The sequence below is a fragment of the Malaclemys terrapin genome, chromosome 10, assembly GCF_027887155.1.
Source record: "Malaclemys terrapin pileata isolate rMalTer1 chromosome 10, rMalTer1.hap1, whole genome shotgun sequence".
NCBI lineage: Eukaryota > Metazoa > Chordata > Testudines > Emydidae > Malaclemys > Malaclemys terrapin.
This window is the reverse complement of record NC_071514.1, coordinates 4,453,740-5,030,455: the sequence shown is the minus strand read 5'-3', so window position 1 is coordinate 5,030,455 and position 576,716 is coordinate 4,453,740. Positions and strand designations below refer to the sequence as shown.

The 576,716-nt window shown below is 42.1% G+C and overlaps 5 protein-coding genes across 12 annotated transcripts in view; 4 read left to right on the top strand and 1 right to left on the bottom strand.

Moving 5' to 3' along the window:
• Positions 1-164,449: 164,449 nt before the first annotated feature.
• Positions 164,450-270,420, top strand: SMAD3 (SMAD family member 3). The gene is made up of 9 exons (XM_054042011.1): positions 164,450-165,001; positions 244,411-244,604; positions 245,794-245,928; positions 246,737-246,811; positions 249,220-249,270; positions 256,248-256,460; positions 258,903-259,040; positions 261,568-261,712; positions 265,396-270,420. Exons 1-9 carry the CDS (start codon positions 164,796-164,798, stop codon positions 265,517-265,519), a joined length of 1,281 nt encoding a protein of 426 aa, XP_053897986.1. The 5' UTR covers positions 164,450-164,795; the 3' UTR covers positions 265,520-270,420.
• Positions 270,421-272,852: 2,432 nt separating this feature from the next.
• AAGAB (alpha and gamma adaptin binding protein) lies at positions 272,853-304,017 on the bottom strand. 2 transcript variants are annotated; one of them, XM_054042698.1, is made up of 10 exons: positions 303,913-304,017; positions 294,573-294,763; positions 293,360-293,456; positions 292,348-292,437; positions 289,032-289,115; positions 283,154-283,236; positions 282,142-282,235; positions 280,355-280,459; positions 279,641-279,690; positions 272,853-279,039 (listed from the first exon to the last, which is right to left on the bottom strand). In XM_054042698.1, the coding sequence occupies exons 1-10, from the start codon at positions 303,983-303,985 to the stop codon at positions 278,962-278,964; spliced, it is 945 nt and encodes a 314-aa protein (XP_053898673.1). In that variant the 5' UTR covers positions 303,986-304,017; the 3' UTR covers positions 272,853-278,961. The 2 variants fall into 2 exon arrangements, with proteins under 2 accessions (XP_053898673.1, XP_053898674.1); XM_054042699.1 differs by lacking the exon at positions 289,032-289,115 and having other exon boundaries at positions 303,913-304,008.
• A 116-nt stretch (positions 304,018-304,133) lies between these two features.
• IQCH (IQ motif containing H) lies at positions 304,134-421,306 on the top strand. Its single transcript, XM_054042697.1, has 21 exons — positions 304,134-304,399; positions 306,726-306,848; positions 307,223-307,320; positions 307,852-307,966; positions 313,120-313,239; positions 328,451-328,562; positions 329,688-329,816; positions 331,849-332,063; positions 333,126-333,677; positions 334,307-334,373; positions 342,190-342,273; positions 346,218-346,393; positions 349,114-349,386; positions 354,516-354,707; positions 380,746-380,866; positions 382,152-382,438; positions 405,062-405,229; positions 412,755-412,880; positions 417,989-418,050; positions 419,382-419,490; positions 420,951-421,306. The coding sequence occupies exons 1-21, from the start codon at positions 304,349-304,351 to the stop codon at positions 421,050-421,052; spliced, it is 3,282 nt and encodes a 1,093-aa protein (XP_053898672.1). The 5' UTR covers positions 304,134-304,348; the 3' UTR covers positions 421,053-421,306.
• A 6,556-nt stretch (positions 421,307-427,862) lies between these two features.
• Positions 427,863-435,632, top strand: C10H15orf61 (chromosome 10 C15orf61 homolog). Its single transcript, XM_054042855.1, has 3 exons — positions 427,863-428,215; positions 431,027-431,181; positions 431,317-435,632. Exons 1-2 carry the CDS (start codon positions 427,882-427,884, stop codon positions 431,152-431,154), a joined length of 462 nt encoding a protein of 153 aa, XP_053898830.1. The 5' UTR covers positions 427,863-427,881; the 3' UTR covers positions 431,155-431,181; positions 431,317-435,632.
• A 9,856-nt stretch (positions 435,633-445,488) lies between these two features.
• MAP2K5 (mitogen-activated protein kinase kinase 5) overlaps positions 445,489-576,716 on the top strand; it is a 186,708-nt gene continuing 55,480 nt past the window's right edge. For 2 of the 7 annotated variants that reach the window (XM_054041147.1, XM_054041146.1), the window contains exons 1-17: positions 445,489-445,777; positions 450,993-451,041; positions 457,144-457,211; positions 468,660-468,729; positions 472,779-472,819; positions 473,544-473,611; positions 477,498-477,546; positions 483,238-483,302; positions 504,348-504,387; positions 519,620-519,688; positions 519,780-519,861; positions 523,870-523,931; positions 531,331-531,379; positions 539,733-539,806; positions 540,740-540,790; positions 544,455-544,526; positions 564,541-564,570. In XM_054041147.1, the coding sequence (XP_053897122.1) occupies positions 445,643-445,777; positions 450,993-451,041; positions 457,144-457,211; positions 468,660-468,729; positions 472,779-472,819; positions 473,544-473,611; positions 477,498-477,546; positions 483,238-483,302; positions 504,348-504,387; positions 519,620-519,688; positions 519,780-519,861; positions 523,870-523,931; positions 531,331-531,379; positions 539,733-539,806; positions 540,740-540,790; positions 544,455-544,526; positions 564,541-564,570 (1,074 nt within the window). In that variant the 5' untranslated portion in view covers positions 445,489-445,642. Of the gene's footprint in view, positions 445,778-450,992; positions 451,042-457,143; positions 457,212-464,417; positions 464,476-466,681; positions 466,833-468,659; positions 468,730-472,778; positions 472,820-473,543; positions 473,612-477,497; positions 477,547-483,237; positions 483,303-504,347; positions 504,388-519,619; positions 519,689-519,779; positions 519,862-523,869; positions 523,932-531,330; positions 531,380-539,732; positions 539,807-540,739; positions 540,791-544,454; positions 544,527-564,540; positions 564,571-569,332; positions 570,368-576,716 lie in introns of those variants that run through there. The other 5 variants (XM_054041148.1, XM_054041150.1, XM_054041149.1 and 2 more) reach the window with 5 other exon arrangements.

Genomic DNA, 576,716 nt, shown 5'->3' with positions numbered 1-576,716 from the left:
GGCCCCCGGTCTCCGTCAATGGCGTTTTGTTCCTGAATAGTTGTAGAAGATGTGATGCTTGGGAATTCATCATATCCTAGGACTTAAACAAGGTGTGAAAGAATTGCATCTCCTCCCAACAGCACAGTTTTGTAGGAGTCGGCACTAGCAGTCAGTTCGGTAGCCCCCCCTTTAGAAAGTTTATTTTATTATGGCAGCATATGGACTGGACGCCTCCCAAACGTCCCCTTTTGGCCTGAGCTCGCTCTACAGGCAGCCTGCCTCAGTTTCTCCCTTCAAGGGGCTTCTTCAATAAACTCCACACAGCTTTTTTGTCCAATAATGTTCCTTCCTCCAGGGTCTAGTTCAGGGGTCAGCAACCTTTGGCACGTGGCTCGCCAGGGTAAGCCCCCGGTGGGCTGGGCCGGTTTGTTTACCTGTCGCGTCAACAGGTTCGGCCAATCGCAGCTCCCACTGGCCGCGGTTTGCCGCTCTAGGCTAATTGGGGCGGCAGGAAGTAGCGGCCAGCACATCCTTCGGCCCGCACCGCTTCCTGCAGCCCCCGTTGACCTGGAGCAGCGAACTGCAGCCAGTGGGAGCCGCGATCGGCCAAACCTGCGGACATGGCAGGTAAACAAACCAGCCCGGCCCAGGGGCTTACCCTGGCGAGCCGCGTGCCAAAGGTTGCCGACCCCAAACATAACTCAGTCCTGGGGCTTCTTGTCCCCCCCTGACTGTGCTCTCTACAGCTCCTCCCTGCCTTGGCAGGCTACCCTCAGCCCATCCTGGCTAGAGTCTTTTCCTACTCCCGTGGAATCTGCTCTCCAGGGCCCTCAGCTGCCTTCCTCCCTCTGCTCCAGCTTCCAGGCCCAAACCCTTCTCCCAGGTCAAGGGTCTCCTGCAGAAGCCTCCTGCTCACTGCAGCTCTTCTGCAGTCTCAGCCACAGCGTCCTTTGCTTGTCTCTCCCTGAGCATCCATCTCTCTGCAGCGTCCTGCTGCTCTTAGCGCGGGAATCACCCTGATCCCTGCTGCAGTGTGCCTGCTTATAGCTTAGGTTGGCTGGCCCCAGGCCTCTGGCCATTAAAAGGGCAAGCCGCCCTGTTACGCTTCCCTTCTCTTACGTGGGAGGGCAGGCATGGGTGTGTAGTGCCCCCTCTCCATCGGGTTACCTTCTTTAATGCCAATCTGCTTACAGGTTTTGATAGACAGGTCTGGGTTTTTCTGGATCCCGCCACCCACTCAGCAGGGTGTATCTTCTTTATTTTTCCCTATGAATTTATTTGACGGTGCCTCCACCCCCTTGCTCCTTCCTGGCAGGGTCACCAGGGCAGCTTGGGAGGAAAAATCTAACCATAGGGTAACCCTCACTTACTGCCAGATAGTTGGAGACTCCCAAGAAATAACACAAATACATACAATGTTTTCAACACAGTAATTAGGTTATATTTGTTTCCTGTTTAATATAACAGGCTAAAATACTATTCTTAGGGTCACGCTGATAATACCCGTGACTTTCCCCAGTCACAGGACCTGATGTAGCAAATGTAAGATCAGTGTCCCATTGGTACGCATACTTTGTTGGAGCCCTTGATGACCGATGACCAGGATCTCTTCTCTGCAGTGGTTTAGCAGTGTGGCTGACTGGGTTCAGTACAGCCCAAAGGACTCACAAGTGGGAGGAAGTGGTAAGTCCCTCCACAGGTTTAATACGCAGCAGGCTGTAAAATCCCCAAACCCTCACTCCCTGGCTCGAGGACACAGTTCAGGGAGTAGACGGTCCCCAAAACAAATTCCCTGACTGACTAAAAGATGGTGCACTCACAAACTCCATGAATGATCCTCAGGTTCAGAGCTGACTCTGGACTCCTCAGTCACTGCAGAGGGGCTGATCTCTGCTGGCCGGGATCCTCTTCAGGCAGGAATCAGGCTGCTTCGGTCCCAGGATTTCCCCTCCCCATAAAGGGGTGCAGGACTCAAGGTGCAGGTTACACAACTACACTAACATCCAAACTGTCGTCTCCCAGCCCAGCATCCAGACCCACTCCCAGCAAGCAACAGCCCTGGACTAGCAGCAGGAGCAGAGCTGACCAGGTGGGGACTGGTCTCCCCTAGGGAGCTGGAGGGCGAACTCAGCCTGGCTGGGGAAGTTTCCCAGCAAAACTCTACAAACTGGGAGTCATAAAGGCCAAGCTGAGGGATCTTGCTGTCAGGTCCCTAGAGGCCAGTTCTCAGGGGGAACCCTGCATGCAGGCCTGGGACTCACCAGCTCCCAACACAGCCAGTCCTGCCCTTGCCCTGGCTGGCTCCAGACTGACTAAAAAATGGCTTCTCCCCTTTCCTGAGCTCCCTGGGAAGGGCATCTCACTCCCTATTGGTTGCCAGGCAGACTCTGAGTCTGCCTTGGCTCCCCCTCTCTACCAAGGACAGTGCCTCTCCCTGAGCTGCCAGCATACAGAGCCGCAAGAATGTAGGTCATCTCCTGGGGGGTTACAGGTGAACTAGGAGTTGCTACAGGGGCAACAAGCTCATAGCAGAAGGTCTTCAGTGAGTGCTTCTATTCAAGTTGTTTTCAGTCGGCATGTGCCACGGTCACAGTGCTTGGCTTAGCTCCAATTGCTCAAGACCGTGCGCTCAGAGTGAATTAATATTGTTACGAATAAATATTTCTGAAGCCCCAGAACTTTACATGGTGCTTTACAGTGATTTCAGCCAAAAGTCACCATCTGAATGGTCATTCATTTTCTCTAGGATTAGTAGTGTCAAACTTACGCACGTTGGCTGCATCGGGGCAAACCCTACTCCTTCCACCATCACCAGAGAAAGACGTAGGTATAGCAGGAGGCAGGATTTACCGGGGCGAAATAATGCGAACATTCCAGGCAGAGCTGGCTGGGAATTTTCAAAACCGAAACTGTTCATGAAACGGGGATGGGTTTGATGAATTTCCTGGCACAAAGAAAGTGGAGGGAGGGAGTTTCAAAATTGTTCTAAATGAAAATTTCTGATTTGTTTTTAATTTTAAGCTAATTAGACTGAAAAAGGTCAAAATCTAAATGAAATGTTTCTATTGACCCAGAATGAAAAAAGGGTCAAATCTTTTAAATATTTTGACTTTTTGTCCCAATTTGAGACAGGAACAATTTTTTGAACTCTTGAAAATATTCACTTACTTATTCTGAATATGCAGAAGTGGTAGCAAGAGATACTTTATATTCTTTTTTCAAAATACCTCTTGGTTTTGTCCTAGATGTAACACCTTGATACCGAGAAGACCATAGAGATTTGAATTCTTAATGCAATAAGTGTACAGTTTCTGGAAATGAGCTCACTGCTGGGTGGTGGTGGTTGTTTTTTTGAACAGATGTTATCTGACAGACAAACTAAGTGTTACTCTTGGTCTATACACGCATGGCAGGTCGTCTTGCCTGTCTCATAGGGGACGTTTATGTGCTTTATAATTGGGTATTCTCAGGGAAACAACATAACTGTCATGTGAAGCCTTGAGAAGTCAGGCATATCATATTTTACAATGCAATGATTAGCTTTCTTGCTTTCTGGATTATTTTATTCAGTACAACCTGCTTGAATGTTTTCCTCTCCAAGTGAGCTATCTTGAGGATGGTTCATATGGCTTCCCAAGAAAGCATTTGCATTAGAATGTGGCGGAGGGGGACCCATCTTAATGTGCACTTTCTCTACAATTCTAATTTATACCAAGATCTGGATGTTCTTACAGATAATACGCAGAGAACTGTGTTGATTGCTGCTCTTGCTGTTAGCTACAGTGCAGCTCATGCCATCGCTAAACGATAGGCTTTCCCTAGATGAGGTTTTCACAAAATAGCCCTAGTACTAATCTAAAGTGTGTGGTTATCCAATGCCCAGGGCCGGCTCCAAGCGCCAGCTGAGCAAACTGGTGTTTGGGGCGGCAGATTGTTGGAGCGGCATTCTGCCCAATCCTAGGGTGGCACGGCCACTTTTTTGTTGTTGTTGTTGTTCTGCTCCGGCCGCCCTGTAGGGGGCAGCAGCGCGGAGAACCAGAGCGCCCTGCAGGGCAGTTCTCTTCCTTCCCTCCCCGCCAACTGGAGTGGAGCCGTCGCGGCAGGAGGCGGTGCAGCGGGAGGGGCCGCGTGTCAGCACCCGTGCTGTAGCCTTGGCCGCCCCTTTCTCTCTCTCTCTCTCGTATCCTGGTTGCTTCCTTGTTTCCATGGGCTAAAATGAGGGGAAAGGCCATATTCTCAGTTGGTGTAAACAAGTCTAGTCAATGGTGCTAAGCCAGTTCACGCCTGTTGAGGATCGTGCCCTCAGCATATAGCTTTGAAAACTGGAAGCACTATATTAAAGCATGCTGGTTGTGCTGTAGTTTCAGCATGAAAATGGAATAATGTAATGCTGAATCTTACCTGCAGTTCCTTGGAGACTCGTAGTGGGAAGGACCAGTATTGTCATGTGGACAAGTTGCTGCCAAAGAGAAATGGGAGGATAAGTCAAAGCAAGGAGCACTCCCAAGCTCCAGCCCTTTCTCAGTTTTCAGTGTAAAATTAAATCTGAAGTTCTAGTATATGTAGAACTTCACTTTCCATAAGGGACCAGTCAAGGAGCCTGAAGGTAATTGTCTGTTAATAGGCTGTAAGGGAAATGCTGAAGTTTAGGCTTAAAAAAAAATAAATAAGCCAACAGCGTTAATTAACACTTCATTAACTGCCTCCTTAATGCTAGGCAGGAACATTTTCCATTAGGTTGCAATGCCCTCGGGCACTTACTGGTAAAATGTTGCTCTGTCCCCTTTCTTTGGTGCCGGTCTGTCTCCAAAGGATTAGGTGGTGCTGCTAATACCCTTCCTGAGGTGGCCTCATTTTGGAAGAAGGGTGAAGTGATGTTGATCCTCACTGTATCCAGTGAAATCAGTCTTAAGTCCTCACCCAAAATACCAACAAAAAAGAGTTGCTTAACGGTATGTCTTCGTGGACAGAGCACTGGAGTGGGACTCAGGTGATTGAGGTCTCTTCCCTGGCTCTGCTACTGGCCTCCTGCATGACCTTGGGCAAGTCATGTCACTGCTCTGTGCCTCCATTTCCACATAATGGGAATAATGACACTGACCTCGTGTGTAAAGTGCTTTGATGGAAAGGGCTAGACAAGAGCTGGCAGAGACAAGGTCTATACCTCCTTCCCTGCAGTCCCTGGTGCAGGGGGCCTCCTCGGGTGTGAAGGGTGGCGCATGGGCATGGCCAGAACCTGATGCATTCCAGCAATCAGCAGCTGGCAGGTGATTCTTTTGGGACCATTGCCAGATGGCGCAACTCAGAGCAGCCACCAGGTTTCTCTAACTTCTACTCAGGGTAGAGAATCAGAGGAAACTTAACTGGCTCCCTGACATGGCTCCCACCACTCCATCCTGGGCATGGAGGAAACCGCACAGGGTTTAACTTGTATACTAAATCCTTCAAGTCTATCGAATTCATTGCCTCCCCGCATGGATGAGTCACTCCTCTTACCGGCCAGGAAATTCCAGCCGGCTGATGGAGGAACAGGTTCACGTGATGTGGTGTAGAACACCAGGCTTGTCTGGAACACCAGGCTTCCGGTGGTGAAACAAATAGCTCACAGGCAAAATCTGCACTGATTTACATGGAGTGCAACCCCATTGACTGGAGGGGGTACAGCAGGGCCGGGGGTATGCCAGGGCACAATTTATCATGGATCATTTCACCCCTTTTATCAGTCAGTTGGCTAGATTTGTGGATGAGCAATTGCAATGAAGATGATCTAGGACTGACCCCCGTCCCTTGCGCAGAATCCACCCGAGGACGATGCTTGTGCACGGGGGCTGGATGCTACATAGCTGCATTCAAAGGGGTGAGCTTCACCCTGCATGGGCGAAACCCCCTTGCATGCAGGGCTGGACCCTCCAAAACCATTTTAAATGCTCATTTCCTGACAAACCGGTGCCCTGTCCAGACCTGGGAAATCTAAATAAAGTTTCCATTTGAATATAGATTTCCTTAAAACTATTTTTCCATTGCCAAATGCTACAGATTCTTTAGGCCTCTGGCTCCAAATTAACACCTTCTTAGCCCAGGCCTGTTGTATGGTATAAGCTAGCTGTTAACTGGGAAACGTCCTAAAACATATTTCTGCCAGGGCTGTTTTCAAACAGCAAATTCACAAATCCCCAGCTTAATTACAGCACAGCAGGATGACTTAGAGTGCCAGCAAGTTAACACAATTTAGGATGTGCTATAGCTTTTAGCTGGGACTAATCTTGTGACAACTTAGTCTAAGTGCATTACATCATTATAACTCAGACACTCGTTAGCCTCACTGCTTCTTCCATGCAGACAAGGCACTTTTCTGCCATTTTCAAAAACTTCTCTCCAAAGCTAGTTAATGCCATTTGGATTTCACGAGAAAACAGATGCTTCCACTGGTATGGGTGGGGGGGGGGGAGCCCAACATGTCCTTCTGCATAAATATCTATACACAAGGCTTTCCATAGAGTGTTTTCTACAAGCTGTTGGAAGACGGCAGCTGGGAGCAGCTCTCCCTGCATCAGATCAAGTGGGCTGAGTGACTCTGAAGTGGTTTCAATCTATGCCACAGTTTGTGCGGGACAGAAAGTCCTAAAAAATCATCTTTGCTTTGAAAGCACCAAAACAGAATCTTTTCCCATTTTGGATCTGCGGAAAACAAATACAGGTTAGATGAATAGTTCAATTCAGAATGATTTGGCTACGTAGTTAGCTTCTTCTATCATCTCCCAAGCTCAATAAACTGCTCTTTTTGAAGTCACCTCTCATCAGTGGCAAGCAGAGTTAAGAGCGCTGTGTGAAATACTTGCATCACATCTCACGCTCACTTAAAAGGAGCCTGGGTTTGAGGTGGAGTATGTGTGTGAGCCAAGCAGGAGGAAGTTTATAAACAGTAAGAAAATCCTCCTTTGCCAGGTGAACATTCACCTCCTAGCCCTCAGGCAGTTTCTCTGCAGCAAATCTAGAATGTCCCCTCTACACAAACCTTTTACCTTACCCTTTAAGTGTTTAATCATATTCTTAGGGTTGAAAGGGACCTCAGTAGGTCATCTAGTCCAACCCCCCTGCTCAAAGCAGGACCAATCCCCAACTAAATTCCCAAATCCCTAAATGACCCCCTCAAGGATTGAGCTCACAACCCTGGGTTTAGCAGGCCAATGCTCAAACCACTGAGTTATCCCACTCCCCCTATTGGAGTGGCTGGCTGCTGAGTGGAGAGGAAGGCAAGGCCAGGTCTAGTTCATGTGAAGGCTGAAGAAGAGAATGAGGCAGTGGTGAGGAAAGCAGTGTGAATGAAGCATGTTATGTTGGACCCAGACCCGCTGCTTTCTCTCATGGAGCCTTCACTTCCATTCTTGCTTCACTTCTCTCTTCTGTAAATCGTTTAGACTGAGAGCCAATGATTGCTCTTTGTGTATGGGAATGTAACATGCACCAAATGCAGAACGTCAGAAGATATTTTTACTTGGTTAATTGTGATTCCGTATAGTCCACTCTAAGAAGATAATACATTAAATGTGTTTTTACGGGGGGAAATACTGATTGTTTTCCCAAGATTATAAATTAACTGTGTTTAAAAATATTCAGTTCCAACCTTCAACCATTCTCCAAGAGATTATCTATACTTATCTCTCTAGGGTTTTATACTTAGCCCAGCACTGTGATATTCAAGCACATGACTCCATAGTACCTTAGCTTTGCATTCAGATCACAGCTTAGTAAAACCGGGGACCCCGCTTTATTTGGCTTACTCCTTAAAGAATGTAACAACTTGAATCTGTCTGGGGCAAATTCTAGTCACCTTACTCGGGCGAGTAATCCCGCAGCAATCACTGGGCGAGTCAGAAGAGCGGGTTTTGTGTGTGTTTCTCTCTCTCTCTCCTTTGCAGTTCGTATGAAATAAATGTAACGCAGTTCAAGTTTTGGTACAACAAAGTCAAGCTTTCTATCAGAAACACATGTTCTAAGTGCTGCAGGCACTGAGTGAAATCTGATCTATGGAGGTTTCCCTTAAATCTGCACTTTCTCGTTTGGCGCTCTTATTAAAGCCGTATTTCAGAGCTCTCTAACCCTCTTGAAAGACGATGAATAACAATAAAAACATTCACTGGAGGACTGTCATCGTTTCCAAAGGAAGTGTAATAAATACTTTACAACGAGAGTTTTTTTTTTCTATGTACAGCCATAAACTAGTTTTAAGTTACAACTTATTAAGGCTCTAAACAATTAGAGCCAAGCTTCTGAAGAGCTGGCTAACTTTGAAAGAAGCAGTTAGAGGGGCTATAAAGACGGGTGCAAAAGAAGATGGTGGTGTAGTCCAGTGGATTGGGCACTGGACTATGAGCTCGGAGGCATGGGTTCTCATCCCAGTTCTGGCATAAACCTGCTGTGTGACCTTCAGAAAATTGCTTTGCCTCTTTAAGCCTTCATTTCCACTCCTGGTCTTGGGACAATTTCTTACATGTTTACAGTGCCTAGTGCAATAGGGACCTTGGCTGGGCACTCTATAGAGATGTCTACACTGCAGCTGGGGTAGACAGACTTGTGCTAGAGAAGCTCAAGCTAGCTTGCTAAAAATAGCAGTAGGGATGTTGCTGTGCTGGTGGATATTCTGGCGAGCCCTCAGAGCTGAGGGGTTGGGTGGGCTTGAGAACCTGAGTTGCAATGTCCTCACTGCTCTTGTTGGCATGCTAGTCTACTGGGGTTGGGAGGTTCGCTCCCCACCATAGTATAGACATACCCTACGTGCTATTCTACTATAAATAAATACAAATAGTCTCTGTGAGTCATAGGAATGTCTCCTCTAGTACTTTACTGAACCGGAAATCAGTCCAACTGTTGAGATACCTTGATATTGGTGTGTGTCCAGGGGAAGAAGATATTCTTCCATTCTGAGCCTTATATCACATGTCGGTTTACAAATGGAGACAGGTCAGAGAATGTGCTTCTCCGGGTCTGGTTTCCTAGTTAGTAAATCTCATTGAAATACGGATGAACAAGCCAAGCAGTTAGAATCAATATGAGAAGTGCTCAGGTTTTCTAAACTGCAATATTAATCTAGGAACGTGATGGGAGCATACACAAAATCTATGATCCAAACAAGAGTGTAAAGGCAATTGAAGTTCGCCCATGTTTTACATTCTGCCCCTTAATCTGATTTACGAAACATGAAACTCCAGGGCTGTAGCAAGTTAAAAATCTCTGATAATTAGTTTGTGTGGCCTCCCCTGAGCGTGTCCCTCTTTCAACAACAATAAAGTTTCTTCATGTAAATAACTGTCCTTGCAGCTTGTCTGTAAAATTTCTTTTGTTGTGAACTGATTTTTGAGCAGGAGAGGGCGGAAAACAGGTGAGTGTGAGTGTCAGAACAGGAAAACTTAAGACAACCTGCCAGAGACTCTCGTCAGAGGAGATTATTTTTATTTGTTTTGTTTTTAATTTAAGGATGATAACATCAGAAGGAAGGTTATGGATTGGAAGAGCCACATCTTTCATAATTGGGCCACTCTTAGTCAAACAAGCTGTGTCTGCAGCTTCCCCCTGCTTCTCAAACTTTTGATGATGCCTATTACCTGAATACACCCAAAGAGACACTTTGAAATATCGTAAGCGCTACGTGGGCACTGATCCCATTGATTCAATGCTTGCATATGGTCTGCAGGAGGAAGTGCTTTGGGCATCTGAGAAGGAGGTGACTCTAGCTACAGCTAAAGGTGGCTTGTGGGGGAATTCAGTTTGCAGCTTCTCACAGGATTAACAGGACAATGGGTGAATACATCTCCGGTCGCTGGGATGGTATTTTAGTGATTGTTGCAGGTCTGATAACTGGCTCTGCTTGTTGGGGACAGCAGGTCTCCTAGCACACCCCAGCTTGCTTTCCCTACATAAGACGGTGTTCAGGGGGTTTTCAAGATGCCCCCCTGTGTGGGAGAACACAATTGAGCCCAGAGTCTGAATTCCTGACATTTCTGCTCTGGAGTGTGCTTGGCGTGAAGCCTCTCAAGGCAAAATGGAGAACCGTAGCAATAAATATTAGCAAGCAGCAGCAGTGGGACTCCCAGACTGTAGCACTTCCTCTTAGCAGGCTCAATCCTGCAGGCAAAATGCCCGTTTCAAGTCATTGATGTGAGAAATGAAGCTTCTGAGGTTGACTGAACTTTTGTCTGTGAAAGGCCCGCCCGAGTGGGCCCGTGGTGACTCAGAAAGCTCTGGCTAGATATCTGCAGTTCTCTATTCAGTCTGAGGATCCAGCTCTGTCTCAATCTCTTCGGGCTCCTTGGAGAATCCCAGCCCTGAAGTGGGAGTAGAGTCAAACATAGGCCGAGGATAAGCGTACCTCTGTCAGGAGTCAAAGCTCAGTACAGATATACCCTGCCCGAAATGCAGCCAACCGTGCAGAATGAAATTCAGGGCCTGCTTACGGCCCAGCAATGCTACAACTAAGGACAGTAAAGGAGCAATGGTCTCAAGTTGCAGTGGGGAAGGTTTAGGTTGGATATTAAGGAAAACTTCTTCACCAGGAGGGTGGTGAAGCACTGGAATGGGTTACCTAGGGAGGTGGTGGAATCTCCTTCCTTAGAGGCTTTTAAGGTCAGGCTTGACAAAGCCCTGGCTGGGATGATTTAGTTGGGAATTGGTCCTGCTTTGAGCAGGGGGTTGGACTAGATGACCTCCTGAGGTCCCTTTCAACCCTGACATTCTATGACTGGATGAGTATTCTTTATGCCCTCCTATCAAAACTATGGAGGAATTTGAAGCAGTTGAGCTCTATTGTCATTCTCCAATTTGCAGGAACTAAAAATCAATAGCTCTGGGTCTGGTTGGGGAAATGGGCTTTTAGTTAATTGGGGAGCTCTATGAAGATCACCATTAAATTTTTTTTTCATCAATTAAGGGATAGATATGGATGATCATGGATTCAAACTTGTTGCACCAGTGTCTGGTGACCTGCTGGACTCAATCCCTCTGTGCAGGGCCTCCAGAATTATATATTGCTAATACTTTTTTGTGGTATATGGGGATAATACGTCACTGTCTGAAAAAGCCTTCTCATTGTGACTTGGAGCCAGAAGCCAGAAACATTTTAACCTTTAAAAGAGACATTGGAGAATGATTGGGAGGTTCAGTTCACATCTGATTAGTCAGATGATGTTTCAGATTGTGGATAAGGAACACAGTAGATACTGTATATTAAATTATGCTGCTGAACCACAAAAAAATTTGCTTAGAATGCATCAGTCACCAGAGGCCTTATTCTATATTCTTGGTGTACCCAGAACTCCCCTCGGTTATGTGGCAGACCTGGTTGTGCAGGGAATGAAGGCTCAGCTCAGGCCCCTTATAAGATCTTGGATGACATTGGTGTATAACTGTTCTATTGGTGAAACACAGGATGGTCCAATAAAAGATATTACCTCACCAACCTTGTCTCTCTCATATCCTGGGACATACACGGCTACAAAAAATGCTGTATATAGCGGAGAAGAAGACAGCACAAAGATCCGGCCAGCCTGTATGTTTTCTGTATCTGCGACTTGCAGGTAGGGGAAAGACACCATGTGGACTCAGGAAAAGATAGGGATGGAGTCTCAGCCAGCCCGAGCAGATGCAGAAGCAGCTGCAGCAGGGAACTGCAGACACTGACCATGGTATCAAGCTGCTTTCTGATGGTTTTACTTTGACCGTTCTTTCCCCTCTGATGATTGGCTGCTTTTTCCAACCTCTTCCCTAACACATGAATGTGTGTGTGCGCGCGCGCGTGGGGGGAGTTATGGAAGTAACACAATCTTGAACATTCATCGCAGTGTTCACTCAGCTTGTATGTTCTACCCCCTTCTCACCATAGTTTGTGTTTAGTCTGTAAGTTCTTCAGGGGAGCTACTGTCTCCCTATGGGCTTTGACAGTGCCTACCATAATGGGGCCAGGTCTCTCTCAGGGTCTGAAGGCACTATTCTAAAACACACACTAATCATAGAATCGTAGGACTGGAAGGGACCTTGAGAGGTCATCTAGTCCGGTCCCCTGCACTCGTGGCAGGACTAATTATCTAGACCATTCCTGACAGGTGTTGGTCTAACCTGCTCTTTAAAAATCTCCAATGGTGGAGATTCCACAACCTCCCTAGGCAATTTATTCCAGTGCTTAACCACCCTGACCGTTAGGAAGTTTTTCCTGATGTCCAACCTAAACCTCCCTTGCTGCAGTTTAAGCCCATTGCTTCTTGTCCTATCCTCAGAGGTTAAGAAAAATTTTTTTTCATCCTCCTCCTTGTAACAACCTTTTACATACTTGAAAACTGTTATCGGGTTCCCTCTCAGTCTTGTCTTTTCCAGACTAAACAAACCCAATTTTTTCAATCTTCCCTCATAGGTCATGTTTTCTAGACCTTTAATCATTTTTGTTGCTCTTCTCTGGACTTTCTCCAATTTGTCCACATCCTTCCTGAAATGTGGCACCCAGAACTGGACACAAAAGTCCAGTTGAGGCCTAATCAGAATGGAGTAGAGCGGAAGAATTACTTCTTGTGTCTTGCTTCCAATACTCCTGCTAATACCTCTGAGAATGCTGTTCACTTTTTTTGTAACAGCGTTACTCTGTTGACTTACATTTAGCTTCTGAGTCCGTATGATCCCCAGATCCCTTTCCGCGGTACTCCTTCCTAGGCAGTCTTTTCCCATTTTGTATGTGTGCAACTGATTGTTCCTTCCTAAGTGGACTACTTTGCATTTGTCCTTATTGACGTTCATCCTATTTACTTCAGACGATTTCTCCAGTTTGTGCAGATCACTTTGAATTTAATCCTGTCCTGTAATAGTGAGAACAAATGTGAGCAAAGCATGAGAAACGCCAGCGTAACTTAAGGGGAATCCGATAGGGCCTCGAGGCACTGTGATCTTCTTCTCCATGGACATGGAGCTGCAATCTGGCCACTGCTGCAGCCACGTTTGTTTGAGTCCCCCCCTGCCTACATTACCAAGTGGCATGTGGACCCCTGGAGTCAACAGCCTCGGCCTCTCCTCTTAGCTCCGCCCCAAATGCCCTTCTGCCACTGCACAGGGAGAGCCCTACATAGCCGCGGTCAGTAGCAGACAGACCCTTTGTACATGTTCCTTGGATCCGGCCTTACAAGAGCCTGTTAAAGCATGTAAATCTATAAGTCTCCCATCCCACCAGCTTCTTTTATTGCCAGGCATGAGAAATCCCTGGTTCTTGGCATCTCAGCCAAGTTGTACAGAAGGCAATAAACAGTGTTTCTAATTTTGCAGCGATCCACCAATTAGATGGAGCAGACAGTCTGATCTCTTTGTTACCCTCCCAGTCCCCCACAATTATCTTGTCCCTGAGAATCCCAGCGGTAAAAACAAACACTGGATTTTAAGGTCATTTGGGGGAAAGGTTTCTCAATGCCTGTAATTAGCAGCACTGAAAGGCAGGACATCAGCTACTCTTTCCCAAAAGCTTGGTATAGGCGCCAACCCTTTGTTTATCCTGCTAGTAGCAAACGTTCCCAGCATCCATTAACGGCTGGGGTTTAGAAACATATTTCTTGGAGTTCTTACCTGCTTTGGAAGTTTCTAGGTTGCTGCCGATATTATTGCCTTAACCAAAGCCTATGTCCATTTGGTCAGTTTACTCTGAGCACATACGAATTAGAGGTTAGCACTGCCCTCCATCTTTCCATTGGCACTGGCCAGAGATGCGAGATACACAATGGGCCTGGGAAGAATCTAGCAAGTTTCCATTGCTATGGTTATGACTGCAGATTAGCTTTCTTTGTGGTGTTCTTTCAACCTGGCCTGAAATGGGAACGGCAGATGCATTGATTAAATGAGTTGCACGTTTAACTGGGTTATTTGTAGCTCCTGCAAGTAGTTTGACTGCTAAAATGGCATTTCCAGTTTTCCTACAGTCCCTCTCAGGAAGTCACAAGCCGCACTCTGCACGTCCTACAGCCGCCGTATTGCAGGAGCTTCTTCCTCTGTGTGCCCTCCTGGCACCCTGATGCTTTCCTTGGCTCACGGTCACCCTGCCTCCAGCACAGCCATGTTGCAGTACCATGCTGACAGGGCTTCCCCTGTGGGCATGGGCTCTGGGTCCCACCACAAATGTGCTCCTTGGTGCAGAGGGGATGTGTTAACATTACTGATTGACACCCCCATCTCTCTGAAGTGCCCGAAAGAGGGGGTTATATGCCACAGCATGGGGCGACACCCTTCTTTCTACATGGGAAAGAGCCTGTGCTCAGAGAGACCGACCGTTCCATGTATGGCTCCATAGGGCTTAATCTGGCTTCTAGTTAACAAATAAACTCATGATGCTAGGGGCTTTCTTTGATGCCTCAATAACTTGTTTGGGAGAATTCTGCCACTTTCTTTTAGCATTCACTACCATGCAGGAGTATATATTGTATAGAAATAGCTTTCTAATTTTAATATCTATTAGGGTTATTTATCGGTGTAAATAATTCTAAGCATAACTCAGTCTATTTCCCTAAATCTCAAGAGAAGAGTGTTTAAAAAAAAAAAAAAAAAAGGTTATATTATACCATCAGAGAAAGCATCTTTAACTACTTTTGCAAAGAACCATCACTAAGTTTTCCATATTTTTCTCAAAGTTCAAGTGTATCAGATCTTCAGATAAGTACTAAACCCTTGAGTGTAGCTTTAAAGAAGTGATGGCTTTAAACAGGAAACAATCATCCATGGGTGTGGAGCTCTTTCTGTCATTACCTATACATTTACTAGTAAGTTACATCATTGTAAAACTGAATAACTCCTAGGACTGTTACGCAGTCACCCATTGAATATAAAGTACATAACATTTTCCGAGTAGCATTTTCCCATGTGTCTAATGTACTTATAGCTTTATGTTGCAAAAAGGTGCCAGTTATATTCAGATTACTGCCAGGACAAATCTAACTGCTTTTATTATTCCATTGGAAGTGTTTCTGCCAATGCAATCATTTACCCTATTTTTAGATCTAGCCATCACATCTCTACCATCTCCAACATTCAAGTCTCCTACTACAGCCCTCCATGAAAATACAGTATCTTCATTATTTACATTCATCATCTTGGTGATATCCTCCACAACTTTAGTGTAGATTTGTGAAAGGAAATTGTGGGCTCGCCCTGATATTGAAATGTTGTCAGACTGGGGTGACTTGTGTTCTTCTTGCCTGGCATGTGCTGTGGGTAATTTTACTGATTTGGCAAATTCTGCATTTCTACATGGTTCTGTGCCCTTTGATTCTGCATTTCTGTTTGTGTCACCAGCCTGTTTGCAGAGAACGTAGGCTTTAGCATACAGGTTTACTAATTGCTCTGTACAGTTTTAATGGCTCTCCGGGTTTTGAAGATTCTGTTACAAACAGAATACAATACAAGTGGGAACCCAGGCAGAAAGTAAGACTTCCTTATAATGCCACACAGAACCATATAGCAAAAAACCCTTAGCCCAGCAATGTCTTATTCGAATCTTTCCGAATTTATTCACAGCTCATTTTCAGTTTGAAATTCTTGGATTCTGAACACCTGAAACCAGTCTGGGCTACCAGCCATTTTAGTCCGGTTTCTCTTCTCTTCTATTTCGGTATTTCTACTGCGTCACATCGCTATTGTATCTGACAGCCCCTTGAAGCACATTGGGCCAAATTCTGCTGGTATAAATTAGAGCAACTCTGTTGACTTTGGTGTAGTTGCATCAGCCTAACTAGGAACAGAATCTGTCCTGCTGTGTTTAAAACAATGATCGAAGGCAGCCATCAGTGTTGTAATATATGTTAAGAGTGTGATGCTGAGACATGCTGGGCACCCTGCAACTCTGACTGAACACCAGGCCTCGATGCACTCTGATTGCTGGGTGGGGGAACAGGATTTGACCCATCTCTAAATGATAAAGTTTGGGGGACAATTGTTTATGGCACTTTTAGCTTAATAGTAATGCAGAGCCTGATATAACGTGCATGTGCATTAATAAATATCCCTCAAAGGTAGAGACCATCTATAAGGGGAGAGGTAGTTTAGTCTCCAACACATTCAGACCTAACACTGCCATCAACCGTTCCAGTTGTGGTGGTGGGATGATATGTGAACGTTTGTCCACTAGGAACCATCAGTTTGTTTCAGAGGGGCTTCCAAACAGCCATTAGTTAATGCTAATCTGTGCTGGATTCAAATCTAGAGTAGAAAGTCTTCATGTCCTAGGGCTGATCCCTCCCAGCTGTGCTATGCTAGAAATAATGGAGAACGAATGTGCAATGAAGTCTTTTTATTTTTACATAGATCTCATTGAGCTGCTTGAAAGACAGTACTCCTTGCAATTTACCTGCGAGAGTACAGGCCTTGAGACGACCGTTTCAAAGGCAGGTTTCAATTTGCACCTGCAATTCTGAATGCAAACGCCCGAGCCTGGGTGCCAGTGGGGCACTTGTGCAGTCAGGCCTATGGGGCACTTGCATTTGCATGCCAACACATCTTGCATGAGGCTGGGCACAAATCCCTGGCATGCTCGTCTATGGCTATGGTGTGGCCAGCATGGCCAGGCAAGCACACACGGAATCTTCTTCAAAATGATGTGCTGGTTGAAAGTTTTGGTACAGGCTGTAAAACATTTTATTCACTTTTTCTCCTTTAAAGCCTTTCAAAGCAGACTTGGGTTTGGACTGCTCTCTCACTCTTCCCCTCCGCCCCCCCCACCCCCCAATTGCAGATAGTGCCCCGAACATTTCCCGTAGAGTGCTAACAGATTGTTGGCAGGTGGACTATTAGAAAAACCCCTCCCTGACCTGAAACACATTTGATGCAAAAAAGAATCCTAACATGAAGGAGGATTTGAGCTGATCGTGCAGACCTCTGTGTTGCCATAAATTGCCTTTAAACACAAAGGAGTTCCTACCAACAGAACTGGAATTTCTGAATAGATCTAAACAAACCAAAATTACAGTTTGTTCATTTTTAAAGCCTGTATATGGACTTCAGTCAAATAGGTTGGGGAAAATATATACAATACAATAGAGTATATAAATACTACACAAAACATGAGGCCAAGCAATTGCTGTCTTTCACAAAGAGACGCTCTAGTTCAACCACAAGTTGCTGGGGTCAGCAACTTAATGCGACATTTGATCGCCTGTGTTATGTGGGAGTCAGATTAGAGGATCATAATGGTTCCTTCTGGCCTTAAAACCTATGATTACAGTGGAAGGTAACTTAGGACTAGAGCTGATTGGGGGAAAAACATTGTCATGAGGAAAAAAATCTGACATCTAAACGTTTCACAGAGACTGTTTGATTTTGATGAGGTTCTGAGGGAACAATGGAGTTTATTGCTCCAGGGCACCTCGCCAGGCAGACTGCCCTGTGGCCAGGCTCCATTTCCTTTCACAGAGAACTTTGACATTTGGGGCTTTCATTCCAATTCAGACCGAAACCATATTTTCTTAATGTCCAAATCCTCCACCAAATGGAAGTATCTTTCTCTGCCCAATTCTTCTCAGCATTTCTTCAGCTCTCACCTGATGTGAACAGCTCCCCCTGAAGCAACAGGCTTTATATATATACCTCTAAAGATATAATTTGGCGGTTAGATTGAAGCCCGCCTAAGCCTGTTTACATGTACATGTGAGAAAACTAGATAAAGATGCAGGGGATGATTTTCAAAGACCGAGATGAGAATTGGGCACCCAACTGCTATTGATTTTCAGTGGGACGTGGGCATCTAACTGGCCTGTATGCCTTTGAAAAGTCTCCTCTATAGAGGGATTTGGAAACACTGAAAAAGTATACCACACTTTCTACAATTTATGAGGAGAAAGTTCTGCTTTGCACAGAAGAGTGCAAAGAGCTTTCTTAACAGGGATCGCGTACTTTGACACATTTAGATTCAAATCCTAAAATGGAGGGTCAAATTCTCCTTGTCACTGTTGGGAGTTTGAGCAAGGATTGAGTACATACCTGTCAGGCTGGGCATATGTGGCACGTGGATTTTGAAGTCAGTTGAACGAACCCAGCAGGGGATATGGCCTTTGTTGCTGTATATGCTAACTAGCCAAATTCTATGTAGGATCACCAAGAGTTTTGCAGGGGGGGAGAGGGGAAGAGTTTGACTAGCACAAACAACCCTCCTCTAAAATGCAAAGTGTTTGAGCCAGAGTCGCAACCAATTCCACCCCTAACATGTGTGCACATACCCAACTCTGAACCACTTTCAGAACTGGGAACACAAGGGAAGAGGCTGGATTTAATAGGTACAGCCAGTATTGCCAGCAGCAAGTTCTTTAATTCTTGATGGCACAACTACACAGCTTGGGGTGCCACTCTGAGAAAGCAGTACTACCACCAACAATGCCATGGGTCTTCCACTGTCAGCCTCCTGCAAACTGAGACGACAGTAGGAACTAAGATGTTTGCTGAAAAGGTTCCATTTGTGACCATAAAAAAAAATGATGTACATCCCATCTAAGAAGGTAAATGGGATTTTCTGAGGCGGGGTGTGTGTGTGAGGGGGAAACTGATGGAAGCTTGTCTTCAGAGCGGAAGAAGTGAGAGTATTGAGTCTGGTTCAAGTACAGAGCCTGTAATTCTGCTGACATTGACGAGAGCAGCTCACTCCTTCTAAGTATCTTTGGGCAATTCCCTTGCAGAATCTGGAAATTACATACAGACTTAAACCCCTGGTTTATACAAACTGGCACAGTGTTATATGTGCCACTAAACTCTGCCCTCTTGTAGAAGAGATTAAACAGGTCACACTTTGTCACGGGGACATGCCAGTCAGTATTAGTGCTGACCAGGGCCGGCTCCAGGCACTAGCGGAGCAAGCTGGTGCTTGGGGCGGCAGCTTGTAGGAGGCGGCATTCCACCCAATCCTAGGGCGGCACGACCGCTTTTTTGTTGTTGTTGTTGTTGTTGTTGTTCCGCTCCGGCCACCCTGTAGGGGGCAGCGGCGTGGAGGACGGGAGCGCCCTGCAGCAAGCCAGGCAGGGCAGCCCGCATCCTTCCCTCCCAGCTGACTGGAGCGGTGCAGAGCCCTGTTGCCCCCCGCTGAAGCCCTGTCCGTCCCCCACTCCCTCCCCCTCCCCCCGCTAGCCGGGGCACATCTGCAGGGCAGGGAGTCCCCCTGCACCCTGGCTCCGGCCACGCCGCAGGTTTGTTTTTTTTGCTTGGGGAGGCCAGAAAGCCAGAGCCGGCCCTGGTGCTGACATGGACTTATATGGAGATTGGATGTGGTGCTACATCTCCAAATATAAACCAAACCCCACCTTACAATTATAGGTTCTGATGTTGCAGACACTTATGAACCTGAGTGACTTTCTGTTCCATTGATCTCAGCAAGTCTGCTCTGATGTGTAAAGTTACTCATGGGAGTGTTTGCAGGATTTGGCCCATAACTTGTGTCCTCGCATACTTTGCCCTCTGTTGGAGTACTTCTGAGCCACAGACTTGGGATCCAGGATCAAATCATTTCCAAAGTATAGTGATGGTCAGACATCCAGGGCTTTGGTTCAGTCCCATTGCTGCCAGAAATGACAATTGCCCAACGGGAACAATGCCGCAAACACCCACCCCCCAGTATCACAGATTCCCAAAGGAAAGCCATTCTCTTCCAAAACTAGTGCATTTTGTTTCTCTCATGAACAATAGCTCTCTGTCAATGTCCAAATCTCCCCGTTCAAAGGAAAGTTTGTCTAAAGCACAGATTCAGCTCCCTAGATATGTTCCCAGTTCTAATGTCTCCTTTTCCAGGCACAGCTCTGTAATCACAGGTGCGTTTCCCCACAGCGTTCTGACCTGCAAAGCTGGTTTTCCTATTAGATTTTACAAGGTTTGAGCTTATTACATTGACAATCACCCCCCATGTCTGTTTCTCACAAATTAGGGCCCTGATCTTGATGCCAATGGGAGCTTTCACTGACTCCAATATGTGCACAGTCGGTTCCTAAGCACTCTCCTTCTTTTCTTATTGGAGCTGAGCAGACAATGATTGATCTGATTAATGTGGCCTCTTTTCCTGTTCTCATTGATGCTGCGTGGGCATACTGTGATTTATGCAATGATTCGCCTAATTCTGTGTTGCAATTTTTTTTATTTTTACTGTCTGCACTGATTTGGGTAATTGTGGCTGACCAGATAAAGCGCACGGCACCGTTTTCTGTTCTCTGATTAGATGAGCAGTTATAGGCAATGCAAATACTCAGGCAAGCACCTTTAAAAATTAGTTTTCCATGGGTATATCTGCATGTGGCTTTGAAATTCACTTTCTACAACCATTCACACTGGTAAAACTTGATTGCAAAATGTCCATGGAGAGTGAATACAAAGGGCTGTGAACATTGCTAGAGTAGGGTTACCATACGTCCGGATTTTCCCGGACATGTCCGGCTTTTTGGGCCTCAAATCCCCGTCCGGGGGGAAATCCCAAAAAGCCGAACATGTCCGGGAAAATAGGGACATGCGGGGCCGGGGGTGCCGGGCCGGAGGCTGGGGGTGCCGGGCCGGGGGGCTGGTGGTGCTGGTCGGGCCAGGAGTGCTGGGCCAGGGCCAGCACCCCAGGGCCCAAGCCAAGCCAGGCTGGAGACGCTGGGACTGGGGCCGGGGCCGGCCGCCGGAGGGAGCCACTCGGTTGGGGGGGGGGGTAGACTGGGCCGCGCCTCCTTCCCCCCCCCCTTCCAGCTTGCCTGCTTCCTGCTTCAGGCTTCCCGCGAATCAAACGTTCGCGGGAAGCAGGGGAAGGGGCGGAGTTGGGGTGGGGTGGGAGCGGGGCCCCGTGGAGTGTCCTCTTTTTGGACACTCAAAATATGGTAACCCTATGCTAGAGGGAATTCACTTTAAAAGCCAGGCCCATGTGCATGAACATTCTTTTTCATTTACTTACCTACAGCTATCTCTATGTACATATGTATCTGCTAAATTTCCAGTCTTTGTTCAACATCAGACCATTTGTACCCCGATTGCCTGCCTTCAACTTCCTCACAGTTGCTATGCGCCATTAAGCCCTCCGATACAGTGGCGACTCAGCCAGTATAAGTGCAGCAACTGAGACCCTGATTAAAACTACATGCAAGAAATGTAGACTCTAGAGAATTAAATAGGGAAATACTCCAATCAGTTTGCCACTCACCTTTTAACTCCATTTTTCACTCCATGAAAGCCTGGTATAAAATGCTTCCCTTTCACAGGCATTATAGAATAGCTAGATCAACGAGCATATTGTCTGGCAACGTTACAGACTGTTTCAATAGCCCTAATCAGCACTAGAGGGCATTTCATTCTGATCTTGATGCAAAGTGATATAGGAATGTAACTGTACCTACAAAGAGGAGAAGGGATCGAATCAGAGAGGCAGTGGTGTAGAAATTGAAATGGCATTCCAACGTGTGGGTAATCCAGCTGATTCATCCATTACAGGAGCAACAGTGACGGTCTTACAAAGATTCTCTAAAGCAAGAGCGTAGGTGCGTGGTTAAAGCTGGGTCTCTGTAGAATGAGGTTGAATATGAATAAAAGAACATTTCTCAATGACCTCTGCCACCTAGTGGTAAAACCTGGGTGAAGCCAAAAGAGCAATTGCTTTCATGTGCTCGGCTTTGTAGCTTCTCCTTTGGTTCGGATTGTGCTCGATAGTTGCACAGTTGATCTACCTGCTATCCTGATGGATGTTTAAAGGCCTACACCGTCTATTTGGAAGAGTTAAATAGAACCTTATCCATAGAGTTTCTTGGAAGAAAAGTTAAATATATACTTGTTAGAACGATTGCGTTCTGTAACCAGTTGTGCTAGGTGTGTGTGTGTGCCCTGTATGTGTCTGAGGCTATGTCTACGATAGGAGCTAGGGTGTGATTTCCCCGCTCGTGTACACGTACTACGCGAGCTCTGGTTTGTGCTCTGTTGTGCCTCCGCTGCCCATGGGACCCAGCTACCCTGCTATTTATACACATGCTAGCTGGATCGGGGCTAGCGCAAGTAGGTGTAGGCGAGCAGGGGAATCATCCCATAAATGGTAGTGTAGACACAGCTTCAGTCAAACTTCTTTTTCTTTTAAACTTTCTCTGTCTGCTTGGTCTAAATATTGCACAAGTGGGTGCAATGGGTTGTCTGAAGGATAAAGGAAATAGACCCTGACTCCGGAGGCCTCAGTTTTACTCCTGGCTTTGCCATTAGCCGGCTGAGTGACCTTGAGCAAATCACCTTCCCTCCCCGTGCCTCAGTTTCCTCAAATTCTCATGTGGTTAATGATGCCTCCTTTGTTAAGGGCTTTGAGGCCTAGGGATGAAGGGCTGGTGGTATTATTATTATTATTTAATTTACTTTTCAGTACTACAGAACTTCACTGTTCAGACTTGGTGATAGAGGAAACTTAGAAGAAATGGAATACAACTGACCACAGTGAAACCCTGTCTCTTCCTAAGCCTGACGACAAAGTTTTGGTATCACAGCTATGGAAAGTAATGGATTACAGCTTGAGAGTATTGCTTTAGGCTGCAGGCCCTAATCGCTGAGGCTGGCAAAAGTTACCCAAAGAGAAATTCCCTAGGGGTGGTAACACTTAAGTTGCAGCCAGAAATGGTGTACGCATTGTCTCAGCACTGTGTGCATGCACCATGTATTTTCTTGGTGTATGCACTGAATCAGCGAATCCTACAGGTACCACTCTTTGTAGGGCTCTGGTCTCCTGTATGTACCGTCCCTCTTTGGCAGAGAAAGCTGCAACTTCTTTGCACGGCCATAACCTGGGCCCTCTGTAGCAAAAAGTGGTGCCCGTTGAATCTGGCCTTGTTCATCTGAAATAAAGAAGAGAAATGGAACATTTTAAGATCCAATTTTCAAATCAGTTGGGCCTGATCACAGCTTCAGGTGGAACTTGGGTGAGCCCAACTGATGTCCTCACATCGGTTCTGAGGAGCCGGGTGCAGGACAGGGTCATCCTGTGATGTCACCAATGTTTGACTGTTGAGTTCCCAGTGTGGAATTGGTAACATCTGAATTCATGAGTGACGCATTGTGGATTTAAACCAGTCTGTGCTCTTTGCACGTGCTTTCTACCTTCACCCTCACTATTTGTGTGAACCAAGAGCCCATTGTGCTAGGTGCTATACAAACACACAACAAACAAGTGATCCCTGCCCCAAATTCTTACCACAGTCTTTGGGATTCAAGAGGGACAGTAACGCCAGGCCAGTGTACATCACATAACCAGCTACTTGAGGTGTTGGCCTCAGGTTGACCTTGAAGTATTCTGGCTCAGGACAATAGGTCCTGTGTGTGAAATGGCTAAAACCAGAAAGGTAGAAGAGCTCAGAACAAGCTGGATCTATTAACGATAATAATATACACCTCTGCAACTCCTTTTATCTGAGGATCTCAAAGTTCTTTACAAGCTTTAATTAAGCCTCAGCACCTCTGGAGGTAGGTATTAGTTTTCCCATCTGTTAAATGGGGATAATGAGGCATGGAGAGATTAAGTGACTTGCCTGAGGTCGCACAACGTATCAGAGGGAGGACCCAGATCAGAATCTAGAACTCCTGACTCCCAGTAATACTTAAATATATAGTCTTAACTTGAACTGTGTAGTACTCCAATGACGCACACATGGCCTGTATCCTACAGGAGGTCAGACAAGATGACAGTAATAGTCGCTTTTGCCCTTAAAAACTAAGATGGCAAACAATATTCTGTGCACTTATTCACACACACACACAAAAAAAATCTTAAATTGGGGTTTTGTCTCCAGTATAGCACCTCTCCTTATATCATTCCTTCCTGGTAAGAACTAGCCCTTCATTTATTTACTGACACAGTATATATCATATGCCATTGTTTAAACAATAATAAACTGTACTGGAATGAAAATACCCCCTAACCACCATTCACCCCCACATACCTGTTTATTCATGGGATACTCTGGTTATTTTTCCATCCTTGTTCCTGGAAGGCTGCCAGTTTCAACAGCTAGTATGACAAAGACTGATGTCTTCATGCCAGTCAATCTGTTTGAGGAAGTTCATAGCCTGAGGAAGTACTGCCTTTGGGGGAAGAACAGCACAAGAAAAGTATCACAAATTATGCAAAAGCATCCAGCACAAATACAGAAGGTACCGGAGGGCTTACGTGTTCTAACCCAGACCCCTCAAAATAAGCCTTGCATGGAAGTATCACATTTTTCCTACCTCACTCATCCCATCTCAGGGTACATCTACACTACAGCGGGGAGTCGATTTAAGATACGCAAATTCAGCTACGTGAATAGCATAGCTGAATTCGACATATTGCAGCCGACTTACCCCTTTGTGAGGACGGCGGCAAAATCGACTTCTGCCGCTTTTTGTCGGCGGCGCTTACTACCACCTCCGCTGGTGGAGTTAGAGCGCCGATTTGGGGATCGATTGTCGCGTCCCAACGGGACGCGATAAATCGATCCCAGAGAGGTCGATTTCTACCCGCCGATTCAGGCGGGTAGTATAGACCAGACCTCTGATTTGAACTCTATCATGTTCAATAGCCCTTATGGGTTATAGTCCTATTTCTTTGGCAGTTGACAGCACTGAATGCTGGATGGTGACATCACCTCCTGTTTCTCAGCTGATTGACGGACCAGATTACAGTAGCAGAATCTCCTTCTCCTCTATTCTTCCAAGTGCCCGTGCTGGTACTACCCTTTTCCAAAAGCCATTGCTCTGGCCAGCAGGGCCGGCTCTAGCACCAGCAAAACAAGCTGGTGCTGGGGGCGGCACGTTTTTAGGGGCGGCATTCTGGCGCAGGCCATGCTGCCCCTAAAAATGTGCCCCGGCCACCCTAAGTCACCTCCACTGCTGCCGCTTGCACGCCGCTGCTCGCCCTCCCTCCCAGGCTCTCAAACCCGGGAGGGAGGGGGAGATCCCGAGCGGCCGCGGTGCGCGAAACAGCTGATTCGCACGCCACGGCCACTAGGGATCTCCCCCTCCCTCCTTCCTAGGCTTGAGAGCCTGGGGGGAGGAGGCAGGGCTGGGGATTTGGGGAAGGGGCAGAGTTGAGGCGGGGGTGGGGTAAGAAAAAACGGGGGGGGGGAAATCGTTTTTGCTTGGGGCGGCAAAAATCCTAGAGCCGGCCCTGCTGGCCAGCCATGACCACCACAGTCGAAGCACAGGCACTTGCAGTGAACTACCTGACTTAGAAGATGATCCTGAAGTGGACAGGCTAGACTGTAACTTTCATCATACCCAGAGAGATGTCCCATCACTCTGGGAATGAGTGTGGTCAGCAGTGAAGGAGCAGTTCCGAATCTAACCCTTCAATAGTGGTATCCCTGGTAGTCACCAGAACAAATGAGATCTGGCCAGTCGCATCTCTGTGGGAATATTTGATGCTGATAGGTGAATAAAGCTAACTGATCACTGAATTCTCTTAAAGACCCTGGCCCCATCCTCACTGCACTGCAGGAGATCAAAGCAGCTACTGCCAGCTTAGCTGGCTGATGGAGGATTCTTCATGAGAAAGGGATATTCCCATTGGGTGACCCATTGCACTCTGGCAGCTGGAAAGGTCCCTTGAGGCAAGGTGTAAGTTAAGGCAGATCTAAGGCTCAGTAATGCAGGGTACTTTCTACATCCACTGTCCAATGCATCATCTCCACAGCTAGCCAGAGACTCTCTGGCCTGGTCTACGCTATGGGGGTGGGGTGGGGGGAGTCAATCTAAGTTACTCAACTTCAGCTACGTGAAAAACATACTTAGATCAACTTACCGTGGTGTCTTCACCGCGGTGAGTCGACTGCTGCCGCTCCCCTGTCGATTCTGCCTGCGCCTCTCGCCGAGCTAGAGTACAGGAGTCGACGGGAGAGTACTCAGGGGTCGATGTATTGCGTCTAGACTAGATGCGATCCAGCGGGTAGTGAAGACATCTGTCACAGCAGGTCCCTTCCAGACCCAAGTTTAACTTGTCACAAACTCCACATTTCCTAGGACTTCAGACTACTAATTTGAAATGATGATCTGGGTGGCATTTAGGAATAATCTTTAAACTTGTTACCCATAAGGTCAGTTGTTCTTCAGTTGCTGCTCCATAAAAGGAATGCCTGTTCCTCCTCCTCCGGGATCCTTGGAGAACAATCCCAAACACACACCTACCCACTGCTCCACTACCTTTATAGCACCAGACGTCTTCACTCACTTTGTCCAATGCTTTTGAGCAAGGTTTGCCTGATATATTGCAACTTGCAAATCAGACTGGCAGGGCCGGCTCTAGGATTTTTGCCGCCCAAAGCAAAAACAATTTTGGCCACCCCCCCTTATTTAATTACCCCACCCCTGGCCCCGCCTCAACTCCGCCCCTTCCCCAAATCCCCAGCTCTGCCTCCCCTCCCCCCCCCCCAGGCTCTCAAGCCTAGGAGGGAGGGAGGGGGAGAAGCGGCGCCCGCGCCGCGGCCACTCGGAGTCTCCCCCTCCCCCCCAGGTTTGAGAGCCTGGGAGGGAGGGCGAGTAGCGGTGCGCGAATCACCTGTTTCGCGCGCCGTGGCAGCAGCAGCGGAGGTGAGCTAGGGCGGCTGGAGCACATTTTTAGGGGCGGCATTCTGGCGTCGGCCATGCTGCCCCTAAAAATGTGCCGCCCCAAGCACCAGCTTGTTTTGCTGGTGCCTAGAGCCGGCCCTGCAGACTGGGCAGCCACAAGATAAGGGTCAGCAATTCACTTTATTAATGGTTTTAATCAAAATTAGGCTTCCGTACTTTTAAAATTGTAGATGGGCATGATTACATCTTACCAAACTTTCTTAGAAGATACTTTATTATTCGCTCTCAAAACATGCTTATAGTGTCTTGTCCAAGTCCAGTAGGGACTTTAGATACTATCACCATATAGATCATAAAAAATAAATACGAACTACTTTAGCTCCATTGTTTTAGTCATTTTGCACACACACGTCCACATTTTTTTCTGCTACTGACTAATTGCCTAAGCCCTCTGACAGTTCTATTTTCTTTGGCTCCCCGTGTCTCAGCAACAAAGTTAGTGAGTGGGACCGGCTTTGTTATACGGCACGGCCGCACTTGTTTACATGGCATAATCAACCAATCAAGCAAGCGCGGCCCCAGGTTGACCTTAAACTTGAAGTTTTAGTAGCACGTTAACTAAAGGAGATAGACAGGACCCCATTAGGCTGTGTATTTACACTGCTGTTTCTAAACTAACTCCCTGTGCTATTTACCACCACAATATTTTACTAAGCACTCTAGAATCCAAGATGCATTTTTGCAACTCCAAGTCAGCGGAAACTTAGCAGTTTGTTTTTCCTTCTGGAAAGTAACTAGTTCCTGTTTTTTTTAATCCTGGTTAAAGCCCAAAGAGGCACCCATCTGACTCCTACGAGCAAAATCTTCTTCTGTTCTTCGCACCAAAAGTGGCAGGCTTTCCAAAAAGCAAAGCAAGTAATGAAAGTAACATTTCACTCCTAAATATAAGTGGAAAAAGCAATGGCTGTGGAACAGTCACTCTTCAGTAAAGAAAATCAAGCAAAGCATTCAGGGACGCTAAACCTTGTGCTTCAGGGTTTAAGCCGATTTCTAGCTATTAGAGATCAGGCTGGAGGGACCAGATTATCCCACATCAGCCTACTGCGGCGTTCTTACACCTTCCTCTGACGCATCTGGTAATGACCCTTGTCTCGGACAGGAGACTGGACCCAGGCTCTGATCTGAGTCTGGCAATTCCTACGTTTCTATTAATTGGAGCTGTCTGCATAGTATATTTAGCAGCTTTGTAGGAACCGGTTTCAGTGGCCCATCCCCAAAATAACTCCACCCAGCTGCTTTGCAACTCTTCTGCTTTGGTTTCTTCTGGCCATCTCAGGAGCTGCATGGCTGCACTGCCAAAGGGAGGTGTGTACATCCTGAAGTCAGGGCCGCCCAGAGGATTCAGGAGGCCTGGTGTCCGCGGGTCTTCAGGGCACTTCGGTGGCGGGTCCCAGAGCGGAAGGACCCCCCCACCACCAAAGACCCAGAGTGGAAGAGGCTCCGGGGGTCCAGGCCCCACGAGAGTTTTCCAGGGTCCCAGAGCTAGTGGAAGGACCCCGCTCCAGGGGCCCCGAAAAACTCTTGTGGGGGCCCCTGCAGGGCCCGGGGCCTGGGGAAAATTGCCCCACTTGCTCCCCCCCCTCTGGGCGTCCCTGCCTGAAGTTTGGGTGAGATCTTCCCAAAAGCAGCCCTTCCACAAGCATTGCTTCTGCCATGAAACCTACTGGCCTTCAACAAATTAAACACACAGGAAGAAATAGTCTTGATGTCTTTTTTGATAGAATGCTTCCAATGCAGAACTGGCCAAAATATGACATCAGAAACAACTAACTGTGAACCAGTGCCAAAACAATGAATTCACCAAACTCTGTTACACGTGTGGACTACAGTAACCACCTCGGAATTAGTAACTTGTGCAGCGATATTTGGAACCCTGAGCCAGAGGGCCAGGACCCCACCTGTTTCCTGGAGAACAAGGAGTTAACACCAGCCCAACTCCCCTTTATTTTGCCCAAGTGATTAGTCTGAAGGAGACTCAAAAAAGGGGGAAATTGAGATTCATAGAACTGGGCTGAATCGCATGATGGGGAATTTTTCCTTTTATTTTTAGATTATATTAATTTTTATTTTATTTTTTGGCTACGAACACCCAGTCTTGAAGAAAAGTTTGCTAAGTGAAGCTGTTTTTTTCTACTGAATCCCACCAGAAGGTATCTGACACTAGTATGGTACAGTGAATAACTGAACTGTTGCAGGGCAAATGGGGGAGCAATGCATGGCATACTCTGTCAGGGAAGGCTGACAAGGCTCCATTTTACTGGGAGGTTTGGTTAATCACTGTTAGCTGCTCTGTAACTGGTCTGTATATTTCTTAGCTTGCTCTGCACAGTAAAATATCATGTACTTTCTCTAGGATGTGTACGTACTTTAGGCTGCAAGACTCCAAGCAAACTTTTCAAGGGACGGATTTCAAAGGGTCTCTTGGAAACACAAATGAATCTGTGGGCATGTGTTTCCAGGAGAAAAAAATCCCCAGTTTGGATTTTGTATGGGCAGCTACCCACTTTGCACGCACATGTTTCAGGGTTTCACACACACGCAAGCGCTTTGGAACTCCGGCCCTCACGGAGCCAGACTCTCTAGGACGGGAATGGCAGTAGGGTTATTTTAGCATTCTCTGACTGCTGCAGTTTTCAGCTGAGCTCTGTGCAATTTCCTGAGCACAGCAGCCTCTCACTCTTAAGCTGTGCAGCACACTCTAAGGGTGGAATACGGAGACTTTCACCTAAAGTCAAGTCTGGTTACAGTGAGCAACTCTGGTTTGTTTCTATTGCCGGAGAGAGCTGCATTTTAGCTTGGTGAACCACCTCATCACCAGCTGAGGGAAAGCCATGAGATCTGGGCCTCAAGACATACAGTATTTTTAAAAGGTCCTTTGAGGTGCGCCACCAGGGTTCCATCTTGTTGCTTGTTTTGGAATCACTCCACCAACTTTCTATAGTGGGGGTGGGTTCCAGACTGTAGCATCTTTCCAGCTGGTAGATCTGCTAAATGAGAATAGAATCATGTATCACATTCCAATTACATGCATACTTATGCAAATTTAATAGAGGCGTAACCAACTGGATTCTACAAAATCTTCTAGCATACCATAGAAATTACTCCAGAAACGTGTAAGCTGAAATGCTGGCTCCATTGATGTTGTTGGCAAAATTCCCATTGACTTCAATGGAGCCAAGATTTCACCCCTGTGGTTTAAGAGAGGAGAACATCCTTTCTAAAGTGTTTTGTGGTTTGGTTTGGGTTTTTTGTGACCATCCTATAGAACTCTATCACAGGGATACTATTCTTCATTAAGAAGTCTTCATTCCTTTCAAATGCTTGCTTTGAGTCATTCTTCATCATTTCTCATTTTCTGCTATATCCTACAGGGTTTTTCCATAAGGGCAATCAGCCACTGATGGACCATCAATAAATTTTGTTTAAACTAAGATCAAACTACTACATATTAAAGTTCTTCTTTGTGTTTTCCATTTTAAACCTCAGCGTATCATTCGAGGACTGTTTTCCCATGGCTTATCCAGCTTACTTATGTAAACGGAGTTCACTGAGACGGCAGCTCTGGGGCCTAAAGGGAGTTGTCAGGCATTTTCAATCACAAGAATTCCTCTTTTGCTACTGCGAAAATGTTGGGCACGATGCCGGAAGTTTTCGCACCCAACCAGAACTGGCGCACCCCCAACATTTTGCTGGTTCCAAGCCCACTTAAATAGTAGTTTAACATAAACAGGGCTTCACTGGGTAAATATTCAAGCTTTTAGTTAAATATTCATTATTCCGCTGGTTTGGGCTGGGTGCCAGACATAGTGTCTCTCATCAAAGGTGTATCCAGTGCAATAAAAGGTCTTGTTTATTTTGTTCTTTGTACTGATAGATTGCAAAGATCTTTTGGATACGTGGCATGGATTGCTGTATAGAAGAGCATTGTGATTTGAACTGTAGATACTCTAGCACACTGGTACACTTCATCGAGATTGGATGCTTTCCTAGTTGCCCAATACAGCACCTCTTCAAGGGGTTGATTTTTGACTCGTCACAAGAGGACTGCCCCCACTTCCACCCTGCGTGTGTTCCCTGAAGCAAGCGTGCAGGAGCAGGTGTGCCGGGAGTGAGCCAGGGATGAGCAGAGTCATGGCTCCACCCCCTACCCATTAGCCAGGACAGGGAAATGTATGTGGGAGGTACTGTAATTATCTGCTGGCAAAGGTCAAAAAAGCCTTGAGCAAGAAGGAATCGTTCAGAGGTGCACGTTTGACTTCAGTGCAGTAACTGTAGATATACGCTGGTGTGTCTGAAATCAGAATCTGAACCTGGGAATTCTCAGCTCGTAACCCATGTAAACATTACCCAAGTCTAAACTAGCTTAGCCTTGAAAACTAGATGACATGGGTTTGAGACCGCATTTCCCATCACACAATGAAATGGGATTTTCTTGTTCTATCATGAGTCTGTCTGGCAATATGAGCAGAGATTAATGTAGTTTTAAATACTGCATATCAATTGCTCAAATAAGTGTGGATTGAAGGACAGAAACATTGCAGGATGAGTGAATGAATCAGTTTTAATATTGAGCTTCTCTAATGGTCATGCAGGCTGATTTAGCTGTAGAAAACGATCTATTTTATACAGAGTCATGTTGCCTGACTCTTCAAAATGTATTTTACTATGAGACTTCAGTGAAGTAAAATATACATCTATGGCCTAAAAATCTTAAATTCCAGAAGTGCATGTAGTTTTTTACAGGCCTATAATTATTCCACAACGGGTTGCACCAAGTTGTAAAAACTTTCCAAAACAATTCTTCTCTCTGCTGAGCCTGATCATGAGAAAACCTAGAGCCCTGCAAGAAACTCTTTTGGGGAAGTCTAGAGCTTAGGAAATTGCACCAGTGTGGCCTCTTCGCCCCCCACCCGCCCAATCCAGTGACTGCTTACGACAGCAGGATGACTTTTTTGGGGGGGGAAGGGGTTGAAAATGGCATTGTAGCATTCAAGTCCATATAACTCCCTGCCAGTGGGATTTTAAAAGTATAACACCGTATCCCTGTATGTACAGTGGACAAGGAATTGATGTAGATTCAAACCATGGGAAATGATTGCCAAATGAGATAACACCTCTGGAGGTTATTTAGAGCAGTAGCCATTTGTGTTTTTTAAAGCATGCTGGCATGTTGTGGCCATAACAATAAGACCTTTGGGATGCATCGTGGAGTGAATGCTGTTTATTATGTGGCTTGCGTTTCAGTTGGTTGGAATGTCGGGTGCATAACGATACCTCACTTGCACTGCTTAGAGCTAAATTACAGATTGTATTGCTGAAATAGTCAAATATTCCATTTAAATTATAGTCCTTATGTATGTCTAAAGGGTATTTTAAACTCCTCATGAAATCATACCCCTATCAGATTTGGGTGTTCTGTTTTCAAAAGCACCACTATTTAAGCCATAAACATACCCGGTTTTAAAGGAGGGTTATGTGCCACAAATCCAGCAGGAATGGAGTCTATTTGGAACATGCCTGTCGTTTTGATCTGAGGTACTCAAGCTCTCAGTTAAAGCTTTTGAGAACGAAGGGACCTGAAGCCTGGTGGATAATTATAGGGTCCAGAGTGCTATTTCCAGTTGTTAGGAAGTAAAGGTGCTTTCAGTCCTTGTGAGGTGCTAAAGGGGAAATTATTATGAAGGAAATAGCCCTATACTTTAAAAAAAAAAAAAAAAAAAAGAGGGATGGGGGGCAGACAAATAAGAAACGACATAGTAAAGCAAATGACAGGTATAATGGAAGGAAACTCCAGCCCAAACTACCACATTGTGACCACAATCCCAACTGATTAAACCAACATGAGAGCCACACTAGTGTATGCTTTGATTGTTCTGCTACTGCAGACTCTGATCAACAGGAATCTTTCTGGATAAGTGCTGTTATTTCTTTATCTGACAGGAAACAGGCCTGCCCTAAAGTGTTCATTGCTTACATTACATTACAGCCCCTATAAAGCTATCCTATGCTAAGTACGATAACAGGCTCAAACCCAGTGCCTCTGCAAGATATAGGAACATTTCAATGGAGCCATGCTACTATTAACTTCTGATTATACGCAGTAATAGTATTACATCGTAGGAGATAATGCTACCCTTAACATATGTAAACACCAAGGGGAAATTGTTCAAAGTCATCAAAGTGTGCGTAAGTCACTTTTTCAAAGGGGACTTAAACTCTTGAATTTCAAAAAGATGTAAGCTGCTAAGTGCCTAAATCACTTCTGAACATGGGACTTAGGGTCTTAAGTCACATGAGCACTTTTGAAGATTTTACTCCATATTTGAATTCTGAATATCTTGACCTTCACCACATCTTTGACTCACACAGCTCCAGCATATATTCCCCCCACACGTCCCCTCTGTTTAGTGCCCTGAAAGGCTGGTCTAACTAGGGTCTTTAGCCTTCCTGTTCTTCACTCATTTTGAATCCATCACTTACAAAATTTTGCCTCTTTTCCCTAATCTATATTCAGATGCTATTTTAGTGCCTTATAAACCAGTGTGTCAATGGGCCTGTGTAGTCTATAACTGTGAGACTGGATCAAATTATAAAGCAATGTGTATTCTCTTTCCTTAATCAATACTATTCAATTAAGTGACATTAGTTATTGGTATTAGCCCCTGTGAGTAACCAGATGAAAGCAACAAACTTGAAACCTGTGATGGAAACTAAAGTATAACATCATTACTTTCCTAAATTAAGTTACGCATAAAGGGTTGAATTCTGCTTTGATTTACATTGCCTATAACCCTCAGTGAGTGAAATCTGCTCCATTATGTTAACATACTGTCTCCAATACATGCTAATACTAAGCAGTCTTTGGAATTCTATATGGACCTTTCTCCTTTTGTCAATCACACTTTCAGTATCATTTAAAATATTTTGTATGACTTATCTGACTCCCACAAAAAGGTATAATCCACTCTCAGTAGTTGCTGGGTAATTGTGTCCTGTCTTAAGGTAGGTTCAGCCAGTGAAAGTCTGATGATGATGATAATTTGTGTTGCAATAGTGCACAAAGGCTCCAGATCTGATCAGGGCTTTGTTGTGCTAGGTGCTGTACAAATAGAAAGGAAGACACCGCCTCTGCTCCAAAGGCAAATAATGAAGGGACGGAGAGTGGGGTATAACATACATGCACTGTGGTCAAGGTGATAACGCCCTACCCCACTGAGAGGCCAACCGACCAGAAAGAGAGTGGGGGAGAGGGATACAGTAAAAATCTGTACAATTTTTATAGACATTATGTACTCTTTGAGAAAATACATCTACATTAGCCACTCCTGACTGTCTCTTCAACCCATCCATTATTACATAGGAGTGCTGTGAAGTACCTGAAATAAACCATACAATTCCGCTAGCCTGCGCATGTATCTGAATTCAGCCCTTGATTTTTTAAAATAGCAGTTTGTTTCTTGTTTGCCTCCAGATTTTTTTCATTAGTTACTACAAATACAACAACTTTATTTAGGTAATGTATTTAAAGTAACAGACCTATTAACTTTGAGTGGAACAATGATTTTTTTTCCCCAAGTATCATCCTGCAAGAGAGTTAAATAACCAATACTCAAATGTTTGAATTATAGGATACATGTTCCTGCTTGCAGCTTCTGTCAGGAAGCTGGCTTTTATCAACACTCATTTCTTATAAATAAGGTCTTTCTAATGTGCAAATGTGTCCGCTTCTCCAACACATACCTTATTTTCTATCTGACACTTCAAAGACATCTGCACAACAAATTGTACTCAAAATATTAAAATTGCTATTTTCTTTTTTTTTCTCTCCTCTCTAATCTCTCTGTTTTCCTGGCTGTGAAAACCCAAAACCTTACAGATTAAACTGGCCCAAAACACTTTCTTTAGCACAAGGAACCTTTCATTCAGTCTTTTGGAGCTAATGTGGAAAGCAGACAATATTTCACACTGCACAAACATTGTCGAGATTTTGCATTCTCTTCCTGGTGCACCAAATGAGTTTCACCTTTCAGCAGAAAAACATGAAGTGTTTTTAAAACAGATTAACATAGCTGGGCTGAATGATTACCTTTTTTTTTTTTTTTTTTTTGGTGGTGCCCAAGATGAAACCATTTCATGATCTTTTGTGAAATAAAGTAGGAATAAGAACACGTTGGGAGAATTGTTATGTTAATTGGTAGTGTACAATGGAGAAAGAATACTACACTCAATTCTCTGGCTTTATAGCTTAGTTTTCATAATCTAGGCCAGCATGGTAGAAATTCAAGGAACTGTAGTGACCCAAAAGCTAAACAAGTAATACAGAGAATGCTTCAGCTAATTCGTAAATTATCAGGATTCTAAATTTCAACAAGGTTTCTAAACAAAAGGAGATTGCAGTAAACCACCACCTATCCCCATTGTGGTTACACCTCGCATTAGACCAGGCAATAGGAAATAATTTCAGATGCTATTATTCTGGGGGTTAATCAGGGACGGCTCCAGGCACCAACTTCTCAAGCAGGTGCTTGGGGCGGCCGCTCCGGAGAGGGGCGGCACGTCCAGGTATTCGGTGGCAATTCGGCGGACGGTCCCTCACTCCGCCTGGGAGTGAAGGACCTCCCGCCGAATTGCTGCCGCAGAGCGCGATGGCGGGTTTTTTTTTTGTTTGTTTTTGGCTGCTTGGGGCAGCCAAAACCCTGGAGCCGGCCCTGGGGTTAATAAAAGATTATGGACGCTTTCTCCTCTGCTGTACATTGCTCTGCTATGTTAGTGCACCTTTTAACAACAGATAGGTATGTACACGTCTTGAAAGCTAAACATACGCAACATGCTTATAGATAGAGTTCATTGTTTCTTTAAGAATTTAGCATTTGGCCGTTTGTTGTCTTGTTAATGAAAATCCAGATAATTCATTTAGTTTAGTGAGCATTGCTGGGGTACTAGAGAGAACATGGAGATGAACAAACGCCAACAGGAATATGCTCTACAAAGCCTTTTGTTTTTAATAGCTTGGTCTGACTTATTATGACATCATGCATCCCACTATTTGAGCAATCAGCCTCCCCCCGCAGACATATCACCTTCTGCTCTGAGCCCATCAAAGACTAAGCAAGGGGCAAGATCAGTACCTCAGTTGGGAGATTCCTAAGGGACATCTACGTGCTACGGGGAGATACGTTAGCAATTCAATAGGTAGCACTCTTCTGTGTCGGCAGTGAACTGATCCCCACACATAGTGCTACCAGGGGTTCTCAAACTGGGGGTCAGGGCCCCTCAGGGGGTCGCAAGGTTATTATATGGGTGGGTAGCAAGCTGTCAGCCTCCACCCCAAGCCTCGCTTTGCCTCCTGCATTTATAATGGTGTTAAATATATTTAAAAGTGTTTTTAATTTATGGGGCGGGGGAGGTCTCACTCAGAGGCTTGCTATGTGAACGGGGTCACCAGTACAAAAGTTTGAGAACCGTTGTGCTAGGGGGTGTTGGTATGTTGTAGGTGCTGCCTTTTTCAATCAGAAGGAAGCTCAAAGTCCTTTATGACGGCAACCCATGTAGCACCCGTAGCAGGGCTTCCGTGGGGTTGGAAGGAAAGTAGGACCAGCACATCCCCTTTCTGTGACTATCCCCATTTTGGATCTGTGGGGCAGGTTTCCATTTGTTCACTGAGGCCCCGATTCAGAAAAGCACTCAAACTTAAAGTTAAGCACATGTTTATGCTTAAGTTCCATTGAGGCCAAAAGGACTCAAGCAACTTATGCTTAGAGGCAAACACATGCTTAAGTGTAGCCTGAATCAGGGCCTGAAGTGGCGGGGTGAGGAAGTGGAGGGTACAGGGTACCCTTTTGTGGCCCTTAGCTTGACCTGCAGCCTGGGGCTTTGCTAGGCTGGAGCTCCCCAGCTCCCTCTGCCCTTCCCCAGCACTGCTCCACCCTAGGTACCCTCCTCAGCTTCCCAGGCAGCCAAGTCCTTCTCTCTCAAGAGGTTAGAGAGAATGTCTGTCAGCCTCTGGCCCTCAGCCCTCTTATAGGGCTAGCTGTGGCCTGATTGGGGCATGGCCTCACCTGTGGCTGCTTTCCCCAATCAGCCTTTCTTTTCTCAGCTGTAGCCCTCTCCAGGGCTGTTTTAATCCCTCCAGGCAGGAGCAGGGTGGCCACCCGGCTACACTGCTTTAGTATAGAAGTGGATGGCCAAGAAGGTCTGTTCTTTAAACCAGGTGTTCAGCCAATGCACCTCCACTGTGCTCAATGCTAGGCAGGTGAATAACATTCACTGCAGACCATGGACTTAAAGGAGTAGCCAAACAGAGGCAAAAGGGGAAGTTGGACTCCCTACCTGGCAGCAATGGATTCAATTCATACATTAATGATCAGACACAACAAGTGGAAACCAGGACAGTGTCCGCTTGGCTATGCTGCTGTGGTTGGGGTCACAGGGAACCCAGCAACAAATTTTGGTTTTGTTCCTAATTCCCGTGTTCCATCAGCTACGTTTCTTTGGCACAGATCATATTTTTTAGCCTTCTCTGCATGTGGCGTACGACTTCTCAATAGCTGCAACATGTTGGTTCTGGACTGCTCTGATCTGTTTGCTGGAACTGCTATTAGCTAGAGTGTTGAGAATCTCAGTAATGGATGATCAAGGCAGGCAGTTATAATTGTTTCCAGTATATTCTTATGGAGGCAGTAAAGGGAAAAATTAGTTTGAAGTTTATTTCTGTCACAATCCTGCCAAGAGTTTCCAAATACAACCTAAATATTTTTCCTCCTAACCTGTAATGGAGTATAGCTGTGAGGTGCGAGCCAACAAAGCTTCTAAAGATTTCCTGGATGCCCTCAGAGCCAAGCAGGGAGATTTCAAAGCCTTGCACAGACAAATAAGCCAAAATGTAGCCCCAAGGTTTTGTTTGCAAAGTCAGCCTTTCCCAACTCCTCCAAGAGAACTGAAAGCCGTAGCCATTAGTTTTCGAACTCGAGTGCCTAAATTAAGCTCCCAGATCCTTATTTAGGCACCGTACAAGTCCCAGTGAAGCCAATGGGAGTTCCACATGCTCCGCATACTTGAAAATCAGACTGTCTGTATTTTGGATCCTAAATAAAGTTTTAGGCGTTTCAGGGCCGTAAGTGGGATGTGAAAGATAGACTCCCTGAAGCCATGCTGGATCACAGAGTTCAGTAGTGAATCACAGAGGAGTGCCCTGTACTAGGTCACCAACACCATCTAGATTATTGTACTCCAGTTGGGGGTTGCAACCCGCAAGGCAGGTTGTGAACAGGTTTCAGACAGTTGTGACCACCCTCCTTTGCTTTATGGCTAGGTGAAGAGGGAAGTCTTGGTGTGGGAAAGGTTGGGAAGTCTGCTGCCCTAGGTACTCCTTGGAGGCCTCCCAACCAAGCCCTGACCTGGCCAAGCCCAGTTTGTCCTTTTGAGAATTGACATTTCCATGGGTGCTACAGACAACAAGGAGCAACATGCAACAGGGCAAGTTGTTATCTTTGCATCCTCCGCTACTGTAATCACACCTCAAGGCTCAGCAGGATAGCACAAGGGCCCCGTTAGCAGACCTTGAGTGCCAAGAAGCAATTTAAAAGAGACTTGTGTGCTGAAGCAGTAGGTGGTCATAATGTTTAGGACAAAAGCCTGGATGGTGAATCCCTTTGGCAAAGTAAATAAAAGTTCAGAAATAGGATCCTTCAACCAGTCAGTGACCTGGGATACCACATGACTAATTATTCACATACAACAATGTCTGCTTGATAACTACAATTATCCATTGTCATGCTCCTTGTTTTTTAGTCTGTTTGGTAGCATGAACATATGACTGTATGTAATCGATTACAGCAAACAAACTTACACGTTCAACTCGCCTTCATTTCTATTCAGTGCTTACCATGGTTCTGATTACATCCAGCACATCCAACGTGCTTAATTCTGATCTCCGCCAACTACCAAATTAACACATTGTTAACCACATACCTGCAATGTCTTTGCCCGTGAACAACTGCTCTGCAACTTTTAACTCCTTATTGACATATGACTTAAACTTTGTGTGTGTAGACACATTCTGGTAAAATCACTCGTACAGCTCTGTAAATTTACAAAGAGATTAGGTAATATCTTTTATTGGACCATCTTCTGTTGGTGAGAGCGACAAATGTTCCCGCTTACATAGATCTCTTCCTCGAGTCTGGGAAATTACTCACTGTCCCAGCTCAATACTAGGTGCGACAGATTGTTTAGCATAAGTAGTGAACACACTTCAAGGGATTATTCAAGGTGAAGTAACCTGTCAACACCCCTTGTCCTGGGGAGGAAAAGGGAGGTGGGGGAAAAGCAGCTGGGAGGGGAGTGTTTGTAATAAGTCCTAAACCAAGCGTCTCTGGCATATATACTTTAACACACTCAAAACTGATTTAACCAAGCAAGGACACTCCACCAGAGAAGTAGATTGCATCATGGAATGGGCCACCCAGATACCCAGTGAGAACCTACTTCAATACAGAAATAAAATCCCCTCTGACCGCACACCCCTGGTTGTCACCTACTGCCCCAAACTGGAACCCATACAGGTATCATCAAACAACTACAGTCCATACTTGACGGGGATCCCATCCTGAAAGAAATCTTTCCTGACTCCCTTTTTCTAGTCTTCAAACAACCCCTCAACCTCTCCAAGCCCATCATCAGATGCAAACTCCCCACAGACCAGGACACACACACTCAAAGCAGCACCAGACCCTGCCAGAACAACAGATGCAAAACCTGCAGACATATCTCCACTACTACAATGATCAATACCCCCCACAACGCCCCTTTCAGGATCCATGGGTCTTACACGTGCCTATCACAACATGTAGTGTACCTCACCCAGAGCACTAAATGCCCCACTAAAAATTATGTGGATGAAACCAGACAATCACTACACTCTCAAATGAACTCACACAGGAAAATAAGACAAAAACACCCTATCACCTGTGGGTGAACACTTTTCTCCAAGCGATCACTCAATATCTGACTTATCAGTCCTCATCCTTAGAGCAAACCTGCACAACACTTTCAGAGGATGAGCCTGGGAGCCTATATTCATAACTTTGCTAGACCCTAAGGCTATGTCTGCACTACAGACCTTTCAGCTGCATCGCCGTAAGGGTTCCTGGGTAGCTGCTCTATGCTGACGGGAGAGAGCCCTCCTGCCTGCATAATTAAGCCACCCTCAACGAGTGGCCATAGCTATGTTGTTGGGAGAGCGTCTCCCCTCGACATAGAGCTGTCCACATCGGTGCTTTTGTCAGCGAAACGTAGGTTGGTCGGGGCGTTTTTTCACACCCTGACAGACAAAAATTTTGCCAACAAAAGTGCTGGTGTAGACAAAGCCTAAAACTCATCCACTATATAGAGAGACACTAGATTGATGGTTTATTAAAACAATCTATAATCCACTAACAACCCCCCCCCCAGTTTCGTTTCCCCCCTTTTTCTTTCCTCCTCATGACTGGAGGGGTGTTAATGGGCCACTTCACCTTGAATGGTCCCTTCAAATCTGTTCCACCTTGTATTGAGCTGTGACACTCTCAGTACCTTTCCCAGATCTGAAGAAGAGCTTGTTGTCTATAGTTTTGTACTTGGTTTGTGAACTCTTTAGATAGAGGCCATCTCTTTAGTATATGCTTGTACAGGGCCTACCACAAGGGGGCCCAGGCCTTTTGGGATTACTGTAATATAACTACTAATAATTAATAGCTAAAGGAGTGTTTTAAAACTGACCCACTAAAACTGGTGCAAATTTGTGCATAAGACAAGGTATTAATTAAACATAGACCAGACATGACACTGGATAACAATTAAGTGAGATATGTTGGCTGAAGATGATAAAAAGCAGCTAGGATGGATTGTTGGAAGTGTGTGTCTAAAGGAGAAGAGAGAAGGAGCAGAGTGAATGAAAACCGTAATAGTGTGATAGAAGACAGTAAAAGACATGATTCTGATCTCCTTCATCTTCATCATCATCGTCATGTTCCTATTACGCCTCTGGCGTTCAGGGCAGTGACAAAGCTCCTCCACTCTTGTCTGTTTCTGGCAAGTCTTTCAACGGTTCCCCAGGCAACTTATCCAGCGTCTGTTTTAATCCTCCCTGTTCAACCTGTGCCATCCCAATGGATCCTGCGAGGTGCCAAGCACACACTACTTCCTCATGGGAATTGGAGCACACAGTTAATTAGCAGCGAGACGTCTTTAGCGGACCAGTAGGGTTGGCTCTAGGAGGTGGATATTAGCCAGGCTGTTGTGCATATAAAGAGCATAATTAACAGCACATGACATGCATCTCATAAAATCTGTGCCTGCAATACACAGTAATAACAATGGAATCCTCCGCACACTGATGAATTTTAGGCAAAGAAAAATTTAGGTGGATGAACTACTAGTAAACAAAGATCATCCATTAACCCAATCAGTGCTCCCTCGTGAGTGATACGGTCACAGACCTGTTTTCCAGTAGTGGCATGCAATACATTTGTCTGTCTGTCTATCCAAGGTGGTCTTGATGGTGAAACTGCTCACCTAGTAAAGTCAGCTCCACCTCTTTTGGGAAATACAAACTAAGACATGGAGATTCCCAGGCAGACTTCGGGCAGGTCTATACTACAGCCTAAGTCGATATAACTTACATCACTCAGGGGTGTGAAAAATCTCCCAGCCCCCGAGCAATGCAGGTTTTACTCTGTCCACACCAACATGACGCTCTCCCGCCAACATAGCTTCCACTTCTCGCCAAGGTGGAGTAATTATGCTGCCAGGAGAGCACTCGCGAGATTTTAAACGTAAGTAGCAGAAATCAAGTTCCCCAGAAATCCAGTTATCTCCCAAGATTTTCTCTACCTTGTATGGTGGAAATCTTGTAATTTTTTTTTTTTTTTTGTTGGTTTCATTAAATTTCCACCCACTTGGGCCAAAATCTTGCAAGAACCTGTTGTGTGACCCTCTGTATTGACCTGGAATTCATACTTTGTCCATATTTAAAGCTTGTTTAAAGCAGACTGACTGCGACCGTTTTTCATCCTTTAAAACATTTCTAGGTCAGGATGGGGAATCATACCTGAAGAGCAAAAGAAATACCCTGGGAGAAGGATGTGTTGTGAATCTATAAATATACAGCTGTTTCCAGCATCAAATGAAGTGTCAACAACAGCATTAGGTCACTGCCCTATCAACTGAGCAAGCAATTGCTATCCTGTGATGGAATTTATTCATTAATTTTCAGACAGCTGATCTCCCCTGTAAACCAAAGCAACTTCTGAACTCATCAGTTCAAAAATATAACAACTCCAAATTAAACCTCTGTTCTTCACATGCACATTTAGCAGAGAGAAATAAAACCTCTCCTCATATGCATCTCACCAGGTTATATTTATTTATCCGTTTGTGGCACAGCTCATATTGGTGATTGTCATGTAATCTTGAACGGGAGCTAGCCCTTAAATTGTCTTGCATTTAAATTGCATTGTCACTCATGAACTGACCCTAGGTCTTTGATTTAAGCATCTGCTCCCCTAATTCCTTCAAATGCTCACGTTTTCTCACCTACCACAGGGAAGAGGGTCACTTGGTGCAGTTAGGGGACCACTTAGTGTGGCTCTCACATAGAGTATCTTAAAAGATGTAGTGACTGAGAATAATCTTGTTAAATACTGGTCCACTGATTGTTTAGTTAATTCAACATGGTAGCAACAGTGAGGGGGGTTGAAAGCTGGTCTCCATTGCCATTCTATTGCATTGGGTTCACTTGTCATGGACCAAGGAGTTAATGCACATCTTCAACCACAAAGGGGACTGGCTGGTGACACTTGTTTTCACTTCTAGCTTCTGCACAGATGTGACCCACCTGTCTTCAAAACTTGATATAATTACACAGTATCTTCAGCCTGCAGGGTCTATTATAACCCTCAAGAAGGCAATAGGGCCAAAACAGGTGTATGCTTTATTGGGTTATACTTGGAAACAGAGATTTAGGGATAAATCCTCCTATCGGTGCATTGATTGCATCCCTGGCTGGGGCTCTGGAAAGATGTGCAAAGGGCTGGTGGGAGGAATTCTACTACCCAGGCTATGGAGCTGTTTCCAATAGACCTGTGCACCTTTTATGGACCCCTGCTAGGAGATGTACGCCCAGAGGCTAGATCCCATAGTCCAGTGTTTCTCAAGGAAGCCAAGGGAGAATGGAAGAGTGGGATGAGGAATAAATATTCTCTATTTTTTGCTTAAATTTTGTCAAGATCAGAACCCAGGTACTGAGTGATGTGTAGTTCGACTCGATCTAGCAGTTCTTACTCAAGCAAAACTCCTGCTATGATTTGTTTACTGTGTAATTATTTATAAAGACATACAATGATCCCCAGTCCCTATCACAAAGATCTTATAACCTAACTCCAGCAGACCTAGAGAAGACAGGATGCATTGGGAAGTCCAGCGAAGCAAATCACTTGGGAGGAGTTTTTTTAATGCATTTTTGTCGTCTCATTCTTGAAATCATTACAGAACACATGAGATTGTGGGGTATGAATGAGAAAGGGGAATGACTGGGTGAACCCAGGGAGATGGCAGAAGGGGAAAAACTTAGAGTACACAGGTGTGTGCATGCGTGATAAGAAAGGAAGTCAGAGAGTTGCAGAAGACAAAAAGTTTAACTGTGATGTCATGGTCAGCGGAGGGAATGAGATGGGAGACCCGTGGGAAGCCAGGAGAGAAATCAAGAGAGGTAGACTTCAATCTGAGTTAACAGACAATATTCATTATTTTGGAGTGCCCACAAGTGTATTAGGTGCTTCAGAGAAACCATTTAAAACCAGATCCCTCTTCTGAAGAGCTTACAGTCTACGTCCCTGATACTCCAATCACTTATGCATGGGCTTGTAAAATTAAATATATGAGTAAATGTTTGTGGGATTGGGACCTAAATGAGTGACCTCACAGAGAGGCAATGACGATTCACTTTAGGTAAACCTACAACTTGAGGGTTCAGATGTAGTTTTTTAAATTATTTTTAATAAACATACATTTATTTAGTGTAAACACTCCTATTATTACCGGCAATCTGGCAGAACTGGATTTTTAGGAGTGATTTGAATGAGACAGGCGTCACTCCTGTTTGTTTACAATGCTTTTCAATAAACACCAGCAGTATCTTGCAGATTTTCTTCTTTATGTCAGCTGCTCTTATAAACATGCCTGGAGAAGTGTGCCTTGGTTTTATATGGCCATAGCCAGGAAAAAAAGCGAATATCCCCAATCACATTGAAGAGCTAGCCCAGGGGTATGGCACAGGTGCCGAAGGCGGCACGCGAGCTGATTTTCAGTGACACTCATGCTGCCCAAGTCCTGGCCACCGGTCCGGGGGGCTCTGCATTTTAATTTAATTTTAAGTGAAGCTTCTTAAACATTTTAAAAACCTTATTTACTTTACATACGACAATAGTTTAGTTCTATATTATAGACTTATAGAAAGAGACCTTCTAAAAATGTTAAAATGTATGACTGGCACGTGAAACCTTAAATTAGAGTGAATAAATGAAGACTCGGCACACCACTTCTGAAAGGTTGCTGACCCCTGAGCTAGCCAGTCCCAGGAAAAAAATATTTGAGACTGGGTAATTTTATCATTAGTTTTAAAAGATGTATGTGAATATTACCCACACATTTCCAGACAGGTTTAATTTCCCCCCACCCCTGCCTTCTATTATAGGGCATTTTGCTTAAGTCATCAAGCTGGTCTCCTTAACATGCCAGCCATGCACCAAACAAAACAAAACTCTGTGTGTGTGTGTGTGTGTGTGTGTGTGTATTAATTAGGCAAGGGGGTGCTACAAGGTTCTGTAGAACTCTAGAAGTTGCTAATCCTAGTACTGGTACTACATGTCAATGAGATGCTGCTGAAACAACAAAGAGCAAATTCATGACTGGAGTCCTGTCCCATATGAGGTCATTTTCTGTTTAAGTTTGGCTCATTAGTCCAGCAGGCTTGTTGATACAGCTCGAAGTGAGGGTGACAAGTGTGACTGGGTTGTTGAATTAGGCCTGCCCACAGAGCCTGGCACATAGAGATTCATCATTGTCTCTCTCTGGGAACAGCACCATTAATTACACAAACTGCTTGAGCCAAATTTTCCAGCCGCGTGTCTCTCCGAGGTCATTTCTGTTTCAGAATCATCAGATTTTGACAGCAGAATGTTTAAACAACACAAGAGCAGTTTATTTTGAACAATAAGGGATAGGTTCAGGTCATAGGACTTCATTAGGTAACTTCCTTTGCTTTAGATTGGGTGGATTTGGCTCTCTTCCAAATCACCAATCAAAGCCTACCTCTGAAATACTTCATGTCATCTCCTTTCTAAAGGGAGCACTCATGATCTTTATTTCACCGGAGGGCTTCGGAACAAGAGAGTTCAAGATGAGACGAGCTTTATTATGCTGTCTTTTCTCGTGATGTAACAAAACAGTCCCATAAAATCCTGATCACAAGACCTCCTTTTAAAAAATAAATAAATAAATGGCAGTTAGAAAAATCTGTGGCCCCTCCTTCTCTCACCAGCAAGGAAGATTTTTTTCTTTAAAAGAAAGCTTTAAACACTAAAATCTGTTTTCCATTTAGCATTCCCTGTCAGTATTGATTCATGTATTTTGGGTCACAATTTAGGAAGAAAAAGACTGAATTTGTCAGGAAATTAATCTTGAGAGACATCTGAAATTGCTTTTGAGATTTTTGGATACAATTTTCAAAAGTGCTTAAGTGATCAGAAACTTAAGTCCCATTTTCAAAAGTGATCTAAGCGCCGAAGTCTTATTTTCTTTCAACACACTTAGACTTTTGAAAATGGAACCTCTCTCTTGAAAATGTTAATGTTTGTCCCATTTTTTTACTGAACTGGAACCTACATATGAAAATTTTTTCACATGCTGCAAAATTAAAATGACACTTTCGCGCTCTCTCTCTCTCTCTTTTCTTCTTTTGAGAGGAGATACCTACAGCTTTATGCTCATCCCTGTCTATGAAGAATAATAAAGGGCTAGTGAGTTGATGTAAGAAGGTCACACACAGATGCGGTAGCCTTTGGAAAGCTTTCAAAGGGTATTCTCAACCCAAGACTAGAAACTTACAGAATGCTTTAGGATACACTGTGCATTGGAGGAATTCCAGCAAAGGGCTTCCTTGTGCTATTATTTATTCTGTTAGACAAACAAATTGTAAGGCTGAGCAATACTTTCATAAGAAAACCTGAGAGCAGGCACCACTTGCCTGTCACTCAGGTTTGGGTTTCAAGCATGAAATTTAGGCCAGGTTTATCAAAAGATTGACTAGGGTTGTTGATCCTTCTAGTGAATCAGATCTGAACTGTGGATGCTGTAGCAAGATGCATGATTTCGATGCAATACCAGGTAAAATTCACTTGTTTGAAGTTACTTTTGAGATATAGAGGTTTATCTGAACCCTCCATTTAAGGTTTACAAGATGCAAGCCCAACTATCTCCAAAAACAGACCAACAAACCAACCTCCTCCCCTCTCCCACCCCTCCCCTGGCTTTGTATGAAATCAAACAACATGAGCTTCACAGGACTGTAATCACCATGCCAAGACACAGCATCATGACCTTTGTATTTTCACACCATGACTTGGGTGTGTTAACGATCATGTCATCATGTCATGACCCAATATCACTATGACTCAATTTTCCAAATACATTTGGGTGTTCTTTAATGACCCAGCGGAACAAATCTAGACAGACACAACAGAGGGCAGCATGAGACTCCTCCTTTGCAAATACTTCCGTTTAAAACCAAGGCCCAAGTTAGGCATGAAGGGGATGAATCTCGCACAGATATTGTTCAAAACTGGCTGGTAAGCACCTAAGGTCATCAATTCTCTACCTTTTCCTCCTCTGAACATACCCACTCCTCTCTGTGTAAACAGCACGTTTGGAGGGTTTGGGTCTCAGCATCGCTCCTGCTTAACTCATAAACATATTTAAGATTTGCTATTGAAGTTACTGACCTGATCAGCTGTAACTTTCTCAAAAGCCTGATCCAGGCCTCCACCCCTTCTGAGAGCACATATGATACAGGCAGGGGAGTCAAGAACAGGAGCTCTTAAAGGAGCCATGCTGCCATGAAGAATATTAGCAGAGAGGGCAGCCTCACTGCCTAGGTGAAAAACATCCCCGGAGCAGACGTACAGAGAATGATGGCATTTCCCCACAGATCCCAGGACATCTGGTCAGTCTCTGGGGAGACAACCTGCTCCACACCCCCCTGACACCTCAGCAATTCCTTGAATTTAAATCAGCAATGAGTTATAACCCAGCAACTCCTGCTGAAGTCAGAATGAACTCCGTGAGTTGTGTGGGATGCAAGTCAAAAAGCAGGTACTGGCCCCATGACTTGTATTTTGTCCCCCTAGCAATTATGCCTGTGGTCTGACTTGTGGTAATATACATTGGCCTAAATTCTGCCCTGCTTCACATCCATGTTGGTGTCACTGGAGTCGCTCTAATGGGAGGGCAGGATCTGGCCTAGTGGGTTTTACTTGTTCTAAATAATGAGTCAAAGAGTCAGCCCTGTAAATAATTTAGTACTAATTGAAAAAATATTTTACTCTGCAGCCATAGCAATAAAAGGCTTACATTACTTTTTGCAAATTCTAGTTTTAAGACAATTATTACATGAATCCAACCTTTTTTATTAAAACAAGTCATTATGGGCTAAACCGTCTTAGACCTCAAGTATTCTTTTTTTTTTTTTACTACTGCTGCATAATAAAGTAATTATGTAATTAGAAGTAAATTACTTACAGAACCAGGGATTTTTTTTTTTAAACTGAGAACAACAAATTAATCCATCATTTGTTCCTTAGCGTGAAACTCCCCAAAATGGACAGAAAACCAAGAAATAACAATTAAGTCTCTGAAATGGAAAGTTCCTTTCCCATACAGAAGATTTGATCAATGCACGTAAATAAATTGGCATTCAGAAAACAAGTACCACAGTTTCTTCCTGTGCGGTGATACGCTTCTTCAGATGGCCTAAATAGGTTGCTAGAAGTGATGTTTCCATTGGGATACAACCGTCCCTCTTCAGGTGCAGAATTGCCTACCTACTGAGGCAGCAGGTTTAATTGTTCCATAACTCCCATGAGACGTGTGTGGGGTTATGGATTCCTGACATCATTGTATTAAAAAGAAGAAAAAAAGAAGAAAAAAACTGCTCAGAATCTATTACCACCCTGGGAAGGTTGGTTTAATAAACTAAGGCTCTATGGCTAAACTACTGTGAACATGCTCATCTCCATGACTCATGAAGGATTTAGAAAATAAGCCTCAACCAAAACCCCAACATTGGGGGCATATCTGGAGCCCAACTATCCCTATGTATGTGAATTCTGTGACAGTCTATACCTTGGGGGAGCGTACCATAAACCCCATATTCCTCATTTTTATACAGTTGTGATCTTACATATTAAGATGTGGTTGTCACTAAAACATGCTGAAAGTTGGGGAAATCGGCCAGATATTCGCTCCCCAGAGGCAACAACAAGGAAAGTAACTGATGCCCGGGTGGGGTGTTGAACAACCCATCAACAAACATTGTCCAACAAGGGAGCTACAATGCAATGACTCACCTGCATGAGGCCACACCAGGGGAATTGCTCGACCTTGCCTGGAGACTCAGGAATGCCCCCAGACATGCCTGGACTTGTGTTCTCCAAGCACATGGACTGAGGGGATAAAACAGACACAGAAAGTGCGAGGCCTTTCTCCTTCACACTGCAAGCAACAAGGTCACTCTGAAGATTCCAACTGAGGGGACTAGCCCAGATTTCTGTGTACTCTGAACTGCAATATCCAGTGGGGTGAGAAAAACTGCTTAGTCTAGTTGTTGCCCAGTCTAATAGGGTTGAGAGTTCAGACGGCGTGCTTATATTTTATTTCTGTTGGTAACTAACTCTGACTTTTTGCTTATCACTTAAAATCTATCTTTTTATAGTCAATACATTTGTTTTACTGGTTCTTTACCAGTGAGTTTGCATGAAGTATGTGGCAAATCTGCTCAGGTTTGCAAAGGCTGGTGTATGTCCACTTTCCATTGACGAAGTGGTGAACCAATTAATACATTTCCACTGCTCGTCTTGAGCAGTGCATGACGGTATATTCCTGAGGTACAGTGCTGGGAGCTGGGGGGATTTGGCTCCGGTGCTTTCTCTGTGTGATTCGTCAGTGGCTCTGGCAGCATTCACACAATCTAGCTGGGTGTGGGGCTCCACATGCTGTGGTGCTGAGTGATCACAGCGCCTGGAGGGGTTTGCTGCTGGTCACTAGCAAGGCATTGTGAGAGACGGCCCAGGCTGGAGAGAGTTCAGGGGCACAGCAGTCCCACAGTCCCAGGCTGCACCCCGGGGAACCCGTCTCAAATTCTATTAACCATATATGAGCAATGACAAATTCCAGTAAATGGCTATTAACAGAATGAACCTTTCTGAAGTGAAATAGTGTCTTGCATACGTGTTCCTTATCTCTGCCCCCAACAAAATGAGACATAGTTTCCTATATATTCTGTTCTTCCCTTAGTAACAGATGTTAGAAAAGATCTTCTGGGAAACTGAAGAAAAGTAACCGAAGTTTACATTTAACGTGCAACTACAAATTCTTCTGCCATTGCATCAGGAAAGCAAGAGGCAAGCTACAGCATGTGTTTAGCATTAAAAAAGGGTTAGACTTCATTTTATTTCTAAGCAGGAAGTTTGTTCACTTAGAAGCCCTTTTGGGGGAGCTACTTATTTTCTAATCTTACGGTAATAATGCAAGTGATACAGCAGCCTCGACATAATTAAGACAAACTGATTTCCAAATACACAAAGCACGTAGGGAAACAGAGAAGGGCTTCAGCGATGAGACATAAGAGTTTATTTTAAATAAAGATTACAAAAATAACCTACTGTCAAAGATGATGTGAAAACCATTAAATAGTAATTTAACATAATTACAATCATGGGTGAGCTAAGGGCTAGCTTAGTCAATTACAATCAATCTTTCTGTCTGTGTCCATATTCTGACTTCAGACCTGCATCCCCACTGCAGAAATATGCCAGCTAGAAAATGACTGAAAGAATGTTGGAGCTATTGAAAGTGAACAAATATCCTCATAACACTGAAAAAGAACCCGGCTATATCTCTGCCTTCTGCAACCGCAACAAACCTTTTAACAACTGCCACTGGAGTTAATCACCGAGAATTGTACCTTCCTGCAGTTGATTGCTATGAAGTGATGTCTCGCTGAACAAGTAGCAGATGGCACCATCATGCTTGGCTGTGTTGAAATGTTATGAGCATGGTGGATTCTTATTTACTAAACTAACAGAACTGTACATGCAGAAGCCACTTAAAGAAGAATGGTATGGAACATCTTGCTCAATCAGTGGAACTGCATCATTATCATTCACATAATGTGCTTATGCTTCAGAGAAATAAGAAATAATGTTTACAGGAAAAAGATACTTTAAAAAAAAATGTGTTTGCCTCAATGGGCAAAAACCAGCTGCTTCCCCAGCACGGTCCAGAAGAGTGTTTGGAAAAAGATAAACCTGTAAACTAAGGGCCCGACGTAACGCCTCTAGATCTCAGTTGGGATCTACTGTTGGCATTTGGCTCAGGTCCGAAATAGATGAGGTGAGGAGATACTGATCTCTGATACCACCTATCTGGATCTAGAGTTCCTAGTCTAAAACTGAGATTGCGCCGGTGTTTCTAAACTAAGGACATTAAGTCCATGTCTAAACTGGCAATACTTTTGTCATTCAGGGGTGTGAAAAAAACACATTCCTGAGCGACAGATTTTGCCAGCATACGAATTCACGTGCACAGCACTGTCAGCAGGAGACGCTCTCCCACCAACATAGCTACCGCTGCTCGGTGAGCTGGTTTTATTATGTCAACGGGAGAGTGCTCTCCTGTTGGCAGAACGTGGCTACACGAGCGCTCTTACAGCGGCACGGCTGTATCAGTGCAGCTGTGCTGCTCGAAGCCTGTAAGTGTAGACATGACCTAAGGAAAAAAAAATCTAACTCCTCTCAGTAACCTGATTTAGTGCTGTTTTCCAAGGTTGTGATAAGCATGGAAAGTTTGTCAGACTCATTAATGGTGCTCAGTCCCGCCCTCCAATTATCTGTAGCAAATTTGGAAAGCAGGGTATCAGTTTTGGATGTTTCAGAGTAACAGCCGTGTTAGTCTGTATCCGCAAAAAGAAGAACAGGAGTACTTGTGGCACCTTAGAGACTAACAAATTTATTAGAGCATAAGCTTTCGTGGACTACAGCCCACTTCTTCAGATGCATATAGAATGGAACATATAATGAGGAGATATGTTTTGGATGTGTAACCAATTAAACACAGTGGAACCATCTTGGTGGCCTAGTATGCTTTACTGCGCTGCAAGAGAGCTGCGTTCAAACCCTACCCGCAACCTCTAGCTCCCCAGACTCATAAGAACAATTTCTGATCTCAGTTACACCAGTGAAAATTTGGAGTAACTCCCATGGAGTTTCCAAGATGGAACTGAAATGAGAGTTTGGCCCCTCCCCTCTCCTTTCAGGCATTCTTTTTTGGTTTCTTGATCTCTTTGTGTTACTTTTCTCTGTGATCTTTCCATGTATGTTTATTTCTCCTCTCTATGCCATTTTATTTCTTGCTTCAGGGCATAAATCAACCACTAAAAAATGGAGGTTAAAAGGCAATTTCTCCTGTGGGCAGTTATTCCATGATGATCTACTACAGGTCCTCTTGCACCTTCCTCTGAAGCATCTGGTCCTAGCTAATGTCAGAGAGGATACTGTACTAGATGGACCACTGGTCAGAACCAATCTGGCAGTTACCTGGGTCCCTGCTCTTTTGTTTTCCTATCCCCTACTTCCCCAACCCTCTTTAAAACTACACAACAGCTACATCCGTCTTACAGAGTTCCTGCTTTAGCAGAATGCTCCGTATCAAGCTGTCGTCGTATGCCAATAGTGACACTAGAGATGTTCTCCATTCAATCTATGCCTGACACAGGCACATTACAGATTCAGCTCCACTTAATTAAACCAGTATGGTATTGTGAATATGACAAGGATGTCATGGTGAGTGATTACCATGCAAAATTAGGGACCTCGCTCCTTTGCAAATAGGGAGCAAAGATCATTTCAAAGCCTGATTTGCAGATGGGAATCCTGCAGGTTGACACATCTTTGCATTTGTCCTATTAGGATATCAGGCTGCGAACTGGTAGCCTTCGCTGATTTTAATGGTGTTATGATCCTTTCAGAGGAGGCTTCTCAGGGTTTACCTGGGACAGAACCATTATCTTAACCAGCTGCTAGGAACTGGCTCTGAGCACACTTGGATACGTCTGCTTTGCCTTCTCTTTCAGCTGTCATTGGAATCCACTGGTTCCTTCATAGTCATTGCCTTGTCCTGTACCATTCCTTCCCTGCTCATTAAAACCCATTAATGTTAACTCAGAAATGTTTTCAAAGCACTCTGAGATTATCCGGTGGAAGGCAGCATGCCATGGAAATGCAAAGTGCAGTTGGGTCAAACCCAGCAGTAGCTCTTCATTCGAGGGCTGTTTAGCCCGAGGAAAAACGGCCGGATTTTAGTCCTTATCCATGTATTCTTTTAAGTGCTGCCTCAGCTAAGGAGACACCGAAGGAGCTCTGCCCACCCATTCCCATGCACCCTCCACCATTCTGCTGCATACAGATGGGCTAATACGTCTGCTTATAACATCCTCAAAGATTTCTTTGCCTCTAGTTTTAGATTCTAAGACGTGAGCCCGACCCTGATTTACAGCAGTGTAACTCCTTGACGGAAATGGATGTCCTCCTGATTTACGGGGGTGTGAAATCGGAATCGGGCCCAGTTAATTTGAATGCCGCATGCTGACCATTCAGCACTAATCCGCTGACCTCTCTTTAATGACTCAGCCAGACAGGAAAGGGAAAGTTAACGCACAGCATCTCAAGTGTAAATAGGAAAATATGTAATTTGAGAAGTACCTCTCCTGTGTGATTAGGTTTGACACGCCTTTCTCACCCTCCATCCATGGGCATGTAGCCGTGCTATTACAAGAGACCCCATCATCTATATCAGGCAGGGAATGTAAATAGTTCTGATGACAATTTTCTTGTTTATGGTTCCGAATCACTGGAGGGGAGTAATAGGATGAAAAAAATCAATAAGGTTAGGTTGTAGCATGTTGTAAAGTAGCACTAATGAGACTGAGTTTTAAAAGGCGAGGAAATGGTTCACATCTGGGCTTTTCAGAGCACTGCCATCAAAAGAATCTTATGAATGTAATGATGCAGATAGCAATCCTCACTGCATGCTCTAGCTTGCTGAAGGTCCATTGCCTTTAAGGGGTCATATCATATTTCCTCCTGTTTTGTGAATCACATACTGCAGGAGCATGGCTGAACCAAACTGCTTACTTGGAAGCTACAGGACACTCCCTCGCTTGGATTTTGCCATTTGTATTCTGATTATGTGAGTCGTTGATCCTGTGTCTGTGGTATCTTTCTTTCTATAAATCAGTGTAGAGCTCAAATAAGGCTCTGGTCTGCTCATCAGTCACTCCAGAGCAAACCACAAACCTTGCAGATTGCATGGAAAAGCAGTGAATCTTATCCAAGGGAGGAGTCCATCCTGCTATTAATAATCAGCATCCCACATCGATGGTCTGTGTTGCCACTCAAAACTCGTTCCAGGGAGTGCACTTTGATCAAGCCACGTGGGCAAGGTGCTTGACTAGGCATCAGGAGAGCTGGGTTCTGTTTCAGGCTCTGCCACAGACTTCCTAGGCACCCTTGGGCAAGTCATTTAACTGTTGTGCCTCCCTTTCTCATCTGTGAATAAGACCTGAGTCACTTAGGATAAATAATGTGTGTAAAGTGCTTTGAGAGCCTCATCTGGAAAATGCTAGAGAAGCACAAAGTATCTATCAGATCAGTTATACAGCGAAAGGCAAGCTAACTTTTCAAAAAACAAATGAAGCCCTAGGCTTTTAAAAAATAGCCCTACTACAGCCTTTTTATTAAATCTATTGCAAGAAGACTTCTTGATATACTAACTCAGAACAACTTCTCTCTTAGTCAGCTTGTCTTCAGATCATCCCTACCACTAGTTTCCACGGATAACTATCAGGTCCATTTCAGCCATAATGTGGCTCAGCTGAGTAAGAAAGTCATTTAAGAAGGAAACAAATCATAAATGGGAAGCAATAAAAGATGGGGCAGTGGGAGATACCTAGAATTATTAACTGCATCAAAGAGATCATTTCCCCTCAGCACTGAAAAAAACAGGGCGGGGGGGAAGGATTAGCTTAATGCAAAAGACTGTACGTAGGGGAAGAATATGATAATGAATTTGATTTTCATTTGGAAAAGGGAGGTTGATCTGAGAGCTGCAATTGCCTGATGATTGCCAGAATGTAAATTTCTCTTAGAAATGTGGTTGCAGTTTATCCTAATCATATTCAACTTTAGGCAATGAAAATACTTCTTGCTATTTGTTTTGGCTTCTCTTGCTGTTACAACGTCTGCAAAAATATGTCATGCATGAAATGGTCCCCTATAGTTTGACAAGTTATTCCTTATGCTCACTAATTTTTCATTAAGAATAATGACAGAACTAGCTCGATACTCGGTAAGATTTCAGCAATGGTTGTGTGCCGAGATTAAAGATTAAGAAGCATGTGTGTTGTTAGAATTCCCTTGTTTGGCGCTATTATTTCAGTGTTGTGTAAAATATAGGGTCCCGTCCTTTCTCAAATGAAAGATTACTGAGAATTTTCCCTGTGGAAAGAATGCAGGATCGGTTATAGAGTATGTTCCCGAAACAGACAATCTCTTCACCAATCTGCATCATATGTTGTTGTTATACATTCATCCAAAAATAGCATCCGAAGGAGCTGGTGCCATTGTAGTTTAAAAGAGGTAATTATTAGTATTCTAGTAGCATTAGTGGTCCAGTTGTGTTAGACACATAGTACTAGGCCCACAGACCTTACAGTCTAAATAGGTAAGACAGACAAAGGGGAGAGAGGAAACAGACTCTCAGAGGTAAAGTGACTTGCCAAGTTGTGTCACAATCAGTCAGTAACAGAGCTGGGACTAGAATCCACCACCCTGGTGTCCAATGCTGTGCCCTATCCACTAGATCACACTGCTCTCAATGAAGTTAATTATGAAGGGGTCTTTAATTAACCTCCAACCGATTTTTTTTTTTCCCCATGTCCCCATCATCTTTAAATGAAAACCCTCGGGAACCTAGAGACTTTTGCTCCCACATGGAGCTGCTCTGGCTTTTGAACACTATAAGTGGATGATATTTTAAATATATGTTTCTCAACCCTGCTGTATTCTTTTGGCTTTTGGAAAAGCTCTAAAAACCACGAATTAATCTATTGCATTCCTTTCTTTTCTGTTCTCTATTAGGTGTTTTAAAAGCTACATCATTTTTAATAGAAGACATGTTTTCCACCCTCAATCCATACCGCATCCAGCCAGTCGAATTCTCGGTTGAATGTGTGTGGCAGGATGACGTGGGATTTGTCTACACGAACAATTAGTTCTCAGCAAGCTGGGGTGTGATCTTCTTTGAAACAGGACTAGCTCAAAGCACATGAACAAATTGTTAATGTACGTCAGCAGGGTCCACGTGGACTGTTAGTCCACGGCAGGCGAATGCGGGGTAGATGCACTGCCCCAGTTTGCTGAGAACTAAATGTTCATGCTGACAAGTAAGTCCCATGATTAGCACTTCCCCCTTCCAGTAATTGAAGCCCAGGGGATGTGCCCACAGAACTGAGTTGTGGGGCTCAGAACACAGGGGAGCCGCAGTCTGCCCCTGCACACAAGCCTTTCAACCCCAAGTCTGCAGGTTTGGGGCTCCACAGGTCAGGATGGGATCTGCTGATGAGGGGTGGAGGGAGGGGGAAGCTGCCACACTCAATGGCATGCTCTGAGCCAGAGCTAATGCTCTTCCAAACAGAATTCGCTCCTGCCGTGTCTGCAGAACCCCTCTCAGAGGCGTTCCAAAAGTAGCTATTCTATTCCATTGGGAAGACCCACTAGCAGGTTGACTCCAGATGGCGCCATGGGGAAGTCAGGCATTACTGACTCCACTACTGCTGCTAGGTCTGGGGGTGATGCCCGCTGCTCCCTCCCCTCTGTGACCCTTCAAGGGAACATACAAAAGGAGCTCCACAAGGTTTGTCCCCATCTTTGAGGTTTGCCTTGGGATGGCAGGATACGGCCCAGACTTTCCTCGGCTGAATTCCTTAGACTATCCAGAAGATGAAAGGCTACCCTGATGTCAGAGGCCACTCTGCTCTGCTGTACACAGTTAACTAGCTTATGTCTCCTACATAGGCAGCCAAGCTCAGCCTTTGGGTGCCTCCAAATGGCTCATTTAAACCAGTGGGATCCATTTGCGCAGGGGGTGGACAACAATGGAGTTATAGATGGATCTGAGCCCCTGGCCATCTCGAGCACACCCCAAAAGGGAGCTGATTCTAACTTGCTGAGGTTCCCTCTCAGGTGTCTCCAGTTTCCAAATAATGGAAGCACAGCAGGCCAGAGGATTAGTTCTGAGAAGGTACACGGGGATAAAGGGATTATCAAAAGTGCTCACTGTTGCTCTAACTCTGATCCCACTGAAGTCAGTGGGAGCTGAGTTAGGCTGAGGCTATGTGCTTTGGAAAAATCCCACCCCTGTTGTACCTTAAAATGGGAATGTGGTTAGAGACTGTGTACTGGGAACCAGCATCCCTCAGTTCAATTCTTCTCATGTTTGCACTGCCTCGTGTGGGAGACTATAGTTACCGCAAGTCACTTTGCCACTCTGCCTCCTTTTACTCACCTGTGAAATGCATTCATTCACATTTCTAAAATGCAACTGTAGCCATCTATCCAGTGTTCTGGGGACTATCCAAAAATTAGGAAGGACAGAACAAAGAGAACCGCCCACAAATATATGTACCTCAGCCCATCTATTTTTAATAGCTTTAGAGAAGAGAGAAAAAAGGTGGGCACTGTATCATGCCCAGGAGGTTAACAGAGCAGGGCACCAGATGTACGTAGCTGTTTAGACATCTACAAATGCAGATGGGATTTAGGACAGCGCCTAAGCGGGGTAGGTGCCTGACTCCCTTTGGAGAGTGTGAGTTAGGCACCAAAATTTGGCCTTGGAAGCCCAAGAATGGGGAAAGAAATTCCAAGTCACTAAATGGGTATTTGTAGCTCACTTACTTCACAGGCCTGTGCTGTGAAGCTCAACTGCTTACTGTTTGTTAAAGACCTTGGGGTCCCTGGAAGAACATCGCAGTAGATGAGCAAACTATTATTAGATGCACATATGCTTTTCCTGCTTAGAGCAGCATCCATGTCAAAGCATAGGGCAGACATGGAATATGCAGTTGTATAGTTAGATTTGGAAGGATTTGTTTTTTATCAGTAATTGTTGATTTCACTGCACACACATACAAGCCTTCTAAAAAAATCTTTCCATTGATGATAATCAAAATATACAGATAGACAAAGTACGAAAAATTCTGCTTGAGAACTTGAGTCAAAATCCAGTGATTTAGAATTTTCAATTTGGCTTCTTACAAATGAACTAGAGCAGTGTTTCCCAAACTTGGGACGTCGCTTGTGTACGGAAAGCCCCTGGCAGGCCGGGCCGGTTTGTTTACCTGCCGCGTCTGTAGGTCCAGCTGATCGCGGCTCCCACTGGCTGCGGTTCACTGCTCCAGGCTAATGGGAGCTGCTGGAAGCTGTGCGGGCCAAGGGACATACTGGCTGCCGCTTCCAACAGCTCCCATTGGCCTGGAGCAGCGAACCGCGGCCAGTGGGAGCCGCGATCGGCCGGACCTGCGGAGGCGGCAGGTAAAGAAACCGGGCCGGCCCACCAGGGGCTTTCCGTACACAAGTGATGTCCCAAGTTTGGGAAATTGAACTAGTGAATGAAGGGTAAAAACAGGTATTATTTGCTGATTTAAGGAATTTACTTTGTATATTTTGACGTGTGATGTTGATAATTTGTGTTAACAGTTTATAAAGCTGTAACTTTTTGAATTTCGTTGTCTACTGTCTGAGCCTCTTTCCCCCTCCCACCCCATAACTACCCACCACTGTGAAAATTTAAATTGCTAAAAATCGGAGGGTGGGACAATCCTTCAAGCCCTTATTGCCACACAACTGAGACAATTTAAATCGATGTGAATCTAAAAAAAAGCTTAAAAATAAGAATCAATATTATCTGTCAAAATTATATACAAATGAATTCTGCCAAGCCAATGTATAGGGCATGCACATCAAGTGTCTGTGTTGCTTGTGTGAAGGGAGTGGGGCTTTTCACATAGTAATTTACATGGTAATTAATAGCGGTCTCACATTTCCTCTGAATGCTGAAGAGCAAATGTGTATATTTCCCCTTGGAGTTGCTATAGACCCACCATGGACTCCAGGAGCCCTGGACCACCGAGAGCAAAGAAGGAAGTGGAGTCCTTTGCACGGGCTAGTCCCCGAATAGCTTTATTTCCTTGAGGGCCTTTCCCTGACAGATGGGATAAAATTGCAATAAAAATATTAGAATCCCAGTATGGGAAAATCTGATGAGCTAGGGGTAAAGGGAGAAATAAGTGCTGAGGGATAGTTATACAGGGGTGGGAGGAAAGAGGAGATTTGTCAGATCAGAAATTCCAATTAAGTCTATAATTTATTTCTACGGAAATGATAAAATTAGAGATGGGCCCAAGCTGCAAACTCAGATTGGAGTCTGGATCCAAACATCCCCAAACTTCGGATGCAAGGTTTTGGCTGGGGCCGATTTTTACATACAATAAACTATGCACAGTTGAATTGTACATTAACTGCTAATATCCATGTGTCAGGAGCTCAGACATTACAATGATGGGAATCATGTAAGAGCCTAGTTAGAGAAGTAACAGCTGGTTCTCAAGGAGCATCACAGGCAATAGCTATGGCAGGACACTGCAAAAATGGATTTTTTTAAACTAAGAGGTCACAAAGAGATTGGGCCAGAGAGCAAGGGACTCGTAAGGCAAACAGAAACTACATGCATTGAATGAGGAGAAGAAAGGTTAAGTGCCTTACTCGCACTCCACAAAGGAAGTCAGAGGCCTTCTGTGCTGTTCTAATGTCAGCCCATTGACAGCTGCTGTGAATAGTAAGAAAAACTCCTAGGCTCAAGTCCTTCCTTTCTTACACAGCAAACTTCGAGAAATGTCCTAGCACAACCGCAGGGTCCTTTGAGAGAACTGAACCCGTCTCTAAATTCCAGAGTCATCCTCATTCAAAAACGATTGTTACATTGCACACAACCTTGGCATCGTGAAAGTAAAGTCTGCTCGGTTACATAAGTGTTGTTTCTCTCCATTGTCTGGACCTCTGAAAGTGGCTGGGCAAAGCTGGCTTATATGTATGCACCAGTTTATGGTAGCAAGAAAAGATCAGCGTGTATCTGCCACCAAACAAGATATTTGATTTGCAGTATTGTTGTAGCTGTGTTGGTCCCAGAATATGAGAGAGAGAGAGATAAGGTGGGTGAAATAATATCTTTCATTGGATCAACTTCTGTTGATGGAAGGGACAAGCTTCGAGCTCTACAGGTCTGGAGAAGGTGACCAGAGTATTACAGCTAAATACAAGGTGGGACAGATGGTTAAGCGTAAGGGGTTCACGCATGTTGTAGTAGACCACTTAAAATGAAGTAGGCACTTCACAACTCTGCAGTCATAGGGCAGAGGAGGGTTAACAGGCAGCAGAGCGTGTTACAAATTGTTGTAATGAGCCATAAAGCCAGTGTCTCTTAAGTCCTTTAGTTTTAGTGTCCAACAGAGTTATGAATTTAAGTTCCCAGGCTCATCTTTCGTAGGTGTTATGCAGGCTTCTTTTGAGGATGGGGACTGGAAGATCAGATGTGGAGTGAATGCTTTGTGAAAAATGTTCCCTTGTGGGTGGTAAGTTGCTTTTGTCTTTTATCATCTTTCTGTGTGAGTTCATTTAAATGTAGGGACTGTCTGGTTTCACCCACATAGTTGTTGTTGGGACATTTGATGCATGGGAAGAGGTACATTTACACTATATCCACCCTAAGGAGCTGTACTCCTTATTATAGAGTTGTTAATAGTGAGTACTGGGCTGTTGAAACCCTGGCCACCCCCCACTCTCTTTGATTTAGATTATGCTAGGCACTGAACACCGGTTTAGAAAAACACACATTTAAAGACCTTCACAAACAGACTTTGGGGGGAGGCTAGGTTAAAAACCATTTTTTTTTACCCAATAACTTTGAGTCCCTTTAAATAGAAAAGCGTGGTGAAAACGGATCATTGTCTTTGAATCTTGCATTCCAGCAACTCTTCATGAGCTAAGGAGGACACAGCATTAATCAATCATCTGGAAAGTGCATGAACTGTAACTCCCTCTGCCTTGAGACCAGTTGAAGAAATAGCACATAGAAAACTTTCCCAAACAGCCTTGATTAAGCAAGTAGAATTATCATCTGTGAATGCCCAAGACAAAGGAATGAACAGTTCCTCTTGAAGCCTGCTCTGTGGTGTAGAACTAACTGCCTGGTAAAAACACCTGCAGATGTAGAATAAGGATTACACAGCAACATTTTCATTTTCCAACTGGCTACATATTGAGAATATATTGGAAGTACTTGACCTAAAAATTACCTGCAACACAATTCAAGATTCAGTATGCTGGAGGTTTGGTGCATATAGTGGAGTCAGTGACCTTACTGAGAGAGACTGGGCAGACTTTATTTATTGAGCTCTGACGGCATGCTTGCCTTTCTGCAAATGTGGCCAGATTCTGATCTGGGTACCCCTCCCTTGACTTTGGTAGAGGTACTCTAGATTGACACCAATGCAGCAGAAATCAGAATCTGGTCTGGGGTCTCTGCATCCAGAAGTTACAATGCAAAGGTCCCACTTTCTCCTACAAATAATTAATATGTGGAGAGAAGACTTCCATATCCTGCATACTGGGTGATAACATGATGACTCCAGGCCTGTAAAACTAAGCTGGCTCTTTATTAAGAGGACCATTGACAGAGATGCTGCAACTGCAGCTTGCATTCTAGCCATGTGCACACAGACTGACTTCCTGGTGCCTCCTGAAACCTGTACTCTTCCCTCCAAGTTCTGTGCAGGTTGCTACAGCTTTCCCTTTAACAAATTCTTCTTGTTGTGTTTTTTGTGCTAGTGTTTGCTGACTTGCAGGGGTCAGAGGGGACTAGTCACAATGGTGAATTAGCTCTGCACTGAGATAAGCAGCCATCTCTCGCACACCTCTAGTGGGTCCCTCCCTCTGCTTCCGTTCACCCTCAGTTCGGTTCCCAGCTCTGTGTGACCAAATTCACTGGGGGCTCATGTTGAATGAATGTGGGGATGGCTGATTTCTGCAGCAGTGGAATATAATGAAGGTCATTTCACCCATAAACAGTAGCCAAAAAATAATAATAATAAATCTCCAGCACATCTGCAGGTTTTCTTGAAGTTGGTTGTGATGTTACAAATCCTGGCAGAAACCTATTTGACCCTGAACTTTCCCTGAAGAGCGAAGTGATAACAGGTAGACTAAACGGTCATTAATATTAGCTGCTTCTTTGGGAGGCAGTTTAGTTTGGTTGACTGAATGCATTGCCTAGTGTCCAGCTCTGTGCCTATAACATTCTGCGTCTGGGCTCATACTGGCTGTCCATGTTCTCTAAATACCCAGCTGCTGGGCTTTTTTCAAAGACTCAGCCTCTTCTCTGGAGAGCCATGTTAGGCTTTCATTTTATCCTTCCAAATGCTATACCTCCATCGCTCTTATGAGTCATGTTTTCCAACTCCTACTATTCAACACATCACTTTTAGCCAGCAAACTTTATGGACCGTGCTTGTGGAGATTAGAAATATATGTTTTCAATAATGACAATTTCGCCTCCCCTCCCCCCCGCAAACCTTCAAATTACGAAACAGGGAAAAGTATTTTAAACATGTAGATTAAAATTATACACAAGCTTAAACGTGTCACTCTTTGGCACAGAACCCTCCTGTCTCAGCCAAGACTTGCAACTTAGATTTCTGCGCCTCTATTTTATTAGCCTTCTTTTTTTCCAGCAGCATGAATGTCCATATTTTAAAATCACAGTTAACTCTTTAGCAACTAAGGCCCAGATTTTTAAAGGTCTTTAGGCATTGCTTTGCTTAGCATTAAAACACCGAACTGACTTAGGAGCCAGTCTAATTTTCAAAAGGGATTTAGGCACTTTGTCAATGAGATTGAGGCTCTTAAGTGCCTAAATCCCTATTGAAATAGGGATTGAAATAGGAGACTCGGTCTCCTAAATCAGTCATTGCAACGTTGAGCATAGCAACATCTACTAAATACCTTTAAAAATGTGGCTCTCTGCTTTGTATATTTCCTAGGAGTTTCAATCCTTGTACTAAAGTACAATATTGCTTCTAAGTCAGCCTCCCTCAGGCCTTGGCTACACTTACCAGCTAGTTCGACGGCTGGAAATCGAAGTTCTGGGTTCGACTTATCGCGTCTAGTCTGGACGCGATAAGTCGAACCCGGAAGTGCTCGCCGTCGACTGCGGTACTCCAGCTCGGCGAGAGGAGTACCGCGGAGTCGACGGGGGAGCCTGCCTGCCGCGTGTGGACCAAGGTAAGTTCGAACTAAGGTACTTCGACTTCAGCTACGTTATTCACGTAGCTGAAGTTGCGTACCTTAGTTCGAATTAGGGGGGGTAGTGTAGACCAAGCCTCAGTGTTCAGCTGAAGGATGCTACAGGATAGATCCTCAGGTGGTGTAAATTGTCAGACCTCCATTGGCTTCAATGGCACTAAAACAATTAAGATCATCTTGAGGATCTACCTCAGATGTCCTCAAACCATCATTAGCTCTAATATGGGTTTCTTAAGTTTCAAGGGTTAAATAACTCTGAAAAGCAGTAGATATACTGTATTAACTTGTCTGCATCTCAGTCTCTCATTTCTAAGAACTGCAAAATTCTTCACATGTTGTAGCCTTTAGTATACTGAGCAATTAAGACGGTAGTATGTGGGTATTAGACAAACGGCTGTGTTTGCAGGTTGGCAAAAAGTATGTGTAAGGCATGCTTGCTGCACCTGTGTAGTATTTGTGTAAGGTATATGATATCAGAAAAGATGTCCTCCAACTGTCAGACACTGTCTGGCAAGAATATAGGAGATGCTGCATTTGGAAAGTGCTGTGTGCCCATTGAGAGGTACTCCATAGACAATGTTTTGTCTCACAGCAAACTCTCTATAAAACAGCCACTTGCATGGTTCTGGAGTTGGTGGTGTTTCCAGGTTCTTCTGCTGTATTTTGACCTCTTTGGCCAGAAGTGAACGTATTAAATACACGTCCACCAGTATCCACAGATTAACCAGTATAAAAATAGAAAAGTGCTTCCGTAGTTCAGTTCACTTAGTGAAATTGTACGGATGGAGCATCCAGACTAAATCCAAACAAAGTTCAGAAGCAAGAACAAAGGAAATGGTGTCTGACTTATTAGTTTCACTCCTTTGCATGGTTGCACAATGCATTTTGGGGACCCCCTCTGTGTATGTAAGCATTTGTCATTTGCAGGTACTTGATGCCGGCAAATATCTGGCTTAGCTGATGTTTTTGGAAAACACCTGAAATTGTGCTGCAGTTGACCTTAAAAAGCAAACAAATCTCGGAGGTCCTCCAACAACACTTTGGACTGTTGACAGCTTCAATCACACTTCCCATTTTGATGTTTCATGACAAATCTGTTATGAACATCCCTATATAATAGATAGCAGCAGAAGGATCCATCGGATCAAAATATAGTCCCAATAATTAAGAATTGCACTTCTAAAAGTGCCTTTTCTGCACTGGTTTCAAATGCTTCTTAATCCACCTCCATTATTTCTCCATCAATATAGGGAACATAAGCAATATATTTCTTTTCAAGAAATGTATTGCAATTGTCTGTTGGTTTAAAAAACAAAAAAACCCCAAAACCAAAAACCTGACGCTAAGAAGATGGAAATCTGTCGTCTTCCATTGTTAAAAGATTGGTCCATGCCCGTCACAGAAGTTGATGTATATGAGTATCTCGTGAGTGACAACTATGAATGTGAATGAGAATTACTGTACGTGGGATCACCCGGGCAGTACTAGAAAGTAGAGCTGCAGTCCTTTTTTGGTTTTGAAAAGAGTTTGGTGCTTTTGTATTATGGTATGTGTGTAGTTTTGTAGCAGTGCTTTAAAATCAATCAAAATGTTTTAAATTTAATTCTCATAGCTCTCATGTGAGACCGGCATTGTTACACTTGGGTAAACTGAGGTACAGAAACATTACAGGACTGATTCTGCAAATCAGAGCAACAGAATCCATGAGTCGTCCTGATTCCCACTCTGTTGCTCTACATTACGCTGCCTCTGAGTAAAGCGCTTTGTTGAAGAGTGATGATGTCTAATGTCTTTAGGGGGATCACAATAGCTGACAGCCCATTGTATTTAAACCGAAATGCACCAGAAATTCTTCCTGCATGCTCAGTGTTTTCACTTGAAAATTGGAATGGAAGATACAGCTTTCTCTAAAATACTAGTCTTATTTGGCTAGCCATGTAGGCATTTTACCAAAGCAACTGGCTGAGAATCAAGTGTGTTCACTGGTGGCTTGGAAACTCTCTTTTAAACCTCCCTCCAGCAAATGGCAGCATGTAGCACTGCAGGGCTTCAGCAAACGGAAGCCTTTTGCCTCTACAAAGTGTTTGTGCCTCTCCGGTATTGCAAAGGGCACCAGTGCCAATGTGAAAATGGGCTCAGAACGATGCTCTCTAAGGCCCAAACCCACATGGTGGAAATAAGTGGGAGCTGGGCTGTTGATTCAGTGGGAGCAAATTAGAGATCTAGCAAAAGGATCAAAAACAGTGGAGAATACATCCGAGGTTCAATATCCTTCTGTTTTGTCAGACAGGCTTTCAACTACTTCTTGACCTAACTTTAGGAGACTGCACAAGAGAGTTCCTCTATCGCAGGGGTTCTCAAACTGGGAGTCGTGACCCATCAGGGGGTCACGAGGTTATTACATGGGGGGTCGTGAGCTGGCAGCCTTCACCCCCAAACCCCACTTCCCCTCCAGCATTTATAATGGTGTTAAATATAAAATGAAGTGTTTTTAATTCATAAGGGGGAGGTCGCAGTCAGAGGCTTGCTATGTGAAAGGGGGTCACCAATACAAAAGTTTGAGAACCACTGCTCTATCGGAATCAACCTCCATAGCCTCTTGGTGAGAAAAAGCAGAGTGGAGGCTATATTCTAGTAACTGACGTGGGCCTCTGGAATCGAGGGGCAGCATTCCCACTATAGACTTCGAGCAGGAAAAACAGCTCGAGGCCTAACTTTGCTGTGCAAGGTCTCAGGCCAGAGGGAAAAAATCTGTTCATTTCTGTCGGTTACAGAGGACTACAGAGAACAAATAGAAGAAGTTGAGCAATATGTCTGTTTGGGCCAAGAAATTAACATGCGCCACGATCAGGAAGGTGAACTCTCGCGAAGAAAGAAAGCAGGTTGATGTGCGCATTCAGTTCTATTAAGGATGTCCTCCAAGGAAAAATCAAGAAGGCAACATGCGCCAGCCTCTTCAACTCAACAGTCCTGCCAGCAGTGTTGTACGGCAGCGAAACGTGGGCAATGACGAAGACAGAGGAACAGCAACTGTCAGTCACGGAGAGGGTGATAGAAGAATTTGGGGAATTTTAATCCGTGACCAAGTCCCCCCAGGAAGTGATCAGACAGCAAAGTGGAGTGCAGGACGTTGTCGTTGGGAGCAGGCATAGTAAAATGCAATGGGCCGGGCCTATAGCGAGGCTCACTGACAATCAATGGACTGCAGCTGTTGCTGAGTGGTACCCACGGGAACTGAAACGACCACTCGGCCGAGTTCCAAAAAGATGGGATGATTTTATTGTGAAAAGACATGGCCGTACATGGAGAAGGAAGGCCAGGATACAAGAAGAATGGAAGACGTGTTGTGATCGGCACAATGTGTACGAGGGCTGAAGGACCCATCGATCAAGGTGATGAATACAAATAATTGGATGCTTTTCTATTGCTCTGTAGCTTTAAAATGGGCTTGTTTTTTATAATGAAATGTAGCCAGTTTGCTCTTGGGGTGAAGTCCCTGGGCCCAAGTTTGCTCCCATTGAAGTCAATGGCAAAATTTCCATTGGCTTCAGCAAGAGTAGGACTATGCCCTCGTGTTAGTTAGGTCTCCCTGCTCTCCGGGAAAGAAGTTGGTTGTAGCTCAGTGGAATCTGTGTTGCAAAGCAGGAAATCCCCTGAAGGGCCGGGCAGGATCTGAAGTGACATGGCACTCACTTTCAGGGCAGAAGTTAAATGGCCAAGATTGTGATTTGAGGAGCTGTTTAAAAGCATCTCTTCCACAAAGTTAACTGTTCCTCTAGAATTTCTCCCTGGCCATGGGACCCCACGCCATGCACATATCATACCGTTTTCCAGACATACTCCTGCAGCTGTAGCTTCAGTGCTGTGTGAAGAATGTTCATTAAAGGAGCTGACTCGTGGTGGGTGCGTGCCAGCCAGCTGTATAAACCTGTCTCTGACCAGAGGGTTGGACCCTGAACAGTCTGGGAAGGAGGGAACCATTCCCGTTCCACAGGCAGGTGGGGAGCTCCCGGGCACACTCACGCTGAGCAGCCTTTGTACACCTGATTTGCTTTCATATGGGGCCAGCTAAACCATCTCCTGGCTGGGCCCTATAGTGACAGTAGCACCCACATCATCCTCCCAAGGGAGAGAAGGACTAGGTCCACACCCTGCACCTGCTTCATGTGGAACTCTTATCTTATCTCCAGTTGCAACGGGGATGTGTTTTTGTTTTTGTTTTTCAGCACACCTAGCCCATACCTCTGCTCCCTGGCTGAACTAAATTTCTCAGCTGTCAAGCCCAAGAAGTATTTGTGCTATATTCCTCCATCAGTCTCTCCCCAGCCATCTGTGAGCCAGGAAGGAACCTGCCCTCCCTGCTCTGGGGCATCAAGAACACAATGGTCAATCTATGGCAACTGATCTAGGCAGGAAGGGTGTTTGCCCATCTGTTAGATGGCTCTTTTCCACTGAAGATCCCTTAAGAGTCCATCGACAGCTTCAGAGCCCAGTGGGCTGCATAGCTTGTCTAGGCTCCATTCTGCAGCTGCTTCTGGGGCACAAATTTGGCTTTCATGAGACAAAATAGAACAACGTGCACTATTGTTCATATTCACACACGGGTGCATGCTTTGAATTTATAATTATGAGCTGGATTTCTGTGTCCACTTTATGCACAAGTGAAATTTTTCATGCACAAACTTTGGGCCGAGGCATTTTACGGGTGCGACGCTTGTTCTCCTGGAGGTGGTAGATTTACTGAAAAGGCATGCCCATGTGCTCTTGGAATTCTTAGTAGGTGTTTTAATCTGCAAAGTGCAGGGACAATTTTGCCTGTGCACAAGTGGGATGAAAATATAGCCCTCATAATACAAATGTTGGTATAAAAGGCCTTTTGGTATAATTTTTTATTCTAAAGCTCTATGGGTCCCTTAGCATGCTGCCTTTGGTATATTCCCATTAGTTGCGGTTGCTGTTTTGGTGGCTTGTTTGTTCATTCTTTGATTTTAATGGAACAACAAAGCTGCACTGAGATATTAAGAGCCAAATTCAGACGTGGTGTAAATAGATGAAGGGAATGGAGTTGCAGTGCATCAGATCTGAATTTGGCCATACAGACATGTAACTCTCCCGCTTCACTATGTTCATAGTAGTGGTCTGCTTCAGCCTCGCCATTGTGTCTAGACGTTCGCAGGGGCCGAGAACAGTTCTGCCCTGGTACATACCCCAAGTGCTGCAGTAACTAGGCAGAATGGGATGGATTAAGGGCAATGCGCCAGCCTCAGCTGTGAATTCCCTGGCATTTGTGGGCTGAAGTCAGCCGGCTAATGTGGCCTGAGCCTAGTTTTTCTGTGGTTTAATTTATATTAAATGTGACTACATTGTTCAAATAATCTCGGCCTTTTTCTGTTTGTGCAGGTAATGATGATATAGACTCATTTATGCAAGATTATCCTTTTATCACATTTCCAGACTCATTTATGAAGCTCATGTTTTCCCCCCGAGGGCATCATCAAGTGAGCTAAGTTGTACTATTTGCCTCCTGCAGTGAACTGGCAGGAGCCTACTTCATTGACTGATGAGGGCTGCTGCCTTTGCCAAATAGGGTCTGTGTGATGGATATTTTACTTGTGAATATTGTAGCTGGAAATTAGCATGTTTATTGAGGTAGAATGTGTTTGTTTACATTCTACTACCCATGGTATTACCTTTTATGACCTGAGTTATTTAGTTGAGGATAAGCATAAATGATTCCCATTTTGGCAAAAAAAATTAATGAACTACTAGATATAGAATTATGCCTTAAGTAACTCGACTAGACACACACTATATGGCTCAGCAGTTAAGTGAACAAACTTAATTCTTTGACCTTCATTAGATTGTATCACATCAAACAGGGTGTGGGGAGTTGGTGTCATTTTTACCCACTGTTAATGCCGATCAGGCAATAGTCTGTGTAAATAAGAAAATGTAACATCTTATTTGAAGGTGGAATTAGTAAGGAAGGTTGTTGAATTTATAGAACCTCCCAGGGAAAGGAAAGTAAAATCAGGATGTACAGTAGGTAGGATAGTAGGAATTGCAGGGCAGGAAAAGACCTAGGAGGGCGAGGGTCAGATTTCCCTCTCACTGGAAAAGGACCCCCAGGGAAGCTGTAGGAAAGGAGGTGGCACTGGTGGTAGACCCTGGGAAAGGGGCCAAGCAGGGCTGTCCCTAGCTATTTTGAGGCCCTACACAGCCCCCCATGGGGAAGCCTCTAGGGGGGGGAGGGCGCGGGGCTGGCTTAGGGGGCAGGGGGGAACCGCCCCCAGCAAAGGCTGGGGCTGGGTCGCTGCACTTCCTACGGCCAGTGAGTGCTGGCCTGGCCCTGCTGCAGAGCTCAGGGGAGTGGGGATGGGGGCGAGGGCCATGGGGAATAGGTGGGGCAGGAGCTGGAGCAGCACGCAGCTGCGCAGGGCACCAGGAAATGCGGTGCCCCAAATGTCCTGGTGCCCTCCGCAGCTGCGTACTTTGGGTATGGGTAAGGACCGCCCTGGGGCCAGGCTCCAGGGAAGAAGCCTTGAGGGTCAGTGTTCTGCAGCAGAAACAGAGAGCTGGGGAGAAACCTGCGGGACTGAAAACTGAAGCCCAGATGGGTAGAGGTGGCTTTAGCTGGGTTTGGTTTGTTTGGGGGGTTCTGCGTTTGCTTGGGAGACGCTGGGGTGGGGAATCCTGGGAACCTGCTACTCTGACAGAAGAGTGGCATGTAGACAAGTCCAGGGCAGGTGAAAGACATGCTGATAATTAGCATTGTGCGGGACACTGTCTAGACGAGAGACTGACACCCCACAAGAGGTGACTTTTCACAGTGACAGCTTGGCTGGTGGGCTGAGTCGTGAGAAGACGCAGACCGCTACAGGGCCAGAGCAGCTGTCAGCCCGTGCTACTAGACAAGAACCTTTTATGCCCCACCAGGAGAGGGCGTGCCAGTGCTGAGTCCACTTGTCTAAGGGAATTGCCTGGGAAACCTGTGTCAGCCTTCACTATAGAACTTGCACGAGTGAAAGGCAACGGGCTAAGCTTGATCGAGGCATGTTTTCAGGTTCATGCACTTTTTCATTAGAAGGATGTCGTCATTGCCTGAGGGTACACAATAGGACAGCCGGGATGTATCCAGGTTTTAAGATGATTTGTTATGAGACCAGGCTAGAAAGGCTGAATTTCAGTAGTCTCAGGAGGAAAGAAGTCTTTCAGGTGACCTAACAGAAGCACTCATCCCTATAAAGCACAGTCAAATAAACAACTCCCTGTGAGTGAGGGCTGACACAGGCTTAAGCTCAGGAGGTGGTGAAGTGAGGGGGCTCCCAAACATCTGTGTGAATGCTCAAAATAAAACCATCTGTCAGGTACCTGGATGCTTCCTGGAGCAGGGAAGGGGAATGGTAAATGTGGTCATCCCTCCTCCGCTTCTGTGGGAGAAGCCAGCACTGGGGTAGCTCATTTTCCTTTTATGAAGAGATCCTGTTAATCTATTCTCTCCCCAGTTAACCACCCTCCCTCCACCTGGCCTACGGGCACCCAATTATTTTCCTTTTCTGGCATCCTATTGCTCCAGTGCCATCTCTCCAGGGAATTTAGGGGTACCATATAGTAAATGTCTATGGGCTATATGGAGCAAAAGTGAGGCTAACCAGCAGCTTTCAGTGTGGACACATCGTTTCTCCAAATGCTTTCATGTTCCCAACAGGGAAATCTGCAGGCTGTGAGTTGACATCTGCAGTGGCCGCAGTGGGGTTTGGACTGAGTGAGAAGGGCCATATTTTCCCACCGAAAATGACGGGCTACCACCTCTTACATGGATTAGCTGGGCATCCAATAGAACTGGCCATAACAGACCCTAACAATCAAAAGTGTGGACATTCCATAAATGACTGGTTTCCCAAATCCTGCAAAATTGGGAGTTGCAGACTGTGAAAATGTAAGTCATACCCCACCCACAAAAACTGTAGGGCCCAGTCTAAACTACAGTCAAATGCACCCGCACTGCTCCCATCAACACTCACAAATGTCCATTGTTGTCCAGCTGTCAACATGCAGGCACTTGGGAACACACCTGAAGATGACAGGGCACCATCACTGAAATGTTCACACCTCGCTGGGATTGGGGGTGGGGGGGTCGCTGTAGGGGCAGCACTCAGAATCATTTCACCACTGTCAAACACCATTATGTAAGCAAATCACACCACAGCAGGTATCATCAACAGGCCAGTTTCCTGCTGCATTGGAAGACATGGGCCTTATGCATCAGTCAGTTGTTCTGTATTGACCTTGCAGTGAATTAATCCATGTCTTTGCCTCCTCATATCTCTTAAGATTTGTGCACAACCTACAGATACCAGAAAAGGGAATTTGCATGGTTGTGTGTAGAATAGAAGGTTCAGAGGGGTGATAAAGGGACATCTCCAGTTATTATATTGGGAAATAAATCTGATCATTTGTAACTTGTTCAAATAGAGTTGAAAATCTGTCACCCGGTACAGTATCAGGATTTAAAAAAACAAACTGTATTTACCAAATTCAGCTGGGGCTGATGCATCTTCATAAGTCATGCTTTTAGGTGTAAACTGCTTTTTTAAAAATGCATTTTGTACTGATCCAAAGTGAAATTCTTTAAATTCTTTTTTAAAATCAAACTGTTGAATATTATTTTCATTGTGCATCCATAAATATAGGTTATCATGCTGCCTCAGTAAAAAAAAAAAAAAATCGATGAGGGCATGTTTGCAGTAAGAGAAACTACATAATGAAGAGTAAACCTTGCTGGTGTGACATCTGATCTGAAGCTCTCATGTAAGCTCAATTGAGTCACACAAACGATCAGGCAAATGGATGTCGGGAATTCACCATCCACTGCCCATTGAAGTAAATAGAAGTCTTTCCACTGACTACATTGGGCATTGGATCAGACCCTAATGAACTAGCTAGTGCCCATGTCATGTTCCCGTTGCGCTCTAGTAAGTGGGGAGTACTCTGACTGCAACAGCTAACACGAGTTTGAGGCTATTCAGTAGCCATGGAAGAGTTTAAGCCAAACTGCTGTAAATGTAAGTTTCATCAGTTTCAAGCAAGACCCTTCACGATCAGCAATAGATACCAGTGTGTATCTATCTTGCTTTGCTTACCATGTTAATTTGATGCTGTGTGGCTCTCAAGGGTGAAATGGAGATGAATATGACTTCAGTATTACAATAACTAGTCATAAAAATTATGATTGCCTACATCTTGGAGGCACTTTCTTGTGAATAGTAAGATGAAGTGAATTAACAGCTTGAAAAATTGTTGGCCCCGGTAGAAAGCAAAACCATAAACGTTAGGATTATTTTTCCTGTGACAGGGCCATCAATGGAGAATGGTACAAATGGGGAAATTCCCATCCTCCCACAAGAAATCATTTTCAGTTTCCGTCAGCTGTGCCAATGCAAATCTCTTTACAGGAGTCCTCCAGGCCATTGGAAGATGGGGAAGATCCCTATGCAAGTTAATAAAATTTGCCCTGGGCCTGCAGAAGTCTGTGGTTAAGTAGGATTTTCAAAAATGCCTCACTGAATGACTTATTGGACTTATGCTGCTAAACCTTCAGAAATCCCCTTCCACACCATATCTATTGGGCCACAGGCCTCAGTGTTCAGTGTTTGAGCTCAGATAGGAAAACGGACATATCCCATCTACTCAAGCCTCTCAACCAAAGAAGGCTGGGAGGAATCGGATCCATGATATCCCCCCTACCAGCCCTTGCAGAGATGGTTAGGCACAGAAGGAAGTGGATGCTTCTGCAGGGAAGATGTAGTTACCATAGTTACTGGTACTCCCTTGAGCTCCTGCTAGAGCAATCCATTGCTGCTCCACCCTGTATGCTGCAATCCACCCCTTTGAGTTATGGGTACATGTCCTGATATCTACATATGGTAGGGATTGTTTTATAGAAAGTGTTGGTGAGAAGAGAAAGTAACTAATAAAGCCAAGCAAGATATAGTGGTCACCATGAAATAGTGGTCACCATGAAATATCAACACTGATATTGGTCTTTGCTATAGTATCTATTGTATCTCATATCAAAGTATAGTAAACACCACAGATACCCCAAGAAACGGAAATGCCAGAATGTAGTAAATGTTGTTTGTTTTATTTTATTGTAGCAATTAAAATTTGGCAAGAACTGGAAAGTGCTATTCTCAGACATCTGCGTGAATAAGAAAATGTGAACTGACTTTAACAGTCCCCAAAGCTCTTCTTCTTTTCCATGAACATTTGTATGTGCAATTGGTTGATTTTTGCGTGCAAGAATATTTGCAGAAAGTGAACAACTTGTGAATGCTTGTTGCTAATGTGTTTGAGAAAAATCGTGTTGTATGTATCCCGGTAACGGTCATGAAATCAACTTGGCTGATATCATCTTGCTAAAATGCGTTTGCATAAAGTGTTCATCGAGCAATTGTGAATCACCAACAAATTAATAAAAATCAGTCTGTTGGCAGATAATTTGCAAACAGAAAAAAGGGCAGCATTTGCTGAAGGAATTGCTAACTACAAATAGCTCATCAAGCTCTAGTGGCAACCACTGTAGTTTCTGGTGTTGATTAAGGTTTTTGGTTTTTTATTCAATTGAACCTGTAAAACTTCACAGTGACTTGCCATGCTTAATTTCAGCAAATTACTCCGACTAGAGCAAGATGAAATACAACTAACTTGGGGGAAATAGAATATACTTTAATTAAATCATCTTGCAATTAGTATTTGAGTGATGAGATAAGGTGTTTTATCTTTGTGCAAATGGCACCAAACCTCGAAGGAGAGACAGCTGCAGTATTCTAAAATTGGACACTATAATCAGCTTAGTATATTTACAATTTGAGAATATTTCAGAGATAGGCAGCCAACTATTCTGGGTTATATTTGCTTAACAATTAATTGCTTACAAAGATACATATTTACAGCATTATTCTCTTAAGGTCTGAAGCAACTCCAATTTAAATCAATGGAAGTCTTCCCATTAATTTCTTTGGGATCAGGCCCCTAATGAATGTGTTTTCTTTTGTATAATGAAATTGTGTAATAATTTCATTGGAAAAGTGACTGGAATATATACAAAGGATTCATTGCATTCTATGGCGCTAAACCTATAAATCAGTTGTGAATGGCAGAATGTTACAATGCAACGTAAAAACAATCGGTTATATGCTAGACCTTGACCTTTTATATATTCTGATCAATTGTTTAATACTTTGGATCTATTCTTGTGCTCTTCTTGTATTCATTATAAGCTTTAGCTCAAGATATGTCGAGTGATGCTAAATATCACTCGACCAGGAATCATTTTATGCTCCAAGATACCCCAGTCTGTAAAGTAGCAGCGGAGGAGGATTCGGTCTTAATGACTTTCTGAATACATTTTTTAATATAAATATAGACCATAAATCAAATGTCATTATATCATTGCTCCTATTTTCACACTGAAGCAAGATTTTAAAGACCTAAAAATGCGCTGGTTCTTTAACCAGATTCCATTAAATGACTACCTGAGCCGATCAGTGAGATGTCATGTAAGTTATAGTGCTAGAGCAAATTGCCATATTTTTTTGTGTGTCCATTTCCTGGCTAAAGTAAGAAGTGCTTCTTGTAGTTAGTAACAGAGCATGTATATTTGGTGCTATAGGGCTATCTCCTGGGGGCGGATATGTCTGCTGGGTGGAGAGCACTGGTTGAATGGAACAGACCAGACTCTGTGGCCTCAGAGATCAGCTCTTTTTCTGTGGGGGAGCTCCTGCTGTACAACAGGTAGCAGCATTGTCTATATTTGCCCAACTGTGCTCCTTTCCCAGGGGTGTAATTTGTGACTTCACTCAATGGAGGGATGACGACAGGGGCTCTGGGCAATTACAGAACCTCCTCTGCTCTGTGCAGCAAGTGGCCACCTTCCCAAGTACTGGGGCGGGAGATGTGGGGAGTGAATGGAAGCTCCCTGCCAAAAGAGAGACAGGCCTTTCATCTGAGGACGGAGTCCCATTCCACCAGATGACCGAACGAACACGCAAACATACACCCACGCCCTCCTCACTGTCGGAGCAGCCCAGGAGCTCCTCCATCAAGATAAATCTTGTTTTTAAGTCATGGACCCCACAACAGTTCCTCTCTTTTCTCCCAAGCAGCAGCCTGGGAGTTATTGCTGCCTCAGGAGTACGTGGCCCCAGTGAGAGGAAAGACAGGGAACAGGGTACATGGGAGGCGGGATGAGATGTTCCCTCATTCTTAGAGAAGATACTGGCCCCCTCCAAGCCCCTTACGAACTGCACCCAACTCTCAGCAGGATTGGGAGGCCCAGCACAGGCCCAGATATGTGCATCCTGTAGGTGGCTCATGTCCCACTCTGTGACCTTGTAAAAAGAGTCAATGGTTTGGCTTATTGCTACTGACTTGATCCCAACTGCCGTTGTCAAAGGATCTGCAATGACATTGCAGATGACAATGTATGTTCGGGGTAGTGAATGTGTCAGGCCTGCCCAAGAGCTGCTGACACACAGCAGCGAACCACAGATGGGCCTCCATGTCCCAGTGGTTCTCTACTCCCCCATCCTGCCAGCTTGTGTCCTCTCCAGGGCCAATAGGCTGTTGAGTGGCTCCCTGTTACCGCGCAGCCTTACTGTGGGAACTGAGGGGATTTCCACAGCAGCTCTCGTGCTCTCTGGGGCCAGCCATCCCCTTCCTTACAGGCTCTTTTTCCCATGGGACTGAACTAGTAGTGAGGTGCCTTTTTACTTCTCCTTGGAGGACAAACAGAGTGACGTGAAGAAGGACCGATTCATGGAGACGAGGCGCCAAGCCTGGGAAGGAGAATAGGTCTCAGTGTCCTACTCTTCCACACTCACACATCTCGTGCTTCCTGACACACTAAAATGGTGGTGCATGGAGCGGGGGGGCCTAGCTGCAAAGAGGGAATGAGAACTAGGCAGGAGGTTGAGACCAAAGGCTGGCTGTCATTGGCTAGAATGAGAATTGGAGGTGGGACTTTTTATGCCAGCACGTTTCACTAGTGTTCTGTTGCAGGGATGGTGTCCCTAGCCTCTGTTTGCCAGAAGCTGGGAATGGGCGACAGGGGATGGATCACTTGATGATTCCCTGTTCTGTACATTCCCTCCGGGGCACCTGGCATGGCCACTGTCGGAAGACAGGATACTGGGCTAGATGGACCATTGGTCTGATCCGGTATGGATGTTCTTATGTTGCATTCAGAGCTGAGATTTTGGCCCAGAACTGTATCCCGGGGAGTTTTACCCCAACTTGCCCTGACGAGGTTCATGGGAGTTTTCCTATTTGCTTCAAATAGGAGAATTACTGGGTCCCTCATAAGAACTGTGGGATTTGGCTCATGTAAAAAAAAAAAAACAGGTTGTTGTCAAACTGCATCCCATAGAAATGTCTTTTATAAATTTGAGTTAAAAATAACAGCTCTTTTGCTATTCCCAGAAATATGGGTATGATGTCCCAGTTTGACTGCACTGCCCCGTCCCACTCCCACATACACCACCAGAGGTCAAAGATATGAGGAAATATCCTTTGAGTAATTATAGGGGTAGAAGAGAAATATCACCATTAATCTCCCTTTGCGTTCTTTCTAGGAGTGGGAGGATCTGATGGAATGAGCATTTCCTAGTGTAGATTTCCCCAGACATCCTCTTACGTGGTTTGAAGGTTTATTAAAGATTTATTGTTTCCAATATCTCCTAGGGAGCAGTATATATTTGCAATGTGACCTTTAATCCTTCGTCTGTGTCTGACACTTTTAGCTGGGAAAGTGGGTGGAGGTGCTGAACTGAGTCCTTGCTAAAGGAAAATGTCTCATTTGAAGATGTCTCTTTCTATTCTGATTGAGTGAGAGTGAATCATTTGAACCAAATGCTATGAATTCCTCTTGAGTCTCAACGATCTGGCACATTTTAGGAGTGATATGAACACACGGACCATGCAAAGCCTGCTCCCAGAGCACTTCAGATAGTTAGTTCCCTTTTTAGCACCAAAAACCAAACAAGTCACCCATACACAGAGCTTGATCCAGTAGGATCTTTTCTCCTGGTTTAAGTAGGAGCTGAGTCTGGCCCCTATTGTGGACTAGTGGTTCTGTTTGGTGGAGTAGGGAATAGAAACCTCTGAGTTATTTAGCCGAGAAAAGAAATCCCCTCCCAGCCACCATGTAGCTTTTTGTACAACAAAAATGGCATAGTATTTTAGTGCCCATCTGGGGCCCGGGAGTCTGTTCTCGCCATATGCATGTGCATTTCCCGTCAGCATCCATGGGAGCTGCAGTTATGGAAAGAGGATAGGAACACATTAGCCCATCCTGCAGTCGGTCTATGCTCAGGAGTCCCACTGATTTCAATGGGGGTTGCACAGGAAAAATGTGAAGAACCCACACTGAAGTGAAAAGCCCTCATTAAAGAATGATTGCAGGAGCAGGACAGATGCACCAGTTGTAGCAACAGGGCAGACCAGTCAACCAGTCACAACTTCCTGATGGATTTTTTTTTTCCTAGCCACTTTTCAACTAAATATATAATATAAAATCAACACACTAAGAACAAGAGTGACGTTAATATCAGGGTTGTGACCAAAATCCAACAAAAGCAAAGAAATTCAAAGTGGTGGTTCTTTCCTCCTCTTAACTCATCAGACCTGATTATTGCAAGAATCCCAGACCAGTGGATGATGGTACCATAAACCTGATCCTAAGGGTTTATGGTACCATCATCCATCTTCCCATAAATAGTCCCTTTGAAGTCAATAGGACTGTGTATGAGAGTAAGGATTTTACTATCAAGCTATATATATATTATCAGGACATATATATATAGCACCTGATAGTACACTATATATATGTCCTGATGATAATAATTAATAAAATTATATAAAAACATGAGCGATAATACCTAGGCACAACAGAGCCAGTTACAAATGGAGCACCAGCCTTAAATTTAAATGTGTTGGTTTGTTAGATTGTATAACAACCTTAACGTTACTTAAACATGGGTGTTTTGCGTGCACATGCGTATGCGTGTGTGTGTGTATGTGTGTGTGTTAATAGCAATTTGTGATAGATGCCTTTGGGGCCCACACATTCAATAACAAAAAACGAGTTTTTATGGGAGATAGCATAACTGCTTGCAATTTGGCTATTCATTGTATCTTTGGCATTTTATGTACTGCATTAGCTCAGGCAATTTCATGCATATGGATATAATGCATTAAGTAGAGGCATTTAAATATAGTGAAACTAATTTTATGATGATTAGTTGAAGGAAAACATTGCATTCGTATCATCTATATAGGAGCCAATTTGCATGAAAATGCCCAAAGTTGCTATGCCAACATTTTCTGTGTTGTCGGTCGGGGTCGTCTCTGTGTCAAGACTTTGTATTAAAAATCGGTCTCCAGTGCCCGTGTCTTTTAATTCATTGCAAGCTGTAGGCCATTTGCTCACAAAGCGCTTGCAGTAAAACAAATGAATAGCTAAAATACTCATTTGCATGATTCCCATTTGAAAACGATTCCCCTGAAATTAAAAAAGCGTGTGACTCGGTTGTGAAGATGGATGGGCAGATGAGCCATGCAATTAATATTTTTCAGCATTCTCTTTTAAAGCCCTCCTAAGACTAAAAGCAACACATGCTGCCTTCTAGACAAATTGGGTCCCGCAACAGTTCCAAGGCTGCCATGGCAGCAGCTTGCTTCGACTCTCTCCCCTTTATTGTCTCACTTACATTATGCAGTAATTAAAACTATTTACCATTCCTACTTATCTGCCATCTGCTGCCGCTGAAGTTTCCTCTTTTTTATAAAGCCATCTTAAATAGCAACAAGAAAAGTACCAGATTCAAGAACAATTGGGGAAAAAAAAAATCCTTGTGCGTTTAATAAGTAATAGGCCAATTGCAAAAATACCACGTCCTTTATCATTCTAAACATTGTATTCTATATAGAAAGAATATGTATAGCAATATCATTGCTGGAGCAGTAGCAAGATCTTCCACTATAGTTAAGTTTCAGAAGTTTTATACACACACACGCAGGTATATGTTGATGGACACACACATTGGGACAATCTCTGCTCTTCCTCACACCCGTGTAACTGGGAGCAGAATATGGCCTAATGATTAAGTTAATGCCTGAGCCACAGCCCATTGAAGTCAATGAAAACACAATTGACCTAAGTGGACTCTGAATCAGACTACATCTCAACATATCCTTCCTAAGGATTTGAGATTGGTTTTATCATATTAAATTCTACTTAGATGCATTATTTGCCATCAAACACATAGAATAAAAGGGAACGGCAGAGATTTGATATAGGAGAAAGATGGGGGTGAAGATGGTTTGCTTATGCACCTAGGAATGCTCACAACTAAATAAATTTAGCAGCAACAGGTTTTCCCAGCTTTATGTGACCTAGAGCTAAACTCTGAGAGATGTACCAAAAGGACAGTATAACAGGTCAGCTGAATCATTGTATTTTTGCCTTTGTAAATAAAATGTGATGAATCATGCAGGAAACTAGTCAGTCGGCTGGTGAAAAAGAATACCTGCTGGCTTTTTAGGTAGCTACAGTAATTAATATACCATTTTTAACACGTTATTTAAAATGCAGGACAATCTAATTTTTGCACATGGCTCCATATTCCCAGAGCTGGGAGTGACTTGGATGCAGAGTTGTCTTGTGGCCTTTCGCTAGTTTTACAAAAGCATTTATAATGTTTGGTCACTGCCTAATCCATCAGTTTTCTACAAGAGAGATTTGGCTCTCAGATGTGAACAAACAATTCCCACTGACTTCACAGACAGGGATCTTCCTGTCATTATCTGAAGTCTGATTTTGGCCCTTTATGAGTAAATCTAACTGTATTCTGTATTTAAGCCTTTCATGCTTTCAGGGGTATTTCTGTTCAAAAAGCACTTCTTGCTCTTTGGTAAGCCAGAGGATGATATATATAATAGGATCATATGCCTGAAGGGAGCCGAAGTGCTTACAGGTATTGTTATTAAAACACTAAGTGCTGGTGCCTTTTGATTTGCTTAGTGTTTGTATCCCCTTAATGGTGGAGAGAGGCCCAGAAGTAGAAGCAAGAAGACAAATCAGTAGAGATGGCAAAGAGAGACATGATGAAAGCCAGGTAAATCGAGTCTTCAGGAAACTCTAGAGAACTAGCCCAGAAAGAGAATCTAAGAAGGACAAGGCATACATCAGCAGGGTTCTTACACAGACCAATCAGAGAGCTCCCTGTGAGCTGTCGCCAATAAAAAACAAAGACGCTAACAATTATTGTTGCCCTTGTCACATAACTCTTACTGCATGTTATTTACAGTGACTCTACAGTTACCTTAATTGTCTTTTCTCCTGCATGAATGTCAGCAAGAGAAAGAAATGTGCACGGACTTTATGAACTAGAAAAACAATGGGTACATACTACGCTGCATAGACCACTTACACAAATTTGTTCATTCACAGACATCAATACATCCGAGAGGTGGTAGTGTTTTTAAGACTTGAGACCACTTTAGGTTTACAGAGTCAATCCACAGCAATGGCTACGTATGCGACTGTGTAGTCCAAGTGCTAAAAGAGCTATTAAATTAGGTTATGCCATTTAATTTCAACTCACCGTGCCAGATTCCAATCTCAGTTACAATGGTGTAAGTCCAGTGACTCCATTGAAGAATGTGGCTCAAGAATTTTTTAAAAAAATTGATACTTTTAATTTTTTTTTTAATTTGACATTTTTTGGAATGTGGACAACATTTTGTGAAAATCAAAGAATTTTGAGATGGAAAAAAACTGGGTTGGGGGGATTAGACAAATGTTTATTAATATTTTTCACTGGATTTTTTGGATCAGAATTAGATTTTCAATGAAAAAAAAGTCTTTTAAACAAAAAAAGTCCTATCTCACCTCAAGATCCTCACCCATAGAGAAACTGATCCCTTTCAAAGGGAATATGATATGTTGATGTTAACTACAGTGCTGACTGGGATTTGGCTCTCAGTTTGGACAGGTCATTCCATTTCCGGGATGCTCCATTCTTCTCACGTCAGGCAGGATTTTATGGGTGCGGAGAACCTACATATAGTTTTCAGCAATCTTGAAAGGAAAAAACAGTGCAAACCTTCATGTTCAAAGTGAGTGACTGTCATTTTCTAATCAGTGAAATTCTTCTCTTGTACGCACAGTGGTGTTAACATGCAAATACTTTTTATTCTTTCCAAAGTACAGTACGTTAGTCATAATTGCACCAAAATGTTTGCAGATACACAGCTGGAACCTGAGAGGTGCAGAGCATTTCCTTTGAGGTACGGAGTTCTTTCCAGTCTTGCTGGTACTTGTAGTTCTCACCAACCAAAAAGTCCTTCCACATGTGAGAAGAATTGACCATCTTACATCACTAATACTGAATAAGTTGCAATAGTTTCCTTTAATATAGATTTTGACTTTTGCTATATAGGGCCTGAACCAACTCCCGTTGGAGCCAATGGAAAGACTCCAGATGACCTCAACAGGAATTGAATCTAACTCCCCATTATGTGCTGGAGCTGTCCAAATAACAGATGTTTTGATTAACTTGGCAATTCCAAAAAAATCAGAATAAAACATTTTGGGTTGACCCAAACATGAAATTTTTAAAAATTTCAGTGCATCAAACCAAAAGGTTGAACTTTGACAAAATTAATATTTCATTTCAATTTCAACCATAATTAAATGTTTCGATTGTTTTGACATTTTCTTTAATTTTATTAATAGACAATCATTTTGAGCCAAAAAATCAAAATGTTTTGTTTTGAAAATGTCTAAACGTAAACGTTTCAAATTTTCAGAATTTTTTCATTTTTGGGGTTTTTGGTTTGTTGTTTTTTTTTACCAAAACAACTTGGTGCAACTGGCATGAATTCACAAAACATTTGAGTGTCACTGAATCAGCATTTTTCATTGGGGAAAAAAAAAAACGTGTCGGCCAACAAACATCACCTGCTGAATGCCTTTTCTGAGGTTCTGAACACCTTCAGCTTAATCGAGATACTCAACACCTTGCAGTATCAGGCTCCAGATAAGGGGATGCATCCCTTTATCTCTGAAGAAACCTTTGAATAATCTTTTCATCCAAAGTCGAATAATTCAAGTTTCTTTAGATCTTTACTGTACTAAATTATAATCCCTTTTAGTAAATGATCTTGCATCACAACTCTGGAAAAAAAATTAACATACAGATCCCATTTAAAGCAAGAAGAAAAAATTATATGTAAAAGGAAATATTTAAGGTAGGAGTTGAATAGCAAATTATTTTTGGTCTCTGTGGAGAGTAATGAGCCATAACAAGTACACAATTCTATATGCATGTAACATTATCCTATGCTTCAAAAAGCTTTTAAATCACATAAATGCAGTTATGGACCATTGTACAAAATAAACATTCCACTTTTGTTTAGACTGTTCTTAGTTCTTTGATCTAAAGTGATGCTTACGGATTTTATTGCTTCGTAAATTAAAGTAGCTTTGATTTGATTGAACTAAATTAATAAGACTTCTGCCTTGTTGCAAAATAACAATTACAATATATTTGGTTGCGCTGCACATAAGAAAATTGCCGTTTTTAACCATTCCATTGAAGCTTCATGGAGGATTTCAATACCTATTTTAATTAAAACAAAAGCCTATGCAGCAGTAATGTGTTCCTTACAGAGAGAAAATGCAACATGTCCTTTTAAATCCATTTTAACACGTCTTAAGGACTAGATGATAGATGATATAAGAGCCAGGCTCTGACAAGGTATTTTGAGATTCTCTACGCCTTTTGAATAATACTATTGCACATCAAACACACATTCTCATTTTTAAAATACTGCTCAGGTGGAAATATGAACAGTTTTTCCGGTACTTCCTTAGGTATTACAGCATCTGCAGTAGCTTTGAACTAAATTCTAGGGCCTGGTCTACACTAAAAAAATTACCCAGGGCTGCCAACAGGTGTCAGCAAAGGGTTCAGCACAGACTGGTTCTGCTGCAAACAGTTTAATTGCAAGCACAGCAGGAGACCAAGGACTGTTGGAGAAAGTGATGCTTAAAACCTGCTCAGAACAAGTCTTAACCACAGATTTTTTTTTAACCAGTGCTGAGCACATTTTGGTCTGGTCTACGCTTCCATTTAAACACCGTGCCGCTGAAACGGAGCTAAACCCGCAGTCAGCAGAGGGTGATTTTTCTTGTGTAGACCTGGCCTAGGGGTCTTTTTAGCTGGAGAAAGTTCTTACGGGAGCAGTTGGGCTCCTTGTCTGAATAGACATATTTTACATGAATCATTCCCAGCACCCTTTTCTCAGTGAATGAGGGAATACTGATGTAAAAGCCTCTCGTCAATGCCCATGTATCCTCAGAAGAAAGGTCTAAACCCATGGGGTCTTCTCCAAGGGCACATGCTACCTCTTAGAGGCACGGCACAGCAATTGCAACCCAGGAGAAGATGGGCTATGGTGGCTTAGCTCACGTTGTGCTCTCCAGATTCTGGGCTGCTCCGCAGACCTTGGTACATAAGAACATCAGAGTGGCCATACTGGGTTAGACAAAGTTCCAACTAGCCCAGTATCCTGTCTTCCGCCAGTAGCCAATGCCAGGTGCCCCAGAGGGAATGAACAGAACAGGTAATCATCAAGTGATCCATCCCCTGTCGCCCATTTCCAGCTTCTCCCAAACAGAGGCTAGGGACTGGTATAATTCAGACAGAGTTTTGGGCCCCTTTTAAGATACAGCAGATCTCACCCTGTGTGTCTCAAGATGAATGCCCAAATACGTGCCTTTTTGAACATTTAGACATAGAGTACATCCATAGAGATGGATGAAATTTTTTACCCAAAACATTTTTCTGTCAAAAAATGGCCTGTTTTCTAAAATGACATTTTTCATTCAAAGTTGTCAAAATCTTCCATTTTCCACAAACGTTCCTACAGTATTTCTGACCAAAAAAAAAAAAAAGTTTAGCATAATTGTTTCCAAAATCACTAGTGAAATTTTTGGTTTACCAACCAGCACATTTTCTTACTGTAAATGAATTTTTGCTAAATGATAAATTTCTGTAAAATAATAATAAATGCATAACATGGGTCTATTTTAGAGTCCTACAAAATGAAAAAATCTCCAAAATGCCAAAATTTGCAAATTCCTGTTGCCAGCTTTAATGATACACATTTTACAGGTGGGTAAACTGAGGCACTGATAAGTTAATGACTTGTCCAAGAGAAGACAGTGAGTAAGAAGCTGAAACAGGAATAGAAACAAAGTGCTTGCTTAAGTAACATTTTTGTACTTTGTATTTCTAGAATGGGTATAGAACGATACTGACATCCTTTGTAAAACGAAAAGCACTATTAATAGCTAGGTATTATTATTTGTGTAAAGTGATGTTCCTTTAAATAATGTTAACATTCTAAAAACATGCAAAGGAGTTCGTACACCTCTAGTTAATGCTCAGTGCCATGGGCTATCTCTGGCTAGCCAGCGAGCTTAATGCCAGGTTAAACCAGCTAGCATAAAGCTGCTCATTACTTTAAGAAGGCATTTTACAAAATGCAGCCATACCATTGGCTAGTTGTTGTTTTTTTTCCTTCATACAAATTAGCTGCCAGGAAAGAGGCACCATTTTTAACATACATTTTTTTACCAAAAAAATACAAACAAAAACCACTTTTAAACCACCTTCTAAATCTGTGCTCATAAAAAATCAAATGCCCCAACCCATTTTAATTTTTGATCACAGATGCACAATGGTAAGAGTGGAATAAAGAATTGAATTTTACCAAGGAAAACCATATCCTAAAGAGGCAACGTAGTCCTCTGTAACAACCTGATCCTCCCGAAAACACGAGAGAGCAACGGTCCAAACAGTTCTGCAATTGGAAGAGGGAGTACAATTTTACCTTAGCACGGACTCTCTGGGCCAAATTCTGCCCTCAGATGTACCCAGGCTACTTCCATTATCTTCTGTGGAAATAGCAGTGGGGTAACTGAAAGAAGAACTTAGTCATATATATTTATAGCTAGGGCATAAGGAGAAACCATAAAGAGCTGCTCAGTGGTATCTGGACTGTGTATCACTTACCTGGCTACTTTAATATATGAAGAACTTGATCATTTAGGCTTATTTCATTGAACTCTGTGTTCTTCCTTGGGTGTAATAAAGGTATCAGACAAATTTTGCCCACGTTTTTCAAAAATGGGTCATGCTTTGTGTGGGTCTTCATTTTAGGTGCTCAATTGGACCGGGTTTAAAGGAACCTGATTTTCAGAGAGTGGTTACTCAGCCCTTTTTGGAGATCAAGCCCCTTAAAGGGTATGTGAAATTGGGGAACCAAAATCACTAGTTACGTTTGAAAACCTTGGCCTTTCTTACAGCTATGCAGCAGGGGCATAACCGAGGCCAGAATTTGCTCCCGTGTCTGTCACATGAGATGTATAACTAGGGTTCTGAGGCCTTGTCATGACCCTTTCACAAGATTGGGTTAACAGCGTTTTGGAGGGAGCTCTCAGGAGTTCCATGTTAAAATTCTCAGGGATGGAGCTCTAGATACAGCTAAATCCTCCCTGCTCGAGAGACATTTCTTTTACGTGCCCAGGGGAAAGATTTTTGAAGAACTGTTCTACTCTCCTTCTGCATGTGTATGCTCCCTTTGTAGAGAGCACAAGGTTTATCGCAGACAAAGAGGTAGGCAACTTCCGCAAGTCTCTGGTTAAATTGTTGGCAGCGCATAACTGGAGTAAAACGTTGACTTGTGTCCACACTGAGTACTTTCTCTCTGTGTTCAAAAATCTGCCCGTTGTGTTTGGAGCTGTAGTACTATATTCTTCCAAAACTGTGGCACGGTGTTACTGGACCCTGTTAAACCAGCTTTCATCCCAGAGGCAGTTGCTTTCCCATGGTAGGTACGTCCATGCAAAGGGGGGTTATCAGCATGTACAGATGGACCGCAAAGGCCAATGTATCATTTAGATCCTACTTAACCCCTAAGTGATGCATACACCCTGTGTAGGCTCTTTGCACAGGGATGAATTTTATCCATAATTTGTAAAGCCTTTGGGATTCTTTGGGGAGAAAGGCTCTACAAATATTATTATATTATCATCCCTGTCCAGATGGGGTAGCAAATACTGGAGCTTTGCACGTTGGCTCCTCACAGTTCCTGGTTATTTACTTAGTGTATCTTTTTTATTTTACACTGTATAGGCCAGTCCTTGAACAGAGGTGGTCACTAATGACACACAGGAACTTCCCCTTTTCTACAATCTTTGCCTCAAGAATTGACTCTAGTAAGAGACTTGGAAGGCAGACAGCAAATTCCCTTGCTACTTGTCAGAATTCTCCCCAAAAAGCAACTACATCACACAACTAACACTACAAGAATTTCTTCAGAGAATGAACAGTGCTCACAGAACAAGAATAAGAACCACTAAGACTATGTAAGAGCACCACCTGGTGATTCCCACTATAACATTATATTTGTTGTTATATAGTAATTACTAACCATTTGATGCACTTCCTCTAAAAAAGGCTGCTAAGGTGACGCAAGTATTGTTTATTCTTCTAGAAAAACAAGCTACCAATTTGTTGTTTGAAGTCTGAATCACTTCTTCCCAACTGTAGACTTAAACGTCGCTATTTGTAAACTAGGCATATAAAGTGGCAATGTAAATCAACAACTGTAGGGTATAAAGCAGGGAATACCAGGGAGCTAAGAGTCTGAGGCATACAGATTTTACAAAGAAAAAAATCAGTACAAGTAGTGTACGATATATAGTTTCCCCAGTTACATAATTTATAACTCAGAATCATTATGCCAACCAACTTGCACAGCTCCTTATAGGATGGAAAAGGTATATAAGATTGCTTGTCCACCAAGATCACTGATATCAGCTGACCGTTTGTAAAACATTGGTAGAGCGTATGCTATGTCCTCTTCTGGTGGCTGGTTCACAACCTACTACTGCTACTGAAGTTATTCTTTTAGCTCAAGCTGTGGGATCTGTGTTGCCATGCCGAAGGCCCCATGTTCAGCCCTTTCGAATAGCCTGTGCAAAGGACTATTATGCTTCCTCAGGTCGCAATGTCCAAGAAAGCTCTTTATAGCCTCAAGAACCACAAATCCTCACAGAGCACAATTATTTCCCTTTTCTAAGTATATTCCTGGCTTCTCTCCTGTCGCTGGTTTTTGTTACTTCCTGCAGAGCCAAATAGCTACAACTGGCTTTGGTTTCTTGAACTCAAAACTTATTGCCAGTTTAATGTTAAAATCCCCCGTCATTCACCTGTTCTAAAGGCTTCTGTGTTACCCGGGATGCCGTTCCTCCTCACCGGTCGTGCACTTAACACTCACAAGTGGCAGAGCATTTTCTGAGGAAATCTCTGATTTGGAGTTGAGCATGGTAGGGTGTGACGCTTCTCAGGGGTATCCAAGGTTGGGAGCCACCTCTCTAGCACCTGCCCTTAGCATGAGGGAGCCTTGTCTGTGCCCACCCAGAGTCAGGTCCCTGACTCCACCAGTCACACATCCTCCTCTCTCAGCCCTGGCCCTCTGCAGGTAGTGGCAACGCAATACTCAGACTTCAACCTCTGAGCGTCTACCTGGTCCTCTGGACGCTCACAGATCCACTGTTCCCAAACGAACAGAACTCCTCCGCTTGCCAGCTTCTCCTCAGCATCACCGCTCCACTCACCTCTCAGCACTTGGGTTTGTTTACAGAAAAAACAAGGACATGTTTGTTTAACCAAGAACAGAGATTCAGGTAATAGCAAATAGAAGAATTGGAAACAGATGGTTACATGTAAAATAAAACCTTATCACACATTCTAAAGCCTAGACTTAATTAACAAAATATTGTCTTAAGGAAGTTTAGTTCACCCCAAGTCTTTGCAGCATTTTTCAACCAAGCTGCCTGTGACCCTCCTTTCATAAGATAGCACCTGCTGGCAGTTCTCGCCTCAATGAAGGAAACCGTGTTTCTCCTTGCATTCTCCTGATGTACCAGACTAATTCTTTGTTCTTAGCTGTAAACAGGACCCAGTGCTGTGTTCCTTCCTGTAGAGTTTGCAATCTCTTGTTGACTTCACAGTCTTGATTAGCTGGTCACTCTGTGTGCAAATAGACTTCCATTATACGAGACAATATACAATGGTCAGCCAGGAATATAAGCATCTCTTACATTCACACCCCCACCTTCCCACCACCTGTTTATCACCTTCTGGTGACCTGTCTTAACTTACATCCCTTAAGAGCTCAGTTTCCAGTATAGAGAGACAATTTTTTAAATAATATCCTTACATTTTGCAATGATGATGATGACCAGCAGGCTATAGGCTCTCAACAGGGTCCTTACATGCTACCCCCTGGCCAGTTATTATAGAATCAAAGGACTAAAAGGGACCTCAAGAGGTCATCTAGTCCAGTCCTCTGCACTCAAGGCAGGACTAAGTATTAACTAGACCATCCCTGAGAAGTGATGTAAACTTCAGACCAGGGGATCCCTGTAAACCCCTGTGCACCCCATTCTGCACTCTGTCACTTGGGATCCAGAGGTCCCTGGGTCACACACAGTGAGAGTTGAACTCTGAGAGAACAGAACAGGGGTGTTTTCACAGCGGGCTCCCTGCCCTGGTCTGCCCAGTTTGGGCTGATTTTCAAAGCAGACAGTGGCTAATCCAGGCTCTTTGAAAATCTGTTCTTGGCAAGAGGGCACTCACACACCTGGGATCTCAGACACAGCTGAACACCTCTGCATGGGGATTGTCAACAGCTCCCTGCTCTGCACTGGCATGTTCTCCGGGCTCAGCTGGGCTACAAATGCTACTGGGCTACTCCCAGGTGAGTCCCTTCCTCAGCTCAAGGGGGCAGCCCAGCCGCCTGGAGGGTGCCCTGGAGATCAGGCTCTGAAAGGAAGCCGGGCACCTTCTCCCTGCCCAATAAACCCTCACTAAGTGACTGTGCTCCCAGATGGGACAGAAGGGCCAACAGATCCCTATGTAAGCCTGGTAGCAACAGCAGCCCCGTGGTTGCTCAAGGCCGTCTACTTCTGCAGATTGCACCAGACCTGCTTCCTGTCCAACCCTTGTTTCCCTCCCCACCACCTCTTCCACTCGCGCCCTAGTCCTTGCCTATCTCTGAACCCCAGATTCCTAACTCCTGGCTCTGACCATTGGCTTGTCTCCTGACCACATCTCTGGTTCTGACCTCTGATTGGACTCCAAGCATTTGGCCGGACTCCTGTGCCAACCACTAGGTCGCACTGCCTACACCTCAGTGTGTGACAGTAGGCAGCTTGGACACAGAAAAGAGCAGCTCTAAGGCCTGGGGCAGGTGATTTAATCTCTCTGCCTCAGCTCTATGTCTGCAAAATAGGAATAACGATCCTCCTTTTCTTCTGCCTTTGTCGGTTTTATCTATTTAAAGTGTGAGCTCTGCAGGGCAGGGACTGTTACTTACCATGTGTATGTACAGCATCTCCTAGCACAATGGGGTAGCCATCTTGAACAGAACATACAAAAGTCAGACCAAAGGTCCATCTAGCCCTGTGTCCTGTCTTCCGACAGTGGCCAATGCCAGGTGCCCCAGAAGGCAGGAATAGAACAGGTAATCAGCAAGTGATCCAACCCCTGTCGCCCACTCCTAGCTTCTGGCAAACAGAGGTGAGCAACACCATCCCTGCCTATCCTGGCTAACAGCCATTGATAGACCTATCTTGGATGGGACCTCAAGCATTGCTATTATACTACTGCTGACACGGTATATCTGTCTTTAGTTAAAGTGTATTGTAATAAAGCTGTGTACTTGCATCTAATAGTTTCTCCCACCACCAGGCCTGATTCTATGGCCTGTTGGAATTGCACCAGCCCAGACCTGATGTAACAGAGTGTAGAACGGAACCCACCAGCTAACCAGGACAGAATTGTCCATCTAAATTACACATGAGATTTTAAAATTTCTGTTTAGGATAGTTTGATTCTCTATGTATAAAATGGGTCAAATTCTGCCATTGCCTAACCACGCAGAGGGTTAGATCCTGATTTACAGCAGCATTGATGCTAGTGGCGCTGTGCTGGTTCACCCCAGCTGAAGTTCTTGTCCCCAGTTTCTGCTGAAGTCAGTGGAAGTCGCATGGGAAAACCCAAGGCAGATTTCCGCTTTTACGTTGTTTTAGCTATATGAGGCGCCATGATGCTTGTGAATGGCATTGTATAAATTAATATTACATTGCCATTTGGTTTTTTTAAATAAAGCTGTATTTTTTAAAATTACACTTCTTGCAAAAATCACCTGGTGTCCAGAGGCCAACAGATAACAAGTCTCACTGACAGCACTAGTTCATCCCGCTCTCGTGAGGTCTGGCAGATTTCAGGTCTCTGTCCTCGAAGTGTCGATAAATACAATCCTTCTTTATTAACTGAAAAAAGATCCAAGAATCCTGGTTGCAAAAATCTCTGCCTGTCGTCTCTGGGAAAAGAGTGAGTGTCTGACTGTTTCCTGGAGTCCGCTTCAGTGCAATTCCACCCCAAAAACGTTCTCTCAAACCAGCCAGGGAGAGCAGTAGCTCTACAATCTACATGGTGGGGGCACCGTACCTTTTGTCCAGTGACAACACACAGTGTGCTGGCCAGCTTTACAATAGGCGCAGTTAGAGAGGGGCCTCATCTAACTCTGTTATCAGCGTGGAGCACCCATGCGCGCAGGGGCAAAGGAGTGGAAGAACAGTTTGCATTTCAGCACTAGATAGCCAATGTCAGGGAGCTATTTTTTTCAGTGCCTATAAACACTCCCCCACCCCCCAACTACCCTCTCTCCCTTTAGCCCCCAAAAGGTTACATTTACCAGCTCTTCATTTAGAATATGGTACAGTGCTAAGGACATCCATTCTCTGCTCCCACTTCAGACCTAATCCCCCTTTTCCCCTTTTTGTTACTCTTTTCATAAATAATTGTAATATAGTACAGAAAGGCTCAAAACAGGAAACTCTGGTGTTTTATTTTGGTCTGGAGTCAATTTTCCTAATCCCTGTGGTCGAGTTGCTAAGTTACCCTATCCCAAGGCCCCGCACTGCTGTTTTCATGTGGAAAAAAAAAAATCTGTTCTTCGCTAAGGTACTTGAGGTTGCAAAGGCCGTGGTTCGTTATTAAGCGAAAGGTCCAGCGCACAGGGAATTTACAGTGTTGTCATTTAGAAATCACATTTACCGCAGTTGAAATCTGGCCAGTGAAAAGAAAAGTCTTAGCAGGCTTCCCTGAGGTCAGGGGGGGTCAGACGTGAGATGAAATGAAAGACAAACAGTGGTCATTGAAAGCTTTCACTGCCGTCTTCTTAAATGTAATGAGTTCTGGCTGTGTGCTTGGACAGAAGCCAAACATTCATTGACCACAAATCTTCTGTAAATGATTACATTACCTTACATTCGTTTCTGTCGCACCCCCAACTGTTCCTTCCAAAGCATAGGGAAAGTTGCCACTTTCCTGTAATTATTCTCCCTCACTCAGCCTGAGGTTGGATTTGCAATAAAGTTACAAGGGGTTCACATTCTTTTCATTGTTCCCGTGCCAGAGGAGGCAGCCGGAGGGGGAGGCGCTGGGGTTTTCTGGGAGGACTCATTGGCTCTCGTTCCCTCGCCCATGTCCCACTTTCTGAAAGGATTAAAGCGCACTGACAAGAGTGGCCTCTGGTGCCTTCGTAATGCTCGGAGGAATAAGAAGGCAAAGGCAGACTGAGCAACAATAACTCATGTAAACTCCAGCCAAAGGTACAAGACAGGCACATGGCTTCCATTTGGTTCTGCTACTGATCTGTTTGTGGCTTTCTTTTTTCTTGGAGTAGCTGCGCCGTTTATTAGTGACTGAAGGTGTCCAAGTGATTGCTAGATGCAGACTTCAGCATAGAGCTCTGATCACAGAACGCCGATCCAGTTCTTGAACACTGCACAGCTCAGGTGGTGGGTGGAGTTTGTGTTTTGGGTTGATCCATTTTAAAACTAGGTGTCACTTGGAAACTCTGGACCTGGTTTCACACCAGACTTCAGGAGTGGGAGGTTTGGGATCAGTCCCATCTCTAGCCGATATAGTCCTCTTTCTTTGTTCCATTGTGCCTCTTGCACACTTTTACCAAAATAAACAGTGAAGCTAAAGTATTGTGCATAATTTACAGCCCTTATTCCAGGCATCATTCCCATCCACATCCCCCACATGCCATGTATTCAGAAGAACTTCTGGAGATATTTGTTCCTCCTATTTTAAGTTCAGCCATCCACATGTGGGTGGTGAAAGAATAACTGAGCCGCATGCGCTGGGCTAAACTTACAATTGCTGGTGTGAACTAGAATTCATGCATCGGAGTAAAGCCGCATGGTGATTTCTCAACTCTCCGAAGCCGCTCAGATGACAAATTCCTGTGGCTTGCAACACAGGGCCAGTTTTTCTTCTCCCGTCCTACATGTGCAGCCCATGTTACAGCCCCATAGGCCAAGTGATCCTGAGCCCAACTTCTTTATTTCCCTAAGGGACAGGAAACAGCAGTGACTCCAAAAAGTGATGTTTACACTGGAGGTTAGTGTTGATGAAAACATGCTGTGCATGGTTTGCTGGAAAAGCCAGCAAACCTACCACGAGTCAACCAATTCATATCAAAAATATCAATTGGGTAACTAGGATAGAAACGAACGAAACTGAGAATCAGTCCCCCAACTACTTTAGAAAATAACCCTGGGGCCCCATCTTGAGCTCCATGCTGTCCCCTTGGGGCCAAAAGCAGGAGGGACACTGCATTGCCACTGTGCTGATGGGGACTGAAGTGGGGTATTCACCCAAGGAGAGCTGGTGCCATGCCCAGGAGTGTCATGGATACACCCAGCATGGATGGTCACCACAAGAGAACACAGAGGGACCATGAACCTATTTTGAATTCAGTGTATCCTGCAGGCACTCGGTACTGAGAAGGGCTCTTTTTTTTTTTTGTCTAAATGCATCTTTTTAAAGAAAATTGGGTTGTTGACTAAATGTAAATTGTCATGCAAAGTGCTTGAAAGTTTTCCATTTTTCAGTTTTTGTTGTTGTTTTGTTTTCAGTGAAAAAATGTTTTGGGTTTTTCAACAAAAAAGCTGAACCTAGCCTCAGGTAACACTCTTTCCCCCACCCCACCCCGCCCTGCCCCGCCGCCAATTTTTCAACCCACTAAACTCAGCAGACCATTTATTTAGGTACATAAATATCATAGAATCATAGGACTGGAAGGGACCTCGAGCGGTCCTCTAGTCCAATCCACTGCACTCATGGCAGGACTAATTATTATCTAGACCATCCCTGACAGGTGTTTATCTAACCTGCTCTTAAAAATCCCCAGTGATGGAGATTCCACAACCTCCCTGAGCAATTTATTCCAGCGCTTGACCACCCTGACAGTTAGGAAGTTTTACCTGATGTCCAACCTAAACCTCCCTTGCTGCAATTTAAGCCCATTGCTTCTTGACCTATCCTCAGAGGTTAAGGAGAACAATTTTTCTCCCTCCTCCTTGTAACAACCCTTTATGTACCGAAAACTGTTATCATGTCCCCTCTCAGTCTTCTCTATTCCAGACTAAACAAATCAATTTTTTTAAATCGTCCCTCATAGGTCATGTTTTCTAGATCTTTAATCATTTATGTTGCTCTTCTCTGGACTTTCTCCAATTTATCCACATCTTTCCTGAAATTTGGTACCCAGAACTGGACACAATACTCCAGTTGAGGCCTAATCAGGGCAGGGAGTAAAGTGGAAGAATTACTTCTCATATCTTGCTTACAACACTCCTGTTAATACATCCCAGAACGATGTTCGTTTTTTTGCAACAGCGTTACACTGTTAACTCATATTTAGCTTGTGGTCCACTATGACCCCCCGAGATCCCTTTCCGCAGTACTCCTTCCTAGGCAGTCATTTCCCATATTGTATGTGCAACTGATTGTTCCTTCCTAAGTGGAGTATTTTGCATTTGTCCTTATTGAATTTCATCCTGTTTACTTCAGACCAATTCTCCAGTTTGTCCAGATCATTTTGAATTTTAATCGTATCCTCCAAAACACTTGCAACCCCTCCCAGCTTGGTATCATCCGCATACTTTACTAGTGTACTCTCTATGCCATTATCTAAATCATTGATGAAGATATTGAACAGAACCGGACCCAGAACTGACCCCTGTGGAACCCCACTCGTTATGTCCTTCCAGCATGACTGTGAACCACTGATCACTACTCTCTGGGAACGGTTTTCCAACCAGTTTTGCACCCACCTTACAGTAGCTCCATCTAGGTTGCATTTCCCTAGTTTTAGGTACTTACTGGTGGGCAACCACATTTGAAAACATGGACCTAAGAGCTGATCCTGCAAGGTATTGCCTGAAGGCAATAGGAGTGGAGAGCGCGCAGCACTCCCCAGGCAGAGATCAGCACCTACCTGCCTCAGGCCTTAATCTCACTTCACAAACCCTATCCAAACACCATGCATATGGCCGCAACTTTCAGTCACTCTGCCAACCTCAGCTGCTGCTGCTTTGGCATGCCATTTGAAAAGCAGCGGTCTGGGATTATAATTGAATCTTGAGATCTGAAAGCCATCCTAATGCTTCTGGTGGATCCCGCTGAAAGTGTGAATGGGGCAGTTGTCCATGATGCGTCGCATGATTTGTACCTCACCACACTCTTTGATTTTCCATTTGTGGCGGAGAAAGCCACACCTTCCTTGTGTTGTCCGAACATGGTTGAGTGCAGTCCACTGCCTACGGGGAAGGCAGAATCCCAGGACTTGGTTTTGTTGGCACTTCAATCAGGTCTTTGTCTGGGCCATCACAAGGGGCCCATGATTCGAGCCAGGGAGTGCCAGTGTCCTTTCCGTTGGCCTGTAGCGTTGACGTGCAGATCCAGCAAAGCTTCGTGGATTTGAGTCGGGAGAGTGGCAGTGAAATGACGTCTCGGTGTAGCGGCAGATCTGGAGTGGCCAGGATCTGATTGTACTCCTGAACCACATCAAGATCTCACCTGATGATGGCTGGCATGATGCCCGCCAAACCTGGGAGCCACAGTATTGACCTTGATTTAAGAGAGCCGCTAACAATCCTAAGCACGGCATTGATTTCAGTGTCAACAAGATTGGCGTGGGAGCTGTTGCACCAAACTGGCATACAGTACGCTGCTGTTGGCAAGACCAGGGCTTATAATGTTCGAAGTGTGAAAGAATCACATCCCCAGGATGTGCCAGCAAGCTTCTGGATGATGTTCACCCTTGTTTTTATCTTCTTGTTGGTGTCGTCACTGGGTTGGCGATCGCTCAGCGTCCATTCAAGGGTACCGCTGAATTACCCTAGATTGTGGTCATGCAATAGAGGCAGAACCAACCTCAGCTGCCATCACTTAGAGGTGAAAATATCTTTAGCCCACTGAGCCCCCCAAAATAAAGCTTCCCAAATGGCTGTGGGAAGCTATTTCTGAGGCGGAAATCTGAGGTGGCAGGTGTGACTAGCATGGTGAGGGCTGAAGGTCTGTGTTCCCTTAGAACTGACAGTGCTGGAAATACTTGTTTTTAGTTAAGTCCTATTTCACAGTTACACTGTCGTCGGACGGCAGTAGTTTGCCCTAGTGGAAAATACCCATCTGATGACAATAGCTATGAAATATGAACTCTTCTATTCACTAGCAATAGGTTTCAATAATATCCATGACGGACAGACAGATCTTCATTGTACCTAACAGGTGGTACTGAGGTTTTACCTCCTGTTGCGTTCACACTGTAACTCAGAGGAGACAAAGTTTCATCTGTGGAGGCAATATAATTCTCACTAGCAAACAAAAGGCTGACATCCCTTATGAATACTGGTTATACCAGAGAATTTAGTTATTGTTATTCATTTATATATATTTTAATAGCACTAAAGTCTTGCAAAGGCAAAATACTCCTGTTTGCATTGACTTTCCTTGTGCGCTCCCTGCAGTCGTTTAAGTAAGTGTGTCTGTGATGAAAAGAAGGGGGGGGAGAAACACTAGTTGTTAGCAGTGGTGTTTTTTTTTCAAGTACTGCAGTATGGATATGTGTGAGTGTGAGAGACGGACATGCACAGGTGTCACGTCATGCTTGCAAATGTAATTACAGAGAGCTGGGTTAATGCTATATTATGACAGTTTGAAAGCCTGAGAACATAGGAAATACAAAATTACTCTTGTAACTTTGCTCCTTTGCATAATGGTAGCATTTTGCATTACTGTCCCTAATGGAAAGTCTTACAAGATAATTGAAAATGAGAACCTTTCTCTAGAATTTTTCAGCTATCATGTTACAATTAATAGAACGTTACATGACTTCTACAAAACAGGTCAAAAATTATAAAAGGGATCACATTCTCTGTTAAATTATATATGTATTTTCAAATTTATACACAATCCTATTGTTTATTGCTATTAAATTCTAAGGGATTTTTTCCTAGCAGTTATATCACATTAACTTTATTGAGAGAGGGAATACATGACCGAATAAGTGGTATAAAGTTTTTATTGCTTTGAATTTGAGATGAGCACGTTCCTTGTGTGTTCTGATCACTCCGGAACAAGTGCCAAAAAACCCTTTAAAGCACCACCACTCCCAACCCCCATATTCTGTGTATGCTACCTGTGTTACAGGGAATGGATTGGGGGAGTTTTAAAATATTTTTCTGCACTGTTTTTTGCACCCTGTGATTGTAAAGCCAGGATTCTTTATACTCGTTAGAGACCTCCCCCTTTATCGTCGCCACATCCCAAACCTTAACTGCCTGCAGCAAGAGCGCCACCTACTCAACTCAATGCGAATCAAATGGTCTGACAAAATCACCAACACTGCAGTACGACACCTGGCAGCCATGCTAGCGCGGAGGTAAATGGCCTAGGTCAGCCATGTCGTACGCATGGATAACAATCAACTGCCTAAAAGACTTCTGTACGGTGAATTTAAAAAAGGCAGTAGGAAGGTTGGCCGCCCCAAACTCCGCTACAAGGATTGTGTCAAAGGGCACATACAGTCTGCCGGGCTGGACCGAATGACCTGGGAGAATACAGCCCGTGACAGGCCAACTTGGCCCTCTGCTACGAAGGAAGCAGAATGTGCAACAGAATATCGTCAGGCCACCTCAGCAGACAGTAGGAGGGAACGGAGACACCAACGTGCCCTGCCGCATCTCCTGAACCCTGCATAGTTCCAGTCATAGTCCTACGCGAATACGAGTGACAGTCATTACCTTAAGTCAAACTGTATAGGCCTCTGCAAGAGAAAAATCTTACCTAAATTTGAAACCTGTGAAAGTTATGTAAAGTATACTTTCCATCCATCATATCGTCATGGTTTTAAGGTCTGGTATTCTGAGCTAGAGTAACTGCTGTATTGGAATGCTAGGAATCATCCTATACCAGTAACATCCAAAGTCATTTCTAGCCATCATAGTAGGAGGTACTGGCATTTAAATCTGGCTGCAGAACTCAATATTGAATTTTTGGGCATCAGGCCACAGACTGCATCATAACCCAGAAATGAAGGGGAATAGCCCATCACTGATCCCCTGAGCCCTTGGGTCCATCATAAAAAGCAAGACCAGAATGCTACAATTCTGATTTGCTGATGTTTTATCGCTAATATGTCTTCCATCTGCACAGGTGTAAAGGATTACACAAGGCATAAAGCAGCAGAACTTCTGGCCCGGGGTGTCTGACCCCCAAAATACAAAATGTCATTCATTATTGCATGTGAGAGAAAAGACCACCCCCACCATCTAGTTGGACTCCTTCCCAACAATACAGCTGCCTTTGTCACTGAGAGTACTTTCTTTGGTTCATCAACATTAGCACTGACAATGTGAAACTGGGTTAGCTGGTCCGGAATGAGACTGGCAAATGACTTGTAATGTATAAGACCTATTCAAATTCTAGATGGGCTTCGGCTGCAAAATCTGGTCTTGCTCCCAATTTCAAACTAACCATAGGTGAGAATTTCAAATCCAGTGTTTTGGCTCAGCCCTTGGACAAAAGTGGGGACCTCTGAAAAATATTCTGAACCCTGCCAAAATTCAGGGGGTTCAACTCTAGAGTGTCAGTTCAAGCTCACCTCTGGAAAAGGATAAAATTAGTTGGGACCTGATCCAGGGCCATTAAAGTCAATAGGAGCATCTCCATTAAATTCCCTGGGAGCAGAATTGAGCTGTTGGTGAGTAGGAGCAGTGAACATTGAAAAAAAGAAGCATTTATCATCTCACTCTCTGCAATCCCCACCACAATACCACACCCGAAGATCAGGAAAATATCGCAGCCGATCAGGATAGCCTGTATCATTCTGACTCCAGACATGCTTTCTTATGTCCAAGGCATGTACATGTGGCTGAGCCAATGGGCCTGCCCGCCCTGTATAAATGACACCGGTACCTAAGGTGCTTTGCTGTATTGAGTCTACCTTTTGCTGATCCATATGTGAATTTTAATACCAGGTGGTGTAGAAACAGAATCCTAGATCCTTATGAAATTATTGTCAATATCCTTTCCAAGCCTGTGACTCCTTTGCATCCCTGAGGCTGGAAGGCAGGGCAACCCTCTGGGCCGATTATAAAGTAAAGCAATCAAATTAACAGTGGGACGTAAGACGTGTTTAGGAGAAACCCAGTTTTAAGGGGTCACAGTTGGAACTGAGGCTTCTGTTACTAGGAAGTTTGCCTGTTGTTTGATCTATTTTGCACATCCCTATTAAATAACTAATTATTTAACATCTTTTAAAGCTTTGTTATATATTACAGCAGGCAGGACACAAATGGCTGCTTTTAATAATATAAAAGCCCATTAGCTTCATTTACTGTTAATGTTAAAATAAACATGAGGCAATTTAGATATACTATTCCAATTTCACGGAAACTTTGATGTTTTTCTTCTCCAGTCACATAATTAAGGGAAAAAGTACTAATGATATTAAGTTTGTACAGTGTTAATGACAGAAACAAGCCACAGTAGAAATTGCAACCATTAATATGGAAAAATAAAATATTTAACACGGGAGATAAATGAAAGCAATTTTAATAAACTAAAATGAAGAAAATTAATTTTAGAAACTTTCCCCGTTCTTAACATGTTACCATTCTATGACACATCTTGTGTATTTTTCTGGTCCAGATTATTTATAGAAGGTCTGGAGATTTATCTTCCTTATTATTATTCTTTAAAACTAACCTCTTTTCTTTTTCTACTGTCTATTGTTGTCTCTGAAGGCCAAATTCTCCCCTGATGTACACCCCTTAGTCTAACAGGGTCGGGGTAAATTTACCCTATGAGGCAAATTATTGTGATCTGAGTTGGGGGTGGTAACATATTAAGTGACTTAAGTAGGCGCAGTTGTTGTCTGGCACTTTCAACAGAGACGATCTCAAGCGTTTGGATCCACAGCTGGATATGAATTTTGTTCGGAGCCAGGGAGTTGATTTAGGCTCATCGCTGCAAAGTACACCCCAGTAGGTTTTTTTTCTAGTATAAATAGAGAAGGGCCTGTATCTCTGGACCCATAAACCCTTTTGAATTTTAGGGAAGGTCCCGTCCTTCGTAGCTTGGACCCATATGAAAGATGTTAACAGCAGCTGATGTTACAACTGGCACTGTGTGAAACATTTTTGTAGTGAAATCCACAGCTAGGTAAGTTTTGCCTGGTCTGAGGTTTCGGAACCAGCGCCATACTTGCTGTTTGCCAGAAGGTTCCCTGAAATTGTATGAAATGGGTGTGCTCTCAGATGAGCGCAACTTTGAGTGTTAGTCTCACTTGCAAGTTATAATGGGTAAAATTAACCACAGGAAGCATAAGAAAGCTAGCTTTGTGATGGCAACTACATGTACATCCAGGAAATCCAGCACTGAAGTGATGAGAATCTCACAAGATCAGCTGCTCTTGTGGAATTTATTAGCTTGGGACAAAAATCTTGTGAGAAAGCTGTTCCTATGAGCTCCTAGCAAAGTCCAGTTTTAGTTCAGGATTCAAACCTGAATGAAAACCAAAGGAACAGGTTTGGAACTGGAGATTGGTTGGAACCTTTTGAAATTTCAAAGCAGCTTGGTTTAAAGTCATGGGTTTTGCCCCAGGCTTAAAGATTAATGTCTCAAGTACCACTCATTGAGAGAGTCCTGATCTAAAGTCTGTGTGTGTGCGCGCATGTGAGTGAAAGAGAGACAGAGAGAAATGAGGAGAGAGGCTCTGATAGACACATGTGTACTGTACCTAACACAAAAGTGAGCCCAATTGGAACATCCAGTGAGTACAGAATAATACTAATGAACATAAAACTTTCTTACTATACAAGAAAGGGGACTTGACAAGTACTGATGGAAAAGCATTATCCCATGAGATGAACAGTTACATTTTGGATAGTCATCGTCAGAGCTCGTCTGTCAGATGACTCTAATAGCCCATTGGCGTCTAACTATTTTATTCTGTGTAGTTTCTTATACCATGCTCATCATTGTAGTATCTGAGAACTCTCCAGTAGTGCATTAAGCAACATGACTAACATCTGTCATGTGTTTTTCTGCCTTTGTTCTCTCCTCCTCTTCTCCTTGGCGTGAGAAATGTGTGAAGTGGAGTGTATTGTTTTGCTGGGGTGTTTTTGGCAGATTTTTAACATATGTGTTGCTGTTGGAGAAGTCAAGGTCAAAGAAATGTGCCTTGCACTTTGAGCAGAAAGTGGTGAGCTTCATGACTGTCCTTAGTTCTTGGGGGAGAGGGGGGGTCATTCCACTGTCTTGGCCCAGCCCTTGAGAAAGCTCTGTCTCCCGCTCAGATAGGCTTTACCCTTACTGGCGAGAATTCCATTGTGCCAGTGAAGCAAATGTGTTGACCACGGTCTTCACCCAAGAGGCTTAGGTTCTTTTAGATGCACTGGTCTTAGGCCATGGGTGCCTTACAGATAAGAATCGTGACCTTGAACTTGATGCAAAATTCTATGGGAAGCCAATGTAGGTAGTAAATGACACATCTGTTGTGTTTGCGGTAGCTTGTGTTGCTGAGGAGGTGAGCTGTGGTGTCCTGTACTAGCTGGTGTTTCCCATGTGCTGAAAGCTTCATGCTATAGTCCAGCTAAGAAGTGGCATGAATGACTGATGTCAGGTCATCATCCACCAGGATGGGACAGAGTCTCCTGGCCTACTGGAGATGGTAGAAAGCATTATTTGTGGATTCTGCTATGTGAGCACTCCTCAACTGCAGACTAAATTGACCAGTTGTCGGTGTACACCTTTCAACCAACGGAGACTGCACCATGGCTGCCAACTCTTCCAAATGCTCTCCTCTGCCCAGCATCATGATCTCTGGCTTTCTCGGGTTCAGCTTCAGCCAACTGTTCTTCATCCATGAGCCGATCTCATCCAAGCACTGGGCCATCTTGGTGGCAGTGGTGTGATTGTATGTGGCAAATGATAGGTAGAGCTGTGTGTCATCTGCATGTTGCTGGCCCGTGAGTCCGTATTCACTGAACAATTCATCTACTGGCTGCCTGTCGATGTCGGAAAGGACTGGAGAAAGAATTGGGAGACTCCACAAGCAAAGGGTCCAGTGGCAGAGGTTCAGTTTCCCATCACTACTGTTTGGGTGCATCCCTCCAGGAAAGACTGGTACCATTTTAGCGCACCCTGCCACCTCTCTCAGGAGAAACATCAGGATCTCAAGGGCGACAGTATTGAATGCTGCAGAGATCCAGAAGGATGAGGACAGCCTGGCATTGTTCTACAAGCCCATTCTTCTCAATTATCTCTACCCTATGGGGTTGAAACTACCCATTATTTACAGCACAATCACGCTCTGAAATACTTTATACATTTCCAAACTTTGGAGCAGTATGTGTAACATCTGCTTAATATTCACCCTGCTCCGCCCTACGTCTCTTCCACATCATCAGCTCCATTGTGCCAACATGTGGCAGGCTTTTAAAGGAACCCATTTTTTTTAGAAACTATGTGGTGATTTATTTTATTCTGATTCATTTATTTACAGGAAATGATTAATTAAATAAATTATTTTTGTTGCTATTAATTGTTTCGCCGACAACCCAAAGAGATAATCGTAGCATGCTGACAATCACTTGCAATCAATTATCCACACGCCACTGCTGTCAATGAATCACAGCTCCTACCTGGTGGGAGAGTCACTGTTGGTGCCATTGAGGCATTTAAGCAATAATGTATAACACAGAGGATATTATACTACATTTTCTGACAGGCTGAGAGATTGATATGCAAGCCAAAGGGAAATGCATTAAACAACTTAACTGTCTGGAAATCCAGCATAATGAACATCCAAAGGTACCTTATTACTCGTTCAGTGTAGCTTGCCTTTATTTATTTGTTAACATTTAAATTTTCCTTAAATTAGTTCTTGTGTGGGAAGCACTTCCACTCCCACTGAGGGCCCTATCCTGCTGGCTGTGAAGAGATCGCTCAAACCCCCTTGACTCAGTGGTTCAGATTCGCAGTCACAGTGACGGCTGGCACTAAAGGGCTGTGGGGTGGGCATGATGCCCCTGGCGCTAGGAACATGTATGTCAGGCCCAGACCTACCTCCACCAGCTCTGTTCCACCTCTAAAAAACCCTTCCTGCAGGGCTCATTCTGGGGCAGGCCATGGAAGGAAGGTGGTGAATATTAGATCATTAGTCCTGCCACGAGTGCAGGGGACTGGACTAGATGACCTCTCAAGGTCCCTTCCACTTCTATGATTCTATGAATCTAGGGTAAAAGGAAGCCAAGCCAGTGAGTCCTGCAATTCTATACCCCCACAGTGGGGCATAGGGGTCATAGTAATTGGGGCACAAGTTAGAAGTCAGACAGAACGCTTCAGAGGTCAATGCTTTATTGTGCGGGGGAGCCAGAAGCCACCACTCCCCGATCCCTGCTCAGTGTAGAACCTGGCCCCCGAGGTCTGATTCTCCACCACCTTGTGCCGTCAGTATCCATTCTGATGTAGCAGTGTCCTGCACAGGTGTAACGGATGACACAAGGCGCAGGTCAGTGGGAAATTAGCCCTCTAAATGCCTTGTGAAACGCATCAGACTTCACCGGCAAGAATGGGTAGGAAGCTTTTTAGCTTGATTCTTTCTGCATGTTACAGACCTCTCATTGCATGAACTGTGAGGAATATTCCATTTAGCTGCATATTGCATGTGTTTCGCTCTCTGCTCCCCTGTGGGGGTTGGGTTGGTTTTTGGTTTGGTTGGTTGGTTGGGTATTTTCAGTAGAGACCCTTTTTTGCATTAAAGCAGGATCTTTGCTCAATAAATGTGCATCTGCTCCTGGTTTCAATTTCCACCCAAAGTCCTCCTCTTCTGTTTGTGACGTCACAAGTGACTGACGGCTGCAGCAATAGTTGGAGCTTTATGACTTAACGTGGAGCAGAGGAGATGGACTCTCTTGTGACCAAGCTGCTATTTTTTATAATAAGACTACTATGGGGAAGAAGCATGGGACGGAAAGGTGGGAGAGCTGCACCGTTGTCCTGTGCGACCTTGGGCATGTCACTTAGGGTATGTCGACACTGCACACTGAGCCTGGGCTCTGACGCAGGTTTGAGCTCAGACTCCATCCCTCTGTCCCCGCCATCCACACACAAATCACTCTGACTCGGGTGAGCGAGCGGTCAGGGCCTAGGACCTAGCTGGGAGGTGGGTCTGAGCCCGAGGCCCACTGTGACTTAGGTCCAAGCCCTGTCATTCTGCAGTGTGGACGCAGGTCAACCCATAGACCTGTCAGAAGACCTGCATAGCCCAGTATGGCTGCGTTAGCATGGCTGGGAGACCAGGGTCCAGCAACTGTAAACCCAGGTTTACAGTGCAGTGTGGACGCTCAAGTGCAGGCTTGGAAACACTGAATCCACAAGCCAGGTCCCACAAACCCAAGCTCACAATGCAGTGTGGACATACCCTTATGGCCAGATCAATCTAAAATGGGGACATGTCACTCATCAGACTCCGCTATGCACACATTACCATGGACAGGACTAAACATCTAAACAGGTTCTTCCCATTATAGCAAAGATTCCCACAGGGGTCAGATGCATCCTGCTGTTGCAAAAAAAGCAAATGCAATTGTAGGTTGCATTAACAGAGGCATAGCATGCAGATCACAGAAGGTGATAGTACCACTCTAATTGGCGCTGGTTAGGCCTCAGCTGGAGTACCAGTTTTGGTCCAATTTTGGTCACCAGTTTATAGAAAGGATGTAGAGAAACTGGAAAAGATCCAAAAGGGAGTGACAAAGATGATCGAAGGGATGGAACGTAAGCGACATGAGCAAGGGCAGAAGGAGCTGGGTATGTGTAGTTTGGAAAAGAGGAGATTAAAGGGGGTTTATGACAGCGGTCTTCAGATACTTGAAAGGCCACCATAAAAAAGATGGAGAAAAGTTGTTTTCTTTTGCTGCAAAGGGCAGGACAAGAGGCAATGGGTTCAAACTACAGCAGAGCAGATCTAGATTAGATCTCAAGGAAAACTTCCTACCTGGAAGAACAGTAGGACAGTGGAACAGACGCCTAGGGAAGTCATGAAACCTCCTTTACTGGAGGTTTTCAAAAAGAGGCTGGGTAGCCATCTGTCTTGGATGGTTTAAACACAACAAATCCTGCATCTTGGGTCCCTGCTAACCCTGGGATTCTATGATTCTGTCCCTAAGTAGCCACTTCCTGACCATCCATTCGTGCATGAAGGGTATAGTGGCTCATTGTGACATTGTGCTCAGAGTGTCTCGGTGCAGGGTGACCTTACGGGAAATATCTTAATGGTAGGCAGCAGTGCTGGATATCTGTGGATGCGTGCGGATATTAAGATATGTGAAAATAAACCCTGGATCTCTCATACCGCCCAAGATGTGTGTCACTGCAGAGTTTGGCTGATGCCGTGCAAACTGGACAGCTGAGACTGTCAGACTCACCCCGTCAATGACTTAGTGTCAGATTAGACCCAGGAACCCACAAACAAAACAATCCTTCCATCTTCAGGGCACTTCACAAGCATTAACTAGTCAATCCTCACGTCACCCCTAGGAGCTCGGTATGGAAGTGAACTTTAGCATTTCCACAGGGAAACTGAGGCAAGGAGGCTAAATTAGTTGCTTGAAGCCACAGATGGAGTCAGGGTCAGAGCCAAAATTACAGCCCAGAAGTCCCTGGCTTGCAATTCTGTGCTCCAACTACACTTCCCTTTCGCAAGGTCTATATTTAATTTACTTTCCCATCAGTCCCTTATAGTGGCCTCTAAAGTCTCATTTATAATAGACATTTTCCTATAAAATATTTCCACTGTTGCCAGCATGGATTTCACTCCACCAATAAACAGCAACAGCTGGAGCTCCAGGCGCCACCAGCATTTTACGCATTGTGTCATCTACGTCTTCTCAGAGCAATTCTAGATGTCGCAGTGCAAAGGCGCCAGTGACCTGCTGGAGCCCCGTGTATTCTGGGCCTCCCATCATTGCTGCACTGATTGAGCTGATCGGTGTTCGCGACAGTGAAATATTTCAGGAAGGAAGGTTTAGTGCAGAGAAGGCCGTTGAGTTCAGGGATGTCTGCGCTCTTTAGACATACCAGAAGGACATTAAATCGAACGTATTCAGTGCTAAGAATTATGGTTTTCTTTAAAACCTAAAGTGTATAATTAAATTATAGCATCTGAGATTGGAAAAGCTCTCTCACTTGTAGGGGGAAAATTAAGACCTTTTAATAACATGTCATAAGTTTTACAGTTATTGGATTTTTAAATTGTTTACAAAAGCAATATTGTTAAATTGCATGGTTTCCTCCTCCCCCGCCCCCCCAAGTCTTTTGATAGAAAGAATAAACTAACAATAATGTTCCCAGGAGGTAAAACAAAATTGCATTTCACTTTTGTTATTTGTTTAATTATCCATTCAGCCAGTCAGTATATAAAACTCACTTTCAGCAGAGTTCGTTCTAAAAGTCTGCGGCACCAGCTGTAGCAGCAAACAGAATTCAACTTTTATTTAACATTAATAAGCCAAAGAAAATTGTGGGGTTTCCAGGTATTAATACAACCTTTCCTACAGGTCCAGCAGGCTTAAAGGGGGCCTTTTCAGCTGGTTTAGACCCAGAGTTTAGTTCTTGTAGGAAAAAAGTAACAATGGGTCACAAAAAGTCATTGCTTTTTAAACAGAACTCCAATGGGGCCTCTGCTTAAAAGAGCAACAGCTCGCTATGGCCCAATAACAATAAGGTTTTACAGAACCAAATACCAATGAGGGTTGGATAAATCATGCACAGCTTGAGGGGGGTTTGGGGAGCCTTTCAAGCTAGATTTTGTGTTTGGGAAAAATCATATGATATTTTGTAATATTTGTTTTTCTTCTGTCCTTGAAACTAGTGTCGAGCCCAAGCTGTAAGGTTTTGCTCGGTAGCTGGATTTCAGATGCCACAAACTGGGTAACATTTACAGCTGGGATTTTGATGTGGCCTGGTATAAAGATAGGAACTATTTGCAGAACTGGTCATTGTTTATACACAGCTTTGTTTGGAGTGCGTTTAGCATCAGGGTTTATTTACAGTCAGATTTCGGCTCCCTTCAGAGCTCTCAAGTGCTCAGGTTTGCTATTTAGAGTCAGACCCATCTGCATTTTAAAACCATGTGTTTTATAATTTTGTATTATTGTTAATCATGTTTATCACGGCACTGCCTAAGGGACAATCTAGAATGGGGCCCATTGTGCTTGGTACTGTACAAACATAAGGTAGTAGGCAGTCTGTGCCCTGAAGAGCTTACAGTATAAATAGACCACACGGCCACTGGGTGGGGGAAGGCAAAACACACAAGCGGAGTGAACAGCGTGATGGCAGCAAACATCATATTAGTGCTTGGAGGGAAGGGGGTTACATAGGAGGGTGCCAGCTCAAAGGAAAGTAAAGGGAAGGGAAGTGGAGTGAGGGGATGGGGCAAGGGAGACGAGGGACAGATGTGGAGTGAAGCGATTGTGAGGGAGGGGGAGGGTTGGAGCGTTTTCCCAAAGGAGCTTCAATATTTTTAATAATTGTTTTTCTAGACAAAGGGAACTTTGTGTTTTATACCAGGGATAGCTGAAGAACTACCTAACAAATGGATTGATTGCCTATATAAATATATATATTCTACAGTACAGCCTCAGCGTTACGAACACCTCGGGGATGGAGGTTGTTCGTAATTCTGAACAAAATGTTATGGTTGTTCTTTCAAAAGCTTACAACTGAACATTGGACTTAATACTGCTTTGAAACTTTACTATGCAGAAGAAAAATGCTGTTTGACGAAGTGGGTATTCACCCACGAAAGCTTATGCTCCAATACGTCTATTAGTCTATAAGGTGCCACAGGACATCTTGTCGCTTTTTACAGATCCAGACTAACACAGCTACCCCTCTGATACTTTATTTTTTTAGTCGTTTATGTTTAATACAGCACTGTACTGTATTTGTTTGCTGGGGGTTTTTTGGTCTCTGTTGCTGCCTGATTGTGTACTTCCAGTTCCAAATGAAGTATGTGGTTGACTGGTCAGTTCGTAACTGATGATTGTAACTCTGAGGTTCTACTGTCTAGTATAACGAGGCTTCCTTCAGATTTTTCCCTTCTGCTCCTGTTTTCACAGCCTGAGTTAAGCAAACACAAAGCCAGGAGCATTTGCATTCAAGACAATCTTTCAGAATAATGATGCTGTAGTGTTTTTCATATTAGGCAGAATAAGTTCCTGCACTAGAGCTGAGCAAATGATTGATTTTTTTTTTTTTTTCAGTTTGGTGGCTGAACCAAAAAAATTGAAAAAAAAATTTGTTTTGAGTTAAGCTGAAACAGAAATTCTTTTCCGTTTTCTCATTTTGTTTAGGTTTTGGAAGTTTTTATCCTTTATTTGTTTTAATTTTTAAAAAATAAATCCAGAACATGTCAAAACAAAACCAAAACATTTTGACTTTTTAGAAGAAAATTCTTTTGCGCGGGCGGTAGGGAGACTATTCTCTGAATTCGTAGATAGTTTTGGTTGACCCGAAACTGCATTTTTCCACTAACAAATTAGTCATCGAAAAAATTTCACCCAGCTCTACCATCCATCCGTAATATTAATAGAAACGTTTCCTACTATTTTTGGGGAATGCCATTGGAATTAGTTTTCTGTTTCAGTTTAAACATTCCTCTTGCATCCTAAACTCTAGAGCACTAGACTTGAGTAGGGGAACAGTTAAGTGAAACTGACTAGGAACAAATCATAAACTAACATGTAACTGGTAAGTCTAATTTCACTGCCCAAGATAGGTGAAGTGCCAAGAGCAGTTAGACAGTGAAAAGCAAAGATGTTTTAGATTTAAATGTAATAAGTAGAGGGCTTTGATGCAGGGAGCCAGACACATCCTTTTCACAAAAGGACAGGATTTTCACAATGGGCTAGGAGACAATACACTTTGCTTCTCCTCTAAGTAGCGTACAGTTACCAGCTATGGGCTGGCACCTACTGTTGTGTGCTAGCCAGCTGGGGAGAGGGACACACCCCTCATCCCATGGGCCATTCTCTTGCAGGTGCATTAGCGACTTTTAGACAAATCTCTCCGCCTATAGTGTGCTTTGATAATATTCTGCATGGCTGTTGTGGTGGGAGAGGGGTTCCCTAAATCCCCTTTCTGCAGTCTCCTTGTACACACTATCTCAGCATGGTCAGGACTGGGACTTCAGGTGTCGTGAGTTAGCATTGGGGTGATCAGGCCGGGGTTCTAGCCATCTGTTTTAGGTTCCTTTGCAGCCCTGTGATTGGGGTGTACTGCCAACAGTGTAAGAGCCTCAGGGAGGAAGCCTGTAGTCTCTGTCCCTGAGGAAGGGGAGCCAGGAGCCCATGAGGAAGGGTTTACCTAGTAAGCCTAAGATAGAGAGGTCTGGTTAGGCAGGCTGGTGAAGGAGAAGCCTAAAGAAGCATGGCAGGACGTAAGCAGTATGGGTTGGTCAAGTCCCAGACCAACTGTTCCCTACAGGGCCCTGGAACCCAGAGTAGAGGGCAGGCCTGAGTTCCCTTACCAGCCACTGCGGGGGTGAGGCCTGCCTGACATTGCTGATGCAGAAGGAAGCAGAAGGTACTTGAAAGACTCGTCCAGAAGGGGAAATTACAGCGTGACCTGGCCGGAGAGCCGAGTCCCAAAGCAGCTGTATTGCAACTCCATGTGTGAGAGGAGAACTGCAAAGGTGGAAGACCAGAAGGGGAGTGCTGAATTGAGAGGGGCTAATCCCCAGAAGTAGGCACCACCTAGTGGTGAATAGAGCACCCCAGGATAGGCCCCCATCACTACAGTATCTGAGTGCTTCACACTCGTTAATATATTCATCCTCACAACACCCCTGTGAGGCAGGACAGGCTGTTATCCCCATTGCACAGATGGGGAACTGAGGCACAGAGACACTAAGTGATTTTCCCAAGGTCACACAGGAAGCCTGTTGCAGAGTAGAGAATTGAACTCGGTCTCTCTGAAGTCCTATGGGACTCCTTACCCACTGGCCCATCCTTCCAGAGCTCAGGGTTGAGGCTGAATGTGGACCGTGGTTCAAGACACCTAATGCTTGGAAGCAGCAGCTCTCTTGCGAGCAAACTCCTCAGCCCAGTCGTTTTTAGTGAGATTGTCGCTGTTTTGGACCAAGTTATGAGGAGAATGGTTGTTCACGTGAGATTCTGGCTACATCCATGAGGGAGCCAATAAACCTGTCCCTTCTGCTTTGGATCTGTCTAGAACCAAAAGCACAACCTAGGGTGTGGGTTTGCTTCAGACCCACTGTGAAATTCAAGAAGGGCTGGCTTCGGAGTTCCGCTTTGGCCCATCTCCGATTATTAGTAACACCCAGAAGAAAACCTCTTTATGAAAAAGGTAACTATGAGTGGGTTGATTTCCCTTTAGTAAAACAATGGGCCAGTTGAACTGCACTGAAACCTAAAGAGTCGCTCTAGGGATGAAGTTGGCTCAAAGTGAGATTAAAATGCCAACTAATATTGCAAAACTGAACAGCCAGGGCAAATGTAGCCGTGAGGTCCTTGGGCAAAACTCCATTAGCCTCAGAAGAGTTGTACCTGTGGGCTAACCAGAGAATCCATGGCCTGACTCCATGGGTTTACATTGTTTTCTTTAGAAAGGTACGTTTTTAGCCAAGCCAACATCTCAAATTCCAGCGTTGCAGCACAAGAGAACTATTTACATGGCGTTTAGTCAGGGCTTTGGTGGTTCATGGACCTTGTGAGGTCAATTTGTGAAAGGATACGTGTAAACCTACCAATGTAATATACATATTTCAATACTCAGGTAAGTATTTTAGTCCTATTGGTGAGTGCTCTGACACCAACATTACAGTCACAGAATGTCAGAAGGAGAGACTCCTATTCCAACTAGCTGATAAAGCTTATTGGCTTTTTAATGTGTACACAGAATGTAAGGGGAGGTTATTAAGAATAATGAATTCCTTCAATAAGTCCTTAAGCCATAAAGATATTTGACTCTTCGTTTGCACATTTTCTCTTGGGATCAATCCAAGTGGAAAAGCTTGGGGATAAAAAATAAAGGAAAACAAATATTTGCAAGAAATCATAAGGTCTATGTTGTACCCGACAATCATTCAGCATGTGTTAATAAGTGGCAGGGTAATAATTCAGAATTGAGCAAATACTGGGTGGTCGGATGCAACTGAGTGACTCCAAATGTCCCAGATCTGGACGATCTCACAAAGGGATACTCTGATGAGTTGTGTGCTTTCAGTTTCCATCCCGCTTAGCTGCAGCTATTGACAAGCAGATTTATAGCATAAAAAAAGGATCTAAGACTTGCCCAAGGTTAAATACATAACAGACCAGGACCTCGCTAAGAAATGACGCTGCTGTTTAAGAAGAAAAGATTCATCGCCTTAGTCACTGTGTATTCAAAGGATGTCATTGCATAGCCAGAGCTTTAACACAGATTCTTACCCTTCTCTAGAAATTATACAATCCGCTTGTAAGAACACTTTGCCTTTCATCAGAGGATACCAGCATGTTTCACATATCTCACAGCATGCTGGTAGAGAATGTATCGTCCTCACAGTAGAGATGAGGAAACTGAGGCACACGGAGACGGGAAGTGATTTGGCCAACACCATCCAGCAAATCTGTGGGACAGCACCCAGATTTTCTGACTCCTGTTCCATGTCCTCCTAGGACATCCTTCTCTGCTCATCCAGCATTAGCCGTTACGGTCCACGCAATCTGAAGCAAGACTCTCAGAGCTAATTGAAGATCTACATAGTGCCTCCTCCGGGTAGCATGTTTCTTGTGTTCGTAACCATGTTTCTGTTGCCTAGAAGGGCTTAGATCTTTCCATTTCCTGAAATGTTTCGGATGCTCAAGCATCTTAATTATAATCAGTCTCCCTTCCAACCCCCCCAGATCTTCAGTGTGGTGCTCCACCCTAGATGATCGCATGGGCCGGATTCTGTGATCCTTAGGGGAGGGAATATCTCTTTGAAGTCTGTGGGAGTTTTGCTTGCGTGAGTGCTACATAATCAGGCCCATTGTACTGTGCCCGCTTGCCCTTACTTTGTATGCCCTTTGGGACAGAGAGAGGTTACCTTTGTCAGTGCCCTGTGCCCTGACAACACTAGCTCAATGGTAAAGCCTGATCCAGCGAGAGGCTGAAGGACCCTTAAATCCCTTTGGCTTTGCTGAGATGCGAGGAGACTCAGCCCCGCGTCAGATTGACCCACCCGTACAAAATAAAGAAATGCACAGGAAAATCAATCCAGACAGGCTCATCAGACGCCTCCCGGTTCAGGGGAATAGGGGGGTTTTCCAAGGCTTTCTCCGAGTGCCTACCACAATCTTCAGGCTCAAAATCACAGCCCGTATTGTCATTCTGTGTTGACATGAGTCTTCTCCTCACACCCAGCTACCCGCCGAGTCCATAGACTTAACCTTGACACTAAACCTTTCAGGATGAAACTCAGCCCTATGTAGTGAGGCAGTGCAAAAATTACGCATCACGTCCATCCCACTTGGATGGGACTTAGCGGGACCTAAGTGGTACATCTAGGTCTTGTGCTGGTCCTTTGCCCTGGGGTGAATTCCACCTTCTGCGGTAGCCCACTGGGCCCAATTCGGCGCTGACGCTTGCCCCCGATGCTACAAGATGGACATCTACACAGAATTTGTCCCTCCGTGTCTGATGAAAGGTTCCCAGCTGCACTCAATTGGACTATAACCCACGCTGTAATGGTTCCTCGTCATAGAACGCTAACTCCCAAGGCTGTGGTGAACCTTTATACCTCTGGGATGCAACTCTGGCCCCACTCAAGAAGTTTTCCCATTAACTGCAATGGAGTAAGCATTTCACCTCTAGTGCCTACCCCTTGCCCAGAAATGAATGGTGCATTCCCATCTATCTGCACTACAGCACCATCACCTCCGCTTCCTCATCCCCCACCCGTGATTGAACCTTGCTTCCAGAACCAGGGACCTGGCTAAGCAAGGGAGCCTGTTCAGGAGGCTTCCAGCAGGGCCATGCTGGGTAGAACGTTATCAGAGAACTGGGGAGCGAGAGCCCCACGTAGGAAGGGTTCACACCTGGCCTCCATGGCTTGGACCTTCTCTTTGCCCTTCAGCCAAAGAAAGAAAACAACAAGTTCCATGGGAACAGCTGTGTTTCCTTAACAAACAAATGTTCCCTTCAAACATCCAAGACGACAAGTTGACAGTAATAAAGTAACATCTGTCCAAGCGGCACACTTTTTGGCAGCTCCAGAGCCTTGAAATGAATGTTCCCTAATGTTCACCAGATACACACAGCACCTGCTATTCACAACAAGGCTTGTACCATGGCGTCTAAACTAAGAACAGATGCGAGGGCTGAGATAAAACCCTTCCCCAAACAATCTATCAGTTTAATAGCATTGATCAAACAAACCATCGCCGGAATGTCGCTGGTTCCGCTCAGGGCACCCTTTGCTTCATTGTGAAGCCATCGACTTGGGGATTAACCCTCCGAGTGCTGTTGGGAGGCAAGAGACACCCCCCGTGTGTGTTACCATGTGATTGGTGGCTCAGGGGATCGGCTGCGTGAACTCTTGCCTTATCCAGCTGAAGTGACAAGGGCAGAATAAGTAGGCGCTACGTAATCTGACCTGGATCCTGAAGGTAACAGCCCTACTTCATGTGGAACAAGTCCTGTTCCTCGGACTCCTCCCTCCATCTCAGAATGTATCATTCACCCCGGGTGTGGTCCAAATGGGTTTTCATGTATTCAGTATTATTCCATTGCTTCCTGATCATCCCAAGCCAAGAGAGTCTCACTGCATGTGTTTAGTCCAAATGGCCTTTCCATTTTTTTAAAGTCTGCAGAGACATGCAAACAATGAAGTATTGAGGGCTCAGGCGTGGCTGACCCTGACGGGACTTCAGTCAACTTTCTAGCGCACGTTTACTTACCCACTTGTTTGACATATCTCTGGGAGACTGGGTTTCCCACCTTTGCAGTTACCTGTGTAAATCGTCAAATGCTATAGCGGTAGACCTGGCACACAACAACACTAACAGGGCCTAGTTCTTACGTAGCACTACTCATCAGTAGATTGCAAAAGTCCTTCATGAGGCAGAACTCCCATTGACTTAAGTGGGAGTCTTGCCTGAGTAAGGACTGCGGGATCTTGGCCCAATAATGATGCAGTAATGCTGGGCTCTGTTACTAGATTGTTATTAGTGAATTGAGGCAATCTACACTGTGCTCTACACTGTAATTATAACCTATCAGAAGACGTGGGTGAGAGACACCTGGGAGGGACTGGGGGAAGAGAGGAGGAGAGTTACACAAGTAAGGTCATGGAGGTACTTGCTGGATCCGGTGGTCAGGAAAGGGGTGGATGGGTGCAGATAGGTAACAGAATTCGACCATTAGAGGGCAACATAATCACACATCTGTGGTGGGGAGCGGCTGGTGGATCCAAGGTCCTTTCCCCAGCTTGCGCTAGTCCTCCCACCAAGACCCTGGCATGCAGGGATGCTTTGCAAAATATGTAGCCCCCTGAATGCTTCCCCACTCCCAATGTGTCTGATGAGTGTAGTGCAGGATCCCCCCCCCAGGTGAATTTCCCCTGGGTGCCCCTGTGTGGTCAGTATTATTCATGCCCATTTGATAGTTCTGAGGAGCATAAATATAAAAGCTCAATTCTCCTACCATTTAACCTCATTTTCTGCACTCTAAGAGTGGTGCAGGCTCACGCTTCATTCTGAAATGTCACCAGCCCAGCTAGGCATGTGGAATTGAAGTACTGTTTGTTTTCTATTGAGTTAGTTCAGCTCTAGCCTTCAATTAAAAGGTGCTGACATTCCTGGTTGCTGCTCTTCATCTTTCATCATCCTTTACTCCCTGAATCAGGGCACTAACCTTCCTCTCTGTAACCAGAGCAAGGGGACCCCCCGGCTGCTACCTCTGATTCATCTCTTATACGGGGCACTTCTTAGGGGGCTAAAAAGGACTAGCAATAGCCAGCCAATCACACTGTTTCACCTGGAGCACTTGGCTGGCAGCCAGGGCGTTTGCTTTGCATGTCTAGCAAGGTTCAGAAATGAGCTAATCTTAGAGATAAAATCCACAGATATTGTCCAGGGCGGTCCTGACCCAAGTGTGTAGTGTCCCATGGGGCTACATGGTTTAGATTTCCCTGCCCTGCCCCGTGGACTGGGAACCGTCAAAAATGGGATGGTTCTTGCCGTAACCTGCATCGTTCTACGTAGAACACTGAACGTGGTCGAGTCAGTTGATGCCCCTGATCTCCTACTACATGTTTATATGGCGCTCAGCACAATGTGGTCCTGTCATGGTAGGGGCCTCCAGGTGCTTCCAAGATTCAGATAATGAATGCCACTGCTAATTGAGACGTATGTGGGCCAGAGAGGGCGGGGGAGGGAGGGATAGGGCCCCTACAGGGCAATATAAATGCATTTTTTAATCATAGAAGTTGAGCGGAGCAGCTCAGCATTGCAGGGTCCAGGGAACATGGTTTGTTTTCTGAACGACACTATAGTAAATCCATGCGGGTTAGTGGAGCAGAAGGATGGTCCAGAGGTGAACTTGGAAGACCTGTGTTCAGTGCCTTTTTTTTCTCACCAAAATCGTTGGTCTGAAAAATGTCCCCCAGCAGTTGCGCTTGGTGTCTCCCCAGAGGTGCTGAGCACTGGGCGCCCATTGATTTCATGGGAGTTGAGGACACTCAGTGCTTTGCAGGGCTGGGCCCCGTGCTGTAGATAGACGCTCACCTGGATCTCGGGGATCAGAACTTGCAAATTGCCTCGTGGGCTGCAAGGCCAAATACCAGATCATTAGCTACAAAAGAAACGCGTATGAGATAACAGTAATAGCTGGGACCCTCTAATAGGCCCAAGGAGCCTCAGTCATGGACCAAGACCCCAGTGCGCTAGGCGCTGTATAAACATTGAACAAAAAGATGGCTCCTGCCCCAGAGAGCTTACAATTTAAGTACAAGATCAGACAGACAGGGGAATACAAGGAGACGCAACTGGTCAGCATGACAGGCAGTGGACTCAGCCGACCAGCGGCCTAGCCCTTGTCAAGTTTTTTGTGGGCATCGCGGCAAAGAGAATAATGAGGTGGCTTGGCAGATGTTGGCAAAGAACGTCTCCCAAGCTTGAGGGGCAGCCAGGCTAACTTCAGTGTGGTAACTCATCTTAGATCCTGGAGAAGGTTTCCAGACTGCCCTGCTCTTAAAGAAATACATCCCATCACATACACTCTAGATAAGTTCCCTGCAAGTTCTCCCTTCATCAAGCGATCATTCCATTGCTGTCCCAGGCAAGCCAGTTGATTCCCATTAGGTTTTGCTGGGAGGTTAGTTTTCTCACTCTGCCTTGGTATTCTGCCTCCCAACAGACCGAACATTTCAGGGTGGTTTCTTTTCAAGCAGCCTAGCGCCAAAATTTAGAAAGAGCTGTGAATATTCTGGTGATATGGAGTGTGAAAGGGAAAAACTGAATGAATCTCTGCTATTTGCACCAGATTCTAAGGGCACTATCTCCCTGGGAAAATGAAGCAGGGAACAGAAACAATCATCCCTGCTTTCCTGGTAGCAAAACCCCCTAGAGGAATTTAACCAAGACACAAGGAAAGGCTCTGGGGGAGCAGGGGTCTTGGAAGACTGAGCAGAGCACTTCTGACTAGGACTTGTATGAAAACCTGTCTGACACTGATTACAGTTCAGGTTAAGTAAATTGCAGCCTTATTAGTCATAAAAAATGTGTTATGGAAACACTTAAGAGGACCATTCAGATAGAAAGAAGCAATTTAGAAATCTATTAGGTGCAAAAGCAAAGCATATGTGGTGCAGTAAGGGATAGCAATGCAATCATAAAAGCATATGGCCACCTTCCTGCATATAAACATATCTATTAGCTCAGTGTATCTGCTCCTGCAAGCGCTGTCATTCAGGATTATTAATGTGCCCAGAGTACAGTCACTGGCTGTTACTTGCTGCTCCCTCTATAGCTTCTGTCATTATCTTCTTAACCAGCCATTTCTTGGAAACCAAGATCAAGGGAGAGAGATCCCCGGTGCCATTTATTGTGCCTTATCTTTCATTAGCACCTCCAGAAAAGTCCCCCCCACACACACACACACATAAAAAGACCCAACACCTCCCCCAACCCCAAACAAAATCACCTCAACTTCTAGAGGCACAGAGAGAGGGAAATATCTGCAGATGGGAGGTGCTGAATGAAAAAGTCTTGCTATGCGCAGATCATTGCATCTGCATAGATCAACCTGCAAAACAGGTCAATACAGTTTTGATGAGATTGGTATTGGTCACTATCACTGCTGAACTACTCAAACCTGTGTAGTAATGTGGCTTTTATACTCTCTGGGCTGCAGCCACTAGAGGGCAGTACAAACACACGCACTTTAGTGATGTCAGTTCCGTAGTTTTGGTTCATAGGATTTAGCCACTAGAGGGAAACATCATCCCCTTTGCTAAAGAGACATCAATCACCTAAGATAGTGTGGTACTATTGACTTTCAATGGGACTAACATGCTTTTGATAAACATACCCCAAAAGACAGAACAGTCTCACTCACCTGAGCTGATGTAACAGTCCATCTAGTAGAAGGCAGTGGTACAAACACAGCATGAGAATACACAGAAACAAAAGCCTCGTATATCACTTAGACTGTAACAGTATTTGCTATGGGAAATCAGATACAAGATTTTGCTCTCTTTTGGCATAATAAAAATTGGGTTGTTTCTAAAAAAAGGAAAAAGAATTAGCAGGAAGGTTGCCACTGTACTGAATCGGGGCTGTACTGTATCAGTGACTGTCGAATGCCGGTGGTTTTCTTTCGATGTATTGGTGACTCCTTTTTGCAGTTCTCGACAAGCTACAGAGCATCATGCGAGATCCAACAGCAACAAAAAATGCAATCGGAATCTGTTCACTATACAAATGCCACGTATGGTCAATATTAGCTTTCTGAAGGACCAATCCGCATCTGCCACTGCACCTAGAAGCCAGTTTTCAAGGAAAGTAAAGATGGGCCCAAGCCGCAAAGTCCATTTGTAGATGTGAATACAGGTTTGGGGACATTTTGGATCCTGAGTTTTGATTTGGTGGATTATGTTGATCGGGTCTGGCTGTGAGGTTTGGATCCAAACTGCCCCAACGATTGGGGGTTACAGCTTTTAGGGGTTTGGGCGGGGCCGATCTCTTCTATAAAAAGAAGAATGAGATATTGTATTCTACTTATCTATTTTAGATACTTATCTGGCCCCCATCACCATCCTGTGCAAATAGCTCACAATCTTTAACCGATTTATCCTCACAGCCTCTGAGGGAGGCAGAGGGAGGCAGCTGTTATCCCCATTGTACAGATAGAAAACCGAGGCCCAGATCCCACAGGCAGTCTGTGGTGGAGCAGGAAACTGAGCCCAGGTTTTCAAAGTCCCAGGCTAGCCCCCTAACCGATGGATCCCCCTTCTAAGTATTTGGGATCAGGCTGGGACCTGACAAATGGAGTCACGGAAGGTTCTGTGGCTGAACTGATCAGGAAAGTTAAGGGGATCTCAGCAAACAAGGTTGTGCAGGTGGATTGTGTATTCAACGAGTTATGTGAGGGTTTTCTCCTCAGAAAATGGCAGGATCATATCAACTGGAAGAGGTTTTTGTCCCAACCCCTCACCTGAGTTTGATTTGGTGACGACACAAAAGGACCCGGAGCGGACCTTTACTAACAGAGGCCTGTGCACCCTGACTGCGTGAAAGGGTCAACAGATAATGGAGTATTAGGAGCATGAGGCTTTCATCTGGAGACACATACCCAGGCGAGAGTCCGTTTTGTCGTTTCCTGCTCAACAGTTTCCCCAGAGGGGCAAGGCCTAAGTATATGGGTTGCTTTCGGCATCTGGGAAGCAGGATCTGCCTCTGCACTGGCTTCCAGGGCCCCTAGAAACCACTCGACACTCAATAGGGTATGCTTGATCTGCAGTGAACGTCAGCCTGCCACACACAAGTGGCTTATCACCATCCTCTTCTTAAATGCTCAACCTGCTCGTTGGTTCGTATTGGTTGTACGTCAGTGGAATGGCTGTGCATTCCCATCCGGGCAAGGGAATGAGGGCATGGCTACACTTGCAAATGTAGAGCGCTTTGAGTTAAACCAGCCTTCGGAGAGCGCAGTAGGGAAAGCGCTGCAGTCTGTCCACACTGACAGCTGCAAGCGCACTGGCGTGGCCACATTTGCGGCATTTGCAGCGGCATTGGGAGTGGTGCATTATGGGCAGTTATCCCACAGAGAGCACCTCTTCCCATTCTGGCACTGTGGCTTGTGGGAGGGGGGCGGGGCAGTCCGGGTCCTGTCCCAACGCCCTGTGATGCATCGGTTCACATCCAAGCAATCCCTGTGCTTCCGTCCATATTTGGCACCATCTTTCAACATTTTTTGTATTGCGCGCTCTGTCTTCCCTTTCGGTCTGCAAGAAATGGAGCCCGAACTGTTGAGGAATATGCTGACGAGTCTCACCAGCATGTCACGTTTGGCAGTCGAGTTACTCCTTAAGATCCAAACTGACAGTGAGGACTCCGACGATGATATGGACTTAAGTAATGCATATGACACGAGATTGCTTGTGGCATTCACAGACATGCTCACCACTGTGAAATGCTGCTTTTGGGCTCGGGAAACAAGCACTGAGTGGCGGGATCACATCGTCATGCAAGTCTGGGATGACGAGCAGTGGCTGCAGAACTTTCGGATGAGAAAAACCACTTTCATGGCACTGTGTGAGGAGCTCACCCCCATCCTGTGGTGCAAGGGCACAAGATTGAGAGCTGCCCTGCCAGTGGAGAAGCGGGGGCTATTGCAATCTGGAAACTGGAAACTCCAGACAGCTACTGATTGGTCGCTAACCAGTTTGGAGTGGGGAAGTCGACAGTTGGAATCGTATTGATGCAAGTTTGCAGGGCCATTAATCGCATCCTACTCAGAAGAACCGTGACTCTGGGTAATGTGCATGACATTCTGGCTGGCTGGCTTTGCACAAACGGGTTTCCCTAACTGTGCAGGGGTGATAGATGGGACGCATATTCCAATTCTGGCACCAGCCCACCTAGCCTCCGAGTACATTAATCGGAAGGGGTATTTCTCGATGGTTCTCCAGGTGCTTGTGGGTTACCGTGGGCGTTTCATTGACATTAACACAGGCTGGCCGAGAAAGGTGCATGATGCACTCATCTTTCGGAACACTGGCCTGTTCAAGAAGCTGCAAGATGGGACTTTTTTCCCAGACGAGAAGATCACCATAGGGGAAGGCGAAACGCCCATTGTGATCCTTGGAGACCCCACTTACCCGTTAATGCCGTGGCTCATGAAACCCTACACAGGGAGCCTTGACAGCAGCAAGGAATGGTTCAACTACAGGCTGAGCCGGTGCTGAATGACTGTGGAGTGTGCTTTTGGCCGTTTAAAGGGCCGTTGGCGCTCTCTGTATGGGAAGCTGGACCTGGCCGATGACAAAATCCCCACGGTTATATCTGTGTGCTGTACCCTCCATAACATTTGTGAAGGGAAGGGTGAAAGATTCACTCAGGCATGGAACTCGGAGGTTCAACACCTGGAGGCTGAATTTGAACAGCCAGAGACCAGGGCTGTTAGAGGGGCCCAGCATGGGGCTGCAAGGATTAGGGATGCCTTGAGGGAGCAATTTGAGGCTGAAAGCCACCAGTAATGTCTGGTGCCCTGCACAGGAGTGCACGACAGTGGTGCCTCTGTCTTCGCTATGCTGACTTACCTTAGCCCAGGAAAGCAACAGTCACTGCATCTTTTACTTTATGCAATAATAAAGAATGTTTTCAAAGCCAAAAAATCCATTTATTGGAAAGAAAATTCATGTATTGAAAAGAAACACAACTGCTTGGGAAACAGAAAAGTCAAGGGGGTGGGGTGGGGATCGGTACAATCACAGATTTGTGTATGTCCTGTTATCATACTCCGCCTTCCTGTCTGGAGTGCTGTGCAATGAGTGCTGTACTTCATGGCTATACTGCATGGTGATGGGGGTTGAGTGCAGTGGATAAGGGTCGTAGTTTTCAGGGCTGGGTGGTGAAGCTACAGGTGTTGGAGGCATCTAATGGTGATAAGAACCCGGATGCTGGGAAAAGTGGGTTGTAGGTGGCATGAGGGTACAAGAGAGAGAGTTTTGGGACAAGGGCTGCGGGGGGGGGAGGCGGTAGTGCCCTGCCTGCATGGCTATGAGCGCCTGGATCGAGTCTGCTTGGCGCTCCATGATGCTTATCAGCCGATCCGTGCTTTGGTGCTGGCGATCCTCATTCTGCTGGCGGATCCTCCTTTCACTCTCCCTCCACTCCTGTGCTTTAGATTCTCATTAAGTGACTGCTGCATTACTTCATGCAGCATGTCTTCTTTGCTTCTACTAGGCTTCTTCCTAATTCTTTGGAGTCTCTCGGCCGGTGATAACAAGGATAGCTGGGATCTCAAGGTTGAATCTGTAAAGGCAAAATGCAACACTTAACAGAGGCAGCATTGTTCACACCAGACAGAGCAATGATTCCCCCGTACTTAAGGAGGGCAAGCACAGTCTACACAATAGCATAATTTGCCCATCCCAAAGCAAGCGCGCACAACCCACGGGAGCCCCAAAATGGTGAGTAAGCACAGGGACAAGGGGGACTGATTGTTTCACGGCCGTCTGTGCCATGGGGAGAGCCAACAGCTGCAGGGAGCCCCTATACTGAACACTGTCCCCACATTTTCCCCAGGAATTCATCCTGGATGATATCTCACTGCTGAGGGTGACCTGGGAAGCCAGAGAGAGTCTTCTACTACAATGTGGCTTCCACCCTGGCCCATATGCAGCTTGCCTGTGTGCAGCAATGGTCCCCCAGTCCCTCATGACACAGTGGTGCGGCCATGTTAGCCTGACTGGGACAAGGACCACAGTGGCTCTCCCACGAAACCTGCGCAAGCACATTGCCCAACTCCTGGATGAGACCTTTTGAAGAGATCACTGAGAACAATTACCGCGATGTGAGAGAGCACATCAACGCCCTGTTCCACATCTAGGCATGCGTGCAGCCCTAACCCTCCTCACCCCAATAGCCTGCACCAAATAACTTCCTTCCCAAAATAATAGCCGCTTACCAGGAACCTCCTCTGGTGTTTGTCCTTCCCCAAGCACCAGCCGCTGCGACTGGCTGCCTTCCTCCTGGCTTGAGAACAGCTCCTGGCTGCGTACATCTAGGGATGCCGGGGTGTCTTCCTCCTCCTCAGCACCCTCGCTCCCGCTTTGCTCCTCCTCCTGCTTTGTTGAACTGGGCTCTGAAGTGTCCATGATGGTAGTCGAAGTGGCGGTGGGGTTGCCTCCAAGTATCACGTCCAGCTCTTTGTAGAAACGGCAGGTCACGGGGGCACCACCAGAGAGGCTGTTTGCCTTGCGACTTTGTAGTAGGCATTCCGCAGCTCCTTCACTTCAACCCTGCACTGCAGTGTGTCCCGGTCATGGCCCCTTTCCGTCATGTCCCTTGATATCTGCCCGAAGGTATCGTAATTCCTATGGCTGGAGCGCAGCTGTGACTGGACAGCTTCCTCCCCCCAAACACTGATGAGGTCCAGCACCTCGCCATTGCTCCATACTGGGGATCGCCTGGTGCGTGGAGGCATGGTCACCTGGAAAGATGCACTGAGAGTACTCTACTCCTGACTGAGCAAACAGGAAGGGGCTTTTCAAAATTCCCAGAGAACTTAAAGGGCGGGTCTTACTGTTGGTCACCTGAAAGCAGGGCAGTAGAGTTCAAAGTGATGACCAGAGTGGCTAGAACAGGCATTGTGAGACACTTCTGAAGGCCGATCAGAGCGCATTAACAGACCAGGGCATCCACACTGGCGCCACGGCGCTCCAGCAGGGGTGCATCAAACGTTATTCCACTCGCCGAGGTGGGTTACCAGAAGCGCTCTAGTCGCGGAGTCCAGGAGCTCTACGTGCCTTGCCAGTGAGGACGGGGAGTGAGTGTAGCCATGCCCTGAGTTCTGATATCCTGGATTGCCTCCTCAGTGTTTTATGGTCTCAGGTAGTGAATTGTGCAGTGTGAGGCAGTGGCCACAAGAGGGAGCGCAAACACCAAAAAAGGCATATTTCCCTCTGGATGTGTTGGGCTACACCGCATTGCTCAGTAGTTTGGAACTCTCCTACCCAAGAGGTTTTCCCCAACTGCCATGAGAAAAATATCCATGAGGCCTATAGAGCCCACACAGTCACTTAGTGGTCCGAGAGGATTTGGGTGCTAATTTGCATTGGTTTCTAAAGTCTCCATTTCTGGTTCTGGCGCCATTTTTCTACGTTTGACTCCTTTTTAACCATCTTTTCCCTGCTCCAGATTTCTCATAACATCCTGAGCAAACACCATGTTCCCCAAAGGTCGGAGCCGCTTATGCCGATGCAATATGCTAACCAGAGGGCCAGACCCTCAACTGGCAGAAATGGAAATCGCTCCATTAAAGTCAGTGGAGCTATGCAGAGCATACGTATACAATAGCCTCTGGGGTAAATGGAGCTTTGATCCCCAGGTGATCCATTCTGCCAAAGAACACGAGGAGGATTATACTAGAGCAAACCAAAGCCACTTTGCTTCTGCATGAGAGCATCCACACAGGGACGTGAACTTGTCTTAGCTTTCCTGAGTGTCCCAGTGTAGACAAGCCCAGACAGATGCAGAGTCTTGGGGCTTTATCCTCCTCTCACTTACACCACTTTTACCCCATGCAACACCATCAGCATCAGCGATTTAGGATTTACACCAGTGTTAGTGAGAGGAGAATAAAGCTCATATTCTGACAACCTCAGTTATACCAGAGTAATTTGACTGAGGTGGGCCAAGTCACTCTGGGTTTATACTAGCATAGATGTATGGGTAGGGGGCTAATGAGTTGTAGGAATTAGACATGTAACCCCAATATTACTAATAGGGCCCATGCCCAGAAATCAGATTAGACGGTTTAGCTTTGGATAGATATGTAAATAGTCCGTAGCACATCTGAATCGACAGATTGAATCAATAAAACAGAAAGGGCAGATGCTTAGTGAAACAAATCTTGTGTGCATGTTTCTCTATTGTAGAAGCTAGATTTACTAATTGAGTCACCTGGATTTTCACCACTAAATACACTGATCTTGGTATGAAGGAAACAAGAAGATGTTGGGCCAGGTTTTCCTCTCACACCCCCCACCCCATGTAAGTCAGAAGTATCTATTGAAGGCAATGGAGTTACTCTGGAGAAGAGGGGTGAGTGTTTGAATCAGACTAGGAGATCTCATCTAGCATTCTGGTTTATTTTTAAGCACATTCAAAGCTGCTTGGGCTTTAAATTGACTAAAATTCCTGGAAAATCTAATTAGCATATAGTCAAATCCTTCTAAAGTAGGAGGGTCTAAAACTGGCCAGTGTGAATGTGGCCGTTAATGTTATACTAACAGAAGGCATATTATGAATGTGTCAGTCATTGGAACGTGTGGAGATGTGTCAAATACACTTCCAGCGCCGAGCCGTGTACTGAAGACAGAGTACAGACCAACCAATGGGTCACTTGTCAGAGTACAGACCAACCAATGGGTCACCAACCAATGGGTCACAGACAGCACCTTCCATCAGTACTTTGCAACTCAAAAACTGCCACTGGCCTCAAGAGAAAACCTAGCTAGTCATTGAAATAATCACATTCCATCCTTTCTCTCCAGTTTCCTGATCTAAAACAGGAATTGTGGCAAAGGTAGCGCTCTCAGGTCTGTTTCAGTTCTTTGCATTTCATCAGATACATTTCCTGGGTTTCTAGTGCCAAACATTTGCTACGGCTAGCTTTCATTTTCTTACTGCCTTATACCGCAACCCAAATCTCAGGCCTTTGCAGCTGACTGAGGGCAAAAGAAAGACTGTATTGTTTCCTGAATCCCCTATAATCCTTAACCATTTTTTCCCACTCAAAAGGGGATTTATAAGCTCAGTATAGATGCCTGGCATGTGTAACTTCAAATGCACTTTTAGCACAGAGCGTTAACTGATTTTTAGCAGTATTAGGACAGTCATGGAAATACATATCTCAAGAAACATCCCCAACCTGCAGGTATCCATCCTAATGCTGCCGGCATGCCCAGGACAGCCCCAGCTTTAACCGTCTGTCCTGTTCCAACGTGCTGCATTCTTTAGATAAATGTGTTAAGTGTATTTGCCGTGGTCTTCCAACCAAGAGAACTGTGACTAATGATTTCATGATGGCTTCTCGGATTTGCTGAGTGTTTATCACACTGAATGAGAACATGACTCTGGTTTGCTGGGAGCAAAGGAAGAGCCGTCTGCTTCGCCTTCATTCCAGTCGCTGCTCGGAGCTTTGTTTGGATTAAACAGCACCACTCCCAGCACGCAGCATGTTTGAGCTTTTCCCAGGACTCGGGTTAGGAGTGAGATCACTGCAGAGTAAGGAAACCAACCCCTGTTATGCAGAAGAGTGGCGCTTTGCCGGGATGGGAGGAGTGATCTGTCTATGTTCTCGCAATCCTTACGGCCTGAATCTGATCTGATGCTGGTGAAAATCACAAGCAACCCCATTAAAGTCAAAGGGCCTGAATAATCTGCTCTCACAGCAGTGTAAATCAGGGATGACTCCATTAAAGTAGGTGGGCCAAATTCTATCCCTTGATTCTCCCATGCAGCCTCAATGAGTTTACATAGGGTGACCAGACAGCAAATGTGGGACAGGGGCTGGGGGGTAACAGGAGCCTATATTAGAAAAAGGCCCCAAAATCGGGACTGTCCCTATAAAATCGGGACATCTGGTCACCCTAAGTTTACATGGGAGTAAATGAGGGCAGAATTTAGACGCCGCTTTCCCATAGGACTGAGTGGGATTGCAAGGTCAGGATCGTATGTATTATTAGCCGTAATTAGCAATTAAAGAACAAGGAGGGAGAAGGGGAAATCCGTCTTGCTTTCCATAAGAATAAATACAGTGTGAAAAGAAAAGGGAGGAGAAAAAAGGAAGAGCATGAGAAGAAGTGTGGAGTTGATTTTTCATTATGAGACAGGAATGTCAGGGCTGGAATAAAGATGGGCAAGGTAAACAAATCCTTTACAGACCCCTCATGTAGACCCGGGGCCCTCTTGATGTGGTCCTTAGGAAGTGCATAAAGTCTAAGTAGCTTCCCGATCACCTCCCTTGGAGTTGACTGGGAAATATTCTGTATAGAAGAAGCTGTTCAAAACGAAGTGGTATTTATTGGTTCACGATCTGGAAGTGCTAAAGAGCCAGGAATCCAAGATCAATTTTCTATCCCTTTTTCATACGTCGACGTCTAAACGTCGTCCCTGGCTTCCAGCAACGATTCTATCCAATCCATCGATTGCCATGGTATCTAAGAAATATTAGTGCATGCACTGTGTACTTTCTGTATGCTAATGGATTCTTATACAGTACTATGAAGGCAGAGAAACAACTGTGGCCTGACTCTGATCTTAACTTAAATCAGTGTAAATCTGGTGTCACTCCATGACGTGAATGGTGTAACTCCAGATTTACAATTGTATAATTCAGATCTGGCCCTCCTGTGGCAGTATATGGACATGAATTCACTTGCACTACTGTAGGATCAAATTCAGGCTCTGTGCAGTTATGTGGAGGGCTGGTCAGTAATCCTCAAATATTACACTTGGGCCTGCTCTTTCAGTCCTTACTTAGGCAAAACTCCCCATGACTTCTTGAGGAGTTATGCATAAATCAGGATAGCAGAGCTGAGCCCTTACAGGAATTTGCATACAGACCCATAATCAGAAACATGATATCTGTGTTTACAGAGGTCAAAGGACATTGAGTAGGGACTGTGGAATCAGGCTTGCGGTTGGCTCTGACATCCAGGGGGATTATTAATGTTACAACTAAGCTACTGCAAGGGGATCGTTGTAGGAACAGTGAGTGATTGAAATATCTTCATCAGAACATACAAACGAGCTTTATCATATACTCCCCAAAATGGCTTTAATCCCAGAACGATGGGCGAGAATATCTGCTGGTTAATACCCAGCATCTAAACAGGAAACACACAATCTTTCAATGCCCATAAATGGCTAATTTTATTAGGCAAGGCTGGGAACACATTGACCTGGTTAAGGGTGATTCATGTTCTCTAGTGCATTAGGCATTCTTTATTAAAGGTGTCTTTTCCTCAATCTGCTTCATTGTTGTGTGACTAACAGGGAATCTCTGATTTCTGTTATTAATATGCCATCAGACCATATGTTCACCGACTCAGCCCATATGTATTTTTGAAAAGAACCACCTGTGACTAATTCGGCCTTCGTGTAGTAGCGAGTAACATATGTTTTTTTGGGGGGAGGGGTGTTTTGGAGGAGGCGAAAGGAGTTACGAGCTAGTTTTGGGTGGAGCCTTGGCTGCAATGTCAGCCTCCCCCAAATGTTGAACCCCCAAAGTCTTAGTGACGTATGTTGAAATGAGCAAACGTAAACGGAAAAGAAAAAGAATCCACTCTCCTGGTTCTGGAATCCCTCGTCGTTGTTCTTCAGGCAATTCACTGTCTGTGAAACTTACTTTGCAGAACACACTCCCACTGCACTTGAGCAGAAGAATGGGATGATCCTAGAACACATTTTAAAATAAATACTCCATCTTAGCTGGCTCTCAGATCGGAATCTGGGTTTGTGTTTACACTGCGCTCTTAGATAGTAATGACTCAGAAGGCGCTTTTACACGCAGCCCTATCTCCTCAATAATTCACAAATATAATACATATTGGAATGATTCTGGAGCCATTACAGTGTGTTTGTCTGTTGATTGACTAGCACTAAAATCATATGGGCTGTTAGCATCTCAATGGCAGGCTGTCCCAATTTCAAGGGAGGATCATCCATATGACCTTAATAACGGGTTTTCTTTTAAAAGGAGGAAATGAAACACAAAGACGAAATTAAAACAATAATCAGAGTTTGATTAAAGCCTACAAAAGCCAGGGAATTTGAAGTGAAACCTTTTCATCACATATTGTATCAGATACTGTTATGTCTAGCCATCGCTGTGGTCTATGAACAGAACATTGTGGGACCTGATATACTTTGTGCTCTGAAAACACCAGGCGGCACAGCGTGATTTCTGCCTGTTATTTTAACTTTTTGGGTTAGTAAATATTTAAATGTGTCTGAGCTTGTGCAATTCTGTATATTCCCAAACATGATCCTGGCTTTAAAAAAAAAAAAAAAAAAAAAAAGAGTATTTATTTAGAAAAAAAATTAGCAAGGCCTTTGTTAAAGAGGGGAAGATTCTTTTCGTAAAAGATAATTCTTTTTCTTGTGTGTTGCAGTGTTTGTCTAGTGGATAAGGCACTGGACTGGCACTCTGGAGATCCAGGATCTATTCCTGCCTCTGCCTGTGACTTTCTTTGTGGCCTGGGTCAAGTCACTCTATTTTCTGGCTTCTGTTTCCCTTCCCTTCCATTGTCTGTCTATTTAGATGGCAAGTTCTTTGGGGGAGGAGCTGCCATTTACTATGTGTTTGTGTCGAGGCCAGCAGGTGTGATTGTAACGCAAATAATCAAATGTAAAGAAAAACAAACAAACCGTAAGGTCATGTTAAGGGACCTCTGCATTCCTAAACAAAGGTCTGGGTTTGGAGGGCAGAGGACAGAGAGAGAAATTAGATGCCATGAAATGAATTTGTCATTACCTTTCTGTGAAAGCTTAGTGCAAATAGGAAAATTATGACCCAGTGAAAGTCTGGAAGTCGCTATTATTTGCAGACACAGGAGAAACTGGTTGCTAAACACTTTCTGAAGCAGTGTTTCAATGGAATTGAAACCACATGCTTGTGTGGTTGGTGAGGTTTGTTGTTTTTTTTTTTTAATGGGAAAATGCTAATGCAAAACTTGTGGACACACATATTTCCAGCAGAGTGTGTATATAGACAGCATCTGTGCCACACTGTTAATGCTGCAGTCACGTTAAAAGATGGGCAATTTTAGTGCACTGTCAAAACAAGAGTTCTGTCTAGAAGGGGTGACTGCAACACCCCCATTGGTTTTTCACCTCCCTTCCATGCCCCAAGAGGGATCCTCACTTGCTTGGTGTACATGTGGTAAAGAAAAGCCTCACCATCACCACCCCCACCCGCACCCTGCATTATTAATGCCACTTCCAGGGTGTTCAACATGGAAAGCTGTGCAAATGGAAACCAAGTACCTTGAAACACCCCCCTGTCTGAGCAGTCTGTCTGGAGCTCAGACAAAGCCTTTTTTCCCCCACTTCAAACGGAAAATCTTTCTCACTGGAGCCCCGGTATTTGACTGGCAAAACAATAATACTCCTTTTATGTATGTCAGACAGAGGCCTCCTCGGCATCACACAGGATGCCCTTAGGACACTGGCGTGTGTTTACCTGAAGTTTACGCCTTGCACAGCAGTGAGATTATGCATCTAGGGACCAGGCCTGCATTTGACGGGGGATGGGCAAACTGGCCGCCCTCAGTAGCACTGATAGAGCTGTAGTGTAGACAGTGGTCAGGTGTTTTTGCCTGCCTGCCACAGTGGTAAAAAACAAACAAACCCCTAAGCCCTACCCCACAGCTTCTACTTGTGCTACCACCAGTGTAGCTGCACCCATTGGGTATTTGGAGGGTCTTTAAAATCCTACTGCAGACAAACCCACTGTGTGATAGTTGGGCAAAACATTTAACTTCGCTGCCTCAGTTCCATTGTCTGTAAAATGGGACAATCGCTGTTGGGCAGGCTACTGAGTGTTACCAGATTTGCCTGGTACTTTGGGGTGTGCTCATTTATTAGAGTTACTCTTCTGTTGGGGCGTGGGTTCTGTAATTCTATCAATGTACTGCTTGTCACTTGTGTTCCTCACACGGAGCTTTACTCCTCCCTTCCGCAAGTTCCCTCCCAGTGGAGCTATCCTGCAGGACCTAGGTTCCCCAGGGCTGGGTTCTTCCAGCTCCAGAATCAGGCGAACACATACACACACATTAACAGAGAGCGTCCGAGAAGACCGGGTTAACCAGTACACCCAAGCTGACCCCTTATATGTCCCTGAGTCAGTAGGCTGGGTTGAGCAGCACTTCCAACCTGTCACCCTCATATGCCCTTGGACTCAACAGGGTGGGTCAAACAGAACTTCCAAGCTGCCACCCTCATATGTCCCTGTCCCCACTTTCACCTTACAATTGTTCTGGTAGTAACCCACTTGATGAGCAAACCCCACAGGATTTTTGGGTGCTGCCGGAATCTTTAGTTTAGGTATGAGGAGCGTTGCTGCAGACTGAATGGGGAAGCCAAAAAACACCCATGAGGGGGGGAGAGAGAGAGAGAAGCAACCGGCTTAACCATGAAAGTTATTTATTGCCAGGTAATAACCATACAAGGGGAGCCAACCAAACAAAACAGTTATATTCAATCTAACTTAAATTTGATTATAAAAGTCAGGTTTAGAAAACTAGAACTGATCACACAAGTCAGGGTCAGAAGGCTATACTGAGAGAAAGAGAGCTGGGTTCTCACCACTCCATGAAGCTTGAATCGATCGGGAGTCCCAGGTGGTGCTGGTAGCTGTGGGTCCGGAGTGCTGGAGACAGGCAGAGCCCCCAGCACGATCAGTCAGGAAAAGATAAGTCCCAGTGGAACTGATGCAGATTTTGGATCCAGACATCAGAGCACTTACTTGAGCGTGCGTAGGGGTTTTTATAGGGAAAGAACAATGGTTCAAGGGAGAACACTAGATTTGTTTATGGGTAAATTGATGTCTCAAGGGAGTATACCAAAGTTGTTTTGTTCAGGCTAGACAATAGGAACTGCTCATTCCTGGCTATGGGCGGCGTTCCTTCCAGGGAGCTCACAATGCAATTAGGCAGTTTCAGTATTTTGGATACCAATAAAGGATATATTACTAGAACTGGTCTGATAACTACTGAGCTTGGGGTGTGCAGGTGTGGGTTCATTAACATCTGGAGCAGAGATCCCCCATCATGCAGTGCTTTCCTACTTTTCTGGTCCCCGAGTTCAGTGCAGTTCTTGCCTTGGAATCTCTGTTCTCCATTCTGTGTGCTAATGGAGATGCCTCCCTACCACATCTTTGCTGCAAATGAGGCTAGGGGAGTTTCCTTAATCCCATCACCCTTGTCCGGAGGGGCTTAGGGGTGTCTTCCATGGCCTTTTCATGGCTTTTTATAAGTCTTTCTTCTGATCGGCTTTGGTTCAAGCGGAGGCTCGTGGGGGAAGTTCTTTTGTGAGTCAGGCAGGCTGGATACAGCACCCTGGTTTCCCAAGAACACAGAGCTGATAGGTAACATGAGTGCATGACTCCGCTACATTTCCTCACGCTGACTACGAATAGTCCCGCTGAAATTAAAGGAGTGCTCTGGAGCAAGGTATCACAGTGTGTGTAAGGAGTCTGGGCCCAGATCTGCAAAACTCTTTAGGCTCCTAATGGAGCTTAAAAGCCTAAATACCTGAGACTCTGGACCCTGGCCCTTAATTATCATTTGTAAAGCACTTTGAGAGCCTTTAATGATACTTTGTACCTTTCATCCAAGTAGTAGACAACTTGGGGCCCTTTTAGCCATCTGCCAAATGAAATTTGAACTACAGACGCTCCCCGACTCACGCAAGCGTTCCATTCCGGAATGCCTTGCGTAACTCAAATTTTGCATAAGTCGGAAACGTATGCCTGACAATTATGCAAAAAAAACCCCCAAAAATCCTATTTCTAGCTTACCGAACTTTTTCCGTAACTGCGGATTTGCGTAAGTTGGGTTTTTGTAACCTTGGGGGCGTCTGAATAAATAAAGGTAATTGCTCCTTTTTCATATTATTCAGGTCACGAAGGCTCTGATTCAGCAAAGTGCTTAAGCATGTGCTTAATTTTAAGCACATTGACTTCAACGTCCATTGAAATCCACGGAAAGATTTCTATTGATGTCATTGGACTTTAGATGGACCTTGAGCTTAAAAATTAAGCATGTGTTTAAATGCTGTGCGGAATCAGTGCTTGAATTCAGTGGAATTCCCCTTTGCTTCAGGTATAGTCCCTTTCTGGACTGACTTCTTCTGTTTATCATTTCCATTACCCCTGCAGTCCTGTTGTGAAAGTAAAGACATTCTAAACTCCATTAGGAGAGAGAGAGAGAGAGAGTGTGTGTGTGTGTGTGTGTGTGTGTGATTCGCACGAGGCAAAAAAGCAAGAGACTCAAACACAACTCGAAAAGCAGAATGACGGAAATAATTCAAGTGAAGATGTGTTTCAGAAAGCACCTTAGTCCGCACGATTCAGAATCTGAAAGAAGAATGTGAAGCTCTGATTTAACTTTCTTTCTTCTTTCATTAGACAGGTAAGGAGCGGAGTGTATTTGCTGTCCTTAGTCAGAACTGAGTCCCTGTTCCCCTGACACACTAATTTTCTAAGGCCTTCTCTACACGCAAGTTGTACTGCTTTCACTATACCAGTGTGCAACTCCCCTAGTGTGAACACAATTATGACCAACATGGAAGTGCTTATACAGGTACAGCTTATTTCTGTATGGAAAGGGGATATTCTACACTAGTATAAGGCATCTTTCTACCAATATAATTACATCCACCTTAGGGATTGTACCAGTATAATTATTTGAGTTAAAAAATCACACCCCTAAATGACTCCGTTTATGAACCATCCTTTAGACTTTAATAGAAAATGATATGCCCTCTACGGATTTCTATAGGAAGTTTTATAAACCCACTAAAAAGAAGATCCTTCTGTTACATTTTAAAGATTTGTAGAGTAACATGTAATGAATCTTTATCAAACCCTAATGGTTTAATCCCTGGTAAAATCTACAGGACTTTTTCATCAGAGTATATGTAAGAAACAGGCAGGCAGCTAGAAGAATTGTTTTGCTCACCAGTGCTAACCACCCTAACTGGTGTTTTCTATTCAAGGACAGTATCCTTTAACAGGGGCATTCTTAAATGTCATGCCCTGAGCAAGAGACAGAGATATTTCAAGGTCCCCTCCACTAGTGATCTCATGTCTTCACCAGAGAAACCTTAATTATGATGATTTATAACACTGACTGAGACAGCCCATAACCATTTCTGTAGCCACTCCTCACAGCACAAGCTGGGTTTCCAGCTTTCCCTTCCTATCTTGTCCTTTGTTGGTCAATGTTTACATCAGACAGGCTTTTAAAACTGGCAGTCAGAGCAAAGGGAGGAGCAGGGTTTTGGTTTTCGGGATTAGCACCAAAAATAAAACCTTTGCTGAGAGCCAGCCAGCATTGGGAATCTTCAGAAGAGATCCCACCCACACCAAGGGCCTTTCTTGGGTGCAAAATTTAAGATTGTTACTAAGGCAGAAGATGCAACTTGATAATAGACGCTTTGCTCTTTCTTGTGCTGGTGTAAAACTAGAGTAATCCCAGTGATTTATTAATTGCTTTGGATTTACACTGATTTTAGAGCAGAATCTGGCTCATAGGTGAAACCATTATAAATCAGGAGTGACTCCATTGAGGTCAAAAAGGCTATTCTCTAGTGTAAAGAGAATCTGGCCCACAGTCTAATTGAGAGGTCATGCACATGTTGTCCACATACTTTGCCTATTCGCTACCACCAAGATGTGCACTTGGGAACAGCCACCTTGTTGATAAGTGGGTAGAGTTTTGTGGCAGCCTCTCAAATGGCATCCCTGCTCCTCCAGATTCAAAAGCAGCTAAACAACCGTTCTAATGTGATATCTACCAAATGTCTGCGACAGGATGGCCCTTTGGAATGAGCAGTTTCTGCCACCTGTACCTATGCCCCCATTAGATGGACAGAAATTCAGTCAATGTCACGCTGAGAACTTGTGCCGGTGCATGTGAATGAAACAGAAACATTTGATTTGAGACGGCTTAGTGGGGACGCTGCGTGGCCTAGATTGTCCTTTGTCGGTGGAGGCCAAAGAGATGGGTTCTTTCAAGTTTTCCAGTACAGAATTTTACCCGTTAGTTAAATCGGCTGCGAAGTGCTGATTTGGAATGGTCCTCAGGAGTGAAAATTATCAGTATTGAATGTTCAACCTACCAACTGAGCTCGTGTAAAGAGAAAGGACCTGATTCTGAACTTAATTAAAGTGTAAGTCAGGAGAGTCTCCGTTAAAGATAACGGCTATCTGGTGTAAGCAAGATGAGAATCGGGCCCAGGGAGTCTTTTTTTTTTTTACCCCTCTCTTTAGCACGGATAAAACCATCTTGCTTGATTTTTTCATATTAAAGGAATCCAATTTCTTCTCACTTAAATGAAAACAAAATCTGGTTAATTGTTGTAAGCTGAATAATCAGCTCCTAGTTCATTGACCTGGTGTTGTACAAATCGCAGCTGGAGTTTCACTGGAGTGAATGGGATTCAGGAGTGAAACAGACCTTTGTTTGTGTCAGCTAAGATTTAAACCATCGGGCCATAGAAATCAGCAAGTAATGACTTCTCAGATGGAACTGGCAGGCAGTCAACCATTTGCGGTTGCTGTCGCACTCCAGGAAGAAGCAGTCAGCCAGATAGGTCCAAAATGTCCTATTCTTGCACAGCTACTTTTCAAAGATTAGTGAATATCACATAGTCCGTAGTGCATACCTAACACGTGTGTGTTCCTTTGGTCTGCAAAGCGCAGCAGTGGCCAGGCAGTTATTTTCCCCCGTCTGTGCTTAGGTTACACAGCTGTGACAAACAGATGTGTGTACGTCATGCCCAGAATGGTTCCTCTAAGCATGTGCTTCTCCCAAGGATGCCATTGTCGTGTTAGCCAATACGTTGATGCCCTGCCTAGAGATTCTCCCGTTGCAGGCAACTGTAGAGCCGCGGGCTATTTGGAAAGGTCAATGGGTAGTGAAGTATTCTCCCTATGCTGCGTATGCACTTTGATTCACCACTACCCTCGTGTTCAAAGTATTCCCACCAATAAGTCTCTAGGTCTTGATTCACCACCACCCCAATGTTCAGAAGTGCCCACCCCAACCACAGACCTTGAATCACCATCACCTATTTTAAGAGATATCCGCCTTCCAGAACCCATAGTTCTTGATCCTTTGGGTCTCCATGTCCCTCCCAGACTTTTATTCCATCTGCCTCAACCATCCTCAAGGCCTAGACACACAGGCACATGAGTGCCCACGATTTTTAAAAAATCTGTGGAGCCAATTTCCAAATTAATGTTTGAAGAAAAGCATTAATGTTTGCATATGGTGTCAGGGCAAGATAAGTGTCTATGGAATTAAGAAACAGCTGTTCCTGGCAAACTGCCCCTATCAGTCTCATTGAGAGGAGAGGCAGGTAACCTGTTTTCATCAGACTCTGGAATTCCTTTCAAACCACTCAGGCATATTAACAACAATAAAATAAAATAAGTGTTTTTATTAGCCCGTAGGAATAGCGTGTTGGTTTGGATCCAAAACACAGGATTAAATTGTTCTAACACATAACGTACCGTGTGGAGGACGGCACGTTTCCACAAACAACACCTGGTAGAAGGAATTACAAACAATGCTGAATTCCTGCCAAGATAAAGATTTTCTGAGGTCACTAGCCATGCAGAACTAGTCCTGGTGGGGGTTTTAATAGAGCTCAGGGCCAGATTTGCAAGTACTCAGCACCGGCAAGGGAGGGGTCAGGTTTTCAAAAGAGCTCAGTGTCCAACAGGCAGAGCACTTCTGAAATATCTACCTTGATGGTGCCACAAATGGTTCTCTTGCTGCACCAAGCATGAGAAGACCTCAAGTCATTGGAAGCAGTCTCGCAGCACTCCTCACTATCCACCTTACCACCATCATGAGTTAAATCAGAAATCGTGAATCTCAGCCTTACTCGAGCTTGTCCAGTGTTTTTCAGTTTAGGCTCAACCGCTAATGTTACTTTGTGTAATTCCCTTCCACTTCCTTGCATTTTCTTTCCTCCTTCTTTCTTCCCTTTATTTTTTAAAGTAATTATAATTATTTTAAAGGTAGAGCCTAAAGGAAACAAAGAAATAAATGAAAGTCTATCTCCCTGTCTCCCAAGCATTATCCTTGTTATTATTTATGATTCATAGCGCATGGGATCCAGGCCTTCTTCTACTCGGCACTGTGCAAACACATGGAAAAAAGCCAATCTCTCCATAGATTGCAGCAGCAGCCTTTCCTTGCAGGGCTGGCTGTAAGACGTTCGTCCTATCCCTGCCTCCCAGTAAGAGCGGTCTCCATCCATACCATTCCTCCTCACCAGGAACGCCTTCCCTTTCTAACTAGACACAGCTCTGATTTGCTCAGCTGGCAGCAGACCCACAAACTGGGGACCCGTTACATATTGGACAGAGGGAGGACATGATTGGAGGTTTTCTGGATCTGTCTCCCTGTGTAGCTGACCCTGCCTCCTGCGCAGTGGAAACAATTAGGGCAAGTGAGAAAGCCCTCCCCATAGCCAATCCCGGAAGTTGGAGTGTAAATCACATACAGTTTAAACATCCCCGGCATTTGTGGATGAGACTTTGGCACAGCATTATATACAAAAAACGGGCTTCATTTCCATCCGTTGCTAGCACGCAGCGGCAGGGCAAAGCTGGTTGCTACTCACAAGGAGGTTGGCTTGTTCCCATCACATCCTGTCCTATGTTAGCTACCCGGCTCCTGGGTAAGAGTGGAACTGACCATGTTCATATGCTGGAAGAGGATGCCCATTATCAGTCTGCCAGATTTGATATGTCGGAAGAAACCACTCCAAACACCCTCATGCTTTGGGAAAGGTTGGAGCTGGATCTCAGCTGGCTTCTGTTTTACAATGGGCTGGACTAAACCCCAGACACCTGTGAATTGTGGGAAAGTCTGGTTCTGAACCTTGTGGCTTGGACTACCCTTTAATTATAGGTCACACGCAGAGTTGGTTGGAAAATCTTATATATTCTCTGTGACAAATGTCCATTTTGTTCAAGATTTTTCAGACAACGTTTGGGGTTTTTTTGGCTAAACAAACCCTGAAAAATATTTGGTGGCCAATACTTTGTTTTTTTCCCCCCATTTTTCTCTTCCTTCTCTCCTTTTTTCTCAGTGGAAAAGTGAGCAAAAACTGAAAATTCATAACTGTTTGCGGTTTTTGGTTCAAAAAGAATGAAAAATTTGAACAGAAACAAAACATGTCCACAAACATTTTCATGTTGGTCAAAAAGCCATTTTTCATCAATGAACATTTTTCATGCAAAAATATTTTAGCTGTCTTCAGTCAGAAAGTTAAAGTGGTCCACACTAAAATGTCTGTTATGCTAACATTCAGACCCCAGGGATATCTGCAACTTTGCACGATGCTTAGGGTTGGAAAGAGCTGTCATATCCCTGATTCCACTGCTTAGCGGACAAATGCTGACTTTTAAATGAGGATGTGCTTTTCAGGGAGATGTTACTGGGACATGAAGGGTGTGGAGGCAGATTTTACAACACGTCAGTGGAAAAAAATCCCAAGGCCAACAGACTTAAGCAATGGTACTTCCTGCACAGCCAAACAACAGTGAGGATAACCACCTCAGGGAATTCATGATGCAGAAGAGATCATCAACAGGAGGAAACAAGGAAGCAAAAGAGTCAGTGCTCCTAAGTGGCTGACACAAAGCCCACCAAGTCAGTATTTTATTATTAAAATTATTATTTATTATTTGTATTACAGTAGCAGCAAGTGACGCCCTCCCACCCCAGCTGAGATACAACCCAATTGTGCTAGAGGCTGTACAAAAACAGAACAGCAGACAGTCCCTTCCCCAGAGAGTTTAGAGTCTAAGGCAGTGGCTCTTGACCTTTACAGGCTACTGTACCCCTTGCAGGAGTCTGATGTCTCTTGCGTACCCCCAAGTTTCACCTCACGTAAAAACTACTTGCTTACAAAATACAAAAGTGTTACAGCACGCGATTACTGAAAAATTGCTGACTTTCTCATATTTACCATAGAATTTTAAAATAAATCAATTGGAATATAAATATTGTACTTACATTTCAGTTTATAGTATACAGAGCAGTATAAACCAGGCATTGTCTGTATGAAATTTTAGTTTGCACGGACTTCGCTAGTGCTTTTTATGTAGCTTGTTGTAAAAGTAGGCAAATATCTAGATGAGTTGATGTACCCCCCAGGGGTACACATACCCCTAGTTGAGAACCACTGGTCTAAGGCCTTGTCTGCACTAGTGGCAGTGTGTAGAGTACATGTAGTTACAAAAAGCAGACTGCATCCACACTCCAGTGTATACCTACATGTAGCAGTGGAAGGCTCTAGCACGGGGGAGGCAACAGGACACTACACTGCTAAGCAGTGCTTCACCATCTACAGGGCTGTTTATACCCCTGCTGGGAAGCATGTCGTGTATGTACTCTACACACCACCATAAGTGTAGACATAACCTAAATAGACAAGACCAATGAAGAATGTTGGGGATCGGCTATAAGTCACTGGCATTCATTGCAAATAGGATGGTATTCGTGTACTATTCTGACTGTTTCCCGCTACGTTTCTCATGTAGGGCCTGATCCAAAGCCCAGAGACATCAATCGGAGTCTTTCCGTGCTGGAACTCAGCAGATCTCTAGCCGATGCATGTTTATTAAGCTGTTCCTCCAGTCTGTCAGTCTTCACACAAGCACTGAAATAGGCAAGAATTCTGGTTTCCAACCACTTCCAGCTCAATATAAATGCAGCCAAGAGACAGAGGAGGAATGGGGAGAGATGTTCGCATGAATGCACTGAGCTGGTAAGTCTAATTTTAGGTCTGGCATCCTTGATTGGAGTCCCTTAGAATACTGAAGCTGAAGGGAAAAGCTAACTTTGTAACTGTTTGGAGGCCCCGCATAAGGATTCTACATTTCTCTGATTCCAGTGGCCTTCAGCTTTGCAAACTAGAGATTACTAAAGCAGCTGCAAAACTGAAACTCGAGCCGTGTCCAAGGCTGACAGTTTCCCCTGAATTAAAGTCATTTGTTTCCTAAATTATTTATTTCTATATTCGCTATAGTATGTAAAATGACTCGACACCATCTAGACTATCCATGTAAAATGGTGTGTACAAATCCCAAAAGTCCCTGTTACTGGAGGTGCTACAATAGGTACAATTAACTTTAATGCCATTGTGTGTCCTTCTCTTGGGTTTAATTGTTGTTGGCATCCTTTCATCGAAGAGAGACGGTGGGAATTGCAGCCTATGTTGCAGATGATTTGCAATGTCTCATGTGACTGAATAGTCCAATCGGAGATTTGCGTGATCTTTGGCAGTTATTACAAATGTCTGTAATTCTTGGTTGGGAGCTGCTTGCTTCCTATGGGCTCTTTTCTCTTCAAGCTGTAGGAGCCAGCTCCTGTCATGGACTTTAATATTGTTTAGATCAGCTAGTAAACTCTTTGGTTTGGGGACATCTTAAGTTTTCCTCTAAAGGGTTAAAAAAAAATCCCATTGAAGTGGGGAAAGTAACAGCCATCCTTAACAATAATATATTTAAACACCAAGATAAAAATTCTCTCTAGAAAATCTGACATCTTGGTATTCCACCAACATTATAATGGATGGCTTTCTTCTTTTAAATGCCTTGGCATTAAAGTTTAACGAGCAATGCATACTCCCATTGTAAACTCTTTTTTCTCCTTGACAGATTGGATGCTTAGTTTGGATTTGTTAACATGGCTAGCTATAAAAATGTCTGCTTCCAGCGAACTGATGGATACTGTTTGGGGGAAATTGGACTTCTGATGCCATAATTGATTTCCATAGCAGAATAAGTTCCCATTTTCTCACTCGGAAGAAATTAACATGCAACAATATGTACAGCAGCGTGATAAACGGATGCCCCCTTTTATTAAACGGGAAGTAGAGAGAAACTCAAGCTGCAGAATTCCAAACTAGATATGGTTTATCACAGTGCGTAGCCTGGGGATGTCCTAATCGGAGATCTGACCTTGTTAATTATAATGACAGAGTTCATTTGCAAAATTTCTGATCCAGGTTCAGATCTTTGAAGCACTTCCCACCCCCTAATCCTCTGCCCTATACACACACGGACACACAGATGCACAAAGGCAGCAGTATTTGGATCTGAGGTTTACCTGAGGTTTTCATTAAGGTCCATATCTCTAAAGAAAAGATAGCCATTGTCAGCCTATATCCTTGCTTTGCAAGGTAAGTTCAGCAATGGGTAAGTGTTTGCCAACTCTCATGAATTTATCATGAGCCTGGGTACTTTTATTAACGTCCCAGCTTCTGGTTTCATGCGATTAATATGAGAATCTCAGTTTACATATAAAAATATTACGTTTCTAGCCCTTATGCTGTAAAAAAACAAGCTTGAAAGCATGAACCCAAATGGCTACATTACTGTGCTAATAATCCCCCCACCCCAATACACACACACACACACACACACACACATTTAGTATTTCTAAAATCTCATGGTTTTTAGGCCAATCTTATGGTTTTTCACTGTTTGGGGTTGGCAGTTCTGGGCTTGTCTATGCTACAGTCTTTGCTGGCATAGCCCCTTAGTGGAGATGCAGGATATACTGGCAAAAGTAGTTCTTCTAGCAGCACACACCACCTCCCTGAACTGCACTAGCATTAGCTATGCTGAGAAAAGCACTCTTCTGTTCGTGCAGTTGCGTCTACACCAGGGAATTTGCTGGCATAGCTACACCAGCTGGAGCTATGATTTTTTGACATTTCTAGCCAATGTAGCTATGCTGGAAAACTTTGCAGGGTAAGCCAGGGCGAATTGTCACCGAGATCCTGTCAGTCTTTGTATTTCATGAACGAATACTTGATCATAGCTGGTTGTCGTCGTTTTTTTGACTGGCTGATCCTTCCAGGTCTAGAGCACCTAATGAATAACTATGAGGTTAGTAGTTACAGGCAGACAAAGTGATTCAATACATTATGGGAAATTCCTGCAAAAGACTGTACTGAAGAAGGATGTTCACCACTTCTTTTGCATTGTTTCCTTAACATAATCACTGTCATTACCCTCCACTCATAAACGGAGTTACAACACATTCTGATTAGCCTTTTCCTGGATCAGATTAGGGCAACAGACAAATCTTTGAAAGGTGAACGCACTATGTTCTTTTGAAAGAGAAAAAGTAAACCACAGAGAGACTGAAGAAACTCATGCAAGATTACACCAAACATTTCCTAATGTACTGCAATGCCAGATGATTCACCACGGAGTTCCTGTTGCATAACCCTCCCCAAGGCTCAGAGAAGGGTGAAACTAGAAGACCAAAGGTCTAGAGCTGGGCTTTCAGTGACATTTATATTTAGGCAAAAATATCCAAAATTAGGTTGAACTTTCAGTAGGAAAGTGTGAGTTCTGCTCTGACAACAAAGGGAAGACTAGTACAGTAGGGTTTTGTTTCAAAAGTGATAAACTACTGAGTGGGCCAGAGTCTGATATCAGTTGCACCGGTGTACATCCAGACTGACTCCGCTGACTTCAGTGGACTTCCATTGGATTTACACTGGCCTACCTGTGCCATTTTGGCCTGAATCGTTACTAGGCCTAATACCTCTGCAGCACGAGTAAGAACCTTTGTGTGGCTGTGTGGCTGTGTAGCTATGGGTCTTAGCTATGGGTGCTGGAGGCAGGGCTAGATGCTAGATGCTCTCCCCAGGGAGAAAGTGCGGGGGGAGAGAGTGAAAGGGGGGAAGGCAAATCCATGGCTCTGCCCCCCACGCCCCGCACATCTGATGCTGACTAATTAATCTGGCTGGATACATGGCGGGGAAGGGGAAAAGAGAGAGAGTAAAGTGCACCCTGAAAAGAGCTTAAATTACTCCATCGCCGGAGTGCCTCAGTCTAGGTTGTCCTGGGAGGTGTTGTATAGCTACCCACCGCACCTTACTCCAGACTGTGTTTAAAAGGCACAGTCTAGCAATTTATTCATTAGAATACAGGCTTGAGTGTCCATTTCCTTTCCTCAGACTGAAAAAATCATTCTGAGGATGGATTGGATGTTACTTGTTTTAAATGTCTCAATCTCTGCTGTGTTGCCTGTCATCTCACTTCAGCTGATGTGTGACATGGCCCAAGGGGTGAAAGTAACATAAAAGGCTTACCGGTATAGGGGCCAGGCTCCGGGCCCCGTAAGGGGCAGGTCCTGGAGTGGAAGGGGCACAGCTGGGGGTCAGCCTTCCCCAGCCAGCCCTTCCGTGCTGCCTGGCCCCCACCACCTGGGGCTCTGGTGGCGATTTAAAGGGCCCAGGGCTCCAGCTGCTGCTGTGGTACCGACGGCGGCCAGGAGCCCCAGGCCCTTTTAAATCACCGGGCCCTGGGGCAGATTCCCCTTTTTCCCACCAATGGGGGGAGGGAAAGGGGCAGTGATGCAGCGCTTTAATGTCGGCTGTGTACGGGCCAGTACCGGCGGCCACTTCTTACCAGTATGCCGTACCGGCCCACTTTCACCTCTGCGTGGCCCAGATGAGCTTTGTTTGCCAATTCCTTGGGCAAATAATACCTTTGTTGAGTGCTCTCCTGGAACAAATACTCTTTTTAATAGTAAAGGCTGCTAGTCAGCAAAACCTCAGTTCCACAGGTGCTTAATCCTGACTCAGAAGATACATTTATCTCCTCCCTGCAGCTGGGGAAGGCTAGATCTGTCTCCCAGCCCTGCATTCTGCCGCTTCTTCCTCCACTCGGGGATATCCTCTGCATACCCTAGCCTTACAGAAGGGGCCAATGCTGATACTCCAGAGGCCTCCATTGAGAATATCACTGGGATAACCAGCACAGGAAAGTGCGCTTTCTCCCTGAGCGATTGGCAACATTTGCTGTCCAAAAGTGGGAAAGTCTCAAAGCCAAAGAGATTTACAAGTGTAAAAACAAAAAGAGCAACTGAGGGCAATGTTGGTCAAAGGGAGAACCTCGGCAGTGCTTTGCTAAGGTTAGTGAAACAAAAGTTTTGTGCATCTTGCCAGAAGAGACCACAAAGCCAGCGGGCAGCCGTGGGCGAGCAGGGGAGGCCTGACTCACAGCCTCATAACTCTTCTGAATGCAGCCATGGGCTGGGAGTGGGGAGGAGAAGCCGCGCCAGGACTTTATCCCTTTGAATCAGGATGAAAGAAAAGCTGCACAAGGGGACAGGGAACAAAAACCCATCAACATAAAACGCCCTCTCCCCTCTTGGGCTGACTGCAAGCTACAGAAGCAGCCATGTAGCCACAGAAAAATTCGTCCGCCTGCTGGCCGAGCCTGGTGTTGAATAGCTGACGGACAGAAGCTAAATGAATCGGGCTGTAGATACCTTCTAATGAACACAGCTCAGAAGTTGTTATAGTAAGGGGAAGTGCATGATAGACAGGTAGATAGCTAGGCAGATGAATAGAGAGGTGGATAGGTATAGCGATGCTAGGCTGGTAGCTAGATCTATGTAGATGGATGAGGGGTTGATAGATAGCTAGGGTCTGGCAATGATCGATCAATAGATAGCTCTAGGTAGGATGGTGGCGGATAGATCAGGTAGTGACAGATGGGCAGAGGGATCCAGGTAGATAAATCTGGTGATGAAAGTGTAGATAATGTTTATCAATCAGTTTAAGATCCTCAGATAGAGGATAGCCTAGGAAAGTATAAACATATGCATATTAAAAATATATATTTAAAAGTCACAGCGCACACATGGTGACTGATGTTCATTTTTCTTTCAATTTCCTGACCATTGGAAAGTTTGAACTAAAGAGTATAGTTTCCTTTTGGACAGAAGAGTGGGATGACATCACAGTTCATTTCAACGTATGAAGCCTTTTTAGAGTTATATGTGAGCAAACCTCATCCCTACCTCCTTCCCTCCCCACCCAATAACCCCTCCTCCCCGCAACGGTTTTTAATTGCAAATCTTAAGCTTAAAAAATATTCACAGGTTTTTCAGTGAGGAGTGAGCGGGGGAAGAGAATGTATTAAAATATTGCTGCAGGGCTGGGAGTTTTACATGCCAACTTTCAGCCTGAAGCAAATTTTTACGGCCGAGTTATAAAACGCTGAATATAAGGGTCTCCAGTGGAAAAGTTGGCACCACTTTAACTATAGTAACTCTGGCGGGTAGTGCTATAATTACTTTGTTAACATCAGCTGTGACTCCAGAGATGGGAAACTGCCTGTTGTTCGTTCCACATTCTGATGCAAGGAGGGAATATTTGCCTCCTCTGGAGAGCGTCTTCTTCCTCTGGTATCCTGTCATTTGTAATCCTTCTTATCCCATTTTAAATGGATGCTGAGATTTCGGCTTTGTAAGACTGTCTGAATGCTATATGCAAAGTGTGGAACTGAATTACACTGCTGACTTGCACATTAAGGTCCCAGTTCAACACACTTAAGCACACGTGTAACTTTAAGAAGATGCTTAACTCCTGTGCTTAAGTGCTTTGCTGAACAAGGATAGAATTAAGCATGTGCTTAATTTTTTTTTTTTAAATTTGAGCCTGAGGCCTGGTTAAAACCCTTTTAAAATCAAAGGAAAAGCTCCCATTGATGTCAGATCAGGCTTTCTGACTCTGGTTTTGATGAGGCCCTGAGACTATCTTTCCAGAGTTTAATGATTATTTCGTCTTAATTCGTTAGGGTCCAGATTGTGCCACCTTTATTCATGTAGAGCATCCGTGCGCTTTGAGTTGGGTATGGCTCACTGAGAGTAAAGGTGGCACAGTTTGGCCCTTAACTCTTAAATAAAGAGTATTCATTGGCATACGTGACAAGCCAGTATCAGATTCTGAGGTTCTTGTGTTTCCTATTTTCTCTCTCTTAGCTGATCCGGCATACAGCACTCTGATATGTATTGTTCACTGAAAATGCAACAGCGTGTTGTCATAACAATCTATTAACAGCACTGAACTTCTGCAGAACTTAACCTCTTTTGTAGGAGATAACATCTGTCTTCTTTTCAAGGATAAAATAGCTTCCTTTCTGGTAACAGTGCATATAATGGGTCTTTTGCTTTTGCTTGACTGAGATGTCAAGTTGTCTTGACTATTAAGGAGAGGGGAAATGTCTTTGTTAGATGTTGCTGTTCTCCTTTTATCCTCTTTAAGAAGGCCCCCAGCTTGCTCTAAACAAAATAAAGCTAGAGTATCATTTAAAAACAGAACCATTTTTAAATGCCTTTGATCTCCTCAACTTCCTGTTAAATATACAATCAACTCTTTCTCTAGGTCCTTAAATCTTGTAGGCTTGATTCTCCTCAGCCCTGGAATTTGTGTTGCCTGACAATCAGAGCAAAACAAGTATAGAGTGGGTATAAAATCTCTACTGCTGATGTGAGTGAGTGCGGACTTCTGATTTGGCAGTATTTTGCTCTCCATTTACACAGATGTAAATAACACAGCTGGCTGAAAAATACTGAAGAATTTTCAAAAAGATTTGTCAACATTCAGATATTTTTTAGAAGTCCACCACTCTACAAGCTGGTTGAAAAACAGCAACATTTCTCACCAAACATTTTCAAAACATTTTTTGTAAAACCTTTTAATCAAAAAGCCTTCCTCAACTTCACCTTCCTCCTCTCCAGTTATCCCCATCCGCCCTCCCACGTTCGAGCAGGACCGGTGTAACCAGTAGGTGAACTAGGCGGCCGCCTAGGGTGCCAAGATTTGGGGGCACCAAAAGGCAGTGTCCGGCGTCATGGAAGTCAGCTGAGCAGGGCAGGGTGGGCAGCGAGGTCTCCATAACAAACCCCCCCTTCCCCCGCAGCAAGGGGCGCCGCGCAGGACGGTCAGTGGGAGCTTGCGGCGGAGCAAGGAGACAACCGGCTGGGTGCAGCCACCAGTGCGGCAGAGGGACGGAGCCGTTGGGGGAGGCAGGACGCAGGTGAGCTTTGCCCTCCAACGTGCCGCACCTGGGGCCGGGCGCAGCCGCCTCCTGGGGCGAGGGAAAGTGAAACTAAGCCCCGCAGTGCGACGGAGGGGAAAGGGCTGGTGCAGGTGCTGCTTCCAAACACCGCTCTCCCCCTCCCTCGGTGGCACTGTGCCAATGCGGGGAGCCGGCCCTGATCCCCAGGGAGATCCTCACCTGCTCCCTGAGAGAGCCCGGCTCTGCCCTCCTTGCCCCTGGGTCTCCCCCGGAGGGTGAAGTACTCAGAGCCTGGGAACATTTAGAGACCCTGCGAGCTGGGGGCATTCTCAGCCTCCTCCTTGCTCATAGGTTTCCCCGGGCCAGAAGGGACCGTTGTGATCATCTCTTCTGACCCCTTTGTATTAATTCTAATGAACAATGCCACATTATGCAGTATTCATTTTTGAAAGTTTATAATAAGCGATGCTCTGGGGGGAGAGGAGAGGGAGCGGGGGGCGCAAGGTGGAAGTTTCACCTAGGGCGCAAAATATCCTTGCATCGGCCCTGCATTCAAGCACCTTGAGTGTGTTGTCTGTCCCCATTGCCTTAACTCGTTGTTCTCTAGCTCTCTTGTCCATCCACCTCAGTCTGGCTTCTCCTCTCTCCACTCAACCCTCATCAAGGTTCCTATTGGAGACACCTCAGGGCCTCTTCTCTGGGCTTATTCACCTCTCAATTGCCTTCATCACTGTGGACTGCCCCCTTCTCTTGGGAACCTCCCCTGCCTGGGAATCTGTGACTCTGTACTGCTCCAACTTGCTCCCATAGGGCTTGTCTACACTTTTAGTGCTGCAGTACTCTCCTTCTGTACTACTCTGGATTGTCAGGGTACTTGAAATCATCTGTATGTAGACGATATTGCGCTTTGCATTATTGTGAAATAGATGTATTGGAAAATTCATTGAATGAGGACTTGGAAATTGATGGGCAAAGGAATGTCAATTCTAGCTGAATTCAGCAAAAACAAAGTCACCTACTTTACCACAAACCATAAGAGGTTCAACTACAGTCTGAAACTGACATTGATAGAGAAGGTATTGCCATTGAGAGGAACTGGTATACCTTAGAGTGACCTTGGACACAGAACTAAGGTGGTTTGGACCACAAGTCAGAAAGATGGCAGCCAAAGCAAAGAAGATGCTGAATCTTCTACTCTGTATTGCTGGTGCCATTTGGGATTCATGTGTTAGGACACTAAGAAGAATGTCCTGTTCGGTAGTTCATCCAGTACTTGAATATGACGCATCTGTCTGGTCGCATATTGTTCTCAGTAACCTTGCAAAGATCAATGTTGTTCAGTCACCTGTCGTTCACATGATAATTGGAACTGTAAGATTTACTCCAACAACAATTTGTGAACAAGAGTCTCATGTTCAACCTCATGAAAATCATAGCAAAGAAAAGCTAATTTGGCATGGAAATCATCTTTGTTCCCTACTCGAACCTCATCACTGTTCAGGTCTGTTCAGAAATCAGAAAACTAAATCAAGGCTGAAACAATCACCGTTTCAAAAGGTAAGTAAAGGCTATTGAAGAAGTGGATGCATTTGATGATGATAGGAGGGTAAAGTCCATGAAGAAGCTTGTATGCCCAGTAATTTCAACACCTAAGCCTCTTTATTTTAATAAATGTCTCTCCTTGGAATACTGTCTCTGTTGGAATACTGTGTCCAGTTCTAGTGTCAACAATTCAAAAAGGATGTTAATAAATTGGAGAGGGTTCAGAGAAGAGCTACAAGAATGATTAAAGGATTAAAAAAAGATGTCTAGTGATAGACTCAAGGAGCTCAATCTCTTAAATTTAACAAAGAGAAGGTTAAGGGGTGATTTGACTGTAGTGTATAAGTACCTACATAGGGAACACATATTTGATAACATGCTTTTCAATCAAGCAGAAAAAGGTCTAGCATGATCCAATGGCTGGAAACTGAAGGTAGACAAATTCAGACTGGAAATTTGGCGTCAATTTTTAACAGTAAGGGTAATTAATGATTGGAACAATTTACGAAGGGTGATGGTGGATTCTCTTTCACTGGCTATTTTAAAATCAAAATTGGATGTTTTTCTGAAAGATCCGCTCTAGGACTTATTTTGGGGAAGTTCTATGTTATATGAGAGGTCAGACTAGGTGGTCCCTTCTGGCCTTGGAATCCATGAATCTCCCTTTAGGAACCTTCCTCAGTGCAACACCCAAATTTGGCCACGCCGAGAAAAACTATAGACAAGACCATTCAATAGTATCAGTCACAAGGCAAACAGATTCAGGTGTATGCTGATGGTTCGTCAGACAAATCCTTCAAGAATGGTGGTTATGGTGTCGTTATCCAGTGGTCAAATGGCGAGAGTACAAGAAAGAGCATTGGCTCAGGATATATCAGCTCAGATTATATGACTGAAACGAAAGCTATTCTCACTCACAATAGAGATGAACGTTGTGATGTTTCAGAAGTGGGCTGTAGTCCACGAAAGCTTATGCTCTAATAAATTTGTTAGTCTCTAAGGTGCCACAAGTACTCCTGTTCTTCTTTTTGTTGTGATGTTTGTGACTCACAGGCAGTAATCCTCGGTTCCTTTCAAAGAAACCAGAATGTTATCAACAATGCCATTCATAAGGAGGGACAGAGGATCGGAAAATGGAGCAATAAATTGGCTTTTCAGTGGATTCCATCACATGCTGCTATATATGGGCGTGAGGTAGCGGATAATATGGCCAACGTTTGAAGCTCAGACACTTGAGTTGGAATGACATTGAGGATATTGACACCTTCTCAAGGAAAATATTAGCTGAAATAAATGGTCAAAAGTAAAGATACCCTGATATTAAAGTAGCATCCACAATCATGGGAGTGCAGATAGGGCACACTGCCGGAATGAAAATCAGTATTGATGGGATCAAGATATGTTCTCTTTGCAAGATGTGTTGGGAGAAGGCGTCAACACCTGCCCATGCTTTTGAATGACACATTGGAAGGAAAGTTGTGCTCTTCAGGTTTGACACCTTGGATCGAACTCTTACAAAGGACCCTGTAAGAATTGTTTAATTCATTCTCGAATTTCGTGGCCTGATATGATTATCGTGGGACAAGACGACTACAACAACTATAACCCCTTCCTCTGTGCCTTCCTGAGCATCACATATCCCTCCAGTTCTTCCCCTTCAGCCGTTGCAGCTCCAGCTTGAATCCCTCCTCTGGTTTCTTCTTCTTCATCCTCACCTGAAAAACTTTACATAAGTCCGCTCCTGTGTGCGTCTTAGTCCTGGCCTCCTCCTGCATCCCCTCGAAGGACCATAGTGCACTCCTCTAAACATGTCTTTTGCCTGTTTCTCCCTCTCTTAGTTTCACTCCTTCCATACTGCCCCCTAAGATTAGAACAGTTGTCCTTTTCGCTACTGAGTGCACCCTTCCTCTCCTCTTTCAAATCACTCTGACAAACCTGGTTCCTAACACTCCATCAGTGATCAGCTTTGATGCTCTGCTCCCTCATGCAAATTCCTTTAATTGCTTAGGATATAAAAGGAGTTATCTCCAATATAGTTTATAAACTCTTCAGGAAAGAGTCCATGCCTTACCCAGAGCCTGGAAAGCACCGCACACATCCGTGGTTCTATGTGATTAGTAAGAATAAGTATAATGTTTTGTATTTCCAAAATGTTGATTGGTGCTCTCCCATGTTTAATGTTAATTACCCTGAAGAAAAATGGGTCATTGTCTCTTTAAGGTCTAACAACTCTATCACATGTAACATTTTAAGCAAGAGGGATGTTCACAGACAATCGAAAGCCACATAATGTTACTCCCTGCACAAATCAGATAAATTGTTCTGTAGCCTCACTGACAGTAGAGACAAAAGACTTTGTCTCTCACATTGTGGAAGCAACATCTGGGAGGCTGTCTCTAAATCTCTTTCCTTCCCCCCCTCCACTGCCACTTGAGGCCTCTCTTTGTTCAAATAGCAGGAGAGAGCACAGTTTCACATACCGCAGGTAGAGCTGAAATGTTCAAAGGCCTGAAGTAAATTGCAAGAGTGTAATGAATGCAAGTTGCAACATGACAGTGCAAAAAGGGGGAATAGAATTTGTACATTTTATGTTGCGATTTGCTGTTAAAGTAATAGATCTCCTGGGCTTTTGAGTGACTAGCTAAAGAATTATTTTTCAACTTGCTAAGTTTCCCTTCTTGCGTCATACATATTCTATGGCAGTGGTTCTAAACCAGAGGTACACATACCCCTGGAGGTACGCAGAGGTCTTCTAGGGGGTACATCAACTCATCTAGATATTTGCTTTGTTTTACAACAGGCTGCATAAAAAGCACTAGTGAAGCCAGTACAAACCAAATTTTCATACAGACAATGACTTGTTTATACTGCTCTATATACTGAAATGTAAGTACAATATTTGTATTCCAATTCATTTATTAAATAATTATATGGTAAAAATGAGACAGTAAACATTTTTCAGTAATGGTGTGCTGTGATACTTTTGTATTTTTATGTCTGATTTTGTAAGCAAGTGGTTTTTCAGTGAGGTGAAACTTGGGGTATGCAGGACAGATTAGACTCCTGAAAGGGGTAGAGTAAGTCTGGAAAGGTTTGAGAGCCACTGTTCTCTGCAATACAAGCTGTACGGATAATTAGAAAAGACCCAACATATCAAAATTTACTGCATAGTAACATGCAACTCACCTCACCTGGGACCCAACAAAAGCAAAGATCAAAAGATCAAATTCTCAGATAATTTACTGGTGTAAATCCATCAAATTAACACGTCATAATATCCTGTTTTGCACTGTGGCAGTTTTGCACTGGTCCTCTGCTGCAAAGCTCCCATAAGCCCAGAAGATACAACCGCTTTACAATTCCTCTTATGTAGGGGCACCCTCTGATGAAAACAAGATGCCTGCCACATTGGATCCTGTACTGCCATCCTCATGGTTCCATGGTAGGGGGAATGGTGCCCCATACCCTGATTAACCCTAAGTGGTCTGCTAGACCCTTTGGGACCATTGGCAACAGGATGGAAATTAGAGCAGCCTTCCAATTTATGCCAAGCTTTAGAGCAGCACCGAGATGGCCCTAGGACAGAACTCAATAATGTTTGATTTAAACTCTCAGACCCCTCCCCACAATGTTTGAGGTGCTAGAATTCGGCTATATGAGTCTTCCCCATCTCTATTTAGCACCATGCCTTTCAATAAGATGGGCTATATTTTAATGCCATCCTTTAACCAGGAGCCATGTGAAAATGAGTCCAATGACTGTTTATAGATACGACAGTAATTCGGGACAGAAAAGGCTGTCCCTTAGCCCATAGGAATATTGGAATCTCTTGGGAAATTCACATCGATGTAAACCCATGTACCTATAATCTGTTGTTGCAGTATACGAGCACAAAGAGTTGTATAGGGACAAAGAGCTAACAATTTCAGATTTATTTGCTAAGCTTCAGTATATCCATGCTGGCCAAGGATCTACCCATATGGATCAGACTGTAGAACCAGGATCTAAGTCTTTTAAGATATGCAGTATTTATGGATATATTTGATATTTTGTAAACATATGACAAAGAGTCAGATTTCCAGCTACAATGTCTGCACTGGCTATTACAACCCATCATGTTCTAGGTCATTACTTCTAGCATTTTGCTTACTTGGCTGAAGTTCCCCAGGGTGGGTCATATTTTGCTTTTTGTGCCTTAAGCCACTAAAGATATGGTTTATGTAGCATTATGAGAGATATGGAAGTATATAAATAGGTATTAAATGTGAAAATACATGAGTAAACCAAGCTGCTGTGGACATTTAATGATAAAGTAATGCTCTGCCTTTTCATCTAAGGATCTCAAACTGTTTTACAAAGGTGGATAAATATTATAATGTTTGTTTGACTCCCCTGGGCTTTGAATCAGGGCCTTAGACATAGAAGGTCTGATTTATTTCACACTATGGTTCTGTCACCCCACTCAGTGGGCATAAATTACATTTTACTGACTCAAAGTGAAAAGCTGAAAACGTCTCTAGTACCTCGGTGGTAGGTGGGGAAAAAAGAAACAGGGTTGATTTTGGATAAAAGGTACCTGTCAAATCAGCCAAGACCGCAGAAATAATTATGATGATCACATGGGGATATATACTCAGTGTTCATCTTAATCATCTTTCCGTTTCAACTGCACTGAGCCAGTTCTGCATGACTCAGTCAAATAACTGTTAGGTAACTAACGTTATCTCTTTCTACCCCCCACCCTCACCAGCCGCACTTACATCAGCAGCCACAGAATAGATATCCTAGGGATGGACATAAGTGCTGATAGGTAAACAGGGGACAAGACTTTCTAAAAGAGATGCCTAAAGGAAGGATTTTCAAAGACAGTTACACAAGTACGGCACCTAACTCCCACTGAAAACATTTGTACCTTTGGAAATCTCCCCAAGTCTATACTTAGGCACCTAAATCTGTGGTCTGATTTTTCAAAAGAGCTAAGCACCCAGTCCTCAGCTCCCACTGACTTCACTGGGACTTCATGTGCTTAAGTGCTTTGCTGGATAATAATAATAATAATACCTAGTGAAATTATATAATGCTCTTCATCACCAGCTCTTCAACCACTTTAGAAAGGAGGTCAATGTCACCTCCATTTTACAGATCAGATGCTTCTCTGGGGATGTCAATCCCAGCCCCTTTCGAGAGTACTACATCCCTGAGAAAAATGTCAACATTTTAGAAGTCACCAGTCTGACATGCTACGAGGAGCCCTGTAAACATTCACATGAAATGAGCATCTGAAACAATTAGGAAGTGGCCTGTAATAAAACCATCTGTCTGAGCAGCCTGCAGCTTTGTGGGGGGGTTTGAAATCCAGCGACAACTTTTGCTATTTTTGCCCATCTCTTAAAAAAAAAAAAGCTGTTGCGTATCACGGTTCAGTGGTGTTTGTATGGTCTGATATGTTCAGCATTTTGTGCTTATTGAATCCTGCATCTCAAGCAATGTATTCCTTAGCCTGCCCACTCCCACTTATCAATAGTTCACTCCCTTCTCTGCATCGCACCAGTTCCCGTTGCAGCATTGCCAACTCCAGCCAGTTTACTGTGAGTCTCACACTGTTTGGTGTTTTGATTAGAGCCCCAGCTCCTGGAGCTATATAATTATGTCAGAATATCAGCGTTCATTTCATTTCATCCCTCACGGGTGCAGAGAAAAGCTGGGAAACACAAACCTCACAGGCTCAAAAACCAAAAGGCAAATAAACAAGAACCTAAAATTAATTAGTTTTTAAAAATCTCATGATTTTTCAAGACAATCTCATGATATTCTGGGGACTTGATTCACGGTGTTTGAATCCTTGGGGCTGGTAATTCTGCCTTTGGTGTTCAGATAAAGTAGAATCCCCCTTTTGCATATAGTGAATTTGACTTGTGGTCCGTCTTGATTTTTTTCCCCTGTTCTGACAGACTGGGGATGTTTTGGTAGACCCTTGAAAGTGTGTCAGACATGCCATCAAAGAGCCTCACACAAAGGGCCTTATCTCTGTCCGAACAAACAAACAAAGAATAAACAACTCTCCTCCCCCCACAGCGCAGGAGTGTTTCCTTTGCTTACACCAGATAGCCGTTATCTTTAACGGAGACTCTCCTAAACAGGGCTTCATTTTAGAAAGGGGAAGAGTAACTTCCCACAGAACTGCATCTTGTAATAGAGAACACCCTAAAGGGGACTGACTGAAAAGTGTTAAGGAGACCAGTGTGTTTTTCCCCCCACTCAGAAATGCCTTGTGCTTAGGGGATCCTTATATTAATTACACCCAGCATGGTTGCATTCCCTCTGTGATTGTCAGCATGCTGCAGCTGGAATCCCAACAGAAGTGAAGAGCTGAGGGATAGCAGTGGTGCAGCTTTTGATCTTAAAGAAAAAACTTTCTTCAGTTACACATTGAACTGTCAGCAGGCAAAATCAACACTTGGGATTCTGCAGTGCTTGAAGAGTTGCTCCACAAAGACTAGCCAGGCAGGGCTTCTCCCACACATCTTCAAGTTGTTGTTCTTATCTAAGCAAACTATGTATAAATATTGACATATTACTCATGGGCAAATCATTCTGTGCCACTCCTTTTTTGCTGCTATGACGAAGAGGATCCTTGTTTGATATTAAGAAAACTGCCTCTCAGAGGCCAGAACATTTAAGATCAAAAGAGGTCAAATTAAAAAGGATGGTAAATGATTAAGTACACCTTTAAAATGCAAGCATTTTTACTTGTGCTGCTTACTTGCATTTAGAGAAAAGAGTAAATAACAGTAACTAAACTCTATGCATCTTAAAATCAGTAACAAAACTCCCATTGACTTCAGTGGTGCAGGACGGAGACCTAAATCTTTCCTTTGTACGTATGATAAACATTGCAAGAGAACCTGCGTTCTGCCCAATTCTAGCACAAATTGTTTATATAACAGATGGGCACGTAGGCGGCTTGGTTTTAATCTAGATCTGAATGTTCCCAAAGTTCAGGAGTGTTCAGTTCCAGTACTCTGGTCTGAGCCCATCGCTGGTATCTAAGATCGCAGCCAATTAGTAACACTGTTTCTAACAATGTGTGATTTTTCAGTTAAAATATACTCCCTGTGAATCTCCCTTGTGTACAATAAAGTATTCTTTAAAGAGGTGTATTCTTGTACCAGAGTATCTGATATTCCAGCAACTGTGGACAAGGTGGTATTGCAAAAGCAAGGCAGGGCCCCATTCATAAAGGAAAAAAATATTTACTTGTTAAATAGCTTTTTAAAAGTTCAGTTGGATATAGAATGCCCAGTTCAAAAAAGAAAATGAAGACTTAAACAGATGTGCCCTGGCAAGGAGGTGAGTATACAAACAGCAAGGAACAGAGAGGGAACAGGCACTCATAATAGGAAGCATGGGGAAAGAATCCCCCATTTCAGATAAAATGCTTGCAGCTGGAATCCAGCTTGTGAGATATCTGTAATGAGCCTCTGTATTTTGAGCTTTCAAGCCTGGACATACTCCTTTTCTGGATACAGCTTCTTTGCCAGATTACACACCACAAGAGACTCTCCCTCTCTCTCGATGTGGTCACATAAATAGCAACTTCCTTGCAACAGAGAAATAGGACTTTATACATTAAAAAAGAAAGAAAAATCATTGATGGCGGTCTGCAACATTTTGAACAAGGAAATATGTGCACTAACAAAGAATGACAACACGGGGCCATTTGTGTGTAATATCTCAGCGGCTCTGGGTCTACAAGTGTTCACAGGAGGTGCAAGAGTGTGGGCCGGTGTGTTCAGTATGCCATCTCTGCACTACAATATCCCAAGGCACAATCAACCCCCTAAGCATCATCAGTCTCCATCTCTATACTGCCCATTCCATGGATATGTCTACATTAGAATTTTTACCTTAAAGATAATTAATTGCCCATTACATCAAGGTTGTTAACATATTTGGAAAGATTGGTCTACGCCCTCCCCAGACATTTGTGGTTTATGCTGGGGGTCAACCCCATGAGGCCCCCTCTGTCATGCACAAAGCTCTCCCATCTATTAAGAGTTGCTCAGAGAAACCATTCGCAGCGCACACAACGTTTTATTGGTCCTACAAAACCCAGGCAACATACTGCAGATAAGCACTACCTAATGGCACCAAATCTATTTACATATTATCCTCAGTCTCTCTGTGAGGAATGGCACATGCACAATCTGGTCAACACTAGGAACAGTAAGAATCTCAAGCATGCTCCACGAGGTCAGAATCTTCAGAAATTTTAGCTGCTAAAATCGAAATCTCTACTTAGAATGTGCGAACTGCAAGTTTTCTAAAGCTTATAACTTGATCACATTTGGATGGATTTTCATAGGGATAGCAAAAGGATCATCCCTGAACCAAAGCCCCCTCCCCACCAAATTTCAAGTCACTGCTCCAAACCATGGGGAGGTGGGCATGCTAGAGCTTCTCAAGGCCACCAGAATTTTTTAACATGGACAAAACAATATATTTCCCCCTAACTTCATTCTCTATTCTGGCTGAAATTTTCCAGCAGTATTAAACTTGAGGTGGACACCTGGCATGGAAAAATGTCAGCCTGCCTTGTTAATGTTTTGCAAAGTTATAAGCAACTGAAAACAGGGTCTTATCATGAGAAGTGTTGGGCAACCTTATTAATAGGCAGTACTACCAGCTCCACCTGTAACATACAGACAAAGGGCACTCTTGTAACACCATTGTCTCACCTGGAAGCTCCTGACATTCCAGCTTCAAGAAAGGTCCTGCTGCATCCCCTCGCCACACAAGGTACCCCTATTTTTCAACTCTCAGACCCACCCACTACACCCCACTCCAAGGAAATTTGCTCTGTTGCAATTGCTGCCTTCTGGTCAAAGTGCTTTGATCACAGCCATTAGCTGCTGCCCCCTCAGGGTCATGTGGGCATGTCCTCCTGATCTTGCTCTGCATTTTGCTGCACAGCCTAGTAGTGGTCAGCATATGGAAAAACGGAAAAGGCAATGCATGCGAGCGGATGTAACATGTGACTACATATGCCAAGAAACAAGTTCTGCACATTAGCTAGGAGAACTCTCTTATAAAACAACTTTACTGCAAACAGATAATTATTAACAGGAACTCCAGTTTGTACACTGTGTTGCATTGGAACACTTTGGGATTGCCATTCTGCTTCACAACTAGTGGTTCTCAACCAGCGGTATGCGTATCATGGGGGGGGGGTACACAGAGGTCTTCCGGGGTACATCAACTCAGCTAGAGAGTTGCCTAGTTTTACAACAGGCTATATAAAAGTAAAGTCAGTACAAACTAAGATTTTATACAGACAATGACTTGTTTACGCTGTGCTATGTATTATATCAGCGGTTCTCAACCTGAGGGTGGTGATCCCAAAGTGGGTTGCAATTTCGTTTTTATGGGGTCACCAGGACCAGCGGTAGACTTGCTGGGGCTCAGGGCAGAAAGCCGAAGCCCGAGCCCCGCTGCCTGGGGCTGAAGCCAAAGCCCAAGCAACTTAGTGTTGTGGGGCTACCTGTCGCGTGGAGCCCCGGGCAATTGCCCTACTTGTCACCCCCTAACGCTGGCCCTGAGAGTAGGAAGATTCAACGTGGAGAAAAAAATTGTTGTTGTCGCTTCACTGCCTCCCAGAATGACAAGGCTCACAAATGAAAAAACAGGCTCAACTATCACGGAAATGTAAGTACAATATTTATATTCCAATCAATTTATTTTATAATTATATGGTAAAAATGAGAATGTAAGTACACTATTACTGAAAATTGCTGTGACACTTTTGTATTTTTATGTCTGATTTTGGAAGCAAGTAGATTTTAAGTGTTGTAAAACGTGAGGAATGCAAGACAAATCAGACTCCTGCAAGGGGTACAGTAGATTGGAAAGGCTGAGAACCACTTCTGTAAACAAGCTTCACAGTATTGGAGGTTACAGCAAGCCTGGTCGTGCAGTTTTAGTGCATCTGAACACCTAGTGACTTCAGCAGAAGTTCGGGGGTGACAAGGAAGGCAAACTCAAGTTCTGCAAGCAGAGGCTAACCTATGTATGTCACTGTGAAAACCAGCCACCCAAAACATAAACTTGTTACTATAGTGATAAAGTTGCAAAACAAATTTAAAAAATAGCATAGACAGTCAAATATATAGCTCAAAACTCCATCCATAAAACATAATAAAAGAACAGAGAACAAGACAAAATGTTGACATTGTTACTTTTCATTGGTTTGTATAACAGTTTTTATGTTAATTCTGTGCATTTTGGGGTATTTGTGTCTGTTTGCCCTTTGATGTTGTGACCGCACAGAATGGAAGGAAGTGCACATAACCTGCATTTAAAAAGACAAAATAACCCATCCAGATTTATTAATTAATACATATCTATATATCTGAACCTGAATTATTGACTGACTTGGCTCAACAATTGCTTTGGCACCATTAGAGTCTGTTACGTACGTTAGTATTTAGTATTGGTTTGGGCCATAACACTGACATATTGATGGATAAATGAGATTACAGCTTTGCATCTAATACAAGGATGTGCGCAGCAGATGATCCCTCCCCACTTCCCTCCCCCCCCCCTCCCCACCCCCGCTAAACTAGTTTAAAGCTAGTCCATGGTTTGGAAAAAGACTCTGGAAAATGCTACTTTCAAAGGCTTTTTTTTGAACTGCCTGTGCACTATTGTAGCACATGTTGCTCACTATGTCCCAATGTAGCCACTCACTTAAGCATACGCTTTTCTAAGTTGGGGGCCTTTGAAAGATAATTTGAGTAAACTTCAATTTAATTAATGTGGGCTAAGTATGAAGACCTATATTACTTGTGCACCACTTATACTGGCTTCAGAGTAGCAGCCGTGTTAGTCTGTATCCTCAAAAAGAAGAACAGGAGTACTTGTGGCACCTTAGAGACTAACAAATTTATTAGAGCATAAGCTTTCGTGGACTACAGCCCACTTCTTCAGATGCAGAACCTCACAGCCAAGCTCAAGTAAATGCTCAGTGTTGTGAGATTTTTTTTTTCATGGAGAACTGCATATGCTGAATTTAAGGGACGCCACCATTTTGAACTCTAGTCAATTAACAAAATAAAATAAAAAGTATTTCAGATACTACATCTTCCCCTAGCACCCTCCGTCAATTGTTGCGGTTTTACAATTACTTTTGCATGCGTTTTTAAACATTTTTCCCTACCCTGTTATTGTGTGAAAGACTCATGCAAATGACAGAGAAATGACTAATGGACTACATAGGGGAGGCAGTGAAAGTGTCTATACACAAAGTGCTGCAAATGCACATAGCACACAGACTGGGGGAAGGGAAGCGAGGGGGAGGGGTGGAACAATTTTTGTTTTCATTTCTTTCACTTATAGTAATGTTAGTTGTAACAATAGAAAGTAAAATTTTCAAATAAACATGTGCTTTTTGTGCTCATAGTGTGCCTTGAAATATATTGCTGAATTAAGACATATATATTAATGCACAGTACAATTAACTTCCAACAAAGCAGCTTTTGTTTGGACACATACACGTTTCTCATATATTGAAAGGAATAATAGTGTAGAACCTTGAAATAGCTTGTCTATGCTGTGAGTTGTATATTTCATAGCGCAGAAATAGTTAAATCAGAATATCCTTGCTTTTCTCAATTTGTCTGACTCACCCCTGTAGGCTTGTTTTGCATGTCTAAGATAGTACTGTATGTATGTAAATGCTATACTGTAGATGGTATGTATATTATTTTAACCATGGAAAGCTCCCACACCTTCCCCTATGCGTAATATTTTGCTTAACAGAGATTGAAAGTTAAAGGTCATAGCTCTTATTTACAAGTTAACATTCTAATATAGCCTCATTCAAAAAGCACGCACAAACACTACCAAACCATTTGCCTTTCTTCGCCTGTCTATCTTACCTCTCTATGCTAACATTTCCCAATGGCCCACAGTAGCTTCCATGAAAAATTCATACTTCTCACCAGTGTGCTCTGCCTTGCCCAGAGACCAGGTATCTCTTTATCTCACCATTACATGGGTGCCCTCACTCATACACAGATGGATTTCTTGCCTCCCAGCTGCTCAGTCCTAGAATTACCAGTGGCCACTCAGAGGTCCTAAAAATAATTATCAAAATTGCCATCTGGAACAGGCATACCCAATTATTCCTACCTTGGTCATGTCCTACCACTTCATCCAGTCATTTATCCAACCATGACACTGAACATGTCATCCCCAATATCCAATGAATGACTCTAGCTGGACAGAACCACCTTCGGCAATCTACTGCATTATTCTGTCATGGTTAACCACATCACTCTTGGTGAACTTCACAAAGTTACCCACTTCCCTTTTAATTGTCCTTCTGCTGTTACACAGCAAAGTTTCTGTGTATGAATACGTACCTAGATGAATATTATATGCAGGGCCGCTGCAAGGATATTTTGCACCCTAGGTGAAACTTCCACCTTGTGCTCCCCCTCCCCATCCGACTCCCCTCCCCCCGGAGCATAAATTAACATGCAAAATCATATTGAATGCAATATTAATGATGCAAGCTTAAAATATACAAATACCATGAAATTAATAACATAAGGTTTCAGAAAAAAATAATTCATCTCATTTTAAGTTACTTTTTAGTGAGAAGGAAAAAATCAGTTTTGGTTTTTCCTGAAAAAAAAACCACAACAACAATCGAACAGCAAATGATAGTTCCAGATCATACTAATCTTGTAAACAAGAAGTTAAATAATTAATTGCCCAAAGAGTGATCGAAAATACCACATGAGAGCAAGTGACTATCTCACAATGGGAAATTTATTAGTAATTTTTCTTGACTTTTATTTCAGTTAGCAATTTCATTAATGTACTTTTTTTCCCCGGGCAGGGCAGCATCCAAAGAAATAAACAGTCAAACAAGAACAGAAATAAAATAAAACAAAACAGGGGTAGAATTAAACAGCAGAACAGGAGCACCCCAGGGGACAGCCAGTGCCAGGGCGATGGAGGCTGCAGAGCACCCGAGGGAGCCCTACAGAATCTTTTCTGTAAGAAGGGCTAGGCTGGGGAGCCAGACATGCCACCAGCGCCCACCCCACACGTGTGAAGCCCAACCCCAACTGCTGGAACCAGCCCCCTCTGGCTCCGTGGGGCAGGGACCCCGCCCCCCGCAGCGTCTTTCCATCTCCCAACGCCAAAGCCCCGGCCCCCCTTCCCTCCGGCTCCCTGCTGAGACCCAGCCTCAGCCTCCACATCGGGACTCCTGGTGTGCGAGCGAGCGCCCCGCCCTGGCCTGGGCGTGGACTGAGAAGCCCCCAGCAGGACAAGCCACCTCTAATCTCCTGAGTCGAGCCAGCCCGGCCCGCCTGGCTGTGGGGGGAGGAACCTGCTGTCTCCTCCCCCTGCCCCGCATGCTATGCGCTGAGCAGAGTGGAAGCGGCAGCAGGTGGGGGTGAGAGGTGAGCGGCAGCCGCTTTTTGGCACCCCCAAATTTTGGCGCCCTAGGTGGCTGCCTAGTTCTCCTAGTGGTTAATACCAGCCCTGATTATATGCAGTGATGTTGTAGCCGTGTTGGTCCCAGGATATTAGAGAGACAAGGTGGGTGTACTGACTATTTATGCTAAACTATCTGTTCAGACCTGTGTTTAGCTATGACACTTTGAATACCTTTCCCAGACTTGAAGAAGAGCTCTGTGTAAGCACGAAAGTTTCTGTCTCACCACCAGAGGTTGATCCAGTAAAAGATATTACCTCACCCACCTTATCTTGATGGATAAATGAGATTATAGCTTTGCATCTAATACAAGGGTGTGCGCAGATAGGCATTAGATAACTAGAAAGAAATTAGACTTAATGTTTCAATAGCTGGATGCAGCAGAAAGGGGAAGGGAGACAGTAAGAGCTGTATCAGTCCTTGATTCCCTCCCTTGCCCCAAGCACAGTTTAGTGCTCCCGAGGGCTGCTCCAACATGCACCTGCTGTCCTCAAAGAACCATCTGCCAGCTGTGCATAGTCAGAGCACTGCATGCTCCAGCCACGTTTCGTCCCTGTCCTGACATGTCCATGGCACTTGGTATCTGGGAAAGTGTTTGGGAACTAGCTGACCTAGCTGTGTGCCTGCTTGGAACTCCCCTACTCAGGGATTTCCCTACATCCCCCCTGAATTCCCCCATCCCCGTCCCCGGTGGTCAACTAGTTACATGCAATGTTGCCAATTTAGTCCTTTTCCAACCCCTCTGTAAATGTGAACACCCCGTTAATTTCAGTTCCTGGGGAAATCCCTCCCCCAACTCCCTTTTTACTACCTTAGTGGTACAGAGAACTTTTTCCTTGATCTTGAAAGCAGCCAAAAGCCGTTCTGGGAAGAGAGAGCGAGAGAGTACTGAAAAGGAACTATTTTTTCTCATAATAGCAATTAATTTAATATTGTTGCTGACACTCAAAGCCCAATCTAAAACTTTTAGAAGGTAAAAGTTCTATCAATTTCTATCAATTTAATAGGCCTTATTAATTAACCGGCTGTGCAAAGATTTGTAGTAGGACTGTCAATATTTTAATCTGTTTTTAAAAGGTTAAGAAATGCATATTATCCATGAAAATATTATTGCTTACTTTAGGTATTTTCAAATACATAAATCATGGAGAGTTAGAACTTTTACCATGTTGTAAGACATTGCACTACATATCTTTACATTTCAGTACGAACACAATCCAGTGGATGATGCCTCTGCACCCGTACCGTGTTACAGAGGTATGAATACAAGATATAAGATATATTTTAAAAGGGGAAGACAATTGTTATATTACTATAAAAGACTTGTACTTCTTCAGCCTAGAGGTAGTCTCTAAGACATCAAACTTTTTATAAACCAGAAAAGATATCCAGACCATGTAAAATTGGGACGATCCCGTCATTTTCCTGTCTGTTAATTTTTCCATTATGAGTGTGTCCAAAACTCTCTGAAATACTGAAAGAAATACTGTCTAGGGGTTCAGAGAGGCATTTTTCTTAAGATAGCTCTTTTTGACAGGTAAACCCAGAAATAACACAAGTGGTCCCATAAAATGTTGTTATTCATAATCTTAAAAATTAATTCTACATCTTGTGACAAAACACTTTTCCTTTTCGGGTGTGCTGACCACAGTGCTGGTGAAGTTCAGGTTATGGTTCACTGATTTCAGTGGATCTACTCCTGATTTACACCAGAATAAGCAAGATTGGAATTTGGCCCAATATGTCTAGTGGTAAAAAGAAAACACCAACGAGCAGGAAAGCTGGCTACCCACTGATGTTTTTGGGTGCCTTAATTTTAAGGTGACCAACTGTAGAAATTGTTTTCATTTTTAGAGGCATTGAGCAACCACAACTCCAAATTGAACCCTACAGCGCTACACTACACAGTTACATCAGTACAACTATGTCATTCAGGTGTTTTCCACACCCCTGAGCGATGCAGTTATACCGACTGAACTCCCAATGTAGACATGCTATATCGACGGGAGGGCTTCTGTCACCATAGGTAGTGTTTTCACTAAGTGCTACGGAGGCGCAGCTGCACCAAGCGCTGTAAGTGTAGACAAGCATGAAGCCAAGAAGACCTATGGGTGCTCAGCATCTCTGCACTCAAGAGGTCTCAAGTTGGTCAGCCAAAAACTGGGTCACTAAATCAGGGCTACTTTCTGAAATGTTGGCCTGGATGTGTACCCAAAATTTGAGGCACTCAAATGTAAGAGAATGCACATTGGTGTAGTGTCTCAACTGTGCCATTTGTGTCTGATTTAGAGTAAAAGATAATGGGGGACTAGCAAAGGGAGTGGTAAGGTGGGCGAGTGGAATACCAAATTAGTTAGCTACATCGAGGTAAAATTACACTGCCTTGTTGCCACTAGGACTTCTCAGTGTAAAAACAAGTCTTTTTTTATAGTGAAGACATAGGCCCCGGATGAAGCTATCTATTTAGTTTAGTTTCCAGTTCCTGTGTCTCTCCTTTTGACCATGAGGGACTTTGCCATTTGTATTAGTTTATTTTTTGCAGCATGAGTTTCAATGACATTTTAACCCCCCACATCATTCTTAGTGTAGATTTTTAACACAGTTTTGCCTAATTTTCGCACCCTCAGACAACTCCAGCAGTGGGGGATTGGGGAACCACCCCCAGCAGAGTGTGTGTGTGTGTGTGTGTAACCTTTACTAAGAGGAGTTCCCCTTCACTCTCTGTAGAGTCTACCTCTTTCGGGGGTGGTTCATGGGGAGAAAGTCCCCCTTTGCACTCTGTGGGGATATGTGAGGGGGCCAGGAGAGGAAGGTCAATTGTTACCCTTTCTAGAGTATGCGGGTGGGGGAGAAAGGGGAGGACATCCACCCTTTCATATGCTCTGAAGTTGGGAGGTAATTAGCTGAGAGGAGGTCTCCCCACCCTGTGTGTGTGTGTGTGTATGTGTGTAACTGAGACGAGATTCCCCCTTCCACGCAGCTGGGTTTACTGTGGGTTTTTTTGGGGGGTGAGGGGTTCATAGAGAGGTGTTCCCCCTTCCACTCCCTGGGCATTGTGATTAATGGAGAGGACCCCTCCAGTCCCTGGGCTCAGTGTGTGTATGGGGAGAGGGTCACTGAGCGCTTTCCCCTCCCCAGCTCGCTGTGTGTATGTGGGGGGGTCATTGAGGGGAACCCTCCTCTACTCGCTGTGTGTATGGGGAGTCCCCGTGGGGAGCCCCTTCCCACATGCTGTGTGTATGGGGGGGGTCACTGAAGGGAGCCCCCTCTTCACTCGCTGGGTGTATAGGAGTCACTGAGGCGGGCCCCCTGCCCTGCCTGGCTGTGTGTATGCGGGGTCAAGGGGAGTGAGGGGGAGCCCCCTACATTCCCCAGGCTCGCTGTGTGTATGGGGGGGTCACTAAGGGGAGCCCCCCCTACGTTCCCCAGGCTCGCTGTGAGTATGGGAGGGTCACTCAGGGAAGCCCCTACGTTCCCCAGGCTCGCTGTGTGTATGTGGGGGTCACTGAGGTGAGCCCCACCCCAGACTCACTGTGTGTATGGGAGGGATCACAGGGAGTGAGGGGAACCCCTCCGGGCTCGCTGTGTGTATGTGGGGGTCACTGAGGGGAGCCCCCCCCGGGCTCGCTGTGTGTATGGGTGGGTCACTGAGGGGAGCTCCCCCGGGCTCGCTGTGTGTATGTGGGGATCACTGAGGGGAGCCCCCCCCCGGGCTCGCTGTGTGTAGGGGGGGTCAGAGGGAATGAGGGGAACCCCCCCCGGGCTCGCTGTGTGTAGGGGGGGTCACTGAGGGAGTGAGGGGAACCCCCCCGGGCTCGCTGTGTGTAGGGGGGGTCACTGAGGGGAACCCCCCCGGGCTCGCTGTGTGTAGGGGGGGTCAGAGGGAGTGAGGGGAACCCCCCCGGGCTTGCTGTGTGTAGGGGGGGTCAGAGGGAATGAGGGGAACCCCCCCGGGCTCGCTGTCTGTAGGGGGGGTCACTGAGGGGAACCCCCCCGGGCTCGCTGTGTGTAGGGGGGGTCAGAGGGAGTGAGGGGAACCCCCCGGGCTCGCTGTGTGTAGGGGGGGTCAGAGGGAATGAGGGGAACCCCCCCGGGCTCGCTGTATGTGGGGGTCACTGAGGGGAGCCCCCCCGGGCTCGCTGTGTGTATGGGGGGGTCACTGAGGGGAGCCCCCCCCGGGCTCGCTGTGTGTATGGGGGGGTCACTGAGGGGAGCTCCCCCGGGCTCGCTGTGTGTAGGGGGGGTCACTGAAGGGAGCCCCCCCGGGCTCGCTGTGTGTAGGGGGGGTCACTGAAGGGAGCCCCCCCGGGCTCGCTGTGTGTGGGGGGGGTCACTGAGGGGAGCCCCCACGGGCTCGCTGTGTGTAGGGGGGGTCAGAGGGAATGAGGGGAACCCCCCCGGGCTCGCTGTGTGTAGGGGGGGGTCACTGAGGGAAGCCCCCCTTGGCTCTCAGTGGTTCCCGTGTGCTAGGTTGGGGGCCGGGCCGGGGGTGGCGCTGGCCGCCCGTTGCTCCCCTCTCCCTCCCTCGGCCGCGCGAGCCAGTGCGTTTGGGCGGGCTGGCGGGGGTGGGAGCCGAGCCGAGCCGAGCCGGGGCGGGCGGCGATTTGCATGAAAGGCAGACTGGGAATGAGCTGGAGCGGCCGCCTCTCCGCGCACGCAGAGCGGGGGTGGGGGCCGGAGCCGGAGGAGTCTCCGCCTCAGGGGAACGCGGGAGAAGTCGGGGCAAAGTTTGCCGCCGCCAGCCGGGGCTGCTGAGGGCGCCGCGGGGCCGGGCTCCGAGCGAAGCCAGGCGCCAGGCTCCAGCCCCGCTGCCCTCGGCCCTGTGCGCCGCCGCCCGGCGGAGGGGGGCCCAGGGGGCCGCCGCCAACTTGAGCGGGGTCTCGGGCGGGCTCGGAGCGAGGGGCCGCCCGCGGCGGGAGGCGGCAGCGGCTGGGAGGGGCGCTGCCTCCCGGAGCGCCGGGCAGGGGAGCCAGCATGTCCTCCATCCTGCCCTTCACTCCCCCCATCGTCAAGCGGCTGCTGGGCTGGAAGAAAGGGGAGCAGAACGGGCAGGAGGAGAAATGGTGCGAGAAGGCGGTGAAGAGCCTGGTGAAGAAGCTGAAGAAGACGGGGCAGCTGGACGAGCTGGAGAAGGCGATCACCACGCAGAACATCAACACCAAGTGCATCACCATCCCTAGGTAGGGAGAGGGCACCCGGGGGGGGGCCTCCACCCTGCCACAGGCCCCCCCTCTCTGCGCACACAGACCGAGCAGGGGCACCGCAGGGAGGAAGAGGTGGCACCCACCCACGGTCAAAATGTCCCTGCGGGGACATATGTGCTCCCACAGAGAGACCCATGTACACAGAACAGGGGGGAGGGACACAAAGAGAGACCTGCTGGGCACAACCTGTGGGAATAGGCACCTTCAGGCACACGTGGGGCCCCATGCAGAGACACCTGTGTACCCTGAGGGGGGCATGCACAGATCAGGCATGGGTAAGAGATAGGTTTGCCCACAGCGAGAGAGACCTACATCCATACACCATCATGGGTGTCCTTGCAGAAGCATGTATTCGCACGCAGAGGTAAGGAATGGACACCCACAAGAGACATGCATAAACATATGGGCACCCACATAGATAGGTGCATTCTCTTTTATGCTTACACATAGCTACCTGCCAGTACACTGAGATGTGAATAACTGTATATACATCCATTTGGACACGCGTGGCTGAGACACATGTACCTGTAAATAGATGCAGACAGATGCATGCACCCACTCATGTTTGTGTGCATATTCTAGACGTTAAGCATACACCTAGGGTACTTTGAAAAGCAATACTATTACAGGTTTGTGTTAGAGGGATTTTTCTTTTCTCTCCAGTCAACTGCAATAGAAGTTTGGTTTTGTATTCCTTTCTTACAAACGATTGCAGAATACTTTGCATATTTAAAATTAAGAGGTCACAGAATTGTATTACAATCTGTTAACAGAGGAGACAGAAATTAAGAGGGGAACACAAGAAAGGAAAATGTTTTCAGCTAAGAGTTGAAAAAAGATGGAAGTATTCTGGATTAGTTATACTTATTGGTGATATTCTCTGTTTCATAGCCAAAAGTTTCACGCTGCTTTCTGTTACTGAATGAGAGAAATTAGTTTGTTTATGTCTCTTGCTCCGTTCAGTCGGACATGTCGCTGAAGAAGTGATTTAGGACTCTTGGATACATGTTTCCAGAGTAGGTGGTTGTAACCGCCCCCCCCCCCCCAAAAAAAAAAAAAAACAAAAACAAAACAAAAAACACACAACCAAGGAATGCAATTTGCACAGCTAAATGGGATTGCTGTTTGGGGGAGGAGTCATGTATATTGAATAACTGATTTTTTTCCCATATAGATTAATTCTTTATGCAGCATTTTAGGATTGATTCAGTATGATTGCACACTGGACTCATCGTAATGCACAGGAGAGGACAAATATTTAAATGATTACATATGTTTGATTATCTTTGAGGAAATCAAATCACTGAGAACATTTAATCGCTAAAATTTTGTTGATTTCTGTAAGCTCATTCAGATATCTGGCATTTTTAGTTTATTGTTTTTTGGAATAATACAGCATTGCTTTTTTAAACAAATGTTTAAGTTAATCAAGAACAGTTCAATGCTGTATAATTGTATGCTTCTGTGTGTTGATTCTCTCTTTTATATGTGCGCATGCACCCATATACTCTTGGTTGTCAGAATTATTTAATATGCAGTGGCTAGTACTCACAAAGCCGCATCAGTTGTATAAACCACTGAACCGAGTAGTTTTAAAATGTTATGTAGAATTGGAACTTTTCCGCCTCCCCTCCCCAGAAGAATACGTCCAAGCCCACCGAATACAGTTTTTCAAGATTGTTCGATATCTGCTCAGCTCTTCTCTACTGAATGACACTAGCTTAGAGTTTAGTGTAAATTCAAAATGACTCCACTGAAGTCTGTGAGACTACCCTGGGTTCTCTGTCCTTAAGCCTATATTTTGAAACTCATGGTAACCAGCTAAAGCTCTTCCCTGAAGTATTTGCTTACCTTAACCCCAAAAGTTCTGCTACTTATGTGACTTGCTATGTGTGTTGGGTTTCTGGTTTTAGTAAGGACTGACCAGTGCAGACCTGGGAGGGGAATCACCTGAAATTTACATCATTAACAGCACAGATGTTTGGGAAGGATTGGGAGTCATTTTCTGATATATTGTAATTCCAGGGAAACAAATAGGGATAGGGTGGGTGGGCAAACTTGTTTAAATTATTTCTGCGAAAAGGGAGTTTAAAATTAAGCATCAGCAAAAACAGTAAACATCACAAGCCATCAACATTATATGAGAACATTCTAGCTAATGCTAAGCATGCAGAGGCTAATGCTTATTTATATCTTACAGTTCTGCAAATTAACTTTCACCCACTAAAGTAAGCCCCCCAGCAACCATTACAATCTTTTATGTATGCTGACACGAGGCCTAATCCTGCAGTCCTTAATCCTTGACAGCAAAGGGAGTTTTCCCTGAGTAAGCCTGGTAGCATTTGCCTCTTTCAGCAATAGTTAATAGCTAATACAAAAGATTAACCTGCCCCTTTAGGTTCTTTTGCAATATGTTCTATAATAATAATAATCCCCATAATCAGGTAGGCCTGTGTTGGGCACTGTACAGACACCTAGTAAGAGACAGTCGCTGCTTGGAAGAGGTTACAGTCAAGGGATATAGGGGAAATGGCAGTATAGAGAGGTGAAATGACTTGCCCAAAGTTACACAGAAGGTCAGTATGTAGTGGTGTTATAGCTGTGTTGGTCCAAGGATAATAGAGAGACAAGGTAAGGTAATACCTTTTATTGGACCAACTGTTGGTGAGAGGGACAAGCTTTCGAGCTTACATAGAGCTCTTCTTCAGGTCTGGGAAACTAAATCAAAGTGCCATGGCTAAATATAAGGTCAATGACAGAACTAAAATTATAATCCAAGTCTCCTGACTCCCGGTCCAGTGCCTTATCCACTTGAGCACACTGCCTGTACTAAAATATCATTGGATAAGCCTTCCAGGCCATTTGTCTCTAATCCTCAGAAGGCAGCTTCTCTGAGTATTTTCATTATAAATACATTATTTCACTAGTTTGGAAAACAAATACTTTGGGAATAAAAGGGAGAACAACTGTTGGGGTTAGATCACACCATGCATTGGTTGTAGTGCATCAGTGAACCATATTCCATTGGAGGTAATACAGGGATGAATCTGGCCCAGTGAGAATAGGTTTAGTCCAAAATTAGCTGTCATAACCATGACATGAAACAAAGTTCCAGGCTGAAGATTGCTTGGGGCCTTCAGAAATGCTGCTCTTGGGAACTCTGAGCCGATGGGTATCTATGAGCTGAGGGGTGAAAACATTATCAACTGCAAATTCCTGATCCCAGTTGATATTAGCCTAGCACTTTGGCTGTAGTGACTGTGCAGTTTTTTAGACAAAACACTTTGAGCCAGATTTGTTAAGGGTGCAATACCAAGAAGCTAGAGAAACACTAGTGATTACTTGGAATCTTTTTATTTTAAGCTTGTGTGCTGTCTGTGTCTTTGTCTATGTCCTGAGGAAGAGCTCTGTGTAGCTCAAAAGCTTCTCTCTCACCAACAGATGTTGGTCCAATAAAATATATTACCTCGCCCACCCTGTCTCTCTAATATCCTGAGACTGACACAGCGACAACACTGCATATGTATGTTATTGTGTGCCTACTAAATTAACTACAGCTTTACAGCTTGTCATTTGCTGGTTGTTGGCTGGCATGGATTATTCTCCAAGAGATCTATCTTTAATATGATAGCTCTGGTGAAAGAACCTGTGGTAGCAGGAAGAGGGCTGGAGAGACTATTGCAGGATTGAGAGAGAGAGAAAGCAAGAGAGTGCGTGGAACAGGCATTCAGTTCAGCCTTAAGAATCTTAAGAAGTGATCTCGGGCCACTCACATACAGGTCCACTGTCTCCTTGGCCTGCTGGTGCTTTCTCCCATCCTCACCTGGCTCCCTTGCAGAATAGCTTATTTAAAGGGGCTTTGTCCAACCTTCTCTCACTGGCCACAGTCCTTCCTCCTCCAAAGGGGAGTTTCCACAGCATGAAGGGGGCTCTGCTTGAGAATGTATTAACTTTCAAGTGGATTCCCAGTGGCACAGCTGGGAGAGCAATGTACATAACACCCCAGGCCCTTGGTCATCTTCTCCTACATTTGAATCCCCAACCACAGAGGTCTTCAGTCAGGCTGAGAAAGCGGGAAGGTGTTGTGTGTGACCTTCTGCATGCAGAGGTGGAAATCTGTGCATTAATAATCAGATATGGTCACACAAAGCATGCCCTTGCTCTCCATTCACTTAACCCTAAGTACATTAGGCTTTCCCTCTCAAAACACTCCGCATTCTCCCTCCCCACCCCCCTGCTTCAGCACTGACATCTAGCATGGCTTCAGATGTGTTAGCCTGCATCTTAAAGAGCATTAAGAAGGCTTTTCATTCACGTTAAACTGACATTATTCAAAAACGTGCCCTTTTACCAGAACATAACCTAGTGATCGCTTCTTGTGATAGTTTTGCAAATGTCTGGGGTAGAATGGACATTCATGAGTCTTTCTGACCTCTCCAAAGTTGTATGCTACTGGAATATCTTCCTTGAACACAGATGCGTTCAAGGTTATGATGTTGCTGCTTTGCTCTAAAAATAGGTTTGAATCTGTCCTTCCTACCAGCCACCAGTTGGCATCACATTTTCAAATTCTTGGTGGCTGTAAGTATCGCTCTCTGAAATCAAAGAGTGTTGGTGTGGAATCGGATGGCATGCAACTACTCTTGCTGTACCCTCTGCAGACCGCAAACATGTCAACTTAAACTTCATCCTCGGGGAGAAGAGCAACAAGTTCATAAGTCTATTCCTGAACCTGTGATCTGTACTGGAATGGATTGCATTGTTTGTGCACATGCCAAGCATTTCAACGCTCAGCCCTAGAAACAAAAGGAGTTGGGGTGAATTGTAAGCATTTAATTCTTAAAATTACTAAATATGAGCGTACTGTGGAAATCTGCAATTTGTAGCAGATACTGATTAATTATTAGGAGTCATACAGTATACACATTTGTCTGTATGAGAGGAGACAATAAATGCCTTACTATTTCAAGAGTATTATTCATCGTGCACGCATGTGCTAAAACATAAGATCTTTCCAGTGTTGTGGCCTTCTTTACAGTGTGTATTTCTGTGCCTGTTTTCTTTTTTGATCCAATTATGGTATTTCTATTTAACATTGCAAGTGGTTTTTACAATAGCCAAGATTCCTCTATGTAAAGAATAAATTCAGGTAATGTTTTTTATTGAACCAACTTCCGTTGGTGAAAGAGGCAAGCTTTAAGTTAAGTTTTTTGTTAATTAAAATATATTTGGGAAGAGAGGATGAGTGTGAGTTCTTATAGAACTCATCTGATATAAGGCTAGAATGTAATGACTGAGTTGGAAACTCTGGATATTTTTTCTTTTGGAAAGAAATGGAACAAAATAAGGACAGGTCTACAAACTTTTGCTGATGCAAGCTACGTTGGCATAAAGCTGATGCAGTTAGTGTATTACTTACGTGCATACATACTTGGCTCCCTGTGCTGGTGCTGCACTTACTCACCAGGAATGCTTGTGTCAGTGCACAGTGCAGTGCACCATAGATTCCCAGTGTGAAACTCGCCACCATCCAGCGTGATATCTTTTGGGAAGTTTTGGCAGTGCACAGTGGGGCAGAAATGAGTCATGCAGGGGGGACTTGGAGCAACTTCCCATCATGCAATTTTCTCCATTCCATAATGTTATCTATATCCCATAATTTTTGCACCTTTCTTAAAAATCCCACAAACCCCTCATGGCTCTCCTTTCTGTCAGCATCTTTGAAAGAAGCATGAAGCCTACACAGCTCTGCACTATTGTCATGAGCGTTCCAAGTATAGGACGCACGATCCTCTGGTATTTGCAGAGCTGCAAGAAGAACCGAATCAGTGGGGAACCTGACGATTTTGTGTAGGACAGAATGCTGTGGGACGGAGCAAGAACCAATTTGAAGTTGTTGGTGGCATTCACGGAGCAGCATTCACAGTGGGGTGATGTTTCTGGGCCCAAGAAATGAGCACTGCCTGGTGGCATTGCATTGTAATACAGGCTTGGCATGATGAGCAATGGCTGCATAGCTTTGGATACGCAAGGCCACATTTGTGGATCTGTGTGCTGAATTAGCCCCAGCCCTGATTTCCCTAGTGCAGGGACACCAGAGTGAGAGCTGCACTGACAGGAGAAGCGAGTGGTGATCGCACAGTGGAAACTTACAATGCTGTCAGTGGGAAACCATTTTGGAGTTGGAAAATCCACTGCAGCGGCCACTGTCGTGCAAGTGTCTAGAGCCATTAAGTGTCTCTGGCTACGCAGGACTGTGACTCTCAGCAATGTGCAGGACATAATGGATGGATTTGCAGCAATGGGGTTCCCGAACTGCGGTGGGGCAATAGATGAAAATCATATGTTTATTTTGTCACCATATCACCTTGCCATAGAGTACATCAACAGAAAGGGCTGCTTTTCTATGGATATGCAGGCATTGTTGGATCACCAGGGACGTTTTACCAACATCAACGTTGGCTGGTCAAGGAAGGTGCATGACACATCTGTAAGAACACAGTACTGTTCAGAAAGTTGCAAGCAGGGACTTGCTTTCCCAACTGGCGGATTACCACTGGTGATGTTGAAATGCCAGTAGTGATCCTGGGGGACCTAGCCTCCTACCCCTTACTCCCCAGCTCACGAAGCCATGCACCACCTATCTCGACAGAACCAAGGAAAGATTCAACTACGGGTTCAACAGATGTAGAATGACAGTTGAGTGTGCTTTTGGTAGACTGACAGGGCACTGGTGTTATTTACTCACAAGATTGGATCTCCGTGAGGAAGAATAATCCCAATGGTTATAGCTGCCTGCTGTGTGCTGCATAGTATCTGTGAGCAAAGGGGGGAAAATGCTGCCAGAGTCTAGGTAGAGAGGCTCTTTGCTGAGTTTGAAGAGCTAGACACAAGGGCTATTAGAATAGCTCAGTGCTGAGCTATATTGCTCAGGGATGCTTTGAAATAGCACTTTAACAGAGAACCACAGTAATGCATCGTGGTGTACTGTGCTCTACCTGGCCCTGCTGTTTTGGGACCTGTTAGGAATTGTGTGCTGCTTGGCATGGTATCTGTGAATGTAACACTGTCGATGGAGATTTTTAAGAGCAGGTTAGACTAACCCTTGTCAGGGATGGTCTAGATAATACTTAGTCCTGCCATGGGTGCAGGGGACTGGACTAGATGACCTTTAGGGGTCTCTTCCAGTCCTATGATTCTATAATGCACCTATTAATTTTGTGGTGCTTGCATTACATTCATTTATTTTGTCACTGTTAATATGAGTTGTCATGCTGTACAGTAACAGGTATGTGGGTGCTTTCAGTACTGCTAGGCATTTTGCAGTATGCGTTTGGAACTCATAAAGATGAATTATTTTCCAAACAATAGAATTTTATTGAGTAACTAAAACACTGCAAAAAAAAAATCTGTGAAAGTTAAAAGCAAATACATTAAAAACTTAATATGTACAGAGATGTAGAAAGGGGCAAGAACATTCATGTCCATTTTGGTGCACACATGGCACCTATGGTACTCTCAGGTCAGTGTATCTGAAATTGTGCTTGTCCTTAATGTCCCCTGGGGTGGAGTGCTGGGGTAGGGATGCAGCCCCTGATGTCATGTGGAATGTTGGGGGAGGGGAGTCTAGGGGGGTACTATAATGGAGTTCTCCATGGATTGCAAAAGGAGGCAAGTCCGTGATTATTGAACCTGCAGGTCCACAACAGTCGTCATCTGTGTTTGCTGCTGGAGAAGCCCCATTATGTCCTGGTGCATTTTTTTTTTCCCTCTTTTTTTTTTTCTCCTCTCTCCTTTTCCTGCTGGAACTCCTGGGACATTCTCCTGTTTCCTCTTTCCTTCTCCATACAGTCTGCAATATTCACCCTCCAGGCCCTGATGCAGCACTGGCTTACAGGGTCTCACGGAACATATCATCCTGAGTCATCTTCTTTCTCCCCCTTATCTGGCTCAGGCATTCTCCGGATGCGAAGGGTGAACCCCTCGAGGCTGCAGTGGCAGCAGCTGCAGAGAAAGCACACAGAAGTGCCACTGTCACAATGGAAAGCGAAAGTTGAGACTCAGAATTCCCATCCCTTGCTCCCCTAAAGTTTTAAACAAGACCTATTTATTGATGCTTCTGCTTTGAAGTGCTTGCACACAGTGCCACTCACAACACCAGCCAGGATGATTGTGGCCTACCAGGGGTGAGGGAAATAAGGAGAGAATTGTTCGGTTGCATGAAACTCTGAGTATAGGGCAATGGCATTGAGTTGTGGCACCATTTTCCACAGGTGATAGTGATTTTAGCTGATATCTCACTCCTGAGGATGACAAAGGCACAGAGAGCACAGCTGCTGCTCATGTTCTGAAGCCACCTGGGCCTGTATGTTACTAGCTTGTTTACTGCAATAGTGCCTGCTGAAATTATCACTGACTGGCATGGGAATTTATCCTACTGTAGAGGAAGAAATAAGGCTGCCATCCATCGAAACCTTCGGGAGAGGATTGCAGCCAAAAGTTTCATTGAGATTTCTCAGGTGGATTCAAGGGACATCCCTGTGTACACAAACAAACTGCTCCGTGTGGCCTTCCGTGCCTATCTCTCTCTGCAGGGGAATGAAAAGCAGATGATAACTTTACCTCTTGTTGTTCTGCTACATTTTCTAGGATGAGTAAATGAATGAAAAGTCGATAGCTATGTCCTGTTAAGTTGGGGTTGCCATCAGTACACCATTGTAATGGAAAATAACATATACACAGTTACCTGAGGTTCTTTCCCCTGCATTGGGCTCACCCATGCTCAACTGCTGGGACTGACTGGACTGTGGTGGAGTCTGAAACAGGTCCTAGCTTGTGGCATATCTGGACCTCCCAGTCGCATATTCTCTATGATAGTCTTCTTCCTTCTCCTCTCTGTTCACAGCAGGTTCCTGTGACTCTGGTTCCTCAGAGGTATCCATAGTGGTGTGCTGGTGGGGTCTCTGCCAAGTATGGCATGCAGCTCTTTGTAAAAGTGGTAGGGCTGCGGCTCAGCACTGGATTGACTGTTGGCCTTCCTGGCCTTCTGATATGCCTGCCAGAGTTCCTTTGCTTTCACGCAGTATTGTTGTCCATCCCTGCTATATCCCTTCTTCTGCATCTCTCGTGCAGTATGCTCATAAATGTCCACGTTTCTACAGCTGATCCGTAGCTGTGCCTGCACAGGCCTTTCTCTCCACAGGCTCAGGAGATCCAAAATCTCCTGTCTACTCCAGGCTGGACTGCGTCTGAAGTGGGTAGCCGGCATGATCAGCTGGGCAGTTCCATGCAACAATGGAGAGCTGCTAGGTGTGCTCACAAAGCTGGACAATCAGGAAAAGGCTTTTAAAAAAATGGCAGGGTTTTAAAAGGTGATCCCTGGGCAGTGGAGTTCATAATTTATGACCAGAGCGGTCAGTGTCTGGCATTGTGGGACAAACTGCTGGAGGACTGTTGGGTTGACACTGTGTTACCTATGTCTACACTTGCTGTGTGTCCACCTCAGTACATCAACCATGTCTCCATGCTGCTTGGGTTGGTGGTGTTACGGCATCACCGTAACAGGCTACTTATGTTGGTGGGAGATGAATTTAAGTGTAGACACATGCACGACTAGGCCACTGCACGGCAGCTTACATTGACCTAACTTAGGCCTGGTCTACACTACAAAGTCTTCCACAGTGCTCTCCTCCCCTCCTCCACCTAGGTGTAAAATACCATTTAAACAGCAATAATGCTTAATAGGGGTACTCTTAAGAAGATGCTTAGGAGGTGCTAGAAAACCTTGTTTGGGCGTTCTTTATGTTGATAGTTGACCTTGCAAATTTTACAAAAATGTATCCTTAACCTTCTCCTTAAGATCATCTTAACATTACAAGTATGGAAATGCTAAATACAGTAAACAGTGGAACTAACTGAGGACAACTTTGTAGTGTATGCTATCTGTGAGCTTGCAAATATGTGGCTTCCTTTCAGTTCTGGTGTGCCATTAATATTTCTAACAGTCTCAGGTCTTGTCTACACACGTAGTAAACCAGTGCATTTTTGAGTGTGGACATGCTTCTCAGTTTAAAACTGGCTTATATCAGTTTAGCTGATCAGTGGGCAAGCTGAATCAATACTAACTAGGTTTACATCAATTTAAGAGTGTCCACATGCAAACACGGCTGCTACTCTGAAAACTGATTTATAACCACCCCTTTTGTTAAATCAGCCCAACTTTTTGTGTAGCTTGAGCCAAAAATTAAAATACCCCAATAGAATGGATTTAGTCTGCCTTCTCCATGTATCAGTAATATATCTGTCAGCAGGCAGTGCTTCTCAACATTGTTTAGTTGTTCTTTCCTGAGAAGTATGGGCCAGATCATGTTCTCATTAAAATCAACTGCAATATTCCCTTTGCAGGATCATCCTCTGTGTTTGTACAGTGTAAACTTTGTTTCTTTTCTCTGATTCTCTCCCATTTACTTTTTAAAAAAGATAAAAGCATTTTAAGCAGCTTTTTAAAGGCACATAAGTCTGATTATATCATGATGTAGAACAGTAAATGTTGAATCTTTGTGAAATAAAGTTTAAAATGGTTGCTTAACTTTTATAGTAATAGGGAAAAGACCCTGAACATTGCGTTCATTTAAATATAATGAGAAATAAATGCAAAAATTGGATGAAATCAGGAAATGCACACTGTACAGGATTATCACATCAGGGATCCAATTAAAATAAACTCTTCTAATAAATATTGGTTTAATAATGTAAACTTGTGATCACTATATTACTGCAACAGAAATAAAATTAACAAGATTTAATGGACTGAGCGGCCGTTAATTTACACTTGTTAATTTATTAGAAACTTCTAATGCTGTTTAATGCACAATAATGCCATTATTCTGCATGATGTACTTTATGAAATAAATAGGGCCAAACAGTGCTTGAATTAAATTGAAATTAGATTTTATTCCCAAATTATCTTTTTATTTATTTAAATTTTAATATTTTGTGTTCCTCTATTGAGAGCAATTAAATACACAAGGTTGAAATGCAGCAGTCCCTTTCAGCAAGGCTCATGAATGGTCCTAATTAACTTTTATCCTTGCCTGCTTTGATGTGCTGTGTACAATTTTTTTTTTCCAGACCAAAGCTCATTGTGTTGATTGGCAGTGAAGGGATCTGAGCGCGGGGGAGAGGGGAGAAGAGAGGGAAGGAGGGGGGAGGAATACAGCTAGTAAGGACAGAAACCAGGTATTCTAGTTCTACTAGGCTGACTTCACTAAACTTCGAGAATGTTTGCTAATTGCATTTTGTTACATGCAAACTTAACAGCACCAAAGTCATTTGCAAGTTGGACAATTGTACTAGTCATTGGTCGCTTAACCACTTCTGTAACTGAAGAAGCAATATGATTTCCTAAATGTGATGATTGTTGAGTAAGTGCTACTTTAAAGATAGCTTGAAGTCTCTTTAGCTGATTCTCATTTACCCTGAGGCCTCTTTACTCCACTTTTGCAATGTAAAAAGGCCTTAAAATTATTGTAAAGAGGCCTCAGGCAGGCAGGCCTGATGTTCATTTACACTCTTGCTGCTCCTTACTTTTCTCATTTTATGTAGTACTGTGACTCTGCATAAGGAGATAAAAAGACAGGGCCCCTTCCCCTTTGAGCTGCTCAGACACTAAAGGGCTGATCCTGCAAACACATAGATGTATAACTTGATTCGTGCATATAGTAGAACTGACTTCAAGGGAAATACTCTGTCTTACTCTACTCTACCTATCTGGTCCACATATCTGTACATAATATATTTATGCTCACAACAGCCCTGTGAGTTAGAGATGGGCACACAGAGATGGAAATCTGTGGCGGAGGAGGGAATTGAGTCCCAGGCTTGTACCCTAGCTACTGAACTATGCTTCCTCTCTAGATGAGCAATTACCGCATGAACAAGCACTACCCAGCATGAGGAAGGGTTACAGAAACGGGACTTAATCAGATCAAAGAACTCGGTACAAAAATAACAGACATTAGTGACTAAGGGAATCGTGGATGAAAAGTTGTCAGGAAGCAGACAGGAAAAGTGCTCTTTGGGGACGGTAATTATTCACTGTGACCCTCCTTCTGTCACCCTTGCTCATGCTTAGTAGCATGTTGCTCCATGAGAAATCCTGTTGATTAGGTTTGATTTTTTTTAATTATTAATTTCACATCTCTACTACATTTGCAATATCGTGAGAGGGCCTCATGGGAAGATGTTCTTTTAAAAATATAATCCAGCAATACTCATCCCAGAATAAAAAGGAATGCATAATTTTAGAAAATGTAAATAAAATGGGTTTTGATTACTAGCCAGGAATAAAAGTTATGTTTTTAGAGGCTAATCTTTATTTAACACCTGGGGTTTTGAGATTTAACAGATTGTACATTTTAGCTGTTGTACTGTCAGGATTGGTTATTGATACAATTTACACCACAGTTTGTAGCTACTTGTACTGAAATCTTTGCTGCAAACTGTGTCCATAACCCTATTATGCCTAATATGAAATGCTGTTGATTACAGTTGCTGATATGAGCTGTTCTGGTCATATTACAGTTGATGAGTGTCAACATGCTGTTTGTATCAGGGGTGAAGTTGCAGCCAGCAATAACAATTGGATGATGAAACAGATAGTGAATCCATATCTTCCTATGATGAAACAAAGTAAATCTTGTCTTGCTGTTTTGTTTGCGTTAGCCATAAAACAGGAAGTTTACTTAAACTAGTAACCTTACAGCAGAAAACGATTAAATACAAAAAATGGACATCATAGAATACAGCTGTGGAAAGTGAGAATTACCAGAATGTTTGTGTACTGAGTGCGTCTCTGTTATTATTAACTAATAGAGAACAATTTCTACAAAAGTTCCTTCCCGTTGCTACTGAATTTTAAGCATTTGCTGTGTGGAAAAACTGAACCAAGCTACATCTATCTTAATTTTGTATACTCATATAAAACTAAATGTAGTGGTTTTTCATAGCGATAGAGTGTCTGTGGTTTCTGCACATGTGAAGTGTTACAAAAAGCCTCTTTTGAGCTGGTTGTTCTTCCCCTTGAGTGTTGTGCATAGCGAGTGTTCACCACACAACGCGTAATAGTATCTGAAAAATTATACCAGTGCTTAAAAAGTACTTTGTCTCTAATGAAAGGCTGACAAGCAGCTGGAGTCTGATTCTCTTCTCTAACTCCTCCAACTCATTTCTGTGACTGAGAGGAGAATTGGAACAGAAAGGCTAAGCAAGGGGATTGAAACTGGTGGTTCCATTTAGGGCTAATTTGTGCCTCCCTCCTCCACATTCTCTTACACAGCCATGCAAATACAGGAAGGAGGAAGGACTCCCCCCTACAAAAAAAGCCACCCAGAATTGCAGTCCCTGAACTGGGAGGAGAATAGGGGCTGCTGCTGACTTACAGCCTCCCCGCCCCCCTCCCCCCCCATGCCCTTCCCCAGCAACTAGTTGGGATGCAGAGAAGGCAGAGCCATGATTCCTCCTCCCATCCGTGCCCACAGGAAGGAGTATTTTACAGAGATCGAGCAAATTATTCCCACTACTGCCACCCACTTGGAGGACCAGTTAGACTGAGGCTCCAGGAGGCAATTGTGCTTCTGATATATGTCTGTGCTGCAAAAAAGTGTGTCCCCTTAATTCAGGTTAGCTAATTCAGACTGAAATAGCAATGAAGGCATATCAGTTTGGCTTTTAACACAGGTTAGCAGCTCAAATTTCACCCCAAGCTGCCCTCTAGGCTTGTGCTTTAGGTGCTAACCCAAGTTAAAAACTGAGTTGCCATGCCTTCACTGCTATTTTAACCCATGTTAGCCACCCTGAATTAAGAGCACACCTCTTTGCAGTACTCTGAGAGACAGTCTGCTGGTACAGCACTGCCTTGCCCTTCATAATAGATTGTACCTTAAAAGGACATGTAGCCCAAAATTATTACTGAAGTTGGTCTGGAGCTTGGAATCTGAAGGCCTGTGAATTTTTTTTTTTTTTTTTTGGAAGTGTCAACTTCACAAGTTCTTAGTGAAAATCTGCCTGAGTGGCTTTGTTCTGGGCTAGATTCAAAACCTGAAGGGTCCTATTTATTGCTTCTGTTTTGAACGTGGACAAAAATCTCACAAGCACCTCTTGGGCCCAATGTGGTGGAAATTGCACAAGCTTGGCCAATCTTGTGATATGTTCACCACTTGGGGCTGAAATCCTGATTCAGCCTTGAACCTAAATCATAACCTAAGCTGAATATGGCTCTGAACACCCTCTTATTGGCTTGCCTAATGATATCATAGAAGGTGGTTGTTTATGGAATTTTGTAGCAATATGTTAGGGTCAATGCATTCTTTCCAAAAATATAGAGGGAGAGCTTTGCTGAAAAACGATGACAATGCTATGTCAAGTGGCGATAATTTGATTTTAAAATCATTATATAAGTACTAAAAACAACGTAGTGATCCCTTCTGAAAGATACTAAATATAATATAAATAAATGTAAATAAAAGCTTTTGGAGCTTTTGCAATATGACTAGTAAATCTAGCCTGTGTCTCCAACAAAAGTATGTTCGCAACTGTAAACTGCCTATAATATCATTGTGAACTGGACGTCAGAAATAACTTGCATATATGTAGACAGAGGATCCTTGAGGCTATTTCCCAAATCCTGGTTCTGTTGATCTTGCAGAACTTTAATAACTGCAAATTTGTATCCTAAGGTTCTAATCACTTTCTTTAAACTAAAAAAAAAAAGATTGATAAATGGCTTTTATGTTTGTGGATTATGACCCAGTGAATATGTTTTATAGTTAGAGCAGGAGACTTAACTGAAAACACTAAATTTCTGTTTTTCAGTACTGACTTGTGTGACCTTGGGCAAGTCCCTTAACCCCTCTATACCTCAGTTTTCCCATCTGGAAAAATACTTATCCTTGTGAGGTACATAAATGCTGTTGGGAGAATTAAATACTTTTTGTAAAGCGCTCTGAATTTCTCAGACATATGGCATTATATTCTGTAGTCGATTGGGTTGAGTCTTCACTGGAGCTCTGCTCCAGGGTTAGCAGTCCACCCGTCAATGGTGCTTATGTTAAGAATGGGGCCTATGGTAAGTACAAAGTAGGAAGGGCTCAACCCAGCTGCCATTGAAATCAATGGGAATTTTGCCATTAGAATCAGTGGGAGCGGGATAAGGAAAGGGAATAGCAGATTTTAAAGCCTGAATGAGTTTTCCATAGGGTATATAATGTATAGATGTTTTAAAAGTACACTTTTAAAATGTTCTTTTTCTGTGTAATTTTTGTATTAAGGCAGCTGTTCTAAATTTTGCTGGAAACTTTCTTAGAAAATATGTAGATGCTACATCTATGAAAATATTAGAATTCAGTAGATGTTTAGTGGTAAATCTTAACTGGTTTGCATAATATTTGTGTTTATCTCTGTGCCGGTAACTGCTGTACACATGGGGTATTTTAACGGGTAGACACATCATACCGCAGTGGTCTGCTACAGAGCTTATGCTTTAGAGTCTGTTAGTACAAGTTCAGAGAAACACTATATCTATAGCCTAATGCTTTCATGTAGGTATTGGTATAAAACCTAGTGTGAATAAAAAAGCCATTCAGCTACAAAAAAACAACTAAAATAAATAGTTTGTCAACTGCTGTCATTGTTAGTAGCAGACTTTTTACTAGGCATGAGCTGCAACAATGTAGCTATGTCATAAAAATAAACTCTTTTGCAGATACATTTTTGATATACTGAACACATTGACACCCACTGAAAGTATCACAACTATCCGTTTTCCTTGAAATCCCTAATTTGGGGATTTCTGTGGTATACATCCGGCTCATGAGGTGGTAAACTGGTAACTGACCAACTTGATTGAAAGCCTGCAGTGTTAAATACCTCGTCTGTCTTCAATCATGTGATAGGTGGAAATCTTATCAGGGCCTGAAATAATTGCTCTTTTCATAAATATTTAATTAAATTGACTTGGAATTCTTGCCAAAGGAGGCAACTAATACTTTTACTAAATCTCTCCATTATAATCATTTCATGACCAGTGATATTTATGAGTGTGGGTACTTGGCTTGCTCTCAAGAAATCTAATATAACTTTCATATTAGTCCTTGGATGTTACAAATAGTTATTGGGTATAAAATTCAGTGATTCAGTACAGATGTTATTAGCACCTTCTCCGCTCTCCCCCAGAAGAAGAGGCGTTCTGCTTGAAAGGGGTGTCTCTTTACCTAATGTCCAGTGCTATCAAATGCCTTTTAACCATGGTCTCTTGCCACAATTGCAAAAATTTGGGAAATACTGAACATTTTAATGTAGAAGGGGAGCATGTTGTAGTGCTTGCCTTACACTTTTCATCAGTAGATCTCAGAGCACTTTACAAAGGAAATAACTACCATTATCCCCATTTTACAGATGGGGAAGCTGAAGCCCAGAGAGCGAAGTGACTTACCCAAGGTCACCCATCAGGCCAGTAGCAGAATGGGGAGTAAAATGGGGAAGGGGGGGGCGTAGAACCCAGGTCTCCTGAGTCCTAATCCAGTGCTCTGTCCATGAGAGACCTACTGCTGTGACTCTCCATAGCATGTGACTTGTCATCCTTTAAATAGGTAGCAGCCAGTGGTTGAAATGCAGGGAATTCTGGATCCTGCCATTAGTAGAAATTTGGAATGCAGTGTGAAAAAACACCCCCCTGAGCTCAGGAAGTTTCAGCGCTGTAAAGCGCCAGTGTAGACAGTGCACCAGCGCTGGGAGCTACGCCTCTTGTGGAGGTGGGGTTTTGTTTTTTCCTCTCCCAGCGTTGCACCATGACCACACAAGGCACGTTAAAACGCTGCCAATGTAGACTAGCCCTGAGATGGCTTGGGGAGGAGGACTAATAGCCTAGTACTAGTGCCTATAGTCTGTGAAGGGATGAGCAACGCCTCCGTAAGGCTGTACTGCCCACCGTCTCAAGTACACACCCAAATGAAGGGTCCTAGCTTAAAAAGATTGGAAGAAAAGGTAACAAATACAAGGCCAACAGCAGCCATTCTACAAACATCTTTGTCAAGGGGCTTTTAAAAGAAACACTTGGTAAATTTGTCTATGTTGCTGTGGAGCCATATATATTTATATTACAACATGGGATGTCCAATGAAGATCTGTTATAGCTGGAGAGCAGCAAAGGTGCAGTAAAGTACCCTCTTAAATGCTTAAGATATAGCATTTTACTTTAATGGTTACTGTGTGGTTTACTTGTATTTCTTCTCAGTCTTTCTAATCTCCTGCAATGAGTAGGCCTCATTATTATATAGGTGTTCCTTTGCTTCAGGACATCCAGCAAATTTTGTTTGTAAGGCTAGTGTCGTGAAGGGATGAGCTGCTTGCAAGCCTATATCTGTACAGACTTAGTACTGTTCTTGATTTTTGACACACAGGATACATATTTTCAGGGTAGTTAACGTATGTAGCCATCAGACACATGGGACAGTGTGTATAACCATGAAGGGAGATGACTCCCTCTGCCCCCCTCCCATTTAAAAAAAAAAAAACCTTCAAACAATCTTTTGGGCTAAAACAATCATGATTCTAGTAAACCTCTCCCTCACGTCTTTCTTTATTTCTTATTTTTTTGTTTATGGTCTCTATGTGCTTTGAAATAATGTTACTGTTCTGGTGTACCTGTGGCACCTTAGAGACTAACAAATTGATTTGAGCATAAGCTTTCATGGGCTACAGCCCACTTCATTAGATGCATAGAATGGAACATATAATAAGGAGATTATATGTGTGTGTGTGTGTGTGTGTGTATATATATATATATATGTGTGTGTATATATGTGTGTGTGTGTGTGTGTATATATACACGCACAGAACATGAAAAGGTGGAAGTAGCCATATTAACTCTAAGAGGCTAATTAATTAAGATGAGCAATTATTAGCAGAAAAGTTTTTTTTTTTTTTTTTTTTTTTTTTTTTTTTTTGTAGTGATAATCAAGATGGCCTGTTCCAGACAGTTGACAAGAGGTGTGAGGATACTTAACATGGGGAAATAGATACAATCTGTGTAATGACTCAGCCATTCCCAGTCTCTATTCAAGCCTAAATTAATGGTATCTAGTTTGCATATTAATTCAAGCTCAGCAGTTTCTTGTTGGAGTATGTTTTTGAAGCTTTTCTGTTTTCTTTGTCTGGAATGGGCTATCTTGATTATCACTACAAAAGCTTTTTTCTCCTGCTGATAATTGCTCATCTTAATTAATTCACCTCTTAGAGTTGATATGGCTAGTTCCACCTTTTCATGTTCTGTGTGTGTGTGTGTGTGTGTGTGTGTGTGTATTTCTCTCTCTCTCTCTCTCTCTCATATATATATATATATATATATATATATATATCCTTACTATATGTTCCATTCTGTGCATCTGAAGAAGTGGGCTGTAGCCCACGAAAGCTTATGCTCAAATAAATTTGTTAGTCTCTACGGTGCCACAAGTACTCCTTTTTGCGGATACAGACTAACACGGCTACCCCTCTGAAACCTGTTCTGGTGTGCCAGACTTAGGTGAACCCATATAAACAAGCAAAGGCCTTGGAAACTGTGGCTTGAAAGTTGAGTCTTGTAAGTTACTGCTTTGCAGGGCAGGCTTAACTGGTAGGTTGAAGGCCCTATCATAACTGCTTCTAGATGGGAGTAAAAATAGAAGCTTGAATGCTGTGATTTTAGAAAAATTAGCATTTATAAGATTTTGATTGGCTATTGACTGGAGACAGTTGTATATTACAGTGCTTCTCACTCTTAGTTTATTTTCTCAGTTCCCATTTTCTCCCCCCTCCCCCCCCCAACCCTCTATTTTTAGGATGGCATTCTAGAGTTGCTGCTATGGTGACAGGTCAGCTGTTGCAGTTTTTAAAAAAGGGGGAAGGTTATCAAAGCTAAGAATCTGATAGTAATTCAGCTTTTGTGTGTTTAAATTTAAAGCTTATATGTTTTCAATTTAGTTGACAGTAGATGGGAAGTTTTTCTTGCCTAATATGCCCCTGCCAACATGCATTGTGATCTGCTTGATATTTCTTTGTGGTGGTGTGTTTTTGTTTGTTGGAAGTGTGGGGGCTAGTTTGGTGGGGGTGTCACTTGCATTCTTAGGACATGGTTGAGTATACTTTATAATATAAAGCCATATGTATTCACTGGACCTGGTTGAAAAATTGTTTCAGTTAAATGGAAATTTTTACTAAAGTTTTGTCAAAAGTTTTGGGGTTTTAATTGAAAAACAAAAGAGAAAATCTAATAAAATTTCAATTAAAATTATTTTTGGAGGGGACTGAGGGGATGGGAATCCTTTTCCAACCATCTCTAATGTTGACCGTAGGGTGAAGTCCTCTCCAACACATAATGCCTAGGAGAGTGAGTGATATGTTAAGGGTTAGGGATCAATGCAGCTGCTGTGTTGTTCTTCCAGGGTTGTTGCAGGGGGCACTCGATTTACAGCCCCTCCCTAGATGTGTTCCAGGCCCATCTCCATTGTTGAGACCCCTTCCCACAGTGGCTAGGAGCTACTTTGTACCTGACTATGTTGCTGATTTATTTTTGTGGCTTTAAAATCACATTTCTCTCTCTCTGTGGGTGTGTGTGGGTTGGGTTTGGTTTGGTTTTTATCTCCCCTGTGGCTGTGGGAGAGACCCATAACCAACAGAGGAAATTGACTGTTCAGAATGGAGGGGGACATAAATGTTTTCTCTAATTTTTCAGCTACGGTAACCGGAGAAGTTACTTGGAATGACAGCAGGTAAAATAGTTTAGGCAGAAGTGTTGAGTTGTCCATTTAAATCTGCTACAAGTTCTGCTTGTATAAGTTCTGGAGTAAATTTTCTTTAAATTCAGTGAAGTTATTCTGGATTTACACTAACATAACTGACATCAGAATTTGGGAATCCCGTCCAGTGACTACATGTGGGTGAATCACAGGTTTTGGTGGTAGTGTTGCTGTTACATTTCTGCTTTTGGAAAGCCCAAATTTTGATTTTTACAAATCACAAACTGCTAGTTATTTTAATGGTGGAATACTACCACAGATGAATGATGAGGGACAGCTGAAGAACAACTGGCTACTTCAGGAAAGTATCAAACAGAACCTGAAGGTTCAGGGACCAAGGATAAAGAAAGCATCATAGGAAGTATATTTCCTCCTAAATTATTATTTGCAAATGCTATGCTACCTCTGACAAGGCTGGATATTTTTCTATATGCATTTTTTGGGCTGGATGCTGCCAAAACTGGTAGTGGGTCACTCCATCGTGGCTGGATGTGTATGTGTATTGCTTTAACTAAATCCTTGTCCTCCAGAAACAACATTCCAATGATTATTTCACAACATTGAAACAGAGTTATTTGAGATATAATTTTTCTAATAGATATTCACCAACTCGTACATCATAAGTTAAATCATTCCTTGATCACTGTAGGCACAGCAATTGGAGATGGGTGCTGCTTCTGCTACAGGATTCCTCAAAGTGAGCTAGGGCACCACACTGAGGGCAGGCCTACACTACGGGGCTAAGTTGACTTAAGTTACACAACTCCAGCTTTGTGAATAATGTAGCTGGAGTTAACGTACCTTAAGTTGACTTATTGCGGTGTCTGCAGCGCGCTGGAGCGACGGTAGAAACTCTCCCGTTGACTTACCTTATGCTTCTCGTTCCGGTGGAGTACCGGAGTCGATGGGAGAGCGATCGACCCCTGGAGGATCGATTGCCGCATGTTGATCCCCGGTAAGTGGAGACAAGCCCTGAGAGGTGCACTTAAGTGATCCTTATTAAAAGAGCAAAGTATTCCTTTGTCTAGCAGTTGCAGATATATTTCTACTTGGTAGCAGGCTGCAGGAGCCAAATATGCCCCTTACGCTGCGGATCACATCCCTTTGGGAGCATGAGGTGTGTGGGTTTACACACAAGCTAGCTCTTCCTTCTGCTTTTGTTTTTGGGTGCTATAAGAGCTCCTCACCCTTCTTCAGTCCTTTGTACCAATTGGACAAGGGAAGGATTTAGGATTTAGACCTGCATACGGTCTACAACGAGACACATCTAATTCTGAAATAGACACATGCAAGCCAACGTGCCTTAGCAAACTCCATTAGGTTTATGTGAATTGTTACCAGCATCTTCCAAGTTTATTTGCTTTTATTTGTGACTTATTCTTGCTTAAACCTTTAGTCCTCAAATGCAGACAATTACTGGTATGCAGGGAGAGTCTAGTTATTTCAGCCTGAGCTATTGTCTCTTACTAATCCAAATGTAGAACCAAGTTCATTTTAAAAGACATTCAAAACCAGTATATTTTGGCACATTTTTATATTGCCAATAGTATCTCTTGTCTCTCTCTACTTACGATTTTATGTTTAATGTTTCTTCCTATGCAGGCTTAGTTCTCGTCAAATAACTTGTATAGAAATGTTAAATACACTTGTGGATTGAATGACTCTTAAAGGGTGGTACTGGGATAAAGTAAAATGTTTATCTACTGGCAGTGGTTCTCAAACTGCGGGTCACGACCCCTTTTGAATGGGGTTGCCAAGGCTGCCAGACTTGCTTGGGCCCGGGGTTGAAGCCAGAGTCCGATGTTGCAGCTCCAGTGAAGGCTTGGGCTAGCCATCTGAGGTCAGACCCAAGGGTTCGGATTGGCTTGAGAACCCAAGCTGTTGCCCAAGCCACAACATTTGCACTGCTGTTTTTAGGTTCACTCCCAGCTGCAGTGTAGACATACCCTCAAAGTCCCGACCAAAAAAAAAAGTTGAGACAGAGTGATGGAGCAGTGTGTTTGGAAGCCTACCACTGCCCTTGTCCTATAATGAGAAACTTGGTTTTCAGGGCTGTCAATCCCCAATCTAGTGCCTGTCATAAGAACTAAACTTTATTTTTTTTAAGCAACAGATACTAGTACACTGCATGCTTCAGGTGGTATAGACCAATGAAATGTATGCAGAAAACACGTAAACTGGCTGTTGCATAATGTTTCTGCAAAGGATTCAGTTATGCAAAGTTCCTCTTTAAGGCGCATAAGTAAATCAGAAGTGACGCTTGAAGAAATTCCTCTATATTAATTGAGTCTGTCTCTGCAGGTTCAGCAGTAGTTTAAGTAACAGCTGTTATACAGATTAGCCTATTCACATGCTAATGTTCGGGTTAGGTGTGAGAAACAACTATCCTATTACACTACCTGCATATGTGTGAATATATGCACACAGAATGTGACTGTAATGTTACAGCTTTATGGATTTTTTTTTTCAAACAAATATTAACTAGACCACCACACTGTGTTTGGGCAGAGGCCAAGAATAACTCAGAAGGTGGATATGTTGTGACTATCTGATGCTCAGAATACTGCATGGTTAGAGCATTGGATGAAAATCTGCTCATTTTCATCCCTCCATTTTTTTTGTTACTGTGCAGGAATCCAGTATAATTTTTACCACATTGTTACCATCTGGTGCCACAGAGTCTGTGCTTTTTTGTTTAAACGTGCCTCTTTGGAAGAAGAAAAGATCAATGCAATGTTGTTTTTCTTTTCTTTTTGGTATTAGTATAAGCACTTTGTGGGTGTAGTTCAGACAAACTTGCTTGTGCCCCCAGTGTGCTCTCCTTTTTTTTTTTTTTTTAAAAGCCAACCTTGCTTAGCCTGATGATCTTATTTCCAGTAGGCGCTGTCAAAATATTAGCTATGGTCTACTCTTAAAATGTAGATTGACCTAGCTACCTTGCACAGAGGCATAGTTGAGCCAACCTAATCCCTGGGGTAGGCGTGGCTACGTCAATGAAGGGATTCACCTCCCCAAACCAGAGTTAGAGTGATGGAAGCATTACCTTCACTGATGGAAAAACACCTTCCGTTGATGTAGGAAGCATCAGCGTTACTGCTCTGCAGCGGCACAGCTGTGCCTATAGTGTAGAAAAGCCTTTTTTAGAAAGTGCCTGCCCCAGAAATTAAATGGCTGCCTGGTGTGTTTGTCATTAGTGATTGGGGGGAGGGATAGCTCAGTGGTTTGAGCATTGGCCTGCTAAACCCAGGGTTGTGAGTTCAATCCTTGAGGGGGCCACTTAGGGATCTGGGGCAAAATCAGTACTTCACAGTCCTGCTAGTGAAGGCAGGGGGCTGGACTCAATGACCTTTCAAGGTCTTTTCCAGTTTTGGGAGATAGGATATCTCCATTAATTATTTATTATTCATTTTAAATATTTGAAAATACTTCCCATCAATGCAGTTATCCGCAGTGTGGGAATCTTTATAAGAATTGAGTCACTTTTGTACTTTTTGCTGACTAGTCAGACTTTGATTGTAACTGCTCTGACATGAACTGACACTGAACATGTAGATATGACAGACTGCACAGTTTGGTCATTTGCGTTCTGTTGAAAAAGAGACAAACAACTCTGAAAGGCACGGTAACAAAGGACACTGCTATGCAAGGTACAGTTGTGTGCATTCAGACTGTAAATTCTTCACAGTAGGAACTGTTTTCTGTGTAGTGTACTTGGATGTCTGTCATCTCTTAGCAAATAATTAATAGTAATAGTATGCTGTGAGACATGAAATCTGCAGGTGTTTACTGTGTGTGTGTGTGTGTGTAAATCATAGTCATCAGAATTTAGCAATCTGTCTAGCAAGTGGCCTACCATTCACCTGAGGGAGATGCTAACAACTATATTTATAGTAAGGCTGCATGAGCCCTGGTATTCCCATCGCTACCCCTTCAGCCTCCCTGTGTATGGCACTTGCTGTCTATTCTACTATCAGTACGTGTGCATAATTTCCATTAATGGGAAGGGGTCTTGACTGCAGAATAGATGCTGTATTACAGAGGTTTTCAAAGTGTAGGGCATGCTTCCCTGATGGGGCTGTACTGAAGGGCTGGGGTGGCCCTGGGGCTCTGCCCATCAGGGGAAGCAGATGGGACTTGTGGGGATGGTCTTGGAGGCAAGGACCAAGCTCCCTGCCCATCTCACTCCCCCACTGTTGTAGCTGCAGCAGCTACCAACCAGGAGTTACCCTCCTCTGCTGGAAAGGTCAGTGGGGAGTTGGCAAGCGGGGAGCAAAAGGAGTGTCAAAAATTGGGACTGTCCCTATAAAATCGAGACATCTGGTCACCCTACTCCCACTCATCTGTCTCAAGGCCATGTGTTCTTGAAGGGTCTCCATTAAGTTCTGGTGTCACCTGAAATACCCTCAGTGTGTTTGGAAGGGTGGGTAGGAGTCTACTGCCTGCGGGGGGAGGATTAACTAGTACAAATTATTGTTGACTTGGTCCAGATTAATTTTTGCTGGTTTGCCTTGTGTTTTGGGGGATGGAGAAAGAGCATGATGGATCCTGGCCATTTCCGTGGCCTGACTCCACCGAAACCGTGGAGGCCAAACCCCACAGAGTATACACAGGGGAGCTTCTGCAGGGTCAGTGGAAAAGGGGGGCAGTATGCCATGAGCCAGCATAATTCTCCCTTTTGGCCTCTGGGGATGGGTGCAGACTCATCTCCTCTTGTGGGAGGCCTATGAATTTTTTTTTTGTAGTATACTCTGTATTGACAGAAAATATTCCAAATCAGACTGCTGTAGAAGAGTGGACAAGGACAGAATAAGCACAGAAGGATGCGTGAGTACAGTAGTAGTCATTTGAAGAAGATTGGTTATATTTGAAACTTCTTTGTATGCTGGATTGAAATAGCTTTGGGAACACATCTTTGAGAAACTCAGATGAGGCAAGCTGGAGCTGGCTGCTGAATTTCTTAAATCTTAGGAAAGGGGAGTTAAAAAAAAAAAAAGAAAGAAGATAGAAGAGGCCCAAAGTTCTGATTTTAATCAAATTGTTCTAGTTTCAGCAGGAGTCCATGGAGAGAGCATGCATTCTTAATAAGGTTGAGTTGCTTAGGCATTTCTTTACTAGGTAAATTTGGGACACAATGATCTCTTATTGTTTCAAGCTATGCTTAGGATTGTTGCTCTGAGGAGAACTATATGATTACATAGCACATAAGATTTGCTTGGACAAGTTACGGGGACTCTTAAATAATTGTTTGATAGCTGGACACATGCTTTTAACTTAATAAATATATATGGTAGTAATGTCAGAGGAAACATCAAGATTATAAATATTTGAAATATGCTTTACAAGCGCTTAGCAAAGTAAACTGTACTATGCAGTTGCAGATATACCAAAAGAGTTGCAAGCAATTTTCATTCACTCAGCATGCCACAATGCATCTGCCTATTGGAGAAGGCACCAGTCTCTGTGAAGTGTGTGCGGAAAGACAATGCTTGGCTTATGCACCACTTATTTCAGTGAGACCGTAGCACGTGTTTAAATGCAGAGGCGTCGACTTTCAGAATTCTTTGGGGGATGCTCGATCCTGCTCTGCCCCGGGCACAACTCCACTGACCTGTGGGGCCCGCTGTTGGGCGGGAGGGCTAGAGAGAGGGGGAGGAGCTGATCTGTGGGGCTGCTGGTGGGTGCTCCAGCCCCAGGGCACCCACAGAGTCAGCGCCTATGTTTAAGTGCTTTGCTGAATTGAGGCCCAGAGCAGCAGCTTGGCCAAGAGGAGTAATGCTGCCATTGCCTGTAATAGAATAAAGGCTGGCATAGAACAATCAAGTATAATCAGTAGCTGGAATGATACAGCACCTACATTGGCATATGGTGCTCCCTAAGCCTTAATAAATGTGTCCATAACTCATTGATTGATAATACTACGTTATGTTATGATTGACGGGCTGACATTCCTTTAAGTAAAACACAATAGGGGGTAAAAATTTAAATCCTGTTTACAAAAGAAAAAGTGAAGAGTTGTGTGCCACTGAGACCAAAAACTGAACTGTATAGTACACTAGGGCACTTTGCAGTGCTGTCAAATGCAAAAGCCTGGGCGATAAAGAGATTGCAGATTTCAGTGCCTACGGGATTTGAGATTAAACGTTTTTGCGCCGTAAGAGATGTCACATGAAAAGACAGATTTTGAAGTGACAGTATTAGGATGTAAGTCAAAATCCAGGAAGCACCATTACAGGTTCAGACACATGCAGAAAGGATGAACGAAGGGGACCAGGTGAAGATAGCGTGGCGGGAAGGAGACCCCAAGGAAAAATGAGGAAGCAATGGATGGATTGCATCAAAGACATTGGTAAGCAGGTGGAACTTAGTGCCACCTTCGACAGATAAAGATGACGGATGTGTGCATGATGACCTGACCCCAGTTAATAGGCTAAGCGGAAGAAGAGTTGATCATTGCAGTGTTTTCTTCAAGAATTCTGTTGAGATACAGATTCTGTCTCATTTATTTAAATAATATATAGCCATTAGATTTATAAAAACTAAAGAAATGAAGTTTCCCTGTAAACGTTATCAGTTTGGGGAAGAAAGAAGAATCTCAAACTACTGTTGATACTCCGCAACATACTACCCATAGCGTGGATTGTGCTTGACTTTTGTAGCAATTAATTAGAACCTGAAGTTCTCTGTAGGGCAGGAACTGTAACTTTTCTATATGTTTGTACAGCATCTAGCACAGTGAGGCCCTGATATGATTCACCTCTAAGCACTACTGCAATATAAATATTTAATAATAATGGTATGGTAGGAGATGCCAAATGGCACTGTTACACGTTGGATTTAAAGTTCCTCCTCTTAATGTGAGTGCAGGATGCAGTCTTTGAAGAAATGATGCATTGTTAATTTTGTGATACAAGTTCTTTGGAGAAAGCTGTTTAAAACAGCAAGGTAGTTGATCTCTCCCTTAATCCCTCTTAACTGGAGTCAATTCATGGGCCATAGGTGCCTTTCTGGGAATCAGGCATTAGTATGGGGGCTGAGGTCCCTGGAAGAGGGGATTGTGTGCTGTTTGTGACCACCTCTGTTCAAGGAGTCGTATATACAGTGCAACTTAGTTTTTCTCTAAAAAAAATACCTAGACTTTCTGTTACTGATTTCTCCTTCAATGGGAAATTGTCCTGCAAGACCCTGGATTCCGCTACTATTAGGCAGAGAGGTGACAATAATAAGTTACAGACCATGAGTTAAGTGCATTGCTGCTTCAGTGAGTATCAAAATAACCACTGCATAAGATCTTGGCCTCAGACATATACGCATACTTTTATTGTATAGTTTGTGAAAACAGCTAGACCAGAGGTCCCCAAACTTTTCATGGTTGTGCCCCCGTTTATCCCTTTCCATACCCCCTGCCCCATCAGGAGCCGGGAGCGAGGCCTCGGCTCCTGAAGGGGGGGTGGGGGATGCAGATGGGTAAGAGGGCCAATGCTGGGGCTGGGAACAGAGCCGCAGCCTAGCTGGGGGCGGGGCTGGGTTTGGGGCCGGGAGCAGAAGCTGCAGTCAGGAGCCAGAGGCGCAGCTGGGGCCGGAGCAGAGCTGGGGGCAGAGTGGGGCTGGGCTGGCCCCTCTCCCCGTACATTCCTCCAGGGGGGCAGTTTGGGGACCTCTGACCTAGTTTATAAACAATTGCAGTAGCTACTCAGAGGATACTTGGAGTTGCACAAGGAATAGGACAGTGCAGGATCAAGACTCTTAGACGTTTAATGCCAGAGATATATGGATGTGGTTTGTTTTATTCTTAAACAATCGACCGTTTTAAAGAGTGAAATAGAACTTGTTCCCATGTGTCCCAAATGTTTCCTTTATAAATGTGATCCATAGTTAGGGAGTCTGTATGCTGCACTATCTGACTGGTTCTGTAGTTTACACCAAGTCTTGTAGAGAGCATTTGTCATGCTATTTATTAAATCTTTGATCTTTGCATTTTTATCTCTGATCAAATTCAGGTTTTACATCTTGTGCTTTGGTAACTATGCATGTTTTAGTAAAGTAGCTGTCCAGGAATAAATTTCTATCATCTAGCCCATTATCAGCTATGCACTTGGCTGTTAAGTATAAACATTTGGTTCATACCGCATGTTTCTGTCACATATTGCACATATAGGACTTTCCCAGTAAAAGTTTCAAAGGGAAATAATGTGCAAGTACTGTAAAAATATTTGTAATGGCATATTTACAGTATGAATTTTTTTGAATGACTGAACATTTGCTGTTACAAAAGAAGCAATAATCTCTCTGGTGACAATTGTTTTCAATGTAATTTAAGCACTCTTGCCCCCCGCCCCATACGTGCTAAATAAAATTACAATTGTGGAGAAAGCACGCAGGCGGAGGTTTGGATGGGGATCATCAAGCTATCTTAAAAAATAAATAAATAAAATAAAATAAAATAAAAAAGCCAACCAAGTTTTATTTTCAAATGTTTGTCTGAAATGTCTGAAAGAATGTTTAATTTCTCGGTGAACCCCATGTCTGATTGCTAAATTTAAATAAACAGATACTGTAGCATAATTTCCTGGTTGATGTGAACAAAACTTGAAAAACCAAGGCCACTGAAACCATAATTGGATTAATCAGCTTTCTTTACACCATAGGGAATATGGATAAAATTTCTGTATTTCAATAGTCTTGTTGTGATCGTGCTAGCTAAAGAGCTTGGGCTGCTGGCTTGTGTATAAATGGACTAATAGCAGATGGCAACTATGCAAGTGTAAATTAACTAGCAGCTGACATTATTTGGAGTGCTATTGATTGTTTTGATACCATTATCTGGAATAAGTGCTTGATGCTCAGTCAATCAATGGAGAAGAAAATAGGAATAACTCAGAATCATTTAAACTTAAACTGCTAGAGTGATTAGTTGGATAAATTCACACCAAGAAAACTTTATTTAAAGAAAAGAAACTTGATTCAGAATATTGCCTTCAGGTTGTAATCTGGGCCGAATTCTCTGTTGGCATAACCCCAGCGGATTTACATCAGCAGTGATTTTGGCTCTTGTTCTTTCTGGACTGCTTGCAGATGGAAGCATCATGAAGGCTACACACATCTATGAGGCAGCTTTGAATATTGTCCTGGAGCAACTTCTGCTGCTGCTGACCTAGGAATGGCCTGGGTTCTGGAGGGAGTAAAGTCCACTTTCCTTGGCTAGAAAGACTGTTGAACACAATCAGATTTGCAAGGAAACACAAGATTTAGCAATAGAGGATTTTAATGTTGGCTCACCACTTTAGGTATCTTGCCTCATGCATCTCTTCTCATAAAGCACCCGGCAAAGCTATGGGTAAGAGAAGGGAGAACTGCTTTCAGGTTCCTGTGTTAATCACCAGTGAAACATGTAGTCTGTTCATCCTTAATTTTAGCTTTCATGGCTAAAAATGGGGTTGTTGTCTTACCAATATTCATAGAATCATAGGACTGGAAGGGACCTCGAAAGGTCATCTAGTCCAGTCCCCTGCACTCATGGTAGAACTAAGTATTATCTAGACCTTGATGAATAACCAATGGTGTTATTGGTTATCCATCCTATTTTAAATCCCATCTACAATATTTTACTTTCTTAGTGCCTGTGACAGTGAGTTCCACAGACATGGTGAAGATAAAGGATTAAGATAAGCCTCTTACCCAAATGAACCGAACACTATTATGTAAATTGGTGTAAGTCACTATTTGGATAATGATCATGGAGTAATATTGATCTGGAAGCTGGAACAGTTACAGTAAAACTGAACAGGGGAAAATGTTACTGTTCCTGAATTAATAAAAGATACCTAGCAGCAGCAATGTTAGATTTCCTGTTGCAGATGACTTCAAATCCACCAAGTATAGGATAGATAATCTGTCTGTGCACTACTGTACTGGAAGTGAAAACTTCATTCACAAGTTTCAGTCCCCACTCCTGAGAAGCATCAGCTCATCAAATGTATTATTGGGTAGAAAATCAACACAGGGCTTTTGGAATCATACCAAAAGATGAACTATTTTTTGTCTTGATTTCTCATGCAGTTGGCTAGTGGCAAATTGCTATCGAGAAGCGATTCTAAAGTTGATGTTCTGTAAAGAGGTGATTAAATGCCAGAAGTTTCTCTATTAAGGATTTGTGGCCTAACTCTCTTGAGTGTGAAACCTTACTTATCCTGAAAAGGGGCTATTCCTGTGGGGGCATGTTAGGATGACCAGACAGCAAATGTGAAAAATTGGGACAGGGGCTTGGAGGTAATAGGAGTCTACATAAGAAAAAAGACCCAAAAATCGGGACTGTCCCTATAAAATGGGGACATCTGGTCACCCTAGGGCATATTACCCATGTGATTTTGTCCAGAATTACCTCTGCAGCTGCTGCTTGCTCTTGGATTCCCTGAGCCTTACAGGCTATACAGCCACACTGGCTGTGCCTTATTCAGGGTAATTGTCCAGTTTTAGCCTTGTGCAGCTGTCTGTGCCCACCCCTCTTTCCTAGAACTCCAGCAGCAGTGCTGTGAGGCCTCACTGGGGCAAAGGAACACAAAATAGTGATCTGTATTGCACAGGAAATGTGGAGCCTCCCTTCTCTCCTCCCACATGCTCTGAACACAGCTTCCTGGTGCAGAAACTGGGGGAGGGGTCATTTAGTCCATGCATAGCAGGCAGACATTGCCCTGGGATGGGTTGCTCTGCAAAGTTGGGATAAGCAGCCATCTGGGAATGATGTGCCCTGTAGAGCAGTATATCTTTTCTCTTGAGTAGGGACTTGAAATCTAAGTAGAGAAACCTGCAATTATATTCCACAGCTTTTAAATTTCACTCACTTGCCATAGTAATCAATGAATAATCTGTGTGCTAAATTTCATATGAAAGAGAAGTGTGGGTGATCCTCCTCCAAAATCCTGCCATGAGTTGTGTTCACAGGCTTCTGTTGCTTTCAATTGTGAACATGCATCTTGCAGGTAGAATTTGGCCCTGCAAAACCTGTTGTTTATTTTTATACTATCAATAGATTTTGTTTTTTTAAACAAAGAAGTTGTCCTATTCACATTTGTCAAAAGTGCAGTGGGAATGCAAATTTCCCATTGCCACTAAAAACATTCCTACCAGACTGTATTTTGTAAGACTATCTTGAATTTATTTAAAAGTGTTTTGTTAATTTTCTGGCTTTTATTTAAAAAGAAAAGCTAAGTGACAGCCTATATAGTCATAATAGGCGCTTAAGTTAAGGAGAAGTTGTATTGAATACGGAAGATAGATGTCACATACTGTCAGTCCAGCACTGGTTCTGCGGCATGCAAAGGCTGCAAGAAGCAATCCGAAAAAGCAGCATAGACTCAAAGAGGCTCTTGTTATTCAGAGCTCTGGAATGCTGTGGCATGCTCCAGCTTGGGTGTGGGTGTTTGTTTGGTTTGCGGTTCTTATTAGGGGGTGTATGATTTTTAAAAGCACTTGTTGATTTGCATTTGCTTGAATAATGGCTACTTTGTAAATGATAAGAGTTAGTCACAGCAGAGCAAGAGAGGTTTCTTGTGTTTGTCATGGATTTGGCATATTAAAAAAAAAAAAAAGTTGCATAGGATTTCATTGCTCAAGCAAACAGAGCTACATATAGGCTATGTGGCATTTGTAAGCCTGAGGCTTGTTTAACTTAATGGCAGATCTTTAATTTGGAAGTATCTTCTGTAAGTGGCATATCTTTTGAAAGCTTGTTGCCATCCTTGCTAACTCGTTTCTGTTACTGCATTTCTATAATAAATCAACTACAGTCAAGCCTATAGAATGCTAGCTAGGTGTAGATACAGTCTACGCATCTATGACCAAGATTCTCAACAGCAAACGCCTACATTTGTGTAGGTGCCTTAAATGAGTGCCTGACTTTAAAAAATCCTGAGTTCTCTGCAGCCCCCACTGCAGCCAATGAGAACCGCTGAGTACTGAAAATTAGGTCAGTTAAGGGCCTAAATATGGAATTGGAGTGGGATTTTCAAAAGAACCGAAGTGATTTAGTTGATCAAAAAGTGGAATTTCCATCCAGTGGCAAATTCTGATATTTCAAAATTTGTTTTAGTCCCAAATCAGGATGAAAAGTCAAAACACTGAAACTTTTAATGGAGTGAAAAGGTAAGAAAATCTTCAGTTCAGAAATGTTTTGTGTGACATGGACCGTTTGTACCACAGTTTCTGTGTGTTCAATTTTAGATATCGCTTGAGATTTTCAGAGGGCAGGTATTTAGCATGCAAAAATAATTTGGGCACACAATAATTGAGGCATCTGAAATTACTAGTCAGTTTTGAAAAGCTTGAAGCCTGCCTTTAAGCATCCTTTTTTAAAATAAATCTTGGCCATTATTTTTGGTAGCTTGCTCTTTTTGAATGTTACGTCCAAGGAAAGGTGTAGTTGTGAGAATCTCGTTGTCTATACTGTATGTTCTGTTTTTCCACAGATACATTTGCCATATACAGTAGAACATTTAGTTCCAGTTTCCAAGAAGACTGCTTCCCCATTGTATTGGGGCTGTGCCTTATTTCCCCTTTTGACGCTCCCCCTCCCCTCCAAACAGTTCCCCAGATAAGACATGGCTGTGGGGTGTGATGGGTGGTCTCTCACCTGTAAGAAGGTGCAAGTACATGCTACTGAATATTATGGTATTTATTATTACAAATAAAATAGTTTTAATTATCAAGAGCTCTATCTGAAGCTCTTGTATTAAATTCCTTGTAGAACTGATGCTGAGAAAATACCTAAAAAGGAGTGACAGGCTTTGACTAGGAGTCTGGTGGCACCTTAAAGACTAACACATTTATTTGGGCATAAGCTTTTGTGGGTAAAAAACCCCCACTTCTTCGGATGCATGGGGTGAAAATTACAGATGCAGGCATAAATATACTGAGGTGAAAAGAAGGGACACAAAAGAATAAATGGACACAAATCAGACATCAGGAATGGTAACATACAAAAGCTGGTAGGAGAACACTTCAATCTCCCTAGACTTTCAATAACAGATTTCAAAGTAACCATCCTTCAACAAAAAAACTTCAAAAACAGACTTCAAAGAGAAACTGCAGAGCTACAATTCATTTGCAAATGTAACACCATTAATTTGGGCTTGAATTAGGGACTGGGAGTGGCTGGCTCACTACAAAAGCAATTTTCCCTCTCTTGGAATTGATATTTCCTCATCAGTTATTGGGAGTGGACCACATCCACCCTGACTGAATTGGCCTTGTTAACACTGGTTCTCCACTTGTAAGGTAACTCCTTTCTCTTCACTCCATGCATCTGCAGAAGTGTGGTTTTTTACCCACAAAAGCTTATACCCAAATAAATCTGTTAGTTTTTAAGGTGCCACCAGACTCCTTGTTTTTTGTGTGGAGACTAATACGGCCTACCGCTCTGATACGAGGCTTTGACTGACTATTCAGAAATTCAGGAGTTTTATTTGACTCAGAGGATTTAAGCCCCCCCCCCTCCCCCAAATCTGCCATCTCCATGCAAGACCCACAGTAGGCTTCTCCATGTTTGTAGCTTTCCTTAGGGAGCAAAGTGAGAGGTCCAGTGGCCTGTCAACCCTCTCTGCTATGTTCAGGCATAGCTAATAGGCCCAGTTTTTCCCCACCCAACCCCTTAGTGTCTTAATAGGAGGACAAATGGGCCTATTCTCCACATGATAACATTATGGGGCATCTCTTCCTTTCTCCCTCACACAGAAAAAAATGGCCTGTTTTTTTCCACAGCCCTATACCTCGCAGAATTATTTGCACTTGTGCAAAGGATAAAGTACCACCAACTCAGAATGGCCAGTACTCTACATCTACACACAGTTCGCTCTGAATGTGAACAGGGTTAATATAAAGTGAGGGGTAAATGGCTTGGAGAATTACAATGATTATCACCACTCCAACCCCAGCTGAGGCCTTGGCTACACTTGCGAGTTACAGTGCTGTAAAGGCTCCCCCAGCGCTGTAACTCGGTCCCTGTCCACACTGGCAAGGCATTTGCAGTGCTGTATCTTCGTGGTTGCAGCGCTGCATGTACTCCACCTCTCTGAGAGGAATAGCGAGTATTGCGCTGCCGCTGCAGCGCTGCGGCGCCAGTGTGGCCGCCCAATGCGCTGTGAATGGTCTCCAGAATTATTCGGCAGTATCCCACAATGCCTGTTCTAGCCACTCTGGTCATCAGTTCAGACTCTACTGCCCTGGTCTCAGGTAACCAACCATGTGACCCACCCTTTACATTCCCCGGGAATTTTAAAAATCCCCTTCCTGTTTGCTGAGGCCGGTGTGGCGTGGAGTGCTATCAGCGCATCTTTCCAAGTGACCATGCCTCCACGCGCCAAGCGAGCCCCAGCATGGAGCAATGGCGAGTTGCTGGACCTCATCAGTGTTTGGGGGGAGGAAGCTGTACAGTCCCAGCTGCGCTCCAGCCATAGGAATTACAATACCTTCGGGAAGGTATCAAAGGACATGATGGAAAGGGGCCATGACCGGGACGCCCTGCAGTGCAGGATTAAAGTGAAGGAGCTGCGGAGTGCCTACCGCAAAGCCCGCGATGCAAACGGCCGCTCGGGTGCTCTCCCCGCGACCTGCCGATTCTACAAAGAGCTGGATGCGATACTTGGGGTTAACCCCACCTCCACTCCGAGCACCACCATGGATACTTCAGAGCTGGTGGGGGGGGGTGGGAGGGGGAGGAGGAGGAAAATGGGAGTGATGGTGGTGGGCCGGATGGAGACACCCTGGATCCCTGGAGCCATGCAGCCAGGAGCTCTTCTCGAGCCAGGAGGAAGGTAGCCAGTTGCAGCGGCCGGTACTTGTGGAGGACAAACAGAAGAGCAGGTTCCCGGTAAGCGTTTTTTTTGTTTTTGTTTTTGTTTTCCGGGAAGGAATTTATTTGGTGCGGGCTCTTTGGGAGAGGAGGGTTAGGCATGCATGCCTAGATGCGGAATAGTGCATTGATATGGTTTATCACATCACTGTAATCGGCCTCGGTAATCTCCTTGAATGTCTCATCCAGAACGTGTGCAATGCGCTTGCACAGGTTTATCGGGAGAGCCACCGTGGTCCTTGTCCCAGCCAGGCTAACATGTCCGTGCCACTGTGCCACGAGGGGCGGGGGGACCATTGCTGCACACAGGCAAGCTGCATATGGGCCAGGGCGGAAGCCGCATTGCAGTAGAAGACCCTCCCTTGCTTCCCAGGTTACCCTCAGCAGGGAGATATCGTCCAGGACAAACTCCTGTGGAAAATGTTGGGACAGTGTTCAGTGTAGGTGCCCCCTGAAGCTGTTGGCTCTCCCCAAGGCACAGAAACCCAGAGGACAGTGCAGCCCTGAAACAATCAGTCCCCCTTACTCACTATTTTGATATGGGATATGTGTGCTCTGTTTCGGACAGGAAAATATGCTATTGTGTAGACCCTGTGTGTTTTCTACTCCTTAAGTGCGGGGGGGGAATCATTACTCTGTCTGGTATAAACATTGCTGCCTCTTTAAATGTTGCATTTTGCCTATACAGCTGCATCAACCTTGAGACCTCAGCCGTCCCTCTTATCGCCTGCTCAGAGACTGCAAAGACTCAGGAAGAGACCGCGAAAAAGCAAAGAAGACATGCTGCAAGAAGTGATGCGGCAATCTATTAAAGAGAATGAGAAAGCACAGAACTGGAGGGAGAGAGAAAGCAGGATCCGCCAGGAAAACGCAGGGCACCGGCGGCAAAGCATCGCGCACCGGCAGCAAAGCACTGATAGGCTCATCAGCATCCTGGAGCGCCAAGCAGATGCTATCCAGGAGCTGGTAGCCATGCAGAAAGAGGAGCAGTACCGCAAACGCCACCCCCCCTTACAGCCCTTGTCCCAGAACTCTTTCTGTTGTGCCCCACTGTCACCTCCAACCCACTTTCCCCAACTTCCGTGTTCTTCACGCCACCCGCTGCCTCCAACACCAGTATCTTCACCACCCAGCCCTGAAAACCACGACCCTCACCCTCTGCACTCAACCCCCATCACCATGCAGTATAGCTGTCCTGAAGTGCAGCACTCACTGCACAGCACACCAGACAGGACATACGCGAATCTGTGATTGTACCGTTCCCCACTCCACCCCCTTGTTTCTTTTCAATAAATGGATTCTTTGGCTCTGAAAACATTCTTTATTATTATTGCATAAAGTAAAAGACTCCTTAGTCCAGGAAATAAACAGGCACTGCAAGTCTGCTTGTCTGCTTAGCAGACACTGATTCCTAAAGATTGGAACTACTGCACTTCACCCCCTTGCAGGGCACCAGATATCACTGCTGGTTTTCAGCCTCAAATTGCTCCCTCAAGGCATCCCTAATCCTTGCAGCCCTGCCCTGGGCCCCTGTAATAGCCCTACTCTCTGGCTGTGCAAATTCAGCCTCCAGGTGTTGAACCTCGGAGGTCCATGCCTGAGTGAAGCTTTCACCCTTCCCTTCACAAATATTATGGAGGGCACAGCACGCGGATATAACCGCGGGGATGCTGTTTTCGGCCAAGTCCAGCTTCCCCTACAGAGATCGCCAGCGGCCCTTTAAATGGCCAAAGGCACACTCCACAGTCATTCGGCACCGGCTCAGCCTGTAGTTGAACCGTTCCTTGCTGCTGTCAAGGCTCCCTGTGTAGGGTTTCATGAGCCACGGCATTAACGGGTAAGCGGGATCTCCAAGGATCACAATGGGCATTTCAACTTCCCCTACCATGATCTTCCTCTCTGGGGAAAAAAGTCCCGGCCTGCATCTTCCTGAACAGCCAAGTGTTCCGAAAGATGCGTGCGTCATGCACTTTCTGGGCCAGCCTGTGTTAATGTCAATGAAACGCCCACGGTGATCCACAAGCGCCTGGAGAACCATAGAGAAATACCCCTTCCAATTAACGTACTCGGATCCTAGTGGGGTGGTGCCAGAATAGGAATGTGCGTTCCATCTATCACCTCTCCACAGTTAGGGAACCCCATTTGTGCAAAGCCATCCACTATTTCCTGCACGTTACCCAGAGTCACGGTTCTTCTGAGTAGGATGCGATTAATGGCCCTGCAAACTTGCATCAACACGATTCCAACGGTCAACTTTCCCACTCCAAACTGGTTTGCGACCGACCGGTAGCTGTCTGGAGTTGCCAGCTTCCAGATTGCAATAGCTACCCGCTTCTCCACTGGCAGGGCAGCTCTCAATCTTGTGTCCTTGCGCCACAGGGTGGGGGCAAGCTCCTCACACAGTCCCATGAAAGTGGCTTTTCTCATTCGAAAATTCTGCAGCCACTGCTCATCATCCCAGACTTCCATGACGATGTGATCCCACCACTCGGTGCTTGTTTCCCGAGCCCCAAAGTGGCGTTCCACGGTGCTGAGCATGTCCGTGAATGCCATAAGCAATTTCGTGTCGTACGCGATATGCGTCTCGATAGCATTGTCGGAATCCTCACTCTCACTGTCACTTTGGATCTTAAGGAATAGTTCGATAGCCAAACGTGACGTGCTGGCGAGACTCGACGTCATACGCCTCAGCAGTTCGGACTCCATTTCCCGCAGACAGATCGCGCTGCACAGAAACCATTGAAAGATGGCGCCAAAGGTGGACAGAAACAAAGGGATTTCTGGGATGCGAAGCGATGCATCATGGGGCATTGGGACAGGACCCAGAATCCCCCGCACCCACGCCCCCCTTCCCACAACCCACGACGCTAGAATGGGAAAAGGTGCTCTGTGGGATAGCTGCCCATAATGCACCGCTCCCAATAGCACTGCAATTGCTGCAAATGTGGCCACGCCAGTGCGCTGGGCAGCTGTCAGTGTGGACAGACTGCAGCGCTTTCCCTACTCAGCTGCACAAAGTCAGGTTTAACTCACAGCGCTGTACATCTGCAAGTGTAGCCAAGGCCTGAGTGTGTGCTTCTCTCCCTGGCACCACTGCGGGATGGCGAATGTGTTTACCTCACTTCTGTAATGTGGAGTATAAAAAGGAGAACATTGTTTTCATTACCAATGAAATGAGGGGAATTGAGGTTGACTGGGACCAGGTCTCTTTTCCAATGGTGCTGAAAATGGTTCTGTCCCATTTTACAGTTGGTTTAGCAGGTGAACTGATACTATCACTGATTTGAGAGGTAGCACAGAGGGAACCTGTAGCTGAAACCATTACCTGTAAAGGGTCATTTTCCCATCAAACCTCTTTATCAGCATTATTGCTTTCCAGGTGTTTTCCCTCCCCAGTGACTAGCTATGATTATTTTTCCCCAGATGTATTAGCTTGTACTTTTCTAAGCTGAATGGCAGTTCAGTGTCTTCCCATGTTTCTAACCGCTTTTGCAACTCTCCCGTCTATGGTAGCAAAAACCATGTGTTCAAAGCTTAACCACATGAGCTTTAGCTCAATAATCTTACACTTGATGCCTGTGTTCCCCACTGAGTCATAGTTTTAAAAATATGTAATATCCAAAAATGAATAAATTTCCAGTTTCTTTGTTCATGGAAGTCTGTGACCTCATGCCAAAGGAAATTGAACTGATGCATCTTTGGAGCCTTAAAAGGAAATGCTCCTCATTGAACAAATTCAGATATGCAATTCATATTGTTAAATGTGTGTCAGCAAATGCCAGAGTAGCTGTAATAATAGCTATGTTTCTTTCTTGATTTTTATAAAAAAGATTAATATGTATCTCTCGAGAGGTACAATTATACAACATCTTATTATTATTAACCACCTTTTGTTCCCAGGTTAGCGGACCACAGACAGATTTTTTTGCTTATTTGCCGAACTTTATTAATTTTCAATACCTGTAATTTTATATGTACATGAATGTGTGGGGAAGTGATCTCCTACAGATTTTCCATAATGTAAATGTATTTGTATGTCTGTGTTTCCATTATAAGCATTTATTTTTTGTATCTGGGAAATGTTTGTTATGCTGTATACATCTGTGTAGGTTTGAAATCTGGCATTCTAAGGACCTGATTCTGCTCTCTCAGCTGTCTGAATTGGGAATAACTTCACTGAAGCTAATGGAATTGCACTAGTGTAAAGCTGATGTAAGATAAGAATCGGGCCACAGGGGTCTGATTTGACACTGCCGTAGGCATTTAGACCTAGGCAAAGTGCTTGTATGCTCACTTCTCATTTACTTTGCATAGGTCCAACTTACTATGAAAGGTACGAGCATTATCATTAAGGCCCCAAGTAAATCAGTTTTAAAATACCCTTTGGTGCTACTAAGTATTGGTAGCTGCTCTGATAAATTGCAGCATCCTCTTGAGAAGACTGTGGTGAAATTCTGGGTCCTCTTAAGTCAGTGGGAGTTTTGCTAGTGCCTTCAGTGTAGGTCTCATGTGGTAAGTAAAGAGGGTCGATGAGGCAAGATTTTAATTAGTGAGGGGAAAAATCCACAAATAGTTCCAGGCTTAGCGAGAGATGGAATGGGTACTGCATATCAGCAGTAAGGTCAATAACGTTAATAATAAAAAGCCACAAAAAGGAAATTAAACTATAAAAATTATGTTAAAATAACATACAGGATTTGACTAAAACCCACAGAGGCAGGAAAGTTGAGAGTGAACACTGAACTTTATCTGACCCTGGTGTGTCCAGGCATTTACACACTTGATAAGTAAGATTATTCACTCCTTGCAGATTCTGTAATACAACAGGAAACGGAAGGTCAATGGCACCCTGTTTTTAACCTGTGCAGTCATCCCTTGTATAACTCATAAAGCACTAAAAGGTATGCATTTAAAGACATGTTCTGGTACGCTATGTCTATGACAAGCTATAAAATAAATATATATAAACTGTCAGAAAAGAGAAAATTACATAAAAAATATACTATTTTTTCCACAGAGAACTTATATGAACAAAATATATTTTTCTGTTATCCTTCTAAGCTGCTAGAGTTTAAAGCTATAAATCATACAACACGATATGTGTTTCTTATTAAAATTAGTTTGCAGTCTTTCTGCTGGTAGTTAACTCAATATCTCTGTGACAAACTTGGAGGGTTTTTTGGTGCTATTGCCATCTTGGGCTTGTGTGTATGTGGTTGGGCTTTTGTGGTTGTTTTGTTTTTTTTGATTCTTTCTCATGAGCCAATACCAAAAAATATATGGATGTAGAGTAGGACTGCCCCAGTAATTTGTAAATAATGCTAAGGTAACCTGGAAAATTATTGTATTTATTAGTGCTGCTCCTCCCACAGGAGCAATAGTTGCCTAATTTTTGGCTTCAACAAGCTTTTTATTGAAGATTGTAGTATTTGTATATTGCAAAGACATAAACATAGTATGCCAGACTTTTTCATCTCTTGTGACATACCGGTGCAAATATGGAGTTATCCCACTGAACAGAATAGCTTTGATGGCATTATTCCAGATTTACACCAAGGTAATGGAAATGAATCTGGCCCAACTAACTCTAAAGGGTCACACACTTCATGGCTTCTGTAGCCTAAGCTCATTGCACACACCAGGGCCCCTTGCATCCCCCATAAATTCCCTGTTTGCCACCCTCCCATCCTCCTCTTTTTCAGGGACTAGATGCAACCCCTGTTCCCCATGCCAAGGCCTCTGCGTGCCCCTCCTTCCCTCTTCCCCCCCACTTTCCAGGAACTTTGTGTGGCCTTTCTTACCATGGCAGGACCTCCCCATTTCTCCTCCCCACTCACATATTATGCAAAAAGAAGAACAGGAGTACTTGTGGCACCTTAGAGACTAACAAATTTATTAGAGCATAAGCTTTCGTGGACTACAGCCCACTTCTTCGGATGCATATAGAATGGAACATATAATGAGGAGATATATATACACACATACAGAGAGCATAAACAGGTGGGAGTTGTCTTACCAATTAATAGTTGTCACGGAGTATCGGGGGACTCTGGGCCCTGCATCCCCGGCTTCCTGCGATTCACCATGACTCTCAGCCAGCCAGTAAAGCAGAAGGTTTATTTGGATGACAGGAATACAGTCCAAGATAGGTCTTGCAGGCACAGACAACAGGGCCCCCTCAGTTAGGTCCATCTGGGGGTCCCAGGCATCCCAGCCCCCCTTGGGAGGTCAGAGCAATCTCTGCCTCCCAGCCATCTCTCCAGCCCGCTTCCAGCACTCTCCCTTCAGCGACCCCTCCCACAGCCTTTGTTCAGTTTCCCCGGCCAAGGAGTCCCCTGGCCTCCAACCCCTTCCTGGGCTCCCATGCTACACGCCCAGGTATTCGCCCTCGGGCAGACTCAGACTCCCATCCCCCAATGCAGACTATCCAGCCACACTCCCCTGTCAGCATTCACACACCACAGTAAGAACAGGCCCAGTTCGTCACATCTCCCCCCTTAGAGACCGAACTGAGCAGGGTCACTTTAGCCAGTGACCCGGGGAAGTTCGAACCTACCCCCGTTTCCAAGACAACTTCCACCTGTTTATGCTCTCTGTATGTGTGTATATATATCTCCTCATTATATGTTCCATTCTATATGCATCTGAAGAAGTGGGCTGTAGTCCACGAAAGCTTATGCTCTAATAAATTTGTTAGTCTCTAAGGTGCCACAAGTACTCCGAAGAAGTGGGCTGTAGTCCACGAAAGCTTATGCTCTAATAAATTTGTTAGTCTCTAAGGTGCCACAAGTACTCCTGTTCTTCTTTTTACAAGTACTCCTGTTCTTCTTTTTGCGGATACAGACTAACACGGCTGTTACTCTGAAACTTGTCACATATTATGGTCCCTTATTCTTCCCCATGCCAGGGGCTCTGTTTCTTTTAGTGCTCCTTCTCTCCTACCCTTTCTCTCTCTCTCTCTGGGTGTCAGCATTTTAAAGTTCAGTGTGTTGCCAGAAAACTGTCCCAAAACAAATGCGATTCGTGGAAAAAATCAGAAAATATAAGGTGGGGGTGGGGGCAGGGTTTTTAACTCTTGAACACCACATCCAGTTCAGAAATGCCACCAAGATGAATGTAAATCCTCACAAGCTCAGCCAACAAAGCAGATTGTGGTGCATGTAGAGTTGTCTGTGGCCTGGATCCAGAGTTGCGAATGGGGTGTGAAAAGGTGACTGATCTTGGCATTGGGACTTTATACTAGGGCAGCCTGAGAGAGTGGTTGATTCATGAGAGAACTCTACTTTACCACAGCTTTTTATGTCCTACTTCACCACTTCCCCATCTAGGGTGACCAGACAGCAAGTGGGAAAAATCAGGACGGGGGTGGGGGGTAATAGGAGCCTATATAAGAAAAATATCCAAAAATCGGGACATCCGGTCACCCTATCCCCATCGCAAAGAGCCCCACCATCCACAAGCTGACCAATATTTGTGCATTTTAAGATTTTGTAAAGAATTAGGCTTGTTACCCGATGTTAGGTTAAATAAAGCCATTCAAGGTGGGCTGCCAGCTTTCAATGAGTTCACTGTCCACTTTTGTGTTTTGTTGACCCCTTAGAGTAAGTGTTGCTGCTTCCAGTAGGGTAAGTAGATTACTTCGGGTTATCCTGGATAGCTTCCTAGGGTGCATAAAAGTCTCTGGGTGCACAACACATTTCCATCAGGAGGCATTGCACGCTATTTATCCTGCTGCAGAAGCCACCACAAAATTAATCTCTGAGTAAAGCCTCAGGACTCCTCCCCAGGAGCAAGTGGGTGGAGTCCTCATGAAGGAGGGAGTTCAGTTATTTTTGATAACAGCAATTAATAAAAGATACCAAGTGTATAGTCTGATGGGAAGTCATTCAAATTCATATTTGTATATTAAACCACATAAAAATAGTGTTGTGAAGCAAGGACAAGAAGCGCACAGGTGCACAAGTGGTGGTAATATTTTAATGAAAACTGATAGCACTGACCCCTCTGGCACTATCTGCTGGCAAAGGGAAACCCACAGAGTTCATCCCCGAAGCACAGAAATGACATGCACCAAATAGCGGTTCATGAGCTGTGAAAAGTTAGCACAGTGAGTTCCCATCGCAAGAAAAGGAGAGTTTCTTATCTTGATGGAATGAGGCATATATCACAATAAGAAAATCATCATTTTTGTTTGTAGCATTCTTAGTAGGCCCCCCCATAATAAATTATCTGCATGTAAAGGATAAACACTGAAGGAACAAATTACAACTAAGTATTGGGCAGGAAGTTCTGGTGGTTAAGGCACTGGACCCGGGATTTGGAAGATTTGCATTTAGTTTCCCAGCTTGGCCATAGACATCCCTGTGTGACCATCTGCAAGTAATTTACTCTCTCTGTTGCTCAGTTTCCGTTCTTTAAAATGCAGAGGGTTGTTGTGGAGATAAATACATTAGTGTTCGTGAGACACTCAGATACTATCGTACAGGGGGCTATATTATTACATATTGTAATTAGGTATAAAAGTTCTCATAAGGTGGGTAAAGTAACTATAGGGATACAACATGGGCCTCAGATATCCTTTAGCATTTATTGATTTAAGGAGGGAAACTTGCATGCTTAGTGATGGTCTCTATTGCTTGTGAAACTTCATAGCCCTGAACTAGAAAAAGCAATGACTATGCTTGGGCCCAAAGTATAATCTGACTGAGCAGCTGTGTAAAGGTTGTATAATTTACCCCCACCCCCTCTTAAAAAAAAAAAAAGACACTGCATAATCTGCTAAACTGTGCAGACTTTTGGCTATCCCCAGCACAGCAGGGGAAGACTGATACTGCACCAGTAGCCGTAGGACAGGGATATAACCTTTTGTAACCATCACTCATTATCTGATTGGGGCCAGGAATTAAAAACCAGTCTCATCCTAGCACTCCTGTTTGTCATGCTAAATGAAGTTCTGAAACTGCATGGGAGTGGAGCTCCCTTCTTGGGGATGTAGGAGTTCTACATGGCAGGATCTCATGGCTGCCTCCTCCCACCTACTCTTGCTTCCTCCAGTTTCACCAGTGCTTGTGTCCCTTTCACCCTTGATTGTTCCCTTCTCAGACTCCACTCATGCAGGGCTAAGGAAGCTAGACCTTGATCCTGCAAAGCTGCATGCATTACACTCCTCAGTAATTCCACTTAAGTCCACAGGACTACGAGAGGCTTTAGAGAGCTGGAATGCAGATATACTCCCTGCTTTGCATGGGGGCCCAACATCTGCTGGGGGGCTGCTGCTGTTGTTTGCTAGAGTTTCCCCCCCCCCCAAACACCCAGAAATGTGCCATGGACCTCACACAACATGTGAAGACATGAGGTAGGATTTCAAAGAGTGCCTAAGTGACCTAGGAGCATAAGTCCATTGACTTTGTGTGACTTGCTTCTAAGTTACCTAGGTGCTCTTGAAAATCCCATCTGCCATCCCTTGTCCCGTGAGCACGCAAGCAAAATGCGGCATGACATAAGTTGAATGGAAAAGTAGCGGAAGGATAAGAGTGATGATAAGAAAGTGCTTACTCAGTAAGGGGTTTACCAGGCAAGTAATGTACATTAGTTATATTTTTGTATATGTGTTTTTAGAATTATTCCAATAGACCTGCTGGCTGCTGAATGACTTTGTAATCAACTAACATTGCTGAATAATTCAGTGCAGCTCTGCAACATATATCTTGATGCATGCAGTATAGTACACTTGGGCCTTGGTTAAATACATATAACTCACCGCTTACTGCTTTTGAGAGAATGTCTACAGATGAGAATGAATGTGTAGGCAGTAGCACATTAACCATCCATCTGTTGCAGGTGAAGATCTGGGACCTGCCTGTTACAGGTAGCTTTCTAACTTGACCCAGGCTGCAGACAAAATGTGGAGAGAGATGGCAGTGTTTGAGTGGAGGAGTCCCCACTCAGAGTTTGGGATGTATTGAGATTCTGTAGTCTTCTTGTAAGGCTGGTTGAGAGTGCTTCCTGCTGTTGGCAAACAGTACTGCATGTAAATCTCACAGTTTCCCCCCGGTGGTGATTCCTACAGAGGAGGACCATCCTTCGCACTGGTGGAGTTGGGGAAGAAGCCAGGGAGAGCTCCTTCTCCTTGAAAACCAGAGGTCTAGGAGGAGACTTTGCTTTTTGTCCTTAGCTTCCCTGAGTGTGATGGAAAAATGGAGGCAGTTCCTGAGGTGGGAGGCAGGAGAGGAAAGCTTTCAAGGGACAATTTGGAAGAGATCAGCTTGATGTTTGGTCTGGGTGACATTTTGGTGGCTCTGGGCCTTGGTTCCTCTTAATTTACCCCTGCTAAAAAGGGGCTTCATGAAAATAAAAGTATTCAGGACAAAACAATAGTAAAATACATATCCTGAACAACACTTGTCTCGGCACTGTAGATGATCCACCTGCATTTAAGGATGAATAGCTACCAAAGAAATAGAGTTCTTAGGATTTGTAAAGAAAACTAGGTTACACCGAGGCTTAATTTTCACTAGGAAAATGTTTGTCAGTATAGTTTGCTGGTATATCTTATGCCAGTTCTCTAAGCAAAATAGACTATGACAGTATAACTGCAGCTACACTAGGGCTTTTGCCAGTATAAATATATTTTTAAAAATCACATCCCTAACCAACATTACTATATCGGCAAAAGATTCTGGTAGAAACCTGTTTTTTGTGACACCAAAAGCCAAAAAAGCTGAGATTCCACCTCCACAGAGATTTTCATCAAGAGATGACAAAGCTTTACAAAAGCTGTCCAGAGCAAAACAAAGAGAGTTGCATAATGGTGCAGTACTGCACTATGTCCAAAGCTGAAATGTGTCTGTGCTTGTGCTTTGTCAGCAGAAATAGGAAGTTTGAAAAATACCTTGTGGGGGCGGGGGGAGGTCACTAGGTTCTGCATGGGATCACTGCCAACTTGAAATATGGTCTTGTGCTTGCTTGTGTAGCAGCATATAGTATAAGACCCATATGTTGGCTTACACGGCAGTTAGATCACTGTTAGGAGTGAGGTGATTTGATTGCAGAAACAGAATGTGGGCAATATTTGGTGGTAGAGAAGACACAACATAACTTAATAAACTCTTTAACCAGTAACACCACATATGAGGAAAGGCTTGCTCTTTGGGAATGCAGGTCCCAGAAGGAGTGGTGACTATGTGCTGCCCACAAGTTTGAGGAGATTTAAAGCATTCGTTTTTAGGAAGTTTGGGGTTTTTTTGCAATGCAAGTTGTTTTTACTTTATGCTCTTAAAATATCAGTCACTGAGAAGTACATATTTTGCATCAATGAAAAATATACTCTTTAATTTTCTGGCATAGTGCCACCCATTAGTTTCACTTCTGTTTATTGTCTATCGGCCCTCACTTTATCGCCCCATATTTCCAGGATGGTTCTACTCACTTGTCAAAATTTGCTCCTGGTTGAAAGTGCTTATACACAGTCTCAATCTAGGAACATTTCAAACTGCGCATTTTAAAAAATCAGTGAGATTAGTGATAATGTTGTTTAGGAAAAGGCATGTTGGCCTTCTGTAGCGCATCTCATACAAGAATCGCCAGTCACATTACAAACATTAAGTTGGAAATAACAATACTGGTCTATTTTGCAACTTACAAATGGGTAAATGGGGTATGTGTGGAGGGGGGAATGAAATGACCTACCTACATCAGCAGCGAGTGGCAGAGTTGAGCGCCTACACAGTGACTGGGTTCTTCTACTGACTCTGCCACAATAACTTTTTGGGCCTAACTGTGAATCCATTGCCCCCACCGGTAACAGTAACTTCCACCAGCATCACTGAAATCAGTGGAGCCATTTATGGAGAAAGGACCTATTCAGCATGAATAAAGGCATCAGAATCTGGCTCTCTGGTCCCACACCTGATCCCCAAATCACTAGTCTGTTTAGAATGGTAGAAAATAAAGATAGAAAAGCTGGTGCACAGTGCAAGTGTAGACATGTTCCCTATGGTGTGCTTGTGGGTGCTTTTAGATTTAGTGTCAGTTGTTCATATCACAAGAAAAAACATAATTGGGCTATACTGTGTAGTACCCTGGGAGAGGCAGAGTTTCTGTGCACTGCACAAATAAATACATTAAGTATAATAATATCTCCTGAAATTACCCATCCAAACTGGAAATTAATTTCATCATTAGGAGTTTTGAACCATAATTCACAGAATATAGTACGCTTTAGACTTCGCCTGAAAGTCACATCCTCTGTACATTTAAATCACTTAAAATATCTAGGTAGAATTTACATTAATCCCTGGTAATAAATACCTATGAAGCAAGTGCTATTAGTTTTTATTACTGACTTTAAAAGTCCCTTACCAAACATGCTTTAGAGAGGGTTTAAAAAAAAAAAGATTAATTAGTCCAGAAAAAAAAGACTTTGAAGTTCAAACTCTAAATAATGTGGTTTGGGAATGTAGCCAAAGTGGTTCAAAGATAAAAAGTTCACTTCCTGGAGAGAGAGAGAGAGAGTGTGTGTGTGTTTTTACATACATGAGCGCCATTAGTGATGTGTTTGGTCCCTTCTAGCTATTGTTTAACGCAGCCTCACAGTATGAAGGACACAACCACCAAGCCTTGTCATCTATCTTGTTGTGTAGTGTGTAGCTTATGTTTCAAGACTTCTCTGATTTGTCCACTGGAGTCTCTCATTTGTTCCTAACCATTTCTGTGGTGGAGCCCACCTTCAAAGGGTGGATAGGCATCCTCCTGTCCCCAGGCATCCTGCCTCTGCAAAATTGCTCCATCATTTGTGTTTTCCAATCCATTGTTTCTCTCCCTCCTGTCTGTTTTCCTTTGTATAGTCTTTGTTTTTCTAATATTTATATTTGTTAATGGTAGTTTTTCTTAGAAGGTTCCATGCTGCTTATGTCAGGAGAATGGCCATCCATAGGGAGGTGGCTCCATTTGCACTTAGCTGCAGGCTTTCTCTCTCTAGAACAGAAGATTGGGCTGTCATGCTTTTCTGCTGCCTAAGTCTGTGTTCCAGAGCTGGCTGTGTCAGGAGATGCAAAGGAAACAGCAATGAAAGACAGGTAGAGGTGTCCATTGCTTTGCATGCAGCCAGCGGAGCATGGACAGCTTACCACACAGCCACAGAGGCATATTTACAATGGGAGTGAGGGGAGGGAGGGGCTACAGAACAAGAGCTATGCAACTTTCCCCACAACTCTTTTCTGTCTTTTAGTACTGCAGCTTCTTCCATCCCTCCCAGTGCGCACACATGCTATTACTGCTCTTCATTAGTCTGGTTCTTCCCTGCCCCATATTGGGAAACACTCATCTAGAGAGAGGTTTGGTCCAGTAGCACAAACTCGGTGGTAGGAATTGGGGCCTTTCTGAGTTCTGTTGCTGATACTCACTATGGATTAGGTGAGTCATTTAGCCATTCTGTGCCTCCATTTCCTCATCTTTAAAATGAGAATAATACTAGGGCTATTGCGAGGATTTATGAAATCATTTGTATGAAGTGCTTAGTGGGAGCAGTAATTTATCTGATAGGAAGGAAAGAGATTGTCAGTCTGAGAATTTTGTTTTGTTTTGTTTTTTGTTTTTGTTTCTTAGTAGAGACTTTGGCCACCTGGAAAGCCTTTATGCTCTCGATGTTAATTGAGGCACTGATTCATTGGTAATGGATAATTTTCAGAATAGCAACAACCCCACAGCTATCCGTTGTAAGAAACATTGTTACTGCTATGTTTTGGAACTAGATATGTCCAGTAACAATACATTCAAAGTAAACGTCTTCTCTAAAGGAAATCGCCTGGTGGTTATTAGTGGTGCAGTGGGTGAATATGAATCAGTGTCTGGATGTTTATACTGGAAGCTCTTTATGATATTTTATAGGCTTGGGTGTACTTGCATTTTAAGGTGCTCCAGAGCCATTGAAAATATATAGAAAAGCTTCTTTAAAAGCAGCTGTTTCTACTAAAATGATTGAGGCGAGAGCTGATGATGTCATTTCCCGTGAACTTGCTGTAAAAAGTCTTCCCATGTAAGCATAAAACCACAGCAAAGTGATAGAGGCAAAGGCATATGTCCAAGGAACATAGCCCAATAGTCCCACCTTGGAAAGGGCCCAGGTAGCATTTCATAGAGGAGTGCTGAAAATCTCCCCTTCTGCCTTGAAAATGTTTGACACACCATTGGTTGGAAGCAGATGCTATCCAGAGAGGGCACCTTGAGAATTCATGACCTCCTAATCTGATCCTGAGAAGAAAAAAGCAGACCTGTCCCAAACTAGAATGTTCCCTAGAGGGCATGGCTGCCATTGCTTGTTTCGTGTACTTCCTTTATGAAGTTTCATAACTGTAAGATGGGTGCATTCTTGTGCCATAATGCAGGTTGAAAGCGATGATATTTTTTTCCTTGAAAGGACCACGAATGTGTAGTAAACCATAGTTATTTTTTCCAAAGTTTTAAATAAAAAGTCATTGCATAAATTGTTTCACATTATGAAATTACTTCCCATGAAATATATTTCATACAATATAGAGCCTCTTTGAGCTACAGGAGCAGAACAAAATAAATGTAAATAAAATTTTTAATATACACTCGTATCTAATGTCTCCCTGTTCCCCTACCTCCAAAATAAATCAGGCAGATAATTTTTTTAATTGTCTATAAATCCATGGTATGCCCACAGCTTGAATACTGCATGCAGATCTGGTCGCCCCATCTAAAAAAAGATATAATGGACTTGGAAAAATTTCAGAAAAGGGCAAGAAAAATTATTAGGGGTATGGAACAGCTGCCGTATGAGGAGAGATTAATAAGACTGGGACTTTTCAGCTTGGAAAAGAATCGACTAAGGGGGGATATGATAGAGGTCTATAAAATCATGACTGTTGTGGAGAAAGTAAATAAGGACATGCATCTGACAAAGTGGGTATTCACCCACGAAAGCTTATGCTCCAATACAGCTGTTAGTCTTAAAGGTGCCACAGGATTCTCTGTTGCTTTTTACAGATCCACACTAACACGGCTACCCCTCTAATCCTTAAATAAGGAAGTGTTACTTATTCCTTCTCATAACACAAGAACTAGGAGCCACCAAATGAAATGAATAGGCTTTTAAACAAACAGGTTTAAAACCAACAAAAGAAGTATTTCTTCACACAATGCACAGTCAACCTGTGGAACTCCTTGCCAGAGGATGTTGTGAAGGCCAAGACTATAAGGGGTTCAAAAAAGAACTAGATGAGTTCATGTAGGATGGGTCCATCAATGGCTATTAGCCAGGATGGGCAGGGATGGTGCCTCTAGCCTCTGTTTGCCAGAAATTGGGAATGGGCAACAGGGAATGGATCACTTGATGATTACCTGTTCTGTTCATTCCCTCTGGGGCACCTGGCATTGGCCACTGTCGGCAGACAGGATACTGGGCTAAATGGACCTTTGATCTGACCCAGTCTGACGATTCTTATATTCTAAAATAATGTTATAAAAAAATAACTTGTATATTTGCAGCAGTCTTCTACAGTGAATTTTGGGTGAAGTAGACTTTGGGGCCTTATTATTGTAACCAACCCTGTGTGAACCCAGGAAAAAGAGAGGTCAAGATTTCTAAAATAAGTGCTTAATTAAATTAATTCCATGTTTGGGCACCTAAAAGCCTGTTTTTTAAAAGTGCTAAGCACCCAGCAGCTTCCATTGAGGATAATAGGCCTAATTCTCCATTGCCTTGCATTTCGTATAGTCCTTTACACCTGTGCAATTAATCAGGAAACACTGTTAAATCAGAACTCTTTACTCACACAAGGGCAGCATTTCACACCAACCTTTGAACTCAGTGGCCCAGATCTCTGCCGCTCACAGTAAGCGCAGGGGCAAGTTAGAAAAGGGTGCACAAAGAAGCTGCTTGCAGCACCTCGATCCCAGTGCCAGTTCTATATCAGCCAGGTCCCCAGCATAATTTGGGGCAGATCCAGAGCTGCTTCTAATCTGTATTGATTAGATTAGAACCTGTAGGGTTCTTCCAGCATCTGGGAATTGCTGGAGTGCAGGGGCCCTCCAGTTGCTCCCCCTTTCAGCTACATCCCCAAGCGTAGGGTGACCAGACGTCCTGATTTTATTGGGACTGTCCCGATATTTGCTTTTTGTCCCGCGTCCCGACTTACCTTCGGTTGGGACGCGAATTGTCCTGATATTTTGCCTCTGCTCACAGGCGGAGCGGAGCCAGGACTCCACCCCCTCCTGCCCCCATTGGATCCCTCCCCAAATTCCCGCCCTGACCTTGCCCCCAGCCCCGCCCCTCACTGCCCCATTGGGTCCCTCCCCAAATCCCCGCCCTGGCCCTGCCTCTTCCCCAAGCATGCCGCATTCTTCCGTCTCCTCTCCCCTCCCTCCCAGGCTTCCGCTGGAGGGAGGGGGAGTGTGGAGGTGGAAATGAAGCGGAGGCATGCTGGTGCGGGAGGGGCGGGGTGTGGAACTCCAGCGGCCTTTTTTTTTTTTTTTTGTTGCTCTGCCGCCGGCTTTTTTGTGTGTGTGGGTTTTTTGCCCCCCCCACCCCCACCCCCGTGTCCCGATATTTCACCTTTGTGATCTGGTTACCCCACCAAAGTGTGAGTCTGGAAGGGGGTTGTAATTGAGCTGGCTACATTGGCGCCGCTATTCCTTCTACAAATCCCCCATGCTGGGGTAATTGTCTGTTGGCCTGTTAGGCTACAAAGCCGGCTTATGTGCTGGTTGAGCAGCACATAGTAGTAGTATAGGGACCAGGAATCTGGCTCACTTTGTACCGATGACTACTCATGGTGCAAGGCATTGGAGAATCAGGCCAAATGAGCTTTGACTGAGGTTAAGGTTGTTGATTTTGGCCCAACATGCTGAAATCCCCCGTGTACTGACAGGAGAATGAGCTGTCTAGCTGAAAGAAAAACGGAGAGTGATTTACTGAGAACTGCTGCACGCAGCCCCATAGAGCAAAGCAATCATTAATCCTTTGCCAGTAAACGTAACAGAACTGATCCTTAGCATGTGCAGATCATCTTATTTTTTGAAAAGGGGGAAAACTTTAAAAGTTACCTTTTTCCATTCAGTATGGGTGTTTTCTTCTCGGAACAGTTGGGGGGGATGAAACGCCCCTTCCCCAAACATCTTAGTTAAATACTCAGAAGTTGTATAAGTGCATATTTCATGAGAGAGTTCTGTTTTTAGTGCAATAATATTACATTATTGCAGATAAACTAGGTTTGAAGTAACATTTCTCTAAGCCTTTTGTGTTAGAATTTGATCAGTGGTTAAGCAACTGTAGCTGATTCCAAGAAGACTTCAAAGCAGACACTTCTTCTCATTGCTCGTTCGCAAGATCACCTTCTGAGACTGAAGTTCTGGAAATGCATTTGTTCAAAGAATGTGTATTGCATTAGTCCTCAGTTGGCCAATAAAATTATCTTCGGCATGTCTGAGGCAGCTACTAAAAGAAACTTAAAAAGCATTACTATTATAGTCAAGATGATGCATACGGTTTTGCTATTATCAGACACAAAGTAAAACTAAATAGGTTCAAATGAATTAGTTCTAAAGGGATTTCAGTTCATATAGCCTGTACAAAAAAAAAGTTGTTACAAATGAAGGGTTTTTTTCTTAATTTTATGGTGCATGAAGCGTAAGTTAGGTAAAGAAAAGTAAACCCCTGCTCTCGTCTGTGGTTCAGTTACTCCTGTTTTGTATATCGTGTATCAAGTCAGTGACGCTTGATATCCTGCTTTGCCTTTCATCAATCAAATGCTAGATCTACAGTTGCCAGAACTTTACAGCAGGAAGCAAAATATGAATTACGTTGGCTTTTATTTAGTCAGGGTTTGAGAATTGGGTAGAGGAGGGATATTAGCTTATAAACAGTCATTCATGGCCTCTTTCTCTGATGGTTCCTCCTGATATCTTTGAGTGTTACCTGCTCAGGCACTGCAATGACCCAGCTGTGTGTGAGAACAAAATAATATGAAGATCTTTTGTTTTAAAAAAAATCTGCTCCATTATCTGGTGGAATAGTACTGTGCAAGATTTTATGGTTTCTTATGCCCCAGTTGAGCAAAGCATTTTAAGCCCTTGCTCAAGTCCGTCCATATTCAGGAAAGTGCTTAAGCACAGATTAAGTTAATGGGATTGAAGCACATACTTAAATGTTTTGCTGAAAAGGGCCCTTCGAGTGCTCATGTAGGCCTTTATGAATTATTCACCGAGGACCATATTGTACCTTTCCATGTAAATCAGGGACAGACATAAAGATGTTAGCATTTTACATCAATTTTTCACAAATAGTGTGCTGGCTTCACAGCCTCTCTGGAAGAGGAGTGCACCAGCCACAGTCTTGGTTATATGGAGATTCCTCTACCACTGATATGCACTTTGGCCTTCCTCCAGCACTTTTCCTATGGACACCTGCAGGACTTGGTTCAGGAAAACCTCATGCAGCTTTTTTCCACCTTCCAGGGTGTTGCAGTTTATTGCCAGCTAAAAATTAATCTTACTTCTTTTTCTGCATAAATTATGTATGTCTGCAGGACTAGCATGTATTTTAGTCACTGGCCTTGCCATCTCCATCTAACCAGCCACACATGCAGCACTCCTGTTCCTTCCATGTATGGCAAAATCACAGAGGTTTTGTGGAAGCAAGTGTGTTTTAAGTTGGTGCGGTATGGAGGCATACCACTTAGCCAGCAGTGGCTTCTGGGGGTGAGTCATTTGTAGGTTACGTTTTTTTATTGCCTTCTTTGTAAGTGTGCATCCAGGAATGTTACAGGGTCTTAGTGCCCCTCTTATGTGCCTGCACTGCTACTACTGATTAGTAATAGTCACAGTGTCTAAAGGTTTTTGGTACCCCATGGTTTTTTTTAACGTGATTAAATCTAAATAAATAACAAAGGCTCAGGTACTGTGATTGGATTCATACAGGTGTAAAGGTGTGCCCCTTAGATCCAATTGTAGAAGACAGATTTTATCTTCCCCACACGTAGGGGGAAAAACCTTAAGAAACAGGCGTAACACTAGTTGGATATATAGCTATAGATATAGATAGATACATATAGATAGGTGATCTGCAAAGGAAATGGGATGTGTGCTCTTTTTTTTGCTTCAATATTATATATGAAGAGGCTAGAAGTCTCTAACCACTTCTTCCCTGTCACCACTCCTTCTCCTTTTATTTTTATATACTTCTAAATTTTTTGCATTTATTTTTTTCTCAGCTTTTCTCCCCCTCTTTCATTTAAACACCCCCCCCCCCTTCCCTCCATCCCGGTCTTGTCTATCCTGATTTCCCCAGATGACTAGCAAATTAAGTAAGTTTGTCATCACAGATGCCATGGAAGTGAAACCTGATTAACCAAGAGGGGGATGTAGTTTTTCATTGGGCTGCTTCACCCTTTTTTGTTAATTCGAGGATATTGTGTACTCCTCCTTCCTGTTTGTCTGTTGAATCCACCTGTTGCACTTTGTCATAAACTGAAATCATAACCTGTTTGGGTTAGGGACTCCTTCTTGTATAGATACTAGATCAGTATAACCCTGGAGCTTCCTAAGTGGTATTGTAACATAAATAATAAAATATCCTCAAAAGTCAGTAGTGCTGAGGTCTGAAGTATTACTAATTAAATGTATTGCACATGCAAAGAAGTGTATCCTGATAGTCTGGAAAGTTTAGTGAAAACTAATATTTGTTTCCTGGAAGGTAATTAACAGTTTTTCTGGACCTCTCTCATTTTCTCTCCTTTAGAATTTTACTTTACAAAATTCATGGCAGTCTATACTTTTTGACAAATTACTAGTGTAGCTGTTTAAATGATTTTAACAGTACATAGAGCGGTTTCTTATTTCAGTGGCTATCTAGATTTATTGGTTTGAGTTGTATGTCATTCATTCCAGTAGTATCTGAGCTCCTCATGATCTTTAATGTCTCCTCAACACCCCTGTGTGGTAGAAAAGTCTGAGTAGCTTTGTTTTACAGGTGGCCATTGAGGACCAGAGAGACTAATGACTGCCCAGAATCACACAGGCAGTCTGTGGTGGAGCAGGAATTGAACCTGGGACTACTGAGTCAGAGTTTCGTGTCCTGACCAGGGGACCAACTTGCTTTGAAACTGGAGAAGTCTCTATTATTCCCTCACTTACGCTGAATAAGGAATCCCCCCCCCCCCCCCATTTTCATATTGAAAGTGGGAATGAGGAAGAAAGAGTGTAATTAACTGGACCCTGGTCTTCTTCCTATCTTTGTTTAGTGCACAGATAGAATGGTGCTTCAGTGAGAAAGCAGAGGTCAGTAGTAATCTCGCCCGCCTTTTGCTTAGCTTCCTTTTTACTCCCTATGTTAATTTTTGTTTTTAGAAGTCTTTAAAACTCTGCTACCTGCTTTCAGGACCCACGCTGTGTTGAGTCAGCATTTCTGTCACTGACAGAAAGGTGATGCTCCCACAGGTTCTGGTTTGTTTAAGGAAGGACAGATGGCAGCACTGTTGGTTTATTTAATTATTTATTTAAATGATGAATTGGGGGCATCAGTGTGTGCAGTTCTGTTCCAGCAAAGGGAGAAGAATCTGTGTTTGCTCCAGCTAAGGCTGGAGTAGTGTGGCAAAGGGCCAGAGAAAAGACTCCACTACAGCCCTGCATCTTGGCCCTAGGGAGGGCTGTGGATTATTAGAAATTAATAGCCCACTGTGTGACTGGGGTCCATGTGTGTACAATGGTTAAAATTAGTGCTGGGCATTATGGAAGGTCTACATAAATGCAAAGTATGTTTATTGTTCATATGAATACAGAGACTGGATAGAATATACGCAGTAATGTCTCTGTGTTATCTGTGTATGTTACATTTTTAGGGTACAGCTAATATGACAAAATATTTGGTGATAGTATATTTGACTGCAAATTTTTGATGGTCTGTTTTTTGCCTCATGTAACAGTTCATCTGAGGTTCAGCCAACAGTTAAGCAGTAACACTACATTTTACATGACATAGCCATAATGTTTATAGAAACAAGCCCTGCATTGCTTTTAATAAAATCATGGCCCCGTCTTACACATGTTGAGTTTGTGGTAAGCTGACTGCTGATGAATTCTTCAGACCAACAGCATAACACAGAGCATTATGAAGCAGTGGGAAATGTGGATGGTGCTACTAATTATAATAAATGTAACAGTCTGACTGTTGTTACTGTATCAATGCACATCTTCCCCCCCTTCCCTCCCACATGCACCATCTTTGTTATAGTTGGGGAGAGACCCAAAATGCAATCCTTCCCCGCTTTTATATTCACTCAAGTACAATAAGAGCTGGAGTAAGGGGTCCGGTAAACATGAGCTACAATGGTCTGGGTAGAACATGTCCTCTTTCTGGGTTGGATCTGGACCAGAATTGTAGAACTTGCCACCAGCAGAGAGAGAAAAATGTGATCCACTAAGCTCAGGACATTCAGGACTCTGTCCCTCAATTCTATTTTCACAAACACACAATATATATATATGGAAGTAAAACCCTACAAAGTAATGAAGCCATTTCTCCTACCAGCTGAGAAGGAACAGGAACAGAAATAACAGTTAACTCTTTGTGTCTGTTTTGAAATATCTGGTTAGTGATAAGAGACTGCAGAGGTGGGGAGGCCATATAAATACATAGATGATTGGACATTGAGGAAGTTGTGTTACTGTTGTGAGTGGGAGACCAGGAGCTTTAAGTGGACACAGCACTGGGACGGAGCTGTGCAGGAATAATGACTTAAAGTGGCTGAAAGAGGACATGCCCTTCCCTTCTGCATAGGCTCAACTATATGTCAATTGCTTTTTTATTCTTATTAATTATTTAACTGCCAGCAATGTGCTGTATGGGGTGTGTGTGTGGAAATAGACCATCCTTCTCCTGAGCTTTCCATTCTAAATGATACAAGATAAGAGCCACTAGGAGACCCAGAGGAAGGTGCAACCATAGCATGTGTTCGTGTGTTCATTTTTTTTTTTTTTTCAGTACTTCTCCCTTGACTCTCCTCTCTTGTGTCAAGTTGGTGGTGGAGCTGGCAATTGATTGAATTGGGCATCCCGGAAGAAACAAGTTCATGAATAAGAGTCTGGGTTTGTTGGGGTTGGGAGGGTGTTCTGGGCATTGGTGTACCATGGAAGAAAGACAGGAGTGGGAACAGGAACCTAAGAGGAGGAGCATAATCTGTATCCTGAGCAAGGTGAGAAGGATAGAAATCACAATAAGGGATGAGATCTCAGACATGGGGCACAGCAGAGTTCTTCAGGGCCTTGAAGACGAGGCTTTGAGCAGTTTTTAAAATGTATACCTCAGGGAAGCTGATAGTAGTAGAGGGATGAGAAGGGGTATTTGAAGGGTCGGGAAGATAATGTTAGCAGCTGTGTTTCTGATGGGTTGGAGGGAGCAAAATAGTAATCTGGTGTGCCAGAGAGAAGGAGATTATATGAGATGGGAAATGTTTTCGCTGTTGTGAAAGAAAGGAATGGTCTGTTTTTGTTTGTTTGTTTTTTCTTCTGACTTCTATTTAAAAGAAAAAAAATGTTGTGCAGGAATATGTATCAAAACTTGATAGCAGACTGAATGGACCAGGGAGGGTGAATGAGAAACCCAGGAAAACTTCAGGAGGTGGAGTGAACAATGTTTGCAAAATTTGGTAGTTCTTTAGAGGAAGTTTTAATAGCTTCCAGCACTGTATGTCATCATATTATGGCCCTGTGCATGCTGGAGTCAAACTCATGTTTCTTTGAGAGCATGCTCGTGTTGGTTCCATTCTAGTATGTGTGCGTGTCCATGTGCACAGCCGTTGGAGACTTTTGCCTTAGCGGTATCCATAGGATCAGCTGCGGCGCCCCTTGAGTGCCATGCTCATGCGTTGGTATATCGGGCGCCGCCGACTGTACGCCCTCTATGTTCCTTCTTACTACCCCTGAAGGTTGGTCGGTTGGTTGGAGTGCCTTGTCTTGCATTGCAAGAGCATTAGTGGTTCTTTCAGCCCATTGTTCTGTCTCCTTTGTAGTTAGTTGTTAGATACTTAGTTCAATCATTAAGTAAAGTGTTGGATAATAGTTTTAGTAGTTAGAGTTCCGGCTGGGACTTCCTCCCGGAGAGGGGCATGCTCCGTTCCCCAGGCTTTCAGCTAAGTTCATCGTGTACCCGGCCGATCTGCCAAAACTTTTGCCCTTGAACTCAAAAGGAACAAGATATCCGTTGAGGGCCCTCTTCATGGAGGTTTCAGAGTAACAGCCGTGTTAGTCTGTATCCGCAAAAAGAAGAACAGGAGTACTTGTGGCACCTTAGAGACTAATGCTCTAATAAATTTGTTAGTCTCTAAGGTGCCACAAGTACTCCTGTTCTTCATGGAGGTTGCGTTTTGTTCTGCCTCAGAGCCCTCCCGATCAGACTCCATGCTTAATACTTCGGTGTCGGCGCACAGCCACTGCTGGCACCAGAATCCGCCTGGTACCATTTCCCCTCGCTGGTGCCCAAGAAACGGCTGAAGCCCAAGGTCCCATCGTCACTGCAGAACAAGGGGGCTTTGGGCAAAGGACCTGTGTTAGGCCACGTGGCCGCCCCAGAGCTACACAGAGGTACCGCTGTGGTCAGACCCCCTACACCAGCCAGGGATCCGCCTTGCAGGAGTGGCAGGGGATCCTGGTCCCTCGTAGGGCCACTAGCGGCCAAGGAGCAAGTAGGCCAGCCGGTACCGCAGATGCCAGGCCAGGTGATGGACCTGGTTAAGGCGCAGACCTCTAAGGGCAAGCTAGTTATGGGACCTCCTGCTAAAGCAATGGAGTGTCCCTGGACCGCAAGCGTCGATCCCCATCCCCGCAGCCTAGGACCCTGGTGCTGCGGCCTCGGTCTCCGGTTAGAAGACCCAGGTCCCTAACCAAGGTTGCCACCTACGAAGCATGGGACGCCCTAGGCACGACGTCAATCCCTGTACCCACGGTATCGCCGGGCCTCCCGTCAGAGATCGCCATGGCGCAGATCCCCGTCGCCTAAGTGGTCCCCCTGGCGTCGAAGCCCCTTGGTGTGGGATTGTTCCTGGTCATGGCACTGGTCTCCAACTCTCCGGTACTGCTCTTCGGGCAGGCACCACTCCTCGTCCTTTCCTTACCGGTCGCCAATGAGGGTCAGACAGCAGACTCAGGCATCTATAGCTCCATCCTGGTCGCCAGAAGGGCAGTGATCCAAGTCAGCGGGAGAGTTCAGCCCCTCAACTAGGAGAAGCAAATTGCCAACAGCCTGCAAGATGGGCATAGCTCCAGCGGCAGCAGCAGGACCCCCTCGTCCATTCTGCCTACCTCCAACAAAGAGGAAAAGAAATATTGTGTCCCGGCAAAGGGATTTGAATATCTGGTAGGGTCCCTGGTAGTGTCGGCCGTCAACGAAAGAGACAGGCAGGGCCAGGCCAGTGGCAAACCCAGAAATAAAGATGCCAAGAGACTGGACTTGTTTGGAAGAAATATTTATTCAACAGCCAACCTGCCATTTTGGGTGTCTCACCATCAGGTGCAACTTCAGCTTGTAGGACTCCATCAGCAAGTTAAAGGAGGGCCTTCCGCAGGACCAAGCCCAGGAGTTTGCCACCATTCTAAACGAGGGCAAAGCAGTGGTGAGAGGCGCCCTCCAGATGGCCTGGGAAGCTACTTCCAGGGGGGTCTCCTATGCGGTGTTCATGAGGTGCAATTTCTGGTTACTGTCCTCCAGGCTGTCCCAGGAGACACAGACTGCCCTTCAGGATCTCCCATTTGAGGGAGCAAGGGCTCTTCTCGGAGCAACCGATGCACGGCTCCACGGCCTTAAAGACTCCCATGCCACCCTCTGGTTCTTGGGCCTGCACACCCCTCACTAGGCTAAAAAGCTGTCCCGGCCTCCTCCTCCTCTGTCAAGGTCATGGGTGTCCCCCGGTCCAGCTCCTACAAAAAGGAGAGACACAAGGGGTTTGAACAATGGCACCCTTCATCTTCCCGCTCCTCTGCCTAGCCTGGGCCCTCCAGAGACCAGGGAAGCCAGAAATGGGCATTTTGAGGATGCCCCTGAGGATGGTGCCCCAGCCATTGCCCAGGATCCACCCCCCTGCTTTTTCCTCGACTGTCTATGCCCCTTCCTGTCGGCCTGGTCGTGGTTGACCTCGGACCATTGGATGCTTGACATAATTTCTTTGGACTACACTCTGCAATTCATGGCCGACCCTCCCTCCCTTCCCCGTCCCTCTTCAGGGACTCTTCTTATAAGCAACTACTTGTGCAAGAGGTCGAGAACCTCCAGTGCCGGGGACAGTGGAGGAGATCCCTCCAGACATGAGAGGGAAAGGGTTCCTCAAGGGCTTTGAGCACCTCTACCTGCACGTCAGGGACCCTGTTCTTCCATGGGATCTAAATCTCGGGTTATCCCAGCTCATGCCACCCCTCTTCGAGCCTCTGGCTTCCTGTTCTCTCCTCTTCCTTTCTTGGAAGGTTGTGTTCTTGTTCGCAATAACTTCAGCCTGCAGGGTCTCTGAGATTAGGGCGCTTACCTTGGAACCGTCCTGTACAGTCTTTCATATGGGCCAGGACATTTATCTGCCTGTCTTTTTTCAAAAGCCGCGTAAGTCGGAGGACGTGCTTCAGTTGCATTCCCTAGATGTCAGAAGGGCGCTAGCCTTCTACGTTGAATGGATCAAGCCATTCCGCAAATCTACGCAGCTTTTCGTTGCAGTGGCCAACAGAATGAAAGATCGTCCGGTGTCTGCTCAAAAACTTTCATCTTGGATCACTGCCTGCATTCGCTGCTGCTATTTGTAACTCCCTGGTCAACCAGGGTGCAAACCTCCTCGGCAGCTTTCCTAGCCCAGGTGCCTATCCAGGACATCTGTAGGGTGGCCACCTGGTCGTCCATCCACGTGTTTGTAAAGCAGTCCCAGGATGATGCTGGTTTCGGTAGAGCAGTGTTGCAAGCCGCGACCATGAACTCCGAGCCCCCTCCGAGGATACTGCTCGTGAGTCACCTAGAATGGAATGGACATGAGCAAAGCATCTCAAAGAACAGTTACAGAAGGTAAGTAACAGTTTTTTTTTATTGTAACAGACCAGTGTTTAAACCCTGACACGCGATGAGCATGTTTTCCCTGGTCAATGTGCCAAGAGATTATTATTCTGAAAACTGAGTGCTTTAGAAAACTCTCCTCTGAGAGGAGAGTCTGTATAGCACAGATTTATAAGATAGCTCTCAAGGTGACACAAACTCCCTACACATCTTAGAAACTTTTTAGTAATGATACTTAAGTTATCACCGAATGATCTCAAAGCACTTTTATAAAGGTGATAAGGATTTTTACCTCCATCTCACAGATGGGGAGCTGAGGCACAGAGAGGTGAAAAGTGGATTTGGCCAAAGTCACACAGCAGGTCAGTGGTCGAGCTGGGAATAGAACCCAAGTCTCCTTGGCTCGTTCTCTCTCCACAGTACAACACTGCCTCTTGGTTTGTAACAATTCTCCTTAAACATGCTGTGTCTGGTGGGGTTCTGATCCCATTATGGACTGGGTCTCATTGGATATGGTTTCTCTGGAAGCAGCTAAAAGTGTTTCCAAAATTCCTATCTGTTTGAACAATGCTGCAGAGTCTGAACTCAGAGGTTAGGGAATGGAATAAAGAAAATGAAGGGGTGAAGGGTATGTTGAATGGGTCAAGCCATTCCGCAGATCTAGCATTTAATGTCTCATAGGGAGAGAGAGAGAGTTGGATTCTGTTTTTTGCAAAGCAGACAGTCTGTGCAGACTCTTAGTAAATAGACTTAGTGCTGTGAGGAGGACGTGTGACTGTGTATTTTAGAATGAGCAATTTTGTTTCATGGGGCTGTTTTTGAGGGTTGAGTGGGTGTGTGGACCAAAGGCTTAGTCACAGGGCAGTGGGGGGTGGGGGAGGAGAAAAGCTGTCTTGACTTTTTTGCCCAAATATTTTTGCATAAGCTTGTCACTGCCATCACGTTGTTTCCCTATTGTTTTCATTGTGTATGTCAATGCAGTTCTTTTCATTTAACAGTGTAGAAACGAGCAGAGATTAAAGCAATGTGTGTAGCTAGTATTCCCTCATGTACATTGTATCTCACAAATTAAGTTGGGACAGCCTTGATCATTATTTAGGGGAGGTGTGAGTAGTGAGATCTCCCATCCAGGGAAGTCGTTCTGATGAGTCAGTACGAGGCACTCTTCCCTCTGAGTCATTGCTGAACTAGGGATCTAGCAAGTGCACTGTGCTGCGGAAAAGGAGATGTAAAAATAAGGCTCTAATTGCTTGTTGCCATTATGTGCCTCATCGTGCTTTTAGCAGAAGTACACTGTGCCTTGGGGTCCTGTCTAAATTTCATCTTAGGTAATTATATTTTGCCTCCTAAGTTTCCTCTCCAGCTTCAGTTGGTTTCAGAGGTTGTGTTCTTCACTTCGTGCCCTAAACTGCTGCATAGTGTTTCTATAGGCTGTTTAACAGCTTCTAGGTTCCACCCCAGTCTTGACTGTATTTCAGTGATGAATTCATTGATTCGTCTGCGTGTTTAGTTTACAAAGTATTTTGTGATTCCCAAGGGCTGAAAGATGAATGGTAAATAGGAGGGAATTGTTATGGAGTATAAATTCAGTTTAGTAATTCTTTGTGAAGTGAGCTTGATTTGTGTATAGCTCCCAGAGGACAGGGGTCAACATCATGGAAACCACCACCAATGGCAGTAATTGGCAGTCAATGTGAACGCGTACCACTGTGTGTACTCCTTTCAGGTCCAGGTTGAGGCCGTGGAAGAGCAGTCTTCTGTTGTTACAGCCCATACTGTGCTTGTATGGATAAATAGGCTGCCGGTCTCCAAGACTGTCAGTCAATATCTTTTACCAACATTAAAGCCCAGAAGGTTGCCTGTGCTAAGATGGGAATTCCACCTCTATGGGACCCTGTTGGTGGAGGCTCTGCCTGTGCTGTTGAATAGGAACAGAGAGGATGAATGAATTACACTCCACAGCACCATCTGCTTGCAACCAGGCTACAATTCCACCTGGCAGTCCGACTGGCTCTGGGCAGAGTTCTCAGCTGTATTAACTCCCCTGAGTCTCCTGTGGAGCTGTTGCTGGGGGGCACCAAAGGAAAAGGGCTTAAAAAAAAGGGGGCAAAATTAACAAAATCCTAGAAATATGGACTTTTCAAACTTTTTTTATAATTCTGCCAATAGGGCTGCCAATTTCCTGGACAAGCCAAGTCAGTGTTGCTCCCTATGCATCCTCATTTCCCCCATGTCTCCCCACGCTGCCAAATTTGACTGGGAATGATGTGAAGCTGGCACAGAAATAAAAAGCAGTTTTAAAACACACTCTGGCTTTTTCAGTACAAACTAATATTTACCAGCGAGTCTGCTTCCCCTTCTCCTCTGCAAGCTCTCGGAAGTCCTGGTTAGAAGCATTCATCCAGTGAGGTTCCCAGTACAGGTATTAAATAACATTCCTCTAATTTTATGCAGTGTAGCTATAACTGTGTCGATCCCAGGATTTTAGAGAGACAAGATGGGTGAGGTAATATATTTTATTGGACCAACTTCTGTTGGTGAGAGAGACAAGCTTTTGAGCCACACAAACAGAAATCGGTCCAATAAAAGATATTCCTTTAGTTTGGCAAGGATGGGGATGACAACAAGAAAGCTGCTTTAAATGTCTGTCTGTCTGACTTTTGATGCAGTTGATGTTTGCAGCTGTTCTGTGTGGAGGCTTCATGGAAAAGTTTGGAAAAACATTTAATTTAGGAACAATCTGCCTTTGTTGGCCTGCAGGGAGGGTGGCTCTTTGTGGCAGGACTAGGGGTTTTTTTTTTCAGTGTGTGCATTTGTTTTTTTAATCGGCTCTTCCCTGGGTTTTAATTACTACTGACATTTGCATTAATATGAAATATTTTGTTTCTGATGAGCTCAACTCTTCTGGTTGCTTGTTCCCGATTAATCCCTTGTATCTGATGTCAGCTGACACCCTTGGCAGGTGCCAGTGAAGACAAAATCCTTGACAAGAAAGGATAGACTTAATTTGCTAATGATATGCCCAGGCCTCAGTGTTTTCATAAAATATTATTCATGCCCCTCATTGCCCCCCTCATTCTCCACATTAGTTACTCTTAGCTTGAGAAATTCTGCATCTTGCACCACATCTGTTACCACTAAAGAAAAAGATCTTGGAGTCACTGTGGATAATTCTTTGGAAACCTGAGCTCAGTGTGCAGCTAACAGAACCTTAGGAACTATTAGGGAAGGGATAGAAAATAAACACTTTTTATAAATCCATGGTGTGCCCACACCTAGAATACTGCATGCAGTTCTGGTCAGCCAATCTCAAAAAAGATATAGTGAAACTGGAAAAGGTTCAGAGAAGGGCTATAAAGATTATCAAGAGTAATAAGGAGACCCCGGGCAGCATGGACTTTGCAGGAGGAGCGATGCCAAGCAGCTGTAGAGGACTTGGAGTGGGAGGGCTGAGGCAATGCAGACACAGAACCTGTTTGCTTCTGCAGCATCCGCCCGAATCCCTGTAGTTATCAAAGGATGGATCAGTTTTGGGGGCTGAACTCCTGAGGGTGGAGTGCTTCCCCCCCCCCCACTCCCCGAAGCAAGGGGAATTTTTCATAGAATGAAAGCCTCTTTCTGTGTACATGTGTAACCTCTGTAGCAGTTAGTAGGACCCTTCATGTTGAAATTCCTTGTGTTTGGGCTCAATAGCATTTAAGCATTAATAAGCCAGGATATACTGATGTGGCATAAAACAGAAAGTGCAACATTAAGTGAACATTTCTTTGTTTCTTTGATCTGTTGTATTTTGTCATCAATTGAAATGTAATTTATTGCTTCTTTAAATACATTATATCAGGAGTGTCAGACTCTTAGGGGAGAGGGTCAAATTCTATTTATAATTTATGGTCCATGGGCTGAAGTATAAATTCAGGGCTATCTATGGAACAGTATTAGAATGGCCATACTAGGTCAGATTAATAGTCTATCTAGCCTAGTATCCTGTCTTCTAACAGTGGCCAGTGCCAGATACTTCAGAGGGATTGAACATAACAATGCAATTACTGAGTGATCCATCCCCTGTCATCCAGTCCCAGCTTCTGTCAGTCACCAATTTAAGGACATCCAGAGCATGGGGTTGTGTCCCTGACCATCTTGGCAAATGGCCTCTCGTCCATGAATTGTTATGCAGTGTAGTTGTAGCTATGTCAGTCCCAGGATACTAGAGATACAAGATGGGTGCGGTAATATCTTTTATTGGACCAACTTCTGTTGATGAGAGAGCATACCTCACCCAATGCACTAAATGCCCCCTGTGACGAACTGGGCCTGTTCTCACTGTGGTGGAGGATGGGATCTGCCCGAGGGCGCCCGAGGGCGCATACCTGAGTGTGTAACATGAGAACCCAGGAAGGGGTTGAAGGCGAGGCGACTCCTTAGCCCGGGAAACTGAACAAAGGCTGTGGGAGGGGTCGCGGAAGGCAGAGTGCTGGAAGCAGGCTGGAAGGAGGCTGGAGAGATGGCTGGGAGGCAGAGATGGCTCTGACCCCCCAAAGGGGGGTGGGCTGGCATGCCCTGGGACCCCAAGCTGGACCTAACTGAGGGGGGCCCTGTTGTCTGTGCCTGCAAGACCTGTCTTGGACTGTATTCCTGTCATCCAAATAAACCTTCTGCTTTACTGGCTGGCTGAGAGTCATGGTGAATCGCAGGAAGCCGGGGGTGCAGGGCCCTGAGTCCCCCAATACTCCGTGACACCCCCATAACAACTATGTGGGTGAAACCAGACAATCACTACGCTCTCAAATGAACTCACACTGGAAAATAAGACAAAAATGCTGTATCACCTGTGGTTGAACACTTTCCACAGAGCAATCAATCTACATCTGACCAATCAGTCCTCATCCCCAAAGGAAACCTGCACAACACTTTCAAAAGATGAGTGTGGGACTTCAATTCATTATTCTGCTAGACACTAAAAATCATTGACTCAACAGAGACACTGGATTTATGGGTTATTACAACAATCTGTAACCCATTAACCCTCTCTATTTGCCCTATGATTGCAGAGGTATCAGTGGGCCACTTTACTTTGAATGGTCCCTTACAGTATGTGCTAAACTTTACTTACTATTTAAGCTAAACAATATGTTCCACCTTGCGTTTTGTTATGATGCTGGGAGTCCCTTTCCCAGACCTGAAGAAGAGAGTTTTTGAGCCACAAAGAGCGCTCTCTCTCTCTTACCAACAGAAAAGATATTACCTCACCCATCCAGTCTGTCTAAATATCCTCCATGAACTTATCTATTCTCCATCTCCAGCTGAACTCCTACTGCTGTCAATGGGGAGTTTTCACAAAGATCAACTACAGTACTGATTTTGTAACATTCGGGGTTGGCAGAAGTCAGACCCCAAAAAACTGAGACTGGTTTAACAAATCATGAGATTTGAAAGAAAACAAACCCCACATTTATTATTATCTTTCTGCTGTTTGAACCTTTAGGATACACAGGGGATAAATTTTCGTTATTTTTCTCTGCAACCATTAGAGCTAGCAATTGACTCTCCTCCCCACCCACCAATGAAAGCTAAGGCTATGTCTACACTAGCACCTTTTGTTGATATGTCATAAGTGAGCGACATAAGTTACACCAACAGACGCACCGGTGTGGACAATGTTGTGGAAATAGCTATCGCTACTCGTTGGGGATGGTTTAATTATGTCAACGGGAAGGCTGTCTTCCATTGACACAGAGCGGCCTCACGGGACATCTTACAGCAATGCAGCTGCATCGGTAGCTGTTCCACTGTAAAAACTCTCTAGTGTAGACATGGCCTGAGATTCTCATATTTCACGTAACTCAGTAGCTGAAGCTTTAAGATTTTGGATGCCCACCATGGAGTCACACTGCTGTAAAAATCCCACTGGATGGATCTCTGCACCCTTTGCACAATGAAGAATAGGGAAATATATGTGTGCATACTTGAAAATTTCCTTTCTTCAAGTAACAAAGTCCAACTATCCAGCCCACCCCGAAGACAAACAGAATAGAGATGGAAATTGACATCCAAAGATTTGGGTTTGTTTTGTTAGAGGAACTTTCCTGTGCACTGCAGTAGGAGAAATTACCGTGCTTTTTCATCTAAGTATATTCCACAGACTCTGTAATTGAACTTCCACAGTAAGGATAATTATCTCAACTAGGGGGAACTTAAGGGCCTTATCTGCTGTCAGTGACTGACGGTCTGGTTCTGCCCCCAAGCTGTAAGCAGGGTGAAATACCTGTTACCTGTGAACCTCATCTCTTGAAGAAAGGAAATTTTCAGGTAAGCAGAGATAACTTTTCCTACCTTTTGATAAAGCAGCTATTTGTGGAAAATGTGTCCATTTCAGCTGAAATTTTATGCACCTATTTCCTGCAATTAATACTACCCAAGTATTGAACAGTCAGCTTTTTCCATATTCAAGTATAATTCACAAAACTCAACTCTGCCTTCCCCAAGCCTCACCCCTGCATAGACTTTCTGAATTTACCAGATCCTTCTCTTAAGAAAAATACCCTTGCTCATTACTATACATTGAGCTTTGCCTAATCTGCTAGAGTTTTTAAAACATCCTGCTTTTAGAAGTGTGCTGTAATACTTAGCTGTAAGAGAGAAAAAATTATGAAGATTCTTTGTTTTTGCCCTTGTGGTCTTGAGTCCCACATCTCACTAGTAATTACAAAGGCAAGAGATTGTAAAATGTTAACTTTTGTGGACTCGTAACAAGATTTCATCTGAGAGCTTCAGAGTTCCCCCTTTTTATGTTTATTTGTGAAACTAGATTTCTCCTGCATTGATGGTGAGTCATAATTGAGGAAGTTGGAGCTTGTAAAATTAACACAACTGGCCTTTTCACCTCCCCATCCCATGTTCTTTCATACATGCAGGCACTTGCTCTTAACTCTTTGGAAACTTCAAGGCTTGTTTTGGTAGTGTGAGGCAGTTCTTTATCATCTGGTTTATCTGACCAGAGAGGGAAGTCTGTGAGAATCTTCTCTGTGATGAAGCGTGCAGTCTACACACAGGAAATGATTCATCCAAAACTGATTCATTAACAACTTGGTGAAGACCAGAGTGAGCTGGAAGATGGGAAAACTCATTTGGAAAAGAAGAAAGAGGTGGTTAATTGCTGGTCTGATTCTTGCTTTGTTGGGGGAAAATTGCTTAAAATGAAATGACTAAAGATTCTGTAATCACTTTTTTTTTTTTTTTTTTTGGAAAAAAAAGCAAGTTGTTGACTTGTAAAAGCAAACTAATTCCATTAAAATGGTCAGGGAGTTGCTTTTGTAACTCCACTCGTGAATAGCTCCTTTAGCTCAAAGGGATTATTTGCATGAGTAAAGTTAAGTACATGCATAAGTATTTGTGGGATCAAGCCCCATGATTGCGATACATTTTAGTTCATATGAATTATGCAGATAGTTGGACATCTGTGTTGCTTTTTAAAGCTGCTTGAGAACGAAGATAACGTAGAGCAAGTGAGATTTGGGGTAAAACTTTCAAAGGCACCTGAGTAATGAAGTCCCAGTGACTTTCAATTAAACTTAAGCTCCTAAATGCGTATGTCATTCTTGAAAATGGGATTTAGGCACTTCTGAAAATTTTACCCTTGATCTATTACTCAGTCCAAGAAAAAAGGTTTGGCTCAGAACATCAGATTTTGAAATAACTACTTTTCAAACTGAAAGGGAAGCTGTGACACTTTTTTTTGGCCATATAATAAAATAACAGCAATAAAGCTAAAGTAGCCGCAAACTAATCCTAAAAAGATAGAGGCTGTTGTATAGTGTATTTTTAGTTATATCTGTTATAAAGCACATGTGTTCTCTGCACCAAACACCAAAGTGTTTCCATAGGAAAGGTTGGATAAATTCCAACTTGATAGAACACACAAACACTTATTTGAGGAGTCGGTTCCTAACAACCATATGCTGCTCTCAGCCTTGAAGTTCCCATCGAAAACAGTGGGAATTGCACAAGTAGCGGGGAATGGTCCAGGGCCTTAAAATTGTCATTGTAGTGCTACTGCTAATCACCCACCCCTCCTTTCTATTTTAAACAGCATATGTGTTTGAGGTAACAATTTTCTCCATCAGTTGAAAACTAGGCAATGTAGTAATTTCTTTTTCGGTGCTTAACATGCATATTAATCTTTAGATTCTGTTTTGCTTCTGACTTCTTAAGGAAATATTCTCAGCTGGTGTAAATTGTCCTAGCTCCATTGACTTCAGGGGAGCTAGGACAATTTACGCCAGCTGAAGATTTGCCCCTTAGTGTTTAAATAGTAAGAAATTTTAGGACCAGATCCTCAGTTGGTGTAAATAAGTATAGCAGCATTGGAAGTCATCGGATCTGTGCTGGTTTACAGCAGCTTAAGATCTGGTCCTTAAATTTTTGTCAGCTAGGTAGTGTTATTGTGTAGGCATATTACACAGCCCTCCTTTTAAGGACTTTTGTGTTGAATGCACCAAGTATTATGCAAAATGCGTTGAGTCGTCTTGACATTTTTTCTCCCTGCCTTATGGAACTTTCCCTCATGGCCTGTAAACGTAGCCATCAGTATGCCTGGACCCTACCTTGAAAGAATAACCCTGTTGGTGCAGCTGGGATGAGAGTGCATACTTTCAGGAGTTTGAGGCTGGCGTTAGACCCGTGATTTTGGGAGGTAATGGTGAGCTTTGGCTCATTCATTAAAGTGCTTTCAAAGAGGGATATGCCTTTTTGAGAGACAACTTCTTCCTGTGTCTAGTTCTCCCCACTTCAGCCTCCATCAGGCCGACATACATATAAATTTAAATGAGTCTGGTGCAGAGCTTGGTAAATAAACACAGTTAAAACAGTAAAAAGATCAGGGCTGTTCAGAAGTACTATACCTAAAGTTAAGATATTAGAAAAATGTACTAAATGTCAGGTTTGCCTGAGGGGAGTTCAGTCACACAAGAGACTGTAGATGGAGATCTGAAATTTGTGTTTACTTTTTCTTTTGTTGATATTTTATTTGATATTTTAAATATATTTTAAAATCCTGTGTTTAAAAAAAAAAAAAGAAAGAAAACAACTAAAATTGGAACATTTTAAGCCTTTCTGGATGCAATTTCCATCTTCTTCCCCTACTCTGTGCCAATTTCTACTTGTGGAAAGCATGGTAAATTTTTAAATGATCACTTACTGGGTAAAATAAAATTTGCTTTTTGCAATTAAAAATATTTGTAGTTTGTTAACTTTCTTGATTCCTAATAACTGGCAACCACGGGCTGCCACAAGTTAGAGCCGTTTGTGAAACAGCGGCAAAGGGGCAAATTCAAAAGCATTGTGTGCTAGCTTAACTGCATAGTTCTCAGTTGCAGTCATTAGATGCTGAGTGTCTACGGCTCTGTGTGCTGCTTGGGAAATTGCCCCCGTGTTCCCAAAGGTTAATGCTATATTTTGAGATCTACAATCTTCTCTGCAGTATATATTCTCCTGGACAATGAATTCAACCCAGGAAGTGTATAGATCTATTAATTGGGAAGTTCAAAGCCAGAGTCCATTGTTATATCAGCCCTAAATTAGCATCTTTGGGCCTGATGCTGTATCAGGAATGTAGGATTGGACCCCTAGATTATGTCTCACTGATGTTGCTGTCTAGCAGTGGAGGAAAGTGGAAAAATAGATACATATATAATATATATATAATATATTTTTATATATAATATATATTTTGACTCCAGGAAAGAAGGCTGTGTATGTCTGTCACCTTATGCCATCAGTGTAGCACATTACATACACAAGTGGCACAAACAATAAAGAGATTAATAAACAGTACTGTGGAAAAACTATTAGGATATAGCCATCAGGTAGTGAAATGAGCAAGATATAGCTACAGCCTTAAAGAAAATTAAATTAAGATTTGCCTGTTGAATGGATGCCAGCATGGAAAACAAAGTAGGTGCAGCTCAGTGATCAACCATCTTCACAACAGAAGATTAATTGAGGGAAATTTAACAAAGTAACAATGGACAGACAGTTTATGGTAAACCGATAAAACATGCTGATGTCTGAATCCGAAATTGGACATTGAAAAATAAGGTCCCAAGGCCCCTGCTAAAGCGTTTAGCATTGCTGGAAGCTTAATAAATGACTCATGCTGTCATAATCTGATCCTGACATCACCTTTGTGTGCTGTACTTCTTTAGCTGTTGACCAGAAAAAACAAGAACCAAATACCAAATCAAGACTAGCACATTTCAAAGAGTAATGAAGACTCTGGGAGATAAAATATGCAAAGGACAGCTTGACTGTTCCTGTAGTGTCAAACAGGCTGCAACTGATGTGCAAACAAAATGGCCTGTGAGGTCAAAGGGCATGGAATTCTCTTACCATCCTTCAAAATCTTTACCTCTGGTATGGCAGCCCCCTCTGCACAGGATCTCCTGGCCAGCTGATACATGTAGTTGTGCCACCCATTGGCTGTGATCCTGTACAGTGTTATGAATTAAGACCCACAGAAAACTGCATAGTGACACCCCAAAGGTGCAGTAATCCTGTGTGGGCTGTAGACTGTGTCGCCTGCCACCCCTTCACACTGTTAACTGCACGGGTTCTGCTGCCTTTTGCAGCAAATTTAAAAGGACTGCTAATGGTCAGAGGCTTTGTACCTAAAGAACATTTAACAGATCAACAAAATGTATGACGTGTCAGATGAGTGGGTCTGTATTTACCCCATGGATATTTTTTCTGATTCAGGAGGAGGAGTGTTCAGTGGGAAGTGCAAGATGAATGGGAGTTTCTTAGGCTATGGCTACACTACAACTTCTGTTGGCATAGCTTAGGTTGCGCAGTGTGTGAATAAACTACCCCTTGAGTGACATAATTTATGCTGACATAAGCAATCGTGTGCACAGTGCTATGTCAGCAGGAGAGATTTTGCCCCCGACATGGCTTCGGCTGTTCACGGAGGTGGTTTTATTATGCCCATGGGAGAGCGCTGTCCTGTTAGAACAGAGTGTCTTCACCAGAGATGTTACAGCAGCACAGCTGCCTTGATGCAGCTGCGCCACTGCAGTGCAGTACACGAAGACATTCCTTTAGATAGACCTAGGTGCAAATAAGAGAGATGGTTACCAGTATGAAATAACTCTGAGGTTATAGAAAGAGAGTTGTGATCTTGAGACAGCACTGAGTGTAAGGAACTCCTGAGAGCTAATACTGGCTCTGACACTGACTCATGTTTGGTCTTGGGAAAATCACTTAACCTCCATCATTTCAATTTCACATCTTTGAAATGGGAGTAACAAATACATAATTTCCCCACAAAGATGTGATAAGGATTAATTATATGTTTGTCAGGTAGTCAGAAGTGCTAACTAGAAGCAGTATTAATTTATTATTAGATTCCTATATGCTTGTGCACACATAATATATCAACGCTGCAAGCCTTAACAGAATACGTTTACTCCCGTTTCTAGAAATTGAGTAATATCATTGTTAAGCTGAATCACATGTTGGAAAGTTTAGAGATGCTGAGCAAATTGAGGAGAAAGAAATGGCAAGGGATCAACTATTGAATTACAAATGTGCTGCATGGGTCATTTTTTATTCAGTGTTGCTCATTTGGCCAGTATTCAGGGAAAGTTGAGATTTTATCCAACTTTTCTGTGAAACTCTATGGATATTTCAGGTCTCTGCAAACAAAAGCCAGATTTTTCTATGTGAATAAATGCTTACTTTCCTGGAGTACACCAGGTGTGCGGTCAGTAAGGAGCTACTTATCCTGTTTGGTGCTTAACAGAAAAACACAACCTGTCGATATAATTCTTGGTAATGGTGCATTTTAATAGCATACTGACAAGCCACTTGTCATTTTAAAAACAGACTTCTGCTCGCTGTCTTTAATAAGAACCCCTTGGAAGCTTGGGACTTAAATAATTTTTCTTTTTCCACCCTCACCCTTTTCATTCCGCATACACACTGGTTTGTTATTGTACGGTTTGGTAGTTAGATTTGGTTTGTATTTATTTGTTGTAAGGAGTATTGGAGCATTTGGCTTTTTTAGAAGATGAGGAGAATGGATATAAGTGTTATGCACTTTGCAAATGAGAGTGTGTATGTGTGGCAAGGAGGGGGAGTGTTGTGCAGGATGGTCTCAAAGTAGGCCAAATTTTGAACTTAGCCACCCTGACAGTAATCTCACTACAACTGTGCATCATGTGTAGTACTAAGCACTGCTGACTTTTGTTTGCTTTAAAGGGATTGAATTTGCCCTGACCAATAATTGTAGGGTAGATGGTTGAAGGAAAGGATTGAATAATCCAGTCTGTTTTTTTTTTTTAAAAGACAAACCTGAAAATGCTAAATGAGGAAAAGTGGAAATGACAGCGGTCCCACTCCTGAAAGGTGCTGATTCCTCCTGTGAGGTGGGACGCATGCTTAGTTTTCACTGACTGCAGGGGGTATGAGGACGTTCAGCATCTCACAATGAAGAGAACAATTTAATAGCACAACCACATTTTATGCATTAGTCCTCCAAACCAAGTTCCCATTCTGCAGTACAACATTCTCCTACTCACTGCTCAACGTTTGCAGAGTTTACTTAGTCAGCAGAAAGCTATAGTGGGTTGTGAAAAATATTTACTTTAGGTGTTTTCTTTAGTTTACCACCAAAACTCAGTACTGCCCAATACTTTTGGGGCAGCAAATAGCTTGGATACAGTTTGAAGTAACACTTTCTTGAGTCCAGTAGACTTTCTCAGTTGTGTAACAAAAGGGAATCTGAACAACATAAAAACTACGGGGTCATTCTTAAATCTGTTTAGTCTAAAATATTACTTCTGGTGATGCCGCTGGGCAGTTGTGTTAACTGTAACTTATGCTCTTCTTCAAGCATACAAATGTAATGACTGTCTTCTGGAATCTAGATCTCATTTCCCTCATTTGGTATTTTACTACCTATGACTGATTATTAGATGACTGATATGATCCATGGGGGAAACATCTCGGTCCATTCTCAAGTTCACATGTATCACCATCACTTATTCTTCTATTGCTGCCTCTGAACACACACTGGCTGTGTTGGGTAGACCAAAATGTGCTGCTCCTGGGCAACAGCCTGGAATAACCACATAAAGCTCCACCTTTAAAATGTCTGCGTCATAGGAGACTTTTGTTTCCACATCCTTTGCTGCTTAGTCCCACCACACAATTTTGGGACACTTGACAGGTTCAGCTGCAGCCAATGGTAGGAAACATAATTTCCTGCCACAGGAAATGGTACTGCAGTTGGAGAAAATCACCCAACATTACAACCTCATTTAAAGAGCTTGAGCACTGAAAGAAGATCCTGTCAAGTAGCCATGGGTGTGGAACTGTATCCCGGCTGGCATCAAGTCAACCTACAAGTGGAGAGCTGCGCAACTGAGGCTGGTTAAATGGAAGATGGGGGAGCAGCTTAGCAGAGAACTGGAGAAAGGCCACGATGGACACTTGTCTTTACTTCAGTTGTGAATATATTTGCCGTGACAATGGCCACTGTGGTTGAGATTTGAATGCCCAAATGCCTTAGGCAGCTTTGGAAAATCTCAGGCTTAGAGTTGAGGTTACGGTTTATGAATGGTGACTGGTGGGGGATGGGGGGGGGGAGATTTGGCACCTGCTTAGTGGAGAGATCTTGTGTGTGTGTGTGTGTGTGTGTGTGTGTGTGTGTGTGTGAGAGAGAGAGAGAGAGAGAGAGAGAGAGAGAGAAACATCTGCTTACTCCGGTTGTCAGTAAACTTCCATTGAGTATGGTAATCAGGCTCCCATGTTCCAGTTACTGCCTCAGTTTCAGTCTTCAGCCTCCAAATATCCTTCCATATCAACCAAGCAGAACTCTACTTAGTACAAACCAGGAATGCCTCAGGCTGCAGACCTCCTATGCTGGAAAGCATTGTTAAATAAGCAAGCTAAAAAACAAAAGGCTTTGTGTTGTTGCAGTTAGCTGTTCCCAAAAGCCACTGCCTCTTTCTAGTCATTGACATTTGCTCCTGCTAGTTGGCACCATGTGTTTCTTCCAACCCTTTTACAGAAAGGAGCATCTTGGAGAAATACTTGAAGATGCATTACAGCATTATCTGTATCCTGGTGCGTTCGAATTGGATGAAAGTAGCACAGGGAGAAGACTCACACAGAGCTTGAGGTGCCACAGGAGGATAGAAATTCTAATGATTAACTCCTCCCATCTGGGTCACAAATGTAATCACTACCCCACCACGCATCATAGTATCATCCAAGCATTGAGGGGAGGATATACGGGTAATCTTCTCCTCAGTCCTGCTTCTTTTGGTAGTGAGACTTGCCTCTATCCTATCATGGCAGGGACCCTGGAGATATACCTATCTGTCTGTCTGTCTATCTCATAGAACTGGAAGGGACCCCTGAAAGGTCATTGAGTCCAGCCCCCTGCCTTCACTAGCAGGACCAAGTACTGATTTTTGCCCCAGCTCCCTAAGTGGCCCCCTCAAGGATTGAATTCACAATCCTGGATTTAGCAAGCTAATGCTCAAACCCCTGAGCTATCCCTCCCCCCAAAGAAAAGCTCATGTCTAACGAGCCTTCTTTTATGTTTGCACAGCACCTAGCACGCTATGGGTGCTGCCAGAAACTAATAATAAACTAGATAAAAAAAAATGGAAGCCAACAGTACAATAAGTATATTTATTTTGCATGAGCAACTTAGACCAGTGTAGCAGGAATTTAATTGAATGAATGTTGTTTGGATCATTCCAGTGCATCACATGGCGAGATGCTAAGCAGATTGTGGTAGCTTACTGAGCAGCATGTTTATAGCCCAGTAAACCCCTCAGTCATAAGAAAATAGGAATTGGCATGCTGAATCAGTCCCTCTAGTCTGGTATCCCATCTCAGACAGTGTCCAGTGTCAGATGGGGCAACAGAAGACGCAAGCCTGCTCTACAACCCAGCTGGCGTTCTTCCCAAGAAGACACCAGTGGGGCTGTTTCATCCCAAATCCCTTTGCAGAGAGGCTGAAGAGAGATTTCACAAGAATGAAAATATAATTAACCTATAGGAGTGTTTTGTGCATATCTTCATTCTTTCTCTATCGCCTTTCATTATTACTGTGTACTGAAATAAAATGTATTCTGCTCTGTTTCAAAAGGTTTTCCTTAGATAAGACCCTTGGCTGGTCCATCTCTCCTTCTTTCCTATCAAGAAATAGCACTCAGATTGCAAGTAACTTCAGATACCAAACACACTTTCTACAGCTTGCATAATATCTAACAAAAATATGGAGCTTCAGAAGAAGTCACTGTGAATTATCTGTTTTTAGCCTGTTGTTGTTTCACATAATCACAATAGAGCTATTCAGAGTTTGAGTGTACCATGGTTTAAACATCTAGATGGGTATTGAGTCAGGATCACGGCTCTCTATGAGCTGTGGCGCAAACGTAGTATCTCTTGTTGCTGACTCCAGGTAGGGCAAAGCCATCTACTTAGATCATGTCTACACTTACCGGAGATCGACGCCGCTGCGATCGGTGCAGCGGGGGGTCGATTTAGCGGGTCTAGTGAAGACCTACTAAATTGACTGCAGAGTGCTCTCTGGTCAATTTCGGTACTCCACCGAAACGAGAAGAGAAAGGTAAGTTGATGAGAGAGCATCTCCCATCGACGCAGTGCAGTGTAGACACAGCAGTAAGTCAACCTAAGCTATGTCAACTCCAGCCACGTTATTCACGTAGCTGGAGTAGTGTAACTTAGGTCGACTTATCCTGGTAGTGTAGACAAGGACTTAATGTTTTCTGGCAGACTTTTTGATTTAGTCAGACAGCAAAGGCTAAGGCTTTTGCTTCCAGGTTCAGTCCCTCTACCAGTCACTGTGCATGTATGGGTACACAAGCAGGTTTCTCATTTAACACGTGACAAAATCCAGTGACCCATGTATGGGGTAAAGGATACTTGATTTAAAAATAAATAAACTTAACCTCCTCCCTGCATTTTCATCCTCTCTTGTATATCACATGCTCTACTGTCACAATGGGAATATAAGTACAGACAGGCAGGAGAAGTAACAGGGACTGACACTGCTTTCCTGGATTTTTGTTGGCTGTTCTTGTTGGATATTTGGAAACTCTGTGAAAGTTTGCATGTGTTCTCACATGGCATCCAGGAAATGAGTAAGACATACAAGGCCAACTCATTTGCATTGCTTCACCTCCCCTCCCCCTACCCCCGTCAACATCTTTTACCAAGGGTACTTGGAGTACTGGGAGGAGATTGATCTTCCCTCCAACTGATGGGAGAATTCACCTTGTAGGTAAAAAGTCTGTCCTATCCTGACAGATGTATAGGAGAAAGATCCTTGCTTACTGGTCATTCCCAGGTGGTGCATGATCTGTGTTGGATCTTCTCTCTTTCTTTGAAGGCTTGCTGAAGAAGCGAAGGTACCTGAGGAAACGGATTAACTTTCCCCTTCAGTTTGTACAGCAGACAGCTATTAATGTCAATCTAAATCTGTCTGTGCCGCTGTAATGGAAATTGTTGGAAAATGTGTCAGGATTATGCTTTCTGTGGGACTGGGATGATTGTGATAATCTATATGCTATTTTTCCCCTCTGTCCTTTGCCCCCATCCAGATATGGTGAACTACCCTAAATAACTTTGTCCTTCCTAGCGGACACTGACTTTTTAAACATTGTGAGTACCGAGGAAGTGGGAAAAAAAGTGGTCTGATTTAATTCCTTGTTTCTTTGCTTAACTTTAATAAACAAATTCCTCCTGTGCGAAAATAATTTATTTTGAACCTGTTGATATTGACTTAGAAATTTTCCACGTTATCATCAACTAGTAGATGGAGAATAAAGATCTAATCCTGCTCCCACTGAAATCAATGCCAAAGCTCCCATTTATCTCACTGGAAGCCCAGTCAGGCCCTATAACTTTAGGGAATGTAGATTTTGTTGAACTGGTTGCTCTAGAATCTGGATAAATCCATTTCTAATAATTTCCTTCCATCAAGCCCCCAGTGTGCCCGAATACCATCCCTGGTCACCAGTCACCTGGGTTTTGATAGAATACTTTATTCTGACATGCAAGTCCTTCCTGTTTCCTCAGAAACATTTTGTATTTGGTTTTCTTCTGTTGAGTCTTTCACCTGAAAATCCTATTTCCTGCTTGAAATGTCCTAAAAAGGAATGAGGCAGATTGTTAGCAGCAAAGCTCGGTCTGAGAGGAGATTTGGTAAATATGCCAGATATTCAAGTGTTTGACCTCCCCTTCACGGAAAAATCTAAAGAGTGGGATACACCCTTGCTCTATTTTTGCACATTGAGAATGTGTGATCCATAAATAATAACCAAGGAGCACCATAAAGAAATATGTGTCTACTATAAATAAGCCCCATGGACTCTTAAGCCATATTTCAGGGCTGTAACTTAATCACTGGTTTTGGGTGTTTTTATAACCTATGAGAGCAGGCCCCTCGGTGGTACAGATTCCTTATATGCTTTCTGCATACAGTTGTTTGCAACCTGCGAGTTCTGCTACATTGCCAAATGAAGTGCATGTCAGCTGTAGCCAGTATTAGTTATTTGTACATCACTTTTTGTTATAAAGATGTTTACAAGAGGTGTGTGTATTTTATAACAGTCCCGCTACCTCTGCTTTTGGGAAGAGTCTTGTTGGGCTGCCATCCTCCACCCTGTTTTTTAGGCTAGTTTATAACTCTTTGGGGCGGGGAAATCACTACATCCTGAACCCAGACAGAGGATTTAGTGGGAAAACAATTCTGTTTGTTTATAGATTTTTGGGGACAACTCAGTGTAGGAATAATAATTTTTTAAAAACCCTAAACATAGAGGTTTCATGTCCTTACCTACAGACTGTGGAGCAGGTCTTCTGGTTTCATTTTCTCTCCTCCCCCCCCTCCCCCCCCCGTTTATTTAGGCATCTTAAGTGTAGGAAATTGGCATATAGTAATTTTTGTTGGCATTTAAAAATGTGAGTGCCTGTATTAATTTTATTCTGCATCTGCATTGTGGATGATCACAATGCAATAGACTATAATGTTTTTTATGTTTTTTAAAAGTTATAACCTTTCATTAATATGTTTTTAAAACATATTGTCTTTAAATGTGTAGGGCCAAATTCTTAGAGCTATCCAAAGGGTCTCTTCAATAGGGCAAGTAACCATACTTCAGAAGCACCATTCATGTGCTGTAAATTCTGGTAGGCAGCAGCCTTCCCCACCGCACCGTTCTCTTTGCCCCCAAATTAGTTTCTGCCAGGAGCATGAATGATCTGCCCCAGGGCTGTTAATGAATAAAGCCATCTGTGAGTCAGAGAAACTGTCACGCACTCAGACTTCCTTACATATCTAGGCCGTGACCCAGAATACTTCTTTGCAGCTCCTATTGCAGAGAAGTGGCCTCTGGATTTTGAGGGGAGCCACGTCAGGGCATCTTTCATTCTCTGCTGCTAGCTGCAACCTTCCTGTTGGGTACCTTCGCACAGCACCTGCCAGAGCCTGGTCAATAGTCTGTATGTATTTTTACATATACATTAGTTCCAGGCCGGTTGTTGACTTTTGTCAGTTTTCTTTAATACTGTACATCTCTGAGATGAAGAAAAGCAAAACACATACATGTTCATTATCATCATTATTTTCTTCATGCAGATCACTAGATGGCCGGTTGCAAGTCTCCCACCGTAAAGGGCTTCCCCATGTGATCTACTGCCGGCTATGGCGTTGGCCAGACCTTCATAGCCACCATGAGCTGCGTGCAATGGAGATGTGCGAGTATGCCTTTAACATGAAGAAAGATGAAGTCTGTGTCAACCCCTATCACTACCAAAGAGTGGAGACTCCAGGTATTGTGGACATTCTGGGTATTTCAGCTTTTCCATGCAAGGGCAGGAGTCTGTTTAAAGTTTCAGGACAAAATAAAAATAGCATGCGTGGTGTTTTAAAACCAAAAGGTTTCTATTATTAGCTACCCCTCCCTAGCTCCCTCCCACTTCTTGTGGTGAAATAATGCATCTATCTACATCTTTATTTATGGTGAAGAGAGGGAAACTTCAGCACACACAAATCAACAAAATCTAAGTTTAAGCAGGTTGTATTCCTGCCAAGCTCCAAACATATTATTTGTGTGCACATATTGGGCTTGTCTACACTACTGTGCGGGGTCAATCTAAGATATGCAGCTTCAGCTACGTGAATAGTATAGCTGAAGTCAACGTACTTAGATCTACTTACCGCGGTGTCTTCACTGTGGTAAGTCGACAGCTGACACTCTCCCGTCGAGTCTGCTTGCGCTCCTCGTTCTGGTGGAGTACTGGAGTTGGCGGGAGAGCACTCAGTGGTCGATTTATTGTGTCTATACTAGACGCGATAAATCAACCCCCACTGGATTGATCGCTGCCCACTGATCCAGCGGTTAGTGTAGACAAGCCCATAGAGAGAGTCCAAACTTTAATTCTCTTCCTTGGGTGTTGTTTATTTACTTATTTTGCTGATGAGTGTAGCTGTTTCTAAGGATTGCTCCCTGTACTAACCCTCTATTTGTCCCTAGCTCCGTGTGCTTCTGCGAGATTCAAACTCTCTCTTATATCCATAGTTGTTGCTAATAGGATCTCGCTGGTCTATCTTTCAGTGTCGGTCAGCAGAACAGCCCTAGATTTCTATACAGAGACCCTACAATATTAACTTTGCTCTAACTTAGAATTTTCTTTTTCCATCTCCTGATGTATCTTGTCTTCTCTGTGACTCTCTCTTAGATTGCTAATATCTCAGGATAGGGATTGTCTTTATTTTTGTGTCCTATACAGAACCAAACATCTTGTCAGCACTTAGTAATATTTTACCACTAGCCTTTCCTGGAGCCACTTGCATAGTTCTGAATGCTGATTGGAGTTACCTGCATGTGTAGGAGTGCTATTCCAAGGAGTGGGTTTCTCCTCATTTTCTAATATTTCATGTTGGGTCAGTGTAAGGTGTCATGTTATAAACTTGCTGCTAATGTCATTGTCCTGCTCTGTTTACTTTCCATCTGTCCAGTTTTACCTCCAGTGCTGGTCCCAAGGCACACAGAGATTCCAGCAGAGTTCCCGCCATTAGACGATTATAGTCATTCCATTCCAGAGAACACTAACTTCCCGGCAGGTATTGAGCCACAAAGCAACTACATTCCAGGTACAGTATGGCCTCCATCTAGCAAACAAAGGGGGTGAAGAAAGGGCCTATTGCCCAGTAAATGACTGATACATATATCCTGTAGGTTTAATATTAGGCCCCAAGGGTTATGTGGCACACTGGCTGAGCTCTGTTTTTCCCCATTCCATCATTACTCTCCTCATTAACCTTTAGAACTCCTGGGCTCCCTAACTGGCTGAATCAGATTGTGTTTGGATTTTGAGGTAGACAGAACCCATTCTTAATCTCTGATTTTAGCACAGTGGTATATTAACCAAAGTTCAAAAACACACATGCCGCTGCTTAAATGCTTTGCTGTACATTCTGCTCTGCCCCCTCAGTGGGATGGATTTAAAATACATTGTAGAGTCTAGTGTTGAGAGAACTTTCTGAAAACAAATTCAGGTTCAGACAAAATTTAGCCATTTCACATTTGGATAAGCCTTTGTGAATTTGAAAAAGCTAGTTAGCATATCTGACTGTATATCTGCATAAGGGTGTGTATCCATTATAGACCTACAGCTCAGCTATACTGGCAGTCCAGGAAGGTGCAGTTCAGAGAAGAGAAAAACAAGAGGAAGGAAAACTGCAAAATCATTTTGAAATTTTATCTGAAACTAAAATCCTGATCTTCTGCTCCGTTATCATAAAAAGGCCTCCTATTGCCTCTACTCACCTTCTTGTGTTCCCTCCCCCTTTATAAAGTATTTCATTGGTCTGCTATGAATAGAGATCAGAGAAATTTATTTTGATAATGTATGAACTCTGCAATCAACTGTAATTGACAGTTTAATCTCCTGATTTCCAGAGACACCTCCTCCAGGTTATCTGAGTGAGGATGGAGAAACCAGTGACCATCAGATGAACCACAGCATGGATGCAGGTGGGTCATCTTTGGCGGTTTCCTGTAGCTTTCTGGGTCAAATCCTGAGACTCTTACTTAGTTCTTAGGCCACCAGTGAGTTCCCTGACTAAGGGTCTTGGCATCTGACCCTTTAAATATGTCATTATATTGCATATTTATTTGTTACACTATAACATGCAGAGAATTTTAGTTTTGGGGCCATTTTTATATCTAGGCTTCTCTTTTGAGTGCTGTTGAGTAGATTTTTTTTTTTTTTCTTTTCCTTCTGGCAGCAAAAATGGTGCAGGACAGATGCAGTTTGGATTCCTACACTGTATAACACATCTTAAACCCACTGGAAAAAGATTCACCATGCACTCCCGTGCCCCAGAGCACTGGCTGCTAGACACTTACTAGTAAACAGGAGAGTGGAGCACTGACCACTGGCCTCCCATCTTTCCTTGCAGTCAGAAGTTCTAGTGTCAGCATTTAGTCTGGGTCCTTATTATTAGAACTGTGCATGCATGCACAAATTGTGTATCCAGTCAGCTCATTCATTGAAAGCAATAGTGTGATCAGACCAAGTGTTTGCCCTTGCATTTAGGGATTAATCATGCATTTAGGGATTAATAACAAGAATTTTGGTTATAAATTGGGGACACATCAATTGGAAGTAACAGAGGAGGAGAAGGACCTCAGAGTATTGGTTGATCACAGGATGACTATGAGCCGCCAATGTGATATGGCTGTTAAGGTAGTTAAACAGATGAGGGCCTACAGCCCTCACTCACATAAGTAATCCTTACCCAAGACGACATGTTGATGTTGGACAAGTATCAGGGGGTAGCCGTGTTAGTCTGTATCTACAAAAACAACAAGAAGTCTGGTGGCACCTTAAAGACTAACAGATTTATTTGGGCATAAGCGTTCGTGAGTAAAAACCTCACTTCTTCGGAGGTTTTTACTCACGAAAGCTTATGCCCAAATAAATCTGTTAGTCTTTAAGGTGCCACCAGACTTCTTGTTGTTTATGTTGATGTTGGAGTTACCCTTGTTAATAAGAGTTGCTGAATCCGTCCCTTAGTTTGTAAAAGCTGTGTTTGAAAAACAAAGACACATCTCTGGTTAAAATGGTTACTGCTTGAAAAGAGAAATACACAAATATGGGCTGCATTCAAACAAAGGGAGTGCAGGGACTAATTAATGCAGATACTGCACACAGTCAGCTCCCTTTCTGTGCATGTCTTGGACTTCAGAGTGCATGTGGGATTCTAAAAGAAGAATGACAGATTTACAGTCTCTCTCCACAATGATACAGATGGAGGAAGGCAAGCGTGGGTTTGTTTGTCCATATCAAACGTGAACCTACTGACATAATCCATTTTGGTCCATGCAATTATTGGTACTGTGGTTGACATCCGGAATGTAAATAGGGCCTTTTGGGATGAAATACTGGAACAGAGTTGGCTGAGAAGATACCATAAATGCCCAATTTATGTTCAAATGCTATATCCGTTCTCTCTGCGGGTCTTCCACTCCCTCACATGTCATGGACTTTGTTCTTTTTATAAGAATGGATTTTTTAAAAAGCTAACAGAGCTCAGTGGAAGGCAAGGCTCTGCAACGTGCTCTCTTACCTGCCAAGCCTTCATATTTTTTTGCAAAGCTTCTGTGTAATGCCTCCTTTTTTTGTTGGAACAAACTCTGTTCAGCTGTTCAAAATATATGTGCATATTTTCCATACAGAATTAGAATGATAAAACCTACAACTCTGGTAATTGTGCATGCAAATTTACCTTTAATCACCTGATTCTCCATGGGCCTTACCTATATGGTAATTTTCACCATTGCAAAGTGAGCATAACATGCTACCTTGCTTTTCTGATAGTGAGTTACACTCACTTTGCAATAATTTTGCACTAGTGTAAATAAATACATAGGGTGGAGGGCAACAGAAAATCAAAGCTGTAGTTGTCTAAGTAGTTATCTTTGTGTGTAGTTGCCATGATAATACATGCAGTCATAGTAATGGCATATGCAAATGAAGCACACATGCCTTCGTGCACAGTTTTGAAAATTGGGTCTCTGGTAAATGAAGACCTGGAGCAGCATGAAGATGCTTAGCAATATTATTTTGTATCATAATGATAGTATCTATGAGCCTATGTAAATAATAATTGGCCATTGAGGAAACTGCAAGTCTTGCTTTTCCTGATCACAGAATGAAGTTCAACTGGGGCATGGGATGCTTAAGAATTCCAAGATTGTTACATATTTCATATATATCCATTGGGTTTAAGCAGCAAACACAATATTCTTAGACCAAAAAACATAAGTGCCCTTGGTTTGATCTTTAGAACCAAAAACCCATGTCAGCACTGATGTTTCTGTTTTACTGTTTTTTCTATGCAGTTACCAGCTTAATCATCATCATCTTGATTTTTCAGGTTCTCCAAATTTATCTCCAAATCCTATGTCCCCAGCACATAATAATCTGGGTAAGTGTGCTGTCTCCAGAACTGTGTGTAATTATAGTGATAGGCATATGGAGGATATCTTAATGGTGATATTACTGCCTGATGTTGTGGCATTATTTAATGCTTCTTTGTGCTGATTCCCATTTATTATGGCGACAGTGATTCACAGTAGCTCAAAGTTAATACAGAGATCTGCGCTTACAACGTAGGGTTGGATATAAAACAAGATGCAGTGACAGACCAAAAAAAAAAAAAAAGGGGGAGAGGGGTGCCAGGGCGAATGAGTGTGAGGCTATAACAAAAATAGGATCTGGTGATCACATAGGTTTGCCAGGAATGCATCCTGCTGGTTCTTATTTTAATAAATGTGTTTTAAATTAAACTCTATCTTCTAGAAAGCAACTATATAATTTTAGTTGCTTATTATCTATCTAAGGTGCTTATCTGACCACCATTATCTTATTATCTGAGTGCCTCACGATCTTTAATTGTATGTATCCTTACAACACCCTTGTGAGGCAGTACGGTATGAATATCCCTATTGTACAGACTGGGAACTGGGGCACAGAGAGGCTAACTGACTTGCCCAAGGTCACACAGGTAGTCTGGTGGAGCAGGGCCAGATTGTAGCTGACCCCTTCATGGGCACACAAGGTGAGGTCAGGGACCGTTATGATGCCAATGCAAGCCTTCTGGTTCCCGTATACGTCCGACTACCTGAACTCAGGGGTGGGCTTAAGGCAGGCCCTTTGCACTGGCCAGAACAGCCGAATTCTTTCTGGGGACCTAGGCAGCAGTGTAGATCTCTGCAGCCCAGGGCTCATCTGTAGGCACCAAGAGCATAGTCCAGACCTTAGTATTATACCAACACATCAGTGGTTCTGTTTTCATCCTATCAACTAGAGTTATTTAAAATAATAAATAAGAGGAAAATGAAAGATGTAGAAATCAGGGTTGTATAATTCTCGGAGATAAACCTTGTAGATTTTGTGAGTATATTTCTGAACTTGCATTATCTCTTCAATGTGTATCCGATTGTGCTCTTTATTTTCATGTAGACTGACAGATCTAACCATATTGCTGGGCTCACCCCATTTGAAATTACTCTCAGCGGTCACCCTCATACAACCCAGCATACTGCAGGATCCGTTCTCTAAATGTTACTTAAGCCAGTAAACACAGACCACTTCAGATTACTCTTAAAATGCCACAGCCACAAAGCTTACATATGCTTACAGCCCTGGCACAGAGTATCTGGACAGCACTCCAGAATTTCAGGCATTGGCTGGCTTGCTTTTGGATGTCTCGGGCTAGTCAATTTTTTTTTTTTTTTTTAAAGGGTGCTGGATATATATATCTGGGTGGTACTAACATTTTTCTTTGGCTTAACTGTCAAAGTCTAAGAGGGAAGAGGGTTTTTTGGTGGGGTTGGCGGGTTGGTTTTTTTTGACTGCATCCTTTATGCTCAAGTGTACTGTTTGTGAGTTGATTGGAATTTCCAATGTTTCTTATCAACATTTTAAAAAACAACAACAACAAAAACCCCAATCCGGATTGCTTTTTGTTGCTGCAGATAGCAACCACCTCACCCACATCAGTAAGGAGTCTCTAGGAATCAGGCTTCAGTGCATATTTTTTTCCAACAAAGGCAAATGGTTATTAAACCATGCTGCTTGGCTGGTCAGTCTGTTGGATGTCTAATGTGGTGTCTGGTCGCAAAGACTAAATAAGGGCAGCCAAAGCATGTTAACCACAAGTAATCCATTTGTAGTCTCTGAAGCTGGAGTCAGAAAGTGTAATAATTTGAAATCAAATGAAAGGGACACAGCCAGGATTTACAAGATGAACATTTGTTGTTCTTTGACAAGTTCTTAGCTTGTGGAGGTTTAAAAAAATATATATATTTTTTAAATTTATTGTGGGGTGTTGAGTTGTGGGTAATTTTATAATAAGTAAAATGACACGTTGATAATCAAACCTGTCCTGTGTCAGTAGTGATGGAAGTCTTATTGCCATCTACACGCTGTTGGGTGATCTGCCCAAAATGAAGAGTTGGTGGTGGTAACAGGGTAGATGGTAATACAAAAACAAAAAACCCAACCCACTTCCTCCCTCAACCGACAGTATCAGGAGACAGGCCAAGGACTGAATGGGCCATGGGAACTGAACTCCCTTCTCCCTGCACTGCAGGTGGTCTCTCCAGATCAGAGGGAATGTTTTGGAATGTGAGTGCACCTGGCAAGGAGTCCACTCGAAAGGACTTTTTTGGTTCAAAGGTTTAGTTGTCAAACACACATTTTTAGTGAAAGTTACAATACCAAGTGATCTCCTATTTCTTTTGTTGAAACTAAAAAAAAAAAAAAAAACCCTAAACAAATCTATGATTACTGGTGCTGTGTGGATATTCAGATTGAGGTCAGGGAATTTATACGGCAGAGGGCCAGAATTGGGTATGCATATTGTTATCTATGAGTTTGGTATACTGGAAATCCATTGTCCACTTCCACAGTGTTGGCTCTACAAGAGGCTTGATGCAGACACTGCAAGTGAAATAACCTCATCTGACCATATGGTATGTGTTAGTAATACAGGCCTCAGCTGTTTTCTGTGGTGCAACTCTGCTACTTCTCTTCCCCCCTCCCCCCCCAAAAAGGGTGGTATTCCCAAGCCCTTCTGAAAGTGCAGTGGTTATAGAATGTAGTGATAATGAAGAGACTGCACTCACAGTCTCTCTTGCTTTCTCTCTGTGTGTTGCTTTAAGGATGAAGTTAGAGATGTGGCAGCCATAACTGGTACATATGGATTAAAATACAGAACTTCTGACAGAGACTGTGTCATCTGAGAATCCAGTGATGGTGTTGCCTTACGAAAAAATAATAACCAATCTAAATGTTAGGCCTTTAATATTTTCTTCTGACCTGCCCTAGCCCAGTAGAGACTTTCCTGGCCAGCATCTTTGTAATTTAATGTAATTCTTGAATATCATTAGAGTTGGCTGAAATTTTCCACAGAAAAATATCAATTTTGATAAAAATTTCCCTACAGGTAGATTCTAAATGAATAGAGTCAGTATTTCAAAAATTAAATACATTTTTGCCTCAACTGTCATCTCATATCAGTTTTTTGGAAACTGAAAAACCTAAACATTCAATTTTCAGTTTTTGGATTTTCAGGGTTCCCCCCCCCCCCTCCTTCTGTTAAAAATTGTGAGGGAAGCGTGATGAAAAACCCCTTTTCGCACTTTTTTTTTTTAATGTTTTCCAACTTAAAAACAGAATGAAAAAAGTGAGTGTTTTTTTTTTAACCTTTTCACACCTTTGAGAAACTTTTGTTTTGACTGGTTTCAATATTTACTGTGGAAAAGTGAAATTTTTGGACTAGAAGTTTCAAATGGCCATTTTCCCCACAAAGTTTTGAGTGGGAAAAATGTTGGGTTTCCAACAGGCACTGTGTATTATAACCATAACAAATGCTTGCTGCTCTGATCATACATAACAAGTGCCGTTTCTTGCTTGATGCAAGAATTTTCAGAAAGGAGCCACCAGTCCCATTCCATCTTTTTGTATAAAGTACTTCACCAAATTTCCATGAATAAGATCTGAGATAAATTCAGTGACCTATCTCACCGCAGGGTGAGTGCTGGGAAGAGCATGAAATGATTTGTTATATCAATTCACTTTATATTTTTACTTAGATTCATGTAAAGAGCCTGCAGTTGTTCTCCTCTGCAGCTGAGCCAACAGAAATACTGCTAGAGGTCTAGCTCAGAGATTATGGGAGAATAAGTTGGATGGGTCTCATCCCAGTACTCCGGGGACATTTATTGACCTCACCATTCAGCATGATAGGGATCCTTTCATGAGAGGGACTCAGGACAGGAAAAAGCAAGCATCTTGTGTATCAGAGTTGAAATGGATTGGCAGTGCTGTGTGGGTAGATTGAAGGAGGGTTTACCTGGTTACTACATATCCTTTCTTTAGCTGTTTGCACAGTCCCTGTGGGCATTGTGTGGATCTAGCATTACTAAAAGTCCTTACTTGCGTGAGAACCAAATGCATAAAAATCAAAATGATACGTACAGACCACTTCTAACACAAGAGGTAACTCACCCTTTCCATGATGGCTTAAAACTTAGCATAAGCCTTACACCACAATCATAGGGCAGGCAGCATCATTAAACATTCAGCTGCATTTCTTAGAGATTAGTGCATTTCCAACAAGATTCATGAGTGGTGAGTTTGTTGGTTTCTGTCTTTCCTCAAATTGCAAATTAAGCCGGAAGTGAAATTTCTGTACATCCTTTAGTGGGGACCCGCAGTCCCCTTGAGTCACAACCCAAGCAGAGGTGGTTGCTGAAGGAAAGTACCACAAAAGTATATACAGTACCACAGGTTATGGATGCTTCTACAACCCAAGGGCAGCATCACTCTGAAGATACCACTTGCAGGGCCAAAAACTTGTTTTGCTTTTATAAAACTTAGACTCTTATTTAGAAATGTTTGCTCTTGGATAAGAGCAAGCATGAATTTTTTTAAAGCAAATGAGCATGATTTAATGTACCTTGATGAGTATTGCTATTTGCTATACATTTGTCAGAATGGTTGCAACATTCACAGATAGGTGCCTCAGTCCAAAACTGCTAATGTGTGAAAATTGTAGAAACATGCTTTACACATGGCAATCCCAGTGTGGCAGTTAAATGAGTAACATAGCAGAAAGAGGCAGAAATGGAAAAGGAACGGGATGTATTGTACTTGATGATGACTTGTGGATTTGTACAATGGCATGTGAATGTGTGAGGGGAAATGTTCAAAGATTTTTTGCTTTATGTTTGAAAAAACCTAAGCTATGCTCATAAGAATGTTATAGAATAAATTTCTCTTCAGTTGAGGCCATGGCCACCGTAATAAATAAATACTCCATTTTATGGAATTATTTTCTGTTAATTTATGCTCGGAGGGTTACACTCTGATTCCTTTGGGCCTCACTTTCCCTTATGCAGGCAGGCATATACCACCTAGGAGAGCAGAAATGTCAGCCTTAGCTTGAGAAGTAGTTTTCTTTTAATTTGTTCACTGAAGGGAGCAAAGGTTGCCCCTCAATAGAAAAAGGTAAGAATGGGCTCCCACCCTTTCAGAATTCCTGGATTTGGATAGGATGTGCTGGGGTCAAGGGGCTTTCACAGAGAGGTCCTTTGCTACTTGGATTCCTGGCGTGCTGTGGCACTTGGACAGCACATCTCCTAAGGAACCAGCAGCAGGTTGTCAGGTGTCCTGAGAACATTCTTTCCCCTCAAAAATTGTGGAGATAAGTTATTACAGTGCAAGTTATTACAGACTATCTGTAATAACTGGTGCTGGGCTTTGTGAAGAACTGTCAGAGAGCTGCCCCCAGAGACTGACCACAAGGAAGGGCTTCTGTGGAAGTAGGGGAAGAGGACGACAATCAGCAGAGTAATAATACCTAGCTCTTATCTAGTGCTTCTCATCCGTACATCTCAAAACACTTTACAAAAGAGGTCAGTATCTTATCCCCATTTTACAGATGAGGCAACTGAGCACAGAGGGGAGAAGTGATTTGCCCCAGGTCACCTCGCAGGCCAGTGGCAGAGCTGGGACTAGAATCCAAGACTCCTGAGTCCTGGTCTGGTACTCTACTCTATTAATATGAGACGCACCATTGAGTGATGGGGATACCCATGAAATGTTCAGGGAAGTAAGGGCGCTATTTACACAATACCTGAAACAGTGAAAGAATGTTGCATCTGTACTGATACTCGTTCTGGTTTAGAGGAGTATAAAATAGGGCTTGGTCCTGCCTCCACTGTAGTCGGTAGGAATTTTGCCATTGATTTCAGTGGGGGCAGGCACAGTTCCACATGGTGCTGGAGGTGGGGTTTTTTGAGGTATGTGACTAGCCTCGCATCTGTATCCCACTTACTGGGATATGTTAACACTTGTTAACATAATTGTCCTTCTGGTTCATATAAATGCAAAGATCATTTGGACTGTAGTAGTGTAAAGGCTGCATTCTGGGTATAGCTGAGTGTGAACTTGAACAGGATACAGCTGGATAACAGCTTCACTTTCTCTTAATTGGCTAAACTTCCCAGGACATATGTCTCTTCTTAAAAGCTAAGGAGCTGGCGACAGATGTTTATATAAGAAATGACACTGAACCTATCTTCTTGGGCTGCTCTTCTTTGCGAGGAGGGGAGGTGGGGTCTGTCTCTGATTGTTAGAGCTGGTCTCTCTAACCCTGTGCCCGGAGCACTGAAGAAATACCATAGGGGAGAACCTGGCAGTGGGAGGGGGGAAGATAGTGCTTTCTGTTGCTCACTATTAAATCTTCTCCCCAACCAAGGAGCAGCATTCGAGTGTTTTTAAGATATCCTCACTTGCTTAGAATGGGGATGAGGAGATTAAATTACTATCGACTGTTACTGGAATTGACTTTAGCAGGAGTAGAAGAATTTCAGTTTCTTTAGTCTTACAATCACACCCCTCTTGCACATTTTGTACTGTCCTCTTCAAAATGACTCAGTGCAATAAGATGGTGCAGCTAGTTTCAGTTGGGACCACAGGCTGAATCAAACCACCGGTGAGCTCAGAAGCTGGACCAATGGGCCAAAATTTTTCTCAGTTACATACATGTTTCTGAGGGCAGAATTTAGCCCATTGATTTTTTTGACTTTTTTTTTTTTTTCAATAGCGGAGTAGCTACCTGAAATTAATGTTGTGTTTCATAGTTTGTGAGTTCAGTTTTATAGGTGGTAAAGATGAAGTCAGTTAAGTGGTAGTGGTGGCTATTTGTGATTATTCTGCATGCCAACTGCTTTGCGGTTGATGTAACTTTCTTGCTGCAACCCATTCAAATCTGTCAAGTAATTAAAGCTTGGTTGTTAAATAAACACAAGCAGTGGAGCTGAATAATATTCTGAAATGTTTCATTTTCTTCAAAGGGCCTCTCTGATTTCTTTCCTGTTTTGCTTTGAGCAGATCTGCAGCCTGTTACCTACTGCGAGCCAGCTTTCTGGTGCTCTATATCCTACTATGAACTCAACCAGCGAGTAGGGGAGACATTCCATGCTTCACAGCCTTCGATGACCGTGGATGGCTTCACCGATCCTTCTAACTCAGAACGCTTCTGTCTTGGCTTATTGTCTAATGTGAACAGAAATGCGGCAGTGGAGCTCACAAGACGACACATTGGTAATGCCTATTTTCTTGTTGTTATTACCATCTGTTGAGTGGGAGGGGAAGGTGTAGAGGGTTGGATACAGAGTGCTGAAGATTAAATCAGCCATCTGTGTAGCTTGATCAGTTTTAGTTAAGTATCTCCATTATTTTAACATATTAAAATTCCATAATATAAGTATATTTTACAACAGTAAAAATAAAAAGATGTTTTAGAATAGATTTATTAGACATAATAGAAGTTGAATTGTGTCTATCAGTAAGAAATTTATTTCTAAATTTTATGAGAGATCTCTTGTGTTTTTACTCTTTCCTGCCTGTTCCCTCATTAATAGAAACCAGTGGCTTGATCCAAATCCCATTGGAATTAATGGAAAGACTCCCATTGAATCAATGGGAGTCTTATCTATGATCTGGAGGATGGCGTGGATTGCACCCTCAGCAAGTTTGCAGATGACACTAAACTGGGAGGAATGGTAGATATGCTGGAGGATAGGGATAGGATACAGAGGGACCTAGACAAATTAGAGGGTTGGGCCAAAAGAAATCTGATGATGTTCAACAAGGACAAGTGCAGAGTCCTGCACTTAGGATGGAAGAATCCCATGCACTGCTACAGACTAGGGACCGAGTGGTTAGGCAGCAGTTCTGCAGAAAAGGACCTAGGGGTTACAGTGGACGAGAAGCTGGATATGAGTTGACAGTGTGCCCTTGTTGCCAAGAAGGCTAACGGCATTTTGGACTGTATAAGTAGGACCATTGCCAGCAGATCGAGGAACGTGATCATTCCCCTCTGTTCGGCATTGGTATGTCATCTGGAGTACTGTGTCCAGTTTTGGGCCCCACACTACAAGAAGGATGTGGAAAAATTGGAAAGAGCCCAGCGGAGGGCAACAAAAATGATTAGGGGGCTGGAGCACATGACTTATGAGGAGAGGCTGAGAGAACTGGGTTATTTAGTCTGCAGAAGAGAAGAATGAGGGGGGATTTGATAGCTGCTTTCAACTACCTGAAAGGGGGTTCCAAAGAGGATGGATCTAGACTGTTCAGTTGTACCAGATGACAGAACAAGGAGCAATGGTCTCAAGTTGCAGTGGGGGAGGTCTTGGTTGTATATTAGAAAAAACTATTTCACTAGGAGGGGGGTCAAGCACTGGAATGGATTACCGAGGGAGGTGGTGGAATCTCCTTCCTTAGAGGCTTTTAAGGTCAGGTTTGACAAAGCCCTGGCTGGGATGATTTAGTTGGGGATTGGTCCTGCTTTGAGCAGGGGGTTGGACTAGATGACCTCCTGAGGTCCCTTCCAACCCTGATATTCTGTGATCTAGATTTTTATAAGATCATCCATCCCCTACATGCATTTTAAACCAGTATAACTCCATTTCCTTCAGTGGAGCTATTCCTGATTTATACCTGGAAAGCCAGAGGAGATTCAGTTCCTGACAGTGCCGAACATTAAATAACAAGTTAGGGCCCAATTTGGTCCTCGGTTAAACTGGTGTAAAAAGTTAGTGGAGTTTTTCCCTATTTACACTGGTAAGGGCAGGCCCTTCCTATGCGACTTAATGGCACAAGTTAGTTTCCCTGCCTCCTGCCAAAAAAGCAAACCCTCTTCCAGCAGATTTTGTTCTTCTTTGTACCCTTCTCTAGGGCAGAACCAGTGGCTCCTTCACTTAGCAGGCGTTTTAATTTTTTCATTACTAAAATGGTTCCTGATGTGAGAAATCCCGAGAATCTCAAATTAATCCTTAAATTCAGCAGGTTCCATATGCTTCAAACAAGACTGAATGCAAAGTTTCCACACTAGCAGTGAGAGAGAACAGCAGAGGTTTATCAGAGTTTCATAGACTGATACCTGAAATTTAGGATTTTTCAACTCAAGTTATATTTATTATATTCATTTATGTATTTCCCATGGGAATTCAAGCATTTAAGGATATAGTGACTGTTATCTCAGGCTAAACACAATGGTTGAGAAGCCTTATATAATTTTATTCTAAATCCAATTAAAAATAGTTCCATGCATCTGTGGTGACTCTAGGAGCAGGTTGAAAACCCTATGTTGAACTGATGAAAAGTTCATATGGAGAATATCGGAGTGGCTAAGGGGAGGCATTTCTCAAAGAGACGGATTTGTGCAGTGCATGCTGCAAAGGACGATGTGGCTGGAGAATGCGCTTATGGCTTCATAAATTGCTCTTCCACTTAACTCATCTTTCTCAGCTTGAAGTCCTCACAGAAGTTTGTTGTTCCCAACATCCATTGAAAACAAAATTACTATGTTTGTTTTCCATCATCACTGATCTTGCTTGATTCCTCCCTTTTTTGAATCAGAAGTAAACCAGATTTCTAAAAACTCTTCTTCCCAGGGTTTGAGGTTTTGAATATGATAAATGTTTTCTGCATGCTTCATTGCTGACTACTGACTAAACTGAAATTGTGCCATGTGTTTTCTAGGAAGAGGAGTTAGGCTGTACTACATTGGAGGAGAGGTGTTTGCCGAGTGCCTTAGCGACAGTGCCATTTTTGTCCAATCTCCTAACTGTAACCAACGTTACGGCTGGCACCCCGCAACTGTTTGCAAGATTCCACCAGGTAACCAAGCCTGGCCTTACTCACTTACGCTGTATGCACTCTCCTGTGTAACCTTTGCCTGTGAAGAATGGGAGCTGTGCATACAGAAGTTGAGCTATTCAACAAAACGAACTGGATTTAATTAATATTATTTGTTTACAGTAATCAGAAACCTAAAACCTATTTTATGCCATCTCCACAACTTCAGCAGTGTTCCTTGATAGCATGAAGGGTAAAGTTACTGTTATGAGAGTTTGTACTGTCTATCCAGCCATTACCAGTGTCCTGATTCATAAAGATAAATGTGTAAGTGACCTTAAATAGATTCTGATTCATGTAAGCAGGAACACAATCTGCCTCCTAGTCTGGATGTGCCTTGCAAACTATTGGTACTACACAAATAAGTAATACAATAGTAGTGGTAAATGTTTTTAAACCTTTTGCTGAATGAATGTATGAAGAAAATCTTCTTAATTTAGAAGCATCTGTGTTATTCTCTGTTATTTTCCTACTTCTATTTTATGTTAACACTTTTTAGTGTATTGATCTTATTTTAGGGAAACCACACATGAGGCCATTTCATTGTCATGGTTGTAGTACTTATAACTATCTAAAACCTACTGAAAAGTCACAGGGGGATTTTAATAGGCTTTACTTAGAAAATAAAAATACATTTATAAACCTTGTATCAGATATACATGGGTGGGTTGCGCTAGTTAAGTCAGGGTGTGAGCATATTAAGCTCTTTTAAAAACAAATTTTTATGGCAAAAGTATTTAGAAAATAATATTTGGAATAATGAGCAAGTCCACCCTTGAGGTAGTGTTCTTGTTGGAGGCTTCAGGCCCATCCGTGGTCTGTTTCCCTTCTCAGATGGTTCACCAGCAGCTTCCAATGCTTTTAGGTTGCTGAGGTGACTTAACCCTCTGGCTAAATCACAAGAGTCCACTAGCTCCAAAATTAATTGAAGTCCATAAGCAAACATAACCCAATCTTCTGCTCCAGGCTTGTGCCCGGCACAGACCTTCCCCTGCAGGTCTGCACTCCTCCACCATAGTCTTTAGCCCTCCTCTTGGGCTCAGCGTGCAGCCTTTTCTGAACTCCAAACAGTCCCTTCTTCCCCTTGTTCACAAGGGTTGCTGTATCCCAGCCTCAGAGAGTGGCAGCATAAGGGGAACCCATGCCTACTGCATGCTATGGTTTCCAGCCCATGAACCCTAGACAATTGGGAAATCTGCCCGTAATACAAACTGCCCTGTCTTTCCTTTCCAGGACCTCTTTGTGTGTGCTTTGCCTGGCTTCCTCACTGGCCTTTTCCTGGCTCTTCTCTCGCTCTTTAATGGAGCATCCCCCCACCCCCAGGTCTGCTCTCCCTGAAGCTTTTCCTCTTACTGAACACAAGCTTCCATATATCTCCCAGCAAGATTTGTTCTAGGACGGCCTGCTCCTTGATTTTTTCAGCAGAACTCTTACAGACTCAACCAATGGGTAGCCAGGTCTCCTACATGTAGCCGCCAGGTCCCTACATGTAGACATGCTCCCAGCAAAAATGGTTTGATCCCCAAACAGATGACAATATCGGTTATGGTCAGGCTCATAAAGCATGCTCAGGCGTGATTTTTTTAAATCGCTTATTATTCGTCTTGATCCAAGCATTTATTTTTCAAACTTGGACATCCTCCCAAATGAACACTAGTCATGTGCCAAGTTTCTAAGTCCAGCAGTTTTTAAGTTTTCTGGGTAAAAAAAGTCTGGCAATAATTTTTTACACTGGGAAACTTGTTATTTTTCAACTACCCAGAACTCAAAACCAGCTGAATGGATTCTTCTTTAGCTTTTAGCTGGGACCAACCATGGAAAATTTCAGTTTGAAGGGGAAATCTTTGGAACGTTATGAACAAGTGAAAAGAGGGTTATAAATGAAAGCGTCCTGCATTCTTAACTATAGTACTTGCTACCAAACTATATAGTATAGTCCTGACATCTGACTTTTGACAGCAAGAGCTGTTTTGGCAACTGCCTCTCTACAGGATGGGGTGGTGATGACTTCTGCTAATGGATACCATCTAAATTCAGCTTTTATGGTTTCTTTTGGTTTTAGCTTCTACATTTCTACTAATTCCTTAATTACACTGTCAGCAAAATTAGCAAATATTAAGGGTTGAGGTTGTAATCAAGGTTTGCATTGTAATGCGGGAAGATGAATGTGCTTTGTGTAGTGCGCCTTCTTTATCCTTGGGAGGTAGAAGGAAGTGCCATGTGGTGATGCAGTCTGTTTTAGTCAACAGAAACATGCTGAAGGGGCAGTAGGCCCATCATTTGGTATTTCCTTACTTTTCTAGGGGTTAAATTATGGAGGTGTTGCATTTATAACCAAACTTAATTTCTTTTAGAAGCTTGCTTCTTATTTATGCAGTCTGTCCATAATGTAATATGGTTTGGGGATGGGGAGAGCAGAGTTAAGTGGTTTCTTTCCTTCGGCAGAAAAAAATGGGATTTCTTAATTTAGTTACACTAATGCCATGTTGTCCTGTTCCTTCCCTGACAGGGTGTAACTTGAAGATTTTTAACAACCAGGAATTTGCAGCCCTTTTGGCTCAGTCTGTGAATCAGGGTTTCGAGGCTGTGTATCAGCTGACCAGAATGTGCACAATCCGAATGAGCTTTGTCAAGGGCTGGGGAGCTGAATACAGGTCAGATCTTTTGTCTTCAACTTTCAGTAGACAGCACATTTGTGCTTATTATCACGAATCATGCATGCTCCAGTCCTTGATTTTGGGAGTCAGAGTGTTCAATGAGGTCTTTATATGCTACTTTTAGAGTAGGAGACTAAGCTGGCAGTAGTTTAATTAAAGCAGATAGTATGCATTTCTTAGGGACGTGTTTTTCAAATGTTTTAATTTTGTTTCCATAACTGGAGAAATGAGAGGAAAAAGCAGATCAATCCAATACAGTATAAGCTGCACCATTCCTCATTGGGATGATGTATATCTGGTTACAGTGTTGTACAGCACAGGATCTCTGACTGCAGCTTAACTGTAGGTGAATCCAGATGGACATTGTAAGAAAAATTATATGTTGTTTATTTCTTGAAGTTAGATTTAAATTTGATTGCTGGAGTTTCTAATGGGCAGAATCATTGTGACTATATATTAGGGGATTAGGTTTAGCCTTAACATTTCTTTTATCAGGGACTTGTGGGATTAAATTGAAAGCAGATGGGCTTGGAAATTTTACATTTTAAGATATTGGTTAGAGTCATTGAAAAATTATGGTAAAATCTAATTCTTCTTGCCCCATTCTCATTGCCTGCCACATGGCAGTTGTTATTTAAATGTCCTTGTAATTACTGATCTGGCTTGCAGTCCTTTCCATAACTAAAGGACTATTGAGAGGACAAATTAATAATGACCACTGTAGTTAGGACATACAGTGTGGTGTTTCCCAGTACTACAGTACCCGTACAGAGAGCACAGGTTAAAAACAAATGCCAGAGTTTATACTGCCATCCTGAGTAGTATTGCATTTATCAAGCAAACAGCGCTTATAAATGCTCCATAAGTCACAAAGGAGGAAAGGCAATATTTGCTAATGCCAAATGGGGGAAATGAAATTGGTCAGGAAATAAAGGTGGTTTTGTGACAGAACAACGTACAAAGGATTAAAACAAGATCTTAAAAATAATTATTTGATGGTGTCCCTTTAAATCTACAGCCTTATTTAAAGAGTCCATAGTGATATTTACTATCTCTGAATGTGCTTGCAGACATGCCTGATTGGTTCTTCTTTACAGTCTCCTGCAGCAGAAGGGGTTGTGGGGGAGGGGGGTGATGCTATAGTATCAGCTGGAGCCCAGGCCTCTCACGTTACTCTCCCACTTCCTTCATCTCTCCAGATGTTTGGAGTCCATTTTGTTTTTAAATCTTCTGCACCCAGGCCAGACCATTTCAGCTGTGGCTCCCAGCCATGGTCTCTAATGAAATCCAGATGAGCATGACTTACTGGAAGTCAGCTATCTCATTGGAGTATTGTAGTCAGTGAAACTCTACGCTCACATTTACTGTAGCAAAGCCCAACTTTTGCTTCCGTGCCACGAGAAATTATATCGAATTGTCTTTGTCATAGCACAGTTATTTGTTGAACTGATTCATATGAAAAGCTTATTGAAAGCTGCATCCAGAGCATTGTTCTAGTAATCTGTACTTTAGCTGCTTACCCAGTTGAGCAATCTGTTGGCAGGATGTTTGAGTGTTTTTGTGTTCCAGCGATCAGGGTGGCAATTGCATAAGAAGTCCATGACACACAGGCTCGTCTCTGACAGCAGAGCCTAATGCAGGCAAGCCAAAAAGCAACAGAAGGCCTCCCTGGGCTAACTTACTGAAATCCATCTTCAAGCTGATGTGCTGTCAGTGAAGTCTGATTGTCTTAATAGAGTGTCAAAATAAAGCATAATGTTATAGACTTGGGGACAGGGGGAAACAGCATGCTGAAGAATGGATTTGTATGTAATGGTGCTGAGCCATTTGTTGGTATGCTCTTTGTCAGCCAGTGTTTGAGGAGCGGACAGATATTCCGTGTTAATTTCAGTGAGAGTTTTAATTTCATAATGGCCATGAAGGGGATGTATGCTTTACTGAAATGTCAGAGTGAGCGAGAGAGTTGCTCCACTCTCCCTTGCAATCCTTTTGTTCAGGTGGCTCAGGAGACATCTTTGAGTACAAAAGACTCACCCTTGGGCCACTGAACTAGGTAAACCCTGCCAGTACACCCACTCTTGTGGCAACACACAGTATGCTGCCAACTCTGGTCAGCCACGCCTGATCTGGAAATGGGTGTGGTGCCTTCCAGGCAGTGTCTCCATTTTAAGATCAGAGGGTAATGGATATACATTCCTAGATAGAATAGGTTGTAGCTCTCGCCCATGGAGGCAGCTAAGACGGGGTCTTTTCACTGCTGTTCTGCAGCTCACATAGCTGTTGCACAATGCATGTAGCAGCCCCTCCGAGATTACCCCAACACCACTAGGGTCTTGATTCAGCAGCAGCTTTTCCCAAGGCCACTGAGGCTTTGGCTTCCTCTTCTTAAATGATGAAAGCATAAGACTCTGAGGATGGGTTCTAAGCTAAGATATAGAGTACACTTCTCTCCAGCCTCTTCCTCTTCTTCCTCCTTTTCTGCAACAGCTGTACCTGCCTCCCAGCCCCAGAACAGGACCCCTAAGCCTTCCCTTGGTGAAAAGCTGAAATCCAACTTGCTGTTCTCAAGCAGGAGGAGAGATTCCCCCACCATGTCCCTTGGCCTTCCTCTCCCTGCTCTGTGGCCCTCATGCCTTGTGGAGGCACATAACCTGCTCCAAATGGCATCTGACCTGAGAAGGGAGGACTTAGTAAGAGGGCAGGTTGAGGCAGGAAGGGGATGCAGGCCAAGATGGAAGTTCCTCTAGGCAACAGCTCTGGCTAAGCCTCCTCCATCCACTCGATACAGCTTCCACTTGAATTGTTTAGGAGATTTGGGTTAGTGGCATCCCATGGATTAATGATGTGTTTCTGAAGTACCTACTGGTCTAGTTGTGTGTGTGTGTGTATAATAAAAAAATATTTTTACAGTGCCTGGCAGGTCTGCTTCTTAGGTGCTCCTTTTATTCAATTGGTCAAATCCAAATTTTTCTCCTCCCTACAACAGCCCTGGAAACAGCATAACTACAGCAATTATTGCAGGCACTCTGAGCCTGTGGAAGGGGGAAGGGTGGGAAATGCAGAGATCCAATGCACGGGTCTGAACCCTCTCTGCACACTGCCAAGCTGTTCTCTGCAGAAGTCCTGCTGTGCAGACCAAGCCACACCTTCAGAGTGGGTGTAGATGTCAGCTGGGTGACGGGGTGAGATCCCCATAAATCTTCTGCCATATCTGAACTTTAACCAGCTGCTAAAACCCAATTCTTTCATTGAGAGAGTATCCTGATTTTTATTTTTATTTTTAAATTACACACATAGTGAAGTGTTAGATCCAATCTAATTATAGGAGACAAGGTCTGTGAAAGGCATTTAGACGGTAGCCTTCCTTTCTATCTAGAGGATCAAATGTTGCCTCCTTTCAGAAATCTTTAAGTAGTAAGTAGATGCTATTGCAATTATCTCCTGTCATGAACATAAAGCATATGGAAGGGGGAAAGGGTTTTGGTTTTTTTTTAGTTTTTTGTAAAAAGAATTTGGCAGCATATGCACAAAACGTTATAGAGAAGAAAGACATTCCTTTGGGGTAACATGCAGGACTATTGTCTAAGCAGGAAAGAATGTTTTAGTAGCTGTAAAATCTCTTCATATTTTTAAAGTTTTATAAGTCACATTTCTGTTCTATTCTTTTTTTATTCTTCTAGGCGGCAGACTGTGACCAGTACCCCCTGCTGGATTGAACTGCATCTTAATGGCCCTTTGCAGTGGCTAGACAAGGTCCTTACACAAATGGGTTCCCCAAGCATTCGTTGTTCCAGTGTATCTTAAGGAAACATCTCCTTGGGGGGCAGAACAAGGACTCTGGAAAATGGAATCAGTTTAACCCTTAGCAAAAAGCATAATAAATAAATTCTCCATAGTATTCACATGATCAGAAAAAACATGAATTGCAAAAACAAGAGGTTATTTTGAAATGAAGTGCTCATTTTAAGCCACTTCCCTGAAACTGTGTTAGCACATATTATGGGCCATTGGAGTAAGAATTTGAAGCTGATGTTTTTCATACTAAGAACATGGACTTCCGTTTTAGTGGAGTGAAGCAAACATTCTGCATTTAAATCCTTGTTGTGCCTATGTTGCCTCTGCTATGTACAGCTCCAATCACAGGGACGATGCTTTCACCAGGTGCTCACTGGGTTGGGGGAGGTTTTCCATTTGTGTTACAGAACTTCAGCCCAATGCAATGTAGCATCTCTGTAAAGCAGATCCCATTGAACATTGCTGCCAAGCCCTGCTTCTGCATTACTGTCTGACAGCCTGGCAGGCGTGTGTCTGCCCTTTCTGAATGGGCCCACCACAGCAGAGGGGCAGAGGTGTTAAATAAAAACAACCCACTCCCGAGAGATCCCTCCAACAAAGCATCGAGGAGTCCCCCAGAGGGAGTGTTTTTCCCTTGTCAGAAAGCGGGCAATGAGGCAGGCCTGGCTTTGTGCGTGAGATGTACAGTTAATATCACAGTAATCTCAGAGACTGGATTTACATGAAGCAAAAGACTGATGTTAAGGTTTATTTTAATGTCACTGCAGTGATATTGATTGGCTAGGGCAGCTCTCAGACAAGTGTTTGTAACTCATTGCAATTCGCTCTTGCCACATCTGGATGAGTTTAAGCCTTACTTGCTAGGTAGGCCATTTATATTACTTACATGAACTTTTGTATTGTATCCTCTCAATATGTTGAATTGTGTCTTACACTTTTTAAATTTTATGGGCTTAGTGAACATAGTGGTGGGGCCGAGGGAAGAGAGCTACCCAGTCCTTGCTGCCACATTCAGAAAGAGCACATGGGAGTAACCTGATTTAGAGCATACAGTGCTATCCCATGCCACTCTACAAATTTAGCTATGACATCTCAGATACAGAAATACTCTGTTGTTAAAGACTACTCTCAAGGTATTCTGCCTGTTGGAGAAAGTATAAGGGGAGAACATGTTTTTTACATGTATTTTTTTTTTTTTTTTTTTAAAAAGGTATTTTATAATATCCTCCCTTGACAGTTGTAATGGTAGTTGTTCCCTGTAGTGACTGTCATGGCAAGCAGAAATAACTTCCACAACTGGAAAAAACAAACAAACCCACACTGCTTGCTACAAGCTAAAATTTGCCATACACATTTCATAACTTATTCTTTGCCACTCAATCATCTGTTTCATTTTGTTCCTGTTAAATATCATACATGTTTGTGCCAAAATGTCAAGAATTTCCTATGGAAATCTGATGTAGAAAGTCAATTACAAACCTATGTCTGACTCTGGGAAGTATAGAATGCTCTTTGCAGTGCTTTGTGATAAATAAAGCCTCTATCCTGCAAGCACTTATGCACACGATTAACTTTTATACATGAACTCCATGTGAGTACTCTTGTGTGTGCGCATTTGCAGAATCACGGCCTAAGTCTCATAACTGGGCAGTGAGCTTTTGATGCCATTTCACAGATGCTTTCAGGTGTCTGCATGTGTCTGGTCTGTCTATGTACTAAGGCTTTTATTACATACTACTTCCCTTGGTACCCATTTATGTACTGGCCAAAATAATTGGTTGCCAAAATCACATTTTTGTGTTTGGAGGCGTCACCAAGGGAGGCTACAAGAGATCCTTTCTTTAGTATGCATACCGGACAAATTCTCCTAAATTTACCCTGCTACACAAGCTTTCTGTCCCCACATGTAGGAGAGTGACTATGCTGTCAGTTTCACACTCAACACTTCAGGAGATTCCTTGCCAGTGTTGTTTTCTCCTAGCAAATAAAAGGATGTCTTGGAGGACGATTTTCCATCAAACGTGAGAAGTGACCTCTAGTGTGTAATTCATGCTTGTGACCGAGAATTCTGGAGCAGACTTGCAGTGGGACTTGTGCTCCCACTGAAGAATCTTCCTCTACAGCTTTGACTGGAGCTCTCGTGGAGCATCAGTGCTTGAATCAGAGTACTGGAGGTTTCTGTCATTCACTATTTCTCCAGTGTATTTGAATTTGTTTAACTATGAATGCCTGTGATTCATGCACTGGTGGGGGGGTAGTGGCCTGAGTAATATGGTATTTGCAAGCCATTTAAAAAAGAATAGGTCTGACTGTCACTGTGGATTGATTTGTTATACGTTGGCTTCTTTACTTTCAGATATGGACTTCTGACATAATTGCATGGAAAGATCTATTCTGGAGCTTATTACAGAGCTGTTTTGAATTGATGTTATGGTTTAAAAAAAATTGCTATGTAAAAATGGCCCCAGGTTTCTTCCCTGAGCATCTGTAGTCAGATCTGCTTATTTCACTGCACAAGCCCTGTTTTACCTCCTTACATAATCATGGAGGAAGCAGGCCTCCGTTCTCTCTGGTGCCTTAGCAACAAAAATGACATCTTACATTTCTGATTGTCGAATCTTTATGACTAGTGATGGTGTAAAACAGAAAAAGCCCAGTTTGACTTTCAGATTTCAAACTGAGTTAGCAGGGTCGCAGCTACGGGAAGGAGACAGCTCTCTTTTTTTATATGAGGTTCCCGGAGAGAATCTCCTTCTCTGAATCTGATTTGCATGTGGACTTATTTGGCAAAGCAGATATCTGTTTTATTTTGCAGAGGGTTAAAACCTGTAATCTTTATTAATAGCACTGAAAGCAGTATGCAGATCATGATGGCAAACTATGGTTAACAACATCATTCCTGTAAAATGAATTCAACTAGAAAATGTAAGTCTCTCAGGCAGTGCAGTTAGAGAAAAATAATGAGGAAAAAAAGTATCTTAATTTGAATATTAACTTCCTCTTTCCCTTCTTTGCCTTGTCACTAATTCATAATAGCTTTATGATTTTAAAGTCGCCTTTTAAGTTCAAGAAGAAAGTACTGTACCTTTTAAACAGCTGAAAAGACTAGGGGAGGAGGGAAACGTGATCCAAGGGTTTTGTGTTGCACAGTTTCAAGTGGATATTGTACAGATAAAAGTTTGTTCCCCATCAGGTTTGAAACGTACTTAATGTGTCTTAATCATGTCATTTGTGGGTGACACTACTGAAAGGGAATAGATAGCACTTGGTCGTAGCTTACTGTACTCAGCATTGCTCCAGAGGTGCATGTGTGGGTTGTTTTGTTTTTTTACTTATTTTCTAAAACTTTATTATGGTAGCTTTGATATGTAGCACAAATGTATGCAGTCTACTATGCCTTAGCTTAGATTACATATGTGTACTGGAATATCCTCTCATTTAGCTGTAGTCTTGGCTAGTTGACCCAGGATTTCATACATTTTTGTTACAAGCAGAGTCATTAGCAGGAACTTTGACTCTTTTTAATTGGTGTAGCCATACACAAGGGCACGGCTGCTGGCAGACGTTACAGATGGCCTTGTGATTTTTAATGACTGTGGTGAATTTTTTTATTATTAATGTATTGGACTGAATTGCAGTGTGTATTTTGTGTTTAGCTTGTCTTAGACTAAAATCCAGTGCTATATACTTGATTTAATCAACAGCTATAAAGTGTGTGTGTGTGCAAAGAGGGAGGAATTGGAAGCATATCCAAGCATATCCTCAAGGCTCTTGCTACAAACATTTAGCCAAGGAATGATGATGGATAGGTGACCTCAAAGAAATTATTTCTATTCGACCAGTTTTCTCTCCTCTTAGAGGCAAGTATACTTGGGACAGTACAGAGATACTCTGTAGGAGGACACATTTTTATAGCTGAGTCTGAAGCAGCTAGTGTAGACGTCCATATCTCATTCCAGTTACTAACTGGAAGAAGCACTAGGAGGTAGAGCATAGCTCTGCGGAAGACTTCAACAACACAATAAAATAATCTCAGTGTGAGCTCTCCTGGTACGCTGAGGCACTGGGTAGTTAGAAGGAATGGAATATCAAGAATAAACTGGTCTAAGCTAGAATGAGAAATTATTAGTCACTATATAGTAGTTGATTGAGCTGTATGGTTAAGAATTTGGTATATTCTTATACACGTTTTAATATTTATCTAGTTTCTTTGAATATTCAGATGAATCAAATATTTAATTTTTAACAGAAAGAGCACTTCAGGGTTGAGATTAAAGATCTGAGGTTTCTCTGATGATTGTTAATAATTAGGATGTTACTGATGTGAGAGCAGCTAGACATCTGTCCTAGAACTGATCAGCAAACCCTTGCAAATTAAACAAAACATGGACTTTTGTTTCATTTACTTCAATTTATGTTGCAGAAGCCCTTGTTTAGGTGGCTGTTCTTTGTCTTTTAGCAATAAACGTCTTATACAGATGGGCCATTGCACTGCACTCTTCAGGTCTTCTAGTTTGATTATTTTACAACAAAATGATACTTTAAAAATAATAAAAGAAAGCATTACTTTGTAAATGTTTTGATTCATCTTATGCTTCCTCCCATATGTGAATGCTAGACCCATCTGCACCGATGCATCCTGTTCCATCTTGAGGATGGAGGAGGCCCAGCTCTTTGTTTCTGGAGGGAGTTATTCCGCCTTTTTGTAGCTGTCTATGATCATGTTTGCATTAGTATTTAGATTTTCTTAACCTGAGATTGTATGTTAATGAATGGTTCAGCTGCCTATGTGCTTTAGCTTAAGCATTATTCACCTGTTGTTACTAAAGGCCTGTACCATGTATGCCCTCTTATTTCATATGTGAAACTTCTATTTTTGTCATTTTAATAAACTTTAATTTGAAAAATAAGGCTCTTTGGGAAGTAGATGTTATTGTACCTAAAGACATGAGGGTTGAGCAGGAACACATTTGCAATTGTAGAAATCACATTAACCATGCAGAACCAACAATATCTTCAGCTACTGAAAATGTCTGTGGTTGTGTGTATAAATATGCGATTACACACACGAGAGATCATTGTTCCTTTTAAAGTTTTGCAAGTTATGCCATATGAAGCCCACAAGAAAGTGATACATGAAGTCACAACAGGTTTGTTTGTTTATTTTTATTTTATTTACCACTTGACTGGAAAGTGCAGAAGCATCGTGGTTTAAGATGAAAGGGATGTGCTGCCAATGTGGGAAGATCAAACATGATTAACGGTTCAGTGCTTGCCTAATATACCAGACTATCCACACTCATTCAGCAGTTTTGAAATGTGAAAACTCATCATTGTCAAAGGCCTGTGAAGTACATAGAAATATATACAGCTTTAGCCCGGACCTCTGTTTCTAAAATGACTTGTATTTTACATCTCTGGGATCTAAACATCAGGTATAAAATCCTTGAAGTCTTAGGTTTAAATATCATGCGCAGCGCAGCCCTTCATCTTTCCAAAGAAGATAAATGTAAGTGGATGGACCTTGATGTCCATATAGAGCAGGGGTTTCAAACTCAAATGACCACGAGGGCCACATGAGGACTAGTACATTGGACCCAGGGCCGCATTTACTGACACCTTCCCCCCCGCCGCCCTCAGCCCCGCCCCCATTCCACCCCTTCCATGAAGCCCTGCATCTTCCCATCCCTTCCCTGAAATCCCCAGCCCAATTCTGCCCCCTCCCCAAGGGGGTCAGGAGGGGTGTGGCAGGGGCTCAGGGCAGGAAGTTGGGGTGTGGGGTGCAGGAGGGGTGAGGGGAGCGGCGCGGGGGCAGGGCAGGCAGGGAGCCTGCCCTGCCCCCAGTGCGCGTTGGGCTGGAGCTGTTCTAGGTAAACGCTGGGGGAGGGCGGGGAGGCTGCGAGGAGCTCGTGGGCCGTGTGTTTGAGACCCCTGATGTACACTATATATTAGTAAAAAACATAAAGCAGTACTAATGGATAGGTCTGTAACCACGTTGTCATTCATTGTGATAAGTGGGTTGAAAGCCCTTCCTTTAGGATAGTAAGATCAACAAGTAAGGAATGTGCCCTTTGATCAGGGTTCCTACAGTAGAAACTTGTTACTAACCACTAACCTTTTTTTTTTTTTTTAAAAGCCTGGAACAATAAAAAATACACCATGATGCAAATTTACGGAGTTTGGCAATCTCTGCTCAGATGGTCCACTATTGAGAGAGTAAGTGAGAGCATGTTCGCTTTGGGATTGCCATGGGGAAGTTGCACGCAGCACGTTTATTATGCAGAACTCCAGTCCTTCCTGACTTTTGCATTTTTGTGAACTGTAGCATTCATCAGTTGCCCCCAAAACTTAAAACATACAGCATTCCTGCTACCAGGGTTAGTATCCGTTTTCTATATCTCCCCTCTTTGGGGATCACATCCTGTAATGGCAAGGCTAACAATAGCCCTTCTCAGCTCAGTCTTGTAAAATTACAGACTCTAGATCTAATCTTCTGTGGATGCTCCACTACCTGGAGTTGCATACGTGCATCATGGAGCGATGGCACAGTTGCCTTGGTTTTGAGTTGAACATCTTCTGTGTGTGCATGCTATTCCTCCTCAGTAGAGCTCTTTCAAACCTTGCGTTAGAAGACTCCTTGGAGTCCAGTTGTGTTGCCAGAAGTGAACCATAGCGTCGTCCCTCTGTGGTCACTTTAATTAAACAGGGAACTAGTTATTTCTTTATTTTGGGCATGTCACCCCAACCCTATGCCAGACTCTCAAATACTTTGTCAGTGCTGGCAAACTCCATAGCCATAAATTTACCAAGCACCAACTCCGCTGATGGCAGATATAGCGTAGAGGGGGCTCAGATGTTTGCCAACCCATCTAATGGTTCGGCAGCATGGTGCTGAATGCTTGAGCCCTGGCTACACTACAGCTTGCACCGGTGGAGCTCTTGCTGGAGCTGCACCACTGGTGCACTGGGCTATGAAGTTCTGGAGAAGGTGCAGCAGCAGTAATGGAAGCTAGTTCTGCTGCATGCATTGTTGAGAGCGTAGATTAATTCTGGCATCACAGTCTGAGTAGGGAGACAGCACACTCCAAAAGCATTATTAATCAAGTAGAGTAACTTTTTATGAGCCAAAAAGCCTATTTCTGTGAACTGGTCTAATTGCCCTCCTAGTGTGTCATAGAATTGAGCAGTACACTTCCCCCCCTCCCGATAAGGGGTTTAAGGAAGAATGCTTTTTCCACTCCACTTTCCAACGATGTGGTCATGAACTGGCTTCATCCAGATTTTCACTAGGTTTGCCAAAAGCGAAGGTAATGTAGTAAATCAATTTCAGTTCTGTTAGAGGTCACCTTAATTTATAATTCTTTATTTTCTTGTACTTCAGTATCACAAACTAGTCATTTCCAATGAAATTAGAGATAAACAAAATACATGTTCAGTGACAAATGAAAAATATAGTGAAGCAATTACACATTGCAAATGTATTATCCAAAATGTTTGAAATGTCATTCCTCTTAGGCTTTAATTTAAGCAAATGTTGCATAACAAATGACTGATGCCCACTGGCAGGAAACCCCCTCTTCTTATAAGCATAAGTATAGAATTACGCATCTGTATTACAGCTTGGCATGCAGAATTTTTTAATACCCAAATACTAGAGGATGATGGAAAATTCCTGGTTAGCAGATGTACAGTTCTCAAATTGTGGTGGTCTGTTGCTTTGTTTAATATTCATAATTCAATAATCAGTTTTGGATCCCTACCCTGGATTTTTCCTACTATCTTCATGGATTCCAAGGCCAGAAGGGACCATTGTGATCATCAAATCTGACCTCCTGTATAGCACAGGCCAGAGACCTGCCCCAAAATATTCCTAGAGCAGATCTTCTAGAAAAATGTTTGATTTTTAAAATGTCAGTGATGGAGAATCCTGTGGGTAAACTGTCCCAATGGTTAATTACCCTCACTGTCAAAAATGTATGCCTCATTTCTAGTCTGAATTTATCTAGCTTCAATTTCCAGCCACTGGACTGTATTATACCTTTCTCTGCTAGATTGAATCAAATATTTGTTCCCACATAGGTACTTAGACGGTAATCAAATCACCCCTCAACCTTCTCTTTAAGCCAAATAGATTGCGCTCCTTGAGTCTCTCACTAGAAGACATGTTTTCTAATCCTTTAATCATTCTCATGGCTCTTCTCTGAAACCTCTCCAATTTATCAACATCTTTCTTGAATTGTGGACCCCAGAACTGGATGCAGTATTGTCCAGAAGGCGGCTCCCTTCCCCCTAGCTGCGGGGCAACAGCTATAGACAATAAAACTGATAACAGGCTATTTCCTTCCCGCTATGCTCTTAACCAACCTGTAGAATTCACTGCCACATTTGCAAGGCTAAGAACTTAGTAAGATTTTTTAAAAAAGAATAATCCATTGTAACAGCATAACATTTACAGTTACTTTAGAAAGAATGGGTAAGGAATAAATGCTCAGGGTTTAGGACACAAACCTACCATTGACTGCCCAAGGCTTGGAAGAAACTTCCCTTTTGCCTCAAAAATGCCACCTATAATTAGTTTTAATTTGAAATACACGTCTCTGTTGTTCTTTGCAAGTAGCACCTTTTCCCCTGAGAATTCTCAGCCTTGGGCTGAAGCAAAATGAATAATCCTTTCTTTTACCTTGATCTGGAATCATTATGTTGACACCACAGTCCTGAAGACCTCATGGTTTCTCAGGGTTGGAGGTTTGCTAACCAACAATGCTATTTAGTCATTATCAATTTTGGCAATTTAATTTTTCTGATAAATTGACATCTGTAATAAGCTAGTGACCAGTTCAGGCACCGATTTGCTTATTACACAGAATTCCAACCTGAATGGGATATAGAACAGCATTAGATTCTCCGTGGACTGTAAGGAAGTACAAACTGTTCCATATAAAGAACACAGTCCATTTAGGAAGTCTACCAAGTGCGTTTTAGGAATTGTAAAAACATTGTCAAACCAGAAGATGCATTTCAAGTAGATGCAGACATACTGCTCTGAAAAGGCCGATCAGCATATGATCGCTTTAGGGTTTTTTTTCAAAGACTGGATAACAAATACTGCCAAACCTGAGCTCATAAGTAGGCCTGGGTTATGTTTAGAATAGATGCCAAATGGTATTTGACAACTGAACCCGTCTGTGTAAGGCACACTCACCTTTTTTAACTGACTTCTGCAAATCCCAATTGTGGATTAAAAATGCAAGGGGCAATTTCAGATGGAAGCCAGGCGGGTGACTGCTAGTCAAGAGCTGCAAGTGTCTCCATTTATCCCCAGTATAAATGACAAGGTAACTTTTTTCTAACTGAGGGAAGTCAAGTTTTTGGAAGTACTAAAGCTTGCATTTTTGAATCGCACAAAACTAAAGCGAATGGATGAGATTAAAGTTAGTTCCACGGCTTTCATTTTACAAAATGTAACGGGTAATCCAGGAGTTCCACAACATTTTTCTGTAATGTGGTTTGTGTTTTAATAGGGAGATTACATTTGGATGGACTAGCGCCTCTGGAATTTGGGAACACGTTCAACAGCTGTATCCAGGGTAGAACAATACTGAGATAATGTTTCTGTACTATTTGCTTTCTAGAGTGCAGTTTATGCTTTCAGTGAAAAGTGACATCTCACGCTCTACTTTTGTTTGTTACCTCCCCCACTCCCATCTGCTCAGTCACTCTCCGCTGAAGTCAGCCAGAATCGTATGACCAGCCAATCCTCCATGGACCAGTAGGGTAAACTAGAAGTAGCAACACAGAAAATGTGCAGATTGATGGATCCCTTTATAGTATGTCTTCTTGTATTGTAGGGGGTAGTAGCAGTTACACCGTATTAAAAGCTAATTATTGGTGTCTTGTGGAAGCCCAAGTTTGCTAACTAAAATCTTCACCTGAATTTTCTTGATTGCAAAGGGGGGGGGGACGTGTTGGAATGTTCATCTTAATCCTTTTTAGTGTTAAGGTTTTCTGTTTACCACCCAAACCCATCCCTTTACAAACATACTTGCAAAGATTGTAGCAAAGTAACTTAGACTTTCAATTTTAATTGCAGCTTTAGGATTTTTCTTTGAGATCCTTCAAGACACTATCTCCAAAGTACTTTACTATTTCTGGGCAAAATCCAGCAGCTATTTGACAGTATACAGCAGTACTACACAACTGTTTAAGGTCCCACTTCAGCAAGGTACTTAAGCATGTGCCTAACTTTAAACATGTGAGTAGTCCCTCCAAAGTCAAGTGTTTAAGTGCCTTGCTGCATTAGGGTTTAAGGCAGGAGTGAGGTACACTTGTCCAATTTTAATTGCAAAGGGAATTTTTGGTAGCCAACACCTTGACCCTAAGCAGTTAAGTAGACTACTAAAGGGCCTGATCGAAAGCTCCATGGAGCCAATAGGATGCCAGTTTTCCCAAGAGCTAAGGAAAGTTCACCTGTTGCAAGTCATGTCCTTACTTAACTAACATGAGATTAAAATTGATTTCCAAACTGTTACAGCTGTATTTAAATAGCATTTTAATCAGCCCATGTATACAATGCTACAGTTGACACATTAAAGAAAACCCTAAACAAAAGGATACAGCAGCTTTTCATTTTGCTTTTCCACTAACACTTTCTGTCTTTATTTCTAAAACCTCTACTATCATGGTAAGAAATTTTGCAGCCAAAAAACAGGGGAAAAAACACACCACGCAAGTTTTTAATCTCAAAAAATATCATTCAGTAATCTAATAAACGCTGAATTTAATTCCATCTTATTTTCTAGCCACAATAGCTAGTTTGACTCGTGAATAGATTTTTGTTTAAAGTGCAACTGCTGGGATATGGATTTACAGCACTGCGCTGTTTCAAAGCACTCTTGGACGTGCTAACACATTGGGGCAAACGGTAGAACCAGGGGAAACGAATAGCAGTTACAGCGGCTAGACTACCAGGGCTAGTGGAAGCACGGGCCGTGCTCATTTTCCCCATACGGTGCTGACAATCCTGGCTAGTTACTGCTGTTCTAGAGTCCTGGCACTTTCCTGACCAAATACTGCCAATCCTATCAACTTGTGCTGGCCTTTTAAAGACTTCTCACCCCTCTCATTTAGCAGTATGGCCGGGTGGATTGGTGCACTCCTTCCCTGCATCCCTTGGGTTCATACCTCTTATTGGTGTATATTGCTTCAGCTGCCAGCACTTTTTTTTAAAGTCAGTCAAGATCTTAAATTACTGCCAGATGTACAATGTGAATCTGCTTTATCGAGCATTCAAATAAAATATGCTCTTTAGTGTATTTAAATGAGTCTTCTCTACTCTTTTGCCATGTGCCTCCCTACCACATGACCAAATATTTAGCAAAGGGTAAAGTCTCTGCCTTCTAGAAAGCAAGGAGGCATGAAAGACTATCACTCAATACAACTCCATGATCTCTTCCTCAAAGCTCTTTCTGCTTGGAGATGAGGACAGAGGAGGATGAGATGGAAAAGAACAGAACAAGAAAGCTGTTGCGGAGAGTTGTCTCAAAGCCATTCAGTTTGGTTTCCAACGCTGTTGACTGGGAGGATGGTTCTGAGGATGGAGCAGTGCCTCCTCGCACCCTCTTCTGTGTATAAGGAATCAGATCCATCCCAGCAGCCTTTCACTTTAGACTCTTGCCTGAGGACATCTGAGACTTTCCCATGGCTCCTGCAAAGTCATTCGAAGGAGAAACACACAAATGACTGGATACCAAGGCAGGAGGGTAGTGTAAGGTCTCTCCATACAAAGAGACCGTCATTCAAAAAGGTCCATGTTGCTGTTATGGGACCACAGGTTGTAAATCCTTACAGTCGAGCCTCAACTACAATCAAAGCAGCACTAGTTGCTATTAATCATGGCTTCACAATTTTCAGTTTTGACTTGTGGCTTTGAGTGTTCCTGCCACCCTGTTTCATCTTCATTTGATCCTAACTCAGCTTCAAAAGAACGGATCAAGTTCTGTGGATGCGAAAGACCCTATTGTCATGTGGCTTCCAGAAATTCAGCTTTTATAGATGCATTTCTGGAGTTTCACTGAAAGTATAGGCTCAAGCATCCCTAAAATTTATTTACACTGAAGCTCAAGTATCAGAAAAGTAAAAGCTCTTCATCTTTTCAAAGTAAAAAAGATTGTCTTGCCATTGACTATTTTCAGGGGGGTAAGGGAACGTGCTTAGAGAAGACAGGTTGTTGCACATGACAAGCCAGAGGAGCACTAGAGAAGCCTGGGCTCTTGTGCTGAATAGTTGCAAGACTGCTGATTGCATCATCTGAAGTGGCTTTTCTCTTCTGCTGAAGTTATCATGACATGAAATGTTTTATGGGCCACTGTTTAAGGTAGGTCCCACCTCCTTTCACTGAATCCCTATCTGCTCTCTGATGAGGGTTGGTTATGTTTGATGAGAAAAGTAGACTAAACTGGTAACGGGCTTTTCCTTTACCTTCTTACCCGGCATCCCCCACCTTCATAGTGATTATTTCAATGGTGCTTGAGATGCTCATACTCTAAATGCATCTCCCATCAGTCTTTGCTTCTTAGTGTCCAGGGAGGAAGAGAGAGCCACTCAGACTGAGCATCTACAATGAGGAGGAGGGGAAGAGGAATACTTTGCTAAGAACACTCATTGTTAATCTACTATACTTTTTCTAGCAGTGAATACCACTACAAAGCAATACTCCCACTTGTTGGTGTTCTAATACGTTCTAGTTTCCCGATTAAATACAGGTGCCTAAGGCTGTAAGGCATGTCATGTGAAAATTTAGTGTTGCTGAGGTGATGGCTTTTACGAGGTATTTGGGATAAAATTCACCAGCAGTAGGCCTGTGCCCTTCCCTAGGTCATTTTTAACATTGATGGCAATCAGTTAACAGGACTAATCCTGTAGCCTTACTCCACCATCTCTCAATGGAGTGCGAGTCAGCAGTTTTCTGTTCATGGCTCACACATGTCTGGTTCCTTTAAACCAGTAAATTAGTTCTAAAGCTACATAAAAACTTTAGACCAATCTAGGCCTCAAAGCTTGAGTTCAGCTTCAAGTACTGATTTGACAACCCCATGGAAAAAAAGACAACTGATGGTAATTTTGTTTTTTAAAAACTCAAAGGAAACAACAAAAATGGTTATTTGGAAAATATAAAGTGGTTTGCTACTTATGGTAAAGATGGTGCACACTGCCTTAAAAGTATAGCCAGACACAGAGAGAGAATACAGGCAGGAGAACAAACACCATCTAATGCAGTTTCAGGTGTTATGGAATGTGTTACTCAATGATAAGCAAGAAGGATCACCTAAAATTTTTAAGCAAACCAAGTCCAATGGCAGCTTCAGCAAAAAATGAGTTTGTTGTTTGTAGGAAATGTCCAGCATTACTTTTAGGATATCGCATCAGCTCTACTACAAACAGCTACAGAGAACTTAGTTTTCTTCATCTGAGGAGAGGCCTTCAATCTCATCTCGGTCTCCTCCAATTGCCATCCAGAATGCTTTGGCCACCTGTGGGTCAAAAGCAGCAAAATAAGCTCAAGACACTTGAAGTTTGTGCTACATGCTGATAAATGTAAAGTGAGCAGGAGTTAAACACAGTAGGAACACTTCTATACAGTACTCCTAGCTGAAATGTTATTTTCTTTCTGCGGCTAAAATCCCAACAAAATGGATGTGACAATTTAGAGGGCTTTCGAATCTCTGCAAGATAAAATCGGTTTGTGAAATTTGTTATTAAGGCCTGATCTAATTCCCGCTGAAGTTTTCCACAATAAGAGTTTTCCATTGACTTCAATGGGAGTTGGTTCAAGCCTTCAGTTGTTCTACTGCATGATTTCTGAAGTTCTGATAACTGTAACCCTCCCTCAACTTTAAAATTCCATATTGTTGCTCTTGCCCATTCGCAAGCCTGTTGACCAGATTCGATCATTGGTATTCTGTTTGGAAGATGCTCTATATTCATAGAGCTGCAGCAGCCCATATATTTGACTATTTACGAAATAGTCATTCCTTGCTTAAAATCCTGAAGGGTAGCTGCTATTTAGAAAGAGGAACACTCAAAGTTGGAATTACATGTCTGGAGAATTTAAGTTCTTGTTTCAGACCTCACCTTCTCTGCATGTAGTTTTCTCTGTTCATGGGGCAATGTTGCTGCCTTGTCTGTAGAGAAAAGAAGAGTAATGTTAGATTGTCTCCCTCAAGGGTTAGCAGAGTTACTGAGCATTGAGAGAGAGACAGAGATGGCCTACTGCAGTGCTCCAGAGGGATTGGCAAACCATTTCTGAACTACTGGAAAATCATGGGAAAGGAGGGAGTGGAGACTTTAGCGAGGATTTCCAAAATTCAACTACACTAGAAATTCAGTGGTTCGAAGAATTTTAGATTTCACCTCTCAAAGATTTCTAAACCTCAAGATTAGCAAGAAGTTCTAGATTTAAAAAAAAAAAAAATCAAATATTCTTGTCGTGGAATTGTTTATAGAAGATTGTGGAGTATAAGATCATGATAGAGAGCTAGTGCAGAATGTTGGCGAGCTACTCTGGTGGGACCTACTTAAGTGTTCTTAAAAACAAAGCACTATTTACCTACAATGATGAGAGTTTTATTGTATAAAATTAAAGGACTATTGATTTCAAGATCAATACTAGTTAAGATGAAAAGGGAAGTACAACAGATCAAAGTGTTCAAGATTTCAATCATTAGAAGAAGAAGAACTTTCAAGACATTCAGATGGACACAATGAAGTTCCCAGGTCTGCTAACTGGCTTTTTGAATATAACTGTTGGGTTACTGATGGTGTGCTCTTCATTTACAGGTACAGTACCTTTCATTTCTTTCAGCTTTGAAAACAGTCTTTCAAAATTCTCCAGGTCTCCTTCTCCCGTGGTAAGACTGGCTAGCTCTTGAATATCCATATCTAACATGGGATCTGAAATAAGCATATTAAAGTTGATCTAAGCCAGACTGTTCCTGCTTGCCAGCACATTAGTTTGATGATAAATTGCTGGTATGATATTAAAAATAATATATGGAGTACGAGTGAGACTCCTGGCTCCCTTTGCAATGTGATGGATAAAAGGTTTGAATTTTCCATTGGTTCACGGCATTAATTACCACGTTACTCAGTTTTGATGTGACACACGTTACAAGGTGTTTTGAACTTTATCAGATTTTAAGAACATGGTTTAAAATTGCGATTAATGTCAAAATGTAAGAAGTTTTCTTGCTGCTCTTAACACTATCTGCCTTAGAAATGGCTGGGGATCATTACAAATCGAAGTGCTGACTTAGTTTTCGCCTAAACATCACCATCAATCCCCAAAACACTAGGCTTTCAACAATGCCTGTTAAGCACTCAATACCAGGCAGTTTAGTTCTCATATTAGTCCCCTCTATACATCCCAGATCCTAGTCCAACAAGTTAAATCCTGTATGTTGGAAGCTAGGGACTTTTCTTACATTTATACTCTCAATGTTGTGAACAGGGAACAATTTAAATCTTGGTCTTAACCCCCAAAATATTTTTTTTAGTTTTGTTTCCATACTGTAAAAGAACTAAGCCTATAACCTCTTGCCATCAGAAGCAGAGGCATTCATGGAATTTTCTGTATTCTCTTCCAGTGATCTGAAGAGCAGTTTGGGGATGAGGCTGATAGCTACTCCGAGACCAGTGTAGTGTTGCTACCTCTTGCAACTTGATTGTGATAGTCTTGTGATGGTTTGAGATTTTCTTAAAGCCCCGGCTCCTGTAGTCATGCAGGAGCATCTCAGCTTTCCTTTTAAAAAATGCTTCTAGCCCTCATGGTTGTGGAGAAAGACTTGAATGCTTTCAGTTGGCAATACTGCAAGTGGAACCTCGGTCTTAAATTCTGAGGGAATCTGTTCCCCGCAGGGTTGGGCCTTGGTTTCTCAAAAGGGGACATGCTTTTGATGAGAGGGGTAGTTAGTTTCTAGGGGCTCTGGCAACCCAGACCCCAGTTATGCTATTTATCTTTGGGGAGAGGGTGGGGATGGCCAGGATCCATTAGCCTTCTGTCACTCTCCAGCGTAGAGGTGCACCTATATCTCCAAGTGCATGTTGTTCATCATGTCAGCTTTTTTTTATAGGCAATACAAACATATGCTAAAATCTTTGATCGAATGGTAGGAAATGTAGACTACTGCCAGCAATGAGGGCTAAGGACATATAAAGAAAGATGAGGCATAGATCTGTGTACTGTCTCTTTAAAGCAAGATTCTGCCACAAACCAGCTGGAAACAAAAGGGGAAATTGCTTATCTGTAATTCCACTTCTCTGTAGAGTTTTTTTTTAAAACTCAGTTCCCGCTCTTGGTCTTCTGCTTAAAAGCCCCAAGCGCAGGCATCCAGTCAACATTGTATCTTTAGAGAAGTACTATTAATGCAGTTTCTAACTGGAAACTTTTCGGATATTGGTTACTCTACGGGCCAGAGGGCTAAGCCACAAACTCATCCAGTTGTAATGAGTAATGGCTCTTTTCCCACACAGTTTTCTTTGGGAATGTTCCTTTTTTGTACACATCCTGGTTCAGTTTCTACCTCACCCCGCAAAGCTCATCAGAATTTTGTTTACTAAGCAAAGGAAGAACTTACCTACAATGCTGTCAATCTGCAAGTTGTTCGTGCTAGCTACATCTCCTCTGTTGTCTAAATGAGATTCTGCTCTGTCCATCGCTGGTGCATGAGGCTGTCAGGGAAACTACCAGTTATTACCATAACCAAGACAAAACAGCTCTCTATTCCAGTTCAAACATTCAGGAAGCCAACAGTTCAGAGAGTCAGGCATTTATGAAAGTCTAACCAGTGTTTAGAAGCATTCTTGATCTTCTTAATCGTATTTTTTTTTAAAACAATATCTCAGTTGAGTGAAAGACTTAAAGCTACAGATCAAATGTGGCTGCGGTGTAGCAACACCAAGAATTCAGTTGCTTTGTGTTTTCCCTTGAAAGCTTAGCCTTTTCAAGGGATTGTTTTATATGCATCTTAAAATGCAAATTCTTCAGGATAGAGCACCTTCACTCATCCAAAGTGCTGGATAGAACTGTGGATGTACATATTGCTACCATGGTACACGTTGTCCTGAGCTATGATATTCCTGCAGACAACTTAGGGCTTTTGAAAAACAACCTCTCAAACTGTAGCTCTAATCTGGCACAAACACTACTTAAATGAAAAAAAACAGCATCTTGACTCGAGTTTTGTATAACTTTTCCTTGGCTCCAGCCTGCTGTCTGAGGGAAAGCATTTACACAAATGTCAGAGAGCTTATGACCAACACCCACATTGAAAATTCAACCAAGTTTCACCAGGGAAAGTTACAGAGCTCCAAGAAACGGTGCTGTGCAACAGTTCGCAGCCATGAGCTGATAGCTATGCAGTTACTAAGGGCATTCATCTTACAGGTAATCTTGAGAAAAATTCAAGCTGCAAGTCTTCAGGCCTCATAACATTTATGCAGGGTATTTCCTTTAACATTGCAATTAGAAAGGACTTGAAGTGGCCCCTGAGGGAGAAGAAAATGAAGGTGGAAGACAAAGGGTGTAACTGCACTGTGTGACAGGGAGGAAAAACACGGATAAAGCGAGAAGTAAGAATTACTGTTTACTTTTGTATCTTGGTTGTCTTCTGACCCAATGCTGCAGTTTGCACCTGCTAGTGTACTGAGAAGGCCAAAGCCCTGATTCCTGTCTGAAGAAAAATAGCTGTTAGTTTAATAGAAAATGCAACACTATTCCCAACGAGCAATTCACCAGAGAAGATGAAGTCTATTATAGGGAATAGCTAATCTAGTATGTAAATCAGGATATAAACCTATGCCAGTATCGTTTAAAAAAAATTAAACCTAAAATATGCTGATTTAAAATAAGGTTGGGGCTCCCCAGCAATCTCCCTGAGCCTGCAAACACTTACGCACATGCTTAGCTTCACGCACGTGAGCAGTCCCACTGCGTGCAGGACTGAGTCCAAAACCACTCATATGGCAGCATTATTTTTCAGTGGTAAAATCAGTGACGAGAGAGAGTGGGGCTGGGGGTTGTGGGAGGTGTTAAAAAGTGAGAGCGTGATTGGATACGGTAGGTCCTGGTCTCTAAATAACCGTTAATGCTGATTGCAGCTTGCATTCTGCCAGATACTCCCCCAGTCCGGTATTCTTTTCAAAACACAGCAGGAACGTACACTAATGGTTAACAAGGATGGTGGAGTTTGTTTCACGTACCGCAGGCAGCATCAATGGATGTGAATGTTTGTTAGTCCGCAAAGGAAATGCAACAATAGCCTTTGTTTATATACAGCTCTGTCTTCTAAATCTGACACACTTTAATGTCATGAACAATAATTTTAAATTTATGCAGGATTAACGTAAGGGTCCATCGGGCACAGTACAATGTTTACTCGGACTCTATGATGTTCTGGACACTCCATTTTTAGGAACACATCGTGTATTTTAACAATATTTTTAAAAGTCCTACCAAGCCACCACCATGAAGCTAGAACTAGTTCATTACCCTCCCATCTCTGACCTCTAGCATGATAGGTTTTAAAGCTGCTAAGTATTACTAAGCAGAGACAAATCGAACACAAGCACCATTAAATGGTAGGACAAATATTTTTGCAGGGCTAGTACTGACATACAAGTATTTATAATTATTTGCATGCCGGATATAATGGACTCCGAGGACTTAAAGTATTTTCTTAACAACAGAGGGCTTAGTAAACTGAAAAGTCAGAAGAACATAACATTCTGCTTATACTTCAAAACACAAGATTTCATGTCAGGATAAAAAAATTCCTTTTAAAAGAAATCTGCTCTACATTAACATTGCACTAATGACTTAACTCTAGACTCCGGCTTGGATGATGTAATTTTTATACACATTCCAATTCAATTTGTAGTTTATACAATATTTCATTTTTTTTTTTAAACCAAAATCATCAGCTATCTGGAAAACATGTAAAAATCCCTCAAATAATTGCAAAGTCCTCCTTTCCTCTTGAATAAAGTTTGTCATTGTGTGCTTGGGTTTAGAGCATGATCTTTTTAAAGTCAGCGCTAGCCTTTTACCAAGTATTTGTTTAACCTGGCTCTGCTGTATACAGGTTTATTGATGAAACAGGTTACTTGCCAGAGGCTTGGGGAAGAAGTGAATCAGTCTAGCTGACTGGCTCGCCTTAAAAACCTTCGGCTGCAAGAAGCGGGAAAGCATCTGAAGTATGCCAACTAAATTAGCATGAGATGAAGTGATAATATATTGGAATCCACAGCCCAACAGAGAAGTTTTAAAAAGTTTCTGTAGGCGGCAGAAAAGCTGTCTTTTGGAGAAGTGGTAAAAACTAAAGATTATTAGCCAGTTTGAGTCATCTGAAAGTAGGCTGGACATTACAATCCAGCCTGTAGTACAGAGAACATCCCCGCATGGGAAGAGGCATGGATTTTGTGATGTAATAGTGTAGGGCTTGGTGGCTTCTCGTGTCTATAATTAGAGCTCATCTTATACACCTCTACCCCGATATAACACGAATTTGGATAGAATGCGGTAAAGCAGTGCTCCCGGGGGGCGGGGCTGCGCACTCCGGTGGATCAAAGCAAGTTCCATATAAGGCGGTTTCACCTATAACGCAGTAAGATTTTTTGGCTCCCGAGGACAGCGTTATATTGAGGTAGAGGTGTATAGAGAAATGACACCAGGTTTGCACCCTCTCCTGCAAGCTTGTTTAAAACCTGGTATACTGGTTTGAAAGTACTGCCCCATACAGCAATGATCTGTGAGAAGGGAGCGGTTTCTCTCTGAAGCGGAGAGACACAGACCGTGGCGTTGCAGTTACATCTCCCTACAAAATTATTTTATCTTCTGGATACAGCTCAGGAATGGGGCGAAGCATTATACAGTATTCTTCCTATGAACCAGGACCCCAAAACTAGCTAATTCCCTCGCTCAGAAATAACTGGCATTTCTGGTTCCATTAGGTTATCGGCAGCAGATTCTTTACAGCTTCACAAATGCCAAAGTTTAAAAGCAAAGTTTGCAACAGCTGTGAAGTGCAAGCTAGCTGTGTACACAGCATCATTTTGAGCACCACACTTGCTTATTTGACAGCCAGGGTATGTTTACTATATTGGTATCTATTGACACATTCTCCCCCACCCCCAGCCCCAGATGTTGTGGCCATATCCAGCTGAAGATTAGATTGACTTTACACCTTTGACTACCTCACCTGCACTCTGCCCTACAACTGCAGCATGAACATACTACACTGCTGAGCAGTTTTTAAACAGCTCTCTCCTCCACTTCAAGAGGTGGAATTTGTCCCCAAAACTGTCTGATCGGAGGTTCAGAATAGGTCATAACTAGTCCTGGATCAGAGAGGTAGATTGACAATCCTTATCTTGTGTTAGAGCGCTAAAAATGCCTGCTTTGTCCCATTGGAAATTGGCAGTCAGCATTTGTTCAAACAATCGGGCTTACATACCTCACTACATCAGGCAGAGAAGGGGTTAACTCCCTGCAAAAAGGAGAACACTAGTTAGCTGGCCCCACCCGGGAGAACCTGCTCCGTCTCCACCTGGGCTCATTGGAGCAAGTACTTAAGCAGGAAAGGAAGTCAGCTGGAGGAGTCTTTCACATGGACACAGCAAATATCCTGTTCCTCTTCCCCCATTGTAAGGGGGCAGCAGAGCCAGTCACTTCCTCAGCCTAATCCTGAACATCAAAGCCTAGGGCCTGTTTTATTTATATCAGAGAACTTTGTTTGCCCCATCCTAATCCACGGAGGTGACCGAGCCATCTGACTCCCAAGACCAAACCCAGCTAAGGACCTGCCAGAGGATGGAACTCCTTGCACAGCCTCTCAGATAAGCCTATTTATTTTCCTTTTGTTTTGCATTTCCCCTCACTGAAGTACCCCAAGCTGACAGCGCTGCACCGGTGACACTTGGTTCACAGTTACCTGTTTTCTGAATAAAGCCTTGTATTTCAGTACAATAGGATTGAATGGTTACAATTCAGCCATGTTTACTGAAATGCCCATTTTGCTCTATAATCTTGCTCTATTATAGAGAGCAGTACTGCCTTATTTATGAGATGGGGGTGGAAGAAGCATCAAACATGTTCTTAGTGGAGAGGGAGAAAAGGCTCCCGTAGGCTCTTCCAGTTACAATAGAGGTTAGAACTACTTTGAACTATTGGCGAAATGAAAGCATGTATATGTTCCAACAGTTAATTTAATATAGTCATGCTTTATAAAGCCATTAAGAATCCACTACAATCTCCCATTATTTAAAAGAGTTTCTTACAAATGTATAAAACAGCTAAATCTTCTGATTTTAAAGTAAGACAACTACATAAAATAGATATTTGTGATGTAGCCTTGATGGCCAAACCTAGTTTAGAAGGTAGGGTACGTTAGAAGAAATCCTTAGTATTATGCAATCATCCTACTTCCTGTAAAAACCCTCACATGAAGAATAAGCAGCAAGGCCAGGGGGCAAGTGACTGGTGGTGAGGGGTCAGCCAGCAGAGAAGATAAATTTTATTTCTGCTGCAGCCAGTTTTAAGGATCAGGAAGAAGTTGAAAACAAAGGATTGTTACAGGTTGTACAATGTTTTATTTAGGCAAACTGAGTTCTGTCATGCCCCTTTGAAAGTATACTCAAGCTGCAAGAAAGTCGAAATGTAGTTCATTTCCTGACGTGTGTAGTAATGTACATCAGTGCTATGTAGTTATTGCATAGTGGAAACTTTAAATCTGGATTCTCAAGAAGTTTGACCTTTACAAGATACACTAGTGATGTGTGGGAACTCCCCTCCGTACAATTCAGCATATGACTGAGTCCTGCTCTTCGGTAATAGAACATCTGTCAAATGCAGGATGTAAAACAAGGAAACAAGCTGTCAAAATAAATAAGTCTGTCTTCCACTCTAATGAAATACTTTACACCATCTCAGGATGGCTATTGGTTTTATCGCATGCACAGCTATATACAATTGGAACCTTTTTTGAAATCTCATTCTGACTTAATGCGACAGTCACCAGGTTAATTTAAAAAAAAGTCAATGTCAAGTTTAGTACTTAGTCATGTTCTACTGGAAAAACACTACCATTAGGTAATCAGTTATAGGAACCAGCAAAGACCTTTTAATGCTCTGTCACTGTGTGGGGTGGGAGAGGGAGGGGAAGGAGCCCAGGTAGTAGAGAAATATTTGCAAGAGAGGAGGTGACTTGAAAAGCAACAGATGATAATGTGAATAACTTTTTGGTGAAAGGAAAAACACTTGTCTTTAATTGAACATTTTCCTAATAGTACTCTCCCAGGCAGGTAGTCACTGTAGTTTTTACAAGCACAGTAGGAGGTCACAAAGGGGAAGGGTGATATTTTGTGCAATAGTGAATGGAACGGCAAGTGTTCCACAAGAATCCATCTTCCTACATTTTCTCAGATAGCCTATGCACTTGCAAGGGCAACTGAAGGGTTCTTTATTTGAAAAGATGGTTGTACCTATACTACAAAAATTAAGTATGCTAGGCCAGCACTTCTCCTCCCTTTTAACAAGCCCAAGTGGATATTTCCACAATCTGACAGTCTCTACCTGATGGCCTCGTGCCTGGGGAGATGATTTTTCCATGTTTTCTCCTGTTCAAGTACTTCCATGTAACCAGATAAGGACTCTGAAGCGTCCACTGCTCACAAATGGAGAGCTTTGTATATTTTCATGCCCAAGTCACCTTGTGAAGGGTGACTAGCAGTAGTAGGCTAACTTAGTCTCCACTACAGCCTTCTGGAATACAAGGTACAGGATGGAATATGTCTGGGCACTGGTTTTACCAGTAGCTGAAACAGTAGAAATATAGGATATAAATATTTGATTTTAAAAATACCATAGGGTAGTGCTGTTTTATGCTCCTACTTTGGGAAGGGAGGTTAATGTTCAGTTCCATGAAGTTGGACACATGGAATGAATTCCTCAAATTCAAATCTTTTCCTTCAACCCTATTTTAGCCACTATTTTAAAAGAGTGAGAACAATTGATCTGTGACTCAGTCTGAGGCAATATAATCATGATAGGCAAGTGCCCTGAACTAGAGGTAGCTTCATTACAAGTGTTAGAGTCCGAACTGACCGGAGGCAGGCCACCTCACTGCCAGAGCTTTGGTTGAATGAGCTTTAATTTCATTTGACCCTGAAGTACCCATCTTACCAAAGACAGACAAAGAATGCTTGAATACAACCATTACAACATAACAGTTCTGAGAAAAACTCAACATTTACCTTTAGGGCAAGACACCTGGAAAAGTTTGCTGGACAGCCAGCCCCAAAAGCACTCAGAAGGAGCTCTGTTTTTATATACCGTTTAGCAAGCGTTGCTCTAGTACTTCCACTTTAAAAGCCTGCTGAACTTAAAATCTAGCTGTAAGAACTGACAACTAGTGGCATTAACTTATCCAGAATTACAGCTTTACACCAGAGAAAAGCCTTGGTTACATACCACTCTTCATTACTACATTAGACCAGACATTGGCGTTCAAGGCTTGTACGATTCGTTTCACCCCTGTGGACTCTGGAAAGTCATCTAAACAAAAGACAAAACCCATGTAATTTCTATCAAAGTTATTCTGAAACCTAACCTGCATGATAGTAGAAAACGAAACTGGGAAAAGGTGGTGCATCATGGTGATGCACATGGTGCATCAACAGTAGAAATGGAACAGAGACCGGCACTCTGTCCCAGACTCCAATTACTAGAGCTTGCAACCCAACCCAAAGGCACCTTACTACCGGTGTCAGGGTTTTGTCAGGTTAGAAAACAATCCAAAAGTCTCCAGGTCGGGTCAGGGAGGCTCTGATCACTTCCCCCTGCCTGTCGGGGTGTTGTGGTGGCAGCTTCAGGCCCACCGCTGCACTGAGTGAGAGGTACTGTGACTCGTCAGCAAACTCACTCTGCAGTGCACACACAGCAGCAAGACAGCGGCTGGCAAAAGTAAGGCACGAAGCAGCTGCTGCTGCGCAGAACACATGGGTAGGAAACGGCTGGAGACAAATTGCACAGGAAGACGGGCTGTGGGAAGCCCCCACTAGGCTGAGCTCTAAAGAAAAGGCAGCAGTGGTGCTGAAGGGTTGGGTTTGAAAAGACTCAGCCCTCTCCGGATTAGGTTAGGCTTTAGAAGTAGGCCTGAGCAGACCTCTTCTAATCACTGAAAAATGTCTTACATACTTAACCACTGAACATCTATCAGCTGTGCGTGTGAGTGCTTGTCCTACACTGCCGAGCAGACTGGTACTGAGAGTGAAGGAAAGTAAAAAGTAACCTGCTAAGGGAAAAACATTTGGCCCTTTTTGCTTCTTTGATACCCTACATTTTTGCCAGGTTTTGTAATTTTTTATACATTGCTTTATGTCTTCCGTGGGTCTAGACAACATTGATTGAGCGCTCTCAGCCTTAAAATGAAGGGTTGGAGATGCTGAATATTTAACAAAAATTCCCCTTGCCTATTTGAGACATCTGAGTTACAGGTACGTGTGCTGCGAAGTGAAACACTATGAACTGAAATTGTGTCCCCTCATAGTGAAGCAGGTGTCACTTACACGGTATTGCGGTCTATTCTGCTCTTGATGAAAAAACTGCTAGAATTATGACAAGTCCTGAATGTAAAAAGCAATCCACCCCTCATCTCTCCAACAATTTGATCTTTATAGACCATAAAATAGCCAAAAAGGAGGCAAACCCCCTTTTTTCCTTTGCAGTTCACTATTTAAATAGACCACTGAATAGGGCAGAGCTGTTTGGCCAGCTGACCATTTCCTGTTCATACAATGTCCATGCTCTACTATTTAAACGCTCTAGGACACACTATATAAAAAGTCTGATTAAATTTTGATTGATTAATTGGAATAGGATTATAGGGAAAGTGTAAAATTACTTCTCTCTGGAAACTAACTCGTTGCTCCTTAAGTTACTATAACCTGACAGCTATTTTTATTAGTTCGGTTTGCTTACTGCGAGCATCTGACAGCACTTTGTATAGTCAGTTTCACCATTTCCTTGGATTAGTCAGTTTCCCCTGTTTGTGGAGGTCTCTCACAAAGCGAAAGAGGAGAGAGAAACATTTTAGGTTCGGAAAATATGACTGCAAAAAAAAAAAAAAAAATCATGAGCATTTGTGGGATGACTCAGGGGCAGGTCTAGTAAGTGACATTACCTTTAACGCCTTTTAAAAAATAGCTTTCAAGGTGCCAGTGACCCTTAGGTTTAAAATACAAACAAAAAGCCACAGAGCCGGGTGTCTCAGGAGACGAAGCATCAGAGTGATTGTCATGAGGCTGAATGAATAGTTCCTGCTATTACACAAAATAGCTGACTGATATTGTAGTCACAAGGAGAGCTCCAAGTCAGCTGGAGCAGCTCCTTTGGTAATTTTTAACAGATCTTGGCACTATTTCTGTGCTGCGTCCATTTTATATTCCTGTGTAAGCATTTCGTGTAACAGGTTTACAGGGGAAACAAGTTACTCATTAGAATGTATTTCCTTCACTGTCTGAGTCACGGTGATTCAATATGTTAACGTTAGAAAGGTAGGAGAGCTAGAGTTTATGTATCATCACTCAAAAACTAACATCCTGGCTGATTATTAATATTGCTTATTTTATGTGCATCTAAACAAGTGAGTCACACTTTAAAAAGAAGGTACATTTAAAAGAAATTTCCATTGAAAGAAAGCATTAGTGACTTTAAAGTACAACTCTACTCTGAAAAGTGATTAAAAATGATACCATGAGGTTTCATAATTGTCTCCCAGTAATTTCTGTATCGATTGACCTCGGTTTACAAGTCAAAACGAGCTCTTTCCCTAACTGCCAGGCCTGCAAACTCAAACTGATCTAAAAGACAAATTGGGTTCTTTCCTTCTCGTACAGCACCAGTAATGAAGGCCCTGTGAAATATGGAACCTTGTAAGTTTCTGCACAGAGATTCTTCGGGTGAAATTAAGCTCTCCTTGACAGCTGTGCATTCCCACTGCATTCAATGTATTTGAACTGACAAATATTGGTGAATAACTGATCCCAACTGTGTTGGCTCTACTGAAGCAGTAAATGCTTTCCTTTTCTCAACACACGGGAGATCTGCGTCAGGAGGTGCCAGAACTCAACCACAAGAGCGGAACGTAGCACATTTGTCGTCACAGATGTCAACATGACACAACCGGTTTTGCTTCATGGGTTTTAATTTTGAACACACGGCCACACAAGTGATTCTGAAACTGGTTTGTTTCCTGCATGACTGCGCACACACACATCTCCCTTAGACAAAAAACTAAAAAATGTTTATTCAAATGGTAATTTAGTAGCCGGAAGACAAGAGATCATTAAACAAAGTTTGTATTTTATGTTTGCTTTTAAAAGTCTTCAAAGCTCTAAAAATACGTTGTCGTCCCCCAAACTCTCTCCACCAGTTTTTTTTGTTTCAAATGGATCGGGAAATTGAATAAATGTTGTTTATTTTATACATGACCATCAACTATATCATCAAAGCACTGGGATTAGATAACAGCTGCTACAGAGCCAGAAGAGGGAGCACAAAACAGTTTTTATGTAGGTGCTACATCACCAGCAGTGTATTTTGGAGGAGATAACCCTGGAGGAAACAACCAACTCCTCCTAGCTCTGACAGGAAAAGCACCACTCTAACTCAGAGTATTCTGCAGACAGCCCTGGTAGTACAGAAACAAATTGCAAGCCCCTTTCAATTGCTTCACAATCAGCTTTGTAATTTTACTCATTCTAAAAATAACAGGTTGTAACCCTACCGTCTTCATCAGGCAGCTCCTCTGGGCTCAGTTCCACCAGTTCAAAACTGTGTTTGATGCACCACTCTTGAGCTTTTTGTCGATTCACACCTAAGGTTATGAAACGTAAGTTGCTTTCTAAAGGTCTTATTTTTTAAACTCTGCAATACCATCGGTGCAGACGTTTTTTATACCCCCCCCCCTCAAAAAAAGCAAAACAAACCACCTGTCCCCTTGCCTTGATTGTATGGCAGCAAAGGAAGTACAGAAATAGTCGGGTTCTGTCCATTACTAACATCACAAAGATTCTAAAGGCCTTCCAGTTAAACTGCACTATATCTTAAATCACTCTGTTTCCCTCTTTACAAATCATGTCGAAGTTCTTGGTTTTTGCAATCAGAGCCGAGACTGACATGTAAACGAACAGCCATCACAGGGATTACTTCTACTAAGGGCTTGATCCTGAGCTAAATTAATTTGCTTTTGCACAATGCATGCCAACAGAGAAAGCAAGCTCTTACTTATAGCCAATAAGAGCACATGGATTTACACAAGAAAATGACCCCAAAAGGCTGACTCTTCTTTCTTCACACTGCCGTCAGTACCCATGATCCTACTGATAGGCCCCAACTCTGACTCACGTGGACCACCTGTACAGGCAAGTGTATTTCAGCCCATTCAGTAACGTGACCTCCCAGTTAATAATGTCAATGGTGTTGATAGGTACCAAATGTGGGGGTACACCCTGAAAAGTCACATCTGTCCACGAGGAACTGGGCAGCCCAAGCATGTCATTCAGACAAATAAGCAGCCATCAGATGGTACACTGATGTCATTACCAACCTGGGTTGGATTTAAATTGCAATTAAAGTAAAAGGCTCCATCCAATTATCAGCCATGTGAGTAACTCAGCTCCTCCCTATCAAATCTAAAGCTCTTATCCATATAAGATATAAGTGTAGTAAGTTTGCCAAGAAAACAGCATGCAAGATCACTTTTTCCAGCCAAACTTTGATATCCTTTAGCATCTTACCATTTTCAGATGCTCTGTCACACACCAAGATCATAACCTCTGGTAACCATTCTTCTGCCAAGGGAAGCCATGTAGAGACGCTGTCAAGACCAGATTTCTGGAGGAAAAAACAAGGTTCTTGTATGAATACCTCAGAGCACTTTGCAACTTTAAAATGAATCTTTAAAACCCTGTTAATGTAACGCTTAAAGCTGCATGGTTAAAAGACACAGTCACAAAATGAGTGGGTTACGGTTCCAACAGCAATGCCAGCTCATCTGTGTTGTACAGTTGGTATCTCTTAGGTTAGGATATGTTCACAATACTAATATATTGAACTATGCATTTTTAACCAGAGAAAACAGGAGTAGCAAACATCCTGTGTCCCCCATGGCTGAGTTCATCTCACTCGTTTGGATTTTAAATATCAAACTATGCAAATGAACTGAGCATTCCTAACTTAGATTACATAGGATTTTTTTAATTTGTTACATAATAATTTAACATTTAAGCAGTTTCAATGAGGCTTAAAGTTCATGCATCACTGAAGCTAATGAATTATCTTTGCTGCTGCAGACTGTTTTATCTGGAGACAGTCTTGCAGTGAAAGGTATCCCTCAAATGGGAGGGAGCTTGAAATAGATTTGTGCCCTTTCTTGTTCATGGTGTGAAAGGTTCTCCACCCCAAACGGACATTTTCTCCTGGTTTTTTTGTTTTGCCTTAAAAATATTAGGAATCTCAAGGCCTTTGCTGATTTTACGGGAAGACTCTTTGGATGACTCCAACCATGTTGGGACTCTCTTATTTTAATTAAAGGGATGAGGGTGAATCCTTAAAAATATCTGCCCTGATCCCTGGCTGGGTTACAGCAGCTTTGTACAACTAGCATCAAACAGCTCTAAAATCCGCATAACTAGTCTGAGGAGAATGGCCCCAAGGTAGCAGGAATATCTGATGCGTACAGGTGGAGTACCAGCTCTTGTTACCTCTTTTCCTGGGACTGGTGTAAGGGAAGATGGTGGGGCAAGGAACTGTGGCTTCCCTAATTGCCATAATGGTTCCTAAGGACCATTGTTAATAGCATAATTTAAGGCTGCTCTAGCTTGCATTACAGGACCAGCCTAGAGAGCAACCAACCCAGGATCTGGGGAACATAAAGATGACTTAATTATAGCAACAGTCCCAACTATAGTGCATGAGAAGATAATATACAGGAACAAAAAACATTCTTACTATTGTGCTGTCAAAGTAAACCACGAACGCCTGGACAGATTCAGCAATTTCTGCTGTCACAAGATATGTGTTTGGTACCACACACAGGTGAATATCAGCAGAATAATATTTATTGTCTATGGTCCAGGGGTAAAATCTCACGCCTCCGCTTGTAGCCACATCTGCAGCAGGGTCTTCTGTTCCAATGATACCTATACAAAAATCAGAGAAATGAATGATGAGATGGTAAAGCCAATACCAAGATACAGTTCATCTAGAAAAGTCTTAGACAGAAGGCTAAATTTAGCTGGACTGTAATACTCAGAATAGATATTAAAAAACTACCAATACTTGTATTGACCCCAAAAGCTTATTTCCCAACTTGTTACTATATCCTAGACTAATGCTAGCCATGGAGATAAATGCTGGAGCAAGCAAGAGTTACAGAAAAGTTTTAAGAAGTTATTTTAATTAATACTGTTTTTTCTAGTATTAAGTATGCTCTGCGGGATTGTATCTAACAATGCACGCCATGGAGCACATTCAGGCTGTTTTGTGGAAGGAATAAGAAGGTGGCTTAAATACTGAAGGTGCAGGCCTGGCTTCTATCATGGGTGCTTATCCAAATTCCAGCTGGGACAAAAAAGGAGAATTCTTGTCACTTTTGCCTACCTACTTGCAGATTTACTTCAGTGTTTAAGTCTGTTCCTCCAAGTTCAGATACTTGCAAGAGGCTGTACCAGTAACCTCTACTCAGTTCACAACCATCTTTTAAACAATATACAAGCTATAAGGGCATGGAATGAAATACATGTAGCCAATGTCATTCCTAGCCAAGTCATTAAAAATGGTCGTTGACTATGACTGAAAACGCACAACAAGACAACGGAGGAAATTATCAGCTGTCAAAAGTTTAGTTGTTTGCAGTGTGGTAGCCATGTTGGTCCCAGGATGTGAGAGACAGAAGGTAGGTGAGGTAATCTCTTTTACTGGACCAAATTCTGTCAGCGGAAGGGACAAGCTTTCAAGCCGTACAGAGTTCTTTCTCGGGTCTGGGAAGGTAACCAAAGTGTCTGTGTTATATACAAGCTGGGACAGATTATAAAAGATTCCTATATGGAGTTCTATGGGAGCCGCAATTAAAGTCCCAACCAACACTCTGAAAACTTACTATAGGCCCACGTACTAGACTATATAGGAGTAACCTTTAAGTTAGCATGGCCTCTAGGGCCTAGGCTATCACATAGTCTGACAGCCATCTGGCGGAGTTAAATTATAATTAGTAGTAAAGAACTACAACTACATAGCACTGAAAGAGTCAGCATAATTGGGATCAAATTGGGCAAAATCATAAAGTTTTTGAAAAAAGGTATAGAACTGTATCCATTAATGTGAGTCTATCAGAGAACTAGAGTTCTGGGGGGACCAGAAGGCTCAGGGGTCTGGAAATGGAATATGCAGTGTGTCAGTTCTCAGGGTCAGATTTTAAAGGGATTTAGGTGCCTAAAGATAGAGATAGATGCTTAGTAGGATTTTCAAAAGTACCTATGGGCCTAACTCCCAGTGCTTTCCAAAGTCCAAGTCTCTTCCCCAAGAAGTTTGATTGAATTCCATTTACAATATATGAGAAAACAGTTTAAATACAGGTAAGTGAGGAAGTCTCATTGGCAAGGACAGCATAGTGAAAATGGGGACTACGGTGGGATTTGAAGGAAGATGGGAAGGACTGGAACACACAGTTGGTGGCGGGAGCAGCTGTTCAAACATCAGTGGATGCCACATAACAGAGATGTGCATAACACTTCTGTTTACAACACTGAAGCAGAGGAGCTTGGTAGGAAGAAAGCAGTGAAGGAATTAGAGGGTAAGATTTGACCTTGGTAACAGATGACTAATCTAGAAAAGAATTTCCTAATCTAGTTTCATAAACCTTGTTTTTCACAAACTGACTCCTCCACACCGATATTATAAAACTTTAACCTACTTTTCTTATTAATAAATTGTATAGGACAGAACCTCCGAGACAAATTTCAGCTTATTTTAGCAGCATTTATCATTTTTGGTGCCATTACTTTTCTATTGTCAGAGTGAACTAATGGCTTTTAATATAATCAAGGTCCATTCTGTTTGATAAGAATGTTCACTTAACAACCAGAAAACAGAAGAAATAAAGTAAAGGATTTAAGATAATTCAAGGCCAAACAAATCTTGACTCTGGATTCCCTAGTATTATGTGACCAACTGTTAGTCTGCAAATCCATGGTCCTATAAGTATACTCCAGGGGCCACTACAACATCTAACCAAAATAATCTGGATTAATATGTAATTTAAAAAAAAACTTTTTAGCTCACTTCTAAAAACAAACAGTTTAAAATCCTAGATCATGAAGATGTTTAGATTTAGTGTATACTGTTTATCAGTAACTTTCAACAGCATCTGAGAAAGTTCTTCCTACAGTTATCTGCCAAAAACCGTGTGCAGGATCCAATATTTACCCTGCACCATTTTATGGCCTTATAGACACCTAAGAAAAGAACTCTCTGTGTTTGGTGGCTGGGTGATGCCATCAGTTGCTATGATGCAAACACCCAAGTCTCTAGTCTAGACAGGCTAGTGGAAGAGGACTGCTTTTCAGTTTGTTTTTAACACACTGAGTATTTTCAGTTCTAAACCTCCTCAAGTAATTTGGATTACACACACAACCTTCAGAAATCCCTTTAGCAGATTGTCCTTAGCATTCAGTAACAGAGAAACTCTTAAAGGGTGACATCTCCTTCCAAAATCCACAGAGCTGGTCACTGAGTCATACATCAGTTTTATTTAGAAAAAAGATTGTTTTAAAAGTGTCCCTTGCATGCCAAAACTAACTTGTTTCTAGTGTAAAGTGGGGGGTTGTAATATTGATTTACTACAGCCAGATTTAAGTACAATGGCAAACAACCACCATTTACATTAGTTTGACACTCAGGATATTAACGAGTCCTGTATATAATAATGCCAATTACTACTGCACAAGCAGTTTACTAGCAAATTGCTAATACTACAATTTCATATTCTGCTGCAAAGTCAAGGGAGTTAAGATATTGTTTGAAAAATCCAGGGACTCTTTTGGCAAGTAACAATCAAACAAGCAATGAAGCATTTCTAAATACATGAATACCAGTCCTTTTTCTACAGGGCCAGTATACGTAGCACACTGTTTCAAATGCAGGTAAAATATAGTTCGTTAGTCTGGCCTAGAAGTAGCTATACTGTGGTGTTTTTTTTTTTTTTTTTTTTTTTAATTCCCACATATAGCATGTTTTGGCGTCTTAGTAATCTGTCTTATGAAAGTTATCTCAGAACTGAGTTTTTAGAATTGCTTGCCAATGCTAGTGAAAGTTAGTTATTTAAGTTATGTTAAAGCCGTTCCCTACCACCACCTTGAAATCATACAAAACTTTTCAATCATTTAGTAAAAAATTCCTTATATTTTCATGTTTCCCTTTTGCTATTGAAGATATTTTTGTCTGAGAGTTCTTATCTCTGCCCTGCTTCTCCCTCCACTTGATCCTTTAATAAAGCTATAACTGTTTGACAATCTGTTGCCACTAAAATTACTGTAAAGTCACAAAATCAACATTATAACTTCACTGAATGACCAGCAGGAAGAAAATAGAATGAGGAAAGAAAGTCTTTGTTGGAAAACACTTTTTTTTCTTAAGTTAGCCAACTCAGTAAGAATTATAAACATGCATGCACAAAAAGGAAGTGAATGTGTTTTTAAAAATAGCTCCTCAAACCTCACTGAAAGATCTTTCACATCAGCTCCAGCCTTAAGAAATGTAAAATTATTACAAAATAGCAGAGGCAAAATTGCTAGACAAAGTTTAAGCTTCTAAGAGAATTCAACAATGCAAAAACAAACAAAAAACCCCACAAACGTTAGTTTTCCTTTTAGCCGCTAAGGTTCTGCTATTTTATGCAACTTTCATTCAAACAGAATGACTGCCAGTCGTATTGTGGAATTTCTCCCCAAGAACCATGTGGAATTAAAACTCTTGTACACAAAACAACTCAAATACTGAAGATACCTTAAAGTTTTATAACTTGCCTCGAGCTATATTGCATACTTATGACTTCCCATAAAAATAATTAGAGGTTTGGGATAGTTACTACATTTCTACAGCACAACCGTGAAGTCCCATTTCTATATATTACTCTTCCTGACAAAATTAAGTGCAGCTTGGATACTTTATTTTTGACAGCTTCAATAGGTTTGCCACTAGTTACATTTCTCACTAAAAATCACTACCTATACTAAGATATTTAAGTGTTTTGCCTTCTGTTTCTGCTGTAAAAACAGAGGCTGTATGAAGGTACTGAAATAAACTGTCTAGACAAATTAAGAATTGTCCAGAATGTAACTCCACCTTGGAATTAGTTTCATATATTGTACATACTGTACTACGTTTCCATGAATTTTCTTCCCAAAATAGAAGACAGTTTGTATTTTAATGCAAAAACAGGTTCTCAACTATAATGAAAGCTTTCCACACCCAGTTCTAGAAAATATTTTTTTAGGATAAAAAACATTTCAAATTCTGCTTGCATTTGTCCAAAACAAACATTTCCAGAAAACTGATATCATGGCAAGAGCACGTGTCTCAGTAAACGTACGTCTTTAGAGAATTACTCATTTTCATGTTTGATCTTCCCAACCATCAAGAGGGTCAGTGGTTTAACATCCAAAGAGTCTAGAAAACCAACTGACTGACTCAGTGACCACAAATGCAGGCAGGCCTATTGGACTGACTTCTCTGGCTGTCCTCTTCATGGAACAGAGATGGGTTATTCAGATTACAATAGCACCCACAAGTCCAAATAGTTCAGGGCCCAGTCCTGCCCCAAAGAGACTCTGCTTGCAGAGTGTCACATGCACAAATATAACATCTTTTTAAGAAGGCTTCAACTGTAGGGGAAATGTTAATGTTTAAGCTCCTTTGCTCTGAGAATCACAACAGGAGATACTGGACTGGCCCAAGTAGAGATGCTAAAAGCACTGTAAACAACATGGCATTTTTGACTGGTTCAAGACCAGTCTCTTGCAACCCACCCAAGGACTAAAGTTCTTTAAAGTTGAAAATCTTACATTTCCAAAATGGCATATCAGCTTGGTCCAGAGCAAGACACAAGAAGCTCCCTAATACTTATGGAATCTATTCATAGAAGTGTCTTTCTAACCCCAGGCAGTTAGTGGCTGGCTTATGCCTTAAAGCATGAATTATTTATGTTCCTTAGGTTTTTTAAAATTCTGTTTAGTGTTTTCATTGCCCAAACAAATATCTAGTTCTTCTTTTAATACTGCTAAGATCTTGGACTCTGATAGTCAGGGGCAGCAATATTCCTCGATAAGTTAAATTTGTTGCCTTTCAGATTTCATTGGGTGTTCCTTTGGTCTTGTTACGAGAGAGGATAAATGAAACACAGTAAGATTCTGAGAAGGAAAGGGAAGGCAGACACCACCAAACTTAAGAATGTAGGTGGCGTATCACATTCATGCCATTTGTAAAACATCAAAAGCTCAGCAGACATTCTGTACATGGAAGGCATCTAATGTATGGAATAGACTCTCCAAAGCACTTTAGAAGCTTGAAGTATGACCTCTAAAATGAGCTGAATATGAATATTTAAGAGGAAAGTCACAGGAGATAAGCTACAGAGCTGAAGGTCTGTCCATCTCCCTCCCCGGCCCCCTCAGAATTTACTGCTCTATTACAGCTATGAGAAAACAAATACCTAAAACTTAAGCATCCCTGCTATGTCTAGTATTAACTACCACTGGACTAGTAATGTTTTTTTAAAAACCATTGCAAATCCCCTGTTGCTGCTTTTCTCCCAAAGATTACAGTAAAGCATTCTTGATTTTTTTTCTGAGTGCTTCCCAATTTTAACACTGACTAAAACTTAAAACACATTAAAGAACTGAACTATCAAGTCTCCTCTGGTCTGGTAGGTATGCTACTAGCAGTTCTCATATTCTGGGTCTTGAGAGCCACCTGGTGGAAAGCAACTATAAGAAATACCCCCTGAAAGTTACACAGGAAGTAAGAACTTTTCAGGAATACATTTAAGAATCCCTTTTCTGAAAGAAAGAGACCACCACCAGCACCAGAGATTAGCAGTACACCTGCCTCCCTGGTCCACCAGGGTGTTTAAAGTTTGTGGGAGTGAGTAGACAGCATTTGGAGTGGTAATGTCATGATTTTGCAAGACTGTCTCAGATAACTAAATACATCTAAGGTGCAGGTGCCCATCCTGGGCTTTGACATAATGTAACACACAATACAACAGTCATAATGCAGTAAAGTATGAAGGGCTGCTCATTGCATCTTGAAACAAAACACATCCCTCCAACCCTCAAGCCAGCCCCACTCCTCCGAAAAAGGTTGAGGAAGCGGGGAGAAGAGCTTTGCAACAGGCCTGAAAGTTTAGGTTCTAGAAGACCCCGGGGGAAGTGAGTTCCAAAGTAGCTGCAGTTCAAATCATTTAGGACTTTATTGATGAAAACCCAATACTTGATTTTTGACCCAGAAACCTATTGGAAGCCAGTGCATATCCTAGAGCACTCCAGAGTGCGTTCACAGTAGGAAACTATGCTCAATAAGAGGGCACCACATCCTGCTTTAGTTTCAGCTTCCAAGTGGTCTTGATGCATTGTCCTAAAAAGAGCACATTACAGTAATCCAATCTCAAAGTAACAAAGTGATGGATAATGGTGATAAGGTCCCTGCAGCTGAAAGGAAAGGCTCAGATTTAACAAAAAGAGATGCTCTCTGGTCCTCAAGGAGCAACACAGGATCTACTCGCACATCTCAGTTACATATGTACGTGTATGTGTGTGTGTTACAAATGGCAGTGCCACTCCTTGGTAAGACTGCCACTATAACGTCTTATCTATATAAGCAGGGTGCACTGATTTAACTAAATCAATTTAAAATGCACACCGTTGGTTAAACTGATGCAGACAGCCCAAATTCTGCAAACTCTACCAGTGTCTTCCTCCCACCCACTAGTACTTCCTCTCAGTCTTGTCTTGATTGAGTGGCAGCCATCTAGCCCTCATCCAAATACCAACCTCAGATAGCCAGCCCCTGGGTTGTCTGTTCCACTATTCCAGTTGGGTCATGTGATTTACTTTCATATACACATCAGCAATTTAATTTTTTTAAATACCTGTTACTATTTTACTATCTCCATTCAATCTCTCTTTTCCTGTGAGCCTTTCAAAGTGGTTACTATTTAAAAAAAGTCAAATCTGGTTTATTTGAGTCACTTAGAAGTTCTGACTTCCATAGCTCTCAAACAACAAATTCTTCCAATCCTATTTTGTATCATCAAGTAATCAAGATATCACCACCCTGTCTTATTTTAACTCCTTTAGGATTCTCTCTAACCTCACAACGTTGTACTTTACGAAAACACAGAATTCCCTGCAATTTCCCACAACTTTCTCACAAACAAGCAGCAACAATAGAACTCCCCAGAGATAAGATTTTCTATAATTTTCTCCTGGTGCTTAACTAACATGCAGACTGAATCAGAACTTCCATGGTTTAAATTACAACCTTAAAGTTGACCAGTTGCTTTGATGTGATTGTCTTTACTTAAACATCCGTAATGCCATTCAAGTCACACGTAAAGTTGTAAGCATTTTGAAAGTGAATTATTTAATCTGTTACTTGTCTTGGTCCCCATTAGGTGCTTTAGTATGCATGTAAATGCATGCAATTATCTGCCAGTTCATGACTACTCTTTCGGACCCATAGCTGTGCCAATTATTGAACATTTACAGGTGAATGATGAACCATGACAATTTTCACAGAACCATTAAACAAAAGCTTCTTCCTGAGCAGGTTACCAATCCCTGGAATCATATGATGAAAAAAGATAAATTAACTCCTTGCACTGAACAGTCTCTGTGATTTTTTCTGACTGCCAGGCATGTGATCAAAATCACGTTTTCAGACCATATGAATGCTATTCCTCATCCCCCAAGAAGTCAAAAGCACCACTGCATGCTACAGATTCAATCTGGGCCAAATGCATGGAAATTTCAAAAATGTCATGGAATATTTGAGTGAGGGGAGAAAAGCAGTGGGAAGAGGAGATTTTTCCATCCCTCTAGTTTTTGGTATTGCTAAACAAACCTAAGCTGGAGTTATAAACAGAAGGAAGTCACTTGTTAAGGAGCAAGCCCTGGCTAAAAAGCATGCTCTCAGATACACTGCAGTCTTTGGAAATAGAATGCTGGAGAACTGTGCCCCTTTCATCTCCCCTCCTGAGGGATTTGATTTTAGGATTACCTGAGTTAATCAGCTAAACACAAGTTCATTTTTCTAAGGTACTTCATAGAAGCTCACAATGTCTGATTTCAGGGTTTGTGATTTACTCAGGTTCTCCTCTAAATTTTAGCTATTTCTGGCTATTGGTCGTTTCTTTTACAAAAGTGTATCTTAATCCCCAGGAGAAGGTCAAACTCCGAAGTTTAAACGATTCGGTTTAGGTACAGGCTCTCCCAGAAAGCTACTTTCCCTCATAGGGGATCTGGGTGAAACAGATTGTGATCATTTTTCTCAGGCAGGTCCCAGAGCAATGAGGCAGCGGCTCCTGGGCCTGGAGGGCACTCAGGTGAAAGTTACAGGGTAAAATCCAACCCTTTTCACATCTATAAAATCCTCAAGAGAGTTTGCCCCATGCCACAGCATCTAGTGTCAATAACATGCTTAAGCCACAAAGCTCAAACATTGCCTGGGCTGCTGGGACTGGGGTTACAATGTTTGACGGAAGGACACGTGGAGTCGCTTAACACGTCCTTGTACAGGGGAGAAGATCACGAACCCACAACGCTACCGGGTCCCACCTTGCCTGCAATGACACCCCATAAAGCCTGTCCCACTGTCACCCAGGCAGTTCCACCTGCCAGCCCCGCAGCTCCAGCCGGAGGTCCGACTCGCCGGCCTCTTTCTACCCCCAGCACCGCCAAGACAGCGGCTGGAGCCGGACCTCCGGCAGCTCTGCTGGGAGGATGCCCGAGCCCGGCCGGCTCGCTCGGAGCAACGCTAGGTTCGCGCCCCCGCCCCCGGGGCGGGAGTGACAAGCAATGGGCGTTAATGCGGCGGGGCGCGGACCCGGCGAGGCGAGGCGAGGGGAGGGGGCGCTGCCCGCAGCTCCGGGTGACAGGCAGAGGGGCCCTGGCGGCAGCAGAGCCGCGGGGGAGCCCGAGGGGCCAACCCGGCCCAGCACACGGGGGTGGCGGGGGACCGTTGGGACCGGATCGGGGGGGAGGGGCAGAGCGCTGGCCCCCGGCGCGTTACTCACTTTTAACCAGCTCCTCCCCGGCAAAGGTGGCAGCGCAGCTGGTTATCAGCGCACAGGGACCCGCCACCGCCATCGCTCCCCCGCGGCCGCCCGGTGCTTCCGCTTCCTCCCAAAGCCCCGCCCCTTCCGGCCTGGGGAATGGTACCATCCGGGCAGGGAAGCGGCAGCTTGGCGCAGGGAATGGTTTTCTCCGTGCAGGGGGTGGCCCAGGTCGGAGGGGCGGGGTGTCGCTGGGAGGGGCAGCCCTCCTGGGGGGTGCCCAGAAGGCAGAGAGTTCCCGCCCGCGCCAGCCACATGCAATGTTCCTCCCCTGGCAGCGGGTGGTACAGTCCGGCCAGCGCGTCCCGTTGCTAGGGCACGGTCACGTGCACCCTGATGCCCCCCCGGAGCGGTACGCGGGAGCCGTAGCCCCGGGCGCCGATTAATCGAAGCTGCCATGGCCGATGGAGTCGGGACGGGAGAGGAAGTAGGAGCCATTTTGGTCCGGGTAGGTCACAACTGACCGATTCCCCCCTCCCCTCCCAGAGGTGTCGGGGGGGGGGTTCAGCTGCCCCCCTTCCCATGAGCCTTTGCGCCTTTGCCCCTGGCCAAACTCCCATGAGCCTCTGAGCGGCCAGCTAGTCTCCCCCCCCTCCCTCCCCCCGGTGACTGGGAGGCCAGATGGGTCATGGCTGGGGGCAGCCGAGGCTCTGTGGTTGGGCCGCAGCGCTGGGGGGGGGGGGCGGAGGGGTAGAGGGCGGTTGACACTGGGGCAGGCAGCCAGGCCCCCATGGCGGCTGGGCAGTGGGTACCCCTGGGTGAGGAGCTAGGGATGGTGCCGAGCCGTGTGGGTGGGCACCACAGCACGAGGAAGTCCGAGCCCCCGGTGATGGGAGGGTGGCACCACTGAATGGCAGGCGGATGGTGAGGTGAGGGCAGGGCTTCTCAAACTTCACCGCACCGTGACCCCCTTCGGATAACAAAAATTACTACACAACCCCAGGAGGGGGGACTGACGCCTGAGCCTGCCCAAGACCTGCCGTCGTGGGGATTGGGGGGCCTGTAACCTGAGCCCTGCCACCCAGGGCTGAAGCCCTCAAACGAAGCATAAATTAGAAAGTAACAAGCTGTTGTTTCTATTGGAAAGAAACCAGTCATAGTAAATAAAACTTTCTACAAGCTGTAAGTGGGAACAGTTGCTCTATAATTTAGGTTGTAATATAGTTTAATGCATATCCTTCATGGATCTCAAAGACTTTACAGACTGAGGACTGTGATCTGCTCAAATTGAAGTCAATTGAAAGCTTCCACTGATTGCAGGGGAGGTAGGCTATGCGGATGGGTTGGAAGTGCAAAGAGATTAAGGGGATCACCCCAACTACCCACTGAGTTGGCAGACAGGAGGGAATGTACTCACAAATGATGTGTTTATGGAAAGAAATACTGGCACAGTGGCTGATGATTTGCTGGTAAACTGGAGGTAAGGATCTGTGATATGAAACCAATCTGGACAAAGGAGTCAAGAGGGGGATTCTGGTATCCCAGGGGATTCAAATTATAATTACTTCACAAAGCCACTTGTACTCTAAACTCTGTGGCACAGGAATATGAGTAAAAAATGTAACCTAGAATTTCAAATGGTCTCTGATGGGATGTGGTTGCCTGTAGCATCAGGTTTAGGAACATTATCTGATCTGGCACTGACTTAGAACTCAAAGTCCTAACTCAGTAGGGGGATGGTACCCTGCCCATGTAGAGGGAATGAGTTCATTTAATAGGTCTTTTCCATTTCTGAGTACTTGGATCCAGTACAGTTCCTCAAGAGTTATTTTTCCCTTTGTGGTGCTTCTAATAATGTATATTATTATAAGGATCGAAAATAAAATGCACTTATCCATGGTGGTTGCACTAGCTAGCATTCAGCTGCTAGGTGAAATTCAAGGGGATGGTTAACCAGGTTTCAGAGGAGGGGATGTGGGCGGGATGGAATGATGGGGGTCTTTGGCCCAGTGAGGAAAATTGTTGCCCTTCAGACACGTAAAATATAAGGGGATATTTTTTCTTTTTCTCCTTCAAGATTAAGATTCTATTTCTGTGAGGTAGGCAGGGTGAAAGGAATGCACCTTGAGTCATGAATGTCACAGCAAGTTGGCTGGGGTACTTGCACACACAGGAGGGAAGGTGGATGGTCTGGGGAAACTTTTAGTTATATAAATGTGTGTTATAATGTGTAGGAATATATATAAATCATATGTGTATGTATAACAATGTATGTATCATTGACATTTGTTTTATGTTATCTGTGTAATTATTGTTTGTCTTGTCTATTTAGATTTATAAGTTCGGGCAAAGACTGTCTCTTCCTAAATGTTAGGAAAGTTCTTAGCATAATGGGGCCTTTTAGTGTTACCACAGTAAAAATAATCATCATCAGTGACAAAGACCTATGTGTTCTTGACGTAAGCTACTTCAATGACTGCCTCTGCCTTTCAGACCTTTTGCAGCACCTGCACACCTCCAGAACTGTGCCAAGAGTAATGCTTGAATGGAATGGGGTCAGGGCCCCACTTGGTAGCAGGTCCTCACTTCTGAATCTCTCTCTCTCAGGTGGCATTGTAAGATGTTGTCCAGGTTTTTGCACTAGCTGTCAGCTTCAGAAGTCCTTGGCAAGATTTCTCTGTGTCTACTGTAAAATTGCAGGGCTGTAGGGGCTTACAAGGGTATTTGCATCCTCTATTTAGGAAATGTTTTTGCTTTGAATTGAAACCGTGTGAAGTACATCATATGTTTTGGTGGTATGTGCGCATTATTCGTATAACAACATAATTTTGTAGGTTCAAGAAGACCTTCACCAGCTTAAGGACAAACTGACAAGCATCAACCTTGAACAAAATGGAGAGGGTGTGGATGTTCATGTTCTTGAAACAGCCATTGAAAGAACTGAAATTGGGCTTAGAGTAAGTAGATCCACAGTTCAAACAGAACAGGAAGAACTTGCCAGTAGTGAAGTGTTTGTCAGTAATTCAGTGTAAATACAAGGGTCTAAATAGTTGCCTCTGTCTGTATTCTATTTCTGAATAGCAAGCAACAAGATGCACCAAGCATTGCATTTCAAAACCATGATTGCACTTTTTGGATGGTCAAAGTCAACAGGCCTTGTGGCTTATGAAGTTATCCAAGATGTGCTATAATTACTCATAAATGTCCAACCTGTCATTCCTTTTCAAGTAATTACAAGAACCAGAATGTTAAGTTAATTGATCCAAGTGAACATGCTGAGTGTCCCTAACTCCTCTGTAATAATCTAAACTTGATTTTTTTTCTCTAACAGAAACATGCTGAGAATTATTTAAATGCCATAAATAGAAGTGTGTTGACTATTCCCTATACTGATGAAAAAGAAATGTATTTAGAACAGCCCCCCAAATGGTAAGTAAAAATTAAAATAGTTTTGTTGTGGAAACTAATGCAAGTAAATACTGTAAGAAGTTAACTTTCACATTCGAATGGGGCACCCAAAGAGTGGAATTTATATATTCCTACCAATGGAGGGAGACAGGAAAAAAACTTTATAATGTCAGACTCCTCTAAAGGGAATGGAAGCACCTGAGTATTTAAGCCATCAGTTGAAACACTTAACCTGGATGAGGTAATAGATAAGTGCTCTCTTCTAATTCCAGAATCACATGTCTGGAGAAATATCTTACATTGTTAAAATTGTATTGATTCATGGATTGCTCTTCTGTATTACATAAAATATTGAAAAAGAATATCAAAACAAAATGCAGTTCCACATAGGTATATCAAGCTTTTCTGCTAACTCGTATAACTACTATTTTTTCTGTTTACATGAATTTTAGTAAAACTACAGTAGCCAACCAGATGGAGGCAGTACAAGATTTATAGGGAAAACAAAAGCAAGTCTTGTAACTTTTATTATTTCTGTTTCTTTCTAACTAGGAGGCTTCCTATTGGTGCTGCTCAGAAGCAGTTTATTTTTCCACGGGTGCCTGTTAAACCTCTGACTGCCCAGCCATGTGGCAGATCAGCACCACGTATTTCTCCAGGTTCACAGGTCTGAAATAACTTATTACTACTTTGACAAATAGTCTACAACATTTACTTTGGGTCTAAGGTCAAAAAGCTTACCAAGAATGCCTTGGGTCCGAGTCAGTTAAATATATGAAATTGCTTAGCAAATACTCCTGTAATTTACATTCTTTTAGCCCTCCTGTGCCAAACTCCACACAGAGTCACTTTAGGGCAGCATGGCCATGTGGTGGCTCAGGGTTTTAGAAACGTCTCAGAAGAATGAGCACTCCTCAGAGATGGGAGGCCCTTTTCCTGTCTTCAGAGCAAGATAAGATCTTGGCGATAGAGGACTTCCAAACCCTCAGGGAAGCCTTTAAAAAGAGGCTGTTCAAGGCCAAGAAAAAGCCTGCTGCCTTTTCGCCTTTTCACAATGACATCAGAGATTGTGAGAGAATCCTGGAACAAGTTAGCTGCTTGTTCTGCTTTAAGGCTTCAATCCTATAAGCATGTGCTTAACTTTACTACTGGGGTTCTGTTGAATAGAACACCCACAAGACCATGCAATTTGAAATGGAAAAAAAGTGCTGATGCAGAAAATGATTTTTAGAATCTTTTGGAAACAAAATACAGTTTCCTAGAAAATGTTCCAGCACTCTGCTGTATAAAGACACTTGTGTCATGAAAAATTATTAAAGGCCAACTAGTGTATAATCGGAGTATAATCCAAGGTCTTTCAACAGTTACATGCACGGGTGAACTTAATTTAGAGCAGGACACACACTACGTCCTACCCTGACTTTCCCTTGGGGGGGTTTGGAGTCCCATTGTCCTTTCATTTCTGATATCTCTGACATCTGCTTAAAAATGCATATCCACGGACACACAAGATAGCCCTAATTTCCCATTATGAAGTAAATGACAAACAGTGCTGTTTTGCCAGCTGTTCTACATGCATGGCATGCTAACATAAAAGCTTTTATTATTAAATAGTTGTGAAATCCAGCTGGGAAATTACCACCTATAATTCCCCACTTTCTGTCTTTTAAACTAGGTAATCCCCAGTTGCAACTATAAACTGTTTTTCCACATTAAAAACAATGTAAGGTGAACAGTTATCAGTTGTTAAGGGTACTTAAGCATCTTCAGGCTTAGTTTATTTAACCTGTTGGTTAGAGGAATCAAGTTTCAAACATATATTGTAGATTCTGAAAGAAAAAAATAGTTCATATAGCATTATCTCTGTGGTTTCTGGTTAGTAGCAGGCTGCATGATGGTAGATATGGAGCATAAATTGTGCTTGCAGTAGTTAGCAGAAAACAAGATTACAATCAAATTAACACAGACTATATTTTCACGTACAGATTGTTAGAATTCTTGCCATATGCCAAATAGTCTGGCCACAGATGTGCTAGTATACTCTTGAAATTATTATTTACACGCAGGTACAGTATTTCTGAATCATAGCAACAGCAGGATGAGATTGTGCTAGCCCAGATATATGGAAAATCAGGATGCATTGTCATTGTTGCTTGTTGTAATTGGGTTTGTTCTTCCAGGGAAGCCTGAGAGATTTACACACACATCTCCCACTAGGATTAATTGGGGATGTCTCTTAAATCCCCTGCACAGCAATGGTAGTGAAGGCCTTAGTGTCTCTATAGCTGGGTAATTCAGTTCAAACTTATTTAGCGAATCTGCTGGGTTCAAAAGACCTGAACTGATCTGTTTGTTTTTCTTTTCAAAAACTGTTTTACTTATGGCGCCCTAAAGACATAGTGTGGGTTCCCTGTTCTCTCATTGGTACCGATGGGAATTACAAAGGTAAATGAAGAAAAGAGACTCTATAGTACTGTCAACTAGGTGCAAGCTGTCAATTGTTAGGGATGAGAATTGATTCAAAGTAGACGAATATACTTTTTGTTTCAAAGACTAATATGATATAGTCAGTTTACAAGGTGGAGTTCCCTTCTGGACAGTGGGCCATGCGCCACTTAAGTCCTCAAAAATAGGCCTTATGTGGTGGACAGGATTTGTTGGCCCTCTATATGGGCTGAATTTTACCCAGTATGAAGTGACATTTGTACTGAAGTAGAATGAGACTTGATTGTAACATACAGGTCTGTGGATAGTGTTCTCCAGTAATATGAAGTCCTTTAGCGGCTGATGCACCACTTGATAATGTGGTAGACACATCTACACTGCTCTGGGTTGTCCCTTTCCATTTATCTGTTAGTAGAGGGGCCTGTATGGTACTTCCCAGTTATCCTGACCAGAGCCAGTCTCACCAGGTGGGATGCCCCGGTTTTTCCCTATTGGCTCCTTCCCTTGGTGCCTGTTGAGTCCCAATTACCCTAGAGGCACTCTGAGCTTTGTGGCTTAAGCATGTTATTGACACTAGATGCTGTGGCATTGGGCAAACTCTCTTGAGGATTTTATAGATGTGAAAAGGGTGCATCTTCCATTTTTCCGGCCAGTTTAAAAGTGACTGTGGCACACGTCACCCATGATTTTTCTTACTAAAACTGGAATAAGTCCTGTAAAGTACGTTTGCAGGGATCACCACTAGATTATTTGCTTGTTGTAGGTGTGTAACATGCCAGTTGCCCTGTCCATCACATCCCCTTCTTGTGCACTGTGATAATAGAAGCTGGAGATATAGATGATAGATGTTACAGAGAAATAGACCTATTAGATCATCCAGTCTATCTCCCTGCAAAGATTGTTCCCAACAGTACATTTACATTTAGAAAGTAGCTTTTGTTAGCTTTCTTTCTTAAGCATTTCATTTCTCATTATCCTGAGTGGAATTTGCCACTGGGAGATTTGTCATTTTACAGTCAGCCTGTGACTGGGGAGTTTACATTGTGAGTTGTCTCTTGTTTTTAATTGAGAAGGTCTTCAGAAAGAACCATTGCATCTTTCTTTCCAACCCTTATTTAATAGCACATGCAGTTTGCTTGTTGTATAGCGGTGTGGTGTGGTAATAAAACAAATACTGTACCACAAAATAATTGTTGAGGTGAAAAATGAACTTTCTGCCTCAGTGCAGCCATCTAGGTAAAAGAGCAATTGGTGTGGATAATAACTTTTGTTTTTGTAAACCAAAGTTTAACAATCACATTTGATGTTTGCTTGTAATTACTTTCAAAAGAAGAGGATATAAAGGTCAGATAAATTCAAACATGTTTAGTTCTTCAATAAATAAAACAAATCGCAATCTTATATTAATAGTTTAAGAGATCATTTTGAAGGTAAAACATATACAAATTAATTTTGTTTTTCAAAAATTGACATCCCCTTAAAACCCTTTTAAAAAACTTGATAGAAATATCAGTGATAAGTTCTTGACTATAACTACAATATAAATTTAGCTAGGTATATTGAGGGTGTACTTTTCCATTCCTATATGTAGATAATGGGAGTTATGACCACAGAGAGCTGGTGTAAATCGATGTAGCTCTATTGACTTCATTGGCGATATGTCAGTTTAGGCCAGCTGAGAATGTTTCCCATTCATCAGTTGGTGAATAAACCCATATCTGTGCAAGGCAGTTGAGCAATGTTACTTCCGTGGAACTATTGGGAGATATTACTTCTCTTGATGCAGATCCAGATGTTTTGTTCTGACTTTCAGGGCAATTAAAACATATGCACTATGGTAAATGCAAATGTTTTCACAGTGATCATTTTATTTTGTGCAGTGCTCCTTCTATTTTGCAAAAATTGTATGCATTAGATTAATTTAAAAATGAAATGATTAAGAAACTGTCTTTACATGTTTTCTGTCCTTTAGGATTGTCTTCCACACTAATTTTTATGAGCAAAACAGCCGGATCCATTCCACACAAATGAAACAGGACATTAAAAAAACCCTGTATTTTAATTCTTGGTACTATAACGATTATTTTCTCATTGACTTACTAAATAAATGCTCTACCTGCATTGAACCAATAGGCCGTAACTGATCCACGGAAGCTATTCTGGTCCATAAGATCAATGATTCCTGAATTTAAAAATCTCTGGCAAGCTTGGCCATGATGGATGAAACTATTACTGTAAAGTATATCAACAATGCACATTTAACCCCCTCCCATAATCAGAGCTCATATTTGCCACATCCAGTTAATAGGAGTCTGATTCAGCAAAATGCTTCACGAGAGAACAGCACACCCATCAAGGAGAAAATAGATCCTTGTGGCCAAAACTCCTGGCTTACTTTCTGTCCTGAACTGAACTTATTTACTTACTCTCAAGTACATATTCATTCAGGAATGATCCTCCACCCCACCGAAATTAATAGGAAGACTCCTAGCGAGAGAGGAGAGGGTGGGGAGAATTGGACCAATTCTGAGTTTCAAGCTGTATTTTAATCCTTGCCTCTTTGCTTTCTATATGCTAATTTATTTCAATATATTTTCTGTTCAGCTACAGAATCTCAAGTGTTGCTTATGCCTGTAACTGATCTTAGTATTAGATGTTTGCTGTGTCTCTTGCATACCTTTTACTAAATCCGACTATAGATTTATAGTGTAGAGATGTAGCTAGAATCCCTTATGGTGCTTGCAAATCTAGTTTGGAGTTTACCTTTGGTGACCCTGAGAGAAAAATGTCCAATTTAACAGAGTAAGAGCATACTTTGCCTGTTTAGCCATAGTACATACAGAGTTCATTGGCTAAATCTTTCACTTGGATGGTGACAAGTAAATCCCAGGCTGAATTTTTAGTCCCATCATCCTCACTGGAATTTTTAATTTTTTAAAATTAGGAATGTTTTCTTTTGGCGAAATAGAGTAGATGTCCATTTGTAGATTCAATGATAGAAACTACATGCAACCTACATCACTCAAATGGATCAAACCTAATGTATAGTTTTCCTTCACACCTGAAATTTAACTAATGTGTAGCTCTAGAACTTTCAGGACATGTTAAATAAGTAGATCCAACAGAGTTTGGTGGAATTATATTTGTGATATTAATTGTCAAATCTAATCACAAATACATTTTTTCATTATTCAATTCAGTGGATTGTTGAATAACATTAATCAAATTATTTGAAATCTTCTCCCCATTTACTGATGAATGAATTCATCAGCAATGTTTTTCATTAACAACAAAAGTGATTGAATAAACATTTTAGTTTATGTAGTAAATATATTTTGAGAATATGTATAGTATTCTTTTATGTCTTTGTTTCAGCACAAGCTTGCAATGAATGTGAAAATCATGTATGATCCAGGGGACACCAGTAATAGAGTTCTTTTAAAACAGAACTACGGAATCAGTTTGCCACTTATTAATAAGAGAAAATCAGCTCCTGTAAGTAATTTGTTTCAGTGCCCTTTTTTTATCAATATTGACCTTATTTTTAGTTTAGGCTTTCATATTGTAATATTTTACATAAGTATATCTTACCCTTTTCCCTCTCTCTCTCTCTCGCTCTTTTTTTTAAAAATTTCATAAGTATTACTAACATCATTTTAACAGAGCAACAATGCTGTCAAATACAGTAGTATAGCGGCACTGTGTTTAAAGTAACAGGGCCTCGATCCTGCGAAGACTTAAGCATGTGCTTATCTTTACACACTGTGAGTAGTCCAATTAAAGTCTGTGAGTACCGTTAAACATGCACACAATCCTTTGCAAGTTTGGGGCTGATGGGACTTAGGGCCTGCTCCAAATTGCATTGAAGGAAATGGAAAGACTCTGGTTTTAATGCACTTTGGATCAGTTCCTTTGTTGTTAAGGAACTGTGAAGGAATAAACTCTATTTTTAAGCTTCTGAGAGCATAATATAAACAATGAGTTTTTAAAAATTATGAAAAATACACATACAGCCCTTGACATTTTGTTGTTATATTCTTCACTGACATTTTTTCAAAAGTAACCCTAACAATAAAATACTGTAATTCCAGAGATAAGTGTCAGTGAACTAACAAAGAGAGGCTCCCTTATTTAAACTAGGGAATCAAAGAATCTTAAACATCCGTATCTTGATGAAGTCTAAAGTCTGCAATAAAGAGAGAAACCCAGAAATACAATGAACTAATCATATAGACTTATATGTTTTAGAAAAATGCTTTAGAGCAGTGTTTCCCAAACTAGGGGCGCCACTTGTGTAGGGAAAGCTCCCTGGCGGGCTGGGTCGGTTTTTTTACTGGCCGCGTCTGCAGGTCCGGCCAATCGCGGCTCCCACTGGCTGCGGTTAGCTGCTCCAGGCCAATAGGAGCTGCTGGATGCGGTGGCCAATACTTCCCCCAGCCCGCGCCGCTTTCAGCAGCTCCCATTGGCCTGGAGCAGCGAACCGCGGCCAGTGGGAGCCGTGATCGGCCGGACCTGCGGATGTGGCAGGTAAACAAACCGGTCCGGCCCGCCAGGGGCTTTCCCTACACAAGCGGTTTCCCAAGTTTGGGAAACCCTGCTTTAGAGTAATATTCTAGTTTTCTTCACATAAGGGGTGGGGAAGATTTGATAATTTTTGTTTCTTTTGGTCCCTGCTGCTGCCTGATTGTGTACTTCCAATTCCAAATGAGGCGTGTGTGGTTGACTGGTCAGTTCGTAACTCTGGTGTTCGTAACTTTGAGGTTCTACTGTAGTTATAATTCAGAGCTGTAAAATTATAGTTCAGCTGATGACCTTTCAAACATCAACAAATCAAATGCCTACTGTATTTCACAACTTTGTTACCAAGAAAGAAAAAAGATAGCAAGATCACACTTTATATGTGAGACTTCTGTTGTCAAGAGTACATTACCTGTGGAGTGCAAAATGCCACCTCAGATACACTTAGTTGTATAAATGACAGCACCTGGATACTATGATGGTAGTGTCTTTTTGAAATATTTAAAACAGAGTCTTTGGAATATTTTGGAAGACTAGAATTCTCTTCAATATTGTCTACCTCTCCTTATGTGAGATTGAGTTTTTCTAATATGGCCACTATTCTAAATAACCTTTCAGCTCCTCTACATACTGTGTCATTATGTTTGGACACCAAATACAAAACAATTAGGTTTACATCATCCTTGTAGAACAACATTCTCTATTCCTTGCTTAGTCGGGCTATATTTGACAAGCTTTCTTTCTTCAGAGGAAGCATATATTGGGGAAGAGGGGGAGAGAGAAAAGGTATCATCAGCTACCATGTCATTGCCTCTGTTGAGGAGGAGAGGCTTGTGAAAACAAATGTATTGACTATACACAGAATCAACATTAGACTTTGAGCTCTGTTAAACAATTTGGGTAGGGCTCAAGATGACTATCTAGGCCAGGGGTCTCAAACTCAAATGACCACAAGGGCCACATGAGGACTAGTGCATTGACCCGTGGGCCGCATCACGAACACTCCTCCCTCCCTTGCTGCCCCCGGCCCCTCCCCCACTTCACCCCTTCCATGAGGCCCTGCCCCGTCTCTTCTCCACCTCCTCCCCTGAGCGCACGGTTCCCTGCTCCTCCCCCCTCCCTCCTGGAAAGTGCTAAGCGCCACCTACAGTAATGCATCTCACTCAAAGGACAAAACACGCACTTAGTTAGATTTACTTCTGTTAAAGCCCCCCCACTGCACTGGGTGCACCACCACTCCACCCCTGCTCTGCCTCTTCCAGGGATGGCAGGTTTGTAGAAATTTTGGTGGTGTCCAGAACCTGGCCCCCCCCAAACTCCACCCCCACCTGCCTAAGGCTCTGGGAGGGAGTTTGGCTGGGGGAGACGGTGGGGGTGCAGGCTCTGGGATGGAGTTTGGAGATAGGAGGGGGTTCAGGGGTGAGGGCTGTGGGGCTGGGGAAGCGGGGTTTGGGGCATTGAAGAGGCTCAGAACTAAGGCAGAATAGAAGGGGAAAGGCAGCCTGCCCTGGCCATAGTGGAGGGGGGCACTAGGACCCTGCAGCAGCAGGTGATGCCAGAAGCCAGCAGAGTGGAGCGGAGTCAGCATGAGCTGCAGGCTCCCGGGCGGTGAAGGGGAGCCCGGAGGAGACGTGTGTGGGTGGCAGGCGGGGCCGGGGGAGAGACCCGGCCCCAAACATTGGGGAGCAGAGAGCAGGGAGCTTAGCTACCGTATAAAATAACTTGGGGGGTAGGGGTGCAGGGAGCTTGGCGGGCCGCAGGGAAGAGCGTGTTTGAGACCCCTGATCTAGGCCTTTGTTTTCTCAGAGCATGGTTTCAAAGTAACTAATCCCTCCCATCTAATTTGTGTAACTCGAGCAACACAAGTTGTCAAAGTCATTCTTTCCGTGTTTGAAGCGTTCTGTTTATCCAAGACAGTTCTGTGGATGCTGAGCTGCAAAGGCTCTGAGATTTCATTTTCAATGGGCTTGATTCAGCTCCTGTTGAGGAGAATAGAAAGATTCTCCAGTGGAAGTTGTGTCAGACCCAAAGGCTGTTTACGCCATCTCTATAGACAGAAAGAAAAAAAAATAAAGTAAAACCACTTTGACCAGCTGGGTGCAAGCACCTCGCTACTGATCTAAGGCATCTGCCACACTTAAACCTATCCTCTTATTGGATGAAAATGGACATTTTGAAAAGAAGTGGCACAACTGTGTGAGACTGAAGTTTGACTCTCAGATTTCTGCACCCCCACCACTATCCTTTTTAAATATATGAATAAGCATTAACATGGTCTTTTCCACAATGTTGCTTTTATATTTAATATGCGCAGACTTATTCCAAAGATCAATTACTCTCATAATTTCGATTCTGCAGTGTGGACCACAGGGAAGCACATGCCCAATGATCTAATCCAAAACGCTCTTTTACAATTTAATTTATGTAATAGAAGCATTATGCAGCAAGCCCTGTGCCATACGCAGCATTCTAGGGTGTTTGGTTTTAAACAACGTAAACAGCATCTGTGAATGGCACAGTTGTGGGCTGACACTTATAAAAAATGATTTTTGAACGCCGTTGCCCAGACTAAGAGGTGATTTGTCTAACCCTGTGATATAGAGTTAATTAGAAAAAAACATCATGGCTAATGGCATTTTAAAACCACTCTAAAACAGAGGAATATTATTCTGCTGCAGAGAGTCGTGTTTTACCACTCTCACTGAAACGTGTACTGATCAGCGAAAACTTTTAATGTTGACTTAAATTACAAATGTTAGTCTAAATTAGGGAAGCTATTTGATACATACTAACAGTTGCTAAGAAACTGTATATAGCATATGGTTTTATATAAAAAAATATGGCAGGGAGGTGGAATAACCAAACAGGTATTTTCCATCTTCAATGTCTATAATTCTTCAATAGCACTACTTAGCCAGTAGCCTTTTAAAAGTTGTTTGTTTTTTAAATCTCAGGAAGTATTTTGTTTTATACATTTTTTAGAAGATGTTTCAGTTGCTATGAAACCTGATGCCAACAATTTGAAAGCCTGAGGATTTTCCTGGATTTTTTTCAAAATAGGCCTCAGAGGGTATCTTCTGCACTGAGATAAAAGACCTGTGGCATGGCCATGGCTGGCCCGGGTTCAGCTGACTTGGGCTTGCAGCGTAGGTGTTTGGGCTTGGGCTGGTTCAAGCCCCGCGAGCCCAAGTCAGCTGACCCAAGCTCTGAGATTCTGTGCCATGGATTTCTTATCACAGTATAGCCATACCCCTAGTGGGATTGTGGTTGCAGTGATATCCATAAGTGTCAACTATAACGAAACAAGTTACTGTTGCTGCTCCATAATTAAATTTAAGATACATAATTGTGGAGCTGGGACTGAAACCATGATCCTCTAGTTTTAAAAATAAAGGTCTCACTTCCACTTTAGCTACAGAAAGACCTCGCTTAGAAAAACCCTTATTCTCTCTAAGATGTAACCAGTCAATACAGGGCAACATGCCTGTAGACACATAGTTCCTGAACTTGCTCCCACTGAAGTTGATGGCCAAATAACTCCTATTGAAATAAATGGGAGCTGAATTTGGACCAAAAGTATCCACAGCAAAAAACGATTGTAATTTTGCTTAATGGTAATCTATATTCTTCAAAGACAGCCAGCACCTGAGTGTGCAAGGAAAGTTAACCATTTGGAAGGTTTGAAGGTCAAAGGAGACAAAAGATAGTAGATAAATCCATTTCAAATCAGGATATAATTGTTTGTAGTGACCTGTAACTTTAAAACAGTTTGACAGATTTTCTTCAACTCGTGGAAACATTGTTCTTTGAAAGAACAGTGAATGTGGCAACTTTCCAAGTCCATAGCTGATATTGGATTTTTACGATGAAAGCTAAGTGCAGGCTTTAACTGTGGAGCAGCTACCGCCGCGCCATAGTTTTGTCATTATGTTGCCTCAACTCCTATTTGTCTGATCAGCATTAGCACTCTTCCTCTATCGTAACATTCCATACATAGCTAAAACCAAGTAAAGAATATAGTCCCATTTTAAACAACAAAGGTATTTTTGGGCATCACATTATTTGCCAAGTACATTCTGGGCAACAAATGATGAGGCGATACCCATTAAAAATAGACACTTCCCATGGAGCATCTAGCAAAACAAAATGCTGATCTGAATTGCCGCAAAAATAACTCTGACTAACTGCTGTGACTTAAAAGAGATTCAGAACTGTACTTTCGGTTTTCCTAGGATCGCTGTGCTGCTATAGAATTATACTGGCACTTTGGTCCCAGTTTCCATCTAAATAAATATATAATGTAATGTAAACTTAGAACCTTTTAATTTATTCATGAGGTATAATTTAATACTCTGATTTCTCGTTTTTATAAGTTGCATCATATTCATTGTTTTCACTAACTTACTTCAATTGCAACGGTATCCATCACCATTTAATTATTCACTCTTTTCCCTGTGTGCATGTTGATGCTAATCTTATACTCTCTCACTAAAAGCATATATATTTCCATAATTATAAAGTAATGCTTAGTGTGGCAGTTCTGTTAATTTCAAATGATTAGAAGGACGAGCAGAAGAAAGAAAGGAACAAAAGACCTCAAAACCCACTTGTATTTTAAGCCCATGCATATGACAACAATTACAGTCAAAACATAATTTGGCATCAGTGGCAGAATTAGATTTAAACAAATTGATTTTTCACGACAGTAATTCCAAATGAGCTTGTTGCATTTGTAAACTGTACTAAGAAGCACATGAATTGTTGCCACTAAAAATAAAAAAGGGAATAATTGGTGAGATGGAGTTAACTTAACAGATGACTACAGTCAGCATCCTTTCAACCTAGAAATGAGAATGTGAAGGTCACCCCCATCTCAGATGACAAACAGAGAACATTTTGTTGGTAAACAAATTAATCTTTTGAAAGGTCACCATTTGTTTTAAGTTTTTATCCAGTTCTTGTCATCTGGAATCAGAGATTGACTGTCATTTTGCTAGGCAGGGTGCAGTCGGAGCCACCAAAGCTGCTTCTGTACATATCAGCATTCCTTGAGAAAACTCAGTGCCTGATTGCGATGCTATGGGCTGCTGGTTTACAGCTGTCTCCGGACAAGAATGGAGGCCCACCCCTGAATTCCAATAAGATGGGCCTGCATATTCTGCTTGGTGTAAGCTGGCCCTTTGCCCACAAGTAAAATGTATTGTAGTTCAAGCCAGCAATTATCTCTCTTACTTCCTTCTGTGCTGCTTCTGTTCTCTTTTTCAAAAAACAGATGTGGTATTCACTGAAGTTCTGCATCTATTCTCTTTCACACCTGCTATGGCAGAATTTTGACAGAGGTAGATTTGGGGAAAGCTAGCAGTAAGCCATCAGTTATCATTTCTTTGATAATAGTTTAAAGGAACCGTGCTGATTTTTCAGGTAAAGGGAGTTTAGTGCTATCTCTTTAGAGGACCCAAAGGAAATTTAGAACAGATCTGCTATATTATTATGAAGAAGCCCTGGCAGTTCCATATTTAAGGTTGTGTTGGGCTGTCCACTTAAAATAGGGTTTATATCGCGCTGTATACATAAAAGCTCCTGTTTATCGTCACCCACAGTCTATACTAGAGTGTGTACATTGGAATAAGAAGGGCAAACTTGAATTTTTGAGATAATTTTCAAACCCTGAAATCTCAGAATTTCAGCAGACAAATCCCTTGAAAAATTGTTCATTTCTGACATTTTTACAAAGACTGTTGTAATTTTGGGCACTTCTCACATTACAATGGCTCTACTGAAGTCAATGCGAGTTTGGATTCCACCTGCCACTTCATGGTGAACAGAGGAGAAGAATGAGGTCATTTGAAAACAGTTTTTAAAAATATTAAGTTTATTTGGCTTGTTTGTCGTAATGGCCTTTTTTTAAACAACCATGGAGGCTGACGGAGTACTGCAGCTTCACTGGGACTTTCTATTCTCCAATGCTACCCCTCTGTCTCCACTGCTCAGCACATACATATCCACACAGAAAAACTGTGTCCGCTTAGAGGCTAAGTTATTAAGACTGTACATCCTAACAGTGCAAACCCTAAAAAAAACCCTGGGGAAATAGGTAGTTAAGTCACTCAGCACCCTGTCTTCAGTTTTTCACAACTTGAATTAACTTCATTCCATCATTCACAGCCCACGTATCCTCCACCCTCCTCCTGAACAGCCAGCGTGTCCCTTTGATCACCAACCATGTATATTCATGTGTTTTGATTATTAATATGGAATTTCTATGGTTTCATAAATTACATCGTACATGCCTTAGCATAGGTGTACATATGTATATGAGGTCTGGTGTCAGATTGCAAATGGTGGCTGCAAAATACATTTTCTTGTAATGTTCAGGGAAATGTGTGTGAATGGGTGATCTGTGGTGTTAGTGATTGCTGTTAATTTGTAATGAGGAAGTTACAGGATTGGGTGGGGTTAATAACTTTTTTTTTTTTTTAAATTACGTGGAAAATTAAGTTGCCCTTTGAAGAATTACTGGACCTGATTCTTCACTCCAGTAGTGTAAATCTGGTGCAACAGAATGGAGAGTCAGGCCCGTTGTGTCAAGTGTGGAGACAAAATTCACAACCAAATTCTCTGCTTGAATTCCTCTGTAAAAGTCAGTAGATTTATAGCAGTAGAGAATTTGGCTCCTAATCATTATACAGTGAAACAGACAGATTTTATGTGTGCTTCAGGTGCAGATTTCAATGCAGCCGTCCCTATCAAGTCACTGCAGAGACCTCTGTGTGTGTGTGTGTGTTGTCATTCTCACTAAATACAACTGTTTTTTTTTTATAACAAAGGAAATAGTGAACTAATGGGAAAATCCTTGCTACATTAAAACAAGTACTCAATTTAAAATGAAGCAAAGAAAAAATACCATATCGAGTGGGACAGTTGTATCCACAAGAGAAACACACTTTCAAAAAAGGCTGATAGAATTGTTTTTCTCATGTCTCAGGTTAATTATACTCAGAAGCGCCTGAGATAAAAAAAAATACTTTTGCGACACACTCCAGGCACATTATACAGAGCAAATCTTAGCCTGCACTACAAATGAAGTGCTCGCTCCTCGCCTTTGAAAACTGTACGTTAAAACACCCATCACAAGCAAGCACACTATCTGCTGACTCCATAAAAAGATACTAGCTGAATCATAATGTTTGTAACTTGCTTTACTAGAAGATATTACTCATGGAGGAACAGCTTTTAAATTCTAATCAACTCTCTTAAACTGGTTAGGGCTCAATTATAGCTCTTCTAAGCCTGAGTTGTGTTGTGGACAGAGGTGAACTACCAGAAATTATTAGGCCTGATTCTTTGCTGCCTGATCATTTAGACCTGTGCAACCAGGGTGTAAAACATGGACAAATGAGAATGGTAGAGTTTTACACTTTGAGTAGTCATTTACAACTGTACAATGTGCAAGTTAGTGAAGAAGAAGGCACATTATACCATTGAAAACACTCCATGGGCCTTGGGGGAGCATGGGAAGGAGTGTCACTTAGGCTAGGTCTACACTACCCGCCTGAATTGGCGGGTAGAAATCGACCTCTCGGGGATCGACGCTCTTACTCCACCAGCGGAGGTGGGAGTAAGCGCCGTCGACAGAAAGCCGCAGAAGTTGATTTTGCCGCCGTCCTCACAGCGGGGTAAGTCGGCTGCGATACGTCGAATTCAGCTACGCTATTCACGTAGCTGAATTTGCGTATCTTAAATCGACTCCCCCCTGTAGTGTAGATGTACCCTTAGTCGCCTGTAGAACAGGTGTAACCAATGCTTTTACAGACCTCCCTTCCCCCAGTCCAACCTGTGAGGTATGCAGGACACATGGTGCACTTGCCCAGGAATATCCTCTCTCGAAGCATCAGCCAGCCATCTTCTTCTATTTGCATTCCCCAGCACTGGAAGTTTCTGTGCCTTCTTTCCCTCTCGTGCACCTACATCATGGGAGACATTATGTAGACCTCCAAATGTAATTAAAACGCACAATTCTGACCATCACTGTACATGTTCCTTCTTTATCCTATTAATCCTGTATAGGTTGAGGGGCTAATTGTTCTATAGACTGCCTCTCTTCCCAAGACCAGTTTAATAAACAAACAAAGCTCTTAGGGGGCCTCCTTTTATGTGCATGTCTAGCACATTTTGGATGCTACTGCCATACAAATAATAAATAATACTGATTGTGGGTAACTAGATGACACAGTGAATTAGTACAGTCACTTTTTAACTCTGGAGAAACTCCATTGAAAGCTTGTTTGAAGCATGAAATCATACAGCACTGAATAATAATACAAATAATGAATGATAGCAATAGTGAACTGCACATGGACACTTTCTTCAGTATGGGTTATCTTTCTATTAATTAATTGTATGTTTATGTTTTAAACAGGCCAAAAGTGAGTTAAAGGAAAATAACTAATGCCTTAAAACATACCTGCCATGTTCTGCCTTCCCTTGCTTCTGGGCAGCCCCATTGAAGTCACAGGGAATAAACTACAGGGGTGGGCAAAGAGGATAACTCAGTTCTATAAGCGGAAATGTCTTTGTGGTGAAGAGAGGCTGTGGTGGAAAAGCAAGAGGGTTAGCGAAAAAGAGGAGGTGTGCTGGGCTGGATAGAATTTTCCTGATTAAGAATTTTGGGTCAATTCAACTCAGGTTTGTCCGGCTATAACAACTTCATTGTTGTAGGGTTGCACAATGTAAATGGGAGCATAAATCACCCTACGGTTCAAAATGCAGAGTTACATCTGCCCCGTTAGTTGACACCTGCCTTTTTCTTTAGAGAAATTTAATTCCACCTACCTGCTTCCTTGCCTTACTCTTCAATTTCCTCCTCCTCCAGAAACAAATCTAGGCTTCTCTTGAACTCATACTTTCTGCTTCAATTGCTTTCCTTTGTAGCTTATTCCATACATTTACTGACACACACACGGTGCACACTACTGCCTATCATGAAAAATCTACTAGGATTTAAACTGAGGGTAAATCTGGCCAGCAGTAAAATCAATGCTGCTTTACAGATACAGCACAAAATGGCAAGGGTTTGAAAAGAGAGCTGCTATTTAATTAAATCCCATTCTTTTAGTGTATACTTTATTGTGTCCCCACATGCAGGGAAACAAAACAACTCACTGGTGGCAAGATTTAAGTGTGGGGAGGGGGGGACGCGTAGCTGTGACCTTCTTTGCTCAATATCAACCCATTTATAATCCTGGCTGGTGTAAAGTTAATCTTTGCCACATTTCTCATTGTTATACTCTTGAAATATAATGAAGTAAAGATTCCTACCTCTCGTTCCCTTAGAGTGTAATGTTTCATAATAGCCGCAACCAAAAATGTGCATCTGTTATTGCCCTAAAAAATCTTTACTGTAATGAAGCATGCATACTATTCAGTCTTCTTGGTGTCTGCCATCGGCAATGCTATTGTATGAATTAGGGTGGCGAAATTATAAATTGCATATTTCAATCTCTCTCCATTTCCTAGTTGAACAGGAATGGCCTATTCAAAAATGGCCTATTCTTTTTCATAATGTTGATTAATTTCGTTGTTATTTTGTGTTACAAGTATGCCCAAATCAAGGCCAGGGCCTCATTGCTCTAAGTGCTGTACACATAATAATAACAGTTATTAACACTTAGCTCTTATAACACTATTCATCAGTGGAGCCAAAAGTGCTTTACAAAGGACATAAGTATCATTATCCCCACTTTACAGGTTGTCCAGGCAACCTGAATTCTGGCATTTCGTAACTTTTGAGTGCTTGACTGTACTATCTTAATAATGTTCTTTTAATGCAATTGTGTGTGTGTGTGTGTGTGTGTGTGTGTGTGTGTGTGTAATTTCCTAAGCTTTTAAAAAAGCGAACTGAAAAATCAGAAACTCCATCATGTGGCATCATATTCACACCCACATGGTTCAGCAGCAGGTTCAGAACCTTTAATTCCACCACACAGATCTCTGCCACTTGAGGTAATGGAGTCTTGATGGCAGTAGTATATTATCATACTTTGGGTGGACCAGCACCGTGGTTTGGTGGGGTGGGGCAGGGCAGGGTGGGGTGTTGGGACACTTAGCCAATGGATTTCACAGGCTTTGCTGACATCAGAGGAATGGTGAGATTCAGGACTCTGAGGTTCCATTCCAGCTCTGGAGGGCAGTGTTCTCTAGTGGGCACAGACCCTTCTGCCTGTTTTCCCCCAAACTTGACCCCCTTCTTGCCCTTCCCCGCCAACCTGTCTCACTCCTATCCCTTCCCCACATCTGCCTCCTAGTCCCAGTTCCATTCTCTTCACCTAGCCAGTCCCAGTTGCTACTCCTCAGGCTTCTCATCTCAGTCCCAAACTCTTTGTCCAGCAAATGCTAATCTCACCCCTCTGGAATCCCTGACCCAGTCTCCCCCCACTTCCAGGCTCCTTGTGCATCCATTCCCAGTCCTTCTCTAGTCTCCCAGCTCTTTGTCCCCAGTTTCCTTGCTCAGCCAGCCCCAATCTTCCTTCAGCCCCATCTCCTCAAACAGTGTCAGTCTCCCTCCACCCCACATCGCTCCAACCCATGCCTTTACCTCCCTGGCTGCATGTCCCAGTCTCCCCCCAGCTCCCATTCCCAGTCTCCTTGCCCTGCCAATCGATCTGCCTCTGCACTTGAACTCCTAGTCCCCCTTTCCCTCTCTGCTGGACGCTCTTCAGTCCTGTCTTCACCCCCCCGCCCTCTCAACTCCTTGTCCTAATCTACTCCCCTACCTCCCTTTGCAAGTCTGGCTCTTGTCCCCTCGGCATTCAAATTGGATAGCTTCCTCCGCCATGCTGCCTGGGCCTAGCAGGAAAATCATTGGTGGCACTGGAGAGACAGGCTCCCTGCTTCCATCCAGATCTGGCACCGCCCATAGTAGCCCAGGGGTGCTGTTCCAGGGAAATTCCTGCTTAGCCCCTGACTGCAGCATGCCCAGTGTGGATGGACTCTTTGGAGAATGTAGCTGCTGAAATCTAAAATCTCTTTTGAGCAGGTGTAAACTGTGATTTTTCAAGGCTTATAACTTGGCCAAATTTTGGTAGACTTTCACTGGGATAGCAAAAGGCCACTGAAACAAAGATCAGCTCCCTGATAAATTTCAAGTCCCTTCTCCGAAATATGGGAGCACTAAAGCTTTTCAAAGAAAAGGGCATGGGCAAAACAGTGTATTTTTCCATAGCCTTTTCAATGGCTGAATCATTTTGGCTGAGATTTTCCAAAAAAGTTCAACCTGAAGCGGCACTATGCATGGAAAATTTCAGCCTAAATTGTTAAAGTCTGGCAAAGTTATAAGTAACTGGAAAATAGGAAATGTTGAGCAATCTCAATAATAGGTGGGCCATCTGCCCTGCCTATGGTAAAACATCGGAAATCTTTTCTGGTCACTTGTCTAGCCATTATCAGTGAGCAGTTTACCGGAGGCTTCACGGTAGTAGTTAGTTTTAAGGAGGACAGGATAATGACCTTGCAAACAGTAGAATAATTGACTCCGAAGAACAGATTTTCAGCATCTCCTCCAATTTTATGTGTGAAATGAATTGGGTGAGAAGCAAATGTTGTTTGCCTTCAAATAGCCATTTATATGTGAAGCTTGGATAGTTGAACATTCACTGGGTGGAAAATCTGTCCCTGAATGCTCTTGTTTTGGATTCGTCCTCCTTTACTTCTGTCCTGCACAAAAGCTCCGTATCCTACAACCCTTCTCTCTACACATGAGGAAGGTTGGATGAATCCATCCTTATTGCTTCTAAAATCAGCTCCAGAGGGAGTTCTAGTAGACACTGAGCCCTTGGCCTACTGGAAAAGGAGGGAGGAAGACTTTTGTCTTTTGTAGCAGCATATTGTGCATCCACTAGACTAATGGATTGACCAAGATTCTCATTTCATTTGTCCTTTGCCTGCGGAGCAGAGCAGCTCTCAGATTAGCTTCTCCTTCCTACGTTGTGTCATTGGTCATAGATTTCTTTTCCTTCCTATTTTGTGTCATTGGTAAACTTAACAAGTTTATATATGGAACCTTCATCTAAGCCGTTTGTCACAAATGGGTAAAGTCGAAGATGGGCTCGTTATTGCTGACAAAACTCTGCTTTCACTTTTCTTGGCTTTATCTATTGCTACATTTTAACTTGGATCCCAGATACTTCTGATTTCAAAAGCAACCTGGCAGGGGTACTTTATCAAAGGCTTTCTGGAAATCTGGATAAACTGTGCTGTATGCCTCAAAACTGTCAGGCCTGCCTTTTTACTTCTCCAAGATGGTTGAGAATATTATTTAAACTGGATCTTTCTTGACTCCCTAGATTTACCTATGCCTTACTGGCCCTAGAATCAATCAGGCAATGCCATTTTCCGCTGATGTGGTGTTACTATCTTTTGGCCAGATCCCCAATTGGTGTAAATTGTCATGGCCCCATTGAAGTCAATTGAGCGATCGTGATTTAAACCAGGTGAGGACCTGGAGCTTCGTTTCTCTAGTTATAAAGCAGAGCCCCGTTTATCCAAATGGAACCGGCAACATGGAATTTATTTGGATAAACTGGAGTTCAGAAAAGAAGGGGAAGTTTTTCACAAACTTAATGAAATTGTTGTCCCTAAGAAGCTCATAAACCGTAGTTTTCAGATATGTAATGTATAGAAGGGAACATAACCCATGGGGTTTCAGGTAGTGGATTCTACAGCATACATTATCATTCAGGCTTTATGTTCAATACTGTCTTTCTGTCTCCTTGATAGATTCCTCCCAATCCCCCTGCAATAACATCTCGGAACATGTAGTGTATTTAAGAGTTTTTTAAAATCACTCTATATCACCCTTTCAGCATAGCCATTTGTATGGAGATATTTCTATATTTATATTGATAGAACTCACCAATAATTAGAAATTGAATATTACAGCAGATTTTTAGAACAGTGGTATGAAGCAATGTCAGATTAAAACAAATTAGAAAGAACTTTCTTTCTCTCCTTCTCTCTTTCATCATTGCAGCTATTTGCTCTGACATTTTTCTTGACTTGTGACCAAAGATGTGCTAATTTAGTCCTGAAAATAGTAATTGTCAGCTCTCTGATCAGATATCAGGACCAACTCATATTGTCTTTCTCCATATGAGTGCCAGTTATAATCTTGGCCTCTGAGTTTGCATGTTCAATTTTGCATGTGCAGAAATCGGCAAGCATCTGTTTTATGGTCACAAATCAGGATATTTGTGATGTTTAATAGCACAAAATAAGTGCATGCCTACAGTTGCACACACAATATCAGAGGCTTATTTGATCCTCTCTCTGAACATTCATTTGCTTCAGGAGGGATTGGTGCACACAGAATGGCAACATCTGGCCCATCGTGTATAGCAAGATGTATCCTTACCAGTGCGAAACGGAAATGTGTCTGATGCCTGAAGAGGGAGGCAAAATGTTAAGCGATGATGTTGAGTATATGTGTGTGTATATAGTAATGTAAGATTATAAAATCTGTTCTTTCCCCTGTGCGATGCTCCATATATGGGATACTAATCATAATAGCTATAATCTCATTGCCCTATGAGGATTATGTGTGTGTGAACATGGTGCTTTCACACCGGCACTTAGAAGATGCAGGCTTTACCTTTAAGGTACCCTCGGACTCCATCATCCTATAGTAATTAATGTTCACTGATTACAAATAGTTACATATACTGTAGATCCACTAATATTCTGTGCAGTGAATTTGCTTAGGATCTATTTACATATTTCCAACTGCTATCTCCTGCTTCCTTTCCTTTCCAGTACATGGCATGTGTACATGTTTCCTGTATTCAAAGCCTGCTCTGTCAAGAGATACTATGTTTATAATATAGTCATTAAAATTGAGCAAAGTCCTTGCAGTTCCTTTATTAACTAGTACACTGACTTTGTATAGCAGAAATTGCAAGACGTTGATTGGATTTAATTAACTTTATTTTAAATTACATACACTAATGACAGTAGACAATAGTGCAGCATGTTCGTAAGCAGTAAAATCAGTGCCCGTACTGTTACATTATTAAACCTTAATGAAACTGTTCATAGCAGAAATTGTATTTATTATTTAGCTTTATGCAAGTAGAAAACTGAGTTCTTTGCAAAACCAGAAATATTGTTTCTAAAGGAGCATTCTGTTGGTTTTTAGGTATGCACTCAGAAGATAGTGAAAGGCCCTACAGTTGGTAACCTCTCGGTTTTGCCTGCCTCTCATCAAATGGATTCTCCCTTACCTATATTAGAAAGGGATGCAAGGAAAGGTCAGTCATAGATGCCTACTCCTATCATTTTTATGACAACAAGATGAAATACTGAGCGCTAAGGAGGCAATGTTGTCTGCTGGGAGTCAAGACCTTGTCTGCCTTGTGCAAGCCATTTAGCGTCTCTACTCTTCTCCATTTTATAGACTGGCACAATAATATCCGCTGCACAGGAATATTGAGAGAGTTCATTATTTAATGTTTGTAATGTGCATTGAAATTCTTTGATAAGAGAACTGAAAAGCATTATCATCATCAGAAAAGGGTAAGGGCCAAATCCAGGCTGCTTATCCCATGTATGGATATATGGGAAAAGAGCTTGCCAGTTGGAGAACCTTGAGGCACAATTGTTGTACCCTATGATAGGCTCCCCCAAAACCAACAGAGTTTATTCTCAGCTGCTCTCTGAAGCCTCAAAGAATGAGTTAAGGGACATCGTTGGTATATTAAGCACATGCTTTCTGTAAGCCAGCGATCCACTTCTTGCACAGTTTTGTTGCTGCTGGAAAGAAAAATCTGTGAAGACTTTCTGTGTGGGTGCACCAAGATCAAAATAAGTGGGCCACTATGAATGCCTGTTTCTTCAAAATAATCAAAAGGGCCTGAAGTTGCCCCAGGACTGTAAGTGGAGCTGCATTTGGATTATTTAGAGAATGGATCAAATCTTTTGTAATAATTCCATAGCCGCAATTACAGTGTAATTTACAAGTCTCTCTTTTCAGTAGTTCTACTACATGTACCTCAAACCTACCATTTCACAAACATATAATTCCTGTTTATAATGCTGTCCCAGTACTGTATATTTCATTTGTATGTCACTGTTTTTAGGCCAAGTTTTCCGTCCTTGGATTTGTCATATAAAGAACACCACTGCTCCTCTAGTTCCAATTGGCATGAGGAAGAATTCATTAAAACAAACAAAAAGGCTTGTCTTAATCTCCGTCTAATTTCTTTCTTTACAATTACTAATTGACAACATCTTGTCTTTGATGATTGGGGAAAGAATAGCTACAAGGCCTTTAAAGACGGTGGAACATTTTTCTTTAGGTAACCTGAGATGCTCCATGTAACTTTATAAACAAGAAATTAAATATACATTGTTCAGCAATGTTTTTCTTTTTCTAGGTATTCTGAATCTAATTGAGCGAAGGCTAATTCCACCAGCAGCAAAGATTACACTTGAGTCACCTCCTGTTTTACCCAAAGCAGCTCCTCTCCATGAATTTCACAAACAGCACAAGAAGCCAGTTGTAGGTAAGGATAAAGGGTTGATCATTCTAATCAGTTAAATTCTGAACTTTGGCTTCTATTCCCCAGGCTCTTGTTTTCTCTTAAGAGAGCTGCTGAAGCAGTGAACTCAGGGCCAGGTATTAAAGGTATTTAGGCATCAAACAGTGCAGATAGGCGTCTACGGGGACTTTCAAAAACATCCAGGCCCCCAGCTCCCATAGATTTTGATTAGGGGCCAAATCCAGGCTGCTTATCTGATGTGTGGATGTATTGGAAAAGAGCCTGCCAGTTGGGGAATCGTGGGGCACAACTGTTGTGCCCTACTCTAGGCTCCCCCAAAGCCAACAGAGTTTATAGTCGTATGCACCCTTGAGGCTGGAGTTCCAGAGTTTTCCACAGGAGTTCGGCACTGGGACACTCCTGAAAATCCCACTAGATGCTTATCTGCATTCGTAGATGTCTAAATACCTTTGAAATCTGGCCCTCAGTGCTCAGTAGTGAGTAAAGCCCATAATTCAACTGTGACTTATGCTAACTGATTGGGAATTGATGTTGCCAAGACACTGGAAGGAGCTGCGCCTGGCTATCTCAACTACAGGAAAATCAGAGAGTTACTCAGAGGAGGAGTGCTACCAGAGTACACCAGACCTGAACTGTGGAATACAGAATCTACTCAAATCTAGCGTTCTCTTGCTGCATAAGTCCGTATAGAAAGGCTGAGGTCCTTATGGCAGGAATGATCAAGTCCACCAGTGAGCCGACAGCAGTTGCTTTGGATTTGAAAGGCTTCATCGTGGATGGACATGACCAAAAAATGAAACCAAGGGCTGTGAGTTATTGTGGCAGTTGCATGGAATAACATGGAGTAAAAGTGACAAACATTTCAGGAGTTATATAGTATACACCAGGGGTGGGCAAACTTTTTGGCCCGAGGGCCACATTAGGGTGGGGAAATTATGCAGGGCCCGGGCAGGGGGTTGGGGTGTGGGAGGGAGTGCGGGGTGCAAGAGGGGGTGCAGTGTGCAGGAAGGGGCTCGGGCAGAGGAAGGGTGCGGTGTGCTCAGGGCAGGAGTTGGGGTGCAGGGGGTTTGGGGTGTAGCAGGGGGCTCAGGGTAGGGAGTTGGGGTGCAGGAGGGGTGCAGGGTGTGGCAGGAGGCTCAGGGCAGGGGGTTGGGGTGCAGGAGGTGTGCGAGGTGCAGCAGGGGGCTCAGGGCAGGGAGTTGGGGTGCAGGAGGGATTCAGGCTCCGGGCCGGCATTGCTTACCTGGAGTGGCTCCGGGGTGGCAGTGGTGCTCACCAGGGCCAGGGCAGGCTCCCTGCCCTGCGCCGCTCCGGGAAGTAGCTGGCACCATGTCCCTGCGGCCCCTGCAGGAGGGGGAGCATAGGGCTCCATGCGCTGTCCTTGCCTGCGGGTACCTCCCCCAAAGCTCCCATTCGCCGTGGTTCCCCGTTCCTAGCCAATGGGAGCTTCGGGGGAGGTACCCACAGGCAAGAGCAGCACGCAGAGCCTTCTGCCCCCCCCCTCCCCTAGGGGCCGCAGGAACGTGGTGCTGGCCGCTTCCTGGAGCGGCGTGGGGCCCGCAGCACCACACGGGTGGCAGTCCCGCAGGCCAGATCCAAAGCCCTGAGGGGCCAGATCCGGCCCTTGGGCCATAGTTTGCCCACTCCTCCTATATACTGATCAGGTGCTTGAATATATTATGGAAAGTGGATATACTGTTGACTGGTACAGTAGCTTTAGAAAATGTATATTAAAAATGGCTCTGGTTTTCTGTATCCTGATCCCAGTATCTGTGATTGTCCTTCAGTCTGTTAGGCTTTTATTAGCATTTGATGACAAAGTTATATAATTCGTGCTTTTCTCCAAAAATATTACTGGTTTGGTCAAAATTTAATATTTGGATTACATCTTTTGGAAATAGCAACCTATTTGGACATCAAAGTCAAGTAAGATAGCTTCTGGCCAATTTCTACTGGTGAAATTGCACTTTATTTTTATTGTATGGTATTTCTTTTTAGCAATAAAACCTTACATTGCATTGTTCCATTGGTACAGGAGGGATTGGTAGTAAGGTGGACTTTGCTGGTACAGACATCTTCATCTTTCCAGACTCACAAAGAGGTCCCGATGACTCATATTCCTCAAACAAAGGTAGCATTGCTCCACCTCCGTCCAGCAGCTCCATGGCTTCAGCTAAGAAATCAAAGCGATTATGGACACAACCAGCTCAAGGGCTGGAGTTGATAAATTGCACTTCCCCTCCGCCAAAGGTATTTAAGCATTGATGACAACAAGATTTTATCATGTGGATTTTCAGTGCTGTCTTCATCAAAGATTAAGACATGATCCTGCACCACTGAATCAGGCCAAAGCCAGCTGAAGTAAATAGAAAGACTTCCCCTAATGCTAGTTTGCTAAAGTGTCTCTCCTATAATTCTTGCATTGTTCATATAGGCACACAGAATGTCTCACATGCAGCTATAGGAGAGTTTGAGCTTGAGTGACAGACTTCAGTTATTACTTGAGGCTTGATGGTTGTTCTTGGCATCTATGCATAAGGGACATTTCCTTCCCTTTACATGCACCTGAATTAGTGTTGCTTACAAATCAGGGCTTTGAGTTTTGCTTGGCCTTTTAAGACTTTGTATCATTCGCGTGCTGATCCATGCTGTGGCCCAGATGAGAAATAAAAAGGAAAAATAAAGCAAGCTTGGTGAATAAGGCTGGAAAATTTATGAGTTCAAGTCCCTTGAAATAAGTAAAGTTGGAGCAAAAGCTAAAACTGGTGACCGGCTGAAGTCTTCAGTGGAGACAAGAGTTCTGGTAGGATTCAGAAGTGGTGAGTCTTGCTAAGTAGCTTTGGGAGATGAGAGCGCGGTCCCTGGTAAGCGTGTAGGAGAGGATGTTATCCATTCTGTCAGGATTGGTGGACATCTTATGAATGAGATAACAATGTTGGAAGGCTGTTGTCTGGTAAATCATACAGATTGTGGGATCAGCTGACCATATTAGAGTTATTGTAGAGCTTTATTTTATATATGATAAGATCAAGCATAGTTCCCATGAGCAACTAATATATTTCTATAAAAATGTTAATAGCCTTGAGTGGACCCCTAAGGTACTTTTCTGGTAATGAGTTTTAAAGTATATATGGGCCAACCTTTGTGCTTATGACATGTATATGTTAAATCAATATGAGGAATACATTTCTGGATCCATAATTTCCCACAGTTGTGTGGTAAATGATAAAATGGTAGTATGTCTTGACCACTCATTTAGAAGTACTGTAGCTGCAATTACTTTTAATCTGAGGCTGTGCTCTCTTTCCACAGAGCCCACATATGATGCCACCTCAGCCCTTACAGAATACATTTTTGGATTATGATATAACTATTTACAATGGCACTATAGATCATAAGGCTCCAGATTTCCTGGCATTCAAGCAGCACTATTGTTTAGCCTGGGGAAGTATTCTTTCTTTCTTGGAATATGTTGAGAAGCTTCTCAAGGACTATGCAGTACCATTGGCTATAATAAAGAGTAAGAAGTTGATGGAACTCGTATCGGACTTTGAACTTAACCAGAGGCCAACCAGAGATGACCTTCTGTCGGTGATAAAGAACCGGACAACTGTGAAAAGGATCTTAAATCAACCTGGCCAGAGATACAAAGGGCAACATGGTACTGAAATGGCTGCCACAAAGATCCAAGCAACATGGAGGCGCTATACGGCCAGAAAAGCCTACATCCATTTCAGGCAGCAGCAGTGGGCATCAGGTGTGATTGCCATTTCTTGGCTCTTGCATAGTCACATGGCACGTGTAAAAAAGACCCTGAAGGAATCACGTCAGAGACACCTGGAGAATTTTTACATCAGGGCCAAGGTGTGCAATGCTGCCAGCTGCTACTGCAGCCCTTCTTTTCTAAACATCTCTTGCTTGAGTAATTGCAATAAGCTGTTTCCATTTTTTTCCCTTTAACCATACGTTGGTCCGAGCATCATATTTCATCCTTCATCAGTGATTCAGCCTTTGTGGCTGCAGAATCTGTTGCAATTTTTCTATGGAAAATGTCCCTTCACTTTGACTTTGGTAGTTGTCAGAAAATCAATGTTTTAACTGCATTACCGTAGCTCCCTATATATACCTTGTGGCAGTAAATTGGCTGGAAAAAAATCCCTCTCTTGTCTACATTGCTGTCACCACTTTGTCAGAAAGTATTTAAGTTTGTAGACAGCCTTTTAATTAGTGCTCACAATTTCATTTATGTTTGCTTTCTTTTTTTTTTCATTCATATTCTGTTAATTAAGTGAGCAGCCTCTAATCTTCCCCTGCCAGTAGCTTCATGTAGCCACCTAATTAAATTAATTGGGGAAGATGTTTTAAGTATGTAATTAAATCAATTAATATAATTTATGCCTGGCTTAACTGTACAGTGGAAAAACAGCTGAAGTTTGACTAGATGAATCCACTACAGCTTCCTGTCACTGATCAATGCTCTTCTTGATTTTTAGCATCTGGCAGCCAACTGGAATCGCATCAGGACCTCCAGGAGGACTATTATCCATATCCCATCATTAGGTATAACACTTTTGCCTGCAAATCTATCAGCAACCTCTATTACCCACCACATTATGACTCCTTGATTGAGTTCAAGGAAGGCCCCTTGTTTTATTCAAATTGGTCTCGGCAGGAAAATGTTCTCAACATGATGAGAGTAATAACACAGGGCCCTCGCTCGAAACGGCGTTTAATTTGGGGATTAAGCAAATAAAGTCATTATGTGGAGGCCGCTATTCAGTGGAGAGGTGATTTGCTGTAATTCGCTTTCATCTGTATGAAATGAACTAAAAAGTTGTATTTTTTCCCCCTGAAATAACAGATAATGTTTTCAGTCTTCTTTAATGATGGGAGAACGTGTGCCTGTGTGTGTTGGTGCTGTTACAGCAATAAGCCAGGGTATTGCTTGTACACTGTTTTTAATCAAATGTGCAGTCAAAATGATAAGCTACATTCTCTGAAATTATTTAGTTCTAATTACGAGCAGATGGGATGCTTTATTTGCACCTAGGGCGCCTGAGCAAAAGGAAATGCTGTGTGAACAAGAATAATTAAGAAGTTGAATAGTGTTTTTTGCGCTTAAATAATCTGCAGTTTCATGTTAATTAGCACTAATGTAATTATTTAATTACATTTATGAATTGGGGAACTTAAAAGCTGTTTTCTGCAAAGCAGTGGCCAAATGTAGTTGTTTAGAAATGATATAATATGATTTCTTGGGAATTTCCAAAATGCACCAATAATCTCTTAAAACATGAATTGCTGTCAAAATGTTTGTGATTTGATTTATTTTCTACGCTTTTGTAGCAAATTAATTGACTTTAGAGAATTAGGATTTCATGAATTGAACTGGCTTAGATTTGAATTAATGAAAACTGTGAATAAGTTCTGTCTCTCATATTTGTGGAATATATATCCTTTTGATTTTTATGAGAAGATAATTTGCAAAACTATGTTAACATAAATATATAGCCAATGAACCACTGTTTTTATTTGCACATTGATCTTAAATTCTCACAGGAATTAATATGCCAGGTTAAATCATGTATCAGAACTCTAATTTAAAACATGAACATTTAAAAATATTATTTAAATTCCAATGGTTTTGAACCAGATGAAAATGGGAATTGGGAGGGACACCAGTTATAGAAGAAAAACAATTGTTAATTATATCTGTAAACTCAAATGTCAGCAATATTACTAAGCAACAAACGCTTTTCAAGTTGTTTTCAAAACTTTGATATTAGAGAAATATTAAAAACTCTTTTTTAAAGTGAAATGTCCCAGGTACGCAAATGACCCTGTTAACTTCCAGCAAATGTACAGATATAATTGAAAATATTTAAAACCTCCTGAAGACTTGTTTAAACTAAATAGGGAGTCCATTTTCATTTGGCATTTGACCTAGTGTCTAGCCCCTTATCCTGCAACTTATTGTATGCAGCAGTCTGCATGTAGGTAAGAAGTTACATGATTCGGGCTCTAGATAGGAATCGTCTCTCTTTTAAAAAATAAATAGTCTGTACTGGATACATTTTATTATGAGTTCAAATCTTTTCTTAGAAAATTACCAGGTGTATATATAACTACCAAATGAAGGAAATGTTAAAATTATGTCAATCAAAATAGGGATTCTTAAGGTATTGTAAGAAAAGTGTTTTCAAGTTTATTTACTGTAAATCTATGCAACTGCATTGAGATTTCTGTTACAGAATTCAGGTTTTTTAGATATATTTTAGATTCCTATAAGCATTTTGTCCATGTTGAAAGTTAGAATAAAAGCTTTGCACTTTTTTTTTTCTTTTATAAGAGATTCAGATTGAAAACAGAATTTTTTAAAAAGTTGAGTTGCTTTTGAGATATGCAAATATAAAATATAATAGCTGGCCGCTGACAAGATTGACACTAACAGAGCTTTAAACATAACTTACATTTTAAAAACTGAAAACATGAAGGCTTTTCAGTTCTATGAACTAAGACCCTTTCAAGTATATAATAAAATAAAATGGGAACATTTTGAAATTTTTAAATATTCTTCTCTGCATGGGTTTGTTTTTTCAAAGGTATTTTCATTAGATTTTTCACCCATCACTAAGGCATTTCCAGTTACTGTCATTGTAATTTATCAGAAGATTTTCTCTGATTGTTGTTTTGCTCTGACAAGTACTGTAATAATACCTGTTTTGAAAAACACTGCTAATTACTTGTAGCCAAGATACCAAAACAACTCCTCTTTTTTTTGGGCCTAATTGAGCAATGGAATAAATAAGCTTGATTAGATGTTTACACAGGAGGCTACACTACTCTCTGAACTAATAATATGCATTTTAAAATCTGAAGATATAAACATATCTATAAAACATCGTGGCCCGACTCAATGCTACTTACTCACAAAATTCCAACTGACTTCAACAGGAATTTTCTCAAAGGAATTGAATCATATCAACATAAAAATATGTCTAAGTAGCTATAAAGTTGGAACACAACTGCTGAGCACCAAAAAGTGCATGTTTAACAAAGTATTTTTCACCAACAATATTTTTTCTTTGCAGTATAGTTAGTTAAGAATGGAGGACTAAATCCTGGCTCTGTTGAATTCCGATTGACTTCATTGAAGCCAGGATTTCACCTGAGTGTCAAAACCTGAATCTCTTCTCACATGGATGGAACTTCACTGAAATCAAGCCACATTCTTAACTGAATTTCTCAGCTTTTTTCAGTATCAAGAACGTTTCAGGACCATTACAAGTATCCATTCTCTGCACATAACTAAGGGAAATATTAAGTGAGCTGATTGGTTAAAGAGACACTGTCAGGTTAAAAATTATAGTTTTTTTAAGGAACAAATTTCTATATTCATTTTACTAATAACAAACCCTTATTTATTAAAACTGGATTTTAAAAATCTGATCTAACTTTAATTATTTAAACAGTCTGTTACTTTTTGCATTTTTCTTTGTTAGTATAGTGAAAACAGGCTAGTCAGTTTCACTTTTGTTTATAGTTCAAGTCAATTTCACTTTCAAATTCTAATGCTTTAATACAATGTTGCAATATTTCAGTTGCAAATACTGTTGGAGAATGTTTATTATTTTTATATAACTCTTTTAATTGGATTGTTTTAAAATTATAAAACCTTCTTTTAATCGTTTTTGCAAAAATTAAATTTGGGGCCAAATTTGACCTGACTCTAGGCCAAATTCCATTCGCACTTACACTCATGTAAAATTTGGGGCAATTTTTCTGATCTTTAATATGTATACCAAGCAAAAAACAGTAATGGACTGTAATTATCCACTGAGAATTTATTATCATCTTCATTAAATTAACATGTAAATATTAAAAAAATATATAATTGCAATAAGATATTCTAGTTCTTGAATTATGGTTTATCTTATTACAAGAAGAGCCTCTTATTACAACACAGAGCCACTGTGGCATTATTTCCTAATAAAATTACTGCTCCACTCCGTAACATTACTCTGCAGAAACTTTGCATAATATATGGTTATTGTCGCTTTCTCCTGTGTTCCTTCTCTCCCTCTCCCTCCTCACTACCTCCTCCCCATTTTAACCCCTTCTCTCTGCTGCATGTGAGTGCAACACTCTCATTCTTTTAGAAAACGGTGTTTCAATGAATACTAGTACTTGAAAGTAAATATGCCGAGTATATTGGGCAAATTAGAGATCTGTTTTAGCACATGTGCCCAATATATTAGGCAGTATCCGCTGGTTAAACTCCAGCTATCTTTCTTCCCTCTTTTTTCTGCAGGGAAAAAACCCCAACCCCAACTTTCTTACACTGTTTTGTCTTTGCCACCTCTCTGCAAAGGCGTACCACTGCTTTTATTTTCAAAGGCAGTTCTGAAAGGTGTTACGGGTTCTTTGCTAGGGCCAGGCACTGATGGGGACCCGCAAAACGTATTTAGAAAGGGTAGTGAGTCCTGGCAGGGGCTGAGATGGGCAGGCAACAGTAGTCCCTTTACCATTACCTTCTACTCCCCATTTTCTCTGACTCTCTTCTCATTTACCCCAGTGTAAATTGGGAGTAACTCCATTGAAGTCAATGGAGCTAGATTGGTGTGAAGCTGGTGTTAGAGAAGCAGACCCTCAGGGTTCTTTCGGTACCACGATCACACATTGCACTTGGAAATCCACAATTCTTGCTCTAAGAGATTGAGCTTTTCTGTAGTCCAGCTTAGCCATTGGCACATCATTGGTGCATTGGTGCTGAATGTGAGTGAAAGGGCATATCACCAAGCTCTGATAAGCTGCAGGTTTGGGACGCCAAAATATTACCACATCATTGATTTCAGCTCCAATTGGAAGCATGATCTACCCATGCTGTCCGTATACACCATCCAAAGTTGTGATTCTGTGACTCAAAGAGGATCTATGGTTATGGCTTGAGCTCATATTCAGAGATTCTATAGTTGCAAAATTGCTTGAACATTTCAGACCCTTTCAAACCAAACCCAGCTGCCCAAAGTAGTAGTTAGACCTAAAACAAATGCATAACTGCGCATCTCAAAAGTGGAAGTACACGGCACATTCACAGCGCACTGCCTGCAAATGTAATCCTAGTAAATGTAAATTAACTGTGGACTGTTATAAAGAGGACAGTGATCAGTTGTTCTCTATTTCCATTGTAGATTGGACAAGAAGTAATTGGCTTTATCTGTAGCAAGGGAGATTTAGGCTAGATATTGTGGAAAACTTTCTTACTATAAGTTTAGTTAAACTCTGGAACAGGCTTCCTAGGCGCTGTGGAATCCCCATCATTGGAGGTTTTTAGAAACAGGTTGGACAAACACCATTTGAGGGGTGGTCTAGGTTTATTTGGTTCTGCCACAGTGCAGAGGCTGGACTTGATGACTTCACTAGGTCCTGTCCAGTCCTACATTTCTATGATTCTGTGATACTGTGAAGGTGATTGAAGCTGCAATAGGTGGAACTGAAAGAGGCTTCTTTAATGAGTAGTACTGGCTCACCAGCCAGAGCATGTAACAGGCGCCAGCAGAGGCGTAGCGAGCGCCCTCCGACCAGAGGGGGTCCCGCAAGGAAGGGGGCCCCTAAAAGTGGCAAAAAAAATGCCGCATTCCAGTTTCTGCATTGTAAGGGGTCCCGCCCGGACATATGTTCGAAGGGGGCCACGTTCTTTGTTGCTACGGCCCTGGGCGCCAGGACTTGCCAATGGTGTAGTGCGTGCTGTTCGCTGGTAGGTGCATGGGACACAATGGGTGAAACTGGAGTTTTGCTATTGTGTGACATCTTCATGCCATTGATTTGTGACTTGACATATGTCATTGGTATCTAGGTAATGAATTTTAGAAAATTACATATTGTAGCTGATATTGTGCATTTGCAGAACTACAGCAATGTGAAAGTTATTGAAATTTGTTCCATGGCTAAAATTTAAATATTTGCCACTTTTAAAATTATGCATTTTCAAAATGACAATATTAATACAATTTTTCTGCCAAAATGTGTTCCCTAAATCCTAAACTGTTTTCATATGTACAGTACAGTGCTTGGAAACCAGTTGTCTGTTTCCTGTGTCTAAAATTTAGCCATTATTAAGCACCAGAGTTAGTGTATTAGAAACATGAGAGGGTGTCAGGAACCTGGATTGTAGTCCCTGCTCTATCACCGATTTATTATGTGACTTGGGCAAATTATTTAATTTATCTATGCCTCAGTTTCCCCATGCTGACCTCATTGGGGGGGTTGTAAAATTTAATTTTTCATGAGACTGAGGCCAAGATTTTCAGAAGCATCCACTAATTTTGAGGGCCTCAGTTGAGACGGACATTGAGAGGTGGTGACCATTCACAACTGCAGTTTAAGTTAATGGCAGCTGTGGGTGCGCAGGACCACTCAAAATGAAGCTCTGTGTGTCTCAAGTTGAGGCATCGGCAATTAGTGGTTGCCTTTGAAATTTATGGACTAACTCTTTTTAGAATTTAATTTCCCTTTGGGGCGTTGCTTCCATAGATCATGGATATACATACAGAACGGCACTGACATACTATTTGAGAATGCTGCTGGTTACTCATGACTAATTTTCTGATCAAAAACAAATTCCTTATAATAAAAAAAGGAAAAGATGCAATAGCAGTATCCTATGCAAATCTAATGCTGTTGTCTTACCAAAATTTAATACTTCAGTATTTAAGCAAATTTTAGTCCTACCAGATGGCTATCCATGTGCCGATGTATGGAAAACTGTAACATCTTCATGTTACCAGATCTTGTTAACAGACCACTTAAGAGTATATGTCAAACACTGGATATTAGACTGCACATCCTATTGATTTAATGGCAACTGTCTCTATTAGCAATTGATCTTACATTTTTATTAAAATATTTTTTTCTAGCAGGTTCATTTAGGATTAGCTAAATTTTAAAATCTACACAATTAGAGATTATAGGCACTATAAACATGTCATTTACAGAAGCCTTTTAGAAGGTGAGGATGTAATCAGTCAGAAATCTGCCCTTCAAATAGATAATCCTAGCCCAGACAGGTTGTTAGTCATCAATACACTACATCCTCTGCCACAAAGTGATCAGATGTCATTGAGATTGTACTCTGGGTCCCTTTTTTAATGAGGCATTTTTGGTTGCCTTTTATCTTTGTTTGAAGGAAAAGCTGCTGATAGAATGGACTGCTTGACCAGAAGGGCTCCTTACTTAATTGTGATGGCACTTACTTTTTTCAACAGTAGAGAAAAGTAACAACATGCACAAACCCAAGTAAAATACACACTTGCATGTATTTGGGGATTATAACGCGCTACAAGTTCTAATACTGCAGTCCTTATTTAAAAATCTCATTTTACATAGGCGCGATGTTGCTCATGTCCATTAACAAAAATGGTTAATTAAATTCAGACACATGATATCATGTGTGTTTAGTTGGTAAAACACACTTCTTTCAGAAGGCCTCCACTCAGAGAAGTCTTAACAAACAAAAGGATTGAAAACCTTTTATAGGAATGCCAGGTTTGAACATTAAATGCCTCATTCAGCTGTTTCTAAAAAATATAATTATGTTAGAGGGAGACATGAGGAGATTGTAGGCTCACTGAAGAGGCCAAAAGTCCAAATTTATGATATTTTCCTGAAAATTGGCATAGCAAAAATACACTCTCAGTAGGATTTCCACTAGTCCTAAAAATGAGCTGCTTTTCTTTCTTTCTTTATTTTGTTCCTCCTCTTTGGTGCATGTATTTTCTTTAGTGTTCAGAATCAGCAAATCCTTGCATCAGACAACAAGGTGTTTAGCCTAAATCAGGCTGTTAGTCAAGAATGAATCTGAGCTAACATTTAAAAAATATTGCATCGGCGCTATGCATTGCAAAACCCAATGAACTACACTTCTGGAATTTGAGCATACTCTGCATTTCTCACAATGCATTAAACTTTCATCCTTGCATGTCACAAATCCTCAGTGTGCTTCCATGATCCCGGTACTGGGAGTTTTACTGCATTAGTAAAAGAAAAAATAATAAAAATAAATAGATTGAAGCTGCTAGTAGCAGAATCAGCTTCTTGGCATGCATTTTATTGGCCTAATTCTCCTCTGTTATATCAGCAGCAGTTTTGTTTTTGACTTGAATAGGAGCAGAATTGTGCTCTGCGTTTGTATTTCGTACTATTTATTTAAAATAAATAAGGATTTAATTCTTAGCGGTAGAATAACTATAAAATATATTTTTAAATAATGACTTCCAAAGGAAAAATGTAATTGGCTTATCTAAATTCTGATCTCTTTGAAATACACATGAGATGAGGGGTTTTATTAATAGATGTTGGTACCTTATTTTCTTTTTAGGGTATTCCCAGTGCATTCGTGAGGCTGCTCCTGATTTTGCTCTTCAGCAGAATTTGCAGATGGGGAGGCTGTGTGACATACTAGGTATAGTAAGTGCAGTCAGCTGCCTACATCTTTGTTGTTGTTGTTTGTCTCCCATTTTTAAGGGAAAGAGCATGGATGAGGGAGAGTTCCTTGCTGTAGTAATCTTGAATGCAGAGAGCGTTTCAACCCAAAAGCACTTTTCAGTACTTGATCGGTCCTTTATGCCATTTACTGCTCTGTGAGATGTTCCTAAGAGGAACATACTCGTTATTTTTGATTCTGCAGTGAAGTAAGATGATCTGATTCGGCATGGTGCTGAGCGTTTCTTGGCAGACAAGAGTGCTCCGCACTCCACAGAATCTGACTTATAATTCGGTGGTGCCAATTATGCATTCAGGATCACGTTAGGAGAGAAGATATGCTGGGAAAGAGTAAGCCTTTATTTAAACCAATTTTTTTAATTGGCAAATAAGACAAGAAACATATATTTGAAAGTTTTTCCCAGCATGACCGTTCTCCTTTAAACAAAGCAATGAAGAATATTAATTTGTCAATGACCAACTTTCTTGGCTCCCTGGAATGACATACTTTACATGATTCATATATATTTCAGTGTCATTATTATTTCATAAATGCCATTTAGTAACTTTGTAACAAAAATGTTAGATCCAGAAATTTACAGTAGCCTAAAATAATAATGTAATTGCCTTTCTATATTATCTAGGCACTAATGTTGTTTTTCCATAGTACAGTTGGTTTTTATTTTTTGCAGGTTTTTTTAAGATAGATTTGTTACATCTACATTGTTTGTTAGAAAAGGAAGAAGATCAATGCATTGTATAGGAGTCAGTCTTGATGATCGAATGGTTGCTTCTCACCTTCATATCTATGAACATGAAAATTGCATTTCCATCGGAGAATTTTGGTCCTAGCAATAAATAACCTAGAAATAAACCCCAAGATTACAACTGAAGGCTATTAGAGAGATTTTTAATTTTTTTCTCTTTTTCCCCATGTCTTTACTTTGTGCGTTTGACAGCACTTTGTGTGCACTATGTGGGCTGCATGAACTTGTTTACCAGAAACAGCAGCAGCAAAGCTGAGGTTGAAAGTGAATACGCAGCAGAGGGAAAGGGGAGGGGGCCAAGGGGGGTGGTCTTGAGCATGTTGAATGACATTGCTCAGTGCCCCGTTTATCCCCCAAAAGACCCTTCTAAACATAAACGGGAGCAGAAAACATCCTAAATATTTTTAACATATTTTAAAAAAGCCCAAAGGTGCAGAACATACTATTAAAGGGTGCTTTATCAAAAAACTCTTTTTTTCTTTTAGTATTAATCAATTTAAAAAAAATCAAGTTCGCAGTATTCCCTTCAAATCTAATCCTATTCGAAACCTGTTTAATTCTTACTTATTAAAATCATTTATATAGAATCATAAATTTAAATTAAGATAAGGCCCAATCCTGCAGCCCTTTTTCATGTGAACAGTTTCACATTGGCAAAGACTTGGGGAATGGAGCCATTAGACAGAAATAGGACATTTCAACTGGTGTCCAAAAATTCATCTGATCTGCTGTGTTCAGATATCAGCTCTGATCCGACAAACACTTGGGCACTGGAGTAACTTTAATACAGAAGTACTCCCAGGGGATTCAGTGGGCTACTCACATGCACAAAGTTATGTGCAAGTGTCTGTCAGATTAGGGCCTTAGTGCTTACTTCTGCAAAATGGGAGGGTCTCTCAAAACCAGAGAAGTGAGTTTTCCACAGTTACGCCCTATTCATTTGCATGGGAGTTTATAAGATTACAATCTAACCCCAGAAGCCACCTGTCCTTTTCAGTGAGTTGCACCACATTGTAGAGTCTATCAGTAAATAAATATTTTCCCAGCCGTGGTTTCCAGTTGGCCAGGATTTTGCGTGGGGCCATTTCATTGGCCTTGTTTTCACTACAGTTTGCAATCATTCTTGAGCAAGTAACGGAACTGTAAACTGTAGCATAGAAAAGGACCAAATACTTTTTAAAATTGTGTTTAACCCACAGAACTCATCCACTCCACCTTAAATACTAGATTAGATAAATGTTAGTACTTAGCACAGGAAAAGACTTATTTGGGTGTCTGAGAATGAAAATAAGCAGAAGCTGAAAAAAAGGGGTAAAACACATAGAGTTTATAGATAACCATATATCAGATGCTTAATTTGTGCCCAACAGAAGAGCACAGATTCTTGCAACATTGGTTTAATGGTTTCTTTAGAGTTTCTTTACACTAATATAATCAGATATTAGCTACAGTCTCCTTATGCATTTCAGCTTATGTCTAAATGAGATCTTGATAGCTGTTGCTGGGGTAGTCCTAGCAGTCTTTAGTTCAGCCTTGCAAAATTCTGCTTACTCACTTTACCCTGGGCAAGTAACTTTTTGACAGAGTATTGCAATATCATTAGCTTTTTCATTGTCACAGCCAAGGTGGGTGAGCAGTTTGTCTGCCCAGGTTGGTAAATTGTCAAGAGTGACTGAAAGTGATATTGACTATTGACCGAAGGCCAAATGGACTGCTCTCTTCATTGTAATTACTTTTTGAAATTATGTGGTAATGAATTTTATGCATTCTTTTTATGTGCACAATCAGAGCTTAGACAGTGGGCTAGCTCCTCAGCTCGTGTCATTTTTTTGGACACCAGTTGAATACTATATATGTATTTTTTTAGCATGTGTTGTTTTCCTGCAGTAGTGCACCACAGCAAAGTAAATGAGTGGAATATCTTTTTCCAAGTCCTTTATCAAATGAGGTTTTCCTTCTTACCACCTTTTCCCCTAGATTTGGTTACTGCACCTTCTTAAATTTCATCTTGATGTAATAATAATCATTGTTGGCACTTTTAGGGCTCAATCCAACTCCCAGTGAAGACAAGACAATTGACTTCAGTGGGAGTTGGATCAGACCTTGGTAGTGCTATTTTTCATTTGTAGATCTCAAAGCAGCACACAGTGTTGATGTTATGAGGCCTGTTAACTCATCAATGTCTAATATTAATGTTTTAGAAAAAAACACACGGGGTCAAATTTTCCAAAGTGGCATCTACAGTTGTGTGGCAGTTTTTCACACCTAAGTGTTTGCACATGCAGTCTTTCAGACCAACTTGTTTTATATGTGTGAACTCAGACTTGATATTTAACAGGCCAATCTGCATACCCGTTTGTTCTGCAGAAGTTAATAATGCCATCCTACTGTCAGAGACGTCTAGGGTGACCAGACAGCAAATGCGAAAAATGGGACAGCGGGTGGGAGGTTATAGGAGCCTATATAAGAAAAAGACCCAAAAATCGGGACTGTCCCTATAAAATCAGGACATCTGTTCACCCTAGAGCCGTCCCTTTGGTACAGTTAATCGGGGCGACTGTTCCACGCCCCGCGCTTTGGCGGAGCCCTGCAAGCTGGTGTGATTGTCCGGCGCGGTCAGTCCCGGAAGTGACAGATTCATCACTTCCTCCCCGGGCCCTGTACCCCTCTGGGGACAGCCCTGCCTACTGTGAACATTTACGTGGACAGGGCAAGAATAAGACCAGGCCATGCAAAATCCAAGCAGAGTATGAAACTGCAGTTTCATCAGCTTCCTAGAACTAATAGCTCAGTTTTATAATTTACTGAAGTTTAATGGGACACACGTTTAAAGTAGTGCATAATTCCCATAGATGTTAATGTGAGTTGTGCTGCTCAATCCCCCTGAAACGCTTTGGAAATTCTACCCCAAATGTGTTCTGCAAACTTAATTCTGAAAACTAGCTATTCCTTTGGGTTGCTGACCTGTCTTCAGAGAAATGCTGAAGCACAGAAAAGCAGTTAAACCAGTAAGGTTTGTGAATTACAAAGCTCATTTTATTTCCAGTATGCTTTTAAGGAAGCTGTTTGTTAGCAAATGGTCAGGAATCATCAGATATCAGTTCACAATGGAGTTTACCTTTCTACGGATAATGAACATTGTGCCCATTTGTTTTAGATGCCAACGTTGACGTCATCTACATCTGCCCCCTTCATCTGAGTGAGGAGTTACTGCAGTATTACAATAAACTCCTGGGTCTGCAGGCAGCTGTTAGATCTGGGAACCCTGCGGACATGGGTGACCTGCAGGACAGGTTCAAAATTCTCACCCCTGAAGCTATAAACAGCTTCCCAGTGAGTTTGTCTTCTAATTACTACAGCTTGAGGGATGCAGTAAAATTAAATTGGAAATTTTATAACGTGTAACGCTCTGGTACCCATCAGTGAAATATTATTGCAAGTTTAAGAGCTTTCCTGATTAGACTACTAGTTAGACTGCTGGAAATAAATATCCCAGTTTAGTTTTATAGACTTAGTTGAGGTAGTCCTATCCCCATTGTCTGTAGTCCAGTGTCCATTCTCAGTCTTTGTCTGGGACTTAGAACTTGGTAGATTTATAACGCTAAGGAAAGCGTAGCAATAAAAACATTTCTGTTATTCAAACTTTAGCTCCTTATAGCTGAACAGCCATTCATGTATTCATTCCTCAAGAGTATTTATTGCAGTGAAATCCAATTTAGAACTTTTTTTTTTGTACAGAGTGTGGAACGTTAAATGTGTTCGATGTAGGTTTTGTTGTAATATTAGCTTTGAACTCGTTAGGCCAATGTTAAGACCAAACAATGGAACATGGTCCGAAAAGAGACTCAAACCTACTGAAGGGACAGCAGCGCTGAGCCTACCGCAGCACTCTTGCTGAGGCAAAACAGCAGTGACTTCAGTAGTTGTGAGTTTCGGGAGCGTTTTGCTTACGTAAGCAGTACTGGATTAGACTTTTATAGGTTTGTTTTATGCACCTTTCTTTCAGTTCATGAGAGAATGTCTTTTCTCATTGTACTAAAATTTACCTAGAAGTATCCTCAAAGTACCTAAGTATGGATTGTAGCTAAGGGCCAGGTCCCAGCTCTGGCAGCACATAGCAACCTTAATACTGATTTAACCTGCCGCCTGGGGATTGTGGTGTAGGGGAAATTACTGGGTGGTGATAACTGCATAGCCGGTGCTGGGCCACATCTGGTCCCAACTCTCTGCATGGCGGACACGGCCCAGGAAAGAAGGGTGTGTGGTTCAAACAGCCTTGTGCTCTGGCAATCCCTGGTTGCTGGCATGACGCTTTGGGGAATCACTTTTGGAATCCTGAGGATTCCCCACATCCCCCTGCTTTTATATCTTCTTCCCCTCAGCACTTTGGGTCATGGCTATCACATCACTAACTGAGGCAGAATGAACTAGATTTTACACCCTGTTGCCTTCATTCCTTAATTAACTGTAGAAGCTATTATTGAGAGACCCACAGCAGTTCTCTTCCCTGCATCACCACTCCTGGCCCCAGGGAGCAAGTGACCGGGACTGGAAATTGAACCTGGGTCAGTCAAGCTGGCCCTTCTGTCCTGCTTCCATGCTACTGCTCAGGGGGGAAAATAAAAATATCACTTAACAAAACTTCAAGAGTGTGCTTTAAAGCTGAATAAAGAAAGGAAACTCAGGGACATAGGTTTGTTAGCTACTCTCCCTTTGGTTATGCCTCCCAAGACCCTCGCTTCTCCTGCTGGAACTTTAAGGATCACACCTCTCCAAATCATGTCCATCAACTTCACAGAGAGCCTTGGACGCTCTTTGACGCTCCGCACTGTTTCCCCATTAGGCTAGGGACTTTACTGTTGAGCGATATGAGGCATCCTTTTTAGGGGGTGAGCATGGTGCCTCCACCATGCTCCCAACCCAGACACCAGGTCCAAGATTTATACTTTTTTCTCTGGTCATGGAGCCTGCAGAACTTTGAATGAAAACAGTCCTTAAGGTCCCCATTCAGGAAAACACTTAAACATACGCTTAAGTCCACCCCTATTAAGGAGAGTATTTAAACATGTGTTGAAGAAATAGGATTGCTTTCCAAAACTGGGTCCTAAACTGGTGGATGAAATCTCATTGTAAAGAAAACTTCCTTCCCGTATGGTTCTAGAACGTTATCTTCATTCTTGTGTAGTAGCAATCTCTGACCTGCTAAATGTCTGTAACACTATTCTATGCATGGCATCCATCACTGTCTCACTCACTTTCTGAATGTGCCTTGATATTTCCAGTGAAGTAACTTATACATTGCGTAATTTGCAATGGATGCATGGGATTTGTTGTAGCAAATATTCCTGAGACTCAGCCTTCCATGATTGATGTTCTTAGTTTAATTTTGCATGATGTGATGTCTCTCATGAACAGCCTGTCCAGAGATAGACATTTTATTTTTAAAAAGAAATGAAAAACTGAAACCCTTGTGCTTTTTTAAAAAAATCTATGCTTCCTCCTCTGCAGTCAAATTGACTGTAGCCATTAAAACTACTGCATAATGGAAATGTATATCCCCTGTAATTTAATGTGATCAATGAAAGGTTGGCTAAATCAAAATGTTTTATTCTCAGAGAATCATTTAAAATGCTGCTGCACTGTATGGGGAAATATATTCTCTGCTATAGGGGTTTTTCTTCATTTTTTGTATTGATTTTGCAGACGCTTTAGAGTTAAACCATGCCAGAAGTGTTGCAGAGATGAATCACTATTATCCAAAGGCCACCAGCATCTCTGCCGACTGACAGAAGGATAATTCCGCGTGGATCAAATAAATACAGATGTGTAGTAATTAGTTCTATTCCCAGTGAGCCCATTTCCAACACACTAAAGATGTGAACGATTATGGAGCCTCACCCCAACAGCTTTTATCAATTTAAACGGCTAAGCTACAGGATAGGTCATAACCCAGCCTGCTATTAATAATGTATTTATTGTGTGCAACATTATAAATTAGGTTCATGGAATAGAAAAGAACACCTTTTAACAAGAATAATGTTATCTTTATACAGGGCCATCACATGTGCCTGGCCACTCAGCTGAAGTACAGTCCCAAGACAATCAAAAGAATAAAAAATCTCATCCAAGGCAAAGAAGCCTACATCATTGGTGGACTTCCTCACAAAGATGATTTAGCAGTGGCTGACATATTAAATGTGCCCATATTGGGCTCTGAGCCAGAAGTAGCTCATCTCTATAGAACTAAGTCCGGAAGTAAAAGAATCTTTGCTAGTGCTTGTGTGCCAATACCTCCGGGAGAATATGACATCTATAACCATCGACAGGTAAGCGGGAAGCGGTTTGGGAACTTGTCTCTTGGCAAAAGAACAGTTTATTTGGCACGTCAACATATGGACGCATATTGTGACTAGGTAGGGGGCAAACTTTGTTGCCTTGCATAAAAAAAAAAATCTAATGTCTGTTGTTGCATTGATTAGAACCTTACTGTGAAGTGAAGCATTTATGTTAAGGGAGGTTCCATTTGTTTAGGAAAAGGCGATCATCCAAATTGAGATCCACTCGGCAGATCTGCTTCCTGAATTTTTCCCTCTGTTTAGTGTATCAATTCATTTCCAATTTCACTTATTGCCATGACAAAGCATAAAAGTTTTGCCAAACTCAGTACATCAATCATCTGCGTATGGGCGGCTTTAACAACAGTAATAGAGGAAAAACGAATTTTATATAATGTGGTCACTTTGTATGTATTTATTCTGGACTCACTGGCAGGATAACTGGTAACTGCAAATTTTTGTTGGTGTGCCTCAGTACATTGTTACTTTTTGCTGAATTTATCTAGTTGTGGTGCTACAAATTATGCAGCAGCTAACCTATATACAACCTGGTTTTGTTTTCATTATCTTCCTTTTTCCTCTCTCCTGTGTTATGGAGCACTAACTTTTTGCATTCTGTCTCAAATTAGCTTGTAAGCTCTTCCGGGGAGAAACTGTCTCTGATGATGTATTTGTTCAGCACCCAGCCTGGTGCCTGATATGGGCCTCTAGGTACTACCACAAAACAAACAATAATCATATCTTTGGTTACAAGAAACTCCTGCCAACAAGATGTAATTGAGAGTGGGAGTCCTTGGCTCCTCCTTCATAAACAGTATCCAACGGGAATTCCTTTGGTCAGGAGAGGTACAGAACCTGGCTTCAAATTGTGTTGAAAATCTTGTTCCTCTCACTGACCCCCCTTTTATCCTCTCCCTTCTGTATCTGTGCTCTGGCTTCCTAGCATCATTTTGCTTCTGATGGGTCCTCATCTAGCTGTGAGGTGAGAGCAATTCAGTCTCTACTCTGTGGCTGCCCATAGAAAGATCTTCCTGCTCACCATCGGTTATATTCTCTTTTGTTGATTTATATGTATAGCCAGCTGGTTTTGACTGCCCTTGCAGTTCGATATTAAAAATATTCAAGAGGCCAAATAACCAAGCTCAGCCAGTTTATTGTCTATAGACAAACAGTATGGTATAGAAAATAAAGAGCTAATCCGTCACCAATCCTTCCAGGAAGTGGGTTCTCGCAGTGTGTTCATTTCACCTTCCACAGAAGGTTTGCTTTCCAAAAATACACCTCTAAAAATACCTCTATTTTAATGGGGTTGTTTATAAGCTAAAACCCTCTATATGTCCTCTAAGATTCCACCTACCAATTTCAACTTATTTTTCTGGTTCCATGGTGCATCCCTCTTGGGTCTTCGAATACAGCATTCCAAACTAGTTGGGCCATGGAGGCACTCCCTACCTGTACCGGGGTAGAACACTTATATATCTTGTTCCCTGTCTCTCTGTGCCAAATGCTGAGTTGTACTGTTACAAGGTATTGTGGGATACTCAGCATAAGAGAGCAAGAGTAGGTGTAGTACAATTCAGCGTGATTACCCAACTTATCTTCAATATACCATAATAACACCACGTGCATAATATGTATTACCATGGTGTATGCTCCATCTAACTTATATGTATTGGCAAACAGGTCCCTACTTGTGGCTTTGGTAATTGTATCAGGATGACACCTTTGCCAAATTAATATATGAAGCAGAGGTGAGGGCATTCATGGGAGTTGTATACTGTTTTAGCAGTATAAGTATAAACTGCATAAGCGACAGCACGTAATTAATACAATTAAAACTAACACTCCCTGTAATACAACCAAAAGCTTTAAGTGCAACTTCTATCCAGGTGCGGGAAATTATTATTTCCACCATCATGGATAATTAATCTAGTTGAGGTGCTTGTTCTGCTTCGCGCATGTCATTGATAATCTGGATAGTCTGAGTGTCTTTTCAGTGCAGTAATGTTTTTAAATTTAAAGTTAGTGGTTCAATATGTATGTTTAAAACTGGTATGTATTTCTTTAATTTCATCCTGGTGCTGGGGTTTACTTTGAATCATGGATTCATTTTGAAAGATTGGAACAGGCATAATTAGTGTGACCTATAATGCTACATTCATGAGAAAGCAGAAATTTGAAATAGTGACATTACAAATGAGGTCTTCATACAGAAATGTTTTGTAATTAGTCACGCCACAGTACTGCCCATCCATATTACAGGTCACCCTTGCTGCTGGTCATCACCATTTGGTGAGCATCACAAGGCAGGAGACAGAAGCGTCTAGCTTTTCCGACTCAATAAACTGGTACAGGCCAGCGTGGCTATGCAATGGAATTGTGATGTCAAAAACATCACATCTGCACACCTATCAATATCCTTTAGTGGAACAACAAGCTGAGTGCAGTGCCCTCCAGATTTGTGTTGCTGAGTGATACACAGTAGCTGAGGTAGACCTAAGCATTCCTTGAAGATGCTGTCTTCCAGATAACCTGCTGAATGGCCAGAAGCCAATTGATCAAATATTACAGTGTCAGGATCCATTATCATTTCTTTAAAAGAAATAGACATGGAACCCACCACTGAGCACAGTTGTTTGAATAACATGTACCTTGATTAAGAGGCAGTGTCACTGACCCCAAATTATGAATTGTGCTAAATGGAATTGTTATGATTGTTGCCAATACACTACAATCTCTGTTGTACACTGACGATAATACCATTTGGCTAATTGCTCATCATTAATAAGATTAGGCAATTTTCCTTTTTCAATATTCCCTAATGAAATAATTATAGTAGTTAACACATATCTCCCATAAGCAGTGCAAGTTATTTCTCTACCTATATGATTTTCCCTCGCTTTTTCATTGTTTTCTGTGATGAATTAATTAATTTTTTACTTGTGTTTGGTTAAACAGCTTAGTATTGTCATGTATATGTACACCATTTATCATTCCCCAGTAGCCACGAATTATGGGTTTAGAAACGGTGTCTGCTGATGCTCAAAATAGTTGATGCGCCTTTTTATATTTTTCCAATCTGCCCTGTTCCAAATGGACATCCCGGATCCAAATACCCCTGAAACAAAACCATAATTCCATCTAAACTTTGGAGTCACCTCCTTCGAAAGATACCAGACCGCAGAACAGTTTCCTGCCTGGCTATTAGGCCTTGTGAATATTCCTGATATGATACTATCGCATCAACTAACAAAGAAGTATGCAAATTTTATCTCTTTTATGCAATAGTCAGCTAGTTTCCCTTGTTCACATGGGTTTTTCACGCAGCAACAGGTAAACAAATTAAAATCTGTGAATCTGTGATTAGGAAGAAGAAAACATTTTTGCAAGAGGAAAATGTGATTATGAAACTACAGAATCCTGCAGGATGTCTTAACAGTAGGGGGGGTACCTGAAATTGCTCATACTGTATCTCATTTTTTAAATTGACTAGATTTCAAGTTAGTGGTGTCCCTTTAACAGCAGCATGCTTAGCCATAGATCCTTTTATAAAATTTTCTGATTTCTGACTGCACATTTCCTTCAGTATCATTGTTGATTTTTTTTTCATGGAATTTGGATGAATTTTGGGGTAGCTTTGAGTGTTCATTAGATTCTGGAAGAAAATACTTCACCTCATCTGGAAAATCATCTTGTTTCTACTGTGTTTTGAAATTTGCAGCATTCATCCAGCCGGTAATGTCAGCATGTTGTATTTGTGGATGGCAATAATCAATAGCTTCTCTCTTTTTACTGATGTGCATCATAAACCTGAAAATAGTGAGGATGTTATCATTCTTAGGCATTCGTGCTGGCTAGCAAAAGGCTTTTTGCATTCCTTTTCTTTTTACAAATACCTTTAACACTGAAAATAATAGCAGCTAAACAAATATATTACAACTTCCATACAGTTGATAAAATAAACAAATATATGTTCAATTTATTATTCTAAATTAGTTCAATTTATTATTAAGTAATTCATTTATAAAAATTTCCTACCCAACACCCCCACGTGCTTATTACTTCCTCTTTTGATCCACGCTGCAACAGTTTCAGAAGTTCTCCTGCTGTTGTTTGCTCCTATGAAATATTGACATCTTAGGTTAAATAATAAAAGAAAGGTGACACTATGTTAAAGCACTGTTCAATTTTCACTTAAAGAGAGCACATAATTCTTTCCATTGGTACAGTCTTAACAATACTATTGATCGTTTTCATTACTGTAGGGGAGTCATCAACAGAAACTCATTTATAGGGTTCTCGAAAGCAACAAATAATAGGATTTGGAGCAAACAGATGATAATTCTGTTTGTGGTCCAAGTCCAAAAAATATATACAACTAGGAGTCCAAAAGATTACCATGTAAAAATACCTTCTAGTCAATGCAGCACAAGATCTGTATAACACTTTTTGAGGGTCCAATGGCATTTACTGTTTCTAAACAGCTAATTATATTCTGCTCACCGGCTAGTTTTACAAGAAAGCCATTTATGCATATAGATAAATAATTAGAATCACTTTAATAAAGCCTATCTTGTAAACCCTTCATAAATTTATAACCATATAATTCACTCTGCAGCAAGAACATGTCACAGATGTTTGCCTGGGAATCTGACTGTAAGAAGGTTTCAAAGAGAGGATTTTGAAAATAGTCTAGTGCTGCCATCAGCTCCCCTTCCTGAGACACATCCTCAGAAGTACTGAACATTCAAAACTAATAGCCCCGGTCCAGCAATGAGCTCCACGCAGGCAGACTCTGCACTGGCACAGAGCCCCATTGACCTTTCTGTGGGTCTGCATGTTCAGGTGGATCCAATTGCAGGATTGTGGCCATAGGATCCTGAACAAAAAGGGTTCGAGTGAGCTGTACATACTGATCACCAGTATCTCTGCTTTTCTGGGAGGAAGGAGGATTGGTGAATATTGATAAAACTGGTTTGAACCTGAAACTAGAAACCCTAATTATAAGTCTGTTATAAAACAAATTTTAAATAAAAATATATGAGCACCTTAATGATGCCCTAAGTCACAATGTTTTTGAAGCCATTCCCTTTGTCTTTATGCCACTGTTTCATCCATAGATGCTTGAAGTTCTGAGTCAGCTGATCATAGATAACCTGGGAGTGAGGCGTTGGTTGTTTAAAGTGGACAATGGATTTGGAGGAAACGGCACCGCATATTGTGACATTGCCAGGCACCTGAAATGCTACCATTGGGCCCAGAAGGAATGCCAGAGATATAACACTGAGATGTGGAGGAAGAAATGGGCACACGTAAGTTAGTGAGAAGCTAAAGGTATCTTATTCTCTGGGTCTGTTTGTAATGTTTTAGGTTGAGTATGTCTGTAGGGAGTGAAGTATCAGGGGGTAGCCGTGTTAGTCTGTATCTACAAAAACAACAAGATGCATCTGAAGAAGTGAGGTTTTTACCCACGAAAGCTTATGCCCAAATAAATCTGTTAGTCTTTAAGGTGCCACCAGATTCCTTGTTGTTTTTGTAGGGAGTGGGTCATGCTCACTAAGGCTAGGTCTACACTGGGGGTGGGGGGGGGGGTTGACCTAAGTTGCGTATTTTAGGTCGACTTACCTGGCTGTGAGGATGGCGGTGAGTTGACCGCTGCCGCTCCCCCGTCGACTCCGCTTCCACCTCTCGCCACGGTGGAGTTCCGGAGTCAACAGCAGAGCGATCGGGGATCAATTTTATCGCGTCTACACTAGACACGATAAATCGATCCCCAATAGATCTATGGGTAGCCAAGACGTGCCCTAAAGCAAGCACATTGTCGTGTACCCCCCTTCCATGGAATTTGTGCTTGGTGGAGGAAAATGTAGCTCCCTCTGGAGTTTCCAAAGGAGTTCTGCAGGCGGAGGTGGCTGAGGGGATTTGCTGGATTAATATGTACCCAGCTCTTGTGGACATTCCCCTGGCTTGCTCTGGCCTCTTAAATTAAGACCTCAGCTTTACAAGAAATTGAACTTTATCTTGTGTAATTATCTGGATAGCAAGTTTTATAACATTTTATTCACATATTATAATAATAATAATAGTACCTTCTCTTCCAGAGCACTTTTCATCCCTAGACCTCAGTGCACTTTACAAAGGAGGTAGCATCATTATCCTCATTTTACGGATGGGGAAACTGAGGCACGGGATGGTTAAACGACTTGCCCAATGTCACTCAGCAGGGCAGAGTGTTAAACCAAAGAGTGTTATTTATGTAAATCATTTATAAATAGGTGTCGTAGATCAACAGGATGAAGACTAGAACCTCTTATACTGAGGTTTGATTTTCAGTGGTGCTGAGTATTTACAATTGACTTCAGTGGGAGTTTTGGATGTCTATGGGTGATCAGTATCTCTGATCACAAGAGTGTATCTGTTTTATCTAGTAGAAAAACCACCTGGCTTTACATTCCTAAACATGAACATGAGCAAATGTCACCAGGCTTCAGTGTTACTTGTCTGTATGCTGGTGGGTGATGCTATGCTGCAAGTAGTGTGTTCTAACAGAGCATGTATTACTCGCCCTGGCTTGTGCATAAATCAGCTGTTGCAAAGGTTTTTAATTCTGTTGTTGCCTTCTGGAAATTAATCCAGCTCCTAGTATTATAAATTTCTCTCCACTGAAGACTTGCTTGAGTGAACAGTTGTTTGGGCCAGATTCATCTCTGATGTAACTCTATTGACTTAAAGCATAAAAGTGAAGAGGCAGTATTAGCCGGGATTAATTTGGTCCATTGTGTTTAATGGCAAGCTGGGAAGTTCACTAAACTATTGTAAGAAAACATGATTTAAATAAGACAGTTTAGCAGAAACTGAAGAGAGAAGCAAATAAAATCCTTAGCTCAATAACTATGGGGGTGGACACAAAGTAAAGGGAATTTCTGTTGTTAAAACTTCACTTTTCTGATCATACTCTGTCGTCATCTATTGATGTGCTGAATTCAGTAGATAGCCGGGGCAGTGGATTCTGATTTGCAGAAAGTTTGGGTGGCTACAAAAATGATGGACAGCCACAAATACCCAAATAAAATGATGTAAACATTATGACCTTCCAGCTTTCATTTGTGTAACTTTTAGTCAATGTGCAAGTTTGTTCTTTACAAATTGTTGGACTGAATTCATTGGATCCGGTTCATTCAGAATTTGAATTCTGATGCAAATTAGATTAATTTTAGTTAAAGGTCTGTGAATATTTAAATAAGTATTTGATATTTAAGTCTGTAGTGCCAAATTTATTCCCATTAAATTCAGAAGAGTTGTATCAAGGAAGAATATGCCCCATCGTCCTATTTTAAATAAAGAAATATTTACGGCAGTTCAGCTTTTTTAATCCAATCAAGAATAGTTTTAGAAAGTGTAACATTTGATTGAATTGCATAGTATAATATATTTCAAATTGTGCTGGTTAAACTTATTTTGAATTTTAATAATTACAATAGTGCTTTGTCATATGAAACTTTCTGGGCAAACATTAAGGGCTAGATTCTCCAGTCCTCTAAGGCTCCCTTGCTCTGCATAAGCATGACCAGTGCAAAGTGGACTTAAAACAGCCAGAGATGGCCAGTGGAGAATATTGCCTGTGCAAGGGAGCTCTCTGCTTGCATAACGCTGTCAGAGGTAGTATACCGACCTTCTGTGCCAGCTGCCCATGTGGGAGGGGAAGAAGGCACTGCAGAGCACAACTGTACTACATCTGCTCCTCCACTGGTGTAAGTTCCTTGAGAGTCCTTGCACCAGTGGCTTAAGTCAGAGCTGTTCTCGTGCCATTTTAACCTCCCTCAGGGCCCGATGGCTCAGAAACAGGGAGTTATAACTGGTTTCCTTATGGTTCCCCCACTTCCATTGCATTTAGGTGGAGCTCAGTCACAGACAAGAACATGCCCCTTAAAAACTCCTACAACGTAAATGCTTACCAGAAGTTGAAAAACATATATATGGAATGGTACACTCGATATAATTTTCGACAAGCGTGTCAGCAGGAAAACTTCTCTAAATCCAGGCCAGTATTTCAGGGAGCGTAGGTGAAAGAACAAAACACATTGCCATTTAGAGCATCTTGTCCAGAAATGAGAGCTGACATTTTCTGCCTTCTGAGTTGAGCTCATTTTTGTAAGCATGGCGACCTTTCTTATATATAATGAACTGCAATCTCCACTACGTATTACCATTGAGAGCAGAGGATTAAAATTATCCTTTGTTACAGAGTACCATCGTAATGATACACATTTAGACATCAAAGCATTAGTTTATGGGCACAGGCATGCTTTAATGTCCAATTGCAGTATGTAGACCTGTTTCTTTCGATAATGAAGACATTGTGTCATTGGCCTAGGCTGCCACATACAAAACATATGTTGGCAGGTTATTAAAAAATTCAGCTTCTTGATGAAAGACTATCCTGCAGGCTAAGAGTATAGAGAAAAGACTCTCCATTCTGGTAGAATTATTAGAAATGAGAATATGACTGTAAGCACTAAATTATGTTAATACTTACAAATAGCATCATTTGCATAGCAGTTTATGACACGATACCAAGATTTTTCTCATTGGTATGTAGTAGGCAACAGATTAAAAATAATGTAGTTTGTGAGTTTGAACTGTATAAGAATCTATTCCATCTAAAACAGGGTGATTTTAGAGTCCTCATTTCAAGCATAACATTGGGCAAACTAAAATGCATGACAAGATTAGTGATGTATTTTATCCTGTTAAATTAATGTAGAGTCTGAGTTATCTGAGAGATTACTTTGCAGCTGCAATTGGGGTGAAATCTGAGGAGTATGTTAACATTGACTGCAGTGGACCAACTTACGGAGCAAGGCACTACGCAGTGTGAGCAAGGGTATCGGTGTCTGACCCTTGTATGATCAGATAGTGCTGAAAAGCCTCAGCACCTCACTGGCATTTTCCAGTTTTGTATTTTGCCACGTAAACAACTCTGGGGAAAAGCAAAACGTTCTCTAGCTAAAATCTGTGAAGCTTATCGATGTCAAACATGTGTCCTACCTGGGATCCTTTTCTACCTGTACACTATCACTTTCCACCTTTATTTAGGATCCTCTTCAAATAGTAGTGAGAGTCCATTTATAACCAAGAGCCTGTGCCTGTTCCCATTGAAGGATTGGCCTGAAAGTTTTGGCAACTCCGCTAGCAATAGAGAATGTAGTAAGTGTTATTGACGATGATTTGTTTTGCATGTGGTGCTACTACTGTAATAGTATTTAGTAATGGATTTTCCAAAGCACCATAGAAGTTAGATGTCTAATTCCCATTAAAAGTCAATGCAAGTTAGGGTCTAACACTCTTAGGCACTTTTGAAAATCCTACCCATATTTACTGTCGTTTTTTCCACCATCACAGACTGGCTAACCTAGTGAGGAGGGCTTTAAACTAGGTTCGACGGGGACAGGTGAGCAAAGCCCACAGGTAAGTGGGGAACATGGAGACCGGGGAAATGAGTCGGAAACAAGAGGGAGTGTGGGCTATATTGGCAGAGAGAAAGGAGAGTCAGGAAAAAACTGGGAGGAAAGATCAAACCAGTATTTTAGATGCCTATATACAAATGCGAGAAGTATGGGGAATAAGCAGGAAGAACTGGAAGTGCTAATAAATAAATACAACTATGACATTGTTGGCATCACTGAAACTTGGTGGGATAATACACATGATTGGAATGTTGGTGTGGATGGGTACAGCTTGCTCAGGAAGGATAGACAGGGGAAAAAGGGAGGAGGTGTTGCCTTATATATTAAAAATGTACACACTTGGACAGAGGTAGAGATGGACATAGGAGACGGAAGTGTTGAGAGTCTCTGGGTTAGGCTTAAAGGGGCAAAAAACAAGGGAGATGTCATGCTAGGCGTCTACTACAGGCCACCTAACCAGGTGGAAGAGGTGGATGAGGCTTTTTTCAAGCAACTAACAAAATCATCCAAAGCCCAAGACTTGGTGGTGATGGGGGACTTCAACTATCCGGATATATGTTGGGAAAATAACACAGCGGGGAACAGACTATCCAACAAATTCTTGGACTGCATTGGAGACAACTTTTTATTTCAGAAGGTTGAAAAAGCTACTAGGGGGGAAGCTGTTCTAGACTTGATTTTAACAAATAGGGAGGAACTCGTTGAGAATGTGAAAGTAGAAGGCAGCCTGGGTGAAAGTGATCATGAAATCATAGACTTTGCAATTCTAAGGAAGGGTAGAAGGGAGAACAGCAAAATAGAGACAATGGATTTCAGGAAGGCAGATTTTGGGAAGCTCAGAGAGCTGATAGGTAAGGTCCCATGGGAATCAAGACTGAGGGGAAAAACAACTGAGGAGAGTTGGCAGTTTTTCAAAGGGACACTATTAAGGGCCCAAAAGCAAGCTATTCCGCTGGTTAGGAAAGATAGAAAATGTGGCAAAAGACCACCTTGGCTTAACCACGAGATCTTGCACGATCTAAAAAATAAAAAGGAGTCATATAAAAAATGGAAACTAGGACAGATTACAAAGGATGAATATAGGCAAACAACACAGGAATGCAGGGGCAAGATTAGAAAGGCAAAGGCACAAAATGAGCTCAAACTAGCTACGGGAATAAAAGGAAACAAGAAGACTTTTTATCAATACATTAGAAGCAAGAGGAAGACCAAAGACAGGGTAGGCCCACTGCTTAGTGAAGAGGGAGAAACAGTAACAGGAAACTTGGAAATGGCAGAGATGCTTAATGACTTCTTTGTTTCGGTCTTCACCGAGAAGTCTGAAGGAATGCCTAACATAGTGAATGCTAATGGGAAGGGGGTAGGTTTAGCGGATAAAATAAAAAAAGAACAAGTTAAAAATCACTTAGAAAAGTTAGATGCCTGCAAGTCACCCGGGCCTGATGAAATGCATCCTAGAATACTCAAGGAGCTAATAGAGGAGGTATCTGAGCCTCTAGCTATTATCTTTGGAAAGTCATGGGAGACGGGAGAGATTCCAGAAGACTGGAAAAGGGCAAATATAGTGCCCATCTATAAAAAGGGAACTAAAAACAACCCAGGTAACTACAGACCAGTTAGTTTAACTTCTGTGCCAGGGAAGATAATGGAGCAAGTAATTAAGGAAATCATCTGCCAACACTTGGAAGGTGGTAAGGTGATAGGGAATAGCCAGCATGGATTTGTGAAGAACAAATCATGTCAAACCAATCTGATAGCTTTCTTTGATAGGATAACGAGCCTTGTGGATAAGGGTGAAGCGGTGGATGTGGTATACCTAGACTTTAGTAAGGCATTTGATACGGTCTCGCATGATATTCTTATCGATAAACTAGGCAAATACAAATTAGATGGGGCTACTATAAGGTGGGTGCATAACTGGCTGGATAATCGTACTCAGAGAGTTGTTATTAATGGTTCCCAATCCTGCTGGAAAGGCGTAACGAGTGGGGTACCGCAGGGGTCTGTTTTGGGACCGGCTCTGTTCAATATCTTCATCAACGACTTAGATATTGGCATAGAAAGTACGCTTATTAAGTTTGCGGATGATACCAAACTGGGAGGGATTGCAACTACTTTGGAGGACAGGGTCATAATTCAAAATGATCTGGACAAATTGGAGAAATGGTCTGAGTTAAACAGGATGAAGTTTAACAAAGACAAATGCAAAGTGCTCCACTTAGGAAGGAAAAATCAATTTCACACATACAGAATGGGAAAAGACTGTCTAGGAAGGAGTACGGCAGAAAGGGATCTAGGGGTTATAGTGGACCACAAGCTAAATATGAGTCAACAGTGTGATGCTGTTGCAAAAAAAGCAAACATGATTCTGGGATGCATTAACAGGTGTGTTGTGAGCAAGACACGAGAAGTCATTCTTCCGCTCTACTCTGCTCTGGTTAGGCCTCAGCTGGAGTATTGTGTCCAGTTCTGGGCGCCGCATTTTAAAAAAGATGTGGAGAAACTGGAAAGGGTCCAAAGAAGAGCAACAAGAATGATTAAAGGTCTTGAGAACATGACCTATGAAGGAAGGCTGAAAGAATTGGGTTTGTTTAGTTTGGAAAAGAGAAGACTGAGAGGGGACATGATAGCAGTTTTCAGGTATATAAAAGGGTGTCATAAGGAGGAGGGAGAGAACTTGTTCACCTTAGCCTCTAAGGATAGAACCAGAAACAATGGGTTTAAACTGCAGCAAGGGAGGTCTAGATTGGACATTAGGAAAAAGTTCCTAACTGTCAGGGTGGTTAAACACTGGAACAAATTGCCTAGGGAGGTTGTGGAATCTCCGTCTCTGGAGATATTTAAGGGTAGGTTAGATAAATGTCTACTAGGGATGGTCTAGGCAGTATTTGGTCCTGCCATGCGGGCAGGGGACTGGACTCGATGACCTCTCGAGGTCCCTTCCATTCCTAGAATCTATGAATCTATGAATCATATGCCATTATTTTTAAAGGGATAAAAATAAATCACTAACCTCCTGTCTTTCTCAGATACTTCTTCTGGTAACTGAAAACATGAGACTTTCAGAGTCTGTACACAGAGGAGGGTGGCAATGAGTTTGTTTACTTTTTTGTGTCCAAAAACTTTCTGTGGATTTGAAATTCACCCTCTCCACTGCTCCCACTGTTACAGAGGTGCATGAGAAACACTGCAATTGTGTTTGCATTTGTTTTACCCTGCAAAGTACAGTTTATAGTTCAGAATTTACGTGAAAATGAACACGTTCCATAACCAGAGCTTGATCTGTTTAATGAGGAGCTCCCCCGTGGAAGGCTCTGTATAATTCTGCCACTAGCTTCAGTGTTACTGTTCTGTGAACACTGAAAACCACCCCTTTGTCAAATTTGTATTTGGGGGTCTGTTTTATCACTTCTCTAGAGCTAACTTCTTACATTTATGTCTTCAATGGAACACAGAGCACTCATTAGAAAATGAGTTGAAAATGGTTGGCTGGAGTTGGTGACAGCTGTTACACAGTAGAGACTGCAAGGAGCAGAGGTGGCCAGGTGAGGGCGCTCAGAGCAGCTCAATGCTGCAGGAGAAGATAGGGAAACTTTCGTGCTTCCCTGACTTCTCCAGCTGAGGCACTTGATGTGGCTCACCCTGGGCTGGCCTTACCATGAGGCAAACTGAGGCGGTTGCCTCAGGTGCCAGACTGGGGGGGGGGCGCTACTAGGACCCAGCCTGTAGAAAATTGTGTCTGCTGCTGCTGAATATGTATCCTCTCTGCTCTAAATGCACAGAGATGGTGGAGTGCTGTGCTGGAGGAAGGAGGGCACAAGACACATAACAGGCAAGCAGGAGAAAAGGAGAGAGGGAATAACACAAAGCAGCAGGAGCTGCAGGGAGAGAGGAGGAGGAGCCTCTTATGTACCTCTCCAGCACCCCCAGGAGCTTGGACTGATTAACACCAGCTTCTCAGGGAGCTTCCCTGAACCCACTTGAGAAGAACAGGCAGTCAACTGAAGTAGTAGGAGCCAGTTAGGCCCTTAAGATGCTGATCTCTTCCCTCACTCAGGCCCTGCTACCAGCCTGCTTATTTGTCCCCTTCAATTGAGTGTTGAGAGCCACTCTAGCTGGCACAGAACAGTAGTCATGAGTGAAAGAAGGAAACACCCTTCTGGGGCAGCATTCAGAAAAAGAAAGAAAGCAAAGGAAGCTTTTCTATCTAAGCAGGAAGGAGCTCTCCTGAGATCCATAGACACAAATGTCTACGGTGAGCCTTCCGGCCCCAGTGAGGATGTGAGTGGTGAGGAGACGCCTGATCTTCCAGTTAGTCAGAGTGCAGGTGACCTGGCAGCTACTGCAGCATCCATATCTCCATCTCAAATGGATGTAACCATGCACATTCCTGAAGAAAAGTGTAGATCAGAGAGGAGTGTGGTGGAGGTGCAAGAAACAGCTGCTTCTGAGTTTAGTTCCTTAAGTCTAGATGATCCACGACTGTGGACCCACTTGAGCAGTAGCCTGAGGAACTTCCTTGTACTGCATGGGCCACAGCAAGTGAAAAACTTCATGTTCCCCAAAGACAATGAAAATAGAAGTTTCCATCCAACACATTACTGGCATGAAATCCCCAATGGTGACAAAGTGGAGAGGCCATGGCTTATGTACTCAAAAACCCAGAATGCTGCATACTGTTTTTGTTGCAAACTCATCCAGTCTAATGTTCCAGCCACATTGGGTCCTACAGAAACAAAGGACTGGAAGAATCTGGCTAGAAATCTGGCGTGCCATGAGAAGGCAGCAAATCACTAGGGAGCATTCCATAGGTGGAAAGAGCTTGAGATGAGACTAAGGTTAAAGGCCACCATAGATGATCAGCATCATGAGAAGATTGCATCAGAATCTCTTTACTGGCCAAATGTTCTGAAAAGGCTCATTGCCATTGTGAGAATGCTTGCTACCCAAAACCTAGCACTGCGTGGCACTTCAGATCAGCTGTATGTGCCAAACAATGGAAACTTCCTTAAAATTGTGGAGCTGATGGCTGAGTTTGATGCTGTGCTCCAGGAGCATCTAAGAAGAGTCACCATCCCAGGAAGTGTACACACATCACCACCATGGGAAAACAATTCAAAATGAGATCATACAGTTACTGGCAACAAAAGTCAAACAGAAGATTGTGGCAAATCTGAAGTCAGCAAGATATTACTCTAGTATCAGAGAGGTAGCCGTGTTAGTCTGAATCTGTAAAAAGCAACAGAGGGTCCTGTGGCACCTTTGAGACTAACAGAAGTACTGGGAGCATAAGCTTTCGTGGGTGAGAACCTCACTTCTTCAGATGAAAGTAATGGAAATCTCCAGAGGCAGGTATAAATCAGTGTGGAGATAACGAGGTTAGTTCAATCAGGAAGGGTGAGGTGCTCTGCTAGCATTTGAGGTGTGAACATCAAGGGAGGAGAAACTGCTTCTGTAGTTGGATAGCCATTCACAGTCTTTGTTTAATCCTGATCTGATGGTGTCAAATTTGCAAATGAACTGGAGCTCAGCAGTTTCTCTTTGGAGTCTGGTCCTGAAGTTTTTTTGCTGTAAGATGGTTCCCTTTACATCTGCTATTGTGTGGCCAGGGAGGTTGAAGTGTTCTCCTACAGGTTTTTGTATATTTCCATTCCTGATATCTGACTTGTGTCCATTTATCCTCTTGTTATTCTGGACTGCACACCTGACATCAGCCATACAGAACAAATGACTTTAATGGTGCGTTTTGTAACAACAACAGAACCTAGTGAAAATGTCCCTGCAATGGTGACTGTCAGAGAGCATTTTCTAGAATTTATTGACATTGATGATACTACAGGAGCTGGTATGACAAATGTGCTTCTTAAAAAGCTGGAAGATACGGGAATGCGATAGCTGACATGAGAGGTCAGGGCTACGATAATGGCGCCAACATGAGGGGAGAGAACAGAGGAAGTGCAGACCTGGATCCGAGAGTTAAACCCTCGAGCTTTTTTTGTCCCATGCAGGTCTCATTCATTGAACTTGGTGGCCAGTGATGCAGCTTCAGCTTCTAGTGAGGCTGCTGAGTTTTTTAATATAATTCAAAGCATCTATGTATTTTTTTCTGCATCAACGGCAAATTTTGAAGCAACATCTGGGAACATCATCTCTGACACTGAAACCACTGAGTGCCACATGATGGGAAAGTCGAGTGGAGGCGATAGAGCCTATCAAACACCAAATTGGGAAGATAGATGATGCCATAGTCGCTATTATGGATGATAATGCTATGACAGGAACTGTTCATGGGAGAACAGTGGCAGAGGGAAATGGAATCACCAGAAACACACACAACTTCAAATTTCTGTGTGGCTTAGTGTTGTGGCATGACATACTGTTTGAAATAAATTTGTAAGCAAGAGACTCCAAGGTGTTGACCTTGATATGTCTGGAGCAATGGAACAACTGGACAAAGCAAAGTCATACCTACAGTCTTACTGGTCAGATGAGGGATTTCAAAAAGTTCTGAAGAGTGCACAGAAGTTGGCAGAGGAACTTCACACTGAAGATATTTTCCCACCCATTCAAGAATACAAGAGTCACCGAAGAAGAAGACATTTTGTTTACGAGGCATGGGATAATCCCATAAGAGACCCCAAACAACAATTCAAAGTTGAATTCTTTAACCAGGTGCTAGATTGTGCAATACAGTCAGTTGAAGAACGTTTCATGCAGCTCAAGGAACACAGCAGTATATTTGAGATGTTGTATGATATTCCAAAACTCCTCACTATACCTGAAGAAGACCTGCACCAGCAATGCAGGGCATTAGAGACAATGTTGACACATGATGACATGTGCGATATTAATGCGAGTCATTTAGGTGATAAACTGAAAGCCTTTTCAAGATACATTTCAGCAGGATCAACTCCAAAGGCTCTTCTGGAACATATGTGCACAAATAAGATGACCACCCTCTTTCCAAATGCTTTTGTTGCTCTGTGCATAATTCTAACACTTCCTGTAACAGTTGCCAGTGGAGAATGCAGCTTCTCCAAGCTGAAGTTAATAAAAACACATCTACGCTCTACACTGACACAGGAGAGGCTGGTCGGCCTTGCAACCATCTCGATAGAGCATGAGATGGCCCAGACTGTGGACCTTCAGGAAGCAGTTCAAATCTTTGCAACCAAGAAGGCACGGAAAGCACCACTTTGTTTTATCAAACAGATAAAAATGCCAGTGTTTACTATGCAGACATGAAAAGTTACATTTGCTGTTCAGGCATTTGAAAGTTAAGTGTTACTTAAAATTTTTGAACAAGGCATTTTAAGTTGTTAGTTCTCCTTTATTGGGGTAGGTAGCAGAGCAGTACCGTGAGAGGAGTAGAACAGGAAGAAGGCAGAATTGAGAACTTTCAAAGTTTTGGCCCAAGCGAGGGGGCATGGGGGCGTCATTTGAGCTTCCCGCCTCAGGTGTCAAAATGTTGTGGGCCGGCCCTGGGCTCACCAGAAGGGAATCCAGTGTTGTTAGCCAAAACAGGAGTGCAGCAGTGGGGTTCTTCTGCAGAACCTAGTAAACCCCCAGATCCCCAGGCAGTACCTGGAGGCAGTAACCTGGGAGAGTGTTCTGACTGGTGTCAGAAGTCGGCAATCCACTAGGCCAGTGTTTCCCAAACTTGGGACGCTGCTTGTTTAGGGAAAGCCCCTGTCGGTCCGGGCTGGTTTGTTTACCTGCCTCGTCCGCAGGTCCGGCCAATGGGAGCTGACCGTGGTTCGCTGCTCCAGGCCAATGGGAGCTGCTGGAAGTGACGTGGGCTGAGGGACGAACTGGCCGTCCTTTCCAGCAGCTCCCATTGGCCTGGAGCAGTGAACTGCGGCCAGTGGGAGCCAGGATCGGCCGAACCTGCGGACGCTGCAGGTAAACAAACCGGCCCGGCCCACCAGGGGCTTTCCCTAAACAAGCGGCGTCCCATGTTTGGGAAACACTGCACTAGGCTCTCCAAGATACCAAAACCAAAAGGCTGTTGTTGTTGTTGTTGTTGGAAGGCTCCGAATGAGAAAGGCATTCTCTAGAAATGCACGGCATTTGATCTTAGTGATCTTCTCTCTCATCTTAATAAATCTTTGGTTAATTAGACCGGCTGAGTCTCTGACTGCTGTTTGGGGAGAGACGTGAAACAGCCTCTAAGATGAGGTAGGAAGCAGGGTGTTCTGGAGCCTGCCCACTCAGGATTCTCACTCCAAAAAGCACACAGACTAGGGAATGGTGTCCTGCAAAGGTGTCACTTGAAGGGCTGTGGTCTGACAAACATACAGAAAATACCAAATGGCTGTCACAGTTACCAGTGAACTGCACCTCTGCCCCCTCCTGGTTTCTTTGAGTGCACCTCCGCTCAAGCCAACACCTCTCTTTAGGGGTAGAATCACACAATTTTCCCCATGTCAGGCCCTGGGCTTCAGTCCCCTATGATCAACCATCATTACCTCAGCAGGTCTGGTTTATCTTTAGTGACTTCAGTTCTGTTCCCTCTGGGGACAATAACAGAGTTGCCCTTCTGTTTGTTCTCCAACAGCCCCCATTGAATTAAAAGCAATAAAGGTATATGGTAAACATTCCATTACCCCAGTATAAGTCTATCTCAATAACAAGGTTACATTTCAGTATTCATAGATTGTTGCATCACAGCTCCATATCCGCCACAATGACCACAGACTTGAACTCAGTTCAAGGGGCGTAAGGTGACAGAAAATTTTAAAGATAAGGAACCCTAGATTGGGGACAGAGAAAGGGATGAGTGCAGGAGATGTAGAAAAGGAGAGAAGTGAAGGTGGCATAGAGAAAAGCAAACTAAATGTGGCAGCAGAGGAAGAGAAGGTTCAACATTACAAATTGGCCAGTAGCTACCGAGCCATTAGAAAGCTCTAAATCGTACATCTGTTGTTGAAAGAAAAAGGCTGTTTAACACACAATGTATTGTTTTATTTCAGTTTTACAGTTTTTTAAATCGCTGTTTCTAACTAGATCACTGTAATTTTGTCATTATTATTTGTATTACTGCTGCACCTAGGAGCCCTAGTCATGGACCAGAACACCAAACAAAGACATCTAGGTCCTGGTTAACTCACTAAAATTAGTGATCGAGATTTAAAATCTTTTCAGAGGCAGATAAAGCAAAAAAAACTCAAATTTCCATCAGTATTGACTAACTATTTTAACGCTCGTGTTAGGATTTGAGATTGATCACCATTGGAAAATCCCTGTTTCAGATGCCAGAAATAGCCAACTGTTTCCTTAACATTTAACGTTCTTGATCATTTTTCAAAAATTCCTTAAAAAAAGAATTAAATAAATTCAGAGCTTATCAGAAAATCGGGAATAGTAGTGACGAGGTAGTGAACTTTTTGCCTAGGGTTCCATAAGGAAAATAAGCCTTATCAACAATTTTCATCACCCTTTGCATCTTTCCAAAAGTAAGGGAATCAAAATAAGCAGCATGTATTTATCAACCAACCCAAAATATAACTACAATACTGCCAAAGCCTTAACTTCAGTGGCATAACATCATGCTTTATAACTAAGCTCTGTTATTCTCTTGCACACATTAACGTTGCTGAATGTGTACTTTCTACTGCCTAAAACTCATACTTATTCTTATCACAACATTTGTTAATCACATGCAGTAACAGATTCTAAAATAGTTTGGCTCCAGAAATGTTACAGAGATTGCTGGGGTTCACAAACAGTTGAGTTGTGTTTGCTGACATACCTACTAAGGTCTGTGGAGAAAATTCTTTAAACAAGCGGTCTTTCCTGCTGATTTTATTGATTTCACATGCAGTTTTTGGTGTGATCATTTTTCTAGCCTGAAGGAGGCCAGAAACACAGACAGTTGCACAGAAAATCCACATACAATATTTTGAAAGGTGTGACAGGCTTTTAAAATTTCTTTTAATTTAATGTGGTGTACGGTAGGATGGTAAAAATTATCTTGGCTAAAGGAACAGATCCCTGCTAGCTTCAAACTGTGCAGTTCAGGGTTGTTTCCTCCCTAACGAATATAGCCAGTGCTCCATCAACAGACTATCTTGAGTAGTTTACATATTTATTATATCTGAGAACGATCTACAGTGTTCTCATTCAGTCAATTATTATATTTATGTAGCTGCTGGAGTTATGTTTCAGGTGATTCTTAAATCCTAAGTAAATAACAAAGCATGATAATTGTATCCTTTGGTTAAATTAAAACCATGATATCCATTCCTAGGACCTACAATAATCAGATATGCAAGCTGTTGGTTTGTATGTCCTATTGATTTAATATGCTTCTAATCAGTACATAAAGCTATAGGCCTGCAGTGTTAATTTTTCATATGCTTACAAAGTACCCTTTGATTTTCTGTCACGCGTTAATTACAGTGTTTTGCCATTAAATAGGAAGCTTTGTGTAAACTAATTACTAGGTAATCATTGTCTACCGCAAGCGTGCTGTTTGTACCTTTTATTTTATTCTAAAAATGCACAGATCTCGCAGTCTGGAACCACTATACCTTCCAGCCATTAGCTCTCACTAATTCATAGCATTATTGTGTTAAGATTGTAGGAGTTGTAATTGTTGTGGTATCAGTGCTGTTAATTACCGGAGTAAACAGTTGAAATGGTGCCAAGGTCTATTGTACAAGGCAGAGAGAAGGAGGTTTAAATGTTACTTCCACCATCTGGGGACTGGAGTAGAGGCAAATGCTAGAAAACAGCAGTGAGGCAATATCAGAACTTCAGCTCCAGGGTTTTAGGCCATATGGATCTAGAATATTTTGAATCAATTGAATTTAACTGCCAGTTTTTAGCAATAACAGTGTGGAAGGAGAGGATAAAGCAAGAGCAGTAAAGAAATCTGAAAATCGTTAGTGTTATCACATGCAATAAAATGCCTGTTTGGATTATTTTAAAAATGTTTGTTTTGCTAAAATCCAAAAAGACAAGTCTAAGACGAAAAGAAGTTCAACCGTGTGTCACTTGTGAAACATGACATAGTTTTTATCATACTGCTCTGTAGGCTGTTTTGAAAAATAGCTCTCTACAGTTTACATGGAGTTCTTGTCAATTTACTGAGATTATCCATACTTTTTAGTATTTTATTTTTTTAATCACATTTTTAAAATGCACATAGATTTTTTTTTTCCCCTGTGGAAGCAGACAAAGAGAATGGCCGATGAAATAAAGCAAATTATGTAGAGTTAAAAATATATATTTTTTTTAAACTTGGAAAATCTAGTGATCTTGAGGGGGCATGAACTGAGCATGTATTCACAGGGGTCTGATATACCAAAAGTGTGCACTCAGATGCTACTCTCATAGAAATTACTGGCTAAGGCTCTGATCCTGCAAACACTTTGCTTGTGAGTGGTTCCACATTGACTTCAAAAATTTATTTTATTTTTAAAAAAGAAAACCTTTGTTGGGGAAAATACTATTAAGAATACATAGTAATACTCCAACCTTCGATGGAGAAATGCATTTATTGGGGAAATTATTTGGGAAATTAGGACCCTATCTTGCAAAATACTTACACATGTGCATCTCTTTAAGCACAAAATAGAAATCCTCCAGTCACACTGGTTTAAAAAAAAATCCATTGTATAAAATTGTCATAATCGCAATTAAATTACATTTGGGCTGAGTATATATCTGCATGACTATTTGATAATATCACTTTGCCTCTAAGCTCCTCTTTCTGTCTGATTTTGGGTGGCACTGGATATAGTGGTTTTATATTTAATTTACTCCCAAATTTTGTTTTCCAAGGTGAAATCTACAAAAAAAAGAGGTCTCTGTAGCTTGCTGCCGTTACTGGTTTAGTATCATTCAGAGGAAATAGAAGGGATCTCTCTTTCTAAACAATCCTGGTTTATTTATTTTTTTATTGGTCTGTTAGCAGATGTTGAAGTAGTTCAGGGCACAATGTAAACGTGCTTTTAAATAGAGGTATTGTAAGTAGCAAAGTATACAATGAAGCTGGAGCAATGGGGGTTTTTTGGACTAGGACAATGTTCTCTGCTTTTTTTGTGTGCATGTAGCTGAATTTAGAATTAAAAGAAGTGCTTGATCTTTATATATTGAAATCCTCAGCGTGCAGAGTGACAGCATGAGCCAGAAGAGAAAACCATGGCCCCATGTGGTGTGAAAAAAGGAACAGCAGTTTAAGTGCTGGAAAGTTGAAAGAGAACTAACCTCCTTGTTCTTGTAGTCAAGGAAAGTGGCTGTTTTGTGCTCTCATATCGAAGCATAGCATATGTGCCTCAGTTTGACAAAAAGCCTCTTGAGTCAAAGCAACCCTGTGTGCTGATCCAAAACGAAGGCCACAATAATGAGGGACGGGCCTCTCAAGAAGCAGTGAGTAGATAATACTACATAAGTAGAGAATTCTATGTAGTGTTCTCTCCATTCTACTTAATGCAAGTCAAAACCACGGTGAATTGCTTGCCATCCAGCCGAAATGGGCCATTAGCTATCAGGGAAAATTGTCTTTGCTACTTTCAGCAGATGGAGCAAATATTTTACAAAGCAATTTTACATACAAAAAACATTTGTGTTACTTGGTAATGACGGCTGTTTTACATGATGTTACCTTCTCCCAGAACATATTTTTTTAGCTCATGGAAGGCAAAATTGGCACTTTTTAATTTTAAAATTTGCAGTTAACAATTAAATGTTCGTTCTTAAACCAGCTTTTAAACTTTAAGTAGGTGTGTGGTAGGCAATGTATCACGTCCAAAAATGTTTCTGCTTTTTCCCCCAACCTTTCAAAATGTTTTTGGTCTTTAGCCTAGTATCGCTCTAGATATCATACACCTGTCTGGACGAGAAAGAATATCCATTCTTTGTCAGTTGCAAACAAGGGAGCACTTACAATAAGGTGGGACAGCAGTCAGGACATAAGCTTTGGACTCTTTCCCTGGTTGCCAGTGCTAGTAAGAATATAAAAGTAAATAGGGCCGGACATAATACAAAGCAGGGCAGATCCTCAGCTGGTATTGTCATAGCTCCATTTGTATTGTTCTTCTCTGGCCCATTCGACTTTTTGCTGTGTCGTTAGAGCCATGTTGGTCCCAGGATATGAGAGAAGGTAGCAGAGGTAATATCTTTTATTGAACCAGCTTCTGTTGGTAGAAGGTACAAGCTTTTGAGCTACACAGAGCCCTTCCTTCCTCAGGCCTGAAGAAGAGCTCTGTGTAGTTCCACCCACAGAAGTTGGTACAATAAAAGATATTACCTCTCCTACCTTATCTCTCCCATTCATCTTTACTTATCTGGGATTTCTTTCTTTGCTCTATTTGCTTCCAAGGCCCACATAGCTTCCTTTCACTCTGATTCCATCTATAAGCCCCAGGCCTTTCTCATGCACTCCGCTCCAGAGCCTCTTTCTATCCTGGGTCTCTCTTTCTATTTCTAAACCTATTTCTCTTCTCGTCTCTTTTCTCTTCTCACCAGCCTTCTCTTTGTTGCCGGATCTTTCTCAACTAGATCTGCTACCTGTTCCTTCCAGACACCCTACCTCCAGTCCTAACATCATCTCTTGTGGCTTCTAATATTGCCACACAGCCTTGCAAATTTCTATTTGCTCTAGGGCCAGGAATATTTTTTGAGAAAAAATAATTCTTCGAGTGATTGCTCATGGGTATTCCACAATAGGTGTGCGTGCTTGCCATGTGCACCGGTGCCGGAAGTTTTTCCCCAGCAGTACCCGTAGGGGAGCGCCCTGGCAACCCCTGGAGTGGCGCCTCCATGGCGTGGTATAAGGGGCACTGCGATCTCCCCCCACCCTCAGTTCCTTCTTGCCGCCGGTGAAGGTGCTTCGGAACTCAACACCATTTCCCGGGGCTACACCATCCAGTTTACTTCCTCTCTACCCAGCCACCCCCCCGCCCTGTCCCTCCTGGGGGACCCCTCACACGAGGCTTTGCTCGAGCAGGAGGTGGGGCGGCTCCTGAGCCTAGGAGCGGTGGAAGCGGTATTGGGGGAGTTCAAAGGCAAGGGGTACTACTCCCGCTATTTCCTTATCCCGAAGGCCAAAGGGGGGCTCAGGCCCATCTTGGACCTGCGAGGCCTGAACCAGTACATGGTGAAGCTCAAGTTCCACATGATCTCCCTGACCTCCATCATCCCCTCCCTGGATCCCGGGGACTGGTACGCCACCCTCGATCTGCAGGACGCGTATTTCCACATTCATATATTCGAGGGGCACAGACGCTTCCTCCGTTTCACGGTGGGCTAGGAACACTACCAATTTATGGTCCTCCTATTTGGCCTGTCCACTGCCCTTAGGGTATTCACGAAATGTATGTTGGTAGTGGTGGCCTACCTCAGGCGCCAGGGGGTCCAGATCTTCCCCTATCTGGACGACTGGTTGGTCAAGGGCAGCTCCCGGTCGCAGGTGTGAGATCACGTGGCGCTCCTTCTGTCCACGTGCACCACTTTGGGCCTGTTGGTAAACAACACCAAGTCCACGTTAGTCCCGCTACAATGCATAGAATTTATCGGGGCGGTCCTAGATGCCTCGTCAGCCAGAGCCTCCCTCCCACCGGACAGGTTTGAGACCCTGAAGGGGCTCATCGACACAGTCACAAGGTTTCCTGTGACAACAGCCATAGTGTGCCTCCAGCCCTTGGGTGACATGTCGGTATGCACGTATATGGTCCGTCACACCAGACTCAGGATGTGGCCCCTCCAGCTCTGGCTGGCCTCGGAGTTCTCCCAGGCCAGGGACAGGATGGACAAAAGTCCTCACGGTGCCTGAGCCAGAGATCACCTCCCTACGGTGGTGGTCCTCCCCAAGAAACATGCTCCAAGGGGTCCTGTTCGGGGCAGGGCCCTGTCGCTGGAACTGGTGTCTGACACGTCGGACCTGGGATGGGGGGCCCATGTGGGGAATTTTCAGACCCAGGGTATGTGGTCGGCTCAGAATCTGACCCTCCACATGAACGTCAAGGAGCTCAGGGCGGTACGGCTGGCGTGCATGGCCTTCCGCTCGCACCTGGAGGGCCGGGTGGTCAGGGTCCTCACGGACAACATGGCCTCGATGTTCTACATCAACAGGCAAGGTGGGGCCCGATCCTCTGCCGTGAAGCCCTCAGGCTTTTGTATAGCCCATGACATCTGCCTACAGGCCTTTCATCTGCCGGGGCACCCAGAACACGCAGACGGATCGCTTGAGCAGGGACTTCTTCTGTCAGCATGAGTGGTCTCTCCACCCAGAAGTGGTGCACAGACTTTTCCAAGCGTGGGGAACTCACTATCCGTGACTCGGCAGAACCGTCTCTGTCCCCGGTTCTGCTTCAAGGGGGCGCTGGGATGGGGTGCTATCTCCGATGCTTTCCTCCTATCCTGGTCAAGCCAGTTTCTCTATGTCTTTCCCCTGTTCCTGCTGATCGGCAAGATCCTGGAAAAGATAAAGATGAACAAGGCCCAGGTCCTTCTGATTGCCCCGGGATGGCCCAGGCAGCATTGGTACAGGACCCTTACGGGCCTGGCGGTCACCCTGCCGTGGCCGTTGCCATCCCACCCGGACCTGCTCTCCCAGGACCAGGGACTCCTCCTCCACCCCAACCTGGCGGCACTCCACCTCACGGTGTGGCTGCTCAGTGGTCCGGTAGGGAGGAAAGGATGTGCTCAGAAGGGGTTTAGCGCATCCTCCTAGAAAGCAGGCGGCCCTCCACGCACCGAGCCTACTTGGCAAAGTGGTCTCGGTTTTCCAGATGGGCGGACGAGCGGGGCATTTCCCCAGTGGCCGCCCCGATCCAGTTTATTCTGGATTACCTCCTTCACCTTAGAGCCCAGGGCCTGGCGCCCTCGTCAGTCAAAGTGCACCTGGCAGCCATATCGGCCTTCCATCCGCCGGTGCAGGGCCACACGGTATTCTCCCATGCTATGACTGGCCGATTCTTTAGGGGGTTGGATCATCTCTTCCCATATGTTAGGCCCCCCAGTCCCACAGTGGGACCTAAATCTGGTGTTGGCCTGTCTCACGGGGCCCCCGTTTGAGCCACTAGCCACATGCTCCTGGTCACACCTCTCGTGGAAGGTGGCCTTCCTGGTTATGATCACGTTGGCTAGGTGGGTCTCGGAACTCAGGGCCCTGACCTCCGAGCCCCCGTACACGGTATTTCATAAAATAAGGTCCAGCTCCGCTCACACCCTTCATTCCTCCCGAAGGTGGTCTCTGCCTATCACATGGGTCAGGACATTTTCCTGCCGGTCCTCTGCCCCAAGCCCCATGCATCCAGTGAGGAGCGCCATCTCCACGTGCTGGATGTGAGACGGGCTCTGGCTTTTTTACCTGGAGCGGACTAAGTCGTTCAGAAAGTCCTTGCAACTGTTCATCGCCTCGGCCGAGCACATGAAAGGTCAGCCGATCTCCACTCATCGTCTCCAATTGGATCACCTCATGCATCTGTACCTGTTATGACCTGGTGGGAATCCTTCCGCCACCAATTGTAAAGGCGCACTCGACTAGGGCGCAGGCCTCGTTGGCTGCCTTTTTGGCCCATGTCCCCTTTCAGGACATTTGTAGGGCTGCCACATGGTCTTCAGTTCACACGTTCACCTCGCATTATATGATTGTCTCTCAGACCAGGGAGGACGCCAGGTTCAGCAGGGCCGTTCTCCATCCCGAGAGGTTGTTAACTCCTTCCCACCTCCAACAGATAAAGCTTGGAATCTCCTATTGTAGAATACGCATGAGCAATCATTCGAAGAAGAAAAGACAGTTACCTTTTCCGTAACTGGTGTTCTTCGAGATGTGTTGCTCATGTCTATTCCACATCCCACCCTCCTTCCCCTCTGTCAGAGTTGTCTGGCAAGAAGGAACTGAGGGTTGGGGCAGCACGCAGTTCCCCTCATACCGCGCCATGGAGGCGCCACTCCAGGGGTCGCTAGGGCGCTCCCCTACCGGTACTGCTAGGGGAAAATCTTCCGGCACCGGTGCACGTGGTGAGGATGCACACCTATTATGGAATAGACATGAGCAACACATCTCGAAGTTACAGAAAAGGTAACTGTCTTTTATTTTTCTTGCTCATCCTTCATTATGGTAAAGAGCAGGCAAGCAGACTTTGTGCCTGGGCTTGTCATGTAAAGTGCAACAACAAAAATCTGTGCCGACCCTTTTTTGCTGGCACTGAGAAACATGAGCTAAGAGGTTAACTGCTGTAAACCTATAATTCTGCATCAGTCTGAGGCCACAGTTGAGATAGCAAGAGTAAGTTCTGCTGAGCTACTGTCCAATTTAAATAAAATTGTCATGAAGATCAGAGACTTTTTTAAAAGGTTGGCTTCATGAGTAAATGTCTGACCTACTGGTTTGAGGGGGTTTGACTTTTATTTTAATGTATTCTCTCCTCCCTGCTATACTTGCTTGTAGTTGGCAGTATTACCACTCTAGGGGCACACAGTGATGGAGGTGCTTCAGCTAGGGACTAGATTATTAAGGGAACTTCAGGTGGGTTTGATCCCACTTCTGCTGAGAAAATTTGGAAAATGTGATGGTTTGTTTTAAAGCCACCTCCTTCTCCCTATGAGTTGATTTTCCTTCGTCATTGTCATAGCTGGGAGACAGTATTTCCTTGGCTTCATGTGAAGATGTACAGCTGTGTGTGGTCTGCATAAGGCTGGCATTTGAGCCCAGGGTGTCTCACAATCTCCTTCAGAGGTGTCATGTAAAGAACAATATGTGGGACTTAGCAGGTGAAAGCTCTGGAGGTGAAGGGGCAGCTTCTCATCACTACTTTCTGGGTTTGGTTGGCTAAGAAAGACCAAAGCCATTTATTGATCCCTACAAGTTTTCTAGGAAATTGAACAATATCTCACTAGAGTGCAGCATCAAATGCTTCCAAAAGGTGTAGTAGTGTGAAAAAGGATGTTTGATCATCTTCCATGGCTAAGAGGAGACCATTCGCTAGCATCATTCTATGCTTTGTCATGGTCTAAACCCTAGCTAGCAGGGATCAAGAATATTAGTGGAGATCAAGTATTGCCAGAGTTGGCATCTTTCACCAGCGTCTTAATCAGCCAGCTCAGGAACTGGAGTCTGGCCACTGGGCAGTAGTCAGTAAGATCAGTTGTAGCAAGTGATGACTTGTTGAGTATCAGTTTGAACCCTTTGCAGAAATGTCAGTCATCTCTGTGTTATTAAGGGTGCAGAGTGGTTGAGGAAAAGAGCTTAGTGACCTATTTCTAACCTATTTGCAAGGAAAAATTGAGTATTCCAAAGGGGAAACAGTTATAAAATACCGAGCAAGTGGCTTCATATTCCTTAACATTGTTGCAATGGAAAATGTTAACACGACTCTATCGCATGCCAATAATTGAGATTTGTATTTATACAGATGTGGTCCCGGTGTCCCAAATACCACAACACCCACTGGAAGGAATTTTAGATTTTTTTAAATCAATTTATGAAAATCTTTTCAGTCCACATCCCACATATCTGTGTGTGTTTGTTTTTTAAATTGCACCATGCCCAAAGTCATTAGATCTAAATGATCAGGCTCAGTGTGATGGAGCTATTGCTGAACCTACGGAGATGTGCATATTGATTTGTAGCTCTGACCTCTCAATGGCATTAATCACTGAAAAGAAAACTTCTGTCTACTGCATTGTATTTATATTAATTGCATAGGTAACAATACAGTTGTTTTGAGATGGTTGCCCCCATCTCAAAAAAGATGTATTAGAATTGGAAAAAGTACAGAGATGGGCAACAAAAATGGTTAAGGGAATAGAAAAGCTTCCCTATGAGGAGAGATTAAAAAGACTGGGACTGTTCAGCTTAGAAAAGAGACAACTAACGAGGGATATGATGGAGGTCTATAAAATCATGCCTGGTGTGGAGAAAGTGAATAAGGAAGTGTTATTTACCCCTTCACATAAGAACCAGGTTTAAAGCAAACAAAAGGAAGTTCTTCTTCACAGAACGCACAGTCAACCTATGGAACTCATTGCCAGCGGATGTTGTGAAGGCCAAAAGTATAAGTGGTTTCGAAAAAGAATTAGATACGTTCCGAAGGATAGGTCCATCAATGGCTATTAGCCATGTAGTCAGGGACACAACCCCATACTTTGGGTATTCTAAAATCCCTGACTGCAAGAAGCTGGGACTGGATGACAGGGAATGGATCACTCAATAAATTGCCTGGTTCAGTTCATTCCATCTGAAGTGTCTGTCAGAAGACAGGATAGGGGGCTAGATGGATCATTGGTCTGACCCAATATGGCCATTCTTATGTAACCATTAGCGCTCTCAGTTTCTTGGGATAGTTATATTTAAAAGCAAAACACAAGCCCTGTTGAACTCAATTGGTCTTTGCTCACTGTTCTGATGTTTTAATCATCTTGAATTCCCTGGTACAGTTTCTGCTTAGATGACTTTGCTTTATGTCACTGTTTGGCTACAGTTCTGATCTTTGACCTCACAGTTTGGAAGAGGAGTAAATCACACCATTAGTGGCTCGGCATCCTGTGGTTGTCTGCTCAGAGGGAGACCTAATCACCTGCAGTTACCATTGGTATTTTCGATCGTAGAGTAGCTGCTCTTAGGAACTCCAGTTTGTATTATAGACTGGTATGAGAAACTTAAGTTGAAGACGCAAAAGAGTTCTTTCTTGGTGGCATTATTGATATGGGGCATTACTTTTAAGAATTAAAGTGCAAGTCTATCGTACAGGGAAAGAACCATTCTCTCGGACAGGAATGTCCCATGCCTGAACTGGTCTAAACCAAACACCTTGTACTCTGCACAAACGTCAATAGGCAGCCAATGCAAATCCCACAGTGTTAATGCAATAGTCTCACAGCAAGAAACCTCACTCAACAAGCAGACTGCTGCATTGTGTACCAGCTTCAGTTTCCAGGTGGATTTAAGGTTTAGTGGTATGCTGAGAGCACTGCAGAGCAGACAATTCTAGAGGTGACTAAAGCATGGGTAACAGTAGCAAGACCAACATCCGAAACACATCCCAGCCTCCAAACCAGACACAGATAGAAAAATATAAAAAACAATTAGTGGGACAACTCAAGGAGTAAGGGACTAGTCAGTGTGGGTGACAGAACGTGGCCCAGGATTAGGCTGAGGGCCAGCAGTAAGCAACGTCTTGTCTTTCCTGTAAACTTGCTCTTGTGTTGTGTTCTTCTCACACAAGACCTAGACCACCAGACCTCTGTCTGATGTGGATCCCGGACTGGATACTGTGGAGGAAGGACAAGCTGATAAATGAAACGTCATGTGCCAAATGATGCAGTTGGTTTCACTGGCCCAAAATAGCCCAAATCTATTAACCTTCAGGGCACCCTGCAAAACCCATGTGTTATGCTCAGGCTTTGGAAGAGCAGGGAACAGGCTGAGAGGTGGTAATTTGGGCAGAGGTTGATGGTATTGTGTTATTTCAGGCTAATCATCTGGGATGGTTTTAGCTGTGGGTGAAATGTTGTGCTGCTAAATTTATTTATTTATTGACTATAAGTGTTTTTTAAAAGGTTTGTCAATGGCACCTAGAACCAGCGATAGACATTTAAAATATATATACTTCCAAGGTCCTTCTATCACCTGCACTGTGTAACATCTGAGCACCTCACCGTTTTTAATGTATTTACCCTCACTACACTCCTGTGGTATAGGGCAGTGCTATTATTCCCATTGTACAAATGGGGTCTGGAGGCACAGAGAGGCTAAGTGACTTGCCCACAGTCACACAGGAAGTCTCTGGCAGAGCATGGAAACCAGATCTCCCCTATCCCAGGCTTTTAGCCTCTGGGCCATACGTCCTCTGCTACCTTTTGTGGATAAATCCAAAATTAATAGTATTAAATATGAATTAAAGAACCCCTTTATGTCCCATTGCATGTTATGGAAGTAACAGGATTCATTGATTGCTCACGCAGAGTAGCGGTTTTGTTCATGTTTATAGAGTGTTAATCACAAAGTTATACTGCGCACCTTCCAAGGCCAAAACAAGATCAGGGCTCAGATTGTTGCCAGGATCGGCGGATAAGTGGTCCTCTTCTGGAGCATGGGACATTTCTCATTTCAAGAGTATGTAAAACGGAAAGAAAGAGACCCAGGGAAAGCATGAAAGTGCTTATGAAGCAGCAAGAAAGAGGGGCTCGGGGCTCTAGAGTCAGGGTCTTGGCACTTTACGTACTTGCTCACCTCTGGGCCTCTTGAACAGCAAAGACAATGGAGTTAGTTTTTGCCAAGATATGTTTGATGGTTTTTGTGGTAATACTGGGCAGGACTGAGGCTATTTTATATCCTATAATATGAAAAATCAAATTCCAACCAAAGCTAGAGAGCCATCAACCAATCCTCTAGTTTGCTGGTCTGACCAATTGTAGAGATTTACAAGGATACCTCCCATCGTAAATACACTTTGTGTGTAACGCTACCGACCTTGTATGGGCTCACCCAAATTCATGATGACTAAAATGCTGAGTTTTGCCTTGAGTATAAAAGTAAAAGAGTTAGGAGGAGTATTATTGGAAACCATAGCCATTTTAACACTCTCTGGTTTAAAATACACATATCATAGAAGTTATCGACTGTTGATATTGATCACTAAGCCATGACCAAGGCTTTTATGTCATTTACAATCACAAGGTCATGTTACTGATAAAAGTGATAATAGAATAGATGCTACGCTGAAAACAAATCAGCCTGTCAGAAAAAAAGACTGTTTTGGATAAATGTAAGGAGAAAAATTTAAAAAGCCTGTCTGACTGTGAGTAAACAGTAACCACTTTTTTTTTTTTTTTTTGGTGCCTGTTGGAGGCCTGTTTTTTAATCACCCCACAAGCAGTTTTCATTTCTGTAGTAAAATTGCTTGTGGTTCTATTTAATTTGTTTCTGCAGGAGCCAGCTTTGGTGAAGATCTCCCAGGAGCTCCCGGGCCTTTTAGCACAGCACGCACAGCCAGTCAATGAGAAACGATTTCCTACATGGGAAAAATTCCTCCAAACATTTCTTAGTCAAGGTAAATAAGACTGCAAAGTTCCTGTTTAGTATTATAATGGGTAATTATACCATACTGTATACCATCTTCTTGTTAATCTCGGGCTTGTTTAAAAATTTCTTATTTCCACATTATATTTAACTGTCCATTTAAGAATTCTATATAGGCAGTTATTCTGTCATTCTTATATCCTACTCACGTGTTTAACCTGAACATTGAAGCTACCTCTCCTACACTATTCTGAGTGAATAAGGACCAACCGGTTTAATTTTGTGTTCATATATTGGCGCTTATGTTGCCTTTGGCAAAGAAGCTCAGCAGGAAATGTCAGCATGTGGACTTGTGGCATCCAAAACTATAAGTAGTTCAGTCCTCTGAGTTATTGGTCAGGAAACAACTGTGGGAGTGTGGTTTTGCCATCCTGCTGGACCAGAAAGTGAGTTGCATGTAGCACTGGTTGCCTACTGAGGGGAGGAATTCGCAAGGACCTTATAACCCCCAAGCCATTCTTCTGTCAGGCATGTTTAGTAAGTTTCTGGAGTGAAGTGCCCTGCAGTTATATTAAATTTGATACATTCCATGGATTTCATTATCTGTAGAAGAGTCAAGGGTAGATCAGGATTCCCATTTGAAAATGGTTTTGGCAAAAGATCACCCACTGTCACATTTAGGAATTGTATAAAAAACATGATCATTTATCATAGCTGAATCAAATATTATATAATAGGCAACAGTAAGTTAACACAGAATGCCAAATAATCCTGTTAATGCTCTCCCTATGAACAGCTATGGCGTGTTGTTATTTAGAGAACATACACTCAGGAGCGGCACCAGGGTTTTTGGCGCCCTAGGCGGGGGTCCTTCCGCACTCCCGGTCATTGTTGGCAATTCTGCGGCGGGGGGGTCCTTCCGCGCTCCCGGTCTTCGGGGCACTTTGGCGGCGGGTCCCGGAGCGAGTGAAGGATCCGCTGCAGAATTGCCACCGAAGACCCGGAGTGCGGAAGGACCCCCCGCCGCAGAATTGCCGCCGAGGGCAGCAAAATGTCGCCCCCCCCAAATCCTGGTGCCACAGGCGACCGCCTAGGTCACCTAACTGGAAGCGCCGGCCCTGCATACACTTTCCAAGAGATGTATGGGGGTTAGCTACACAGTTCTTATTACATTTATTTATTTAAGGCATTTCTGTAGCAGTCCGCACCATAGTGTCTGAGTGCAATAGATGTGGTTGGCTGAATTCTGTGCGGCTCTGAAAATGCTGGAGTTTGAATTCTGTTACAAGTCTAACAAAAAATTCCTTTCTTACCAGGCGGTGTGATAGAAGCCTTTCCACCCTCAGAAAATGTCACCAACCTTACAGTGGATATGCTGATAGAGCCAATGGGAGACATAAGGATAGTTTCATCCGGAGATCAGATCCATGCAGATGGTCCTTTGCAATCATCTGGCACCACTGTTCCACAGTGTTCAGTTGATCCAGCAGTTCTTAATTCATTATGTTTAAAAATTGGAGAGGCCTGCAAATCCAGAGGGGTGCTTGGCTACTTCTCAGTTGACCTTGTAACTTTCATCCACCCGCAAACAATGGAGCAGCAGGTGAGTTGGACAGAAATACATTACCACATAGTGTACCAGAAGTATTTAGAAATATCTGAAATCCCACAAGACTCTAGCACGGTGTTTCCCAAACTTGGGACGCTGCTTGTGTAGGGAAAGCCCCTGGCGAGGTTTGTTTACCTGCCACCTCCGCAGGTCCGGCCGATCACGGCTCCCACTGGCCATGGTTCGCTGCTCCAAGCCAACGGGAGCCGCTGGAAGCAGTGGCCAGTACGTTCCTCGGCCCGCGCCGCTTCCAGCAGCTCCCGTTGGCCTGGAGCAGCGAAATGCGGCCAGTGGGAGCCGCGATCGGCCGGACCTGTGAGCGCGGCAGGCAGGAGTGGCGCCAGGGTTTTTGCCGCCCTAGGCCTGGGGTCTTCAGCGGCGGGGGTCCTTCCGCTCCGCGTCTTCGGGGCACTTCGGCGGCGGGTCCTGGAGCGAGTGAAGGACCCGCCGCTGAATTTCTTCCGAAGACGCGGAGCGGAAGGACCCCCCGCCGCCGAATTTCCGCCAAGGGCGGCAAAATGCCACCCCCCAAATCCTGCCGCCCTAGGTGACCACCTAGCGTCGCCTAGTGGAAGCGCCAGCCCTGGCGGCAGGTAAACAAACCAGTCCGGTCCGCCAGGGGCTTTCCCTACACAAGCCGCGTCCCAAGTTTGGGAAATACTGCTCTAGCAGATCATGTTAAAGGCATTACATTTAAAAACTCATTGAGCTAATCAACTTTTCCCCTGCAGACAAATTCTGACACTTCTGTGCTTCCAATTCTCCATCTCTAAAATGGGAATAATACTTCCACCTGGAGCTTTCGTGAGCCTTAGTTCAGTAATACTGTATTTGAAAGTGTTTTGAGTTCTTTGGATAGAAACTGCTGTACAAGTGCAAAATAACTTTTTCATAAATGTAGTGGTTGTGAAAGTTACCAGAAAGATGGTGGTAGAGATTTAACTCCAGAGATCAGGTTCCACGCAAGCAATGCAAGTGCAAGTGTCACACTCCTATTTACGTGCCTAAACCATCATCTAGAGGAACCTCCTTCAGTCACTCTACCAATTCAATCGTTGGTTCATTTCAATCCAGGCATCTCTCTCGAGACTGACTACAAGGGTTCCAGTAGAACCAATGATAATGATGGGTTTTGTGATGTGGAATTTTTCCACTCTGAACTGTTCTGAAATCCCCCGCTCATTTTGCTCAGCTGATCACTGATTGGATCGTTGTTACAGGCTGATGATTCCTGTGTTGTACCAGCCTGGTCCTGATTTGAAATGGTGACATAGAGGTCTGATGCCCTATATTTAATTGCCAATTTCTGAGCCATCTACCCCTCCTCCCCCCAATTAATATTTTAAAGGTAAAGTGTTGGTATTAGCAGAAGGTTGACTAGTTTGAACCTCGTTTTTTTCTCTTAAAAATTCTATGGATTATGGTATGATACGCTGAATTACATCAATAAGAGCTTAGGTCCTGAAGGTTCTGCTCAGTTCTGCAGAAAGGAGTCATTCTGTGGCTGCAGAATTGTGGAATAGATGGGGCCCTGACAATATACTTTCCCCCCGTCCAGCCTTCTGAGGCAAGGTCTGAGAAGAAGAGTTGGCTCTGTACCGTGCCCTGCAGACTCATGCCCTCTCTGATGAACTGTGGAAGTGAGTTTCAAGGTACAGTGAGTTACACTGAAAATACCCTGGCACCAGCTTCCAGATATTCAGATTTAGACAGTGTAAGATGAAGTGATATTGACTGATCTCAGCTGTTGCAGCGGTACGTCGGGTGAGAGGTAGTCTTTCAAAGAGCCAGGGCCAAGCAAAGTTGGGTTTTAGACTGGGCTTTTAATAGGGCAACTCCTTGAATTACGCCTAGAAGCGACTGTACTAGGAAGCCCAGTGTAGTTTTTGGAGCTGTGGTGCAATGTGCAACCTACAGCAGGCACAAAGCAGCAGATGAAGTAGATGAGAGCGGTGACCAAACAGAATCCTGTGGAACCCTGCCTGGGAGAGCCCTTACTGTGAATAAGCAATGGCTTGTCTTTAAAGAGGTAAAATCAGAACTGCTCAAGTAACTCCATCTACCCCTGCCTGAGTCTGCAAGGCAATCAGTGAAACCTCATTGTCAGCTGTATCAGACTTCTGACAAGGCGAAAAGTGATGTAATAAATCCACCAGGCAGAGTATCAGTTCCAAAACACGCTGCTACCTACAGCAGCTCGGAGAGAAAGAAGAGTAGTTAGGACCACAGTCTTTCTTATAAACCATCCCACTCAACATCCAGATTCCTCAGGGGGTGTGCTGCTCTAGTAGTCGCTTCTTTCCAGATGGTCTTAAGCTTGCAGCACCAAGGAACCCACAATCAAGAGCACGGATTTACAGCAGCAGTGTACACACAACTCCAATTAGAGGTGAGTTACCCTCTTTAGAGCATCTTTTTGGGATGGGGCACTGCATCAGCAGGTGACAAAGGAATTATTTCGAGTGTGTGCTGAAAACGATACAATTTTTTATTTCATTATTTTAGTATCTTTTCTGGAAAGGCTCATAATGCAAACGACCTATCTAATTTTATTAGCTTGAAACATGATGAAAATTGGTAACTCTTGTTCCATATTTATTTCCTTTTCCTTCTGGCATGAACAAGGCTGATCAGCTTTGACAAAATTGTGGGACAAAATATTGATCTTGTCATGTGTTTTGCTGATTTTGAGTAATCTTGCATTTGTTTTGTTATACGGTCAGCTTTCTCTGTCATTATGAACTCATCCACCAAAAAATATCCTAATAACCAAATTCCGACTACTCTGAATATTTTCTTCTTTAAAAGAAAGAAAATCATGTTGTTATATTAAAAGGGGAATTGAGATTAAGGGATTTTGCAATTTACACAATTGGCCAACAATGAAAGCCAGGTTTAGAGACCGAAAACTAATGATAAAACTTTAACAAAAGGTGGAGTCTTTGCAGGTTGTTGTGAGCGCTGCTATACAGTTATTGGGTACAAATACACATGTTCAAAATCAGGAAATATATCAAAATACTAAAGTCCCAGAACCCAAACCTGTTTACATCACAAATTGACAGCGTCTCCCTGTCTGCTGGGTCCTTTCCTATTGACTCCTGATTGTAGAAACTCCTAATTATCAATGCAACAGTGTTGTCTTCCAAGGGGCTCAGATAATTAAGGCTCTACTATATTTATAAGATGCAACTGCATATATTAACATATGTATTTAATAGGGTAAATTATGCAGCATGGTTGGGGTTTTCAAAGGACCTTAAGGGAATGGCATGCCCAAATCCATTCAATGGAATTAGTGCACCTACTTCCCACAGGCTGCTTTGAAAATCCCAGCCTATGTGCTTTGTGAAAAGAGGAGGGGAAAAGGCCTAAATACAGGGTTTCATTTATAGCCCAGAAGTTACTACAGGGTGGTATCTGTTGGCAAAAGTTAACTCTCTGTAATGGCACCACTGTTATGACCATCGTGTTCTATTGTAAGTGTAGAGGAAACTGTGTGGTGGCTGATCGCAGATGTTAACTTTGAAATGGGGACCACTGTATATACATGACCCAAAATATGTATGTGCTCAAGTGGTGTGATTTGGATTGTCCTGGAAATTAGCCACATTGGATTACTTCCATGAAAAGTTTAAAAACAAACAAATAAGAACAGATTTAAAATTTTTATTAAAGTGAATGTTTAAAATTAAATATACACAAGTTAAGAGGGAAGGTACTGTACATCTGGGGTCAGGCTTGGGTTTGGTTAAAGGCTGAAATCCTGGCTCCACTGAAGTCAGCAGGAGTTTTGCAATTGACATCAATGGAGCCAGGATTCCATCCAAATACAGAAACACTTTCTAGATCATATTAAGGTTGTGGCACATTCTGACAGAAGCCAGGAAAGTTACAATTAATTAATGCTGTTTGTTCTTTTATTATTCCTGTCTGTTCTGTCTTGTTTTCCCTCCCAATGATTCTACCTTAAAATGTCCTCCATTTGTCAGCTCGTACCACAACTTTAGCATTATTTAAGCACAGTTTTTTAAACTTAATTAGATATAGAGGCAATTAATGATGCCATCTGTCTTGTTGTGTGTGTGAGAGAGAGAGATTACACAAAAGATTGTGCTTCTGAAAGCACTATTTTTTGGCAAACAAGAAATCCTATTAGACTCTTAGAACGCTCTCACGCTAATTTCAGAAGTACCGATTTTAATGCAGTAGCTGAAAGGCTCAAATAAATTTTCTGGAAGCACTGTATACTTAGGCATCCTTTCAAAGTTATATTTTACAGAAAATATCAAATGATCTATTGTTTTTTCAGTAAAACTAAAAATTAAAGATATAATTGAACATCTGTTACCAGTACAGTGTAACAGTATTTAAATACTTTAAAATCCCTGAAACCTTCATAAAGTTATATGTATCTTTTACATAAACACAACTCTTCAAGCAATGTGAGGGGCCAGATTTTCAATTGTGGGTGAAATGGGTGCGAACCCACACTTCGGGCATGAGCAAAAACCCCTGCATTTGCACATGCAGACTGAGGTAGGTGTGTGTGTGTGTGTGTGTGTGTGTGTGTGTGTGTGTGTGTGTGTGTGAAAAAAATAAAATAAAAAAAAATAGATTTTTAAACTCCATATTTCTCTCTTCCAAGCATGGTTTAAAATCTTTCACTTCATTTTTCAAGACAGTTAGTGTTAGCAAGTATTTCCTTGCAACATCTATATTTTGTCATGTTGTTTTGTGTCTCATTTATGTTGCCTCCATATATGAGATGCAGTAGCAAACAGGTTAATCTCTATATGCTGAATAAATAACACAGACTGTCGATCAAACAAGCGGAACAATCCCAGGTTAGTTATCATTGCTGGCTGATATCATAGAAAAACTTGCATTAATATTGCAATGATAAAATAGTCAAGATTTGACTACAGCCTAAGGTCTTGCAGCGGTCCTTGAGGAGGCGCATTAGAATAGAAGACCAAGAGTCTATGGGCCAGATTGTGATTGTCCTGTGTGGGAGTGGGACACAAACACTGCTAGGAGCCTTGCCCACCTCATCAGGCTCACCATGCCAGGGCCTGTCACAATCAAAGAGCCTGTACTTAGGGAAACAGTGGGACCTTTCCTCCCTTGCAGCCCGTGGGGTGCATATTGACCAAGAGAAGATGAGAAGGAGGACATGGTCTCACCCTTATCCCCTGGCCATGTCATCATTTGAAAGGATGAGTTCACCGGGCCATGTGATGGCTTTGTGCCTCCCTGGGGTGCAGTCCTTCCCATAGTTTCCGTGACGGGGCAGCTCTGCACCAGGTCGATGTCTTAATGGTGCAATTTGAACAGAATGCACAAGAAATCCTAGGCTGAAAGGTACAGAATGATTTAAGGTGTATTTTCCTCTTGCTCCTTGGAGTGTGTTGTGCACTCAAGTCCCCTGCTTTGAGATGAGAACACATCGCTTCATACAATACTATAGCCTTTTCAAATATACAAGGTCTGCCTGCTTATACTGAATGCAATTTAGTGTCAGACAATTTAATGTGTGATAGAAATGCTTGTTTCTCTTGGTCCCTCCAGTCTGTTCAAGTCCCCTCTCAGCCCAATCCTTAGCCACTGATCTCTTCAATCTGTCATTAACTGGGCACTTTCCAAAGTTAGCACACAGTTTGCTTTATGTGTTGTCAGATGTTCACCCCTCCCATCCCGTCACCCCTGCCAGAGGGATCTCCAAGGCTCCCTTGGCGCAGACTCTGTTCCTCTCTCATCCCCTCTCCTCCGAGATCCTATCTTTAGCAGACATCCTTCCGGGGGAGTCACCACTTAGAGGCCTCACACCTTAGGGAGGCTCAGCAGCTCCTGAACAAGCCATATCTCCCACCCAAGCCATGGGACCAATGGATGAGGGAACATAGCAGACACGTATCCTCACTAACCAGGTTTTGGGAACACACTAAATTGTGAGGGAAGGGATGGGATTCCTTTCAGCCCTGAATCTGAACCAGATTTTTAGATAGTTAAAGAGTGAGGCAAGATGAGGCCTACCACTGAATGCATTGTGCCCTCTCCCTCCCCTCCCCCCCGCCCCCGAGCCTCAGAATTTAGCACTAGAGTAAGTTCAGGACTGAGTCTGCTGCAAGGAAACGCACCACTACCACTGTTTGATGGAAAAGCCCAGGGAGTGACATTGCCCGAGAGCTGTAGACTTGACAGAGCTCTCTGCTTGCCTCAGGATTCTACCTTCTTCCAAGTGACACATCTCTGTCTATGTGCTGTGAATCACCCGTTTGGGGAAGAGCAAAAATACTGGAAGTGCATGACTTGGACAGATTGGATCGCTCCTGATTTCATCCTTCTCCATTTTCCAACTTCACCTTTTAAGGGCCGGGCGTTGCCCTCTCTGAATAATGTCCAACACAGTGTTGATGACATGTCAGTCTCTTACCATGGATCCCACTCCTGTACATACTTACACACATGTGATCCCACTCCGCTGCATGGGCATGCTCACGTGTGTAAAGTTTCTCATGCACATATTTGGAGGACCTGGAACATAGATCGCTTCTTCTCAGATTGGTCTCATAAATTACAAATTTCTGCTTCCTGTGCACGGGTAGTGAGAGTGCCCTGGATCAAGCTGTTCTGATCAAGACTTTTCTTCACCACTAGATGATATTCTGCACATAAATTAAGACCTAATTTAAAAGCTAACTAATGTTTTATGTAAGCAACAACAGTCCAGGCACAGGGCATGTCCTGGGGATTAATGACCAGCTGGGAGCAGTTGGTGGCCCAAAGCAAACCATCACTCACTTTCTGTGCACTTACAAAGAATTAATACCTACCTTATTGGCTAGTCAGATCACAAAATATAGGGGTATTGTCTGCAATTCAGATATTGATGGCATATCAAATGCCTTCTTGTTTAATGAAGCAACATAAGGAGAGGGATTCTCCATCACATTATTACTATCTGTACACCACTGCTTGAAAGCCCTGGAGCTGGCCTGGGAAGAATTCCACTGGCAAACGCACTCTGTAGAACAACTAGAGGCTACCCTGCACAGGCCCAGCACGTCACAGGTGAGGGAAGAGAGCAGTCCAGTTGGGAGGAGTGCACTGTAATTTAGAGCAGGCAGGGGCCGCTCTAAATTATGTTGAGGGTGACAGAAACCGCCAGAGCAGCTCCCAAATGCGAGGGTGCTAAAGTGATTGAAAGCCACCTTTGCGCATTATCTTTCTTCTGGACAATGCCTCTCTATGCTGCGCTTCCAGGAGGCACAGCACAATTTCAGCCAAATGATCTGAGCATCTCTGTATATTCCAAAGCATGAGAGAGACATTTGTATCACTGATTTGACTATTTATTGCTTTGGGGTATTGATTCATATTAATAATTTATTTACAAAACATCCTTCTGCCAAAACACTTGGGGCACTGCAAAACACGATCAAAATACAATCCACATGCTTTGAAAACCCACCCTTGCTAAAAATCACAACAGCTGAGGGAGATCTGATAGCAAGAGAAAGAAAAGAGGAAGAAATGTAATTGTGATGGGAATAGAAATAAGGCACCACACTGATAAGATGGAAGAGATCGGAAGAAGACTATTGGGGGGTGGGGTTCTGACCTTAATTTAAAAAAAAAAAAAAACCCAAAGATTGAAAACAAAATCTTTAACAAAAGCTGCTATAAACTGTGTATAGTTGATGAGTGTCTTACTATCAAGGAAGCTAGAGGCCTTTAAATTCTGTTTTACCTTGCTTGACAAGCTCTGTTTTCTTTTTTGTTTGTATAAGTGCTCTGTTTTCAAGAGTTTTATAAAGGCCAAAATCAGTCTCCAAACAGATAAATAAGGTAATGGTATTTATTGGTGAAAACAAACATTGTAAAATGTATACAGATCTGTGGGCACATATTGCGGGATATAGAATACAAAAATAAATATTGACACATCCAGAAATTATGCTTGAATGCAGTCATGGAAACAACAGCGTTTAAATGTGTTCTTTGAGAGAGGAAATATTAGTAAAGAGAAGCATTTATATTTTGGGTGGTGCAAACAAAGTGATTCCTTGTGTACTTTTCATCACAGACTCCAGCATGGCTCACAGCAAATGCTATTCTAGTAGGAGTTAAAAAGTCAGAAAACAATATGTTTCATAAATGACCAAAGTATTATTTTTTATGGTAAAGCATATGCAAGCCCATTCAGTACAAGTTACATAGCAACGCAGGGTTAAGGAGCTTATCTGACATTTGTACCGTGCCATTTTTCAAAGATTGCAGCAAACTTTATATAAAAGGATCATTGAAATACTGCCACTTCTGGGGGTTAGAAGGTGGCATTCCCATTTGAACACTACATAACAGTTTAGGAAATATCGGGGAAGTATGCCTTGTCTAACTTACTGTTACAAAGGAAAATTTTATGTAGGCCATTAGCCAATGGAATTTAGCTTGAACACCTCACCAAGGGTGCCACCTCTACTGTGAGAAATGTGAGGTGATTTTTAAGGATAGCAGTGGTCAGAATATTTGTTTGAGATCTCACCTGGAATGATGGCACTCAAACAACACTGTCCTTCCTTAAACCACTGTAACACCTGGAAGGAAGGATACCACCTAATGACTCAATGACTTTTCTTAGACATTCACTATTGACCAGGCCTGACGGTGCTTAGCTTAAGATCTGATGAGTGCACAGAGCTACGATAGTGCAAGTGAGCACTGGATTTTCTTAACTTTACTATTCATAATCTTTGCATCCATACAATACAATCTTACTAAATACTGATTTCATATTTGTTCATCTAGTAAACTCTACCCTCTTTCTAAATACTGTACGTTATAGTTGAATCAACATTTATTTAGCATTTTTTGAAGGAAGTTCAATAATAATCTTTGGGCTAAGATCTGGTCTAAGTGTTAATCTTCGTTATAGTTATCCTGGTTTGCTCTGGTGTTACTAAGAGCAAAATTAGACCAGGTCTCTATACCTGTTTTATGAATCATTACAAGAAATTTAGACAAATACTAGCATTCTTCAGAAATCTGCATTTCTGAAATGTGCTTCTTGTAGTAGTACAGAAAAGGCTAGCAGAGATTCAGAATTCTCCTGCAGAATAATTGCAATGATCTCTTGTGCTGGACAGTTCTGAGTTGCAGAATATGGAAAGTTAATATGTAGAATTATAAAACACCTAGCTGAACATGAGATGATAGGGGGCAAACCGGCATGGCTTCTGTGAAGTGAAATTGTGCCTTTCTAATCTTAGAATTCTTTGAACATGACAACAAAAAATCAGATAAAGGAAAACTGGCTGACATAATATATTCGAACTTTCAAAAAGCCTTTGGCAGAGTCCCTCATAAGAAGCTATTAAGGAAACTAAATAGTCATGGGGGAAGAGGTGAAGTAGTGTCATGGATCAGAAACTAAGAAACAGGAAACAGAGTAGGAACAAAGAGTCAATTTTCAACAAGGCAGAAGCTTAACAGTGTGGTGCTGAAAGGTTCTGCACTAGGACCTTTGTTGTTTAATAAGTGTGTGACCTGGGAAAGAGGATGAGCAATTTCCAGACACTATAAAACTGGCTCGGTTAGCCAAGATGAGGCTTAATTTTAGTGCGATTCCTCATAGAGTAAGATACTATTCAACCTTATTAATTCTTAATCGCATTTATTACAGTAGTGCCTCATGACCAAGTGAAAATGTGGCCCCATTGTGCTAGGTGCAGCACAAACACAGGTTAGCAGATGGTCCCTGCCCCCAAAGAGTTTGCAACCTAAATTAACAAGAAAGACGGGTGGGGGGAAGAGATAAACACAAGCAGAGTGAACAATGGGATGGCTGCAAACCTCATTAAGTGCCAGGATAGTTTGGTTTGTTTTTTTGGGTGGGTTTACTTAGGAGGGGAATCAGCTAAATGGAAGAAAAGGGAGAGGGGGGGAGAAGAGGGTAACAGGGCCAGGTGTGGAGTGAAACTGAGATGAAGAGACTGAGGGAGGAGGAGGGTTGGAGCAGACAGCCAGTTACCACAGGACAGAAAGTCTAGTCAAAACTGTATTAAGTTCTCTGAGTGTCCAAAGGTTCCTGCTTTGACTGCTTCTGTTCCTGCTGGCTGGAGTCTCTGGCTAGTTTCTTTCTGCAGTTTTCTCACAAGGCCATATGGACTGGGGCTGTCCAGGGAGGCACCACTTGGGGGTCCTAGTGCCCCCATAGTTTGTTTTGGGGGAGTCTCTCCTGCACAATTCTGGGTCCAGGGGCACCCTGCCTGGACAGCACAATCTGGCTAGAGCTAGGTAGAAGGGCAGCAAAGTGGCAGATGAGTTGCAGTGCTGACCGATGCAAGATATTGCACATTTTAAAAGGATAATTTAAACTACTCATACGTGTTACTGCGTTCAGATTAACTGTAGCCACTCTGGAAAAAACCTGAGTGTTATTTGCTGTCAAACATTCTGCTCAAGGTGCAGTAATGGTTAAAAAATGAAAAGCTAACTGTTAAAATGTAGAAGTTCTGGGAGAGAAACCCATACAGAAATAGTGGGAAGGTGTTCTATAAATCAGTGACATCTAGGATACTGTGTGCAGTCTTGTCAACTTACAAAGCATGATTACAAAAATGATTAGTGCCAAGGAAAGGCTTCTGTATAGACTTTAAGGTCAGAAGGGACCATCATGATCATCTAGTCTGACCTTCTGCACATTGCAAGCCCACCCACTCCTATAACAAACCCCTAACCTCTGGCTGAGTTACTGATGTCCTCAAATTATGATTTAAAGACTTCAAGTTAAAGAGAATTCACCATTTACATTACTTTAAACCTGCAAGTGACCCATGACCCATGCCCCATACTGCAGCGGAAGGGGGGAAAAAACCCAGGGTCTCTGCCAGTCTAACCCGGGGGGGAAATTCCTTTCCAACCCCAAAACTGGCAATCAGTTAGACCCTGAGCATGTGGGCAAAACCCACCAGCCAGACACCTGGGAAAGAATTCTCTCTAGTAACTCAGAGCCCACCCCATCTAGTGTCCCATCACTAGCCATTGAAGATATTTCCTGCTAGCAGTCACAGATCGGCTTACATGCCATCATAGGCAGGCTCATCATACCATCCCCTCCATAAACTTATCAAGCTCAGTCTTGAAGCGAGTTAGGTTTTTTGCCCACACTGCTCCCCTTGGAAGGCAGTTCCAGAACTTCACTCCTCTGGTGGTTAGAAACCTTCATCTAATTTCAAGCCTAAACTTGTTGATGGCTAGTTTGTGTCCAGATTGGCACCTGCTGTCAGAATTGTGATGGAAGCCTAATATTGTGGAATCTGCAATATCTCAAGTTTAAGTAGTGCCTTATTTATTATTTATTAGATAGGATAAAATATTAGGAGACATGTAATGGAGTGTTATGGTTCTTTAAGGCTGATGAGGAGGGTGCATGCAACCAACACTACTCCATTCTAGTTGAACAAATAAAGACAGACTTGTGGGACAAGAAGGGCAGCCACTGGCAAGCGGAAGCAGCTTCTGTGAGTCAGTAGGGGGTTTAGGAAGGAAGCCCAAACTACTGCCTCTGTTTGGGGACTGAGGCTCAGCTCCCCAAAAGTATTTAGGCTCTTAACTTCCATTGATATATCTGCAGATCTGGGCCTGAGACGGGAGCTCTTAAAGTGCAGGATGATCTGGAACTCCTTTCTCCTTTGCTGGTAAATGTAATCTCAGAGTGGCAGGACTTGTAGACCAGCCTGGCAAGGCATGCTGGGAAGAGGATAGGGTATTTCAGCAGCTTCTGAAAAAGGAATGAGCGTAGAGGGAGATAAAGTTAGTGGTAGTTTCTCATAGAGACAAGGCTCTAAAACTGCCAGTCTGGTTCCTTGGTTTGGCCCCTCCTTTCTGTGTTTGGCTGAAGAACAGATTCCCTGAGGAAGGGAAATTTGTCTGGTTTTGAACTTTGGTCACAAGCTCCTCTGGAAAGCGTGTTTCTTTCCAGAAGGACTGGGAAACAGGTATCCTGGAGAACTTCTTCACATGACTTCCAATTTCATTTCCTTTGAATTTCACCCTGATATCCACTGGGGAGAGTCAGTTTTCTCAGTAAGGAAGCCTGACAGAAAGAAACCCTTTGAAAAGATAGTTTGTTTTGATGGAACCCCATCTATAGGGCCTTTTCTTCATTTCTTCAGTATTGCCAATCCTGAGTAGATCCATGAATCAGAATGAGATTGACTTTAAAATCATGACATTTTATCAGTTCTGACATTTATAGCATTAAAACTGAAGATTTAAAATAACATTACTGTAGATGAAAGCCTGTAAGAGACTTATCAAATGGCTTTTACACTCTTATATTCGTTTGCATTTTGGCATCAAATAACAGACAGTAAAGTACAATCTGACAATGGCTAGGCAGGTGGAGAGCCGTGATCACTACTCTGCTTTGGATAAGAATTTGCACATCTATTACCCCATCTCTCCCACCCTGTCTCACTTGTTGTATCATCCACCCATTATACCATGCCTCTTTGACTGTAAGCTCTTTGTGGCAGGCATTGTCATTTATTTGGTGTTTGGAGCATGTCTACACAATGAGGCCTAACTTGGTTGTGGGCTTTCAGTACTACTGCAATGTAAATGTTAACTAATAATAATAATAATAGTAATTGTGACCAATAAAAAAATTCCCAGATTCTTCTTAGTACAGCATAGTGCTTTCTCTGTGCAATTTTCAGACAGGTTCCACAGCTTTCCCTTTAACTGTTTCCACATCAGACATCCAGCCAGCCAGCGCTCAAAAAGTTTGTCAGAGATGACACTGGGCTATCACGATAACTGCCACTAGATGGCAACCTGATAAGATACTGTATGCAATCCTTGCTAAAATATTCAACTCCATTGTGAATTTTAAAAGTAATAAAAAGAGCTCTCTTCTCAAAGCCCAAGTTGCATTAATATTTTACTAATTGACGTTTTTACAGTGTCATCCAAGCACTTCTTTAAAAATAGCAGGTGTGCTCTTTACAATAATGTAGATGTCAATACTAGATGCAGATAAAACAATTAAACTGGGGAAAGAAAAGCTATAATTTAGTAACTGTTTAAGAATTTATGTTTTCCTTCCCTTCTTTTGTTTTAAAGTTGAAGCATTTTTATGGCAGCTGTAAAGAATTACACTATAATTGTGACTTTATTCGCTTGAGCTGGCTTTATCATGTGGTGCAGCCTGTGGAGCCATGCATTTTAAAGGAAAGCATCTCCTTGCAGCATTCAGCAGAGCTTGCATACCAAAAATCTTTTGCAAGTGATGCCAGATCCCAAACTGTAACCTTCCTTCCATAACATTTTCTTGGCCAAGCAGTCAGTACATCTTATAGGTTGAACCTCTGATTTTTTCACTAGACATTGTCTAAAGATTGAGAAGTCTGAAAAATCGGAGTTCTCCCTTGGGTAGGCCCACTCCAAAAGCCCAAATATGATCAAAGGGTGTTCAAATTCTGAATCCCAATTTCGCAAATAGCCTCTATCTTTATAACGGGACAGTCCAAAACCCCAGATCTGGACACCTCGGAACACTGGGATGTTTGAAATACAAATGTCAGTTTTAAGTCTTGGGTCCATTTCTAGGCTTCACAACTGAGCTCTGTTTCAGTTAAACTTCCGAACACGTACTCTGTTGCTGTTAATAGGAATTACACATACTTATTGGAGGGAAATAGGTAGAGCCCTGCACGGATACGAAATTTATATCCGCATCCGAGAAGTAAAAATTATCCGTGGATATCCGCAGATTTTCAGGGGTCTAGAAATAGGGCCTCTGTTTTTGGCAATATTTAGATGGTGACCGAAGCCTGTGAAAGCCCTGACATTTCAAGTTAAAGTTGACTGCATTACTTTTTAATTTGTCATGTGGTGGGTTTTTGGTACTGCAGGGGCCTCAAATCAGTTTATGACGTCATGTATCTGATGCCCTTCATTGCATAGAGGTACCAGGGCAAATTAGGAAAATGAGAACAGGCTTAAAAACATTAAATGTTCAATATTTTCCTGGTTGTGTCACTCTTTTGATTTTACTTATACATGACCTCTAGGGCACGCCCTTTTTGTATCAGCAGCTGACTGACTAGAGCAGACAACTCACTTGGTTATTAACTGCTAGTAAATGCCTGACCTGAGCAGTCATTATTGCTTTTATAAACCATGCAAATATCATTTAAAAAAAACAAAGGCTGAGATTTTCAAAGCATTCTGGGGGATTTTGACACCCCTCTTCCATTACAATTTAAGGAAGATATGTAATCCCATAGACCACATTGGAAATAACTTTTCAGCACAGAAGGGAAATTAAGAGATGAACAGCACGTCCCCATGGACACAGTTCCATTTACAGTACGAGTCTCCACCAGTCCATTCTCCACCAGTCTTTAGATTTACACTTTGGGATGTTTTAAATCATTCCCGTGTCTGATTTGTTAAAATGATACAGCAACAACAACAAAATTAGCTACCACACCAGCCATGTACCACACAGACAGAATATCTGTTACCAGTAGGATTTCCAGTGAAAACAGGCATCTTGGTGCACAGATGCATTTGGCACTGATTGTTCATTTTTTTAAATTATTAAAAGCTGTAACTACAAGCCACCTTTATAAAAAAAAAAAAAAAAAAAAAAAAGAATTCGCTCACGTGCTTGCCTTTCTTCTGTCTTCCATTTGGGCTCTGTAGATTGTGGCTTTAATTGAAGAAGTATGCAGTATCAACAGGTATAAGCTGGGATCACATTTCATTTACCTCTGTTGCTTCTCCCAATGAAGAAGGACTGTTCAGTTCTTCCAGAGTTTATAGAGATCGCCACTGTCCGTCACTCTGAGTTAAAGGAAAATCATTACAGTAGATGAGAGAAATGTTTTTTCATGCAGTTTGGTTAGTTTAGAACTTGTTTTATATAGACTCTGCAATAATAATTGGCTTTATAGGGCCTGATCCAAAGCCCATTGTAGTCAGTCAGAAGGCTTCCGCTGACGCCAGTGGAGTTTGGATCAGAGCCATATAGCTCTGTTAATCAAAAACTGCAGCAGATAGAAACGTCAAACTTCACTTGTTTCACAGTTCTCACTCCCACAGCTTAGCAGGGAAGAGAAACCTCACTTAGAAGCAGGAGCCATCTTGGAAACGTGTTTGTTTTCCCTGCTGAGCTGTGGCAGTAGGTGCTATTGGAAACCAGCAGCATCCCAGGATCTGTTCTCCAGGCCTAGCTCTTTCCTTTAGTATCTCATTTTTCTTTTACTCACTGCTTTAGGGGGTTGTTTTTGCCTCACTCTGGTTCTTTTTCCTCCTCTCCTCTTGGTCTTCCTTGTCTGCTGTTACCTTCTTTCTTTTTTGGACATAACATTAGTGGGTCTTGCCCTGCTTGGCATTCTTCCCCTGTCCTGCTTCCACCTGATGGTGACAAGAACAACAGTTGCCCTGTGGTCTGCTTTGTGCTACCTTGGGCTGCAACTTTCTTGAGCTAAGCAGGTTTTGGGCTTGCTCGGTACTTAGAGGAACCTATAAGCAAATCCCAGGTACGGTGAGAAACGCTGTGAACATTGAGTAGTGGCGTTCTTTCCTCTGGGCATGGTGCTCTGGGACACTGAGCTGCTGTTTGTGGACCGAGCTGTAGTGCCAATGTCCTAACCACTTATGGTCATTAAAGTTGCCATAACACTTGTGTGGGCATTAATTCCCACTGTCTGGGCAAATTCCAACTCGGACGATCACATCCATCTACTTAACGTTCCCAGCAGTCCCACTTAGCTCACGTAATCTTCACTTTCCCATTGGAGTTGTTGTGTTTTGCGCAGACATGGCTGCATTTTTAGCAGAGGGTGAAGCACTCCCTATATATATATCAGTCTGGGATGAATGGTGCTGTATACGTTATTAATAATAAGGGATCATTTTCCTTTCATTAATGCCACCAGACTTCTTCTGCTGTGCTCGTCACCCTGTGCAGTGCTTCATAAGTCAGCGACAGAAAGTGGCCAGCAGCAGAGATGCTCAAAGCAGCCTGTGTGCATTCAAGCTAGCCTCTTGGGAGGAGGAGGCGGTGGAAGAGAGAAACTCTACTGGGCAATAGGCATCCCTAAAATATTTGTTTCCTAGACCATGGCATGTAGGTGTCAGGCACAGATACACCATGAAAAACAGAGGGCAGATCGCCTGTAAATCCTTGCTTTCCCAGTTTCTGAGCTCTTGCTCAAAGGTTATATATTTTTATTATTTCAGGTTCTTCTCCCCTGCTGCTGCTGCTGGCAGCTTCAGCCACATTGATTTAGCTCAGTGCTCTGCATACAAAAAAGCCCTTTCATTGCAGTGGAAACAGGTTTTCTTGGCATGTGCCTGATGAGCCCGTCAGGGAAAATGAAAAGTCAACACCTATGGAATCCTCTTGGCCTAGAATTCTTTAGACTCAGATATAAAGGATTGTACTTCTTTTTCTTTTTTATTATAATTAATCCTAGGCTATTACACCCACGGGACACCTGCTAACTGCAGTGGGGTAAAGCATGTGCTTAGTATAAGGTTACAAGCGCTACTCATTTCCATTTGAGGGTGTGTGTCTATAGATTACTGGTGGAAGGTGCCAGATGGATAGGCCTGCAAATGGATGTCCACTCCGCATCCCCAGAATAAGTCCACTGTAGGCAGCTGGAGGGCAGACTGGCCCTGCTGCTCGCCCCGTGAGCCTCAGCCTCACTGAATCCGTAGCCTCACGGTTGAGACAATCAGCAAGGTTACTTGTCTTTATCAATTACTGTGAATTTTGCAAAGGGCATATCTGGCCAGTGGGAACTGGAGGGAGACTTCCAGCTCATTTCATATAGGAATCTACCCACCTGCTGGATGGTGACATCAGTTGGTTACTAATGACCTGGGCTGCATCTGAACTAGTAACATGAAAAATTGCACCCTATTATCAATCCTATGAAAACTAGGGGCAAGATTCTCAGTCCAGTCTCTCTCCTTCACGTTGCTTCAGCAGTGCGCAGGGGACTGGAAGCTGAACTAAAGGGACTTTTGGGGATTTTACCTATCATAGTATAAAGCCAACGTAGCTCGCTTATGCCACCGGATCTCCCTTCTTTCCCCTACGTAGGAGGAGTTCCAGGACATGGCCAGAGTGCAGTGTGCTCTGGCAATCCTGGCCCCGTGAAACTGTCCCTAGGGGAACATTCCAACTGGCATAAATTAGTGACCATTTGGCATCTCCAGCTTGCAAGAGTGATGGTTCAGCCCCCAGGCCCAGGATGAGAGGAGGTAAAAAGGTGGCTCCTCTCCCTGAACTCAGTGTTGTTGAGGACTGCACCCTCTATTTTAAAAACTGGGTAATCTGCACCTTTAATGACAACCTTCTTAGCCCTGGAATGTAATCATGGTTAGAGCAGACATGCCAAACCCGCCAAAAAAATGCAGAAATTGGGCTTGGTTTTGGCTTAATTGGCTTGTGAGTTGCTTGTTTGCCTTGTTGTAGCTTGTTGCTTCTTTTTTTTTTTTGATCAGCTCCCAGCAAGCAGAGACAAGGGGCAAGGCAGGGAGAGAGTCAGGGGTGCACAGTGGGCCCACCTTAGTCCCAGACTGCACGCCGGGGGGATCTAGTCACATAGAGCGTTGGGGTTCTTAGGGACTGGCTTGTTTTGGCCTAGTTTTGAAAGGGGATTAGCTTGATTTTTGGCTTATTGTGAAAGTCGGGCTGCTTATTTACCGCGGGAAAGTTGGCAACTGTGGGTTAGAGGTGATGGATGTCATTCTCTGCTACATGCTGTAGGTTTTTAGAATCTAACTCTTGATTTAATCCATTAATTTTTATAGAACTTTTTCACAAGGGTAAAATCATCATAGGATGATGAAGCAGTGAGCATGGAATGTAAGGAATGTTGATGGGCAATAATGCCTCCAGCATTCAGCCCAGTCCTATGACTTCTGGGTATGGAGGCTGTCCTGCCCAAAGGCCTTCTGTCACTAGCATGCAATCTTATAGCCCTTCCCTGAGCAGGGAGCTGAGCCAGGCTCCGCTAACTTCTCATTCACTGAGGACTCTCTAATGCCCCTGGGTCTCAGAGTGGTGGGTGCTTACTTTTTGGAGGGTCTGTTAGAGCCAGCGTTACATGCTGGGCATTTTATTAAAATTGATATGAAGTGTGCCCAAGCTGAATTTGATGGGCCTGTTCTGTAGACCTAACATAAATAAAAGTGGCCTACACACACTTTACAATGAACCTTACAGGAAAGTAGCTGCTAACAAAGCTTGTATGATTGTATTACTTGTTACATAAAATATGTAACATCACATGTTTTATGTTGTCTATTTGAATTTCTGTCATGTTTTAATAAATTTGTCATCTGCTAATGTCTGTTTCCAGATTGCTGCATTTCTTTGAGGGTTTATCTGTTGTTAAGTGGAAGGCCGGGGTCTTTACATACTGTCAGAACATGACTTTGACTGGCCAAAGCCATGTAATTATCCACTGATCAGGTACAACACGGGCAATGGCAGTGCAAATGTTGCTTACACTCCCTGCTTTTGTGTCTGAAGCCCATCTTGGAGAGTCCACCTCTAGAGGTGAGGGATTAATTGTCTCACAGCTTTTGAGATCTTTCCCTCCTTCCCCTGTGTTGAGGCTTCCAGCAAAGCTTTCACTTAGTGCTGACATTGATTGTGGCTTTACTGCTGTGGCACCAGAAACTGGAGGGAGATCATCAACTCATGTCACATGGGTCACTGAACAGGCATTGGATACTAATGACGGTTGGTCACTGCCGTTTTGGGACAGATTTGAACCTATGAACTAAATATTTTCCATAATCTTTGATCCTCTCATTCAAGCCATCCAGTTCTCTCCTTTGTAGAATCCTTATTTTAGATTCTAAACCTAATTTTCACACAGTTAAAGATACACTTGCTATTATTGATTTATTACTAATACTTATGGAAATACATTTAATATGAATTCATCATGAACTACATGTGCTGTAAAAGTGTAGCTCTTTTGAAGGGTTATCACACGCTGAAATAGTCTAAATCTATTGTATTTTGAAAGCTCCTTCTCACCTCCATAGAAAGTGACTATGTAAGACTACATTCTTAGGGAAAATTAAGAATTGTAATTGGCGAACGTTCCCTCTACTGTTAAGCAAAGCCAGCCATCAGCATCTGATTTGCATTTTATACCATGCAGCAGGAAATATTTAAGTTGACAAATAGCATATTTAATACAGCAACAGATACTTGGCAGTTAGTTATTAACAACTGTTACAGATGTGATTTATTTGCTGTTATGAAAAGGGCATTACTGTGTGAATACGATTCAGAAATTAGCTCCAGTTTAGCAAGAGGCCTTGGCTGCCTGACCTCTTAATATCCTTATAATGATGCCATTTACCACTCAAAGGCTTATTCAAGTCACTCACTGCTAGATTTGTTTTAAAGGAGTCCACTCTAGGGCAGACGTTTTATGTATGTTAATGTATCTGATTGCAGGGTTAGGCACATGGATTTTTGGGGCTAGTCTAGACTAGAATCGCTACTGTGGCGCAGCTGTAGCACTGCTAGTGCAGAGAGAGCTTCTCCCGCCAACATAGCGCTGTCCACACCGGTGCTTAGGCTGGTATAACTTACATCACTCGGGGGTGGTTTTTTCACACCCCTGAGTGACTTCAGTTATACCGAAGTAAGTGTTAGTGCATATAAGCCCTAAATGTGAAAAATGTAAGAACAAACTATGTACAGGCTTCTGTGAGTACAACAGTCTGGAGGAGAGGAGGATTCAAGGAGCTTCCCTAGCCACAACATGGTCTTTGTGCCCCCCTTAGCGCAAGATGAAGCTAGTGCCACTGCTAGTAAAAGTCTCCTAAAAATGGGTGGGAGGAGCTTTCCTTCCCCTGCCCCGACACTCCGTACTAGCCGCTAGAGCAAAGGGGATAGATGCTACATCCCCTTCAGGTGTGGCACAGTGCCCTCCCTCCCTCCCTGCCCGTGTGCTCCCCATTGCTCCAGGAGGCATAGTATAAGTGTCAGGCATGAAGCTTCCAAGAGCTGCAGCTGGGACAGTGCACCTCTGTGGCATCCCAATGCGTGATGGCTCTTAAAGGCACAAGAGCCCCAAGTCTTCCTGAAAATACGGTTACATTTCAGTTTCCTTCAGTGCAAGGGTATTGCTGCTATTATCAGCTCTGCAGGACTTCATAGATGCTCCACAAGATACTTGTTCTACAGTTCATGGTGTGCAGGGAGGAAGAATGCTTAGGGCACAAGCCTAGGACTTGGAAGACCTCAGTTCAAGTCCCCACTGTGCCACAGACTTCCTCTATGACCATGGGCATGTATCTCTGGGGCTCAGTTCTCCATCTGTAAAATGGGGGCTAACAGCACTGATCTACCCTTGCAGAGGTGCTGTGAGGCTAAATCCATTAAAGATTGTGAGGGTGCTCCAAAAATATGGATGATGGCGGTGTCACACTTCAAGGTGCAATTCAGACCAGCGAGAGGACACTGTTTGTATCATTACCCTGAGTGCCCCAAAATGCTTCTGCTACTTGTGGCTCCCAGCCTGGGCCACACACGCAGCCAGCATGCACTCTATGTTCTGTAAACTGTACTGCTCTGATTCAACTACCTTGAATCCAACAACCTGCCAGCAGTTATCACAGACACACTCTTGTCTTTAGTTGACTTGGTTAATATTAGCAGGTGACCCCAATGCACCCCCAGCCCCATACTTTCCCACACCCGTGTGCTCTGCAATGCCCAGCCCTATCCTGCAATATTCAGAGGAATAAGCTCCATTTCCTCCTTTAAAGAGACCAAACCCAACAGTTTGCCACATTAACTGGAGTTAACATTCACTTGAATCAAACACAGCACTGTGGGCTTAGATGAAAAGTAAAATAAGGTTATTAACAAAAGAAGATGGATTTTAAGTGGATTCAAGTATAAGAGAGAAAGTTAGAAATGCTTACAAGCAAATAACGTGAAAATACTTATCTAAAACTCTAAAACTTAATCTAGCATGGTACAGCCATGTTCAAGTTGTCTTTTTCTCACCCCCAGTCTTCTAGCAAGGTGACTGACCCCCTCATTTTGGTCAGGATCTCCTCCAGAAGTCCAAAGTGCTGTTTCTTTTGTCATCTTAGGTGAAAGAGAGAACTTGGGGTTTTCTGCCCCTTTCTTTTATAGTCCAGTGAACCTTTGAAATGATCCCTCAAAGTAGAGTTTATTCAAATGGGGAGGAAGGCGACATGGAGTCTAGCAGTAAAGGAAGCTCCATGCTCTTTCTTCCCCCCGCTGGTGTTTGCTAAAATGCAAATTGTTCTTTTTCCCACAGTCTCTTCCCCTTGTTAGCTTGATGGCCCTGTTTACTGCTTATATTTAAAGTGGTGTAAACCCACATTCCTTTGTTTAGGATAGATCTATATAACACCTTTACCGAGGCAAGGCTGTCTGCTTGTGAACATGGGTAATAACAACATGCAGGTGGAATTTATAACTTTACATACAGTGTTGCTACACACATTTCACCATGATATTACTGACCAGAGAGTGAATAGTTTTCAAATGGTAACTCACAAGGCATATTTAGTACAAAGATTATTACAATTGTGTGTGAATACAGAGTTGTTTAGGGTCATATCAATTCCTATGGTAGGTAGAGGCTAGTAACCAGACAGCTTATTTAACATTCCTTGTAACTTGGACTTTGATCTCTAATAGTGTATAGGCTTAGACATAACGAGCCAAAATTTCAGAACTGAGATCAACTCGTGTCCTCACAACACCCACATTAGCATTTGTGTGCCAGTGGCTAGTTCAGTGTGCAGTGAGCCAGTTTGTGCAGAGGCAAGGTTTTATGGGTGCACGTGTCACTCTCAGCCCTAACATTTTAGGGCCTGACTCTCTGCTCACAGTTACACAGATGTAAATCTAGAGTGACTCCATGGAAGTTAAACCTGCAAAAAAGTCAGTGTAAAGCAGAAGCAGGCCCCAAGGCACATTACTTGCTACATACAAGACAAAGCAACTGCTGTTTACGATGCCATATACTTCAGTAGGAATATGCATTGCTAAACACCATCACTAAAATCATGCAATGACTAATTCATGTGTTATATACAAATAGCATTGCTTTCTATGTGAAACTGTCCCTTTCACTCACAACATCACTCTGCCCTTAAGGCCCTCCTTGTTTCATCTCAAAAAAACGTTGTTTTTTTGTAACTAGAGTGTTTTTAAGTGTACAAAATTTTTAGGGGAGAAAATCCCAGTTGTACATTTTAGCTCCATTTATGAGCTGCTCCACCACATGAGCACATCTACATGTACGTCCTTAATTCCTGCTAAAACCTTTGCAGGGAGTTTTGCTATTATCTTATAAGTCTGTTCCTCAGCCTTTCAATATTTTCTGGTAGGTAGCTTTCTAAAATGATATAAGAGTTTTGATTGTTCCAGTTTGGAAATGGTTTCTTTATCTCAGTCAAGTAAATGATGTACCAGCATTCATAAACCAGTGGAACCCCAGCTTCATTAAATAAACTTGGTGAATTTCACTTTTTTTTTTTTTTTTTTTTTGTGGTCTTGTGTTTTGATAGGTGTGGGTAACAGACCTTGACCTTTGCTACAGTGACCAGCTGGCCTTCACTCAGATCATGTTGTATGTGACGAATGGCAATCTGGATGGGTGCTCTAGCCGTTTTGAAGTACCACTTACGTGGAAGAAAACAAAAAGTCACAGTGTTCAGAGTGAGGAGGCAGAAACTGTAAGTAATGTTTCATTTCCAACTAACATTGTTAAGTGTCAGAGGGGTAGCCGTGTTAGTCTGAATCTGTAAAAAGCAACAGAGGGTCCTGTGGCACCTTTAAGACTAACAGAAGTATTGGAGCATAAGCTTTCGTGGGTGAATGCCCACTTCATCAGACACAAGTAATGGAAATTTCCGGAGGCAAGTATAAATCAGTATGGAGATAACGAGGTTAGTTCAATCAGGGAGGGTGAGGTGCTCTGCTAGCAGTTGAGGTGTGAACACCAAAGGAGGAGAAACTGCTTCTATAGTTGGATAGCCATTCACAGTCTTTGTTTAATCCTGATCTGATGGTGCCAAATTTGCAAATGAACTGGAGCTCAGCAGTTTCTCTTTGGAGTCTGGTCCTGAAGTATTTTGGCTTTAAGATGGCTACCTTTACATCTGCTATTGTGTGGCCAGGGTGGTTGAAGTGTTCTCCTACAGGTTTTTGTATGTTGCCATTCCTGATCTCTGACTTGTGTCCATTTATCCTCTTGCGCAGTGACTGTCCAGTTTGGCCAATGTACATAGCAGAGGGGCATTGCTGGCACATGATGGCATATATAACATTGGTGGACGTGTAGGTGAATGAGCCGGTGATGATGTAGCTGATCTGGTTAGGTCCTGTGATGGTGTTGCTGGTGTAGATATGTGGGCTGAGTTGGCATCGAGGTTTGTTGCATGGGTTGGTTCCTGAGTTAGAGTTGTTATGGTGTGGTGCATGGTTGCTGGTGAGAATATGCTTAAGGTTGGTGGGTTGTCTGTGGGCGAGGACTGGCCTGCCTCCCTAGGTCTGTGAAAGAGAGGGATCGTTGTCCAGGATGGGTTGTAGATCACTGATGATGCGTTGGAGAGGTTTAAGCTGAGGACTGTAGGTGATGGCCAGTGGAGTTCTGTTGGTTTCTTTTTTGGGCCTGTCTTGTAGCAGGAGGCTTCTGGGTACGCGTCTGGCTCTGTTGATTTGTTTCTTTATTTCCTTGTGTGGGTATCGTAGTTTTGAGAATGCTTGGTGAAGATCTTGTAGGTGTTGGTCTCTGTCTGAGGGGTTGGAGCAGATGCGGTTGTACCTCAGCGCTTGGCTGTAGACGATGGATCGTGTGGTGTGTCCGGGGTGGAAGCTGGAGGCATGAAGGTAGGCATAGCAGTCGGTGGGTTTTCGGTATAGGGTGGTGTTAATGTGGCCATTGCTTATTTGTACTGTTGTGTCTAGGAAGTGGACCTCCTGTGTAGATTAGTCCAGGTTGAGGTTGATGGTGGGGTGGAAGCTGTTGAAATCATGGTGGAATTCTTCTAGGGTCTCCTTCCCATGGGTCCAGATGATGATGTCATCAATGTAGCGTAGGTAGAGAAGGGGCGTGAGTGGACGAGAGCTGAGGAAGCGTTGTTCCTGGTCAGCCATAATCATCAGTGATCTACAACCCATCCTGGACAATGATCCCTCACTTTCACAGACCTTGGGAGGCCAGTCCTCGCCCACAGACAACCCGCCAACCTTAAGCATATTCTCACCAGCAACCACGCACCGCACCATAACAACTCTAACTCAGGAACCAACCTATGCAACAAACCTCGATGCCAACTCTGCCCACATATCTACACCAGCAACACCATCACAGGACCTAACCAGATCAGCTACATCATCACCGGCTCATTCACCTGCACGTCCACCAATGTTATATATGCCATCATATGCCAGCAATGCCCCTCTGCTATGTACATTGGCCAAACTGGACAGTCACTACGCAAGAGGATTAATGGACACAAGTCAGATATCAGGAATGGCAATATACAAAAACCTGTAGGAGAACACTTCAACCCCCTGGCCACACAATAGCAGATGTAAAGGGAACCATCTTACAGCAAAAAAACTTCAGGACCAGACTCCAAAGAGAAACTGCTGAGCTCCAGTTCATTTGCAAATTTGACACCATCAGATCAGGATTAAACAAAGACTGTGAATGGCTGTCCAACTACAGAAGCAGTTTCTCCTCCTTTGGTGTTCACACCTCAACTGCTAGCAGAGCACCTCACCCTCCCTGATTGAACTAACCTCGTTATCTCCATACTGATTTATACCTGCCTCTGGAAATTTCCATTACTTGTGTCTGATGAAGTGGGCATTCACCCACGAAAGCTTATGCTCCAATACTTCTGTTAGTCTTAAAGGTACCACAGGACCCTCTGTTGCTTTTAACATTGTTAAGTTACTTCAGGTATAAAAGGCTGTTCAGCACCTTCACCTTCAGAAACACCAGTTAATTTGTGGATTCCAAGGTTTGGGGTTTCTTTTAGCATAACCAGCAGCTGCTCTACAGCCACCCAGCACCAAAGAGTTAATAACGGAGCAGTTACTTCTCTTGCGTTTCAGGAAGGTTAAAAATGTGACATCACATTAGAAATGAAAAGAAAGCGCTTGGCCATTTATGGTGACTCTGATTAGCCACATTTTGCACTCATCAGCATTGGTTCTGTTTATAGCACTAATTAAATGATGAATACTCTGAAATAGTTCTCAAAATTTTAAGGAATCTTGTGACATTTAATTCTTGAACGTTGTGAAACAAGATAACCAAACAGGTAGTAAAAGGGGCACTGTAGGGAGAGCACTACGGTGTCACAAGAGCTAAAAGGAGGAAGGATAGTCATGGTCCTGTGGCTGAGGTCCAAGATTAGAAGTCAGGACACCTGTGTTCTACTTCCTGTGTAAACTTTAGGATGACCGTGAACAGTTCTGTAAATTAAGCTTCCACATCTGCAAGATAGTGCTAATAATACTGCCCTACCTCATACGGATATTATGAGGCTAAATAAGTCACGATTAGTAAAGTGCTTTGAGATCCTCATATGGATGGTGCTATAGAAGTGTAAACTAGGGTTATTGAATTTATTACATTTGATAAACTGTTTGGCTTATCAGCCTTGAGATTATCCTTATGATGGTGGCTATCCCCAGCAGAAGGACAGACAAGGTGAAACCCTCTGGAAAAATCAGGGTGAGTTAAGAGGAGGTGCCAGGAGAACAACTGCGGTGTTTAGGTGTTTTATTAGAAAGTGCACAAGCTGCTTTTTCTGTCTAGAAAGGAGAGATGTTGTGCCATTCCAAAAAGTGTCACAGAGTTGTAATTTAGAGGTTAATGAGATCCTGATCTATTGTTCTTGTCAAGCAACCACTTTAAGTTGGAGAGGAGTGAATTAGTCCCAGTAGTACATGTCCTAGAAATGAAAAGTAATCAAGTAGCAACTTTTTGAATAAAAATTCTGTCAGGATTAACATAAACTGTCACTCTATCCTTAATTTTTTCCTCTTCTTTATATCTTTGGTTCTTACCTCCTTAAAAGTTAACTAGAAAAAAAGTAATATCTTTGAAGATCTTTCTAAAAAAAAAAGGGAGAGAGACAAATGTTTTTACAGCACATGATCTGTAATGAATGATTAAGTAAAGCACTTTGTGTAAAATTATGATGTTAATAATGAATCTGTCCCCTTTATGTATTATATATTCCCAATGCTGCTAGGGTTGATATTGATAAAATGGAGCAGCGACTGAGTTTGTGTGACGATTGTATTTTTAGAAATCCTTCTTTGAAAGAACAAATTTCCTAGATACTGCTGCTACTGTAATTATGTAGAAAACCAATCACTCATTATAGTTAGGATACATTATCTTCTAGACAGATGAGGCTAAATAAGCAACACATTAATAATTCATACTGCAGTTCATTATGCATGTGTATGCATGCTTTGTAGCTGAAATAAGCACCTCATCAACCTGATGCCAACCCTTAAACAATAGTTCTGTGTTATTGCAGCCACATGCAAGTTTACGCTTGTTAAACTGCTACTTGGATGATTTTATCAAGCGTTCATTGATTTGTGGTCCCCTACTGCAGAGAACAGATTTTGGAAGCTCCTTTTTTAACTTAATGACTTGAGCAATGGGTGTTATTAATTCTCAGAATATGATAACCATGATTAATTTTCAGGCAGAGATGTATTCTATAAGGATTTCAACTATGTCAACTTAAATGCATCAATGTCAAAACAATATCATTTTGGGAAAAATACTGTAAATTACATGCTTCAAGAGCAGTATCCCCATTCAAAGAACTCAGAACCCAGTCCTGCAAACAACACCAGACTCAAGCCCCCATTCAGAAAAGTATCCTCAAGTCAGGACAGCACTTAAGTTTGTGCTCAAATGCTTTGCCGAATCTCAACCATAGAATTGTCTCTCTTGATTTTAAGGTTTCAGAGTAGCAGCTGTGTTAGTCTGTATCCGCAAAAAGAACAGGAGTACTTGTGGCACCTTAGAGACTAACAGATTTATTAGAGCATAAGCTTTCGTGGACTACAGCCGAAGAAGTGGGCTGTAGTCCACGAAAGCTTATGCTCTAATAAATCTGTTAGTCTCTAAGGTGCCACAAGTACTCCTGTTCTTTTTGATTTTAAGGGCTACTCATCGTAGCGTATGCGCTATCCCTTCTAATAAGCCTTGGCAGGACACGGCCTATTGAGGCACCTAACTTCTGTTGAGTTCAGTGGGATTTAGGCACCTAAATACCTTTGAGGATCTGGACCGTAGTCCCTTTAAACCGTGCCTAGAAAAATATTATTCATGAAAAATGGTCTTTAAGGTTTTCTATATTTAGCATTAAGTATTTTTGTGATGATTCAGGTGTTTAAATGAAAGATGACTTAGAATTACTATTAACCAGACATTTGTTCCACATTGTTTTTCATGTAGGGACTGATCCTGGAATAGCTGCATGTTCAAAGCTCCCCCTAACTGCAAGGCTGAATTGCGCAGCAGAGTGCATTCTGATTCTAGTATCAGGCCTCTAATGAGAACAAAGCTACAATGTGGCTATGATTTAAAAAACTCACTTGCATTACTGGCCCTAGTTTTGCTGTTCTCTGGCAGGACAAGTCTATTGATTTCAAGTAGGAGCTCTGGCTTTGTAAGGATTACTAGATCAGGCCTACGCTGAAAAGGACAAGGGACTGGTTCTTCTCTCAGTAAGGCACAAAACTTGTCAGTTAGAGTTACAGGCAGGCATGGAAAGGACGGTAAAGACATCCCCCACCCTTCCTTATAGAGCTACAGGTTTGTCTTCATTAGGTTTTAAAGGTGTGTTGTTAGGGCTGCCTCCAGGATTCAGCTGAGCCCACTAGCATGTGCTAATGTAAATGCTGCCTCGTCTACACTTATACAATGTGCTACTTATAACATGTGTTCTAACAACACCCCTTTAAATCCTCGTCAAGACAAATCCTCATAGCCCATCCCTTTGCAGGGGATAATGTAATCTGAGCACAGGATTGGTAATCCAGGCTCTGACACTGTAGCCTTTGAAAGTAAATTAAGCATCTGGTCCATTTCCCATTACACTCACTGGAAAGACTGCAATGACTTCAGAGAGATTTGGGTCAGATCCCTTGTACTGGCTGAAACCTACAATGAAAAACAAATCAATATGGGGTTTGAGCCTGAGAAATGTGTAATGATATTGATTGGGCAGCATGTGTAAGCAGAACTCAGGTCCATTTTCAATACAGAGCTTGGGTGGACTATAAAGGCTATTTTAGAATATTATGTTCCATATTTGCTAAATCATTTAGATTCTGCCAACCGTATACCCAATGAATATCACCTCACTCTCATGAAATATTTCAACTAAATCTGTGGGATTATTTAGGAGAATAAGGTGCTACTTGATTAACCATTGACTTCAGTGGTATAAATCAATTCCGCTCCATTGACTTTAGTAGAGCTATGTTGATTTGCACCAGGTGAGAATGTATCCCAGTGAGTTGAGTGTCTTGCAGGATCATACCCTGAAGACCTGATTTTCAGTTACACTAAAGCCCCTTTATGCTGCTCTGGCCATAATGATGTAGAATTACCTTAGTGTGAATGGGTATCAGTCTTTAAAGCAGCTTAAACCATGAAGAGCTTTTGGTCATGTGTGTAGGTAAACAAGGTTTGACTTGCAGCATTTCTGGAAATTCAGTTTCTAAAACCCCAAACTCCAAACAAACAAGTGATTCATTGCCATCCACTGCAAACTGAAGCCACAAAGCTAATCCACGTCTATTTTAATGAGGAGATGTATGTGCCCATCTCAGGGCAGAATTCCCCCCTTGGCTGTTGTAATTTTCTTACTCTTGCAACTTCAGACAAAAATAAGACTGGAATTATGATGGAACTTCATGGTAATTACCATGCAATAACATGCTCAGTAATCACAATGGTCTCCTACCCACCGACAGTTCTGGCTTCTGCTTTTTTATGTGAGAAACCATGATGTGACAGTTCTGATATTGACAGCTGGGATGGTGTTGAGCTGTCATGTCTGAACCACATGTTGACTGTTTTATTACTTCTTTGATTGTTGCTGAAGATGCTGAAGAACCATAGTCTCAGATTGAAGAGAGGTTGGTCAGATCCTGCTTGGGGATGCTGTTACTCTAAAAGTAAACATATATTGATTGCAAGGCCCTTAACTGTTTGCTCTCAAGATTAAGTAAATCAAAATGAAACAATGAACAGGAACTGGCATTTTCTTTGTAATATCAAAACATCTTTCACACATAGGGTGCTCAGAATTTTAGCATTTATTTTCTTCATTTTGCTGTGTTTTATGCTGTCCAGATTCCTGAAAATGCAGACCGCAACTCCTTGCCACGGAAGAAGAATCTCTAGCTGGCTTTGCTCTGTCACATTGACTTAAACTTTTTTAGATTTGTAATACGGTATAATAACAAAAACTATACTGCATTTGATGTGCTACAGTATAAATACTCAAGGCCACACTTTTTAAAATGGCCTCTGCATTTTCAAACACAAACTCTTAACAAATGCAGATTGGGGGTGAGGCATCAAGTTACGAGATTTACATAAAGAGAAAGCCAAATATGCGTGCAAATGCAGTGGCTGGATGTGCAGACCTGGAGTGAGGCCAGCTGTGAATCTGGCTCTAGGGAATCTATATGCCACCCTCTGTTCCTAGGTCAAGACGCTCCATTGACTGTCACACTGGAATTTCCATTCATATCAATAGCAGTTGAGTATAAAACTTGAAAACAATATAGATTTGCACACCATGTGAAGATTCTGCTCTCAGGTATAGCAGTGCACATCTGGAGGGGCTCCACTGTAGTCAAAATCTGATAGAATGGTTCCAGAGCGCTTCAGTCATCGTGAAGTAATTGAAACATCTACAGGTGATTCACAAAGAGCATCTCAGGGGAGTTGCTCCAGATTTACACCAATATAGCTGAGAGTAGAATCTGCCCCACAGAAACCTACATTGCTTCTGAGTTCTATGTTCAACTGATATTGATCTGAATGGGAATACCACTGCGAATAGAAATGGAGCTACTCCACATTTACACCAGTATAACTAACAGCGAAAGTCCTTTATATTTAAATAGCAAATTGTAGGTGCTTGATATAAAACGATATGAAATGAAGAATCATATGTTGTTGTTTTTTTCCAGCCATCTCCAGTAAGCAGCCGCTATGCAGTCATGAGCAGTCAGCTGAGGCACTCCAACCTTTCAGTAATTTACTATAGTGTTCTCCTCCAGATATGTAAGGCTCATGGCATTGGATTTGATGTCCAGGTATGGAAGGAAAAAAATGTATAGAAATGTGTAATAGTCCCTCTGCCTAACTTCTGTCTGGCAACTATAACCCTCTGAAATCATACAGCACAGTACCATGTGCAGGAGTTCTGTTATATCGGACAAAATTCACAATAAAATTGTCCTAATATCTTGTTTGTGCCATAAGGCAGACCTGGTAGTACTTTAACACACAACTCCATTTTAACAGATTTACTGAGACTATTGTATGAAAGCTAAATTACAAAGGGTTCTTTAGCAGGCCCCATATAAATTAGTCTGGTTTTGCAACAGGTTTCCTGTTGTTTTCCTTTATATTAAGTATATTTAGTTGACTCCTTAATAGGCGACTGTCCTGAGAATCTGTATGAGTGGGCTTAAAAGTGGGAGTGGTTCTGTGAAGAATGAGAAGAAGGAGAACAAAGAGTCTGGTGGCACCTTAAAGACTAACAGATTTATTTGGGCATAAGCTTTCGTGAGTAAAAACCTCACTTCTTCGGATGCATAGAGTGAAAGCTACAGATGCAGGCATTATATACAGACACATGGAGAGCAGGGAGTTACTTCACAAGTGGCGAACCAGTGTTGACAAGGCCAATTCAATCAGGGTGGATGTAGTCCACTCCCAATAATAGATGAGGAGGTGTCAATTCCAGGAGAGGAAAAGCTGCTTCTGTAGTGAGCCAGCCACTCCCAATCCCTATTCAAGCCCAGATTAATGGTGTTGAATTTGCAAATGAATTTTAGTTCTGCTGTTTCTCTTTGAAGTCTGTTTCTGAAGTTTTTTTGTTCAATGACAGTGACTTTTAAATCTGTGATAGAATGACCAGGGAGATTGAAGTGTTCACTTACTGGCTTGTGTATGTTACCATTCCTGATGTCCGATTTGTGTCCATTTATTCTTTTGCGGAGGGACTGTCCGGTTTGGCCAATGTACATGGCAGAGGGGCATTGCTGGCACATGATGTCATTGAACAAAAAAACTTCAGAAACAGACTTCAAAGAGAAACAGCAGAACTAAAATTCATTTGCAAATTCAACACCATTAATCTGGGCTTGAATAGGGATTGGTAGTGGCTGGCTCACTACAGAAGCAGCTTTTCCTCTCCTGGAATTGACACCTCCTCATCTATTATTGGGAGTGGACTACATCCACCCTGATTGAATTGGCCTTGTCAACACTGGTTCGCCACTTGTGAAGTAACTCCCTGCTCTCCATGTGTCTGTATATAATGCCTGCATCTGTAGCTTTCACTCTATGCATCCGAAGAAGTGAGGTTTTTACTCACGAAAGCTTATGCCCAAATAAATCTGTTAGTCTTTAAGGTGCCACCAGACTCTTTGTTGTTTTTGTAGATACAGACTAACACGGCTACCCCCTGATACTTGACAACATGCAAGGCACTAAATTTAGCCGTATGGAGTGGAAATCCATCAACCTCAACAAAAAACTTGCACAGATACAGACAGACATCATCTTCCTCTCCAAATGCAAACAGATGGACATCATACCAAAAGGACTGAAGGTAAAAAATCCATTGCAATCAACATACTACACTGAGTATGGTGAGAGACTGTGCCACACACTCTCAAAGAAACTGAGGAACCACCTGATCAGCATCCTATACAGCAGACAGGAGAAGATCAAGAATGAGCTCTCAGAACTGGAGACTCTCATACAATACCAGCCTTCTACACAAACTTCAACGTGGCTGGACTTTACAAAAATGAGACAAGCCATTTACAATGCACATTTCACTTCTCTACAGAGGAAAAAGGACTGTAAGCTATCTAAACTAATACCTGCCACTGGGGGCTATAACAATGGTACCCTCAACTCATCTAACAACATTGTCAATCTTTCCAACCACACACTTAGCCCAGCAGAAGAGTCTGTCCTATCTCGGGGACTCTCTTTCTGTCCCACCATCCCCACGAACATGATACAGTTCTGCGGTGATTTGGAAGCCTACTTTCGTCGTCTCCGACTCAAGGAATATTTTCAACGCACCACTGAACAGTGCACTGACCCACAGGAACCTTCCTACCAACACTACAAGAAGAGGAACTCTGCGTGGACTCCTCCTGATGGTCGAAATGACAGACTGGACCTCTACATAGAGTGTTTCCGCAGACGTGCACAGGCTGAAATTGTGGACAAACAACATCACTTGTCCCATAACCTCAGCCGTATAGAACGCAATGCCATCCACAGCCTCAGAAACAACTCTGACATTATCATCAAAGGGGCTGACAAAGGAGGTGCTGTAGTCATAATGAACAGGTCAGATTATGAACAGGAGGCTGCCAGGCAACTCTCCAAGACCACATTCTACAGGCCACTATCCTCTGATCCTACTGAGGAATACCAAAAGAAACTACACCATCTGCTCAAGAAACTCCCAGCTACAGTACGGGAACAAATCTACATGGACACACCCCCAGAACCCCGACCAGGGGTATTCTATCTACTACCAAAGATCCATAAACCCGGAAACCCTGGACGCCCCATCATCTCAGGCATTGGTACTCTGACAGCAGGATTATCTGGCTATTTGGACACTCTCCTCAGACCCTATGCTACCAGCACTCCCAGCTATCTTCGAGACACCACCGACTTCCTGAGGAAACTACAGTGCATTGACGTTCTTCCTGAAAACACCATCCTGGCCACCATGGATGTAGAAGCACTTTATACCAATATTCCACATGAGGATGGACTACAAGCTGTCAGGAACAGTATCCCTGATGAGGCCACAGCAAGCCTGGTGGCTGAGCTTTGTGACTTTGTCCTCACCCACAACCACTTCAGATTTGGGGACAACTTATACCTTCAAGTCAGTGGCACTGCTATGGGTACCCGCATGGCCCCACAGTATGCCAACATTTTTATGGCTGACTTAGAACAACGCTTCCTCAGCTCTCGTCCCCTAGTGCCCCTCCTCTACTTGCGCTACATTGATGACATCTTCATCATATGGACCCACGGAAAGGAGGCCCTTGAAGAATTCCACCTGGACTTCAACAATTTCCACCCCACCATCAACCTCAGCCTGGACCAGTCCACACAAGAGATCCACTTCCTGGACACTACAGTACAAATAAGTGATGGTCACATAAACACCACCCTATACCGGAAACCTACTGACCGCTATACGTACCTACATGCCTCCAGCTTCCATCCAAGACACATCATACGATCCATTGTCTACAGCCAAGCCCTAAGATACAACCGAATTTGCTCCAACCCCTCAGACAGAGACAAACACCTACAAGATCTTTATCAAGCATTCGTAAAACTACAATACCCACCTGGGGAAGTGAGGAAACAGATTGACAGAGCAAGACGGGTACCCAGAAATCACCTACTACAGGACAGGCCCAACAAGGACAATAACAGAACACCACTGGCCATCACATACAGCCCCCAGCTAAAACCTCTCCAGCGCATTATCCACGACCTACAACCTATCCTGGAAAATGATCCCTCACTCTCACAGACCTTGGGAGGCAGGCCAGTCCTTGCTTACAGACAACCCCCCAACCTGAAGCAAATACTCACCAGCAACTACACACCACACCACAGAAACACCAACCCAGGAACCTATCCCTGTAGCAAACCTCGTTGCCTACTCTGTCCCCATATCTACTCTGGCAACAGCATCAGAGGACCCAACCACATCAGCCACACCATCAGGGGCTCATTCACCTGCACATCCACTAATGTCATATATGCCATCATGTGCCAGCAATGCCCCTCTGCCATGTACATTGGCCAAACCGGACAGTCCCTCCGCAAAAGAATAAATGGACACAAATCGGACATCAGGAATGGTAACATACACAAGCCAGTAAGTGAACACTTCAATCTCCCTGGTCATTCTATCACAGATTTAAAAGTCACTGTCATTGAACAAAAAAACTTCAGAAACAGACTTCAAAGAGAAACAGCAGAACTAAAATTCATTTGCAAATTCAACACCATTAATCTGGGCTTGAATAGGGATTGGGAGTGGCTGGCTCACTACAGAAGCAGCTTTTCCTCTCCTGGAATTGACACCTCCTCATCTATTATTGGGAGTGGACTACATCCACCCTGATTGAATTGGCCTTGTCAACACTGGTTCGCCACTTGTGAAGTAACTCCCTGCTCTCCATGTGTCTGTATATAATGCCTGCATCTGTAGCTTTCACTCTATGCATCCGAAGAAGTGAGGTTTTTACTCACGAAAGCTTATGCCCAAATAAATCTGTTAGTCTTTAAGGTGCCACCAGACTCTTTGTTGTTTTTGTAGATACAGACTAACACGGCTACCCCCTGATAGAAGAAGGAGAGTGAGAGATGTCAGGTGATAACAGAGAACAGAAGGATGGATGGAGGCTGCAGAGAAACAGACTTCACTGGAGAAGGAAGAGGTAGAGGATTGTGAATGGAGCAAGAGAAGAGAGCAATGAGAAAGTAATAGTGGAACATGGAAAAAGGGGGGAGGAGATGGTCTGTAGAGAGGGAATAATAAAAAGAAAGAGTATCTGGATCCTGGGACAGAGTCTTCCACATGGTGACTCAGCAAAGACTTCATATTCTCCTACTCGCCTTTTATATCAGGAGACATTTCCAAATGATATGATCATGGGTGCTTAGCGCCTCTGAAAATCAGACCCTGTGAGTTTTGCCACTGACTCCCCTGGAACAAGGATCTAGCCCATAATGAATTAGAAGATATAATAAAGACTAAAAACATTTTCAATTTCTCTCAACTTTACAGAATGTAATCCTCTTATGGGCCTTCTTTATCTTGATGAATTAACAAAGTGTATACTTGAACCATTCCACCATTGTAGAAGGCACAAAATATTTGTTTCTGAACAGACTCTGAAATGTGTATATTTGGATTTACATAGAATTATTATATTGTATTCTCCAGTACAGATTACCTAGGTTACACGGAGTCATAATCCAGTACATATAGTTTAAAACTATCCTTTCTTGATGACATGACTTTGTACGTACCATCCTTGCACAATAGATGTTAGCATTTCTTATTCTAAGTATCAGTATGTACACTGCTTTAAGCAACAGTTAAAATAACTTTTTTTCAATGTAACAGGAAAAACAAGGAACAATTTTTATACTGTATGAAGATCGCAAGCGGTGCAGATTGGGAATGATGTAAGTAGACAGTATAAGTTAAATAGCCAGGTAAACAAGTGGACAGTTATTTGAGCTGAAGAAGATGAAAGTACAAAGTATTACCGTCATGGATTTTAATATAAGAGTCTTCCAGTAAATCAACAATCTGGCAATTCAGTGATTGTCACCCACTATTTAGTTTTAATGTGATGACTTCCAGTGAGACTGGTCTGTTGAAAGAATAGAGGATAGCTCTAAAGAATTTGGTAAGTGGGTGTAAGGGTGTTAGTGTAGTTTACAAACCAAGGAGCTAGAAGGAGAGTTAGCAATAAACTCAACAGAAGGGAAGGTGTAGAGGATCTAGGGTAAAATTTTCAAAAGTGACTTGGCCCTTAGCAACTGTAGTCTCCTAAGTGCTTTTGAAAATGGGACTTTGGCCCTTTTGAAAATTTAACCCCTAAATTAGTGTTGGTTCCACCCTAGTGAACCTTACACCTTTTTTCTACCCCTCTTAGAATCTTGGACTCACAATCACTTCCTACTGTATAACTCACACCACCTTACACATCGCTACCTCCAGATCTGGTCTTATGAAATGAAGCTGACTCTCATCCAAAGTTTGCCCTTACTTACATCCTGTGGAATCTCTAACACTTTCTCTTTGATATTTCTTTTCCCTCAAACAAGACTGCTAAATACATGTCAGACAATCTTTTTAATTTGGAAACTAAGTTCCAAAAATGTAACCGTTTGGTTCAGGTTGTAACATTTTTTAAAGAGCTCAGCGGTATAATTCATCCTGCATTTTACTGCACTGTGCTTAATGTGCAACTGACAGGCGCTAAATGAGGCATATTCCCCCTCAATGAAATGTGCTATAGTGAGACTCTGGATGTACTATCAAGAGATTAAAGCCCCAAAGACTAATACTAATATTTCTAAGTACGTTGCAATAGTCTAAACTATACAGATGCAGTTCAAAAGTCTGTGTATCACAAAAAGAAAGCGTTCTGCATGAATTGTATTTGTGTATGCATGAAATAGCAACAATTCTTTGAAACTAATTTAAATGTTAAAATATATGCAAAGGCCACTGTCCTAACTCAGTGGTAGCCTTGTGCTTGGAATAGCTGAACCTACTGCTCTCCTTTGCTAAGTTGATTAATAAAAATTATTTATTACACAAATCCTTTCTGTTGACAAGTCAAAATGGAGCCTCATCTTTCAGATCTCCCTGAAGATTGCCACCTTGTGAGATTGAAAATACTCATTAAATTCCATCACCAGACAGGCACAAATGAGAGGCCGATTGTTTTTAAGCATGTGAAGGGAATCATTGGTAAACTCATTTGTTTCGATATCATTAACAGAACAATCGGAGAGGATCTCCAGGGGGTCCTCATGACCTTTGCTCACAATCTCTTCATCATCCATCAAGAAATATCAGCACCTAATATGCAAGGCGAGACCAATTTTAAGGTGAGGTGTTAATTAACTAACGATCCTGGTTAATTTCTGTACCAGGGCTGAAAATACCTCATGCTGTATTGTAAACAAGTGCTAAACCATTCCGTTTTCATTGTTAGCAGTACATATTTCACAGTGTGGAGGTCAATATAGCAAGTCTCCCAATGAACCTGTTAGTTAAATTTAATAGTTTGAAACTTTTTCTTTGAAAACAAACATACTTTAACTTGGAATCATTTGTAACCCAAATCCCCAAAGCGTCTGAGTTTCCAGTGTAAGAGGCAAAGGAGGCCACCATGCTGCTTTAGGGAATTCTGTCACAATTGGCTCTTTTGTTTTTAAAGGAATACCATCAAGATAAAAATCTGAAATTAAAAAATGAAGCTCTCTGTTTTACTAATGACCACTTAAAATATTAATATCACATTTAAAACATCCAACTCATTTTTCACCTCTCAATCGGTTTACTTTTTCCATGTCACCTTAAACATTGAAACAGACTAGTACAGTTTCATTTTTGTTTCCTTTGCACTCCCTCTTCTGGGGGTACCCACTCCACACCTGAGCTCACCTTATTCATGAACCCAGGGCAGCTGCAGAGCTCTGCGCCTGGCATTGGGCATTTCTACACTGGGAATGTTCTCCGGGGAACCCTTATGCACCAGCATGGCTGGTGAAAAGAAACCATCAGGCAATAATGAATCCAGCCCTACGTCCAATAGTACGTTTTTGTAGGATCAGGCCATAAGAAAGTACAAAGCAACTAGTTTATAGTGGAAACAACTGCTTATTATAAAATGATGCTATCTTTTGATTCTAAAGAGTAGCATAACTTCAGCAAATGTTCTTTTGCTAACCTATAGGCCCTGTAGCTCTACAGAAGATTTTAAAAACTTGAACTATAAACTGTTTCTTAAAAGGCAAGAAGAGAACCCTCTATTGCAAATTTATGTTGTAATTGATATGGTGGGAATGTAAAACAGACTAAATCTTAACTCTAACTGTATTTTCTTGTGATGAGTAGTGTCAAATGGCATTTTTTGGGGAAAATGTAATTACATTTTAACATGTAACACAATAAATAGAAAAAACTATTTTTCTGATCTGAGGGAGGGACTCAAAATCAAGTATTGAATAAAAATGTAAAAGGGGATTTTAATTCATTTTATTTATAGTGAATTAACAATGATTTATAGATGCACAATAAAACACAATTTAGTTAATTAGAATAACAACATGTGGCTAGCTATATATTTTCATTTATCTCGGATTTATATGTATTTGTGTTTATTTTTAAATAAATACACCCCCAATCCCACAGTAATAGTGGAAAATTCTATTGGTGCATTTTGTTAAATAACATCGGTTACTTTTTGGGGAAGGGGGGGAATGGAACTGGTTGAAAAATTTGGGGGGAATTTATTCCAGTATAACATCCATTAAATAACTTGCTCTCTTTCAATCTATTACAGGTAGCAGTTCAAGATATTGAAGCAATTCTGGGAATAACAGCAGAAAACCAACTGAAATTTGAAGAAGAGGAATCCTCCAAAGAAGATGCTCCCCAAGAATAGTTGACTGAAATTTTAAAACTTTTTCTTTAAGCCTCTAGGAAAAACTTCCTCATTCTCAGGAATGCAGGAAAGAAATAAGTTACGTGTTTTGTTGTCCTTGTCTATTGTTGAATGAATATTAGCTTAGACTGGGAATTTTCATGATTACTGAGTGAGCTTAAATTCTTTGTAAAACAGTAACTAAACTATCCCTGGTTGTGCAAAGGGAAATCTTGGTGAAGAACAGAGGAACAAAATAAAGGTCCATTTTCTTATATCTGTCCGCCAACTTCATATTATGAATACTGGAGTACATCTGTATACAGTGGTCATACCACTTTCTTATCTATATCACTGCTTATACATCCATACTCTAGCCACCACATTACACGAGGAGCTTATGTTCAGTAGGTTATCCACCATTACCCCTAAGTCCCTTTCCAAAAATACAGTCCCCCATCCTGGAACGTGACCTGTGTTCTTTGTTCCTAGACATGTGATCTTGCAGTTGGCTATTTTGAAATGCATGTTGTTCAGGTGGGCCCAGTTTATCAAGAGATCCAGGTGGTTCTGTAGCACTGACTTACCTGTATTGTTGTTTAACACTCCACCAATTTTTGTTTGAGCTGCAAACTTTACCAGCAGTGATTTTATATTTTCTTCCAGGTCATTGATAATTATACTGAGTAGCATTGGGCCAAGAACAGATCCTTGTGGAAAAACATCCCCATTGGATGATGATTCCCTGTGTACAATTACTTTTTGATATCAATCAGTTAGCTAGTTTTTAACCATTTCAATATGTTCTATGTTGATTTTGTAATAGTGCTAACGTTTTAATCAAAATTCTATGTGGTATTAAGTTAAGTGCCATATAGCCATCTACGTATATTATATCAGCACGGTTACCTTTGTCAACCAAACTTGTAATCTCATCAATAAAAGATATCATGTTTATTTGCCAATATCTATTTTCCATAAAATCCTGGTGATGATCATTAATTATGTTACCCTCTTTTAATTCTTTATTCACTGGATCCCATATCAGCCTTTCAATGAGTTTGCCTTGGATCCATGTCAAGCTAACTGGCCAATAGTAACCTGTGTCATCACATTTAACCTTTTTAAATATCACCACCTTCACTTTTTTTCGGTCGTCTAGAATTCCTCAGCTTTTCAGATTTGTTAAAATATAATGTTTTCCTCTCTCCGTTTTTGAGGATTCTTCTACTGCCCCTATTTGTAAATTGTGAAAGGAAGGTTTTGAGCACTCAGAAATGGTTTGTGTCAGTAATTTAGATGGTAAAATCACTTTTTCTTTCCTGTGTTTTGTAGCATCAGATTACTTGCCATTTGCTGTCTTCAGGGCAGGAGGGCAATGGAAAGGGGAAGACCTGTCTCCCCAACCAAGGCTGTAATATTTATCTTGCTGGCAGATTATGCTCTTGCTTTAAATTACAATTTATTTCCTCCTGCAGATTGAATGTATTATCTCCTGAACATGCCAAGTCTCTACCATGCTACGACTAAAAAATCTCAAGCAAATACCAAAGCCAGGGTTTTCCAGTCAGTAATGCAATTCACTATGGAACTACAGTGTACAGGGCCTTTCTTTTTCAAAGACAGGTTTAACTGAAATACTCAAGTGCCATTCACGAGCCACAGATCTGTGAACTCAGTGCATAAACTTCTGATCAGCCTCTGTATTCTCCACAGTAGTTGAAGAAATAAAAATAGAAGTGAGAACCTTTATATGATATGTTGATTTATTCTTCAAATAAAATATAAATTTATATATTTTTAAATTGTTTGGGTCTTTTTGTCAGGTAGTCTCAATAATTCCTCAGTTTTGGATACACTAGTACCACAAGCAGGCTTTTCTACTGTGGAATTCAGCCAACAATCATCCTTTCTAGAAGCCTTTGTTTTGCTGCAGTTGGAAATGAGATCAGCAGGTTCCTTGCCTCTGATAGATGCAATAGTGATTTTTTGCTTCCAAGAAGTCCATTGCCAAACGACTTAACGAATAAACAGCATTCTTTGCCTATTAATCCTTAAAACAAGGACAATGGATATAGTCACTTTCTGTTCTCTCTCTGATGCTGAAGATAAGTAAACTCCTAACTTCCTCCCCACTGCAACCAAGGTACATACTGTGCACTTCCTACTCTTAACAAGAGACTCTTCCAAGATTTCTGACCTAACCCCACCTCTCCACTGGTCACTACAAACAGTGGCAGGGGAGGGGGAGCCACTTCGCAGATGATATCAACCTGGAAATTAGCTAGTTTCCTAAGGCTTGAGAAGAATCAAGCCTTGATTCATGCCAGAACAACATAAGGTCTGAGAGGCTCATTAGTTCACTGGCACTCAGTAGACTGCAGTGTCCTAGGAGTAAACGAAACCCTCTGCCTCTTTATGTCTTTGTTCTGTTCTGACAAAAGAAAACTGTACCTGTTTTTGCTCAGCACAAGCGATCTGAAAGTTCCCATGGTGAGAGTTATTTCTCAGCATGTACAAAGTGTGAAATGTATTTGGAGGGAAAAGTTTTTAATTACTATTAGCACTTCTGAGCCTTGAGTTGATGGAAGGATTGAAATTGCTTTACAATCTCTCACATTCAACTCTCATGCTGCTGGTGTCAAAAATGTCATTTTCTAGTAATATGGCTGTTATCAACTAAAATGCCAATTTTCAATTTAAAAAAAATAAATTCCAAATATATTTCAGCATAATGTGTTCATGGTGCTTTTAATCCCATGCTCATGCCACTACATTCTATTCCCTCTCGCTACAGGAAAATATGACCCCTTGAATAAAGATACTTTGCACATTGAATTTGTAGGGCCATGATGATCCAGATCTAGGGTGGCAGGAAAATATGGCATCTGGGATTAGGGGGCTCGTGTCTGGACAGCTCTCAGTGGGACCCTACCAAATTCACGGTCCATTTTGGTCAATTTCATGGTCATAGGATTTTAAAAGTTGTAAATTTCATGATTTCAGCTATTTAAATCTGCAATTTCACAATGTTGTAATTATAGGGGTCCTGAACCAAAAAGGAGTTGGGGGCGGGGCGTGCCAAGTTATTGTAGGGGGGTTGTGGTACGGCTACCCTTACTTCTGCACAGCTGCTGGTGGTGGCGCTGCCTTCAGAGCTGGGCAGCTGGAGAGCGACAGCTGGAATACTGTGTCCAGATCTGGTGTCCTAAGAAGGATTTTGATAAATTTGAGAAGTTTCAGAGAAGAGCCATGAGAATGATTAAAAGACTAGAAAACTTGCCATATAGTGAGACTCAAGGAGCTCAATCTATTTAGCTTAACAACTAGAAGGTTAAGGGATGACTTGATTACAGTTTTAGTACCTAGATGGGGAACAACTATTTAATAATGGGCTCTTCTTTCTAACATGATTCAGTGGCTGCAAGTTGAAGCTAGACAAATACAGACTGGAAATAAATCATAACATGTTAACAGTGAAAGTAATTAAACATTGGAACAATGGTGGATTCTCCATCACTGACCATTTAAAAAGATAGATATACTTTTTAGGAATGATTTCAGGATCGTTCTATGGCCTGTGCTATTCAGTAGGTCAGACTAGATGATCACAATGATCCCTTCTGGTGTTAGACTCTATAAAAACTCAACTATGCCCATTATAAATGTTTTTCAAAAACTTAAATATTTTTAGTTGTATGAATGTTATTGTGAATGGGACCTGTGGACATAAGCACCAGCTAAATGGGACAATTCATGTGCTTACAGTTAGGCATATGCTTTAAGTATTCTTACTTCAGTTCCTGCAAGATAATTTGTTATGAAATGTGAAGTACTTGAAATAATGGCACTGAATGGAATAACACTGGGAGCTTGCTTTTCATTTGATAAGATCTAGTCCTCTTATTAACTATAATAAAATATTGGTGCCTCTTTTGGGGAATAATTGTGGTCTATTGATTAGGGTGAGGGACTGTGAGTCAGGACTTCAATATTTGAATGCTGTCTACAGACTTGTATAACCTGGAGTAGGTAATTTAAACTCTCTCCCTCAGACCCTAATTCTGCAATAACATACGCACTCGCCTAGCTTTACATGCTGGGAGTAATCCCATTACAATTAATGTGACAATTCATGGTGTGTAAAGGGAGCACGTGTGTAAATCTATGTAGGATCAGGGCTTCCATTTCCTTAACTACAAAATGGGGATAATATGACACACATACTGAGGTTGTGAGACTTCATTAATATTTGCAAGGCAGTTTTGATGCTTTGATAAAAAGGGTATAAAGGTGCAAGGAATGATTACCAAATGTCATCCTATTGTTTTGTGGGTTTGCTCTAACATTTCTTCAGCAAGTCCTTCATAATGAAATACAGAAGTTTATTTTTCACTGTAATAATCTGACTCATGGTTGTGAACTTCTATTACATTTGGGGAAGGACTCTAGCTCTTACAGATTTTAAACTGGTAGTTTCTGGAATTTTGTGTACATGATGAAATGACCAAAACAATAAATATACTATTTCCAAAATTATAGTTTTTTTTTTAATCTTCTGCAATTTTATAGCAAGATCCAACACAAATTACTACAAAATTACAGCCTGGTAAGTCATGCACCAATTGACTCACTTTAACTATGGAATGTTTATAGTCCGGTGTCTTCCATCTTCACCCCAAAGACTCTTTGAGAAGAGGCATGTCACATTTCAAGAGGTGGTTTTGGAACAGCAATTATATAGAAGCACAGTGCACTCCAAAAAATGGAGACCTCAATATATAAAGCATAAACTGTCCAGCCAACATTTATTATGCAGCAGCACTGCTGTCACGGTGGTTTGTTCTTTCTAAATGAATGATGTTCAGATGGATGCCCAAAAATACTCAACTTTTTATCATAAGCTCGTCTGAAATACATACATACATACATACCAAGCCATGATCCTTTGCATTGGTGAATGGTCTGAGATGCTTTGCTGTCTTATGAAAATGCAGGTGCTTCTCTCCCTTCATTTGTAGTGTACAATGTGACACACACATATGGATATCAATACATTCACTGGTTTAATGAGACGTTACACTTAAAAGGCTGTAGGATTATTTTGTTCCTCAACAGGCATTTTTACAAGGAAGAGCAAATGCAGGCATTTAAATTAATGAATGCAAAATATCTTGAAACTCCAAACTAATATAGTTTAAAAATTAGAAGCAATTATTTTCAAATACATTCAATAGATTTCAGTCCAGCATAAATTTAAAATGTAAACACTGACTGACCATGAACTGTAATAACACAAATAGTGCTGGTGGAGTATGATACATTAGTCCAATCCTGCATTTCAATGAACCACAGCATCAGGTTCCACTTTCTTTTTATCCTGTCATTGTTGCTGCTAATAAAGAAAGATATTAAAGCGAACTATATGCTCTATTAATTATAGGAAGGTGAACTTGAGTCAAATTTGTTACTGACAATGATTAATAATTACTGGTTCTGCTACATAGTCATGTAGTGCATTACAGTAAATAAACATGGTACATTGTTGGATAGTAATTGATTAATTAGCACATTCATACTACACAGCTCAATGGTCTAAGATTGCTGAGTTTGAGATATTGCTCATAATTATTAAAAGAAAAGAAATCTGTTCCCATTTCTCAATTTACCCTTCTGTACAGTCATTTTTTCTCAAACAGAATGTTTAATGGTTCAAAACCTTAGGTTTTGTTTAGATAAATCATATCACAGAATTTTTAGTTATGATTTTAAAATATTCCTCTTCCAAGAGCTTTAAAATATTCAACCCAATTTCAACCTCAGATGTTGCTGTCAAACTTCACTAAATAATATCAGTGTGTTTATATAATGTGGCCTAAATCAAATGTCTCCCTCACACTCAGGTTAATCTATTTCATACTCCAATTGCAACACGTGCCAAGAAAAGCATGGGGCACCCTCTTCAATGCACAGAACATACATGATAAAACATAACGATTAGTAGCTTGCTCGGCCCGTTCAGGGTTCTTTGTGATAGTTTTTGTAAATTAACATTATTAAAGCATTTTCTCAGTACTGGCTATTGATTTATCTGCCTTGAACAGGGAGGTAACAAAGGCAGGGAAGTGTGTCTAATTTCTATTTAGTTTCTGAAGTTATTTTTTGGCCACTTCCTACAGCAGTATCCCACAACAGCTCACGTTAGCACGGGCGCAGGTTGATTTCTCATGATCTCACCCTCCCATTTCCAGTGTTTCCAGCAGGGACCCCCACTTTCCTCACAAGGACTGTGCAGACTCAGGGACTCTCCCAGGTGACCTACCATTATCTCCGTCCCCCCGTCTCTTCCCAGGGATCCCTATAATCAGGAGCTTCCACAATCTCCCCCAATAGCTCTGATGACCTCTATCATCCCCTTCAGAGATCCCAACTTAGGAACCTGCCCATCAGGGACTCCAGGTGACCCCCAGTATTTCCCTCAGGGATCCCAGAATCAGGGACCCCAGGTGACCCCAGTATTTCCCTCAGGGACCCCAATATCAGGGGCTCCAGGTGACCCAGTATTTCTCTCAGGGACCCCCTTTATCAGGACCCACAGGTGACCCTATTACCCATTCACACACCCCTAACCAGGGAACCTGCCACGTGACGCCTCCCCCAGGGACTCCCAGTCTCCCCACTCAGCAGACCGGCCCGCGCTCCCGCTCGCGTGCCCCCCAGCTCCGGGAGCGAGCCGTGCCCACACCTCTCTGGTGCGCGCGCGCGGCACGGCGCCGGGGGCGCGCACGGCCGGGGGCGGGGCCAGGCGGGCGAGTGTCGGGGGCGCGCTGAGCGGGTCTCCGCCGGTAGCATGCTGCGCCTGCGGCGGCTGCGCGAGGCGGCCCTGAGGCGGCTGCTCGCGCCCGCCGGGGGCGCCGCCGCCAAGCCCAAGGCCTCCGAGGTGCTGAGCCGCCACCTGCGGCAGCGGGGCCTGCCCCCCTGGACCTCGTACTGCGTGAAGTACAGCGCCGTGCGCAACGACCAGTTCGGCCTCTCGCACTTCAACTGGCAGGTGGACGGCGCCAACTACCACGTCCTGCGCACGGGCTGCTTCCCCTTCATCAAGTACCACTGCTCGCGGGCCCCGCGCCGCGACCTGGCGCTGCAGAACGCCGCCTTCACCGCCCTCAAGCTCCTCAACGCGGGTGAGCCGGGCCCGCCTCGCCCCGGGGCCGCCGAGCTCCCCGGGCCCGCCCCGCGCACACGGGCGGTGGGGCCATGAGTCGGCGCCAGCCCCCCTCAGCCCGCGCTTGGCCCCTGTCAGAGGCGGCGCTAGCCCAGGGGGGGCCCAAAGCTGGACTGTTTGGGCCCCCCCCCCCCGCAAGGCTGATGGCTCTGGGCACTACTGCCACCAACCGCGCACCGCACCCCACCGCGCGCCCCAAGGCGCCTGGTAACAAGCCCAGGTTCAATGGGATCAGTGAGATTGGGGGGAGGGGGTAGTACTGAATCCCCCCCCCCCCCCCCCCGTGAGCTGTGGGGCCCAAAGCAATTACTTGGGCTTCTCGTGCCCTCGCACCACTGGCTCCTGGCTAAGATCAGGGCCCTCATATTGCACTGAGCTTAACCCTCGGGTCATCCTTACCTTGGTCCTTTGCAGCCTGGTAAACTGTTGATCGCAGTAACTGATGGTGGTGGTTGTTTTTTTTTTTAAACATAAACTTGTCTGGTACAAGAGTATTAACTGGCCTTTTAACTGTTGCTTAGCTAACAAGTTTTTAATAGGTTTCAGAGTAGCAGCCCTGTTAGTCTGTATCCGCGAAAAGAACAGGAGTACTTGTGGCACCTTAGAGACTAACAAATTTATTAGAGCATAAGCTTTCGTGGACTACATCCGAAGAAGTGGGCTGTAGTCCACGAAAGCTTATGCTCTAATAAGTTTTTAATACTACTGCTAGCGTTTAAAATATCCAGCTGCTCATTCATTCTGCTTCTAAGGAGCATTTCCTGCCTACTACTGAAGAAGAGAGGTTTTTTATCCACGAACACTTATGCCCAAATAAATCTGTTAGGCTTGGTCTACACTACCCCCCCCAATTCGAACTAAGGTACGCAACTTCAGCTACGTGAATAACGTAGCTGAAGTCGAAGTACCTTAGTTCGAACTTACCTTGGTCCACACGCGGCAGGCAGGCTCCCCCGTCGACTCCGCGGTACTCCTCTCGCCGAGCTGGAGTACCGCAGTCGACGGCGAGCACTTCCGGGTTCGACTTATCGCGTCCAGACTAGACGCGATAAGTCGAACCCAGAACTTCGATTTCCAGCCGTCGAACTACCTGGTAAGTGTAGCCAAGGCCTTAGTCTTTAAGGTGCCACCGGACTCCTTGTTGTTTTTGTGGATACAGACTAACACGGCTACCCCTGATACTTGACACCATCAGACTATCAAGAAAAATATTTGCACCCTACTTGATTTTAAGTATTTTAAAAACTATATTTGACACATTTTAGCAACTTTAACTTTTCTTTGTAATGAGATGTAGTGACTAGGTTATAAGCTGCACAGTACAGTACACCAGGGGATTTTTTTCTATCTCCTGAGTGTGTGTATATGAAGTTTCAGAGACTATAAAAAACAAATTAATTTATCACTGAAAACAAATCATGGGACAACATCAACTGAAGTAAAAAGTCATACCATCTGAAAATGTACCTGTCTTATTACAAATCATTTCTAATATTACCATGGGCTAAAATCTGCCCTCAGTTAAACTGCTGCTTTTGCCATTGGCTTTACTGGTGTCAACATGATTGCATAGACATAAGAGAGCAGAATTTGGCTCTTGAAAATAAGTACTGGGTCTGCCATTCATGACTTATTTGCACAGTACCTAGCACAATGAGACCCAACCTGGTGGTGGTCTTCAGACACTACCACAATATACATTTTTATTTATTATTTGTACTACTGTAGTGCCTAGCGGCGCCAGTCATGGACCCAGGGTCTCATTATGCTTGTACTAACACTGAATTTAAAAAAAGTTAGTCTCTGCCCCACAGAGCTTCCAATCTAAGTATAAGGTGACACAATGGTTGGATACAGTACAAAAAAACAATGAAACAATATTGGTCAGCATGATAGGCGGTGGTCTTAGCACATCAGCAACCTAATTGTTTAATAAGAAAATATTGGTATAACATTTGTCAGTGATTTACATGAAGAAGCAATTGCCCCAAAACTTGTAATTTTTTTAAAATAGTGTGCAGATATTAGACATTTCATATTTAAGTGTTGGTTGTTATGAGAATTGTAATCTTTCATATTAACAAATTTCATTGGTTTTGGCTCTTGCTGTTATCAGTAAACTGATTTATGCTACTATAATCATTTTACATAATTTGTATTAGGGGTGTTATCTTTGATTCTGTCCTCTCTCTGCCTTGATACTTGGATCTACTGTCCAAATCTTGCTGCTGCTTCCTCTGTAATAGCACTAAGATTGCTCTCTGTCTGCATAGTCAAAACTCTTATCCAGGCCCTCATCATCTCCTGTCTTGACTATGACAGCCTCCACATGTCCTTTCAAACCACTGCTGCTAAGACTGTCTTTCTGGTGCTCCAGTCAGACTCTTATCCACTGCCTTGTTTGATGGTTCAGTTCAGTAAGGTACTGAAGCACATGCCTCACTTTAAGCATTGAATAGTCCCACTGAAGTCAGTTGGACTATTCATATGCTTAAAATTAGGCACATGCATGCATAGGCACTGAATGAAGGGCCTGAGTCCATCTGCGGACTCCCTCTTCTTCACTGCATCAAATACAAGCTTCTTACATTTTAAGGCCCTTCTGAGCTTAGCCCCTTACTACTTATTCACTTTGTATCTTACATATTACTATAATACAAATAATAAACAATAATAATTGCCTTCCCCATTATTTTTAGCTATTATTGTGTTAGTTTTAGTTCTCTTGGTTTGTAATGGTTTGTATGTAACAAGTATTTCTCTTTTGTAGGCATCCCAACTTTATTATATGGAATTGGCTCCTGGTTTCTTGTTAGTGTCACAGAGACTGTTCACACAAGTTGTGGCCCAGTTACTATTTATTTTCTGAATAAAGAAGATGAAGGTGCCATGTACTGAAATTGTGCATTCAAGCACTCTCATTTGGTGGGTTTTCACAGCTGTGGGTATTTATGTATTCCTGCTGCTTTAAAATATAAACAACTTAAAAGCAAACCTTTGTTTTCAATGTGTTCCTTTTTAATGTGGTGTCCTCAAAAGACTTCATTTTCCTCTTTTCAGTTACAAAAAACATTCCTGTTTCGGCAGAGGCATGAGATGAATATTGGAGTCAATGAAGATAAGATATTAGCAGCTTTGGAAAATGAATTTACTTTTCTACTGTCCTCAAAAGCGTTAGCTCTAAAGACAGTGATTGAAATGCTTATTGCTGAGAAGAAACTTCTGATTATTTAAAAAAAAAAATCTCTTTATTTATATACATCGGATAGGTTATGATGTTTGTCATGTAATCTGAAGGCAAGGAACACATTCTCCAAAAGCATTACACATAATTGTAAATGATGAGAGTTTTAGACTCTGTGCCTAGGTGTTAAACAATATATAAATTGTCCTAGTACCTAATCCGAGTCTGAAGGAATCTGTAATAGCACCCTTCTTTTATCCAGATGCATTGAAATGCTCTTTTAACCTCCACCCCACGAATTAAAATCCACATTAACGGAATATGTAGTATGTGTCAACTGAACATTCACATCTAAACATATTTTAAAAGAAAACATCTGAAAACTGGTTCCACCTTTTTCTTTCAATATCTGAATTCACAATTCTGTGTTTTCTTTGGCTATGTTGGTTTAATTTCTCACATCTAAAGCAGTCTAAAAGAAGCAGTTCCCCACACTGCTTTACAGGTCTGAGGGCATTGATCCCCTTAACAGTGTTTATTGTGAACAGAGCTAGAGTTGCTAAACACCGCTTTATCCTCGACATATGCTCTTGCAAAATTTTGTAAACCGCTTAGCACGTGGTTGACAAGCCTCTGAAAAGTGGCTCCTGCATTAATTAACCCAAATTGTAACACTTAGAATTCATAGTGTCCCATATCAGTAATAAAAGCAGATATTTTCTCTGTGCATTTTTTTCTGAAGGGATCCACCAATAATCTTTGGTGAGATCAAACATGCTAAGACATCTAGGTTTGCTCAAAATAGCAAACATATCAATTCTGGGCATAAAATAAACATCTGAAACACTTACAGCATGGAGTTTTCTATAGTCGACACAAAACCTTACAGTTTTATCTTGCTAGCACAATGGATGAGGTTTGGCCTGAGAGAGCCTTGAGGAGTTTGCTGGTGAGGAAGATAGACTGGTATGGCTGGGGTCTGACAGGTCTGATCATCAGCAAAATTCACTTGCTGAGGGCAAGGGGTGGCACACAGTGGCTCACAGCTCTAGGTATCCCCAGCAGCATGTTACAACATGCAAAAGACTTTTTAAAGGATAAAATCAGTAATATGACCAATATAATTAACTGATGCAAAATACAACATACATACTCTTATTGAAAATTATTTGTAAGCAGTGAACTGTTCCATGCTTTATGAAAGAAGTGTGTCGCCTTGTCTAAAAGCAACACTAAATAAAACTATAGTCAAAGGCGCACTTATTCCAGTATATTTAGTACTGAAGAATATTCTTGACACAAGTTGAATAAATAGCTTTCACAGAAGAAGAGACAGTGTTACATTAAGCTTCATTAATAATAAAACTCACTATTAGCATTTTGCTAGAATCGCTAGAACTGATTTCCTTTGTAATGAGCAAAAGTTAAATAACTACAGCTCATAAGTTTGAAGTCAAATACTGCTCATTCATTGCTACTGATCTTGTCAATACTTTGCGGTAAAGGTTTGGTCTCAACAGGAGGCTGATGAAATGGTTTTTAATTACCAGACTATAAATACAGCTTTTCATTGGAGTTGCACCTCCATTCACTGCAGCTTGTTTGATTTCTGATAATGTGTACTGCTGACTTTGCTTACCTGTTTTTCAATAAATGCAGGCAACGTGACTCCTTGTCCATACAGTGATGGGCAAGTCTCCTTAGAGAACATCTTTGACAAACTACCCTATTGATCACTGCAATTCTGTGCTGCTAGCAGCATTAAATAGAGACTTGATTTCTTGTTCAATGCTCTCACTGTGTAACAATTAAGCAAATGTAATATTTTCTTGTATTACATGAAAATCAATAGACCTCTTGCTCTTGTGGAGTTGATCATGGTGAAGGATGAACTGGAAGATGGCTGAGGGCAAAGTTCAAATATAATATCATTCATTGGATTCATTAAGACTTGTTGTGTAAGAGCTGTTGGAGTACTTAGAGGAAAATATGCTATTCATAAAGGGTAGTGCTTTCGTTTACACAAAATGTTTGAGACATTTATTAAGTAATGGTGAATAACTATTTTAATTGGCTTTAATCAAAAGTGAAAGATTAAATCTGTCTCTCATTCTCTTTCTTTGCATAAATTCTCGTTCTTTATTTGTGGGGTTCTTTTGGTCAGTCTATGACCAAGATTTATTCTTTAATCATGGTCTGAGTTAAAAATGAAAACACTGTTGAGGGACAAGCTATGTCCCAAGAGTGCTCTCCATCTGGAAAGGCTGGTGACCTTGGTGATGACTTTGGGTATGGTTCCAGGCCCAAAGAGGCGCTTCCGAAGCTCTCTTGTGCAGTCCTGCCCATGAAATGATCTTTATTAAGAGACTAGAAATCATAGAAACGGCAGGTAAGGATGGATGGATAATACTGAATTCTATGACATCTTGGCATTGGCATCTTATCAAACCTTTGCTTCATTTGATGGAAAACCATCAATTTAGATACTTGTCTAGTTCCCATCACCATCAGTTCTGGTTCTCCTTGAATCTAAGTCAGCTCTTACATAGACAATCATCTGAGAAGGAACCAGGGAGTTATATTGTAAGGCTATTGCAAATCCATGTGCCTGAAACATGGGGAAGAACCTCTGGGTTGTTTCCTATAAGGGACCTTTGTAGTCCATAGGGCTAACTTGCCTTTATTATATTCACTGCTTTGCCTTCTTGTATAGAACTATATAGTGATTTTAATATTTGGCCTGTTAACCCTCAAAGTGATAACTGGGAATTCTTAAGTAATCAATATAATTAATACATAATCTATAGATCGGGTTACATCCTAGGGACAAGGTTCTGATGAGTGTGTCATCTAAAAGTGGGCATAGATGAATTCCTAGACTCTAGCTTGGTTGCTATCACTACCTATCCCTTTTGGAATATCCTGGTGTAGCAAACAGACTGGAAGATGTGTTGTATTGGCGTTGAAGACAGGTGAATTCATGAAATTGCTCATGACGGAGCCTGATGGAAACATGCAGAGCAGCTTTTTTCAGATCACTGATTTCAGAAGCTCTACTGAGAGTGAAATCTAGAGTCTCCACTCAGAATTTTGTCTTCCTCATCTAGCTGTTTGAGCAATTGAGGTCTAAAATGGCCCTAAGTCCTCCAAACCATTTTTCCTTACTATAGAGTGGTGAACGGCTCTTGTCTTGAAAGACCAGTGAAATCTCTTTCAGGATAATTTGAAGTTTCTTGGTATCTCCTGATATTGGATAGGGCGTGAAGAAAGGATGTAGATTAGCCTGCCATTCCAGAGAATATCCAAGGTGCACTGTTTCCAGGATTCATCTGTCTAAAGTTGACTGGGTCCATATGCATGAGAAGGGCAATATTGGTATTATGGCGGGCCAATGGGTTGGGAATGCTATCTATTATGGAACTGATCCAAAACTCATTGAAGCAAATGGGTGTCTGTTGATTTCAACAGGCTAAAGACCAGCCCTGGAGAGCTAGAGGGCTCAGATCTAATTAACATGTGGCAAATATGGCTGCTGCATTCCTTCCTTCCCTTGCGGTGGTGTTGGGCACTTGCTTGCTGTCCTGAAGGGTGCTCTAATGTTGAGTTCAATTTGCCTCCTCTCCTTTTCAATGTATTTATGGGCCTGTGGGAAGGTCAGTGAGGAGGCACAGTGCTGTTGTGCTTTTAGTATGCTGATGACACAGAGTACTACATCTCACCCAACCCAGTAAGTGCAGTCAAATGTTCTACCTAGTGTGTTGTTGAGATTTGAGCATAGATATTAGCTGGTTGAAACCCAGTCCAGATAAGACAGAGGGGACAATGGTAAATTGGAGGCAGCACCTAGAAGATGTGGTGAGTATTATAGTTGACCCTCTTAATACGAGTGAGTGACCTCCATTTGTTAGTTTGCAGTTTGGGGATATTAGAAGATCCGAAGTTGCTGTTAGAAAGGCATGCAGCAGTAGCTTGTAGGAAGGCCTTTTTATGTGGCTCTGGCTAGGGTTTGACTTAATCTTTGGTTAATTAATTTTTGATTTGGGAGCAAGGTGGAGATGCTTTAATTTTTTATGTGACTGTTTTTAATTGACAGGCTACTTTTTGTACCTACTAAATTATATGTGTACACGCATACATATGTTTATATATCAATACTTTGTCACAGATGATTAAAATACAAAATTACCCTTCACCTTTCTGCTGACTTTGTCTGCTCTGTTCTCATTTGAAACAAAGTACAATCTGCCTTGTAACTCTTGCTTTAATTATCTCTTCACTGAATACAAGGATGATGTTTAAATGAGTGAGATGACATAAGAAGGTAAGGAGCTTTGTTTCACCTCACTTAACAACTAATGCAGATAACTGAAACCTTACTCTAAACCCAATAGATCAGGTAGCTACTTTTTTCAGCACTAGCCTTTTAAACAGTAATGACTACTGGGGGCATCTTAACCTAAATGAGTGCTTAGCATTACATCTTACCTGGGTCAATAGTCTAGGGTATCAGAGTTAAACTGTGTTACTGTAAATTAATGGAAAATGTAACTGCACTTTGCTGAAAGATCAATGTCCAATAAAGGCTGCACAATCAAATCTTGTTGCAATGATTGAGGTCCTTAATTGCCTTTCAAAGATAAGGTGGTAATCAACATAGGTTTAACTGATCTTTTTTACTAGTTCAATTACATGCTAATGACTAGTGCCAAGTCAGAATCTTTAACTACTTATACTTATTAAATCTTATGTTAGTAATGAAAAATTAGTTAAGCTACACAATCAATAAAGCACAAGTCTTAATTATTATATTTCACTTTTATACCTTTTGTGTGTTTGACAAATTTGTTTCACTAGAGATTTCCCACCAATAAGAGGTATTATTAACAGAGACTATATTCCTTGGAGTACTGTTTACTAATCCAAATTGCTAAATCTTAGATGTTTTGTGTATTTGTTTTAATGGAAACTTCTTCGCTAAATATCCAGTAAAGCAAACTTCTAATCTTCTAAGCATCTAACTGTATATAAAGATCAGTTTCTGTATCTGATGGCAGCTCCTTTTACTGCGGATCTAAAGCCATCTGTAACCTGCAGGCTGTCAGTTAGAGACATTATCAACTTGAAATCCATCATTTTTGTAAATAAAATGTTACAAGTAGGTTTGTATCTTGCACCTGCCCCTAAGTCTCCCTGCTAATTTTGTGGGCAATTAATAACATTTTCTACTTTCTTGAAAATATTTTATTCTTCCCTTATTGCTGTAATGGAAAAACTCACACCAGCTGCAAGCAAACGAAGGGCCTAATCCAACTCTTACTGACTTCAATGGGAGTTGGAGTCAGCCTGTACTTAATATATAAAAAACACAGTGGAACAGACTATATTTAGAACGCTGTTAACATCACAAAGTAAACAAACTAAGAGATTTTTCTCATCTTTCAGTACAATAATCTTGGGTGTTAGTTATAACAACAGTAGATAGATTTTTTTTTTTTAATCACTTCTGCTAGAAATTTTTCTAAGTACTTATCTGACCTCATTACCATAGTATCTTGGTGCCTCAATCATTAATAATTTTTTTTCCTCACAGCACTCCTGTGAGGTAGGAAAGTACTATTCCCCATTTTACAGATGGGGGACTGATGCACAGTGTTAATTAAATGTCCCATTAACAAGTTCCTAAAAAGACAGTGTAAGCTGATGGAATGGAGGAGCAGAAACAAAATATAGCAACAGGCTGTAAAGTCCATTAAATGCAAGAGAATCTTTTTTAAACACAAGTCAAACGAGGGCTCTGGCCATGTTATGGAAACTTCCACTGGTGTAACTACATCAAAGTAGCTACAAAGGTGCAAATCCCTAATGTAGAGGTGCAAAGCGGAACTTACACCGGTGCTTAATGTGGCAGTATACTGAAGTAAGCTCCGCTTTGCATTGGTCCAGTGTGTCTATATTATGGGTTTACACTTGTGCCAGTACATGGATGTAGTGCAAATTTCATTATTGTGGACTGGGCCAAAGTAACACTAGCAAAAAGAGTTAGGGCTTGTCTACACCACACAGCATTTAGCGACAAGGCTGTGTCGACACAGCCTTGTGGCTAAAAGTCAGCGTGTGTAAACACTCTTTGTTGGCACTTTAGCCGACAATATACTTCCAGCCCCGTGAGCAGCGTTAGCTTTGTCGGCAGGAGAGCACTTTTTAATTACTCGTGAAAGACAAAAGTTTTGTCCCCAACTTTGCAATGTAGGCAAGCCCTTAGACATGAACAACATTAGTTTCCCTAACTCAGGGCACCCTAACTTGTTTCAAGCATTCTTCTTGTTCTGGCTCTGTTATAGCCATTCCCTTTGCAAAAGCACTCTGGGACAGCAAGGGAACTGAAAGCTGAAGTTAATCTTTTGTGTACTGAGAAGTAAGTGCTGCTACATTGTGACACAGACAGTTAATCTTAAACCTTTAAATAATATAAAACTGATCAGAACCATTTGGCAGGTACAAAGACAGCCAAACTAAAAAAAGCATAGATCAGCTGCATAAAAGGGTTACCTGTAAAAACAACCATGTTCATAGTAATACTTAGCACTTATTTTACAGACATTGACTAGCTAACTTTCACAACACCCCTGTTACGTGAGTAAATATCCCCATTTTACAAAGGGGAAAATCAACACACCTTGTATTGATTTTTTCCCAATGTCACATAGTGTTTGTTTTTGTTTTTTAATCTCTAAATTAATTGATTATATTGAGGTAGTTTAGTTAATATGTTTGTGAAGGCTCTTCAGGACAATCCAAAACATTTATTCCAGGCTACAATTGTTTCTGATTTACTCTAGGGATCGCCTAACCTTTTTTTAACGTGGATTTAGCCAGAACATTTTCAAATTGGAAATAAGGCATACATTTGTAACCATAGGAATAAACTACTGAGGGAAGTGGTGGAGTCTCCATCTCTTGATGTCCTCAGACCAAGACAGGATGCCTTTCTGGAAGATATGCTTTAGCTAAATGCAAGTTCTGCTTTAGGCACACATGAGTTATGGGGCTCAATACAGTGGTAAATGGGTGAAATTTAACAGCCTGTGGCATTACAGGAGGTCACACTAAATGATCTAATGGTCCCTTCTGGCCTTAAGCTATATGAAATGAAGAACTTGAAGATAAAATAAAAATAAATAAATTAAAACTAATGATGACAAGCCCACAGAGAGTTAGTGGCAACACCACAATTAGAAATCAGTAGTCCCTAGCTCCAGCCAGTCACTTGCTTAGTTCTCTAGGCCATGCTGCCTCTAAATATGAAAAAGAGCAAGCCATTTAAAAGACCAAATTTAACAAAACCCACATGCAGCTATACTGTATCCCCCGGCTTACTTAGATTTCTTGCTTGTGGACCTATGTTTTGAACCAACTTGGCCTCATTCTCCTTGGGTTCCTACATTATTTTATTTTACTTGGCCATGTATGGTATATTGTTTACTGTAACATGCCTTAATCTTCCTCTATAATCTTGCTAGCTATAGAAGCATAAGATAATAGAACTCGATCTAAAATCTGTGCATTTCTCAAACCGTACATTTGTTTGGAAGTACTTAGCTGTACACACCTTTTGAGCATTATCATTCAATTTAAATCCACTTGATAACTACAGCAAAGTGGACTTAGAGAGACAGTAATGGCATCTTAATTTAGGGATTTAAAAAAATTCCTTTAAATAAAACCTGTAATACGTGTATAGTACAACCTCACTAATTTTCATTCATGATTAGGATACTCATTGCAAATTATTGATGCTTGCGAATTAGTATGTGGAAAAAATACAGCTTAAATAAGTTAGGATAATGCATCATAAAATGTACATTTCTTCTTAGACAAGTGTTGTTTAGTCTTAATTATTTATGATAATACTAGTCAATGCATGCACTATGGTATATTTTATAAAATATGAAGTCTTTGTATAGCAAATAGCTATTAAATGTCTGCTGAGAAGTTAGGTAAAACCCATGATTTTTGTGCATGTTCAAATTATAACCCATGCAGATAAACAAAGTCTGAATGAGGAAATTGTTGCATGGAACACAAATGTGTATCTATTCAGCATTTAAAATTGTGATGAAGCTATTAAGATTTTGAAATGATGGAATACTCTACATTGTAAAATCAGCCAGTTTGGAATCCTTATTTGTTTGGTAAGGTAGAATATGTATGGCTAAGAGTTATTTTTAAAACGATTGCATCACTTTAAGCACAGTTTATGAGCACTGTACTAGTTCATTATAAAAAAACTCAGTTTATTACTTTCAGTGATATTAATAATCCCAATAGAATCGATCTGTAAAACATGATGCAAAGCAGTTCTTTACACAAGTAGTCTGATCAGGGAACTCTTTCAATTTTAAAATGCAAATTTAAAAACACAGCACTTCCTAAAGAACTCTTTAAATTGGGGGTTTTGTTTTGTTTTTTGATAAAATTATATATGTTATAAAGTCAATGTGTTGTAGTTAATCCAAATATATAAATCTATTGGAATTATTTTTATAAGAAGAAATGCCATTAGATATGATCTGTATATGCTTAGTGATTCATGGGTCTTGTTACATACATGCTTTGTAATGTATGAATTATTTAGTAAGAAAAATCACAATGATTTTGTTGTTACTCAAAAATTTATAGGTTGGCAGAAACAATTATGCAGCCCCTGAAGCTGGTCTGGTAAGGTACAGTAACATTAACACTGTATAGACTTATTTTTGATCACTTTCATTTGTAATGTTCATGCTGTAATTTTTCAGTAATTATGCAGCATATGTAGCATTGGAATAATATTAATTTTATTAAGCATACAAATATTTTGATTGTGTGTTTTTTCTTATTTTTAAAATATGTACATCATTTAAAACAAGACTTAAACATTTCATTACCTGGCCTAAATCAAGAGGATCATTTCCCTAAAGTTTATTAAAAAAATTCCAAATATTCTGTATCCTGAGGAAGAAACAGGTTTAAAAGTTCCATTTGGGGCCCAATTCTGGTCCCACTGAACTGAAATCATTTGAAGTTTTCCACTTACAGTGATAACTGTAACATTGACCAAGGTGCAGAAGGTCTGTGCAAACCTTCTGCATGCCTTAAACCAGTGCAAAAGAGTTACCAGGGTAGTGGCAAAGGCATGTAGGGGTAACTCTGCAAGCCCTGTATGCATTTTAGAGGATCTGTACCCTGGCTGTGGCTAGGCAGGTACAGGGGAAGGCCCATAGTGTGGAAGGGTAAGCGCATAAGTGCTGGACACTCCGGTCCTATCTGTATGGCTGAGTGAATTCCTTCACAAATGCTTTTAGTTCATCACATACAGTCTGATTTTTGGAATGTGGGCAGGGAGGAGTGAATTGCACCCCAGTGAAACTTTAGGTTGCTATTTATCCATGCAGAAATGTTTCTCACACGTTCACCTACCTCTTTAAATCAGAAAGAAACATAGCCATGAAAATATATGTCACTGGAATGAGCCATTTCTTGCAGGAAGCAAGGAGCTCTTCCCCCACACACATTGTAGATGGTTTTTGTCCTCTTTAGAATCAAATATGGGCCATAGCCAGAAGTAATATACTAGACTTTGTGGCCTAGGGAAAGTTCTCTGCCTTAATTTCCACTGAATAAGACTTACAACAAGAATGTTGTGAAGATTAACATGGGGGTAGCACTCTGAAGATGAATGTGCACATATAGAGAAATACATTTTGAGGAAAAGACTATGTAAGTGCTAAGCATCATTTTTATTGCCTGCACTGGCCTTAAGCACAGGCACTTGCTTGAGCCCCTACAGAAATTCAACTCACATAGTCCACTGTTGGCTGGGGGACAAAGAAGCTGCTAGATCTTGGGTTTATACTCCAAGGGTAACAAACAGATCCAGTAGGGTCACAATCCAACCCCTCCTCCCTCTTTCTCTATGGCTATATGGAAAAGGGGAGAGACAGGTCAACTCTTTTGTTGTACTGTAACGTGTTCATGGTATGGAAAAGATTGAGAATCACTATGCTATATATCCCTTTTATAGCAGCACAGAACTTTAGTAGTGGAAGTCTTTCAAATATAATGTTGCTTAAATGTTCTGCAGAGGGGGAGTACACTATAAATATGGACAAATTATTACAAAGGGAATTGATTACATGCATATTCCTTGTTGACAACATGACATCTGAATACTTTATTATTCCATTCTGTAACTGTTTACAAATTTTTCTGTGCTGAAAACAATCTTGGAACATTCCTTATCTGATCTGGGCAAAAATATAAATACAAACAAATGAAAATCTCACTAATTCTGACATAGCAAAAATTTTGCAGGATAATATCATTGAAAGTGTGAAATAATAGATCTCCATTATTTTATCAAATTTTGGTATATTTAGAACTTAAGTTCTCAGTGAACGGGGTTTTTTTCTGAGAACTCTCTACTGCAAGCTATAAATGTTTGATGTGCTTTACTAGGTGAGATAAAAAGCTGAAGTTTGATTACAGTTGCATCAACACAAATCAGAATGGGGGATTGAGGTTGCGATTAGCCCTGGAAAAGCTATATAATGTTTATGCAAATTTAGTAAATTGAGTTGGTTTTCCCTGAAGCTCTATGAATGAAAAATATATTTGAAAAAAATCATAAGGCATAGTAATTCTTTGATTTTGTAACCTAGTCTTTAAAACTTAATAGAAGATGAATCATCATTGAAAGGTACACAGGGACTTCAGGTAAAAGGTTCATTTTAACATAAATGAAGTTCATGTGGGAAATAGCAGTTCCTGAGATATTCCTGACATGGGACTATATTAAATTTCTACTGTAGCAGTTAAATTATAAAGTTATTGAACAGAGAGAGAACTTATCTCTGCTAATGACCATTCAAGATTATTTTTTTAAGAAAGCTCAGACAACATCAAATCCAATAAGGGGGAGCTGGAGTATGGTGACCAGATGTCCTGATTTTATAGGGACAGTCCCGATATTCTGGGATTTGTTTTATAAAGGTGCCTATTATCTCCCACCCCCATTCCAATTTTTCACACTCGCTATCTGGTCACCCTAAGAGGGAGACTGTTTTAGGAATTAAATTGAATATAGTTGGCATCATTATTTTTACTGAACATGTAAGTCAAAGTGTCCAGCTTGTCACTTGTAATGAATAACTAATATTAACGGGTGTAACCAGGTTATAGAGGACAACATACAGTTGTTCTTCATGCACAGCTCCCACCGAAATCAATGAGGGAGGGTTGTGCTCATGGTTCTGCAGGGTGGACAGGCTTATTATCATCAATCCAATGAGAAATAAGCAGAGATGTGTTGTGCATAAGATTTTTTTTGGTATAGTTGAGTGTGATGTGTGATGACTGGTGATTGGGTTTTGTTATTGTCTGTAGAAAAGGAAGGACATTGCAGCTTTATGCAACTGCAGTCTTATGACTGTTGCTGCTCCTACCTTCCATATTAAGAGATCTGATTCTTTGAGCTCAAGTGCTTGAGGTTCATGTTTTTTGCAGAGATCCCAGATTCATTCCCCAAAGACTACTCAAATAGGGGCATTGTTATATTTGGCTATGCTGCCTTTAACTTCTAGATCCATGATCTGCTCCTGCAGCCAAGAGGGGAAACCCAAAATCTCATATCCAGAGTAGTAATGTGTCACAAATAGTTGTGTTGTAACTCACTGGCAATGTGGGTGGTATGTCTCCTCACAGAGGATAACAGCATGCTTTCCTCTGTACCAGTTGCTCCTGTAAGTGAAGTTTCAAGGTTGTGGGATCCAATCCTGTTGATAATTTATGAGGGGGTAAAAAATACATATGTATAAAAGCTTATGTACACTGAGGTAATTGTTGAAATGATTTTATACTGCAAAACGTATTTATATTTCGTTAATAAGTTTTTACTCTTGTATTTTTATAAAGTCTGCCCCTCTTAAAACAGGAGGTGGCAGACTAAGAGTATGTCTACACTGAAAAAAAGGTATGTCCTTAACTTGGTTTAGATAACCTGCATTAGCCAACTTGGGTTAAAATAGCAGTGAAGACATAGCAACTCGGTTTTTAACTCAGGTTTGCAGCTCGAGTACAACCCCAGGCTAACTATAAGTTTTAACTCCAAGTTCTAATATCAATTAAAAGCCAAATTGTTGCATCTTCATTCATTGCTATTTTACTCCAACTTGGCTAATGCAGATTAGCTAATTTGAGTTAGGAACACACTTTTTTTTGCAGTGTAGACATATCCTGAGAACGTGATTGAGTCTGAAGTGTTTGTGGGAAAATATGCCGGTGCATGCAAAGAGCGGATGATCTTGCCTATGTAAGCTTCAAAATGGTCAGAACTTGATTTAATAAATTTATCTTTCCACAAAGCAAGTTTCACCCTCCAAGATGTAATGTTAGATGTTGTGCTGACTAGATGCCTCAGGTTATTGCTGATGAGCTATCTTGCCTTTTACTTGCAGGTTACCGGTTTGAATCCTGAGCTCAGCTCATCAGGAATTAATAATTGTTCCTAACTCATGGAAGATCGCTCCTATATGAGATAAGTGAGTGGAGTCTAGGGTGATCAGACAGCAAATGTGAAAAATCGGGATGGGGGTGAGGGGTAATAGGAGCTTATATAAGAAAAAGACCCAAAAATCAGGACTGTCCCTATAAAACCGGGATATCTGGTCACCGTAGTGGAGTCCCAGTTCCTATGTCACAAATTCACTAGTGTGCTTTGTTCTAGATTATATCTGTCTCTTACTATGTATTTATACTAGTGAGTGTTCAGGCAGCAGGGAGCAAAAAATTGCCTTACTCACTATAAATGTGTAAGAGTTGACAACATTGTAATTGTCACACAAACTCTGTGGATGGGCATGGGGAGTTTAAAAAGCAGATGGGTTAACCACCCATACACCTTTTTACAAATATCTCATGATTTTGGGGGCTGATGCGTGACCCTTGACCATTTGAGTTTGGCAATACTGGGGACAAGAAAACCTTTGGGAATGTTCTAACTAAACTCTGAACTAGTGAGGGCAAACATCAAGGACTCACATGTGGGGCTGTGAAGGAGGAAGCCACCAGACAAAAGACAACAGTGCAGCAATGTCTGTGTTTGGGGTGCTGGACCTGGGGGAATGGGACCATGTGGGGCAGGGTGGGTCTCGAGGTGAGGCGGGGACTCAGGGTCGGGGCAGCCCTTGGGGTCCAACAGGATGTCTATGGGGTACAGGGGAAGGAGAATCAGGATCTGAAGGGGAGCCATTGGGGTGCGGGAAAGGGGATGCGGGACTCAGGGGCTGAGGAGGAGCCCTGGGGTGCGGGGTGTCCCTGGGGCACAGGCGGAGAAGATGCCGGGTCTAGCAGCCCCTGGGCAGAGAGGTGCACTAGAGGGGGAGGGGGTCCGGGTCTGGCCGCCCTGGGGCCAAGGGGGCGCAGTGGGGAGGAGGGGAAGGGGCTCTGGGCTGCCCCCAGGCTGAGGGGATGGAGTGGGGGGAGGGGAAGGGAGCTCTGGGCCGCCCCCGGGGCGAGGGGCGCAGTGGGGAGGGGGCTCTGGGCCGCCTAGGGGCTGAGGGAGCGCAGTGGGGAGGGGGCTCTGGGCCGCCCCTGAGCTGTGGGGGCGCAGTGGGGAGGGGGCTCGGGGCTGAGGGAGCGCAGTGGGGAGGGGGCTCGGGGCTGAGGGAGCGCAGTGGGGAGGGGGCTCTGGGCTAGGGGCGCAGTGGGGAGGGGGCTCGGGGCTGAGGGGGCGCAGTGGGGAGGGGGCTCGGGGCCGCCCCCGAGCTGTGGGGGCGCAGTGGGGAGGGGGCTCTGGGCTGTGGGGGCGCAGTGGGGAGGGGGCTCTGGGCCGCCCCCGAGCTGTGGGGGCGCAGTGGGGAGGGGGCTCTGGGCCGCCCCCGAGCTGTGGGGGCGCAGTGGGGAGGGGGCTCGGGGCTGAGGGGGCGCAGTGGGGAGGGGGCTCTGGGCGAGGGGCGCAGTGGGGAGGGGGCTCGGGGCCGCCCCTCCCCAGCCTGGCGCCGCCTCCCCGCTTTTCCGGCTCCCGCGGTTTGGTTCCGGGGCAGGCCGGGCCGCCGCTCGGGGACTGGAGGCGGCGGCAGCAGCTCCGGCCGCGGCGCATCGACCCCGGCGAGTGGCGCTCCCGGGCCGGGTGCGGGCCCCCAGCATGTGAGGCGCCGCGGGGGGATGCTCGTACCCGGCTGCGGCCCGCCCCGCGCCATGGAGAGCCCGCCGCTCGTCATCCGCATCACCATCCCGGACGGCGGCGCCGTGGACTGGACCGTCCACCCCGCGCCGCAGCTGCTCTTCAGGGACGTGCTGGTGAGTCCGCCCCCTTCGGGTGCCCGGCTTCCCTCCCTCTCCCCCTCACCCCGGGGTGCCCGGCTTCCCTTTCCCCTCCCACCCCCCACCCCCCGGGGTGCCCGGCTTCTTCCTCCCCTCAGGGTGCCCGGCTTCCCTCCCTCTCCCCCAGGGTGCCTGGCTTCCCTTCCCCTACTCCCTTGGGGTGCCCAGCTTCTTCCTCTCCCCCCCCTTCCCCTCGGTGTGCCCGGCTTCTCTCCCCCCTCCTTCTCTCCCTCCCCCTGGGGTACCCGGCTTCTTCCCCTTCTCAAGCCCTCCCCCCGGGGGTCCCCAGCTTCTCCCCAAGCCCTCCTGGGGTGCCTAGGCCAGGTTCCAAAGTTACCTCCTGTCTCTCCTCTCATGGGAATGCTCAGCTTGGAGTAAGCAACAGAGGGTCCTGTGGCACCTTTAAGACTAACAGAAGTATTGGGAGCATAAGCTTTCGTGGGTAAGAACCTCACTTCTTGCATCTAAAGAAGTGAGGTTCTTACCCACGAAAGCTTATGCTCCCAATACTTCTGTTAGTCTTAAAGGTGCCACAGGACCCTCTGTTGCTTTTTACAGATTCAGACTAACACGGCTACCCCTCTGATACTCAGCTTGGAGTAAAAAGAAGAACAGGAGTACTTGTGGCACCTTAGAGACTAACAAATTTATTAGAGCATAAGCTTTCGTGGACTACAGCCCACTTCTTCGGGCTGTAGTCCACGAAAGCTTATGCTCTAATAAATTTGTTAGTCTCTAAGGTGCCACAAGTACTCCTGTTCTTCTTTTTGCGGATACAGACTAACACGGCTGTTACTCTGAAACTTGTCAGCTTGGAGTGGCATCCCGGAGTTGTTTATGCCCTTCTCTTCCTCCAGGGCTCTAAAGCAGTGGTTTTTAACCTGTGGTCCACGACCGCTGGGGGTCCGCAAACTATGGCTAAGATTTCCAAAGGGGTCCACATCACCATTTGAAATTTTTTAGGGGTCTGCAAATGAAATAAGGTTGAAACCCACTGCAGTAAAGCATAAATGTCCCTTAGCATCAGAAAGCAGGATTGCACTGTGGATGCAGATTCTCTATCCTTCCCCTGACTGACCGTAGGAAAATTAGGATGATGAAGTTGGGTGCAGTAGCTAAAAGATTCTTTATTAATGTAAAGTGATTTTAGGTCTCAGTTGGAGGAACATTGATCTGGAAGCTGCCTTACTCAGGACACATGGGATGTGACAGATGGAAACACTGATTAATTAGACAATATTTATAGTATCACACCCCCTTTGTCTCTCTAATATCCTGGGACTGACATGGCTACAACAACACTACATCCAACAATATTTACAGTAACTTTAAATGTCTCTTCAGTCAAATTATTGTAACTTAAACCAGTTTGTAAACAGACAGACTGTTGAAGCTAAGTGGGGAGGGATAGGTATTTTCCAGGGCAGGGCTTTCTGAGGCCCTGACACTTGGAAGTTTCACTGATTGTTGATAAATTGTATAATCAATTGCTTGATCACACTTTGGTTTGTTATTTCATTATGAAAAATACTCAAGAGTCCAAATAATCAGTGTCTGTCAGGTTTATTAATATGGTACAGGAAAAAGATTCTATATGATACCAGTTCCGAAGAGCATTTCTGTGCAGCGGTGTTACATTCACCTTACGCAGAAGGTGTGCTCCCCAAGTTACACATTTCAGCTGGTATTATTTATATGATTTTACAAGTTATACATTTCTTTACATGTCGCTAAAATCCAGCCTATCGGTTTGTTCCAGGTCCCTAACTTCTTGTTCTGTTCCTTTCTTATTTTTGTTTTGGATACTACTATTTCAGGTACTGGTCTGTGAAGGTACTTCACTGGCTTGTACTAAGACATAGAACAAATGTATCTTGATTTTGACAAGTTTCCTGTCTGCTTGTGACAAATGCTTACTTCAGCAAATGCAAGGTGCTATGGGAAACTTAGCATAAGTTTTAGGCTATGTCACTGTTACAGTATTTGTGCTTACTAGTATCGGTGCTTAATGCATACTCATATATATAGATGGTGCAGACAATACATATTATTAATTATATATATTTATATGCTAGTTGGCATATATTAGTCAACACAGATATAACTGTCCTTTTAGGGGTATGATTTTTTTTTTAACCAAAATATTTATACCAGAAAAAGCCCTAGAACGGATACAGTTTTACAAGGATAAAAATGCCTTTTACCTGTATCACTTATTCACCTTCTTGTATTGGAATAAGTTATGTAAGCACTTTTATAACAGTATAATTATGTTCGCACTATGGAGGTTATATCGCTTTAGCTAGACCGGTATTATTAAAGTGGTACAACTTGTGTGTGTAGACAAGCCCTTAATGAGCTGAAATTAAGTGGTCAGGTGGACACCTTGAATAGTAATAACAATAACATTTATAGGAGCCGCAGATGCGCAGCATCTCTGAAAATCAGAAAACTATTAATTTAATGTGCATTGTGAATATGCTGGGTATGATACAAAACAGATTGAGACTAGGTTCATACCCTAAGGAGGTTAAAAATTTGTAGAAACACAAATCAGAACACAGAATGTCAGGTTATTTAACACAGGATGCTGCAGGATCTTTATTTTTTGAAATAAAGTGATTTTTTCCTAAATTTAACATCTTTACTCTTTGAAATCCAAAGCTGTCTCCTTAGTACCTAAATCCCTTTTTGCAAATGAGATTTAAGCTCCTAAATCAGTTTGGCATTGCAATGCTGAGTGCAGCAACACCTTAATATCTTTAAAAATCTGAGTCCTAATGCCTAGTGTGCTGTTCTACACACTAATCTACGCCCCTGTTAATATTTGTTGTTATATTCCTTCTTAAGAATTGCATCTTGGAAGAGAACTGATAATTAGCTGAATGGTACAGATATGTTTGTTTAAAAAAAATTAAATAATCATTAAGGCCTTAATTCAGAAAGGTACTTAAATATTTACCTATCTTTCAGCACTAAGTAGTCCCACAGAATTGGGACTACTCACATGTTTAAAATTAGACTCCTACTTAAGCACCTTGCTGAATTGGGACCTAAGTGCTACTATTTGGAACACCACTTCAAGTGATTTTCTGTGTATATCAGTTTTGCAGACTTTGAAGTTATCTGTAAACAGATTTATTTAAAGATTTTTCACTACTAAGTGGATTACAGTGCACTGATTTTTTTCATTAATCTGTCTAGATTCACATGCTGTCCCATCACCATGGAGTCGGAACACCTGGAGGAGTGGGTCTTATACTTCTCTCACTTACACTGATGTGAATTCCATAGAATTACACTGGTGTAAAAGCTGGTTTAAGTGTGAGGAGAATAAGGCCGCTGGTATCTAACAGCCAGGCAAACCCTGCTACAAGCAATAGGTTTTAAACGTTCAGTTTTCTTTCCTACAGATACAAATTGTTTTACAGTTCTCCACAGAACAGTTTTGACAGATTTCTTGTTTAGTCTACCACTATCTGACTTTTCTCTTCGTAGTTAATGGCCTTATGTTTTGTTGGATAAAACACCAGTTGTTCTATACACTGATTTGCTTGAACATTTGTCTGAAAGATTTATAGGATTTTATCGTTTGTGAGTTGTGGGGATTCTCCATTCTAACATCACTTATGGTAGCCTGCTGAAAGTTAGGATATCGTGAATTTGGGTCAGTGAGAGAGCTCCAAAATGTTAGAGTGTAAGGGTTCCTATACATCAGGAAAAAGAAAAATAATGGGACAGTGATCACTGAGGGTCCAATAATGTGAGATGCTGAGCACTCCAAGCATACTATTTATTTGCAATAAATAGCTTTGTTTATTTATTCCTGACCAGTTTGTGACATTGTCAGTGAAAAGCTTGCATGACATGAGAAATGAGACCGCAGGAAGGAAAGATCATGCTATGCATTTATGCCATACCCCACATGACATATTGCAAACTCACTGTTGGCGGATGACACAATGTAGACTAGAAAACCTGCATGAATTGATCTTCCACTGAATTTTGAGTAACTTTGGTATACCCAGGGTAAAAACATTCTTGCAGTTTTTGATCTTAAAAAGAAGTTATAGCATAGAAAATGTGTTTAAAATATTAGACATAAAAATGCACCATTTGGGACAGAAATGTGTAACAAACACAGAAATTCTACATTTCTGGGCCTTCTGGTATATACAGTTTGAGCCTGTCCTCAGAAGATCATTGTTGTGGAAGTAGTTCAGGCAAAGGCAAAAAAAATAAAACACGCTGCCCAGTGTGTAGATGAGAAATATTTACGCTTCTTTGATACTTTGGCTTCATTTCTTACTGGATAACCAGGGTATTTTTCTTATTTCAGACCAACTATGAATCCACTCATGTATTTATGCAGGATTTAAACTTCAATTAAAATAAAATAATAATACTAAAAATTTTATAGCTCATATGGTTGCAGAGAGAATCTTCCAAATGTAAACCAGAGCTTTTTGGTGAGCCTGCCTCAGGCGTCTCTAGTGCATCCCTATCCTTCAAAGCTTTCCTGTGCAGTAACAGAGTGAAATCAACAAGATTTTAGTCATTGTCCCTTCTGCTGTTCAGATTTATAGATGCTGGTGCTGGGGGTGCTGTTGCACCCCCTGACTTCAAGTGGTTTCCATCATATACAGGGTGTACAGTTTGGTTCAGTGGCTCTCAGCACCCCCATTATAAAAGTTATTCCAGCACCCTTGTTCAGATCCATGTGGGCTGCAGAGGTAGGCACAAAAGCTACTTATGGTGGGGGAGAAGGGCCAGAAAACAGAAGCTGAGCAAGTTATAAAATAATGGACCACTCTCTCCCCAACAGTCGGGATGGTTTGGGGTAGAAAGACAGCGCACGCCTTCTCAAGTACAGAAATGATTTATAAACCTCCGTTTATACGACTTGCCTGGAAGAGTTCCACATGCATTTTTCATACCCTAAGGACAAAATAAACTCTTTACATTGCAAGAAAAAGCAAAATGGAATACTATTCTTCCCTTTAGGGGGCATAGGGAGGAGGAAGTGAGAGACTGATTGAAACTGCTTTGAATCGTACGTTAAAAGTTTGGGGGAGAGGGGTTTAAAGTCCCTTCTCTGTAATAGAGGAACAGTTAAGTTTAATGTACTCTGAAATGTCTTGAGCCCTTCTAGTTAGAAATATGGCTTATTCTGTCCTATGTCATTGTTTAGGATGTCATTGGACAGGTTTTGCCTGATGCAACGACGACAGCATTTGAATGTAAGTACAGCTTATTTAACTTCTGTCTGCAGTATGTCTGGTATGGGCTCCTCTGCTCACATTATGCAGTTGTCATTTTTTAAATAAATAATGTTTATGTTCATTATATGTTACAGTTAAATATTTATACATTAATGCAAGTTTAATGATGATACTGAGCTAAGTAATATTTTATTATTTAATTACATCTTGAGTGAGCATATCTCTACAATATAGCTTTAATTACCAACGTGACCTTATCATGCTCTGACTCCTCACTGCAATTATATGGCTTGAATTAAATGAAAAGTATAAAGTACCTGTAGATCTATGATTGTAATTTGAAAATTTAATTCTCACTTTAAAAAACAAAAGAACTGCAAAGTGCAGCTTTTAAAAGAAATATGCTACAAAGTGTAGAATAATACCAGGCATGGGCGCATAGCAACTGCTGCATTGAAACCCCGGCGCTACTAGATTTGGGACCTTTCCTTTTTAATTCAGTGGAGACTGACCATATTATGGAGGATGAACCCTTGGTTTCTACTGGGAAAGGACTTTTCTGCATACTACATCCGCAGTAGGTTTATGAGGCAGGAGAAGAAGGAGGATTGTTGAGATCTTATCCTACTTATGCTCTTGTATAAGGAGATGGTCTCTTTTTTCACAGGTGAAGATAAGTGTCATAACATGACAGACGGGTACAGTGCATGTATTGTTGTGGTGGGGTGACTGCCTCTATTACCTTGAGATCAGTTGTTTCTTTGGATCTAGGAAGATGATATCCCATGTTCATAAGGCTGGATTTGACAGTTGTAGCACAGGTGTTGAGGGCCACACGCCTCCCCAATAACAGGGAAAGATTTGGTTTTGTTTTAAATAGATTTCTGTGATAATGGGAGGGCTGGAGTCTACGTTTTCACTGCCCTAAAGAACAAGGAATGCTCCGTGGGAGGAGGTAGCAATTTCTTCCATTAGAAGGATGCTCATGAGATGCCAAGTCATTTATTTTCCTTCCTTCCTCTACAAGTTAAAGATGTTGGCTAACTTATCTACATTCGTCTTTTTTCTTTTCTTTGTTATGATGATGGAGGGATGGCTGGGCCAAACCTGAGCAGTACTATGATCCCGTGCTCCAGGTCACAACACCTGGAGCGCAGAGCTGGGCTCAGCCCCACAGGACAGGCGCTGCCACTGCAGGGTGCATGCAGGGCAACTTGCTCTGCAACATCCCCCCTAGGGCCTCCCATCCTCTGGGGACAGGACCTGCCACCCTCCCCAAGGGCCTTGGTTTCAGTAGGGTTGGTGGAATATGTAAAGGAGGGGGAAAGGGTCCTTTGAACTAATGGGGAGGCTGAGACGTGGGGGGTGAAGAGGGCATAGGGAATATTTAAGGGGTACTGTTCTATGCTTGCTTTTAATTCCTAAAACCTTTTAATGCCATGCAATAATGCTTAATAAAATGGTGTAGTCTAAATAAACTGGTTTTTTTTACATGGTTTAGACATGTTTTTTTTATATGGGGTCATTTGAGGTATTTTATTAATGTAAATGTAATAAAAAGCAGTAAAAACATTTTTAATGGATAAAACGTAATAAGAAATTCCAAAAAAAAAGGCAAAAAAATAAAAAGTTCACAGGGTTCTATAAATAGGCCAAGATCCTACTGTAATTGAAGTCTGTAACAAAGTGCTCATTTACTCCATTGATGCAGATTTGGGACCGATACCGACTTGCTTATTTTCTTTTTCTTTTTGTAACTCTGCACTCTTTTGATCTTTTTTGGCTCCTATGGCATTGTTTTCAAGAAGAATCATTTGTGAAGGGCAGTCAAACTCCTCTGCCTCAGGCAATAAGATCAGTAGTCTATTTAAGAGTGGAGAGGCTTTCTACTGCTCCTTTCTAGTATTTTAATTATTATGGGTGCCACGAGTCTGTGCTAGAGGAAAGGTTCCACCAATTTTCTGCAAAAGGTTTGCCCTGGTAAAGGTGGGTCTACAAAAAGAGCCATGGGATGTTGCATCTGGTTTGTGAATCTGCATGCTGTATATTGATGCTGGAAGTGAGAGAGTATATATGATAGAAGGTAAGGCGCAGAGTACTTGGTGGTGTTATGCTTGAGGGATAATCACGGGCATAGAAAATTAAAGGAAATAATTGTTTTGTGAGCCTTCGAGTGCTTTTGTTGCTTTTACGTCCGCATGTTTGTTTTCGACTAAAAAACATATCCTGTGGATAAGAACAGTGTTTGTAAACATCCATTTCCCCCGAGTCTGGGACATGTACCCTTCCCCATTGTAAAACCTAGGACTTGTTAGAGGGACCTGAGCAAAACCAGGCTCCAGACCTTACCATTTCTTTTATGATTTGTTGCTTTTTGTTACCTATTTCCCATCTCACACATTAGCTTTGTTTGAACTTCATGCACCAGTGAGAGTCCCTGCAATCAGAGCAGTAGCCCATAGTAATGGTACCATGTGCAGAACTTTCCTGGAAATACACATCTGCTGCTGTGCTTTCAGTTCATGTCTCTAGTCTGTCATTTACATCTGCACAAAACTATTTCCCCTGCCATTTAACTGGCATCTAAAATATGTTATGTATCTTGATGCTTGATTTCCTGGTTACTCTATCCATATCAAATGCCTAGATTTTACAGGCATCAATGTCATTCTCACCTGCTTGATTACTTTCCAGACACCGATAGTTGCCAGCTAGTATCGTCTCCTCTACTGTTCGTTTAGTTATTGTTATCGACAGTGTGTCCTTCAGTGCAGCCTCTACCTGGGGCTGTGCTACTTCTATCATTGGACCTTTCTGTGGATTTCATCATTGTATTACACGTCGCTACAAATAAAATGACTAACAACATATGGCCTGTTATGGTCCTTTTCTCCAAACGCTGCCATTTTGGGTATTTGTGACACACTGCAGATTTTGCGAAGATTGCTTCATAATATTTGTTTACCATCTGCTGCACTCTATTTGGTATCTTGCTAGGATTTTTTCCTCCATTTTAAGTGACATTAGCAAAATCCAGCCAGTACATAGGCTTTTTGGTTCTACTTTTGCTTCCCTAATGTGCTGGAAAATCATACTGTTGTGCTCTAGGCAAGTAGACAAGCTTGGAATTCTTCTCTCTGAATCAGTGCATCATCTATAGCCAGTTTGGGGGCTATACCCAGTTATATTTTTTGGTAGGATGGCAAAAGAATCTCCTCATTTAACATGAGAAATATATTCTCTGATGAAGAAAAAATTGCCCTGATTGTTTTAGACTTGCTTTCTTTTAATATCTTCTGTCTTCCATCAGTACGTTTGTCTCTTTCCTGTATTCTTCATGCAACCGTGAGGAGTTTTCACAGTTCTGAGTACTCTGGAGCTATTTTCATATCATCTGAATCTAATCCTGTATGACCCTGGAGATCTGAGGATGTTTTTCCAGTGGGCTGTGAGAGTTCATCAGCTACACACACTTGGATGTTTCTAGGGTCAGTTTTTGTTTTTTTTTTCCTCTTAAGCCTGACTTGTTTAACAACTGTGGTCTTCCTCTGTCTTTTAAATATAGTTTTTGGTCATCTACTTTTACTTTTGATCCCCTCTCTGCTTACAGTGCTTTCATTGCAGTCATTACTCTGACAGCTTTCTTCAGTGTTTCTGATTCTCATGCTAGAACAACTTTGTTTTCAGCCAAGTTGTAGTTTTGCAAACCTCTACTCCCTTTTCTGTCTCTTATATGCTTTCAGGCAAGGAAACATTCAGTTTCAACTCACTAACTCTTCCAAATCTTTTCATCGTTCTTGACTCGATACAGGTTGGTAACTCTAAAGAGCATTGTTAGCAGCCTGGCAACTTACCAGTTAAATCTCCATGCATCCTCAAGACTATTACAGAAGGTAACTGTGCCAGCCACGTCTCCATTCAAAGCCATCTTTCCAGTGTCTTGTGATTCTGCTCTGGTAGATTTATAAACTCTAGCTCTCTAAGTATATTCAGTTACGTACTACTACACTGTTACTTCTTCCCCTCTGAGCTCTTTTTGCTCTTTTTCTTTATTGCTTTGGAGTTTTCTGCTAGATTTTCAAAAAAGAATGAACACATTCCTTTGCCCAACTAATTTAGGTCTGTTGCTGAACTAATGTGTGTAATTATGAGTAGAGGTTAATTTTCATCCAGGGAAATATTCACACATTTTGTGTGATATTTTGTGCAAAGGCTGTGATTTTTTTTTTTAAAAAGGGACTTAAGCGAGTCAGACACCCATCTCCCATCAGCTTCCAATGAGAATTGGGTGCCTAGGTCTCTTTGAAAATCCCAGCCCAAAACACATGTGTGGTTGATTTCCCCCCCCCCCCCCCAGCCTTCAAATATACATACCTTTAACACTGCCTCATTTTTGAGCTTAAAATTTAAATGTCTTATGGAAAGCAGTTTAGAAAGATCACTGTGTCTGAGGCTCTATCTATGCTATGAGCTAGGTGTATAATTCCCTTGCTCATGTCCGCATATGTTTGCTAGCGCTCACTGAGCTAGCATGAGTATAAATAGCAGCATCCCCATGATATAAATCCACCTGAAACCAGTGGGTTTGTATGTACTCAGCAGAGCTTAGCCGGACCTCTGCTGCCACCACCCATAATACTGCAGCTATACTATTTATACTGCTATTTATGCTTGTACTGCCTCAAATAAATATGAGCAGGGGAATCACACCCCTGAGTCATACTGTAGATGTAGTAAAAGGAAAATCCAATTTCCAAATCTGGGGAAACATAAATGTTAAAGGAATATTGTATCCTAATTGTACAAACTTCAGAAAGAAAGAGGAATGTTAAATCGTGGCGGGCAAAATGAGAAACAAATCAATAAAAAGGTAAATCAGTAAAAAATTGTATTTTGCTACAGATTGAGAGTGGGGTTCTGATCAATTTATCTGATTACTTGTGCGTCTTGCATCACAAGAGTATCCGAGTACCTCACAATTGTTAATGGAGATCGAATCCTGCCTTATGCCTTTGGAAAACTTATTCCAATGTTAGATCCTAATTTAAAATGTATATATTTTAAAATCCCTCGCTTTACATAAGCCTTTCTGAATCTTCTTGTTCCTTCCTCTGCCTCCAAATCTACAGCAGCATCTTTCCTTATGTCACAAGGTATGCAGCACTGTGCGTATGCATGTCTGTACCTTAGCTCTTATTACAAAGGTGTGATTACATTGCACTATTCGTGAACCACTCACTCTCTTCTCCCACAGTTGTACTGTGCACAAACGTGCGTGCACACTAAGTTTGGCACTAGTCTAAATTGACGTGTGTGTATATATGGACATACAAACGAATGATCATGTGCTGGTTTAATTTTTTTTAAAGGTAAAGCTACTGTTATTAGGGATGGTAGAAACCTGTGCTTCCTGACAGGTATCAGGAGGAAGAAGCATGACAGGGGGCAGATGAGCATGAGACAGGAAAGAATTCATGTAAAGACAGAAGAGTTTAGAATAAGAAGGCAGCGGTAAGAAAACAGATCAGGTTTTTGATATTATGTTCTCTCTTTCAACAAAACTGAATAAACTTAATTCCATCTTGGGAGACCTAGACCCATTAAGAAACCACTCAATCTTCACTCTGAGTTTACAGTGTCACCAGAATGACTTAATGGATTTGCATAAGGAGTAATATACTGTGCATAGACTGGAATTCCACAGGGAGGTTCTGCTAGCATTGTAAATTGAGAGAGCAAAGTTTCGAGTGCTTTGTTCTTGTCCCCGCTCTTAAAATGTAATTATAGCCTCTGTTTATGTGCATTTGGGATTACTTTGGTATATGCGGTTAGAGAATGATCTGCTGTCCTCCTTTTGTGCTCTTGCGTCTCAAGTCCTTCAGCTACTTGGTCTTGTTTTCCTCACTTGTTTCTTCCACATCACATGTCTAGGCCCCAGACGATGATGATGTCAACAGTCATTTCAAGGGTCTGGGTTTTTTATATAATTGGCTTGCTCGTTCAGTTTATTTTCATTTGTTTGTAGAAGTTCTGTTGTTCAGGTAGAGTAAACAGGCATAATTGATTTATTAAAAACTGTAAATGGCTTTTCACTTAATGAATGTAATACTTTTTTATCAGATGAAGATGAGGACGGTGATCGGATTACTGTTAGAAGTGATGAAGAAATGAAAGCCATGCTATCCTATGTAGGTATATTGTAACAAATGGGGAATGTTTTTCATGGTTTTCAATTTTCCTGTAATTTTGTCCATTATTCTGCTTGTGTTGAAGTATTTAAAAATAAACTTCAATGATCATAATATATTCCTGTATTATGTGGAGGTGGTGGGGTTTTTTGTTTTTTGTTTAGATTGTGTTTTTTTTTTTTTTTTTAAATCACATGGAGTTGTGGGCATGCTTGACATTTTTAAAAAGAGTTGTACACTTACTGATCATATGATGAACATTAAGAATAATGCATCTTAATGACTTTTGCATTAGGTATAGTGCAGGCTAAATGGACTATCAATTTCTTGTATTTTTTATGCAGTACTTAAAGTAACGGCTCATTAAAAATGAACCCCTGGGCTCTAAAAAATTTTCCGAATCTACTTTCATCTGGAGACTATTTCACCCCTCCTAACAGAAGAGTTACATTGTAGCTGCAGGCTCAATATGCACAGAAGATTTAAAGATGTATTTCTGGGTTTTTTTATATGTACAAAAAAACTAAAAGCAAAATCAGTAACTTATTGAATCACAATTATTTTAACTCATTATTAGCTAAATTTATCTTTCCTATTGTAAATTTAAGTGAAAATGTCCATTTAACAGTTGCTTTCAAATTAAATGGATGAACAGGAAAATAACCAATAGTTTTATGGATCTTTTCTTTTAAGGTGGATATTAAATGCTAAAATCCACTTTTTTGCCAAAAAAGATTTTTTTGTTTTTGTTTTCCGTTTATTTCTTAACTTTGAATGTTGCAAAATTAACTACTGTACAGCCATTGAAGTATCAGTCATCTGACGATGGAGGCCTTTTGTGTGGGATATAATGCTTTAGCTTAGTTTAGAATTTGTCATCAAAAATATACAGGGTGCTCTTTTGTTATCAAGGCTTATTTTAGGTGGCAACTATTTCCCCCAAAGCATAGAATCTTAGAAGATTAGGGTTGGAAGAAACCTCAGGAGGTCATCTAGTCCAACCCCTTGCTCAAAGCAGGACTAACCCCAACTAAATCAGCCAGGGCTTTGTCAAGCCGGGCCTTAAAAACCTCTAACGATGCAGATTCCACCACCTCCCTAGGTAACCCATTCCAGTGCTTCACCACCCTCCTAGTGAAATAGTTTTTCCTAATATCCAACTAGATCTTCCCCACTGCAACTTGAGACCATTGCTCCTTGTTGTGTCATCTGCCACCACTGAGAACAGCCCAGCTCCATCCTCTTTGGAACCCCTCCTTCAGGTAGTTGAAGGCTGCTATCAAATCCCTCCTCACTCTTCTGCAGACTAAATAAGCTCAGTTCCCTCAGCCTCTCCTCATAAGTCATGTGCTCCAGCCCCCTAATCATTTTTGTTGCCCTTTGCTGGACTCTCTCAAATTTGTCCACATCCTTTCTGTAGTGGGGCGCTCAAAACTGCATGTAATACTACAGATGTGGATTCACCTGTGCCGAATGGAATAATGACTTTCCTCGATCTGCTGGCAATGCTCCTACTAATGTAACCCAATATTCTGTTAGTCTTCTTGACAACAAGGGCACACTGTTGACTCATATCCAACTTCTCGTCCATTGTAATCCACAGGTCCTTTTCTGCAGAACTGCCACTTAGCCAGTTAGTGCCCAGCCTGTAGCAGTGCGTGGGATTCTCCCATCCTAAGTGCAGGATTCTGCACTTGTCCTTGTTGAACCTCATCAGATTTCTTTTGGCCAATCCTCCAATTTGTCTAGGTCACTCTGGACACTATCCCTACCCTCCAGCGTATCTACCTATACCCCCAGCTTAGTGTCATCCGCGAACGTGCTGAGGGTGCAATCCATCCCATCATCCAGATCATTAATGAAGATGTTGAACAAAACTGGCCCCAGGACCGACCCCTGGGGTACTCCGCTTGATACCGGCTGCCAACTAGACATCGAGCCGTTGATCACTACCCATTGAGCCCAACGATCTAGCCAGCTTTCTATCCACCTTAGAGTCCATTCATCCAATCCATACTTCTTTAACTTGCTGGCAAGAATACTGTGGGAGACTGTATCAAAAGCTTTGCTAAAGTCAAGGTATATCACGTCCACTGCTTTCCCCATATCCACAGAGCCAGTTATCTCATCGTAGAAGGCAATCAGGTTGGTCAGGCATGATTTGCCCTTAGTGAATCCATGTTGACCGTTCCTGATCACCTTCCTCACCTTCAAATGCTTCAAAATGGATTCCTTGAGGATCTGCTCCATGATTTTTCCAGGGACTGAGGTGAGGCTGACCGGTCTGTAGTTCCCCAGATTCTCCTTCTTCCCTTTTTTAAAGATGGGCACTACATTAGCCTTTTTCCAATCATCTGGGACCTCCCCTTATCGCCACAAGTTTTCAAAGATAATGGCCAGTGGCTCTGCAGTCACATTCACCAACTCCTTTAGCACCCTCGGATGCAGTGCATCTGGCCCCATGGACTTGTGCTCGTCCAGCTTTTCTAAATAGTCCTGAACCACTTATTTCTCCACAGAGGGCTGGTCACCTTCTCCCATGCTGTGCTGCCCAGTGCAGTAGTCTGGGAGCTGGCCTTGTTCGTGAAGACAGAAGCAAAAAAAGCATTGAGTACATTAGCTTTTTCCACATCCTCTGTCACTAGGTTGCCTCCCCCATTCAGTAAGGGTCCCACACTTTCCCTGACCGCCTGTGGAAACTCTTCTTGTTACCCTTCACATCCCTTGCTAGCTGCAACTCCAATTAGGAGATGTCTTTTATTTTGCTACTGTAAAATTGTTAGTAGCTAAGTATATTATCTTTGCTGAAGGCTTTAAAATAAACAAACATTTAGTATGAGTTTGAATGAAAGACATTATAAGGTACCTATATATCTCCACAGACTGGATTTTGTGACTGGCTGATTTGTAAAGCATTGTGTGTGTGTGCATGAATCCACATCTTTTCATATAAGTGTGTGTGTGTGTGTGTGTGTGTGTGTGTGTAGATGCGAACTCATGTGTAGTAATAAAATGTAGGGTTACCATATTTTAAAATAACAAAAAGAGGACACTCCAAGGGGCCCTGCCCCAACTCCGCCCCTTCCCTGCCCCGACTCCACCCCTTTCCCAAAGTCCCCGCCCCAACTCCGCCCCCTCCCCTGAACGCTCCGCCCCCTGCTCCTCCCTCCCCTGCTTCCCGCAAATCAAATGTTCGCGGGAAGCCTGAAACAGGCAGGCAGCAAATAGGCTGGGGCTGGGCCGGGGTGTGCGCAAGGAGGCGCGGCCCAGTCCAGCCCCCCGGCCGAGCTGCTCTGGCCCCAGCGGCTCCGGCCCAGCTCGGCTCGGGCCCTGGGGCACCGGCTCCGGCCCGCCCCGGTCCCGGCGGCTGCGGCTCCAGCTCCAGCTCAGCTCGGGCCCCGGGGCACCGGCCCCGGCCGAGCGGCTCTGGCCTGGCTCGGCTCGGGCCCTGGGGCACCGGCCCTGGTTCTGACCGAGCGCGCTGGTCCTTGGCTCTGGCCCCGGAGGCTCCAGCTCGGCTCGGGCCCTGGGGCACGGGCACCAGCCCCAGCCGAACGGCTCCGGCCCTGGCGACTCCAGCTTGGATCGGGCACCGGGGCACCAGCACCGGCCCCAGCCCCAGGTGAGCAGTGCCGGCTGGTGGCCGAGCAGCTCTGGCCCTGGCCCCAGCAGCTCCAGCCCGGATCCAAGCCCCACGACCTCTCCCTATTTTCCCGGACATGTCTGGCTTTTTGGAATTTCCCCCCGGATGGGGATTTGAGGACCAAAAAGAAGGACATGTCCGGGAAAATCCGGACGTATGGTAACCCTATAAAATGGCTAAAGGCCTGATCCATCATTTCCAGCGGGTGATAGGCAGAATGTTTGGATATTTTTACTTGTTTTTGAACATATAGTAGCAAAAAATTGAAAAAGGAAAACATTTTTAAACACCTGACCCTGTAGACCGGGGTCGGCAACGTTCGGCACGCGGCTCGCCAGGGTAAGCACCCTGGTGGGCCGGGCCAGTTTTATTTACCTGCTGACGCAGCAGGTTCGGCTGATCGCAGCCCCCACTGGCCGCGGTTCGCCATTGGCCCGGGACCACCAGGGTGCTTACCCTGGCGAGCCGCGTGCCGAACGTTGCCAACCCCTGCTGTAGACCCTCAATATACAGAACTTCTGTGGGTTGCAAAGACTGCATGATTTGCTTTGTAGGAGGAATCTGATTGGCTGATGAGAGTTTTAAGTATATATGCCTGATATAATTACAGGGGCTAGGACACGTTAGTGATTTCATACAAAAATCTAATGCAAAGATTTGATGCAGGTAAGTACTTAGTGCTTTTAAAAGTACAGTTACCAGATACACATGCTGCTGAGTTGAAAAACAGTATGTTTAGTCTCTGATCTCTAGTCACACATCTTACAATTTAATGTAGGACTAAATAAGCACATCTAGAAATGTTCAGCTAATCAAATGACCTGATATTTGAAACTTCCAGTTATTACCGACTTCGATACTATCTGAGAGACTGTCAAGCAACGACGTTTTCCTTCTGAAAACTCTCTCCAGCTAAAAGGAGAGGGAACAAGGGATGTTATTAAAATGAATAAAACTCCTACTTAATACTTTACATTTCAAACATTTTTCCTTTTTTTCCTTTTTTCCTTTATCATTAATAAAAGCTTAAAAAGATGTTTAATGATGCATTTGCCATAGTACTAAAAAGGCTCAGGTCTCTGTATACCACACCCTGAACCTTGTTTAACACTGTTTAATGTTGGATAGTAACACCTTTTGGCCCATATGTTCCATCTAAATTAATACCTAAAGTAGGGATCTCTTAATTAGGGTTTATTGCTTTTTCACTGTCAACCCCAGAGTGGTCATCTTGCAGCCCTGCTTGCTTCCCTGCTCCTTCTGTGACCAGATTCAAGTGTGAGAAATTATATCATCTGCCTTGTCTCTTGCCATTAGCAGATGGTAACATTCTCCTTTTGTGGGCAAGAAGCACCTTCTGTTTCATAAATAGAGTGAAAAGTAGAATGATTTCACTTTTTATCTTTCACAAAACTTCAGTATTGTTGTTCTCATGAGTAAAATGACACAGAGTCCCTCTTCTTCATCTCTTATTTCCTTCCCCTCTTTCCTCTCTGTTGCTGTCCTTTGAATGGCATAGGTCACCATTGAGGTGTGTGTGATGTCAGCTTAGTGAAGTGGTTTGGGGGAGGGCAGACAGAGAAACATGGCTTTTATATATTTAGACAGAAATAAATGGAGGACTGGAATACAGCAGTCATTTTTACACTTGGGTTTAATGGTGGAGAAGGTCATGTTTCTTTTTTTAGCCCAAACATGTATAACAAAAGTTGAGAATGCCAGCTCTTAGGCTTAAACTAAAGTGGAAATATCCTAGTATTTGTTGACATCTCAATGTTTCAAAATCATCATGCGTTTTTATCAGGTGAATAAACAAATTTGGTATTAGAACTGAAAATGTTTCCTTTTTATAACTGAAATCTTATCAATTATTTAAATTGCTGAGCAACCCTGGGCTATTAATGGTGCACGTTTATGTGCTGCATGTGACATGAAGGATATCTAGTGCATAAGAATTTTGTCACAGAAGTTATGTAGATAAGTGTGCAAGATACTAAGCTACAATGGGACCAGTCTGTGTTTTTGAGCTTTTTGTTCACTCTGTATATTTTTAAGGGATAGTGAGAAGAAAACCAAAATTGTCCTGTAAAACAATGTAGTCATTTTGTTGCCACAGAGACTTGTACTGAAGGAATTCTGCAGCCAACTCATGTTGAAAATGCTTCTGCGATAGCTGTTTTATGAACCAGTGTCAATCAACAACCGGTTTTCTTTCAAGATACTTTTAGGACACCAATGGAACTCAGGCTTTTTCTCTGATATGACTGCCTGATGAAAATATTGCAAACCTACATATTCTGATCGTTGCTAATTAAATGAAGGACAAAGTCAAGCATTCTTTTGATATAGCCATTGTGATTTAAAACGGCCTTTTCCTCTATTGATTTGTAATATTCTCCAAGAAGCTTGAAGAAAGAATGTCTCTCTCCCTGTCCGTTTAGTTTTTCAACACTGATCAAAACACTGATGTTTTTTTTAATCTGTGTTTCTTGCTGAATGCAAGCCAACGAGAATATAGCACAGCATTAGGAGTTGCATGCAGAGTGATGAATGGGTAGCATAGACATTGTTCATCCTAATTTATCTAGAGATATTTGAATACAGTAGAAGTAAGAAACTTGTTAAATGGGTAATGTTGTTGCACTTGCATTGTAGCTTTGATCCTCAATGTGTGATTACACTGGAGTTTCCAAGTATTATCAGATTGAAGATAGCTGGATGTAGTTCCCAATGCCACAGGGAATTAGCAAGCCAGTGTGGTTTCAGCACTACAAAAGTGGTTTACCCAGTCTTCTGCACTGTGTTCCCTCGGAGTCTTGCTCAAGATCAAAATGCCTTAAAATCTTCAGATCATAACAGTTTTTGAAAATCACTTCAGTCATTTCTAATTACAATTGTAAGGAATTAGACTGTGAGAACATATGATGGAAGACTTGTCAGCATAAGTCATGTTCCTGTTCTGTCTCTGTGTGGGTTACAGACTTCATACATAAGCATTCATTGCCCTGTTCGTTTTAGTAACATGCAGAAGGCTTTCTTTTCTAGGTCATGATCTTTTGGTATGGGAGGAGATTACTGCCTTGGAACTTCTACACATTGTTCCTTGTTAAGCATTCCTTGTACTAGTAAATATCGTGTGCTCCAGTTTCACTGTGAGATGTTATTCTTAATGTCAGTGACTTAAGCCATGAGAGCAAAAAAAACTTCAAGTTCCAGATGCTGATTCACCTATTTGCAAGGTTCAGATCTTTTACGGAGATGATGAATTAAACCTTTTCCCCACCCAACTTTCCCTCACTTGCCTTTCCATTCTGAAGGGACCAGACCATCTTAGTGCAAGTCTGATATTAAAAGAATTTTATCTGCAGTGGGGTAAAATTTTTAGACTCTACGGCTTTTTCTTTATTATTCTACTCGCTCAATAATGATACTTTCCCCTGGGATCAGTCTATAACCAATCTATTCATTGATAATCCTCAAGAAATCTCTGGGTTTATTGACATGACACGATAAGGATACTTGCATTTTTTTCCAGCACAGTTTTACAAATCACTACTTTGCAGGGTCATCATTCTGGCATGAATCCAGGCCTATTGTTGAAATTTCAGCATGTGAGCAATTGTAAGTGCCCAATTGTTTTGTCCTCCCAAATGCCTTAAGATTTATGGTATGCCTATAAATAATCTTGTTCCAGTCTGAGCCATTTTGTTTCTATCTGTTTTGTCTCAGATGTTTTACACCAGTTGGCTGTTTCAATGATGCACATGATGGTTTCATGTTCTAGCAGTCTGTTGTTTGGTGGTTTATAGAAACATCCTGGAGCTTTTTAGTCTCCAAGAATGGGAATGAATCTGCCATAATCTTGAAGAAAATAGTTGAGACAATAAAATTACTTTCTTGTTCCTGGAAGTGAGATTGTTATAACTCTGTTGACATCCATCTGCCTTCCCGGCAGAGCTGGGGATAATCTTTTTGCAGGGTTTTCTACCCTTTTCTCAAAAAATAAAACAAAAACAAACAACCAAACCAAAAAATCCCTCAAAAACAAAAAACCCTGATGGTTAGAGGGGCTGCTGGCCATCATCATCACTGGGGCTGATTACCAACTGATGTATGTAAGATTTAGCTACCCTAAAATACTGAAATTGTGGGAGTTCTTGTAAGTTGCATGCTGGGAGAATGGACTGCAGAGAGTAGTTCTGTGATAGCATACATTCTAAGGCTAGGTCTACACTACCCGCCTGAACCGTTGGGACGCGACAATCGATCCCCTAATCGACGCTCTTACTCCACCAGTGGAGGTGGGAGTAAGCGCCGTCGACAGGAAGCCGCGGAGGTCGATTTTGCCGCGGTCCTCACAGCGGGGTAAGTCGGCTGCGATATGTCGAATTCAGCTACGCTATTCACGTAGCTGAATTTGCGTATCTTAAATCGACTCCCCCCTGTAGTGTAGATGTAGCCTTAGTCACTCATGGTAGTGGCTGGGCCTTGTAGCAAATGTTTGTAGGGTTGGGAAGCTGCTAACCTCTTTCCAAGAATGCTGACATGGTGCATTTTGCCATCAACACGCTGAAGGTTTTGCAAAAGGAAAGTGAATGAATTTTTTTATAATTAAAATTAAATAATGAAATGAGAATACAGGTCCCTTCCATGCATGCAAGGTTTTGTGGTAGGAAAAGATGTTTTGTATCTGTTATAACCCTTATATCGTTGAGGTTATTTGTTTGTGAACTTGACCATCAGCACAGTTTTCAATCAGCTCTGTAATTAATTTGCTTTGTAATACACAAAGAGATTTTGCATTATATTTATGGAAATATTGTAAGATGGTTATTGAAATTATTTTTTTATTATACATAGCAGTTAATTAAAGAAAGATATTAAGTAGCAGTGGAGCTACATTACCACTGTTGTCTTGTATCAGTATAAAAAGGCAGTAATTTTTTTGACAGCCACTGATTGGAAAGTTGCTTGCAGCCTTCTGGAAGCAAGGGGTACATGCTCTGGATCAATAACTGGCAAATTTTCCATTTAAAAGTACCTGAACAATGTTCCAAATAGCCACTGGCATCTTAATTTTCCATGGAAACTGAAATACTCGTATGTGGAGGACAAATCATTTTCGGAGAATTTTTCCAGACTACTTGTTAACAGTTATTGCTGTCCCAAAAGGTTGACAGCTGACATGATTGATATTTCATTTACTTGTCATCACTGAGTAATGGAGAAGGCCACATTACTATTTTTTCTAAAGAAACGTAGTCTCTTGAACATTTGCTTTAGTTTATTATTCCAGAGAGTATGTAGTATGTGCTTATACTATATGTATATGTCTTGGGGTCCTGGCATATTACAAAAAATAAGGAAACACATTTTCTTTACAGCTTTGGTCTGCTAGAAAGCAGGGCATTCTTTTATAGCCCCATAGCTATTAGATGCTAGCTGCCTTTTTTTGGGGTGGGAGGCAAAGATCTTAGCTTGTTATTCATTACCCCATGATATAAAATAAGTCTACAGGGATAGTTCCCTTTCTTCCTGCAAACATCTCTTGATCATTTTAAAATAGTATATTTTTGTGATTAATAACTTTACTCTGTATAAGCACAGTGGGAGCATGTGCAGCGGGATTATTTAAGAGAAGTGTACAGTAATCGTGACCCAGATAGCCCTTCAAACATGCTTTTATATCAGGCATAGATGGGGCTAACAAGAACCCAACACCCCCCAATAGTTTTCTCCTCTACTAACACTTTACAGAAGAACTGTTCTTCCTGTCTGTTCTCATATATGAGAAATGTGGAGATATCAAATGCCTTCTCTTTCTTAGCAGGTTAGAATATTAGAACTGAAAAGGAACATTGAAATAGGACCCCAATCCTTCAAGTGGATCTGGACATGCAGACTTTTGTGTTCACACAGAGCCACATTGAGAACAGGACCAAGTTTGTAATCAGTTGTAAAGAAATCTGTGCCTCAAGGTGAAGCTAGAAGACTTGAAGCTTCCAGAATTCAGTTTTGTGAATGCATGTATGATTTTACGCAATGAAAGCATGTATTGTGCACTAAAGCAATCTTAGTGACCTGTCCTACAGCCTGTGCTCACTATATTTGTGTAGTTGCTCCCTTTGTATACTTAATTTGATGGCATTCCATAACAAGATGAAAGAAAACTATTTACATAACAATTAATAAACCAATCCTTATGTTGATTTGCATTATATAGACGTCAAAAAAGTTTGTTTTATAGTAAGTCATTGGTATGATCAGAACACTCATACTTGACACCATACAGATATGCAGTATTTATTGTTTAGGTTAAGTGATGTCAGCATAAGTAACAACATCATAAAATATTTATTTGAGAAAACACTATTTATAAAATCTTCGGGCCAGATCCTCAGGTGGTGAAAATGAGCATCAAAGTCAATGGAGCTGTGCTGACTTTCACTGGCTGAAGATCTGACTCGCAGTCAACATTTTTGTTCTTAAGCTAGGTAAGTTGCAGTTGGAACATGCTTCGTACTGTGCTTTGAATTCTCAACACTTCCCATAGTCAGAGAGATGCATTGGCAAAACCAATGAGGTCCATCTCCTCACCCTAGCAGAATTGTTTCTTAAAGTACATGTTCCGGTGTTTTGTCTAGTGTTGTTCTTCAGTGTCCCATGTAATGGAACTTCCAACATTTCCTAGGGGAAATTTTTTCTAAAGGCAAATAGATATTCCCAGATCTCCAGCCTAAATGTTCCCTTTCCTTATTTTTCACTCATTACTCAGTAACTCTTCTCCTACCATGCTATTTTCTTTCCATCCTTGGTATTCACACCCTTCAAATATTTACAGATTGTTATGTAGCCTTTTGTCATCTCTTCACCAAACTTGTATTTATGTATCTATGGTAGCTGTCTTAGATTTTTTTCATCAGCTACTCCCACTAGCCACTAAAATGTCAGGGTCTGTGGTCTGAGGTCCCCATAACGTGACAATGTCTTTCTGGTAATGACAGGTTTCAGAGTAGCAGCCGTGTTAGTCTGTATCCGCAAAAAGAACAGGAGTACTTGTGGCACCTTAGAGACTAACAAATTTATTAGTCTCTAAGGTGCCACAAGTACTCCTGTTCTTTTTTCTGGTAATGAAATGCTAAGAGCTGTGCATATTATTTTGTAGATGCCATTGCACTGGGACCATATTACCTCTCTGATTTGTGTGGAGTGATACCTTTGGATATGCAGCCCAAAGCCGCATTCACTGTTTCTACTATATCATATTGGCAGTTCATGGCTAACTTTCAATTGTCTGTCTATTTTCATCCATTGGTCTCGTTCATAACAACTGCTTTCCAGGTTTCTCTTCCCCATTGACTCTTTCTGTCTTGAATTATTTTTCCACAAATGTAGTAGCTGGTATCTTTCCAGGTTGAATTTCATTGTATTTTGTTTGTTTCTAATCTCTCTTGGTTTCTTTGTATTATTTCGGTCTCTTACGTACTGCTGCAAATTTTGTTAATGTTCTCTTTATTTAATAATAACGTAGATGTCGGATAAGCCTGAGCCTATGATGGTCACGATAGTAGTAGTAGGCCACTCCCCTGAAGTCAATATATTACTGATTATCATTACCCTTTGTTTAATGTTCCTTCATAGTTGTTTTGTTGTGTGGACAGTACAAACAGTAGGAATGTATTTTGGAGGCTGATACGTGTAATAGCAATTTTTTCAACCCTAAAAAATACCATGAATTCAACAACCTATAACACTATAACTACTATTCACATGTTATTGAATAATCTCCTCTAATCTCTTTGCAGTATTATACCACTGTAATGGAACAGCAAGTAAATGGACAGTTAATAGAACCTTTGCAGATATATCCAAGAGGTAATGCTTAACAAATATTAATTAGCAATGATTATATCAGTAAGATGTTTCATCAACAGTTATGTTTTCAGAAGGTTTAAATGCAGATAACATGAAGTTTACCTCTTAATTCAGATAAAATAATTCAGTATTGTCAGGATTGTAGTGAAACTACAGTTATTGCACATAAAATAGCTTGTTTACTGGAGTAAATTAAACTAACCAGATTTAGTTTGCATGGTACATATTTACATTCATTTAAAAAAACTCATTGGTGGTGGTGTAGTTTGTGTGTATTCAAAGCCAAAGCAGTTGAATAACTCCGGTATTGGATGCTTCTTATGACTCTTGGTCCTCTAAAGTTTTTAATCAACTGAATATGTTCATGGGATATGATCTGTCAATCTGTGTTGAAACTGGAGATATGTCCAGCATAGAGAGGAATTTTATTTGAGCTGTTGGCAATTCATGATAGAATCAAAATAATGGAGTCTTATACACAGATGATACCCAGTTATGTAGGCACTGATTGAAGAAAGTATCTCTGTTCAGGACAGCACTTAGTATGTGCTCAAGTGCTCTCCTGAATTCAGAAGACTTAATCACATGCTTTTGTGCTGGGTTGCTATTAAAATAGGATTTACTATGTCCTAAACAAAATCATAGGCAACTACTTGGATTTTGGATACATACTTTTCTCTGAGAACTCAGGTAATGGTTAAAAAGAGTAACATATTACATAACCCTTCTAATTCAAATGTTCTCAGTATCCAGTCTCTGCATCTGTGGTTCTTAATTGATGAAATGGATAAGGTTTAAATTCTCCAAGTAAATCTCCCAGCAATAAATTAATTGAAATAATTAAGAATTAAACTCTTCTCTGTTAACTGATACTATACAAATAATCATACTATGAGTTTCCCAATTAAATATTCTAGACTTTCATTACTTACAACTCTGAAGTTTTAATTGGGCAGCTAACCAATAGGCCTTTCTAACACATGCTATTAAGGTCTCAAAAGGAGGCTGTCTCTGGTGGTAGGTTAGTGAGCTGCTATGGGAAGATGCTTAAAGGAGAAATATTGAGACTTTTGCATCTCAGCCTAGCAGCGGCTGAAATAGCAGAGGGAGTCTTGTAGATTCTAGCCATGGAAAAAGCTCATGTATCACTAGATTAATTCCTCGCTGTTACAGTGGGTTTTCTGAGTGTAGTTATAAAGAAGGAAATGTGTGTGTAATACATAAACACACACACATTCACTCTTGCCTCTTTATAGCTGCGTTTGCATTCAAACTCATTGTAATAATGAGGTATCAGGGTAGTATAGTATCTAGTGTGTACGTATACACGTGCACAAACACGATCCCTGTACAAAACCACAGGCCTATATAATATCTTGGGAGATTAGAGCACCCATGACAAACCCACTTGTTTGGAGTTGTGTGAAGAAGGTTCAAGAGCCCCTTATTGCATATTTTGTGATATCCAGTTGCAAAAGAGAAAATATTGAAATCTCATGTGGCCAGAGTATATGCTGCTTTGGCAGCTGAGCCTTCAAGGGGCTGAACAGCTCAGAAGGGCTGAGCATTGACATCTCACTTTCGAAATCAGTGGTTGTTGCTTGGAAGTTGTTCAGTACCTTTCACGGCTGAGTCCCCAGAGGGACACACGGAAGTTCAAAATCAGACTTTACGTTCTGTAAGTTTGCCTTTTGGACCATTCCTTCAGTACCTGCCTTGTTGTTCCTGCTCTCCCTCTCCATGGGAGTGCCCATTCTCTCTTCCATGTATGCCGTCCTTGGGTGATCTTCTTTGAGCTTATGGATTCAGTTATCCCCTCTGTGCTGATGACTTGCCAATCTCCGTTTCCACCTGTGATCTTTCACCCTTTGTCCAGTCATGCCATCTCCTCTTAGATGGCTTGCCACCATCTCAGGCTGAACCAGTCCAAAGCCGAGTTTCTTCTCCTTCCTCCCAAACTTTCTCTGTTAACCTCTCTGTTCTCCCTGTTGCTATGCTTGTAACCTTGCCGTCATCTCTGACTAATTTTTCTGCTTCTCTCACATCCAAGCTCCCAGTAAGTCCTGCTGCTTCTTCCTCTACAGTATCTGAACAAGTGCCCTTTCCCCTCTTTTTTTGCAACCAGGGCTCTAGCCCAGTCTCTTCTCTTCCATCTGTCCAAAACTGTCCTAGCAAAAACGCTTTCCTTTCTCATCATTTTGGCCATGTCTCCCTTCCCTCAGCTTTTTGAATCCTCTACCTTTTCTGCATGTGATTTGAGCTTCTCTCTTTCTTTCAAAATTCTTCACAGTTCCACTCCTCCCTACCTTACATCTCGCACTAGATTCTATACATACAAGTCCCTCATATCTTTTCCTGACACCATTTTAATCTTTCTGAGGAAGGCTCTCCAGTGCTACTTACTCTGTAATCAAATAGTTTCTGAAAACCAACCTTTCCATGAAACCGGCCAGCACTGATGTCCATGTGCCATGTGGTGTTGCCTTAACTGTGCTGTACCTGTTTCATATTATAAGCTCTTGGGGGGGTAACAAATTTGTATTTAGTATATTTTATATTATATATAAATAATAATTGCCTGATATTTTTTTTCAAACCCATCAAAAATATATATTTTTTTGCCACTGGGCCACTCTTTTTTTGTCTTTTTTTTTTTTTTTTTTTAACAGTTCTGAAAGCTTACATTTTCCATAGTCCCCACTGATTATATATGCTTGTATTTTAAGGTCCGATCACTTCTTCAGCAAAAACCTAGATAAAGGGTTTCTTTGAAGAATGCTTCAGCCTTTCATAATAGTTGTCTTAATTCTGCTTACGATGGTAGCGCAAGAGAAAAATAAATACTATCCTTTCTTTAATTCATGGTAAACAAATCACTTATTACAGTGTTTATGGACAGTGTGCTTCTTATTCAAACACTATGAACTTTGTTACCAAAGCATTTTGTTACAGGCTTCCGCACAAATGACATTTGACATGTCTTTTATTGTTTGTTCAAAATGTTAATGTCCATATTTCCATTTCTGAAGAAATGTAAACTAAAATGGTTGGTAAACTTTAAAATTACACTAAAAAATTATCTATTTCCCTCCTCCCCAATCCTGGGTGAAATAATATTTAGCTTCTTTAAGAATATCATAGTAATTTCTAATGCACACAGCCTGGCCTAACTGATGTGTTTAATAACTATCATCTGTGTCCTTTTGACTAATAAATAGCTCTGTTTCCTGCTGTCAAAAAATGGAGTGAAATACATGTGCATCTGAGAGAGAGAAAAATCAAATTCATCCCTTCCCAGACAATCAATCAAAATTGACAGGCCCTTTAACGTACAATTTGTAGGGCACTGTAGTTTTAAAATGGGAATTGTCTGTAACATGTAGCTAGAAGCCTGTGTGGTTTTAACATTTGACAAAGGCACATCCACTGAATGAAAAAAACATGGTAATATATTGTTTAAGAGGCTTTACGAAAATACTTTTTCCCAAGTAGTACTTCATCTTTAAAGCTAGACATCATAAAAAGATGTCGGATTTGCATGTAAACAAATAATGCATCATTTTTTATTCTATATTTAATGCATTCAATCTTCTGCTTCCTTGGTCTTTGAACTTTGTTCCCCAACCAGATTTTCCCACATTAAAACACACAGTGGCCTGTTTGTCAACATGACTTATCTAAATTCTTTTAAAGAGACTTTTTTTTAACTGCAATACATCATGTATGTAAACAAAAGAAGATAGTGAAGGCATTTGAATTAAGAAATGAATCTAATCATTTTAGCCTAGTTATCTTGATTTTGCTGTGTTTTAAGCAGAAATTATATTATATTAGACAATGTCAAAAAGCTCTTAGCATTTATAAACGCTCAGTCCCTGCAAGTTAAAAATCCTGGCTCACAATTCCCTCTCTGGGTCTTAGGCGGCACTTTTCAATCATTTCTTGCTGCTAATTTTGGTGTCACCCTCATTTCTTTTTAAAAGATTCATTTTGAGCAAATTTGTAAATGGCCCTGATGTGTTCTACAATTTAGTCAATTACTGTTTCAGCCTGCAAGCCTCCTGGGAAACGCAACATACATGGCCTGAAGGTACGAATTTCAATAATTGTTTCAGTAAAGTTAGATGGATTTGTAATGCTGTGTTCCACTTATTGAAATGTCAAATAAAACTGCACTTTTTTGAGTTCTGACAAGCAGATTTTTTTTTATGAGTCTGGGACAAAGATTCATCTGCTTGGTATTGGCTGCAATATCTGAGTGTTCTATACAGTTGTATTAAAAACTGAAATGCGTTTTGTTTCTTCCTTTTGTTAATAAGCTTCTTAAATATTAACTCTGCTATTAGTATCAATTTGCAAAGAAGTCTTTTGAAGGGAGAAACACCATATTCATTTGATTTAATTAATTTATATAACCTGTTAAGCACACAACCAAGTTGCAATGAAATCCTTTCAGGACATTTATTCAGTTCATTCATATATACTTACTACCTTTCTACTGTAATCATACATATGTTCTCTGTTCTGAATTGCAAGAAACTATAGGATAATTTGTATAAAATGATTGTTAGTGTATTTCTGATTTTCTATATTATTTAATTAAGGATTTAAAAAGTAAGGAAATAGTATACTGAAACCCATCAGTTATATAGTATCCTAACCTACATACAGACAAGACCTCAATGATCGGTATGCCTAGCAACAAGCTAATTAACCTTCATAGTGAAATGAGAAATTCATGGCAAATTACAGGTTAATTAGAATGGTGTCCTCTGAACACAAACGACTGATAGAGATTCTTTCCCTGCCTGCAGGTAAATACACGAGCAGGGTCTGCTAATAATAGCAGCTCAGCAGTCTCGGATTCCCTTCCAAGCAATAGGTAAGAGTCAATAGTGGATGTGTCTGTTTTTTATTAAAACAAAATGGAACATGAGAAGCGATTGGTGTATAGTAATTAATGGTATCAAACTTGAAATGTCAGATAACTTTATCAGTATGACTATTGGGAGCGAAGGAGTACAATGAGAAAGAAAAAATAATGTAACCTGCCCTGTAGAACTTGTCACACTCCTATTACAGGTGTTCAGTAAACCTATTTTCTGCCGCTAGAACTCTGCCTTTATGAGATATTTCAGATGGCTTCATCCTTCATATGACATTGATATACGGTATATAGTTGAGCCAGAAGTTCATTTATTTTAATTGATCTAATAATCATTGTCCATCACAGGGTTTTTAGTTATTTAGCAGGTTTAGTCATTCATTGGATATCTCATTCAAAATGATTTTGCTGAAAAATTTGGTCCTGTTAAATTTGATGCTCAGTTTAATAGCTTTGCTAGCATGGGCTGGGATACGTCTAAGGGTATTAAACTCCCAGATACCACCAAAATTCAATGCGATTTGGCTGCCTAACTCCCTTAGATTTCTTTCAAAATTCTAGCTATGGATTTAATATTACTTCTTATTGCCTGTGAATATAGGAGAACTGTTTAATATTGGAAAGGTAGCTTCTAGTGCACCACAGTAGAGCCCTGTAATTCAAAGGCTCAGTATTTTAATTGGAATTTATACATTTTATGAATGCCCTTTCTACATAGCCCTGCACCAAATGTGTCCCCTTCTCTTTTTAAAAACCCTCTTTTAAACAAGTTGACAAAGAGTGATACAAGCATGTTAAGATACGATCTGTTCACCCTTGAGTGGAAGCAGTTATCTGTTGGTACCTGCTAACGTTGCAGTCCTATTTGCTTGATATTTGTGATGCCACCTAGTTATCCACTGGGGAGAGCAGAAGTACATTACAACATTGGAGACAATGCAGAGATCGTGATACAGACTCTGCAAGCACCAAAACCACTTAAGGTGCCCCAGTCAGTGAGCACCGTTAGAGACCTTGACAGAAGTTAAATCAAGTACTTTAGGCAAGTCTGTGTTGGAGAAATCTTGGTTCCAGTAACTCGGTGAGGTATGCTGAGTATCACAATTGTGAAGATGCTATCCATGTCCTTTGGAAGAAAATATTTACTGTTTTCACTAGCCTACCTTGTACACTAAGCTAAGTAAATACTCTTCCTCTCCTTAACATTCAGTAGTTTTCAGTATACCATGTACTTTGAGATGGTTCTCAAAGTGCACTGAAAATGAGTCTTCTAGAAGATTGCGTCATCTTTTATGTCTTGGTTAATTGCCATTTCTTTTCCAAAACCTTTTGCACTAGGAGTTGTGGTTTTGAAGTAATTGAAAGTCTCTCTTTGTTTCATGTTCACAAATTGTTAGTCCTGAGAGATGACAAGATCAACTTGTGTTTCCTTGGAAAACTTAATCTTTCTTTAAAGTAGTCTGGGAACAAAAGGCCTATTGAAGAACAAAGCCACCAAATATGAAGTCCCTATTTTCACTGTTCCTGTTAGTAGTGATCTATGATCAAGACACATGCACCTATCAAGACTATATTATTGTGTGTGTGTGGTTTTTTTTTTTTTTTTTTTTTTAAAGTTCACTAATCTGTCTGAGAGGATTTTTCTAGTGGTACTGTTGTCTAGGCAGCATGTTGTGTGGGAGGATGAGGAGATCAGGTTGTCAGGAAAACAGGGGGAGGCCTTGATATTTTGGGAGAGGAAATTACCTTGGAATCAATGATAGCAATGCATATTTCATTTTTGCAAGATAGTCTTCGGTTACCAAAAACACAAACACAGCTGCAGCAGTTAGTTGTGAATATCCCAATAGAAGTGTAATGTCAGTGACTATATCTAATCCAAGATGGCTGGTACATGAGACAATTGTGCTGAAAAAGGGAGAGGCTACAAATACAAATTGAGGTGGAAATAAAATTTCTTCCTTCTACACACACAGACAGGAGTGCTGGAACAATTTTTATAGTGGGGGTGCTGAGAGCCATTTAACCAAACTGTAAACTGTGTATATAATGAAACCACTTCAAGCCAGGGTGTGTGGTAGCACCTCTAGTTCCAGTACCTATGCATGTAGAGGGTGGGTTAATTAATTAGATTCTGGCAAACACTTTCCAATTAGGGTGTCTAAGACACCTATATTAAATTGGGTGCTGACCACTTGCTGTTCTCATAAAATCAGTGGGTGTTGGAGGTTCTCAGTTCTTAGAAAATCCATCTAATTTTGTTTAGGTGCTAAATATGGATTTAGGGACCTTACTTTAAACACCTAAGGATGAAAATCTTGACCATATACTTTAATTTTTACCACAGACAAAGCACCACTTTTATCCTTATTTTCAAGTATTTAAAAAAATTGTAATCCAGTCAGAAGTTTTATCTCTTTAGCCCTCCACGGTAGTCCATATTTTACTTAGCTCTTGATAGACCAATCATTACATATATATAATCTGAATTTCTTATATATTCTAATAAAATGGGCATGCTCCCTGGAAAGGCATCAATGTTCAAGCTGTGCATCATGCTAGTACTTGTTCATTGCTATTTCATGTATTTAATGTAGTCAAGTTTCCAAAAGCTAAGAGCTTCAATTAAGAATTTAAGTTTATGGCTCAGCGTGAAATGGTACCAATATTGTTCTTAATTTTTTGATTTGTATTTTCTAAAACTTGCTCTGACATCTCCAAGTTTCTGTGACTGCACCAAATATATATTTTAGAACCTTCAGATGCAGGTTCCACTATATCACCCCCAGTGTTTTTAAATATTTTGACTTATATTTTATGGTGAAATACAACAAAGATTGCCCCAAACGAATTTATCATAACAGCTTTCAGGGCACTTCCCTTGCTAGATTGGTAATGAAATCAAGAGGAAGGTTAAAAATGAATTGTGACTTCCTCTGGCTTTCTGGAGTTTTGGTAGTACTTTATTTATATTACAGTGGTCCAAGAGACTCCAACCAACGTTGGGGCCCCATTGTACATACACATAAGAGGACAGTCCCTGTCCTGAAGAGCTTACAGTCTCAATAAATAAAACAGACACAGGAAGGATGTTTTCCCCATTTTGTAGATGAGGAAGTGAGACACTGAGAAATGTAGTGATTTGCCCAAAAGAAGTTCATGTCAGAGCTAGGAATTGAAACCTAATCTCCTGAGTCCCAGTCTAACCTTAAGTCTTGCCTTAACCCCAAGACCATCCTTCCTCTTAAGTGTTTGGCTTTTAATTCCCCCCCGCCCCCAGTCAAAGGATTAAATTGTGCCCTCCATCACTGTTTACCCATGCCACCCTGTTGACTTCAGGGGTACACAGTGGCTTTTTTTCATTAGAATACATTTGGGTTTGGACTGTATTTTTCTTGTAAATTTAGAGGTGGATCCAAACTCCATATCGGAACATCCCCAGATTCTGGGGCTCCACAAGTTCAGAGATGGTTGGTTGATGTGCTTCATCTATTATAACGAAGTAAAACCTTGGTTTTTTTGGTACTTTATTATAAAAAGTTGCTGGTGAGGGTAAAAAAAAAAACTTGCTGGTGAGGGTAGCTTTGATTTATTGACAAATGTTAGGCTGTATTTTGAAGAGGAGGGTGGTCAAATGTCTGTCGTTATCTAAACTGCTTTGTAAAAGTGAAATAAGTCTTGATAATCTTGAATTTTCAATCTTTCTGGACTTCTGTCATAGGCTGTTTGAGAAATACCAGCCTCAGTCTGTATTGCATAAGTAAAACATATTCAGCATGCCTAACCATAAGCGAAGGTGCTGTTTTCTTGGGGGATACCTTTTAAACTCCATTTCGTAGACTGAAACTGTAGTCATGGAAAATAATTGTTTTTTATTTTTCAGCTTAAAGAAGTCTTCTGCAGAACTGAAGAAAATATTAGCTAATGGCCAGGTAGGTGCATTAAATTCATACTTGGGTACATGTATGACTTGTTACTGCCTATAAACCACAGTGATTGGCATACTATATATAAGTGGAGAGATGCTTACTGCTCATTTAGTTGTAATGTTTCCTTTTTAATACTGAAGTGGAGAGACCATGAAAATCTTCATGATATGAATGAGTTATGTGTCTTGATTTACCTTGATTGCCGTAGCAATTTGCTTCCCATTTCTCAAAAGGTGAGAATCAGTTTTAGCTCCAAATAGATTTCAGCACCTCACACACATGTTGCATTGCGGCCACAATGTAGGGGAAGAAAGTTAATCAGCGTTGAATAACTAAATCAGTTGCTCAGTTGCTAGAGTGTAGGTTTGTATTTTCAGGGCAGTAGGCACATAAATATTTAGCAGGCTTTTGCAAGTGGTAAGAGAGAAAATTCCTTCTTTTATTGTTTGGAGCTGCGTCATATTCTGCATTATAAGAGCAAAGTTGTAGAAGACTTCCTTATCACCTACTCTTCTCCGCTCCAGGCGTTCAGATCCTGATATCCAGACCTGAATAGTTTACACTTCAATTGATGGACAAATGGACCCTTTAGGGCACTCATTTCTCACCAGTTTTGATTCAAATAGATAGACAGATCCAAAGTCGTATAATGACTTTAAATATACACTGCTAAATTAAGCTACCTAAAAGAATACCGGATTCTTCAGTAGCAACATAAATAAGTTTTAATGTTTGTCATTGTGAAACCCCTTTGATAGCCTTGGAGGCAGGCACTTGTCCATTGCCATCAAGCTTGCCTATTAGGCTCTATTGACTGAGACATCTGTGTCACCGCAAATAAAAGACTCTTATTGATTTTCTTAACTGTTGTTCACTTCCCCTCCATGTTTCGAAGGCTGAAATCTTAATTATCTCAGATGCGTATTCAGTGCCTTCACACGGTGACCTCTCCAAGTCTCATTGGCATTTCATGAATCAAGTAGTTGTAGTTGAGCGTGTCAAGAAGATAAAGGCTGGTCTTCATGCTTGTCCTTCAGTATCACCTGTAACACGGTGATCTAATAAATGAGAGTGCCTCTTTAAAAGGTGATTCTAACAGCATCAGCACTGCAGCCTTGCTTATTTGGCACTGAATCCTTTGAATACAGCTTGGAATATATTTTTAAGCTTGTCGACATTCTTAATACAAAGCCATATTTGAACAAATTGATTCTTGCCAGGAAGGTCTGTTTATAATTTTTAAAATATTTATAAAATAGCCAAACAGATAACTTTCAATTATGTGAGTACCAAAAACATGCTTTTGAGCTTTTTAGTGAAATTTGGCAAATACTAATCCATAATATAAGAGAGCCATTTGGGGATAATTTTTAGAAAATGGAATAACTGAACATGAATACGGTCACATTATCATGAATGGGTGAATAACCTGAATTTGACATTTTGACTTGTTGAAAGATACAAAGGCAATAGCTAAAATCTATTAGTGATAGTAAAGATTTGACTTATGCCCATCAAAGAAAGGAATTTCAGAATTAGTGTTTTAATGCGACCCTTAATTCACCATGCTGTGATAAGGGACTAGACTGTAAATCTCCAAAGAGAAAATGCTCTCTGTTATATTGCATACCTTTTGTTATTCAGTAATTAGGCACAACTATATAAACTGGGGACAGATTTTTGTTTTAACTTTGACTTTCCTTTCTTTTTGGAGTTTGCACCCTTAGCATTAGTTTAACATAGTTTTTTGTATGGTTTATGTTTTCAAGCATTAATGATGATATTCCTTTCCACTAGCCTCCACTTAGGTTTAATAAGAAATTCATATTAATCATTAAAAGAAGGGGACATGATTCTTCAAGATAATCAAATATTGGCAGGTTAGAAATAGCTTTCTGCCTATGTTCATTGATATAGGTTATGTGATATAAATATTTATTTCTTTTCTGTCACTCAGAGTAAATGCCACCAATTGATTCAGCATTGATATAGTGTCAACAGTTCATAAGAAACATTTGACTGGCTTGTGTTTTCCGATTAGTCTCTGCTCTATAAAGTGGGATTTACTAAATCTCTTCAATTGTCTGCTCATAGAGTGTGACTGCTTTCTGAAACCATTACTACTTCGATTTGTAGAGCAAAGGTACAGCGATAGGACTTTGCTTCTGTCAGAGCTTTACATATAAAATAAGGATTAATTGAGCATTTTGCTTTTAATGATTTACAAGAGAATAGATACTGAGTCTTTCAAAGACAGCAGGTATAAACAAAGAGTGTTTTGTTTGCTGACCCATAATTGAATTCTATTTTCACTTTTTCATTAATTCTGTTAATATCGGCATCCAATCAAGTTTGGCTTTGAAAGTTTAATATTCCAGTCCTTGCTGTGGAGTCATTGTTTTTATGTTATCATTTTGTGATTGAGGATTCAGTTTTCCCAGTAAAATACATAACTCACTAGGTATTTTTTGGCATCTTTATTTGATTCAATAAATCAAGCTTTATGTCTGTAAGGTTTTCTGGTGTATATTTGCTCCACCCCAGTATCTATTTCACCAACAGTTCTGTGCTGATCCTTTGTGCATAACTGTCAAGGAATGGTACCAGATTGGCAGTGAAAGGCATGCAGAGTGAAAGTGGTGTAACATCACAGCAAAGATTTGGCTAAGATGATTCACTTTTTACCAGTTAGCCAAATGCAGAAGAAAAGGGAAAGCACTGGTATAAAATAACCCTTTGCTGTTTTTTGCAGAATAAGCTTGTATAATTAAAGAAAAAAAAAACCTCCCAGAAGAGCTAATGTATAGTTAATGATGTGAGTTTAGTTATGGCTATGTAGGTTTGCCGTGTTTCTCAGAGATCTTTGTTTACAATAATCTAAAGATGTCTTATTCTGTTATTGCAAAGTCAGTGAAGTGCAGAGTTCTGTAGTTTTGGGGCAAAAAAATCCTCAGTGTTTGCGTGTATTCTAAGCAGACGAGTCGCACAATGTGGGTGAAATTCAGTGTTGTGCGGGGGCCTGGTATTAGGTCTCTATCACTTAAGCCCCACTCGCCTACTATCTCACTCTGTGTGAGGTGCCAACCCAATATTTTAAGAGGGGAGAATTCCTTGCAATTTTTTCCTCTTGATTTGCATTTTCTGGTGAAATATAATTATCAGAGTTTTTCAGCATTAGTTTTAATACTTAATTGGTCTTTGGGTACTAATCTTTATATACCTTGAAGATTTGTGGTGCAGACTTAACTGCAAATAGACGATTTACGTGGACGTAACTTCTGCTACAATGTACTTCCAGTTATCTCAGATTTCACAAGCTTCAACCTTGGAAATATATAGGAGAATAAATATTTCCTTTGATAAGCGAGTGCTGGATTTTCTTCAGTTGGTTGAAGAGCAGAACAAAATATTTAAAGCTTCACTGTTAGTGATTTGGAAACAGATTATTTTTAGTCAATTAAAAACTCTGTTTTTTGCTGTTGAAACTTGCTGAAAGTTGACTTTTTAGAGGTTTTTATTGCATGTAGCACTTAAGGCCCAATTCTGCTCCTGTCTTCAATGGTGTAGGATAAGGCTCTTGGAGTGGGATTTTCAAAAGTGCTGAAGCGACTAGAAACTGAGGTCCACTCACTGCTGTGTGCCCCCCTTGTGGCCAGGCATGGCGTCACAGCTCTCACCAGGTTAGCGCCCCCTACTGATGGTCACTCTGGCACTGTGGTGATTTCTCTGTCAATGACTCAACCCTCTGGCTAGGTCACAGTCTTTAGTCCACCCATTCTGGGGTCACAGTTGTCCAAATTCCCCAAAAATGTCTTACCACAAAAACAGAACCTTCTGCCCTCCGAGGGGCTATTCCTCAGCCTCCCTCCTGTTTGATCAGGGTCTCTCCCAGGCCTCCTGGCCTGGAGACCTTCTCCCGTCCTGCAGGAGCCTTCTTCCTCCCTGCGATCACTACAGATATAGTGGCAGTTTCCTGGGTTTCTCCCCTTTCACTGCCCCTTCCAGCTATGAACTTCCTACCTTTATAGGAACCTCCCTCCAGTTCTTTCCCCAGCTGAGCTTTATCCCTACTTAAACCTGGCTCCTTTTATACAGAAGTCACCTGATTCCCCTCAGGTGCGGCCCATTCTTTAATCAAGGTTGGCTGAACCCTGGGCTCTCCAACCCACATAGATCAAGACACCCTCTTACGCGACGTAAGAGCACAAGTCCCATTTGATTTTTGGTGGGACTTGTGCTTCTGAGTTACTTCGGTGTTTTTGAAAATCTCACCATTCGTTAATAAAATTAGCAGGAAGTTTTTTAGCAGCTGGAACAATTTGCACAAAATTAATAACTTGGCGTCAAATAGAATATAAATAATTCAAGAAATGAGTCTTTTAAAGATTTTGTGGTAGATTGCTAACAATATAATTTAAAATCTGAAACTATCCAATCTTGATTACTTTCTATAAGTATTAGTCAATTTAGCCTCCCTATCTTAGTTTAGGAGACATCACTGTAGACTAAAATTTATCATAATTGAAAGAGTTGTTTTAAAATAGACATACACTATTGTCAAAAATGGCTTTGGTACTTTTGAATAATAAATTGCCTTATTTACGATGTTCTGCGTAATATTCACTTTTGTATAGGAGAAGTGGGGTTCTTGGTTTTCAGTCTGAACCAGTAAGCCAACAAACAAAAGTGAGCTAAGCTTTTATACAATATAAAAGAACCCCCATGTTCACAACGTACAAAATTTTCTGGTGTCTGGGGCAGGGCCGGCTCCAGCTTTTTTGCCGCCCCAAGCAGCAAAAAAAAAAAAAAGATAAAGCCGTGATTGGCGGCACTTCGGCAAGCTCTACCAGGCCGCTTCATAATTCGGCGGCAGGTCCTTCCCTCCGAGAGGGACTGGGGAACTTGCCGCCGAAGACCCGGACATGCCGCCCCTTTCCATTGGCCGCCCCACGCACCTGTCTCCTGCGCTGGTGCCTGGAGCCGGCCCTGCTCAGGGGATAGCAGACCGTAAAGTTCCATGTGGCTTCAGGGGTGTTCACTGGCTGTGACTACCCACCACCCTGTCTGGAAACTTGTCCCCGGGAGCACTAAACATCCAAGATAGCAATTTATTGTATAACGCAAAGAAAATTGTGTGTGTTCAGCACTAATTAAAACCGAATTTTTATTTGTTGCAGGATTGTGGCCTTAATTAAGCATTTGTATATAAATTGTAGCAATTCTACTGATACAAACATATCATCCAATTAGTATCAATTATGCTGATTCTACACTAAATTGTAAATGGACCCAAGTAAACTTTTCTGGCCATATTTAAGATGACGGTGTTGGCTGGTTTGCTTCCTCTCCCTCACGACTTTGGCTTTGGCTATGTGCGGTGCTGGAGACCCCTTTCCTATCAGTATCTATGACCTGACCCTCTTGAGCTGTGTTATATCATTCCATTTTGACACCTTTTATCAAACTTTAATGAAATGACCCAGGCAAACAAATTGTCATTAAACTTTCCATCACTTTGTCCCTTGGTATCGTCTTTTATAAATTGGACAGCAAATGTTGTATTGATCTTCTCGTTCTTGCAGCTGAACTTGAAATGACCCAGACTGCTTGTTGTTTATGGCCTAGAGTTGCTTTTCCTTGACATTTCCATCCACAGCATGACATCTTTCTTGTTTTTCTTTCTTTCTTGTGGAGATGAATGAACAAGACATACAGTATCGAGACGTCCTCGGTCATGGCAATGGAGGCACGGTCTACAAGTGAGTGTTGCATTTCGCTTAAACTTCTTGAAAACAAAATTTAGCAAATCTTTCTCCCTCAGGTGTGCAGTATAATGGTGGATGGCCTTTGCTAACATATGGTAAAAGACCATAAAATACAATGTATGTAATTTAAGCTTTTCTAGAAATTCTCTTTTCACATTTGTCTTCCAGATCTTTCGAAATATTGGTTTCTAGGTGCTATGAGGACTGGTGTGTTTTTATTATCTTCTTAATATTTAGAGTTGAATCACTCCTGGGTGACACGTTAATGGTCCACAAGTGCAAGTTTAACTGGCCTGAAGCATAATGCATTTTTCCTTCCCTCTTTTTAATACTGTTGTTCTTGCTTGCTTATCATACACATTGCTAGTTCATTGCTTGCAGTGACACCAATTGGATGCAAAGTTGTTCTGATACCATTGCTCTGCCTTCTGCAGTACTACAGAATTAGTAATAGCCCCCCCTTCTGTTGTATCCACCTCCCCCCCATAAGAAGCTACACACACACACACACACACACACACACACACACACACACACACACACACACACACACAGAGAGACAGATGAATATGTTAAGTTATAAACTCCCCCAAATTTTGGTAGTGATGCTTATACCCTGAAGCCAGTTTTAATTTTAATATTGTAAAGATTATAATAGCAAAGAAATAGTTTTCTCAACGGGAAAGTCTTTCTCATGCGTAGTGCAAAGTTTAAACTACATAATGTAATATCTGGTACTTAATAGTCTGCAGTGGTGTATGAAAAATATTCCGCTAGGAATTAAAAAATCCATACTTTGTAAGAAAGCCCTGAGGGAGTAATAAAGGTTTCCTCCAGAGAGCTATTTACCATATACAGTAACATGGCATCCCATTTTGATCTTGTTTATACCTTACACATTTTAACTTTGATATTAACATTTTTTAAAAAATGTTTTTAAAACCACAACACATTTATTTTATTTTTTAATTGGCTGCCAACTTTCCTAAGCTCCAGCTTTCTGTCTCCTAACATGAATTTTAATAAAAATGGGTTTTGGAGTTGTTATCAGAAAAGATCAAGATTTGTTATGAATCTTAACAGATTTCCAAAATCAAGTCAACCTGGTACATGGAAGGTGGTACAAAGACCTTCTATCATGTTTTCTTATTTGTCTTCTGGATATTACTTATTATCTAGACCTATAGATTTCAAACATATGTTTTGTTTGAGCGAGGATTGTTCTTAGAGAGAGAATGGACAAAGTGTGTTGGGGGGGATTGGAACTTCAAGGTCAGGACCAGACATAGTGAAGGAGAACTCATGTTTTGTTGCTTGTGGAGGACCATTTTAACAAGGAAAATCTTAGCATGCAAGTCCCACTCATTAAAACCACATCTCTCATTGTTCCCCAATATTAGATCACCTTCTTGGAAGAAGTGGATCTAATAAGGGGCAAGGAAGGAGATATTGTCAGCAGGTGCTATTCTTCGCCTCATGCAGGATAAAAGATTTACCATTGTCATCATTCTCTAAGATCTGATTGGAACCTCAGAGTGATTGTCTAGTACAAATTGGCAGGATTGTTGCATAGTACATAATTGCAAAATGACACGTTGGCGATGGCCTTGTTAACCAAATACGTAGCCCTGCTGATCTCACCATATTTGCTTAACGCTGTTTCAAAAATACAGATATATCTGTATCTCTCTTGCTTCTCCATACTTAACATAGAATAGTGGGTGCACTTGTCACACACAGATACCTTGTATGTATGTTATACATATACCTTGGTTGTGCTGTGGCCTTCACGCTCAAGCTGTTTGTGCATCACGTGACAAAGTGTGTTATGGAGTTGATTAAAGAGACTGAAATCCTACTACTGCCCCGCTAAGAGAAGGCAGAAGAAGAAGGTAGTGATGAAAGAAACATGGTTGGCACCAGTGGTGAAGGAGAGAGGCTAAATAAACTGTGGAGAAGGGAAAGAAGTGATGGAAAAGTAGAAAGAAGAGAGGATGAAAGTGGCATGGTGGGATGGGAGGGGGAACTGCTATGAGGTGTTAGCGTAACTAAAGGCTTGATCCGCAGCCCACTGAAGTTGACATTAGTGGGCTTTGCATCAGGACCTAATGGTCTACCTAGCTGTTGCCCTGCTTCTAAGGGATGGCTGCATTTTAGGCCCAATGTGTATATATAGTTTATAAAGAATTGTGACATCCCTAGAGGTGGAAGCTTCTATATACACGTCAAATATTTGTATAATATTGCCCCAGGTACAACACATGCTCCATAGAATCCATATAGGAAACTTGGATAAAACGCTAGGCAGCGTCAATCCTGCCTGGCATGCCTTTGACGTTCTTTACTCTTCTACGTCATGAAAGGACAGATAAAGCAAAAATGGCATGAAAGGGGAGGTGTGGCACCTCTGGCAGCTCCTGTGCGTGATAGTTCTTGGGTGGGCTGTGATGATCCCAGTGTCTGTCTTGTTAAGGGTTTTTGGGTGTCTTGATTTGATATAAACTGGCTTTCCAAGGAATGATGTTTTTTTGGGTGGAAAAACTTGAAACCTCCTCTGAGCCTAGGAGAACATACTTTTTTTGTTTTTCTTTTTTCATTGTCTTCTGTGTGTGTATTTTAAAATATAAAAAATGCCCACTGTAGTAGCTAGTTGATTTTTTTTCTCATGAGCCAGCGGCATTCCATCCTGCTCCAGAGGAAGTCTACCCATTCCATCTGAGATCAGGCTTACCATTCCTAAGGTTTGGTTTTACCGGACACCCAAATAATAACAGAGCATAAACCTCAGCCCAAGTTTCCTCTCCAAGCCCAACTGTTGCTAAGATATTCATTCCTGTAGGATCTCCCTGTGTTTGCTCCTAGTTCTCCCCACTTACTCTTTCGTTCTGGGGGAGTTACTAGCGACTGCTGTTATAAGAAGTCAGCAGAGTAAACTCTGCATCTTTATACAGAGTTTGATGTAGAGCTGGCCTAAATTTTTCAAAACTAAAAATTTTGAAAGGATTTCAAAGTCATGAAAATTGATAGAAATGAATATTAATGTTGTTTGGATGTATATTTTGGGGTATTTGACTATGGTCCTGTGATGTGCTCAATATAAAGTCAGTAAAACTTTCTTGTATTGGAGCATTTGCCTTTCTGTAGTGGGAATTGGTTCTTCCTTGCCAAAGAAGCATACATGTTATTTGAGCCATTAGAAATTGCAAAATGAAATACGTACAGGTGGCTGGATTGCACTACAGCAGTGTTTCCCAAACTTGGGACGCCGCTTGTGTAGGGAAAGCCCCTGGCGGGCCGGGCCGGTTTGTTTACCTGCCGCCTCTGCAGGTTCGGCTGATCGCGTCTCCCACTGGCCGTGGTTCGCTGCTCCAGGCCAATGGGAGCTGCTGGAAGCGTCGCGGGCCGAGGGACGTAGCTCCCATTGGCCTGGAGCAGTGAACCGCGGCCAGTGGGAACCGCGATCGGCCGGACCAGCGGAGGCGGCAGGTAAACAAACCAGCCCGGCCCGCCAGGGGATTTACCTACACAAGAAGCGTCCCAAGTTTGGGAAACACTGCACATGTATTTTATTCTAGTAGATCAATGAGCATTTGTCAGATAAAATTAATTACAAATGTTTGACTCTTTCAGCCTACCAGCATTCCATGCTATAGGTTTGTTTCCGAAGGCGGCATACATGTTATTGATTTGAATGTAAAGAATGAGCGGGTATGTGTGGGTATCTTTTCCTTGTTTAATTTTTGTCTTTCTATCACTTTATACTAAGTCGTTTCCATTATGGCAATGATATATTATCAGCATTCAGCAAACAAGATAGCATGTTGCAGGTCGCTGAGCAGAAATTTTCAGCCTCTGTTTCCACGTGAATTAACTATTATTGAAATAGTTTATTGAGATTGTAGTATTGATCACTTTTCATGCTAACCTTGGCTTAAGGGAAGAGAGAGGGGGTGTTTTCATTCTCTTTGGAAGACACTGTGTTTCATTAGAAAATATATATATTTCATTTATTTAGGTTTTTTACAGCCTCCACTATTTTATTGCTTGGAGAAAGGGTATTTTGGCTTTATTTTTATGACAGTATAATTATACTTCAGAAATGCACTTGATTACTGTGTGTAGCAAAATTGTTCCAGTATATTGGCTTGGCCAATATTGCTATACAAACAACTTTTCAGTCAATTGAGTCTGGCAAAAATCAATACTTTATAGCAATATTTCTAGTGAGAACTTGCTGAATCTGAATGTTTTTTCTTTAAAGAAAAGGGATTTTATAATTGCCTGACTTCCTTTTAAAATTATTTTCTACTGCTTTTTGAGGCACTAGTTTTTTTAATTAAGGAATGATAAGCAGCTACAGAGTTCAATCACTGCAAACACAATTAAGTGTTCTTGCTTTTTTTTAATGCATATAATATGCAGCTCTGGTACTTTGTTGGGAATATGCTCCTCACTTTGAATAAAGCTTGTTGAAAAGTTATTTGGAAGTTCAAAATAAATAATAATCCTTCCACCATTCTAGTCTGTTTTCATCATTAAGCCCACTTGGATTTGCTCTTTGTATTCACTAATTTTAGGCCCAGTTCTGTGAGGTCTTTTGTACCCTCAGCTGCCATTGATTTCAGTGAGCGTTGAGGGTGCAGGATTGGGTCTGATATAGTTATGGTGGTGGATTTATTAACCTTCCAGTTTTATAACAGGCTTTCTAATTTTTCTCAACTATTTTATAAAAATTGATATGATGGAGAGTACAGGCTCTTGGTTGCTGCACAACAGAAGAAAATATTTGTATACTGCTGCATCTAGGGTATTTACTTAAATTGCTTTTTTGAAAAATAATTCATTGGAAAGTCCAAAACGCATTTAAAGTGTGTGTCTTTCTGCTACATTTTTTTACCTCTATCATTGGTTACAGAGCTCTGAGAGACCATGTTTTTGTAAGATTGCTTCCTTACTTTAGTGAAATATGTTAACATTTTGATACACAATGTAATGTGCAAACTCTGCCGCTGAGTCTGAGCAGTAGCTGCACTAAATTATTTAGAACTAAAATACTGTATCAGTATGTATTTAGAATGTAAATATTATATAGAAATGGTATTTGCTACTGGCAAATAATTGTTTTGTAATATTTTTCACCTGGATGGCATTCTCTAAAGTTTCAGAGTTCTCCTACTAGATGTTGAAACAAAATCATACAGCATATTTTTAATTTCATATTTTTTCATTTCAGCTTTTTAAATGCAGGTAAAGAAATGTAAAATGTTCAAGTAAAATTAGAATTCTCTTTAGGTTACAGTCAGTATAGCATTTTAAAATGCTTGGAGTATTAAAAGTGTGTATGGTGTATGAATTTACTAGATTCTACTAGATTGGTTTACAGTATCAGCAAGATATAGCTATGTAATTACTCAGTCAACATAAAGTCCCAATTAAACCATAATAAATTGTACAGTTAAGTTATCGAAAATCTGTGAGTAAAGTGTATTGGTCATCATATCAACCAAAATTTTGTTAAATCGGACAATTTCGTCGTTGTTTGCATAATTATGTGGAGAGTCTGGAGAGAGGTGGTTGATCCACAGGCCAGAAGACTGGTGTGGCTGCAGAAAATGAATATAAATGTGGAGGTTTAATATTTATTTGTGGACAGTGTGTATTTTCAGTTTGCATCAGCAATTCACTTGAGCAGTTTTGCTGTTCACTTGAGTTGTGTGCAACTTCAGAATATGCCCATTTGTATATTCTTTATCACAACCACCTTTGGGATAGGCCATTGTCACATTACACACAATGCATGGCAAAACATCTGGAAGGTTGTCATCTTGATGTTCAAGTGTTCCCCTTCTGAAAGCAGCATGTACAAGCGGGGCTATTTGAGTATAATCCTCTGTAGGATGAGAGGAGAAGCTCACTTCTAGGGTAAAGGAGATGGAGGTTATCCAACCTCCTGAAACTAGAGTGGTGACAGAATTGTGGCATTACGCCCCATATTCTTCATAATAATATTATTATATGATTATCAAGATAGGTCATGTAAGTTATAATTGAAAAGGTTATGATTTACTGAATATGATTATCCTATTTGTATGTATGTATCATTTTGGTATCTGAAGTTAGGAATATTTTCTGTGGTGGATAGAAAGCTGGCTAGATTGTTGGGCTCAACGGGTATTGATCAACGGCTCCATGTCTAGTTGGCAGTCGGTTTCAAGCGAAGTGCCCCAAGGGTCAGTCCTGGGGCCGGTTTTGTTCAATATCTTCATTAATGATCTGGTGGATGGCGTGGACTGCACTCTCAGCAAGTTTGCAGATGACACTAAATTGGGAGGAGTGGTAGATACGCTGGAGGGTAGGGATAGGATACAGAGGGACCTAGACAAATTAGAAGATTGGGCCAACAGAAACCTGATGAGGTTCAACAAGGACAAGTGCAGAGTCCTGCACTTAGGACGGAAGAATCCCATTCACTGTTATAGACTAGGGACCGAGTGGCTAGGCAGCAGTTCTGCAGAAAAGGACCTAGGGGTTACAGTGGACGAGAAGCTGGATATGAGTCAACAGTGTGCCCTTGTTGCCAAGAAGGCTAATGGCATTTTGGGCTGTATAAGTAGGGGCATTGCCAGCAGATCGAGGGACGTGATCATTCCCCTTTATTTGACATTGGTGAATGGCCTCACCTGGAGTACTGTGTCCAGTTTTGGGCCCCACACTACAAGAAGGATGTGGAAAAATTGGAAAGAGTCCAGCGGAGGGCAACAAAAATGATTAGGGGGCTGGAGCACATGAGTTATGAGGAGAGGCTGAGGGAACTGGGATTGTTTAGTCTGCAGAAGAGAAGCATGAGGGGGGTTTGATAGCTGCTTTCAACTACCTGAAAGGAGGGGTTCCAAAGAGGATGGATCTAGACTGTTCTCAGTTGTACCAGATGTCAGAACAAGGAGTAATGGTCTCAAGTTGCAGTGGGGGTTTAGGTTGGATATTGGGAAAAACTTTTTTTCACTAGGAGGGTGGTCAAGCACTGGAATGGGTTACCTAGGGAGGTGGTGGAATCTCCTTCATTAGAGGTTTTTAAAGTCAGGCTTGACAAAGCCCTGGCTGGGATGATTTAGTTGAGATTAGGTCCTGCTTTGAGCAGGGGGTTGGACTAGATGACCTCCTGAGGTCCCTTCCAAGCCTGATATTCTATGATTCTATGATTATGTCTATTACAAATGTGTTTACATCTGGAGAACGCCCACTAGGCAGAATGCAATCAGTCTAGATGGCTGACTGGGAAGGACCATTAGGGAAAACAAGAGGTTTTAGAAGATGCTAATCTCCCACTGGGGAGCCTTCCTGAGGATGCTACAAACAGCCTCAGAGTCATGGCTGCTGTGTCCCTACAGGAGCATGTGACCAAGTCACCTAGTACTGGACTCCATCTTGGAATACCAATGTTTTTCCACTGACTGGGTTTGGCAACCAAGAGGGGAGAGAAAGGGGTTCCCACCATATGCAAAAGCTATTTAAGGCAGGGAGTGACATCATCGTAGTTCTTCACTGACTTCCCGTCCAAGAAGATTGCTGGAAACACCTGAGGAACAAAGACTGGACTAGGGGAGAAGAGATTTCTAGCCTGTGAAAGGAATGCCTGGGGTTTTAAGCTGCAAGCAAGTGTAGCTTGCCCTCAAGAATTTCTGCAAACTGCCTAAAACAACAATTAGGGTGAAAATTTGCTACTCATATCCAATCTCTTTAGTATATTAAGCTTAGATTACGTTCTTGTTTATTTGCTAGGTAATCTGCATTGATCTGTTTGCTATCCCGGATAATCACTTAAAATCTACCTTTTGTAGTTAGTAAACTTGTTTTTGTCTAAAATCAGTGTGTGGAAATCATAACTGGGGGCAGAAAGTTGTTGCATATCTTCCTCTACATTGAGGGAGGGGGTGAATTTCATGAGCTTATGCTGTACAGTTCCCTGTGCAGCGCAAGATGGTATAATTTTGAGTTTACGCTCCAAAGGGGAGTGCATGCCTTAGGAACTGAGAGGTGCCTTAGCTGAGCCTTCCCATGCAGAGCTGATCTCAGGATCTGTGTGTAGCTGCAGCTGGGTGTGTCCCTACCTGTGTGTGTGCTGGAAGGGAAGAGAGCCCAGGCTGGTGAGTCAGGCGGGCTCAGTGGTACCCCAGTTCCATGGGAACCCATCACAAGAATATTTGAGATTTTTGCTGTTTCCTTATGTAATTTGGGCTCTGCAGGGTTTTTCTGTTTTCTTGCTTACCTCAAAGTATTTCTTTGATCAAGGACAGTGATGCATGTATCGTTGTGAAGGGACAATGTCATGAGGGAGTCTAGAGTGCAGACGTGTTCTTCAGAAACAGTAACTTCTTCCAGTATCCTCTTCCAACTTAAATGATGGTGTTGGCCAGACTCTAAATCTGAGTAGTGATTACACCTCTCCCCATTGTTTGCCATAAGGTTTTTTCACCATCATTTTCAGTTTCATTCTACTTCTATCGTTTGTTTGTCTGTCTGTCTGTCTGAATAAAGCTGTAATAAATTGCCCTTCTGTAGCAATCTCCATCTGAGGATCTCAAAGCACTTTACAAATGTTCAGGAATTAATTCTCACAGAATAATGCTGAGAGGAAGGGAAATATAATCAGAAATTTACAGTATGGAAAATGTAGGCACAGAGAGATTAAATGGTTTGTTCAATGTCCTACAGCAAGTCTATGGCATTCGTAGGCCTAGAAACCAGATCCCCTAATCTTGTATTCTAACCACTACACATGCTTCCTTTCTACCCTTACCCATTCTGCTTTATTTTTCCATTTCTTGTGGCTATTTTACACCCTATTTTTAGTCATGCTAAAAACCACTGTAACAATAATAGCTGGAGTAAATTAAAAATGCCCCACAGAATGTTCTTACTATTATCCTTACAGTTTAAACAAGACTGACCAGCGATTGCTGTTCGCTTGTTTCTTTTGACCCTGGCCATTGCTTGCCTGCCTCATAAAATCTGTTATGCACAAAAGTGCATAAAATGAAGATAAAGTGCCTCCTTCAAGACTGACAAAAACCATTCCTTTGCAGAATGGTAGTTGCAGTGAAAGTAAATAAATGAACGGACAGCAATCACAGCCTAGTTGATGAAACTGTTCAATTAAAGCACAGGCATTTACATGGTGTAATTTCCCTAAATTGCCAATGAGCCCCTTTAGACACAACCAGTGTTCAAATTGATTTCAGCATTGATTTTGGCTGAAGCTGATAAATTTCTGCTTGTTAGTTAAAGTAATTTTGCAGAAGACTTTGTACTGTGGTATTGAAATGTTCATTTAGCTGATGGTTAAAAGAGGAGTTATTTACAGAGGGTTCTACTGTTGTTCTGAGATGGGACAATTCCCCAATCATCTTCTACTTTTAATTTTTTAAGCTTCAGTATACCAATCAATAGGTTATTGGAACTGATTAAAACTTATCCAACCAGCTGCCTCTGGCAGTTTAATTAGAAATGGGATGATTCTTAAATTAAAGTTGTTTTGTTTGCATTGTATACCCATCCTCTAGATTGGAAGATTAAGCGAATAGAAACTTAAGCTGCTTTTGTTAGGTGTTGTGTAAACGCACTGTAAGTTTTTTCAGCAGCTTCCCTTGCCTTAGAGGGAGCAGCAATCTAGTGGTTAGAAGTAACAGTCTGCTTACTAGATCAGTCGTGGGACTTTCTTGAGCGAAGGCTATGAGTGATGCCAAAGTGATAGATAGGGGCTGTCCCTTAGCAGAGATCACTTTTTATAATTCTTTTGTTTATAAAACCTGTGCAGTCTGATGTGTGCACAGTAGAATATCCACTTGATGTATGCGGTGTTAGAACCATTTATTGTGAGAATTTACCGGCATCATGTTTTAAACTGTGTCCTTATTCTCACTTAGAATTTTCTGTAAAGAACAGTGAGTGGAACAGAAAACTCAACAGTAATGTCATTAATAGCAGGATGCTGATTTTCCATTTCTTTCCCCTGAAGTTCCTGAGGGGGGAATGTTCAGTGGTTATTCTGGAATATTAAGATAAGCCAGTCATATTTGAACTTGATATAAAACTATCTTCTGGCTGCATCGCAGAAACGTTTTGATATTATAGGCCTTTAAACATTGGCACTCCGATATTTTGCGGACACAGCTTTTGAGAAAGCAAGGTACAAAAGCAAAGATTTCACAAGGGCCTAAAGCTGGCAAGTGGGGAGAATAACCAGGATCATCTCAAATGTACTTACAACAAGTTTTTTTTTTTTAAATCAATGTAAAACTAGTCTGAATTAAATTTTTAATCTAAATTTTGTGTGAATCTTGAGCAGAGATTAAATGGAATCACCAATTCCAGCTGCTGTAGGGAATGCCAGAATAATTTTTGTTTGTTTGCCATATGGTTATCTTTTCTAGGTCTAGGAATTATTGTGCAAAACCACTGTGCTCCTTAAATAGTCCTCACTCTGTGATTAGGGCATGAACATGTATTTGACCAGAGGCCATGTCAAGGTGAGGACTAAGGGAACAACCTCACAAAGGGATCTTATGGATAGATCTCTTTGTCTATGCAGATCTCTTTGCAGGATCCAGACCCTTTTGTGGCTGTGGTGATAGGAATGGATAAGGGAGATGAGGAAAGGAAGGGAAAGCAATTTGTGTAAAGGATGACTTCCAGATTTTTGGGCTTTGGATGTGTGTGTGAGGAGGGGGAAAGGAGGATTAAGGAAAGTGGTAATAAATGGAAATGACAACTGTACAGATGTTGCTTGGGTAAATGATGTGGGGATCTACTTAATATCACACACACATACACTGGCCCTCACCCTCCTTCTCCATATGTGAAATCAAGTATCGTACATTCACTTTGTACTGTTTCTGGTGTTTGTTTTACTCTTTTGAAGAGTTTAGATTTTATATACAAGCGTTTTTTTGGTTCTGTAGTTTAACAACAAATCATTTTGCAATCACTATTCAAGCATTTGTAATAGGATTTTAGACAGAAGGAAGGTTTGCCTAGATTGCTTTTTGAACTAGCAGAGTCCCCATAAAAGCTTCTTTTTACAACTGCTGTTCACTTTGTATTTCCTGTTTTAACAGCCAGAGAGCCAGGCTAATGTGTTTGTCTATTACAGAAGGCAGCAACAACTGTCAAAGTGTTTATTTCGTAGAACCAATTTGAATCTATTTTTTAGATGGCCATTTTAGTAGGTGACAACGCTATCGTTAAAACTCCCAAAGTCTGACCATTAGCATGAAACACAGTGGTAAATCCACACGCGCACACGCACAAAAGCAGTAAACCAAATCTGTGGGTGATTTGCCGCATGTAGTTTGCAGCTGGTGACCGACTTGTCATTCTACAATGTGCAACACTTATTTTATTCATCTTACACAATGCTGTGACAGAATTGTTTTGCTCTAGGTTATTTCTCTTAGGACAAGAAAATGTTCAATCTGTTTGATTCTCTTCAGAGTTCTTGCGTATGAAGAACTGTTTGCTGATGATGTGTGCTACCAAATGAACTGCTGCTTATTGTGTAAACATTTACATTCAGAATGTTGAGACCAGACACTCCTGTAGGCATGTTTATTTCCATTGGGTCTTCAATACCTGAGTTCTGAAGGTCTTCACCATTCCTGTCCTTCTGAAAACTGTGTTGTGATTCTTTGTCAAGGAGGATGATGCTGTTTTCTCTTTGGAGCCAGTCAGCGCAGTTCCGTAGGTGGCCTGATACAGATCTGGGTAAGGCTGAACAGTGTTCGTAACCTTTGTTGAGTGGAAAAATGCCTCTCTTGAACAAGTATTCAGCGGACAAATTATGAGGTGGAGGGAGGGCAGGAGAAAGATAGATGTATGCACACACAGGAGATGACCTGGAAAGTTTACTTTTCAGATGTCCTGAACGTCAGGATTAGAAAAAAAAATATGTTTGCGCTGTATTCTCTTTTACGAGCAAGTGCATGTGACTACATTGGGAGAGACGTGCACATCTAAGGGCAGAATCTGTCTCTTGTTGATTTGGAAAGGAGAACCTAGTGAATCAAAGATTTTATATATCCTGTCTCTCTAGTCAAGCTTAAAATCTTGGAGGAACAATTTCCCCCACTCTCAAACTCTTGTTCCCTTAGAAAACTTATTTTTGGCATAGTCAGTGGAAAGTATGTAGGATATAGATGGTTAGCTAATCATGTTACAGTATGTTAGAATTGGTTAGGTAAATTTCAGTAAAATGATGCGTTAAGGTATAGCTGAGAATATTACTATATAAATGAGGGGCAAACAGGAAGTAAGTTGGGATTTGAAAATAAGGAAAAAGGAACTTGGATTTAAGCTTGCTGGAAGTTCACCCCAATAAACATGGAATTGTTTGCACCTTCAGACTTCGGATATTGTTGCTCTCTGTTCACGCGAGAAGAACCAGGGAAGTGGGAGGGTGAAGGAATAAGCCCTCTAACAGTATGAAACAAGAACACTGCAATGTTGGAGGATCAATTCCAGTTTTAAGGTGAAAATATAGTATCATTTAGCTAACCATTCTACTACTTGTCAATGAAAAATCACAATTTCCATCTGGGTTTTGTCACAGTAAGTAAATTTTCAAGAAAAAGAATACTTAAGTGGTTTTGGAATTGTTATAGCTATATTTGCTTTTATTAAGGAAGTACATTTACTGTGTCCTAGTAGAAAGGATTTCCCATATGAAACTGGACGCTGTACTTTTTGTTACTGGCTGCAGTATCAGTAGCATGCCTGAATTCAAGGTCTATTCATTTGGAAAAATCCCTAGGAATTGGTAGGATTCTATAAATAATTTAAAAAGAATAATTGCTTCTACTGTTTTCATAGGCATCCCTGAAGTATATTATGTGGCAAGAAATACTTAAACCAACAGTCCTCACTTGCCAGAGTTTCTGAAGGAAGTACCATGTTTTGTCACAGGAACTGTGTTGTCCTGTCACTGTTAGAAATTTTGTCAGCTATTAGAAGGATGGTTGTTCATGTCGCACTCCTTGTCAGTACCCGGCCCGGGTCAGGGAAGCTAATGATCCAACCAGCAAACTAAATTTGATGGGGAATCCAGGTCATGCGCCACCTGAGGCACGTTGCACGTATGCTAAGACGACTGATCGTATACATGTGATTACCCAGGAGATTCTTTCAGGAGCCTCTGCAAGCGGAGAGCATCATTTAACTAGTACTCAGTGGCCACGTCACTAATGAATTTACACTGTAGCATTACATCATTCTGTCAGTTTTGCAGACGTCAGTTATGTGTATAGCAAGGGGTAGGGAATGACTATTAGTGTAATAGGCAGGCTATGGCTTGTCATTGAATTGGTTCAGTCTTATACAGTGAATACCTTATTGCTTAGTTGTTTCCACTATTGATGGGGGGAAATAGAAAAGAAGTTTGCTGGGAAGAATTTAGGAATGGGAAGCAGGAATTCCAGAAATCTAATCCTGGCTCTGATACTGAATCCTTCTGTGATACTGCGCAAGTCGTTTAACCTTGTGTGCGTTAGTTGCCCCATCTGTAACACTGTGGATATAACATTAGTAACTCTTCAGTTCTGTGAGTGAGGTAATATTTAAGTTGCCGATAAGTGTTAAGTTTTTTAAAATAATTTGATTATACTAGATTAAAGGTGAACAATGATGTTTTTTTAGTTACATATATGCTAAAAGTTTTCAGAAACGTAATGTATCTAATCTATGCCCTTCTAATGTGCCCATCCCTAAATCCACTAACATATGGGCATAAGCTTTACAGTAAATGTATGTAATTATGAAAAAAACCTGAAAATTGTTTCCTCTTTCTCAAGTGCCAGGACCCAAGTTCAGAGTTCTTTGCTTTTCCTAAAATAAATATCACAAACTCTTAAAACTCTGTAATAAAAACATCTTTTTGTTCTGCTTTTAGGTATTAACAAACCCCTAACTTTTGCAAGAGGAACACAAAACTCTTATCTCAGGGCATGGCAGCTTAAAAACACCCAAAACAATAAAACAAAAATACAGTTCTTTTCACTTTTGAGACATATGTATTTGTAAGTTTGTGTCTGTTCTTTTTGGTCTGTTAAATAACCTTTTTGAACTTTGAGGTGTTTATATGATGTGCTGCAGAAATTTGATGTCTCCATTACATGTATGAAAGTTTTAGATTTTTATCAGAAAAGATCTGATGAACTCCAGATTATTTTATGAATAAGAGTCAGCCTAAACCATCATTAGTTTCTCCCTTTATTTTTCTGTGGTTTAGACTTTCAGGCATAACAAAGTAGGCAGTGGAAGAGAGAGATTGGAAAAAAGTTTTTGTGTGTAATATAAATTCCTATGTTACTGTTGAATCTCAGCTCTTTATTTCCTTGTATTCTTTCCTGTACAAAACTGCTCTTTTATTTTGATGTTGTGAGGAGTCATCTGGAATTCTTCACCCTAAAATCCCCTCAAGGTCCACATTATATTGTTTTAGCTTCTGGGGGAGAAAGGATACACATATCACCCTCCGAAGTTGATCAGAATGTCTCTGATGTTAGCTGGAGGACGTTGTTTGACCATCTTTCCTTCTTTACCCAGAATAACCAGCCTCCGCCTCCAGACTTGGTCATACTGCCTTAGTGAGGCTCCCTGGGTGAGCTTTTGATTTTCAAAATAGAGGAGACAAAGTTATGCTGAAGGTTAATAAAATATTTGACACAACTGTGCCAGTCTTGCTTAGAAGCTGTTCACTGTAATGGATGTAGAGGGCTAGAATAATGAATGCTGATGGAAATGCGAACAAAGATTTCAATTTCCTTTCTGCAGTGGATATGTTCCAAAATCTATAGGAGTTGGAGTCAGTCTTTCCCATACTTATATAGTGTATTGTGGCTTTCAGCAATCCTCTCTGAATCACATACTTTTTCACTAATAGAACTTCCCAAAATGGAAACGTCGACCATTTATTTCATCTAGATTTTCAGTTGCTAGGCAATCCCATAAGTCACTTTGTTTTGAATTCTCCTGTGGTTTCTAGTACAGTACACCAGGGCAGGGGTCAAGGCCATAAATAACTCTTCTTCACCATATCTGCGTGCCAGCTTCGTTGGCCTATTTGTCCGCTTCTCCCACAGCCATTGCTATCCTAACATGCCACCTCTTATTCATAAAATGTCCTATTTGATCTGGGCTGCAAAGCCACTACTGTCTCTTCTGCCTCCCTCCTGAAGACTCATTTCTTCTGTGAGGCTTATAAGAACCTTATTGATAAGTCCTCTACTTATTTATTCCAACCATTTGATTTAATCAAATATAAGTTTTGGATTATTTTTAGACTCAGCACTTCGTTGAGTAATGGATTAATCTTATTCATGCTGCTGCTTCTCCTGCCCTTCCCTATTGTGGCATTATCCCCTTCACCTGATTGTGTCGCGTCAAATATTAGTTTGTAGGAAGCTCCTGGGAGAATGGATCTTGTCCATTATCTGCATTAGAAATCCACTCTTTGATGGCATTAAAATAATCATGTTCTTTATAGTTTTTTCAGCTTCTAAGCAATGTCACTCATTGCTTTAGTGTGAATTCTTCTGTGGTCTCTAATATGGTATTCTGTGGCTTGGGCGTACTTTTCAACCCATTACCTTTCAGCTCACCCTCTGAAGACGTTAGTTCCATATGTCAACTGCAAGCGTCCACTTCAGTTAATGAAAATCTAGAGCATTGACTTCAAGGGATTTGAAGGGACTGCAGCATCTTATAGGGTTGGTCCCCAAACGAGAATACCTGAACTGTGTATTTGTTATCTCATTAACATGTTTCACCTAGAATATTCCTAGTCTAGAACAAAAATTGACCAATTGTACTTCGTTACCAAAACTGTCTCTGAAATATCTGATTAGCTGGTATTGATTTATGCCTACTTCCGAATTTTGGAATTGCAATTTATGAAAGAGCTGAAATTTTGGTCAAGAAAGCTGGGATTTGGTGGTGTTAGAATATTATAAAAATAGTTTTATTTCTGTAGAATTTTCTAACTAAAATCCTAGCAGATAGTATAGTTTTGGTGGTCGTTATTGTTTTTTGTTTTGTTTTGCTGTTGGAAAAATTTAGTCAGTGCAGCATAATGTTCACTGTAACTCTGTTGTCAGGTTGATGGGATAAAATGAATGTTTTATTTTTTAAGCATGTAGGATCTTACCTGTAATACTTCTACAGCAATGGAAAGACTCTCACTAACTTCAGTGAGAGCTGGATCAGGCTTCTAATGATATAGCTGAAAGACGGAAACACAAAAATTTTTCAGTTTGCCACCGTGATTGTTAGGTAATGCCTCTGATGAGAGGAAACCATGAACAGTGCATTACGTGGCATTAATTACACATGCACAGTGTAAGTAGCATACAGAAATGGGGAGAAAAGAAAAGGATCTGTGCAATTGTAAATGGAAACAAGACTTTAATAGTAACGTTCAGATTTGTGAGTAGTTTACATTTGCATCGTTCAAAATTGCCTTTTAAACTTCTTGTTGCAGAACTTGGCTAACTTGATGTAATGCTGCCTGTTCAATTTTTCCTTAACAATAAATGATTTATAGCTGTCTCTTCCCAATCATCTGGGTTATAGCTTTTGCAGCGGTTCATTTGCAGAGCAAAAATAAAGCCTGAACACAAAAAATAGAGAAATGGACTTGCTCTTCCGTGGCTGGTTTCTGTAAGGTGTGAACTCTTATAAATTCAAAACGTAGTTTCCCTGGGATATTCTGCATGGTGCAGTGTTTTGGAGTTTGCAACAATGGCTTATTTCCTTTGGTTGGTAAGAACTGATTTAGCACAGTTTTAGAGGAGATAAGCCTATAGAAGTTCTTTGGTCATTAAGTCAGTGCCAGTGTATTGAGCTGTGCAAACAAAACGTGGTTAGAAAAATATGAGAAACACAAGTCAAAAGTGAAGGTAAACAAAATAATATCCAGCCTCAGCTACACTGAGAGATAGCAAGGAAAGCTGAGTGAATAATATCATTTTGAATCAACCAAAACATTTTAGGTCAACTCAAAACATTTTTTGGTGTTTTGTTTTGATTTGCCCTCGTCTGTGTTTTGTTTTGTTTTTTAAATTGGCCGAAGTGGAAAATGAAATGCTATTTTGTAATGAAAACTCAAAACAAAATTTTTGAATTGGTTGAAATGAAACATTTCAACTTAAAAACAAAATTTTAAAAATAAGGTTTTTTGTCGCATGGCTTTTTAAATTTATTTATTCCCTCCTCCCCCCCCCAAAAAAACTATTTGTCAAATTCCACACAAATTTGATAATAGTTTCAGAGCCCCTAAAATGCATATTCACAGAAATGCATCTGTCTCTATTCACAGAAAATTTTTTGACCTGCTGTAGTTTCGAGGAAGTCTGTGATTCGTTATGTGAGGTTTCCTGATGCATAAAATATTAAAAAGTGAGACAGTCTTTAGTAATACACTGCTCTGCAGTTCCACTTAGCGTAGAATCCTCTGGACACTGGTGGACAGCCTGCTGTCCTCATTGTGGGCCACACTCTGCCATAGATTCTACACAAGCTATTCTTACTGAAGTCAATGGGAAGTCAATGCACAGATATTTTACTATAGCAAAATTTTGCCCTGAGAGCAAAAGCCAACTAAAAAGTGTCTGTCTGCACTACATAAAATCTGATACGGAATAAAATCTATTATTCACTGCATATTGTTTTTACCTGCACTTCTATCTATTTATTTTTATTTAGCAAATTATTGCAGATCTTAGAATTAACACGCAACATCTAGTTAAATTAGCTCTTTCACATTATTCAAATGCATCCTCAACCATAAGAATTTGTATCAGAACTGTCCCTATTAAGCAACAGCCGTTGCCTTTGCTTTACTTCAATGGAAGAGATTTGAATTAAGTATCTCTGCCGACCCGAGACCGGATCCTGCCAAGAGCTGAACGCTATCAACTCTTAGCACCTTGCGGGATTGGGCCATTAGTGTGTCTTTATGAGAGTGTACTACATTGAACTTGCTACCTGACTTCGTCCTACATGTCCCATTCTAGCCCAGTGAGGCTCTTTTACTCAAACCTCTCTCTTCTGGGTGACAGTAAGATGTGTAAAGAGTTGTCTCCTGGAATGGCGCTGCATATTATTGATAAACAATATTACTTTAATCTCTGCATATTTACTCATGGATTGGGTGGTGGGGACATTTAACAAATATAAAGAAAAAACAAACCTTCAGGGTCAGCACATTATTCTATGGGCTTCTTAGGATATGATTCTGCAGCTTCCTAAGGGTACTAAATCTTGATATATTATCTATGCTGACACTAGCCAGATTGGTTAATTCCCGATTGCTGTTCTATCTAATATCTAACAAAAATATTTTCTCCACACACTCACTGGAACAGGTAATTACTGTCGCAAATGCAGACTAATTTGAAGTGTTAGCTGTTAATTAAAACACTGCCAAGGTGTACCATTGTCTTTTGGTGTAACCAAAGCTCCTATTCAGACTTCATTAATCACTTTACAGTTATTGTGTTGAGGAAGGTCAAGACAATTGAGATGCCATATCAGTCTGAAGTAAACAAATTCCCTTTCTCCCAGGTAGCATGCCATTTGCAAAGTCAAGGGACACACTGTACCCATGGGCATGGTGTCTCCTTTGTGGTCCAGTTCTCAATGATAATTAAATGTTAAATTGGTACTGTCAGTGCTCTGTAAACCAAACCAGGTATCTGCCCTTTGCTGGAAATTTAACCCAAACTTCCACGGATGAATTAGCGTGCATCATAATTAAATAATCAAGTCTTCCCTTTTAATTCACTTGGAAACAGGAGACCTCTCTTATGGAAAAAAGATCAGCTTTCTTGACAAGCTAATTAAGTTGCCAAACTGTCCAGCACAGTACATATTAAACTAACAGACGTTAAGCATGCTATCTCAACCTGTTCGTTTTCTTATCATTTCTGCTGATCTTAAAGTCAAAATGTTTTGCCACTGTTGGTTCATCCATAGTTACAGAATAGTTTTTACTCCACCTGACTCATTTATTATGCATTCAACTGTCAGTCTCTCAGTTATAGCTTCATTTGACAGCCCTGTGTTCTGCACCTTAAACTGACATTAAAATAATACTGATTTCGATGCATAGTATGTCAAATATTGTCAGTCCCTATAAGTTTATGCTATTTACATATTTATCAATATTATCCCATAAATTGTTGATTTAAGATAATTTTAAATGAGCTTTTTAAGCTCCCAAGCCATTAACAGAAGTTACACAAACAATTAAAAATAGAAGAGTAAATGATATTCTTGTCCTGTACTATGAATAATTTTGCATGGGAACAAAACTATTAAAGTTTCTTCAGTGATAATTATTAGTGGTATATAGTGCTACGGATTTGTAATTCATTAAAGTTAATGCCACGTATATGACAATATTGTACATAGTACAATAAACCAGTACTAGACATTACAATTTCTGAAGCAAAAAACTTTAATGGTTGTGTTTATATTCAAAATTTATATGTAGAATTTTTTTTCTCGTACTTTTTTAGTTTCTTGGAACGATAAGGTTAGGATTATATTGTTCATTTTACAACCGCCAATTATAAATATTCTGTGAGACAAATGGATACAAACTGCTCTTGGATTACTGTGCAAAATCATTTCAAGTACACGTGGACATTAAAGTGTAGATGCATTGTTATAATACAGATATTAATTATCCTATAGACAGATGCAGAATGTTGATTTCACTAACTAATATTCTGGCTAGTCTTTTGATTTCTATGAACAATCAATCACCATTGGGTGCCCCTTTGTCTTAACTCTCAAAATATCTGCAGGATTAGAGAGGATTAGTTGGTGCTATGAATATGTAGAATATGAATATGAAGAATATGTATAGAGTTGTGATGGGGTGTGACTCACCACTGTGGCGCCCCCGCTGAACGTCTCCGGAATCAGCTCTGCTAGCCAGTGCGAGCCAGTGTGCCCTCTTCTGGTGACATTTTGCCGCTGTCACTCTGCTCAGGGACCCACGTCACTCCCAGGATTGCGACGTCCTCTTCGTGACACAGCCCTCTGGCTGTGCCGCACTCTGTGCTTCCCCCTTCTGGGGGGACAGTATCACAGTCCACTGTCCAGCCACTTCCCTCAGTGGCTTCTGCAGCCAATTGTCTGGCCACTTTCTCAGTGGCAAGGTAGGAGGAGGTGCAGAACCCAGGCCTGCCCATTACCCTGGGTCCTGACCCAGGGACCCTGTAGATGGCAACCCTGTGCTGCGTCCCCTCCAACCTCTCAGTTTCTTTCCCTGGGACATGTCCCTGTGGCCCCCAGCACTCTCTTTGCCCTTGCCTCAGGGCCTCAGCCTGCAGATCCCTGCAACCCGCCAGGACCTGCCTTCAGCTCCCCGGGTCTCTACCTTCAGCACTGCTCTGTCTGGGGTGCTTGCTACCAGCCTGCCAGGCAGTCAGTCTTCCTCCCTCCTCAAGCTCCAGGAAGTGACTGAAGCAGCTGTGGTCTGCAGCCCTTCTTATATGGGCCAGCCTGGCCCTGATTGGCTGCTCCTCTCAGCCCCTCTCTGATTGACTGCCTCCTGCGCAGCCTCCCAACGCTCTATTACCCCCTTAAAGCCTGGTGTGAGGCAGGTGCCCCATCACAAGGGTTTATATCATATTTGCATTACTTTGTAATGAACTCTGAAGACAAGTCCGTTCATATCCATATCCACATTACTATGCAATATAAAATTTCCTTATGTATGTGCCTATCTACAAAACATGCATAAACATCATGTGGAAACTGGTGGATCATCTAAAAAGTTTTACTGTGCATAAATTCATTTTTCTGATCAGTTGTTTTTAGACATCGATGCCTTGAAATACTTTTGCTGTTTGGAAATATTATAGGGAAACTGGTTTCCAGTAAAAGTGTTAATGTGAAATTAGTTATATACAGGTTGCATATATGTATAAAGATAATTTTGCAGGATCTCAAGTTGTTTAATTTTTTCCCCTCATGCAGAGCATATCATGTCCCTAGTGGAAAAATACTGGCAGTAAAGGTAAGCTATTATAGTAATTTTCTGTGTTTTTTTGTTTTGTTTTTTAATCTTGACATTGGTTTCTTTCCTTTCCCTTTTTATAATTATCAGACCTTAATTTGCTTCATTGCGTTAAAAAGCCACAGTACTTACGTAGGGAAATCGCATTGCATAATCTAACAAATCAGAATGACCACAGAGCTCCCAGGTGACCAGGTTTCACATAGTGGTAGCTGGGGGATTATTCTGCATTGTGCTTCAGGCACCACTACATTCCCTCCCGTCCCCATTTAAGTTAAGTGGGTAAACCTGAGAATAGCTGTGGTGTACCATGGGGATAAAAACCAGTTGGCAATGATTCTGCTTTACCACCTGAATCCTAGAATTACAGAAATAAGTGGTAGAAAGGTCTCCTGGGTCATCCTATCTGTTCCTCTGCTGATGCAGAAACATTCTGTAGAGTATATTCTCATGTGCTTTGTGAGATGATTATTTCCCTTGGGAGATTGTTCTGCTTTCTAAGAGATCTTGCTGTTCTGAAAATTTTCTTCATAGTCTTCCTAAATTTTCCTTTGATCATTTGTATCCAAGTGTGGATTTCTCTGTGTCAGCATTTTTAGAACCTCCACTGAAAGTTACTATTGAATTATTATTATTTATTAAGATAAGTGACAATCCGGACTGAAGTTTGACTGAAAGCTGTTAACAAATAATGAAAACTATTTCTGATTCCACTGCACCAAGTCAGCATATGTAGAGTTGAATAACAAATACAATTTTATTTTTTAAAACAAAATATTTGAAAATAAGTTCCTCCTTTACTTATCAGCCAAGCTCTAAACATAGGTTTTTTGTGATACCACTAAAACTTAAAAACAGTCCACAAAGTTCAGGAAGACATTTGCCTTTTTGTGTTCGTTATGGTTTGGCAACTTAAATAGGTAACTAAAAAAAGAAAAAGTTTACTTTAATTAATTTATGGGAAAATTACTTAGAAATGTATGTACGATTAAGGTTTTCATTAGGACTCTCTTTTCTCCCATCCTATATCTAACCAATGTTTTTTCTAACATCACGGAGTTGTGTTGAATTTTATTTTGCGGGGGGAGGGTGTATTTGCAGCCTAGCTTCTGAAAGCAACATTGCCACAGTTTGCTTGTGTGAACTGAAGTAAATGGAGCTTCTGGTTATGGGCCTGTGCCATAAGACCTCCATATAGGGAATGCTCACTGACTTCAGCGTGTGTTCCATGCACTGAGGGCTTCAAGGATTGGGCCCTGCTTTTCTGTGCTTTCAATCATGTATATTTTAATAAATTTTTCCAGGTTTGCCCCTGACTTTTTCTGTGGGGTAGATAAAAATTCCTTTTGTATTTCACATAAAATAGATGAAATACATAATTACGTATTTTGATTTGACCCATTGAAAATTCCTGTGCATATGAGAAAAGCAAATGTTTGCTGACTCCCTTTCTCAACTGGCTCTCTGAATGCAGGAAATGTTTGAAATCTAATGGCTCTCTGAATGAGAGCCCAGGCCGTGGAACTCAGAGAGGAGATGAACTCAACAAATTTTGCACACGCACACCGAACAAGCGTCTTTTTTTTTTTTTTAACATTTTCAAATATTGTGTTTTGTCATTGACAAAACCTGTGACAATCAAATGGAAAAGATAAGAATTCGCCATAGTCACAATAAACAAACAAGGGATCGTTTTGTATAAGTAATTCTGAACAAGAATTTTAACAGGAAAAGACTTTTTTTTTTTTTAAATGTGGGGCCGAAAATGTTCTTCCCCAAGATTATTTCTCTTTTAAAGGCTAAAATGTCTGCCTGTTGAACTCTGCCCCCATCTCTCACTGGGTAGGAGTCCTGCCTCTTTCCATGCTCCTGCTCCCTTGAGAGAGATCTCTTCCAAGCCACATACAGAGGAGCCTCCCTCCCTCCCAGCCTGGCACAAAGTTACTCAGGCTTCTTTCCCCATAGCCCGATCTCCTGAAGCATGTTGCCGCCATCCCACTACGAGAACAGTCAGAAATTGTCTGCAAGAGGTGGTGGAGCAAGTGAGGGCATAGTTTTTGGAAGAGGGTGGGGCTTGTCAGGATTAACTACATGCAAGAGAGACTGACCTCTCCCCCCCCACACACACACACCCACACACACCTTTCATTTACAAGAAAACCTTTCCCTCCAAAGAACCTCCCCTGGTTGTTTTCCTCAAGCCCTAAGGGGTCGACCAGTCCCCAAGGGTTAGTTGGCCTGGATTTTGATTGCTAAATGTTACTACTTTGATTGTCTATATCAATGTTAATTAAAATGTATGTGTTCTATGCCCTTTCAAAAATTATATTGCGGGATGTGCATATTGTCATGTGTTTATAACATCATGGTTGCAAAAGTAGGAATCAGGAAACCTGCATCTCTGTCCTCGTTTTGTCACTAATTTGCTCTGTCACCTCGAGCAAGTCACTTACTCCTGACTCAGTTTCCCCATCTAAAAAATGAGAGTATTAAGACCTTTGTCCTGATAAGAATGTTGTGAGGATTGATCAGTGTAAAGCAGACAAATAATAGAGGACACTGATCTCTGAATGGAGAGGGCTACAAACGTGTAAAGTTATTCTTACATGAGTATATTTCTGTTAAATGTAAATATTACATAATGATTTGACAACCCAGGTTAACACTTGTGAAACCTGTTGATTAGGTGCTTTGTGCTGGTGGATAGACTTGAAAATTGCAAGTAGACTGAGCAGAAAAAAAATGCATGTTGCAGACTGAAGCCCTCTACACATTAGAGTCTTCCATAAAAACTTTTCAGCTAGATAATGCATGGAGGATTTAATAGATTTCCTAATATTAGTTATTTTCTAATTGGGGGAAAAATCCATCTAAGAGTGGATGAAAAATCCTAGCATTGTGTGTATGGTGGCTGATTGCCGTTCTTCAACTGCTTTAGTTTTTGCTGCTCTGAAACTAGCATTTAAATGGACCGTTTGATTAATCATTTGTATACTGACTATAATACTCCCAAATTTCCTTTGAGTTGTACATACTGTAAAAGACAATTATGTCGCCACAGATTAAATAAGTGAATTAAAACAGAATAGCAGCTTAATTTGACCTGTGATTTTGCTCTCGTTCCCTTTAGTGGAACGTATGCCACTCCAGCAAATAGATGAAGTCATCCATGACAGCTTGTGATGAATTGCCGTATTTATACTGGATATTTTAATAGCCTCACACTAATTTAAATTGAGCACAGAGTAAATTATAATTCAGTCACTTGACTGCTTGTATTTAACTTGACAACTCATCCTTATTTGTCCTGGAGGTGTAGTGGAGAGCCGAGGAAATGTGCACAGGTATTTCTCTCTTAGATTTAACCCTTCCTATTTGAAATGTTAAGTATTCAAATTCTCATATGTTTTACGCCGCTTAGCATGTTTATAGATGGCTTTATTTTAAGCAGGGGAGTTGATATTCTTAATACTACTGTCATTATTGGGGAATTCTGTCATTCCATCCGGAGGGAAGGAGTGTGTGGTGGTTCAGGGTCCAAGACTAGTAGACAAGAGATCTAGGTTCAATGCAGATGTTACACGGAGTAGCTGTGTGACCTTAGGTAACTCACTTAGGGTATGTCTACACTGCAATTCAACACCTGTAGCTGGCCTGTGTTATCTGGCTTGGACTGCAGGGCTGTAAAACTGCAGTGTAGACAGGTTTCAGGTAGAGTGAGGGTGTGTGTGCGTGTGAGGGAGGGTGTGTGTGTGTTGCATTTCTGCTTATTGCTCCCTCTTCTTATTTGTTTCCTGGTTCCTTCTCCCTGAATTCAGTGTTCCAGTTCCTTTCCCTGTGTATGTGTGTTCATAGAGTCATTCTGTGCCTCAGTTTCTCATCTGCAAAATGGGAATACTACTACTTTCCTACCCTGGAGTGGCATGAGGCAGAATTTATTAATGCTTATGAGCTGCTCAGATACTCCACTGTTAAGCATCATAGGTATGTCATTAAATAAAATGCCTCCTTCCCAGAACTCTCCTCTATAGCTCCACTTGTGGATCATCATCTCTGCTAATTTTGGGAGAGCCGCAGTTGGATCAGACACTTCTGATCCACCATTCCCACTCTGGCTTTGGCTTTTCTAGAAGGTAGATAGTTGCAATTAGCACCTGAGTTTTTCTCCATTTGTCAGGAATGGCATGGTGTTAAATCATGTTTTTTTCTGCCGTGGGAAAAATTAGTTAGTCCCAGTTTAAGGCGGTTTCTGTGTTTAAAGCTGTTTTGCTAATGCACACCACATTACACTTCGTTTTAGTTACTTATTCAACTTGTGGTTACATATGGCAGTAAATCCGTGTATTAATTTAGGGTTGTACAAATAAAAAGTAAAACTGCAGTGGGCATAATACTAATATATGTAATTATAATACTGAACATCAGGATGTTTGTGTACATTTTTGTTTGATATTTTCTCAAGAAGATATACATGTTATGACTCATTTTAGTTTTCAATATTATATATTTAAAAAGTTGAAAACACTTGATTATATGAAATTGACAGTAATGGAGAGTAGTATGCATGAAGCAATAAGCAGTCAGAAGCATGCAGTTGCGGATACCGGTCCAAGTCTGTTTGGCCATGTAGCATTCTGCAGCAGAAGACCAGTTTCTGATATAGTGGCTAGATTGAGCCGATTCCTCAAGTTTGAATGGATGTATCCAAAAGTTGAAAAGATGCTTTCTGTGCTTGATGAACTTGCTAGATGTTGATGCAATTGTTTCCCCCAGTTTCCCAGTTTAAACCAGGCTTAAGCTGGTAATTACCAGCAACCTGTCCTAAACTGGTTTTCCCCAGGAAATTGCTAACTCTGTCACATATTAAGGATTGACCCACAACTGTTTCCTTGAAATCAGTTGAACCATTCTGCTCCTATATGTGCTGAATGGTGCTGAGTAAATTCATAGCGAGTTAATTTATACTTGATTAATTTAACCTTTCTTTCTGCTCTCAATATGTCCAGGAGCAGGTCACAATTTTTCCTTTCTTTGCCACACCGGTCCTTTCAGAGATGCTGCAAGGTTTATTGGCCATGTGCAGAGTTTAAATTTCATTTTCTTTCAGCCCATTCAAGCCATGTGCATTGCAGTTGTGAAGGATGCTGCCACATCCTTATTTATTGCCTGAGTGTCAGTAGTAATGGGCGTGGGAAATTATGTCCTCTTGGTGTATTAAGCAGTGTCCCATCCCACATAAACCTCTGCCACCTTCAAATTTGCTATCTGCAAACAAAACCAAGTTGTTGCAAGGAAACTATGCACAAAAAGGAGCATGAGCACAGACAAAGAGAAAGCAAGAGGTGGTTGAGTTGAGGATCCTGACAAAAGGCAGAAAGGAGAGCAGCAGAATACGGACCCTGGACTTCAGAAAAGCAGACTTCGATTCCTTCAGGGAACTGATGGGCAGGATCCCCTGGGAGGCCAATATGAGGGGGGAAGGAGTCGAGGAGAGCTGTGTGTATTAAGCCTTATTGAGGGCTCAGGAACAAACTATCCCGATGTGCAGAAAAAATAGCAAATATGGCAGGCGACCAGCTTGGCTTAACAGAGAAATCTTCGGTGAGATTAAACACAAACAGGAGACTTACAGGAAGTGGAAACTTGGACAGATGACTAGGGAGGAGTATACAAATATTGCACGAGCATGCAGGGGTGTAATCAGAAAGGCCAAAGCACAATTGGAGTTGCAGCTAGCAAGGGATGTGAAGGGTAACAAGAAAGATTTCTATGGGTATGTTAGCAACAAGAAGGTGGCTAGGGAAAGCATGGGACCCTTACTGAATGGGGGAGGAAACCTAATGACAGAGGATGTGGAAAAAGCTGAAGTACTCAATGCTTTTTTTGCCTCGCTCTTCACAGACAAGGTCAGTTCCCAGACTGCTGCACTGGGCAGCACAGTATGGGGAGGAGGTGAGCAGCCCTCACTGGTGAAAGGACTCTTTAAAAAAGCTGGACATGCACAAGTCCATGGGTCCGGATCTAATGTATCTAAGGATGCTGAGGGAGTTGGCTGTTACCTTTGTAAACTTGTGGCGATCCAGGGAGATTTTGGACTATTGGAAAAAGGCAAATATAGTGCCAATCTTTTTAAAAGGGAAGGAGGAGAATCCGGGGAACTACAGACCAGTCAGCCTCACCTCAGTCCTTGGAAAAATCATGGAGCAGGTCCTCGAGGAATCCATTTTGAAGTACTTGGAGGAGAGGAAGGTGATCAGGAACAGTCAAGTCATGCCTGACCAACTTGATTGCCTTCTATGATGAGATAACTGGCTCTGTGGATATGGGAAAAGCGGTAGATGTGATATACCTTGACTTTAGCAAGGCTTTTGATGTGGTTTCCTGCAGTATTCTTGCCAGCAAGTTAAAAAAGTATGGATTGGATGAATGGACTATAAGATGGATAGAAAGCTGGCTAGATCGTCAGGCTCAATGGGTAGTGATCAACGGCTTGATGTCTAGTTGGCAGCCAGTATCAAGCGGAGTGCCCCAGGGGTCGGTCCTGGGGCCAGTTTTGTACAACATCTTCATTAATGGTCTGGATGATGGGATGGATTGCACCCTCAGCAAGTTTGCAGATGACACTAAGCTGGGGGAGAGGTAGATACTCTGGAGAGTAGGGATAGTGTCCAGAGTGATCTAGATAAATTGGAGGATTGGGCCAAAAGAAATCTGATGAGGTTCAACAAGGACAAGTGCAGAGTCCTGCACTTAGGATGGAAGAATCCCATGCACTGCTACAGGCTGGGGACCGACTGGTTGAGCGGCAGTTCTGCAGAAACGGACCTGGGGATTACAGTGGATGTGAAGCTGGATATGAATCAACAGTGAGCCCTTGTTGCCAAGAAGGCTAATGGCATATTGGGCTGCATTAGTAGGATTATTCCCCTCTATTCAATGCTCGTGAGGCCACATCTGGAGTATTGTGTCCAGTTTTGGGCCCCCTGCACTACAAAAAGGATGTGGACAAATTGGAGAGTCCATCAGAGGGCAACAATTAGGGGGCTGGGGCACATGACTTAAGAGGAGAGTCTGAGGGAACTGGGCTTATTTAGTCTGCAGAAGAGCGAGGGGGGATTTGATAGCAGCCTTCAACTACCTGAAGGTGGGGGGCGGGTTCCAAAGAGGTTGGAGCTAGACTGTTCTCAGTGGTGGCAGATGACAGAACAAGGAGCAATGGTCTCAAGTTGCAGTGGAGGAGGTCTAGGTTGGATATTAGGAAAAACTATTTCACTAGGAGGATGTTGAAGCACTGGAATGGGTTACCTAGGGAGGTGGTGGAAACTCCAGCCTTAGAGATTTTTAAGGCCCGGCTTGACAAAACCCTGGCTGGGATGATTTAGTTGGGGTTGGTCCTGCTTTGAGAAGGGGGGGTGGACTAGATGACCTCCTGAGGTCTCTTCCAACCCTAATCTTCTATTATTCTGATTCTATGTTCAGATTTAGGGGAGGACATGCAGCCTTTTCCCTCCCCCCCGCCCCACTTTTGGCCCAATTACAGTGCTGAAAGCTCTAAATAGAATGGGGTTATTCAGATGATAAATTATGGTTAAACAAATGTTCCTCTTTAGGTTTTCTAAAGTCATGCCAAGCAGCTCCAGCTCGGACACAATGGAACCCGTGCTGGTCAAAAGAGCCAGTTATACATGTTTGAATACAGTTAGAAGTGGCCTCTCTATTAATGTGGAAAATGCAACATTTACTGTGGCCCCTACGTATTGGCTGCCTAATCCGGCGTTTCCTGGCGATGCCTTCTGGACTGTCACAGCAGAGCTGGCATGTGACTTTGTAACGTTTTTGGTTTAGATTCCCCATTCATCATTTATTTATTTGGAGTATATGGGGATGAAGTACATACAGAAGTTGTAGGATTATCCCTTTGCAGGTCATCTTTAACATTATAATGCGGAGTCGGTATGTAATTACAGTGTAATTCAAAACAATAGGATGCCAGGTCTTGGGTGATTGGATACTGGTGCTGTATTTGAAACCAACCATGCTAACTAGTCAGTGTTTAGGTCAGTGAAAGCTTCAGTGAAGAGAGCAGGGAGACTTTTTATTGTCCGTGGTATGTAATAAAAGAAATTTAAACTTTATATATTTGAAGTAGGATTAAGCTAAATTAATATGTTAATGGGTAAAACTGCTTCGGTGTTCCAGCAAATTATTTTAAGTTTTTCAGACTGAAAAATGTAAGTGAATATTGCTGGCAAATGACTATTGATCTGGAGAAGTGTGTTAAATGTTTCTTGGCAGCCCTATATTACAGTTACAATTTAGTTTAGTGAGAGCTTTTATAAACAACCCTAAAGCTAACTCTTGATAGAAACTATGCTTTTTTCTTTCAGACGGACATCAATACTGTAAAATATATGTTTGGAAATGGTCTCTCTATTTTGTTTCATCAGCAGTATATGCAACACATAATTTGTGTTCTGTTAATTCTGCAAAAGTACTGCTTTTTACTCTATAGTTCTAAGATAGCGTATGGGTGGGGAAAGTAAGACTAAGGATAACGTGCATTTAGTGTCAATCAATTTCAAATTTATTAGTGTAGCATCTTAGTAATTAGCCATAACACTCAACAAAATTAGCACAAATATTTAAGTCATCACAATACAAAAGATAAAATAACAGGTTCAACTCTTCTCCTAAATTCAAATGACACGTTTAAGACACCCCATAAAATAATAAGCAAAATGAAATTACAAAAGCTGAGACTAAGTTGACCCGTTTAGGCCACAAAGAATATTAACTTCACACAATTCTTTCCTTGCTTTTGCCACCGCTAAGGCAAATAGAGCAACTGCCAGTGCCTATATAACTGACCTATTCATGTTACATAACAAGTATTCTAATTTTTGAACCAATGGTGCAAAAGGCTACGGTGCCAAGATTGAAGACAGCTATTTATTTCTCCAAAGACAATAAATGTTACAAAATAATGATGAGTGTGGCAAATCTTCAACCTGGCTAGACCCACATGGGTCATAAATGGTTATGCCTTTCAGTGCCTCCCTTTCATAGACACTGACTGCATTGTTTGAAAATGGAGAGCCATAAAGGCACTCTTTCGCTTCTGCTGCTTATTCAGAATTTCCAAGGTATTACTTGAATTTATACATGGTCTTTCAATGAGGGAGTCGGGGAGACATATTGGTTGTGTTAACATCCGCCATATTCAATCATTCTCAAATATCTTCAGCTCTGAGCTTAATTCAGACGTTCACGATTTTACTTAAATTCCTGATCAAACCTAGTACCAAAACCACCCAAGAATGAAGTTCTCAGTGAACTCGCAAGAGCCAGGGAAGCTTAAATTTTACACCTGTTAGGCTGTTACTCCAGACATAAGCTTGGCACCCGATGTAAATTCATATTGTTCGTGGAGTATGTGTCATTGTGGATTCCACTGTAGGTGCATACATGCACAAGTTAAAGAGTCTTTTGAATAGCCTTGTCGTTTGGGGCTGTGCATGTACCCTATGCCTCCTTACGCTCCTATACAAAGGTGTAAAGGGTGGGTCTGCCATGGGCCTCCTTTGGTTCCCTCTTACCTCCTATGGTTGCAAGAAGGAAGCTGGTGAGTGTCTGACCCACGAGTTCCTAAATTTGGCTAAATTTCTCAAACTCTTCAATAAAATCCCCAAGACTCTTCTGATCCATTGACATATGACTTCTGTGAATCATATCGACCCATCTGGATTGAATGTTCACAGGTCAGATTTGAATGTTTCAGATTTGAAACCTGTGGGTTTCAAGTCCTGCCCCTTCTGCAATGGCCTAATTTCACTGAAAGATGGGAATAGCAGTGCCTCTTCTGCTTAGGAGTGTCCCATGCACTGAGCATATACAGTGCCTTTCATTCTCCCCAAGAATAATAATAATAATAATTAATGGAGATATCCCATCTCCTAGAACTGGAAGGGACCTTGAAAGGTCATCGAGTCCAGCCCCCTGCCTTCAGGACCAAGTACTGATTTTGCCCCAGATCCCCAAGTGGCCCCCTCAAGAATTGAACTAACAACCCTGGGTTTAGCAGGCCAATGCTCAAACCACTGAGCTATCCCTCCCCCCGAATGTGTCAGTTGTGAGACCTGTGGCTGAAGCTTCATCTCCCGGAGCAATATTTGAATGTTTCTTCAGGTCCTGAGGAGACTATCTCCAGAGTGCTGATAGTGAATAAGCCAGTTTTATCAAGCAACCCCAAAAATCAGCATAAAGACAAGACCTGACATCGTGACAAGACCTGGCAATGGCACTGACGCCTCTGGCACCAAAGCTGACTCCACCAGTGCTGTGGACATCTCCAGTACCTTATTCTGGCATGAGAGAGGTTGCTCCAAATACAGAGAGAGGCACTCCAGGCAGAACTCCAGCATCTTCCCACAAAGACTGACTGACTACCTAAGGATAAAACTACCATGCCAAGCTGGTGTCAAGATCTGGTGATGAGCAGCTTGTAACACAGAGGAGGACTCCTTTGGCACTGACCCAGATCATTGGTAAAAACTCTGGTATGGAGTGTGATGCATGTCTCGGTGCTGCCCCTAGAAGAGGTCTACTCAATGTCTGTCTCCAGCACATATGTTCCTTACACTTTTAAGCACAGAATTCTCTCCTCTGAGATCTGTGGCCAATCTCACAGGAAGGCCTGTCAGCTCTCCTTACAGGGCTCAGTGGTCACCTTGTCAGGAATGGCTTTGGACTGACCAATACCAATCATATGGCATGCCACTGTGTCCCTTTTGGACTTATAGACTCATAGACATTAAGGTCAGAAGGGACCATTATGATCATCTGGTCTGACCCCCTGCATGCTGCAGGCCGCAAGACCCTTCCCTGGACTCTACCGTTGAAGTCCCCAATCCTGTGTTTTAGTGACTTCAATCGGCTGAGACCCTCCTGCTAGTGATCCCTGACTTATTGGGATCTGCCATCCAAGACCTCTAGGAACTGGTTTACAGGACATTCAAGGAAGAGGAAGAGATCATTCTCTCCATCAGCTTCTCTGGACAGACCACCTATGCCAGACTTCCAGGAAAAACACATGGGGGCAGAACAACTACAACAGCATCCTGTTTTGCCACCAAAGGGCCAGTCATCCTCATTGCCCAACGAGGCCATGTCTTTGGCACTATATCTGGTGCCAGGTGACTTCCAGTCATTCTAAGAACTCCTTATGAGAATTGCTAAGATTCAGGCAATAGCGACTTCCTATTGCATATCAGAGAAAGCTTATAAGCCTTTCAATATTTTGACAGCTCTTGGGGAGCCAGAATAGTCCTCCCCATAAATGAGGAACTGTTGGACCTGAGCCATGTGGCAGATGCCAGCCATAACAACACTCACTGGAACATGGGTGTAGAGAAGCAGCACCAACTAGAGTTGGGTGAATAACTTTTTTCGGTTTGTTGGCAGTTCTGAAAAATAAAAAAAAAATTATTTGTGTCAAACAGAAACCAGGTTTTTTTCCCAGCATTTTCAGTGAATTAAAGATGGAAATGTTTTTGTCTGGGATGTTGCCCCAGATCCTGCAGGACCACACTTGGTGGTTGGACGGAGTATGTCCGGAAGGGACTTCCCTTCTTGACCCCACTCCCTGATGATGACACTCATCACAGACACTTCAGAGACAGGTTAGGGTGCCCATCTGGATCATCTGCAGATGCAGGGGACCTGGTCTCAGGACGATTTGAAGCTGCATCTGAGCGTCCTGGAACTGAGGGTCATCCAGTGGCCTGCATTGTCATAGAACTGGACAGACAACACATCCTTAATGTACTGCATATACAAGCAAGGAGGCACTCACTTTTCCCCTTCATGCCAGGAAGCCTTCAGACTATGCACTTGGTGTCCTCACCAGGGGCAAACCCTATTGGCTCTACTTCTTCCAGGAACCAGAACAACCTGACAGACTTTTCAAGCCTGCATATGGTAACCAACCACAAGTGGTGATGGCAGATGTCCATCACAGCACCCATATTTTGCCAGCGGGGTATTCCCACGATAGAATTGTTTGCTTCAGAAGACATTGGCAAGTGCCCATGCTTCTGTTCCAGAGGAAGCATAAGTCTGTGTTTTTTGCCAGACATCTTCCTGCGATGGTGATCACCGGACCTCCTATACATCTCTCCCGTGACTCCCCTGTTCTCCAGGGTGGTATCAAAAGTCAGACAGTCGATCCTAAGAGCTCCTTTCTGGCTGAGGCAGTTTTGGCTCTGATCTTTTGCCCATGTTTATTCAGCCTCCCATCCATCTCCCATTCTGCCCGGATGTAATATCTGAGAACCACTGCCAAATATTGCACTCAAACCATGCACCTGACGGTGTGGATTTTGGCTGATTGAACATTGCTGACAGATTGTTCTCAACAAATTTAAGAAATCCTCATACAGAGCAAGAAACCATCTATTAAAGATCCACTCCTACGAATGGAAATGAATCTCTGTATGAGCACTCCAATATAATCTGGAGCCCAGCAGAGGCTCTGAAACTCAGGATACTCAACTACAAGCTGCATTTGCACATAGTCCTTGCAAATTTCATCTTGCAGCTATTTCGGCATGCTAGCTCCAATACAGTCATATTCATCTTCTCACATCCAACAGTATTGAGATTCCTCAAGGACTTCCTGCTTACTTACCCACCTGTTAGAGACCTGCCTCCTACATAGAATCTCAACATTGTCCTCCTAACACAGGGGTGGCCAACCTGAGCCTGAGAAGGAGCCAATGTACGTTCCCAAAGAGCCACAGTAATATGTCAGCAGCCCCCCCATCAGCTCCCCCTCCCCTGCTCCCGCCCACCGGCAGCCCCGCTGATCAGCGCCTACTCCTCCCTCCCTGCATTTCCCCATCAGCTGTTTCATGGCGTACAGGAGGCTCTGGGGGGGCTGAGGGAGGAGTGAGGGGATGGCAGGCTCAGGGGAGGGGGCGGGAAGGGGTGGAGTGGGGACAGGGCCTGTGGCAGGGTCAGGGGTTGAGCAGTGAGCACCCCCCAGCACATTGGAAAGTTGGCGCCTGTAGCTCCAGCCCCGGAGTCGGGGCCTATACAAGGAGCCGCATATTAACTTCTGAAGAGCCGCATGTGGCTCCGGAGCCACAGGTTGGTCACCCCTGTCCTAACGTTTATGGAGTCTCTGTTTGAACCATTATTGGATTGTTTGATTAATCACTTTACCCTTATGACAGTCTTTCTGGTTGTCATCACCTCAGTGTGGAGGGACTACAAGCGCCAGGCCATTATGGCCAGACCTCCCTAGGCGTCTTTCACAGGGACAAAATGGTTCTGAGACCACACACTAAATTCATCCCTAAGGTCGTCTTGGAGTTTCACCTGAAGTAGTCAATTAACTTACCCATTTTCTCCCTAGAGCCACATTCAATGCCAGAAGAGAAGAAGCTACCTTGGACATTTCCAGAACCTAGCTCTATCATCACAAGACCAAAATGTTTAATCTTTCTCCTCATGTTTTTTTGGCTATATCCCTATGCTATTTTTTCCCGTACTGTTACTCACACCTTCTTGTCAACTGTTGGAAATGGGCCATCCTGATTATCACTACAAAAGTTTTTTTTTCTCCTGCTGATAATAGCCCACCTTAATTGATTAGTCTCGTTATAGCTGGTATAGCAACACCATTTTTTCATGTTCTCTGTGTATATATATCTTCCTACTGTATTTTCCATTGCATGCATCTGATGAAGTGGGTTTAAAGCTTATGCCCAAATAAATGTGTTCGTCTCTAAGGTGCCACAAGTACTCCTCGTTCTTTTTGCATCTCATCAGCGAAAATCTCTAAGTGGATCACTTAGTGCATCTCCTGTTATCAGTTAGGGGGCGAGCCTCTCCCTCCAGACATTAGGGCATGCTCCACCAGGGCATATGCAGTGTCTTTGGCCTGCTTCAGAAACGTACAAGTATCTGAGATTTGCAAAGCAGCAATATGGAGCAAGCCATTGATATTTGTCAAACTTTACACCCTTGTTGTGGTGGTTAGTACTTGTGCCAGATTCGAGAGAGACGTATTTCAATTGCTAGCTGGCGCGCCTCCTTCTCACTGTCCAGAAGGAGTACTGTTTGCCAGTCCTGTGCAGTGGGATCCATACTGACACATACTTGGAGACAATGATAACTGTGGTTCTTTGAGATGTTATAATCCAGTGCAGATCCCATGACCTGTCCTACATCCCTGCTTTTTGGAGTCCTCAGCAGCATGGTCTTTAAATTGCGAGGGACCTGAGGGAGAGTCATTGCCCCTTATCCTTTGTACTGGAGCACAAGAGGGCACAGGACACATGCATGGCCCCTGACATACGCCACTCTTCAAAATACTTGGGCCTCATGTGCATGGGGCGCATGCGCTCCTACAGTGGTATCCACACTGACTTGTGCTGGAGAATTCGTTCAAATGTGTAAAGTGTCTTGGCTACATTCTGCAAAGTTTATCAGGGTCCCAGAGTTTTAGGTGTTTTATGGCCAGCTGCAGTGGAAAAGTGCTCACACCAGGGCTGGAAATCAGTTGATCTGAGCTCTGTCTATGCACCTACTACAGACTTGATTGACATTATCTTTCTGTGCTCAAGCTTCACCCTCTCTAAATGAGGATAGTATCTTTTAGGTGTGGTTGAATATATGTAAAAGTGCTGTAGTATCCTTGAGTTAAAGATGTCTTTATAAGTGCAAAGTGTTACGTCAGGGGTTTTCAAATTAGGGGTCATGACCTCTCGGGGGTCAGGAGGTTGTTACATGGGGGTCACGAGCTGTCATCCTCCATCCCAAACCCTGCTTCGCCTCCAGCATTTATAATAGTGTTTAAAATCAAAAAAAGTATTTTTAAATGTATAAAGTGGGGGGTCACACTCAGAGGCTTGCTATGTGAAAGGGGTCACCAATACAAAAGTTTGAGAACCACCGTGTTAGGCAGTGCTGCCTAATACTGTTAGGGTAAATTATTCCTCCTACTCCTTAGGGAACGTGTGTGGCCAAACTTAGTCAGTTTAACCTGTGACTAACTTTTAAAAGTAATTAATTCTGTCCTTTGGCCTCAAGTTTCCTTTCTCTGCCATTTCTGGCTCCCACATTCTCTTTCACGTACAGACTATCAATATATGCGGTTGATTTTAATTCTATATACTTTACTTGTATTTTATTTCAGAACAGATAATGTTTCTAATGTTTATATTTTTAGCTCATACCTTTAGATATTACACTGGAACTCCAAAAGCAGATTATGTCGGAATTAGAAATCCTTTATAAGGTATTCTTTTTATAACACTTCACTTCTCATTATGTTTGTCTGTTGTCTTTATGCAGAGGATTTTTTGAATAGGCTTTTTTTCTTTTTACAGTGTGACTCATCTTATATCATAGGATTTTATGGCGCTTTTTTTGTAGAAAACAGAATTTCACTATGTACAGAATTCATGGATGGTGAGTTGAGTATTTTGTGTACTCTTAATTGTAAAAAAAAAAAAAATTAATTGATAAAGCATTTAAAGATATATACTTCCAATGTATAGGAGAATATGATCATTTTAAAAAGGATGTTAGAATTACCATTTTACATTAAATATTTCATTACACACAATATTTTCCTGATTGTAATTTCATTTACTTTTATTGAAAATTTAAATAGAATAGAAATAAATGCTAGTTTAATCTGTGTTTTGATATTTGATTCTTCCATGCAATCTGTCTTCACTGACAAAACAGCTGTTCTTTTCTTTTAATGTTTCAATAGCCAAAACAGATTTTCTTTTAAAGAAATCTATTAACCCAATGTCCTGTGTGTTTTCAGTGAAAATTGGTTCTTAATTGCAAGATAACGAATTATTTTCCAACACAGCTGTTTAGCTCTGCTGCACTCAGTTTCCTTGGGAGTGTACTCTTATTTTTTCCAGTATGAATCACTTTCAGGCCTATAGTACTCCCTACCCTGTGATCTGGTTCCAGTGTCATTCTGGAGATTTATTAGCGCTTTTACATTGAAATTTTGTGCTTTGAGATCCTTGGATAAAAGGCACTTTCAACAAGCAAAGTAATCTTATTAAAGCGATTTATAATCATTGCTATCCTCTGTCTATCAAGTCTGAGAGTCTCTCTTGCATGACAGATGCAGTCTTCCAGTGTCTGGCGCATGAAAACTCAAACATTTTCCAGCATTCTAGTCTTAGTTTTATGTTGTCATTACATTGCTGAAGCAATAATCCATGACACGCTACGAATTTCTCATGAGCAGGCATTTTCTGGCATAGCTAGGTATTTTACTAAGGTGCAGTTGAGTTGGATATGAAGAAATAGAGGTTTTACAAGTAATTTATAATATAAATAGTCATGCAAAGATGGCTCTCTCCTAGGAAGTTTACATAAAACAGATGTGTGTCAATGACCATTGTTGGCTGCCTTCTTTTCTTTCTTCCATTGAGGATCGCAAATAGTCTTTCAGAGTTTTTTATATGTTTCTACTCATTACAATAATCTGTTTTACAGTCTAGATATGATCGTTCTTTTTTCCTCTTCCCTTTGCTGTTCTGAAGTTCACTGCAACCCATTTACATAGATGCGTTGTGGCTAAGTTTTTAAACACACACACACACACACACACACTCTCTCTCTCTCTCTCTCTCTCTCTCTCTCTCTCTCAACAAAACCCAGATGTGAAGTTCATTGATGTTCTCGTACTATACAAACATTGCCCAGTGGGTTTGATTTTCAATATTTGTGTTCTCATTAATGTACTCGGGGGTTGAGAACAGGCTGCTGGAAACTTGTGTACAAATTGGTATTTACATGTGCATGTCAGGGAAGTAGGGAAATATTTGGAAATGCAACAATGTTCATCTACTTACAGTCTGAAGATCAGGGTCTATAAATGATCTGGCAAATTCAAATGCAATTAAAAAGTGACAGAAATACCTATTTGTAAATGTTTGCTGTTCTGAATTCTTGTATAAGGATAGTTAACCCTTTAAGATGTGCATCTTTCATAATGTTGCACAACACTGGTATTTACTGACCATGCAAAAGTTACTTGGAATCATATTGGAAAAGAACTCTGGTCCATCTAATGGGTGTGCACTCCCTCTGGCAATGTTCTGTAAACAATAATGTAAAGGAAGAACAAAACTCACATAATGGTACCTTGTCAAAACTTGTGTTCAGAACTTTCTTATGGATGTGTAGGGCTGCAAGTGAAGATGGAAATGTTTACCTCCTAGCCCCTGCAAGTGAATAGCCCTTAAGCGTGACACTTTTTAACCCCTAGTGACCATTTTTGACCAGCCTTCCTGTCTTGGAATAGTAGTTTATAAAGACGTGTATGTATCCAGTCTCCTCTTTAAAAAATCCCATTGAACTGTGTCTCAAAAGTGTCCTATGGCAGTGAATTCCATGGATGGCTGTGTGAATAATATTTCCTTTGTGGAATAGCTAATCAGAGATGGAGCTCTAAGGTAACCTCAACACTTGGCATCTGTATGTTTGGGGATACTTATGTATTAAGGGGATGCAGAGTAAAAACACACACGCTGTAGTATTGGTTCTCCTCTGATGGACTTGAAAGCAAAGAAAACTACATGAATCATGGTCTACAAATATTGAAGTGCAGAGGTTGAACTGCTTAACCTGGCTCATCCTGGCACCTGCCAATTGATCTTCAAGATCAATGGGAACATAAAACGAGGCTTATTTGCCTTTTCACTTTTACATCTGTAATAAACATGCTATTTTACTAAATAAAGATAGAGAAATACATTGTTGGACTGTTTTTATTATCTCTCTCTTTGGAAGTGCAGAGTACCCACAAATTCCATTGAAGTTGATGGAAGCTGCAAGTTCTCAGCACCTTTAAAGATCAGGCCATCTTTGTTTAGGTGCCTACATGTGACTTTAGAAGCCTAACTTTAGGCTCCCAGTTTTGAACATTGACCACAATTTTTGTTGACTGTGTGCTTTGCACAACAAAAATGTTTGGGTTTTCTAAGATCAGATTTCTTCCATTCCACTGTCTATAGTCAAACTGTTCACTTTTTAAGTACAAGACTTGGCTGCTGATGTGTGAGAATAGACAATTTTTTTGCAGCGGTAAATGTACACTGCTCATAGCGTGACCAAATGGCAAGTGTGAAAAATCGGGACAGAGGTCTGTAGGGGTGGTAATAGGAGCCTATATAAGAAAAAGCCCCAAATATCGGGACTGTCCCTATAAAATTGGGACATCTGGTCACCCTAACTGCTCAGTAGACTCATGAACAAGAATGACCTGAGCCTGTGAGCGGCCTTCCCTTTATGTGATGAGTGCTCGGAGCCTGATGAGTCATTTGAGATAATTACCTGTGAGATCTCAGCCAATCCACAAGCAAGGGTCTAACCAAGGCAGGTATACGGGTTCCTAATGAAAGCAGCCACCCCAATTTGCTCAATGTCGACACCCTGTTGGGGATGCTCCCTGATACCTGGTAGTTCTGACAGACTGCTCCTTCCCCTGCTCCAGCTCAAGCCACAGCTGGTCACCTGGCTGTCCTGACACTTGACCTTCTATGATGTTGAATAGACACGTGAGGCTGTGCTACCTTTCATCACGCTGTGCTACCTTTCATCACACTGTGCAAGAGCCCAACTAAATTCACTTTAAAAATTTAAGTCTAGTCTAATGCCTTGAACATAGGCACTCTACATTTAAAAACAAAACTTAACACACAAATACCAGGTTTCAGAGTGGTAGCCGTGTTAGTCTGTATCGGCAAAAAGAACGAGGAGTACTTGTGGCACCTTAGAGACTAACCAATTTATTTGACCAGAAGCTTTCATGGGGTAAAACACAAATAAAAACAATTTTAAGAAAACAATGTTATGGCTGTGTCGGTCCAAGGATATTAGAGAGACAAGGTGGGTGAGGTAATATCTTTTGTTGGACCAACTTCTGTTGGTGAGAGAGACAAGCTTTCGAGCTTGTACACTCTGTGGAATTCAAGATATTACCTCACCCACCTTATCTCCTTAAGGAAATGAGATAGAACAGTTAGTAGAGACCGGCACAAATACTGTATTTCCAACGATGGAGATGATTTTGACTTTGTAATCTGTTGTAATTCTTCTGAAGTCTTTATATTATTAAGAAGTAAATTAAGGTGCGCCAAACCTTGTTCAGTTCTCTAGAATAAAGTCTGTTTTTTGCTTTCTGTCCTGCGATATGGATGCATTCTGAAAAGATGTTAGTAATAGCTTTGCAAACGTAGGAAGAAAAGAGATGTTGAGAGCTCTGTCTCCTATGGTTGTTCAGAGAGTGAATGTTATTTAAGGTCGGTTACTTCTGACACTATTACTGTTATGTTGTTTATGGCATTTTTATTAATAACCAAAGGGCTAGAAAACCTTTAAATCTAAGGTAGTATTTGATTTTATATTAACTAATCACACTTTGTCTGTCTGTCCCTACAGGCGGTTCTTTGGATGTTTATAGAAAAATTCCAGAGCACGTACTAGGAAGAATAGCCGTAGCTGTAAGTATTTTTGTCTTTGATGGTTGTGTCATATATGTATCCAGTCTTAGATTTGATTATATCAGGTGTCCTCTCATTGGGCCACTGTCGAAGTTCCCATTCTTTCTGTGCACTTACGGCCTTGATAAGCAGCTGGAAGACCATGAAAGACTGTGAAAATGGGTCCCCGTGAAAATGGGTCCATATTGACATATTATGGTGGCTGCTCTTGTGCTTCTGCTGGACTGCTGCTGACTGACTTGTGTGTTTCAGCTCTTCTGGTCCCCTCTATGCCCAAAGGCAGGTGAATCATTTAGATCTGCTCCTCGGGGCCAAGAAGTTGTGACTAAACCTGATGGGAACAAACAAAGGATTGCTGTGTTCTGCTGCAGACACCTGTTCTCAAGGTGCAGTGGCATTGTACGTTTAACCGCTTGTACAGTAGAGTTTTTCCCCCCACTGTTGATCTATTTCCTAAAGCGGCAAGCAGGAGACTGAAGTTGCTCTCCTGGAAGAGCAAGTCCAAGCAAATCATGCCTATGGGGTATGTTTATTCCCAACCCATTTCTGTGATCCTTCAGACAAGTCATCTCTAGTAGGGGTGATTTAGCTCTAATCCCAAGGGAGTGGGGAACCGAACCCTGTCCTAGGCAGCGATATAAGCTCCCTTCAGTTTGGTGGCAGAATTTTGACAGGGGGCTCCTGAGAGCCCCCTCTAGCACATCAGTGCGTCTCAGCAGCATCTGAGGGCTTCATCATGATAGTGAGTACAAGTGCATTGTTCCCTTGATTTTGGTAATGGTGTTTGCGAAATATGGAGTGACTTTTCTATTCTATAATCTGCTTTCAAAGCCTGAACCGAGGCTAATTGAACAACATCTTAGCGAACATCATGGGGGTGAGGGATACTGCTAAACAATTGCTAAATCTAAGAAATACTTTGATAACTTAAGCAGTTTAAAGCATAACAAAGTTATTCTATCATGTGCTATTTAATTAAGTGCTGGGTTTTCACATTCATTATACATCAAGCTGATAATTTAAATCCTTTAATCCAACACAGGCAGCTATTTAGTCTCTGTTCATTGTAATTCACAGCTCTACTTTCTCTCTGTTCTCTGCCCAGAATAATGAACATCCTTTTCCGATGACATTTTGTCTAAGTAGCTTCACATCTGCTCATTGTTCAGCCTGACCTCTTACCAAATCTGTTGCTGGCAAACACTCCCTGCTACTCACCTCAGATGGTTGACACCTGATGCGTGTTGATCCTACATCTGCTTGCACGGTGGTCACTGCATGGACTGTAGTGGGATAGGAGGTGGACAAATGAGCAGGCAGATTCAAAGAAGCAGCTTGATCACATTTCCTCACTCGTAAGCCACAACAGGCACATCCAGCAGTGAGGATGGAGTTTGGAAGCTATCTCTGCCCCCTTGCTAGTTCTCTGCACTTGCTTGAGAACAGTCAGAGAGAGAGAAACAAAGGCCTTTGCATGCCGAGTGTAACAGGGCGGACTCACCCCTGCGGCGCCTCCTGCTGGTCGTCCATGGGAATTAGCTCTCCAGCTGTTGGAGCGCCCTCTGCAGGCCGGTGTCCCGCTACTGCTTGGCCCCCGTGTCCCTCCCGGACCCGGTGCCCTGTTATCTGGGGCGCTGCCCCCTGGTAGTAACCCCTCAGTCTTAGTGTCTCCCCTCCCCGGGGAACCCCCACCCACTATCCCCACCTCACCTCAGTATAAGGCTACTGCCAGTCCTCATCTAGCCCCCGTGCCCTGGGGCAGACTGTAGTATCGGCCTACTCATCACTGGCAAGGGGGGTTTGGACCTGCTGCCTTTGCCTACCCCTGGGCTGCCCTCTGCAACCCCCAGTTACCTGTTGGCCTTATGCTAGGCCACAGCCTGGGGCTTTCCAGGCTGGAGCTCTCCAGCTCCTCAGCCTGTCCCCAGCCCTGCTCCACTCACGTACCCTGTCTCTAGCTCCCTACAGCCAGGCCCGTCTCCCTCTGAACACTGAGAGAGACTGTCTGCTTGAGCTCCTGGCTCAAGCCTTTATAGGGCCAGCTGGGCCCTGATTGGGGCATGGCCCCACCTGAGCCTGCTTCCTGCCAATCAGCCCAGGCCTCTTGCCCTTCCACAGCCCTCCTCCAGGGCTGTTTTAAACCCCTCAGGGCAGGAGCGGGTAACCACCCCGCTACACCGAGTAACTTCTCTGCAGCAGCAATGTATCCTGCAAGTGCCCCTGGTGCTTGTTGTGTATTATTTGAATTACAGTAGTACCTAGAGTCCCAGGCATGGGTCAGGGCCCCATTGTACAGTCACTGAATAAGCGCACGCGCACACACACAGGCACACTATCCTTGTTGTTGTCCAAAGGTCCCAGGGATTGCTAGCCTGGTATTTACATCCCTGTCCATGTAATGAGAGGGAAATGGAAAAGCAAAGGCTAGAGATTGGGACGGGACAATACACAAATGTCCCAAGATTATATATTTTACTTAGACAAAATCTAAGACTCCTGTACTGAGAGAAGCATGAGCTTTTTTTGAATCAATAAATCTTCTTTCCATCTTCCATGCACTATATGCACAGGGCTGATTATCCTTTATAGTCCTGAGAGCTGTACAACTTCAGTAGGCTGTAGAGTCTGCAAAAAATGTGCATGATGTGCACTTCAGTTAATTAAAAGCTTTTTCAAAATTAGTAAATGATTCCTCCTAAGTAAAACCTTTCCAGGAGCACCCAATACAGTAAGTAGATCTTTACTGTGTCAATCAAGACTAAGGCCTGGTTTACCCTAGAAAATTAGGTTGGTTTAACTACATCGGTCAGGGGTATGAAAAATCCACACCCATGAGTGGTGTAGTTAAGCTGACTTAAGTCTCCAGGTAGACAGAGCTGGGTCAATGGAACGATTCTTCCATTGATGTAGCTACTGCCTCTTATGGAGGTGGATTACCTCTGCCGATGGGAAAATCCCTCCCGTCTGCATAGTGTGTCTACGCTGAAGCACTGCAGTTGCGTGGCTGTATTGCTGTAGCATTTTAAGCATAGACAAGCCCTGAGTCTTGGGTTTTGCTATACCAGTCCTGCCATGATGGGACATAGACTCTAAGGTCAGAAGGGACCATTATGATCATGCATTTATTCTTTTAAAAAAATATTGAGTGAATTTAGTGTCCAGGAAAGGTGCCAGACAGACAGCCCTGGAAACTAATGCCTTATATACACCATACACCTGGAAATAACTCCAATTAGTCTAGGACACAATAACCTGTCTGCAAGAATATGTTACCCCTGTGCTCTGCTCGCTCCGTTGAACAGTGAATCACGTTCAAGTGCATGTCTTAATCTACTGAGCTACTTATGGGATTGTCTCTTGGCAACCAGGACCTTCCATGGCACCTGTGCTCCAAGGGTCAAAGGTGCTATCCACAGCCAGAGTAAGAAAGGAAGGGATAGGACTTTATTTTCTTGTAAGGGTCACAGATATCACAGTGATGTACTTGGTAGAAATACTTAGTAGGTATCCATAAAAGAGGTGCATTAGGGTAGCAACTGTGTAGTCTTACATATCCTGTCTCCTTCCAATGTGACTAATCCCTGACTTGGCATGATCATCTCTACTGTTGAGAGAATAGTCTGCTGAGACTGCCAGGTATTACCAGTTGAGGCCAGTTGCAGTGGTACCTTTTCTGGTGTGGACACTTGTTCACCGGGAAGTAGACTGGGCACCAAACCCTTGCACTTATATACAGATTAAGTAAAGATATTATTGGCACTGTTCTGTATAGCATCTACAGTTGTTTTTCTTTGTTACTCCTGCCCAACCATCCAAACATCATGTTACACTGTTCAGGGAGAAGTGAGACGCATGAGGCTTCTTTGATTCAAGTTGATCCTGCAAGAGTCCATTATCAAGTCCATTCTTTCCTAGAGAAGTTCTGCCTTGTCAAATACGGGGCTTTTTTTTTTTCAGTATTAGTTATTTACCATGGATGTAATAAGATGCAATAAGGATGAGAGAGTGGTAGAGAAGGGGCAGGGTAGTGGGAGGAATCTGAATAAAGACTCAACGAAAGAGAGCTGTCTCATAGAGAAGACAGATGGTGTTTAGTCGAAGGAAAGCAGTGAGAGAGAATGGAGGAAGCTGCCAGCAGTGAGCCTCGGGAGAAGTGAGCTGTCTCTGATTCCATCACAAAATTCTGGATCATTCTGCCGAACGCAGCCTTGATGAGAAGGGGATCCTTTTTCTGTTTACTGTATTATTCAGTGAATGGCTAGTGGTTTTTCCATGGGAAAAGGAAAATTTGAGAACCCTGAAAGAGGCAGGCTGTACTCCATCTTGCTAAACAATTTTCTACTACAGTGTGTATGCTTTCAGGCATCTCTATGGCTGATACTATTCTACCTTTGCTTGCCACTTCACACATTTATTTCCACTTCCATTTCTGAATTAGTGACATTGTGCACTGTATTTTTAGTGCTAATGTTGATTGAAGTTCTCCCTGAAAGGCTGTGCACTTGAACTGTCAAGAGAGTGAGTGATTGACAGCAGGTAGAAGTACTTTTTGTGTCAAGGCTTTGTCAAGTCATTGTTGCAAAACCTACTTTACTGAATGCCAATAATACCTCCTAGATGTTCAATCAAAAGATACTCTATGCTGGCATCTTTTTAGAATAATGCTTAATACCAAAATGTCCATCCTTAATAGGAAAATGGCATCTCTTTAATGTGTGTTTTAGTGTTTCAGTGAATGACAATAATTTATGCTCATTTTCTTTATTCTGTAGCTTTAAAATATAGCTTACATTAAAAAAAACCCTTGAATTTTCATGTACTCTTCTGCACAGATAATCTGAATGCGATAGTTTGTTTAATAGCAAGCATTTTATAACCACTTATGTGGCATGTGTGCCTTAATAAAGAGATGTATAATAACTCTCAACTGTTGATTTTTTTCCCTAGCAAATGTTTGCTTTCTTCCTGTACATGATAAATGTTCAAAATTCATTACAGAACTTGTTTAAAATATTTTTAAAGATTTTAAATTGTCTGAATACGTTTAATGAAGAGAATAACTTACTGTATCCAAAACTATATTTGTTGGGGAAGTGGGAGAATGACTGAAATACCATTCCTTATTTTTTTAGTATTGCTATAATTCTGGCAATTTTTGAAACAATGTTTAAATAGAATTCTACTGTTTTGCTTTTTGAAAGGCTAAAGTGAACAAGGCCACACTGAGGGGGATATATGGACTATGATTAAGGCTCTTTGTGATGGGTAATTACCATCTGAGGCCACGAGGCACTTGGAACTAGGGATGCAAGTTTAGCACTCTGAAGGTGCCATCTAGAGCAATTTAGTAGGGATCCAAAATCATTATTCAGTATACAAAAGAGGCTCAGTTTCCACTTGCATTATTTTGCTTACTGAATGAATGAGATTTCAGAACAATCTTCTAATCCAATAGGAAGACTGAAAATTAATATAATCTTATGCCTTTACATACCATGTAACAATTTTGACTTTTGTAAAGTTTCTGAGTCATTCACACTTTAACAGAAACAATTTAATTTTATTTCAACCTCCTTAATGGCTATGAAGAATTTTCATTGTTCTGCATGAAGAACTCTGGTCATTTTCCAATCCATCTAAAATGGCCTGTTGTTCAGGAAAGTACTGGACAAAAAGACTTATCTCAGTCAGGAAAATGAGTGGAAAGTCAATATAGACAGCAAATTTTGTAGGAAAAATTTTGCAATAAAAATAATTGGCTGACAAAGCAGAAATGTTCTGGAGACGAAAAGTGTGCAAAAATAGAATCAGGTTTATTAGATGATCTTATAGATCTCAGGCTGCTGGAAAAAGCAGATCAGGAAAAAACCTTGGTGGTGGCAGAAGGCAAGAAGTTACATTATTTGGGGGGGTTTAATTACTTTGTTATTTATTGGGATAGTTTTACAAAATCTAGGGAGAAGAGCCTATTTCTAAGTAACCTGTAGTATAGGATTGTGTTCCTGTGCAGTTGATGGAACAGCCTGTATATTCTGAATGTAATCCTAGGAGAGAAATAAAGAGGATGGAAAATAAATGGTAATGCTTAGTGCATCTCAGATCTAATGGTTATCTTGCTGCTACATTTGAAATAAACATAGGTAAATATTCCATGTATGGAAGCATCCTGAGGTGTCAGTTTGAGGAATGTAGACTTAATGTATGCACAGTGCCCTATGGAATGTTGATTGAAACTCATGTCAGATCTCAGAAAATGTGTCAGGAGACGTGAATTGAAAAACTGGGTGGGTGGGAGTTGCTTCAAGTCAACCAAAAGGTTTTGAGTTGACTCGGGATTTGGGTTTTTTTTTTTTTTTTTTTAAGGGTTTTTTTTTGAGTTTTCTGATTTGACAAAAATATTGAAAAAATGTGTTTGGGTTCAAATCAAACTCAGCTCTACTCACCACCTTGCAAGACTGAAGCCCTTGCACAGGGTCTTCCACAACAGGTTTTCATCTCGAGAGGATTTGATTCTAATTTCTAAAACTGATATGAAGTTTATATTATAGACCCTCAACACTGTAGAATGTTAATGGCATGTGCCAACAACTTTAATTTAAAAAGAGAGACAAAGCAAGGCTACTTACTCTACCACCATTTTTATGCCATTTACATATAAGTTTTTGCTCAGTAAACTTTAACCAATGCCATGCTATAGGAGTGGGGACAAATGAACAGAAAATAAGCCTATTTGTTGATGATGTATTGTTAATAGTTTGAACCACCGATATCTCTCCTTAAAATAACTGGAGCAACTTTGGAAATGCATAGGCCTGAAAATAGCATTTTTACAGTAAAAAATGCTGGATATTACTTTAACAGAAAGAGAGAGATAATTGGCCTAACAGGAATACTATTTCAAGTGGGTTAAATCCACAGTCAGGGCATGCATTCAGTCCTCTGCTTAGAATAGTTGTATGAAGAAAATTTCCATCCTATTACTTTAAAACAAACAAACAGAACTTGATTTAAAGGATTGGGGGGAAATCTACATTTGCTATTTGGGCCAAATTTGGCCCCTAAATATATTCTCTGAAGACTAAGCTGTCTATTTTAGACATTACTCATACTTATTTCAGCTAAAACTGTAATGAACTCCTTCATGTGAAATTAATAACACTCAGGAATTAATGAAAGTATTCTTAATAAACCAAGAGATAAAGTTGGACTTGATCTTCGGGGTGACTACTGGACAATGCAGCTAAGAAAACCAGCAAAACATGGGGTAAACTGGAATAGACCTATTTTTCAATCTTGCTTCTTGCAATTGCAACCCAAATCCCTAAGAATAAAATCCAACTGAAATGCGTATAGTTCCCGATTAGAAATTTTTATTATGTATTGTTTCTCTTGTATGCAGGTTGTTAAAGGCCTTACCTATTTATGGAGTTTAAAGATTTTACACAGAGGTGAGTGACAGATTTGTTCTTTTGTTTTCTAAGTGACTATCACACTTTCTGGTTCAGCGCAGCTTTTTACAAAGACAGTGGGCCATACTAAGCCCTGTGATGCTGCTGACATCAGTGGAGTTATGCCAGGGATTAATTTTACTTGATAGCCTTTCACATTCTCTGGTTATGGATTTTTATTGCCTGCCTCTTTTCTCTGTTTCTCCCCCATCCAAACAAAAAACTAGACAGACAGAACCAGATTTTCCAAAGTATTTAGGTGCCTAAAGATGCAGATAGATGCCTAGTGGGATTTTCAGAAGTGCCTAAGCAAGTTAGGTGCCTAACTCTCATTGAATTCAATAGAATTTGGATGCCTAACCTAAATAGGCACCTTTAATACTCCGACTAGGTACTCATCTGCATCTTTAGGCACATAAATATTTGGCTCATTACCCCTACACTACTATTTTGAAAGACAAAGAAGTGAAACTTTTTAAATCTACGTAAGCAAAGTTGAAACCATTCTCAGTATAAAGTCCTATCCTCATTCCTCAAGTTAATTTTTTGACTTCTCTTAAATTTTCACCTATTTGTGACCTCTAGATTTTCTTAGTAATATAATGATTATGGCTAAATTGATCCATATGTACCAGCTCTTTCAAAAACAGAGCATCACTTGCCAAACTATGGCAGATGCTGAGGATATACTGGTTCGAGAACAAGGAAAGGGTTAAGTAAGTATTTTGGCAAACAAGAAGAAAACTCTTTGCATTTATAATAGTACCAAAGTGTCTGAAAGTAACAGCTACAGATCTTAATGTTGCTAACAATACTGCTTAATTTAACCCATCTGCTCACTCAGTCCTGGTGCACAGTTGGAGGGTACAGTAGCAGACATTATTTGTGATTAAAAGGAGGATAAGAGAAAGTATCAACTCGAGGAGAAATGAGTAGTCTAAATTCAGAGTTTCTGCTTTAAACAGGAACTTTGAATTCACATTGTAAACTCTGTTGATATGTTTGTATGTGCCTAGCAAATGGAACCCTGGCTTTGAGTGCAATAGAAATAATAATAAAATTCCAGCCCGGTTCTTAGAATTTATGAATTTTCAGATCTTATTATTGTTAATCAGATTTGCAATCCTAACTTCTCAGTTAATGTTTTTTCTGTGCTATACCTGCAAAAGGGTGCTGCTTTATCAGTGACATTTGTGTGTGAGAAGATGTTAATAGCGTCCTGTTGGGAGAACAGAGGAATCTGTATTTTAGTAGCTACAGGTGGAAAAGTACCTTTGAATACTACGAGAGAGGTCGGGATTTTCAAAGGAGCCGAAGTGTGTTGGGCATTTGTAAGAGCTACCATTCACATTGGCCATTTTATAATTTTCTTGTCCTCTTCCTGGAGGAAATGAGGCTTTCATTGTGATGTTTACATTTGATAAAATTTACTAAGGATGGTTTAGCTCTGGATAGTTATTTACAAATGTTACCCTTCATTCTGAGTTTCCTCAAAAGCATGGAATTAACAGTTCATCTTCCTTTAAGAGCAAAGGGTGAATGGAACAGATGCAAAAGCTGCTATATACAAGTGAAAAACTCTATCATGTTCCCAATGTACAAAACAATGCCAGTTCACTTACATTAGAACTGTTCCCATAATGGCCAATTCATGAAGTTAGTGTGAGAAGCCATTGCTTAGCCTCTTCACTGGTGAAATAGAGCAAAATATTATTTTAAACACTCATTTTAAAATGAGTTGTCTGCCTAATGAATTGCGGGTGGTCTTTCAGATAACCAATAATATTGATAGTCAAGCGCAGACATTGTAAATGTAATATTTTATGCCTTTCTTCTGCTTTGAGTTTAGAAGCTGAATCAGATTTTTTTTCCTGCCCAGTTAACTGTGACTTCTCCAATATCATCTTCCATAACTTTCATTGGCGTACTGAATTAAAAGGCGTACTGAATATTGGTTACGCCTTGATAGGTTACTTGGGATGGAAAGTGCCTTGGTGCTTTCTGGAATGCATGAGGCTACATCTGGTCCAAAGAGAGAAACACAAACTCATCCTTCTTCTCACTTCAGATTTTGCTGGGCTTGATCTGTTCCTAGTTTGCTCAAACTGAAAATATATATACATAAGCTATAAAACATCAGATGGGATGCTAAGTAACATGACAGGGTCCAGCGGTGTTCCCTCAAGGGACTTTGGTTGTAAATAAACACGTACGGGCATATGGGCGTACATGCCATCCTATGTCTGTGTAGATGGATACAGAGCAATGAAGTGCAAATCAGAATACATATTTATTTCTCACTAGTCATGAGTAGCTATATATAGGATTTAATGCATTACGCAAATGGAAGAAAATTTAACCTTGACTTCTTTGCTATCATGTGTAAAATGTATCGCATAGAAGGCTCTTATGGACTAAGGAGTCAAAAAATTCCCCAGTGGTGATAATCAAGGTGGAGAAGTGGTCCTCATGAAAAAAGATGTATAATACAGTGCAGCAAACATGGCAGTTTCTGACTAGAGGATGGATAAAAGCAAAGGAAACAAATAATGAGCAAGTCTTTTATTCCAGATCAGACATTTCAGCAAATATTTCAGCTTAACTTCAAAACATACCTTGTGGTTAATGAGGTGGTAGTTGTGCATATTAATAAACCTAAAGCTGTAGTCATAGTCATCATTACCCACATCAAACATAAACAAAAGATTAACACCTATACCACTTCTTTGGAAGATGTGAGAATGGCCCAATGCTAACTGCTCTCTCTTCCCCTCAGGATAAAGAATAGAAATGGAAGGGTAATGAGAAATGAACTTAGATTTAACACAGAATTAGCAATCAAACTGGTTTAATTTTGCACAAAGTCAAAGTTTGCAGAAAGAGGAAGCCAAGTCCATTAAGTTCAAGAATAAAGTACATGCTCATTAAGGAGAAGTGCACACAATAAAATATTACATGAGTATATTTTGTGTATATATATTTCATGCATGTGTTTTTATCTGTACAAACAACATACATGTCTGATTGCTATATCCCTTCTACTGTTGTATTATGATGTTATCTAGAAGGTGAGCAAGACCTTCCAATTTGAGCACTCATTCCAAATCCTTAATCTGGATACATTAGATAAAATTTTCAGCGGTGCCTAGGTGACTTAGCCACTTTTGAAAATGGGACTTAAGTCCATTTGAAAATCTTACTCAGAATGCTGTAGTGGTAAAAAGAGGAGACCAAGAATTGGGATTCCTGGTTTTGGTTTCTGATTCTCGTACTGACTAAGAGTGAGTGTGGACAAGTTTCTTAACTTGCTTGTGCCTCAGTTTACCAGTAGATACAGTGGGCATAATATGTATTTTACCGGGATAAAGTTTAATTAATTTGTCATTTAAAAGCCTTGAGCTCATTGGGTGAAAGGCTCTGTATAAATGCTAAGGCTGTCGGTGATGATACACAAAGCTGCTTTATACCTGTTGCCACAGGAGTAAAGCACAAAATCCATCCTGGGTGTGAAATTTATAGAAGTGATGGAGACTTTCACTGCATTCTTCTTGTTCTTTTGTGGAATGGTACAATGGCTGCAGCAGATAACCGAGACTTCTTTATGCATCTGTTGTCCGATGACATCTGCGTTCCAACAAGCACTATTTCCTAATTGCTCTCCTCCCTCCCTTCCCCCCGCTCCGTGGCCTCTGCTGGTTTTGCGCCTTTGCAGAAGATCCTTTAGGATACATCAAGTTTGCTAAGCCCAGTGGCCTTTTGTCACCCATGTTTAGCTCCACCTACCAGAGGTGACATTTTATCAGGAACTTCATTGCTCTGTGCACACAATTGTTCAGATCTACAAGTGAGCCTATTTTTGCAGTTTCCAGAGGGGTAGTGTTGTAGAACTTTCATAAGTTGAATTCTGCCGGTTACATCTAATGGTGCAACGTTTTAGCAAATAGCACACGTGTAAATGAATTGGGCAGTAAAATCTAACTTTACAAGTTTAGATCTGAACTCAATCTTCCACTTTCTGGGTATATGAGCCTAGAGTGACTGCGTGTGCGTGTGTACCAAGTCTCCAGGGGCAAGGTGTATCTTGATTCCAGAGCTCACCCTTTCCAGGTGATATGTACAGTTATTTGTAACAAGTATTAAAATAAATATGTGTTCAGTTACTTACCTACATTTGTAAACTGAATAAAACCAAACCCTAAATGCTGGTCGCCAGTGCCAGTCACTAGTGCAATAGCACTAATAATATTCATAATGACAGATTACATCGTCCAGCAGTTACATGAATTTTGGCTCGACATTGCCAAAGAAATGAGCAAGACTTGTAGAATAGAGGCTACTACCTAGTTTAGGATCACGTGTGCATTGGATCATGTGCGGTTTTTTTGTTTGTTTTTTGCTAGCTTAGATAAATTAAATGGCTCTGTCACCGTGTACACCGATGTCTAACAGATATATCAAGTATAAATATGCACTCTCACATGCCACTCAAGTTTAGGAAAAACAGTTGCCTCGGAAGGAAGTAGTCTGATAAGGTCAGTACAGAGAGAATATTTTTGTTGTTTCATCTGCTTCATTGTTGTTATCAGTAATGTACTCAGAGCTGTCCATAGCTAAAATGGTGTTTTTGCACTGCTCGTCTTCCTTGAACTTTAGAGTATTGTATTTGTCAAAGGCAATAAAAGTCGATACTATTTTTTACAAATCCATTTTATTCAGAATAATCTGTTTACTTTTGAATAAGATGACTAAATGTTCAGATTCCTGACCCTCTGACAGTTCTATTAAATGGTAAGTAAGAGCACGTGTGCCCCATTTGTCTCCAGAAAGGTGAAACAGCTTAGGCAGCTACATCATAAATAGAACTTCTTCATCCTGCATAATGATGCTCTGTACAAATCATGTATATTAAGCAAGCACTAGTAATGGGACTATAACAGGATTCAAAAAAGAGCTAGATAAGTTCATGGAAGATAGGTCCATCAATGACTATTAGCCAGGATGGGCAGAGATGGTGTCCCTAGCCTCTATTAGCCAGAAGCTGGGAATGGGCGACAGGGGATGGATCACTTGATGATTACCTGTTCTATTCATTCCTTCTGGGACACCTGGCATTGGCCACTGTTGGAAAACAGGATCTGGGCTAGATGGACCATTGGTCTGACCCAGTATGGCCGTTCTTATGTTCTTAGGAGCCCTTTTGGCTATCGTTTAAATTCTTCCACTTCTAAACAGTAATATTAATGACAAGCAGATGAGTTTTACCTGCAGAAGGATTTCAGGATCAAGCGCTTAATTACAGCTGTTATATTTAACATTCTGTAGGGCCACATCACAGGTAGCCGCATGGAATGCGGAAAGGGACTGTGCAGAATTCTACATCCTCCACTCACGCAGATGAATGAAACACGGTGTGGACTGGGTGGGACCTTGGCTCTGGCTCCCAAATGGGTGGCCAGCACTGGTGCATTGGACAACATGTGTTGCGCTGGTTATAGACCCAGCACAATTTGCTCTGGAGAGGGAGTAGTAAGGGGAACTGGGAGGGAGAATATGACTCTGAGTCACAGTCTCTCCCCGATCTGCTCCTGGGGCAGCGTAACAACGCATTGTCCCTTGTTGTGGGCTCATGGCACATCTACAGTCAAGCCCTTAGTAAAAATTTTATTGAAGAAGAATGTAGCTGCATGGATACCATCCTAAACATAGTATCTCCCTCACACTGTGGGACTGGTGTTTCTCAGAGAGAGCTGCTGTGTTCTTCCTCCTTCCTCTTCCAGGCATTAGGTATAAACCTAATGCCTGGAAGAGGCTCCTGTAATTCAGAGTAGAGAACGGCAGCGTTTTTAGGTGCCTTGCAAAACAGCTAGATGCAGTGAATGCAGCAAGGGTGGGGAAAGCCGCTGACTTCCTTCTCCTGACTAAGCTGAAGTTCAATCTAAGAGCCAAAGCCTAGTCCTGTTGAAATCAATGGGAACTTTGCCAGTGATACTGGAGGGACTAAAGGTTTGGCTCTCTGTGTATAAAATACATGAATGTTGCCATTGTTAAACCACTGTTGTAATACAGATCCAATCATTGTACTGCATTTGGTAAAAATATGCGGGTAGATTGAGACTCTAATAGCCTGAGAGCCTCCAGAACTCTGGGATCCTCATATAATCATGTGGACCACACTTTCCCCAGCATAACTCTTACCTATGTCACACATCCTCCCAGCTGCTGCCCTCTGACCCTTCTCTCATGTTGTATTGGGCAGGTGTCAGATATGAGGAAAGTGGGGAGAGGAGTATTGTGAACGTAAGGTGCATCAGTAGCAGGTGGCTGGCTGGCCACTTACAATCATCTGTACACCATGTTGCTCACAGACTCTGAACTAGGGACCTCTCCCAAGAATTCAGTCTGACCGTGTCAAGCTAGTTACTGTGCTTGTTTGATTGTTAATTATCCTTTTTTAAATATCTACAAGTGTTTTGGAGCCATTGGCTTTGCTCTGCAATTAGATGTAGGGACTTCATGTTTCACTGCAATCTTCCTTTAAATGCATTCCTGCTGTAAACAGATTAATTTGTAATGCAAAATGTCAGCATATTTTGCATATTTAATTGTACCTGCTGTTTAGCTCATTAGAATGCAATGCAGACGTAATAACTAGGTAGATGTATCTGCTGACATATTTGCAGAAGACAATTAAACATAATGAATAGGATTATTGTACAGCCTATGGCTGCTGTAGTGTTCTTCTTAGACATTCATAATGGAGACATGCTGGTGACACTCCAGGTCTAGTTAATTGAGAGTGGTCACCCAGCAGTAGAGAGTTGTATACAGTTTAATAGATTGCTACAAACAGACAATACTTGAATCTTCCCAGAATTTGTATTAGTAAATAATGTATTTTAAAATGTTGGTTGAAAGAGCACTGAGGTTCTTCCGACTGCATGGATAGTTTTAAATCAGTATTTTGCCTCACCTACTGGTGAGGTCGGTGAGAAATCATTAAGAGTGTCAGAGGCAAACTGAATCTATACAGTTGAAATAAGGGTTATGTGAAATAGGCACTGTGTCCTTGAAGCTGTGACATGATGGAGATACATGATGGTGAGTTTGTGTTTTGGGTATCGGGGAGAGAGATTACAAATACACTAATTTTATTAATATGATCTTGAAGCATGGAGAACATCACCAAATTATTGACGGTGCCCACCCTTTAAAAAAAATAGCTTTCTTTTTGCCCCAAACATCAGAGCATTTAATCAGCTTGTTAATTGAAGTTATATACTTACATTACAAAGACAAATTAAGCAAGCTACTGTGATACCCGGAAAACATCTGCTAAACAAAGCCAAAGTTAATGATAAACAAAATTAGGTTCTCTCGTAGTTGGTTTTCATCCATCTGCACCCAACTACTGTTCACTTTTAAAGAAGGCAAAGACGCAAGCTATTACTTTCAATTCCATAATGCCATGAGAAAACAGTCATTACACACATCCACCATACTTTAATCTGTGCAAGTTTTTGGTCAGAGCTGCATCAAACCGTTTTTCATGTATTCTGGCCAGCATCCCTGGAATGGAAAGATCTGCACTACATTTGATCAGTTACAGGAAACAATTAAAAGTCTATCTACTGGAAGAATGTACAGTATGCAACATAATCTTACCACTTCTATTTTGTGTCACAGAGTGTCAACTTTATAATCTCTGCACTGAGGGGGGCTTATTTTATGATGTTCCTTGGTGTATTTATTTGTTAGAGTGGGATTTTATAGGATTGTGGCAGTTCATTTATGTGACAGCACTGAGATCATGGGAGGAGTGCACCAGTCCTGTAATAGGAGCCATGCGGGTAGAGCCACGTTGACTTCAACAGGGCTCTGTGTAGGCACATAGATCCACCTTGTTTGGATCTGGCTGCAGAATTGGAGCTAGATTCTGCGAGAGTCTTTGATGTGTGTATATTTATGTTTGTGTGTATGTGTATGCCAGCATTTTGTGTGTGTGTGAGGGGTGTATATAATATGTATGTCTATGCAATAATATAGAATGTGTATATAATAATTTTTTTTAAATCTTGTTACCTCTACTTGAAATCCAAGCAGTTGAAGAGAGACGATTACAAGAAGATCAATATAGGGTTTATAAGAGGGTTAGACTAGAATGTAGGTTTAAATTATTGGAATCCAACCTCAGTGAGGAAGTAGTGCAATGCTAGAGTGTTACAGATCAAAGAGATTGAATTTAAAATGTCTGCTATTAAAAACCTGACATGACTAGATGCATATATATCTTTATATCAAAATTGCATACAGAGAATAATTTATTTGAAAGCCCTCTTTTGTCCCTCTTTGACAGATGTGAAACCCTCTAATATGTTGGTGAACACACGAGGACAGGTGAAGCTGTGCGACTTTGGGGTTAGCACACAGGTATCCCCTCCCTTAGCTATTTGCCTACTCTTTTTTCTAAAATAGAAATCACCTGGCTACAAGACAAACAGGCCCGCAGCAAACTCTCCTCTGCTGGGAGAGTGTTATTCATTTGTAATCTCCAAGCGACTTTCCTTCATCAGAATATGATTGTTCATTGTTTAATGACAGTAAAAACTGCTGATATTGTAATTACTACTTACGAATAGCAAACTTCATTGATATGCAGCTTCGATATGAAAGCGTTTTGGCCAGACAAAAGGGAGGGCAGAGTGGGAGATGTGTCTGGGGAGCCCAACTGGCCCACAATAAAAATTAATATTGGTAGCAACAATAGTGGTGGGCCTTGACAATGTGCAGCACAAATTTTAATTAATTTCCATTTTGGGCCTCCCTGGAGAACCTCAGTGATAGTGACCCATGAGCTTGCTGTGATGTTGATTTGAATTGCAGCCACCTTTTCTCTCCGCCAAACATGAGGACCAAAGAGAAGGTCAGCGTTGTATTATAAGTTGTCAAAGTCTGTTGTCCCTCCAGCGTATTTAGTGCTCATTGCGTTCTAGTAATGAATGTGGCTTTATTCACATCTTGAGCCAGCTGACTGAAAAATGAGTGTGTTCAATCCTACTTCAAATTGACTTTTTATATCAGACTAGTTTGGGGGTACTAAAGCTATAAGCATCCTGTTTAACGGAATTGTTTAAGGTTATCTGCTATAAACTGTAACGCAGTGCTTGTTTTAAATTGGAGCTCACATTCAAAAGAAAAGACCGATTTAATCATTTTTAATGCCTTTGTAGATAAATTTGTCCCCTTTTACATAATTTTTAGTTGATTTATAGAAATGATTATTGTAGGTTAAATGAGGAATAATTGCCCATTTTATTTCCACATTATCTTTATATTGTTCTAACAGACTGTTTTGTCTGATAGCTGGTGAATTCTATAGCCAAGACGTATGTTGGAACAAATGCTTATATGGCGGTAAGTAAATTTATGCAGAAATAACATTTCAAAAGAAGTCTTTGTATGCTGCTTTGTTCTATATGATGTAGGATATATTTTTAAATCAGCGGTTTTCTCAGATTTCTTCCTATCTGCATCTTAATAGAGTATGTCCCATGGAAACTGCTCCCATTCACCATCACACAGACTAACCCCCCTCCTCCTTGTGATCACACAGCATCTCTGTGACAGCTACAGCAATTGCTGATAAGGAAAAGTAATATTGGGAAAGTATTTCTTTTAATGTATTTATAGTTGTCTCAAAAGCAGTGTAACAGCTTGGAACAGAGGAGAGGCCAATACAATATAAACAGCTGGCTCTCCAGGGGTAGCCAGCATGTGCTTGGCGGATCACCCATGCTCCATTGTTGCTCGCAGTTTTGGAACCATTTTCTAAGGCCTCAGTTTAGCAGACATTTAAGCGTGTGCTTAAGTCTCATTGACTTCAGTGAATCTAAACATGTGCTTAAGTGCTTTGCTTGCCTAAAACAGTTTCTATCAGATCTATTCATAGTTCAGTTTGAAAATGTTTGCAAAATGTGTTAGGGTGAAAGTGCAAAGTTGGTAAGTGGAAAGTGCTAAGCCCCCACCTTAGTTCACCCCAATGACATACATTGGTTTTGTTATACAGGAAATCACTAGACAAGACAGAAAGTATTATATCATTAGACCATTAACTTGCATGTTTTTAGTGTTTGTCACTTTCATGCAACACTTATCCATTTAATCAGTACGTTTCGTCTATTACTTAACCAAGAAATTTTGCGTGCCATGATGAGATTACTTGTATGTTCTGTCTACAGAATAATATACATATATTTCCATTCCTATTAAATCAGATTAACAAACTTTTATGATATCTCTTTCTGGGGACTTCTGTCATAGGTTTGACAGATTGGATTCTACCATTTTACCATGCCTGTTAAGGGGCAAGTGACTCTAGTCCCATTGGAAAGACTAGGTTTAAAATTAAATAAATAAAGTGGTGGCATAAATAATATTGAGAGAATACAGCAAAGGCTACCACAATTTTGTCTTTGCCAAAGTTCGTACAAATGGTTTCACGAGCCCATGTTGTGGAGTATGAAAACTTCAATACTTCAGATGAGAATGTAGAATTAATGTGGAGTCCTTGTCTAGTGTTTAAAATATAGTGTTGGCAAAAAACATTGCTCTTATATCTAAAAATAAATGAGAAAAATGGATCCTGCCTTTGGTAAAGGACAATCTGCAAACAGTACTGTAGTACAAAATGCCTGGCATTTGTCCTTTCAAACTCCAGAAGATGGAAGGGAGGAGGAGAAATTTGTGACCTTTAATTGCTTTTATATATATTTTTTTTCTTGCGTCCTTGTTAGCAGATAACAAGCAGGGAGTCCATTTATTTGCTAAGTGTTTTTCTAGCCAAGAAGTGCACATCATTCAGCCTCTGAAACAATCGTGTCACCATCCTAACAAGCCTTAAACCGCACTGTGTGATCAGAATATTAGGTATGGGGAAAATGTAAAACACATCAAATGTATTACTTTTGATACCCAGGCCTGCTGATTGCTACAGCTCCAATCTCTTAAAAAAAAAAAATGGAAATACTGTGATTACAAAAAAAACCCAAAAAACTTCAAATGACTCCACTTCTCTAACTCAGCGCTTCTTCTTAGAGTGCCTTTAAATAGCTCTAATAATTAAATTGTATTTTTCGTTTAATGAACAAATCCAGATTACAGTTCTCCTTCCCAGGTGTACATTAAAGAAATTATTTTTTTCTTATTGTTTATGGATGAATGTGATGCGTCCATCTGTTAATTGAAAATGAGAGGAGTCAAACTATAAAATATTTGATCAGATTTCATGTATTAAAATTGCTTTGCTTCTTGAGTGAGTTGTTGCCAGTCATCAAATTTATACCTCAGTCTCCAAAAGATAATATAAAATTGCTTGTGTTTTGTACCAGTATGCAAGAACAAAAGCTTTGGTGTGAAAATATGATTGCAAAACAAAGCAGTGTTACATGACACTTTGAAACGTGGAAGTAGATGGACAGATGTAACTATTTTGTGCACCTGCTTCAGTGGTAGTGGTGGTGGTGTTGTTTTTGAGTCCTCAGTGTTACATACACGATATTTTAGTACCTTAAAGCCTTACCTGTTATAAAAAAGAAGTAAATAATTTTAAAACAGCCAGATTGAACTACGTATCTGATTTGGCTGCCTAAATGAAGGCTAGGGTCTAGTCCATACTAGAAAAGGTGTACCTGTATAGCTATGCTGGTACAGCCATACTGGCAAATCCTCCTAGCATAGAGACCGCTTCTACGGCAAATAGTCCCCTTTGCCACTTTAGCTTATAACTTGTTCCCTGAACAAAATAGGTTATAGTGACTAAAGCACTTTTTGGCCAGTATAACTTTGCGTACGCTATGGCTTTTGCCTGTATAAAAATATCATAAAAAGATTGCACTCCTAACCCACATTATTGTACCAGAAAACTTTCTCATGTAAACTTGTCCTAGAATAACTGTGTTTGTGAATGATTATCTTGGTGGCCACAGTACTAAGATTCTTGTTTTATGTAAGTATGTAACTCAGTATAAACTAAGCATTCTGTCTGACACAAGCTGACTTTTTTGGCATGGTAATTCTGGAAAGCTATTTAGAATGGTGATCCATAAAGATAACAGAGACAGCTCTGAGTTTCTTTACTTAACATTCATGCTGTGATAAAAGCCCTCAACCTGGGATTAGCAGTGCAGAGTAAACATCCCCAAACACGTTGGACTGGCACTAATTTGGGAGTGTGTTTTCTGAAAAGGTCTCTGGATTATTAGAGACTAGAAATACAGCCAGTGGTTTGTAGGTAGTTGGCTAGACAGGTGAATTAATAGCACAGCGGGGAGAGAAGTCTCATGGAGCCTTTTATTGTTGCATTTCACACTGTACTTGACCTTGGAAAGCTTGAATTGTAGCTTTCAGATAAAAACTAGCTGTTTCATTTTACAGTGTTCTTGTATTTCTGTAAATGGGCTGTTAATAGTTTTGAGTGAAATCTTTTTTATTGTTTAATATATTAATTGAAGAGTTTTAAAAGAAAATTGCTAAGCGTGTGACTCCCTTTTGAAGCATTAGCTTGCTAATTGTAACAGTAACCTTGGTTTCATTCAGTCCCATTAATCCCATTAATTTTTAATCCCCCACGCCCCTATTCAATTCCTTTACTCAATATTTTTGTTCATGATATACCTTACCTCTCACTCTGGACTCTGAAGTAAATCCGTTCCATTCATGGAGTCTTAGAACCTGATATGGTGCTTTGTTGTGCAGGTGCACACTGTTGCTTTTCTTGCGAAATAAGATAGTCCAGGCACAAATGCATTAGCCAAGTTTACTAGATACATGGCCATGCAGGATGGCGTGTCTGAGCGGGACAGAGCCCCTTGTCTAGTTGCAGAACCCAGGTAAAAATAAAGTGTCATGTTTATGAATAACCTAGTACCTTCATTATTTTCCAGATTAGACAAATTGAATTTTAAGTTTCTTGCAAAATTTTGAGCAAGTTTATTTGCCCAGGACTAACTTTCAAGAGAGAGATATGCATGTTTGTTTGCCTAGGCTAAAGAAGATGTTTTTTTCCCCTCCTTTCTTTCAGCCTGAACGAATTTCAGGGGAACAATACGGGATTCATTCCGATGTATGGAGTTTAGGGATTTCCTTCATGGAGGTATGTAAACATATATACTTGTTCTTATAGGCACATTGAAAGAACTGAACTAAATCTAAGATTCCAATTATTTTTACGTATTCCCTATTATACAAAGTTCCTTTTGTATATATAAGCTTAGCCATTGTTCAGTTTCTTCACTGTATCTAGAATGGATTCGTTCTCAGTGGGTCAAATCCACCTAGGTATGGAGAGCCTGTATGCACCAATTAAGCCCTTTGGTAGGGCTGTGCAGTGAGAGTGGGGATCAGGGTACGTGGAATGCGGTTGGGAGGACATCTCTACACTCCCTGCATGCCACTGGGGGTAGGGTTGTTCTATACCGGGTCTGAAAAGGCCAGTGCAGACTAGCCCACTAAGGGTGGGCTATCATAGGGCTGTGGAGATCCAGAGGCTGAGCTGGGTAAGTACCATTCCTGAACCCCAGTGGAGTTCCTTGCAGACAGCCTGATAATTGTGGCTTTGTGCCAGATGGGATGGATTTCTCGCCATTTGATTGACTATACTGTTTAGTATTGGGTATTCACCAAAAGGTCAACTTTTCACGTACGCTCGTTGTTTCACACCTAGAAATGTCTCACTGAAACAAAGCTATGCAAGGAGAATGTGGTCAGGTAGAAATATTGTAATGGGAGATACAGGTACATTCTGCAAGTGTGATATTGGTAATTTTCATTCACCATAAGGTAACTTCTGATCCAGTGAAAATGTAAGTAGTCTAGTATTTCTGCTTAGTACTCATCTGAGGTTCTTAAACCTAAATCTCATAGTTCTTTACAAAGGCGGGCATCCTATGTTGTAGAAAACAACGGAGGGGCTAGAGTGCTTAGGATAACTAGAACTGCCAATCATTTGAGGAGGAATTGACAAGTGAAATCAGTTTGGTCTGATCCAGGAAAAAGGGGAAAGGTGACTGATCTGGCATCAGAATTAGTCATTGTGTTCGGGATCACCCAAGACTCTTGGTTGGAGGGCTGGTAGAGATCAGGTCTGACTGTTTTTATGCTTTTCTATTACCTTAGAATATTTAAAAATATATTAGTAGTTTGTGGGGAGAACCTTCTGATGACAATATGACCACAGCATATGAAAGGAACTTCTAATGGCTGACCCATGGAGCAGCAGTGATGGCAACCTTAGTATAAATAATGTGTCCCATTTTAATATTGTCTAAGTAGGAAGTAGGAGGAATAGAACAAGCAAAGGTTTGAAAGACCCTGCATTTGTATCCCAGAGTGGTCATCACACAAAATCGAACTAAAGGTCATACACATACTTAAGTGTTCATACAATGCTTTTTAAGGGGCACACAGGCCTGTGGGTAATATAAGGCAAGAGACCATTAGTTAGATCCCTGGTATTCTTTGCCTATCTTGCATCATTGGCACAATACCACTGCTTTTCTCTTCTTTCTTTCCACCTGTCATCTCAAACTCCTAGCCTCTGTGGGAAACAGCAACACCTCCAGGCTGTCATATACTTCCATAAGGATTACACTGTTCACCATCTAAGTGTCTAGAAAAAAATTCTGCCCAAAGATATGCTTGGACCTTAACTCAGAAAGATTTGTCCTGGCTTTATATCCTCTTCCACATGCAGACGAAGGGACAATAGAATCCTACAGATGCCATTCCATTCTCTTTTGGTAGATGTCAAATAATGTTAACTTAGAGTGAAATTCCCTCCTGTACAGATGGCCGGTGGTGCATAGACTTATGCTGAAGTCCAGTGCAAGAAAGGGCTTAAATGGGACATAATCTTTGTGCTGGCCCTCTGTATCTGGATGAATTTCACCCATAGAGAACTGGAAGTTAACCAAGACTCTCATATGTTACCTTATTGAATATAGATATATTTGTTGAAAAACACATGATTAAACTTAACCAGATTGAAAATATGGGCATCATGTGTTGCTTGTTTAACTTTGAATTATTGCATTCAGATCTTGTCAATCTTTTTTCCAAGACTGATTAAAACTAACTCTGAATATACAATAATGACATACGCTAATGGGTCACAAGGGATGCAGTGCTGTTAATTCAATTTACTGCAGTTGGAAGCCACTATTGTCAATGATTACATCACTGGAGCTCTCTCAGAATTTTGGGAGAAATACAAAATTTATTCATGTCACCACAGTCTCTGTAAGTGAGTGTAGTCAACAGGGGGCTAAAGTGAAATTGTAATGCATTCATATTTGACCAGGGTAGACTTTTGGTTCAGTTCTGTTCTGATATAAATCATCTACATCATGTATTTACCAGTTCATTAGCTGACTGTGAAGGATATACAATGATGTGTGCCCATGGACAAAAGTGTTACTTCTTTTCAACCCGAACAACTAGTCAAAGTTTCGGGCCCTGTGGGTGTTCCAGTTGGGAGTAGGTATTAGTGATAGGTATTACTTTGATGTAGTTCAGTTTATTTACAAAGAATGTACAAAGCCTTGTGTTTCTGTCCACAGAGGGAATCATTTAGCAGGAAACAGCTTCTTTTGCTCACAGTACCAAGAGCACTCTTTTAATCTTCATCCCTGACCCAAAAACCTTTTCCCAGGTTTCTTGCAGGGTCAACCATCATGCTTTTGTCTGCTCCTACAGGCTGTTTGACCTCAGTTTGTGTGTATTCCCTGTTCGTTTGTTCGTTTTCTTTCTCTCTCTCTCTCTCTCACACACACACTCACACTCACACTCACACACACACACACACACACACACCCCAGCCAAAAACTCCTGAGCAGGTTCACATGGGTGGGGCTTATGCTTATGGTTCTGTTAATTGAAGGAACAAAGAGTCCTGTGGCACCTTATAGACTAACAGACGTATTGAAGCATAAGCTTTTGTGGGTGAATACCCACGTCATCAGACGAACTTGCGTCTGACGATGTGGGTATTCACCCACGAAAGCTTATGCTTCAATACGTCTGTTAGTCTATACGGTGCCACAGGACTCCTAGTCTGGATCTGTAAAAAGCAACAAACACGGCTACCCCTCTGTTAATTGAAGGGTTAGTTCACACCTACTGTTCTCAATGGGGTTTTAAGTCAACCTATAACAAGGTTTCACCCAGCTCATAACAGCACATAGCAGGATCTAAAATATGAATAATTTCTTAGTAGACTAACAGTATGTTTTCACTACCAACGTTACAGCACTTTAACGTGGCTGTGTAGTCGCAGCTCTCCCAGCACCGTAAAACACCCACCCCCACGAGAGGAGTAGCTCCCAGCGCCGGTGCACTGTCTACACTGCCACTTGACAGCGCTGAAACTTGCAGCGCTCAGGGGGGGTTTTTTCACACCCCTGAGCGAGAAAGTTTCAGCGCTGTCAAGTGCCAGTGTAGACATGGCCTTAGATACTGAATTTTAGTTAACCTGTGATTTTGTGTAAAGGATTATTAGAAGCCGATTTACAGCTTGTCTTTGTAATACTGATTTTTACATCATATCAGCCAATATTAGGGGGACATTTTGGGTCTATGTTTACTCTCTTCCCTCAAGCCTTCTCTACCTGCTCTTCTCTCCTTCAGTGTGTCAGATGCACAGAACAATTTGGCTCTGTGTTCTTTGTTAATTGGTATGTCATCTGGACCTCTGAGACCTCTCTTCAACATGATCGCTGTTTTATTGGCGTGGTTTGAGTGATGTGTTAAATGATGAGAGCAAGGACAGTGGCTTAGAAAAATATCTCAAGAAAGGTGAAGAAGAAGCTCAAAGAGCCATGCAAGGTCACTGTCATTAAAGTAACTCTGTCTATTGACATGGGGATTGGTGGTACACTATTCCAGGCTCCTGCTGATGAAGCAGAGAGGGCAGTTAGAGTTTATTCTAGGATTTTAAAATTGTCTCAACTCACTTTTTTTTTTTTAAATATCCAAACTCTTATGCCCGCAAGTTAGCAGTTAGAGCACATTGATTGGCAAGAAATAATGTGTTGGACCAAGATACCGAGAGCTGTTTTGATGTATGATGATTAAACTCAGTTGTTAGAATCTTCTAATTTTATTTAATCTAAACCTCAAAAATACATTGAATTTCTTTGCTACTGTGCTGTGGGTAATGAGAAACTGGTTACTTTTAAAGTTTAAGAACACTGTCCAAGAAGTCAGTTGGCTGAGTTTAAAGAGTAGGCAAAGTAACAAGTTAACTTTGATGAGCCCCATCTTGTTAGATGCCGACTATCCTCAATTGCCATTGAAATAAATGGGGTTAAGAGCAGTTTACATCTCACAGGGAAAGGAAACATTATTGGCTTATTTTTTTGCAGTTTGTATTTTTTTCTTTTAAAAGGGCACATTAATTCGGTGTGTTATCAATAAATCTCTTTTCAGATATTTCATAGCAAATAGTTTGTAAATTTTCATGAGGTTTTTAGCTGTAGTTTTATTTCAGTGCTTTTTGGTTGACAAAGCAAGTTCAATTTAAACCAGTGGCGTTGCTGTTACTACACTGAAGACTGTGTCAGCACTTTCATTATAAACACTGTTTTTCAGGGGTTTATAACTCAGCCCTAAAATGTGTTCCAGGCAGGGTGACCAGATGTCCCGATTTTATAGGGACGGTCCCAATTTTTGGGTCTTTTTCTTATATAGGCTCCTATTACCCCCCACCCCCATCCCGATTTTTCACATTTGTGGTCTGGTCACCCTAATTCCAGGCAGCTTGGGCTAAGTTGAAGTGCAGTTTGCAATCAGTGTTTTTCAGAGAACTGTGCCTGGCAATGAAGTAGGATAGTTTGAATGATCTAATAGCTCTTTTAATCTCTAATTAATACAATTTCAATCACGGATTACTGTCTGAAAGTGAACATTAGTGCTCCCTAATGAAAATAAAACATATTTTGTTGTTTTTTAATAATGAGCACTCTTAAGATGCTTTTTAGTTACGTTATAATGCAAAAAGACTTGAAGGCGAGCTTTGCAGCATATTAGTCCATAATATGCACTAATTAATAAGTTTAAGGGGAAATGTGTAAAAGCTGAGGTTTTTGTTTCTAAAGCAGGATTTTTCTGCTTATATTTGACTTAATATTTACAAGACACTGTACAAACTTTTAACTAACACCCAAATAATGCTCCTCCGAGATAGGTAAGTATTATTGACCTTATTTTAAAGATGGGGCACTTTTTATTAGCATCATTATTTGATTGTGTAATGCCAACAGTGTGCTAGGCACCTTACAGATGTGTAAAATAACTAGGTCACTGACCTGAATAATTTAAAATGATAAATCCTGATCTTGTAATCAGATTCACTAGTATGGAACCTATTGATTGTGGCAACACACAGGCACAGCGGTCCATGTTAGCAGATCCAGTTTATGGATTAGGGCCTATATTGTATATACAGAAACAAGTGTTAATCGTTCATCATCATAAACTGAGGCATCATAAACATGTTTGAAGGGGTCAACAAACATGTGGACAAGGGGGATCCAGTGGACATAGTATACTTAGATTTCCAGAAAGCCTTTGACAAGGTCCCTCACCAAAGACTCTTAAGTAAAGTGAGCTGTCATGGGATAAAAGGGAAGGTCCTTTCATGGATTGAGAACTGGTTAAAAGACCGGGAACAAAGGGTAGGAATTAATGGTAAATTCTCAGAATGGAGAGGGGTAACTAGTGGTGTTCCCCAAGAGTCAGTCCTCGGACCAATCCTATTCAACTTATTTATAAATGATCTGGAGAAAGGGGTAAACAGTGAGTTGGCAAAGTTTGCAGATGATACTAAACTGCTCAAGGTAGTTATGACCATAGCAGACTGTGATGAACTTCAAAAAGATCTCACAAAACTAAGTGATTGGGCAACAAAATGGCAAATGAAATTTAATGTGGATAAATGTAAAGTAATGCACATTGGAAAAAATAACTCCAACTACACATACAATATGATGGGGGCTAATTTAGCCACAACAAGTCAGGAAAAAGATCTTGGAGTCATTGTGGATAGTTCTCTGAAGATGTCCACGCATTGTGTAGAGGCGGTCAAAAAAGCAAACAGGATGTTAGGGATCATTAAAAAGGGGATAGAGAATAAGCTGAGAATATATTATTGCCCTTATATAAATCGATGGTACGCCCTCATCTCGAATACTGCGTACAAATGTGGTCTCCTGATCTCAAAAAAGATATACTGGCACTAGAAAAGGTTCAGAAAAGGGCAACTAAAATGATTAGGGGTTTGGAACGGGTCCCATATAAGGAGAGATTAAAGAGGCTAGGACTCTTCAGCTTGGAAAAGAGGAGACTAAGGGGGAATATGATAGAGGTATATAAAATCATGAGTGATGTGGAGAAAGTGGATAAGGAAAAGTTATTTACTTATTCCCATAATAGAAGAACTAGGGGTCACCAAATGAAATTAATAGGCAGCAGGTTTAAAACAAATACAAGGAATTTCTTCTTCACGCAGCGCACAGTCAACTTGTGGAATTCCTTACCTGAGGACGTTGTGAAGGCTAGGACTATAACAGCGTTTAAAAGAGAACTGGATAAATTCATGGTGGTTAAGTCCATTAATGTCTATTAGCCAGGATGGGTAAGGAATGGTGTCCCTAGCCTCTGTTTGTCAGAGGATGGAGATGGATGGCAGGAGAGAGATCACTTGATCATTGCCTGTTGGGCCACTCCTTCTGGGGCACCTGGCATTGGCCACTGTCAGTAGACAGGATACTGGACTAGATGGACCTTTGGTCTGACCCGGTACGGCCGTTCTTATGAGGCACAAAAGGGTGAAATGATTTGTCCAAGCTATAGAGTGAGTGGGTGTTAGAGCTGGGATTTGAATATGCGTGATTTGACTTTCCATATACTATAAAGGTGTGCTTCCCACTTCACATCTTCCTTTGTATCCTTCTCAGTCTCAACTCTCTTCCATTCTTTGTTCACAAAAACAGCCTTTCTTTCTGTCTTTTTCTTTCTAGCTCCACCTTAAAAAAATCATTTCTCCTGCAAAGGTTATCAATGTTATCCCGTACACGAAAGAAATGCTCTTGCACATCTGTAATAATAAGAATATGTTTTGCAATCCCATAAAATAGAATGTTCTTTTGATCATCTACAGTAATTTGTGTCTGTTTTCTTTTATTTGTGTATTTAGTAGAGCTTTACGTATTTAGGAATTGTGTGTGGCAGTCAAGTTAACATGGAGTTTTAAGAGATGTTGCAGATTATTAGGCTATTCTGTGTTTTCAGTAATTAAGCATGGACACCAAAACTGAGCATTAACTATCCAGTGCATGTGTGTGTGGCATATATGTATTTCAGGCACACATGCATGTTTTTCCAGATAAATATGCTAAAATTGCTTAACATGCAATGTTCAGGCAATGGTAAGGGATTTTATATACTGACTCTTGAGCATACAGTACTTGGGCAAATAACACAGAGGTGGTGACAAGTGTAGACGTGGAAAGATGAGACTTTAGGGTCAAGGATAATACCAAGCTTCTAAGTAGCAGAGGCAAATAGAAGGTCTGAGTCTGCGGAGGGTGCTAGAAGAGAATGAAGTTCTGCTTGAGGATACTCTTGAGCAAGAGAAACACTTCTGTCTTTGAGCTGTTTACCTGTAGGAAGCTGACACAAAGCCACGAGCGTCTATAGTCAGAACGAGGAGAGGGAGTTGACAAGGACGACTTTGTGTTAAGAATTCAAAATGTGTGTTCAGTTGAATATCGTCAATGTAGAAGTGGCTAAGGTTACATTTAGAGATTATGAGCTGGATTCTTAGCTGATCTTATGAGTCAAATTAATTCCTGTGTAGAGGGCCAGCACCACTTAAATCCTACTTAAACCCTGTTTTGAAGATCTAAGTGGTACCTTCGCACAGGGGTCAATTTTATCATGAGTAGGTAGAAGAGAAGGGAGGAGTTGCGAATTGAAGCTTGTGGAATGCCTTACAGTTGGGTCTTGGTGTGGAATTAGAGCCGCCACTGGAGACTGAGTGAGAGCAGTTTGATAGGCACAGAACTGTGACAGGAGGTAAGTGTGAATGTCTGCATGACTCCTGGAGGCAATCCAGGAGCATGGAATGATCCAAAGTGTCAAAAGGCTGCACGGAGCAGAAGCAGCAAGAACATAATTAAAATAGGCACTTATGATGATGGCAAGGGTCAAGCTTAAAAGGCAAATGAGAATTACATTTCAGCCCTGTGTAAAGCAAGGGCCTCAGAATCGTACGTGATTTTACATACCAGGTGTCACGGCGTGTAGGGGAGTCAGGGCCCTGCACCCCGCAACTTCCTGCGATTCACTGTGACTCTCGGCCAGCCAGTAAAACAGAAGGTTTATTAGATGACAGGAACACAGTCCAAACCAGAGCTTGTAGGTACAGACAACAGGACCCCCTCAGTCAGGTCCCTCCTGGGGGGCAGGGAATTTAGACCCCTGCCCTGGGGCTCCCTCCATTTCCCCAGCCAGCTCCAAACTGAAACTCTCCAGTCCCTCCTCTGGCCTTTGTCTCTTTCCCGGGCCATGAGGCCACCTGATCTTTGTTCTCCAACACCTTCATTTGGCACCTTTGCAGGGGAGGGGCCCAGGCCATCAGTTGCCAGGAGACAGGGTGTCGGCCATTCTCTGTGCAGACATCATCACACTGGCGCTCTCGGCTCTGCAACAATCACACACCCTTATCCCACCACCTAGATACTTGAGAAATGCATAGGGGAAACCGAGGCACCCACACAGTATTCAGAGAAAACATTAAGAACATTCCCACTTCATCACACCAGGTATATCAAAATAGCGGGCCAAACAGGAGATGTTTAGGATAGAGAGGCAGTCTTTACTGGAAATGTCCTGACTTTTGAGAATTTGATATCCTCTGGGGTTACACTACAGGTCCTATTATGTTGATTCTAGAACCATAATGTTTTTTCTGACACTTGCAACATCTCCCAAGAGTGTGTTGCAATATAAAGCTTTGGGCTGCATTTCTTGGGTGAGTCTTAAACACATTGACCTGCAAACCCACATGCCAATCCTAATGTACAAAATCCAGACACACATTTCTAGAGCACTTAAGAGTTACTTGATTACCAGGATTTCTTAGATATCCATCACCATGGTATCGGGACTGCATTACAACAAATTTTTAAAGGACTTTACTGTTGCCCTAAATTGGTAACCCATCCATGTTCTCTTTGCTCATTGAACAGCAAAAGTCCCGTCACTGAAAACCTTGAACTTACGACAAATTAAAACCACATTCTAAAAGTCCCCAAATGCAGACTTAGATAGTCCCATCAGGAGAAGCAAGTTCCAAAGCCACAAACCACCACAGAGAATTCTTCACACTTGATTCTGTGAGTGGAGCCCTAGGGACAGGCAGCAAGAACATTTTTATGCATAATGACTATTCTAACAGGCCATTGGAGATAGGTGGACAATGGACATTGTATAACCAGAGCCTTGATCATTTCTGGCTTTGTAGCTAACCCCCATGCTAAATTGCACCCAAAAGTGAGGTGATAGTGAGTGTGGAGCATGAAGTAGAAGTGTTACGTGCTTATGTCTTCCTGCCCTACTTCAAGGGCAGAGTGTATGTAAATCTTAATTTTCTGGAATTCTGTGTTGTATCCATATAATGCATATGGTCAATATGGAATCTAGTTTGAATTTTTTTTTTATGAAAACTACCTACAGCATTTTCTATATTATAAAAGAAAATACTGAAGAGGCTTAACCTGGGACTTTTCAGCTTGGAAAAGTGACCACTAAGGCGGGATATGATAGAGGGCTATGAAATCATGAATGGTGTGGAGAAATAGGGAAGTGTTACTTATCCTTTTACGTAACACAAGAACTAGGGGTCACCTGATGATATTAATAGGCAGCAGGTTAAAAGCAAATAAAAGGAAGTACTTCTTCACAAAACGCACAGTCAACCTGCAGAACTTGTTTCAGTGGATGTTGTGAAGGCCAAAAGTACAACTGCGTTTAAAAAAAAAATTAAATAAGATAAGTTTATGGAGGATGGCTAGTAGCCAAGATGGTGAGGGATGCAACCCCATGCTCTGGGCATCCCTAGCCTTTGACTGACAGAAGCTGGGAGTGGGCCACAGGGGATGGATCACTAAATAATTGCCTGTTTTGTCCATTCCTTCTGAAACACCTGGCACTGGCCACTGTGGGAAGACAGGATACTGGGCTAGATGGACCATTGGTCTGACCCAGTGTGGCTGTTCTTATCTTCTTATGTTAGGCCTGCAAATTCGGTGTGTCAAAAAGAAATGTACACAAAGTGTCTAAAGAAAATTCAGTATCCTAAATTCTCTCAAAAGCAAATTAAATTTAATTTTGGAATAATTTGCCTCCGTATTGAGGCCTGATCTCTCAATTTGCAGCCCAACCTGTTGATACAACCAAAATGAGTTTTATTAGAGTCCTCTAAAAAAGAAATAAAGGTTTAAACTGGAGAGTATGGATCAGGCCGGTGCCGGCTGGTGTCGCTGTAGTCATTAAGAACGCCTGCTACCAGAAGACACCAGGTCAGCAGTAAATAAACATGTTACAAGAGTATTATTTCTTAACTCTTACATTGAGGAAGCAAGTAATTGTTAAATTAATTGAACACATTAGATGGATCTGAGCACATTTCAGTAGATACAGTATGATGTGTTTTAAATTGCTTTCACTTTTTTTCTGACTGCATCCCTTTAAACTAATAAAGATCACCGTTGCTTCTATAACCAACTACCCAAGGACCCAGTAATGCTTGAATGTGGTGCGTAGTTGCTTTACTGGCTGCAAATCACTCTGTAAAAATGATAATATACACAGACCTGGAGGTTTTAAAAAAATATTTTGAAGTGAATTTAGTGCTTCTGAAAAATGCTGGATTGAAAACCCAGGAGACTGAAATTCTCTGTTTGCCCACAGAAGAGATACAGCATGGTCTTTGGCAGTGCAGGGTTCCCAGCATTACCTCACCTATGTGCCAGGACCTTCACTTAGGGGTGAGAGGGTAATTCAGTTTCCACACCACTTTTTGTTTTTTCCTTTCACATTGTAACTGAGAGCAGAATTGGATCCCGAGTCTTTGACCTGACTGTTAATAATTGCAGTGGTGTTTTTGAGGAGCAGACACCCATGCAGTAGGAACTGTCTATTCAGGCAGCTCGAAAAGAGATGGCACGTTTCCTCCTTTTTGAAATGAGCTTTCTCACGTTATTTTAAATTGTAAAAGCAGTGTCTCTCAACCTTTCCAGACTACCGTACCTCTTTCAAGAGTCTGATTTGTCTTGTGTACCCCCAAGTTTCACCTCACTTAAAAACTTACAAAATCAGACATAAAAATACCAGTGTCACAGCACACTATTACTGAAAAAGTGCTTACTTTCTCATTTTTATTATATAATTATAAAATAAATCAATTGGAATATAAATATTGTACCTACATTTCAGTCTATAGTATACAGAGCAGTATAAACAAATCATTGCCTATAAAATTTTAGTTTGTACTGACTTCGCTAGTGCTATCAATGTAGCCTGTTGTAAAAGTAGGTAAATATCTAGATGAGTTGATGTACCCCTGGAAGACCTCTGAGTACCCCTCAGGGGTACACGTACCCCTGGTTGAGAACGACTGTGTTAAAGAATGATATTACGGTATCTCTTGCTCATACGGCAGGCAATCACTTACTACCTTTCTCATGCAAGTAGTCCATATGAAGTCACTGCGACTAGTTATGGGTAAGATGAGCAGGATTTGCCTCATAACAACTTAAAGTAAATTTGTTCTTAATTCTGCAAAATATATGGTGTAGGCATATTTTATTTGATTGTGCAAAGCAAAACATTTTAGAAACTGGCATCTAGAACAAATAATTACCTGTTTTTCTATGCTGTTTTTGGGTAATGTATCTAAACAACACCAGTCTACAAAGGTTCCACTTTTATCATCTTTACACAGCCATCAGGATGAAGAAAGACAGTGTCCAGCCATAACAGTAGTTTTGTGGTAGCAGAATTAGAAGTAAAGGTATCAGTGCCTGAGGGTTGGGTCATGAATTAATAATTGCTCTGTGGCAGTTGAGGCCCGTCAGAATAGCTGAAAATGGGGAAGTTGCCTTGCAGAGCGCTATCAATCACTCAGTGACCATAACTTCCAGTAATTAGTGTATTTTATGGGCCTTTGCTTCAGTGACTTGGAAGCACATATGCTCCACTCACAGCTAAACTTAGCCAGAGTAATATTCCAGGATGATTTATCCGCTTGCTGCGCTGGGATGTAACCCTATATTAGGTGAAGATTGTGAACTAAGCTGCAATAAAGTGTAAGTTTAGGTACAGTTTGCCCAGGTTGAGACCTCAATGTATCATGTTTTCCAGCATTCAACACTAAGCCACAGTGGGCAGGCTTTGTAACACTGAAATAAATAAAACAATTAGGTCCCTGAATAGATGGATGGGAATAGCATAGTGTGTGTCTATATGTAATATATAAAATATATATTAATGTGGCCTTCTCTTCATAGAAGGACCCGCTGTGATAAACCAATCTTCTCTTTTAAAAATAACAGAATATTGGAGAGATTTATCAGCTGTGTTTGCTTTTCTATGTTGTTATTACTGGTCTGCAACGGGCCAAAATCTGATCTTTACATCGATGTAAATCCAGACCAGCACCATTACTTCCATGGATTTGCGCCAGCGTAAAGAACTTCGAAATCTGGGCCTGTAGGTTTTGAATGAGAGTGGAGCGCATATTGTATTTTTGTTAATATCTTATAAACTGTTAGTTAATTGCTATGATATAGAGTTGTGCTTTATGTCCCTGTGGCTAGTACATTTTAAAATCTTAAGCACTTAGAGTGAGATCCACAAAGGTACTTAAGACCTAAACCTCTGGGGTTCAGGGGTCTAAGTCCCAGGTTTTGATTCCACTGCAATCCACAAAACTCCTGCTGAAACCTGTAGGCATCTAAACTTCCTTGGTGCCCAAATTTTTCAGAGTCAATGTTCCCTGAGAGCCTGTTTTCCTGCCTCTGAGCATGCACACTGCTCCCTCCCTCCAGGCACCCAGATGCCCAACTGACTCCTGAGCCCCACGTTGTGCGTGGGGTCTGCCTGTGTTGTGTGTGATGCCCGCTCTGGTAGGCAGTCTCTGAGCACGCCTACTGAACCAGGCCCCTTACGTGGTGGTGATGGTGCCGGATGCCTACCTTAGACCTTTCAGCCCAGAGCACTTGCTAGGGATGTGGGAGACTCATTTTCAATTTCCCCTCCCCCCAGAGGGGGAGAAGGGATTTGAACCAGGAGTCTCCCACCTCTCAGGAGAGTGCTTTAACCACTGAGATCGGGGATATTCTGATGTGGATAAATAAAGAGTGGATGGAGCAGGAGAACTGGACCCTGGGTCTCCCATCCCCCAGGTGGGTGCCCTAATCACTGGACTATGGGGTCATTCCCTTTCTGTCTTTCTGGCCCAAAGACTGTTCCCCTGTGGATAAATGTTTATATAGTCTTTGCGCCAGAGAGAGAGAGAGAGAATGGGAATGACCCTGTATTGCAGTGGTTAGAGCACCCCCCGGCAGATGAGCAATTTTACCCATGTAATTTTATTCACATGAGTAGTCTCATGGACTTCTATGGACTACCCATGTGAGTTGTGCACATGTTTACAGGATTGGAGACTGAGGTATGTGCATCCTTAAGGATAAAGGAGAACAATAATGTCTCTAGATAAGACACGTACGAATAAGAAGTTACACTGTTCTGAATCAGCAGAACCTTTGCAGAACCTTATATATAAAGCAGATATAATTCTGAGGCTCTGCAGATTGGGAGAATTATGCAATTTAGTGGTGATCTTTAATTTGCAATTAATTTTTTATAGTTCATGTTTTTAAAAAGCAAAAGTGAAACTAATTATCCTTAATTAAGGTGAATTAAGCTTGGCTTTTTAATATATTTTATAGAGAGAGATGTTGAACCAGGAAATGTCTCAAAGGTTATTAGGGCATATTTCTGTTGGGCCTGATGGTGTTAGTAATAAGCTTCTTCCTCATAGTTCTAGACATGAACAAATATGTCACTTCATCAGTCTCTGTTACTCGCACTTATGCCCCTCCGCAGGGGTCGCAGATTCCACAAGTTATCAACTAATGGCGTTATACATTAAAAATTGAAGCTTTCCTTACTCTGAGGCCTTTCAAGGCTTTGTTCTTAAGCCCCAGACACTTTGGAGTGCAGCTGCAAACTGTACGCAGAAAATTAAATTAATTTGTAACTCTTTTTCTTTGTCCTGAATTACTAAATCCTGCACATTTAATTGAAACCCTACTTCAAGATGCTTTGTGTTTCTGTTTTTCTTTGTTGTCAGTTTAACCTCAGAAGCACTTTAACACTGGTAAATTGCTGTTATATCCTTTGGATTTTTTTATTTTTTTTACTGTGCAATAAGAGGACAGTGAAATTGATATGAAAGAGAGAGAAAAATCTTAGAGTAGTTTTTGAGGTATTTAATATTTATTAAGGTCCTCACTGGAAGAGATTCAGATGATTTTAAGCCATCTATCTAGGAATGGTCTTGGAATGGAATCTCACCTAGGGAATTTTATGTAATCCAGTAGTTAAGTCTCATTTTTAAAGTTTCCTATGTCTCAATGTTCCAAAGTGGAGGCTGCTTTTCCATAAAATGAGGCTTTAACTGCAGTGCACAATCTAAATGCAAAATCCTTAGATGGAAATTTAATTGTGTAAAATGTGCACAAGGTAATTAAGAACAAATTTTAGAACATTTCAGACTATAAAGTCCTTCTTCAGCTAGATCACTAGCAATATTGTAAGTGCTTATTTTCAATTTGCAGTTATGCTGAGAAACATGGAATGTGTCTAAGTTAAGAATAAAACATCCCATGCTTTTCAGTATAACTGTAAATTAAAAACAACTTGCACAGCGTAGACAATAATCTAAGTAGGAGATTTTGTAATTTGAGTGTCCTAAAAAAATGTTCTGACCTTCCTTCTTTGTTACTTTCTGAACACGATGTGGATTGTTCTTCCACACTTGCTCAGTGACCGTAATAATTCTTACTAGCAACACATCCCTTTGTAAGTTTGTTAATCAAGTGTCAATTCTTAACTTTTGAAAGAAGCAACTTTGTGTAGTGGTTAGAGCAAGATATTTGTTAGCTAGGACTGGTGAGTCAATTGGGTAACTTTGATAAGTCCTTTAAGCGCTCTCTGGATTAGTTTTTCTGTGTATTTAAAACAAAACAAAACCTTTATAAACCTTAGGTAGGAGAGATTTTCAAAAGCACTAGTGGGGTCTAGGCATCCAACCATTACTGACTTTCAATGAGAGTGCAGTGCGTAACGCCCCTTTCTGCTTTTGAAAATCTTCTCCTAGATATTGTAAAACATTTTGCAGCATGTGTGGCGCTGTTCACCCCAGGATCTCAAAGTATTATTACTATTATAAATTAGACATTTGAGATTATTTATATGTAACGTGATAAGTTATTAGCTTAGAACTTGACCCTGCAACCATTGTTCCCACGAGTAGTTCTGAGGAACTCATTGGGAGTACGCATCTAAGAACTACTCACAGGAGTACTAGTTAGTTGGTAAGGCCAGAACCCTGGTTAATAACAGGGCAAGATTAAAATTTTACATTTTTCTAGGATGCTAATTTTATATGTAAGTAAAGTGTGATGCTTTCTGACACTTGTGAGCAGCATGTGGGTAGTGGAAGATCATTAAGCAGTGGGACTGAAACATGGTTGTTTCACAGTACAACAGTAGAATAGCATTGTTTAAACACAAATTCCTGGCTGGTAGATCCTTTCAGGGTCTAATTCTCATTTATACTAAAGCCTTTTTGGACCACTCTGGCAATATAATTTACACTGACTTTTTAAAGTACCTTTATACTGCCAAATGAGAATCAGGCCCTTCGAGTTTGAGCATTCCTCTCTCTCTCCATAATTTCAAAGCCCAGGTAGAATACTCAGCACTTTCCTGACCCTAAGTGTTCAGATTTAAAATGTTTTGTTTTAAACCCAGTAGGATTTAAAAAAAAAAAAAAAGAAAAGAAAAAGAAAGAAAGAAATGAAACCCTTCCTGAATTCCCTCATGTGAAAGTAGAGGATGGGAGAGATTTTTTGATAGATTACCTCTGCTTCTGTACTTGGTATCTTTTGCATTTTTCATTGGGCTTATGCCGCTTATGTTTAAATCACTTCTTTAGTAAAGATGATAAGGGTACAAACTCCTATTGGTATAGCTCTAATTTGTTTGTTTGTTTTGGTTGTTTTTTCCCTGTACTTTAACTGTTACCCTGTTTATAAATCTAAATCTACATCCAGAGGTCATTGGTTGGCTGAACTTAAACCATTTTACTCAGTAAATTTAATTAAGAAAATACAGTGCAACTCATAAGCAAATGAGTTTTTCCTAGTTTTAAACCAAACCACCCTCTTGAGTGCTGATTGCCTTGCTCGACCCCTGGTGATATAGAAACAGGCAAAATTAAAAAGGACATTAAAGCTTCATTAAATCTGAAACACATTTAGTACAGTGACATATCTGCAGGCTATTTCAGGGAAGATTACATACTCTTTGGTAAGTTTCTTAATTTATAATACCTTGACAATCTTGGGGGGAGGGAAAGCCCTCTGCCTAGATCAACACAATAATGGTTCTAGGAGGTGCAGACTTGTCACATTCTGCTTTGTTGTTTAGGGGTTTTTGTTTTGTTTTGTTAATTGGTTATAGCTGCTGAAGAACTGATTCTTCTGTACTCCTGTCTTTTCAAAGCTCCTTTACCTCTTTTTATTGGTTTGACAGAAAATTAGTTCCACAATTATTCTGCTACATTTAGGGACGGATCCCGCAGTCCTCGTTTAGGTAAAAGTCCCGTTAGAGTTAATGATTAGGGAAAGGGATTGGCAGTTGGCACTCGAATGAAGAGTTTGGAGTCGGGATTGAAGTCAGTGAGGGATTTGCCCATGTAAGTACCAAGTAAGGACTACAGAACTCAGTCCTGTGTGTATACCTGTATGTTTCCTCCTGCTGTGTCATGAGATGATATAGTTGTGTGTGTTTGTTTTAATATAATATGTAATGGTAATAATTAAACCCACAAAAGTAAGAACATTTAGGGTTCCTTTCTCTTACACTCACTCCATTGTGCCTAAAACTTGCAGGTTTCTATGCTAGCCTAACAGTAATACACAGTCCTTAGGCCAGCAGCAGATAATCATGTCACTGAGTGATACGCTCAGCTCTAAAGGGGAGAAGGTACTTGTGTTCTTCACTTTGGGCCCTGCCTCACCAGGTTTGACCAGCCAAGAAGGCTCAAGGCTGTGAAGGATACAGAAATGACATAAAGAGACACAGACTCCAGCCTTCACCTTATTTATTTTCCTATGCTTGTTGGAGCTGTTGATGATGAGTGTATTTTGTTAAGCAGCAGCATTGAACTCAGTGCTTCGTCCAGAAATAAAAATTAAGGACAGTTTCTGGCCCCAAAGTATTGACAGAAAGACAGACACAGGAAGAGACCCAGAGGAAGACTTTAGCTTAGATTTCCTCTCTTTAGAGGGTGGTGAGGACAGGGTGGAGGGTTCTGATTTGCCTTATTGCACCTCTGGTGTGAAGTTAGCACAGTTTATAGTGGGGGTTAGTGTTGGGTGCTACCTGGCAGAAGTGAGTTTGTAGGAGGGATTTTAGTGAGGCGAGGGTGGAATGATGCGTATTATGGTTGCTACAATCCCTTTTCCTATGGTGAATTAAGGGCTTAGTGGAGATCTTAATGTTTCATTTCCTCACTTCTGTGATTTTTAAATCAAGGCCTTAGCATTAATTTTTGGAGAGGTGATTTCCTTTGGGATTTAAAGCAAAATCTGAATGAAAGTCTGAGAATGATGAATGACCCAATAGCCCACTGTTTCTCTGAGCACCCATGTCTTGTCATGTCAGTGTAGTAGGGACCCTTAAACAACACTTTTTGATATCATGAACTATAACAGCTCCTCCTCAATCATTATGGAGACTCCCACTGGTATGGTTTTAGAAGAGATTGGGGTGAATCTTCAGATGATGCATGGAGATTATCATGTGCAACTCTCATAACATACATAATAAATACATGTACAAAAATGTTACTGTACATACTTAGTAGCCCTTTTATAGCTCATTGTTAGGGCCCTACCAAATTCACGGTCCATTTTGGTCAATTTCACGGTCATAGGATTTTAAAAATTGTAAATGTCATGATTTCAGCTATTTAAATCTGAAATTTCACAGTGTTCTACTTATAGGGGTCCTGACTCAAAGAGGAGTTGTAGGGGTGGAGGGATGCAAGGTTGTTGGGGGGGGTTGTGGTACTGCTACCCTTACTTCTGTGCTGCTGCTGGCGGCGGCGCTGCCTTCAGAGCTGGGCAGCTGGAGAGTGGCAGCTGTTGGCTGGGAGCCCAGCTCTGAAGGCAGAGCTGCTACCAGCAGCAGCACAGAAGTCAGGATGGCCTGGTATGGTATTGCCAACTGTACTTCTATGCTGCTGCCTGCAGAGTGGGCGCCTGGCCAACAGCCGCTGCTCTCCGGCCGCCCAGCTCTGAAGGCAGCGCAGAAGTAAGGGTGGCAATACCGTGACCCCCCTAAAATAACCTTGTGACCCCCCCTGCAATTCCCTTTTGGGTCAGGACCCCCAATTTGAGAAACACTGGTCTCCTCCGTGAAATCTGTATAATATAGGGTAAAAGCCAAAAGACCAGATTTCACGGTCCGTGATGCATTTTTCATGGCCGTGAACTTGGTAGGGCCTTACTCATTTTCTTTGCATGTCTGTAGAAATTCACTACCAATAATAACTAAATGCAGCAAAGTCTCTCTTTCTCTCTCCATCACGAAAAAGCTCACTTTCCTTTTTTGTGGTCTGTCACATATGTCTTTTACACAAATGCCTCAAGACCTTGTCTGCTCAGAATTGGTAATAGTGCCTCTACAGTAGCTTTTCCTCTGAGCATCTCAAGTTTTACAGACCTAATTAAGCCTCACAACGATGCTTGTATTATACCTGTTTTGTGTCATACCCTGTGATTATGTGCTGAGGTACAGCTCGTGTTGTCTCCTCATAAGGTATTTGCCTGAGTAGAGGCAATGGACTGCTGGTTTTGGCCTTTATGTGTGAACTAAAAAGCTCTAGTGTCTTGCCCATGGTTATATGGTAAGTCAGTGGCACAAGAAGAACAGGTGCTGGTTATCACAGATCCCATCTTGTTTGATCACTTAAAAATGGCCAAAATGACTTTTTGAAAAAATGTGGTTTAACAAAAGTACTGTAAGGCTGAGATACCAACCTGGGACAAAATAGGAATCTATCTTGGAAATAATAGACCTTACTGTGTACCAGCATTAGCAGGAGCTGTAATAATGTATTAATTACCATTTAAAAACCATTTTTGGCAATATGTCAACTCTATTTTGTATATAACCTAAAATATAATGAAAGAAAATACGGAGTGTGATGTTGTGGATTCCATGCTCTCTCCCTTCCCCCAGAGTTCCTGGCCGAAGACTTTGAAACAACGAAGGAGGAGATTGACCTCTGATCCAACCCACATTTTACCCTGAGCCCAGTGTGAGCTAAACCAGGAGTTAGGGAGTTGAGTGAAAGCTGTGTGAATACCCATGCATTGCAGATATAATTAGTAAAGTTCAGTGACATTTGCCTCGCTACTGAGACTAGATGGTTTCATTTAAGGAGCTCTTAGAAAACTGGAACATGGCACATGCTACCTGGTGGGATAGACATGCTTTTGTTGACTAAGTCAAAATGAAAAGTGTGCATACTTTATAACAAAGCCTTAATTTTGTTTGTAAACAAAGCATAATCGTTGTGAATGACTCCATTCTAAATACAGCTCTTACTGTGTTCTCAGGATTATTTTTGCTCACATATATTTTTTGCAATTTGTACAATAGTGAGAGATAAGTACTTTTCTCTCTTTAAGAAAATATGCCCTCCATGCAAATCTATATAACTAGACAAATATTATTTTCTTTCCCAGCTTGCTCTTGGGAGGTTTCCATATCCTCAGGTAAGATTGTTCATTACTGCTGCTTGCCACTGTGACATTCATTCCTATGTATGAAGGTGCAGAGAGCAACTGTGAACATTTGAGCCACATACAAATAAATCTGTCCTGTTAAATTGAAAAGTGATATCTTTAAGGAGTCGTTTAGAAGTATATCTCTGTTGATTTTTTTTTTCCAAACGGTATTTCTTTTTTCCCTTGGGAGGATGGAAGAGATTATGATGAGGATGGTGATTGTTTTATTGTGCAATTAAAGGATTTTTTAATTACTCTGATAATAAGATAGAAGTAGCTCCTCTTTCTTTTCATTTTTAATTCAGATTATGAATTTTGGCAAAATAGTTGAAGACCCTCAGGAATGAAATATATGGTGTGGGATGACATGTTTGGTTTGTTTTTTCCTAATGTTCTCACTTACTAGGGTCTAATAAAATGCCAATATTTTACATACCAGGTGCAATTTTCACACTCAGCATTGGCCTGATTCTGCTCCCATTGAAGTCCCTGGTAAAACTCCCATTAACTTCAGTGAGGGCAGAATAAGACCCCGTACTGAGTGTTCTTGAAAAATGCCATTGATGGAGAATTTGGCTTTTACCTATATGGTTATTCCTAAAAATCATGAGTCTCCAAAAAATAATGGCCAATTCAGATAGAGTTCTGTACTCTAAAATATTCTTGCAAGATGGATGACAAAATACAAATTAAAAAGCTGTGGTGTCATTCTTAAAATTATTCCTCTTTCTGGGAAAAAAAAGTGAAAAAGTTCAGGGGATACAATGAATTATTTGAAATTTTTTATTTTTTTTTATGGTTTCATGTGTTTTATGACTACTGTTTTCCAAGTATTTTGGTCTATACAGACTGGAGTGCCTGGAGGCATGTCTGATTTAAAGGTGGTGTTGGTTTATGCTCTTTAAGCATCTATTAACTTGATATTGTTATGCAAATAACTGTTGTATTACACATACTAATTTATGCATGGTTAGATTCTGCAGATGCCTCATGAACATGGTTATTGAATAATAGGATAGGACTCATTCTCTTTCCCATTTTTGTAAACTGTTTTAAGCAAATTCTCCTGACACTTTCATGGACTTCTAAAGATTCTGCATATGTAGAAATATACCAGTCTCCCTTTTGTACCTGCTGTGAATAAAAGCCTTCGCTGATTGAAAGAAATAGTTTTATTGTTTTAGCAGAACATAGCTTAGAGTTTTTATCTATATTTTTCAACTAACAGTCTCCTCTGAGAGAAAATCCAAAAAAGAGGTACTTGTGACTATTTAACTCTAAAAAAGTATTTGCACATCACTGTAGTCCAGTAAAAGATATTACCTGACCCACGTTGTCTCTGTAATAGTCACATGATGTTAGTTAAGAACGTATCAATGTATCTATTGTAGATAGTGGAACATAACTACATAAAAAATTGACTCTGGGTTGCAACTTTCATCATGGAAGCATTGGGGGGTTTTTTAGTCTGTGTATGCATTGAAATTTTATTATGTCTGCTGATTATATATTTTCAAAAGCAGTGTCAATATATTTTCATATTAGGAGCAAAACACATGTTTAGCAATTTAAGATGCTTTTTGCTCTTCTAATTAAAAATGGCATTTTTAAAAAATGATAGTTTTTTAACATATAAAATATCTGAGACGATGAGACTTTGAAATATGGGCTGGTAAGTAAAAGCAACTATTTTCCATAAGTATTTTTAATATAAATAGTATGCATCTTAAATATGTACTTTCATGGTTGATCAGAATAGCCCCAAAGATGCATTGTGGTCTGGTGACTGAGTATTTTTTTTAACTGTGTGTGTGTATGTGTATGTATATATATGTATATGTATATATATATTTTAGATCACTATAAGGGCCCGATCCTACAAACACTTACTTGAATAAGTCCTACTCAGTTTAGTGAGGCTTTACATGCATAAGTGTTTGCAGAATTTGTCCCTAAATAGCCTGGAGCTGCTACTTAAATATGTATACAGAATCATCCCTGTTCTCGGACAAATTAATGTATTTTTACAATTATACCTGAATGAATTGTTACTCTTCTCCTCCTCTTTAAAACAAAAAAAAAATAAAATAAAATAAATTAGCTTATTTTTATCCATATAATGCAAGTTTTATGATTATATGGAAACTGACCATAGTCAAGAAATTCAGAAAGGAGGTTAACTTTCCCTCATATCTCTTACCAATCTGCCAACAAGACTAAAGGATGGATTTTCATCCCTCTGTTGGAATGTTTTAATGATAGTATTTAGCACTTTCCACTTTCAGGGTGCTTTACGAGCATTCAGATACAAAGATTTGCTTAGTTGTCACATGAACATTATTTAGTCATGTATATTTCCATTTAGGGCTTTATCCTGCTCACGCTTAAGCAACCTACTTGTGTCAGTAAAATCGTCCATGTGCATAAGTGTTCAGAGGATTGTGTTCTGAATAAGTAGTATATATTATGGTTTGTCTTTGTAGTTCTCTTTCAAAGGTGTAATTTTATCCAAAAAAATCATGAAATACATTGCTAACTAGAGCAGACGCTGCTATTACAAAAACTTCATACAAGCAAGCTAGTTAGTGAAAATCCAGTAACTTTCTGAATTGCTTAATGTTTTTTCCAGACACATTATTGTGATGCGCTGTTACTTGTTCGCTGTAATGTAAAATTCCTTTTGGAAGAAGTAGACTATGACGCTCATAGGATTTTCTCTCGATATAAACATAAACACTTAAGGGTATATTCTTCCCCTGATGTGTTTGCATAACTCTATTAACACTAATGGGAATTGCGCGCACACAGAGAGGGAAAACAGACTCTTTAGAATCAAAATCCCTTCATATGTAAACATTTAAAAATGAAATCAAAATCCCTTCTATGAAATGCAGTACTTAGTGTATAGTGTCAGCATTTTAGATAACTGAAGATGGCTCGGGGTAACTAAAAAGAAGAACAGGAGTCCTTGTGGCACCTTAGAGACTAACACATTTATTAGAGCATAAGCTTTCGTGGACTACAGCCCACTTCTTCGGATGCATAACCGGGGTAACTAAGTTATAGATTTCTTTTAAAAGTTTAACAGTAATTTAATGTGATTAGAGGGGCAATTTATGTGTCCGTGTAGAAGGAACTGTAGAAAACTAGGAGGCCATGGAATTTCACAGCATTTTCTCTTTATTATTAAATTTAAAGTTGAAACTGAAGATTTGCAGAGTCTGAAGAAACTAAGAGACGTAGAGTTAATCATGGGGAGCCAAATTCAGTAGATTAAATAAAAAAATGATAGAGGGCAATTGGTTGTTTAATGATAATGGAATTTAGGAGAAACCGAAAGAATCGCCTGCTAAATATTCTCAGCTGCTATTCACACCACTTTATGGTGATGCTGTATATTAAAAGGATGATACATTCACTAGAGAAACATTCTAAAGAAACAGACAACACTCAATAGCAAGGGATGTAATAAACTACTGAAAAGTGTAAATTACAACAAATTATTTAAAGTACTTTTTTATGTATAAAACTGTTTTCCTTCCTTTGGCTACAGTTCCAGACCTTAGTTAATAAATTATTTCAAAATGACCTGAAGTTTAAAAAAAGGAAAAGAAAAGAAGGCCCTTCCTCCCCATCATGTCTGCCCTCTTCCTTCCGCCAAAAAAAATTCTGAGCAAATAGTGCCCCTGGTATTGTAAAGCTTTGAATGTTTTCACACCCCATTAATTTATTACTTCTCTTTCTTCATCTTTAAATTTCATTTTTTTTTTTCAAAAAATTCAGACTCCCTGCTGCTGCAGCGATTTTCATCTTGTTGTTAATTTTCCCTGCTCCATATGGAGCTCCAGACATTTCACCTGGAGGCTGTACTAGATTTTGCTGTAGTGATCGCACTTCCGGAGGCCAAAACTGTCATTTAAGGTTCCTGGTGCATCTGTCTGCGCCAGGCTTTTCACTGGCATGGGAGAGTGTGAATAACAAATTGGATGCACCTGAGATTCAGATGATTAGTGTGTTTTGTGGATCTCAGCGACTTGTAAGCAGATAGCTCTGGGGGTGGGGAGGGCTAAACAGCAACTGTGGGTGAATCTGTGCTCACACCTTCCATTTGGGTCTTTGGAGGGAAAGTGCAAATATCTAGGCAGCCTGAGTGCAGAGCGAGAGAGTAACAAATATTTCATCCTGCCTTGTCATTGATTAGAAAAGAGCCTTTAATTTCATTTCACCCCATGTTGTGATTAATTTGCATTCTTTGTCAGAAGTTAATGGAGTTTTTTATGGTTCACTCTGAAATCCTTGAAGACATCAGAGTTGATCTGATGTTTATACAACCGCCAGCGGAATTTTTTCATTTGATTGATGGCAAGCTTGATGTTATTCCAAACGGCTTTTTAAGCTGTTTTTAAGAATTATTTGAATAAAATGCAAGCAAGATATTGTTGTAACGATCAAGATTATCTGTTAAAAATCTGTTTCAAATAAAGAACATGATAAGTAGAAAAAAGATCAAAAAGACAAGAGAAATGGTGAATAGAGAAGATGATGTTTGTTAAAATACAAAAGGCATGCATTCAAATAAGTTATTATACAATACAGTGAAAGTAAGAAAGATCTTAATTTAGGTTGTTTTTGATAATGAGACATTTTTGTGGCAAAATAAATTAATTGGTGGTTTAAAAAAAAAAAGGTAGCAGAATTGTTAAAGAACTTACTGCCAGTTGGCTAACTCCTTTTTTTTTTTTCCTGCCAGCCTTTTCCACCTTGATTTTCCCAACAATATGAGAAACGGAGCGGTAGTGTCCTTAACTCAAAGAGACAAGACTGTCAGGCCTGTTAGCTCAACAAAATGATGACATATTACTTGTCTCGATGAAGAGGCATTCTTAAATCCCACTGCAAGGAAAACATAAGTGGATAATAGAAAATTTTAGAGCCAGAGTATCCATTCACTGTAATCTTGCCATTGGTTCCTTTTCTAAGAAAGTACAGAAGGCAAAAACACTGTTCGTGAAAGAGATCCTCTTTTTTTTTTTTTTTTTTTTACTTGCTTTTAATGAAAGATTTGCGCTCTTACCATACTTCTGTGCATAAAAGTATCAGAGAGATGCTGTCATGTATGCTACACATTTTAGGCCAGACCCTCAGCTGGAATAAATCAGTGTGGCTCCACTGAGGTCAGTGCAGTTATGCTGATTTACAGCAGCTAAGGATCTGGCCCCATGTCAATAGGACTAGATTTTACAAATGCTTTTGGATTACTTATACCAAAGCCATTTTTAAATAAGATTTGGGTTTTGGCCTTGCTTGAGCAAATTCTTCCCTCACTGTCTTTTCAGCTAGTGAGGTTTAATTGTAGGTCAAAAAGCTACTTATCTAACCACTTTGCATTTAAAACACATTAATTTCTTTGCTGTATCTTAAAGTTTGCCTAATAATTTTGTGGTTTTAATTGAAGTTACTGCTTTTTGATCCCTATATTAGCATAGTCTAAGGTTATTTTTTTTATATGTAATTCATACTATAGCCCAAATTTGGTCTAGTTTCATTTAAATGTGAGCAGGTTGTCAAGGAAAAAAAAATTAGTTTAGCTTGGCACATAAAGTAGCTATTTTACTGTTGGTTTTTTTCAGTTGACAGAAACATCATTTAAGCATTCATTTATTTTGTAAGAATAAACTGAAGGTTGGTTAAAGCATGTTTCCCGGTAAGAATGAAATCTGTTATCTTCCACTTGCATCATAATATTGAACCATTTAAAAGACATTAAACACTGTTTAAATGCTAATGACAAACTAGTGATGTTTTCCATATTAACTTTATAGAAAATGTTAGATGTAATCTTCTATTTTAAGATCTAGACTGATTTCTTAATATAGGTTTCACTACATGTATCATTACCTAATCTACCTAGATTTTTTTTACATCAACCAGAAATCATAAATTCATAGCTAAAATAGATTTAGCTTTTGGGAATACATTGTAAAGTTAGGATAGAGTGATAATTACACTACAGATTTTTTTCTCATGTGAAAATATAGAAAATATAGCATGCCCTTTCCATGAGTTAATAGGAAACTGCTGAAAGTATCTAATATGCTGCATATCTTGTTTATTGATATGGTTAGACCCTAATCTACAACACATTTATCTGGATGGATTGTTAATTTGTGATATTTAATTATTATTCCTTTTTAACTATAATAATTACAAGCAACCATTTAAACCATGAATTTTGCTACATTTCTCATTTTACCAGCTTTGGGAATGGGATTCCAGTGTTGCATTCTATACCTATTACAGATCACTTTTACTGCACAAAGTTATTCCCCAGCTTTTCCAGAAGTATTGAAAGCTCTGATCCTGTAAACACCTATGCGTGTGCTTACCTTAAAGTACATATGTAATCTCATTGACGTCAACTTTACATAAATGACTAGTCACGTTGACTTTAGTGGAACTATTTCAAAGCATAAAGATAAGCACCTTCATAGTGTTTGCAGGGTCAGGACCTGCGCTGTTATGTGGTTAGGAGCTTTGACACTGGAACTTAACCTCTCTGAGTTTTTTGTCATTTGAATGAGAAAGTTGCCTTTAAGTAACATGACTTTTGTTATTACATGAGGTCAGTATCCTGACCTCTGAATGCAGGGTTAACCCTTTTGGAACCTTTGTGATTACATAAATCAAGCAAGAGCCTCAAATGAGGCGGCATTTGCCATAAAGAATAAGTTCCTTATCAGGGGAAAACATGAAAAAGAAAGGAGATATTTACATTTATTTCAGGGCATCTTTAGAAATGTGTGAGCATCCTTTGCATGGGCTGGTACTACAGGAAATGATCCTTCCTTCACTGTTACCAGTGAGTGTAAGTGCATCACCATGAATAAAGCCTGTTATGTAAATAACTAAGTTTTGAATTAGAACTCACAAAATTGCAGGTCAGACTCTCACTGGCATAAAGGCAAGTAAGCAACTGCCTATAGTCTACTGAGGATCGCTGCGTCAGCCAGAGCAACCACAGTTAATAGCATTGTACCAGGCATTGTACGTGAAGTTCCCAGATTCTCTGCGGCCCCAAGGGCAGCGCTGGGTGAGGTCAAGTCATGCATTCCTTTTCGCACAAGTTTAAGAGCACAATGTGCTGGAGTATTTTTGTTCATCCTGGCAACATAGCCAAAGAGCATGCAACGCCACTTTTGAATGTGTAACAAACGATTGGAGGAAGACCAGAAATCTGTGAGATTATGGGATTTCGCACAAAAACAAACCACATTATGCTCAGGTTTTGGTGCACATCTGCAGTGCCTCTAGCTACACCTAGCCTGACTGTAAGACAGTCTGGGTTTCTGACCTGTACAGCAGAACAGGCAATACGCAAGTTTGATAGATCCTGAACTTGGTCTCAGCACACAGACTTTTTGGGTCCATAAGTGAGACATGGACTTCATGCAGGAGGTGCGGAGGCCTAGTGGTAGATAACATCTGATTTGCTGTGATTGTTTGAACTCTGCTTGCAGGCTTGGTGGATGAACTGGCATAAACAGTAACCGATAAATAGGAAATGAGTTGGATTTTTTCCATATAGCCATTTAAAAAGCATCAAAATTTATTGGGTTTATTGAAACTAATGTCTTTTTCCAGTCTTCTGTGTGATCCGTGTTATTTGGGACTAGAGTGGGACATTGATTCTAGCCCATTTATTTAAATCTGGGTACAACGTTACAGGCTTTGAAATGTACAGAAGCAAGTTGTCTGCATATGGAGCACCTCTTTGCTCTATATCACCTGTTTGTCTACTATAGACATAAGAACGGCCGTACTGGGTCAGACAAAGGTCCATCCAGCCCAGTATCCTGTCTACCGACAGTGGCCAATACCAGGTGCCCCAGAGGGAGTGAACCCAACAGGTAAGGATCAAGTGATCTCTCTCCTGCCATCCATCTCCACCCTCTGACAAACCGAGGCTAGGGACACCATTCCTACCCATCCTGGCTAATATCTGTTAACGCACTTAACCTCCATGAATTTATCCAGTTCTCTTTTAAACGCTGTTATAGTCCTAGCCTTCACAACCTCCTCAGGCAAGGAGTTCCACAAGTTGACTGTGCGCTGTGTGAAGAAGAACTTCCTTTTATTTGTTTTAAACCTGCTGCCCATTAATTTCATTTGGTGGCCCCTAGTTCTTGTATTATGGGAACAATAACTTTTCCTTATTTACTTTCTCTACATCACTCATGATTTTATAGACCTCTATCATATCCCCCCTTAGTCTCCTCTTTTCCAAGCTGAAAAGTCCTAGCCTCTTTAATCTTTCCTCCTAGACGTAGCTGTGATCTCCCAGGAAGGAGTTGTGGCTCTGAGCCCATCAGGCCAGTGTCTTATTTCCTGCCCTTCCTTTGCCAGCTCGGCTCTGCTGCCCAGCTCCTTGGGAAGCAGCAGGGGACAAGGCTCTGCATACTTGGGCAGAAGGGAAGTAACAGCCCCATAGAGCCTGCTTTCCCCCTCATGCACAGGCTGGTAATGCAGGTAGTCTGCGTAAGGGACTAAAGAGTGTCGGTCTCTCCTGTATGAACACGTAGTGCAAGTGACAATCTTGTCCTTGGGCATTATGTGATAATTACTTGAAAAAGAGAGATTCTGGACCAAAGGCCCAGGATGTTAGTGAATGATTTTGCTGAATTTAGGGTGGCGAGGCACGCTTGCTTTCTGTCACCCTTGTTAGTCTGCGATTTCTATGGAACAATTTACTCACATGATTAAGAAGGACAATTATGTCCATGATAGTAAAATAAGTGACATGGAGCAGATTATTCTTCAGAACATGGCCAGCATACGTCTGTTCATTTCAAACCCTATAATTTTATTCCCAGGTTTAATTAGGAAAATCTGGTTAATTTTAAGCCGATCTCAAGTTTAAAAATAAATTTTATAAAGTTGACGCACTCCTAGTCATACTTTCAGATACCCAGATTGTGCTTCTCTCTGGATTACTCCTTTTCAAGCATCCTCAAGATTGTATTCAATATTTCAGTAGCATAGATGACGGTGTGAATCACTGGAAAGAGTCCAGTTTTTCCTGGATGGGCCACAGTAACAGATGGATGTGTTGCCTAATTTTTTCCAACCATTTGCCTTTCCTTCCTTCCTTCATGCATCTTGTACAATGAAAATAGATTAATTATTTTTACTTTTGTCCCAAATTGATTTCACTATGTTGTTCTCATGCAGTATCACTATTCTGCAGAGTTTAGATTACCAAAAGTGTAGAGCAATATTTAGATCCAAACAAAAGCATGTTTCCTTGGATTTAAATAAAATTTTGAGGAAGTTTCTAATAAAATTGAGACAGCATAGACCATTGGAATGCATAAAACTAAACCCCCAATGTTTCCCAACAGTTGTAGCATAAATCACTATATAGGGAATTACTTCAACATCATGAGGAACACGTTTGTCCCGCAGAACCAGTTCACCAAAGTGCCAACCCTACAGAACTGTGGTACTCATGAGCCAACTCCCGTCAGTCTGTGTGACCTTTGTGTTTAATGGATAAGGGTCATACTTCCTCTCAAATTGCTATGCCTTACACACGCTATTATTATTGCTGTTAACATCATCCATCATCATCATTTTGGGTGAGGAGGTTGGTGACCAGAGGATGGGGTCTGGTATTCTGTCCCTCCTTCAAATTTTGTAGGGCTTGAGGGTGGCCACTCCCACATCTTTTCCTTTATTTGGGGGCTGCCTGCTATGACTTTTAAGGTCAGAAGGGACCATCAAGACCATCTAGTCTGACTTCCTATACATTGCAGGCCACAGAACCTCACCCACTCACTCCTGTAATTCACTCCTAATCTGGCTGAATTACGGAAGTCCTTAAATCACGGTTTAAAGACTTCAAGTCATTCACCATTTACACTAATTTAAATCTGCAAATGATCCGTGCCCCATGCAGCAGAGGAAGGCGGAAAAGCCCCAGGGTCTCTGCCAATCTGACCTGGGGGGAAATTTCTTCCCGACCCCAGATATGGTGATCAGTTAGACCCTAAGCACATGGGCAAGACCCTCCAGACAGAGACCTGGGAAATAATTCTCTGTAGTAACTCGGAGCCCTCCCCATCTAGTGTCCTACTGAGACCACAAAAAGGATTCTAATTGCTGCTACTGGCAGTCACCTATGAGACCCATGCCATCGTAGGCAGTCCCATCATACCATCCCCTCTGTAAACCTATTAAACTCCGTCTTGAAGCCAGTTAGGTTTCTTGGCCCCACTGCTCCTCTTGGAAGGCTGTTCCAGAACTTCACCCCTTTCATGGTTAGAAATCTTTGCCTAATTTCAAGCCTAAACTTGTTGATGGCCAATTTATATCCATTTGTTCTTGTGTCCACGTTGGCACTTAACTTAAATAACTGCTCTCTCTCCCTGGTATTTATCCCTCTGACGTATTTATGGAGAGCAATCATATCTCCCCTCAGCCTTCTTTTGATGAGGCTAAAAGAGCCACACTCTTTCAGTCTCCTCTCATAAGGTAGGTTTTCCATTCCTCGGATGATCCTAGAAGCCCTTCTCTGCACCTGTTCCAGTTTGAATTCATCTTAAACATGGGAGACCAGACGTGCACACAGTATTCCAGATGAGGTCTCACCAGTGCCTTGTATAATGGTATTAACACTTCCCTGTCTCTGCATCCTAGGATTGCATTAGCCTTTTTCACAGCTGCATCCCATTCATAGTCATCCTGTGATCAACCAGTACACCCAGGTCTTTCTCCTCTGTCACTTCCAACTGATACATCCACAGCTTACAGCAAAAATTCTTGTTGTTAGTCCCTAAATGCACGACTTTGCACTATTAAATTTCATCCCATTTCTGTTACTCCAGTTTACAAAGTCATCCAAGCCTTCTTGTATGATATTCCAGTCCTCCTCCATATTGGTAATATCTTCCAACTTTATGTTATCCGCAAATTTTATTAGCGCACACTCACTTTTTGTGCTAAGGTCAGTAATAAAAATGTTACAGAAGATTGGTGCCAAGACCAATCCCTGAGGGACTCCACTAGTAACCTCCCTCCAGCCTGACAGTTCACCTTTCAGTCTGACCCATTGTAGTCTCCCCTTTAACCACTTCCTTATTCACCTTTCAATTCTCATATTAATCCCCATCTTCTCTGATTTAACTAATAACTGTATCAAATGCCTTACTGACATCCAGGTAGATTAAATCTACTGCATTTCCTTTGTCTAAAAATCAGTTATCTTCTCAAAGAAGGAGATCACGTTGGTCTGGCACAATCTACTTTTGTAAAACCATGGTGTATTTTATCCCAGTTACCGTTCACCTCTATGTCCTTAACTACTTTTCTCTTTTAAAATGGGTTCCAAGACCTTGCATACAATTGAGGTCAAATTAACAGACCTGTAGTTTCCTGGATCACTTTTTTCCCCTTTCTTAAAAATAAGAACTATATTAGCAGTTCTCCAGTCATAGGATATGACCCCAGTTTACAGATTCATTAAAAATCCTTGCAAAGGGACATGCGCCAGAAATGTTCATGTACCACAGTTCCCCAGGACATCTCCCAGTTTTGGGGTGGGGGCTGGGAAGCAGCCTGTCCCTGCTTCGATAGCAATGGGAGACGGGAAATTCTCTCTCTCTGCCTCTACAATAAGTGGCAGGTTTACTAGTGCACCCCATAGTATGTAGCTCATAGTTAGTCTTGCCCCTGCCATTTAGTCTAGCAGGTGGCTGGAAATGGAAAAAGGAGGTAGGGTCCCCCTGTCCCCCCAGTTGCTTAGTTGCAGGCAGTCGCTGTGCCTAGTGGAGCCCTCCAGAGGAGTGAAGATGGGTGACTGGCTATGAAGCACCTCTTCAAAAGACCCTGACATTTACTCAGTTTCACTGAACTTTCATGGACATGAGCTGGTATTTAACAATAATTGGCAAATCCCCTCCTATGTTGTGCCTATTCTGCATGAACTATTCACTCTACCCTGTGTTATACCCATTACACATGTGCTGTGACAGATTTAATCTGTGTGTATGTAATATAATACTCTTATAACAGTGTGTGCACACCATTCTACTAAAACCGCCATCTTTCACATAAGAAAGATCCTCCTCTTTTGTGAC

Excerpts from the sequence above, each read along its gene's own strand:
- SMAD3 (XM_054042011.1), top strand. The coding sequence starts at position 164,796 with ATGTCCTCCATCCTGCCCTTCACTCCCCCCATCGTCAAGCGGCTGCTG. Across the intron at positions 165,002-244,410 it reads AAGTGCATCACCATCCCTAG|ATCACTAGATGGCCGGTTGC; the intron begins GTAGGGAGAGGG and ends TTCTTCATGCAG. Across the intron at positions 246,812-249,219 it reads GAACCACAGCATGGATGCAG|GTTCTCCAAATTTATCTCCA; the intron begins GTGGGTCATCTT and ends TTGATTTTTCAG.
- IQCH (XM_054042697.1), top strand. The coding sequence starts at position 304,349 with ATGGCCGATGGAGTCGGGACGGGAGAGGAAGTAGGAGCCATTTTGGTC. Across the intron at positions 333,678-334,306 it reads ATTTTTACATCAGGGCCAAG|CATCTGGCAGCCAACTGGAA; the intron begins GTGTGCAATGCT and ends CTTGATTTTTAG. Across the intron at positions 419,491-420,950 it reads AAGGCGAGACCAATTTTAAG|GTAGCAGTTCAAGATATTGA; the intron begins GTGAGGTGTTAA and ends AATCTATTACAG.
- C10H15orf61 (XM_054042855.1), top strand. The coding sequence starts at position 427,882 with ATGCTGCGCCTGCGGCGGCTGCGCGAGGCGGCCCTGAGGCGGCTGCTC. Across the intron at positions 428,216-431,026 it reads CCTCAAGCTCCTCAACGCGG|GCATCCCAACTTTATTATAT; the intron begins GTGAGCCGGGCC and ends TCTCTTTTGTAG.
- AAGAB (XM_054042698.1), bottom strand. The coding sequence starts at position 303,985 with ATGGCGGTGGCGGGTCCCTGTGCGCTGATAACCAGCTGCGCTGCCACC. Across the intron at positions 282,236-283,153 it reads AAGACAACCAAGATACAAAA|CCTCATGCACCAGCGATGGA; the intron begins GTAAACAGTAAT and ends TTTCCCTGACAG. Across the intron at positions 279,040-279,640 it reads GAAAACTACATGCAGAGAAG|GTGGCCAAAGCATTCTGGAT; the intron begins GTGAGGTCTGAA and ends TTTGACCCACAG.